The sequence below is a fragment of the Camponotus vicinus genome, unplaced genomic scaffold (assembly GCF_025532165.1).
Source record: "Camponotus vicinus isolate PSW18456_S1 unplaced genomic scaffold, iyCamVici1.0 SCAF_9, whole genome shotgun sequence".
NCBI lineage: Eukaryota > Metazoa > Arthropoda > Insecta > Hymenoptera > Formicidae > Camponotus > Camponotus vicinus.
In genome coordinates this window covers 14527132-15006795 of record NW_028141981.1, presented here as the reverse complement: position 1 = coordinate 15006795, position 479664 = coordinate 14527132, and the positions used below count along the sequence as shown (strand labels likewise).

The 479664-nt window shown below is 35.8% G+C and overlaps 7 protein-coding genes and 1 non-coding gene across 22 annotated transcripts; 6 read left to right on the top strand and 2 right to left on the bottom strand.

Moving 5' to 3' along the window:
* Positions 1-6942: 6942 nt before the first annotated feature.
* Positions 6943-8886, top strand: LOC145976508 (dehydrogenase/reductase SDR family protein 7-like). The gene is made up of 6 exons (XM_083107648.1): positions 6943-7383; positions 7523-7666; positions 7734-7953; positions 8016-8100; positions 8179-8339; positions 8426-8886. The coding sequence occupies exons 1-6, from the start codon at positions 7228-7230 to the stop codon at positions 8611-8613; spliced, it is 954 nt and encodes a 317-aa protein (XP_082963774.1). The 5' UTR covers positions 6943-7227; the 3' UTR covers positions 8614-8886.
* A 1513-nt stretch (positions 8887-10399) lies between these two features.
* Positions 10400-12639, bottom strand: Pmi (Transmembrane protein Pmi). The gene is made up of 4 exons (XM_083107649.1): positions 12480-12639; positions 11378-11595; positions 10954-11291; positions 10400-10817 (listed from the first exon to the last, which is right to left on the bottom strand). The coding sequence occupies exons 1-3, from the start codon at positions 12500-12502 to the stop codon at positions 11005-11007; spliced, it is 528 nt and encodes a 175-aa protein (XP_082963775.1). The 5' UTR covers positions 12503-12639; the 3' UTR covers positions 10400-10817; positions 10954-11004.
* A 1168-nt stretch (positions 12640-13807) lies between these two features.
* On the top strand, positions 13808-177914 carry Osp (myosin phosphatase Rho interacting protein outspread). Of its 4 annotated transcripts, XM_083107643.1 has the most exons (17): positions 13808-15312; positions 63040-63120; positions 102131-102196; positions 159700-159888; positions 163530-163602; positions 164311-164874; positions 167051-167223; positions 167547-167687; positions 167757-167918; positions 168224-168396; positions 168611-169566; positions 169705-169861; positions 169935-172778; positions 172858-173149; positions 173586-174012; positions 175534-175689; positions 175920-177914. In XM_083107643.1, exons 1-17 carry the CDS (start codon positions 15169-15171, stop codon positions 176066-176068), a joined length of 6747 nt encoding a protein of 2248 aa, XP_082963769.1. In that variant the 5' UTR covers positions 13808-15168; the 3' UTR covers positions 176069-177914. The 4 variants fall into 4 exon arrangements, with proteins under 4 accessions (XP_082963769.1, XP_082963770.1, XP_082963771.1 ...); XM_083107644.1 differs by lacking the exon at positions 175534-175689; XM_083107645.1 differs by lacking the exon at positions 173586-174012 and having other exon boundaries at positions 175920-176056.
* Positions 125090-125284, top strand: LOC145977575 (U2 spliceosomal RNA). Its single transcript, XR_014440571.1, has one exon. It is a non-coding gene; the product is annotated as a U2 spliceosomal RNA (small nuclear RNA).
* A 660-nt stretch (positions 177915-178574) lies between the features above and the next one.
* On the top strand, positions 178575-184105 carry LOC145976646 (uncharacterized). Its single transcript, XM_083107876.1, is given in 15 exon segments — positions 178575-179183; positions 179484-179635; positions 179763-179936; positions 180191-180490; positions 180665-180686; positions 180806-180969; positions 181418-181660; positions 181662-181839; positions 181898-182158; positions 182365-182530; positions 182706-182903; positions 183028-183170; positions 183251-183466; positions 183633-183980; positions 184088-184105. Coding segments are annotated over 15 exon segments (2661 nt in total). The 5' UTR covers positions 178575-179105.
* LOC145976972 (uncharacterized) lies at positions 183509-200357 on the bottom strand. 4 transcript variants are annotated; one of them, XM_083108558.1, is made up of 5 exons: positions 200267-200357; positions 186982-187174; positions 185326-185478; positions 185034-185145; positions 183509-184848 (listed from the first exon to the last, which is right to left on the bottom strand). In XM_083108558.1, exons 1-4 carry the CDS (start codon positions 200284-200286, stop codon positions 185065-185067), a joined length of 447 nt encoding a protein of 148 aa, XP_082964684.1. In that variant the 5' UTR covers positions 200287-200357; the 3' UTR covers positions 183509-184848; positions 185034-185064. The 4 variants fall into 4 exon arrangements, with proteins under 4 accessions (XP_082964684.1, XP_082964685.1, XP_082964686.1 ...); XM_083108559.1 differs by lacking the exon at positions 200267-200357 and adding an exon at positions 188782-189130 and having other exon boundaries at positions 183519-185145; XM_083108560.1 differs by lacking the exon at positions 200267-200357 and adding an exon at positions 188140-188254 and having other exon boundaries at positions 183519-185145.
* LOC145976969 (RNA binding protein fox-1 homolog 2) lies at positions 199849-452792 on the top strand. Of its 5 annotated transcripts, XM_083108554.1 has the most exons (15): positions 199849-200948; positions 246474-246517; positions 294490-294532; positions 361256-361546; positions 372111-372374; positions 373288-373341; positions 391631-391723; positions 404270-404324; positions 413476-413496; positions 437718-437871; positions 441214-441277; positions 442190-442216; positions 450182-450348; positions 451843-451906; positions 452613-452792. In XM_083108554.1, exons 4-15 carry the CDS (start codon positions 361259-361261, stop codon positions 452655-452657), a joined length of 1296 nt encoding a protein of 431 aa, XP_082964680.1. In that variant the 5' UTR covers positions 199849-200948; positions 246474-246517; positions 294490-294532; positions 361256-361258; the 3' UTR covers positions 452658-452792. The 5 variants fall into 5 exon arrangements, with proteins under 5 accessions (XP_082964680.1, XP_082964682.1, XP_082964678.1 ...); XM_083108556.1 differs by lacking the exon at positions 246474-246517; XM_083108552.1 differs by lacking the exons at positions 199849-200948; positions 442190-442216 and adding an exon at positions 233203-233222.
* An 8238-nt stretch (positions 452793-461030) lies between these two features.
* On the top strand, positions 461031-478445 carry Sur (Sulfonylurea receptor). 5 transcript variants are annotated; one of them, XM_083107697.1, is made up of 31 exons: positions 461031-461291; positions 462868-463164; positions 466650-466910; positions 467241-467343; positions 468256-468483; positions 468813-469010; positions 469086-469232; positions 469406-469606; positions 469830-469967; positions 470168-470330; positions 470543-470721; positions 470799-470924; positions 471085-471322; positions 471399-471504; positions 471590-471851; positions 471975-472112; positions 472376-472618; positions 472732-472979; positions 473229-473294; positions 473385-473453; positions 473528-473619; positions 473770-473999; positions 474348-474569; positions 474702-474883; positions 475268-475439; positions 475658-475895; positions 476233-476360; positions 476554-476663; positions 476888-476991; positions 477107-477303; positions 477824-478445. In XM_083107697.1, exons 2-31 carry the CDS (start codon positions 462938-462940, stop codon positions 477977-477979), a joined length of 5172 nt encoding a protein of 1723 aa, XP_082963823.1. In that variant the 5' UTR covers positions 461031-461291; positions 462868-462937; the 3' UTR covers positions 477980-478445. The 5 variants fall into 5 exon arrangements, with proteins under 5 accessions (XP_082963823.1, XP_082963821.1, XP_082963822.1 ...); XM_083107695.1 differs by having other exon boundaries at positions 476554-476741; XM_083107696.1 differs by lacking the exon at positions 473229-473294 and having other exon boundaries at positions 476554-476741.
* The last annotated feature ends 1219 nt before the right edge of the window (positions 478446-479664 follow it).

Genomic DNA, 479664 nt, shown 5'->3' with positions numbered 1-479664 from the left:
TTTACAAATTTATGATGCTATCAATGTCAAATAATAATATTCAATTTTTTCAAATATTTAATAACATCAATAATTTGATATTGATAGCATTAACATTTGAATTTAATATTTAACTTGATACACTTGATATATTTTTAAGTTTTAAAATAAAATATAACATGTTAAGATATTTCTTAAACGTTAATAATAATGCAATTTCTTTAATATTCCTGAAGATAATTTTGATATTTTTAAATTTCATTTTTAAAACATTTTTATTTAAAAACATATATTTATTATTTATTTTTACAATTATTTATTTTTACAATATTTTTAAAAATAAATTCAATTTAATTAAAATAAATTTAATTTACCCCTAAGATTATTGGAATATTAAAAGAAAGAATGAATCTTACCTAATAGCCCTAACAACCCTAGTATTAAAGAATTCTCTAATGATCTTAATAGCCCTAACAACCCTAATATTAAAAGAAGAATTCTAATGATCTTACTTAATATAGTCTTAACAACCCTACTTCCTGATTAACTAAAATTATTCGAGATTTGTGGAACCTATTTCTAATCATCACCTAACCTAATCATGTATATATTTTAATCACGTGCCCTAATTACATGCTCTAATCGCGTGCCCTAACCGCGTGCCCTAACCACGTGTCCTAACCGCGTACCCTAACCGCGTACCCTAACTGCGTCCTCTTCAGGCCAGTTGAACCTACCTTTCGTTGATCCTGGCCATTTTCTTTCTCGATCTCTAATCAGAGATCGAAAAAGGAGATAAACACTCCTTCTTTTGCCGGATAATTACCGGCAAATGAGCGTGAAATATTTACGCTCATTTAGTAACGATCGTTCCATTTTACGATCGTTCGTTAAATATTTGAATATAACTTTATTTTAACTGAAATAAAGCCAAATTACTACAAATTTCTATATATTTTATATTTTGTAATAAAATATAAAATTAATTTGTGTATAATTTTTATCATATTACAAATTATTTAATTAATTAATCATTTGACTTTATATTAAGTTAAAGTAAAGTTTAAAAACAATATCTACAAACAAATTCTACGATGGATGAGCTATAAGGAATTAGAAGATAAGTGCGCGTTATAAGAATAAATTAGCATAAGGAATTGATAAAATTGATAAAATTGTTAATGCATGTTCTTTATTTAATAAATTAATTTAATTAATTAGACAAAATCTTTACAAAAAAATCTTTTCTTGATTTCTTCTTTTTTTAATTAATATTTCAATATATTTTTGTAATAGATGCAAAGCATTTCGAAAGAACTTTAATCCATCCTAGCTCATTCATTTTAAGGCAACGGATTTATCTACAATCTACAATCTATATCTACATCTACATCTTCAATCTCTACGAATCCGTTACCTTAAAGTTAAATAAAAGTTTTTCTCACTCACCGACACTGATGCGCAACAGCGGAGTTGTTGTTATCGAAGCTAGTTGTCTGTAACATACAAATATAAAATTCATTTATAATAATGCTCACAAAATGCAATCAATATTTAAAAAAATTTTTATCGCGTGGAATTTTATATCCGATATGTAAAATAATAAGCAGATAAACACGTATGGAAAAATTTTATAAATTTTTGAAACTATTTTTTAAATAGAAAATTTTATATGACTTTTATAAAAATCTTTCTCTTTAATTCATTTAAATAATAAGATCGAATTATTGTTCGTTTATAACAAGTCAACGATTTATAACAATTAATATATAAATAATAATATTCACCATCAGGTTGTTCCGCCGGTGCAGGATGCCTCTCCTAGGCCTGCTCCTCCTCTCAGATCATTAGGGTTGTTACATCGATCTATAACATACAAAAGAAGATTCCAATGTAGCAGCGTTCAAAATAATATTTCAAAAATTATTGTATACATTGAATTTTATATTCGATGCATATAATAATAGCAGATTAATAAAATAATTCTATAAATTTTAAAAAACATTACTAATAATTCTCTTATGACTTTATAAAAGCTTACACCTTTACAAGATTATAGCTTTAATTTAAAAATCTTTTTCTTTAATTCTCTCTTATTTAAATATAAATAAAAAAATATAAATAAAAACATCAAATTAATTGTTGCGATTAATTGTTTAATTTAAATTATAATAAATATATTTAATATTTAATATATAATTACAAATAAATAAATTGCTTACCAGAAGGTTGCTCTGCCGGAGCCCGATGCCTTTCCTAGGCCTCCTCCTCCTCTCAGTCTTAGACGCGCGATACTTAACGGCACTCCCGCACTCACGAGCGATATTTTTATATCGCTATTTTCGTTATTTTACGCGCGATACTGAACGGCACTCCCGCACTATTTCGGTACGATTAAAAATTTGGTCGCGCGATGTATATATTTAATATATATATACTTTCAACGACACTCCCGGTTTCGGTACGAGCGAAAATCCCATTTCATTTACGAGAATCAATTTCGAGCCAACAGGTCGGGAATGCAACGATACAACGAGTAAAGATTAGGCCCGAACCAGAAAGAAGACGAAACGATTGAGGGAATAGAAGAAAATAAAGTTCACCAGCTCTTTTTCGCGCATAATTATCCTATCTCGTATCGAACCTGGACCCGCTAAGCACGATTTCAGGTGCTTCGCCCGGAACACGAAGTTTCCCGCGATTGCAGGACATGGCTACACCAGGCTGGTAGACGGCAAAAGAAGAGGATACCCACATTTTTTAAATGCTAACATTCAGCAATTTAGAAAATGGGGAGGCAACCCCTTTTACCGAGCGAAAATCGTGCCTAGGGGAATCCACTCGACTCCTCGACAGGGTTAACACACGCAGTGCGTGTGGCTGTAGACGAGCAAAGAGAAGGGACCCATTGACGACCATTCCGAGCAATCGATCGAGTTCTAACTAATTCGGGCCGAATCACTTGACGAAGCACGAAGCAAGAGTGTACGTTGCATAGCAACGTGTGCAAACTCGAAACATCCCAGTTAGTTGGCATCGGAAGTAGAGACTCGTGACAATAAATGAAATTGGGATTTTATATGAAAAAGTCCAAAAGTTCCGCGAAAACGCGACGACGCGAGAATACTACAACGCGAAAACGCGGTAACAAAGCGCTTGCCGTCCGCGGCACGTTGACGGCACCGACGACGCGAAAGGGTACTTAGCTTCCCATTCAGGCACCTTAAGATTTATCATAAATAGAAAAATTTGAGATAAACCTCAAGGCACCATCCAAGTACTAAGCCCTCCCACCGCGACAAGGTGTACCCCATGGGAGGGTTATATTATATATAATTTTATATATAATATAATACATAATTTGAAATTTATTTTGTAATATAGTACATAAATTTAAATTCGCAAATATAAACGATAAATAAAAATATAAAGGATAAGAGAACATCTATTATACAAAGCAATGTTCAAAATAATTGATTTTAAACCTAATTATTGCGCGCAATTAATTTTTACATTTTTACTTTTAAATAGATATATTTTAATATTATAAACTGCGTAATTACAAAATAATTTATATTTCTTAGATATAAATTTTTAAAAATATGATAAATAAAAAAATTTCTATTTTTTATATATGAAATATTTAAATAAATATATTAAATTGAAATGTTTTATAAAACATAAAAGTATCTGAAAATATTAATTAATAAAAAATTTTATAAATGTTTTAATTATTTTAAAATAAAATGAAATATTTTTTATAAGTATATGTATTATATATGTTACAATTTAAAATCACTATTAAATCACAATCAAAGAAATAAAACGAAACGAGAAATATGTATATTTTGAATATATATATTATTGATAAATAATTTATATATTGTTGCGTCCGCGAAACGCGGTATATATCGAACGCGATATATATCGAACGCGCGCGACACAATCGGCATACGCTGACGCTCGTGCACTCGTAAATAATAACGCGATTTAAGATGCACAAGAATTTTAATAAATCGCGAGTAACATACAAGAATTCAGAATAATCGTAAAACGGATCACAAATAGACGCGCGTCCGCACAACTTGACAGCTGGGCTTAGACTCTCTGACAGTCGTTGTTTATAACAATATCTTGACAACGCGCGCGAAAACGATCTTCTTCGAAAGAATTCAACGGGTGACGATACATTCAGCAAGACGGGACGCGGGGACGCAACAATATAATAAATAATGAATGTGATAAATAATTTATATTAATGACTTACATCATATCTTATTGATCCATCCACTTCCAAAACCTCCTTTTTTCTTTTGCTTCCTTCGCTCTTTTCTCCCGTGGCACTTTAATCCTCGTTGCACTTACACTTATTCACGAAAAGTTCCTCGTTGCACTTGCAATTGTGTTTAGAGAAAGAATTTGTTAATATATGAAACGTCTCACATCACTATTTCACTGCTCAAGAGCCACTGAGCGAATGATCGTAAGTCAAGAACATTATCGCGGTACTGTTTATATTGCCAGGGTCGACTATGTAAAGGAAGAATTTGATAATATATGAAACGTCACTACTTTATTGCTCAAAGTTACTGTGCGAATAACCGTAAGTCAGAAACAGTACCGCGGTACTGTTTATATCGCTAAGGTCGACTATGTAAAGAAAGAACTTAATAATATGTGAAACGTCTCTCACATCACTACTCAAGATCACTGTGCGAATGATAATAAAGCCGTGTAACGTATTAACAATAGCGCGATACTGTTTATCAAGGTCGAACACGGTATTATTGATAAAATTCTCTCGTTGCTGAAATATTTTCTGTAATATAAAATATTCGCGAGCGGAATATTAAATTATAGAAGTATTTTAATTTATTGATTTAAATTGATTATTTTTTAACAATTTATCACGGAACCTTTCGTTATGCTATTTATTTGCATCTATAATTCGATTGTTTTACTTTGTATTCTCTCATAATCCAAATTAGTTTTAGATTTTCAAGTAGAACGATAAAATAACACGGATGAAATATATTTGTGACTCTAGATATTGAAATAATAATTATTGTCCATAAAGATCGCAACGATCGAAGCAATTATTTAACATTTTGGATTCCTATCATTTAATCGATTCTCGATTAAATTGTACATTGTTTAATTAACAAGGATTGTTAAAATTTAAGGTATTGGTCGAAATATAATTAATTTTAATATTGTTAATGAAATATAATAAGCATCAATGATCGAAAGTTCATAACATAATTAAGTCTCTTATCCCCTTTTATGTATATTTTGTTTCAATTTTTAATCACGGTAATGAATGATTGCAATTCGATAAAGATTTATAGTTGCGATACAGTTTTATGTCGTGAATTAATTTTTAATTAATTAATTTATATTAATATTTAAAGCAAATTATATGTTTCGATACTAATCGTAATCGTGTTTAGTAAAAAAATTACAATATAATACGAAACGTTTCTCACCGCTACCTTATTACTCGAGAGTCACCGTGCGAATGATGACAAAGCCGAAACATAGCGCGCTACTGTTTATATTTTATATTGTCAAAGTCGAACACCGTGTTATCAATAATTCGTTGCCAAAATATTTTATATATTATAAAATGTATATTAACGCGGAATATTAAATTAATGAAGTATTTTAATTTATTGATTAAAATTGATTATTTATTAAACAATTTATCCTTTCATTATGCTAATTATTTGCATCTATAATTCGATTGATTTACTTCGTGTTCTCTCACAATCCAAATTACATTTAGATTGTCAAGTAGAACGATAAAGTAACACGGATGAAATATATTTGTGACTCTAAATATTATAATAATAATTATTGTCCATAAAAATCGCAACGATCAAAGTAATTATTTAATGTTTTGGATTTCTATCATTTAATCGATTTTCGATTAAATTGTATATTGTTTAATAACAAGTATTGAGAAAATTAAAACATTGGTCGAAATATAGTTAATTCTAATATTAAAGCTTTAACATAGCGCGCTACTGTTTATTTTTTGTATTGCCAATGTCGAACACCGTATTATCGATAATTCGTTGTCGAAATATTTTATATATTATAAAATATACGCTCCGCGGAATATTAAATTATAGAAGTATTTTCATTAATTAATTAAAATTGATTATTTATTAAATAACTTATCACGGAACCTTTCGTTATGCTAATTATTTGAATTTATTCGATTATTTTATTTTCAAAGTCAAATTCTATAATATTTAGTTTTGCATTTTAGAAGACTGACTTAGAGCGAGCTAAATAAATAAATAAATAAATAAATAAAAAAATAAATAAATGATGTTGAGAAGAAAAAGAACACACATAAATAAATAAATAAATAATAGCGTGGAAAGAGAGAACATACTAATATTTTTATATAATAAATTATTATTAATTAAATTATTTATATTTTTATTTATATTATTTATATTATCAGAGAGACATATATGTTACCCTCTGAGAATTTGTGGACATTGACTTTGTAGTTCATGTTCACGTTTTTAATGTCCACAGAGGGAGTATCGCTTCCAGGGATCACCTAAAAGCGGGCCATGACATCTCTCAGGCCGGTATTCATAGTCCGGTCTTATATTTAAGATCGTCTTTAGTTCATCTTCAGATAATCCATAGCCAATGAAATGATACATACAATATCTAAAGATGAACTTAAGACGATCTTAAATATAAGAACGGACTATGAATACCGACCTCAGTCTTCTCTCTGTCTCTGTCATTAGAGGATGGCCGCATTCAGCAGACTCAACAGTTGGGCAACATTACTAGATTTTCCGATGTAATTCGACGCTGATTGGTCGGACCTGAAAGTAGAAACCAATCATGTTCGATTGCTACTTAGCGGTTGAGTCCGCTGAATGCGGCCAATGAGAGGGTCTCTATCTGTCATCATTCTCTGTGGTGACACATGAAACATGTGTTCAAAGTTCATATATATATATATATCTCTCTTTTTTTGCGAATGACAAATTAAACATGAATGATATAACTGTGACGTGTGGTTAAAATATATATAATAACAATAAACCAACTGTTGTATAGGTGAATGCTCTTTAAAAGCCTAAGCAGTCACTTGGAATAAGAAGAAATAACAATAAATCTTTTAAACATTAATTTTGCAACAGATTAAAGATTTAACTGAATGCGCACATGTATTATTAATTACGTCATTATTCAATTAAAATTTGTTACAAAATGAACATTAAACGACAAGAAGAAACTTTGATGGGTTGGAGCATTATGTGGTGGTTGTTTAAATTATTCGGACTTCCAATAACTATTCCTTGGCTAATATATCACTTTCTTGATATTATGCAGCAAAAACGCAAAAGAGCAGCTCTTAGCAGTAAGGTAATATATATTTTACTATATATCTTTTTCCATTTCTTTTTGAAGAGAATAAAAAATAGAATTTTATGACGTGACGATATCTCTTGAAATATATGTTCAGCGATTCAAATATTTTTATAATTTTGAATATATAATTCAGGTGATAATGATAACTGGTGCCAGTTCTGGCTTGGGAGAAGCTTTAGCTCATACATTCTACCGTTGGGGTTGTAGACTCATCTTGGTATCTCGTAGAAAAGAAGAATTGGAGAGAGTAAAAAATGATTTGATGAATACCCATCAAGTGCGTTGTACAATATTTATTTTAACAAGTAAATATATAGCATATCAATAATTTCTTGATTTTTCAGACAGTTCCAACTCATCCACCCATTGTTTTGCCATTAGATTTAACTGACCTTAATAATATGAAAGATGAAGTGTCAAAGGCTATAATGATACATGGCAGAATCGATATTTTAATAAATAATGCTGGCATTACATATAGAGGCGAAGTTATTAATACAAGTGTTGATGTAGACTTAAAAGTCATGATGTCAAATTATTTCTCTCAAGTTGCATTAAGTAAAAGTAAGTTTATCATAAAAAAATTTAATGTTGTGACAGACTCATTATTCATTATTGATTTGCAGTTGTTCTTCCATTCATGATAGAACAAAAGTCTGGCCATATAGTTGGTATAAGTAGTGTGCAAGGGAGAATTGCTATTCCATTTAGGTAAGTATTTAATTATTATCAATAACGATCATCTTAAAATTACTTGTATATAAGATTAGAATGTTTGCAAATTTTTAGATCTGCATATGCTGCATCTAAACATGCGTTACAAGCGTGGTATGATACCACTAGAGCAGAATTGTGTGATAAAAATATTAAGATTACAGTTATTAGTCCAGGCTACATTAAAACGTCTCTTTCTCTTAATGCTTTAACGGAAAATGGACAAGTATATGGATGTTAGTAATTTAAATATTTTAAGTGCTAGATACTTAATACTTTATATTTTCTATATAATTCTCTGTGATATTATTTCATTATATAGTAATGGACAAAACCACTGAGAATGGTTATCAACCAGAGTTTGTAGCCGAATGCATCTTAAAGTCTGTATTGAAGCAAGAGAAAGAAGTTACTATCGCACCATTTTCCCCAAAGGCTGCTATAGTGCTTAGAACTTTATTTCCTTCGCTCTTCTTCTGGATTATGCAAAAACGTGCAAAAAATAAGTAATATTAAACTAATTGTGAATACTACTTAATTTAAATAGGATAATTGATTATTTTTTAATTGTAAAAGTGGATTTACATATAATATATAATACATATAACATAATATATATATATATATGTATGATATACATCTTTTGTATAAAAGAAAAAATTAGAATATTAAAAATTTTAACTTAATATGGTATATTAATAAAGAATGTATATAATTTTGAATACCAATGAGTAAACTAGTATAAAAGGGAATAACAGTTCAAATACACTATTCAAAAGTAGATTTTATTTGTCATAGTCATTTTTTCTGGCTAGTGGAATATCTTTACATTATGTACACATATTTCATTGCTAGAAAACTAATTGAAACTGACAATGAGATATTTAGACAAATGTGTTATCCATCTTTTGATATCAATTTATAAAAATTCCATTTCAAAATTTTAAGCTTTGTATATAAATAAGAAACAATTTTATGAAGTAATTTAATGATTCTTTGTTTCATATGTTGTTTTTATTGTTTTTAATATTAAAACTTATAGTTTTTTATAGATTATTCAAAAAGAATAGCATATATATTTAATATAAATATTGTATATTTTAAATGATGAAGAGTGACAGAGAGAGGGAGATAGCACATCCATATGTATTTAAGAGAGATATATTATCTAATATATTATTAAAATAATTATTTACTTTATTGTTGACACTTCATTAAAAATTTTCTTTATATAAACTTAAAATATAATAATAGATTTAATAATCTCTGAAAAAAAATATCAACTATAATAAAATCTAGAATCTATTGTCATGAAGCAAATGTATCCATTTTTATTTGTAAAATCCTGTATATATTGATCACATATTTGTATGACTTTTTTCTCTTTAAGTAATTAATGAAATAAATGTATAAAAAAAGCACATATAATAAAAATTTATATTAATTCAAAGATAATTAAATGTAATGTTGAAATTAACATGAAATGATTATTATATATACTTTCATTAAAAATTACAATGTTTATATATATGTCGATGGTGATATATAGCTGCGTTATATATTATATAAATGTACACATTTGAAAAGTTCTATATATTTTATAGTGGTTACATTCTCTGTTTTAAATGATAATAATAGCTTGTGCAATAGATTTTCTTTTTTCTAATATTGTAATTTATTAATTTAGTACATTTGGAGAAATAAGTCTTTAAGATAGAAATATAAGTTTTCCTGTGCTTCATGTATAAGATAGAACTTTTCAGAACAAAATCCACATGATTTTTGGTTGATCTTGTTTCTCAGATTTTTGTGCTATACTCATTAACATAACAATATTTTAAAATATTGATAATCATTCTAAAATTAATTTCTAATACTTATTGTTAAAACAATATCCATAACTATGTATATTGTTCATACTTCTCCTATCAACACATAAAAATGAGGACAGTTTCTTGTTCATGTGATAGTGAAGTATTTTATATTATGTGAAAAAAGTTCACATATTATATAATGTACAGGATTTTAGCTTTTATTTTCATTAAACATTTACAGGAATGTTTGTGACATCAACCTCCATTTAATAGGACTAATATAAACGATAAAAAGTTTTATACGCGCAATTGTGATGAAAAAAATATATCTTACTCTACATATTTATGGTTAATAAAATAATCAAAGCCTAAAAAAATACATTAAGCTTTTATACTTATAGTCAACTTATTCTTTTAATATTTCAATGTAGATTGTTCTGTTGGGTGAGAAAATCTAGGCAACATATCCTTGATATCATACATACTGTGTGTGTTCTTTTTATTCTTTCTCTACCTATTTTATATTTACAATCTAAAAATACATGCTAAATCCATATGTACTGTTGCAAATTTCATAATTCTAAGAACACTTATGTCAATATCTTTTTTTTCTCCAGTTTCAGAAATTGCATACGTGCGCGCGCGCGCACACACACACGCGCGCACACACATATATATACACACATATATATATATATATATAAATGTATGTATGTATGTATATATGGCTTTTGCAACTTTTGTAATACAATCATCTTTTACAATTTTTCCCAGATGGAGATTAAAGAATATAACAATGTAAAATCTTAAGGAAATGACATGCCAATGTAAAAACTTGAGTAAAATCTGGCTTTTACTTGCATTTATGTAGTTTAGTCAGATCACATAAGCAGTATTTACCTATGAAGAAATATGGAAGAATATGAGTCAAAATAAGAAATATAAATAGAGTTTCGTTCTTATTAGTGTTAAGAAATTGTGTTCTATTATAAATCTACTATTGCAAAAGATATGACAGATATAATATATGATTCACCTTATTGTTTTGTTCTGGCTTAAGACAAAATCAATGCCAGTAATAACTTTCTCATTTAAACGCCTGATACACTCTCCAGGCAGTAATGCTGAGAGCTGCCAATGTAATAGTCGTGTGAAGAATTCGTCTCCTTGTATCATCTTTCCTTACTAGAAATGTGGGAGACGAAGGACCTAGAACAGCTAACAGCTCTACATGTGGTAATTTGCAAGTATCAGTCTCTACTTGATATTGGCAACAAGGATCAAATTGCCAAGAGACTGTATATAATCCACAAGATATGACTGCTATAAAACCTAGTGGCCCACAAATGTATGGCCGGTCGCCCCAGAGTATTCCTGAAAAAAGTATGTACAAGCATTGTAAGATATATTATTTATTTCACTTATTATATGCAAATAATTCTTACATAAATTAAACAAACCTGTAATGATTGCGGCAAGACCTGACAATGCAGCGGTCTTGTGAAGACAATTTCCCACTGCTATCCATCTAGAGGTTTCGTCACCTAATTTCGATGGTTCGATAACAATTAAACTGCATTCTGATTCTAACGCTCTTTCTAGCTCATATTCAAATGTCTCATGAGCATTTTCACTGTCGTATACTTCTCTGATAATGGCAACACTAAAGGACTCATCTCTAGAAAGGAGGAATATAAATATGCAAATTATTATTTTTACTATTATTTTAATATTTCATAATTATCATATTACACTTTGCAATGCGATTGTGCACGCAAAATTTATGTAAATTCTCATGTCGACGTGCCAAAACTATGCATACTTATAGCTATAAAATTTCTTTATAACAAGGTCGAAAAATTCTTGTCGTATAATAGAAAGATTAAGTTTCGTTTTTCGATTATCACATGCGAGTATATATTAAATAGATGCAACGCATGCATTAAATACTGAATAATAAGCAATATATTAGAAATCGCAATGCTTTCCGGAATTTCTTTCGTTTACATGTTATGTAAGACATCGATCAAGTTAATCAATGCTACGCTTGTTTTGGTCGCGCAAGTGCGTTTCTGAAACCGGCGAGAAATCAGGACCAGCGTACCGTATTTTCGTTTCGGCATCATGATTCGATAGCGATTAAATATCACAATAATAAAAAGTACAATATATATATGTATATATATATACGTATATATGTATATACATATAAAGCTTGAGAACGACGGCGAAAGTGACAGCAGTTTACACGAGCCGCTCTAACGAAGCGTGGGTTCAAGTCGCGACTAAAGAATGACGTTTCCTGCATTTCACGGTATCATCTCGGCCGTAAATTCAGGGATTTAACACTCGCTCAAGTACCTAGGATCGGGCACACGGCGGCAAGAGATTTTTTGTTATGAGAGATAAATCCGCCGTACGCGATACCGCACTGACTTTGAGGTTAATTTGGTTTCGACGGCGATGGAGATCGCGTCGCGACGATGCGTCCCGGCGACGTTTTCCTCGTGGAAAAGGCGTCGGATCTCGCGAACGGTGCGGAGAATAATTCGGCCTACGAACCTGTCACCAGCTTCATCTACCATCTTCGCCGTCGATCCCGCAGATACTGAAACGGCGGTCTACTCGGACCGGAAGAAAAAACATGACTCGTCGAACCGGACGCAAAAATCAGCTGATAGAGCGCCCGCGCGCGCGTTACTCGCGTGACTCGAGTAGTTGTCGCAGTTTTGAATTTTCTCTTGAACACGGTGGTATATGAAGGCGCCTTCCAAGTTTTGATGCAAATTCGCATCGAATAACGCGAGAAGGTAAGTGGATCGTTTCTTTGTCATTTTTCGGGCAAATGACGCCTTCTGAATGTCTTTTGGATGCATACTGTATGGGATTAATGATATATATTTTTAATTTAAGCTAATTGAGATTTATTTTCATATTAAATTGTTAATAACTGTAGCGAAATATAATTATTGTATTATAGAGATTTCTGAAATTTATGTTAAAGGTTAATATATTCAATTTTAAAGAATATGAGCAGAATCTCAATCTGATAAATGGTATGAATAAAGTTGAATCTAGTTTTTCTCGATAGTTTGAATCATAGCGTATTAAAAAGTGGTTGTGTCATCATTATAACGATGGATAATGGTGGCACTTCATCTACTTACGATGGAACATCTTATCTATTTATACGCCATGTTTAACTATCCAAAGCGAGATCGTCGAGTGCGCGTCGTCTCTATTTAAAGATCAAATTTAAAAGGTATTTTGCGATTCGTTTTACAGAATTACATCATGAAAGGAGCATGTAAGTCGAATTGAATAAATATTTGCGTTGGAAAGAAAGAAAGAGGCGAAGCGTATGGGAAGGATGAGTAAAGCCAAGAGTCATTTCGATAACATTTCGAAAATCGATTTATCGATCTGCTTTAACTGCATCTTTTGCATTGTTTGTATCGCGAAATTCATATATCGTCGAAAATGAAAACAATTTTCAATACGTAATCTCTGATACGAGCTTAAACGAGCATCAACAAGCGATATATTTTGATCCTCGTAATTTGTGCGCGAAATTCAAATCATCATCAGCTAGATTTTTCCAAATTCTTTTGCATTAAATTTACTTAATTAATAATAAATATGAAAGATAATTAAATAACAGAAGAATATTTAAAAAAACGTAGCGGATAACTTGAATTGAAGATTTTTTAAAAACAATTTATACAAATTAAATATATACATATAAAAATCTAGAAATCTGTTGTAAATTTTCAGGGTCTCGGCGGAGAGGAGTGAAGGTGCGCGCGAAATCGCGAGTTCGGGCGGTCGCGTCGCGATGGCGCGGGCGTAGGCGAGGGACTATATTCGCGACGGCGCGTAGTGACGCGAAGTATAGTGCGTTGCGCGGTCGGCCGGGTGAGAGTCGTAGCGGAGCGCAAGTCGGAGCGCGCAGATAGAGTTAAACGGGACCAGATCGCAGATGGACGTCCGCGCGAGCGTACTGTCACTGTGGACGGCAGCGCGACGCGCCGTGCCGTCGTCGTAATAAGTGTGCGTGTCGTGTTTCGCGTTATGTCGTATCGTGTCGTGTCGGGTGTCATCGCGTAATCGTCGCCGCGCGCGCGCGCGCGCGCGTTCCTCTATCGCGGGATTAGGATTACGCGTTCGGATTCCTCCCTCCTCGCGGTGACATTCGGCCGGGAGTGAACGAACGTTGCGCGAAACCGACTTCTATTCCCTCTTATCGCGATATACGCGCTACATTCGGCGGATTGATGTACGCGTTCGACGAATCGGTCTTTTCGCGAACGCCCTGAAGTGCGCTACGAGATTGCGAGATCACGTCCGTCAATGACGTGAACATCGCGCACGTGCGTCGAGCGAATCCCCGGTGCCAGCGGTAGCTGTCGGGTCTCTCCTGACACTCGATAACGCGAAAGCGGGATTCTCTCTCGTTAATCCACGTGCTTTCTCGGGAGTGTCGGAGATATTGCGCCGCATCGATCGAAGTCGGGATACGTACGTACGTACATATGTACGGAGAAAACGCGCGAGTGTGTGCACGCGCCGAGTGAGACGAAGCGAGTGTTCGGATCGTATTGACAGTTGATGAATAGTGTGTTGTACGAACGGAACGGTTGTGCATACGTATCGCTCGTTCGGCAGTGCCGATTGTAAACACGCGCGATTGTAAACACGTGACGCTCGGAATTCCACGTCAATTGAGATCGATGAACTGGATCCGCATCCGCGAATGAAAGATTCCTTTCGCACAAGGATCGGGGACTGTCAAAATAGCGGTTTTCCCCGGCGTGTTTTTCGAACGAGGGTTTCGAGAGAAGTTTCTCTCGCTCGTCGAGCAATTTCGACGAAAAACCGATCGAGAGTCGACGTTACCGCGTCGCCGAACAGCTGGCGGTAAATCTCGCGGAAGATTCCCGGCGCGATCGACGTCAACGACCTCGGCGTTCGCGATCCCGTAAGGGGGCTTCCGTCAAGAGCGGGGCGTGCGTTATCGCGCTAAACGAGATTTCTACATCGACGGAGGAGAGCTCGCGCCCGAGAGACTCTGTGCGTGAAAGTGACATTTGCGTTTTCGAGTGCGAAAGAGGCGACTTCTTCTCCGACGAGGGAACCGGAGCGGCGCTGGAACAGAAGCTGGACGGAAGGACAGATCGAAGGGCGACGAAGAGGACGAAGGAAGGCGATGCTGTGTCTCGGTAACGATCGCGACTAATTCGCACGTGTCGCGATGTCGGGTGGCACGACGGGCGGCGTTCGCGGCACCGGCGCCGAGTGCAGGAAGTTCGCGCCGAACATATTCAACAAGAGCAAGTGCAGCAGCTGCTTCAAGCAGAAGGAGGAGCACAGCGCGGAGGCTCTGGAATGCAACAGGGTGAGTTTTGCTTGATGGACTTCTACCGTCTCCGTCTTCCCTGTAACCCTCTTCCTCGTTCTCTTTTCGGCTCCTCCTCTTTCGCTACCGCGCGCCTTCTGCTTTCTCCCCCCCCCCTCCCCCCTTCTTTCTTCCTTCTCTATTTTCGCTTGCATAAATATATGAGTATATGGAGTTGTGGTTATTGAGCATTTAGATTGATACGAAAGATTTACGAAGAGTATGTGGCACGAATAGAGTTGGTAGAATTATTCGCATGAGAAGAAATTTTTATTAATCAAGTTAATTATGCATTTTATTAGTTGAAACGTTTTTGCATCTGTCTTTTTTAAGATCTTTTTTTTCTAAAATGTAGTCTATTCTATCTAAAATAAAATTTCGTACAAAGAGAGGAATTTAATAACGAGTTATTATAAATTCGCACATTATATGACAATCACAAAGCGACGTATAATTCTTTTTTCCTATTTTTTTAGTATCTTGTAACGTTATGTAGAATGTCAAAATTGTTCCAAATTATGTCTTTGTAATGACAAATTTTAAAATGAAATTTTTTGGCGAAACAAATAAGACATTAATAATTTTATAAATTAAAATTGATTGTTAACGGTTTTTATGACGAATCAAAATTTGAGAGAATATAATAAAATTACATTCTTCAGTTAGTTTTCAGTGGAGTATTTTTTGCAGAAATTTTTCACGGTATTTAAAGTTTTATTGTGAAGATACATACGAAAAGTTGGAAATTTGCAATAAATAATGGTCTCTTTTTTTTCTAAAAAAAATCAATTCGATATTATTCAAATAATATATTATTCGAAAAAACATTTAGTCATTTAGAATCTTATATATCTTATATTTTATTCATATATATTATTTTTTATTTCACATATGTATTCTTTTTGGCTTTTAAACAGAGAGAAAGAAAGAAAGAGAATTTTTTTTATTCTAGGATAATACTAAATGGTTCATTTTTCTTCCTCTCTCTTATCTTTCTTGTGATGTGATCTCTGTCCATCTTCTTTTCTCTTTCTCTTTCTTATACTCGAGCGTCTGACTCAACTCTGTTCCTTCTCACTCATACTCGAATTCCTTCCCGAGTTTGAGAACGAGCAAAGAGAAGGAACGAAGGACCTGTTACTCGGAACATTGATGTTATGTAAGTTCCGCCGCAGCCGTCGTTTGCAGACCCATCGCCGGGACCTACGTACGACGTTTCGTTTACCCCTTTCGTATGTCCTTCAAGGTGACATCCGATCTTCCGGCTTAGTTGCACCACGATAGTCGCGGTTCATTAACTTTACCCAGCTGCGCAACATTCTAGATCGATGTAAGTAAGAATGAGGGTTTATTCGACGGACGTTAATGCTTCGACTGCATCGCGCGAGTCGTTTAAATTATTACATAATTCACACGAGTGTCGCGTATACGTATAAAGTGTGAAACGGGCAAAAGCAGTTCCGGCATACAGAAAATAGGCAGAAATATCGTAGAATAGCGAGATTTTTTTTCGTACGAATAATAACGATTCGCGAGACGCCGCATAAGTTTGCATACAGGATGGATATTACCGCTGTATTATGCTGAGAGTCATGTTGCGCAGTCGCTTGCCACATGGCATACGCTTCTTTTTTTCGCGGCAATTTGACGTTTAGGTTGCTTTCGATCTCGCTGCTTTGTAAGCGCGCATTTTTTTCTTTTTTTTTTTGGATAATCATACGCGCAGAACGAGCAACAATTACGCGGCAATTTAAGCATGTCTCAAGAGAGCGTATTATAAAATCTGGCGCGTTAAAAGAAATTGCTTAGTAGTAAAAGAATATTTTGGAACCGGCTTGCACCTTAACATCATACATATATTGCATACACGATTTTAGTACATATATATGAAAAAATTTCCTTTTTTAATCGTGTACGAACACTAAACACAAGTCGATGTTGAATACAATACAAGTTTTGGGAGCGACAATCCTTGAAATTTGGGAAAATAAGAACTGATATTGTTTATCGTGTATTATTATATTAATTAAACGTAAAATTGCTTCCTATCGATAAGAATAGAATAACGATGCTTAATAAGCTCTTGCTTCTTTAAAGTGCGTGCGAGATATCGCCACGTCACGATCAGGGATATAAATACAGCTTCTGGTGCGCGTATACATCAGAACGAGAAAGGAATCTTTATAGTTCTGCTTTTTTTCGTCTCGTATGATTTTTATTTACGGTCAAGTCTTTTCGCTGATGAGTGAATGGCCTCGTAAAAATCAAGGAGAGAGGAAAGAGAGGGGACAGAAACGTAATAAAAACGTTAAAAATTAATTCATGCTTTACGGTACCGAGGACAGAAAAAAGGAAACGTGTGATAGCGGAATCGTTGTCACTTTGTAGATGCGTATTTTTTTTTTGCACGCGAAAAAACCGTCTCTTTAGCCGTCTGTTCGGTTATCATTTTACCGTTTGTTTTAATACTTCATTAATTGCCGAAATTGATTATGCTATCTTTTAACTCCATCTTCATCCCACTTTACAATGATACAACGGATTGATTTTTGCTCAAATATTCAATATATGTAAATAAGAGCTTAGATACATCATTTATCTCTCTTTTATTATCTTAAGAATTAATTCTGTATTCATGTACATGTAAAAAAGGCATACATCAAAAATTTAACATAAATGTTAGAGTAATAAGAAAAAAAATCTTTCAATTTTCAATACTAGAATCTTTTTCCAGCTTTGCGCAAATTTGTATTATCCTTACGATATATCTAAATTGAAAATTGAATAAGTATCATTTACGTTATATATCTGTATTTTTATCTCTTTATACAGATCAATGTGATATTTCGATATAAAATTTAAGGATAAAACATCAAAGTATTATTTTCCTGTTCGTATTCATTCATATCCCTGAAGCTTTTCGCGTTTCTATACGTGCAAAAAAATTTTAGTTCAATTTCAACATATAAATCGAAGTTTAATAAAAATTATTATTATATATTAATTCTTTTATATATCGATGAATTATTATTTCGCGTATTTCGAAGAACACTGACGGATTAAAACGGGATGATTGCGAAAGTTGGTTCGCGCGCGTTCAATGTTCGCCAATACACGGCTGTTTTTTTCCTGGTCCTCGCGCCGTTGCAAATTTCGGAATGTCGGCAGCCTTGCGACCTGTTCTCGGTGCATTCCAGCCATCTCCTCCAGCACCCCTACGAGAGAAGAAGGCCCCCTCCGAGAGTTGTTGGCCTGTCGACTTTCGCATGGATGCGGTATCTCCGTATCGGTTTATTCTCTCCGTCTCGCTTCTTCGCGCGGGATGTTCTCCGTCTCTCCCATATGACCGCAAATAACGTATGCATATGTGCGACGCAATGTTTCTTTACCCGTTGGCTGTTGTATCGATCCTTTCGTAAATTCGGTCGCGCGATAAGATAGCAAGCAAAAAATTTGACGTTAATTCGTCAATCGATTTTGTTGCCTCTCGAGAGATTGCGCGTTATTTTCCAAGCAAAGGTGGCTAGTATTATGTTGTTAACTCCCTAGAAATCTGTAAATTATATCTATAAATCGGTCCGTGAGATTTTGTACCTTAGCAGGGGAAAACAAATGGGAAAAGAATTGATTTTCATTTACCTTTCAAGGAGGTATTTCCAGACTTACATATCTCATTCGTATATCACAAGATCTAATTTCAGCGGGCGCACCGCGAGAATATACAATCGTACTTGGTACGATAGAAAATACGATTAACAAAAGAAATCGGTCTTATTACGCGCATATGTACGTTCTTGTTCTTGACTAAAGAGACCCTTGGGCCATACTCGCTCGTGACCGGCCATTATCGGCGTGCAGCTTGGTATTTTCAGAGTCCGATTACTTCTTCGTGAGCGCCTTTGTAAGTGCCTTCGAGAAATAATTTCCTGGGGTGAGAGGGCTCAAGACGCGGTCGGGACGTACCTTAAATTTTGATCCGGTGAAACGATTCCGAGATGTCTTACGGTACCTCGGGCTTCCTCCCGGCTTTCGCCAATATGTATATCTTCCTTTCCTATCAATTTCCTGATTTTTCAACGAAAATGTCCGTTTTATAATACTGCAATCTTTAATTAAATCTTATATTAATTATAAGGAGAAAATTATTATCTATTCACAGAAGGCTATTGATTTTAAGTCCGATGAATCTTTATTAATTTTTATAATATATATGTGCATATGTCGCAAAATACTGAGCATCTAGAGATAATTAATTTAATAATATTGTTAGAAATAATTAATTTAATAATCCCTTTATGCAATGAAAATTATACACATATATAATACGCACATACAATTCTTATTTTAGTGATACTAGTGTTTATAACTTGATCGATGCGTACGATATTTAATTAATAGGAAAATTTCGGATTCGACGGATGATAATTAACGCGCACTATTACACAATTGACGTCGGTGTGTTGGCAATTTTTTCATTCTCGCCTTTATCTGCTTTGTCTCGTTGATGGGATCTCGTGGCAATCGAACAACAATCTATCGCTCAGAATGGAATTTCACTTTCTAATGAAATTGGATGCCTGCTTGTTTTGCGATTAGCGTGCGCAGATAACTCTTACGTTGGAAACACTGATGAAATGTGAAAAAACCATTAATTACTGTCAATCGAGTCACGGACATTATCGGCATAACGGACACATCGTACATTTTTTCCATTGCATCGGTTAATGCATATTGTGAAAAAGCTTGTATCGTGATTAAAAGTAAATGAGTAAATATTATATTCATCAATTATACGAGTAAAGCGAAAAATTTGAAAATGTGATCGAAAAGATAAACACGGAACGTATTTTTAAGACAGTACACAAACATATCCTGTACCGTATCATAGCGGAATGTTGTTTCATATAACATCCTTTTTATCTCGCGTTTATTGCGAAACTTTATTACAAAAACTCTTCTTCTTCGAGCGACGCGAACAAGGTAAAGAAGGTTACGCGAATTAACATTCCAGTAGCGGCCGAGCTAGTTCTCGGTTTATTGTTTGTGTATTTTTACGATAACGCGCCAGATACGCAATCAGGTTTTCATTTCGGTCCGAGAGAGACGTATTTTTTCCTCAGCCGGGGAATAATTTTCGTTGTCAGGGTCGTTTTTTTTCGCGTGTCCGATGGATAATTAGTAATTAAATGCATACGGAAAAAAACTTTACGACATTTTAATTAATATTGTTAGGGGGATATACATTGGTGGTCTTAATTAAAGTAATACTGCACCGGTTATTGCCGATCTTTGCGAAAACCGTAAGGTACTAAAGAAAAGGTACGGCAAGGCTATAAAATTGGAGGCTGTTTATTTCAGTTTGTTCGCGCGCGAGTTCTGCACGATTATAATAACGGTTACACGAAAACGGCCGTCATTCGATAACAATTTATCCCCCGATGAACGGAGATGATCACTATCAGTTGCATGCGCAGATACGCGACCTTCTTGAGATACAGCTACGCAATCTATGAATTGTTAAGGTGATCTACGTCAATTTCGCGCATCATTCCTATAAATATTGTTTTTTCTTAATTTTTAATTTTTATAATCATTAACTAACTTGTTGAATTTTTACCTGAAAATTAAGCGCATTTATTTACTATGAATATTTTTAAAATAATGTATATGTGTTTATAAAATTATTGCTTGTGTGATACAGGTAGAAAATAATAGCTATTGAGAGACGATAAGTTTACAACATACATGATTGTAAATTGAATAAGCGAGATGTTCAGTGATTCGACATGACTCGAAACATTCCCTCTGATATTTACGATTTCGTGATTATATCTACGTACACACGTATAATGTGCGTACAATATGAGATAGCGCGGATATCCGCGTGCTTGCGGAATATAAATTTCTGTTCAAACGCATCTGCTGCTTTTGTCACGGCCACCAGAAATTATTAATACAGATGATAAAGATCACTATGTCGTATTTTCTTACAAAAAGTATCGTACAGAGTTGAGAAAAAAATGTCGTTAAATAATGAATATATATCTTGAATATCTAATTATTTTAAATTAATTTCTTTAACATGCACACATAATATGGTATGAAAAATCTTTATTTACACTAGTTATTAAAAATTTCTGGAATTGGCATAAACTGCCGAATATTTAACAGAAATCTTTGAGTTCGTGACAATCTTTATTTATCGTAGACGTGGATCAAAGCTTGCGGCGAAAATTTTCTGCGAGGAATTGTTGAAATTTGTAAACGTTGATGACTTGGGTACCACACACACATTCAGAAAAAAGGGTTATCGTAATCGAAACGTGTAATATTAAATTGCTCGGTGCTATAATAGTCATCGCCACGAATTTATATAGTGTTGAAATCATATGACTTTATATTTCGAAGCGCACATCAATATGCAGGAGACCATCATCGTGCAATAAAAATTTTGGGCTTGTCATCGACGCACGGAGAATTTTTGACAGCATCGGAAATGTCACGGAAGTGTTTCAGCTTCGAAATTAAAGTAGACTTCAAATAATGATTTTGAATACAAGATATACGAATTATATCTGGTACTAAATTTATTCATAGAACTTTTTTCCTGCAAAGAAACTTGTCCTTGTTTTAGAGAAAAAATTGATAATAACATCATATAAAATTAAAATATAAGAAAAGAAAATAAAATATGTAAAAAGCTCTTTATTAGCAGTCCATTTAAAAAATATGTGCAGAGAGAATTCTTATTTAATTTAATTTAAATAAAAAAGACGATATTGTTTTTTTTTCCATTTTACGGTTAGTACGGTATTTGCAATTTATGGGGCCGCGACTAGTTTGTAGTTTATTCCGGTCTTGCGTGCCGGTTGGTCGAAACTTCATCCGTTCCACATGCATAACCTGCCCATTGTTAGCCGCATATTTAGTTGGAATACGACGTGAGCCATAAGCAAAGTACTGTTATGTCCGGTGGTATGTATGTATATATGATGTATCGTTTGCTCGATCTCGATACGTATTTGTTTCGTTCCCCTTCGGGAGCGCGAGCTTTGAGGACTGTCACTTCAATTACAAGCTTGAAACACACTGCGGTGATAAAGCGAATATCTCTATGTATGCAAGCTCATTTTACATCGGGATGAAAGGGCATAATAAATTGCTATTAGGTGCTAGAGTTGCTCCATCACTCTCTTCTTTCCGCAAGCTGCGTTTGTGACACGTTTATTCGCTACTTCTCGTGTTCCTTTGACGAATGTTGTGTATGTGTAACACGCTAACACATTTTCTCAGTGTTTGCATAATAATAAGTTAAATAGCGGATTAGACATATATAAACATATAGATCAATTAATTAATTAAATTAGATTTTGACATATATAAACATAGATGAATCTTTCAAAATTTGCATTTTTTGCTGAAATAATCACTCAGATTTTTAATTCGATACATTGATTAGGAATATTAGGAGATCGAAATTGAAGACGGCATAAATATATAAATCACGACGAAGAAATTAATTAAATGATCCATTGATATTCCGTCGTGACGCGAATGAAGCATCTCGCGATCCGTAATGACGATCGAGCAGAGAGTGACCATTCTCATCCCTAACGCGTTGTTACAAAAAGACAGAAAGTTACTGAAAGGCGGGCAGCCAGTCGTAACGGTACGTGTAGGAAAAAGAAAAGAGAGAGAGAGAGAGAGATAAAAGCCGGGTTGACGATGACGCTAAATGAAACCGCCTGTAGATTGTTCCTAGTGAATGGAGGTAGCGACGATGAGGTGGGCCGTCGTCTTACGGTGCATTCATCCTCGATCGAATAGCCCCCGGCCGATTAATCGAGCCGGTAGAAAGCAGGAGCGAGAGAGAAAGAGAAAAGACGTATATATATTCTTTCCGTCGAATCGAAGCTTTTTCTTCGCGCAACCTTCGTCCATAGAAGCCGTTGTACGCACGGCTCTCTACCTTTATAAGGGCTTCATTGAAAACTTGGTCGATTTGCGCGGGATCTCAGGGATCTTTCTTTAGGCCAAAGACTTATTGTTAATGTCTTGTCTGGGTAATTTTTTATTTGATTGGAATGTATGTGTGGGATAACTTTCTTTCCGGAAGTTAAAAAGCCTGTGAAATTTCTTTTGTCTTTTATCAAAAGCTCGGTGAATTCAGAAGTAATGAACGGAAAATATTGAAAGGTTATAAATAATCGTCGTCCTCTTATTTTTTTTTTCATTTGTAATTCTTTGTAATCTTTAATGAATCTACACTTGTGATCGATTGGGTGTTTTTTAGACACCGTGTATATTTAATAAGCGTGCTGTAAACAATTACTCCGAGATCTCACCGGCATAATCACCTGTCAGGACGTAAGAAAAATGCGCCACTATCGTCGACGAGACCACGTCGAGTATCATTAATTTCAATGAGCGATAAAGCCTTCGCCGCTCTTATTGAGCTCCGTTCGAGCGTTATCGCGCTTGAAAGCCACCCATATTCGCTCGTAGACCATTTAACCAGGAGTTGATGAATTGAATCCAATTTCATCGGCCGCTTGCGAACTAAATGTGCCTATAAGAGATATAAGAGGCACAATTATAAAACTTTGCGTGCAAAAAATCTTGGAAATTTTTTAAATATTTGTGAATATTTTTAACATTGAAAAGCATTCCAGTAAAATAGATTTTTTTCTTTTATTTGGTTGTAATTTTTACTTTCTTACACACAAAATTTAAAAATCTTCCAATTATTTGTCAACGTCAAAAAATTGCCAATTATCAATTTCATTATCATTGTTGACTAAAAATGTTCGAATAATTTAGCATATATTTATAAAACTTTGCGCGAAAAATCTTGTATTTTTTTAAATATTTGCGAATATTTTTAACATTGAAAAGCATTCCAGTAAAATAGATTTTTTTTTCTTTTATTTGGCTGTAATTTTCACTTTCTTACAAAATTTAAAAATCTTCCAATTATTTGTCAACGTCAAAAGATTGCCAATTATCAATTTCATTATCATTGCTGACTAAAAATGTTCGAATATATAATTTAGTATATATTTATAAAACTGCGCGAAAAATCTTGTATTTTTTTAAATATTTGCGAATATTTTTAACATTGAAAAGCATTCCAGTAAAATAGATTTTTTTTTCTTTTATTTGGCTGTAATTTTCACTTTCTTACAAAATTTAAAAATCTTCCAATTATTTGTCAACGTCAAAAGATTGCCAATTATCAATTTCATTATCATTGCTGACTAAAAATGTTCGAATAATTTAGCATATATTTATAAAACTTTGCGCGAAAAATCTTGTATTTTTTTAAATATTTGCGAACATTTTTAACATTGAAAAGCATTCCAGTAAAATAGATTCTTTTTCTTTTATTTGGCTGTAATTTTCACTTTCTTATAAAATTTAAAATCTTCCAATTATTTGTCAATGCCAAAAAATTGCCAATTATCAATTTCATTATTATTGCTGATTAAAAATGTTCGAATAGTTTAGCATATATTTTCTACTATCTTATTCTCGTAACCTTAGGTTCGAGGATCAGTCAGAAAAAGAGCCGCGTTTCTCTCTATGGATTCTCGAGAGTTCCGGGAAAATTCGTGTATCCACTTGAATGAGCGATCTCCTGCGCCGGTCGGACTTTACATTTACGGAGTTTCTCTTAACGAGAAATTCTCGTTCTCGGTAGTGCGCGATTTCCGCGTATTTACGTCTTCGGGGATATAGCGGGGATATTCACCTGAGCATCCCGCGAAGAGATGGCTTTCTTCTCCACTCCATCCGTGAAATCCCCTCTCTCTCTCTCTCTCTCTTTCTCGATGATTTCCGGTCGACCCGGAGTATTCTTCTCTCAAATTACAGACCTTTATGCGGGCGATACTCGATCGTTTTTTCCGCAACGGGTCGCTGCTCAAGATTATAGAAAAGATATCTGCGCGTGTCTGCGTTACTAGAAGGAACGAGAAAGCGGCCGAGGAACTCTTTCGAGAGTGCTCTTTGCGGACGCCAATGACATCAAATTAGTCTCTAACTTTCTATCTCGCGCCGTCTTGTTGCCGATGTCACGACGATTCCGCGCGACGATGATCTTTCGAGCGGTTTATTTTGAAAAGTGTGCCGCGCTTTCCCGCAATTTGTTTGCGCAAAAAACGCATTTCGACGATTCGCGCTCTTTATATATGGACAGTCTTCGTGAATTTATTTTTACATAGAGATTGAAAGCGATAATAAATGATTATTCGAGCGTAAACTTATTCGTGATATACTCTAAAAATTCAAAAGAAATTTCGTGCGGAATTAATCTCTTCTTTTTTCGCAGCAACTTCCGCTCACAATTCTTTCTCGCGGCTGCGATACGCATTGCGCAACGCGTAGAAAAAGTATTAGAAGATACAAAAACTTAATACCCTTCGTCATCCATCTTTTCGATGGAGCTTATAAGCGAACGTCCCGCGTTCAGGATCGCGCGCCAAGGCGTCCTTTAAAGAGAGAGAGAGAGAGAAAGAGGGGCGGGAGGGACCTAGGATGATGGATGGTGAAGCCGTGAACAAAATGAAGCGGCCGAGAAGCTGTTTGCCGCTCTTCAGGCGACATCCTCCGCAGGATCAGCACGATATTTTGTCTTCTCATTCGCATCGTCGTCACCACTACCATCGCCCCAACATCACCGAACCATTTATCCTTTCCCAACATTCTTTCTCGTGCTGACCACCTCGTGCAATTAGCCTCACGGTCACGACAAGGACATCCACTTCGTGATAGGCTAAACACAAGTCGGCTGCTCTATGAGATATTGCTTACGGATCTGAGAGGGTAATCCGTCGGGATGTATGCTTGCTGGAATCGGATGGATAATTTGCGATCGTTATAGGACCGAGCGACATTAGGTCGCTGTCGCACCGCACCTCGTTTCGACAGGGAACATTAATCTGATTAAAAAAAATCTCGATCGATCTCTTGTATAATCAAGTTATACTTATTTCTGATTTTGATGTTAGATTATTATACTTGACTTTATTGTAATTCTTTTAAAATTTATATCTATATATTTTTAGATATAAATGCCAAGATATTTTAATCGAATGAAATATCATTTGATTTATTCTTTAAACGCATTGATTGAAACGATATTTTAAAAAAATATTCTCTATTTAAAGTTATTTATATACGTCTTTCCTTCTTTTTCTCTATCTCTTTTAAATAAAAAAATACGCAACACCATTTTTATTTTATCATTCTTTATCGTTATCTTGAACAATTTGTCATTACATGACTCGAGATGTCGCATAATAGAAAAATATTCTTATTGAATGACAATATTCTGCTTCTAATTAAAAAATGCACATCTCTCTCTTTAATTATAACTTGAATTCTCGATTTTAATTCCAACTCGAATTATCCATTGTATTTGGCAAATACTCTTTATAGTCGGTGCAATTCCTTGCATTTCTTCAATCGATGTAGCACCCGCGGGCTGCCTCGTATAATCGTATGTTTATGCCTGGTACGATTGGATAACTCATCTCGTCAGGCAAGAGTCGTCGTATGTAAGCGCTGTATACGAACACCGATTTATAAGTCGATCAAGTTCGATGCGGTGCAATGCGCGGAGGATGATTATCTGCAATCGAGTCGGCATAACATACCGCCGCAGAGAAAGAGAAAGAGAGAGAGAGGGCTTGTTGTCCCGATGCTTCGCTGCTTCCTCTTTCTCTTTCTTTCTGTCATTCCTCTTCCATGATACTCCATCACGATGATACATCGCCGCCATATTTTACACGTATGCAACGAATGTTTATATCATCTATATAATATATCATTTTTCTAAACTCTTATATATAATGTTTTTAATTATCTGATTGATTTAAAAGTACTTTCGAAGCGTCTCTCGTCGTATCTCGACTCGCGTCCGACTTCTCTTGTACAAATCCCTTCGCGTTTTCGACCTCGTTCCTAAAGCTTTCCCGTTTATCGTCGGCGACCTGGAGAAGGCTCGACTTGACGATAGGTCACTCTGCAAAGATTGTAATACCCTCATAAGAGAGTCCCGCGCATACGTTACACCGAGCGTAACTCTCTTTCTTTCTCTCTTTCGCTCTCGGCAAGCTTTAGATCTTATCTGACCTTGCCGTTGGTACATAAGCGATTTATAAATAATGTATGGACCGTATATTTATATGGGCTTGCGCGCGCGCGCGCGCGCACACACACACACACACGTGCGGTGCGTAGTCGCGTATCGACCAAGTGGGCTGTGGAAGGAACGTAGGAATAAAAAGGGAGTGAGCAAAGAGGAAGAAGGAGGAGGCGTGTGTGGCATATAACCGATATTTCTCGTATCGATCCCTCGCCATTCATTCGGACAATCTCTTTCTCTTTCCCCTCCCTCCCCTCTCTATGGTCATTGACGTAATGTACAGCCGATTATCGTTCTCGGCACGACAATATCAGACGGCGCGTCTCGCTGTTCTCTGCTCCGTGTACCGTAATACAAGCAAGAAAGTACACGGAAAGACTCCGGGATTTTGTTACTCTCCGATTTATGATGCGACTAACGCGACTGAAATCGTCAATGAAGCTCGACTTAATTCGTCTGGTCCTTTTATGTAACTGTGAAAAAAGATATCGAGAAACGGAAGAGTCAGTTCATTCTGGCATCTTGGAACAAACTCGAAAAAAACTCGTAGACTCATCGTCAATCGATATATTTGATGAACAAAAAAAATGAGCCAGAAATGTATTCTCTATATTTTATCAGTGATAATGATTTTTGAAAGTTCCCCAAAATTATTCGTCATTTAAACAATTGTTGCGAATATAATTGCAGCAAAGTTTCCTTAAAATCTGTATAATTTAAATTTTATTTTTTTTTAATTGTTACTTTAAATATATATTACGCGCGTAAAATAACATATACTTTAATCAAAAATTTTCTATTGATATTCAACATAATGAAAAATGATTTTATTTGAAAGAGAATAATCTCTTTCATATAATAATTATATGTATATCTTTCATATATAATAATAATATATATTATATTAGTAGCTATATATATTTTAACAATAAGTGATACATGCTTAAAATAATTAAACTCAGTAGTGCGCAAGTATTATTAGAAGTACGAATATATAACGCATTTTTAACTCTATAAAATTAGCGTAGGATTCAATTAAAATTGGAATTGAAAATGTGGAATGCGAAGTAGATCGAACAGTATTGAAATGAAAGGCTGAATTATATGACGAGAAGATGGATTTCTAACGGGTATCAATGATAGGATCTTTTTTTGAAAGCTGAACAAAAAGTATCTGTTCGATGGTAAACGGTTTTCGATTCTTTAAAATATCCCGTTTGCTGTTTGATGTGCACCATTTTTAATTATAGTCTACTAATTTATCTTTCTTTGAACGTAGTTTTTATATTCATAAAAACTTAATAAGTAATACACACTGCATATATATCGCGCGCTCGATATCTTTTATAAAAAATGCAGATAAAATATTATTTATTTCTTCTCTTATTAATCAAACAGTTTTATTACAAGTGACATGAACCCGTCACATATCGCGTAAAAAATAAAAATATATTTAAATAATCAAATATTTAAATCATTTTTAGCAAAAAATGCATTCTAAAACTAAAAATTCATTAGAAAATTTTAGAATATCAGACTATGTGGAAATATATATGTGTCAAGATTAATCATACAAAAATTAATTTTAAATTCAAAATTTACATTTTTTTTTAAATTTTATGTATATGAAAATTTTTCTGCTCTCTTAAAGAGTTAAAAATATATTTTATTACTATGTGTTTCGAGAAATCAATGCTACCATTATAATCAGAGACCATTCCCACGTTCTCCTTAGCCGTCTTCGACACTAATCTCCACGAGTATATAACAATATACTAATTTTAATCCTTCGAGAGCCAAGCTGAATCTCTGCCATCCTAATCTCTGCTGTCCGAATCTTTGTTTTTTCAAACATGATCAAACTATCAAACTATCGCGGGTGTTACGAGCCTTCCACCTGTCCCCGATCTTATCCGACTCGACGGTGATGTCGGTGCATAGCGTACACATGCAAACCTCTCGATGCACGTGCATCGCCTTGAATGATCGTGCGGCGAGTACCTCAAAGCGTACCGACTATCACGAACTGACTTCGAAAGTAGTCCTACATTTTGATACTTTGTGGGACTAGGGCTTCGAAGGATCTTCTTTCGCTGCCTTTGTGCAGAATTGCGATCTTTAAACGCTCTTTCAAGTTTCAGTGCTTTCAAGCTTTGTGAAATGACCTGTCAAATATACGATTGGCAATTTTAGATGCAAATTGTACGAACATTTATTAAATAATAAATAAATTAAATGTTATTGCGATATAATAATACATCGATTACATACAATTGTTCCTGCTTTAAAATCAGATACACATGTTATTTTGCCTTTAACATGTGTGATTTTAAGTTAGGAACATATATATATGTGTGTGCTTTATTGATTCAAATTGATTACTTGCCTCTTTGATTACTTTGCACGCAAAATATGTGTTCTATTCCATGTAATATTTCTTGTTCTGCATGCATTTTATATGCTCTCTCATTTGCAAATTACATTCACATCTATTTATACTACAATTAATGATACCATCTACATGTACATACTTATTTACTCACATTTCACATGTATACACATACACATATTCATACTTCATGTGTTTGATGCGCTTGAGGAGTTCCAGAGTGCTCTAAATATACGCTTTCTCTCTCTCTCCCTCTCTCTCCTTGTGCCATATCTTTGGTAAGGATTGACAGCAGCAAAATTTCATTTTAAATCTCGGCATAATTGGTGCTTTACATTTCATTTATTTATAATTATAAATATTAATTTAAAATCTCGCATGTGAAATTTGATATCATAATTCCATTAATATGTTAAAACGAGTTCTGTCTTCCATCAATTGACGATGAATCTAATCGGGAAATGCATAAAATTTTCGGGAAACATGTTTTTACGACATGTATATTCCCAACAAACGCAGGAAAAGATTTATAACAGTCGTGCGGTTAGAGTTGGAGTTTGGCGGGCGCTGCTTTTCATTCCCGTATGATTTACGGGCACGGGGTCCCCCGTGCCGGTTCGGAAACGCGGTCGTAACGCGATTGTGTTTGCGCGAAACTTTCCACCTGTGCTCCCGGTATACGTTATCTCACGTGGTGAAACGTGAGCGGCGCGTTATGCACGTGTGCATCCGATAGCGCGCGGATGGAGGACGCGCACATGTGCGCAAGATTAATTAATATCGCAATATATCGGGCCGGCGTCGTCGCCGCGTCGATGACAAATTGGAGAAAGTGTGCGCGGCCCTGCAGAGAGTACACTGTTGTGGGCCCCGTCGCGCATCGGGCAGGCACGTCATCGTGATAAAGGTAGCGTAAGGAGATTATGCCCCGTCGGGAACCTTGAACGCGTCTCTGTTACGAGGTCGATGTCTTTTCTCCTCGTCCGGTCCCAAAGAACCTGAAAGTCCGCTTCGATCGCCGACCGAGTGAAAAACTTTGACTCTCGTGTGGTCTTCCGCGCATAAGTCGTTCTTATAGAAAAAAAATTGGGTTTCTCTTTGTTCGAACCGCTTAATATTAGGGAGAGGAAAGAATGCAGCTTCACGAAGCTATATTTTGGGAAAATTCAACAGAAATGTCTTGTATTCAGGAGTGGGAAGCTTAGTTTGCGAAAAATTTGAAGTAGAATTATAATATAAAACCACTTGTTTATTTTTAAAATTTCATCGAATTCTATTTCCTTCCTAAATAATTTTTATTTTCTTTCTAAAAAATAAGTTCTGCGATATTAGAGACTGAAACTAAACGTCTATGATTTGCATAGTACGGAGTTTTCATAAAACCAATTTGCAGGTAATACTTAGGTATCTCTTGTGGCGATTTCCCAAGTCAGATATGATCGGTAAATACGGGTTACCGTATCTTCTTACCGATGTAGAAGAGACACGCAATGCGTTCGCCTACCTCACGGGTTCCCACGTGATTTGACGCACACGCACATTGTGTAATGCGAGAAGGAGTCTAGTTTCTTCTTTTGTTATACGTGACATCGGGTTGTCATACTCATTGTTTGCACAATCGGAGTCGCGTAGGCACAGTGTCGAATGATGATGTCGAATGAAAACGGATCGTGCGATTTTTTTTCTTTTTCTTTTTCTTACGATGCGTAGAAACGCGACGTATATCTCTCTAACCTTGTGAATTCTTTATTAGCCGATTCATTAGCTCATCATCATATTAACTTTATTAGGGAATTCAAATTGACTCGTTACAAATTTATTTACATTCAGCATATCTGTTACCGTAATTAATTATTGCAATAAAATTACTCAACCTTACTCTTTGTTCCAGCAAAATTTTCGAAATGTAAATTGTACGAGAAAAAAATGATGTAACATCAAAAAATGACTATATTTCTCACGACAGAATATTCCATTGAAATTGGAGTAAATTTAGCTGAAATTTACGATTTTCACTAAAATCCTTTCACTACTTGTTCGCACAAATTTCAATATTGCAAATTTGAACATTTAATCGAAACTTGGTATGTATCGCGAATATTCTTTATCGAAATTGCGTGGAATAAAGAAAGAAAGCGATCAATAGTGTTTCTAGATGGGGTCAATCTTTTCGCACAGACGAAGGCAATAAGCAGCGAACCGGTAATCTAGACGCACTCTAGACACGATTTTAGCAACGAACAGAAAATTGTAGACCATTGCGGTGCAGGAAACTGTCAGATAAACGGTTCTCAGGCTTCGCGGAGGCACTTCCTGCTCCACTTCATCGCCTCGCGACTTAAATGGAGACAAGAGAAAGGCGTGGAGATTTCTTCGGAAATTATTAAGACCAACTCTCTTGCGAACGATCGATGTAGCCCCCTTATCTCGAATTGCGAAAACGACTTCCGACCGAAAGTAAGAGCGATTGTGTCTCCGTTACGATTGTTCGGTGCCGGATAGCGACCTGTAATTATTCGCGATCACTGACCGCGAGAGAGTTCCTTGCAAGTGTCTTTCATCGTTTGTTTTAACATGTTATTAATTCTCAATTAAATTGAAATGTGTATCTGCAAAATTTAACAATAACTTAAACTTTTTATATTAACTGTTTATATTGATAGCGCACTCAAAAACTTTAATGAAGAATATCGACTTGGATTTATCTCGCGGAAATGATTTGGCGAATATTTGAGAGCAGAGAGGTCTTATTTAATAAATGGCGCAGAACGCGATGGCATCTTTGTTGCTTTCACGCTACCGTTAATACCGCATAAATTCGCATGGCAATCTTATCGGCCGCTTTACGAAGCAGCGATACTGATGGAAAAGAAGGCTCTGAATGAAACAGGGTACCGACTCACGTGACCGACATATCCCTTTCACATTTTGACGTTGTAGACCGCTCGCGAAATCATCTTTGGACCGGTATCGTAACGAATGCCTGCAGGCCTGCCACCTGTCGCTGATAAATTAAGAAAGATGAGCGGTTCGCGCTGATAATCGCGACGAGTCACGCGACCGAAATGGTGGATCGTAAAAAAAAATACCTTTCGTCTTTCTCTGCTTCTCTTTCTTTTTTCCGCTTCTCTCTTTCTTTCTATCTGTCTCTCTCTCTCTCTCTTTTTTTTTCTTTTCAACGACACTCAGTTTACGAGTGCACCTTTACGATGATCATGATACGCGTACGTCGCTTCCTCCTGGCTAGTTGCAGTTACATAATCGTTGCGTTTCGAGTGCTGACTTTGCCGTCGCGGCGAATTAGCTTGTGCAAAAATAATCGCGTAAATTAGCGACCGTCTGACTTTTATTAGCTCCCATAGCTGTCGTCGAGGTGTTCAAAGTATTACAAGAGTAAATTGAGACTCTAGAGGTACTCGTTAGATCTATAATGAACGATACTGCGATCTAATACTGTCATTAAGACACGTATATCGTTTCTTTGCCGATTGTGAAATTACGCGTGGAATTGCCGTGTTCAAGATTCTATTCGTTTTATTATTATTTGCGCTTTATGGAAATTCTACAGTGACATTTCAACGATAACGCGAGAGATGTTTTCGTTTGCTTTCAAATTTTAAAGAAATTCTCGATGAAAACGAGGATGTGATGTAACAGTCTTGTTTCGCAATTATTGCACATTATAATTAGATGATTTTTCGTCACTTTACTTTTTTTTCATTGCTCAATTTACGTGATTACTGCTTCTCTTTATTACATATGACACGTGAATCATGCTCGAGCTACTGTTTGTTTACATGCATTTATTTTCCGTAATACAATGATTCTATTGTGAATATAGTATTTTATCGTCGAATGCAGGATTCGGCATGATTTCTACGCGATTGTACCGATTTCGGACGATAGCCTAATCGCTCGTTTGCGGCGAGTCTCGCGATTGCGGCCGTGAAGGGCACGGGCCTCGGCCGCAATCGTTGGAGAATAAACGCCAACAATTCAGGCAGAACCAATCGCGAAACTGGGCATTGTTTCACAAGCGATTGCCTCCGTTTATCTCCGCTCGCCCTCTCTCTTCCGGTATATCCGCTTTCTCGTTCGAGATTACGTCGCGAGACGAACGATGGTCGTTTGACACCGCGATCAACTACCGTTCGCGATCCAGCCGAGTGTGGACGATGATTAACGTTAATTAACGTTCCCTGCGATATACCATCGATTGACGCGGCTCTTCAAATCCGGTTTCAGTTCGTGTTTCGTCATCTCGCACGAACAAACTTATCTCTTAATTTTTCTAATCCCGCGTAATGATGAGAAACGGCATAATGATGGGGAGAAAAAACTGTTTAAAAATATTTTACGATTAAACGATATGAAGAATCTTGAAGGATCTTTAATTTTAATTGCGAGGTATCTCGCATGTCATCCACGTATCGGCAAATACCAGATGCTTGGCGTGAGAGCTTCCGGTGCTTCGCTTTTAATCAGGAATAATATCGCTCCTTCGGACGAGAATTATCAGAACGATCGGTGCCGAGGATTAGGTAATAACGCGCAATCGTAACGGACATTAAATCGAGATTCCCGATGGGGAACCATACTAATTGCGTCGTGAATTTTCCAGGTTTAGCGTTTGACGTTATCAAGTCGAGCTGCCCATCTTCATGAGCGGCGAGTTTTCTATCTTTCCCCTATCTTTGCTGCGTTCGCGATAGATACGAGTGCATCCACGAATGTGCGTCCCGGTAGTGTCCCCTCTTTCTCTCCCTTTCCCCGATGGCTCACCTGGAATAGTAATAGGAGTTAAGCGACTGTCTTGCTGTATGCCGCTCGCTACCTGCAAAAAACGAGCCGCGTGTAACGAATGTAAAATGACAAGTTTGTTTTACACCTCCTCTTGCTCCTCGACGCGTCGTCGTTTCTCTGGCGATGAATCGCGAAAGGAACAGCGAAGCGAATATAAAAAGTCCAGTAGCTTTCTTTTCCTGAGACGATTCGTCAAATTCTAGAGGTCTTTCACTTTTTAAGCGATTTTAGTTTATGCTGCGTGTTGACCAACGACAAGATACGATACTTTCTTATGTGACAAACAGTTAAACAGTTATATACTCTGGATTTGAGGATCAAATTGTGGCAGCTTGTATTATATTTATTGCGCTTTTTTCATCTTTGAAAAATATTTATAGAGATAAGGAATAAAAAAAAATTTATATTGTCGAGCATACATATAATGTTTTAATTAATATTGATGAATTTTTTAAATTAATATTGATGAATAATTAATATTAATTAATATTGATGAATTTTTCATATATCATTTAGTTATATCAGAGATTTATATCTTTAAAAAATAAAATGAGCATAGAATATTTTTTTTGGAAGTCACTGATCACGTCAGAGATCACGCAAGAAGGAGCGTTAATGCCCGCAAAAATATTTCTGGCGCCATATTGTCATCGCTTAATAATGTTTACGAAGAAATGTTGCGGCAAAAAATATTTCTGCAATGATTCAGTCAGCTCGCGTAGATTGGAATGTCCAGTACTGAATTTCAAGTGTCGTGACTCGAGAGCGCATCTCGTTGACAATCGCCCGTCGACGGAATACGGAATCCCCGCGTGCGTTCGGCATTCTATAAATATATCCGTTATTGCCAAGATGGCAGTCGAAAAACATTAAAATGAACATTACAGCGTGCCACGTGCAGCGCGCGACGTTATAATCTTATAATCAAACGTCTATCTCGATCGTGATCTCGACCGTTTTCTCAGTGCTAGCGAAAAGTCATCAGATCGCTGGTTGTTTGACCAGATATTGGAATCCTAAGTTCACGATTAGATAAGTTGTTTTGATTCCAAGTGCTTTTCGACATATGATTTCCGAGTCACGAATACTAAAGAGCTAAATTTAAGAGAATGATAATGATTTTTGACACATCGATCTTTCTCAATTATAAGCAATTAAAAAGCGAAGGATTTTTAAGCTATAACATTACAGATAGATAGTGGATTTTTATTTTCAAATTAAAATTCTTAATTTTAAATGAATTTAATATCATTAGAATTTTAATTAAATGCTGAATTATTGGGATATTAAATGTTGTAAATTTAATTTTTGCACAAAAGACTGAATTTGTATCAAAAAATACAAGGATGCATATGTAATTTTTGTACGAGATATTTTTTATATCATGTTTTTATCGTCTTAAAAAAAATCATAAATTTGAAAAAGAAGATAAAATAAGTCTCCTTAATAATGCTCTCTATCTTCGACTGTCTTCACTCAATTTCCATGTGACAGAAAGTCGACGTATTCAAATAGAATCACGATCAATCGGTTTCCTTGAATCAACCGAAGCGCAATGAATTATCTGATAGCAGTCGAATAGATTTGTAAAGCTAATCACGACACCCACCTTTATCTCATCCTTGGATGAACAAATCTTGTAGGACGAATATTGCTTGCAGAGTTAATCCTCTCTCGCGATATGGTGTCTTTTCCCTACAAGTAATGTAATATGTACATCGATACCGGATCGAATCCGTAATCGATACGTTGGATCCGCAACGCATCCCTGCTCAAAATACATGATAGCCCGCGATGCGAACAAAAGCGCAATGTGGCTCGTACATCTATCATTTTTCATCAAGTACAAATAATGGGATTACCTCGTGTGACGCGTGTCATTTCTCACATCGTTGATTATTACCGTGCAAAGTGCAAGTAGTGATACATTGCAGTTCACATTTCGTCTTTACATCAATAACATAGTTAACACAACATAACGCGTATCACTTTAATAAATAAATAAATCTTGAGCACTATAAATAAAATATTAAAAAAAAAGGCAAGAAATTAGTGTGATATACAATAATATATTACTATATTTGCACAATATACAATGACATATACAATTTTGTTAGATGTAAAGTGCAATTTTTTCAAAAAGAGAAACGTCTTGCTTTAATTTAATTAAATTGAAAAGATAGAGGCATCTACCGAAATATATAATATCTTTGCATACTTTTTAAATTTTTAATGATGGTAAATTTTAGTCAGGGAAGCACGTAGACTAGGAGTCACAGAAACGTCCTCCTGGTTTCTTCATCGCGCATGAAGTAAAGGCGTGTGGCGGGAGAAAAATAATCTTTGAGTAATACGAGGTAGTAGATTGTGCTGTGACGTGTCCACGCACAGCAGATGAGCAGTAGAAAAGGACGACGAAGGAACGACCGAGCGGAAGAGGGAAGAGTGAAGAAGGCAGATGATCACACGGGGCAGGAAGGGTGGGAGGGTACAGAGGGTGGTGAAGGGCCGGGGAGAGGAAGAGCGAGGCACGAGGTGGAGCCAGCGAGATAGAAGGCGTCCTTGATGGACAGGATGCCCCTGCCTGCTGGTTCATACCGTATAATCTTCTCTCTCATCTCATTCGGCTCCTTGTACGGGGTGTCGGGCAACGATTTGCACCCATGGCGCGTCGGGGGCAACAGCGTGGGGCGGCTGCGTGTTACTGAGATCTCGCATCGTGCACGGCAAAACGATACCGAACAATTCGCCGCCGCTGTCTCATCAGCGATTTATCCCGTCTGTCCCGCCAGGCGTTAAAACAGTGCGAGATCTACATATACAGGCTATATTATAATTAAAAAAGGTGACAATTTGCATAAAAAATATGCCGAATACATAGACTGAATTTTTTTCATCGAATCTTCGTTTTCGAGAAAGTTTTAATCTTGAAAATTAGGAGATTAATAAGATCTCTTCCCTTCTCTGTTTTAATGATTTTATATGATATATTTCATTTTATTTGTCTCATTGTCAGCAGACTAGCATTGATAGAAAATAAAATATTTTTTTAATAAAATACTAAAATAATTTAAATTGTGTTTAATATGAACGGTCAGAAAATATTTTTTTACTGGATTCTATAGCTAAATTAATTTTTTTAAATGAAAAACTTGTAATACCGTCTCTAGAATATTACTCTGTATAATATTTATTACAAATATCTAATCATAAATATATTTGTTTATATTTCTCGTCGAGTTGGAATTTATTTCTGTTTTGTTGTATAAATGTTTTTTCCGCTTACGGCCAATTTCCAATTTTTAAAGTTCTTTTTCTCTCCTCTGGGTCTCGTCAACTCTACCTGCCTGCGCTTTTTACGTTTAACGAACGTGTTGCGATTACGGCATCGTTACCGTTATTAATGTTGTCGACGAATCACGTATTAAATTCTAGTCGTACATATTCGACGGATGCAAAACCTGCTCTCTTTTTCTCTCGCGTTATGTATCGTAGAATAATGAAGTTTTATCAGCTACATGCACGATCGACGATCACAGTGATTGCCGGGATCTATATCTTCCGTCGAGGTAATCGGAGGTAGAGGAAAATCGGCCGTTATTTACAGTCATATAATGCAAAATAACGTTTGAGATGAATACCATGTGTGCATGTGTTATAATGAACAAGCAACCCGAGCGACTGGTTCAGTCGATCGAAATTGCATAATCTTTCTAGCCATTTGTAAACATATTCTTCGGTCAGAAATAGAAATCGTGTTACAGATTATGATGACAGAGATAAGGCGCTTTAACTCGTGGTATTCATCTTTCATGGTTATACTTGAACATATCTTTATAGAATCATTGCCACAAAAGATACAAGACATCATTGCCACAAAAGATACAAGATTCTTAGTTTTGCGATTTTTATTTAGCTTGATGTGTTTCAGGAATATTATCTTTTTTTTCGTCCTTTTCTTTTTATTTAAAATAGTTTTACATAACTTGTTTAGATATAATTTATTGTCATATTATGGAAAAAGCATATTTAAATAAAAAGACATGATTTTGCATGCATTAGAAAGCTTTATAGCTTTGTTTAATGTAAAGTTTATGCATGTTAAATAATTTATATAGGCTATAAAATTTGTAATCTTGAAGCAATGCTAAAAATGATAATATTTAGAGCGATATCAAGTATCTAAGAAAAGAAAAAAATAGATTAAATATTTAATATCATATACAATTGCACAACTTTCACACAGGAAATGGAAAAATATATTGAATAGAGTAGAATTTTATTAAAACGTGAATGTATGTGGAATGTAATTCGCGTAAAAGATTATTTCGCGATAGTCTTATTATACGGATTTGACAAATAGATATCGAAATACGCTCTCTCGCGCACTCGACACTGCGTGTTGGTTGACTTTGAGACCACGTATTAATCTAGAACGATGTAAAGAACGGTAGGCAGTAGTAGGTAGAAACGTATAAGATCGCATAATCTGGTTCCGGCGATCGCGCTGCCATGGTCGGTGATGGGTGATCGATCGTTACATAGCGTGCATAGGAATGATCTTGCTTCCTTCGGTTTGCGATCTCACTCCCTTCTTCACGTGTTTTTTCTATTTACGAGTCTCTATCTTTCTCTCAGTACTGTAACTAGATTGCAACGTTTGAGCGTGCCTTGGTCGAGAAATCATATTTCTTCTTTACGATATTCCATATTAGCTGTGTTATCACAAGAATATGATGTAAAATATAGTAAACTGTCTTTTTCATATATTTAATAAAATGCAATTGTGTAAAGTTATTTGGAGGAAAATAACTAATAACATTAATTAATATTGTAGCATTAAGTGTAGATTTTTGATTGAATCGTAAAAAAATAATTCAATATAAAATTATAATTAATTCAATATAAAATTAATTAATTCAATATAAAATTAATGTTTAGAAAATTAAAAGAAAACTGTTTTACTCAGAAGTGAAAGATTTTCTTTATGAAAACCAAAGTATATTAACTTATATATATCAATTATCATATATAAATTATATCAATTATCGAAAATATATGTTTCATGACAAATAAAATAGCAATTTTTTTGGAATAACACTGAGGGCGATTTAAAAACGTAACTCGCAACGTCTACAATCTTGTAAGAGCCATCGATTTTCAATGTACGTGGAAAAATGACGTAGTTATACGGGATTCGCGTGGTTATAATCTGCCAGGTACTCGTACGTAGCAGCGTATATTGCAATCTGAGGCTTCTCGCGGAGCAGAGCATGTCACTCGGATGTTCGCGGCTACCAAGGGCTATAGTTATCCTATCGTTGGCTACCATCCTCTGCTTTCGCGCGCGGGCGCGCATCTGCGGAATACAGTGCCGTGAATCAGCAGCCACCCGATCTCGTAGATCGCGCCGATCGATAGATCCTTCGGCGCTCGGTAGCGCAGATCACTATAATATCGGTCCCGATCGCCGCATTCTGAGTAGGAGGTGAAGGACGGATAGCCGCGCGAAGAGGCGTTTTCTGCCCTTAGGACGTAGCGAGCTCTCTATCTCCGTTCAATCGCTCGATCCTGTCTAGGATTATCCACATGTACTTGGCGAATAAAATACTCCAATCATAGTTCTTGGAAAAGGGAAAAAGAGAGAGAGAGAGGCGTTTTGTTAGCGCGAGCAAATGCGCGATTTCGGTTCAAATTCTGATAAAATGTACAAAATATTTATAAGAATTTAGGAGACTTGTTTTCTTCACGAACTCTAGATTAATTACTGAATTTGTTGAAATATAGTGATATATACGTGCTTGTATTTTATGAGGAATATTTTAAAAAATTACTATTTTCCTCAAAAAATGTACAGAGTATTTCTTAATAAATGCGAAAATTTTTGAGATGATTCTTTGTCGAAAATTAAGGGGGGTTTTTCATATAAACATTAAAAAGTTCTAATAAAAAATTGAATAGGGGTTGCTAGTTTCATCCCCTTATAACAATGTGGGAGCCTGAAAAAAATATTAATAAATAACCTTTTTATTAGTAGAAAATATCCACCTAATTTCATTTCTTTAACTTGTTCCAAATTTGAGAAAAAAATAAGAACCTAATTTTTCCCCCCCTTTTTGGAATAATATAACTCCACAGGGAGGGATGTAGGAGTATATGTTTATGAAATATGTTAATAAATTTTTCGCATTTATTAAGAAACACCCTGTATATCACTTCATAATATTTTTTATTTAATATGAATATACGAGAGCGTTGTTTGAAACTTGAAACAGCGAAAGTCACGTACTTTACTTGGAGGAAATCGCGTAGTCAGTTATCCTATAAATAGCGATTCCGTTCACGAGGACATCGTCGGTTAATACTCGATCTATAAAACGATCCATTTCGACATGTTTACACTCGGCCATTTTCGCGCTCTAGTACTCTCTCTCTCTCGAGGTTCTCTTCTGCGTTTCTCGATTGGCAGTAAACAGTGGCGAAAAGCCAATCGGGGAACAAAGGGGAACTGCGAAACGATCGAATGGCGAGATATATCTCGAATAGATCGTGCCATTGTCGTGGGAATTTTTCTTTTCTCAATTGCAGGATACGCGGCCGATTATCGCGCCGTTGCATCGAGGATGCATCGTCTCGTAACGTCACCGAGAAGATTAGAGGTAGGAGGTCGTAGAGACGCTACAACCTCTTAAACGAGATTACATTTCTTAGATGCGTAGTCTCTCTTAGAGCACCCACGCCTCGCGCGGGGGAGATTGATCAAAGGCTCTCCAAGTGCCAGATAAGCTAAAGCGTCGTCGGAACTTGTAAGATTGTAAAGAAGCGTTCCTCGTAGGATTGTCTTTAAGAAGCTTACATCCAGTCATAGAATACAGTCGCATCGAAGCCGCCTCTTTGCAAACAATAATAATAATAGTAATAGACAACGTTATAATTAACGTTAATACCTGTCCATCTAGTGACGAAATTATTATAAAATTAGAAAGAAAGTTTTTTTCATGTTGCGATTAAGATGATATGATTATTAACGTAGAGTATGACTTTAAATTATAGTAAAAAGAAATTTATTTGTATTTTTTTACAAATATTAGAGTCTTTACGTGCTATTTTTTTTTTAATCACGTATAATCTGTGAAAATTTTTTCAGCATTTACTTTCACCGTTCTTAATCAATTAAATGCGTGAAATTTTGATCGCACGAACATTATAAACACTAATAAAATGTTGGAATACACGTATGCATAATCCATTAGCCATGAGAGCGTTACGGTTATTAATATCGGTCTATTCTAGTTAGGATAAGCGTCACGAATGCGACCGGGAAACGCACAGAGGAGACGAGGACGGTTGGTGATCATTGTAGACTGTCGGCGAAGGGGGTTTCCAATCGAGTTTCAATGCGGCGAGTCGCATTGTGCGCCGCTTAATCCTACCATCAATCGCAATCAGTCGACCCGAGTCGAACGACGAGCGAAAGCAAAACCGACTCGGTCCTTTCTCTCGTAGCGTCGCTTCTACGATTCACTTTCGTGCGTGTCTCAAAGTGCATTCCTTCGCCTTTGCTCTACGCAGCGGAGAGTCAATAGGCAGATTTCAATTATAGAAATGGCAATAAATTTTCTCCGCTGTCGGGATTACACACGGAATCGCGCTACAATATAACATTCTATTATATACACAAGGCTATTACAATGTGCAATCGCATCACGGCGATGAGTTTAATTGCGTGGCATGAGAATGCACGTCGGCTCGTCAATCTATCGATCGACGAACAATCCATCGTTTCTTTCTCTCTCTCTCTCTCTCTCTCTCTCTCTCTCTCTCTCCCCCGAGGCATTTGTTAGATAAGAAAAGACGGATTCCCCTCGAGCAATGCGTTTTATCATCGCACGATGATTGCAATCACTCGATCATATCCACAATACAGTTTTAATATAGTTCGTTCTGGATCGTAATAAAAGCCTTATCTCTCGGTCCTTTTTCCGCTGATTTATTCTTCCGGATAAATTCGACGATTATCTTGTTATAATAGTAGACATGTTAATGAAGTCAATGTTTGTTTACGGTTGTTTACGCTAACATTAGTCAAAAAGATGAGCACTGGAAATCTTAACTTTTAACCCTTATCATCGCATTGCATTCCAATGGTCGATAATGACAGGATGAATATATGTTTACTATATGAAATCAAGCACTATCGGCTGCTATTAATGTTTGGTGACTATCGATTTTAATAATATTGAAAAGATTTATTAGCATCGCGGTGACTCCGGGAACTCCTACTCTGAGTGCATTTTAGATGAAAAATGACTTTGATAAAATGAAGTTTTATTTATTCGTTGTATGAAATTGAACTAAAAATTGTACGAGATTATTGGCTAATTTAGTGATTATAATATAGTATAATATTATGTGATTAATACTAATATGATTAATTAAAGATTAATCTATTTTAACAAGATTTTATACAAAATTGTACATGTTGCGAATTGAGGAAGGATGCGTTTATTGTTACCGTCGATATCTAATCTCGACCTTTTTAACTGGTGTGACGATGCACTCGCGATTGTCCCATGCAGAACGGTGAAGTATCGCTTATCATGTTTCTTGTAGCCTTCAGATATATCGTCCGACAGTAAAGAGTCATTTTCACGTCGTATTGTGCGGCGTTATTGCTGTCATGACGGCGAACATTGCGGCGCAAGTCACTGTGAAAACTGACTATCCCGCAACAAAATACTAGAAATTGAAATTTATGACGAGAAGGTTATAAGAAATTCTTTGAAAACTTTAGCACAAATATATATGTATATATATATATATATATATATATATATATATATATATATATATATATATATATATACATGCCAAGAAATAAATCAAGTTTAGATAGAAATATAAAAAGTAGAAATCAAATATTCTTAATAAATTAATTTGGTGCACTGAGGGAAAAACCATCTTGAAATAAAAAAATTTTATTTAATTTAAAAAAGCTATTTATTCGGTGGCTGCTAATCACGTATTTACTTATATTCAAAGCGTCTGTTTGCTTAAGTATTTATTTACATATATTAAAAAAATTTATATGCTTAAGAAAATATAATTTTTAACCAATTATTTTTATATTTTAATTTTACAAAATACTTATTAAAATGCATTTTTTACTTGCAAAATTTTGAATTTTTTAATTTTAAAAAACAATATATTTAATTTAATAAATTATAGTATGTATTTTATGAAAATAGTATTTAAAAATGTATAAATAAAAAATAATGGACTCAATATGATGTGCATATTTAATTAAAATTAAATGTCTGCTTAAATGAAATAAATGATTCCTTTCATTCAAAGCAAAAGTTTCAAAAAACAAATTTACTTGATTTAAAATAATTTTTCCCTCAGTGTGTGTGTCTCGAATTGAATACAAATATCGATAAGTTGAGATCAAATAATTTTATAATCATCATTAATTATTTCTGTCTACAGCTATGGATATAGCTATAGTTATAACAAAAGAATCGAAGATCGTTCAACTCGTAATAAAGAATTGATTTATCAATAAAGATAAATGGAATACACGTCATTTATACTAATGAGTGTAAATGGATCTTGATTTTTAATATCACACGCGACGATGGATCTTTATCGATGACATTTAATCTCAGTTACTTGAATGCCGTATCGTATCCCTTTGACAGTAATGAACGTTTTACGCGATGGATGGAGGCGTAACAATAGCGACGTGCATTGTAAATCGCGTGCTTCCTGCGAATTCACTTTGAGGCCACGGAATGTTAACGGGAATCATATTTCATCGAAAATCGATGCGTATTCGATGGGTTAACCACCGTAAACTGTGATTGATTTATCGCTCTCGGCGGCGGTATTTCTACGACCAGCCATAAAGCACCGCGGGGGATGATCTGTCACACTTTACGCCATATTTTTGAATTGTGTTGTTTGACACTTTTAATCAGATCGAAATTTAGTGCCACATTTCTTTGTAATAATATACAGTGTACTGTACTGACAGTAATAAGCATAAGTCAAGTATTAAATATTACGGTGTGAAGATTATGAATCATGCATAATCATATTCATTTAGATTATCTTTAAAACAGTTACAAAATTTGACTGATTTAGTTTAAAAAATAATTTATAAAAGGATTTATAGAAATAAATGTGAAAGAATAAATAGAATGTAAATTTAATAAGTATGATTCATCAAATTATGCGTTTTTTTATTTTCTTTGAAAATGTTAGCTTGTGTTAACTTTTCCTTTTATAAAATAATCGTTTAGAGTAATTATCTAGAGAAAACATCGTCTCGCACAATAACGCTTTTTAAAGACAATGAGTCGGAATCTTATCTAATGTAATCTAACATAATCTGTATGAGCCGTTTATGAGATTATTTATAAGTTTTACGATTCAGAAAATCTTACAACGAGGCCTATCTTCAATTATTAGCAATTATCAAGATAATCCCATATTATTTGTCTGTAATTTCCGAGATAAACATTTTTATATATTTCTCTTATGCTGACATGCGTGTGTCGCGATGAACCGCGATGAACCGCGGTGAAATTTCTTCGATAAGCGCGATAAATCATGTTGGGTGCGTTTGCAATCACGACATGTGCACCGATCTTTCTCGCGCGTCGACAGGGGGGCGATTTTTTTCCAAAGAAGCGGTTCGTTACCCGGCTTAGAATCTCATGCGATAAAGGGTGATCGATGTCTTACTTTCGCCGGACAGGACACGCAACTGCTGCCGGCGACGCAATTGCGTTTGCGGTCGCGCGCGCAGATGCGACGAAGCGGCGCAGCACGTCTAAGCCGATCGCCGGACTGAGCCTTGCTATTCCTGTACCTTCTATACTAGACAGAGCGGCACACGGGGCAATGACACCCGGACCTCGTCCCGAGAGACTGGCTGCGCCGCAGCCGCTCGCAGGTGCGTCGCGTCGTTGCGTGCTTGCGTGCGGAGCGGAGCATCTCTAATTTAATCAATCTAGCAAACGAGCGAGAGTAGACTTTTCTTCACAGAAAGAAAGTCCGACTAGAACACAGAATTCATTGGCTTGATTTTTTCGTGCGCCAATTTAGAATTTTGATATCATCTTTGATGTCGTTTATATTCACTTAATCTTTGAGATATATGTGAAAGTTTATCTCAAGAGTAGATAGGATGACATTTGCATAGTTTTTTATGGTAGGTCGTTTTGATACCTCGATGCTCCTCGATGCGATTTTTGTAAATTCTACAGTAGGGAAATATATAAGAAAATAAGGAAATAAATAATAAGAAAAGCATTCTGTTTTATGTTCTATTTATTAAAATTGTATATAAGTAATGTTATCGTATGTTGTAAATTATCTTCATATACATATATATTTATTTATTTATTTTACATATAACTTAATATATATAAAATAAATAAATAATTTGAATAAATGCTTAATAAATAATTTTAAAAAATCGTTATATATATGTTAACTTATGATGTAAAATATTTGATTTATTGCCATATGTCACACTTTTTATCTTAATAATCGACTAATCAAAAAGTCGTATCATAAACAAATAGAAAATTCACGGGAAAGATTTTCATATATTTTTCAGAAAGAGACCGAAAGTTACAAAGATGAAAGATAAGCTCAGATTTTTGGCATGTCATAATGGCAAATTTTTTGATAAATTTTTCCTCGTACATCGATTTGCTTCGAATACGAATGCAATAACAATTTCGTCATTAATTTTACGCTTTATCTTCGCATTTGGTTGTATTCATCGCATCGGATTCGGGTTATTCGCCGAGCCTAGCAGTAAACGGTTCGTCTCGGACGACTCGTTCTTCCGGTTTCTCTCTTTCTTACTCTCTCGCTCGTGCCTTTCGCGAGCTGCGAAAATTAATTCCGCGCGGTGATATGACGGCACGTAGTTGTAGGTACGATCTCTTCCGGCTTATGTGCGCGAGGAGTTATTAACCGTGACAACCTTATGCGTCTAATATACAAAATATTGGATATGGCATAGCCATAATTAAATCTCGTAATACTAGAGACGCGCGTTAACATGTGCATCGCCATGGGAAACCAAATTCGTTTTATATTTATTAGACAAAAATTAAAAATGAGATAATTCTAATAATATTTAAGCGCACAAATAATAATTGTATACAAATTTATATTTTAAAAATTCAGAAATAACAATTCTTGGTAGTTTGGCAGATTAAACGTGCAAGTTTATTGTATCTAATTATACTGCATATTCGATATCTCTGTTTGTCGCCTTATAAGTTGAATAATAAATATTTTTTATAAAATATTAATTTGCATCTTGATCGATTTTATTTACATATTTTTAGTACCTTCGTAAACAAAAAAATGTCAAATGGTCAGACTTGTATTTCTTTTATACATCTCGAATTTATGAGACGGCGCGGTTTTTAACTCTGCGTCGCAGTTTTCTAAATACATCTCCGACGTAAGTCGAGAGGCAGTCTTCGCCCCGACATTCTCGTCGGATTGACACGAATTTCTTTTTTTCCAACTGCCACTCCAAAAATACATTTACAATGAGAGAAAGATAAAGAGAGGAGAAACAGCAGAGAAAGAGAGACGGAAAGAACCGTCCGGGAAAACCAACGTGTCAACCAAGCTCTCCCCCTCTTCAGGGACGCGCACGTGGGTGTCGCTTTAGCCTTAGCGCGCGTTTATACTTAGTTTCGTCATTTAGGTCGTGCTAAATTACGGTGCGACCGAAAAGTGCAACCGCGGCCGCAATTGCGCGCGCGGGCCTTTGCGGGAGACGTGTTTTTGCATCATTACGCGCCGTGCGCGCTGCGCAATATTGCACGCGCGCCGTCTGCTTCTTTCGCGAAGCGATCAACTGGCCGACCTTTTTCTCCCTTTCGCCGCATCTTCTCGCTTTTACGACACTTCCTCCGGGTGATCTTAATTTGGGCCACTTGCATTTCAGCCGTCATTCAATCGAATCCTTGACGCATAAATGAGAAATTGTCCCGATCGAGACGCTTATGTGGAAATGTCATTAAACAAGTAGCCGAGTGATATATGGATGTAATTAAAACAGATTGCATATACATCATTAGCCGCGTATTAGTTGAGTGCCGCTTTTTTTTGCTATCGCGGTCATTTTAATGATAACTCTGTTTATTGCTCTAACAGTATCTAACGAGAAAAGATGAATAGTATTGTGTAGAAAAATATGTTATTACGGCAAGAAATCGTGTGAAGTTATTTATAATTCTTGATTACTTCTGTGATTAGTTATGAAATAATGCTATCTATTATTTTTCTATCTTGCGATACAAAGAGCGACCATGTTTCTTTCGTTATTCGCTACGATTTTTCTGTAACTCTTATGTTAGTTAATCGCATTTGTATAGTGCGATAAATTATTGTGATATCATTATATTCTTTATTGTATGACAATCAGTGACTTAGAAGCTAAGCTCTTGTTTTTGCAAAAAATTTAGATAATGAATCACTAATCTTTATCAGATTCATTATTATTAGAAAAATGAACATTGTACATTTATAAATTTGTTTTTTATTCAGCATATTTTTAATGCATTGATGCATTCAAAATGACATTCAGAATCTCTATATCACGATTAATTAAAGATTAAAGAATCACAAATTTACATATATAAATAGCAAATGGAAATATTTTGGAAAGAGAGGGATAAAAGAAGTGGGAAAAGAATAGAGGAGGGGAGAAAAAGATGATGAGAAGAAGACGAGAGAGAACAATCATATCTATTCATGCTTGAACGATATATTAAACATCATATGTTGCAAACGAAATGGAACGAAAAACACATTTATCTCTTTTCTGTTTACATAGGAGTACAAATAGCGCACGTTACATCATAATGGAATATTACTGTAAGATAGAATATCTCGCTAAAGTAGCGCGCTATTTTCGCATCGCGGTGCGTGACTCCTAGAAACACCTTTGTGTTGCATCGGATATGAAAAAAAAATATTGATGCGATGTTCTTTTACTTTAAATCCCACGCGACCTTCGATTTCAATGTCAGCCGGTATGAAATCGCTCGCGCGATAACTATCGATACGTGTCGGCACGATAATTTTCGATCACTTTTCTCGTTGCCTCGATAAGTATAACGATACAACGTTAAGAGCGATGGCGAGATATTAGGGGTCAATATTTGAGATTGTACAAGGAGGGATCTATATAATAATTATTAAATTTTGATATAAAGAAAATTAACGTTCTTATTTTTATGCAATAGATTTCCCTCTCTTTTGCTATTTCTATTTATAATTTAAATTCCAACAATGATATTCTATCTTATCATATGGTGTGTGATATAATTTTAGTCTCTTATCTTATAATGACATCTCTCTAGACGACTTTCTTTAGCGCGCACTTAAAGTTAAACCAAAGCAGCATCTCATAATTTCCACGACTGATAATTTCTATGCGTGACTTATATGAAAGAGTTACTCGGACTTATCTGACTAAAAATGTTAAACAGTTATAATGAATCATAAAACTTGCCATCGTTTACCGAGAGAAGTGACAAATCATCGCACATGATAAGTACATCTATAAATCCATGTTTCTCTCGCACATAAGTTAATTCGGTAACATTATTTAGTGCGACCGTTAATAAGGCTTGTCTCGAGGATTTCGAGGACTTAATCCCCGGTTAAGTAATCCCGGGAGTTACGCAAGCGAGCACTTGAATCGAGTCCCGACGTAATTCGTCTAAATCTCTCGATGTTGATAGCGCTGCAACCGCGGAAGGTTACTCAACGACGAGGTATTTGTCGCATACGTTTATTTCGTCATGTTTAATATACGTCGTTGCGGAATACACGTTTCATTTTCTTCCTGGTGCGTTTCGTGCAACATCGCGGAATGCTCGCTTCGCGCGAACTCGTTCTCACGTTGCCGCCAAAACGCGGGGTCTTTATTATGTCATTGTATCACGACTATCGTAAAATTTGATATTATAATCCGCGAAATAGAAAGGCGAATAGAAAACGACGCACACGAGAGAGAGAGACAGAGAATTATTGCGCGATCCTCGCACCTCTAGAGCTTTAATTTATTCGCGTTTCGAAATTTCGACGAATAATTATCCTATGATATATCTGGTCGATTTCCACGATGGCGAATTTTCGTTCGCGATCTGGGAAACGTGTCAATTATTCCGCAAATCGTATTTTCTCGCGGACTAATGTTTCCTCATTCCGGTAATACTCGTAAAGTCGGCGACTTTTTCTCCCATCGACTTCTCCAGTATCCGTGGATCGTGAATGGTCGCTGTGTTTAGTGACGAAAGCGGGAGATATGGTATTAGACAAGAATCCGTGTGCGCGCTGCTGTTTCGAGGCCCGCGTCTTTCTCGAGTGAAAGGCCTCGGAGAGAACCGCGGCTCCGAGATCGACGAAGTTGCCCAATGCATGCCGATACTGAAATCGAAATTCGAGAAATCCACGTGAGAAACTAGCGATTCGATCGACACGAAAGTCGCAATATGATTTAACCACTATTTGAACAACCGTTCGAATCAATCTTAATAGATCTTAAGCATTTTACGATCTCTATTATCGTTAAAAGGCAAATAGACGTAATTAAATTTAGATTGAGAAATTCTTGCCAATTATGCGATATTAATTAGGATGCAATCGAAGAATAACTTCTTTAATGCAAAACAGTTGAATAAATTTTTGGAGCATTGAATATTTACGCATGAAATATATATATAAAATAGTAATTTGATTAATTAAAATATTATCAGCGATTAAAAAATACAACAAATATTATTTGTAGAACATTTTTCTCTAAATGTTTTTTTTTAATTATTAAACATTATATATAGAATATATTATATTTAATATTTTGAAGGTATTTTTCGCTGACGAATATAATAAAACTACTATTCTTTTATAAGCGAGCTAACTTTTTATGCTCCAGTTGGGAATTAAAAAATGTGCAATGTCTGCAGGAGCGCCCTTGTCTCACGATCGTATCGTTCTGGAAAATTGGATTCGACCCGATTCATTGACCCGCATGACCCGTCACGACCCGTCGCGACACTGTTAACCGGTTAACGGTCAGCATTAAGTATCGCGGAATTAAAGTTTAAACGATTCTATTGTTGCCTCTTTGGCTACGCGATCGGTCGTGCCTGACGTGCTGACATGCAAGCGTTCCCTCATCATATTCATCGTCACGTCACGTTGTTAACATTAAAAATGTACAGCGTATATAACGCCAAGTACCGTTTCTAACGATTTCGATCGCGAACACAGCGAGAAATCATGTCGTCGTAATGCTTTTATCGATAACGTTGTTATCGGATCTTATGAAACCGATTAAAATGAGCGCGAAAAAGAGAAGAAAAATAAAATCTCGCAAATTCGATCGAATACTTTTCATTGACATTTTGATGGCGAGAATTTGATCTTCGCTCGCATAAAATATGTTTTCATGTCGGGCCAGAAACTTGGATTCATCTCGTCGCTTGAGCAAATCCAACTGCAGTTTTGCTGGAGCGAGCCATCTTTGGCGACCGAAATATCTTGGAGAACACGCGCGATTTCTTTTCAGGGTTAACCTAATTTGACGTGTACTTAATTACGAATTTCTGTCTCGTTGGAGAACCCGGTTATCGTTGACACGAGCTTTCCTTTCGGCGTCGTCGACGGCCCGCTTAACAACCGCCCACGTGCCAAGTAAGCGTGCCTTTACGTGCCCGCGGCTGCTCGCCGATCGAATAAAGATCGATATTAATTATACATAACGGGTCGCGACGTTTCATTGGCCACGTTGGTGTAAAGCACAATTGGCATTGCGCACATACAATCGTTACTCAAACATTCAAACGGTATAAATATCGCTTAAACGTATAATTTATGTAAACGTATAATTAATTGATATTGCAACATGTCGTTATAATTAATCTTTTGGTAAATGAAATATCTTATCGCTCAAACAATTGTTGGAAATGCGTGAATCAAGCAACACAATCGAAAGAATAATTACACACACACAATTATGAATATTAATAACTTCATATAATGCAATTATTTGATCGAAATTGTCATACATTACTTTGTTATAAATTATTATACATTATTTTGTGAATTTATTGCTATACCGTTTTTAATTTTGACGCTCTTAAAGCATAAAGGATGATTCATTTGCGCTGTGATGATTTAACAAACGCGAATTTAATGAGAGCCTCGGGATTCGAGAACGAGATTCGCTCCATCGGTCGATTTATCTTCCAGTTTCCTGGAAACTTTCCTATTTATCTAAAAGGGAGATCCCAGTGTCACATTATTCGTAGTCTGCATCGCTAACGAACCGAACGATCCGACACTCTACGCATATGTAACATTTCTAACGGTATATTGCAACTCTCGCGTATGCGCTTGTTGGAGATATCGGCTGAATTATTTCCATACCGATTCGTATTTTCTACCACGGGCACTCTTACATTAATAACAATGTAGCATAAAGCACGTTTGGTTGTGTACAATGCATTTGCCTGCGGCGTAGAAAATTAAGAAGTACGGTTGGCATCCTAAAATTAAGATCTTGCCATGTATTATCTGGATTTACATAAAAAATCTCTTTTACAAACGAATAAAATTGGCACAACGTTAAATGGGTTAATGAACTGTATTCGCAAATATGTAATTACGAGATGAAACTAAAGAGAAATTTCTCGCTTAGAAATTTCATTAAATACTTATTTTAAATTTAATTGAGAGATTTGTTAAAGTAGTGGGTATTTGGTCCGTAATAAATACGATTGCATTGCAAAATATAAAATAAATTATACGTTTAGAAATTTTGTTAGTCACACTTATTCTAAATTCATGAGAGATGTGTTAAAGTGCCGTTCGACTTGAAATACGATTGCATTTGTTTGCATTGCAAAATGCGAAATACGATTTAATTTAGTTGCATTCGTTGCATTTATAAGTGCAATTGTGCGAATAACTAATGAGGAAAGTGTAGGTCCGGAGTTTACGAAGAGTAAATAACTCATTAGCATTCCTTTTCGTGCTTGGCTGTGAAATCAAGATTACTTGGCCGAAAGTCAAAGAAAGTAGCAGGCGTCGCACGGAATTGGCAACCCGACGTGAATTATTTTCACCCCATTTTTATTTTGACGGCAAACTATTTACTATTCGGGTTTCGTTGGGCAAAAGAAGAAAAAAACGCTTTCTCGATCGTGCAAACTCTCGATTTTCTTGTTTCTTTAAAAGTGTGACTGACACGTTTATTCTCTAGAATGACAGATTGCGGATATATTAAAAAAAATATTTTTAAAGTGCATGACTTCTCGTTAAAAGAAATATTTATATTAATTGTATTATAAATTATAAACATAATAATTTTTTAATTACGCTATTTGACAAAAATATCTTCTATAGATTATTTATAATGATATGATATAATAGATTTTTATTGTTTTTATACTTGTGTATTTTCACAAATTTTTCAAACTTCTAAATTTTCTATTTTGTTTTAAGCAATTTTGGGCAATTTTATTTACAAAACAGCTCAGTGTAAAAAAAATTGATATCGATCTTATTTTTAATTATCATTCTGTAAGTAAAAAAATGATAATTTATATTTATTCATATTTATTTATCACACTTTTATAAAATAGAATATCAAATTTTATTGCGTAGTATTTAAATTGAATACCTAAAATAATAATTATAAAAAATCTACGAGATTTAAGCTTATACATGTACTTAGATAACGTTTTAAAATGTGTAACGATATTAGTACATTTATCATTTAAAAGATTTCAATCTGAAAAATATGTATTCTTAATAGAATCATATTTTACCTCTGTGTCGTTCGTTTTCTCTACTCGCATAAGGCGCAAGGACGTCGCTGTTAAGCTGGATTGAGCGGTCAACGATTATGTGTGTAACAAAGTGTCTCCTGCTATCGCGGGCGACACGACGCCGACGGATCCGCGAAGGTTTCACTACGAATCGGGCGAGCGAAATCATGCTACACCGGTCGGTGCGGTTGCATATTATACATGTCATTGCCCGGGGCAACCACGAGCTCTCGAGAGGCTTGGCCAGTCATTGCCGACAAGTGTGCATCACGACATTGGTCTACCTTATATCCACCTACGTGCCGCGCATCCACCCACGTTTTCTACCTTATTCACCTTAACCTGCGCCCCCTCCCCCGCTTTCGGGGTCTCCCACAATGACCTATCGGTTAATCGGAATCGTCTGTGAGACGTGCCGATAGTTTATTTATGATAAAGGAAATTTCATCAATTTTTCATTTCATTCTTGCATTTTATATTAAAAAAAAACGGAATTATTGTGGGTTAATACAATAGATGTTCTAGGTTTTGAGGATTAGAATTTTTTACATAATTTTAGGATAATTTTAGAATTATTTGAAAGAAGGAGAGAGAGAGAGATAAATATGTTAACAAATTTTCTTAGGAAAAAGAAAAATATATCTCTAATCTAAAAATTGTTTGCTCTATATGCTTCATACATATTTCGCTCGGCGAGAGAAATTTTTCCTTCTATTTTTCCCAGAGTCGCAACAACGTATTCTCACCTTCTCCGCGCGCCAACAGCTCGTTAATGATTTGCGTGGCAACAATGGCCGATAGTAGGCTGAGTAATTATTCCGTACTCACATACACGTGTCTCAATCTTTTTGTCTCTCTCTTTTTTTCTCGCCTCTCCCTCGCGTTTCCCTTCCTCGCTGCTCTTTCTCCAACGCCGTGCGTGTAATTCTCCGTTCTGCTGCTGTGCCGGCAAAACAAGTTGTTCGATCCCACGTCTTCGACCTCCAACGCGCGTCTCTCGGATAATTCTTTCTCCGAGCGGCCCGGGTAATCGAGTAGGCTGTTTGCATGCACCCGTATGCGCAGCTGCATTGTTGCAAAACAACACGTGGCAATCGACACGTACATCCGTAACTAGAGTTGGGCGGGCGAGAGCGGAGGACGGGTTAATCTTGCGTAACGGCGAGTCAACGAGAGGACCTTACTTAGCCGTTGCTTACAGTTTGATCATTGACTAGTAACAGCGAACTATAGCGAACGCTGCGTGATAATAATAATAATGATACTTGCTGATTTTACATGCCTTAATTGTACTATTATTTCATTTTAATGCATTAATTTGCTAATAATTTGTCACTAGACATTTTCGAACGCGATGAGAAACTATGGAAGCATAGATAATATTTTGTATCAATTATTTTTACTTTTTTTTCTCTCAATAATATGTGCATGATTTATGAAATAATTATATGCAGCTGTAACTATGTTATTTACGTTTGCTTTGGCGTTAAAAAATATTTCCTCTTATATGTAGCTTGCGGAATAATTTTGTGTTAATTTTATTTGTCTTTGCGATAATAAATTTCGTTTCTTATCTGAACAAAATTAACGCGGATATCACAAAGATTGATGCTTCTCCGTGAAGTAACGCCATTTGTTTGCCTCGACCTTTTGCACTGTAAGTGTATAGTCATTATTAACGACTTAACATTCCTCCGTACTCGGTTTAACACCGAGCGAGTAAATCATTTTTCCGTTTACACGACGTTGGAATTCATAACCGCCAGGTTTGGTTAAAATGCGCGGCTGTTTTTCCCGTATAGAAGTTTAATGACCACTTAATTGCAGAACTTGCAATGTGCGGTCCGCTGGTTAATTGTAGGTCGCACCAGAATGATAAGCGCTTGACCATGAGAAGTAAAACGTATGGAAAATATGAAATGAGACCATCACATATGTATGTATGTGTGTTGCATAGTCTATTTTTAAAAAATTAAAATGACATTCGAGATAGAGTGAGAAGCTTAATAATTAACATAAGAGAATTACTAAGAAAAAGTTCTATATTACAAAAATATGTTTATTACATATTTTATTATTTCTGCATGTGTGCATATCAAATATAATATTTACTATTTTTTTATTATCAATTATAATTCGCTACAATAAAAAATCTATATATACAATCATATTTCTCAATCATACTTGATTTATCGTTGCATTTATAAGTGAAAAATTTCAGAGTATGTGCTTTAAATTTACAAGTCAGTTTTTTTCTTCATATAAACCACATATGTGTATTCGAAAATAAGTGATTTTATTCACTTATTCAATTAATTTTTCGAGAAGAAAACTAGTTAAAAATTATAATATATTTTATCTGTGTCTTATTTAATTGCATTTAATAGAGACAAGATATACTTTCTCTAATACTATATAATTAGTTTCATGATCTGAAAGAGATCACGTGATGATTATAGTTTTATTAATTTCAATATTCGATCTGTATACATATAAAAAATATCTACTTATATATTCAATATATAATCATGCACAGTCTCGACTCCAAATTACCGATCGATAAATTGCATTGAATTCATATGAAAGTTGTGTGTGTGCGAAATGATTTCAATTATGCGAGAAAATATATACATAAAGTAACGTATTGATAAATTGAGTGAATAAGAAACTGATATAACGGTATCTTCTATAATCGCAAATCAATATAAATAGTTAAGATGTGCTTTATTAATATTTAGACGGTTGCAATTAACGCAGATTGGAATTACACCGGGAAGAAACTTACCGTTAATTTTCGAATCTTTTCTGAGGCTCAATGATGGCTCGCGAGGCATAATGATCTCTAATTTTCAATGATAGCGCTTAATTTTATAAACATACTTATACATAATTATCATATGCTTTCAGATCATGAAACTAATATATGGTATTAGGCATCATATTTTTTGTTTATACAATAAGATAAGATGCAAATGATTTTTTTTTAATTAATTGAATAAGTAAATTTATTCTTGATAAAAAATATACACACACACAAACATATGTATATAATAGTGCGGAGCTCGTACATCAAAATAACGGTTTCAAATGTAAACATTGTTTATTTACAACGTCACAAGCGTACAAGGTCGCTGAAGTAGGAATTGAATTATCCAACGTAAAAAAAGCTTGTAGTTTTCATTCAGTCTATTGCGAACCTCTGGCTGAGATCCGAAGCTAACATCACACTACGGAAAGGAATGCAAATATTACGAGAAGTGTATCGTAAGTACTTTGTAGCACGAACACCTGTGCGTCTAACGGCTCATATTTGGTCTTGACATCTTTGCTTAGACAGATGAAATACTTTTATACTCCTACGTTATTGTGCGTCCGCATAATTTGATTCCACCGGGACTTCCTGAATCGTAATTGACACGGAGTTCAGGGCGTGTCAGTCGGGTATCCTTTAACCACGACGAGATTTCTAGGCGAGGAATTTGCAGGCGTAATTTCTTGAGGTTTTCCGTGATAGTAACGCGGTTGCAAAGCTAATTGAGTAGAAAGCCACGTGGAAATTTGCCGGCTTCTCTTTGCCGATCGTAAATATTTCGATGTAATATTAGAAAGAAGTCGTAGAAGGAGCAATTTTATAATATTTGTCTGAGAAAAGAAACTTTATTGAAAGTATAATTTTTTGAATAGAAATTATTAAAAAATGTGCATATAATTATAAAGTCGGTTTAATTATGAGCAATCGTGTCATATTTCTCCAAGTTTTCTAGTAATAGCAGTAATTTATATATAAAGAACTACACAGAAAAAGTGTCAAATCAAAACTTATACCTAAATTAACGCGTTTATTGTTTCGCATATACGCAACAATTTATAATCTACTTAGAAGAATTTAATAATTTTAAATTTCAACAATATTATAGTCTTATTTTAATATTGTAATTGTCATCTGAAGAATATATAATTATTTAATTCTACTTTAAGAAAATTATAATCTTTGATTTAAGAATGTTATTTTTTATCTAACATTGTTTCTTTTCAAGAAAATTAAATCTTAAATCATAAGAATATATTTTTCTTGATTGAACTATATAAAATGGCTTCATTCAAGTAAGCAATTATTCAAACATTTATATTTTTCTTTAATTAACGCAATATAATTTCATTTCCATGTTAAAACTAAATATATTTTCAAAGAATGTCCGTTTTTTTCTATAGAAAAATATTGCGTACATTATACGGAGTATAATATATATTCATTTCCTAATGAAACGAATGACGATATAATTAGAATAATAACGGCGATTCGCATCATTTCACGGCCAGGCATATAATTTATCTTTAAATGGAGAGGAAAGAGAGGATGAAACGATGTATTTCCGATGGAATCGATGTTGCATCGTCGCGGTATCGATCGTTTCACTTGATGAATTTCCTGTACAATAATGCGTAAAGAGAAAGAGAGAGGAGAGAGAAGAGAAACGTTAGAATCATATCCGCCGACTATATAGACCGAGACGCGCGAAACGACGTGATACGAGAAGACACGTTCATCCTGTCAAGTGACGTGCGTGCGTGTTTGTTTGTCCTGTCCTTCAAACAGCGTTTTTCCACAGCGGGGCGCACGTCGTTATCGTGAAAGTGCGTGCAATCGTGCGACGATAATCACGCGACGCCTTGTCGTAGAAAACGTGTCGATAATGCCCAATGTCGAGTGGAAATGATTGATGCAGGGAAAACGGAGAAAACTCTGCATCATGTTCGGGAAAAGTAAACGTTTCGAGAAATCAATGATATTGATTTTTTTTGCAAGAATGGAACAGGACATCGAGAGAGATGTTTACGACGCATACATCGTTTCCTTTAGATAATATCTTCGATATTATAAGTAATTAAAATACTCAGAATTTAATGCAATTAAAGTGGATCAAAAATAAAAATATAAACTAAAAGGAAAAATGTTATATAATGATACGAAGATGTCTAGAAGAGATAAAGCAAAGTATAACTAGAGCTTTTCTGTAATTATGAACATCAGTTAATTAAGTCATTCAAAAAGATCTCTCTTAGAGATGCTTACAACACATACATCATTTCCTTTAGATAATATTTTGGATATTAAATAATTAAAATACTCAGAATTTAATGCAATTAAAGTAGATTAAAAATAAAAATATAAAATAAAAGGAAAAATGTTTATATAATGATACGAGGATGTTATCTAGAAGAGATAAGGTAAAGTATAGCTATAGAGCTTTTCTGTGATAAACAACAGTTAATTAATTTATCGAAAAAGTTCCCTTTTTTATTTTTAGAATGAGTGTATTAGTTTTCTATTTTTATAGCGAATTAGAAAAATGGATTTACACGTTCCTGCTTCATTTTTTCTTCGATACACTTCACGCGAATTTTTTCTCTATCGAGAATTACGCGTACGCAGTATCTCCGACTTGCGTGAATGTTGAACGTTGAATAATTAAGAAAACGGGGATTAAAGGAGGATTTGCGTGCGAATGTTAGGAAGAGCGTATTTTTTATCGATCGATTTGCGATATCGCGCTTGAGGCGAAAAATAAACTCTCGTTATCGAAGTCGCGTGTATCGCAATTAAAGATGTTTCGATTGGCGAATAGAGGCAGGATGTTCTTTTAAACTTCTCTAATATCCCTCGCCCCCCCTCTCTCTTTCTCTTTCTCTTCATCCTCCTACGATCGGCAGATCGCATCGCGCGATAACGGTCGAGGTGGGGACGGGTTTCCAGTACACACGGGGATTCGTTCGATCCGCGGGCACCGGATGTGGGATATGCTGGCGACGAGACGCGTGGGATTCCTCTCCGCCGCGGTAGACGACCGGACGACGAGGGAACTTTCCCACTGACTGAGTGGAGAACGAAGTTTTCGGAAGACTATCGGGTCTGAAAAATTACAGCAACAATCCCTAACGAGACTCTCTCTTTTTTTCAGATGTCGAAAATTATTTAATTAGATCGGTGGAATAAAAAACCGCATGCTTCGAATCTTCTTTTCAAGATCTGTACGTTGAAAATTTCATTTTTATTTTAAAATCGATAGAAAATTAAGCACGTACATTTTAAAAACTTCTAACATTATATACCTCGTATTCTGGTTTTATTAGAGAAAACTCGTTTTTATGTTGCAGCGAAACTCATACATATCAATGTAATTTCTATTTTCAAATTTACCGATCTCTTCGTTTGTTTTATTTAGAACGATTAGTAATTATAGTCGGGGAGAACTAGTTTAGTTTCTAATTAGTGAAGATCAGACATAAGTAGAAATTTATTACTTTCTAGTTATATCAATTTATAATCCGTTAAAAGTCTGGAAAGAGAGTCTCGGGAAATGGCGGAGGATTTTTAAATTCTATTCGCGTGGCGACTTTAATATTTCCGGGAACAAGAGGAGGGAGGACAAGTTCTCAAGGGTCGTATTCAAGGAAACATATATTTCCGGCAAAAATCATAGCCACTGATTACGAGCGATGCTTTCCGCATTTCAAGTCCGCGAAAGAATCAAATGCCACGCACGGCGGCAGCGAATTAATGCTCGCAACGGGATCTTCTTATTGGGCAGGCATCGCTCGCGACACGCTCTGTTTGGCTAACGAGGCGGCGGACGTGGCAGCGGACCTTTAATTGCTTTAATAAAGTATAGCTCGGAGCGCCGCGTTGCAATTCTCGTCTCGGAGAGGCCGAGGAGAAACACGAGAACGCGGCACCTACGTCGCCGTTAGTAACGCGACGTGGGGGCACGTATACGTCTCGGCCTTATTAGATATTAGAGGCGTAGCGGGACCCGGGCGGATCTAGGTCGCGTCGTTTCGAGCTTAAGGACTGGCAAGGACTCCGGTCCGCGAAGCGTGCCAAGGACGACCAGAAGGAAGCGGTCCACCCGAGCGACTCGCTGTCCAATTATTGTCAATTGTAAGACAAGTGTCTCCGATTGCATAACGTCGCGATAGGCGCATTCGAGTCGAGCCGCTCGAGAAAGAGAGAAAGAGAAAGAAAATCTCTTGAATTATCCTTAATGAACCGTTTGAAGAAGTACGATGTTTTTACCAAGCGTGAAAAAATCCGATGATTGCCATGACAGATCCGAGTTGTTGAAAACCGCATCGCGAATTAGCGTGATAAATGGTAATGCGAGTACAATTTCCGCATCTTGAAATTAATAGCGTAAGCTGTGTTCTCCCTTTTAACTACAGATTTATTGCCTAATTTACATGCTCAGATTGAACAAGTGATTTGAATCGAATTTTATAAAGACATCTTCATTTTCACCTAAACATAATTTATTAGAATTACCAATATTTTAATTACTATATTGAAAAAGCGTGTTTCTTTAATTTTACCCGGTGATTGCGGGAAATTTCATTCATTCATACTTTAAAAATTTATTCGTGAAAAAATTACGAAGTAAAATATTGCGTTAGCTTACTTATATTGAATGGTCTTCGTAGAATATTATTTCATATAATGATATCTTATCGATGCATTTTAATGACTGATGATACGCTATAATAGGATGGTTTATGGTTCGCTACGTTCGTGCTGTCAGTACGTGACAATCAACACGCCGGAAGTTAATTGTGAATGTGCGACGAGCGACAGGAAATCGTGCAAACCGGACGGAAAGCGGTTAAACAGAGCGTAGGTACTCCGGGTTCATCGGAATCGATTCAGTCGACGCGAAAAGGTGGAATTTTATCGATGATTCACAAAATATCTCGCGTTATTAATGTACCAATCATTAGGCGACTTTCGATTAGCCTTGCGCTTTTCAGCAAATATTTTTTCAATATAAGCAACAGTGATCACGGTCGACGAGATAACTGGACCGTAAATCCGGCGTTTGACATTCTTATACATGAAATAGCATAGAAAGTTTCTCTGGCTTTTATTTACTTGTGATATTTGCGAATCGAGAAGATCCGTTTAGTCGCGTTTCACGGACATTTTTTCCAAATTTCTTAGATGAAATATTTAATCCAAGAATGAAAAACATCTCTGTGTATAAATTTAAATTTAAATTTTAATTTAATTTAATTTTTATTTTATTTTGAATTTTAAAATCAAATTTATTTCTTATTTTAATTTTAAAATCATGTCTCACATAAAATCAATATAAAATATGCTTCCAGAGTTTTGAATCTTATGATGCAGAATCGCTTCGTATCTAACCAGCTATTTATTTTACTCTGATATGGAAATCATCTAGATAGGCGATTAGATTTTTTTCAAGAGTTTTATGTACATTGAAAATTAAGTTATACTCCCTCTTCTCTTCTAATCACACATATTCTCTTTCATCTATGCGCTTGTTTATCTCGCGTACGATGATCCGGGCTCGCTCGTTCGTTGACTTCGGCATGTGTTTGCTGTTTAGATATCGAGTGTTTTTGTCGCGGATGTCCGACGCTCTCTTTCGTTTCATCCGTACAACGAAGCGCCATAATTTTCCCGAAGGGGAGAGACCGCGGAACGCCTCTCGTAGAGCAGCTTGCCTTTATTTCTCCATAAAACCGAGCGAATTCTCGTTCTTACCGCGATCCTTTCGCGAGAGATGATCGCATCGTTTCGAGATTGCCGCGCAATGGGAGACGACGTATTACTTCTTCGCACGAGAGAGTGGCCTTTTTGCCAGTTTGGCCACGCCGGCCATGCCGCTTCATCGCGTAACCGCGACGCGATGACCATTATCTACGGTATTATCTCCTACGAGGTTATAACGAGTGTCAAATTATTGCGCACTGATTGCTGCATGTAAGCGCGCGAATGCTTGCGACTTCGCATGTCGGATAAGCCTTTGAACGCTCCAGAAAGACGTAGATTTATTTAAGTTGATGTTGCGCTCGTTACACTCTAGTTGCAACTTTACGCAATTGTACGATGGCATTTTATTAGATTAAGCGCATTAGATATGAATTTGATTGCTAGCGGATATAGAGTGGTAATTTTTCGAGGATAGAGGCTAATAATTTTTTCCAATGCGGACGCACATTAGTAAATTATGAAAAGTTTTAGAATTTTCCACTTCAATAAATCATTTTTAATCAAACTGTCTACAAGGTTTTCATCTCATATTTATTAGGGTGATACGTTTTCGGAAAGTTTGCGAATAATGCGGTAATTTTTGTGGTTGATGATCAGTAAACTCATTACACTTGATAAATGTCTAATGCTTTAAGATTCTTTAGAGAGTTCACTGTCGTTTCTCCTTGATTCTTTTTTTCTCTCTTTATTTCATTCTATTTCTGACATATATCGTACTTTTTTATCTTAGAAAATTGTTATATATATTATTCCCTCCATCAATTATTTCAATTAGGAAATTTTTGATCAACTTGAAATCAACTATTTTCTCTAAATTATTAACATATACGTACATATATTTCTTCCCTTTTCTTTAAAAATCAATTTCAAGCTATCTTATAAAACAATAATATATAACCAAATATATTTATAAATCAACTGTTTCTCGTTTCAGGCTACAAGGAAGATTTCCAAATGTGGATACCTGTTCGTCGCGCCTGGATGGGACTTTTCAAACCCCCTGAACCGGACAAAAGTGAGTTTTTCTTCATTCTTTGTCTAAGAAAGACTATCTTTTTTCAATTTATAGACGTTCATTGAATTACACGATAGGGGCAGTAGAAAAAATTGTTGATTGCCGGATCGCGCCGCGATCGATTCCATCGATCACTTCCGTTTTGATGCTCAGGGCTACACTATCGGCCGATCGCGTTTATCGATCGCAGGAGATCGCGCCGCGAGATGTAGATCGAGCCGCGCAATTTGCTCATTATCGAGAAAGTGAGGATAAGCGGGATGCCATTTCTTCTCTTCGTATCCTTAGCTCGCCGGAAAGACCCGCGCGATACGTTTTTTCACTTGTGATGAGATTCGCGCGCGCGGTTCGCTCCGCGAAAACGTGACTACGAGAAACACGTATATAAACGAAATCGTTCCGGCTTTATTTTACATTTATGGCGGCGCGTGCACGCGCGCACGAATGTTGTTCCTTTCTAAACTTTCTCCGACGTGAAACGGTCGTTAACACTTTATATGAATACGCTTTTTTTTTTCATTTCGACCTATCGGTCGCGCTGGTGAATCGCAATTTTTCCGAGACAGAGCTTACCGACGTTTTCGACCTTAGTCGCGGTTGGATTCGCCAAGAGATGCAGAAACACGAATGCCGGCTCGTCAAGGTGTCGGTCGTATGATTTATGCCCGTTTAATGAGACCGCCGATAAACAGTTTCCTTCGGCTGTTGCAATTTTCTCTGTCAAAGATCGTCGCGACATGTGCTATTTGATTGACGTGTCGAGAATCCGGGGACAGTACCGTTAATTGAAAACGTGATGTCGAGAGGAATGATTGACCTTATGTAAAAATTATAATAATTCATAGAGTCGCAAACGTTGTTCCATACGGTAACCTTTAAAAACAACCGGTGAGGTTCTGATTATAATACGTATAGAAGAGAGATTGCTTATTAATTAAGAAAAAGTGGCGGTGCCGCGATATTCTTGAATTATGAAGAAAATGTCAAGCGAGAGATATATTGTTGAATCGTTGCTATCAAAGATCAACAATAACCTTTAGTTGTTGCGAAGCTGCGTTTGTTTATCACCGTATTACGAGAGTTTCGTATAATTTTTTTCTTTTAGAAAATATTGCATGTAATTATCATCAATAGTATATATTTATGAATTAAATTGTTCGCGGGTAAATGCCAAGGAACGCAATTTCCTCGCGCGTTTGACGTTGATGTCTTTAAAGAGTGAGTGTATTCTTGATTATAGATTAGAGATTTTTACAAGATCGATAATTATCGACATGTATCGAGAGTATTCGTACTGCTTGCGAGACGCATGAGTAGAAAGCGGTCTTATGGTGACCGTCTCTGGCCTCGATCTTGATCTCTCGCTCGCTAATCTCACGTGTGATGTTTCATGACAGGCCGACCGTTTCGATTTTTATTACGATTTTTCAATTTATCCCTAATCAAGAGCGCTTTCACGGAGTATCGCATGTGAAATTCCGATAGCGATTCTCTCCGACGAAAGCACAGTTTCATTCGCGCGTTGTGAGTTTATTTTTTATTATTTTATAATTTTATTTTTTTATTTTTTATTATTTTATAATTTTATAATTTTATTATTTTTTAATTATTTATTATTTTATAATTTTATAATTTTTTTATTTTTTATTACTTTATAATTTTATTATTTCTTAATTTTTTATTATTTTATAATTATGGTCATGTTTTTTATTCTGCATACACTGTTAGTTTGACATTTGTTTCCCACGATACGAGTCTCTTTGCAATGTAGTATTTGTGCGTTCTTAATTCTTAAAAGACTTGAGGGCAGCGATAAACGTTTTCTATCATTTACTGCTACTTCGAGCCTCTGCATAAACCGCGCTTGTCATAAAAAGAGGAAGTTATTCGGTGAATGACTTCTCGGAGACCGTCTCGATTCCCTGCGACTATCTCGGTTAACTGTCGTCTCCGCGGTCGAAGGTATCATCGGGAGATTACGTGGACCGCGACGCGAATCCGTAAATCTCGGTCGTTGCGCTGCGGAGAAAGTGAATAATTAGAAGCCGCTTTAAGAACGTCTTAAAGGTCTTGGGAGCCCGAACAACGCAGCGGTGCGTAACAGTCATTAATGCGTGGTTACCGACTCTTTAATTAAGTGGACCCCGCTAATTCGTAAGCGAGGGTTTTCTCTCGTCCTCCCACTCGATGATATGTTTCATTGCCATGTTCAACAGTTTATTAAGCATTTCGATATTGTATCGATTAACGTTATTTTATCGTCCGACACTGGTACTCGAGAGACTCGGATTCTTGAAAGATTGTTACTTAATATTTTATCACATTCCTATCCCGGATTCTCTTCTCCTCGATGCAAATATTCACATCGGTTGGCAAACGTGCATATTTGTGATTTTTCATCTCATAGGTTTAGATCTGTCATTACCTTCATATCAAAGATTTATTACCCTTGGCTTATTTTAATATGAAAATCTGAATTTTTTCAGAAACATTAATATCTATCTAAATTTATCTATCTCAAAAATACAAATCTAACAAAAAATACTATAAATTGTGTTAAACATATATATTTTTTATTTATTTATCATTCATATTTAATTGAAATTTAATAGAATTGTCCATGACGTTTGATAAAAGTACTCTCAATTTACGTTTTATTTGATCAACTAGATAAGTTTGCGTTATTTATCTATTTGATATATCATTTTTATCGAACCGATCGTGATCGTCACGATAAGAGAATTCCCGGATTTGTTCGCGACTGATTGAAATTGAACGGTGCATAGTCGGTCCGTTTGCTTGGTATTTCGCACGTTTCAAATTTCACGACGATGGAATCATAATACAACTCATCGCAATATAATAAAGCGACGCCTCTATTTTCACTCCGGTAGTACCTCGAGGCACATCGAAGAGAAGTCGAATAGTGGTAGGAATCTCTCATAGGTCGTGAGATCGAAGAAGATCGATGGATCTCCATTGCAATATTGCGGTTAGAGAAATACTTTCGCGAGCATACGACTATTTGTGCGGCTGAAAATTACATTTATTCCATTCTCCTCTCGATTTCCCTCTGAAGTTGAAAGTCTTTCCTTGCTTAAAAAAGAAGGGGATATTTAATTTTTATTCAGATGAATTTCACACATACAATCGAAATGTATAATGATACGATGGGATATTTTATAGATCTATTAAAGAGCATTTTAGCATCTGTTTCTTTTATCTGTTATCTAACCAAAGGAGAGAACTCAATTTGCAATATTAATTCCCAGCAGGCATCATAAATTCTGTTAAGCTTTTGATGTCATGTAGAGTTTATATAATTTCATTTAAAGAGATCTTATACGGAAATTTAAAAAATTTACAAGAAAATAATGTTTTAATTATATAATCTTATGGGATTGATTTATATAACTGCATTTTTTAAGCCATATTTTTTATATCGTAATATTTAAAGGATTTTGCCGAGAATTAATATATATGTATACGTGTGAATTCTCGGTACTAGGATTTGACAAACCGTTGCACTTTGGTTTGAATGCACATAGTAAAAGCGCGAAAAAAATGGAAAACAATGAAAATCATTCGAAACTATCGCTAGAGTAAACGCGTCATTGCAAGATGACGTACTTACATGCGACAGTAAAACGCTCCGTTACACATTCACGATGTGTTTGCGTCGTTTTAACGACACCGTAAAACGATAAAGGTGCAACAACTCTGGCCATAACGCGCGGGCACTTCTTTTTATCGCGCAATAATATCGGTGAAAATAAACAACCTTCATATTACTCGTAAAAAGGTGAACTCTATCAGTCAACCGTGGTTATTGCTTCTTCGTGGTTCTTGTTACGCAAAGAGATTGCACGGTAATTTTGCCAAAGGAGCGCAAAATAATCCGCGATATGTAAATAAACATGCCGAGGCACGTATGTCGTGTTGCTGAAAATGCACACGGATTAATTTCAACGGCCGCGAACATGCGCCAATTGATAACAGCCGTATCAGTAATCAAAGTGACGGCGAAAGATAACACAACGACGGCTAATTCGTGAATTGCTCCAATAATTAAATCAGTCGCGATATTATTTTTCTTACAGAGATATTTTTTTTCTATAGTCGAGTCGCTCGACTTCGATTAATTTATGGATTCGGTAATAACCGATAGCTTATGAGGCAGAAATTTATTTGCAACGCATCCGTTGTGCACAGTCAGCTAATATTGATGCCGTATTTATTTCGCCACAGCGTTTTACACATGTTTCGTTAGCTTTTACGCAAAACAATACGCGTACGTTACGCAACAATTCGCTTCCGCGACACGATTTATTATCGTAATAAGCGCTATTATCGTTGTGAATAAGAAAGCGATACCATGCTTTCTTTAAAGAGTATCCTCCCGTTTCCCCCTGTACGTTCTATTGTCCCGATAGATACATATTCATGAAGTGACGACGCTTTGTTGCATAATCCATGTGTATTTTGTTGCGACACACCTATGACACCTGCTCGTTGTTACATTTGGCGCTAATCGGAAAGGTAAACACACTTATCGCACAGACAAGGCACGGAGAACTCGTGTCTTTTCGTTCTCGCGTTGACTGACTTCATTCTCGAGTGTTCATTGAAAGCAAAACGTCATATCTATTTTTTTATCGCGCAATTGTAAGAAACATACCTATCGTGATCGTCTCAGCGTGTTAAGTCAAATTTATAAGAATTGCCTTGGAATCAATTCCGATTTTCCATACTTTTTGTATATAAATCAAATTCTTGACGTGACAATATAACGTTTTATAATTATTGGAAAAAAATGTCACCGATATCATAAAAAATATTTGATAATAAATTGCATGACGGATTTCAAGTTAATATGAAATATTGATAAGATGTGTGTGTGTGTGTGTATTAAGAATGGAGAAAAAAATTTTCTCTTTGAAATATTTATCGAAGAAAAACGCAACTCGAGATTTGTCAAAGCATTCGTCGCAAAAGTGTTTTATGACATCAGCGAGGTATTCTGTATATAAGCGATAAAACGCAATATGACACGCGTCAAAATAATATAACTCGATAAAATATCATTGATAAGAATTGTCAGTCGGAACGTCAAACTAGTCGAGCGATTCTTCGCGACAATAATGATGACATCTTACCTCGCAATAAATTCAATTAAGAACGATCGAACCTAATTCCAGCACGTCACACTTATATCGTCCTCCTTTAATTATCCAATTAATGCGCTCACCTCGATTCATCGCGCTCGCCGCGAACGAGACTATCGGGATCCAGGGAATTCGCGAGATATTTTCCCAACGATGAGCGAGATGCAGATGGGACGATGAAACTAGCGCGCGGCGCATTCTAATGAATGGCGCAGGAAGCGCGAAAAAAGATCGAGGTCGGATGCGCGCGCGAAACATTCCCGTGTCGCAGATTTACATTGTACGCACGGCGCGTTTCCTTTCACTGTTTTTCTTTTCGGTCTCGCTGCGAAACCGTAAGTGTGTAAGTTGTTGCTCGCATTATTTCCAACATTCCTGACATGTGTACGTTCCGCGGTCTCAAAGATCGGCCGGCGTTAAGGTGCGCCGCGTATCACGTCTCGCACGATGAACGAGCCTCGTAAATCGCGACGTTAATCACAGCCGCACGAAATTGTTTACACGGCGTTTCTAATGGACGTTTAACGACTCCATTCCGCGATTACATTTGTCGGGGCCGAGAATGAGAGATTAATTTTTCGCCGCGAGTAAAAGCGAAAAAATGTACACTCGCATTTAATATAAATGTAGACACACGAAATATATATCAACAATTAAATTTTTATTTATCAGAAACTACTGATAAAAGTCGCGAGTTTTAATTGAACTACCTGTAAGCTTGTATCTTGTTTTTTTCATTTTTTTTGGAGATTATTGCTCCGAGAGAAAAAATTGAATAGCAGTGGAGGAATAATTTACGACTTTAATTAATAGATTGTTAAAATTTTATCCGAGCGATTTGATACAGTTTTATTATTTCGTTACGACAGAGTAGAATTTATTTCCGATGCGCGTTTCCGCGCGATAAAACAATTTAATCGGGCGCATTCGCGTTTCTATGCGCAGTCTTAATGAGCATGTTTCTGCTTGCAACGATGCAGTCGTCGCGTCTGCACGCGGCTTAAGACTGCAAAATGCATTTGCTTACAGCTGGCTCACGTACGTTCATATAAAACATCGCATTATTCGCGAGTTATGCCCCGTATGCACGTCGATGCTTCTCTTTTTTCGCTCTTCCCCCTCTTTGTGCTGCCTCTTAAAGTCTTCGAACAGCCCTTAGCGCACACATGCGCGTCGTCGCCCTTTGCTTTTCTTCCCTTTCCTTTTTTCCACCGCGACGAATGCAAATGTATCTTCGATCCATCCAAATCCGACGAAATATATTAGACGCGCGATTTTTGTAAGTGAAAAGAAAAAATTGCGGCCGATCGGGATTGCAATAAACGGCTCTCAGGAATCCGATGATATATAATAAGCCGAAATATATTTTCGCCTCTGTGAATCGCGCTTACCATCTGCTCCGACTTGCAAAAGTCCGCGACTCACTGTCGTTTCATCGCGCGGTGCTTTGCAACGTTTACGAGCGACGTATATCAGCGGTTTTCAACGCACCGCGCCTGCATCTCGGAAATGTTACTTATAGGAGGATTAGTTGCAGTAGTTATGGCGTTAGCACCAGTCCCGGAGCTTTTTGCTACATTCGCGCAGCAACTGGATGACTTTGAATGGGACATCCGGAGAATCTCGGTAACTAGAATTTAGTAAAGCGCAACTGATTCTCGATTCTACGATTACAATTGACGAGAAAGCAAGTGAACGTGATTGCGCGAAATCGCCACGTGAGCCTCTCACGTACAAGATATCCCTTGATCGGGAAAAATTTATGAAACGTTTATGAAATCGAGGGTCATCCGCGACGAACTCGCATTCGCCTCGCTTTCCATTAAAGAAAGCTGCAAAGAAAAACGTTTACACCACATTCGTCTCTTTAAATGTGTTTTTCAAATGCGATTTATATATTACATCAATTGTATTATATTAGCATTGTAAATATGAAACACATAGTCACAATTTGGATCGTAGAAGCAGGAACTTCTAGGAAACGGATAGAGAGAAAGATCGTAACAATATCGATAAGCAAAGGTTAGTGGGCGAATCAATAAATCGCCGTACAATTTAGCATTCGTGATTCTTTATAGCCATTTATCATGCACCTGCATAAATCATATGCGCATGATAAAAAGGCGCCCAAAGACTCGCTCGTTCGGTCTCCCGAGGCTCTTTGTGCGCTCCTTACGCGCGTTTCGAAAGTAGCGAGGCGAGGCGAGGTTCGTAGGGATCGGAAAGCGAAACAAAAGGTCCGGCACGCTTGTCGTGCTAAGCTAATTATCGATAAGGCAATCAATCTCTAGAACGCGCCGCGCTCTGGGTCACTAATGCCAACCTTCGGGCCAAGAGAGAAAGCAGTTTTGATTGGAATCATGTACCATCTGTCCCGCGATATTGTCGATATTAGCTGTGTTGTAGGATACGTATAATCTCATCATTTTTTAACACGTACGTATAATCTTGCGCACACGCGGTATCTCTCGTTACTATGGCATTTTGCATACTTTGACAACCTGAACTTTACACAAAATCGATTCGCGAAGCTTGTAAAGTAGATGGGGAATTTCCAACTAATTTTATATAATCTATGTACATAAGTGAAATATAAAATTCTGAATATGTCGGATTAATCAAGGAAAGAAGAATATTCCGTAATCATAATTATCGCGAATTTCATTTCATTGAATATCTCGTTTTGTAGAAACGAGATGAAATTTCATGCAAATTTTACAGCGACACATATGTATTAGTCGACGCTTTTTAATCGCGACGCCGATCTCATAAATTATATGGACCTCGATGCGCTTAATATGGATGTCGCTGTCACGAGGCGCCTCGAGAAAGACCGTGTTTAATCAAGTCTTTCATCAAGGTTGTGTCAACCACGAGGTCATCGGTGCCGATACGGGACACCGCCTATGTGTTTAAAGACGACGTTACAATCTTGTGGAACTCGTTAAAACGCCTCAGTTTGGCGTAACCAAAGTACCCGCCGCCGTGTACACGAGTATGTCGTGACTTCATCGTCTAGCACCTCAGAACTGTCTATTGTTCTATGAATAGAGCTCCGTTCCTTCCTAGAATTTTCGCTGCACTTCGTCAATCTCTCACCGTTTATACCAGAATGACTAAAATACATTAAATATGTCCACAGGAATTAGAATATAGAAATTTTAAAGCAGAAATTTTTCTTACATTAGGCTATTAATATATCGAAATGAAATATTCTTTATTCTCGAATAATCTCTTTAAGATAATCTGGCTTAAAATTATAAAAATATTATTATAAAAATTATTATAAAAATAATTCTAAAAATAATTCAAAATAATCTTATTATAAAAATAATTTCATCTTTTGACAAGAAAGGAGAACGATCATATCTTGTCGCAATTTGATGCAAAAATTTTATGTCTTTTTGTCAATTTTCTTCAAATCAAAATGACATTTTTTTGAATAACAATGAAATTAACATAACAAAAAATGATCGAAAATTTATTATATACGAAAATCGTATCTTAAGAAAAAAGATATCATACGTTAATATCATACGTTTACAGCCGAGTACTTTTAATTCATTGTTCGGTATATTTGCGTCGTAATAAGTCTGCGACAGAATTTTTTCTTTCAATCGTACTCTTCTCGTATCCTTCTATTTGTCTCTGCGGATTTCTGTTTGAGACGGAACAATAACAAGAAGAGAAGAGAAGAGAAGCGGAAAGAACGCACGCAAAGTTACGCAAGCGGTTGCTCTTCAACTGCCCCGCGCGTTACGCATCGACGAGGGAAAATGAAGCAAGTCAGCTTTGAAGAACCGTTCCGTTTTTTATATCGTACCGCGTCAGCTTGTTGCAAAAAAAGTACAGTGCATCTGTAGTACAACCGGGAATATTTTCTTCATCGGGAGACGTGAAATTAGGCATTACGTAACATGACAGCGGCTTTTTTCATTTTTTTCATATAACATTTTTTAATAAAAATAACATTATAATTTTCTAATTATTTTTATAATTACATTAATTTTAATTTTATAATTAATTTTATTATATTAATTTTATAATTAATATACATATAATATCTTTCTTTTAATAGAGGGAAAAATTACAGCAAGAAGTTTAACATTTAGAGAAATATTATTTATTTTTGTCTTTACAAAGTTTCCTGTATACAAGCTGTTTGTCCATTATATAAAAATTTTACAATTTCCATTTAATAAAAAAAGTTTGATATCTATTAGCCACATATAAAGAAATCTGATTTCACTGAGAGAATCGAGGAAGTCAATTCCTTCGTTGAATTGGTATGGCGAGTTTCTCGCTGTTTAGTTCGATCGGCGATTCGAGTCGAAAGAGGAGGCGGGAAGACCCGGAAGAACATGAGGAGGAAATCTTTATAACATACAACAGTGGGTTCGTCTCCTCGGTGAATAGTACACTATATGTTATTATGGAACACGCATGTACATTTAACTAGCGTTTACCTTGTTTATGCTTGACCTAAACCGTACGCGAAAAGAAAAGCTGACATTGAAAACTCCAATTAAGTTATTTATTTCTCTAATTTATTTTTTTAAGGAAACAATATTGAATTTTCCTATATCTTGTATATGCATGTATATCTTTTTAAATTTGCTAAAAAATTATGATGGGATTGTTTGAACCTCTTTAATTAAGAAATTGAAATAGTTTCAATCTTTTTTTAATAAATTATAAACATGAAAACATATATATCGTAAATGTATGAACACATTTCGAGCGATTAAGGACGACGAAAGAGGGCAATCACACGGGTTGCTGAGTCTCCCGAGGCATTGCTAGAGAAAAAGGGCGAGAGCCGAGAGCGTGCGAAAGCGATTCCCGCTGCGCGTGGAATTATTGTCCGCGTAGTTTAATCGTCGATAACGAGCGACCGCACGAGACGATACTTATTCTGTCGTCGTATAAGTGTGTGTACGACCGTGGCCGTGGAAAGACAATAAAACGGAATCGACGAGGGAAATGCGGTGTATCTGAGAAAAAGAGAGAGAGAGAGAGGCGTAATTGTCCTTCTTCTCGCGTTATCAGCGCGGGCCGATCTCACGAGCGGGCGCCGTTTTCCAGCGACGATAATATACGTCGTCCTCTTTCGATGCATCGATCGATCGAAGCCTCCTGCTCGTTTGCGGATTTACGAACTCAACCGTACGCGAACCGTAAGGAAACCGTTGGAAAGCCTTTCCCGTGAGAGTCGCTTCGAGAGGATCGAGTCGGACGAGTTCCTCGACCTGCCTCTCGTTCCTCGCGGAATCGCACAGATGCGTAAACGATGCATCGAGAGGAATGGAATTTTTTCTCCGACACGAGGGAAATGGAAACGAAAGCAAACACATAAGCTTTTAGGTACGACTCTGATGCGGTTGCTGCTGCACGTTCCATGATTTAACGTTATAAGAGCTATTATCTCGATATAATTGGTAAGGTGTGGTTTATATACGTGTCTGTGTGTGCGTACTTTCTATTAATATAATTGCCCCAAGCTATCTCCATGCATTATAAATTTTGGATTAATATCCTCATCCCGAGGTTAATAATGTACGCATGTAAAACGGTTTACTTGTAAGTATGAAGCTCCGCTATTAGAATAAAATGTCAGAAAATAATAAACATGTCTATCAAATATTTCGATAATCCAAAGTTAGCATTCTGCGTTATTTTCCGAATGTTCACCTGTGATTTATAATCAATTTAATTATTATTCTCATAAATATGCTTTCTTTTTCTTTTTCATCAAGGACTCTGCTAAAATATACTCGTTGCATTTTGTTAAAACTATAGAAAATTTTGCGTGAGATACAAACATTATTTTTAAAGAATCTACATTTTTTTATGTGTGAAAATAAATTCTTCAATTCTCTCCCCTTGTCTCTTTATCGCCTATTCGATTTATTCACCTTATATCAAGGCAAGGATGAGGACGTCGCCATCGGTGAGAAGAATTGAAACGTGAAATTTCATTTGCTCGCGTTGCTTCCCCCCTCCCCCTTGTTCTGTTAGCCGTGGGACAGCCAGCGTATCCGCGAGGGATCTACGAGAGCAAACACGGTGCGCTAATTAGATTTCCACCTGCCAACCGCGCGGCTCAAGGCGAGCGCACTCGATGTTGCGCAGCGCAAAAAAAAGCACTGTGCGCGGAAACGGCCGGTTAACCGGCTGTTTGATTTCAGTCGACAGTCACTGATTACGAGCGACGATGAAACCATATGGTGACGATCGAGCGGGTTGCTAGAAACTTGCGGTGGCGGCGACGGCGGGAACCATCTGCGAGAAGAATTAGCGTCGATTGGTAACGGCTGATTTTGCTTATGTAATTGGTCGATCCGTTTATTATCGAGAATCACTCAATTAAGTGGAAAGTTCTTCTAATGTAATAATACGGGGGAGAGATTATGAATGCGAAAGAGGATTGCTTTAATATTAGATAATCACAAATAACGGTGCACAAATATATTTTAACATGAAAAAAATTTGATAATATATAACTTTTAAGTACCTATTTTTTATTGTTAAACAATATATAGGTTTTTTAAAGATCTTTATCTTGAAAATGGGCGGGGGAGGAGGAAGTAGGTGGGAACGATAAGGAAATTTCGAGACTATTTAATGATTATTTAATAAAATATTTATTAATTATTTTAATATTACGATACTACCGATATATATTTATTTATCATTAATTAAATTATTTATTGATATAATACTTTATACTTGTTAGTATTAAACTTTTTATTATATGACACATTCTGACGAATACTTATAACTTTTATTCGATTATATAGTTTACGGTTGATCTTTAATGTTCGATTGTGAAGAATACTTTTCTGAAGAAAGATCTTTAAATAAGAGGTGATCAGCTTTTCTCAATACTCATCACGCCTCGTGCTTTATATCGTATACATTATTGAGAATTTACTGCGTGGGGTTACATGAGAACGTTTGCCACTTATGACAAAAGCAGGTAGGCAGACAATCGCATGTCATCGAGTGCAAATTAAGATTGGCGTTCTTTACGACACGAGGCCGGAGAACTCGATTTTAAAATTCACTTTCATCACAATCGCTCGCGAGTGATACACCGAGTGTAGTCTTGCAGTAGAATATTGATGGAGATCAATAGATTAAATTAGAAAAAATATTATGAATAGATTGCACAAAAAATTCTCGTCAACTTTCATTTATAATGCCATGCATTGGAATAATATATCTCTAATCGTGTTAATCTTACAAAATTAAGCCATAGATTAATTTCACGTATGTACATCATAACATTTTGGATGAAAGAAATATTCAGGAATTATCTTAAAATATTTAATTCATGACGAAAAATCAGATGCGTGTGTTTTAACGGACGTCAAGTCGGACTCGATAAATTGCTCCACTTTTCTAGTTCACGTTGCTCCGCCTCGAAGAGATTTATCTATAGGTATAACTAATCTCTGCGTCTCAGGTGCTTCCATCGCGCGTCAATGGGTTGGCTTCTCGAGACTGTTCGATCGAAGTTCTTATTAATGACGAGAGTACATTCGATCGGAATTTATCTGATCTAATACGCCATTCGTGACCGAGTGTATCATGGACAAGTCGATGGCTCGACCAATCCGATTACTCGATCGAACCAAAGATAAAGCGTTATATATCTGTGGCAATGCCATGCAACATGCGCTAATTAGATGCTGTCGATGCTTTATTCCTTAATAACGTAGGGTGTTACACGGATATCAATCAAAATTCCAAATAAAAAGTATACGTTTATTAATAAGATAAATTTCATATATATATTTATTTCATTTAAGAAAGATTAGTTTTATATTAGCGATGTTAATAAATATAAATCTTTAAATGCAATTAAGATGCTTCAGGAAAAAAATGAGACAAATTTTCTGCAAATGAGACACGTCAGAATCATCCATCATCGCCTTAGCATTTAACATGTTGAGTGATAAAGAATGATTAAAGTGCCGGACGGTAAAGAAAGCAAACGGCATGTCCGAGGAATCGCGAACAGCGAAATTGAAATATCGAACAAGTACGTGTTGTTGGGCTCGAAATTAATTCGGATCAAGTAACGGTAGAAACGAAGAGGAAGAAGACACTCTTTCCGACAAGCCAATCAATTCACATTTATAACTTCGCGTGCGAGTTTAACGCGATATAGACACGTGTATCCCTAACGAAGCGTAATTAATTTATATCGATTCGTTGCCACGGTTGGAAATATTTATTTCCGTCGCTAACGGATTAAATTCCGGCTGTTACGTAGTGAAGGCGAGGAGAAAACGAACACGTCGTATACTTGGCACGAAGATTCTTCTCGCTTATTTATCTTTTTTTCGCATTTGTTGATCCAGCTGCTCCTAATCCTGTGTGTGTATAGAGTTACTATTCGTGTAACGCTATTACGATCATAATTCATGACTGTCGCGATTGCGTCACCTCTGATACATCATCGGTGAGATGCAGGAAGTTCTCTCGACGCTGCCGTTCTCGTGAATAATTATTCGAATAATGATATTGTGTTTCTTGCAATTTTATAATTTTGCCGTGTACTATTGTGCTTGATTAAACGACTTGCTTGAAAATATATAACAGCTCTAATAAAAAAATAAACATTAACTATGATTTAATTTATAAACCTCTGCGTAAACTTTTTTAGAGAGAAATTTTCATGTTAGAAAGAAGAGCTTTGAAGAGCCTCTTACGGAATACTGTTGAGAACGCTGGCGTGCATAAAAAGATGCGAGCAAAAATAGCTGAGCGCATAAAAATTTCCTTTACCCTCGACGATCGATGAAATTCGCGATACACATTTTCGTGAAATTAACGAAATCGAATCTCGAGTGTGGCGCTCTTAACCTGGAATGTGAAGGATCGCGAGCGAATCACCGCTCTCCGGGGCTCGTCAAGGTGGTTCGGATGACAGGGACTGAGTCATTCCCTCGATCGGTCGGTCAGTCCAACGACTACATTCCGCTTCGGTGAGATATACGGTTTCGCGAAAAAACGCGCTCACCGGCGAATATCCTCGGTGAGAGAGCGTGACCGCGAATTCCGTTGCTCTCGTTTTAATATCGAGCCGCAAGGACGATGTCGTCTCGTCGTCATCCGCTCTCGAGACACCTTGAATTTTCAGTCGACCTATAACGCAACGGGAATAACAAGAAGGATCCGGGGTACTATTATCCGCTATTCACCGGGCGTTCCAGGTGCGAGAGGTGATCCTCGAGATCGGTAGGCGAGGTAATCCTCGATATACACCGACTACCATGTAATGCTCTCGTTCACGGGCCAAATATGGACTACGCCTTGAGTTCGATCGCGTGTCGCCGAGGAGGGGGAGGGGGAGGGGAGAAGGAAAAAAATCGTAACACGCACGCACACCGCTGTCGCGAATTATGATGTACGGTCGCCTTAGCCGGACGACGTTGTTATTTACTGTGAGTCGTTCTTTTTACCGTGCCCCGTGCGCTATAAATAGCGATCTCTCTCAACGACGTTGAAACGCGAATTGCGTAACGCACAAAAAATCACGCCGACGCCGCCGGAGATTCGCGTGATCGCGCGCGATTAACGCGAGGGAGATTAAGGCGGAAAAACTTCGATCGTCGATCGCCATTCGGAGTGAAAATGAGAGGTACCGCGAGTCGAACCTCCTTGAAAAGGTCGCGAGGAGGTGGCTGCGAGAGGTCGCGAGGTTTCACCGATCGCGTAGATGAGGAGAATGATAATGACGAGAGGGAATAGGAGGAGGGAGGACGAGCAGAGACTACGAATACATGATGAGATTCGCTTTGCCGAACGGTGAAAGCGATTCTCCACTAATGCTCTTCCTTGCCGAGGACTTTGAATACTATTCATACGCGTGCTCAAGTCTCGCGGACTTCCGGTCATCTCGGCACCTCGGACGTGTACCTATCTTTGCGAAAAATTTTAACGGACTTCCATGATCATAAAGAATAGCGTATATGCTGTGGAACGCGAATCATCACTTGTTTAACAATTAATAATCGTTTCTATTGCGTTTTTCGATGATGGAGATAAAAATAATAATAATAAATCAATGGGAGGGAGAGTAAATTCAGTACTAATCATTAATAGCGATTTTTAAATGGAAAGTTTATTCGAGAAATCTAACATTTCCAAGCTTCAACACCGTTTGATAATTTTTCCTTCATCTGTTTAATTGTGTATATGAATATGTAATGTACTTATTCATTGATTAATCTCGATCAGCCGAGTAATTCCGCGTTCTCTGCAGGATGTTGCATTTCTCGCGCCTTCATCGCTTATTTGTAAACAGGATCGGAAATTAGGTAGGACAACACAGCCAAGATACATTAGAGAATCCGTTGGAGATTCTGTTGAACGACGGAGCCGCAGGTTGTAATCGTGATCCTTCGAGGCGGTCTTATCTGTATAACTGTACCTCGTTCACAGCAGTTTACCATCATCGCCGTCGCCGTCATCGTTGGCGATGACGGCGACGACGACGATGATGACCCTATCTGGAGAAATCTCCGCTCCTCAATCGCCGGGTCGATCGTCGGGTACGCGCCTTTTTTTCCGCGGCAACTTTGATTTTTGTTGAATATCCGATTAGCCTTAGCTGGCTTATATAACGGGCGCACACGTAATCCACTTCCGTTACGTCAAGTGATTACGCCAGTCCTTGAGCGTGACATTGGCGATTTCTAGAGATGTAGTATTAGAAGGAAATTACACACGTCTAAGATATATGCATTCTTTTCTCTTTTAATATTAACTTGTCGGAATCTATTACAATAAGATCGTGGAAAAGATTTTGTAATACTTTATTTACTGTATGAAACTGTGTTTGATAGAAATGTATTATTAATAATGTAATATATGTGTGGAATATTCGACATATATTTTATTACAGCAAAATCGATGGATAACTATTACAATATTTAATTAATATTAATTAATTAATTAATTAATTATTAATATTTAATTAAATATACCGTGAAATAAATAATAACATTTATAATAATATTTATAATTATATGTCCTCCTACTTCCTTTAGATATCATAACTTTTACAGAAATTGAAACTGGATAGATCTTTCTATTTCATTCTAAAGATTGGTGATTAAAGTAATTCCATTTTGCCTTGTTACAAATCTATGTTACATTTATATTTACGTGATGCGTTTTTACTTCCATGGAGAATAAGTAAGAGTGAGGAATACGTAAGGAATCTCCAAAAAAAGTGCAGATCGCGCACGTGCTATAAAGACGTGACCGTAATCCTTCGAGGTGGTCTTATCCCCGTAACTGTACCTGCCGACAGCGGTCCACCGACGAGTGCCCATCGCGGCTACTATTAGCGATTCTCCCGTTAGGATAAATACGTGCCAGGCGCCACGCAGGATCTCGGCGATTAACGGCCGATTAACCGTGGTGCGCCGGCCATTTCGAGATTTTATGGAAAGTAGCTGTTGGAATTTATATATATATTCTTCCCCTCCCCCTCTCTCTCTCTTTCTTTCTCTCTCTAACCGCATTGTGTCGTTACTTGTATGTGAACGTGCGGTTGAGAATTGTCAACTTGTAGTATTCGTTCTCATGTTTCTCCTATCGATCCATTTTCTGCTTTTTTCTCTAGACCTCTCGATGATTTCTGCAGTAATTTTCATACTATATACATGTACTATTTTTTTTTAATGGAGTCTCATATTGCCAATTATGAATTAAATTTGTTTGTAAGAATTGAATCGAGGTCACGCGTGCAATTGTTCAGTCAATTGTAGGGAATTCCTAGTTAATTTTGATTGACTATTAATTGACGTGAGAAAAGAGGTCGGAAGTCGATTGCGAGGAGCGTGATATTAACTCGAGAGGATCCGCATTTATAACGAGTATAATGTGCGCCCGAGCCCTTACTCGGATAATTAAAAACTGATCATTAATAAATATGCCCATCCAGGCAACTTCCGCCTAATGAGAAATGTTGATGAGGTAAAATTTAGAGTCCAGTTATAGGGAAAGGAACTTGAGCATTTTTTTATAACAGATAAATTTGCAGAATTTGTACAAGTAAAAGTACATGGCATATATATATTAACACACGTATAATTTTATAAACATGTAAATTAAAAAAATAGTCCCACACATTTAATATTACTTTAAAAACTATTATTATAAAAATTTAATCTAAATTTCATCCTTTTGCAGAAGAGTTAATAGAGAATCAATCAATAGTTTTTATCAACTTTAATCAAGATGCGACAATCGCTCTCAAGATTCTAAAGTCTCCCTATAACTCATCCACTCTGCTAATCCGTAACGACACGCGTTTCACAATTGCCTCGATCGATCGATCGATCGATGGATCCCGCGACCGACCTCAAGTCGGCTCGTTATCGCGCCTCGAATCTACGATACCCGATGTTGTCGCCGGTGTAGATCGCGACACATCGGGCGCGACAGTAGGTGACTCAGCGCGAGGCGGCCGCGAGGAGACGGGAGGATGCTGCGCTGGATCAGCTGGCTTTTTTTCCTCCTTCGGGAGGGTTGTGCACGCGGTGCACGCCGCGATGCAATGGCACGGCGCTCTCGCAGGTGCAGGTTACGCTCACGTCGCGCGGCGACTCGCGTCGCTCGGTGCCGTTTGTCGGCGGTGACGTCGTTCCTCGTCGTGATGGTGCCCGGCTCTGATGGTGGTGTTACGGTAGGTTATGCCTCGCATTCCTGCCGAGGTCGACGAACCGAGACGATCCGCCGCCGCCGCCGCAGCCGCGTTGCTCGCCACTGTCCGGCCTGCCTTGCCCTTTCCTTTCCCTTCCCTTCCCTCCCCGCCTCTTTCTCTCTCTCCCTCTTTCTTTTCCCTTTCTTTTCGTCCTTTCATCCCGCTCTCGCCGACGACGACGGCCACGGTCACGGCGAGTTTCGCGTAGCCGTTTCGCGACAGAGAAACACTTCCTCGTGCTACTCCTCCCACACTCTCCAGGACGTTCCCTACGTGCGACGGGACACTTCCGTCTGTTTCTGTCCCGCGACGGCGAAATCAAGGGTCTCGTGCGTTACGCTTAATTATCCGCCGGCGGTCCGCCTCGAGGATCACCGGTGAGAGTCTAATTAAGGAATATGTTGCGTGAGACTAGGATGTATGAAGAAACGTACATGCTGTACTACTGCCTTCGCTATAATAAGCAATTCGCGGTGTATGTCTCTTTTAGATCCCCGTCTATTTTCTAGACCCCATGCACGGTATAAATAATTCATGAATTGTGGGTAATTCCGTTCTTATACATGCGCCAGTTTAGAATACATTAAATTTTATTTATTTTTGAGAAAAAAATGTCGCGTAAACGACCATTTTTACCTGCGATTGCAAACGTAATTTTGAGTAAAAAAATCAATCGTTTCAAACTAGCTATTTTCTATTATTTTAATACGTGTATAATATTTAAAAGTGAAATTTGATCTCGTAATTTCTTATTCATTTTTTATTAATCAGGATTTTTCAAGAAGATGCAAAAAAGAATAAATAACATTTATTTCTTAAGGAGAATGTATAGAGAAACGCCGCAAATACGACATGTACTTTTTCGTGGAGAAAGTACGATTTCCATTATCTTATATGCTTAATAAAGTATCATGACTTCTCTTTATACTTGACTTCTTTCAAAGAGAATGCTGAGAATACTGAAAATAAACGGCTTCTCATCATCTATTAATTAGTTACCTCATTGTATATGTGTGTAAGATTATCTCTCTCCCTCTTTTTTAAAAATATATTTGTACGTTATTATTAATATACTGTCTCTATACACTTTCATATATTTTTATATTTTTCTTATATTTATATATTTAATTATTTGATTTTTATCTGATACGAGAAAGTAATATAAATTATAAAACGTGACATTTTTTGTCTAGAGAAATTTTAGAAAAATGTTTATTCTAGATCCCTAGAATCAATCTTTAAAATTCGCTCTTTTCGAAATGTATTATTCTACGACGCGTGATGATATTATAATTTGCTCTTAATTATTTTAATTAAGTGACAGTTCTATAGCAATCGATGATACGCTGCTTTGTGGCATTCTGCGCTTTCGACAGTTGGATCGCGTCCTTTTGTCGGCTCTCGGCTTCGACTCGGCGCAATTAATTGGACGGCCGAAGGAACGATAAAAGGAAATGCCATTACCTTTTCCGGACGGTCCAACAAAGGGTTATCTAATGGAGCGCGCGCGCGTCCGCGAGAGAGAGAAGAAGAGGGAGAGGGAGATAGAACCCGCTGCAGGCGGAGCGCAATAATTAATTCCGCGCGATCGTTTCTCTCAATTGTTATCGGCGTCGGCCGTGGCCGGGCCTCTCTCGACGGGCGTGCGTATTCTCGTTATTATTTATCGTTTTCACCGGTGCCCCTCGTACACGGTCTCGCCATTCGCGAATCGCAACCAAGGACGCGGACGCGATAAAACGCGAATTACACGCGTAGAAATCGCCACGGCGATTTGTTTCTACCTATCCGGCGTGTTTGTAGAGTGCGAGCGCGAGCGTACGATGTCGAATTACAGTTGATTGCTATCACTTGTTCGCGGCCGACGCTGACGCCGCCGCCCTGGGGATGTAATGAGGGTTTTATTTATCGTTACGATAATTTATTATGGAATAAATAAACATATATATATATATATATATATATATATATATATATATAAAAGTTTGTACATGCGTAGATATGCGGCGGCGGCGGGAGATTAAATTCTTTTCGGGACGCACGCGAGAATAGATCGGCGGGGGGAGGGTGGGACGCGCCGCGGACTTTTCTTTCTCCCTCTCGGGAATAATTTATCGTCAGGTGTTTACCCGTTAATAAAATCGTGAAAGTTGGAGCGCGGATGAAGATAAACCGCGCGCAAATGCGTATACGCGACCTTGGTAGTCGCGAGATTTAACTCCTCCTTGGACGTTACGGAATTGGGAGGGGAAACGCGCGGAGTTTGTGAAATATTTCCTCGGCTAAATCACAGTTATCGACGGCGGCGGCGGTGCTTGAGAACATTATTACGCGTCTGTAAAAAGCGTCATTATAATCGATCTTGATCGCGCATAAGTCAGGGGGGCTCGGGCGATAAATGTTCACGCTGAGATCGAAAGATTTAATGAGAAAACAAATGTGTACAAATTAATTATCGATGCGAAAGAGAAAGAACGATAATCTCACTTATTGTTAGGTGGAAAGAGAGAGAGAGAAGAAAACAGTTAAGATAACGAACCGAGAAATTCGAGGTCCAGCGGACCATACATTACAATTGTCACGTGGAAAGGACATTTTGCATACGCGTAGAGGCACAAAAGAAATGCAATGTTTATGCGATGCCATGTGCATACGTACACCGAATATAACAAATACGAGGGTGAGGTAAAAGAATTATCTTTTTTTGCATTTCTATGCAAGCTGATATTCTTTTGTCTATTATTTTTGTCCGCGCGGGAAGATAATGAGCGGTCTGGACGTGCGCTCGTTTCGAATCAATGGCACCCTCGCGGCGAGCGACCGACATTCTCTTCTCCGTCGACGCGCTCGCACGTGCCGATGGCAGTAACCTCGGAGACAATGATATGCCGACGACGACGACGACGAGCTCCACATGTAAATGTAACCTTTTGTAAAAGCCGTGTGTATGTGTGTGTGTGTGTGTGTTTATGGAGGATGCTCGGCCGCTACGAGTGAAAGGTGCGACGCTCACCTCTTTCGCGATTCCGCCGCAATATATACTCTTCTGCGCGAAGATTAGGAAATGTCAGCAGCCGGCGGCTGTTTGCGAAAAGTGGCGTGTGAGATGCTTCGTAATTGATTCGCGCGCGATGACGTAATCAGGGAAAATCTCAGATTCTCAGGTGACGTTCGCGTTATTACTTCGTAAATAGGTCGATGAAACGTAAATATAGTTATTGTGCGCGCTGGAAGATGCCTGGCTCGCAATAAAGGTGTCGATTTATGCTTCCACTTTTACTGGTAAAGATAGAGTCTCTGATTTTATGACTGAAGATTGAGGGGTATGCATCAAAAAATATTTGAAAATTCTATTACATATACAGGATAAAGGTGAGCAATTTTTCTACATGCATCTTCCTCGAGATATTTACCTTTGAAATTTGCGAAAATTTGCGAAGCATGTTTCTTCAATAATTTTCATATCATTCTATAGATTTTAATAATTTATAATACTTATTTTTATGTTAAGGTCTTTAAAATAGTGTGACAGATTTCGCGATACCATGTTGGAGAGCCAGAAGCGAATTATCTATAATTATCTATAATTAACTTACAAAATGTTGAAGTCAGTAAGTTTTTTTATTTTTAAATATATTTTTAGATTTTCTACAACTTTTAAAAAGGATATTCTATTTTATTTCATTAAAATTAATTATTTTCGAAAAAAACGCGACAGAAATGATAATAAAATCATGATGATAAAATCATGAAGGATGTAGAAAAAAATTTATGGGAACTTATGGGTTATTTTTAGTTGCTCTACATGTCCACCTTTATTGTATTAAGATATCAATATACTTAATGATACATTAAAAAAGAGAATCGCTAATATATAATGCGATTTTATAGAATCGACAACACACTCGGAGATCGCTATATCATCACGCGAGAGGAAATCTTCCGCGGGGCTTCGCACAAATATAAGGTAGTCATATACACCGTTTCTCGCGAGGAATCGAACAAAACGAGCATTATATTATGTCGCCATTCACCACGTTCTCTCGCGAACAGCCGTGCGGCGTGCAAAGAGTATATAACCTTCGATCTTCTCCCGCATCCTTCCTTCCCTGCAAAGCATTCTGCGAGGGAGGAGAATCCTCTCTCGAGTCTTCTTTCGAGGCTTATTATGCAATAACGCGATTCTATTCGACGGCGGACCGTTAATTTAATTCGCGCTTTCCGGCTAATTAATCCCAATTACGTGCGTACCAAAGGGGGCCCACGTTTCCCTCGTTCGCGAGTCTAGAATCGGGCCCCCTTTTAATCCCGCGTAAACATCTGGGACCTCCGGCGAGGCGCGCATTAACGCGGTAAATTAACGGACGGACGTGGAATCGTGGAGTACACGTCGATTAATGATTGCGGGTTAACGACTACAGTATCGCGAACTACGAAATGTTAACCGCTTAATGCGGTAATTACAACGATAGCGAGTACGACTTTGCGGTGCTTCGTCCTATTCGATTGCCGTACAATCGTTAAGCGGGGATGATTATCAGTTAATGTAATAGCTCTCGTAAAGTCAGTGAAAAACGCAAACTATAATATTAATGTTATTAATTTTGTCATTGAAATTATCGACGCTTATTGTGTTTATCGCAATCATAATTATTTCGACATCTTGGCGCAAAGATATTTGATGCAAAATAAAATAACGAGATCCAAAGCAAAATTGGATGAAAAAATTTAGAAACTTATAGAGAGAAATGAAATAAAAGAGAAATTATATAATTCCTGAAATAATTCTTTTAATAATTAATTTTAACATTCTAAAAGAAATTTAAGAGTATAATATATGTGCTATAAAGATAATACAATCTCTGCTATAATTTTCTTTTAACTTTTTTTTAGCTACCTTTCAAAATTTGGCGATTTATGCAGCGAGTTCAATGATCAAGTTTATCAGCCCTATTTACGATAACTGATATATGTTGCTTGTATCGCACGCCACAAACGTCATATATTCTTCATATAAATTATGTCTTGGGTTAACTTTTATTCATATAATTTATATATGTCTTAAAAGAATTTTCAAAATTATAAGCATAACATTTTTTATATCGAACTTACAAATTTTTTTTCATAGATAAACATTTATGTAAAAAAATTCGTTACATAATACATATATAATTAATGTTATACGCGTTTTAATTAAAAAATATACCCTTTCTAATAAAATATATCAGACGGAATCGTCGAGAAATGTGATTTGAGGATCTTCCGATGTGCTTGTGGTGGGATTATTTGCGTTACGTCTTGATGCGACTGCACTTGTGTCAGATTTTACGCGGCCCTGGGACAATTTGTTTAAAAGTCGCCCGTCTGGTTTCCGCTACGGCAAGTGTAACGCAATCGTAATTCCCACCTGAGGCAGCATTGGATTTACATTCTGCACGCAAGCGGACCGGACCCGACAAGTCCCCGGGATCCGGACAATTAATCGGTCCGCCATGAGCTTAAAGGACTGTTATTTCGCAGCATGTAACCGCATTTAAATGAGGTTACGTGTCAACGTGGCCGCTCAGATCCCTTCTTTTTGCGATAAGACCCTCTCTTTTCTCCTCTTTTCTCTGAAAAGCTTTTCTTTCTTCTCCGAGAGCTACGAGATTCACCTTTTTTTTCTTTTCTCTCTTTATCTCTGAAATTTCTTTGTAAGGTAGTATTATTCCCTCTATCTCTGCAGTTTTTCTTTTAGCATTTTATCGTAATTATTTTCATTCTACCATTGTACGATGTAGAGTGCGTGTTTGAGCAATATTATCATTCTACGATGAAATAATTTTTTATTTCATTTTATTTACTGTTTTTAACGTTGATTAATTAATTTTAATTAGTGTACAAGAACGGAAAAGTTAGCAAAGATTTTGATATTAATTAATTTTTTACTAACAGAGAGATAAGAAAGCTCATTATTCATGGTTTTCTTTCGTTCCTTTTCTTTCTCCGACATTTGTCACGTTCTCCTTTAGCTCTCGCACGCCGTCGAATTTTATCGCATGGCCTTAATTACGGATTTCTGTGTCACGCGCAACTTTTCGTACACGCTTTTCATTACACGTCGTTGAAAAAAGCAAAGTAAAAAAAAGAGCACGGTCACGAGTGTATTATTCTTTCAATTTACTTACTTTTCTGACATTTGCGAAATTTTTTTCAATGTTCCTGAAACTGCTTGCAATGCGAAAGAAACATCAAACACAAGATAAAACTATATTAAATCTGTATAATTATTAAATCTTGCAGAACTTGATTCAATAAAAAGATTATGTTGAATCCGCACATGTGCGAATCGCCGATGGGAGGATCGATATTTTCTACCGGAAATCTCGATGATTTTTCGGACGAGCGCGGTCGTCTTTCGGATTTTCCTCTGCTCCGCGGGATGCCTCCGATCGCGACGTAGCAAACGCGACCTTATTTAGCGCGCCGGGAATTCCAAGCTCCCCTTTTCTCCTCGGGAAGAGTCGCCGGTGCGGCATCGTGGAATTCGTGCGCGCGAATTCCACGGGAATTCATTTGCGGGGAGGAGCCGCCGCCAGCGCGTTGGACACGCAAGCCGCGATGGTTCGCCAGAAGATATGGAATGTTGTTGCGCGATATTAACTTTAACCCCCCATAAACCAGAATAGCTTCCGAGTAACATACCGCGCGTTCGTCCGTATGTCTCGCGAAACGTGATGTATGTCCGTGTTTAACCTTTAACTCTGCTCGCTCGGAAGCTGACAGACGCCACATTTGTTCGATGTACGTATGCTGTCGCTTCTTTTTATGCATTTTTGATTTATTAAGGATTGCCTCTTGATGATTGCGCGATTATTTGTGCGAAATTAAGATGTAAGTTTCGAGATTTAATAGTGAAATGTAAGAGCGCTTAGAGATATTTATGGTTTAATATTCGCTAAAATGTGAATTTTTTACGTCATAAATTCCGATGCATGTTGAATTGCAATTGGATAACCGACACCGCTTACGCAACGTGATCTATATCTTGATTTTATTTGCGCGAGTTATATTTTTTAATACCGATCTTGTAGTAGGAACGCAAGAATTGAGCGATACAGAGTCCTAAGAAGCATGAGCAGCGATGATAAAACCTCTCGTAAAGATCCGAGTCTTATTACGGTGAGGTAATGCAAAGTAATGTAGATCCCAGCGGAATTGCTACTTCGCTCCAGAGTTTCGCTCCATAAAAACCGCACACATAAGGAATAAATATTGCGCGCTGTTCTTAGATGGTTTGTTGCAAAGCGAAGATATACCGAGAGACAGGAATGACGAAGCTACCATGGTTATATATTTCGCGGTGTACGTTAGTCGAAGAGTTCGAGAGGAGAAAATATTCTTCGTTTAAATGAGTGTTTCGCGAAGTTAGTTGGTACAAAGAGAGACGAGTAGGATTTTAATTTATTTACAATGAAAGCGTATATGTGGCGAATCCCGTTATGACACGAATACAACGTGAGTGTTCTGTAGGCATTAGCAGTCTCGAGTACGCTGCTCGTTATCGAATAGTCGCGATGCCAAGGTAGAAAATATCGACGTATTATTTACGCATATTTAATTTCGAAATTCAAATAGAACGCCAGTGTTAATTTTGAAATTTTTCGACACACTTGTTGCATGCTTAGATCTTTTTTTATTTTGTTTTACATTTATCTTGCAATATAAATGAATTTTGAATATTGTTATAAAATATATTACATATAATTTAAATTTTAGAAATTATATTAGAAATAAAAAGATTGTTATCTCGATGCTATTTCATTTCAAGGATCTCGATACCTCGCATAATGCGCAAACACAAGGAACAAAGTCGACTTGAATTTTCGTAGCGAAAGGTCATGTCGTATCGCGAATCTTCCGTCGTGCAATAATTCATTGCGTAATCGCGGCTCCTCGTTGTTTCGTCGTCGTCTTTGTCGTGATATTTTCTTACATCCTAGATCTCTGAGAGAGTGTCCTTCAACACTCGCGAGCGAGATTTGACATAACGATCGAATTCCTCTTTCGTTTCTCGCTCTTCGGGATGCGAGGCGTAAATCAGCTGATCGAGCAGATTGAAATCGTAAAATCGCATGAAATCGGATACTCGTGTATCACTTTCCATGTAATTCCCGGTAACAGATATATATGTTAGATGCGTGTTCTTGCAAACGACGGAATATTCGCTGATATAAAGTGTAGCCGTGTTATATATATACTGCATCGGCCGTATTCACGATATATTATATTATTAATTATTCGGAATCAATTTTTTCGGGCAAAGATTTACACGAGTAGTCATCATTTATAACAAACTTTTAACACACACAATTTATTTATTGTGTAATTATAATTATTTTGGAGAGTTTAGTTGTATAAATTTTTGTTATCATAATTTTCCTATTTTTATATAGATACTGATATTTTTTTGACACAACAAAATTATTAAGAATATGATTATGATATTTAGTAATTAATTTTACGATGTAGAACTTTGACATTTCGGAAGGCGTTAAAGTATAATAATTAGAGAGAAGCAATCTTACGATATTTTCTCGATGCGAATGATTCTCTTTCTCCAATTATATTAGCGCAAAAATGTGCGAGAACATGACATTTCTCATCTTATCGGCGACTTCACGGAAGGCTTTCTCTTAACAAACGAGATAACCATTGTGCCTATCGACCTATCGTTGTCGGCGATACATACGTATATCGTCGAAACGATAGTTTAACACGGCTTACATACTTTGCTACTTATTCCGATGTCCTCTTGTGGGACATCCTGCCCGATAAGGATTCCTCGTCTCTTTGGCATGCGCGCCGAGATAAGGCCACTTTTCACCGTCATGGATTGTGGCCACTAGTTCTAGTACTTGTTGCTAAGAACGCGCCTTAACGAAGCTTAATGTACTTAGTTTAATGCCTCTTTTATTTTAATACAATAGCGCTGAGCTCTAGTTCTTTTTGATAATAGCGTCTTGCCATTATAATTAAATGATACACTTATTTATTATTCTTATTCAAAATTATGAGTAATTATTATTTTTTTCATTATTGATTCGAGAAATTTTCCGACACGAATCTAGTGCTTTCACGTTTACCCACGATCGTAATTTTTATCTCTCGCTCGAGAAAGATCGTGAAAGAAAATACGGCGTCGTTTCGCTCGGCGTTGATTTTTCGTTTAAAATATCAGTCGTAAACAGACGAACGCGGTAGGCGGATGGTAACCTCGTTGCAAGCTCGTTGCAACGACGAGCAATAATCGTGTCGCATACGACCGAGTCGTTGTCGATCCGCGCGAAACGGTACACCTGACCGCTATCCGGACTTTCTGTCTCTTTCCGTTGCAAACGTGAGACACCAGCATCATATCGCGGCGCCTGTCAGCGGAATAAAGTCACAAGATCGATCCGAAAAAAAAATGATCAGGTATCATTAAGCGATGCGGATCTCTGGCACGTTCCTGCTCTCGCGGTATCCTCGATTGCGCGCCCGCGCAATAATTTTCTCCGCGCAATTTATCGATCGCGTAAAATCGCGAGCTCGATGGGACGAGTTGTTGATTCAGATACGCGTCGTTATGATCGATTTTTTTCTTCATCGACTCGTTACATCGAGAGAAATTTTAGGGGATGGCTCAAAAAGGTAACGATTCTCTTGAAATTTTCTTCTATTTAAAAAAATTTGATAATACTAAGAAGAGTGCAGGTGTGTCTTATATCTTTCTTGATTGACGGTATGACACTTTTTTTCGAATAATATTTATCCAAATTATTGTGGTCATTCAAGCAGTAATATTTTATATTGAAAATGCTAAAAAGCTGTGGTATGTATGTATCCATTTGCTTTGTGGAACGGATCTTACGACTGGTATGACATTGTGTTTGCAGTTCTTTCGAAACGTCGTTGACCGTCACTCGCGTAAAAGCAATCGCGACAGACTGGGCGATCTGCATAAACGGTTTTACCCACGACATGAGGAAGCGGAGAGAATCTTATTCAATTAACGGTATCTGCTTTCTTCTTTCCCCAACTAAAAAATTTTTAATACATTTATACGTTTCTGCTCGCACTGCTCTATTATAGTAAGCGTGACTAGATTTTCTCACATGCCAATGAAAAAAAAAATGCACACACATATAAAGAGGTAGAGAGAGATTTTTTTTTTCAAAAAGCAATATAGAAACGTCAGCAACAAGTCGCGAGTCTGGATCCGCAACGCGTGAAACGAACTGACCGTAAATCCAAAGATATTAATCTAATTACGATAACCCCGAGACGATCGCCGTACTTGTTCCCAGCAGTGCGATAAATCCGGGATTTCCTCTCCACTCCCAGACATCCGTATTAATTGCGAATCACAGATATATATCGTACAAGTAACGAAAGATAAAATGTAAAAAAATCGAGACGCACAACTGTGTGAAAACTAAATCGTTCCAGCGCGATACGTCATCTTGATATCTAATCCGGATACAGAGATCTGTGAAAAGCGGTATATTCTCCTTGTACATAGATTGAAGATGGCATTTCACGCAATATAAATTTTACTGCATCATGTTACACCATGTCGTATAATTTCATAGCATATTTTATGTTGGATAGACCGACTGTAATTTGTAATTTAATTTTGAGGCGTAGAGCTTAAATTTCATGTATATTGTTATTTTATTTTTAATTTAAACATGTTATTTTGCATAATAATAAATTCTCATTTTTTTTCAAATCTTTCTTCAATCATTGATATACAATTTTTAGTACAAATAGATTTTGCAATAAAAAATTATATTAAGCTTGCATTTAATAATTTGTTTGAAATTTTATGTTAAAAATTTTAAATACAGATTATATTATAAATTTTTATTGTGGTTGCAATATTTATATCATTTTAATTTTATGTTATTTCGAATTGATATCGTATATACACTGAGAAAAAAATCTGGTTGCATTAATTAGAAATTTGGTAGATTCAACCAATATATCTGTTGGAAAATGGACGAATCAAAATTCTTTTAGGAATTACCAGACAAGTATAATTAATTTCTTCCTATTAAATTTATCAAATTTTCTTGATAATAATACTAAATTAAAAAAAAAATGACATCACTGTGTCTATGTTTAGTTAATGTAACAAAAAGTTTTATAGATCCAACTAGAAAATACTAATCATATTCTTATAATAAAGTCTATTAAACGTTCTAGTTATAAAAAATCGAGTCTTATCGTGATAACTAGAAATTCTGCTTGGTTTAACCAAAATGCCTTCTATCATATACGTCTTGTTGGTCAAACGATTTTTCTCAGTGTACAGATTTCAGGATAAATTATCCACTTCTTCATGGTCGATATCGCATCGCGATACTCGTGATGGTACCTCTCGCGATATCTCTCGCCCATGGCCGCGTTTTGCAGGAAGCAAGCGGCCCGATCGCGAGTAGATGCAAGTTGCGCAAGTCAGCATTAGGAAGCTGTCGACGCCAGCCAGGGCCGTGATAGAGACGGGGATAAATGTGTCTGTGCACGCACGTTTCTCGTTTTCCTCCTCGTATGCTTTGGCCTTGTCCCTGGTCGCCGCGCCAGATTCTTCTTTGCGTCCTGCTTCTTCGTCATTTTTCCCCTCGCAACGAGAGTTCGAAAGAAAGATGAAGAAAGAGAATGAACGACTGCGAGTTCCTAGGATAGCAAAGAAAGAGATCGGGGAGGAGAAGTTGAAGTCTAATCCCAGTTTCACTGAAGCACGACCGCATAAATTGCAGGATTATAAGATTGCTTACGCGACACGATTAAGACGACAAGATTTCTAGTTGGAATATCCCTATCAGTTGTAAGATTTGGATCGGATTTTATTAAAGACCAGAGATATTTATTACTTTAAATTGGACGCTTTAGAAATCGGAGGGAGGAGAGGGAAAGACGAGATAGCATTATTTTATAAAATAATAAGTTATATACATCCATTTTTTATTATATATTATTGTAAACTAAATTATATTGATTTAATGCATTTGAATATTTAAATATTATTTAAGTATTTCGTTAATTTCTTTCCATGGGAAAAATAGATTTCGAATGAATTAAAAAATTTAATCCCGAAATGAATTCTGTGTAATACATGTTCATCTTAACAGGAACCAAAAAATTTGCTCCTCTCCGGCTACATCGGTACATATCTAGTTCTGTACCCTGCATAGGACTAGATTGGAGATGATTTGTTCGTCTATGAGGCTACTTTGGCGAGGGCCGATCCCCTGCGGCGAGATTAGCATTGCCGTTTAAACTTTTTTCAGCTTAGGAAAATACAACCGCGCGATAAATAAGCGATTAAGCGATTCGCTCGTCCATCTTGATTCTCGAATGCTACATCTTTCGCGCTAGTTTATTTAGATTCTACACGGTGTGAATAGTGCGAAATCTCGCACCGAATCTACGTCGTTCCCACGACCACGGTTATCCAATCCTTTAGCTTAGCTAATAATCCTCTCTTGTTTTTCGTGACTAGCTTTCGTAAAAAATAAAAGCTGTCAAAAAGAAGGAATATACGATCGCGCTATGACAGATTAACATACTACTATTTTTTTTTTTTCTAAATAACTTTAATTTCTCAGTCGCGTCGATGTATAAACTAATCATTTCTGAAAAAATATTATTAGTAGTTATTTTCGTTATATAATACAATTATGTATTCAATACAATAATTTATGATTCAATGCTATTTTCAGGATGTGAATTTATTTCTTTCCTCATTTATCACGATGGCGTTTGAAATGAGATTAACTTATACCGATGGCGACCGTGGTGTCTTGCCTTTCTCGTTTTACTCTCGTGCAACTCTCGTGCGTGCGTGAGGCACGTAGCGCGTTTAACATTGTAGACCGCGTTATTTATAACGGTACAGTGTGTCACAAAGTTTATGGCAGAGTGCAAATTACGACGCGGGATCTCTTTTTTTTTTCCTCTTCTCGTCCGATCGCGCTTTCGTTCTGGGCTCGTAAATCTGACGTATCAGGCGCAGATAAATTACGAAGTGACTGGAAGGTTAGTGCCACGTGGGTGGAAAGTCGCCTTGGCGAAATTCCGATTTGCGTTTGCGACGAGGAAGGAGGAAGAGAAAGAGAGAGGAGGGCGGGACGGGGGCAACGCGAAGGATGATGGCTCGAGGATTTCTTCCGTACGAGTTATAGAAATATGGGGCACTCGATTTTCTCACGGTCGCCGCGGTCTCGCGTTTCAGGGCTGCTCCGTTTCGCAAATACACGCGTGTTTCTCTCGATGCGCTTTTCTCGATGCAATTTGATTCGCCTTCAAGCGTACGCCTCGACTTCGGTCGAGGTATGCGATTAAAGTTTTGTGCCTCGACTATCTCTTTACTGGAGCAAAAATTGAACATTCTGAGAAAAATTTATTCAGATATATAATACAGTGTGTGTAATTTTTAAAATTACATTCTATGTGAAAGTTAAAGTATGATTGTCTAGCACTGACATCATCGATCAATTGAATTAATTGAATTAATTTTTGCTTCGTCAAAAATTAATTCAATTAATTACAATAAATCAAGCGAAAAATTACATCCTTCTACAAGCTATATTATATTTATATTTTACAATTTAAAAAGTAAAGTATCTCACACTGATATTTTATAAAATAATCGAGGTCAAAAATGATCTCAGCATAATAGTTGGGATTACACAAGACACGTTTGCAGCGTGCCATTTGTCTTTACATTTACTTAAGAACGGGAACTAAATGCCGGCTCTGTGTGATCGTATCGCGTTTTAATCCAGGAATGCGAAACGATAGCGGTAGCACATCGATGGTCGATTCTTCTTGCGGGCGTGGCCGATCGCATGGTCTCTAGTTGGACGAATTACCGCGGCGCATGGTTGGCAGAGCATGAAGGCAAAAATCAACCGGGTTTCGTGTCGAGGCGAAACGTTCATCATCGTTCCCTCGCCTTGGGTGACTTGGCCGAGTGCTGTTGGTCGCGCGCGCGCGCGAAAAGCGATGACCCGCGACGTGCCTCCTCGTCGTTTCGCTCGACATAAGCAGATTCGTATCGCTCTCTCGTTTACAACGTGACCCTGGAAACACAGTTTGCACCTCGCGGAAACGTTCCCGCCCGTTGTAAAACGTTGATCAATTATAGTATATCGATAGGATCGCTCCGGCATGAGAACTGTTTCCTTTTGTTTCGTCGAGGAACGTTATCGATCTTTCTGCTATTTGTCGAGTCTAACACGCTTCAACTGTCAGACTATATGAAGTATCGCGGCATGCGAATTGTTATATCAGCTGATAATGATTTTTGCGACTCGTATTTCAGAGTAAAAAGTTCACTATGGAATTGTTCCATCGTTAAATAATGGTAGCCCGAAGGATAGAAGGCTCGTTTTTCGCGAGGCAAAAACACATCATTATTTTAATACGCGCTAGATTTCTTCTCTAAAGTTGTCACTCGCCGAAGCGAGCGATGGTCACTTTCATCAAGGTCGGGATTTCTCTTTTTCTCCCTCTGCAATTGCTGATAACGAGAACGGGCCGCGAGCGACGTCGACCGAAACGATCGAGCGATCGATCGATCGATCGATGGACCGTTTTTGCACGGTTTATCGTCGTCGCGCGCGATGTAGCAGAACTGATTTCTCCGGTTGTACCTGATTGGAAGGATCGCGGAACCTTTCTCCAGCATTCGAACATAAGAAAACGACGCAACATCGATGTAATGTCGCGATTACGTAGAAAATTTAAAATTGATATACACGCGCGGAATTTTTAAGCATTATTAACCCACATTCGCGTAGAATATTTTCGTCCTCGTAAATAATTAGGCGAATTTTTTCACGCTGGACGGTTCGTTTATTTGGGACGTGCCAATTAACCGGACAAACCGCTCGAACAAACGATCGTTCTTCGTGCTATTCGTCGACCGTCGTACGGTGTTACTTCGACTTTCACTCCGTCTGGCTACCATCTCATCGCCATTACATACTTTCCCCGATGCACCTGTGCGTCTAACGTTCGATAATTAAATGAGCCGTGGACTCATAATATCGCGCTGGACATTGTTGACTCGTTTAATTGACAGCAATTGACACGATCGTCGCTCTGTTTAAATAACGACAGAGAGTTTGAGACCGTATCGCAGTAACAAGGCTAATAATTGCACGTTTAGTTAAGCTTTCTGACAATATAATCGCGAGCGACTAATAACTGCGCTCCAATTGTAGTTTCCATCGTTTACGCGAGAGAGTTGCATTTAATTAAAACATCAAAACATCAAAAATAAAAAATAGAAGAAAAGCAGTGTAAAAGTTCCGCACGAAAGTAGCCTGAGCAATTTGGGTAATAATCGATCACTTAATGATTTGTGAAAAATAAATCGATGAAAGTCGATTCGACAAAACGTCGAGAGTTGCATTGAATTAAAATGCGTAGTAAAACACTAAAAATAAAAAATAGAGGAAAAGCAGTGTAAAAGTTCCGCACGAAAGTAGCCTGAGCAATTTGGATAATAATCGATCACTTAATGATTTGTGAAAAATAAATCGATGAAAGTCGATTCGACAAAACGTCGAGAATTGCATTTAATTAAAATGCGTAGCAAAACACTAAAAATAAAAAATAGAGGAAAAGCAGTGTAAAAGTTCCGCACGAAAGTAGCCTGAGCAATTTGGATAATAATCGATCACTTAATGATTTGTGAAAAATAAATCGATGAAAGTCGATTCGACAAAACGTCGAGAATTGCATTTAATTAAAATGCGTAGCAAAACACTAAAAATAAAAAATAGAGGAAAAGCAGTGTAAAAGTTCCGCACGAAAGTAACCTGAGCAATTTGGGTAATAATCGATCATTTAATGATTTGCGAAAAATAAATCGATGAAAGTCGATTCGACAAAACGTCGAGAATTGCATTTAATTAAAATGCGTAGCAAAACACTAAAAATAAAAAATGGAGGAAAAGCAGTGTAAAAGTTCCGCACGAAAGTAGCCTGAGCAATTTGGATAATCGATCACTTAATGATTTGTGAAAAATAAATGGACGAAAGTCGATTCGACAAAATGTCGAGATGATGACTGAAAATGATTTCCATTTGATTGCGGTCACTTTCGAAACTATGTTGTCCGTGGACAACACGCGGGATGTGAGCTTATTTCGTGTCAATAAAGCAGACTCAGAATGTCCGCGCGAAAGTATTAGTCACGCTATTGCGAGCGTGACTTTTCATGCTATCCGTATGCCGTGCCGTTACTAGCGTGTCTCTTTTCGTGCGGCGGAGGATTAAACGACGTTACAGGAGAGCGATTTACAATCCGGGTACCACGACTGCATCGTAACTTTGCCGAGCGAGACATGTAGCGAAGTCATTGAAGAGCAATGTGAAACATTTGATCGTTTTATCAAAGCCGTACATTACTTCAAAGAAATAAAGAGAAATCGTGACGTAATAAATTTTGCACGAAAGAATAGTGATTAAGCCTAATTGATTAGAAACGTGAGCCTTTCTAGGCTGGTAATTTTCTTCGAGATTGGCCATACATTTCGCAGAGTTGCATGTAAAAATAATATTTAACGCAAAGTAATAATTTAATTTATGATTGTCGTGCATATATATTGCTAGTAGTCTACATTTGCTATCGTGATCGCTTTTTTAATTAATACAAATATTTGGTTACCGTCTGGCATCGTCATCCTCTGCGTTGCTATTCGTGCAAGCTAGAGAATATAAGAATGTCGACGTTGTACCCGGTACGGTACCAAGACGATACCGCGAATCCTTAGGAAGGATCCGCTATATTTCTTTTCGCCGACCACTCGGAGATCGGGCGGAGTCGCGGGAAATAGGATCGGCGGAATCGGGATTCTGTCGATGGAGGATCGCCGAGGGAATAGCGTCAGGTCACGTTACCGTTGTGGTCGGTGGTCGGTAGGGCCTTTGGCAACCACGGCAACGACGGTATTCACATAGGTAGCATGCTAGCTAGCACGTTAACGGCCATGCCAACAGACTCGTGAGGCGAAACACAAATAGCGAGCCGATGACGAGGATACCAAGCCCGATCGATGGATGATCGGGAAGTAAGAGAAAATCGAGATATTCGATATACCGAGTTATGAAGATTGTAATGAATATATCGCTGCGTTTTTCCAAATTCATGTGCAGAATAAATTGTAAATCAAAAGAGAATAGAAAAATCGTCATTTTTACTTGGAGGAAGAAAACTTCGAGGTGTTTGACAGATGCGTTTATTATATGGGATGTATATTTTTTTGAATTTTTTATTTTCCTTGATGAGTACAATTAAAAAACATAATAGAAATGTACTTTACACAGTTAATTACACGAGTTGCACGTCTGATCTAAGGATTAACACGCGTGAGAATAAAGATGCAATTCGTCATAATGCACGCTCTCTCGATAAAATCAGTCAAAAAACATGAATCTTATAATAGTTACAAAATGTGTATTTATTATAATAAATAACCGTAATAATTGCCACTTATATTCGTTGTAAATTTAAAAAAATAGATATGTAGTAATAATTTATATACATATATTTAAAAGAAAAACATTTTAATACGCTAACTCTATTATAATTATTTATCTCAAAATCTCCCCTCACGCATATACAAATATTAACTTGTTAGAAGCAAATAAATCATTTTATTTAAACAATCCACGCATGTTTTCCAGCGTAAAAAATAAATAGTGATTATGCTGTGTGTTACTTGAGTAATTCATGAGAAATAAAGCGATTCAAGCGATATTACAAATTTCATATCTAATTTATATTAGATTTATATTAGATTCTTTATACAAGAAAATATACGTTTCGTAGCAATAAACAAAGCAATTATATGAAACAGTCGGTTTAGTTATTCTTCCAAGCATATAAGTTTTAATCTCTCCTTTTCAAATTTAAGCACATGAGTTGTATAGAAACTCACATAAATATATAATATTAAATATTAAAACAATGTATTATATAAAAATTAACAGTATATTATCTCTATATTATATTTATCTTCAAAGAAATAAATAATAACTCAAACTTGACTTATGCTAAGAAACTGTTCTCGCGAATCGTAACATATTTTAATTAATTAGTGAAATATCCATCTATTAATAATAATTTCTTATCATATTAATTAATGTGTTTGTCTGAAATGGCTACGTAAAATTATTTTCTTACATTAAACTTTTCTTATTTTTAATTAACTATTTTTTCATCGATAATCATTAAAATTCTTCGGGAAAATTATTCAGAAAAATTATCTTGTACGTAGATTTCGCAATTATATATTTGCAATATACAATTAATCATGTTGTTCGACTTTAGGAATTTCGATGACTGCTCCGGATGTTCGAAACTGGTCGAACCAGAAAGACCCGAGTCCGTAGGCGGTATTAACGGCCGCCTATAAACCAGAAAGATGCGGTAGGTCAGGATTACGCGAGTCCTTCAAATATGCGAAATTACGACGTGCACTCTAAAGAATGTTTGATCTTTAATGAGCTCTGCAAACATCTCGAAGTCCTTTGATGATTATAAAACGAGACGAAATTTATTTGCATTTATTTTGAAATACGTTTTAATATTGCTCCTGCGTTTACGATGATAATATCTTTGATGATATGACACAGTGATAAAATTCATTATATATACACACATGCTGAACAATAATTAATAATCTTCTGCTCAAACCTAAAGGTCATATATAATGCATTTTCTAAATTGAAGATAGTTTACATATTCTGAAATTACACGAATAAAATGGAAAAATATCGCTTTTATAATCGAGTCTCAAAGTCGAGAGGCTTTCCAAGTCCATCGACACGTTTCAAAATATTCATTGGCTCTTATAGTACGCGTTATATGAGGAAGAGATTACGTGTACCAGCGAGAAGAGTTCCTTGCTTTCTCTCTTTCTCTCGTATGATCTCAATCCTCTCGCGTATTGTTCGGTCCGGCATCGAGAGCCTCGCTTCTTTTTCATCTTCTTCCTCCTCTTCCTTCGTGAGAGATCTTCCCACGCACGTGTCGGAGTGCACGTACGGCACGGATCTTTATCTTTCTCTCTCTCTTTCTCTTTTCTCTTTTCCGCAAAGTCTCCCTAGTGAATAATTACCAGATGAAGATACCGCCGCCTTGTGTAGGTTGAAATCTGTTCACCTCGGCCATCTCGTCCCTAGCGATTTTACAACGGTATCCTATGCGCCTATTCTATCTCCTCATTCTTCTTCCCCCCTTCCCCACATCCTACGACGGGACGATGACATACAACGTGTCCCTTTGCGGATAATAGCAGTACAATGCGGGATTCGACCCGACCGCGTCGCGCCGTGCTATAAAAATTGACTCCTTCGACCGCAAACCCGCATTCGTATTATTTAAATAGCACATTTTAATACATTTCCTGTCATGTATATTTCCTCTGTCATAGCTATATATATAAACGGTACTGATATTTCCATTACAGTCGCATCAAAAGTGTATGACGTTGAATTTTTTTCCGTCTCTCGTATATGAATGATACTATTTATGGAAATTCAATAGGAGTATTTTATTATAGCAAAAAATAATTTACGAAAAAATAGAAATAAAAATTCTTACAAATAGAAACTTTATAAGAGATATATCCACTTGATCCATTTTTTTTTTTAGAAAGAGTAGCGATTAATATTAACGCTAAAAATTTAAAAGATTTGTGCATCGCAAAAAGAAATTTTACTCGATGGAACAAATAACTTTAGAAGACTTCTTTCTTAAAAATGCCAGAAGAGATTTAGTTTTGGGCCTTTTCATATCTTTCTTACGTCAAAAGTTTTTCGGGATGGTAAAAATCGAAAGAGGCGCGTTAATTAATTATTTTATTAGCATTTATTAATTTAATTTCCCACAATTTATAACATTTATTTAAACACAGCTCGCCGCATATTTTTCTGCTTACGAGAGCTTGATTGGAATAGCGTTTCGCGTTTTCTATGTCAACGCGCGTTCAGCCGCGGGACATCGCGCCCACCGCTGCGGTAGACAAGGAGGTTAAGCGATATGGCCGAAGGTATCGCATAACTGCATATAACTGTGCCTGCGGTCGGACACAAACTTTACACTTTGTGTGCATTTGCATACAATCGTAGCGCGTAAAGCTCGCGCGCACGTCTTGTGCAGGCATCGAAGATTCTTTCAATTTGCGTCCATCAAATTCGCGACTGTTACCACGATGCGTAGCAAATCTCGAGATATATCACTGTCGTGATAATACGCGGTGAAAGCGCCTTTTTTTATTAACCGCGAGAAATTTAAATGGAAACAATGCGTGGGATACGACATCACGTGCGTTTATTCATTTGTCCCGCTTATATAATTGGAAAATTTTTTTTCGTTATTGAAAGAAAATGTTTTTTTTTCGTGGTGAATTTTTTTAAGACAAGCGCTTTTCAAAGTATGCTGAATTGAACGCGAAAGTGCGAAAGAATTTCTTTAGAAACGCGCGAAAGGTGGTCCGAAGCGACTCAGATAAGTTTTTCGCAATATCGCTCGCAGGTGGCAACGAAAGAGAAATCGTGACGATCCGTTGCTGGCTGCTGCACCCGCTGGCTGCGCTTCTTCTTTCTTGTTCCTCTCCGCCGACTTTGTTTCTAATTAACGGCTGCCGCGTGCTAATTGTCCAGCTGACGTAGAGCGGGAGGCCTTAGAGAGATTCTTTAAGGCGAATTGAACAGGTTCAACCTTGAGTCGCGCGAAATTGTTTTCTCTCGGCGTAAGAGAATACGTTTCTGCGAAAATTGCAAAGTGGAAAGTTTTATCCGTGCTTTCCCCGCACTTGTCTCTATTCAGTCTAATAAAAAGCGACGGTTAACAAAATTTCGTTATTTTATTCTAATGATAAAAGTAGCAAATGAATAATTTTTATAACTATTTAATTATTGCTGCTGCAGAAAAATTTATTATTTATAATAAAATAAAATATTTATTATTTATAATGGAATAAACATTATCTATATAAATGGTTTCCTGGCAATTTATTAATGTAAAACTTGCAGTTTTAAATCTTTTCTAACAAAATCGATTTTTATGTTACAGAGATGGCAGAGGAGATGGTTCGTTCTCTACGACGATGGGGAGTTGACGTACTCGGTGGACGAACACGTGAGTGAGATTATTAAATCGTAATTTGATTGAAATGCGAATTCATTGAATCAAATCCCTTTAATACTATCTATGCTTCCATCGCGCGTAAAAAAGCAGCTTTGCCACCGATAAATCCATTTATCGTAATGATATGGATTCTCATTTCTTCTATTACTGTTAAAATATGAGATGCAGTTTACGATAGAAATATTCTACATTTTTTAAACTGTATTATTTTAGCAAATCTTCTATTTTCTCGCAATAGTTTTTTTATTTTAACAACACGAAAAAAATTTTAATTTACTTTCTATTTTTTTAAAATAAAAAATAATACTTTTAATTGATATTAAAATTTGAAAACTATTTGAAAACTACATTAGAAACTTTAATTAAATAAAATATTTTTCGCGAAATGCCTAGTAATCAATTGCGTCGCATGCTTTACATAACAAATTAATTCTCGTCTACAAAAGATCATAGATAAGAATACTGGAGACGAGAAGAAAAAAAGGAAAGAAAAATCAGTAATGATCCAATCGTGGGTAATAGAACGGCAATGATACGAAAATATGACGCGAGTCGCGTGGTTCGAGTATCATTCGCTATCAGAGGAATCCAAACATTATGCTAGATGATGAGATGCGAGAAACGGGATTTTTTATCGGAGATAACGCGCACGGCAGGCAGTATATCGGGAGGTCGAAGTCAATTGTACTCTACGATGGCCTGCCAAGCATGCATTAGTTGGCATCAGTCTACCCATCTACCCAGCCACCGACATTGCATTGGCAACGTCAGCGTAGCAGCGTCGCGCGAATACGAAAGAATGTTGCTATAAATGACCCTCCCTACCTTTCGATACCGTTACATCTCGAGTTTCCGCTTCCTGGTGTCGATGCATACGCGGAAACTCTTTCGAGCCGTCAGAATTGATTTACGTACGAACGAACGGTCAGAATAGAATTCATTACTGTCTCTCAGGAACGCCGACAGGATGATGCGTCCTAAAAGTGTGTTTGAATTGATGCAAATAATCCCTCGATCGTGAATATTCTTCAAATTGAATGCGATTTTTCCCAAGTAAAATTTTGATTATTTTTTTGACAGCGCAAAATTATATTTTATAAAAAAAATAAATACAATAGAGCAATAATCTTCTTTTCGCGCGTTAAATTTGTAGCTTAAAAGTGAGCGCGATAGTTGTATGTATTTTGTTTCGGCCGACTCGGCGTTTGAATCAGCCGGTACAGCCAGCGTCCCGAGGAGCAGTTTCCACTTTTGATTAATGCGTAAGTTTATCTCGTTCTTATACACTCGACGGCTTGGCGCGTAAAATGGAAAAAAAAGGGAAAGGGTTATATATCGGGTCCGCGCGCATAAATTGAACAGAATTGCCGTCAGCCTTGAAGTGTCCTTTACCCTTTATTTAAATCACTCTCGTGAGAGAGGAGCGATTGCGGAGATGGCATACGCGGCCGCGCTAAGGTCTTTGTAGGCGCAGCCTCTGCGCGGCCGCGGCATTATTCCCCGCCCGGCCATCCTCGAACTCAAATTAATGATCCGGTCTGGAGGTTTAAGAGGGTCATTCGTTTCGAGAATAATCTCGGCCGAAAAATGCGAAAAGATAATAACCGGTATACGCGTGCGGTGAACGCGGTGGACGCGGTGGACGCGACGTCTCTACCCCCGGTGCCGGTGACTGCTGAACAGAACAGAAGTCGTTCTGGTCGTCCTTGGCGCGGAAATGAGAAATTAGGCTAACGGGTCGAAATAAGTCAGTCGAAAGCAGACCCACGCTGTATTTCCGTTTGATTCGAATCATAATCTCGCGATTTTCGTCCACGTTTTCTCTCTTTCTCAAGAACTAAAGGATGTATTCACATTCATGGAAGAAGTCGCAAATTCGATGTAAATTAGATTATATATAGCTAGTGATAGCTGATTATAAATAGTTCAAAGATTCGAGATAAACAATCAAAACGCTCAAACAAACATCATGAATTATTTCTTGCTTTGAGTCGTGGTAAACTCGCTCGAATAAAAGTAGAATTAAATTTTTTTATTTCAATAAATGATAAGGTATATATCGATAATTGCAGACAATTGACAATAAACGATCTAGAACAATTTTATTTGTTATTTACTTAATTAATCTATAATTAAGTTTACGTGATTTTTCAAGGTAATTAAAATTCTGAATTGAATATCAAGAGAAATCATACGTTTGAATTAGATTATATTATTACTTTGTGCGATATATCGTATCTGTATCGGATTTAGACGATGCTTTTTAAAGCGATCCCCGGTGTCCTTGCGACGATTAAGAGATCGGGCTAACATTCCGTGAATAATCGGCGGCGCGGCGACTCCGCCGTTGCATTTAGCATCGATACATCATCATCGGGCCGACTATCGGCCGAAATTATGGCCGCCATTAATTTGCGACTCACGACTCCGTATTGCGCGCGCTGTCCCGGGACAGCCGCGAACGAGTCGCCGTTCGATGGTCTTTTTCTGCCGATCTGTAATTTGTTCTGTCATGAATCGTCGGCGGCGTCAGGCCCGGCGCGGTCGTGGGAGACCCGACGGAAGACCGATTGCTTTCGAGACAAAGCCTACTCTTACCTTCGTCTTCGGTCTACGTAGTAGACTACGAACGGGTTCGCGCGAGCAAAACCGAGACATTATACGCCTCCGCCCTGCGCCTTCCGCCGCGCGGAATTGAATCCGAGATAACCGACCGCCGCGTTCGCGAGGTTAAAAAGTAATGGAAAGGGAGACGCGCCGCGGAGTTTCCCTTTGGCAGAGTAACCCCGGCGTAATTGCTTTCGGGATAAGACCCACGGCCGGCGAATCATGTAAATGAAGGAGTCGTATCAAAGCCCGGGGTTATCCCGATAGGTGGATTATTGTTGTCTCCCGTTTCCTTCGCGCATTCTTATGGGAATTGAAACATTCCTCGCGGATAAGTCGTCGGGGAACAGCGTTAATACTCGAAATCAAGCTCTTACGCGGTCGAGAAAATTAAAAACGGATCGTATCTCTCAACCTGTGCGTGACTTTGAGACGAGTCGTTTATCCCGTGAAACATTCCCGACGTGCTCCTCTCGCGGCCGCTCTTATTTCGCCAGCTCGGCTGTGTAGCTAATTCGTTTAATTACACCGGCGTAAATCAGCTACTCTCTCGCTCGTAATCGGCCGCGGCCATCGGATTCTCGAATCATTCGCGAGTCCGGCCCCCGTCGACTCGCCTCCTCTCGATACGAAAGTGAAATGGACTTTCGCGGGGTACGATCGACGGGAGGGAAGGGGAGAGGAGAGGAAAGGATTATTAATGGCGTATCTCAGGATCACAGGATCGGAAGATCCAATTTTCTGATCGGCGGCCCCGTCCTTGAAGGTCGATTATACGCTGGAAATAATTGAAACGATTTATTCCGCGATTCGCGCAAACTCCGCTCTAATCCTGATCTGTTCGATGCGATAGTTCTCTCCCCCCCTTTTCCCCATTGCATTTACATAATTGATGTTTGATGAGACGAGAAGAGAGACGAAAGAGATATCTCTGATGCAGGACTCGGAAATGCTTGGTTCGAGATGTAGTTCTAAGATACTCCTCGAGCAATTATCGATTATTACGGTCGCACGAGGATTCCATCTGCGAAACGTCGCAGGAAATTACTATGAGACAGCGTATTTGTCATTACGTTCATCGCATCGTCGTCGTTCATGATGATAATTTGAATTTGTAAACACTAGCGATTTCTTCAATCATCGCTCTCGTATCGAATACGCTTTCACAGTGTCCGACGTAACGATCGTGCTACATCGCTAGCCACCATCATAGTTATGTGCCTATCGTAATGATATCCTGCGTGTTCCTGTCACACGACTTTGAATCAATTGACATATCATTTAACAGGTACATGCGTAACTATTTTAACTTATCTTTTAACAGCATCATAACATTGTAAAATTATAAAGATACTTATACTAGTCGTAACGAATAAAAATATCACAAGTATTAAGAAAAAAAATATATTTTTCTTATTTTCAATATTCAATATTCAAATTTTGCATTATTTATTAATTATTTCAAACAAGAAAATGTTATTTTGATTATACTTATCTAACTTTATCTTAACGGTAATCTTATGTTAGAAATTGAAATTCCAATAATTGAAAAAAATTGCAATTGTGTTGGCAAACACAACACCGTTATTAATTAACTGCAAAATTGCCTATTGTTATTGAACATTCTTCTATTGAAGTATTCATCGGAAAAAATGGACTCTGCTTCATTAAGTGTCCGTTTCTCGAATAACCTTATTCAATTGTGTTCTAAGCATTGCGACGTGAGGCGCGGCATATCGCCGACCTACTAATGATCACGATGACGATGATCGACGATGATCGAGGCGATGATGAAGCGGGTGACCCTCTTTCTGCCGACTATGTATATTCCAAGTTAAACGCAAGTTAATCGGCTGACCCCAATTAAACGATAGTCATCGAACAGACCGGGCGAGACAACAGATGCTTTACCGATAAATGTTAATGAACCGTAATAATGGCGTCGTTATTAGCGAGCAAACCCTCATTAATTAGGGAATCCTTTGTTCCACCTACATTTTCGCGATTTTTACGCGTTGACTGTTTCCATTTAGAAGAACCTCTCTTGTTGTCTATGTTCATAATTGACTATAAATTTCTTTAAAAGATAAAGAGACTAATAGAAGGCAATAATGAGGTTCTATATACACTAGGAAAAAGAATATTTGCATCGCACATAATTATGGTTTTTATAAGAATGATTATTACTGACAAGAGATTCAATGCGATCGTTATATTTGAAAAATCAAGCTTTAATCAAAGTTGTCTATTCAACGATAAATTCGATGGTAATTGAGGCTATTTAAATACTTTTTTATAATAGCATGAATTTTCACAATTTTTCGTTCGCACTTTTTGACAGTAATTTTTGTAAAATAGGAATCTGCATTATTTTTAATATATCAAATTTTATTATCTTGGTTATTGAAATCGTAGATTTCCGCGATTAAGAATATACAATTCGTGTATGAAATATATGCGGGGAGGTCTTCGCTCTTATTAGTTAATTTATTAAATCGCCACCGGAACAACAGTTCCGTTGTTCCATTTCGCCGGAATGCAGTTTCATTAATTCCCATTAATCGAAAGGATCCATAAAGGAAATCGAAACCCATACCAAGAGCGATCACGTATACACGACGTTTTAACGAAACAAATTACGGTACGGGAGATCCGTCTCGCTGCGACTACATCACCATAGCGAGAGAGAGAGAGAGAGAGAGAGAGTAAGAAAGAGAAAGAGAGAGAGAGCTCCCCGGCAATTACGATCCGGCATCATCGGTCAGATCCGTTTGTTCATCTCGCGCTATGTCAAGCATGCACACATGCGCACACAAACACAAACATATACACATAGTCTGATTATCGTTTTCGTCCCCTTGTTCCTTTTGCACGATGTTGCTGCTGCCGCTGCTGCCTACATTCGATATTAATACCGATACGCGTGTACGGATTTGCATGCTCGCAGGCCTGAATGCACACATCGGGGCGCCGCTGTGGATGCACATTTGGATGCATACACAGGCACACATACATATGTCTACGTATGCGCGCGCGCGCGCTCGATCCGTGCAGGTCGTGTACGTCTTACGTAATGCTCGTCCCGTGTCAACCGTGGCTTAGCGATAACGATGCAGAGGACGAGGAAGAGAAAGCCGATGGGAGCAATGTACATTAAGGAAAGGGGAGGGGGAGGGGGAAAAGAGCGAAACGAAAGGGGTCCCGTACCGCGACGTTTTATCTCACGAGGAAGTCACCGTTTAGGTCTCGCGAGGACATATGCGTGTACATCGCGCGTTTAGGATATATACATATATATACGTATAAGATGATGTAACGCTCCATCGTAGATTATGACCGTCACGCGATCTCCAAGTTTTTCGCAGAAAATCTTCGTGCATGCTACCTTCCGAAGAGAAAACGTTATTCTTTTAGCTATGCTTGCGAGCGTCGAAAGTATCATGAAGTGAATTTCGATAAAGCAACTCTCACTCGCCACGCAAATTTCTCTCTTGACGTGCTATTAAGTAAATATTTCATTTATTTAAATTTTATCAATTTTGTCACTCGCAGCTGCAGTGAATTATTCAAGCAGCTCTTGGATGGAAATACATTCTTAAATATTTAACTATATATTTCTATCGAGTGTTATATCAATTATCTCGAGTATACTTTGAAAAATGTTTGACTACGACCTCCTTGCTAATAAAAATCACGCAGCATTTCAGGGTTAATGCGAATGGTCCGCATCTTCACAATATGGGAAGAAGCTGCGCCTGGGATTAATGATACCGTCAAAGATGAATGCGGGATTTCTATGGTTGAAATATACTTCTTGTACACTCTGTCGTTTACCGTGTGACACGTATAAATTTTTAGCGCGCGGAATTGCCTTTGCAAGAATCCCAAGTGCTGTCCGGTGTATGAAATTTTGCATTATTGCGCTTCTTGATAACAGTCATTTTCGCGTCCGTGTAATTTTATTATATAATTTTTACACGAATCCTCCACCCCTAACAGTCTATTCTCGAGACGAAATATACGGTTTGTATAATTTTATGATTAGAAATTAAAATTAAAATCTCTCTCGCAGAGGGTGAGTTTTTTCATGTTTTTAAAATATTCTACAAATAAATTACACAATGTAATGTATTTAATGCAGATGTGGCATGAAAATAATATTGCAGCCAATAATTTTGAATTCTGAAATTTTCACGCGTTACATTGTAATCGATTATTCTATGTTGACCTTATGTAACGGATACATGTAGTTGAATACTCCGAGTTTAATCTGTCACGACGGATACTTAAGACGTTGTATTCTTTATTAATGATGGTATTAATCAAAATCAGCTGGAAACTACGCGGGCACACAATACGCCATATTAATCCCTTTAAATTAATGACATTGGTAGCTCACTGACGTCTGCTCCAAAAACAGTGAGCATACATATACCTGCATACTTGCATCGAGCGTGGCGCTTGGCAGCCACGCAAGAAAAAAAATGAACATGAAAAAGGACGAGGCGCCTCGTAGGATCCTAATGGCGTTTCTTCGCATGTCAGCGACGTAAATCAATCACGGAGAAAGAAGAAAGAGAGAGATAGGGTCGGCAATAAAATATTACGAAAGGATAGTACATTACTTCGAAAGGAGTTTTGCTCTGCAAATGGCATAATGCACTGCGAGCAGCAAATCTAAATTTTATTGCGACATTTCTTTCTGAAGAATATTACTGTCAATTTTACCATAACTTCGTGGTATTTACGTGAAATGCAATCAGCACGACGATTATTATAAATGTCCTCGTTTAAAATTTTACAGAGAAATCGGCGAACGTTCAAAAACCATGCTACATTGCTGCAAATCGCTGGCATAGCGCGCTACATGTTTCCTATTTCGCCGCGTGCTAATAGTCAGAAAGCAAACGGCGAGATACTATATTCGTGAGGTAATATTTGCTTAATTAGCTCGGAGGAATGCTTAGGGCTTAGCTGAATAACTCTCGCAGAGACACTCACCTGAGAAAGGCTTAGGGTTCGTTCACATCGCAGCGGAAGAGCGCCGACCGAATGAGGGAGTGATCGACCCCGATAATCGATCCGCCCAGCCAATAAATCCCGTCGCGTTGGTTTTAATTTTACCTCGCGCAATCGTAATCTCACATCTGATCACTTAGTTAGGCGGGAGTCAATGGTAATTCGTATAATTGTCAATTCTGCCTCTTCTGCAACCGGAGAATATTATACATGTTCTGATTTATTTCTCTCTCGTCACGTCGAGAGTGCGTAAATTGAAACACTGTGAAAAATATAAATCGATAAAATAAATGTATAAATTGAACGCCAGGGTTGATGTAACTCACGTCATGTAAGAAGGAATTCTGTCTTCCGCGATTTTCCTCAGATCAGACTGCATCTTGCCGCGCCGAAAGCGATGAGGAACAGAAGCATGCTCTTGATCAGTCGCGCTTGACGGTATCAGGGAACTCTAACGATCGTGTCTCGGCGTGTTTACACCTGGCACCTGGCACGGTACGCTCCAGCAATCTAATTCCTGGATCGCCATTCCGGTTGCCATTCTAAGGCATGGTGGTGCTCGTCCTTTATAGCTATCTTCATCGCGCGAGCAAACCGAATCCATGAAAATGCGTCGGAATCTGAAGACAGCACGTGGTCGCCGAGAAACTGACCTTGTTGAATTCTCTCTTTTCTCTCTCTCTCTCTCGCTCTTTCCGCATCGTTTGACGGCAAGTCCCAAGGCGTGGCGCGTTCGGAATCGTCATCATATTGCACGATCCAGATTATAAAAGTCCTAACGGTTGGTAATGGCGCGCCCGCCGTGCGGAATTCCTTTCCTGATTTTCACAGATCTCGTTGCAAACGATATTATCTGAGAATACGGAGATCGCACTGCACTGTAAGAAACATTACGGAATTATACATAATGAGATAATGAATTATATATAATAAAAAATGTGTAACTTTTCTATTATTTAATTCTATTATATAATTTTACATTTATTATTCATGTAATTTTTTTTATTGCTCCACTACATCGCGACGCAACTTCCGCAAAATTTTATATGAAACTCTCTCTAAAATATTTGATATAGAAACTTTGAAAATGTGTTACAACAAACAAACAAAAATATCAATACATATATTCGCAGATACTTAGCTTCCAGAATGTGTACGCAGATGTGAATGCCTCTGTTATCCGACTGTTGCAATCTGTTCTATTTCGATCGATCTCACGCAAGACCGCATTATAGGCCCCAAGATTCGATTGAATTGACGATAGACTATATTTTATCCTTTGAAAATCCGGTATGTTACATTTCTGTCGTATCTCGAATTTCTCACATCCCCTTATATCCCCACACAATATCCTAAGGATTTTCTAAGAAAGAAGTCTAAGCCATTTTTCACTCTACGGATTCTTTTATTTGAAAGATTAGATTTTTTTCGAAAAAGATGCGATGCGTTAATCCCAAGTTATACTTTGAATGAAATGAATTGAAGGATTTTCACGAGAATTAAATCTTAGCAGTTTTAAAAGTTATATAAAATTTTATTTCTCTCTCTCTCTCTCTCTCTCTCTCTCTAAAATTTAATTTTCAATAAACTTTATTTTATACAAAAGTTCTAAGCCTTGAACTACATCAGATGACTATGCTTAATCGGCACAGACATAAAGAGGAGATACGCTATTAGGAGATATTATATTTCTTAAATTGCGAGATTGGCAGATCGAGTAGTTGTCAACCTGTCAAGCTTCGTGAAATGGGTCACTCGTTTCTTGCTACTTCTAAGGTCTCCCCGTCTCCGCCCATCTGTCTATCGTACATTACCGCTATGCTTAACGGTTAGCCGGAACACGGAAGCTTGGCTTTTACGGTTCAATGAAACATAATCTGGAACGGATCGCCGCCATGCGATCGCGACGCGATTCTGCTGAAATCGAGTTTGAGACCGCGACCTGTTCGCGAGTTGCATCGCGATAAGCGGTTGCATTTGCAATTAGGCGCGAGTACAGAAAGAAGATAACGTTAAGTAGGTTGATAGAGATGCTTATTATGCATTTTTTCGAGAATAGTTGCCCGATGGTCATCGAGATTAGACGCAGGCAGACGCGTGAGAAGCAAAAATCGTTTCTCCTCGGCGCGATAAGCGGGAATTACAGGTTGACAACTACTAAAAGATCCACGTAAAATGCAAAATAGGGAGCGGCCGAAATATATTACGGCCTCATAAAAGGTACGCTAAAAGCATTCTCTGCTGCTGCTTCGCGACGATCTCTCTATTCGCGCGCTAATTAATCCTTCTCAGAATAACATGAAAAGAATCTATAAAATTTTGCAAAGCTTGTTAAAATTGCAAACAATATTCTCGTACGTCATTTCTTTTAAATGACACGGTTATAATAATTTCGTAACGAAATATAGCGTGTCTGATGCCGTTTTTAGACATTTTACAGATAATACTGGAATTTCATCGAGACTCGGTCTATTATAGTTTTCTTTTCTCGGACGATGGTCGGCCCGATTTTTTTCATCAATATACCTTTTGAGAGGAAGAGAGAAAAATGCGATTGTTTCCTTTTACGACGCGTGCTTTACCGGGGATAGAAAAACTTATCGGCGCCAATGCCATGGGCAGACCATCGTCTGGACCAATCCTGCGGCGGCGGAGCGGGGCTGAAACTCATTTCGAAAATTCCTGAGGGAGAAGTATGTAATTATCTGGGAATAATGGACACCCTAGGCGGCCCGGGTAACTTTCGTCCGCACTTAGACGCGCGTCTCGGTCCAGCCGAGAATGTTGGCCGGCGGATTTATCGTTCGTGCCGACAGCGGCGACGTATAAATTATAATTTCTTTTCTTGCGGAGCCCCCCCCCCTCCCCTCGCACTTTGGTCGATCACCATCGTTAGGTATGAATTCGAAATGCACGAAACTCTGGCGATTGTACGTGATAATGCACGACTTTGCGCTCTCGAAACCGCATCCTTGTATCTTTTTACTCGTCGAGTCGCTCCGACGTGTTTATAATTTCGGGTTTATTAATTAAGCTGTGTATGGAGCTGTGGAAGGCGTAGTTGAGGATACAATGGAAAGAGTTGAGGATAAATTATAGGTTGGAGAATATAGCGCGAGATTTCGCCGACGATACTGCGTTATTAATTGTTCGGTTAATTTCTCAATGGTATAGGGAACCTGCTATTACAACAGAATTTTTCGTAGGCGCTAAAGACATACTTTACCACGCGCGTGAAATATACAAGCACTCGCCATAGGCTTATACGTACAGGATTGTTACTTTATATCATAATCAAGATCTTATTCTTGCACGTATGTACAATGCTATATTAAAAATTCTATATGAAATTATATACTATTTTATTCTTTCGATCGTTATAAGACTAGAACACACATAAATTTTGCTAAAAAAAAATAATTGTAAGTAGTAATAAAAGAAAAATAATTGAAATAATTTATAAGACATTTCTAAGAAAAAATAGGTATTATATAATTCGAGATATTTTTTATTTATCTAAAAAATTTTGGAAAACTTGGAATTTTTTGTCAAGATTTGAATAAACACTTTGTAATTTTATTTATTATTTGTTACATTTTTCACTCAGAATCCTTGCAAGGAATCGGATTTCAAAGTTATAAACAGCCTTTGCTGTAAAGTGTTTCATGTGTGAATTTCTCACCTTACGAAGGAAGATATACTCAAGGACCCCACGATGCTTAACTGAATAGCATCTCTCTGAAACTTCGATCTGGGACCCACGATTAGACGATTTATCGCAAGCAAGAGATTGAGAAATGAATCATGATTACTTTTTTTTCGGATGGCCAGTAGAAGTTTGTTAAGTGGAATCTAACGAAACGAATGCGCAGCATGAGATTATTACGTCGGTATCGTTTGTTCTTTAGTTCTTTCTTCCTTCTACAGAAAGAGAAGAATGAGAGTATTATTGACGTATGTTGATTAGATTGTCAGAGTTTCGCTCAATTATCTCATCGATGGATGTAAGGTAGCAAAAAGAGAATTAATGAAAGAACGGTACCACATAGATCTTTCTCTTTCGATTATTTCATATATCCGTTCGCAATATTAGACTTCAAGGATATAACATTTTTTAAAAACAAGGTCTCTTTTTCGGATTTTTTCTCATCGGAAAAAACTTTAGTCGCTCTTTCCTACTTATTTATCCGCAGATATCCTGTTGTCGCATCGCTCTCTATGTCTAGTTGCGACATACGATATAAGGATGAGAGCACAGGACACGCGAGGATGAGATCCGATTCTCTCGGATAGAACAAGGTGTTAGTCGGCCGCAATTATCAGTAATGATAGCTTCGCCGGGGCCTGTCCGCAACGTTCTAGCAATGACAGTTATTCGCTAGCTATATCGATAGCCAGTCGCGCATGAACGGATGTACGTGACCCTTCAGGATCATTGAATAGCTGCAGGATTCTAGAATTCCGTTACCTCTATCTTTCTCTTTTTTTTCTATGTTGCTCTCGGATATAGCGATGATCGGTGGGAATTTTGAACTTAGCTGGAATTATCGCGGTTTTTTAAGTACTCTGTTTTTTAATTTAATTTTTTATCACTGCTGTCATTTTATATTTTTTATTTTATACTTTTATCAAATTTGTAACCTTTTGTTTTCTTCGAATTTCACAAAAATTATTTTCTATATAATTCTTATTTTAAAAAGATTATTTTTATTCAACGTTAATTACTTTAATGAATAATATCTTTATCCGAAGAAAAATTGAAGAATAGATAAAAGTTGATTTATATATATAAGAATCTTTTAAATTGTAATTTATTAGCATTTCACTTACAAAATTATGAATATAAAGTTTTTGAGATACATATAGTAAACACCCATAATTTATATTATATTCAAACTCACGAATCTTTTCTACTCGTTTGAAAAGAAATATTCTGTGAAGAGATAAGGTATATTTATTATTTTCTTTTCTTCTTGCGATTCATCTTTTATTTGATGGTCCAGCTTTTCTCTCGACTGTTTGGGTGTTTCTTTCTATCTCTCCTTTTAACTGCTTGTCTGGACCAGATGCACGAAATCGTTTCGTATTGGCGAAAGGTTCCCTCTTGGTGTCCAAACGAGTTTTAAATTGCTTCGCCGAGGGTATTTGAATGCGAAAGCACGCGACGATGTAAAATTGACTGCCTAAACGCACCTGTTCGCCCAGTTGGTCGATTCTAAACTCTCTGCCTTGTCCTTGAGGTTTAATGCATTGTACCAGATCGTTATTACTGCGCCATTGGGCTTTAGGTATCAGAATCAATGTATGTTGAAAAGTAAAATATTAATAAAAAACTAAATTGTAGATTAAAAAAACTGAATTCTGCTTTCAGTTCTACAAAGATCAGTCGATCCTTGAATGATCAGATTCACTGTTATATTTACATATTTATTTTAGTCGATATAAAGACGGAATAGCACTAAAAATACAAAATTCATAGAATTTTAAACATTATAAATTTATAATGTAACTATGAGAAGAAAAATAATTGTACACGACTAGTACTATATAAAATTTTATAAATATAAAATTTTTGCGTACATTTTAAACTACGTAATAATGTATAATAATACAATAATAGGTAAATAGAAAATTGTTACGAATATTTTTAGAATATAATACAATTATTTGAAAAACAATTGATATTGAAATTTAATAGACTCGAGTTTCATTTGATTTATCGTCACGAATAAGGAAGAATCTTGTAAAAAAGTTTCGTAAACTCTGCAAGTTCTCTTTAAATTCGTACATTCCATGAGAAAAGACAAGACTTAGATCAGAAATTATGCGACAGGTGATTGAGTGATGCGCTTAACGTTACGCATAGTTTTATAATCTGAGTTATGATCTTACATAAATTCCGAATCTGAAAACATTCGTTGAGTGTCTTATCGATGAACTTTTATATATTCCGTTTTATTTTTTCGCGTAAACTAAAGTCGTAGTTTGGAAACGCCAACATTTTGATTCTTTATTCGTCATATTTATCGATACGTTAAGTCGAGATACAAACGTCAAAAACATATGGTGCTTTATAAATTGTATATGTAAACTGTACATTACAAACATTTATACAGTAGAATAAACTTACTACTTATATTGACAATGAGTATTAAAATATTTATGAGTATTAAAAATAATTTTTCCAAATTTAATTGTGTTTATATATAATTTTTTATCTTGTTTGACTTAAAAGATTCCATATTTTCGATAAAATAGAGTTTTGTTTTATTGATATCATCTTGTACAAATTAAAAATCGTTTCTTTCTTACTTACAAGTGTGTCGCATTAAATAATATATCCAATTATTTAAAATATGCAGATCGAGAGAAAGAGATTTATGTGATATATGTTTATGTATATAAAATTTTTATGTAGAGCGACGTTCGTATTATGCGCACACTCACAAGTTTATAGACTTATACAAAAAGAAGCATTATATATATAAACGCTTTTGACGATAAAGAAGCCCAGCATCCATTTCATATCCGACCGTGATCCTGATCTCGCGTATCATGTGGAAACAGTCCTTCTATGATCCGACCAATCGAATCGAGCGCGGCTCGCCGTCTGAAAAAAGATTCAATTTAGCGGCTGTCCAGGTTGACGAGGATAAGCCGAGTGCGGAGAAAATCTCGCGATCGAGAGGCTTGGATTCGCTACCGTGGCCAGATCATCCTAGATAAGGGAGAGGTACATTCTTCAGGATAATGTTAGGTCTTTCATTCGCGAAAGCGGGATACATTCAAGGTGCTTTGTGTATGTCAGACACGGCTTGTCAGATATAACGTCGCAAAACGACTAATGTTCCCGATGATTGCTTCGTATTTCGTAATTCATGTTCCGTCATGGGGAATTGTAGGGGAACGTGCGCAGTGGTTTGTCTACTTATTTATCTCGAAGTTAAAGAAAAACGGCGATATATATATATCCTTCACATTTTACAGATAAAATTATAAAAAATCATTTATTTTGCAGAGATTATTTTAGTCATTTTTAATTTAATTTTTTTGTCATTTTTTATTTTCTTATTATTATAATATTGATATATATTATAATATTGATATATATTTAAAAATACTAATATTTCAATACATTAAATATAAATATACAAGTAACTTACCTCTGTCTATTCTAAAACAAAATTATTTTAAATTTTTCTCTTGATCTTTATAATTAAAGGAAAGATGAAAAACTTTATTTTAATTTATCTTTCGAATATGCGGAGTAAATTCTATATCAAGTGCGTGGATCGAGTTATTTATTCTAGAATTATTCTTAAAAAAAAAAATCTGTATATGCTAATGATAGTGTGCAATTGCGATAATTCAGCCTGCATAATCAGAGGCCGAACTGTCGAGCTAACCTGCCATCAAGTAGCTCAATGGGCAATCAAAGGTACAAATTGCGTATCGGCGCGCACTGGAGGAGAGCTCTCTTTGTGGAAGACTTAGTTTTTGTGCATCGGCCTACGGTCGATTTTTCATCGGGGCGAAGCGCTCGTAGAGAGAATAACCTCTTACCCTCGAATCTTTTGATCCTCGTTACTACCACCATCATCACCGGTACGCTCAAAGGACGGCAGAGGGGAAGGATTCAGCATCCTCGGTTTCGCGAGGCACCGCGCCAAATTAGCAGCTCCTTTGTGCTGCCATTCGCTCGCTGTCAGCTGATGAATTCAGTTTGCCTTGGCCGCCGCGCAGACAAGTATACAGATACACACGCGCATGTATCTCAGAACTCTCCTCTCCACAAGTCGCATATTTCGATCCTGGGATCTGCTCGTTGTTCCTTCCCGGAAGGCGTCCTTCGGGTGATGTTGGAGCAGCTGGGAAGGGACGGAAAAATGAGGAGCACGCTGAAGAGCAAAGTAATTCGGGCCAATGTTCGCGACGTCAAACCGACCTCACTGACGAGGCTATCTCGACCTTTCTCGCGGATTGTTATTAACCTTTAACGGTCCGATTTTATGCCGTCCGGGTGGCGTTGAGCTCGACACTTTAAATTAATTGCCTTTTGTCACGTAGCGGTAAAAACTGTAGCGATATTACGCTTGTCGTTTTCAGACGCGAGACGACGACTCGACTGAAGAAACGTGGCGAGATTTCTTTTTTTTTTGCCGGAATATCATAAATCTATGCATACTGATATCACGTAGATCAGCTTCGTAATTTTTATGGACTTTCTTCATTTATGCTAATAATTCAACAGCGCATGGAAATAATTGGAAATAAATTTACCGGAATTTCGGAGAATTAGCTTTCTATTAATAAATGTAGAAGACTCGAAAGTTTAGTGGTTAATAACCACGCATATATCTTTTAATCTTGAGAGGAGAAAAATTTAAATCATTTAAATTCTCACTTTACGATATCTAGAGAGTTAAAGTTGCTAAAACGCGTTGAAATATTGAGGAAATATTGTAGGATTTAAAAGAGTCGAGTTTTCTACAAATCTTTGATGCTGAAGATAGCGCAGACTAAACATGACAAGATGTTTACTGAAAGTTGTATATTCCAGAATATCCAACTTTCGTGTTTTGCACAAGATGCAGAAAATAAGACCCGATCTATACATCTAATCAAGGTCATTCATATTTGCCGTTTTTTACTCGATTGATCCCTCGATCATACGTCTGATGCTGTGATTTACAGCCGCCTATTCATCACCTACGAAGATCTGACAGGAATCTTGCTGAAGATTGTATAGAAGCTTCTAATTTTAATACAGAAGCGTTTTTTTCGCCTGGATCCGCAGAACTCGGAGAATTTAATAGATTCTTATCCCGAAAACTTAATTTTTTATTTTCTTTATTTTCTCATTCTCGTTGAATCAATTAACTTTAAGCGAAATCTGTTATAAATGAAAGCATCCACCTTATGATTAAATAAACTATTACTTTTTCGTGATTTAATTTTTGAAATAGATTACCTTGTTTTCTTAGAAAAGGTTCTTATGAATTTAGGGCTGAATATAATTTCTTTTGTAAAAAAGTTGATTAAATTACAAGAGCGGAGGAGATAGACGTTAATTGATTTACATTGGTACATAATCGACTGTTCTAATGAACCGGCCTAAGGGCTGTAAATGAAGGGTATAGAGGGAACATTTGAAACGAGTTGGAACGGCCGTGACTTCTCGCGAGGGAACAAGCCTGTCTGTATGTTAATATCGGCTTTAATCAACACTACCGTGAGCTTAAATTACCGTTCGTTCCAGATTTATTCCGACTCGTGGCGCGATCGTTCGGTTTACGTCGCCCTTCGAGATTCCTCGTAATTTGTGCCAAGAGCTGATCAGTCGCCGTTCGATTAATTGCCACGACTAGGTCGCGCTAAGAATTCCGGGGATTATTAAAACCCCCGCGCGTCCTTTCGCATTATGACTTCTGTCGGTCGTTAAAATCGACCGCGGCCGATTGACTGTAATTATCGGCTCTCTAATCGAAATTGACTCTATGCTCAAATTATCGTTCGCGCACAGACAACATTATTCAGCAGGTATATTCTTCTCCCTCCCCCTTTAAATACGACGCGGGCTGATCGTATCTATCGACGGGGAACGATGATCGTTAGCATTTACATTATATGATTATCGAATTGGAGGAGGCTTAATGTATTCTCACGATTTCTTCGATTATAACGGCGAGACTCGTTCGTTGAGTTATCGTTATTACCGTGGCTCTAAAAATGTTCGCATGTTTAAAAGAACAGTTTGGCTTCCATTTCTTCCTTTTTTTTTACGCCGACCTTTTATTAAATCATATTCGACGGATTTTTCGCGCGATAAGCGTTCGTAGAATACATCCGTGTTTAATGGATTTAATTGGCGATGCCGAGCATTTACGACTCGCGCGATTATTACGCGAGAGGAGAGACCTGATAACGCGCCGCGGCTTGGTAATTGCGGATATTGAAAATACCTCCGTGGCACTTAATCCTCACACATACGAGCGAAACCGTTATAGTCGGATTAGCAGCCCGGTTACGCCATTTTCTCACATCCTCCATTTATACGAGGTATAAATTCTCTATTCATGCGCATCCTCTCTTTCTCTCTCTCTTTCTGTCTCTTCGTTTACACGACGTCAAGAGTTAAGTGCGCAACGAAGTATGCAGAGTCGGCTGGTGATTATGTAATTACGTAATTATGTAACGGACGAGGAGCCCAGAAGAATTTCTCATCGCGCGTCTGCGATTTTAATTACGTTTTCATAACAAAAATAGTACCCTTAAAAAATATTATACTCTTTTTATCAGTATATTATACGTGATAAAAAGTATAAAAGATTTTTTTATTAATATATATTTATATAATGTGCTGTATGCAATATAATAATTATTACTGCTTCATTATAACAATCAAATTTTAATAACGCAGTGATTTGTATCGTGTGCGATATATTGTGTTGTTATACGCGACGTTAGCTCATCGAAGATTAGAATAAAAAACCTCACATCGTGTGCCAATCAGATGAACAATTGGCACAGTGTGACTCTTGTTCTCCTTGTATCTAATTAGATTAGAAGTCGACTACATGTCGTTGTCACTTTGACGACTAATCTGCACTAGTGTTAATCGTGTTAACAAACAGATCTCTTGATCTTCATATTAGAATATCGCATGATCGTGACGGGTGTATTTTTTAATCTTTTCGCTTGTAATTATTCTTTAAATATATAAAAATAAATTTGTCATACTTAGACTTGAAACGCGAAAATTCCTTTTAAATGCGTATACAAGATTAAGAAAATTATTACCTAAAATGAGAATTTTAATTAAATATAATTAAATGTAATTAAATATAATTTTGTATGAAATTCTTTTGACAAAAAATCATTCGCATGGAACGATTGTTTCATACGAAGCAATCCGAGATTACGATATAAGCCAGTAATGTCTATTCTTAGCGTGAGGTTTGAGCTCGCGAGAGATTTGTGCGATATTTCCACACTTCACTTGTGTTACGTCTGTGCCGTCTGCGACCTTTTTGATCATAGAGTGTATTCTATAATCTCCACGCATGCGGCCAGCACTATGGTCCAGCGGCTTCGCACGCATTCGCCTCGCTATGTTGTCGGACTTCATTAAGAGGATCGTATAGCACTCCACCCGAAGAAGGTCGAAAAAGAGAGAACGACGAGGCGGCGCTCGCACGTTTCGTACGTGCAAACGCGCGCGAGGGCAAAAAGAGGGAACGGCAGAGGCTGCAGGAAGTTTACCGGGTGTTGTATATCTTGTCATTCAATATTTTAGCACGTCGGAGGTATTACGCGCAATATTATGTTAACCGGAAAGCTAGCTCGCTCTTCGCGAGTTCCTATTACGCAAAATTATTGTTGCACCAAGCGAACAGAATTTATAGTTTTTTTTATTATTAAAATTTATTTAATTCAGAAATTGGCGGTTCTCGCCTGGAATTTCGATGAATATAAGTGGACTATTTTATACCTTATTTTTTATACCTTATTTTATACCTTAACGTATAGAATCTGGAATATCGTCTTTCTCGTTCACCACGTGTCGAAGAGTGAAGTTTACAGTAAATTTTCGGTGAATAATGGATCGCGCATTGTGTACGTTATACATCTATTGTTCTCGGATTCTGGGTGGTCAGAATTCTTCGGCGAGCTTGAGAAAAATTCTCGCGGACGCGTTACAGGCTTTTTCGTTCGAGCGACGATCGAACGAAACAACAGACCCGAGGTTGAAGTATTTACGGTCTCTTTGAAACAATGCTTACGCGCCGCGTACCATGTTCCTGACGTCGCTCCCTCAACTTTTTCTCGCTACGAGAAGGTGTACGACAGGAAGGAAAAAAAAGGATGGTTTCCGGTTACCATTTGTGGAAAAATATCAACTTTCAACAGGCTTTACCAGCGATATTCGTCGCAAGAATTAGCATTATTATAATCGCAGTTATATATATCTGGATCACTTGGAATGGATCCCACGCGAATAGTTAAGAATGTCGTCATCGAGAAAATTATTGACGTATTTTTTCAAATGCATATTCAATGCACTCGTTGCGAAAGTAACGAGGTTTTTCGGTATCGTTCCATTTCTACGCGTAAGGATGTGGAAAATGCCGGCGAAGCGGCAATAAGGTAAGGCCGTTGGCGGATGGAGCGCCTGGGGAAGAACCAGAAGGCCATTACCTGGTGTACCAACCATTCAACCGACCAAGCCCATTACCATTTATCCTGGCAGCCGCGTGCCGGAATCGGAATTCGTACTTTTGCGGGTCGAGCGTATCACGAGCGAATTTATAATAACAAGGATCTCCTTGTTGCGTAGCCCGTAATCGGCATCCTAGATTGCGGAGGATGCCGATCGTTCGTTGACTGGTTTGGAGATGAATCCTCTCCGGTGAAAGCTGACGGACGGATGGAATCGGAAATGTCTGTCCGTCTTAATTAACCTCGGAGTTGCGAACCGCAAAAGAGAGAGAGTTCGAGAGTTCTAGCCAAACGACAGCGCGCGACTTGATCGAAAATTTCGAAACTAAATGTCACACGATCTTTTCGTGTAAAATTCAAAATAACATTATGCATACATATTTATATAAACTTTCAAAGAGGTGAAATGCAAGAAATCTTTATGCGGGAATTTTATTTAAAATTCACCAATAATGTACTTCCCGATCCGATGGATTGCGATAATTAATCATTAACTTTTTTCAAGCCCATAATGTTTTATCTCGAGATCGAGAAATGGCACGATCGACCGTGACGATCGTCGAGCGTAGCGCTTCCATTGCCAGGACAGGGGCTTCGAATCGCGTCTAATCATTCCGTAAAATTGATAAACGGTACACCGTGATCTATGGTCGCGCGCGATAGCAGGTCACGTCTGGCCAGCAAAGAGCTCGATGGCGACCGAGGCGGATCGGCGCTAGATAATTAGCAATGGGATCCGTTGCTGGGCGGCGATTTCTTACCGCGCTTTTTCTTCCTAGCGGAATTATTCGGCTTGCGATGCGGATAATCGCTGCTCTCCCTCCGATCGTTCGTTCGGTCGATCTTCGAGAGCGGGCAATATTATCGGCAGACACGCCATGAGAAGTAAGAAGGGAAAAGAGAAAGAGAGAAAGAGAAAGGTAGAGAGACTGGGGAAAAAAGGATCGGCGAAGAAAGCCGATGAACGGAATTTATTATGGGGATCGTATGTCCCGTAAGAGCAGCCGTGAAAGTGCACCGCGCCTGCAACCGAGAAAACTGCACCGCGCGGTTCTCTCCTTTACGATTCCACCGCCACTCGACATTCCGGCTCTCTGCTACGCGCATATGATTAGTTAGCGGTAGATCATAGCCGCGTATGAATTATCGGCTAATCGCGCGCCACCACCGGCGAATATCTCTCTTTCATTCTCGTCGAACGACTTTTACGAGACAAGTCTTTGGCGAGTGAAACGGCAATGCGCGAAAGAACGCGGGATTCTCTCACTCTCTCTCCCCCTCTGTCACTGTCTCTGTCTCTCTCTTCATAAGATTCGCGTTCCCGCAATGCAATTACGAAATTACAACCTCGCCGCGAAATGCTTTTGGCCTCTCGAATCGCTCCTGCTCCTGCTCCGCGAAATATTCTATTCGTTTGAAGAGCGAATAGCTAATTGAGGCATTAATTAGTTTGAATTCGAGCGATCGCAATAAAAATGCCTTAATAGAAAGCAGGAAAGAATAAAAAGTCTCTTGGGTTTTTTCAAGTTATGTTGAATATTCGAAAAAAGAAGACCGATACCGTTATATTAAAACGACGGTCTTACATAATATCCAAGTTCGAACGTTATTCCGCGATTTACTCCGACATCACGAACGACACGCTTCTTGCAACTTTCCTATCCGTCGATACGCCTTTACTTATCCTTGCATAGCTATTGCCGCTCATCAACGACGTTTCCGCGATTGCATCCGCAAAAAAATCAGGCGCGATAGATCAGGTGGAATTTACTATCGCAATTATCGTTCGATCATTTCTCGTTGGATTGTCAACGATCGATTGCATATCGAAGATTTTTTTCATTTATCTTTTCTCATTTATCTCGAAATATTCTCCATCCTTCAAAAATAGAGTCCTAAATAAAATCATTGGGCATTCCTTCAATATATTTTTTTATAACATGAAATTTTTGTGTACGACAAATCAATTTCGAACAAAAAAATCTTAATAAAGATACAGTTGTAATAAAAAATATTTAATTTTAATTAAATTTTGCATACAAATCTCTCAGTGATTCATTATTAAATATTGCACGATATTTGCCTTTATTGTTTGCGTTTATTGCTCAAAAGATAATAGTTACTTGTGCTCTGTGTCACTAATTATAATATTTTTCTGTTTTAGGTAAGTTTCTACATACTTGGGTGTTTTTGCTTGGCTTAATAAACGTTGTGCACTCTCGAGAATGAGGTAAGTGCAGTTGCAAATGCGGAGATTCAATTAAAGCGCGCGCGAGCGCGCGCGGTTGCAAAAGTACGCGAAATAATTTGTGTCAAGGCTTAGTTTATTTCGGATTATGCATGATGTAAGGTGACCGACTTTTGAAAGAAGAAAAAGATTTCAAAAAAAGTCTGTTATGTTTAACATATATCAAAATTATAGGATACGCAGAAATAAAATGATGAAAAAAAGGAGACAAAACTCAAGATATTCAAGATATTTAAGGCGAGACGTATCTCAAGTAACGTTAATATCTTTGCGAAAGTAAATAATAATACGATAAACAACAGCGGACTATTCCAAGTACATGTATCACAATGCGATGACCTAATCGACGTAATTAGAACACGCGCTGAGACTCGAGTCTAACGGATTCTAGCGAATTTATAAATAGGCTTTGTCAGTGACATTTAAGATTAAGAATGTTTGTCGAATGCGCCACTGTGCGGTTACTAGGAATCATGAATTATGCATATTTTTGTAAATTACAATCAGGGCCGCACTCATTATGCGACACCTGCTTCAACCGCAGAAGCGATTTTCTAGCGCGCGCGATCGATTCCTGAAACGTCATTATACGCGCGGCATTCCTTTCGAGCTCTAGTCACGTGCTCTAACACGAGGAAGCAGGTATCGCATTTCACGATGATAGAGAGGATCGATTCGACTGCTTTCGTTAGTTCCTTGGCCCACCGCTATGCGGCGTTTAAACTGATCTACAACTCGTATTTAAATTTATCCAGAGAGTGTATATAAGGCGTGCGAAAGAAGCCAGCAGTATCGCTTCTCGGCTCTCTTGAGCTAAGATCAAAAGTGTAGTATCTGTTCTTATCAGCTTAATATCTGATACAATCCCCATAGGGGATTCAGAATATTAAACTGCTTTTTGAAACCAGGCGGATTTGTGGAGCTTGCTCCGACTCTGCCACGGGTCGACCCGGCGTTGCAGTATAGCTGGGACCGGCCTAATAAATTATTCTAAAAATAAAAAATTTCTTTTCCAGAAAAATTACACGTTTTCTCTAGGCGGACTTGTATTAGGCTACACGTGTGTTTCTCGAGAGAAATTATTTTCTAAAATAATTTGTGTTGTATATGTATTTCTCGAGAAAAATTATTTTCTAAAACCATTTGTGTTAGGCTTATATATATGTTTTTTAAGAAAAATTACGCGTTTTCTCTAGACCGACTTGTATTAAGCTATACATGTGTTTTTCGAGAGAAATTATTTTCTAAAATAACTTGTGTTAAACTATACGTTTCTCGAGAAAAATTATTTATTCTCTAAAACAACTTTTGTTAGGCTTATATATGTTTTTCGAGAAAAATTACGCGTTTTCTCTAGACCGACTTTTATTAGGCTATACATGTTTTTCGAGAAAAATTATTTTCTAAAATAACTTGTGTTAGACTATACGTTTCTCGAGAAAAATTATTCTCTAAAACAACTTGTGTTAGGCTTATATATATGTTTTTCGAAAAAATTATTTATTCTCTAAAACAACTTCTGTTACATATGTATATATCCCAACACAAGTTGTTTAAGAGAATAAATAATTTCTCTGGAAAAAATATATATTTAAGTCTAACACAAATTGTTTTAGAGAAAAAGTAGAGATAATTAAAGATATAATTTTTTATTTTTATAATAATTTATTAAATTAGTTTTAAATTTTACTGCAACGTCAAGTCGATTCATGACAGAGACGAAACAAGCTCCACAAATCCTTTTCAAAAATCAGTTTAATATTCTAAATATATACGTAGGTTTATTATATGTATCTCTCTCGAGTTCAGAAGAGATGCCCATCGTCTTCGATACTTTTCGGCACGTCGCCTTGCGGTCGCCATTGTAGATCAATCAGGCATGCTTTTTCTCTGCATCTTTATTTTTGCAATCTCAACGGATCCGAAGTACATGATCGACACGAGCGCAAAAAGCGTCCCTTATATACCGCAATCTCACTAAAAAAGAGACGTTTTCAACCGCTAAAACACACTTCCGAGCGGTAAAACATTTTTATAGTTCAGTCTAGTTATTTTCACTCGCGAAAAATCGCAGAGTATATAAATTGGAAGATCTCAATGCCAAGCGATAAACTAAAAATTTTTCATTACAACTGTTTTATCTTTTTTGATCTCTAAATGTTATAAAATAATGCTAAATGTTTACAACTAATACATTTCAAACAATTTAATGGGACAGAAGTTTAATTTTTCTTTCTATTATTAATCAAGATGTAAATGCACTTTAAAAATATCTTCAATTATTCTCATCTATTAATTTTCTTAATATCCAATGATTGTAAATGTGCATTTACATGGTTATAAATTTACACTTTTTCCGATCTGATTTTTGAAACTGATTTTTGAAAATAATGTTTACTAATATAATCATAATCGAGGTGTATAGTAAGGGATATCTGTAAGTATTTAAACTTCATCACGTGCGTTATTATATCATTGTAATCTCGACTCGACACGTGAATACGCGTCGTCGTGATTGTCTCGCGAGCGGAACGAATTCAATATCGAGACCCCGTCCTTAATGATAATCGGTAACTATGAGGAATGATCCCCCGGGTACGACTCCATTACGGAAATTAATCGCTCCGCCGGAGCGAACGGTGCAAATCGTTTCAGTAATCAGTAATCACGGAGATGTGCAGCCGTTGCTCGTCCTCTCTTTACGAGGCCTTCGTTCCCTCTTCCCTCTTTCGTTTCTTCCCCCCTTTCCCGCCCCTCCTCCCTCCGGATACGAAGCGATTCTTCGCTCTCCCTTTCGTTCTCTCTTCGAGAGAGAATACGCGTGTAGATCAGTGCCTCCCAACCTTTTTGCACACGAGATTTTCTTACGGGTGGTCTCCCTTGCGGAAGCGCATCCTGACACGTGACCCGCCACGTCGGATCATGTGCAAGCGCGATTTTTATCGTTGCTGACTTTTGACTTGTATAAATCTGAAATATGCTCCTCGGATCTGCTTAAATTTGCCCGTAATATTCCGCTGCTGTTGCTAATATAGGACAAGTAGCAACTGCTCCAATCGGAATAATTTTTTTATTTCTTTGAATATTAAATGATTATTAAATTATTTAATTTAAAAAGCCGCAATGTTCTCTTCTTGAATTTCAATATTTGCAAATAATTTATTATATATTTAGTAATGAAAACGAAATAAAAACAGAGACGGAAAATTCATTAACGTCGTCGTGCAAAAAAATTCGTTGGGAAACGCTGCTAAATTTGTTCTCGTGTTTGATTCGCGTTCTAACATTACAATCGTCGGCGATGCTTTAACGACACTCTAACGATGCTTTAACGCACCGTATTTCCGACCGTTCTCGGGGGAGGGAAATATCTATTACTCACCTTAATAGTCGGCTTCTCTTGAAATATTATGAGCGCGATTATTATGATGTATTCTATTCGCATATCATTTTATCGGAACGCGGCACGCACGCCTGATGCATACAAGTGGGAATTTTACAGGTGATACGGAAATTAATTGGTTGGTTAATGAGTCGATAGTTCGTTACGAGGGGACATAATCACGCGGCGCGACATAAAATTAATCGAACGGCGGTAAAAACGCGATCCAGCAGCGATGCACATCGAGACGGTAAATATGAAAAACGGGAGGTAGGGAGGGAAGGGGAAAAACGAGCGGGAAAAACGCGCGGAATGAGATTAACGAAGATCACGAGAAGAAGGACGGGAAGAACATAACTAAGTTAAATCAAGTCGCAGGTTTAATTTAACGTTATATGACTCGCTATTCATTCCGTCTCCTATCCCGTCGATAGTCCATTATGAGTCAAATGCTCGACTATCCTTTTTATAGATGATAAAGTTAAAATTATATTCAGCGCTCATATATACATACAAGCATCCTCATAAACGTTATAGAATGCTTTATGACGTCCAACGATCATACGCGAGTATAATTTCTATAGCTCTGTATCTTTCTTCATATTTTTAGCGAACTGCAGTGTCAGGAAGCATACTTAATATTTAATGAAAATGCTAGTTGAGCGTAGAGATTAATTAATTAATTATTATTTCTCATGTAATCCCACTTAATTTATTCACAGTCAAGGTCGCGTATTCGAGGCTCGCGAACGCTAACGATTATTAGCACGCAAGATGAAATTTCTTGTCGTTTTATATTGTACAACTTTTTGTCCCTGCTCTGTTTTCTTTTTTTTTTTTCATTTTCAAGCGTGATTGACCTCGTCCAGCTCAATGTACACTAATTAGTGCGTTCGCTGCGTCGCGATATTTTACTGTCCGGCACTTAATATCTCGTTTGCCAGTCATTCAGCAACGGCGGTATATCTGGATCGCTCGTATCATCTTGAAACCATATTTTTGTGCATTGCACTTCCAGCAATTATGACGAAAAATTACATTATAATAACTTTTAACGCAAGCTTATTAATCTCCTCTTGTAATATCTTTTCCCTTTTTGTATGAGTATTTTCATACACACATACACATCTATGAATTGTGTTTAAAATTATCTTTATATATTTAAAAAAAATTTATTTTATATTAATTAATTACAATAAAAAACTATTCATTTAACAATAAAATGCACATTATTAAATATTGAAAAAGAGTTTTATGATACAATTTTGATAAACAAGACTTTAATGTATAATTTTTATTTATTTTTTTAAACAGAACTGTGTGTTCCTCTCTCTCTAAATAATATCTATTTTAACGATGTGCAAATGTATGCGTATATCTAATTAAATTTCATTCTTGGTATTTACAAAAGTCGTCGTTTATTATATTTTTCGCGATTTCGCTCGCGCGCATCGATCTTGGCACGCAATCTTTTCTTTATTATTTAATTTATCGCTAATCAAGTGTTCTTCAAGCGGAAAATAGAAGGCGCTGCCTGAAAACGAGAACGTTTATCCATCGCGTGGAAGGGCACTCTCTCGCGTGTTCGTGTTAACCCTTTAATTGATTGCCCGAGGCGAGCCCTGTCTGCCCGGCGGCTGCGAAAAGCCTCGATTCATTCTTGTTTTCTTTTACGACGCAAGTAGTAATTTCTGATTAAATGAAATTGTTTTTTTACGTAATATATATCACGTATGTTTGTATTTCAAAAAATATTCTCATATTATTATTATACAATATTTTCACGATGACTTAAGAATTTAATTAATTTAATTAAAGTAATCATAAAAATATAACAATTATCGATACTTGTGAGGTTTTTGCAAAATTCAGTAATATTCGCAATTTTCTGTCATGAAGCGGTTCTATCATGCATTTGTCATCTTTAAATCGCTTTATGTCTCCGCTTATGATACATTCCGTCAGTTTTCCTTGCGACTCAACATGATACCGGTTTGAGGTCTTGCACGAGATATTCGTGATTCTCAAGCCAACTTTCTCGCGCGAAAATGGAGATGCGATTTCGCTTAAAGAGGAGTGCGTGAGTAAATTGTTCGATCGGACAGCTATCGTCGACTGAAAGAGAAGAAAGTTTCCGATTGACTAAGTACGGCTATACGATTGAAGTCGGCCACCGAGGTTGCGCGTTCTATGATCGGTGGTGGAGTCGCTTAGCGAGAGGTAAAAGAGTCGACAAGCCGACGAGTCTTCGCGCGAAGTGACAGGGTCCGCTGGACCGGAAAATTCTTCAACAACGAAGAATGTAGAATAGAGAACTTCAACATGCCGTGAACATTCCGCTTAATCTTTCGCGCGAATTGTCTCGCTTGTAATCGTTGACAAGCTGGCAAGATTGAGCAGACACTGCAAAGTCGATCATGTTATTTGATAAAATTTAAAAATTTTTTATTGCAGAAAATTTAATTTATCTTCTTTTTTTCTCCTTTTATAAAAGCAAAAAGTAGATGAAACAATTTTGTTTCCTAAAAAATCAAAGAAATAATAATTAAAATATATATCGCATACATATAAGATGCTACTTTTTTCTGTTATTCTAACAATAATATTCGCTGATGCAAAGTATGTATCTTCTTCTTTGGATCATCCTTCGCTTTGCTGGCGGCGTTCGTTCGCGATCATGTCCCACTTATGAAAGCCAAGCCGCAGAATCAGTGCAGTCAATTCTTTAGATACGAAATTGTCGGTATCTCGCGAATCTCACCCGTAGAAGAAGATTCGACCGATTGAAAGGAATTGTTTCTTGACAAATGAGAATAAAATCGCGAACGAAGCGGTCGATTTCTCTCTCTTCCTCTGCCTTTCTCTCTCTCTTTTTTTCTCTTGACGATCTGGAAGGAAGGAAGAGTTCCTTCGCTTCCAGACTCGCGTTCGCGAGAAATCCTTTCCTTCCTTCGGCTTCTTCTGGCCGTTGTTGCTCGCTCTTGCAGCGACAGGATAAGTAAGGGTAACTACGTCTCAATAGCCTCCATCGTGGTAAACCGAGGAGCATGACTCCTAATATGGAATTGCTTCCAACAACCACCACCACCATCATCACTATCAGCAACAGCACCCAAGCGAACGAAGAAGAACGGCAATAGGGGCGAGGATCGGGAGGAGAAGGCAAAGCGAAGGGAGAGATGCTAGAGAGAGAAGGGCAAAGAGTACTGTAAATTATTATTGCCGCTAGTTTTCTTGCTCGGGAAGCGCTGGATAGTCTGCCTACTGCCACGTCGTACGCGTTACTGCGCTACTTATTCTCGTATCTACCTACCCGCGGCAAGAGTCTTCCTCTTTCTCGTCCTCTTCATCTTTTTCCCTTCGTATTCTCTCTTCGTCGTCCTCGACAAAGTTCCGCAGCAACCTCGTTGCTGTTCGCGACCGGCGATCGTTCTTCTTTCTGCCTACGATTGTTCCGGTTTGTCGGAGAAGTTGTTGAGAAGTACGTTCGATAAGAAACGAGAGTCTCTTGGATGGTCATTGCGCTCGCGGGACCAAGTCTTTTTTATTCAATTTCGCAACTCACTCTCTTGCACGGCTGTCTTCACCTGTCAATAGTTATGGAAGTTTATTAGGACTAACATCGCTACACGAATTGATTTATTCGTCATCTCAATCAAATCGAAAACTGACTCACTTGCTTTTATTCTTTCGTTGGACAGACGTCGAACAAGTGTTTTTCAAATGTCTGTTTAGCAAAATATTAAATATTTAAATATTAAATATTAAATATTTAAATATTAAATATTTTCAAAGAAAGAAAATTAGACATTACTTTGTCAATTTTCATCTAATGACACATGTGTGAAAAACAATAAAATGCATGTAAAATAATACTAGAAAGCTAAGTATTTTATTTTTATGTTATATTTGCATTTATTAAAGATAGCGCATTTATTAAAGAGTGGCTTTTTTCTATTTTATGAAGAGAACTGCTTTTATATACTCTTTGTCTTTTGTAGAACTATGTCATGATTTCATTACTTATACAGTAACGTAACAATGTCAAGAACATTCTTACGATAGGACAAGTCCGCGACCTGTCTTCGTATTTGCTCTCGAGGCAAATATTTTACCGCTCCTTCTCGCGGTTCGTCAAACCATTGTTCTCGTGTTTGCGAGGAGAAAGTTTGGTGCGCGAGATGACGAGGAATCTCTTACATTCGGTACTGTAGTCATTAATCTTCGGCCAAAGGAACGTTCTTGCCGACTTGTCGCCTAATCGAACCTCCACAGTGTCTGACGTTGCCGTCAATACACGAAAGATAGCAGAATTTATCGGCCAACCATCGAAAGTTGCTAGGCGTCGCTGTAGCTATCGAAAAGCGGAGATCATGACAGAGTAAAAGGCACGATTACAACACCTCCACGACGATCGTTATCTTTAAGTGGCGAGGGAGCCCATTCATGAGAGTGTGGATTTGCCGTAAACCGCCGTGAAACACAAGTTTCATTCTCCAGTGAATGACAACATATAGAGAATGCCCATTATAGAAAAGAAAATTCATTCAATATACGAGAGAGATCAAAAATATTATCTGGATATATAGGAACATTCTGCGCGTTCTTTTCTATTTAATTTTAGGTGAATTAATCTGAAATTCAATTTTAAAAATACATCTCGAGAGAATATTTATATAAAAAAAGAGAATATTTATATAAAAAATCTTGAGTATAAAAAGATGAAAAGATTAAGGAATTATTTTTGACAATTTTAGAAAAATATAAATTTTTTGTCTGAGTGGAAAATATAATTTTTTACTCAAAACTATAATTATATATTGCTACGAAACTGACCGGTTTGCAGTTTCACTTGTATCTCGCAGGAATTTCAGTGCATACGACACCCACTTACAACCAGAGGCGTTTTCGCGAACCGCGGCATGCGAGGTAAGATTAGTCATGCGGTCTAGAAATAATACCTGGAACGATAATTACTTTAATTGATGATAGATTCGTGTTGCTTTGGTTGGTCTACGAGCTGGTGTGGCAGTTGTAGCATTTTTTCGCCTTTATAGCGCACTCGCGCAGCGACAAAAATAAAATTGCGGAATTCCGCGTGTTACGGTAGCGATTATGAAGAATGTCGTTCACTTCAGGTATCTCATGCGAGATATCAAAGCGGTGATTGTTTGCACCTGCACCGCGGAGAAAGGTGATTGCGACTGGTATTTATTAATGATACGACAAGGCGTATATACTTAGCCAAAATTACCTTACGAGATTTTTTATACATTTTGATTTCTCTCTTGCAACGTTATTGTAAGGACGCACATTTGCTTTGAATAATTATTTTTAAGTATACCCTTTTCATCCTTCTATCCGCTCGACATACTTTGGTTAATGTGAATTTCAGAGAACTAATGTGTGCGTAATATGCATGTAGGCGTATAAGTTCGCGAACATTATTAATTTCATTGGATGGTCATATTTAGCTAATCTTCATTACGACGCTTACGTAACTCCAACTACCTTTTATTGTGCCTTACCATTGGTATCTGCTCTCACTGATATGTGCCTTACGCCCACTTATCTGCTCATTTTGCCGTTATCGCCTTTCACCTTCTCTCCTTTACGCAGTCGTCGCCGCACGCTTCATCAATCCCCGCTCGTTTTCGCGCCGTAGCACGAATCGGTTAAATAGCAGTCCATTTATATTTCATTCAATTTTTTTATATTCTCGTATCGCTGACAGCCGTTTCAGGCGATATCGTAATCATGAAGATGTTGTTCAAGTCACTTAACGTTTTGCTACGCGTACTTCATGCGGCCTGTTTGTAATTTCACCTCGAGATTGGTCAGAGAATGAGAAATAATATCTTATTAAAATTATATAACTAAAGAAAATAATAATTATACGTGCAAAAAGAAGAAGACAGAAGTTGTATTCCGCGTAACGTGTCACGTTTCATAACATTTCAAGTAAATAATTTGCCTGCTTAATTGAATTAAATCACATGCAGTTATATCTCTAATCGTATAGATATAAAGTATCTATTTTGTCTAGCTAATCAGAATATTATTTAAACAAAGATATGTACACGTTTCGACATAAGCAATCTCGTAAGAAAGGAACTTAGGATAATTGCAGAGATTCTCTTTCATAATTATATAATTACAATGAAAAAGTATAAAGAATTATAACTCTAGAGTCGTCAATTTTTTAATTGGTTTAATTGGTTTTTAACAAAACCAATCATCTTATTGATCTCGTGTATCGCCCATTTACCAGCTATTCAAAGACCCAACTCTAATAAGGATCACTCGCAGAATAAGTGTTAGTCAGCGGGTCGTAAATTCGCCGAGCAACGCGAATCGTGTAATTGACAATCGGTCAGTAAATAGCGTCTTTTTGTACCGAGAGGAATTGCCTGCTCGTCGACGTTCGAGGACGATTTATCCGAACCCCGGCGACGAGAGCACCTGCAGCAAGGACTTTCCTCTCCGCCATCGCTAGGTCGTGACACGCGAGGAGTCCTCCGTTTTCACCATTACGCAATCAAAGATGATCGTTACCGACCTCCTCGAGGTAGCTCCGTCTAAAGCGGCGCGGCATCTTCTCTTCCTGGCCGACCCGGCCGATCAGCATCGGAGCAAATGTCGTGCGAATCGCGCCGCGCGTGTTTTCATCCTCCTCTTACGTAGCCCGCCGCGTTGCGTCATCTTACGCTCGTAATCGTCGACTGGGAAATCAGATCGGAAATATTGAATCGGTCGTTATTAGCGCTAATGATCGCGGCGATCATTATACAATCGCGTTTCCTGGGAAACGGTGCGCGTAGGGACGATTAAAAATCTCACTTTGTCTCGCGCATTTTATTCGCATTATCGTTTAGTTTAGCAACGGCACAACCGGTTTATATAACGCAAGCGGGAGGGAATTAAAAATTTTCTTCAAACAACTCGACACATTTCCTCGGACAGTCCGCCGTCGTGATGAGATTAAACTCAGATTGCAGCGCCTGGAGGTAATATTCGTTGATTAACCCGGCCACAATGAAGCGTCTCGTTGCGAAACTCCGATATTAGCTCGCGATAAAAATTACGGCCTAATACGTGCGCGCACTTTCTAATAGCGGGGCCTTTGTAAACCGGCACGTTGGGCCGATCGCGCGAGTGACAAGTGAGGATAGGGTTAAATGTGAACGGCATTATATCCCCCTCGGCCTTGGTGTATCCGCGATTAGGAAGAGCGCGAGCCGCGTAAGGTGAAGATCGCTTGTCATTAAGATTGATGATGTTTCGCGCGTAATTTGAGAGATTAAAAAAAAAAACAGTTACGTTCGCTCGCGCGCGACGTAACTGTTCGTAACGTCTAAATGTTCTCTCGCGCGTAGCAATTACAGAAAACTCGTTACTGCAAATTGCGTGAAAATTGAAATTAATGAATTTTTATTCGAAACGGGATGAGCGCGTTTTTGCAAAATTATTTGCATAACGGTATCGTCAATTTTCATCGTCTTTGGTATAAGTAAAGGATCCTTTTGTATCTATCGAGAACGCCTTTCGTCTTTATATTAACGCATTTTCCAATTGACGCGGCGTGAAATTCAGTCCGGGCGTGAAATTATCGAAAGGTGAAATCTCGAACGCTCTGCTTTTATTATTATTCTCTCTCAATGCTCGACCTTTATAGCGGAATCGCCATCGCGTTGGACAAATGTGGCATTTTTTTTATCGCCCTCGGAAATCGCTCGGGGTGTGTCTGCGAGATCTCGCGACCGCTTTTGATTCGCGTCGCGTTATTGTACATAAATCGTGAGGGGAATAACTTGGCGAGAGAGAAGCACAGCCGAGTCGTCGACCGCGTCTGCTTTTGCGCGATGCTTTTCTCGAGCGTGCGAGAATGGGAATGCGAAGAGCTTCTCCTCTCCGGGCGAGAGGAAAGAAAGCGAGAAAGAAAGGTACATAGAGGTGGCGCGGGAAAGAAAAAAAAATGCGAGAGGGAAGAAGAGGAGCCCCGGAGCGGAGAGGGAAGGCGTGACAACGGCTGCACTTAGCATAACAATATTTACTACTAGAAGAAACTTAAGAGAGACTTGAATATTCTATGCAGTGGCCTCGCCCAGGCCTTGCACAACCGCTCTCTCGCTCACGCTCGACTCCTCGGCTGTATAATTATGCACGGGGATGGGACAGCACGTGAGTGTCCTGCGTGTACGTATCTGCGTGCGCAGACTTCAACTCGTCGGAAAGAATGCGCTGGATTGAAGCTAATACGTGCTCTCGAGACAACGTGATTTTCACCTTCAACTTGCGCCATAATACCCAGAGCCGTTGATCTCCCAGCGCCAGCGTCAACTTTGGATTTAAGTAATTACACGAGCACACGTCACATTTCCCGACTGCCGGTGAATCAGGCGTCCCTTTATGCGAATTTTTGCACGGGATCTCGACGTGACGTTTAAAATGAATTATTGAATTATTCGAAAAATTTTTCAAAAAATTCTTTAATTATTTATAAAAGTTGGACATTGTTTGACAAGCGAGTGTTCTTATTTAAGGGCGTTTTTAGAAAACTTTAATAAATAAAATAACTTTAATAAATAAAAAAATTAAAATGCAATATTTTATAAAATAAAATATGTTCTTCTCTATTTTTTTTTGTAGAAGATTGAGCAGTTTCATCGCGTTAAAGTGCAATTCAAAAAAGGGAGCAGTGGAACTGGAAAATTATCCTAGAAACGTCTGTAAACTCTCGCGACGATAGAACAAGAGATACGCGGCTCCGACAAAGCGGCAAAATTTCGCGTCTCAAACCGCATCTCGCGAATACGGGACAATTGAGTGAAAGGCGAATTGTGGTCGCGGTATCATCAGCGTGTTTGCGCTTGTCGTGCACGATATCGCGCTAAGAACATCGTCGACGAGGCGACGGAGAGAATAGGAAATTGAAAAGCGTTATCTAGGAAAGCGGCGACGAGAGAGAGAGATCGAGTTATAGTCGGAATGAGAAGAGAGAGGAGAGGACATTTGCACGTTTCGTCGCACGACAGTTCGCGCTTGGTACTTATCTAGATATTTGGTGAGTGAAAGTTTCGCGGCTACGATCCCGAGGCGACCGCTACTGCGTCGTAATCACCATTGAAAAAGTTGTACGCGTGCAAAAACACGCCGCAAACGTAAAAAAGCGTTTTGTGTGCGTGCTCGAGTGAGCAAATTTTTTCTCTTTTTTTTTTGGATTTTATAATAATTATTTTTGAATTTATATATCTCGTCCCGAGTATCTCTTTTAGAAATCTTCATCGAATTATCGTAATTAAAAAAAAATCTCGACTTATCTCTGATAACAATAAACTGACGTGAAATAACATACGAATTAACGACGACATGATTGACGATTTCTCGAAACTTTCCTTGCGGAGGTCTCAATCCCGAGTTGGACAAACATACACTTTCATTAAGCGAAAGTAGCGAAGGGGTTAAGTATCGACTTGCCGTGCACCATCATACAACCGGTGATTGACCTCTCTATTCTCTCCAGACGAGCGGAATACGCGGTTAAAGGATGATCGTCGTTACGTCATGTTACATGTTATGCGGTTTGCTTTAACGCGTCTCTCTGGCATTTATTTTATCCGCGTTTAAAACGCGCAATTGCGATCCGCTAATCGCGGTATCTGTCCAAGCAAACGTAACGCTGGGATTTATAGCGGAAAGCAGCTGAGAGAGCGAATAGACTAATCTCCGCGGTCGTAACGTTCACACCACTTCTCCCTCTTTTTCGCTCTTGTCGAGTTCATTGACGGGAATTGAAATGAATTTCAGAGCGATAAAGCGACAGACCGCTAATTATCAACGCGCATAATCGTAATTTACATCGTCAACATCGTAAATCGACATTATCCCGCGCACTTTACTTTCCTCTTAGAAACTTCACTTTCGATCCATCACAAACCCGTTGTTGGCGTTTCGATCACACCCAGAATTTTTAAATAATTCCCTCAATTTTGATGAATGATTATTATTGTGTGTTTTTACCTGTATAATTTAGCGCGATGCAATCCTCGCATCTATCACTATTACAGATTTGTAAAACGTGGGAGAGAATAAATTATTAGTACAATCATTAGCAATAAATAAGGCAAATAATCGGAGCTGATCGTAAGCGGAACGTTTCGATAGCGAGACTTTATGTATGAGATTGCACGGCCGTGTAATAAACTCGTTTACATATCGCACATGAAATATCGCATTTTCGCAAGTGACGTCTAACGTATACTGTTTATTATCAGTGTCGTCGATATACTACCATTTGTTATCTATCATTTATTATCATTACAAAGAAACGACAACTCCCACCATTTATATTCCTAGCGTTCAAGTTGCATAAGCAACAAGGAGCAGACATTATCAATCGTTATCACGCGGAGGTATTTGCATATCGAGTTTACATTTCGATTACCGAGATATTCGCCCCTGGCTATCGTCCGCTATCGCGCGATCGCGTCAGCGAACGTGTGTCCGGGAGCGTTAATTATACCTTGTACGGGGGGATCGCGACGGCAGGTTCTTGCCGAAACCCGGAAAATCGGGTCGCCGGTTCTAATGCTCGGCTTCCGGCCCGATCAAGCGTACAATCAGGCTCGCGACGACGCGAATTCCAGCGGGACTCGATTGCTGGCCGCGGGCCACGAGTCGCTTTCTCTCGCCGCCGCCGTCTCGTTTGCCGGCTCTCGCCTTATCTAACGCGCGACGCTTTACGATCCTTCATTATCGGAGCACAAATTATAATCCGCAAATAACGTTTGGCGTTTATAGTACCGGTACGCACGCACATGAGCGAGCCGAGACGATCGTCTCTTCGTGAACGCGAACACAATGCACGCCGTCCCACGCTGGCGTGCGCGCTCTTTAAACACGTGTCCGCAGAAACGATCGTGTATAACGTGTCTGAGGAATCTAATTTATTGGCACGACGCTCGCGCTCTTACCCGGTGTGCGAGAGAGAGAGAGAGCGAGAGATGGAGCGGGAGAGAGGAACGAAAGCGATGGCGAGAGAGAAAAAGAGTGAGAGGAGAGAAGGAAAGGGGGTTGCGCAGAAAGAAAGAGAGAGAACGCCTAGACAATCGACGAGAAATTTAAGTACCGGCCGCGGTTTCGTGGGCGTAATTGCCGCGACATGCACCGGGCACGATTGCGAATCGACAGGCCGTTCCTCGAGAATGCGCCCGCGGGTTTGTTTCTGCGGGACCGAGAGTTCTTTATTAACACGTTACGCGAATTTCTCTCGATTAACCCCGCGAAAGTTCAGATAAAGATCATCTAATAGATTTATTCGTTCGCGGCGAGAAGGGAGCGTTGGAAATTTCGCGTTTAAAGTATCTCCGCATACGAGCAGTATTTCCAATGTCTTATTAACGTGCGCATTTAAAATACACTGATATTTTATATGATTAAACACACGGAGAAAATTAAATATTATTCATATACGTATAAAATAATTTATACGTCGCCTGATGCGAAAAATATAAGGAAAGAAGAAAGTCACGTCGCACTCGGCGACGTTTATATATTGTCCCTTCGACGATAATTCGTGACAATTTAGTCGGAAAAAAAATGCATGTCCCCGCCGACGCATTTGCAATTCAGATGCAGCGCGAATCCGAATATGCTAAGGACGTCGCAGCGGTGGGTATTATGTCTCCCCCGATGAAAATTATAGATAGCGAAATTCATTAGGCACAATGATCAACCGGTCCTGACGCGATCTTCCGGCCAGTCAGTTGGATCGTGAAATTTTAATTGACCTGCTTTAAACGTCGCACGATTATATCGCTGATAGTGTGTCATTTTTCTGATCGCGAAGGCCTCTTATGATTATCGACATTGGAAATGAAATATCAGTGCCTGACACGATTCAAAAATATGACATGTACTTTAATATCTTTTAATATCGTGTCATGTACAATTTTATTATGCGCTGAGAAAGACCACCGGTTCGTAAATAATTTATGAAGTATTAATGATCGAAACACTCGCTGAAATTTATTCACGTTCCCATCCTTCCACGTTGCTCAGGGATAAATATCCGAGTGAAAGACGCTAATGGGATTCGAAATATTCATCAATTAAATATTCTATTTCAGATGAAAGCTTGTCGAATTTTGCAAATTATACGTCACGGGAATTATACTTTGGAATTTCTAGCATACTATTTTCGATTCGATGACACGTCGTGCGTTTTACAAATTAGATTTTACGTGTACTCTTCGTGAGAGAGCAGCTTGAAGGAACAATGCACGGCCCACGCTGTTTCTGACACGCGATCTCTAAACATGTCGTTGCTCTTGTAAAAGTCCTCGATGAATTCAAGTATATATGACATCGAATAATTCTCCGTGTGTTTAAAATTTTACTTCATCCTACGGACCATCCATATATCGCATCTCGTTTCTATTGTGTTTTGTGATCGTGTAAAATTCTTAGCTAAAAATCTAAACAATTTATTTTTTACATATAAAATGAAATTATAATATTATATGAGATATATTGTATATGAAAGATATATATATATTTTTTAATTTATTGATATTTTTCTTAGGTACAATATATTTGAGATTAACATCTCTAGTAAATTAATGAGAGAAGCTTTATCTTATATTTATGACATACAATTATAAGAAATATTAAAGATGAGTAGTGTGCAATAATAGAACTCAATTTTTTATCACTAAATCATTTGAAAATTGTATATACGTACCTGTACATTGTGCAAAATAATTATAAATGTTAAAAGTTTTGATAAACGAATTACTCATTCTTATATTTTATTACTAAAAACATATATAATCGCTCTTTCATCCAACTCTCCAATCCAACTCTTTTTTTTTCGTGTTACATGAGAAGAAATTATAAGGTCCGACGATTTCTATCTCGAAGGGGAAGACGATCGCGGTGGGAAACGGCTCTTATGTAATCGCAATTTGTTTGCGGAAACATCGCACATTATCGCGGATGTAATTAGCGCCAACAGTGTAATTAAATCTGCTGTCGTTGAGGCGCCAGCGTGATACCGCATTCGCTTAAAGCGCGTTTGAACTTCCCGACGATTAGTAATTTAAGTAACATTGCGCCCAATGTCTCGGAGAGTGACGTCTCTTTCCTGTCGTAAAACGAGCAGCAGGGTTCCGTCTCGGATTTTCACCGTAATCGCTTTTCCGTCGTTAGTACAACATTAGAATCTGCCGTAAAAGTCGGAAAACGTCGTTTAATTTTATCGAACAAGATATCAACGATGAAAGATAAACTGTAGAATCTTTAGATGGTCTTTTCTACAAGTGTTATTTATTTCTTGTCTAATTCCTTTAATTTTCTTTCATGTATTTATTTTATGCAATATTTTATATTATTAAATATTTATTAAATATTTATATTTTTCTCGCAATATTATTTTTTTTTTAAGATAACATTTTTTTTATTCTTCAAAAAATTAGCGACAATTATATAGTAATGTCCATTATCTCATTCTATTATATAGTAATGCCATTATCTAATTCTACGAGATTCGAATATTAATTATAAAGAGATCGGCGGATCTAATCTCGATCGGAGATCAGGACGGATTTCCGAATAAGCGGCGGATAACCACATTGTTTATCGTCTCTGAAAGAATTTAAAATGCGATCGATAAGTATCGGGCATTTATTCGACTCGTTCAGGCGTGAAATCAACTTCTGCACCGCACTCGGTTAGACACAAAGTGTGTTTGTACTTATACGCGCTTTCTGGGATTTATAGAGAGAAACGCCATAATGACATGTCGCAATTAACTGCTTCTACGGAAGCCTCGCGTATATAAGGGAAAGACCTTTTAGTTTCCTATTAAAATATCATTTGCCCGAACGCGCGCAAGGTGAAACATTAATTCGCTGACACATCGATAATCGAGGATATTTAATGGCAGGTAGCTATTCTCTTTCTTTTCTTTTGAATGGAATATTAAGCGATACGTCTCTCAGTTTGTACTTTGCGTACGAAACATATAATTTATCTATTAATAAATACCATAGTAGATATAATATATATGAAACGTGATAATAGTGTTGTGGTCGAAACGCGCGATTAATTATAAGTGTTACGAAAATATTTGAAAATCTCTCAATCTTACATTAGTATTTATGGAATTTTAATTATATATTTATAAATTTTTTTTAGATATTTCAGATATTTCGATTTTTTAATATTCAAATTGAAAATTATTTACATACGTTGAATACATGTGTGCAATCGTTTTAAGATAAATTATCATAATTTGTCGAATATCTATTTATACGTTAATTACACGTTTTTTAAATCACAGTCGTTAACGGAATAGAATGAATTAAAAATAATTCGTTCGGATTAAGAGAGCCTTTTGCAGTCGACACGATCGATTCCAGCTTTGGTTGCCGCAATTCTCCGATCGCTTTGCGATCGATCATCGATAAATATCGCCTTGCTTCATCATGTCGGTTCATTGGTCATGTAACGGCGTACAAATATTGAAATTTACGATTCGTGCATGCAGACACGTGGTGCTCGCATATTCCGGACACGTGTATGCGTTGGCGCGTGATCGCGCAGCGATATATGGTGCCCCATTAATTTATATATGTGCTTTACGAAAACATTTGCTGCGTGCAATTGTTTATAAAATTGCTTTGTTTCAATGCAACATGATTAGAACGAGAAATTAATACTTTTATCTTTTACTAGGATATGTTTGAGAGAGAGAAAAAAAAATCATTATAATTTCGTATAAATTTTATCATATATTGGTATATTAATTATGATAATGTGTATATTAATATTAATTGGTGTATTAATTAATTGTGATATATTGGTATATTAAGCGTATATTATGACTTTTTATGAATTTTACAAGCAATTTACCTTAAGAATGCTTAATGAGAGTAACTTCATTATGTGAATATGCAAAGAACTGAATAATGAAAGCATTTGCAAAATATCGCAATATTCAAACTACTTAGACGCATCGTGATTTTAGAAATTATTAATAAGTATGCACATATTAATTTCAATTTTAATAAATATAATGTTAATATCACAATATTCAAACTATTTAGATACGTCACAATTTTAGAAATTATTAATAAGTATTAATTTTAATCTTGATAGATATACTATTTGCTGCAATCGAAACTGTTGCTTTCACATCAAAGCATGAACGCTAACATGACCTATTAAGAATCATTTGCGCTTTGCACTTTGCGATATTTATGCTATTGTAATTGCATGTGCGACTATACGTGAGAAAATTAAGCTTGAGAAATGTTTGTAATTTTGAAATTATGATTATATGTTATGCGATATTTCTGACAACTCTCCTCTATTGCTAAGCGATACTTTGATATGTACGTCATCAAACTTAAGCAAGTGATCTTTGCGCGTTTAACAGGATATATCTATCGCAAGTTTAATGAGTCTCTTATAATTTATACCGCCTCTTTGCTGTACCAACGTAATCATTTCGCAGCATGATGCATACGCAAGCAATTAGAAAAATTGGCGTAAAAGGGAAAAGCGTAATAGCGTTGTGTCTCGCGTGCATTGTGCATTATAGTTGCATTTTAACGGATGTTACTTGTGTGTCGACGACCTCGTGTTATTATTCGGCTATATAACGTTCCCGACTATTATAGCAAGGCTCTAATGCCATACGTCTAATCAATTCAAAAGTGGATTTTATTATCTTGGGATGTTTCTAATAAACGTTTAACTGATTGCGTAACCTAACGATGTACATATAAAAAAATTTATTTTTGTTTTATTATTATTATTACTTATTATCTATTATTTTAAATGAGCCGATGTTTTTTTCTAACGAGTCACGACTCTCGTAGACATTAAAATTTAATTGAAGTTTATTTGCTTTTCATAAATTTCTTTTACCGTAACGTAAGAGTTTCTGCAAGTGACAAGCAATTCTCCTCTACTTAACATTTTTTTTTCACGTTGGATCGTGGGTTTCAGAATTATCGTCTTTCTCGCATCATGTACTTCGCGTCATCCTTCACACTGTCTCGAAGTTTAACAACGGTCGTTACGTATTATGTATCGACGCAATCATACATTCGCATAAAACATGAGATGTCGTTTGTCCGGAACACGATCGTACTCGTAATCGCATGCCGACATACCGATATACAGTTATACAAGATATTGTACGAGAGAGAGAGAGAGAGAGAGAGAGAGAGAGAGAGACAGAAAAAGAAAGAGAGAGAAAAAAGACGCGACATATGCTTACGTTCACCGTTTGCCCAAAAGAAGCGTGCTTAACGAACGACTCGAGGGAAAAATCATGCTACGTGTAAGGTATTAATTAAATGACATAACGGCATGAATTACAATGATCCTCTGGCGAGTGTGGTTCCCAAAAATCACGATTATTACGTCTGGTCTTATCCGAACGCTGAAGAAAGAACCAGTCGACATTTATTGCAATATATAAGCAAACATATTCTAAAATATATATCTTTATAGTTTCAGATTTTCTCTGAAATCTTTTCTTTTACATCACTACAACTTGCTTTTGCATTCCTTTTTATTTAAAATCTATTTTTTTTAGTGAAAGACGAGATTTTTTGCGATAGCCTGTGTTCGAATGACGGAATCTTTTCTATAGATTTTTCTTACCGCGCACAGGATCTGGTCTCAGGTGCAACGATCCCGCAATGTTGTTTAGAAATACGATTCAAGCAAGTCATACATCGGTATACATACATATATGTATAGGCCAGACCGTGCGGCTCGTTAAAATACACCTGATTACCGAACATTACTGTGCCGAGAGGGTAATGATTGTTGCACTTGCACGTAATAGAAATCGTTTCTCGACCGGTCGCGAGAGCGAGAAGAGAGTGGCTCGCGTGTCGAAGATCGCCCGCATCTCTTAACAGCTGATCCGCGCGCTCGCGCGCATCGTCGCGTCAAAATTTTTATCTCTCGCGCTATCAGATGGTCACACGCGAATACTACAGACTAGAAACATCGTGTGAAAGCTGCGAAAATATTTTCAAGTCCGCTCGTGTATGCATCAAGTGTGATATGGATTAATGTTGGATAACTTTCTTGTTTCTTTCCTAATAAGTACACAGAAAAAAAGGACATTCTTGTTTTGAAAATATATTTAGTTTTAACATGGAAATCTTGAAATGAGATTATATTGCGTTAATTAAAGAAAAATATAATTGTTTGAATAATTGCTTACTTGAATGAAGCCATTTTATATAGTTCAATCAAGAAAAATATATTCTTATGATTTAAGATTTAATTTTCTTGAATAAAAAAGAAACAATGTTAGATAGAAAATAACATTTTTAAATCAAAGATTATAATTTTCTTAAAGTAGAATTAAATAATTATATATTCTTGAGATGACAATTATAATATTAAATAAGACTACAATATTGTTGAAATTTAAAATTATTAAATTCTTCTAAGAAGATTATAAATTGTTGCGTATATACGAAACAATAAACGCGTTAATTTAAGTATATAAGTTTTGATTTGACACTTATTTTTTTTCTGTGTAGTATTAAAAGAAGAAAGATATGTGTGTTGAGTTAAATGTCAACTTGAAAATTGCCATTGTAAGTCTCTCTATTGAATTTTTAATTTGGAATTATATAATTATATTAATTCGTAATGCATTAAATATGAATAGGAAATGCGTGACTTAAAAGTTGCAAATAATTTTTTGGAGTATCTTTTTTAATTAGATGTACACGAGAAGAGAGGAATTAACTGTCGAGAAATTGACGCAAGAATGTTCTTAAATTGGAGTAATCTAAAGTATTTAATTTTTTTCACATGCGTAATGTATAAGAATAGGAGATCGGTTGAACGAGAGAATCATGTGTTAGTGCTTTGCATGGCGAGCGGTTAAGATAATTTCAACTCTTTCTTATTACCGTACTATCGATCGCTTCATCGCAATTGGATTCGCTTGACTTTCGTGTACGTGTACGATCTCGTGTTACCCGTTACTCGTGCGGCTAAAGTAGTCATTAAAACACGTCTTATTACCGAGCATTACCCCGCCAAGAGAGTAACGATCGCTAAGCTCGCGTATAATACAAATGGCCTGAACTATGTGAGAAATGCGTGATTTTCTCGCATGTCAGAAGATCACGGTTTCGTGCCAGTTTGCTCTTTTATTTCGACCGTGGCTTTCACGCGAATCGACGCGAATCGCGAAGAATTACTTCAAACAACATTAATGGCAGCCAAAGCATAATCAATCCGATATTATTACACGTACCAAGGATTCCCTTTGCAATTATCTCTCGACTTGCAAGAGTTTAAGCGAAACGCATTATATTTTACTAACGAAATTTATTTTTATGCGGTTGTACCTCTTCTCTGTTTTATACATTATGTTAAAATATATGCTGTAAATAAGGAAGCCACTCAACTATAGTGGTTGAGAATAATTGGTTCCTTTTCCTCTCCAGACTAAATCATTGCACGAGCGAGATTGCATATGTGGTGCAATTAGTCTAACATCGAACGGCAAATAGTTATTGCCGGTATAATTATTGACCATTTCTTTAGGCATGTTGATTAGAGGCAAGTACGTAAATCTGATTTGAAAAAATTTTCATCGAACTGCGGATATCATCATTTGGGGGAGGGGGAGGAGGGGAGAGGTTCTATTCCGGAACGCTTTAACCGCGCTCTGCTCCTGCGTTAATTTCGCGATCGAGATTATGGCGCGTCCCCCATCCCCCTGGCCAACCCCCAACTAAGTAGAGAAGTTATAACCGATGTCAAAATTAAATGCCTCGCCTGCGATATCGATGTGCGTGTTCGTTGTATGCTCGCGATTACGACACGCCCAGCCCACGAAGAGTAACCAGGAAACGAACATACGTATCGTACATATATATGAGCGCACGTACGTATGAGCACGTGTACCACATACGGGTACCTATCATATACGTAACGTATTTATGTAGCCCCGCGTAGTACGTATGTACTACTTGAGCAACGAGCCTGCATTTGACTCTCGTGCATCGTGCACTATCTGGTATATCGCATATTGGACATTGTTGGCATTCCATCACATAATATACTCCTGTATATGTGTATGTATATATATCTTTAAAGAGCCCGTAATATTTTAATTCTCTATTATAAGTAAATGTAAAAATTTTTATATAAAATATTTTTCTTTCTCTTTAGTAGAATAATTTTTAATTTATAATTTTCTCACAGTTGTGCCTTCTAAGTTAAAATTTTTAGAAAGAGAGAAACTTTAATGAGATAGGGAAGATAGGGTTTCGTTATTTCGATATCGTAATTGTAAATGCGTGGATGAAACGAGATGTGCACGTGCGCTATCTTCGGGCTTTCGTCAGTTTCCATCCGGGCGAGGCAATGAAAATCTTTAACAGTCAACGTTTATCGGCCGCACGGACGGAAAGAGCCAGAAGAGAGCTTCTCTCGAGATTGTTAGCTCGTTAAAACCGCAACGAAACGGTTGAAATCCCTTGTAGTCGTGCATCTCTTGCGGTGCATACCGTTTGGAATTACGTATGTCGCACGTGCGCGTCTTTCTTCCGGGATTCGTGGGCACGCATGCAGGCGCGCCTATAATTGCAAACATTGCACATGCCACATTAATCTTACGGTCATTTTTCACAATCTATTTTTTTCTTATAACGAAACAATAAGAGAGGAAGAGAGATATATTCAAAAAGATGTCCGCATCGTATAGATGACATGATATTGAATGTTAATAATAGTTTTTTTCAAAGGAAAGTGATGTTTTCTCGAGGAAGAGAGAGAGGGAACTGCGGATTCCTTAGTCGTTTAATAATTCCTTTTCAAATTAAGAAAATAAGTGAAATTGTAAAAGAGTAATAGAAATGTAAATTTAATAGAAATGTAAAATTAATAGAAATTTAATTAGAAATGTAAAAGAGAGAAATTTTTTCCTTTAATGTAAATTAACATTTTCTTGTCTATACAATTTTCAGTTAATTAAAAAAGAGACAGCAATAATGTATCTTGAAATGATTAAGTGCAGACAAATTTTCTTCGATTTGTAGGATTAAATAAAAAATAGATTATGGATTTATAATTATATATTTTCTATCTTAAGAATATTTACTGTAATATTTCATAAAACAATCTATTAATATACTATCGCACTATCGTGATAAAAAATCAAGAATTGAAAGAAGAAGGTATGTAAATAATTTATTTTGCCAAGTGGTTTCACATTAAGTTGGATGGTTCAATTGCATTGACGAATGGATGGTTCGATTGTATCGAGCGGAAATAACTTCTACCGGGATGCAAACGATTAGTTGATATTACCGTGATATTATTGCGATAGAGTACCTTGTATATTGCAGTAATGTACGTTATGTAACAAGATCGTAAGTCCATGCTGGGACTCGCGAGCAATTCCGGACGTCGACTGATGACCAATCCGCGACGTAATTGAGACTCGCATGCGTCATATCTATTGCTGAATCCGTGATCTCTTATTCTTATTATCATTACCAGTTTCGAGTCGCGTCGCGGCTACACGGCTCATCAACTACGACTGCGTAGCAAAGAGAATGCGGGACATATGATAATATCACGAGATATATTGATTACATGTATTAACATCACGGAGAGAAAGCTAGTTACATGGTATTATATCTCGGCTCCGATAGATTTTATACCGGAGTATATCCGAGTATTTTCGAAAGGCTGGTTTTTGTATCAAATACATACAAAATTGCGTGATTTATAAGCCATCATGTGCGTGATACAAGATATATTTTATCAGGAGAAATTATCTTAAATTATATGAAAAGTATAAAAATTGAGAAATGACCGTGATTAATAATATCTATCTGTTTACTACACGAATATTATTAATTTCAAAATTCATTTAAATAATTTGATCTACCGTAGAAGCTTTTGGCATAGAACTTCTGTAAAATATTAAAGAGTGGAAACGTTATTTCACGTGTTGTGATAGCTTCGAACATTCATAATCTTGAAAAGTACAGCGAAATATATAATGAAATAACGAAGAAGGTGGGAAAAAGAAGGCGAGCCGTGATATTTGCAGGCTTGGCACGCAACACGCACATGGTACAAATGTATGAAATCAATTTCCTTGGATCCATTGGAACACGGCACTGCGCCGCAGCCGCAGGCACCGGATGTTACGTTACGAGCGACCAATAAGGAAAGCAATTACGGACATCTGTTACCGCGGTATGATTGTTTATGATCTAGATCCGGATTTAGATCTATCTCTATTTTATTTGCACGCGCCGACCGCGCCAAGAATCGCTGTTGCACAAACGCAAGATTCCGATGTCCGATTCTTGCAGCCACGAGTACGCATCGTCGAGGAAGATGCAGTCGCAGTATGAGGCATAACTTTTCCCTTTCATCGTAAGAAAATTTAAAATAAAAGTCTTTGCACACGACAGTTAAAAGTACTCATTAATATTATATTATATACATTATTTTTTAATTTTAAATTGCAATATAATGAGGATAATTTTGCAATTTAAGAAAGATTTTTCGAGAATATTTAGCGTCGAAAAGATGAACCGAAATGAGAATTTTGCGATTGTTAAAAAAATGTTATGTGATATTACAATTTTTATTTTTTATAACAGGAAGTACATATGCAAGAGAATTGGAATATATATAGGATTGTAATGCGTTACGAACGTTTTCGCTCGACGATTTGCCAGATCGAAGAGTCTCTCCCAGCTGTCGTAATCACTTGATTCAGAGTCGTCGTGCCGATGGCGGTGCCACGCGATAATTCATAAGGCCCTTTCCTCTCGCGGCGACCTTCGCCATTCCGCGAGATCGAATCGAATCTCTCGAAGGACCTTCGATCTTCTCAGCAAGATCGATTCTTCGATCCCGTTACTTCTTTCGTACCCCTAAGGGGAAGTCATCCGCGCGAAATGCATCGAGCGAACGCGCGAGGAGGCGACATTATATATGTTGCACGTGTGTAAGTGTGTATGTTTTCGCGATACAAGCGAGTGTATGTGTGTTTTCGCGCGTCGCGTGCGCTACGCTCTACCTCGAAGATGATCTCAAAGGTTAACGATGTTCCACGCTTCGAACGGACCTCTCCCTGGAAAAGGTGACTGGCCGATCTTACTGTGATGATCGACCTCCTTCGATCATCGTCCGTGGATCTGAAGGAAATGAATCGATAAACGGGATTGGGACAGGGGATAATCTCTGAATTTAAGCGGATATTTTTATACATCCGATGTTAACATTTTTATTTCTGGCAATTAATAATCACGACTCTCTTGATATTATGAAGATACTTGCTACTTGAAAGCTTTAATACATTTTGTGGATTATGTTTATTGTTATATCTTATACATGTTGGAATATTTTACTTCAAGATTTCCCGCGATTTAATTTGCTAACAATTGAAAAATAGTACAAAACTTTAGAATTTTATATTTAAATAGTTTAATTCAAACTTAGTTATGTTATATAATTTATGAACAACGATAATTATTATACATTGTTGATGTATTTTGTTATTTTATCTTCTCAATATACCATTGATTCTTCCTCTATTATTTTCGCGATACGTATGAGAATAAATGGCCAGTCAAGAAGAGTAATTATTAGTGTTTAGATATCGTTGTAACGGCATTAATCATAATCGCAAATTAGTTGCCAACATAATCGACAAATCAATCCGGGTTCCTGAAATTCTGGAAGGCTTCGGGAAAGAACGGTTTTCCATCGTCATCGTTGCTTACTTAATTACGGCCGTTTAATTAACTTAAGCACTGACATTTCGACGGTGCGTTCTGTTCGAGCATGCGACTATTAGTCGCGAGATTATTTCATAATCCTCTGGCGGTGGCACGCTATTATTGCTAGCGAACGTTATTAACTTAAGCGTCTACGGCACCTACGGCACCTCTACTCTCGAGTCGTGCATTAATCTCTCCGTTGTGGAGATAAGCGAATGTTCGTGTCACTTTGAACGATTATCGTCATGCTATTTGCGTTCCGAGTAAATCTTCAGATGTAACATTAGCGCGACATTCGTGATAGAATCGTCAGACGCGATATGTCAGCTTACGCTTACGCTTTCGGAGGTAGCTTATCATAGATCCATTTATCCCCGTCCTGAAATGTGTGTATACTCATTAGATATAATATATAGAATTATTTAAAGTATTCAAATAATTATTTGAACAGTGCACAAGATACATGATAAAATGAGAAACTAATGCGGTATTGGAATAAATTTAATTAGTGACACAAATAAAGAAGATTGAGAATTATCCGGATGTTGATGTCCTGATGTCCATTATTCACGACTTTTGAATTTATATTAAAATTTATTTTGCTTATTGCTTCGCCTTATTTGACACTGTTGATAACAAGTGTTTTACTATCGGTTTATCTGTACACCAGAGAGATAATTGCGGATTATAATGGAATATAAACGTGGATGTTGCAACGAGTAGAACAGAAAGGCTGCAATTCAAGGACAATGTTACGCGTTTCATTCAGTCCATAGAGCGGAAAGAGCGGCAGCACCAATCTGACATTCCAAGTGAGATTATTCGAAGCGATGCGAGTTTACGGTTATCCATGATGGTTACTCGTTTTAATTAAACACAGCGATTGAGAAGAAGAACAGGAAAACGCGAAATTGCTACTCGTGACGCAATCACGACCGTGACGAGACATTTATAGGTAGGAAGCGAACTCTCGAGCCCCAATTCTCGCGTATTACTTGGCTCTTTCAATCGCGTCCCCCATAGTCCCCATCACCGCGTTCCCTCGTCGTCCCAGATTAGTCAAAGGGGTACTTAATCGAGGCGGCGGTGGTTAATGCCGACCTTTCGCAGCCTCCGCGCCGTCCGGTAATGAAAGCAGCCACCGCGCGACCGGCCACGATAATGGCCGCAATCTGTAACCGGGGCGAGGTCAATTAATAAAGACATCAGGCCATTAATTTAATTGCGAACGCTGCGTCGCGCTGCGCGAATGTCGCCGCAAAACTCGTCGTCGTCGAGAGATTCTCTCGCGCATCTCTCTTTGCTTTGCCTTCTCCCGCCGTCCTTTACGTCCCGGACGCCTCGATTTATTAACCCGCGCCATAATTTATTAATTGCGAAATTCTCGTCGTCGCGCAAGTCGATAAGAAAGGTCGCGGCCATTAAAGATCCACGCGAGGTCGACAAGGTGCCGATCACCGCGATGCGAATTATCGCTCCATCTCGGCGATGAAAACACGCGCGCGCGATGCTAAGTAATCGATCGATCTATCGAGGATGATGAGAGCTGGCTCGCTCCTCTGTGAAAATTATGGTGCAAGTTACAACAGAGTTTAAAAATCATGCGAGCGTCGACTTTTCAATCACAGGGCTTACTTCGATCACATGGCAATATTTTTAAACGGAGCCTGTGTGTATGAATACTTGGAGAAATGGGTATCTCAGGCAAGAGAAGGTACCGTGGATTATCTCCGACGAACGAAGCTGGGGATAAATTGATGGATAGATGTTAATGCGATCCGGGACACGTCGCCTGAAGCAGTCAGCAAGGAATAATGACAGATACATATAACTCAGGGAACATAAGAAAGAATATTGCAGCAATGGCTTACCGAGGCGAACCTAATAGTCGCATAAAATCAATAAACATACCATCATTAAATAATTCATTGCACAGGTTAAGTGTTTGTTGCGTTTCTACAGCGGTTAGTTACGCAAGTAATTTTTTCCTTGAACGAAATAAAATATAAATACATGTAATATGTACATACTATCGTATAACTGAACTCGATTGGATCTTTCTATGGTTTAGATATACATGTATTTTCGATACAATTCTATCTATATTTTATATAATAATATTCTATACGTGTATATATATTTCATCTTATTATGTATAAAAAATGGTTTTATTTAAAATACACATCCAATTATTTTCGAAAACATCATATTGTTTCGGAAGAAATACAAACTAACGTGTATCTCTCTCTTTGTACGACGAAAAAAAATGTTCTTCATTTAAACTAATTACTTGACACGCGAGACGCTATCGCGTTTCTTGATAATTGCCGCATTTAATTCTACACAAGAGTTAGAGTCTCTGCATCAATTACAGCTCGAGCGTAGCGGCACTTTCAAATAAATAAACTATTGATATCCAATCAATGCCGCTCAAGAGGATATCAAGGCGACCTCAATCTGCGAAACATAATAAATCGGTCGTTAAGGATAGAAAGCCGCCACTCTTCTTTTTACCCGGAATAGCCGACGTACCCCCTCGAGAACGGCATTCGAGGCACTGTGGCGGCTTTGTTATCGGCGTCCGCGAGTTTCAATTGCGAATCATGGTAGGTAATCAACTCGCCGAGTTATTAGCTAAGGTGCCTTTCACGGCGCGGCGCGTCCGACCACGCTCCTCGTCTCTTGTATAATTCAGCCCGGATATCAACGAGCGGAAGAGAAACAATGAGACAGAGAGTTATTGTGAGAGGGCCGCGGATCGTGCGTTATCGAGATATTTCGCGTCGGGAGCCAACTAACGGCCTCGATTGCCTTCTTTCATCTTCCCTATTTCTTTTCCCCTTCATCATCCTCGCCTCCCCTTCGTTTTCTCCGTCGTCGCATTTTTCTTTCTCTCTCTCTCAGTCGCCTCGCGATTCTTCGGATGCTCTTTCCTCTCCTCTTCCGATCCCGCTGCGCGTCCCTCGCTGCTCGCGTTGTCGGTAATCATCGAGAAATCGTATTCCCGGTTGATGACTGGCGGGTGATTACACGGCGGTCGACCGCGCGCGCGAGTTTGCGGATCACCCATACGACAGCTAATTGAAAGCGGACGTTGAATCGGTACGGACGGACGAGCCTCACCGCCAGCTGATCGTAGATAGTCTTGCTCCGCTGGTACTCCGCCTTTAGGATGTTCCCTTAAACGACCGCTGTTTCTAAACGATGTTCTTATTTCTCCCGACAACGAATTAATCGTCATTCTCTTTTTTTTCGTAAGTCTTTATTTTTTCCAGACGAGAGAAATGACGAGAGTTCTTATTTTCAGCGCGATAATTGTATAAAGGACGTCGTAAGATAATTGAAGTTATCTTTATTACAGTTTATTGTATCAGAGACTATGATTGATATAGTTTGATTGAATTGGTGGAATTTAAAAAGAGATGTATCGATTTCTCGATATCTCTATGTTATATATTTAAACAAATTTATTTCCATATCGTATTTAGAGAAACATTCATATTTCGATATAAATTTTTCTTACTCTCGACCGCTACCAATCGTAGATTGGGAAAAAGTGGGAAGATTATGGCGTTTTTTAAATATTGTATAAAGATTTAAAACGGTTTAGAAATAATTTTTTATTTATTTTGTTAAAATGCCTCTCAATCTCTTGATGCTCACATTAAGTAAACGAATTTAAAATCATACGGCTACAGTAAATATTTTACAAAAAGAAGAAAAATTTAATTTTCTCTTATACGCGTATATATACATTCTGCCATGCGAGCTTCAATTTGAAGATTCCTTCAAAAAGGGAGAAATGAATCGCCTTCTCTCTCGTCTACATATGATACGCAACACATCGTGCGTTGATATGCAGAGAATATAAGATCCACCTCACACGCATTCTCATGCATTCCGTCACGTCGTCGTTGGTAGAGGAATCATCATGCAAGGAAAGAGAGTCCGATGATATTTCTAATCATTCTTCTAGTCTCCGCTCTTCACGATTCTTCGAGAAAAAGATGCAACAACCATTTTTCTCTTTAAAGTAATTTTAAGATGGCATTCACTGGTGTTGATTTATAATTGCTTTTATGGGGTCGATTCGAATTTAGTCGCCATAATTTCAAAGATTGATGAGCCTTTAATAGCGCATAAATATTGCGACACATGTAATGACCGTCATTAGATTATTTTAGCGACAATAGTAGGGCCATTTTGAACTTTTAGCTCCTTCAAATACCCGAGGCGTCAGGTCGGTAGCTTCCCATGCAGTCTGACGGCTTTCAGTTTTATCGATCTTTTCCGTTTGTAATACGAGCACTGCCAAGATACATACGTGCACTAGTAGGACCTGTTTCCCGCCGTTGAAAAGTTACCGGATCGTTCCGTGTCTCCTGACGACGAGACTCCTGTTGATTTTCCAGACTAGTCTAGTCTCGGGGGAACGAGAAGAGGAAAGAGGATGGCGGATAAGATCAAGGCCCGAGAATAACCACGCGAACATCGACGGTCGACAAATTAATGCCTCAAGGTATGCACTTTGCGGATGGAGCAATTAACGAGGCTTCGGCAATTATACACATATAAATATGTACCTCCTTACGCGGATTAAACACGCACGCGGGTATCGCTGGTCAATATTCCAATAAACACTTTGCCGTTCGACCAGTTTTCGATCGAGAGTTTTGGAGCGGAATGTGCAAAGTCATATCAAGTTCAAAGATTCTATCTATTGCATGAAAAATCAATATAATTCAGCTTTATAACGAAGAAGAATTATTCTCTCAGTTAGCACTCTACATAATATTCCAATATAATAATATAATAATTGTGTGATATAAGCACAAATTAATTTTTAGCAGCGATTGTAACAGGCCAAATAAAAAACTTTTTATTCAGAATTCTTATCCTCGCCGATTTCTAAAAATGGATATCTCGGATAAATCTTTTTCGAACTCACCCTATTTTAATCGTACCACATTCCAATCACATTGTCAATATTTTGACGTCGCACCTGGCAGATGTCTCGTTCATTCTTGGAACGATAGGAGGAATCAAAAATGGCAAAAACGAGAAACGAGCTGCCGTTAATGCCACTTGGAGGATTATTAATGACAAAGCTTAACGCTCGGCTGATACTGTCAGTCGGATTCGAAATTTCCATCCTGTCTTTAACGACGGCTGCGTCGAGATTTACACCGATGTCGTCGAAGAGAGTGAGCGGGCGCAATCATCGTCCTCGAGGAATTCTCACGTTGGTCCCACGACGTCGACGTGAATTTCGGCATCGATGATGAAAAAAAATCATGAGCTAGTCGAAGGTCTCAAGGTGAAAGCTTGGCTTCTCTCTGTCTCCTTTAATGAGCGATGGACTTAGATAGTAATAGTCATGTTCACGTTTAATTAATATGAATTATAATCGCGTTTGCAGACGATTCTATTTATATTCTGCGGTTGTCGTACGTTCAATTATCCCAATGTCATACGAGGATACATTCGATATAATCTGATAAGCAAACGTCTCTTATTAAATTGCTGAAGCCACAGATTTTCTCGAATGACACTTGACGTTTTTATACAATGTATATAATTGTTTTATTCCAAAAAAATATTATTTGCAGAATTTACATATATATATAAAGAGAGGGAATTTTATAAGAAAGAAAACATGCATTAAAATAAAAGAAAAATAAGATAAAGAATTGAACAATTTTTTTTTCAGTGACAAATCATTCAATGTTTAACATTTCATGTACGATTTTTTAATTTGTTACATTTATCCTAGTCAGATTGAAAAAATTGCATTTGAGAAATTATAAAATTTTCTCGGATTATGAATGTGTAAGTCGATCAATAACGTTATTAAGAATTATTATAAATATATCATGATTTGATCACATATCACATAAAATGCATAAAGTTAATAAAAGAGCGAAGCACACAGGAGTCTGGAAAATGCTTATGTCATCCCGAGCGATCCAGACGTCCATCAGAAACGACCTTGAAGAGATTGTACGGTACTGAAGACGAGGTCTTCTCAGTTTGGCAAAGTCTTGCGGCTATGTTTGCATGGCACGTCGCAAAGAAGAAGATCAAAGGCGAAGATTTACTCTTGTAGAGAGAAATAAAAGGAGATGGGAAAGATTACGGTGCGAAAAAGACGGATGTGTAGACAGGAAAGGAAGCTTGAAAAGAAAAAGCGTCGTGAGAGACGAAAGGATCTCCGCGAAGCGCGACAATTCGTGTTTTACATGAGAACCACGCAAATCTTATCTCCTCCGATATACTGGTAAATCGCAACCAGGTCACGAAGGATCCATGTAACCGATGAGGACCAGATTTCGCGAATCACAAGCTACCTCCTTTATTTTCTTGTCTCCTCTGTTTCTTTCTTAGACTTTTCTTCACTTGCGTTGCTACCAATCGATACCGTGTTTTACATTCAGTGTTTTCGACTGTCATGTTTTTCTGAAAAATATAGGAAAAGATTAGATGGAGAATTTAATTAATGTTATATAATAAAAAATAAATGAAAAACTATCTCATTTACTTTAAAACCAATTTTAAACCAAGCGATAAACATGAACGCAAACGAATATCATAGTGAGCGAGTGAAAAAATATTAATTATTAATATTTATTTTTTTTAATTATTAATTAAATAATGCTTCTTTAATCTGATATTTATTCGTTTAGTTTGTGGATCTGATTTATAATTTATTGTTATCTTATAATTAATTCATTATAAAATAACAATAATAACAATAATAATTCATTATAATATAATAATAACAACATAATAACAAAATAACATAATAATTATAACATAATAACAACGCTAATAATTTTCGCAATAATATTGCTTTTTTAAAAAATTTCAAGAAAATTTACCAGAGCTCGTGTTAAGAATTAGCCGATCTCGACACGTATGCAAAATTGTAGAAGTAATTTCATGTGATACAATCCATTCTCTCTTTAATAAACAGACGGAAAGCCGACCAAAAGAACCGACCCACTTCTTGCCAATAAACACGTCCGGCGAACAAAAACCGTGAGTAGGGCGGTCTTGTGTATGTAACGGCCGACATCGGCCGTGATGTATCGCCCCGTTGGACGCATCCCTTCGTCTGTTCCCAGCATAATCCGAGGGCATATGTGGTAGCGGCGCTGCCTTAATAGAGGCTCGTGCCGCGCTGCGGACTTAATGCGTCACGGATTTTCTTTCACACTTGTCCATTCTACGCGAGCATAACCGCCTTACGCATACCTTGGTCTTAACGCGAAATGCGTAACCCAAAAAAAAGAATTACCTACATTTTTTTCGCATCGAATGATGAGCATCGCGTACAAATCATCACAAATCGGAGTAATTGTGATTTTAATTCTATAATTTGTAATATTAATAAATCGTCGTTTTGAAAAATGTATGTTAATCTTATAGATACGGTATCTATCAAAGAGTCTTTCATATTTCGTTGACAGACAAGTATGTGAAAGCAGTGAACATTTTTTTTGAGCGTTTGTTCTTCGCATGTCTTTTCTGCAATAATCCAGAGTTCTTTGATCTTTGAAATGCAGATGACAGATGTATCATGAGGGATGTATAATGAGGGGTTCATTCGCTTATGCGATGCAGAAAAATCGATTTTTTAAGAAAGAAGAAGGAGAGTTTAGTTAAATAAAAAATTAATTATTTATCGTCGTTCTATTGCGAACTTTTCGCGTTTATAAATTTTTTCTCAACGTTTCTGCCCATGGTTTTACCCTCTCATCCTTCGCGATTAATTAAGCGGGCTACAAGCGGAGGAATTTTTCGTATGCAAATTTTTGCATTATTCCGACACGAGGGGCGATCAGTGGGGGCAAGAGAACGGCAAAGGGAGAATATATGTAGGCGCGGCAAAACGCCAAGCGTAAGATGTGCTGCTGCAAATGAACCTCTCGCGTTTCAAGAATAATGTCGCTGCTCGAGCCTAAGAAAAATTGCAGCGGAACGCGTTTTTTTTTTATTATTATGCGCTGTTTCGCGTGCATACTGCATACACTTGACGTTATGAATATCCTTTCTTTTTTTAGACAGGCATGATATGGTTGAATTTATTATTTTGAGAGATTATTCTAATTTTTAAATAAATACATCTAAGTCTCTTGAAAAACAACATTCAAGAAATATTTAAATAATATATACATTATTATATTTTTTAGCATTAATTTTTTTAAAGCAGCATTTTCAAAAATATGTTTTTGTGATACATAAATAATTTGTATTCAAATTATAATGGCGACTATTATGCATAAAAAAAGCAAAATTACTCATTTCCTTTCTTTATTGTACAATTTATTACTAAAAACTTAATCATTAGTCTTTATTGCTTGTTTTATAGCTCGAGTATTACTCAATCTCCGGCGCGAGAGCGATCTGTCCGCAGGTAAATAGGCTCGTTCCCGTAAAGTACCGACGATTGCATTGCGGTGACATTCCCGCGGTACATTTTGCGCGGTAAAATGCCCGCAGCAGTCACACAGAACGGTTGTGCTTTGATCAGCGTGCAACTCATCTCTCGTTCCCTTCGCGATATCCCTTTCGCCCGCTAGTGTCCCGTGCTCCCCTCCCCTCAAATTGGCAGCAATTGCGCGATCACACCGATGGGACTCACTTTCGTTTTACGAGGAGCGAAGTGGAATAGCAATAAGGCGTCATTCCTGCCGTCCGCGGACTGCCGCTTTTACGGCCTGGGTAAAATACGTGGTTGGCTGCTGCGACCGGTTGCTCTCACACCTATCGTGCTGAAATGATACGTTTCCGGTACAGCGAGCCCCGTGTAACCCAATCAACCAAATGCGAGTGTAATGCACGTGCAATTTCGCGAAATGACCGATGAAAGAAAAAAGAGAGAGACCAAGTGTGATAAAAATGCCGTCGCGATGCACCGCTGTCGATTGCCACCGTCCCCTCTCGTTACACAGCTTAATAAGCGCGAGGACACACATGACACACAGATGACACGTAATCGCTGCCATGTACACTTTCGCGCATAGACTTCTGCATGTTTACAATGTGCGCGATGTCGGGTATCTTATTACGTCGATTTTTGCGATATCCGGAGATTTGTTTAATTTGACAGTTAATTACGTCAATTCGCCGTAATCTTCACTGTGCGAAGTAGAAAGCATTTCTCCTGTAATAAATTGCCTAACATTACATTTCTTTTCTCTTATTGTTGCAGCCCGAGACGGTGCCACAGGCGAGGATCGATATGACCCGCGTCCTGGAGGTGGCCGCCGCCGAGGACGTCACCGGGCATCCTTACAGCCTTGCCGTGACATCGCCGGAGGGTGTGACCTTCGTCAAAGGAACATGCCGTGAGGAAACCAGGTGGTGGACGGACGTTCTCCAGGTGTATTCGCGAAACAAGGTTGGTCCAGCTCAACGTCAACATGTAATAATTTTTTTCATTTCCGTTTTTTCTTAAAAATATTGCGTTATTATTTCTTAAAATTATTCTAAATTAGTACATCAGAAAATTTCGATATAATAAATATAAAGATCGTACATTTCTCTCTTTCTTAAATTACAGTATTTCTCGTGTTTAATGAAATGCAGCCGGAAACCGTTATGAAATGTGAGAGGCGCGATCCAATTCCTGCATTAAATTATGATATATCGATTGGAGAAGATGACTCGATAGCCGGTCGAAGGAACCCGTGCGTCTTACCTAACGTACACTTGCGATATAGAATGGCATCTTACGTGTATCATTAGGGAATTTAATTTTCCGTCGATTACGGAGGATACGCAGCGGCGAAGCTGCATCGATACCGTATTATACGTCTCTTTGAAAGAGGCATCGCGCGAGAAGAACGGAGTCACGCGAATGGTAGAAACGCGCAGAATGTTGCCTGATTGCGCGTGCTCTCGCATAATCATTACGTGCCATAATACATCCTTTCCTGCGTCATGCTCGTTACGCGCACAAGAATGATTCTTCGCTTGTGACGTCTTTTCGCGTCCACAGGATTAGCTCTAATAGGGCTTCAGCATGCTAGCAGAAACCTATTCGATGTAACAAGAAAGTTACGAGAGAGCTCCGAAGAATATCGCGATTATTTCAACGCTTTTAAGATCTGATGTCTACGTAAAATGTGTCAAAATTATAATATTAATCTTCTAATGATTGTTTTGTTTTTTTTTTCATATGGAATATTATCTAAAATTTAAAAATCTGAGTAGTTTTAAAAAATACTTATTTTCTGATATATTTTTTTCTTTTATTTCAATACGCAATAAATTTTATAACAAACATAATGGTTAAAAAATTATTATATAATTATATAATTAATTTTAAATATGTATATATATTCTTAATTTTAAATATATATATATTCTTCATTTCTTTTCACAATCACAATTGGAGACAGAGTTTAAAAGAGAAAAAATTAAAAACTAGAATTAAAATTACACATATTTTCTTGTTATTTCTTAAACAATGGCTAAGCAAAAATATTACCGATGTCTCCTGTTATATAAAAGTGATCATTGTATGTCGCAGAATCGAGGATTAGCGGCAATGTAGGACAGAACGCGACGCAAAAATGCGTCGAGTTCATAAACGGGGCGGGCAAACGCTTTCGCGTGATGAAGCGGTTATTGAGTGTGATTGTGCCTGTCGCTTGTGCTTGAAAGGCCTTGAAAAAAATAGCGTAAGCTACAGTGAAACTGCCGACGTTGCCTCGCATAATCGCCGATGCATACCGCGGCGCTCATTACGTCGACAATAACGCCAGTAGACTTGCGCCGCGACTTGTCACTTGGACTTGCGCGTCTCGGGGGTTGTCAGTCGAGCCGATTGGCCGCTTCCTGCGATTCATTCGTCTTTTCGCGATCTCTAAAGGGGTCTCTCTGTTTTCTCTTTTCACCATCGCTTAACTTCTTTGCCGGGGCGTCATTATTCAGCTGACGACGGAAAGCGTTTGGTGACAAATGGAGCATCGTTTCACTCGTCGCTAAGCGATTGGAAATCTGGCGAACCAAGGTTGAGGACGAACTCTCTTCCATTTCATAAAAACTACTTTAACTCTGTTAATTATGGCACGTCAATATGGGGTAACATCATGTTATAATAATTAAACAATTAAATACGCTGAATTCATATAAATCATCTTTTATTAATATCTCATCGAGATTATAATTCAGATCTTATAGCAATATTTATTTATATTTTATTTATTAATAATTACAAGAACTTGACTTATTAAAATACATGAAAGATAAACGATTTTTGCAATTTTAAATATTCCATGCAGCGGCTCGACAAAGCAATTATAAATTTGCAACGTTTCGTGCACGTCATGAATTGTAAAGCAGTTGTTAGAGTGCTCTGCGTGTCGATGATTTAAGGCTTACAGCGTGTCAAACACAAGTGTTTATGTCACGTGTATATGTGCGTGTCTTTGTTGCGTAACGTACAGTCGCGGACGACTTGTCGAGATGAAATTTGGACCGTATCAACGTTTTGCGCCGTAATTATTTAGCCTTCGATTGTCGACTAAATTGGTGTCCGCTCGCGCGAACCTTCCAATCAATCAGGCACCATAAATCGAACCGCTCAAAAGCTGTTCGTTACGCTGCTCGGAACTTTGTACCAATACCGCGAATTGCTCGGCCGCGAAATTACCTAAGACATGATCGATCGGCAAGCGGAGAAATATCTCTTCATTCGGTGCTTCTGGTACAAAATGCGAAACATGAGTTATTGCATCGTGACACGTGCGATATAACACACTATTGTATCGACGTCCTTCAAGAATAGATCTCATGGAAGGTATTTTATTTGTGAGATACATATGACATTTAAAAATCTATTCTCGAAATAAATTCCATACACGTTACGACATATCCTAATTTCCTTTCTTTTGTTTTCTCGTTGCAATATTTTTACTTGAATTAACCTTTTATTTAAATTACTTGTCGAAAATGTGGGAAAAATATTCTTCGAATTATCACAATCGAATTGTCTCAAGAACCATTAAAAGATATTAAAAAAAAAAAAAAATATATATATATATATCATTTTGTAAAGCCATGTGTTGTAAGTTATAATAAATTGTTACAACGCTCGTGCGTGTTAAAGATCATGTAATTCTCTTGCAAAAAGCATTCTTCTTCGTACTCAGTCTTTTTTGCGCGCATCCAAGAGGCAATAGCTCGATAATTATCTCTTCAGAGAACAGAATGGAGTGTTTTCTGCGCTTACGGGTTTCGCGTCGGCCACAATCGATCAATCGTCCTCGCGCGAATCGTTTAGGATCCCATCGAAGTCTCGTATTGTCCGTACGAGATTACATGGCTACACGCGCACGTTAATTCCGTTACGCAAGCAATGATCGATCGGCAAACGGCTACACCTCGTCGTCGTCGTCGTCGTCGTGGACCTGCTGGTGTAAACGAACGATTACATTACGAGGCCAAGGCAAGATGCATACGTGTATACGCGCGACATTTAGCGCGGTGAACGTGGAGGAAACGTTGCTCCCGCGTTATTTTCCATATTTTTTTGCAATTACTTCCCCTCCCTCTCCACCCCATTCTCTCCACTATCCTTGGAATCGCCACGTTGTTTGCGTAAAGAGGGCTCGATTACTTTGCACTTCGAGATGGCTTCGCGAAGTCGTACAGTCGTCGCAACTTCTTTTAATTGAAGATACGAGACGGTGCATAAAAACAATATTGTAATGCTAATTATATAAATAAAAGATATAGCATTTATTTTATACGTATAATTGATTATAATTGATTAACACTGAGTATCTCTTGGTTAAATTTGATTAAATATTTTTCATGAGATACATTCGTTTGCGTTTGCGAATCGTAATGTTTTTACGATTATGGCCGAAGATAAGCGTAATTATTCGCGCGGTTATTCGCGGATCGCTTTCCAGATCGATTATCCAATCAGCTGAGATCGTTAACGGCGAAAAGGAACGCTCGAGGATTTTAATAATAGAATCTGTGGAAATATTCCCAATTTCTTGACGATTTGCGTTCTGTGGTTTTCAGGGTCGGCATAAGCGAAATGCAACCTTCCCCGGCGGACAGACGACGATTCTGCAAGTTACGCCGACGATTCGAAGTGAGTATGTCTACTGCTCATGTTATGCAAATTTTACAGTAATATGCATGTATACGTAGATATGTCCACGCCAGTAGTTAACGATGGCGTAATTACTACCTCGCTTAGTCATTTCGCTCCGTGGAAAAGTAATATTGCACAGACAAGGGTCTTTTACGCAAGCAATTTGATGTAACGAGATGCGAAATGTGCAACAATTTAACCAGGCGTAGTAAACATGAGATGCGTGTGACAGAAGTGGATATAAATAATAAGCAGATAACGTTGGCGCGCGAAGAAGAAAGCAAATAACTTTTCATAATATATGTACTGTCTTTTACTGTCTACTTATTATCACTATCATCTTGTTATCTTTCAACAATGAAGTTCTCATTCCCTCTAATTACCTAATTAAATCTATCTCAATTATATATATTTTTCTGAGAAATTACAACAATTTAACTCGAGTCGAGTCACATACAATCCACAGTCATATTACTTCAATATGAATATTTTTATATGAATTTTATATGAATATTTTTTATATGTATTATATATATTAAATTTTTTTTCAAGTTTAGTGAAAAAGAAAAAGAATCTTTCTTTCTTAGAAAGAAAAATTGCTTAATTTTCTTTCATGGAGATTTTTACTCGCATTACATTTGATCATATAAATTCTTACAGAAGCTGAAATTCGAATTCTTAGAAAATTGAACTTGATCATCGCAGGTAACACGCCTAATCCACCGCGACCGCGCTTCAATAGCTGTCAATCAGAGCCGCGCAGCAGCGGGTGGATCCCGGAGACCGGTAACGGAACGTCAGATCTGTGCTCTTCCGTCTTCTCGTCGACGCCATCCTTGGTAACAACCAGCGTCTGCACCACTACTAGCAATAGCGTGCTGACCAACGGTAACACGGAGAGCGTCTCCGAGGTCAGGAGCAACTTGTCGCCCTTGCATACTGTGGCGTCCCTCGAGAATGGCACCAGCGGAAGCTACCTGACAACCGCGACAACGACGACAACGGCGTCGTTGAACGGCAGCATTTGCAGCACCGTTTATTCGACCACTTCGACAACCATCTCGAGCAGTGTCGCCTCGTTGGCCGACAAGCCGCCGATGATTCCCAACGACGGCGCGAGATCAACGAGCTATCGGGATCAACCTGCCAGCAGCGCGTCACCACCGACCCGAGACAAGCTCCGTGCCGAGGACAAGGCCAGGCGCAGGATGAATCAGCAGGGCGAACGAACCGCCGACACGACCGGCACGGCCTCCGGGGAGAAACTAGGTCGGTATATTCGATGAGACACAATTTCTTCGAGTATCCGGTGCCTTTGACAGATAAAACTGTCATTTGTACTTTGATATTTCTTTCACTCCGATTACACACGATGTATGCTCGATATTCTTCTGATTTTTGTTACGCGAAAGATTTTTGTTTACATTTCTCTGAATTTATTTATAAAATTATTTTTCGATTTGCACTTCTAGAATTTAAATTGTGAAATTAACATTTGATAAAATCTTAATAAGGTTAAACTATTAATGACAATCATTTTCAATCGCTCGTGATTTATTTTTCCGATTATATTGCTTTGTCAATTAAACTGGATATTCTTTAATGATATTATAATTAGAAATCTGATGATGTAGAAAGGTATATTACTGTGTTTGATCGTCCTATTTGGACTGATTTGCTTTGTGCTGTCGAGATTATTGAAATTGGAACATGGATGATTGATGATAAATAATTTATAAATAATATTAGGTATATATATCTATTTCTCATTTCTGAGATGTTTCAAGATAACATGAACGTTACATTAGAAGTAATAACTTTCAAGACGTTCGTCTCGCTTTGTCACGATTTACGTCAAAAGTTTTTCTTATTCTTAATAGTCGGATAAAACTAGTTTAGATACGGATGGAAACTAGGACGCTGCATTTTACATTCTCAATGACGATGATTTGTAATCCGCAAAAGAAGCAGCTGACGTATTAAGTACAGCTGACCTATTTTTTTTATTCTATATAATTGATTATAAACGCAATAATTTAAATAAATGTTAATTCGTATATAAAAAACTATATTAATGAAATTAGATACATTTCCAGGATACATTAGATAATTTCCATTAGAAATTAGATATATTTCCAGGAGAATTAATGATACAGCAAATTTCGAGATAGTACATATCATTTAAGAAAAAGTAATTTATTTGCGTACTTACCATTTTTAGAAAAATAATTTACTCGCAACACATGACAATCATGCAAAGTGGTTTTTTCTCGAGAAAAACCAGTTCCGCCACTACGCCTTTTCCCACGATTTTTAGACTCGAACCCCTTCGCCTATCGTTTTTTTCTCGATAAAATATCGGAAGTTCCAGGATATCAAGGCCCGATAGTATCCGGCGTAGTTGCGTAATTGCGTGCGCGCAATCGCGTAGGAAATCTGCGGTCGTTCGGCCGCTGTGCATTGCACCGCGATTCGTAGATTTCATTTAGATTGACGCCGACCGAACGACGGGATACTTTAGAAATTGCGTCGCGAAAAATCCGACCCAGGCATGCGAAATCCGCGGAATAGTCTCGCTAACGATTTACAGCGAACGCGGATTATTGAAACGCGTGCGTCTTATCGGAACGTCGGAATCACCAGGAGATTTAAACCGCAGATCGTCGATTAAAGCCGACTGAGGCTTTAATCGCATTCGATGAAAAATTTTAATGTAGAATTTATCTACGCGATTTATTAGCCACATCATTTTCTCATGAAAGTTCTCAAAAGAAAAATCCTCTTATTTTACTAATTTTAATTATTTAATTATAATTAAATATTTAATTGTACTTAATTTAGTATAATTAACATTGCTAATGCAGTTTTATATTTTCTTAAACTTTGATATAATTTAATACTTAATTGATTTGAGTTACATACTTTATTTCTCTTAATTTTTTAGTAATTTAATGTATCTCTTTCATAGAGATAAATTGTGATAATTTTTATACTCACAGCCATTAATATAACGATGACGTGTTTGATTTTGATATATTGCTAAGGTAAACAAAGAAGAAAGCGCGCAAGATAGTCTTTCACTTCTCTGATGCTTCCTGCAGCAAGAAGCAACCAGGTTATTAATTAGTCGGCAGTCAATTAATGTGGAGTGGTCGTTTGTCCGTGCCGGCGTCAGCGTGTTGGACGAAGGGCGCTCTTATAAGCGGAAAAGAAATTAATTAGTTAACTCGCCGACGTACCGAGGCGAATGTTTTGATAACGACAAACGCAGGAAGACGGCATAATAATTTCATGTGCGATGCTTGTTCTGTCCATGGAGAATTCTAAGTATTATAATTATAATTCATTCTGAACTACCGATATTAGATACGTGAGAAATGATGGAATAAATAATTAAATAATTAGATAAATTACGTTTTTAATATATTTTTTATATATTATACAGACGATGACGCGTGCCGAAGGATACTTTTGGAGCACGAGCGGGAAAGAGAAGGGAAGCTGCGGGATATAGCAGCGTCGTTAACGCAACCACGAGTGAGGAGAATCAAACCAAGAACTTCAGAACCAACTAGAGACGTCGTGGACGCGGTCAATGCGGCTCATCAAGATAAGCTTGTATGTAATGAAAAAATATATGGAAAATATTCATTAATCGTTAATTATACATCTTTCATTTTAACAGCCAATTAATCATTGCGTTATTTACAATATATTTATTTTCGGTTTTATAAAAATGCTTTATTTGATTTGCACTTTTTAATCTAATAACTTAAAAATTTTAATTAAAATAATAAATAATATTAATATAATAATAATTAAAATTTGATAAAGAAGAACAACGCGACATTTCTATGGATAATTATTAACAGTTGTACTAGTTTAAAATAAAAATATGATAATTCAATTATCATAATTGTGTTATGTTATGCGTCTCATAGATCAGAGGTGATCCCGACGGTTGCGGCCTAGATATTTCCGGCATCAGATACTCTCCCACTTTCGAACTGAGAGTTGATCTGCCGGCAGAGGACTTGTTGAACATCAAAAAGGGTTGGCTGATGAAGCAGGGATTGAATAAGGTGCGTCTCGTGTCTTCGCAAACGTAATCTCTCCTGTGCATTTCTTAAGAAATATATTCTTCTGTCTAGGAATGGAACAAGCACTGGTTTGTTCTAAGAGGCTGCGGACTAATGTATTATAGAGATCCCTGTGCAGAAGACAAAGGCATCATGGATGGTGTTATAGACCTCAACACTGTCACCGCGGTTACACCTTTACAGGTCGCGCGAAATTATGGATTTCAAACTGTCGTGAGTAATCATATTATAATTACGAAATACAATAATCATGTTTGCGAAAATATTAACATTTTCCAAAAATAACCGTGCTTGTAATCTGCTTTATAATATTATATAATTTTATAATTAATTATTTATATATATTATTATAATCTAATGTAACTTTCTTTTTTAAAAAATTGAGAAAATTAATCTCAAAACAGAAAGAATATTTTGAAATTAAATTTATATCATCTTTTTTTTAAATAAAAAAAATTAATTAAACGTATTCTTTACTCGAAATAAAATTACATATTTATTGCTTTGGTTTTCGATAGGCTTGGGATGATAGGGGCAACACAGTGTTATCAGCAGTGACTGCCGGTATCAGGTCCAGTTGGATGTCGGCTATCAAAAGAGCGGCCAACTTACCTGATCCTGATAGTAACATGGATTCTCTTACCGTTTGTTCAGACACTCAGCAAGAAACAAATCCACAATCGCCTACTACGTGAGTACTATTACAGAATTTTTTAATATAACTTATATAACAAAATCAATCGAATGAAATGCCTTAGATCAATAAAATAAAAAATTAAAAATATTAAAAATAGAATCACATATTATAATATAGTTTTTATAAAATGAACAAAATCTTCTATTAATATTTTTTTTTAAATAACACCCACATACATATAATATATTGTATCTGTCTTATATTGTAGATCCATCGTGGATCGTGAAAGAGACTCTGTCGTACCTTCGACATCCATCACGCCTAGATCGGTTCTGTTTTCATCTGACGAGGAATATAGAACTGCTTCCGAGGGTGGACGAAGAGAATCTGGCGATTGGTCGGAGATGCCAGTATCGCCACCACTCGTGAGGAACGGCGATTGGCCTATTGCGCTCAAAGGTTCTAGTTGGTCGGATTCGGCAAATCATGAATGGTCGGAACTGCCACCATCGCCACCGTTAACGAGAACTGCGTTATCCAGGGTGAAAGCTCGATCTAGATCGAGTTCTAGATCGAGAGTCTACAAGAGAAGCCGAAGTTCGCCTCCAAGTTCGCGAAGAAGCACTCTAGATAGTGTGAGATCCGAAGATTTAATGATGGCTTGTTGCGAACTTGGCGAAGATGAGGAACAAAATAATGGTCACTTGCAGAGTAACAGTTGCCTTTCAAGTGCTAACGACAGTCCTCTGATTGTCGAGCTTTTGGAGAATCAGGTATCGCTTCTGCGTGATCAGCTGGATCAGAATCAGTCCCATCCGAATACGTTACTAGTCATTGTCGAACGTCAAGAAAATGAAATCGAGAGTTTGAAGTCGCAATTAAACGCGGCGCGAACAGATATCGCAAACGCAGAAAAAGAGCTATCTAGACTAAGACAGCAAAAGGCCGAGGCGTCCATTAGAGAGAAACAAGTAGAAGAACTGTTAAATACGATACAGAGGACCGAGCAGCAAAGAAATAAGGATTTGGACGACTTGGAAAAGATGAAAAAGATGTATAATAGGGATAAGGAAGTTTTAGAATGCAAACTATTGGAGACAGAAGCTATCTTGAGGGAGACGACAGAGAGATGCGAAATGCTTACGAACGAATTGACATCGAGTCATAGAACTGTCGAGCATTTGCAGGCTGAAATAACAACTCTCAGCGATAGATTATCTCAAGGTAAATATATATTTACAAGATTCACAATGAATCTACAATATATTTACTTTTTTTAAAATAAACGATTTCATATTTACTTTAAGAATTTAAATAATTTTTGATTGATACATTATTTTCTAAATATTTATTACTCTCTAGGTATTGAAGAAAATGAACGGCTTTACAATAGAGTAAGGGAAATGGAAGAAAAAAATGGATTCTCCGTTTCGAGAGAACGTGGGAGAAGCTTTGACTCGCTTAGCGATTTAACCAATATCGAGTTGGATTTAGATTTGACTGCATTGGATAAAGAAAGGTAAATACATATAGTAAAATAGTAATGTATTATAAATAGATTAACCATATTTATAATAATTTTTTTATGATAGGGTTATGGAAGAGTATGACGAGTTACGGAGCCGTTTTGAGAAAGCTGTCATGGAAATTCGAGCTATGAGAAAAGAGCTGCGAGAAGCTCACGCTACACAGGATGATTTGGAATTAGAAATCTTTGCTCATAAACAAGATGCAATTAGCGTCAGTGAGAGCAATCAGGCGCAGATTCAGCTAATGGCAGCGAGAATTCAGGATCTGACTAACAAGTTAGCCGCTAGTGAAAAGCAAGTTAGGACATTAAGGCAAAAGCTGACAAAAGCTGAAAGTAGAGATAAGAGAAGATCGCTCTCTCTCAAAGGAAGAGAATCTTTCCAGATTTCTCAGGAGGTAGAGGATAAATTATTGGATCTAGAAAATAAGATCTGTGCTATAGAGAAGGGTAAGAGTATCAGCGCTCCCGTTTCGGTAACCAATAGCTCGAAGGAATCGAGTCCTAATCTGAAAAAGGAGAAGAAACGAGAAAGCAAGAATTTGGATCGTACTAAACTGCGAAGAAAATCTTTAGATAGCGCGACAAGCTCTGAACCAATGAAAGTGTTGATTAGATTGAGCACTTTAGAAACAAAAATAGCAAACGTCGCTGAGACTATGGTCAGCGATGCGGAAAAAGATTCCAGTGAATGCAGCGAGGTCAGCGGATCTTCCGAGATATCTTTGGAGGTGCTGGCAAGGCTGAAGAAACTGGAGAGAGTAGTATCGAAATCAAAGCGACGATTAGAAAAATGTCTCGGTTCGACACAAGCGGAAGATAAAGCCGAGAAATGTTTACGCGATGTGAATGAAATATTGGACTCGTGCTTAGAATGTAAGAAGAACCAAGCTAGCGCTCAAGTCATCGAGTCAGTAGGAGTAGTGGTATCTAGGCTAGAAATTATACTTAAGGATAAACTGAGCGAACTCACGAAGAGACGGCAGTCGCTGGCGCAGGAAGGTCGATTGGACGAGAGGGAAAAAATGAAGCTCATTGCCGAGAGAATAGCATTCGAGTCCGTCATCCTGCGACAGATAAAGTGCGCGTTGAGTCGCACAACAGATAAAAGCGCCGTTCTGAGTGAATTGGTCGAAACTAGTCAGCTTGCCTCAAGCTTAAAGCGTAAGATTCAAGGAACTAAGCCCAAAACGTACCAAAATACGAATTATATTCAGTATCTTACTAAGGTGTTAGCTAATAAGTTAGTATTGGTAGGACATGTTTCTACATTGACGGAAACATCGAAGGAGATTAATGCGGCTCGTAGCGAAAGTTTGAATTTTTTACTGCAGAAGCAGCGAGAAATCAACGAGATTATGCGAAAATACAAAGACACAAAGCTACAACAACTTGCGGAAGTTCTTGCTGTTGAAACGTTGAGTCTGTCTGAACAAGAGGATCTCGCGGGCAAACAAATTAGCGGGTCAAATAAAAAACTGCTCGAGGATAGGCGTATTCGCGAAGCATGGGCTTTAGCGCAAGAGACGGTGAGTAAGGAGCTTGTGCAAGCCGAAGTATCTCATGTTATTATGCGTTACGGTCAACTGTACGAGCAAAATATCACTTCGATCACAGATACTTGTCTTAGCTTTGACAGCACGGACAATATCAGATTAGAATCGTGGGTAGACGCGGCGCAAGCGCGACTGCGCCAAGAAATGGAAGTTTCTATCCACGAGCTATCGGAAGCTTATGAGGAATGTTTACGTACGTTGAAGAAGAACAAGTTGGCGGTGATTGATTCTAAACATGAATCCCGTCAACTGCTAACGGACTACGCTGACGTGATTGCGCACAAAGCTTTAATAGACTCCAGAATCGCCCTTCTCCAGGAAACCACGCGGCAATCAATCACGACATTACCTGGAGAGACTTTCGTATCTAGTCTTATTCGAAATGAAGAGGTCATTTCCTGTTTAACGAATGACGAAGGATGCGACTTCCAAAGCAATCCGATCCTCGATGCGGAATATAGTTACCTTTATCAGCGATTGATTAAGGAATGTGAGGACAAAATATCCGGGAAAAAAGAGTCGAAGGATCAGCTCAAGAATATCAGTCAGTCGTTATTTTATTTGGAAGAGGATCTAGCCGAACTCAGCAAATGCGTAAGAGACAAAGCGGGAGTGAATATTGACAATATTGTTTGGCCCAAATCGGCAAGCAACACTACAGATTGGTCTAGCGTTTGCGAGAAGTGCTTGCACTTACGGGAACAAATAAGGAAGCTGGGTGATTACATAAATAACATGTCGTGTCAGACATGTAATCAACTGCAGGAAACTCTTCAAAAAATAACTACTGAGCACAATAAAGAACTGGAGATGCTCAAGCGCAATCAAGAAAAAGATTTAATGGATATCAAGGGCGAATTGGATAGTCAACGACAATCTTTGACGACCCAATACGAGCAAGAGGCAGCTAGTTTACGCGAGAGAGCCAGAAAACTGGAGCATCGTCTCAACGCGATGGATTCGGAACATTCGGCTCATGTAAACGAATTAAGAGCCGCCTATCAACGATCGATAAGCGCCGAATTGGACACCGACGCCGAGACGCGAAAGCGGTACAAGGAGGAGATCAAGCAATTACGGGTGTTATGCGAGAAGGGTTTATTAGCTATGGAGAATTCGCATAGACGTATCATCGCCGAGATGGAGGAAAAGCATCGACAAGAATTGGAGAGTTTGAGAGTCGAGAAAGAACAAGCTCTTTCCGAAGAGACGCAAGCGACTCTGGCTGCATTGGACGCCATGAGAAAAGCGCACGAACACGAAGTGCAAAAGGAAATCGCCAAATTCAAGCAGGAATTTATCAAGCAAATGCAAGCGCGTGAAGATATCGGAGTGCTACACAAGGAACACGAGTATGGAAAAATATCAATTCAACACTAACTACTGCGAATAAATTTATGGTAAAAGTAATTTATTATTTATTTCTTACAGGGAAGAAATGGAAGAGATAAAGCAAGAAATTCTTTCCTTGTCGGCCAAGTATTCGTCAAAGTGCGTGGAATCTGCCGCATTGGAGGAGAAAGTGGGCAATCTATCCAAACAACTCGCCCAGGCCCAACAACACATTATGCAACTGGATGCGAGAAATAAACAATTAAGAGCACATCTAGTACTGGAGACAAATGACAGCGGTATCAATGATACCATACAAATTCTGAGAGGTAGGGACAAGGAGATCACTGAACCGAGGGAAGAGATACATCGATTGCAACAACAATTTAAGGTACGACGGTTCCGCGGCTAGAAAAAGTTTATCATTTAGGAAAAGTATATGTGATTAACACACTTATGTATACTACTTAATTGATTAACTCTTTGCTGCAATTACATATTATGGTGTTTCGCCTGACGAGCTTGTCGCACTTTGACGAAATTTTTGTATCAGTATCTTAATCGATCAAATAAAAACCCTGCGCTTCTCATTAATCTTTCCCCTCATTGTTTCTATTTGTTCGAATTTATTTAGTTTGCACATAATATCAGATCGTGTTTGATAAACATCCGATTTGAACCCGACTATCGTAAATACCATAACTGATGTAATTGTAATTCAGTAAGATACAATTTAAGCGATTTGACTTAGTATTTAACCACATTCCCCCTCCCCCCACGCTCACCCATTAGCCGCATTGACGCAATTTTCGATATTTCACTAACAGCATGGGGACACCCCTCGTGAATCGTCCGGCGTGCCATCGAAAGCCGCTCTATCGCTAGATTACTCGCCCGCCTACTCGCCGCAACGCCTCAGAGATAGTCAAAGTGGCGATGAACAGAAATTAATGAGCGAACGAAATCTAAAAGGGGCGAACACCCTATCCAACGTGTTACAAAAACGATCCGTGTCGATGGATCGGCCTCAGAGCGCATTCTCATACAAACTCGAGCGCGTAAAGTCGGTTTCGTTGCCGTATTCGAGTAGTTTGATAACCAGGCCGGCGAGTAGTGCCAGCGTTTCCGGCTCACATTTTGATGGAAAAGAGCCGGTGAGCTTAGAACAAAAGGGTCAGGAACGTAACGTTCGTCTGGGTTCGCCATTATGGGACAGCTTGAGACCGAGGAGCGGCCTGCCTCATCAATATCAAGGTACAGGAGAGAGATGAATACTAACAAGAGAAAGAGAGAGAAGGAAAGAGGGCGAAATCTGCGGTGATGGAATGCGTTATCGGTCGAGTGGGAAATATGGCTTTTGTAAAATATTATATATTGATGGAATCGTAGTGTTATTGTCGATGATGTTATTATTATTATATAACGCATTTTACACAGCACTCGATTCGGAGATTTTTACTTGAAACAATTTTTAGTATATAACTAAAAAAGCCGTTGTTTTTTTATATAATAACAAAATAGAGCGCAAGAATCAAACAAGGCTTTTTCCACGTTCGATTGTTACTAGCTTGCGGAGGCAAAATATGAGATTAACATGTGCTTTATGCAAATTAACCGCGCTTTTAAGATATTAACATAATTAGGATCTTATTAACTAACGTAAAGACTGCGAATGTATCTCCTCCTTAGTAACATAAATATATAGCTGTGCAATATTTATCAAAAAATGCGATAATTGTTAATTTGTAACTTAGATTGTTAATTTGAAAGCTTATTCGTATATGGCATGTATTTATATATAAATTTAAATTTATTGCGACAATATTGTTATTTATTGTACTAATTTCTTTGAGAGAAAGATAGACAAAATTAGCGATTAATTAACCTTAATTCGTCATTTATAATTTATACTGACGTCAAAAATGTGCCTATACTAATTAACTAGTATGAATTATATACGATTATGCTATGCTTATCTAACACTGGTTATTTGCTAACACAAACTATGTCTATGTGCAATAATCTGCGATATAATCTTGTCTTACCATGGTAACGCTATATGCTATAAATGTCTACTTTATTATATAAAAATAATAATTAGCTATGTATCGTATATATAACATGCTAAAGATATACAGGTGATGTGCAAGTTATATGTTGATGTGAAAATTGTCATGTTTGCATACCATAATTTTTACGAAGTTTAACGATCTTAATGATTAAAATAGGTAATTAATTGCTTCTTTCAATTACAAATTTAATTATTAACGCATCTTCAACTAAAAATATTGTAATGTACATTGGTCTAGTTATAACATAATTATTTGAATGATCAAGTTAAACAGCGAATTTAATTAATAATTTGAAATTTTTTTACAATCTTAACATTCGGGAAGAGAAATATATATACATATACATACATATATTTTTTTCAAAATTATATATGTATATATATATGTATATATATTTGGGAAAAACGCAGACGTCTAAATTAAGTTCAGAAAAGATCTAGTAAATCTGAAGAAGGTATTAGTAAGAATTATAATAAATCCTTTACACACGATTCCAGAAATAATCAAAAACATTAGACACAAAAGTATTACACGATATATTTTGTAGCGATTGAGAACTCGCAGTTTTAATGTTTCTCACTATATTTTCGTAACAATATGATACTCGATATTGTCTATGCGAAAGACACGGATACATACAACGACGATATACGACAATATGCATAAACTATAACAATATCTCGGCAATTATTTGGAATGCAAGGTGGCACAACAACAGAGATGCGAGTCGGCAGTGGCTCCTGGCAGGAGAGTAAACAGAATGAAAAGCAACAACACCAACCGGAGGCATACACCCTCCGTGCCGACGCTCGTAACACATCCCGCCTCACCCCGGAACCCGCAGCTCTCTCCGTTGCAGGTCCGTTTTGCATTTTTTGTTGCTTCGTTACCTTAATCGTATCGTTTTGTTCGCTCTTTGCTTTTGCGTTTATGGCATCTTTACATTTTGTACGAATCGCATTTTGTCTGCTAGTTCGTGTGCGACACTTATTAATTTTTGTGTTTACATACGCTTTATATGCTTGAAAGATCATTATAATTATGAATAATATATAGCGCAAATCGTTGTCATATATGTATATGTTATAGAGTTGATGAGGTCTCCAGCAATGAGGTGGTCCAGCAGAAGTTGTCGCAGCCTGCCTCCGACACCCACACCGAGTTACCATCATCCACTTCACCCTCCTCTACCCGCCGTAGGCATGGTTGCCGAGAGAAAAAAGCGTTTCGAGCTTTAATTCTGATTTCTTCGTTTTTTGTATACTTTGAAAGTAACAAAATTAAAAACGATTGACTTTTCCCGAATATTGCACATACAGAAATAATCTAAATGATTATTCTTGATATATCTAGAGGAAACAAAATTGAAGCAACCCGAACAATAAAATGTATCGCTACTATTTATAATATTAAAAAAGAAGAAAATTTCGTGCGGTATGCGCTTCTTGGCTCTGAAATTGCAAGAGTGAGTATTTTGATATCACTCAATTCATGGACCAATAAAAATAATATCTTTAAAATCGTTCCACGCGAAAGACCATTTGGACAAAACCATATCTATGGATCCACGAAGCGTGTGAATCGTAGTTCCACCACTGCCATAGAATCATGTAAAGCTCAAAAGATTTTTGATGGACCAAAGTCGAAATGCCGGTCGTGCTCGTCGTGTTAATATTGAACATGTTTATCAGGTAAACATGATTCAATAGCCGAAACGAGTTCCGATTATTAGGAGAGGGTAGATTCTATTCCCCCTCTTTCCCTTTCACAATATGAAAAGGCGTAACGCTGAGAGTTCATCACGGACCTATCGATCGCGATAGGTCGTTTTTGACAGAATTTTTCCCGAGAAAAAAATTTTGCTAAACGTGTTTACTCACGCCGCGCCGTTTTGCGAGCGGCTGTTCTTTGATATGCATTTAGATTTTGATAAAGGGTTTTTTTTACCGTAGGTTGCGAGTAGTCCTTTTGCTACGATTGACTTTTCACGAATATCGACTTTAAAATGCATATTTTGGGGCATTATTTATCGCAAAACGCTTTACGCGCGAAACTTTCCACATATATACCCTTTGGTGCTAAAAATAAACGTATGAATTACGAGAAAAAAAAAACGTGTATTACGAATCATGTATACAATCATTGTAATAGCCTATTATAATATAGCGTAGAAAATCATCATGTAAAACTGTGTAAGATTAAGAGTAAATTTATCAGGTTCTCCCGATTTTCGTGAAATTTGCAAAATTGATCAAGCACATTCAATAACGTCAAATTAATCCTACTTTGCACTTATTATCAAAGAAGATTAAATGCTAAGAGTATTAATATTTAAATGTTTAAATATTGAATATTATTACATTCTCGTAATTCTGAAAGTAATTTGTTGAATATGTTTGCCAAGTTAAACAAAAATATTCGATTTTATACTGGTTAAATTTGACTCTATTTATTGTACGCCTGTTTCCAGAAGAGATCCCGTTGAATTTGTTATCTTTTGAGACGTAAGTAGTTTATGTTATGCAATTCTGATTATTAAGGAAAAGATATTTCTCAAATACATCTCAGTTGAAACAATATAAAAGAAAGGGGAAAGATTTTTTAGTTTGTTATTCGAGAACACATACACACACACACACAAAGAGATCGTTTCTTGTTTCTCACTCTTGTTATGTATAGATTTTGCACATAATACGGCGTTATGGCATTGCACTGTGTATTATCGCATTTTCTCATTATGTAAATGTTTTCAGATTGTAATCATTTGATGTTAATATTGTATAGTTTATGATGTTTTATTATGGATTAAGAAAATATAAATAGAAAATAATTCCTCTCTTCCCTTCTTCCCTATATTATATATATATGAATTGTTTATATATATATATATTACTATTGTATTCTATATTATATATTATTGCGATTCGTTCCAGTGATTCGCTTGATATTAAGATGAATATTAAAAACTTCGATTTTCTCTTATGTAGAGTAATTACTCAGGATTGTTTAACATTTATAATATATTATGCTATTGTATTTGTATGATAATTTATAACACGTTTGAAATAAAACACAATAACCATGAACATTCATTAGACAAAGTGAATTATTTTATTTCTTAAATTTTATATCTACAAGCGTCAATTAAATATATTGATTTGATATCTTGCTTCTTTTGATTCAAAAATTCACATTATATTGAATTTGATCTTCTTTCACTAGAAAATTTCTAAGAAAGTATCCATAAAAATTAGTATAAGATTTTGGATTTTGATAAGCTTTGTCATATTGTTATAATTCTTATATTTTTTTAGATATGTCTAAATTAAAAAAAATATATTTTAAAAAGCGATGCGTTAAAAAAGCATTTAAAATCTTTGTAGATTTTATATACAATTTATAATAAATGCAGATTATTACATGTAATATATTGATAATCGATAAATTTCTTTGTGGCATATCAATAACTTTACAATACATGTCTTTATTATCAACTATATAAAATATAGAATAAATATAAGAAGCGAAAATTTTTGTATATAAATCTATGTATAATTCTTATTAATGATATTTATTTTACATGATCTAATTCTCTCTCTCATAGAAAAGAATATGCTTATATGATGGGTGGATTGCTATCTTGTCAGAAATTTGCTGCTTAGATGATATTATTATAGCATCAAAGATATTGATTTTATATGTATTTTTATGAATCGAAAGAAAAATAATTCATAATCGTTTCAATTAATTTTAGTGATTAGAATTTTAGTGATTAGTTTTAGTGATTAGAATTTCTTTGTATCGCTTTTATATTGCTAAATATTTATTAATTAGAAATGTTTTTAGAAATGTTTTATTTAGATAGCATAAAGACAGACACAAGTCTCTCTAAAAATACATTTGTCTCTAATTCTGGTCCTGATTTTCTATAGGATAGTACAGATTCATTCTAGTATCTTATAAAGCTCATTGAGCCAGACAACTCATTCATTCATATACAAGCTGAATAATAAAAATCATTGGTTTCGGTATAATTCTATAATTGATGCAATTTATGCATAAGTATAAATATGAAATATATAAAATATATAAAAATATATAAACATTATGTCTGTAAATTAAACATTTAAATTTACATGTCTAGGGATATACGTGATGAATATTCGTCGAGTACAATAAAAATTGATGCAACTTCATTGCATTCTTGTCGTCTAGCTTATCTCACTTGCAATTATCTATTTCGTCGCTTGTATAACGAATAATTAATTGAATATAATGGAATCATTGTTTAACTTACACATCCTATTACCGCAAATGAAGACCAAGTTAATGTCGGGAACGAAAAGTGCACAGGTATTGTAATAATATTCATCTTTATATTGCAAATTAACTTGATTCTCATGTTTCACATTTACGTCGAACACTATTTTTATATCAATCAGATTGCGTAAAGATTCATAAGTACGTAATTAAAATAATTAAAATAAATATATAATTAAAAATAAATAAAGAGAAATATGTATGTATGCAAAATCATCACACAAAACAAATAGGACAGAGTTTTATATAAATGCGAACAATTTTGATATCTTATTTGTAATTATCATAGTTTTGTAATTATAATTTTATTATCCTTTGCTGCCATGGAAATAGATATGGGTTGCGGAGCAAATGTTAAAGTACTTGCAAGAAACAATCGAATCAAAGAAAGAAGCCCTTATAGAGGAACTCGTTAAATGTGATATAATCTCTACTATGTGTGATACAATGCAAACGATTTATTCTTCAGATGAAAATTTCGTAAAGTATGTATACATCTGTTTTTTTTATATTATAATCTCAACGTTTATTTGTATGTTAAATTTATTTTCTTACATCATCATGTAAATTACAAATAAAAAATGTTTATGGTGATTCTATTTTTGTATGCAGAATCCTTCTCGAGTGTCTTGATATTATGAGTGTTTATAAAGAGTTCTACAAAAATCACACGGCCATGAGTGCTATAACATCAATGTTAAGAATTAGTTACTGTGTGTACACACCACTTAAAGACACGATATTGCTTGAGCAGATTGTGCAAGGCGTCTGTAATATACTTGTTAGGTATATTTTTCGTTACAAAAATGTATAAACATACATAAAGCAAAATTTATTACATATATATTCTATATATATTTGATTATTTATTTATTATTTATATTGCGTACAATTATATCTATATTATTAATGCAAACATCAATAATTTTGATTAATTATTACATAATCTTTTACCCAAATAATAGCAACATCACGCGTAATTGACGTTACGCATAGCATTGTGTTTAGGGAGGGTTATTAATCATATTCAACTTTTTTAGATCATTAAAATTAGCTATAGATTTCGACACTGTCTGCATTCCACAACAGATTATATTTTTCATAAAGCACATGGATATCCAAAATTCGCGCAATGATAAAATAAAATTTATAATCATCACGATATTAAGTGTTGTTCTGCAACAAGTAATTATCGATGAAGTCGACGATGTAGAAGTAATGATTGACGTCTCTTGCGATGCATTAAAATCAATGATAGAAATTGTCAAGTACGGTGACGATGATAACACGATCTTAGGCGGTACTGTCTTATTATGCAGTACTTGTGCCGGTGGTTCTCGGTAAAGAAAAGATATTCATATAAAGTTATTTTTTTCTTAACATTAATATTCAATCTATTTTGTACTACAAACCTCTTTGCTTGGCAGGCTTTGTTTTGAACAAAAAAATCAAAAGTCTGATATTGCCCAAAAGAAGAATAATTTGTTAATTTTTATTTATGATACTATAATGAATATAATTATACCATATGTCAAAGTACGTATATATTAAAAGTGATGCTTTTTATTGATACATATATCAGAAATGAGTCATATGAGTATCATTATCTTGAATTGTACTACTTGATTTATACTATTATATTTTTTTTTCGGCAGGATACAGACTTGTCTCGCGTAGATTCAAACGAGTTTCACAAGAACTTTATCTTCTGTTTAAACAATCTGTATCAATTAGAAAACTGTCATCATGATAATCTGTCGAATCATTTGGTTGCTAATGGTTATCTGAAATACTTCTTGCTTTTGACTCTTGAGCTTCCGTAAGTTGCGTCAGTTTTTAATGTTGCATGATTGATAAGACTAAAAATTTACAGGGAAACGCAATTGTGAATATGAGCATAAATTAAATGCAATTATAAATATATTTAATTTAAAAAATTAATTAGATTCTTTAAATTCCTTTGTAAGTTACATTTTACGCGCTTTTATATTTTCTCTTGTGCATCATATTATTGAAAATTTTCTAATTGAAAAATATACATAAGGAAAAATATTTTATTTTTGCATTTTTATATAACATTTTAATATAAAACTGTACTTATCAAATTCTGCAATTCTATAGAAGAGATACAATGTAATACTATGAGATCTGTTGTATGTGTTGTATATTATTGTGAAAATTGAATTTTATGTGTGTGTATATATATATATATATATATATGAATTATTGTGCAATAAATATGCAGGAAGCAATGTTTTACATTGTAGGAAAAATTTGCAAAGAAACATTTGCGTATTACTATCGCAGATCTTGAGTATTCTTAGTAAAAAAGGATTTTCAATCAAAGACAAGAATGAGTTTGCATATAGTTTACGCAAAGATTTTCTTGATTTAATATCGAAAGATTTGACGAAAGAGCAATGGAACGATGCTGTAGCATCGTATCGTAGAAATGATGGAACGGCCTTGCTGATTTTATTATATTACCATTTTCTAGGCACTGGAAAGTACGAGACTTTATTTTATATATTATAAATTGTTATTTATACTTTACTCACAAATATTGTACATTATTGCTTTTAGAAACGACATAATATCTTTGGAATCATTAATTGTCAGAATCATGCATTTTTCAATATTTAAGCAAGCCTCAGTTTCGGTTTTAAAACCTTTATGGTTCCTATTTGCTGTAAGTATATTTATCTTTTGGATCATTTGCTAAATATTAATCGCGCTCGATTTTGCAGGTGACAGCTATGTCTCACCAGACCCTTAATTCGATATGTAATTATGAAAATGCAGTTATTAAATTAGCAAATATCCTGCAAAAATTAGAGATCAGCAAGTTTTATACCCATCACATCGATCTTTTACATTATTGTCTTAAATGCCCAAACATTTCGCAGAGTTTATTGAGTGAAGTTTTAAATTTATGGTTGATAGAATCTGATGGTGATATCATGCCATTATTATCATTCAATTGTGACATAGTGGTTCGCCATTTATTGGTGAGCGCAAGATTTATTTCCTACAATATCAGAGAAAGAACAGGAAATTAATATCCTCGATTATATTGCTTTTTTGACTATATATTAATATAGAATAAAAAATTTGAAGGATTATATTTTAGTTAAATCATATATTTTTACTGGTTTTATTAAAAAACTTTTTTTATATATATAAGAGACTTTCAATCTTCAATGTTTGCGAATAGGTTGTGATACGAAATGGTTATCCCAAACATGTTGTTAATGTAGCTATGAAAGGACTCCGTCATCTAATTCAAATTGATAAAAAAGATAAACATATTGTAGAACAAATTGCGGAAACTGTGTGGCATGTGCTACCCAACATACTTTCATCATATCATTCAGATACTGGTTTGTCAAAACAATTCCATAAACTTCTCAATATATAAATATTAGATATTAAAAAAGATATATTTCATAAGGCAATATTGAACTTAAAAATATATTTATTTTGTTATTTGAAGAGAATTAATATTATGACTATTTTAGATATCGCAATTAATATTTTATCAATTTATATTTGCAGTTGCGCATATAGAGGCAGCTTTGGAATTAGCCAATATTACTCAATCATACATAATACCGATTGATGTTATAATGCGCAGCGCTCATAATATTGTTGATATTATATTAAAGAAGAATACAAATTCAAAATTTATGACTTTAGTTATAACGCAAGCACATGTTTTGTTGGTTTCCGCTATATCGCACAAGTCATTTAAAGGTAAAAACAAATATTTGTAAAAATAAATAATTATCAATAATAACAGCAATAAAAGCATATAAATATATATATTTACCACGAAAATATATTTCAAAATAATATTTGTTCAAAATTTCGATTGCAGTGCTTCAAATATACATACAAAAAGCTATGTTATTAAAAGAATTGTACAATTATGGATTTTCAGAAGAAAGATCGGAATTGTCCATGATTACTATAAAATTGCTCACGTTTATTATACATTGCCAAGAAAAATCATCGATAGAGGTATACATAATAATTATTTGAATTACATATGTAAATCTAAACAAAATTCTTTAATACTTTAAAATATATTTATTTATCAGTGCGAACAGCCACTCAAGGTTCACATAAAAAGTTTAGTTGATCTCCTATCATATGCGAGAAAATCGTCAAATTGCACAATATATGAAATGCTATTTATATGCGAACTTTTAAAACAAAATATTGATAAATCGGCTATCGTTTTGCAAAAAATTTCTGATAATGATATAAATATGGTTATTTATCTCTATGAACTTTTCCATATCATTCATGCAATGGTCAGTATATTTAAAATTATAAGAATAAAAAGAAATATTCGAAAATATCCTTCACATTATTACATTACAATTTTTTTTATAATAAAGTGTATTAATGAATGTATTAAAATCAAATAGGAAACAACGATAAGAGTTTATATCATAATTAATTATTATCTTTTTATAGAAACATGAGCCGCAACGAGACACGACATATCAAAGTTTAGTGGTTTTATTACATTTCTGTAAAACTAAAGTAACTACTAATAAACCGCTACTACCTCATATTTGTAACGTAATGAGTAATTATAATCTCATTCTTAATGTCACAAGGATGCAATATGCATCGTGTCAGTTTGTCGAATTCGTTACTACATGGCTTCATTATCGCAAAGCAACTTGCAACGATGTATTGTGGAATCCTAGATCGCTGTGTAAAACACCTTTTGATCATGTTTTGGATCATCTTAAGGAATATTCTGTGATGTTATATAACAAAGGATTCAAAGACGCTCATCAGAGTCTTCAATGTGCGGTAAGAGGGTTTTAAAACTTCTAAAGTAAACTACATATTACAAGAATTATCAATATTTTGTCACTTTTATATATTTTTTGTTCTTACATTTTATATTTTTGTTTTAGCTGTCACAGTTCCAATGAACAATAACAATTATATCACAGTACAATTAATTTATAAAGAAGAAGTTATAAAGAGTTTACACATATTTTATAAGAGATTTTGTGAATTTCCTATCTTAAAATCGTTACATTTTATTTTTTTAAAGGTTTTATAACTATATCCTATATTTTGAGAGAATAATGTCAAATATAGAATAAAATTAAAATTTTCATATTTTTCGAATTAAGAATGGAAGGTTCTATATTTTAAGAGTTTCTGTATTTTAATAATATAACATGTAATAGTATATATGTAGAATATATGTAGAGAATATACAAGATTTTAAAATATGCTGTGCAATTTTCTTTATATCTCCCTTATACAAAATTGCATTATCGTATATAAGAATTGAGTATACATTATTTCAAGAATATTTCAATAGACGTAACATATATAAAGATAGTAACTGGAATCGTGCTATATTGGTGCAGCCAACAGTTTATTCAATTATATTGTGCAGTATCATTATCAACTTTACGATAATGTCATAAGTAACACGTATGTATAAAAAGTAGAAAAAGATTGTACTTGAATAATAATCTAATTCTTCGATGTACACTTCTCTCCTTCTTCTGGTGCAAAACTTCATGTTATGCATGTTTGCTATTTTCGATGCATGATATGCATTTAAATTCATTTCTTGTGCTTTTCCAAATATCCAAGCATGCACATCATGCAGCAATCACGTTACAACATCGATTTAATCCTTTCGAGATAGCAAGTTCTCTAAACAAGAGAGAAGCATTACTGTTACACAATTATAATATAATCGCCGCACAGAAGACACGTTGCTCTCTCTTTCTCTTTTTCTTTGTTGCATGATATATAATTAATTCCGGAGGGATTAAACGGTATATCGACAGTTCTCCGCGTTAATCGTTCATTTTCAGATTAAAAGTTTTTTTCTACCTGCGTCTCTCTTTTCATGAGTTTCTTCTTCTTACTTTCGCGGTCGACCGTTTCGCTGCATGAAGCAACCTTTGAAGGAATTTAATCTCACGTCAATTTCACCTTCCTCCAACTGAAAATTATTTATCGTTCGTATATTACGTCGCATATTACATCGTCTGCGTATACTGAAGGAAATAGTACATCGGATAGAATAGTATATCGGATACGTACTAATAGATATATACGGCGCATAGCGATATATAGCAACCGAACGCAATTAATGGAATTGGTATTCCGCGTATATACGTACTTGATCGAATAAATAAATCTCCTTGTAACAAGACGGCGACACGCATTCCCGGATGCATCGTGTTTTCGCAACATCACCGCTCCTGTGCTGCGACTGCATTTTGCAGGCTCCGCTCTCCTCGCAAGCCTGCTCAAATTGTCTAAAGAGAAGCTCCTACGACAGTATATATTTATCAATCATAATTACAATACATCGATTTGATATTATTTCTTAAATATTAATTTTGTCGTTATTTAATGACAATAAACTGGATGCGTTTTCAAATATTTCACTTTATTTTTGCTACATATGAATTATTAATTATTTTGTCATAAAATATCTCTAAACAGTTGTCGCGATCAAATATGTCCCGGGATATGAATATTTATTGTAATAATAATCTGGAGAAAATTATTCTGTTACAATTTATATGCGGTATTAATAAAACAAACGCTTGCATATATTCCGCCCGGGATAAAGTGGAATGCAACAATTGATTCGCGCATGTCGAAAGATTAACCCCAATTAAAATCAATGTGACTTCCAGCACGATATATACACGCCTCTAATTTTCTTCGCAAATAGCTCTGTAGTCTGTCTTTCACCGCGTGAATATAAGCATTATCGCGTACGCGATAGATCTTTGAAAGAATATTTGCCGAGCATCATTTCGGGAAGCTGTACGTAGCTTTCTCTTATCTTGTCTAATGCCAGAAAGATACGTATATGTCGTAAAGATATGGTTCTGATAAACTTCACATCTGAAACTTCGGATGAAAGATCATCTGTAAAATCCCTCATAATACTTTAATACGATTTTCGTGTTTTTTTATTGGGAACGTCGCGGGAATATCGCAAACATGGATTATTTTTAATTTTTAAATGTAACACCCCTCTGTACCTCTCTACGACACATAATCGCGTTATATATACTTCTTCGTACTTCTCTGATCGCAAAGAAACTCACCATCGCGTCTTGTTACGATCTAAATTTAATTTTCGCGATCTACTTTTCGCCGAACAAGTTCGATGAAAGAGAATTCTTTCTTGTCGCTACACGAATCGCAATGAATTTGAGTCAAAACTTTCGAACACAAATATTCGCACGTTATTTTCGAGCATGTTCGTGTACACTTTGACCTTTAGTCGAATATTCTTGAGTTAATGGCAAATCGATCGCGGTTCCTTTATTAAATTGCTATCTCAATTTGATCCTATTTTCTTGATTATAAGCGGCAATCATCTCTGATACGAGTATAGTCTTAATAATGATTCCGAACTTTTTCACTAATATTTTTTTTCTTCTCAAACAAAAAATATTTTTTAATAATTTGTTATTTTTTTATAAATTTCGATTTTTTTCATCGAATCGCACGGATCTTTGATTTACGCAAGCATTAAAATAAAGATATTTTATAATTAGTGTTTATACATATAAGAATGACTTGAGGTTTTTATATATATATATATATATATATATATATATATATATATATATATATATATATATATATACGCCGTTTAAAAGTCGAAGTCGGATTAGCGTCAACGCTGCCGTCCCCGCTGTCGTAAAAGCGCCACCCCCTCGAATGAGGGTTGCTCGCCATAACCTGTATCAGCGTTCAAGCACGTACCACTCGTCAAAGATAAATCCGACGAATTGTATGACCGACTTACATTCTTGGTGGTTTCCTTGTATTGATACTCGGGAAATGTGAAGGTCTTGGCGAGAGATCCTGGTCCTTCCTGGAGGTGGCCGATGACGAGGATCAAGCTGAGCACGAACGCCACCCCTAGTGCCATGTTGAGCGGAGCCAGTGACCGATCAATAGATGGGGATGGCGCTCCGTCTGCTTCCTCCACCATGTTTCTATTGGTGGAAAATAGGAAACTTTTAGGCTTAATGAATTATGATCATTGACTTGTTGTCAATATTTCTTTATCAAACCGTATAATTTCCAAATGCGCAAGTAAAATTCAAGTTAACGTTGAACATGCTTTATTTTTATCCGCATATTATTATACTTTTATAGTGGATTATTCAATTTTTATTTTCTTTTTAATTCTAACACGACTTTGCATTTGTATTACAAAACGTAATTAAATTTGTTTATACATAATTTGAATTATGTAAAATTATTTTAATATTTACTATATTTAGCCGCGCTGAAACTTATTTCAATGATGTTGACAACAATATATATATATATATATATATATATATATATATATATATATATATATATATATATAAGATTTTGCAGTTATTAAAATCCATGACTCAATTCTATTTAAATAATATTATTCTATTTTAAAAAGTTGTATGCAATATTGAGCTATATATTTTAATGACTGCATATATCTATTATTAAATAGATATATTCAGTATATAAAATAATGATCTTTTTATATAAGCTGTGAGATGATATTAGATATTATTATTTAAAAATATTAACCGACTATTGATATATTTAAATAACTTTATCTAATTTTTATGTACAATTATTCAATCGTAAAGTTATGATTTCCTCTCCCATCGTCTTCTTTCTTTAGATAGTCATTTATAATCATTTGAATATATTTAAATACTAATAAATAATAATAAAATCAAATTTTGTCATGTTTGTAGTGACGCTATAGGAATAATTAAGAAAACCGCGAAAAATTGAAAAAAAAACGCAAAGAACGCCGACGAGTGAAACTTTCTTCGTAATTTAGAATTTCGTAAAATTCTCTCCAGAAAACTTTTCTTAAGAAGAACAGCCGGAAAACAAGAGCCTCTAGTGCAACTAGCGCGACCGAAATTCGCGAGGATTAATAGCTGTAATATCTTACTTTTCGAGAGAAGGGAAATAACGCGTGAATCTTAATCCTCTGAATTATTAATCTGCTGGATCCTCGCTTGCTTAAAAATTTCATTCCTCCCGCTTTAATTAAAGTACTGAGCTTCTTTTATTTATATTACATATTCGGAAAGAGAGATAACTCAGGTAACTCAGATCTTTGTTCGCCTTTGTGTGTGACTCTAAATCAGACAATGAAAATTTATATTTGAATAAAATTATGCACATAATTATTATATATGATATAGACTTACAAAATTGCATGCCAATTATATATTTTCCCACACTTTCATCTATGTTAAAAATACGTTCATTCTTAGCTCTTTAAACATTACTGAATGTTATATATTCATTTATATAATACAAGTATACGTGCAATATCTTTAATGCAAGATACATTAACGTCTCATAAAGTCTTTCTGTGAAATTGTAACATCATAACTCTATAGTCTTGCTAAATAATATTTGATTCTTCAACTCTTTCTTTCTCCCTCTTTTTCTTACATAGGTCATTTTTCATTTTTTAATCTAACGATACTTTTATGCGGTAGATTTTTTTTAATGAGTGCTAATATTTTTATACTTTAACAAGCGTTAAAACAGTTCTTGTTTTATAAAATGCATGTCTACTTACGCGTTTAGAACAGTGACTCTCACAAACTTTGCACCTTCGACGCCACTGTGACAGTGACATGCGTGAATTCACCGATAACTCCATATAGTCGACGCAGCTGCGATATTTGCATAAAACGTATCGAGGCACATGCACCAGAGCGCACTTGCATTTATCGTTTCGGTGTGTATGCGAGCGGCAGACGAGACACGAGGAACGTTTTTGCCGGGTTAGGCGTTGCGCACCACCAATCCCGAATTCCGCGCGCGGCTTTCGTGCCATTAATTCGAGATTTCGGCGGCGATTAGCAGCAGTTCCGACCCGCCCGATATGTTTCTCTTCTGTCCCTCGCGTGATGCAACATTCTGCCGGTCGCGCAGACAACCCCCTGTGCAACAACGCGAAGAAGTATCGCTTCCACATATAAATAAACTCGTTCTTCGTTCCAAGTATAAAATTCGTCCAGTTGCTCCTGTAGTTCTGCAATTCTATTCATATTACATATAATTATCATCTGTCGTAACTTATTAATTCTTCCTGATAATTCAAGTCAATTTTGTAACGAGATACAACTGAATCGATCAATGTTGAAGAAAACGATTTCACAAATTTTAAAACTCTAAAAACTTTTCTAGGAAAAATTTTCTAATAAAATATATAATCTTTAAAAATTCTTTAAATATTTTCATCCCGTTAACAATAACCATTCAATTTCGTCCCGTTAACAATAACCGATTCAATTGTGATATAATTGTGAATAAAATTGAAATTTGAAGGAAATACGCTCCTCTTATCAATTTTCTAAAATTACGTCACCGGAATGCTGTAATATACAATTAACCGAATGGGTTTCTAAATATAACGCGAAATATATTTAGGTGAAATAATGGAGAGAAAAGCAGAACTAATTAGGAACATATAAACCATTTCATCTCTGATATAAAAGTTATCCAATTTGAGAGAAATGAAAATTCCCGTTTAGTTGAATTTAGTGAAACGACTGAATTAAACAAAATTTCACTATATTTTATAAAATATATTTTCAGTGACATTATTCATAAAAAATACATGTTACAGAAAATAAGGCGAATATGTTGGAAAAAAAGGAAAATATAGAACGTTTTAATTGTGCAAATTTAAACATAATAAAGCGCACATTATTATTTTACATAAATTTATTTAAATCTGGGAATATTAACCTGTCATATTTTTAAAATTTATACCTCCGTTATTATTAATAATAATATAATAATTTTTGTTTGTATTATAATGTAATATAATCTACTTGACTGATATTCGCCTGTTTGTTCGCGATCTAATTACCGTATTGATTGTTTCAGAGGATTATAATTACGCAGATGTTGAGCTCGGATACAAGCTATTTTTTTGTCTCGTCATAATTATCTTCTCACGCTCGATTGAAATTCATAATTAAACTGTTGGATATACACTTGACATAACTTGTTGCCCCACTGCTTCACGTCGAAGATTAATTGAAGATCTTGATAGATTAATCACTTTCCTATTCACTTTTATATAATGTAAAAGATGTAGAAAATTTCAATTTCATTAGAAACCTATTTTCCACTTTTAAATAGTTTTATATTTTAATAATCTACAATAGTTATATATTATATTTGCGATACTTTTATTTACAATCTATCACTCACATATACTTTCTTTAAGAGAATTAAGAATTATTTATTATTATTTCAATCGTTATAATAAATCTTTTAGAATATCTATAGCAACATGAAAACTTGTGTTTAACAAAATAATGAATTGAGTCTTTGCACAATGAATTATGCTTTGTTGGTACAAACATAATTAACGTCCTTGCATAGCTATATAATCCTCTCCGAAGAGACAGAATAAGCGTAGTTCTCTCGGGTGACGTATTTCATAGTTAGTATGTCACGATAAGAAACAATGAAATACGGCGGATGATCACAAAATACGAGAATCCTTTGTCGCATATCTTGCGAAGATTCATGATTGTAATACACGATGGGTCCAAGTTATTCCCAGGAGATAGAGAGCTAAATAAATACGCAATTAGTGGATGATCAATATATTAATTGTAAGGTAAGAGATACAAATACTTTTCAAAATAACGGCAAATTATGCAATTATTTTAAGTGCTCTAGAAACCTACATACTAAATGCCATATATACGGCGACTTATAACTCGCTTATGTCACATTAAATTTTAATACACATAAATTGCAGAGTGAATAATGTCTTATTAAAATTATGCCGCTCAAAACTTGTATGTAGCGGTACATTTAAATTTCTTGTAAAGCCATGCCGTAACATATGAACGAGGAAAGTAAAACAAAATTGTTACAAATATAATTCAAATAATAATATATTCAATGTATATAACTTTTAGGCGTAAATATTGATAAGATATGTAACAAAATAAATCATTTAATTATTTTCTGTCAAATAGCGCAAAATATCTTGTAAGCCTGAAGCTTCTTTTACTTTTAAATCTAATGCTGAATGTACTTCCATATATATCTATTACAGAGAAATTTATTTTCAGACAATTGATATTTTACGCGACGTTATATTTATCTCAATATTTTTAAAAGCAACAATGCAAAAGTTATCTCAAAAATAGGACACAGTAGTAAAAGCTGATTTAATTGCAGTGTAATTAAGTTCAGATAGCAGTGTGGTTAATCTAATTACAACGATTAAGATGCTTGTTCCTGCGAGATAAATATTCGCATTCGAATTACTTAGGAAATTTTAAATTCCCTGTGTTCGTGCGCGCGCGCGTACATAATTAACATTCTGAAACAATGTTAATAAAAGAAAAAGAAATAAAATTCGAGAGAAAATATATTACGTTTATTTTTTATATTAAAATAACAAACATTCAATTATAGCAATAAATTGTTTTATCACAAATCGAATTTAAATAGCATTAACACTATTATAGTAATAATGGTATTGTAATAGTACATTCTATTTGCAATTTATTTCCATTATAATTTTATATATATTTCATTAGATTAGAAGACATACATTAATCGCGTCTTCTGTCATTCTAGAACAAATATTTATCGTAGCACAATACGCGTAATTGCGCTCATATTGGCGCGGCCGCCATAATTGTTAACTCAAACTCAATTTACCGAGGCTCTTGACCGTGTTATCGCGTTTCACGCGGACCATCATACGAAGGAGGAAATGAAAGCCGCGAGAATTGCATTCCACTGTTAACGGAATTGCATGCCGCGAAATTTTGTATCGGATCGTTTTCTATCTCTCTCTGTTTCTCTCTCTCTCTCCCCCTTGGAAGGTAGATTCGCGTACTATTGCGAACTGGAACGGCAATACACATTCGTGTCGTCAGTGCCTCTGATTTATCGGTGTACCTGGAACGAGCCCCCTCGCTACAACGAGAGATGGTCCCCTTGGCATCGAATATAACGCAAATCCTCTCCGATTCCCAATAGCGGGGAAAAGGGATGACAGTAGATTTCCTCACGTTTGTCCGTTATTGACCATGCAAATAAGGATCGACTATAATAGGTATCGTTGATACGCGGGTAAACAGATCTATCCCATTCCTCGAATGCGTGCTCGCGACGCGAGGTATATATGTGTTCGCGAATCAATTGTCGACGTGAATTTCCAGAGTATTGAGTATTATATACCTAGCGAATATAGCGTATGGGAACGTGGCAGCGGTTAATAATAGGAGACATATCGAATGACCGAAACTTGACATGCTTGATTAAATCTCGCGAATTTCCGAGAGTTGTCGGAGAACGTTTTTCTTATATTCGACGAGATGACATTTTGCATGAGATATATTCAATCATCGTTTGATAATTAAATACTTTTTATTATTAAACTCGTTTCAAATCGTTCTTCAAATATTTTTTATCATCAAGTTCGTTTCAAATCGCTTTTCATTATCTTCAGTTTTTATGAAAGACATCTGTGACATGTGCCTATGTGCATCTATTAAAAACAATTTACCACGTTGCAAAGGATCAATTATAAATGTAAACCTTTCTTAATTAGCGTTTGTGCGTAACCGCGATTTGTGTAATGGTAGCTTCCACTGTTGTGTTTAAGGATCGTTAATTACGGAGCTTCGAGTTGGAGCTTAATGACGCTTAAACGTCAGTACGAGCATGCTCACGCGTAAACTTCGCAACCCTATTCTAATTCGCATTGTCACGCGAGACCACTAGGTCGATCGTTAATTTAGCTTTTAATTAAACGCGTTACTTATTTATGTATCGCTATGCGTCATATATTTCGAATGCTAATGACGCATAACTCGATGCGTTCGATTTGTTATTCGATTAAGCAACGTATAATTAGTTCATAGATTAATAAAATTTGACAAATTTTTGAAAAGCAAAACGCAATCACAATATTACATAATTTATTTCTATATTTTGTTTTCTCTATAACTGCTTCGGTAAGCTATGCTTAAATCAACAAAAATATGTAGTTTATAAATATAGTTAAATATGCTGCACGTATATATTTTTTTCGATGGACTTAGAACCGAGTTTGCGATGAAAACTTTTGTGACGAAGAAATCGATGCGGCAATTCCGGTAGATTCCACGTGGAATTAGAGAGGGATGACGTATGCCGTATTACGGCGTCATTTGTCAAGGGTTTGGCAAGACGCCAAAACCAGAACCGTGTGCATCTGACCCCCAAGTGCAACAAGTATAATTAGGGAAAGCAGAACTTACGTGAACTGACCTGCGCACAGTCGAATCCGTGTAATCGATATACGATGAACGACGCGCGTACCAAAATTCCGCTGACCAGAATCAAAGGAACCGCTTGTTTCCGTCCAACCAGATCTTGTCGAAGCGAACTAAGTTGAAATCGGATTATCCGAGTACGCTATTATTTGAGCACGATTTAATTTAACTTAATTAACCTTGTAAATCGCAATCTGTGAATAACAATTTAAATATGAAATTTGCAAAATAAAAAATGTACTTTGTTTTTATTAAATTTATTTATTCATTTAATTAATTTTTTTAATTCGAGATTAACAAAAATTTTATTAAATATATAACGCGCATATATTATAATTATTTAATATGATTCAATATATTATATATTAATATATAATATATTAGAGATTTAATATATTATATAATTATTTAATATGATTTAATATATTTGTACGCAAATTAATTATAATTATTTAATTTATTATTTATACGCTAACATTATTTATTTATACAATTATTATTTAATTCGGATATAAATTGTAATTTTGGTGTAAGTTTTGGTGTAAATTGCGTGTAAGAAAAATCGCTCATCGGAAGAATATTCCAAGTTTACGATATAAAAATTGTTAGTATTGTATTTAGTAATGAGTATCAACTAGTAATATATAATATACAGATTGTAGCCGGAAAGCGGTTTAATATTTATCGGATCAAGGGAATGAATAAAATAATATTTCGTAGTCTGCATATTAACATTGGATGCGAGCGAGCATTAATAAATATAATAATTACTGAATTCGAAATAGATGCCTTCCAGGACATGCGTGCGCGACACGATGAATAGGCAAGAGTTCTCTCCCGTGCTATATTTATTTTCCATATAACCCCATATGGTAACGTTATGCGTGCGCGCACGTACATATTGCGGCATAAATTACGCAGACGTTACGCACGATTTTACCGCGCTGCCGTGAAACCTGCATATTGTGACTTGTTCGTGATTCACGCTTGTATAGCATCAGAGCGAAATGGCAGGAGGGCGAAAAAAAAAGAAACACACTGGAATGCGCAGAAAAATATGATAAATAATTCATTTCTTTAGCCGGCAACACCTTAGTACCGCCATCAATTTTATCTGATTAATAAATTATATATATATATATGTATATATCTCGCAATCCCCTGTTATTGTTACAAATATATCACTCGTGTCCCAGAATTATAATAATTGTGTATTATTAAAGGACTAGGATATATCGGGAAAAAACAAGAGCGAAATTATTAGACGGTATTTTATGTCGTACGCAATATGTCTCGTTATACAGGATATTCAATTATACTAGCAATATTTCGCCACGATCGGGAGGCATTAATTGGAAATGAAATACACGTGTCGCGCGCGAAGAGTTGCATGGATTTATCGTCGGCCAAGTTTCTAGACCCGTATTTATCACGGGAACGTCGCCGCCGCCCACGCGTCAATTGTACCTCCTGCACATCCTCTCTTAGTGAATCTCATTACCTAAACGCGTCGGCCAATGGCGGGCGAGTGTCATATAAATTTGCAACACAATATCACTTTATCATTGCATGACATCCGCGATATGAATTATGGAATGAGGCGCACGTCAGACTTTGTAGCGTAAGCCACCGCGCCGGTGGCTACAACACATCCGAGCAGAAAGTGATATCAACGAGAATGATGCTCGTTCAGGTAGCAGCTTACGGAATTATAATGCGCCGCAATACGCGCGCAGCAATCCGCCTCGAAGCGTATTCCGGTATATTAAATTACTCCGCTAACAATAAGGATAACAGAGACGCTAACAGTGTGTAAGTGTATAGGAATGTTTACGGTACATAATAATCAATCGCGAAATAACAGGTGCTTCCTAAGACGCATTCTTCGAAACAACAGACGAACAACAAGGGAGAACTTTCGCAAAGCTACCTGTACTATTTTTAGAATTTCGATGTAAGCTATAATGATATAGAGTTCTGCCTCTCTTCCGAAGAGTTTTGGAGTTCCTAGTGCGTTTCAAAAAGCTCGAGGCCTTCGTTCCGAATATAATATAGAAAATGGAAAAGTTTCCTCGCAAATTTCTGTATTTTTGCGAGAAAAAAAATTTTCCATACGTTTAAAGTTTATTATAATATTATCGCAACATCTTCTCTCCTTATTTATTTTCTCGCATAGACTCAGCAAACTAGGATAAAATGTAACGAATAAGCGGATCTTTTATTTAATACGGTCTTAAAAGCATTTTTTAATTATATGATCATTAATATATCAAGCGACTGCCGGATGAAAATACCGGCGCAAAAAAATCGTACCGTGAAATTGGCCGGACAAGTCGACTTTTTCTGTTATTTCGCGACTAACATTAGGCGTATTATTGCGGTTGTTTTGACAAAATTACGTCGGCCAGTTTTAAGTTAATTCGCGATATACATTTTCATTCGGCATCGTATATTGCCTCGGATGGTAGACGAGACTTCGTTAACCGATGGCATTTTGCAATTGTGATGACCGGAAAGGGTAAACGATTTTATACCCGTAGTTCGTGCCGCGTAATAATAAAAAGCGGAATTATTTTGCAATTCACCGCGTTCGTCGAGTTAATTAATGTATCGTCCCGTTCCCCGCAGAGAGAGGCCGTTTCTACCTCTCTCCCTTCTTCCCCCTTCCTCGACGTTGCAACACGGGGCCGTTGGGTGAATTCGAAACTCGAAATAAAAAATTCAAGTCGCGTCGATTACTATCGGAGTGCGGAATCGCGGCCTGTGCAAAAATAATCCCGGACCGCGCGCTTCCCACTTTTACGAGGTAATTTATAAACCGTACGCCAACACTGTACATCATGTACCTGTTATAATTGCCCTCGCTTCGTGTGTACGTATTACATTAGTATCGCATGAATGCCTTCTTTAAACAGACATATTTAAAATAAATTCAATTTGTGTCTAGATATATTTTTTTAATTGGATATATAATCGTTATTATATATTCTTTAGATAATTTTACTGACAGAAAGCGAGAGTATATTGTATCAAAATAGAGTTCGATAACCCTCATACTCGCATAATATCAATAAAAGATAATGTATCAATTATTAATTCATATTGTTAATTATTATAATGTGTATGCTGATTTAATTAATAAAGTGTATATAAATAAATATACAAATTTACTACAATATGGAGTTATATTATAATCCTATTAAAGAGTTAAATTATGTAAACGTGTTAAAGGAATTAATTGGGAGCGATATTTTCAGAGATATTTAGAATACAATTATTATTTTTTGTGTTAGAGACGTCAATTTCCAAGCTGTCAAACATCTCTCTGTCAAAGGCCTGTTAATATTTTCTTTGATTATATAGCATCTGCGATGCGTCCATCCCGAAAACGCGTGTGTAGAAAAGCAAGAGGCATTCATGATTCACATCAAGTATATATGTATACAGGTGTATGTATGCGCGTAACACAATGAGGCTCCACGGTGGTGCGTATATCGATTTTGACGTAGGTATCCTGGTCAGGCCAATTTCATTTACGGACCATACGTCCGCGCGCACCGCGGTTTTCCGTGACACCGCGAATATGATTATGCGCGCGCGGACATTACCGAAAACAATATATCGGCGTGCATGCACACACATTTGCCGCGCAATCTATGCGATTTCGGTAACAATAATCGTAAACGAATGCCTATACGAATGCGAATGAGACGGCGCGATCGGTAATCATATAAAACCTGACAATTGGCACGGATATACGGAATCGCGTACAAGCGGTAATTAAAGGGACGCTAAAACACGAGGCATTCAAATTCGAAGCGAAAAAAAAGAATCGACTCGCTGAGAGATGGACGCTTATCGACACCGTCGTGATAAAAGCCTAGGAGATCGTGCGCGCTCGAACGCGCAAACTGCATAACTGGGTAAGGCCGATCCGATAGCTTTTGTACAAGCGAGCTTTGATTGATGATAAAAGAGTTTATTGACTTGCGCCGAGCGCAGATGCAATATTTTTTTTGTCTGAATACGAAGTTTGATTGATAGCACGCGTGCACTTCGTCGCTGATATCAGCCGCGATGATAAGAGCTTTTTCGGCGAACAGTGAAATTGTGTAAAGCTACATAAATTGTTCCTCTCTCTTTTCACATATATTTCTTCATATTACGTATTAAACATGTGTTCTATTGCAATATGTAGATTGCAATATATGTACATTTATTATTAGAGATTATATTTTGTAAATATTTATTATATATTACTGTTATTAAAATTGTGAATATTAATATTGTATAGTTAGTTACGAGTTTCGAGTTTTAATCTCTCTTCAACACATTTCACCAAGAAAAAATATGTGTATTAAAAATATTGAAAAGTATATTTAAATTTAATATTTTGCACGCCAGATTATATGTATTACATTCGATATTCTTGATGCATATCCTCCGGATTTAATTTTGTCCGATCGCGCATCATTAAAAGTACTGCAAAAACATTTGCGCTTTGCATCTCATAAACAAATATTCAAATAATACACCTACGCATGCGCGTATATTAAGCAAATTTTTACTCGTCGTAATTAAAGCCAACATTTATACTTCTCTGTCAAATTTAAAATTAACATAGTCAGAAATTCGAGTAAGCTTTATACGATACTATTGAATATAACAACTAATAATTGTACAATAATATTTATTAAATACAAAAACATGTTTGGAATAATGTATAAAATTTGTTTGACATCTTTTGACGATACATTTTAAAAATAGACAAATTTTGAGGAAAAATATATACGTATTAATAATTAATCACAATCTGTCTGAGGATTTTAATTTATAAATTTATAAGATTATCTCTGTATTAATTTGCTGTATCAACTTGGAAAAGTTATTTATTTTGTATTTAACAATATTAATATTATTTAATATTATTTACCAATTATTATTTAACAATATTTAGAGTTACGGTCGCGTGGAATTTACTTGACGAAATTATCGCGCATTTTTATTAATAAAGCGATATACTATATTTACGCATAATTCAATACTCACTTGCGTAATATTTTTCTCAATTGTTCCGATATAGTTATTCATAAGCGATATTTAACTTCTTGATAATTTTTATTAACACTAATTAGAACTATAGTCACATGAATTCACAATGCCATATGTTTATGCCTTGGTTTATGCCACGCGATATGCCGTATTTATTGTAACATGATGATCGATATTCGATACTTTTCTTCGGCACAGCCCGACACTATACTGTATGTTCACTTGTACGCAATATTTATTCTGAAAAACCTAAAATCGTCTCACGATGCTCGCGATTGAATTTGCACCACGAGCATCCCGACGTGACCGCGCGCGCTATACATTATTAAACCCCTCAACTTGCAATTCCGTTAGAACACTGTGGTCCGATTCCGGGATTCCGAGTTTGTATACACACGGGGGTTAGAAATACCTTAACGCGTGAATTTGCATGCGTCGGGGCATATTTGGCGCACGTGTTTCGTCTCTAAATATTCCTACATTCATGACTGTTTAGTTATTCAAGAAGTCATAACTTTATCTCAAAGTAGAATAAAATTATTATTTAAAAGATTTTTTATTAATTTTGTTATTACATTATTTCTTTATTAATTCTTATTTATTAATATATTATTGTTATTAATAAAAATATTATTTATTTCTTGAATAATCAACAATAATACACATAATGCGCGAATATTTAGAGACAAATTTGAATATTCAGACACGCGTTATTCTATAGATTTCATAATAAATGTAATGTTATATTTAATATACCACGTATAGTAATTTTTATTACTAATTATTAACATATATTCTATATGTACATATTATAGAGAATTTTATAAAAGTATGTGTCAAATTTTATCAAATATATTTGTATATTAATTTGTATATTTATAGTAAGAAAATAAAGTCCTTTGTTTCTCAAGCATATATGTGATACAATAATAACTTTAATAACTTTAATAACCAAATATAATTTTTGATCGCAGGAACATAAATCTGATTGAGAAACGCAGTAAATATAATATATCGCTCTCTCTCTCTCTGCTCTTTATATTATATATTTCTCGAAACTACGCTTGTTTCAATTTCCGTAGAAATGCTCGTGCTCGATGTAATATTATATTACGTCGACGTGCGTCTAAATAGATTAGGTGGCTGTACTCGCGCTACCGCGTATCGTAAACAAAACACGACCGGACTCGCTTCCGAGAATCCCTTCCCCCCACTCCAAAGTGGTTTTTGACATAGCTTCTCGTCTCGTTATTAGTATCGTTTTGACCTTCGCGAGAGTTGGGTGAAATCTGTCGTGATTCTCGCTCATGTATTCGGACTACGCGTTACTCAATTTACGCATTTAAGAATGAAAAATTATTAATGAATGTTGTCTTAATAATTATAGTGCGTTAATAATTAGTGATAAAAATTACATGGCATTCGCATTCTCGATACTTCATACTCGATGTGCAAGTGTTTAACAGAAACTAAAAATCGAAAGATTTGCGAGTCATATTTAATTACAACGTAAACTCGGACTGTCGGAATCGGACCGCAACATTCTGCCTCGGAATTGCGAGAATTTAGTCGTCAGTCGCGGTCACTCGCAATGTTACAACGCGTGTGACACAAATACGCGATGGGAGGCATCGTGAATATCGAAAGGACGCGAAATCAGATAATCGCCGTAATTGATATTGTGATCGGAATACATTATCATACCTTTTCCAATTGTAATACATCCTCGGAGACGTAGGTACAAAATATATATCACACGGGGCGTCTTATCTGAAGGTAACCGCCGAGAGAAGACGGAACGAAGAGAAGAGTGGGTCGCGGCGGGAGGAGGGGGGCGCTGATTCGCCGGCTCGAGTACCGACATCGGCGCGAAGTTGCGCGCGCCACAGGGTCGACGCGCGCTGATCGCGGCCGCGTCGTGAGCGGCAGAATCGCGCGAACCACCGTGTCAGTTGGACGGTCCCGCGTCGCGTTCACTTTACGCGTCATTGAAAATCGGCAGCTGCGAGTCGCGTCTGCATCGGTCGCGCGTGTTGGCAGAGTGTGTGTTGCGGCGTCAATTCCACGGCAGCGTCCGTCGTTCGTTCGTTACGACACGTGTACGTACATCGGTCACGTATCTGTGCCGTTGTTCGATAAACTGTAATTCGCGAGTGCGTTGCCCGTCTTGGTCTCTCCTGTTGCTGTTGTTCGGTGGTGACATTCGCGCAGACGAGAAGGAAAGGACCTCCCCTCCCCGAGTGATTGGTGATTTAGTGTGTTATCGCGCGAGTGTTTGACCCGAACTCGACGTGAACGACGTGAAGGGAGCAGAGGAGTGAACGTTGTCGCAGAGCTCAGGACACGCAACCGGACTTCCGCCAAACGACTTCTGTCAACGAAAACGGTGAGTGTATGTTATACGTTTATTACATGCGTTTGTTTACATTCGCAATTTGGCAATGAAATTGTGACGTATTACGTAGACGCGTGATGTACGACGTATTTTTTTTTTTTTTTTTTTACGATTTGGAATAAAACAATAATTTCGATCATCGATAAATGATTCACGAGCGTTTCGATATCGTGATTGATTGTGTACCTCTGCGTACTTTTTCTACACGTTCAGTAGTAAATTACTATAATGAATATACATTTGATTGATTTTCATCATGGCGGTTAAGTCGGATCGCTTTTATTAGATTGTCATAAATTGAGACTTGGATTGATCGTTAATAATTCGATATTTATAATTTCGCGCGATTATTGTACTAAATTTAAATTATACACAAATGCACATTATTAAATAAATACAATTTAAAATCGAATTTTAACATTAGCAATATATTTCTTGTGTTTATATAAGAAAATCATCTTATACTATTGAATTATACTATTGAATTACGATTGTGCAAGTCGAGCTATAATCGTGATATTAAGTAAGGTTTAGAATTGACCTTTACTAATGTATACCTGTCAGATTTATGTTTCTAATACGATGTTAGTGACAGAGATTAAATGTTCGCGTATTTTTTCACACACAAAAGCTAAATATTTCTAAACATTTACATTTGCTTATGTCAGCTGATTCTTTTTATATCTTTTATAAATAATCAATTTAATTATTTATACTCGATTATTTGACGTGGAATTGAATATACAGAGTGTTTAAAATGCAAAGAATAATTTTAAAATCATTATGGTCGATTGAAAAGTGAATAGAGTTTAAATGTTAGTTTCTATAAATATTTAGTGATAATGTTTCTTTAAAATTTCTTTAAAGTCAACAGTTTGATCCTATTCGATGATTTGTGCAAAGGCAAAATAACGGTAAATGCTTTATTATTTTCTATTGAAATTATTGTTATTCGATTAGCCGATAATCAAAAAAATTGATCGATTTCCAGTAACAGTTTTCAATGACGAATTATACAAAAAAAAAACAGCTATTTTTTTTATCTTTTCATTTCAATCAATTTCTTCAATCCATTTTTAAAGGGAATATATTTTATATTGTCGAATTTTTTTTCAACCATATTTCGACTTTGTTGTCATTGCATAATCATCGCGTTGAGATTAGCCAGTGTTTCAAATAATCTGATTTTACCGCATATCAGATTAATCGAAAATCAAGTAAATTGTAATCCGATAATTTGGTTTCGATATGCTGCAATTATTATGCTTATTATTATTGCGCTTAGAATGTATGAATGCAATTTTGAAAATAAACCCGTTGAGCATAATAAATAAATCATTTCCCGTATTTTGAAAATCATAAATCCAGGGGGAGATTTATTTATGATCCATATATCTCTATAATCATAAAGATAAACGTCCATGAAAAATTTTATTAAAATAAACGATTATTACATCTCTCGGGCAATGCGCATGATAAATTATTATTACTGTATATTACAACTTGTATGTCGAATCTTTCAACTGTCAATTACAATTCCGTGAAAGTAACGCAAAACGCGACAGTCCTATTCTATGTATTTCGGTCTCCGTGTCTCACATATCACCGTGCATCGACAGCAATTGACATCCGATGTATCCGATCTCTGTTGATCCGAACAGCGTGGATTGAGACCACGGATATTTCGCGTTTTCGTGTGCGAAAGTCGGCGCAAAATTTATTTTCCGCTCGAAAATACACTTTAGAGCGCCGCGCATATTTCACGACATAGACGTTTAGGAGCGCGAAATAAATGGCGAGCGCGCGAGCAAAGGTCCATTTGCATACAAACGCAAGTGCCCCGAACTACCGCGATTATGTGCGGAGCGCGGTTACGTATGTAAATAAAACAAAAACGGTCGCCGAGCGCGATTCTTTTGCGAGTCGTCGCGACGTTTCCAGTCATGGCGGTGTGCGACACGTGCGTGCGTGACGTCAACTCTTTCTGTTATCGAAGCGCGTACGCTGGAAACTGAACGCCTCGAAATAACGAGCAGCAAGAAAGAATAGAAAGCGGAAGACCAATAGAAGCGATAACGCGAATCTCTCCGCGTATGCAGGCGTCCCCCGGTTTGTTCCCTGTCCCGGGTTTCATCGAGTGTATTATTTCTGCTACGCACGAGTGACCATCGGGATCAAGTGAAATATATGAGGAAAGTATATATCACGATGAAATATAGGAGAGAGAAGAGTATCGAGCATAAAAATATTCGGTTCATAAATAAAAATTTTGATATGCATATCTGTAGATGTAAGAAATACCCTTTACCTTGTTTATAACTAATGACAATTTCGCGACATGTGCCCTTTGACATAACTCTATGCCATTTTTTTTTGCGCTTTTTAATATATACGTGAAAGCACTCGATCTTTGTTTTATTCTATCTTTTGATTTGGTTGCTTCTTATCTCAGGAAATATCAGTAATATTATACGCTCTCTTATCTGTGACCTTTTATTCTCGTATTTCCTTGCGACTTGAATCTTATTCAATGTTTATCACGTATCATATCTACGGTGGTTAATTCGACGAAAACGTGATTGCGGCAAAACATTTCGCAAGATACCAATAGCGTGCATATAATATCATCGGAACACACGCTGTGATTTGCCTGGTAATTAATATTAATAATTTTAAATTGGACCGAACATGTTGAAGTAATAGATAAAAATGTGCTGAACGATTTCGCGCGTTATTCGTCGCAAAAATTAATTATCGAATTCATCAATTATAAAATCACAATTAACTCGTGTAACTGTATTACATTTTAACAAATACATTCGTATCGCATTATTGCTATTCGTATACATTTTTATTTTTCATAGGATGCGAAGAATCTTGTTTATCTATCCTATTAGATTTTTATTTTCCACATATTCTATCTAAATATTTGAAAAATGTTTTTATTTATTAGTCGATAAAATTATCGCCAGCGGCGTCCTGAAATTATGTTAGAAAATCACAGTGACAGAATCGATTTCGAGGACAATTCGCATGACGATTCCGATCGATTTGAGCAAGAAGTTGATTGACTGGCACGATCGCTTCTTTTGTTGTCGCGCCGGATCACGTTTGACCGGATTTCTGAAGGACTGTTCGTTAATGCCGCCTGGCCGTCAGACCGATATAGTGTATTATCTAGTTGTTTGCACGTTATTTGCATTCTCTAATTTCAGTCCCAGCCTCTGACTGACGTCAACTTGTGCTTACGAATGCGAAAGCGGCTGCATTTTGCCGCGACGTTCAATATCTCATTGTCAGTCGGAGCCAAAGTTCGGAAAGTACCGACAATTTATTTTGAAAGTTAAATTTCCGCGGCTCTCTAGGTAAGATTGCTATCGGTGATAAGTAATCGCGTTTCGCGTGAATAAAATTGCGTTTACGGTAGTATAACACAAGTTGAATACAATATTGGCAAATTTTTTCGAGCTTTATTTTTCGAGCTTGCTGGCGCATCAAAAGTAAAAATATTTCTCTCTTCTCGCATTCCCACATCTATCTCTTTCTCTCTTTCTCCCTTTCTCTCTTTCTGTTTGCTGCAATAAACGAACAGAAAATTATTCAGCATTAGCAGAGTACGATAAATTAAACTTTGGAAAATTACGAATCACGCTTTAGCGGTCATATCGCTGTAATATCATTTGATATCCAGTTAAAGGAACGCACAAACACGTATATCGCGCACGCATATCGCTGGAGATTCGTTTGCCATCGATCCAATAATGTTTTCAATATTATCGAGCAGCAATATCCCGTTTTCGTTCCGTCACATGACGTATAATAATCGCAGTTGCGCTCTACTAATCACGTGGACATGTAATCAGTATTCGAGCCATATTTTTCGTTGGAAAACGCGCAATAAGCTAGAGCGGATGGGGGGCGGAAGGGAGAGGGAAATGCACAGTCTGCATCGGATTCGCATCGCGTTAATCGCGTTATTAATGAATTGCCAATAACACAATTTTTGTGCCCACGCGCATCCGGATTACGGATAAAGATTGAAATCTGGTAACGATCGTACATCACGATGTTCGTGCATTTCTACGTTTTTTTTTTCGGGGGGTTTGACGCGGATGAATTTTTTGACCCCGGGTTGGGAAAAATAGTTGAGGGAGAAATCCATCGTAAATCCATCTCTTTCGCGAAAAACTTAGTTCCAGAGCGTCGAGCTGAAAGTCAGCTTAAGGCATGAAGGAAGAGAAAGCTCCGTTCGTTCGTTTCTCATTCGCGTACACGGAATGTTTCCGAAAAATGTAGAGCGGTAGAAATGATGCGTATCTTTCGAGCGCGATTTTAAGGTTGATTTTTGCTCAATAAATTTCATTACCATTTTAATTAATTAGATAGCTATATATTGAAAAGTAAAGATTTGTTATGGAATTATGTAAACACAGTTTAACGAACCCTTTAATTTACTCGAATTGAAGTTTAATTCAATCGAAATGTAATTGATGAGACATTTTGAAATATTTTTAATGAGACATATTGAAAGATTTTAATGTTAAAAATAGTGGAACAAAATTCTTTAAATTTTCTCTGGGAAAGGAGGATTTGCCACGTTCGTTAAAACAAACCGCAATCCAACTGTCATTTTTGCTAAACATAGGTAAAGCCCCTTGTAAAGCCAATAAATCTTTGCTTTAGTAAAGGAGCTTAATTCATTAATTCCAACAGCGCAATTGTCGATTTTACGGCTCCCAATAACTCGTATATCTCATTTGTATATCTCTCTGTTAATCATCTCATTCTCTTTGTTCCATCCGTACAGTGTGTTTACACATATTGCATTTACGAAAATCTAATTATAATTATTTCTGTAATCTAGAATAAAGGGATCTATTATTCAGATGTAAAAAGTAGAATGGTAATTAATTTTGTGCTGCATGAATTATTTCGAGCAACTTTGCGCTTCCCCACGAGATGCAACATGGCGTTCGGTTTGATTTAATCGAATAAATATATACGTGCTCCGACGTGTGCGTCATCGTGGCTTCGTACGATCGGCGTGTCGAGCCTACGTGCGCGTAGGCATTCGATTGTCGAGAAGCAGCGCCTGCAAGAAACGATGTGTACATCGATACCCTTTGAGACTCAAGCTGAGTCGTAGAGGCATCTGGAATTTATTCTCTCATTCGCGCGCGAATCTTATTAACGTCGATGGAGAAGTCCCTGCGCGAGCAATTTTCATCTCGAATGTCGCTTTCTCTCCATAACGATGTCTATCTGCTCGCGCCAATTATTTAAGTACGATCAAGTCTAGTAATCTCGAGAGCTTAAGAAGATAAGGGCTATTTTCAAAGGGAGAATTGGGGTAAATAAACATCGCGTAATTAAAATGTATGTAGAGAGTATAAAGGAGATGAAAGCTCTCTGTTACCTTGTACATGGTATTTATAATCGATTTTATTAATATTCATGAGAGAGGAGCATATTGAGAGAAGTGATTTATGCTCAAACAAAACTTGCTATGTACACGTACTTAATTCTGAAGAGTATAAAGCTGCACGTACATGTATCTTATAATTTTATAGATTTAATTAGCATTAATCATTTAGAATATAAAAGATGAACGATCTGTTAAATAATACACAATTCAAATACTTACGAACGGGAATAGTAATAACATTGCCGAGGGATGCTAGATGTTTCAAACTTCTTGTTACCTCTAGCATCTATTGCTCGTATGTACTCGAATCCTGAAGGTATAGATTCTGTTTAACTCTGAGATTATCGTAAATACATTGCAGCATCCATGTAAATTTATAGTTTTCGAGTAATACATGCCAACAGCAATTTATTAGTTAGTTTCGATTCTGAGGTGTAATTTTTCAATTTTAAAGGAGTGATTAATCGTTTTTAATAGATCGTTCAAATAGATTATTTGCTTTACGATATAATGTATTATTTGTTTTACGATATAAAATTCACACATTATTATTATTACTTATTATTATACTATTATTATACTATATATTACTTATTTTTATTTCTATAAGCCAAAAAAATTAACGTAATAATTTACGTTAATTTTTTTGGCTTATAGAAATAAAAAAGAGAAAAAGACAAGAGACTGTAAAGAAATTTGATGTACGTTTCTGTTCAAATTTATCGCAAGCGGCAAAAAGTGCTATGCAATTTTTGAAAATTCACGCAAAACGTTTTGTTTTTCCATCAGACGACTCATGTGAACACACGTTACGAATCATTCGGTTTGTAGCAGCGGTTTGAAGTAGAACTCTGAATATTCATGGTAAATAGTCGCGACTTCTTTCAAAACGAATGTATTCCGCGTTTTAACAGCTCCCGAGAGCGTTCTTTTCGACCCATTTATTTATACGTCGTCTCTATCCGCACTTAACAATCGATAGTATTTGGCACCATCGTCCATCGCGTTCGTGGCGATTGTGACGTGCTCATCGGTGTGTCTGTGCTTTGTAACCTGTCGCCTAGTAATTTCCACCTCGAATTTACTTGATCGATTTCTCGATTTCTCCCTTATTTACTCTTGCCTGACCTATTTTGCCATTCACTATTTACGTCATTTATTTCATCGTGCACCGCTCCTACTTTTCCCTCTCCACCTCTCCCTTCTCTCTCAGTTCCACCTCGTAAAAGCGATCGGGTAATTCGAGAATGCAAGCGACGCCAATAACTATACCGATCCGGCCATCTCGCTGCAACGTACGGCGGAATGTCACCAGAATGGAGTTTCGAAATTGCCTCCGAACTTGTCGGAACCAGAAGTGCCAGTCCCAGGTGATCGGTAACCGAAGGATACGTGACTTTACGACAAACGCTCTATTGCATTAATGTTTCGGGATTGCGAAAGAATATGACGTTTTTTTTTTTAGTAGAGAAAATTGCTCTCTGAATTTAAAATCTCTGATAAAAACATTTTACACAATTCGTGATTTCTCTCCATTTATAATTTTACATGTATAATACGAAAGACATTTCAGAAAAAAAATCAGAATACCCACACATGATTCACAAAATGACAAATAAAATGGTTTATTCCGAGTTTCATTTTAAATAATGAACTGTCGAAAATTAATTAATATCGAGAACGTATGTAAAGATAAAATTAAAAAAATTTGTTCGACAAATAGGTATTTCTGAAAACACGGACTACGCTGTTTCGAAATGCCAGATATTATTCATGAGAAAATAATATTTTATACATTTATTTGAAATCTTTATAAAAAAATGTATTATAATAGAACTGTATTTAAAAAATTCCTCGATTCTATGACGAGCTTGTCGTACTATGTAGATCGCTGCAGCTGCGACATCGAATTTCATTTGAACTTTGAAATATGTGCGTCGGCAAAAGGTAGTCGTCGTGTCAGGAAAACGCTGTCAGACTTTTCTCATTTCGAACAGCGTAACGATCGATGATCAAAGCAAGAAACGTGCAAACCGTTCGAGGCGTCGTCTCAAACTGTCGAAGAAACTCCTTCGTGCCGCGTGGCATCAAGAAGGCTTCGGGAAGAAATGGCGGGGAAAACTTTAGAGTAAGGGTTTCGTGGAAATAATTAATCGAACGTCGCGAGTTGTGAAAGCGATAGGTCGGAGGTTGTCGTCCTCACCGCCATTGTTGCGCGATTTTCTTCTTTCTCGTTCAACGTTGTAAGAATTTTCACCGCGTGTTCTATTTCGCGTAAAAGCCCGGCGACCGTCGCTGTTTTGCAGTTTTCATTCTGGAGAAACTGGATATACTCGGTTGGGAAGTGTCGGATGTAAGAAATGGAAAAGTGCGTTGTCTCGTTCGCTATAGTTCGCAAGAGAGAGAGATAGAGAGAGACGCGCATCATGGTATAACGAAAGTGTATTAAAACAGTAGTATCTATTGAGTGTTATTATTATTTTAATTAATTCATAGTATGTTAATGTTAATTAATTGTTTAATTAAGGATTAAGCAGTTATGCATGCATTGTATATTTTTATATTTTTGTCTTTAGTCTTTTTAAATTATATATTTCTATTTTATATTTATATATTTCTATTTTATATCCTTCTCTCTTTCTCTTTATATATGTGTATAATATACACATATATTTAACAAGATTCTAAATCATAAACTTGTTTGTTCGAATAATATTTTGGTAAATCACTTTATTGCCATCGTGCATTTAAAGCTCATCTTTTATGCATCTTGCATAATAAGTAATATACGTGTTTTAAGGAAGTTACAATACATGTATATAATAACGTAAGTTCACATCCATTTATATTTTTCTTAGTCACATGTTATATAAATTGCACTGTAATATAATCTCTATTTTTTTATAATCCACGATTTTTTAACGAAAGATTCAAACTTTCGAAAACATATTCGTCCATATATATTTGCAATTTATGATTGTGTAATATCGCGAGTACATTCTTTGTCCGCTTTTACATCCCCATTAGCGTGGATTTCGCGACCGTTTTGGAGAGATTACAAATATTTAAAGGCATTTGCATACTAATCGACGGTGCCCAGCCAAAATGTCGACATGTTCGGGTATTTTCTCTGGAAAATATTCATCTTTCGCATTATAAATTTTCAAATCACGCAATAATATCGTCTTTGATTTATTACGCGGATTTCGAATTTTCGTATATAAAATGCATGCTTCATTTCGCGTCGATTCGTACGTGTCTGCACGTGTGTATTTGTCGAGAAATCGAAATTTTCGAGCTATTGAGAGTCTTAGTTTGTTAGTCTTCGGCCTTCCATCATGTTCCAAGTTTCCTATCTCGTTGACGCAGTCAAGCCAAGTTTTCTCGTAAATATATCGATCATCTCGCGAGACGAGGATCAGAGTTGCTCGAGGAATTCAAAGACCACAGGTTTCGCTTACGTATCGAAATGGAATGACGCAGAACACCATTAAAATTATCACAAAGTATATTTTGCGTACTTTTATCTGCCTTCACATGAAAATATATATTCAAAAAGCACCCGTTAAAAATTGGCTTAGTTGTCGACATCTGAATTGTTTCAATTTGAATTATTTGCATTGTGAATTGCAAAATAGTTTGTTGGTCGTTCATTGATTTAAAAAAAAATATGTATATACATACATATAGATGAAGAGAGAGAGGGAGAAATATTCCGCAATATAAAGGTAAAAAACTGTCGCGTGCAACGTCAAGTAGAAAGAATGAAAATAAATGACACGGTAGATTGTCAATCCATCGACGAGAAGTCGCTTTTTATGGCTTGCTACATAAAGTGATATCGTTGGTACTCTCGATTCTTCCGTGCGCTTCGTGTCATTTGCATGACGATATTGCATAAAAATCTGATGAAAAATGCATGAAATATGCAACATTGCAGACGCCGGTGTCAACATTTGAAAGGCGTAAACGCTAAGATGGGCTGTTATGCAAACTTATCGTTCTTTTTGGACAAATTTGAGCGAAAGAATCGTAATAAAAAATAAATATCAGAAGCGGATTCAGTAGAGCATTCAATTGTTGCAATTTATATAGATATGCATTTTATCGCTCGATTATTTCTATCTAAAAAATATGTTTAACATCATTTAATTTGAATTTTGTATAAGTTATATATTATTTGTTAGTAAGAGACACTTTATTGATATATATTTTATTTTAAAAATATGTGAAAAAAATATGGAGTAAGTGGATTAGAAACGAGAAAAAAAGAGATTTATTTTAGGAAAATTTAAACACATAATTCCCTTAGAAAATGTAGATAAATCTTGCAAAGATTATTGTAATACATCATGGGTTTCTGCAGGATAGATTTTTTCTATTTTATATCTCGAACGCGCGCGATATTCAATGTGAGAACTTAAGAAACTAGGTTTGCTTTTCAAGAAGTTTTATCGAAAGTTACTGAAGCAGGATTATCGCGCTCTAAAGTATTGCAGATAAATGACCGAAAAGGAGAGATAGGATTTTACACTGAATTACCATAACTTCGATCACAATAGAAAACTATCGGAAAACAGCTGGTTGCTCCTCTCGCGCGTGTTTTTAAATGCAACGACTGCCTACATCGATCATCCTTGGCGTTTACGCAATAAAAGATACGCTAAATAGTTACACGTAGCTACGTTACTGGCATCGTTATACAAAACATCGAAATTACATGCCAATCATGCACATCGTCCATTGGCACGTCGAATTGTAATTCTTTGCCTTGTCAGAAACTAGATAGCGAATCCTTTCTGTGTTACTGGTACAAGTTCAATTACCGTAAAGTTACGAGGGAGATATCGCGTTGTGCGTGCGATTTATGCGCGAATCAAACTTATCGGTAATTGAATATAAATTTACGTTAAAATAAACTATCGGTAAATTTGTCGTAATTATTCGACGCTTGCGATGTACCATCGTCAATAAAATCTGATACGGTAATTGAAAATTCGTTTAAAAGCTTTTGCTTTGCATGATCCACAAAATTATGCTATCTGTAATATGTCTGTAATACTGGTATGAAATACAGTAGAACCGTACTTTGATTATTATGGACATAATGATAATATTATATGGTAACAAATATTCTATTTAATGTATAATGTCGGAACAAATATTCTATTTATATGTATATGTATATTATAGTAACAAATATTCCATTTAATATATATAAATCGGAAACTTCAAGCAGAAATCATATTTGAATATTGCAAAATTTATACTAATCTATTGCTTCATAAACTAGAACATATTTAATATATATTAATAATAATATATTACTACACTGAAAAAAAGGCTTGGTTATAATAATCCAAACTTGATAAATGTTACCCACCGCTGTGGTGAAATAGTTTCAACTAAACGTATAGGTGATTAAGACGAAATTATTTAATTATTTTTAATATTTAGTGAACTCAATTAAACGTAAAATATTTATAACTATTTTTGGAAAATGTTTATAACTATTACTAAATATTTTGTTATTATTATCATACTTGATGATAAAAACTAAATATTTCAAAAAATGCATTACTAAATGTATCTCATAGATTTACCCAGAATTTTTTTTTTAGTGTAGTAATATATTAATATACATAATATCAGAAATTTTTGAATCAGAAATCATATTTGAATATTGTAAGATTTATATTAATCTATCGCTTCATAAAAATAGAACGTATTTTAGATATTCATATTTTTTGAAAATATATGCATTACACGATATACAAAAGGGAATGCTTTTTATCGTAAAAAAAATTATAGATCATTAAAGCGGGTTTAAATGAGAAAGAATAGCATGTATAATTTCGTACATTGCAAACGGCAGAAATGAACAAGCTGCATTTATATTATTAATCCAGATATAAAATTCAATATTGCTGCGCAATTTTCAGCCGCGAATACTGGACACTCTTGGTTGTCGGATGAAAATAGATTTATTTAAGCATTATGTGTACATGTGCGACATCCTACGAACGCAAAATCGCGCGCGCGCGCCGACAGGCGATTATATTCACGCGGATGATAATCGTGAGCGTGTTACGTCTCGAGTGCTGCAACCCTTATCGGCGTCATGCACACATGTGCGCGCATACATGCGCGCTGCGTTGATGATAAGCGCAACAAAACATGTCTCTCTCTTTCTCTCTCATTCTCCCTCTGTCCGTGTCTCTGTGTCTCTCTCGTGAAACGAGTACGCCACGATCCGAGAGCTTCGTTCGCCTAATCACCGTTCGTACTGAAAGCTACGTCATTGCTGTTGACAGCGGCATGCACTTGACACTCGCAGCAGGTTAAGTGTGTAATGCGTATAAATGGCGACGTTACATCTTGGCACACTCTTGCAAATTATAAACTAAAAGCAGACAATATGCACTCATTGTGATAGATTATTTAGGAATCATACAGTTGGAGAAAAAGAGTATTTTTTTTACAATTTATTAAAATCAAAATCAAAATTTTTTAGCTTTTTTAGCTTGAAGACTAAGAAATATTTATATATCAAATATATCCAGGGAGGAAAATTAATACTGCGAAAAAATTAATTTTTAATGAGCTTGAGAATTTTACTCCCATTAACGTATATTCATGGATAATTTGAGCGTGTTTGCGCAATGTTTACAAACGTGACAATGCTCGGAAGCAAAGACGATAGTTTTAACAGGACGGGAAATTTAATTAAATCTAACGCGAAATGCGTACGTGAAGAGAGCACGTCATTATTCACATTGCGAACCATTTCGCTCGCTTAATTCTACAGGTGCTTTATCACTGCCACGTGCAAAATACCAGAAACGATGCTGTATGGAGAATGGCTGGCTATTAAAATGATTTTTTAATCTTGCTCTGACTGTATATATTTATCTAACTAGGATATAGAGCGCGATGCGCAGTAACTGCGAGATCTCGAGAATTTTTTAAATAAATATTGCAATATAAGAATAGCTTTTTTTCTATTAAAGGCTAATTCTTTCTCTTTCTTTTTTTATTTTCTAAAAATATTAAAAGATTTTATTCATAAAATTCTTTTATTTATTATTCCATTTTATTTATTATAAATATTTAAAAAAACATGTCGTATATTACAATAAAATTAAATATTAAGCTCAGAGAAATATACATGTTTTCAAAAAATACGAAGAATTATGCGAAAACAATGTAACTGCGGAATTGATTAAAAATATCAGTTTGCGAGGAATATATAGTTTCACAAGATTAACGCGAAAAACTGCTGTAACTGTGGCGAATGGTCTATATGAACCTAACGAATCGTATCCGCTAATAGAGAGGGAAATATTGACAATTGACCTCATCGACTTCGATGTGCGCCATTTAGAGAATAAAGAGAAAAATAGAGATATAGAAAGAGATTGCATTCTCGCGATGTAGCATTGTGCAGTTGTATATTGCGTCTTTTAAATTTGCGTAAATTATTGTCACAGAATTTTTTTTTTAAATTTTTATGATTACATTTTATAGTTCTACTTTTATATTGTATATTGTCAAGTTACATTATTACATTTTTCTATTTCAATGGTTTTTTGCTAAATTATTGAGCATCTCTTTTAAAAAATTGAAATAAATAATAATAAATTAATCGCAATATAATAAATTAGTAATAAATCAATCCGCCGACGGGACGGATACTGTATTTTTCATGAACATTTTAAAAAACTCATGCATCGAAATAAATATTTTATACGTGCATTGAACAGAAATATCACTAATTTTTATTTTGACAGTATTTTTCTTATTCTTTTGATTATTACTAGTATTTCTTCAAAAGAATAATATATTTGTAAGAAAATATTAAATATTAAATATATATATATATATATATATATATATATATATATAAAATTCTATTATACAATTTTATTCTGCGATATAAGAAATTTTACAACGGATAACTATATATCATATTATATTATAATTGATTCAGCTGCCATGCGAGGATTAAAATATGATTATATCTTCTTTTTCGGGACATTTCTTAGAAATACGACAGAATTTACCACATAAAGTTTTTATATTTTAAATTATAAATTTAATACGCTATTTTTTAAATTAAAGGACTCTCTTGTTCTTAATTAGAAATTACATTTTTTTTCTATGTAATTATTGCTTGCGATGTGTTTGAACTTTTCCCCCGATCAATTTGCAAGCGCAGCGCGCAAAATATCACGGTATCGCGCAATGCAGGATTATGCACGAAACAAACGTCGGGCAGTTTGACTTATTACACCTGCGCCTAATCTAGGGACTCGTGCGGCGAAACACTCTGCGGCGACTAATTCGCAGGGTGGCTTCCGCTATTGTTACTCATTGCGAGCCAGCGTTAACAATGCACTTGTCTCTTCCGACGGGGCCTGTATTGGTATACCACGGTTTAATGCTGATGCACGAGCTGTACATTAACGATCAAGTCGAAACTACACGCTGCAACCGCTCGTAAATGCGCGTAAAATATCATGCTGTGCTAGTTTCGAAACGACAATGCAACGTAAATTTTGAGCGAATCCTTTTCTTTCTCTCGTACATGAGAGAATATAAAACGAATGCATGAATGAATCATCGTGCAATCGATTAATTTTTTTCGCTTATCGTCATAACAGCCCATATATTCCATATTTTTCTTTTTTAAAATTTATTTTAAATACATTGTGTAGTTTTCGGAACTGAATTTTCTATGCCACTTTAATGTAATTATACGTATAATTTTAATATAATTTTAATTACATGTCAAATTGTAAATACGGTTATGGATTCTTTGTACGAGTTAAAAATTGCTAATTAGAAAGAACTCTTATTTTTCTTCAATTCGTTATTTTACGGTTCGTAATTTACGTTATATGATCAACCAAGTGAAATATGCGGCAATTAAATTGCAAGCAGGAGAGTAAACAATATAAACGATATAAATGTACGTAAAGGAGCTCTTATATTTCATTAAACCACAATGGTTTCCCATTATTAGAAATAAATTTGTTACATCTCGCGTTTATGAAAGGATTGATTGCGAATTGAATCGCCTTGCAATCTCTTTCTCTGCTTCTGTAAACGTAGATACATATCGACAAGTTTATAAATTGATAGAAAAGTCTTACAAGAAATGTTTAATGATATCGAATGATATAAAAGATAATTCGCGTCTTTTAAACAAACGTTTTAGAGATGTAAATTAAGAAGAGAAATGTCTTTTAGTTGAAAAGTAAAAAAAACTCGCGTTCGAGGGTAGTTTATGTACTGTGCGAACTTACGATCTTGACTTGTCTCAGAGTCACAATCACTTTCGCTCTTTCTAGGAGAAACTTTCTACCTATGTATTTACAACGTATGTACCATTGCGGGTCGGATGATGCATTATGGTGGCTGTAATTTCTTTTCTTGAACCGCAAATATTTCATTTTAACGCTTTCGTCAACTCCATTCTTCCCTCCAGACCCGAACCTTGCGGTCTCCTCGCAGAATCGAAAGGTTGCAGAGAGCGAGATGCGAATTACTAAACATCTCTGTATAACTTTGACAACTATTGTGAGTAAATTTCACTCAAATACACATTGTGTGGTGAAATTGCATATTCATAACGAATATAGTTAATGCTAACAATTAGGATTAAATTTGGTAATAAATGTATTGCATTGTATTATATATATAGCATCATACATTTTATTTATTATATAGTTCTTAGACGTCATATGACATCAGAGAAAAGAGTAGCGGAAAATAAAAAAATAAATTATCGCTTGTAAATGATCCACATTGTATCAAACAATTTTTTTTATAAATATATATTATTATTTAATGAATATATTAGTATTAGATTATATTTAGTAATATAATACTTAATTGAAATTTGTTTATTAAAATATATTCGCACAAAATAGATAGTATATGTTTATAGATAGTTTTTTACAAGAAAACTATAAAAAGATTCGATAAAGTAAAAGAAAAATAGTGAAAATTCTGAAAAATACACGTGAAACTATATTTCTTCAATCGTTTTTCTAAAAAATGTAATAAATCACGGAGATTCGACAATTATTTATCGCAGTGTCGTATTAGTACCTGTTTCCGTCGAAAGTTAGTGTGAAACACTATTACAGCATCTGTTTGTATGGACCAATCGCATTTAAAATCAGATATTCCATTCACAGGTGCGCCATTCACATATGCTACGTACCATTCGCTGCGTTTACCGAACACTTGCGTCTGATAGTTCATTCATATGTATTACATAAACAGGCGCGAATGTGACTCTTGTATCAGTTTGCCGTAAATAGGTGTTGCATTGCTATAGCATATATTGAAAAATACATTCTCACTTAAGAAGAGATTAAATAATTAATAAATTTGAAATATATATATTTTTATCTTTCCAGCTTACAACCAAAATTACATCATCTTCGAATATCCCTCTTGCGACAAAACAAGTTTCGTTTAAAGCGCTTTTTTCTATTATTAAAAATAAAAAACCTACAGAAAATTTAGGTGGCTTATTTTAATTGCTTCATATTCTTTGCCCTATAGAGCAAAGTATCTCGATTTAGATATGACAATGAAGCATTCAATTATCGTGATTAATTCAGTCCATTAAATATTATCACTTGTAATGTAATAGAGTTTGAATTAAACAATAATTATTTTTTATTTTCTCAAGATTAGATTAATGCTACTGTAATTATCATAGTTTATCTGCATTACTTTGTAAATTAATATAATCTATTTGGGACTTCAAAAAAAGAATGCATACATTCTTTTATAAATAATTATATTTTTTTCAAATATGAATGTTAGCTATGAATGGATTAAATTATGTATCGAATCATAGTATTGTTTAATTCATAGACATCGATTGATATTTCGATAATTCGATAACTGTCTCAGTTCATTTCAAAATTTATGATATTTAATCTACTTCATTCTATTTTATTGGATTTCCACGTTTTATTACGATAGATTTTTTTTATGTTTATTTTTGTTATGTTTAATAGGCAATTTTTCATCGTGGTCACATATTGTTTGCGTTTTATTAGTAACAAAAATTATCGGGTGTGAATATTCAGTTAGTTAAATATATCGGTAGACAGTTGCAGTCTGCGGCATAAAGGTAACAATAGCAAGAGTAAATAAAGCTCAGCTGGCTAAAGGTACCACACTGTACACAACGAACTTTTTGTTAACAGTTTTCGCGAAGAGTTGTATTTCGCGTACGCGTACGAAATGTGTATTCTGCGTCGATTGTGGTTTGTGCCAAAAATACGTTCAAATGGAAATTCGAAGCGGTACACAGCTTGCAATCTGGACGGATGCAAAATATCCCGCAGTTGATTACTATACGTCACATTGTTATTTCATTTACAGTGGAAAGACTTAATTTTGTAAACTAATTATATTGATCTCTTTCTTTGTTACAATCAGAAAATAATTACAACATACGTAAAGTTATTACAATATACGGAAATATATACATTAATATATATCTTTAACGTTTTGCATTGAATTAAATATAAAAAAATTATCACTACGTACGTAGAATTTTTTAAATATATATATATATATATATATATATATATATATATATGTATGTATATGTATGTATGTATAAAATTATTGTCCTAAAAAATTCGATGTATGTATAGTGATAAATTTTTTTATTCAATGAAAAAAATACAGAAAATTTATTATATATGCGCAAAATTTTCTAGGGCAATAACTTTGTACATCTACATATTTTTTTTACATGCTACGTTCTCGTATAAAGACAATCGCGGGTATTATTAGCGGTTAGGTAATTTCTCATCGCAATCGGCGGCGACTCTACGCGACATGCAGTCGTAGAATTGCCCTATGTATTTCGTGGTTTAGACCGCAATCGGACAGCAGTTTGGCAGATTAATAAATCTCACCGGTTATTAGAGCTCCATTCAATTAATTTAAAGCAGTAACGAGGAGGAGAGACCGACTACGATATGCGAGATGTTGGCGGGATCGATGGCCGCCGCCCACACGTGTCGTCGCCGCGCAACTATACGAATGCGCGACGTGGAATTGCATGCGGATGATTTCATTTCGTTTTACGTGAGTTTGCATACGTCCAAGGCCGTCGAGCGTATCTACTGGCACGTATCGGTCCGCCGATGTGTTGTCCGCAGCTCTGACCAAGGCGTGTAAACGCAAACGGCGGGCCTTGCGCCCGCAAAGCGAAACTTCGATGCGGGTTTTTGTGACGAGGAATGCATATACTGTACAAGAGGCTATGGGGTATCGGAAATTGCGATTAACTCTATCGATCACGTCCAAATATAAAAGTCCGCACATGTCTGAGAATGTTAAGACGTATTTTTGGATTCGAAAAACAGGTTGTCTCTGAGAATTCATGTATTTATTCGTCGAGTTTATCTGTGACAGGAATATATTTGATTGAAAAATCTAAAATCTAAATTTTTTTATACGCAGATACTGTCATATAATAGAACTTTCCTGTATGTAATAGCGGAAATAAAGCAGGAAAAAAATTGAATATTTCTATTTGATTTTTTTTTTACATAGTCATGACAGTGATTTTTTTAAAGCGCGCATACATATATAGACGCCATTTATTCGTCCCGAATTAACGGGAAGCATTTTGCGGCGATCGATCGTGTAACGATCGAAATTGCCGTGCGCGCATTTATTTCTTCCGCGATACATCGGCTCGTGCACTATTGTGTTGCACGATCACGTGAAACGGAATTAATCGTGATGCATCGCTATCACGCGAGTTTTTCCGCTATCGCGCCCATCAGCGTCGCGTCGAAAATGTAATAGAGGTTTGTAGAGAGGGTACAAAATGAAAAATTAGGCCGTATTTTACAATCGAGGTCCAATAAAGAAAACGTATAATTTTATATTTAATTGTAAGTTAAGAAATGTACAAGTAATTATAAAAAAAATTAAAAAAAAGATCAAAGTAACACGATGATGAACAAACTTGATTCAGGAATTTACTTTTTAAGATTGTTACGCACAAGTTATTATAAAATTTTTTTTATTAGAGAATTAGAAGAGAATTATCTTTATAAGAATTTTTCGCTAATTTTTCCAGCTGCTTTGAAGGGAAAGTTACTTTAATATAATTTTAATTTCATAATTATTATATAATGATTAAAGTTTTCCCAATTTTTGTGCCAGTAAAAAGAGAATATATTTATCTATATCTATAATTAATAACTATGCATTATTGCATTTATTATTCATTCTATTTAATAACTCATTTTATTAATATATCATCATCAAATACGACATTATCGAATGCACAAAAACGGATTTAACCGATCTCAGTATTATTCTGTGTTCTTCCCCCGTTGTGTATGCAAGAATCATCGCCAACAAGAAGATCATTAAATAACAGTGGAAAGAATCCAATGGGCGGGCGATCGTTAATCTCGATAGATCATGTCGAACGCATCGATAGCGATGAATCATCCCTCCGGAGCACAGTCGAGGCAATCCATCATCGGTCGGTAGTAACGAACTGGGTTAATAATGGCGTAACCGTTGCCGGGATGAATGTGTAAAAGGGAACGAGTCGTCCTATGTTCGCGGACCATTAGCGAATTGAACGCAATATGCAATTATATCCCTTGCACAACATTGTTGTACGCAGTTATTGATATCGTTTCCGCTCGTTGCTTCTCTCGCTCGGGTTCGTCGATTTTTCGCGATTTTTTACTCTTCCGCTGTGGTATGAGAACATCCGATGATGTGACGCGAGAGAGAAACACGATGATGCGGCGAGATGTAAGGGTCGCTTTTATTAAGAATATAAAAGCCACTTTGGGCGCGTGTAGCCTCGTTTACGCGAGATATTCCTCAAAGCCATCTCTCAGGATGAGATACGTCTCGAATATCCTTCCTGGAGAATTCATGGCGGTATCACGGAAAAAATAAGGAAAAAGTTTTAGTCGAGATATTTTATGAGAATCATAATTTGTCATATATGTGATGTAATGATTTTGAATAAATTGCGTTACGGTATTTCCCATAGCGTGAATTTTTGATCTAAATAAATCGACCCTTGTAATTATTGACAGACTAATGCAATTATAAGTTGCTTCATATTTGTATCATATACACGACAACGATTGATTTGTGAAAAAAGTTTTAGTCGAGATATTTTATGAGAATCATACTTTGTCATATGTGATGTAATGATTTTGAATAAATTGCGTTACGGTATTTCCCATAGTGTGAATTTTTGATCTAAATAAATCAACCCTTGTAATTATTGACAGACTAATGCAGTAGTTATAAGTTGCTTCATATTTGTATCATATACGACAACGATTTATTTGTGAAAAAAGGGAGATTTGTAAATGTTAACACACACACATGTATGCACGTATATACATGTATATGTATATAACCGGAGGCGTATACAGGAGTTAACAATTAACCATCTCGAAATGAATTATCGTATGGACGAGAGCAAAAACGCGAACGATAATGAACCTGTTTCGCAACGCCGCGTTTTCTGAAAATAATAACTCTGGGAATTGATATTCCCGTCGTGTTAACAATCAATAAATAGACTGTTTATTATCGGGAGTGCGTTGCGCGCGCGCACACGAAATTCTGTTAAAATAGTTGGCAGTGTGTGTTACGTTGAGTTGACACACGGGAGAATTCAAAGCGGCTATCCTCACGGGGCAAAACTGTGTTAATGCATCGAGAGTTCGCCCACGTGTTTATCATGTGTCGTATTGCCCGCGGCAGATTGCGTACAATGCAGTTAGAATGCATATTGCATTGGCTTCGAGGTACCAATATTCTGACGAGAGCACCCGACGAAAGTTACGGCAAAATCTAATAACGAATAATGAACAAGAAACATTTAATTTCGATCCGGAAAAATTTAATGAATGCTCGAAAAAAATGCTGATATCCTTTTAATATAAATGCTTCTTTAATCAAATCTGGAGTCCCGCCAAACACAGCATTTATTAATTCGGCCGCCTTTTAATAATCTTAATTTATTTCTCTCGGATCTTTATTAATATCAATTTCATTAACGCGCGTATTTTTAACAAAGTAATATACATAAATTATCCATGATTTAATTAAATTTGAATCTTCTTGTGTACATGAGTAAAAATAGCAATACGGTTTTCTATATCACGTTTTTCATCTGTATATTTCTCTTTTTTCTTTTTTATATTATACGTTATAATATTTTATTGCGCGTAGAAATCGATCAATATGATTCTCGAGTCACGTTTTCATTTCCAAACCGAGATATTGTTTGCCTAAATATTTGAGTGGGATATTTTAAATAAACCCTTGAATGTTTTATGTTTATTTTCAAACCGAGACAGCAACCAATCGGATACTCGATAATGTTTGAAAATATAAAGTCACATGTGAAAAAAAGTAGCGCGATGAACAGCGCGTTCATTTGGAAGCGCGGAATACTCTCGTCACGGATTGAAAAATTAAAAGCACGTTCTCACGGGATTGTGGAACTAACTAGCGAATATCGAACGAGTGCAACATGTATAGCCGAGAAACTATTTTATAAGTAAATTATCGATTTTTATCCGAATATACAAATGGAAAGTATTAATAACATTAATGAAACTTTAATGATAATTATTGTTAAAATTAATGAAACTAATGATAATTATTGTTAAAATATTATTATTAATTAATATTATTAAAATTATTAATAAATATTATCAAGGCTCTAATAATAATTATTAAAATTTTGGCGAAAAACTTTTCTACTTTGGAGTGAAAATGAGAAAATTTATGTATACAATGTATTATAATATTTTTTATTATTATATTTAAATTATTTTGAAATCGTAAAGTAATTAAACGAATAAATTAATAATTAAATTAAACGAATATTCAAGAACTCTCATATTAAGTGTGTCTCGATATCGCGATTTTAATCGTGATTCGCGATTAGTTAACTGAACTCTGTGCAATTGTTTACTACCCTGAGTGGAGGGCTGGAATTTGTGGTTCATCCCCGCTGGGCAAAACTGTGTTAACGCGTCGTATTCGCCATCATGTTAGCCGCGCATATTACCCACAATGCAGTTAGAATCTATGCGTCTACCTACCACAATGGGACAGTGACGGTTTCTACGTGCCCCGGGAACAGTCAGGGAAACGAGCAATTACCGTTCGGTCTGGAGGGGGCTGCTGGAATTTATGGATAGATCCCCCTTAAGCAACCTTTTCAGCGCAAGATCCTTGCTGGAATTTCCCGAAAGACGAAGAGATTCCTTGTCCTTATGGGGCTACGGACACGAGAGGCATCCTTCTTGATGCACTTTATTGTACTCGGCGGACTCATCCGCGTATTAATTTAATTAATGATTTTCGAATTAGAGGGAGCTTGAGAGTAATTACTTGAAATTTGAACAATATTTTTTCCTACTGAATTATAATATTCTAGAAAGACTGAATTTTGTTGAAATGCAAAATATTAATTTTTTATTTTGTTTCGTATTCTTTAACTTTCAAGAGACGTAATTATACAATTTGATACATTTACATAATTCATATAATAAATATAAATAAATATATATTCTCTCGATTATATTTATATCTTTAAATTAAATGAGAGACTTTTAAAATTGCAATATATTTCACTCAATTAATTTATTAAAATCCTTGAGCGTAATGTCTTATTTAAAATATTAACTATACATGATGGTTATTTTCGTAAAACTTTTTAAACAGATCCTCTCTCTCTGTTTCGCGCGACACGCGACAGGTAACAGTCAGTCAGGTAGGTGTCTGAAAAACTATATAGTTTTTATTGCGTTCGCGGATCTGCCAGCTGCAACAAGATATATGCAATCACAAAGTTTCACGACGGTTTTTTTCCCGCATCCGACGTCGGCATCGCTACTTGTCGCAATTTATTTCTGCTTTTTTTTCGCGACTGCGTGCAAATATTTTACACATTTCCGTCGTGCGCGCATCTGACCCGAATGCATATTCGCCCTAGATGCATGACGCAGTCCTCATTCGATGCAGAATGCTCTTGAGCGACGGGTTACGATTCTACGGGAGTTATGACGATACTATCGAGCGCTATTTGCTTGCGAATGCGCAATATTCTATCTTCGAAAGCGGATTAAGATTTCGTGCTGGAATCGGATACGGAATTCGCTTTGTGTACCGCTGTACCTTATGAAATGCAATCTATTATTAATTACGACGCGCAAGTAGATGTTCATCTCTAGCAGAGCGTTGATAGAGTCGGTATTTCAATTGAGATGATACCCCCATCTGTAAATAGCGTTGACTGGTAATATATTGTTTACTGCTAGTTACATAAAATAGTTTAGATATTTACCCCAAAAAATAAAAAGAAAGAGAAAATAAATAGATGATATTGATTTTTAATGTTATATTAAATAATTTTAAAAAATTTAATAAAATTATAATTTTTTCTCATATGCGTATATTAGATTTAATATTTTGATTTGATACTTTATTATTATTTATTTGATTTGATATATTATTATTATTCTCATTTACCAGGTAAAAAAAATTAAATTTGCGATTAATTATTCGAAATATTTATATAAATTAAATACATTTAAATTTAAATTAACTAAATTCGATTGCCTTCGACTCGATATAGCAGTTTTATCTGAGATCGTAAACTTTCGCGTGTATTTTGATAGTGTGTGGATACTCTCTTGTGGCTTTCTTCGGTTTACGGATCAATCGTATCAGTCATCTTGTTTATACCTGTGACTCTCGCAGAGCACGTCTCGCTAGAACATGAACTTGAGATGAGTTTTGTTAAGGAAGAATATGCTATTTTATTGCATGTTGTCTTATACTTAATATTACCTGTGCTATTACCTTAATATATATATATACCTGCTGTTTTATAATGTCTTATATTTAATATGCACGCGTGCAACATGTGCTTAATTCAAATGCTTCGTATATATGTAATGCTAACGCATATTCGCATGTATCATACATTGATCCGCATGTCTTCTGCATTAAGCATTGTCGACAGATATATAAACCGAGCATCGTGAGACGTTTTAATCGCGGACAATTTAAGTCAACGACTGACATTTTTCAAGAGAAAAATCTTTGAGTTGTAGTTATACAAGTAGGAACTGTCATCTGTTGGTTCGCAGAAATCTATCTTCTCTAGAAGATATTATACATTTAACATCTCGCAAGAAAAAAATGTAGAAGTTACTGGTTGAACATTTATAAAAGCAATCCGAGAAAAAAATTAAAAAGGCTTCTGAAATAATAGCTTTTTTCTGTATATTATAGTAATAATTTATTATAATTATTACAATGTGAAGTTTAAGAAACTAATTAACAGACCAACCATTGTTTGAAGAAAAATATTATTATTATATTAATAATATTTTAATGCAAATGGTAAATCATACATTTTTTCCAATACATGCAATCCGCATATCATAATCTTTCTTCTGCATTAGAATACTATTGCGTGTATCTAACAATAATTTCTACATAGGAGAAAAACAAGAATGTGCAAAAATCGACTTCTATCTCGACGATCGCAATATCGCGTGATGTGAGAGCTCGAAAAGAACCTTAAGAAGATTGCTGGACGACTGTTGGCGGAGCGGACTACTTATCTTAAATCGCTCGGTATAGATCACTTTGAAGATACAGATCTCCTAAAAGGGGGACACATGTCCCTCCGGGAACTCGGTAGAAAGCTGTTCGTGATGTAGTGTTCCGTAATTGGAAAGGCGAGTGACGATTTTTCCTCTAAACGCTGATACGTTTGTCCTCTTTTCTTGCTTGCCACCTCGACGTTGAACGACTCTCCTCGACGAATCGACTGCAATATTGCAGACGTTGCAGTCGAAATATTGCGGGATTCTACCGGTTTTATGTCACTGAAAGTTTATATAGCAGAAAAGGCAAAACGTTTCGAACGAATACAAATCTACATTCATACAATGTTCCAATCTTGCGCAATTTTTACGACATGAGTGTACAAGTGTCAAATGCAGCAAATACAAATCTGTGAAAGTTGTGCAATATTATATAAATTTAAATATCGGTTTTTTGTTATTTAATTTAAATTGAATGTTTTTTTATTTTAGTTGGAAATAAGAAATGTTTTGATGTAATTGTTTTTTAGCAGATAATGTATTGAGATAATTTATAGTTAGTTTGCGATGGATAATAAAAAATTATGCTCATATATCTAGTTGATTTCAGAGCTGTTTTTTTTTCATCATGTGATGTATAAGAACGTACACGCGTTGAAGAGATTATGGATATATTTAAACAATGCCAAATATAATAAAATTTAATTGAGAACATAAATCATTACTCGGAGATGTGTTATGATTCAAAATAATTTTCATCGTTCAAATAATAAATTGTTCGCACTAATATTGAGAATCGAAAAATTTCACATTCATGACAAAATATTCTGAAATTAAAAAAAAATAAATATATACATATATATAAATATTTATCGCTCTCTTTTTAATAAAAACCTTAAAAGTGCTGAATTACTAACGATTGAATAATCATCCTTTCAAAATCGATAAGGAGAAATATATATGCAATCTCGAAATTAAATATGTAGTCGATAATATTTAAATCAGTAGGGCATAAAATATGTATATATAGACGCAGAGATATTGGCATGTTTTATTTAAATAACTGAATGCGTCTCTTTTAGAAATTATAGTATAATTATGTACACATCTCGCGAATTTCACGTTAAAGCGAAACGGATTTCCGATTGATTATCGACCACCCGTGTAATATCACTGAACAGTAGGAAGGGTAGATGAAATCAAGTACCGCGTTATATGTTCTCTTTCGTATCTTTCTTAGCTTCTTCTTCCCTTTCTTGCCACTATTCCACTTTCTTGTTGACTCTCTTTTTGTTGTGTCTCGTGATTACAAACTCCAGTTCTACCTTACTGTCAGTGCTCTTACAAGCACTTTGTCCGGGTGTTTGACGAGAAAGGAGAGGTTCTCTCTAATAAGTGCAGATTGAACAGACTTTATCCAATCTCTAAAGTTTTCTGTCTCGCGGAGCAGCCACTCAAGATTGCGTTGATTCGTTTGCTTCTTCTTCGCAAACTTAGATTCTCGATATACCTCTTTATTTTCGGCATTTGATTCGCCGCCCGTTTATCCGTTTTGAAGGACTTGAACGATTATCATCAATTTTGTTATCATAACGTAACCTTATTAAATTGTTAGAAAAAAATTTTATTTATAACAACTTCAATTATAAATTTGATACATTTAGACAAGAAGATTCTCTCTAAGAAATTTTTGGTGTTGTCTGAAATGATTTTTTTTTCTAAATTTAAAGGAATTTTTAATAAGGATTATTCATTGTCACATTATTAATTCATTTAAATTCAATAATTTTTATATCTTTTTGATATATTGCATTTGTTTTATAATTTTTTACTAAAATTACTGTACACATCGCATGAAAATGTAAGTGGATATTTATATAAAATTATCAGATTCTAAGCTTAAAAATAATATGACATTTGTAAGATTTTCCCTCTTCCAATTGTCCATCTTCACTTCGGTTTATCGGTTCCTACTCACACTACGAAAATACTTGGAAGTCTCCTTTCGAAGTATGCGGGTCAATACGATCAACAAAAGTATATAGCGAGCCTCCAGAGTGAAGATGGAACGAACTCCCCTTGACGCGCAACTTTTTCATCCTGCAGACGAGATCCTTTTGCAAGCAGTTAGGGCAGAAAACTATCGACTGGCTTTCCTTGTCGATAGTTGGCGATCCGTAATTCTCGGACGCTCTTACATCACGGAACTCACGATAGATACATAGATGGATTCGTATATTTGAGTGCACTTTGTCGTATACCTTCATATAAAATCAATATTGTCCGTATCGGCCCAGCGGAAATGAGAAAGTTATTATGACTTTAACTTAAGTTACTTTTTATTTCTTGCGTGTACTTGACGTAACAAAGTCCTTCCATAGTTGAAAGATTTGTCATTTAGATATGCATGTTAAAATTTTGACACATTTTCAGACACATAATTCTCGGGTAACACTAATATTTGAATGGCGACAAGGATACATTAGCTGTCGCGCATATCGTTCGAGAACCGATGATTCTTCAGACTGTCCCTCGGGCGAGATTCATTTCCATTAAAAAGGGGAACAACCGCGCATCCCTCGCTATCGCAGATATTAATGGTGTGTGAGATAATGAGATTTTCGTAATAATTGACACGTGCGCGAGGAGGGCCGACGAACTTGGAAATTAAATTTCTCTGGCGATCAGGAAAGGGCTGCCGCAATCGAGCGTCGCATCGATGTGAATGATAAGGGCCGACGGTTTCACGCCCTTGCAGCACTTACGTTATTACGGTGAAATCGGTTTTAGTAGTTTCACCTAACCGGCTTATCATTTTCCTTAATTTTCCACTGGTAAGAAGTTAATATATCTCTGTGAAGTTGGCCCCCTAATTTGAAAAAAAATATTAGAGCTCTGAGTGCTCCCTCCGAAGAGTCCATTTTAAAAAGAGTTCTGACATTTAAAGTAATGAAAATTCATTTGAAAAATCGAGGGACACAGAATTTTAATAATTTTTTTCATATTTAAAAAAATAGAAGCTATTTTCACAAAAGTAGTTAATGTGATATTGCTATTGTGATAAATGGAGAAAGATATGAATATATATTATCTCATCAACGCGAATGTGAATCTAATTCTTTTATGCAGCTTGAAAGTGAATATGAAATAAATCAGTTTGTAACTGTACGTATGCAATGTTACTCTAAAACAACTAATTATTAAAACTTTAATAAAACTGATATGCATGCAATTTACCTACATTATTTTTGTTAACAAAAATTAGCAATTTTTAGCGTAAATATTTAGAATTGAAAAATGTATCGAGAATCATATGTGAAGTTTTATTCTCGTTGAATGAAAAAAATATCAGTATCATATCTCAATTATTCGATATCGCGTAATCTCTTTCTCTTTTGTACATATAAGATGATATCATAATACCTACGAGTGCTTTTTATGATTAATACTTACTAATATGTGATCAGCTTTGTGCAATTTTTCGCAAAACGTTCATTATTACGTGCCAAGTAATGTAAATCGTGAATGTCATTTCACGAATCGTTCATAGATATGTCGTTAGACACTTCGACAAGCTTTTATCGTTCGATCCGGTTTTATCGCTGACATTTCCTTGGCTGTTGCCGCCGGTTAATGAAAGTGCAATTTAATGATTATAGTCCCATTAACAGAGAGATAAAGAAAGAGAGAGAGCCAGACAGACAGACAGAGAAAGAATCGTTAGACGTTGCAGAAAAGTCTGCATCTTCTGGTCCGGCATCGTTGAACGGAGCAAAGCGGATAGAAGATTCCTCGCTCGGAAATTTATTGCTCGCATACGACTGATACTCACCGACCGGTGAGAGGAATTATCTTATACAGACTTCGATAAAACGGCACCGTCTCCCCGGCGGTGGTGATAATCGAACTGCAGCTGCACCAATGGTATTAGTTGTCAGAACGTAAACTCGGTGAGTTAATGAGATTTGAGTTATTGAATTATTGAGATTCTTGATATTGAATTATTAAATATACCGTACGTGTGCTTGGCAAAATATTCGAAATAATGAAAATACAATATATATATCTTGGATAAAATAAGAGAAGAAGAAAATTCTTTTATTACAAAACTTTTATTACGATATTATTACGATATTATGCTATCTAGTATATTAATGTATTTGCCTCTGCGCAGAGATGCCAGATTCCGGCCTTTTGGTAGCATGCGGTAACATGGAGGGGATAATAGAAAGAGACAAAACATGATTCTCTCTCGCTCTTCTCTGTGAGAAAGCGAGAGAGAATCATGTTTTGTCTCTTTCTATCTTTTTATAGATGAGAGATTTATACAGGGTGTATCTGAAATGATGCACTAAACTTTAGGAGCGTATTCTAGAGGTCAAAATAAGACTTTTTTTTTTATGAACATGGGTCCACAAATGAATCCCCCTCCGAGCTAAAATTCAAAAATGTGTGAAATTGACCAAACACCCGCAACGCAAATTTATTTATCTCTCAAGAGAGGGTGATAGGTAACGTCAAAACCAAGGTCAAATAATTTTTTTCTAAAATACGGCCAATTTTCAATTTTTTCCCCAAACTTTAGGGGCCTCTAGCTCGGACGGGGGTTCATTTGCACCCGTTCATAGGAAAATAAAGTCTTATTTTGACCTCTAGAATACGCTCCTAAAGTTTAGTGCATCGTTTCAGATACACCCTGTATAAATCGGAGATATTTTGCTTTCTTTCTTTCTAACGTAAAAAATTATCATTTAAGCGAAACTTATATCTGCAAATTATAAAAAATAAATTTAATTTTTGTACGTAAGTGCTATTTTTTCATGTTTTGCTTTTTACAATTATTCAGAGTAACCAAGTATCATCTATTTCATAGGGGCGTTTAAGATGTAATGGGGTGTATGTTACACAGTGTAATAGATCCTTAAAACAAAGTGCTTTTTTCCTCTTCGTGTTAACTGGTTTGTGCAGGTATAGACAAGTGAAAATAAATCCTTTGAGTTCTTCCTCACGTAGCTCCTTCTTTTTTCCTCTTTCTCTTTTCCTCTCTCAAACGAGATTAATTGAACTCTCATGAATTGGTTCAATTTCCTGTTCAGAACATATCGATAAAATAAGTCGCGAGTTGTCAGTTATATTGTATAGTCATTCATTTCTTCGTTTCGTGGTGCATTGACAATTTTTCAAACTTTGCCCGTCACTCGAGGGAAATATTTATACCAAATATTTACGCCAAAATATAACGTTGTCATTGTAACGACAAATAAATCGAAATGAAATGGAATTTTTTATATCGCGTATTTCCATTTTTATTTTCTCACTTATTAGCCAATAACCATATATGATCCTATTATCTTGCGTTAAATGTGTTCGGAAGATTAAAATAACTCACATTTTACATAGTATTTTTTATTCTCACATAAAGTTGCTATTACGTTAAGAGCAATATCATTACCAAATATCGGGAATAACTGCAGCAATTTGCAAGATATTTTCCTCAGAAAAAAAACTGACTTTAAAAAAATCTTGACGCTTCATATGTTATATTATTGCAAACGAGAAACGATAAACCAACACGAATCTCGGCAAAATATGACGAAACTGAGGCTGTCGAACTTATTCTGAATTTAGCATTCACGTGAATCCAACATCGACAGTGTAATGGTACATACGCGAGTCACCCTTAATACAGGAGCAAGCTCGCTCATCTTTAATAAACGACACGAACGGAAATCCCGCGCTGAAAGGTGTACTTTTTCCGGCCAAGCGATTGCAAGCGCCGCGGTGCTCCAATACGATGCGAAGAGAGCTACTCTCGTAAATCTTTCCCTCTGACGGATTCGAAATAATATTCTTAGGATCGGGTTCGTTCAGACCCGCCGACAAGCGAGACCGACGGGTTCCCGGATGGAAGAAAACCTCATCTCGGGGCCCGATCCTCCGCACGGCCCTGCTCGACGATCTGTCGGTCTGTCGGTCTGTCGTGAGTGCGATGCATAATACCACGATGTCTGAAAGCACAGAGAACGCCTCTATTCCCACTCGACAGAGGCGGCTTTGTGCATTCCCTTAACTCACCCCCGCGCCTGTATGTTTCTCTCTTGACGACTACTCTCGCCGTCTCGGCCTCCGTATTGTACGTAAGCAAAGCTTCGTGCTTCGCATAAATCGCGATTCGCGAATGGCCGACTCGATAAAAATAATCTGACGTTATCGGTCGAGGAGCTCGTCCAGGTGCAAGACGTCCAGTGATTTATCCGCGCCCACGCATTCCGTCGAGATTCCGCTATTCTTTCCCTTTTAACCGGACGGTTGGAATTTACAGACATCCGAATGATTCCTAGAAGTATCGGGTAAAGTGATGACTTGGATTTAAAGCTAACGTTCCGTCAGTTAGAGATCTCTGTGTTTTTCGTTCGTGTATGATTCAAGAAATAACTTTTTATTTAAAGCGCGCTTTTCTCTCCTTCGTGCACGCGATTCGATTTAAATCGCCGTATTAATTCTTTAAATCGTAAATTCTTTATATCAGCGAGTGACGAATTATGATCCGATATTTTTCTAAAAGAGGCACAATTATTTCTAGCTTTGATCGATAAAATTTGTTGATTCCACTTGATTCTACTTCTACTTCTCGTGAAAATTGCCGACAAATAGAGTTTGTTTGCATTCCTGCAACGATCAGATCTAAGGTTTTTTCCCGGTAACATACGAATTGAAAAATCACATTATAAGCTTATTTGCGCTAATTGAAAGGACTGCCCGGCGCGGTTATACTTTTTCGAGTACAATGCAGATAAGCGTTCGTTAATTCGAACAAAGAGTCGGACGTTGTTAACGATACTCGGGTTTTGTAGGTAGGAATTTAATATGCGTACGCGACGGACATTTCCGCGAGTTGTTTTATCCGCCCGCATAACGCCAGCGCATGAATTTTGCAGCAACGTAATTATTTTTGCTTCTCTTCCAAATTACCGTCGATCTGGACGAGCGTGCGTGTCGGCAAAAATATTTTTAAAAGCGAGACGAGAATGCAATTGGCTTTTTCGAACTCCGTGTTTTGTGTGATAAACATGATATTCCGTAGATATTCCGTATCGTTCAACAGATTTTTACGTGCAATATCACTCATACGAGACAGAGCTTTTGTTAGTCATATCAATGTCACAAATTATTGTGAACAAATACACATTCATCCATTTAGTAAATCTTAGTTATTTCCCTTGTTGATCTAATCAATTTGCATAGAAATATCTGCCACAATCGCAGATAATATTTGTAAACTGCCAAATCGAGCGACATCTCTAATTAATCAGTGTAGAAATTATTTTTGGAAAAGAAAGTATATCATTATTACGTGAAATGTCAAATATAAAAAAAAAATGTTATTCGGTGATGTATAATGAACATCGTGCAAGCAGGTAATTAAAGAACACATTTCATCTAGCAAATATGCTAAAAATGAATTGTATTTAATGTTAAAATATTTGAAAACATGGTACATGCGATAATGGTATTTTACGATGCGAACGCATATTAACGCTTGAATAAAATAGTATTATTTGAATAAAGTATATTTTGGAGCGTATAATGTGAATTCAAATTATATATATATATATATATATATATATATAATATATATATATATATATATATATATATATATATATATATATTATATATATAATTAAAATTTGGAATTGCTCCATATATATATATAGAGCAATTCCAAATTTTAATTGATCATGACATTAATAAGTTGGTGATATTTCATCTCTTTCAGACCGGATACGACATGATAATTAGCATTCAGCCGCATCAATGTCGAATTGTAGTTTAATTCGCCGATCAGATTGGCGTACATTCGTATATGCAAAATGTATCGTGCAATCTAACGTTCCGCTGTATACTTGCAATATCTTGTTTCAAGAGCATAATTGGAAATGAATACTTGATCGTTTAGATTGCGAAGTTTGGAACCGTGCGCCGCGCCGTATTTCGACGAGAAGATTGAATTTCCGCCAAACTTGACGCTTTCCCTTCCTTGGAGATCTTTCGAGCTCGCGAAGATTATGAAATCGCGATCGACTTCTCAAGATTTTCGTCAGAGCTTACATTTATACATTTTGAAGTCTGTCAAGAACAAGAATTTTCGTTAATGTCATGGTATGGTGTATAAGCGTTATCGCTCAAGCATAACTGTACTTTTTCCAGTATTCTCTATCATGACAACATTATGAATTATTCGATATTGTGTTTTATCGCGATTATCATTGTCGAGACATTATCCTCATAGTAATCTTTTACGTTCCACATCAGTCTTACTGTATTTTTATTATTATCAGATCCATTATGTGCGCCTTCCGTGTTTTATTTTTCCGGAAATTAACGATACGATGTGTTATAGCCAGCGGGAAAGAGTAGTTTTATCGCCGGACCTAAATAATGTGATTTTTGTGAGATAACATATAGAAGAGAATACATGATTTTATCATATACGCATTTTTTCCCTTGTGTTATTTTGGAAAAAACCTAATATAACGTACAACACAAAAAGCGATTAATTAATTTTCCTGATTGTTTTTACACTAAAAGAGAGCCAATTATAATTACAAAAAATTATAGTTGAGATTTCTATTTTTATAGTTATTACTATAATGTTGATAATTATAACTTGTATGTTGATAATTATAACTTGTACGTAATAATAATAACTTTAAATATAATTGCCGCTAAAAATAACTATATATTTACCATAATTGCAACTATTCTTCTTTATCAGTTTATAAAATGATGTTAATATAATGGAATTCATGAAAGATATACTCGTAAAATTCACATCAATAATATAAATTTTAAAATTTAGAGTAAAATTAAGAATTTTATTATTATTTATTTTTTTGATATTAATTTATAGAGAAATAAATACAGACTTTTCTTCAAATATAATTTGCTACGTACAATTTATTTTAATTAAAAATACTGCTAACCTCGTTATTATAAACAAGTATCAGTATAAATTTTCGATAATTCCTAACTTGAATCGAATGAGGAGAAAATGGTGCATCCCCTCATTGTTCCGGCCCAAATCGATTGCAGGGCAATTCACAATGCAGTTGGTTAAATTCAATTTACAGAGTACTTGGAGTTTGAAAGAGGCAGGTGCTATTATCCGCTTCACCCTTGACTTCCTTTGTTTCCTCTTCTTCTTGTATTGTGCACAGGATAGTTTATGACGTTGTAAAAATTCGAAACGATGATTACTTTCAGGTCAAAAATGCAATCACTCATGGCGATTTTGACATAAAATAATGTAGATTATACTCACAACGACATTTATTAAGATGCATATACATTAATTGCAATGCAATGTCAAAACGAATCTAGAAACTAGAAACGTAGTAGTATATTTTTGTAGGTGTGGTATAATGAAATTTAATTGCATCGTACTTAACATGAAAAGAAAGAAAAAAGAAAGTAAAAGAGACTCTACCGATGAAATTAATCAATGACAAACAGTAATTCTGCGCGAAGAGTAGAAACTAACAAATTACTTTCTTAGATATGAGAGAGAGAAATGGTACATCGAAATTAATTTAATATTGCAAATTTATTTCATCCGTAGTAATAATATCACTCACTTTCCTAATAGCATGTGCTAATTATCTTTATTCATTATTTGCATATTAATTAAGTGCTTTTTGTTAGTCATATCACGCTCTCTTGCGTGCCAAGTTAATCGTCGCTTCGCAGAGAAGGTTGTTCGAATTCTCGCGTTATTGTTCCGTCAAACGCAGCTTTATTACGTTCCCTTAACATGATCGCGGAAGCAAAAGGACGCTGCGCTGCAGTTGGCGGAAGGAAAAATCTGGCCTTCGCGAGTGGCGAATCCGTTCGCATCGCAAAAGACATCTCAGAGGGTCCATTAACCCTCCTGTCGGCGGAGTAAACGGCAGAAGGGAAAAATAAACAGACGAGAGTCTCTAGGATGAAAGGGAAGGGAAAGAAAGATAGGGGGAGGGAGAGAGAGGGAGAGGGAGGAGAGGGAAACAGAGGGAGGAGGGAGAATCGAGGGTGGTGATGGCGTGTCTGGATATCGATCCTGGCTTCCGGGACGTTACCACCGTGCCCCAGCTTTCTACCCCATATACACTCGCTCCGTGCACGTATCTATAAACACTCGGCGCACACATATGCGCGCATCAGCACAGGTATGTTAGGAGTTAGGTGGAAAAGCCGCGCACACACACATCCCCGCGTTGAAAGACGCGCGGAGAACGTCTACGTGCAACGTCTGTGCCTGTGGTCTACGAACGCGCGGCATTACCGGAGAGCTTCTGGGAAAAGTCAATCCCTTTTTTAGGCCCTAGACATCCTCCTATCGCGTCCGTGAATTTTGCCGGAGCGTTGCGATCGAGTGAACTTTTCGATTATCGCGTGTTCTCACGCGTCATAAATCGCTTAATCGATTTTTGCAAGGACGTAATTCGTTCTTTATTGCCGCAATTTTTTTTCGCAACACATATAAATGCAAATTGCAATAATATTTAAATAGCAGTATCATGAATATCGTGCGCATGCATAATCGATAACGGCATATGTTCGACGAAAACATATCTACGTTGGAATTTTTTATTTTATTTTTATTATATTTTGATGTCGATTATTTAATTATAATAAATCACGTGTATACATATATATATATATAATTATTTAGAAATTCAAACGCTTGTGCAAGTTGCTCGCTATCATCGCTGGTCACGTGGTGCACCTCGTAAAGTAACATGTCACTTGGCTATTTACTCGTCTCAAAAACAGACTTTGAACATTCGCTACCACGTTTAACAAGTTGTACATACCGGTGACAGGCGCTAGAGTCTTGTCATCCTACCAACGTTAGTTACTGCTCGACTGTTTCCTGACTGGAACTTCTATCGGGTTACTCGTCCGTGACACGGTTAAACGAAGTTTAACTCTGAAGATGCTTTTCCGTGAATGCTTAATGCTAATTGTCCTCTGAGAAATTCTAGTCGAGTCGAACAACGAAGATCAGGTCCCGGTCTCTCGCGATATTGTTTTCTTAATCGTATGCCCCGACTGTCTTGTCCGATATCCTTGACAAGCGATAATTTGAAATTCAAGGATCCCTGTGTTGCATCCGTAAGCAGGGGACTCCCCTGTGCGATGGAAAGAAAACTTGATACGTTCGACAAATATACAAGTTACGACTAACTTTGTCAAAAGTGCGCCAACTTTGTAGTTTCACAGTTATAATTATTTTTATAAAATAAAATACTTTGCGAGTCTCTAGAAAAAAATTGATAACGATCACGCTTATAAAATATTTATATATTTTGATATATTTGATATAAATAATCTTTTCTCCAAATGCAATTAGTTTTATATCTCACCATTTGTGTAAAGAGAATATTTTTATCAAGGCAGGTGTTTCGTACACTTGATTTTTATAGAAAATATCGGACTGTATCGACACTTTCAGGAAATGTAATATCGGCAAATACTTATCATAGATTTGAGAGAATCGTTCAGAATGATAGGAAAACTTCATGTGTTCGACGCCCTGATTCGCTAGAAGAAATCGTTTTCTGACAGAAACAAAGAGGCAGAGAGAGAGAAAGAGAAACGGTAGCATCGATTTGGCACTTCGCCAAAGGAGTGTACTTTAATATCGCGTGACACTGAACGCAGATCTATATGTGAGCCAGGAAGAGGGAGGAGAATATCAGGAATACGTTGTCGCCGCGACGAGAGAACTTCTCATAGGCACAGACCGCGAGCATATCCCGTTCAAATATTACGTTTGCTATCGGCGATGCGCATTGACACTTGTTCGATCAATCGATGAAGCTGTCGTCGACGAATCACGGTTACTCGTAGAATATATTACTCGAAACGCGAGTATGTTGAAAACTGCAAGTGCCAGATGCATCGATACGCGAGCGTTTGCTTAAAGCGACTCTAGAAGCGACATGCTTAGAAAAGTGTCAACAACAGAAATAGCACGTTTGCGAAAAACAATATCTGAAAAAGAAAGAAGAAGATTAATATCGATCGCATTCCATGCAAAGAAATTTCTAAAATTTTTTAAATAATTTTTTTTTTTTTTTCATTAAAAAAGCTCGATATTGATTTTGAAGCATGGCGTATTGATTTTACTATACTCTATATTAATTCTGGCACCGTACAAATTTATATTTCGTGTCGAGTCTTCGCGGACTGGTGTGATTGGATAATTTATTTAATTAATTCTAACTATTATTCGAAAACACGGCGAGAATTGCTGCAAGTAATCAAGTCACGTTGACGTGCACGCGACGTTGTTGCGAACAATAACAAGGAAGAGAATTAGGTTACGATATATTAGCGTAGAATAATAACGCATAGTAACTAATTTCGAATAATTTCTATCTTTCTGCTCTCCAGTTTTGGTTCCTCGATACGACAAGGTGTATGCTATCGCACGTTCTCGTGGGACGATACACTAATAGAGATAAGTAATCAATATTTTATGCTCATTTGCGAACGAGTGAGTTTGTCTGCCGAACTTGCCAAGTCATTTAAAAATAAATGGAAATATAATTGGCGCGTTCTCTCTCGCTGTAACAATTTAGATAACGTCCTTATGTCCGCGTAGCAAATACATTTCCATGTTTCTATGAAATCGGGTTATGTAAAGTGTGTTATGTCGATGTGTGGAATATGTTATCTCTCGGAGAGAACGTATTAAAGGTTTAATCTATTATAACGGTAATTGCGAGTTGTGTGAATCGAGAAATAATATTAGAATTAATCTTCAAAACTAAAGTGCTTAATCAGTCACATACAATATACTTGAAATCAGAAGAAATGCAGATAAATTAGATTTGTTTTTTTACGCGCGAAAATTTATGTTTTCGTTTAGTAAAATTATGTAGAAAGAAAATATGAAAAAATATGAAATACAGTTTTATAAACATGTTGAAGTTTTTCTTCAGAAATTAATTACTAATTAGTTCTTTTTTAGAATTTTATATTTATGTTTGTAATTATAATTTGATTTAAAACGAAAAAAAATTATTTTTTATCCTCTTACATGAAACTATTAATTTTTTATATTTAATATTTTGACAATTAAATCACGTTTGAATAAATAATAAATATTTGGATGAGTGAAATAACTCGGAAATTATTACGCTTATAATACCCGCGCTTACCAAAAGGGAAATTTACAATTGACAATGCGCATTTATCGCTCGAATTGTACTAATTACTTACTACGTTAGTTCTGTCTTCTTAACTAGAAGTTTGCGTGCCACGTCTCTTCACTCGCGTAGTTTGGTTCGCAACTTGTATTCGTGTACGGCAAAAGTTGCGAGTTTCATACGAAGTTTCACTCTCCGACCCCCTTGCAAGATATGCAACTTATATCCGCTAAATTTGCAACAATGTTCGTAAATTTCTACGTAGGCCTATATACCGTTTCGCCGCAAGAGTTACGACGTGCTCGAAGGACGCCAGATTTATGGCAGGTCGAAGGAAGATTGTCGAGCTCTTCGTGCCAAGACCGCTCTTGGAGTTGCATTGATCTTAACTTCCCGTGTATGTACATTCTATGTAAATACAAGCACTCTCGAGAGAGCTACTTGTCAAATGTTATCTACATAAGGTAGACGGAGATGTATCACGATAAAGAAAACGCTTTAAAAGCCCCGTTTATAATGGAAATTTAAATGTAAATCTAAATCTCTTAAATATCTTTTTAGACCTTCTCAAAGATGTGTATAAATGTCATATCTGCATTAAGTGTACTTCATCTAATTTTAAGTAATAGATAGAGATAATGTACTGTATTTTATCTCATCTTACTATCTTTTCACTACAGAATATATATTTTTATAATTGAATGATTTGTATTTATATTTCAATACGTTGTAGTTTCTTATTTTATGTACCAGATACCTTATTTAGCTCCCTTAATCTCCATAAAGCTTGAATTATGATTCTCGGTGCTTCTCGTCGGATCTTGGAAAATATTTAATATCTCGCGTTTCATATATATTTCGCAATGCGCTTACTTAGACAATTGCAGAAACAGAAACGTATCTATCAACGCGACAAATAGCTTTGTGAGTGTTAAATACGCAATCTCTCGTCTTCTTTACCGTTAACAGGCTATCATCTTCGATTCTCCGATCTTGGCGTTCTTCACTTCTCGAGCGCTTTCCAATTTTTCTTCTCTCGTACTTGATTGAAGACTACTCCCTCACCTGCGTTCGGCGTCTCTTCGTTCGCGTTGCGATCGATTAATCGAAGGAGCAATGATAAGAGAGAGAGAGAGACACACACAGGCGCGGCAGGTCTCTCTTGGCTCGTTGCCAAAAACAAAAGTTTTGCGGTCACGGTGCACCGCCGCGGAAATTTTCGAGACGCGAATCGTACCGCAACATCCAAACTTTTCGCATACCTTTGAGTGTCGTTAATTTCGAGCATTTCGTGACTGTGCGCGCCCGTGTATCTTCGCAATTACGTATTGCCGGTTTAATGGCGACTGGGACGAACGGGACATACGTTTGCGGAAGCACAATTGAAAATTATTACGATGTAAATTCTCCTCGAAACATATATATACTATTATGAACTAGCTTTAACCGCAGTTCTCGAGGCGCATTTTCGACTACATGAGCGCAACACATTACCGCAGATGCGTAAATACATGACGCATGTCGATGTTTAAATGTACTCTGCCAAAGTCAGTCTTCTGTAATGAATAAGCTTCTGAGGATTGTTTGTTTCGAGAATTATCTTGAATCATGCACGATTGTGATTCGCAGTTATGATTGTCTAAACAAAGCGAAATGTTCGTTAATATATAATTATATATTCATATCAACGCATCGTCATCTATGAATAATTAGGCAATTTTATGTAATATATATATATATATATATATATTTTAGATTTTAAAAAAATATACATATTTTTTTTAGTCGTTTGCATTATACTACATATATTTAATATGCACATGACGTATTAATAACTAGGAAATGGAAATTTGAAGAATTAAATATTCTATTTTAAATTTTATAATTGAAAGAAAATTAATTATGAAAATTATGCAAATTAATTAAAATGAAATATAAAGTTAATTAAATTATAGAGGTTAGCATAAATTTTATTATTTATATCTTTAGTTTAAATAGAAAATAGATAAAGTAAAGAAAAGATATATTGTTATTAACATTATTTATTTATACTAGGTTAATAAGTATTATGCATTATATATAATATATAAGACATTATACTATAAACATTATATTCGATGATAAAAAAATAGTGATAAATTGCATTCTTTGTGCTACATTAATATAATATATAATCAAGCGCAATATGTAGTTTTGACGTAACTTAAGCGTTTGAAATATTCATAAATCGAGTTCAAGAAAAAAATATAAAACATTTATTAAGCAGGAAGATCGATATTTATATTTTTCTAGTTTTTTATTATTATATAATTAAGCAAATAGATACATAAATAAAATTAAGATACAAAGCATATGATTATAAATCTCTGTGAAATTAATATCCCATTTTCAGAATTTTAATTATAATTGGTAGAACTTGGACTCTCTTTCTCAAAGATTTTTAGAGGTATGTTAAAAAAAGAATTCTAGCGATTAAATATAAAACGAGGACGTATAAAGTGTCAACTTCATCACAACTTCTCAAACTAAAAAGGTAATAACTTTTTCATTTCTTATGAGAATCAATTTGAGTTATTAATAGAACACGTTCCGATAGAAACTCTCGAACTTTAATTCGCAAGAAAATCCGATTTTTCGAAGGGAGAAATTTTAAACTTCCCTATCTACGTCGACATTTTAAACGAATCAAACACAGCTCGCCGAGAACTATCGTCACCCTGTCCGGGTTTGCGTTTCGGGCCGCGAATTTCGCGCAACTGCCGCCGAAATTTGCAGGCTCCATTATAAAGTTCCGCCTGCCGTGTGACAACCAACACGGCGACTTAATTCGCTCGCTCGTCCACTTTCGCGGGTACTGTTGCGCGCCGAGCTCAATTTCACGGCGCGGCGAGCCATCGTCGCGTCGAAGGGCGAAGCGAAACGTGACCCAGTTAAATTTCTCGTCCTCGTGTTACCCCGGAGTCACGTGAATGATGGCGCGCGCAGTGTGCGGTTATCTTTCGGATAAAATCTGAGTGATGTTGAAACTTGAAAAAAAAAAATATTTAATCCATAACAGGAGATAATTAAAAACATGTCATCTTGATATAAATTCAAAAGAGAAGCATCAAATTTAATTTGCTGGTAAATAAATCCCTACCAAGTTGTATTATATATAATATATAATTATTTTATATATATAATATTTAATTAACTTTGTGAAATTAAAAAATGGCGAAGCTTTGTCCGTAAAGTCCCTCTTCAGGCATCATTGTGGTGGGTGCGCGATTATTAAAGGTTAGAAGGGTGGAAGGGTTAGTAGGAAGTGACTAAAGAGTGCTCGCTTGTGCCGGGAGGGGTAGAACCTTAATTAAGTTGTCCCGCTGCGGAACCGACTCGTCCTTGCCATTTCTTCGTGGCCTTGATACAAAATCGATGACATCGCAAACGGCTTTTTCCGAAAGCTCACGATCATGAAGAACCGCTATCATTGACGTGACATTGGTTCGATAAAAAGTTTGTCGGAGCAGATATTGAGGGAGCAGATTGACATGTCCGGACGAAAATATTCGGAATTCATATATTCAGGATGGTGCTGCAATATACAGGATTCCTAGTTCGTGCTTCTTGCTGTCTGCAGAGTCTTTGGCTGGCTTCTACTTTTCCTCGGCTAAAATTTCATCGGGAAAAACAATCTTCTTGCAATTTTTTAACATTCCACTTTAAATAATGTAATAAACCTTTGTAATAAATCTTGGAATTAAAATATTACATTAAAATAAATTATTAAAAATAAATTTATATCAAATATGATATATAAAAAAATTAATAACTTTAAAACAGTGTTTGCGCCTTGAGATTATCATATACTACACATTATTAGTACATAATATATCTAATATTAATCATATAATTATTAATATGCAATAAATATGATGTGTATATGTGAAATATCTAAAAATATTTCTCTATAAATTCGCGTCAAGTATACAATATTTATTAAATATAAAATTAAATCACGTTACTAATATATGACTCAATGCTTGCATAAAACAAGGTCCGTTTGATTGGATAACAAAAATTGAGATATGTGACTGTTATCAAAATTTAATTTTGTACCGTATCGTTTTAATTTAAACTTCGTGGCGGAAACTAGTCTTTGCTCTCTTGGAAGATTTTTTTTGCTTTTCAACATAAAAGTGTCGGGATTCTCCGGTAATAAAATTTTCAATAATAATGGAACTCTTGTGGCATTCGTAATCCTTTGACGATCGATCTTTTCACCGGCAAAGATAATACAGTTTTCTTAATTCCGCGAAGATTACTAGCCGGTGAGAAGGAGTCGAGAGGGATAGAATTAAGCAAATCGTGAAATGGAAATTATTTGAACGGAGAAGGCGAGCAGCAGAGCAGCATCTGCTTCCAGTAGGTTAGACTAGGATGAAAATTCCGCAGTGGCAATAATTCGTGTCCGCGCGACATCGGATGGCTTTCGCCGTCGGATCCTTCGATAAAAATTCCAGAAAAGCCAGCATCGAGCGGTGGCAATTTCATTCCTGACACGGCAGTATATGTCGTCGCATGTTTGACCCGTTAAACCGGCCGTCGTCCGGTGGACTGCGGAAAAATGAAATTATTTCCTCAATCTTTGCTGCCAATATAAAATACAAATAAAAAAAAAATAACCGGACGATGCCCACATACTTTTTTAGAAATTGCTAAATTGACGTAGCCTTGAAACGAAAAAATTACTCGCGTTGGATGAGCTCGGGCAGACGTCTTTCTTAGTGTCTGGATGATGGCCGTGTTTCTTCGAGTTGTTCAGAGAGAAATATGTTTCCGCGAACGTTGAAAACGGGAAAAGAGATAAATCGATCTTCAATTTTCTATGAGAAACACGATAGAAACATCGGGAAGAAGCGTTTGTCTCGACAAGTTCAAAGCCCGTGTCCAGATTCTTAATTCGCTCTCTATCGGTCTTTTTTTTTCATCAATTACCATCATTACAATTTGATTCAATTCGCATTTTTTCAAGCTTTGTTATTACCCGCGAGATAAAAAAGCAGTTTTTATTTCGCCGAAAAATCGCGCCAATAAATTCCGGCAACTCGTTCCGGAGCGGCGTCGTTATTCAAGCCCGGCGCCGCGCCGGTTTTCGCCTGCAAATATATCGCATTGTCCCGAACGCCGCTTATATACTCGGCCATTTTTTTTCAGCAGCCAGTTTTCAGCTCCGGACCCCTCGTCTGACACTTTTAAGCCTAACAGGTGGCAGATTATCGAATCTTTCCGACAGAGGAAAAAATATGCTCGCTTCCCGCGGATTCGTCGTGTTTTTCTTTTTTTTCCTTTTCCTTTTTTTATTCTCGTTTCTCAATCCGCGTGTTCGGAATTTTCGTCCACTCACATAGGCCACTTGCGTCGTTTGCATACGAATGCTGGTATCCCGCATACCAAGTGGCACCGGCAATTAGGATGGCATCGATGACTAACCGTGACTTGGGTAAAAACTTTCGATCAATTACGAGCCGTGTACCCTTTTTCGTTTCTCTGGGATCATCTCAGGTTTTTTCGTTAAAAAATAGAATGCGGGTCATGTCACACACACACATGAGCATCTCGTTATAGTGATCACATTGATATATATTTTATTTCTTATCAATATACTAATATTTTATTCCGCACAACGGCACATTTTGCGATATACGTATATATTTAAATTGCTTAATAGAAAGACTTGTTGCGCGCATCTTTTCGAGATAGCGGATATTCTCGGTAAAAATTTTTTTAGTCATTGCTCACGTAAATTTAATAATATTTAATCTAAAAAAATCGACTATTATATATATATATATATATATATATATATATATATATATATATATATATATATATTCTTGTTTGCATAGTATCCAAAAATGGCAATATGAAATTACGAGCGATCGTCGCATTCATCCTGGTGTGTGTAAAGGCGTATGCATGTAGGTATTTTCGAGCTTTACACGGAAATGGAAATGCCTGTGCGATGCCACGCGGCTGTTTCGCATGCGAAATATCCGAATTGAACGTGGACAACCTCTCTGGTCCCCATCCTCCGTACCTAGCCGCGAAAAATCAATTTATTTTGTTGCAGTTCGATCTGCGCGTTTTTCTCTTATGAAATTCCGCCCGTCGTCGATGGAAGATTTATACGATGGCACGAATCATCGGACGGTTTTGTCATACAAATTGAGACCCGATGCGTGACTAAGTCCGAATGTAATCTGACGAATGGCGCTATTGCGCTAACGAGGACACCGACTGTCTTCGGAGATTTATTAATATGTCGTTTAGTTGTAAATTCGGCAGATTAAAATACGACACGGAATATCCAAGGATTACTCGATTATATATCGAATTTATTCAATCGATCAAAAATATTTTCTCTAGATTAACTTTGAAATCTCTTAAGCTTCTTTATATAATTTTATAATCTTTTTATAGAAAGTATTTTTCATATATTGCAGAAGAATGAAAATACTTAATATTACTTTTTACGCTCAAGATATTTTGTATAGATATTTTTCGATTTTTAGAATTCAAATTCTAAGCTAATATTGAATAATTTGGGAAAAAATACAAAATATTTATAAATTAATAAAATATGAAATATATTCTTTTCTCCTACATTCTTTAGTTTATGCATCGCTTGAAAGTGGTACCTTCAAAACTGATGAAAATTTGTTGTCACTTGCAACGGCATGTATCTGCATTTTCCATTTTACGGTGTTTTACCACCAAACTTTCGCGCGCGTATGCGAGGCGCTTCCGGCTCTCTGGATTTAATAAATGATGTCACGTGGGGAACCAACAGGAATTAACTGAAACGAAATACGACGAAAAAGGATTAACGATGGAACAAACCCGTGGTAATCCTGCATCCTCTAGCGCGTTACCGGATTGGTCATAGAAATTTATTTTCACGTTTCCTCCGGGCTCCTTTCTCTTTCTCTCGCGGTGAAATTTTTAGCACCGTTTCAGAAAAATGTTGCGCGCTTTACTGCCTTCGTTGCCGGCCAGAACTCGATAAACAAGATTTTATTCATACAAATAGTATACGTATCTCCGTGCTTGCAAAATATTCATCTTCAGGCGCAACGTTGCAACCTTATTTATTGAAGAACGTCAGATGACTGCTTTTTAAAAGATATATTCCTTATTTAATAAACCACAAAATTTAAATAATATAGTTAATAATATAATTATTAAAATTATAATAATTATAATTTAAGGATGACATTAATATATCTCATTTTGATCTTATGTTTTAATTTACGTCTTTAATTTAGTAGCTCTTATTAATTATCGCAGTATGACTTGCGATAATTAATAAGGGGTGCGACACACCCCTTAAAGTCGCTAGTTTTGAATGACTTATTTTAGTTCTAATTTCCAAGCATATCATGTATTTGAAATAAAGCGGAAACGTGCCCTTCCAAAAGCTTAAAGGTAACGGGAATTTAATTTTAGCACTGGCTAGTTGCACGAGAAGCATGTCCTTCACATTCTAGTACTCAATTAAATTGTTGCAACGTGTCCGTGGAAACTTTTCGTTTCGCGGATACATCGAATTTCGTTTCTCGTGCTCATCCGCCATGAGACACGAAGATGTCCTCTGTACTAATGTACGTTCGTTGTCACGAAAACCGGCTTAGACGATATATAGTAATCTGTAGTGTGTACAACATGAATTTGTACCGCCATTCTTCATTATTTTGTAACTTTGTTATCTCTTTTAATTCGTAAATCTATAAATTTGTTAAAAATAAAGTGCATTCGTGAAACTGTCGGTGATAAATTTGGATTCGATAATTGGCACATGTTCAGGAAATAAATTGTAATGTGCAGTGACAGCATCGTAAATAAACAAAATGAAATAAATTTGAAAAAATAGGTAAAAATAATATCTCTCCATTTATAATAAATTATTTTTTTGTAATTGGAAATATATTCTATTTTCGGTTCTTTTTTAAAAGTTTTTTTCAATTGCAAAACATATATAATTTGTCATTTATGAATCTATTTATTGTTTGAATACAAAGCTTTATTACATTCCACGGTACATTGTTTCGTTATATTGCAGCTTTTAGGAAACAGTAACTAATTATTCGCTCAGCTAAAGTCGAAGTTAGTTACAATTACGCTACTAACTCTGACGGTACTAATAATAACAGCATACATTTGTATTGTGTTTCAGATTCGTGCCAACCTCGTCCAGTTTGACTTTTGTCCCCTCGTTAGGTGAGTGATGTTAACGTCGTTGGTGGAAACGGATTTGAGCGAAACATATCTCGTAGTTTATAGGATAGATCAAGGTACCGCACATAATTACATTTATTGTTGAAGTTTCCAGGATTTTCGCGCAATCATAGCTCGACAAACTTAATCTTTATCGAAAAGATTTCGGAACTTGTTGAGAATTCATTTCAGAATGTTATTTTAGGGGAGTCTCATTAAACGAGTAAATTTTCGCGGGAAAATCCTTGAAACAGATTTTAGCGACACAAAGAAAATGCATTCGGTGCAGAGGCAATGAGAATTTGACGCGCGTTACGCAGGAAACAGCGAGAACGAAGTCGTTAAAGGGAAATGTACAGCCGTCACTTCTTTTCATAGTGGGAAAACATGGCCCTCGTATACAAATGTACGCGGTTAGTGAGAAAGAAAGAGAAAAGAAGAAATACGAATTCAACTCGAATGAGAAGCATATTTATGATTGTGTATTTTGCATCACGTACAAAGGTAAATTGGCAGCATGAATTAATCGTTACGTACAGCATTAACGAAAACATGCTCTAATCGTGAAAAATTGACTGTATTTTTTAATTTTTACGTTAATTTATTTTGAATTTTCTTCATTTAATGTAATCACACAAACAAATTTTTAAGAATTATATTTTCATGAAATGATAAAAATCACGAATCACACTCGGTAAATGTAACAAGATATATTTTTAACTTTTTCGAAAAAAAATTCGTTATTAATATCGAATCTGTCGCTTTAATTTATTTCGCACATTTAATTCTAAATGTTATTTTCACTTCGTGTTTATGTTGAATAATAAGATTAAAAATTGAAATCTACATTTTGGCATAAAAATATAATGTACTATTATTCGTTGGGAAGCAGATTTTTTTCTCGCGCGACATTGAAGCCAAGTACAACGAACACGCAGAATTGTTTCGCGAAGAAGGGAGCGCGGAAAGAGAAGCGTCGACGAGCGGCTTCAACGAGACGGAGAAATCGCAAGTGCGTCGTTCAAACTCTGTCATATCAACACAACGTGCGCGCGTTTTGAGCAAAACCGCGGAGGCGGGAAGGGTGTAACAGCTTGGGGAAGGGAACAGCGCGGAAAACCGAGGGATGGTAGCTCGGTGGTGACGAATGGAAAATGCATTCAACCCTCCCGATTCAGCCGGCCACGGTGGTAACATAGCACTTTTCATCCCGCGATCAATGCATGGTTGCTGCCGCCGCGAAAGCTCGCGAAGGAGCAAGACCGAAGCCGAGAGCGAAGAGAGAGGGTGAAGAAAGGATGGGGTGGACGTGCACCATCTTGCACTCCATTCCGCGGCACTTCTGCGTCGTCGCCTTCGCGTCGTGCTCGACGTCTTTTCTTTCTTCACTTTAACTCTCGTCACTCGTTTTCTTTCTTTTCTGCCATCGCGCGCACGTCTCTCCACGCTTGCTCTCTCTTTCTTTCTCTCTCTCTCTCTCTCTCTCCCTCTCTCTCTCTCGCTCGGCGAGCCCTCGACGATGAATCCGAAAGTGTTGGGAAAGCCCGGACTCGAAATGTTGCGACTGCGAGCTTACACGCATCGCCGGTTACGAAGGCAAAATGAGATTCATCTCGTCTTGTAAAGAGAGTACAGTCTGTACAGCTGTTTCCTCGGAATGTCAACGCTTCGTCTCGCCTTCGCTATGAAAGCGTTAGCGCGATCTCATGAACCGTCCAACGGCCTTTGCCTCCTCATTATGGCCGGTCTAACAAATAAAATTACTCTTTGCATTTTACACGCGTCCGTTTCGTGACCCTTTGTTGCGGAAGCGCACGATCGTAATAAGCGATACATGTACGAGGGAGATATGGTTTGGTGGCGGGTATCTGGGACGTAATTTTTATTTATTGCTGCTCGAACTATCCGTTAGCAGAATGAAGCTGACTTTAAGTTTAGCTCCTTTAGAACCCTCTTAATACGAGCCTCAGGCTTATTACGGTCATTGACATGGAGAGCGGTGACCTACCTTATGAAATGTTTCGTTGTAATTACGAGGAAATGCTCGAAGCGATATTATTCTCTTTAAATGGAACAGCTTCTCCTATTTAATCTAAGTGCTGGCCTGCCTTGCCTTGATGTCGCGATTATTAATACAAAAGACGATTCTATAGCGTTTCTTATTACTCGACAATTCCATATTTCTGTGATAAATTATAACAGCTAGATTAAAATTTTATACCACGGAAAATGTATGATTGCCTTTTACTTTTTGTAAAAAACATCGAAGTGTCTAGCACATGTTTATTAATTCAAGCGCATTTTACACCTTAGTTCGCGAATACGAGTCACGAACGGCGGGTTTGACCTGGAATAGCGCCATAAAGCGAAGTATGACATTTCCGCTGAATCGAGAATACGTTATCGAGTCGCGTCTATTACTCGCGTTACTTGCAAACTTCGCGCGCTCCCTCGGGCGGTGTAAAGCTCCAGTTTAAGCGACGGGTGTTCACGGAAACAAACCGTAACCGAGCCCTTTATATGGGGATAGTAGCCGAGATCCTCTCATCGATCCGTTCCCAATGCATGAAATTAAGACGCCCGTGACGTTATAGACACGTGACTTCGCTGTGCGTTGCATTGTCTGAGTATTATAGTCGAAAGATCCGCAATGCAGACTTCGCTCCGCTTAGCTTAAGGGCCCCTTTTACACGGATAATAGAGAAAATAAATTACGATTGCAATCCGTTTTATTCTTTTCGCGTGAAATTTAAATTTGAAAGACCGAAAAAAACGCCATATTTTTCCATATTTTTCCATACTTTCAGTCATATCGATAACGAAAGCAAAATTGAAGAATCTATTTTGTACATGAATATCTCAGAAAACTCTACATTTCTTGCATTCGCGTGTCTTTATTCTGTATTTTTTTTCCAAGAAATTTCTTTTTGAATTTGAATCAATATTTAAACAAGAATGCATAAGAAATATCTCCTAAAAAGCATTGTTAAATTTTAGCTGGATGAAAAACTTAAAAACTTAAACAATAAAAAATAGAAATAAATACTGCGCTGAATTCTCAGAATTCTATCATTATTTGATTAAAATTATTAATTATTTCTCATTGATTTTTACATTCACTGACACATTTTTACCACGCGCTGTAAAAAAATCTCATCGAACATGATGTATAAAAAATACGTGCTTCGAATATCAGTGAAAAAAAATACATTCATAAAGCCGGTAAAAACAATTGATCGATACTTTGATGTAGAAGAAAACGCGGCTTTATCATTGAAAGTTTTTCGCGTTGAGGAGGAATCGACGAGTCGCGAATGGGAAATAGCGTGTCCAATTCTATCGAGCCTTCTTCTTTCGCAACTAGATGCGTGCTGGTCGACGCTAATCATTATTCTCGTGGAATAAACGAGCCTCTGTCGTTACAGCGGCTCATTGAACCGACAAAATATCTCTCACGTTGCGCGGCAAATTTAGTCTGTTACCTGTTATCGTCATTTCGGAAATTATATCGCACGCTATACAACGTATAAACAATGGTCAATTTGCGCTAATTGCTTCGCGAAAATGCGACGAAAAATTCAGGGGAGGCAAATGCTAATTAGACGTGACTCTGATTAGCATTTCAAACGCATGTGCGATCGAAGAATGTCTCAACATTAAAAAGATAACCGCGCTATATATTTCTTTACGAACGCGATATAGAGCGTCGTAAAAACGTATTCCGTTGACGTTTTCTCTCCTGCATTTTTACTACATACGTTATCAGGATAAACGGGCGAGGCGGGGAAAATAGATCTCTTAAAAAAAAAAAAAGAATAAAAGCTTGCGCGGCGGATGTGCAAGGGAAATAATATATATATGTCGCGGTAGTTATAGACTATCTATCTCGTATTATTCCATCCACAGTCATTTCACCGGCAAAATACTTAGCGTGACGAATTCATTGGTATGCAAGCGCAAGTACGTGGCGTGTCCGGGGTGGGAAAGAATGGCGAGAGGGGGGTGACGAGAGGGGGTGGGTGTCGCGCGAAGCCCGGCGAAAAGTTTGAGCGAGATCGCGCCGGCGACTCGCGCGAGAAACTTTACGAGAGAACGAACTCGTTTAAGGGTTTTTCATCTCCGGGGAGAGATAGATGTCCGCTACCTGCTACGAGTTGGCGTAGAATCGAGTTTTTGCTCTTAAACTTTAAGCGAAACAATTTCGTTCGGCCGTTTAATTCGCGACGTTTGCGTTGCGTCAGCGTCTCTACCGGGAGAATACATATTTTCCGCCTCGGAGCCCGTGCGCCGGTTTAAGAAAAACCGTGGGAAACTTTTTGACGTTGCAAAACGATGTACGCGGCGCGCGATATCGGTGATGAATTACTTCTTCGAAACATTGCAGTCAGATGGGAGTTTATGTAGGGATCACACATTGAAACTTGGAGATTGATATACTCGAGATATTCCGCGGATTCATCTTATTGGATCGATATACATGTATAGAGATATCTATTATAATATTTGTAATATGGAGAAATATTTAGTTTTAGAGTTATTCACAGAATAAAAACAGACAAATTTTTTTATGCTCTATTTATCAATTATTTAGTAAATTTTTGCCAATAAGTTCAACAATTATTTTTTGTAGGCTTATAGGCTTTGATTTTACGAACAATGAATAGTGCAAAATTATGCGAAACTTTCTTTAGTTATGTTGGATCACTGTTATTTACATTCAATTTACACATGGCAGATAACAAGTTGCAATATGAATATTTGATTTCTTAACAAGTAGCGTTCTTTAGCTTTCTATCTCGCGTTTGTTTCCTGTTTTTTAAAAAAAGTTCCCCCATAGAACGAGAGTTGCATCGAACATGTTATCGAAGGTAACGGCTTGCTTCAAAAGGCAATGCAACGTGCTTTATTCTTTTCAGCGAGAAATTTCCGTCTTGCTTCTTCGAAGCAGAATTTTTAACGAAGTATTTAAAATACCGTTTCTCTTTTAAAGCAAGTTACATCACAAGAGCAACATCTCATGATGAAAGCATTATCTGATCCATTATTCTATATAAGAATAGATAATCAGCTTCTCATTCTTATAGAATAATTGAAGAGTTCCCTCGATGAGTGAAATAAATGCAGTAACAGAAAAATTTCCATTTTATGGAAGGTAAAATGTAAAAGAAAGGATAAAGTAAAAAAAAAACGTGCTAATGTTACGTATAATATGCATTCATGTTGCAAGATAAACAAATAATTTTCACGTAAACTAAAAATAAATCAAAGATAAACACATAATCTTTCAAAAGGATAGAGAGAAAAAGAGAAATGGTTTCTTTGAATAATGCTGGTCAAATTGATTAAAGAGTTCGCATATACAATGCGCATTTTATGTTAATGCTTTTTGAAAGAGATTAACTTCGTTATATTTAATCTTTTAAAACTCCAGTAAGGGAGAACGATAATCGTATACTAACGTTGTTAATCTAATAATAATATCGCAATTGCTACCTCGTACGTGCTTGCAACTGTGTTTACGTGACGTATAATTTCGGAAAACGGTATTGTCGCATGTCGCTAATCAACTTGGTAAATTACCGAGACTCGTCACGTACCTCTGCGCGCTTTCGCGAAATTTTCTACTTCACCGTTTGACACGCTAACTTTCATCGTCCTAATCATCTAAGGGAGTTTGCGCTCGAAATCACTCTTCGGATTTAATGACGCATTCGCTCAACTATCGAATTAACATTTTTATGACACATTGTGTGTTAATAGCGGACAATTTATTTCTTCCATTCGTCACTTGTTGCTTTGCTGGAAGCAATAAATTCGAAAAGGCAAATAAAGGATATATTTCTTCTTAAATTGGAATCTGTAATTTAATTTCTTCAACACATTGCATTTATCATAAATTATTTTCACATGATTATATAGATGGATATTTTGGAAATGTGCAGAAAAATTTTGAATAGTCAGTTTCAAAAGTTTATCATAAGATGAACGTATCGATTTTCAGATTCTTAATTGTTTTTTATTTATTCCATAAATAATATAGCATTTACAAGTTGTGTGAGTGCTCTGTCACATTCAAAATTGTGTCATTTCCGGACAAAGTTTTATAGCGGCTTCGTTGCTCTTTACTGCAGCGCAGATTGCATGTTGCGAAATAATCAATTATTACCATCAACAATAGTAGCAATATTTTCTTATATACATATCGCACGTGCAATTTTAAATTAAATTTAAAATCCCCGTAAATCTACTCTCCATAATCCAATTTCACAACGGCTGAAAGCAAGTAATTCGATCAATCTTCTCTGGATCCGCAGCAATCTCTGTTAGCCGCAGGACAATAATAATCGTCCTACACCGACAGCATAGCTAATTACATGATTACTAATTGGCATGGCATCCTATGAGCGAGCTTGTCTCTCGGTCGGACAAATACGTTAATTCGCGTAAATACATCTTACAATGCGCGTTTATTACACAACACACACACACATTCACGCGCGCTTTTACGAGCACAAACACATCCATATACAATGTATATATCGATTACGCGCGCATTCATTTCGCGTAGAATTAATGCGCGGATATACAGGTGCGCGCTACCAGGACTTATTAATTTCGCGAGGCCGCGGGTGACAAATTTCGCTCGTTTTCTCTGATTTGAGCGCCATTTGCGCCGATTATGCGGCGGATTTGAATTAATGAACGCGACCGCCGCGCAATCCGCTGTTACGATATCGAGGTATGTTTGTCCCATGTTTTTCGCGGACGCGGGAAAAGCGAGATCCTTCTATTTTTGCGCAAATGTAAAGCGACGCGTGCGAGAGCTTTCTATTTTTGCGTAAATGTAAAGCGACGCGTGCAGTTTTAATACTGTTTTTAATACCTCATCGAGTGCGTTCGATATATTTTAATAATGCAAGGCGATTATACGCGATATATTGTTCAATATTAATGAAATATGAATAACTATTAGACTTGCATTCGAAAGATACGAGTTGTTTTTTTCTTCATGATTGCTCGTGTGTAAATTTTTTTATTATGCAACAGATCAAGTATGTATATATGTGCGTATATTAAAAAACAAAATATATAATATTATAAAATGAAATATAATTTTTTAATTGCGAATAATATAGAGTTTTTCTATACATCTTATATATTATGCAGAAAATGAAAATCACACTAAGAATATTATAGTAATATTATTGATGTAATTTATCGCTATTTGTAGAGTCTTGTATCGAGATGTAGCCTTTGAAAAGCAACACGAAAAGCACATAAATATGCACGCGACAACTTCACAATTGTCTACGATATTACTGCCAATTACACGATACTGAATTAATGATATTTTCGCTGCTCGTTCGACGCGGTATCAGCCTTCAAACGACACTTTTACAAATGCGCGTGATCGATTATACCTTCCAACAGTCGGCGTATCAATGACGCATTACAGAGACACTGCACTTTGCAATCTGTTGACGTGAATTATCGTGGAAACAATCGTGACGTTTGTACAAATACTAACGTATATGCGTTAACTATTGATTTATCAAGCTCTACGTTACGCGTTGCATTTTACGCGGAAACGAATATTTGATCAGTTGCATATTAATGCGAATAAATAGGGTTGAAATATAGCGGAAAATGTATCAGCTTTCGAAAATAATCCGCAATAAATTTTTCTGCGATGTTTTAAGGAGAAAGAAGCGGGAAACAAAATGTACTACATCCATCTATCTAGATGGTAGGAGTTGCACGATAATGGAAACTTAAAAGGCCGAAAGTAGACCATATATCTACTTGTTTCTCGATACGGCTCGCAAGAATACTGCTTCAACCGTTAAAAAGTTTTATGAGTATGAAAAGTTCGACGTTAATATAACATGTACATTAAAATTTTCTTATTTACAAATTATTTACTTGATGAATTAATGATTGACAATTTAAAATATAAAATAAATTTCTTTTGAAAAGCAAGATCTGACTTCCATAGTTGCGTTAAAATTATATTTAATTTGTTTTTTATTAATAATTCTTTATACATTTCTTTTTAATATATTAAATGTTTTGTGGCGGAATAGAAAAGATTTACTTTTTTGATTTTTCGTAATCTTTTATTCAATTACAAGATAATTTTAGTTTACAGAGAATCACAATTTTTAATTCGATAACATCTCGACGTGGATAACTCGTTCATTCTAGCATTATTTGTGGCCACAATTTCATAGCGCGCGATGAGATTTTCTCGCAGATACACGACACATGGTATCGACGCATCTCGTTGGAATATTAATTATTGCGTCCGAATGCTCAGCGAATATCTAGGATTTTTGAGGAATTGCGAATGTAATATCCGAATAATTTACGTCTTCGAAAGCGCGGCTCTTTGTCAGCGCTCGGTACACATATACACGTCCACACACATACTCGAATTGTGCTATCTTGTGCGCATAGTACACGAGGCGGATAAGCTTTGGCCGCAAACTCCTTTGATCTGTCCCATTATATGCGCCAGCTTTCTGCAGCAGCCTCGCGCGGGCGAGTGTACAACTGTACTGTTAAAGCCGCAGAAAGCAATTTCGCTCGATAACTTCTTCGATTAGACGAAATGTCGACGGCCACCCGCGTGGCATGTGGAATACAGAGATCCAGAATTATGGCCGCGCGCGGATGCGCATTACACGAGACGACGAGGCGATTTGACGTGCTGTTTTGGACGCATCCCTGTTCCATCTGCCTGAAATAATACCGTCTTGGTAAACGTCCGTCAGTGCGGCGTAATAATACATGATGTTAAATCAACGTCCGCGATTCATGCCTGATTTAATGGATTCTGCGAGTTTCGTCGAAAGGAATGCTTTCACGTATCTCTTTCCAATTAAATTGCAAATCGAGCAGCAAGTTTGAATATTTTTCATTCTTTCTGTCTGATTTTTCCATCAATATTGAAATATAATTTTTAATCAAAATAAAAAAAATGAACAAAATTTATTTATTTTTATTTTTTTTCAAGATGTCGAGTCTTTTGATTTTAACGAATTCCGAAATCACTATCTCTTTATGATCATTAGAAAATAAAAGTTTTGTATCTTTTTCAATTTTATTGGATTAACATTATCCAAGAATAATATTACGTAATATAATCCCGAGTATAATTTTAAACTTCTTAAGTTTGGTTTTGTGGCGAAATCCACTTTGTCGGATAACTTTTTCCATTATGCGAGATGTGGAAAATACGGTCCACGAGATGTAAAATTGAAATTATATCCCGTGGGAGCGGGCGAATCTGACTTCAACAAAGCGAAAGAGAGAATAGACGAAACGTTTTTGGGTTTTGCTTTGCTTTGGCTGTAACTGAACGTATGATTGAATTAGTTGTACTCTTAGTAAACAAGATATGGTACAGTAGTAACTTTGTTAACCAGCAATAATTCAATCAGGAATACGGGTATTTCGTTCGACATAGTTACTGCAATATGATCTTAATTAATTTATCACTCCTAATTGATAATCGTTAGTATGATACAGAGTATCCTAAATATTATTATCAAATGACAGAAATATAACTATACAATTGTAGTGCACAATCATTAGTAGTTTTCTCCGGAAATTCAGATTTATAGGCAAGTAACAATTGTGTGTATCGAAAAAAAGAATGAAAATGCCTGATATAGAATAAGAATGAAAATGCCTGATATCAGAATATAAATTTATTATTAAAATTACTATTAGATAAAATTATTAAATTATTATATAAAACAGATTCCCCACTTTTTTCCCTTCCGATAGAGAGAGAGGAGAGAGAAGAGCGCTTTAAAGTTTATGTAATAGTTTTCACCTAGTCTATTTTTTGATATCTTGTGTTTCGTATTTTTGCGAAAAGATAGAGAACAAGTCAAGTGCTAGATCGAAAGGTCGCTTTTATTTATCTTCCTTTTTCTTCTTCTGCCGCCTACACAGAACGAGATTGACGTTAAATTGCGAGTATCATGCGCAGGCATTTACGCGGCCGAGGCTATCATAGAACATTCTCAATCTCATTCACTCGGTCGGAAATCTCTGAAAAATCGTGATAAATCGCAACAGGCGACTTCCTTCAATTTTCGTTAGCCGTAAATCTGCTCCACCTCATGATTCGGGATAAATTTCACGGCGCACCACGCGACACGACACGACACCTAAATAGAGTTTCATCCCAGCAAAGTCTTCCGCATTTTAGTGACGTAAAAGAGGAAGGAGTGAAAGAATTTATCTGAACAAGGAATTTCTTCTCTCGCGATGCGATTGTAGAAAATATATTTTTCGACAAAATTTAAATGCGCTGTATTCTTTATCATTGGTCTTTGATTCAAAAGTAACGGCATTGAATCGCTGACAAAATTTACTCATAACAGTTTGGCTTGTGTGACAGTCGTCACACAAGTCAAACTGTTTTATGAATGTAAACTGACAGTCTTATTCGCAGCTTAATTTAATAACTTTCCGTTATTTTATAAATATCAATAAAAAATACCGCGATATATTCACTTAAAGAAACGATGAGATTACGCAAAGTTCGTTTTGTAGCGGAAAATCGATACATCAAAGATATAACGACTTTACAAAGCACTGTTATTTTTTTATTAATCGAGAAAAAAGAAGATTGGACGATATTCTACGAATCTGTTGTGTTAATTGAAAGAAGCGAAAGTGCAATGATGGACAACAACCACATCGAATCGCTCGCTTCTCCGGCAGATTTATCTCGTGCGTTTTCTCACGCGTGTTCGCGGCTGGGCTGCACATGACACACGAACACATTCGCGTCCCGTCCTTCTCTTTTGCATCCAATTAGTCGATGCAACAATGTAATCCGCTGCACCGCGTCCTCATGTCGCCATTATTCGCGCGAGCTGAAGTGGCAAGTTCGCGCGGGACGTCGGCGTTGGATGGTTGACGGAAATGTCGTTAGGGATCTCCACGAAGGCGGAATTTGCGAGCAATAATTGGCTTGCAGCAAACGCGCGACGACGATTTGTCGCAGACATGATTCATTAATGGATCACCAATTGATCGGCGTCGTTCTGTAATCGCGACATTTCACCAAGTCTTCATTATCGCGTTTGCGGGAAAAAAATAAGACCTTTAACGAAATATAATTTCGATATCGCGACGAACTTGGATATTTTGTTAAGTATATTTAGCAATTTTTTTTATTTAAAAAATATTGATCTGTAGGTAAAATATAATTCAAAAAAGATAAATATATATGTAACGCGAGAGGAAAATAACTGAGTCTAATATTGATTTAATAAGGTAGTTTTTTAAATGAAGCTTTGCACTCTTTAGACTGCTTCGTTTTCGTCTCTGTTTTCGCTATCGATTTAATCTGCAGAGCTATTTTTTTTATTCGAATGCAATAATTTATTTATCGCAATGCGCGAATCTCGTATACTTTATATTTTCGCGTGTTTACTTCGAATCGTAATATTTTTCAATTGCAGCGTTTGCCTCACATTCGCTCGAATTGGCACGATATTTAAGACCGTGTTTATGGAGCTTTCGAAAAAGCACGTCGGGCCCGGTGTGGCGATAGAGTCAACAACTGGAGGCAGCGAAAAAGAAACGAAACCTCGGTGCCTCTCGAAGTTGGTTACGTCGCTCGTCTACCGGTAATGGAGTCGAAGAGCACAGCTCGATAAAAAAAAAGAAGAAAATACACATTACGTTCTCGGAAGCAATCGTCAAGTTGCACTCGAGGATACTCCATCGACTTTGTACCGTAAAAGCTGACGAGTTTGTTGCCAATGGCTTTCATTTTTCCATCTTTTTCGCATCGACCAAAATATTTTTTTCCTTACCAATCGTTAAAAATATCTCTTAGGCATCAATTCTAATAGCAGAAAATATGTATCGAATTGTAAAGTATATGTTTTGATAATTTTATTTTATATGAAATATAAAAAATCCAAAATTACGATATTTATATATGAAGGTATTTTTGTTGCATAGTGTCTTTATTTATAATGAATATTTTTATCTCTATATTTCTATATTTTTATAGAGATATCAAGTTGTAATGATAAACAAAAATCATAGCTATTTTTATTAATGTCGAGTTATGTTGGCGATAGAACGCATATTTCGATATTCATTTTGATATTCAAAATAGACAACCTCGTTAGCGAAATCGAGAATTTATTATGGCGCGTTTAATATCACAAATATTTCGCTCCAACGAGATTCAACCACTAATACATCATATGCTACGAAGAGGGAGAAGAAAATTGTTAATCCCCGAATAAAAAATAACATTTAATCGGATATACGCTCAGAGAATTCTTGAATTTTTAGACTATGGATATCTCTTGTTATTGAAAGGCGGCGATAATAGAATTTCGATCGCTCAAAGGCGGCGGATCGGTTGGAAATTTAACGGGAACAAACTTCGTTCTATTTACTTCCAGTCTCTTTCTTTTCGTCTTTTCTCTCGCGTTCTCATTAATCTTCTTCGATTCGATGTCACGATGGCGATTGATGATGAACGAAGTGGTCATGTCGGACAAATAGCGCTCGAGCAGAAATTCGTTGTGCCGGCTGGAAAATAAACCGGGACGCCGTCCCGGGATTCGGGATCGAAAGCGGAAAGTTTTCAATGGAGCGCCCGATTGCGTACACATAGAGATCTGCCTGACAATGGGTCGCTAATTGGAGCCAACGGACGCGCCGCGCAAAATTTCTTACTTGTTTGTGCGGAAAACACGGACGAGAGTCAACATTTCCTATCGGGCAACCGGTAACGATACACGAAAATCCGCGGAAAAAGTTCGTCGACTTTAACGAAGAAACTTTTCGACGACCAGCGAGCGTCGCGAGGTTCTCTGACGATTTGAACTGCGTCTGTTATTTGCGCTTTGCATTGAAATTGCGATCGAAAAGCACGATATTCCGCGCCAATAAGTATCAATTAAAATGTATAATTGAAATAATAAAAAAAAAACGTCGCGAATTTAACCATCATTCCCGACAGTTTTATTTATGGTGGTGTTAATTGGCTTGCTAAACTTTTTGGGTTGTTTCTTTTTATCGTAATTTTTTTATCGCATTGTACCGTAAATCAATTGCATCTCCGATATATACGATGAACGAAATATTTTAATTTTAATTCAATTCGAATAATGATGATTAATCATGCGAAAGTAATTTGGATAATAAGCAGCCATTTTATTTTAAAAGACTAATTGCTGAAAACATTAAATATTGCAAAACGTTAAGGAAAAATTGCGAACAAATCTAAGAAAGAATACGTTCTTAAAATTAAGATCCAGGATACTAAAAAAAGCAGCGCTCTGAAATGCTCTGGAATTTTATATGGCGAGGGAAATAAAATCTTTAGGAATTAAGCGAACTTATAATGATTCACTTAAAAAAAAATATTGCTCATTAGCTTTTATTAGTATTTATTTATCATTATTTATTCATCATTATTAGTATTTATCATTCATTATTTATATTTCTCTAAATTACATGATATTCGGCGTTAACACGACAATAAGCGTTAGCAAACTTTCATCCTCGCATTTTTTCTTCTTTATATTTTCTCAATTCGTCAAGCGATGTAATAGAATTATATTCTCAAATGAAATTGTTGAATAAAATTGTCTCACGTATTATCAAGTTTAATATCGTTTTTGGCAGCGAAACTCGCGGTCGGTACAGATTTGTCGGGACCGTTGTAATTAACAAGGAATCGCAATTTGCATCACACAGCAGCCGATACGCCATTCGCGTATGATCTAATGCGCGCGCGAATACCTAGTTCGCGTAATACGTGTTCCCGTATATATCCGATACGATACGCGATCACTGGTGTAGGACAATTTGTAAGGTGTTCACATTGTTGCGCGTTAATACCGTCGACACATCCCTGTTCATTCGATTCTGAATTATTGCAGATACTTCCTGGAGCGAGTAGAGACGCGCACGGTCGGATTTAGAGAGATGTAATCGCGCAGAGATATATTTCTCAACAGCCGATGTGATATATATAACGCAGCGTATGCAATATGAATTCGTAGCTGAATTTTTAATACCTTATGAAAGATGTAATGACGCAAATTTAGCGTTTAACATTTCATGAAAAGCACTTTTATACACGTGTAATATAAGAATAGATTTTTTATGTCATATTGTGCACTTTTTGAGATAATAAAAGAGTAAGATAATAAAAAAAATAAACGCCATTTTTAAAAGAATGTCAAATCATATTTTGCGACTATGTGTCATTTCTTTCTTTCGAAGGAATTTAAAAATGTCTCTATAAACATTTATAAAATATGTAAATATGTAAATAGCCGCATTGCACATCACTTATATCATATACATTTTTTCCGGTATTAGAAAAAAATTTTTTTATCACAACTATTTAAATATGTCTATTAACAATATCAAAATCCACAAGGTCTACTGACATTTCGTTATTTCTTTAATACGATATTGTGTCGCGGGAGATTTAATATTTTGCTGTTCGTAGCTAATTTTCTCGTTCGTTTTAAATTGCTATTTGACGTAAACAATTTCGAGCGAATGCGAAATGTCGCGTGACGGAAAACATTCGCGGCGATGCGATAACCGGGCCGTTTCCACGCCATTGGCCGTGGCACTTATGCACGTGGCTGCCAATGCTACGTAGTATCGACGGCAATCCGTTTAACGACGTTCGCTATTAATGGTCCATGCGTACACGGATTAACATCCCCGACGATTTCCGCTCGTGCATACGACCTGGCACACGCGACCATTTTCGCTCCTCCGTGTTCGTGTGTGTATGTACATACATTGTTCGCCGTTACGCGGAGTTTTCGACCAGATCTAACGAGCTGGACCAGGTTAAACTCGGTTAAACTGGTCGGAAGAATGAGCGTCGTTGCGACGTAAAATATCGATGCAACTGACAATCAATAAGTATGACATATTAAATTATACATTGTGAAACTTATTTTTCTGTAAAAAATAATAATTAAAACAATGTAAAAAAAATTCACAATTATATTTACGATGCATGTTGAATAAAAGCTTAGTTTTCAATGATTGTTTTATTCGTATTTTTTAATATGGTTTTCTTAATATATATTTGAGAAGAAACACCACTAATTTTTTTATCAATTTAAATAAAGAGAAATATCCATTTTTGGAATTATAATTTATGTGCTTCCTGTTATTGTAATATTTGTAAAAATTTTACAAATTAATTTGTTTCAATTTTACATATTTTAATAAAATATATAGAGCTTTTTTTCAGAAATATATCTATCTCGGTTTGTTTGAAATATTTCTAATCGAGTACATTTTTTATTTTTCGGATTAAAAGTTAACAATCAATTTATAACGTAATAGATTACAGTCTCAGCTTATGAAATTGTGCTGTGAGATATTTCTTTTCGTTATTATAACTGTCCGGAAGGTGAAACTACGGAGATGGTGTAGTCAGTATCACGGCAACAGGGGCAAATATAGCACGCTTAAAACTCGCCGAATCCCTTCACATGAAATCGCTCGTGCGCGAAAGTGTTAATTAACACGTCTCTTGTCGACTTCGCAGCTTCCGGCAATATTTGACATACAGTTAAAATAAAGGATAGTCGAGCTCTCCCAAGCTACATCAATCCACTATCACAGAAACTACACTACACACGTTATCTCCGATAAATAAATCGAAGTCGTTTATCTATTTTTGACGGCTCGTTTAAGCAGCTAATAGATTCTCGCAGGAGCCTCTTTTTCCAATCGCGAGGTATCGTCAAACGAATCGCGTACACTTAATTGTCGTGAGTTATCGGAACGATTGTCCAAACAAGTTAAGAGCGATCTCCAGTTTAATATGCTACGCCGGCAAATTGGGAGAAACCGAGCGAGACAAGAAATTAACATGAAAGGTCACGTGCATGCAAATCGCGCGATAGTATAGAAAATGAAATACGACCCGGTCTCCCCCGGACGTAATTAGTATCCGTTATTTTATTATATTATGACCCGGCTTCCAATTGTATGTATATGATACTCACGGAGTACTCCAAGAAATATAACGTCGAGATGATGAATATCATCGAAGATTTTTGCCAGGGATATTTTCTGTTATACAAAGTATATGGACAACAAAAAAAGCAAAACAATGAGACGGGATAAAATTACGAAAAGATGGCGAAGAGAATCCACCCGTAAATCGATAGAAGATTACTATAAATATTTTGATTGCATCAAAGTTGTTATCGAGTTCTTCCGGAAATCAACATAAATTTATAAACAAGATGGACGAGAGGAAATACGTAATAATGTTAGGAAAGAAAAGATCGTTGCGGATAAAAATTTTACAATGGAAATAATATATTTCGCTAAAATTAAATAACATGTATAAAATATGTACGACGTATGCATCAATAGTTCTTTTTAGCGTGGCATTTTAATGCTTATTCACTACGAGAGATCGATGGTTTGTAAAAACCGACATTTGAACGTTCAGTAGTAATGCCGTCGTGTAATTTCAACGACGGGAAAACGTCGGAGCGTGTCTCCGCTTACAGAAAATCCCTCGCGTGCCCGCCCATCGGCATTGTACACCATTTTCTTCGGGGAGCGGTTACCTTATTCACGGTGCTTCGCGATCAACGAAGCATAGGACGGAACAAAAGGTCTCTACTCCTCTTCCTCCGTCCGATAAGTCGGCAGCAGCGACTTAATAATCACGAGTTGCCCCTTTTGAGCGCAAGGGACTCCTTCAAGTTTGATTTTTTTTCGCCTTCAACGAGATGCGCGCGGCACTTTATTATTATCCGGGTCGTCGCTTATCGGATCGCGCCGCTATCAAAGTGATAGAGAGGAAATGAGAGACGGAGGGGATCGCGGAATGAGCGTAGCTAGAGAAGGAAGTGAAGGAGGGTGGTTCTCTTTGTGAAAGAGGGAAGGGTGTTAAAGTGAGGAAGGTGGAAGCATTGTCCACAAACGTACTGTTCATTTGCTTTCGACGGGGATTAAAGAAGTTCCCATGTTGCGCGAGATATGTACCACTCTATCTTCTGTCTCTCTCTCTCTCTCTCTCTCTTTTTCTTTTTTTCTTTCTCGAGTGTGCTTTACTTTCCGCTTCCGAATTGTTTGCGGCCATTGGATACACCGAATGGGGAACCTTCTACGTGCCGAGGACGCATAGCATAGGGAGCTGGCAAATGGAACGGGCTTTTATGCCGGCGATACGTGCTTTACTTCCGGACATTCACCTCTGCTGATTTTTCTCTTCCTTCTTTGCTTTTTTATTGACGCTTGAAAGGTGTCTACATGTCAGACGTTATTCAGGATGCTCAATCGCTCGGTAATTAATCCCTGCATGTTAATTAAAGGTCCATCGTTTTGAATGTTAGACCGCGAAAGATTACGTGCGATTTCGATCGATGATTCTTATATGAAAAAAAAGAAATGAAAATTTGTAAAACGTCTATTAAGCTGACACAGCACCACTTCAGCACAATCGAATAAAACTTATATATAAATTTAGTACTCTATTGTTGCTAATTTGTTGCTCTATTTCCGCTATTTGTTTCTATTTTGTTGCTCCAGCCGATTCGGAGAAAATAGTGGCTGAGCTAACTTTAATCTAAAGTTATCTCACAACTAAAAAAAAGTTAAAAAACAAAAAACTGATATATTTCTTTAGTCATAATTTGTTGCTAATTAATTGCTCTATATTCCCGATTTTTTGCTCCACTTTTAAAATCTGAAAACCACATCCAAAGTTACCCCATATTAAAGAAGTATCATGAAATTGAGAATTAATCAAATATCTCGAGCGATAAAGATCCAATGATTTTGTTGCTCGTCATATTTAATGAATCCAATTTTATTGCTCCACGTTTGTTTTAAAAAAATCGACCCGAACGAGTGGCTGCTTAATAGACGTTTCTTTACCAGATTCTGTATGTTTACTCATCTTCTTTATTTTTTTTACCTGCTTCAGTAGTTACATTCATCTTTATTTTTTTTGTCTGCTTCTGTATTTTTACTTATCTTTCCTTTTTTCGCCTGCTGTTATATTTTCTCTGGCTGAAACGGAAAAAAAGAATAACTATCTATAAAACTTATTTTAACAAAATACATATACAAATATATTTAATATTAGTTTTAATGTTAATGCATGTTAATTCCATAATAATATGTACATTTCATTCTTTATGATTGCACAGACAAATTGAGTACTTTGCACGTTTTTGGAAAAAAAGATATTAGGAAAAAAGTTGGAGAACTAGGCTTCACATATAAGAAATTTGAAATTTTGCAAAATTCTTTTCGTAACAGGCTTAATCCATAGATTTTTGTTTGCACATTTACAGAAAAATTGAGTTTTCGTTTGCACATAGTAGAAAAATAGATATTAAGAAAAAGAAACTTAGGGAGCTTACTTTACACACAAAGAAGTTCAAATTTTCTAAAATCTTTCTCCAAAACAAAAAAAAGAAAGAATTATGTATAAACCAAAATTCAAACTGTAAATGTCCAAGCAAAAATTTATTAAGCTTATTATAAGTTCACTTTAATCTAAAGTTAGCGTAGCCACTATTTGCTCCGAATCGGCTGGAGCAACAAAATCGCGGATTATAGCAACAAATTAGCAACAAAAGAGCACTAAATTTATATATAAGTTTTATTCGATTGTGCTGAAGTGGTTGTGCCAGCTTAATAAACGTAAATTTTTAGCGATTTTTAATCGAAACTACTTTGAAAAAGATATGATTTTGATAGAATTTTATAAATTATTTGTGTGTATTACAAATATTCCCTTTATTTTTATATATGCATTTTATTCTTCACTTTCATATTACTATTGTGTATTCTCTACTATAGAAAAATAAGAAAAAAGAAATTGTAAAATCTGCATTTTGAATTTTTAGAGGAAAAAGAACTTGTATACTCTTTTATGAGGTATGCAATTAAGGATTGTAATAGGCTAATTATCTGTAACTGCAATCGATTAAATGAGAAAAGGAAAATAGCTTTGATTATATCTTCGATTATTTTATATGCATTATATTATATGCATATATTAAGTAAGTAATATTTCTTGCGAAATTAAAAATAATGTTTTTATAAAACTAAAAATAATTCTCTTTTATACAAAGTGTGAGCTTTTAATAGTGAGTGCTTTTACATTATTCGTAAATAACATTTTTTGAACTACATAAACAACAAATATTTGCAATAGAATTGGAAAAATGACAAATTTTTTTTACTAGCACAATTCTAATAGATCGCATAATTGTATCAAAATATTCAATCTCGGTTTGAATAGTGATATTTTGAAAACGGAGCTTTTCTTCTGACGGAATTCACGACTGCTTTTTTTCAGTCTCTTCGATTCCGTTGGTTTTTATCATTTCTCTATCGGCGGTTTTTAAAAGCCATATTTTCACCAGATGCTTACGAACGTTCAATTGGGGAATTAACCTCGTTAAACAAGAAGCGCAATATTTGAGCGTCATGGTCTTTCATCACGAAAACGATCGGACTCTAATGATGCAAATACCATCGACCAAATCGATACAATCCGATTGATCGTTTCTGTTCCACTTTATCCGCTTTTATTCCGTCTGTGAAAAGTCGCAGCCAATTAATACATTGAACGTTTACACATAGAGGAATATTCCTTGTTACAAAGGCTCGCAACTCGAAGTAACTGTTACAAAAGTTTAATGGTCTCGCTATTTAATACAAACGTCACTGCATGATTTAGCGATTGTTACGTATTCACTGTGACTCTTGACATTTCGCTTCGCGTAATTCTTGTATAGTAGGAAGAAGATAATTACTTATTAGTCCACATGTAGAAGAAAGAGAGAAAATATCTATGTATTTTAATTGTATTAAATTTCAATTATTCCGGATATTATACAAAATTAATTATGTTGTAATCTGACGCATGATGACAATATTACGAGAATATTACAGATTATATAGATTTACGCAGATTATTACAGATTACACAGAATATATAGATTCTTTCGGTTCAATTTTTTTCAGTAATTGAAGTTTAACGAAATATAAAAAATTCATCTCCGATATTTTATCCGTCTGACGTTTATCCTACCGTACGGAAAATTGTTTTGGGCATAACGCGCGGACGACTTGCTTTAATCGGACCGTACGGTTTATGGGATTACATCGTTTGGAAAAGCGATCACCGAGATCAAAGGAAAAGTTTTTCTCTGACGCGGTTTTCACGATCGACACGTCGTGTCACGTGCCGCGTCGCGGCGGAGATAAAAAGCGCGCGATATCATCGCTCTGCGAGGGGAGCTGGCAGAGCGTTTCGCAGTCGACGAAAGCTGCAATTCAGACAACAATGTTGCGGTAGTGTGATGCCACGGTGTCGTTTCGCAGTGCACGGCTATGTAATTTTTCACTCGGTCCGATTTCATTTCCCCGATGGCGACGTTGACGTTTTGTCCCCTCGCGATGGCCAAACAATGCGCTTCGCGGCGCGATTAATTTTCGTCTCTTTCTTTCTATCTCTCTCTCCTTCCCCTCGCTATTTGCTTCTTTCGCAATTACCCCTTGTTGCGGCAAGAATTAATCGCTAATTCTCCCGCGTATCTCGCCATCTCGCAGACCGCGAAACGACGAAAAAGTGTGTCATCGCAAGAGGGGAAGAGGATCCGAGACGAGGAATATCGCACGCGGCTTAGAATCTAATTATAATTAATTACGCCATCGCATCGCCGGGTTTAAAGGAATTAATTACAACTTAGAACGCAAATTGGATTATGCGTTATCTCGCAGTTCACCGACTGAAGTAGTTGTGTTTAAACAATTATGTGTAGTGTGTTGAGTAATGCATCTCTAGTATCATCTCAACATTCTCAACGAGAGACAAATGCAATATTACCTTACATAACATGCTTCAGTAGAATTATAATTATAACTGAGAAATGTATAACTGAAGTGTAAATAATAATCTAAACCTCTCTTCTTAAAATTCTAATCTATGTCTAATAGAAAGCGAAAGATCAAAAATTGACGTGATTTAATTTAATAGAAAGCGATCGGATTTCGCGCATTAATTGCGTTTATTTATGAAAATTCGAACAAAAGACATAACTATTTAATAGTTATTGATCGACAAACAGCTTGTTGATTGAATTCAATTACGCTTTCATGCTATTTATCACACTCTACGTATGTAGGCGATGCTATAAGGGTACAGACGTTGATTATACATGATCTGTACATGATCGTTACATCGAAGTAACTAGCACGTATTGCTTGTGGGATAATTTTCAATCACACCGACCATTTCATTCGCTTTTATTTCGCTAAGCTTCGAGCGAATGAATACAAGACAACAATGTTTATATAGATACTAATCTCTTTTGCCCGTGTAACAGTATATGCTTCGAGATTATCCATACAGATCACATATAATTAACGCTTGTACCTTTATTATCGAACTATCCTCGTTTATCAAAACATCGAATTTAATAATCGTAATTGCAGTGTACAGATTATTATTATCATCATTTAAACACGACTTATTTTAATGAATACTTTTCCCAAAATGTGTAGATCTAATTGGATTATCATATAAGAGGGATATAATAAACATTCGATATAAAATCATGTATTTATGATAGATATGTACCATACTGCAAATAATCAGAAAAGACCTGTTGAACGAAATAGAGAGAAATTATCTTGTCTTGGCTTGTCACTCAAGAATAGGACTCAAAAATAGGAAGCCGGTTACCGGCGAGCTATGCATGAAATATAAAAGACTTGAAATGTCAAGTAATTATCGAGCTACAGCGTGGTAAAACGAATACATAGCGACTATTTGGAATTTGCATTTAGATAATTAAGTTTTAATTTTAATTAAAGAGATGACAAGCACACATACATACGCAATTTATAAGTGATTTTGAAAGGTAACAAATATATATTAATATCTTCGATGATAGATAATTTGTTGCTATGGAAATGATTTTCATGAAACTTTTCCATTTTCTGACAAAACTTTTTTCTTTTAAAAAATCAGTATTTTATCTTAACGAGGTAGAAGGAAAGAGAGAAAGAGAAAGATAGAGAGAGAAGGAAATTTTTAATATTTAAATAAATATATCTCAAATGCTCCTAGAGAGTCGTGATAAAACTTTTCGCAACGTTTCTCGGCAAAAGCATCCTTTGCGTCATCAAAAGTCGATATGACATGGTAAGGTGAGGTTGTCTCGATAGTTTCGCGGTTGCTACGTGACACTTTCATTTCCACGTCTTCCCTGCGAGCCAATCTAATCCCTAGTTGCTAAGACCTAGACTTAGGTAACTCTTACCGATTGCACTTTCGAAAAAGATCGCTTCTGTACCGAACTTCCTGTGTGAATGAATTGGAATTGGATCTTTGGATTTAACCAACGAAGAGGGCAAATCTTCGAAAGGATACGAGAGAACTCGGAAGAATACATATATTCATATCAGCCTCGTGAAAAACTTCTTTCCCTCCTCTCTTTCGTCCTTATTGTTAGCTTTGTCTCTTCATGGGCCGCTTAACGTACTTCTTTCGTGCATTCCGAGTCTTGAGATATCTGAAAAAAGGTTTATGAGTTTCTATCTGTAGACAGAATGCGCTTAACGTTCGTTATTAAATTCCTCGCGTTTCATGTTTTTAATATAGAGGCGAGGCACATTCCTTTTTTGTATCCCGATAATAACATTCATTACGACGCTGTCGTCGTAATGACAGTCTTGAGTAATCTATTGCTTATGAGCGTAAAAAATCTAATCCTATCATCTATTATCATCTATTATAAAGGCATATATTTAAATTATATTTAAATCATTTTATATAAAAATTAAGAGGTGTTTTATATAAAAATTAAAAGGTTAAGGTTTTTGTCACTATATATAATGATTTTTAAATATTTATATAATCAGCGCATCTTTTTATTGAATATATTCAAAATTTGAAATGGAAAGGAGATTAAGTTTCTCTCCTCTATCATTCCACATATATATCTAGACGCTCCTATATTTCATTTAATGTCTCTTTGGAACGCTTTGGGCATTGGATTATCGAGAACAATTGCGGTAACGAAAGTTTCATAGTAGCATGCGAATGCGTTGTAGACATTAGAGTTCGGTCGAATAAACGCGGATCGCCATGAGTTACTGTTTGTAGCCGTATCTCCTCGAGGGTCTCTAACTATACATCTCTTCCTTTCCGCAACTAATCCCCCAATACAAGCGATCAAGAACGGACTTAACAATTAGGCATCAGTTAAGAACATGGCGCACGTTCGACTGCGATTCTCCTTTTGATAGAATTTCCGGCCACAATGGTCTCTCAATTGGCGGCCTGAGTCGAATCGAATCCTCGGATTTGTCCGATATGACCACGTGAGGGTGGGAGAGGACGGGAATTATGCGAATACAGTCTGCGAGAACAGTAATATAACGTTCCTGGTAAAACGTCGTTCTTGTACGAGAGATCATCTCCTCATCTTATTTTTCTCCAGCGAGTTTCGCAACAGCTCGCCGGAGAAGATATTTCAACAGCACCGCTGCTGTAGAAACGGCACTTTAATTCGCGTACATTTCGCGTCTTGAAACTTCTCCCTGAGAAAGGACAGTTTATTATTTTTCATTTCCCTTCTCTCTCTTTCTCTCGCTTACATTTCTTAGCAGAAGCATATGTTTTGTCCGATTGTCTGCTACATTACATCTGTATGTTGTCTTTCAGGGAATCTTCCGGATTATATTTGTGTGTTAGGTATATTTTTATATGAAACATCAATGTATGTTTTTAATTAAACATCAATGAAATGGATATTCGTTAAAGTAAATTGGTAATATTTAAAATACAAAAATGAATAGTATGTATTTTTTCTCAATTATAAAATATATTAGTTTGAAATTCGAATTGATTTAAAATACTCATGTTGCAGCGTTTAAAATTTTTATTAATTTTATTCAAACATATGAGAGTATCCTTTTCAAGTATCAGGTGAACAAAACAATTAAGCGCGTCTAAAATTACATACAAAATAAGATATAAAAACGATCTTTTACAAATTATATGTGATTCATAAAATCACTTTTTTGAATATATATCATTTTAGCAGTACATATCTTGTATACAAGACGAATCATATTCAAGTAAGTACTCAGAATATGATATATAACGCGATGTACCATATGGATCTACAGAGCCGCTCGATATGTTTTTAACAGAATTTCTTTCTCGCGGTAGCGGAATATATTACACTTGCCATGTAAAGCGAAGAATACGCAATGTACGAGCGAAACTTTTTGCCTTTTCTCACCTCAAAATAAAATTCTGATTGTCGTTGTTTCACGCTATAACTCGAGATATTTCCAGTTTTTCCGGACTCACGGTCACATTAACCTTTCCGCTATCGTGTAACTTTTAAAAATAGAGAAGCGAAGAGAAAGTGTGTGTGCGTGCGTGTGTCCGTGTCCACCGAGAATTATATTTCAGAAAAGATCAGAATTTTTACAGAATTTTCAACGCAAAAATTCAGAGTACCATTTTCCTCGAAGTTATCGCATTTTCACGGCGAATTCTCGCGACCAACCGGCTAGCACTCTCTTATATGGAGGAGATATTCTTTTCAGGAGATATTCTTCCGAGAGAAGTGTGTTTTAGCGTCGCGACGACGATACGTCGTCGCGCAATAAGCGGGTTAAGCATGACAAAGACGTGTATCTGGTTTGACATCGCATTCTTTCGACATAATACATACGTGCAGTACGGCACAATTCAAATTTCAAACGGAATCTCGTGCGACGTGCATTCTTTATTCACACCTGATGCTGAGATCATGCCCGGGATGCTACACGTCCTATCGTATCCGCCGTCGCGACGCGCCGGAAACGCAGAGTTATCTTTATTTTCCTGGCAAAAAGAGCATATACCTGTAAAGGAAGAGAACCTTTCCCAGATTCCTCTCGGGAATGTGTATATATATATATCCTTGGATTACTTTGGCCTGGCCCTGCCTCCTTGAAACTGGTCCAAGAAAATTTTCGCAGAAATATTCGCCGATTAAGAGTTATATGAACGCGACGTCGTAAATTTTTCTTTCCTCGCGCAACGTAAAACTTGACCGATTTTGAGGGAAAAGCATCTACTTGCTTTTAAAAGAAAATATCCCGTGTATTTGAGAGAAAAGTATCCACTTGGTTTTAAAAGCAAATATTTCGTGTTTATATCTACCAAGCATATTCGATCTAGGTAATTTTAAATTTAGATTGCGAGATTCTTTAAAAGCAGAAAATAGAAATGTAAATTATGTTCTTAATAAACAAATATAATTTTATTAAGCTGATGATAGAATTTAACATTAATTGCAATTAAAATTTGTGTTGTGTATACGCTGTAAAATTTGATTAGTATTAATATTTTAATATAAACGTATTTTATACTAGGACTCTATCTTCAAATTTATTCTTATTTCTTAAACATTACAATTTTAAATGAAATAAATCACGTAAACATGATTAATTACGTTTACATACAATGTAATTCAGAAATGCAGAATGCAGAAAAATATTTTTTGTCTAATGATAATGCTATTTTAACGTATCTTGAGCAAATTCCAAAAGAAATGAATACGTTATTTTACATAATTAGTGCTCTTAGTACAACTTTTAGTTTTTGAAATATTGATTAACTTAAGAAAATATTGAACAGTCATAAAACAATAATAATATATTATCGAGACAAACAAATCAAAGTCTAAACAAACCTCACTTGACTTTAATTAAATTCGAACATCCAATTTAGAGCAATTTTTCTGGAAATACGATAAACAATACAATGAAGAAGAATCCTCCAAATTACGACAATAAATCCAATCATTTATCGATGGTAAAATTCAACCGTAAACAACCGCGATAAATAAAACGATCGGTTGGTTAGCGAACGCGTCATGAATCAAAGTACGAAGAATCGTCTCCCTCGGAATTGGGTGGCGCCTACCTATCGATCTGAAGATTCGGGCTGAGAAATATGTATCGTAGAGCTAGAAACAAGCTCTCTTGCATCGTCCAGAATGGCGAAGCGCCGTCTCTCTTTCTTACGAAACGCGGAAGGAAACGTCTCTTCGTCGCCGCCTCCTTTTTCTCGGCTCTCTCTCGTCGCCTCGAACATGCAGACAAGTCTTTTCTGGCGAGCGGGAGGACCTGGGGGAAAAACGAACGCGGGGACAAAGGCCGTAGAAGCAGAGCCGGAGGAAAAGGAGTCGCGTCGAAGGAGGACCCGGCTCAGTCGGCTATTCTCGCTGGTGCACAAGTTTCCCAGAGCAATGAATTGAGCTACGCGCATCCTCCAACGTAAGCTCGACCTCGGAAAATAAAAATGCCTTTGGGAAAGCTCCTACAAATTACGATCGATACGGTTTAGCCCCTATAGAAAAATATTGTAACAGAAAATATTGAAGGAAATATACGAGAAACAGTCTATTTTTCAGATAGAAAAATTGTGTACAATTACACAAAATCGGGCGTTCCAACGAGTTTGCGTATATTTTACGGCCTTTCAAGCAAATATACGCGAATTGTATGCGACCGGCAAACAAAAAGACTATAGAAAATTTGTATTTACATGTTCTGTTTATGAATTTGGAAAACTTACAATCTAGCGATGTATTTGTCATTTCATTCTCAGTCATAACATTCATCGTCATCATCGTTATCTTTTGCAGAATAATCGTTGCACGTTGTTTTATTGAAACAACGCGCGATAAGAAGTGAAGGAGAATTAATTCTGTCACTAAAGGAAAAGTTATGAGAGAGGAACAATGCATTAAGACACGTACATTCGCGTTCGTATACGACCAGCTCTGTAAATACGAGCGCGAGTGAGTCTTTGAGCAAGCTCAACGTCGAGGGATTTGCTTGGATCCTCGGCGAATTCCTAGCGCATGCTTAATTAACGACACGAGCTTGACAATGGAAAGGAGAAATTTCTTGTAAAGCTTTTAGTCCGCTGAACTTCGCACCCCGATGCACCAACGACTTTTGTGCACGTAAAAAGTGGGACTTATAAAACTTAATAATTTACGATGCCACGTTATTTGCACGACTGTGTATTTTTATATGGCTGGTTTTAATTATTAATTACTGATTTTGGCTTCTCGTACGAAAGCTACTGTCTTATTAATTTTATTAAATTTTATTAAAGGCAATCAATCAGAGAATAATTATGTTGACAAACTTAAAAGGAGAACATCTCGTACGAAAGCTACTGTCTTATTAATTTTATTAAATTTTCTTAAAGGCAATCAATCAGAGAATAATTATGTTGACAAACTTAAAAGGAGAACGTTACAGTAAATTTTTGAAGACAGAGATTCCGATCTTGTAAAATTTTATGAAAAGTTGTTTATGAGAGACTTAGATTTCTCTCGCAATATTAAAAAAAGGGATATTAAACCCACGCATCTTTGCATAGATCTTTTCTTAAAGCGAGAAGGAGGGAAAAAAGAAAGAGTTTCCGTATCTCGTTACCTGTCTTGGCGAAACCGTTCGTTCGCGCGGAAGGCCGATGATCGTGTGTAATCGCGTGCGCTTTTTTACGACAGAACACGCGACTAGAGTACACACGAGAGTGATACTCACTGGAAAAATTGGATCTTCCGCTCAGCTGACGTTTACGGTTCTACTTCGTATCGTGCGACAAGAACTCGACGACGATCGATACTTTGATGTATCACTCGTTACATCTCGAATATGACGTAAAAAGTACAAGCTACATCTTGGTAGTAACATCTCGATCTCTAATATCAGAACGATTGGATTTGTTTCATCCACTAGAGTTACTTCATCTCATAGAAAATGTGTTGTTCTGTTGTGAAAAAAAAATTATCACAATACATTTTTATATTATATCATTACATTTTCTATTATTATGTTATTTTCTATTATTATATTCTATTATTAGAAAGGTATTATATACATCGCATATATCATTATTATTATTATTAAGATATATAAATAATATTTTCACGATAATAACACAACAATTTTAAGAATAAATATTAAATTAAGAGATATCTTAATGGAATCTGAAATGTTTTTCACGAAACGTTTTAATGTCGGCAAGAATGAAATAATCATTTTTCATTATGCGAATGATTGATCTTTAATAACCACATAATCTCATAAAGTAATTTATTTGTGACTTGTTGATTGAAATACTGTACGAGGTGCGAATACTGCACAAACGCGGAGAGATCTTTTCTAAGGAACATGAGTGATTGCACACGTATACGTCATCGCACGTATAATTCACGGATATTTACGTATCCTCAGGCGTGATATCCCGTTAGAATGAGTTTCAGTTAGTTCGTTTCTGCATCTAGAACACATGTATTCGCACTAGGAACATTCTATCTAGGACATTCTAACTAGGACAGGCAATAGCCTGTTGCTGTCAATAATTAAAAAGCATAAGAATATAAAGTATAAGGAAGAAAAATTTATACAACACTCTGTCAGATGATAATGATCTTAAAGCACTGTGTGGCTCATTCGACAATTTCCTAGCAATTTATATAAATGGTTATTTACGATTTTTTAGTATACGTGTTATTTCGAGCCATAATTTTCATATCGTTGCTGTACAATCTATAATTTCAAAATTACAGTTCGAATGATGTACATACGTTTAAACAAGCAGAATATAATAAGTGTCAGAGATTCTACTTCAAAAAAGGCACGTTCCTTAGGCTAGTAATTAAATAATTTTAGTCTTAGAATTTAATTATATTTACAGACCAATTTAGATTAATATGAATTAAAGATCTCTCACATTTGAATGTTATAACGATCGTGAGATTGTTGATCGGCACAATCTAGTTTTATTAATGACGCGCCGATACCTTGCGCTATTATCTCATTAAAATTTGACATCCGTCCCATCTGTAGCTCTGCCGAAAATTCGCTACGCGAGTATCTCGTTCGGGCGGGCGGGCGAATGAATTTTCAGCGATTAGCATCGCAGTCGGGCATCGCGTGCCGCGCACGTTCGCGCAATTCCGCGTGTTTTACTACATCGTTCTGCCGCTTAAATCAGGATGATATCACGAGAATAGTAGATCGAGCCACGGTCATTACATCGAGCGTAAAAACGTTTACAGTCGAAGCTCGCCCAGCATTGCTAATGACGATCACCGTAATTCCGATCGCTTTTATCGCGAGATCGTAACGGGACTGTATTTTACGAGAAGCAAATTTCTTGCGACATGGACATTTCCGTCATGCTGGCGGTAATGTTGCCAGCGACGATGTAAAAGTCCTCCTTTTTCTCTTCCTTGTGGCTACGTGTGCAGTAGTAATACGTGTAGAGCTCATGATCGTCGTCTAATTTCCGCATCGTTGCCGATAATCCGGTTTACGCGACAGCTTTCGTGCGAGTCGTCATTACACCCACGTTAAACTAATTTCTCCGCTTATTCCGCCAAGTTTCGATGCAGGAGATGTAATACAGTTTTACAACGCGAATCCACCTTCGTCTTCTCTGCTCTTCAGCCATGCAAACAAGCTCGTAAACGAGTCGTTTATCACGGAAGTTGAAATCTCGCAACGCGAGTTTGTCAAGTGAAATTGTGAGAAGTTAAATCAAACACGGCAAACAAATTTATGCAAACCTTTCTATTTTTACAACTTCTTTGGTTATATTTTTTTCAATTTTTTTTATAAAATTTATTTTGCTATTTATTGACATTAATCTAAATATCTTTGACACACATAGTTTAGATCATTTGTTCCATCAGCTGAAGCTAGTTACTCAGATATAACTCTACTCCTAATGTATGCAAACTGGTATAAACATCCTTAACATACATTTTCTCATCTTGCTTATGATTCTAGAGGAACGTTTATCACAGTCAATTAAACAGATATACTTAAAAATGCGAATTTATATCATATCGTATGTTGATAAATTAAATAATGCGAAAATGTTAAATCGCTCTTTGTATAATAAATTAAATTTTGATATTTAATTGAAGATAGACTGTATTCGCCTTTTTCAGCAAGAATAGAATAAATTAATTTTATGTTATATGTTGTGACATAAGTTTAATTAATTTCACTTTGATATTTTCAGTTATATTATATAATATTATTATTATTATATTATCATTATTTTTTAATCAAGATATAATTTTACATTTTACCGCATATCTACGATATTACTAGACTGAAAGCGATTGTAACATACGCATTTATTTCTCATTACATCGGACAAAATACGTAAAATACATTCTCCATTGTGCAACTACTTCGTGTAACAGTGAGTTAATTTTAATTTTAATTTTTATCATGTTAACGATCCCAGTTACGCGCAATGAAAAGAACCATTGTGAGTAAGAATGGAAGAAAGGACAAGAGATCGCGGAGCAGTCCGTTGTGCAGCGTATGGCACAGTAGTAAAATGCATTGTTCCTGTTTCGTGTAATAACGCGGTGCGTCTCGTAACATTATATAGTTATGTGCGTTAGTGTAGGTGTAGGTGGATGTGCCGGGGGGTAATAAAATTTTGCAATAAACATTCCTGGAGCGCGCGCGCGGCAGCGCATTTTGGAAATGCCAAAACCGGCGAATCAGACCCGGAAGCCTGCGGAAACGCGAAATTCTCGTCGAAATGCTAAATTTCGAGTTTGGCCGCGAAACGAGCTTTTGTCGTGCACCGAGATCCCTCCGCTATCCATGAATATTTATACGCCCCATTTGATCGCTTTCGTAGATTTTCGTTCGATTTTTCGATCGATCGCTTCGAAATATTCACGTGCGTCCGTTCATCGAAAAAGCCGCGGCATTTATATTATATTATATTATAATATTCTTCCAGCTTATTCGCGACGAGACCTCTCGCAAAACGATCGATAAGCACGTGAGGAGCATCGCAAAATGGATGCATTTCAAATATCTAACAGTTTGGAGAATTTCAAAATTTTTTAATAGAACTGATGATACGGAGGGATAAACTCTTTGCTATAAATTTCTAAACATTTTATGGTTTTCTGTTTTAAAATATTTCTGTCAAACTTTTTCTACATACTTTTATAAAAAAAAGGCACGGAAAATACTATTAGAGCTGAAAGTTTTACGATCCGCTAGATTGCAGTGCGTACTTCGTGGTTGTATCAGAAAGTATGAGTCTCTTGGATTAAGTGAGTTTCACCAACGTCAGCTAACTTTAATTCCGATTCTTTGTCTCTGCCAAGAATCCCAAGTATAAAAGAATAAAGAATCCCCCTTTAAAACTGAAGTACATACGCAGAAACTAACAAAGGTTGAACTTAAAACAACGTTAAAAAAAAAATCCAAGTTATTATTTCAAAATGTCAGGAAGGTTTTCATTCTCATTTTCTTCAGATTGGACTTCTACATACATTTTATGAGAAATAAGGTATTCTTTTGACAGAATGCAATTATCATACGACGATATTTTCAAATTTATCCACGTGCATAATGCAGAGTTACCGCTTTGACGGCACAATTGAAAAGGGGGTGGAAAAAGAGGTGAAAAGATGAAGATCAGTTCATAGATCCTAGAGAAATCTCAGTTCCGGATTATTTCGCGAGTATAAACGAATCTTTATGAAAGCGCCAAGCAAAGGACTTAGGATCGCGATTTTTTTGAATTAATCGGAGATATCGGACATATTAGAAAGAGAAAGAGAGCGAAACGTTTGAATCAGCTAACTGTACACCTACTATCATATTCCGCACTTTTCATACGTCCATTTTACGCGCGTGGAGACATAAAAAAAAGGATATATTGATAATCCCGAGCGGCGTTAAAGAGGCTCGTACAACGTGCCATCGCGCACACTTTGGGGTGTGCTTTTCTTCCTCTTTTTTTTTTATCGCGCGCGCGCGCTTATCTCTCCGGGGCATCGGCGATTTTCCGGGCATTAAGTTCGCCCCGTGTATATCTGAATATCTCTTTTTCTCGTGCCTCGTAGCGCTCAAAAAGTCGTTAAACCGTTGCGCTCTCGCCACGAAACGCATCCCTGTAGAAGGATACGACTACAGGTTGTTGCGATGATCTAACGACGAGCGCACTTTCCGCGCAACAACCCTTGACCTAGCGATCAAGCCACACAGCGGGAGCTTTTGCTGCGCACGAGAGAGACGCGCTTCGCGATAAAATATTTTTCAACGACCACGTCGTCTCGTGATGCACCGACGACAATGACGGATATCGCGACGATAAATATTAGCGCTTCGGGTGAAGATTAGCGACATTTTTGCAGCGAACGTAAGGGGATAATAAAACGTGCACAAAAGCAACGGTGATAACGAAACTAGAAAACTTTTACTTTTTTTATTGCTATGTGCGCTGTATTTTCGATGTATTAATTTTAAAGTTTTAATTAATACTTTAAAGATTAATTACTTATTGAGTGATATTTTATCTGGAAAATCAAATAGGTCTTTAAAAGCGCGTTCATCTCCTCTCCCGATGTCTTCGTATTTATTTATAATTTATGAGATAACTTGGCCAGAAAAATTCATTGAGGAAAGAATTATTTCCGGTTTTTATTGTTCCGGGCTTTATTCAATGAAATTAATTAAAAATTAAGGCAAATCTATAAAAATAATTAACATCAACACTAAAATATATTTATATAACTTTATACAAAGAAATATCTTTGTTTTATTTAATAAATCATAATCTCACTAATGAATAATTTAAAAAAATGAAATTATTATAATAATCTTTTTTAATTTATGTATGAAATTTTTAAAACAAAAACTGAAAATAAATGTTACTAAATTTTATATTAATTTTTTATTTAATGAGAAAAATATAATATAGTAATAGAATTAAAATTTTTTATCGACATAAATCTTGTTCGCGTTTACCAACATCTCCTAATAGAAAACTAATTTATTTGCTACATATCTAATCTAATCTATTATAAATTTTGGATAAAACTTATAAATTATAAAATAATCTCTCAATTGATGAATATCGATTAAACGTTTTTTATTTATTTTAATATTTTTAATAGAAAAGATTAATATTTGTCGGTTTTTCTCAAAAAATGCCGATTTTTATCATTAAATTTTATCCAAAAAAAGTATGGAATTTTGCCAATCTTGGTAATTTATTATAACTGGAAAGTTTTTTTATCCATTATACCATTCCACCGTTATACCATTTTTTTTATTTATTAACAATTCCATATATCTTAAGGCATCTCGTTTTCAGAATAATGATATCGAAAGAGCGACTCAAAAATAATGAAAAAATAAAAGAAGAAGAGACGATAAACGTGGCAGTTTTCGTTGAGCGGAGAAAAGTGTCGAGTATATTTATGAGCGGACGGCCAGCGGGGAGCTTTTCATAAATTATTAATGACCGTAAATTTATGTCATTGCGCCTAATGTCCGGGGTTGTTTTCCACCATCCGTGACAATTTTTTGCGCGCGAAGGAGAGAGACCGCGGTCGGGGAGGAATTAATTTATCAGAATTAACGACTAGAAGAGAAGCGGCCATACTTTAATCCACGGGGAGCACTCGGAGGAGAGTTTCAGGCGGTTGCGCTAGAAGATATCATCTTTTGTCATTTCGCTTCTCTACGAGCTTCTATTCTGAATTGCGAAAATCTCGATCGTTGCAGTTTTGAAGAAAATGTTCTTATTCTGGAAATCTTTCTCTTATCTTCGCGTCGCGATTCGATGTAATCGTATTTCAACCAATTCAATTTTAAGCACAATTTATCATTGAAGAAAGTATATCTGAGACATGTAAGTCATGTGTCTGATAATTCAAAGAAAACTCACGCGCGAGATAGAATATATTACATCTGTCAAACAACTATATTATTGATTCGTTCGCTTTCACATCTGACTCGCAATAAAAATTCCATTCATTATACGACAGCTGAATTATGATCGGGTAACCTCGAAAATAATTCATCGCCACGATCGAACAAGGTATATTTGAGCATAGAAAATATTACACGATTGGATGAAATGAATATTCTCTTTTTTAATCTTCTGATGAAGCATCTATTACGCGGCAATCATTAACAGCATATAAGCATTTCTGGTTGGTCGGCTTTCTCTTTCTCTCTCGTTGGGCTAATTGTAAATGGAATGGGAAAATGAGCAGATTTCCTGACCGCAATGGAGGGGCCTTACGGATGATGCGGCACTGCACAGCTTCCGCAGACATATTCACGCTAATTAACGTCAAAAGGGCAGCTGAGTAAATCCATGCTAAATGCCGCCGGGCATTTGCATACTTACGCGGTTTGATGCGAACCTCGATACTCCTGGTAACTCGACCCGAAGATTTCTTGGTTCATTATGTTTCCCGATATTATGCCCGTCCGCGCGCGCGCGCATCTCTCTTTCTTTCTCCTGAAAATTACCGTGGGAATCGTTGAACCGATAAATAAATCGAGAGATCGCTCTCTTAGAGAATTAACAATGCGGTGCTGGTGCAGAGAGAGAGATCGCGCAAACGTATATTATCGGATTACAGCGAGTATGTTATAACGCGATCCGCTTCTCTCTGCTCCTCCTCGCTTTGCAATTAAATTAGGATATAGAGCACTTTAGGTTCAAGATTAATGGAGGAAGAGATGAGATTCGGTGATACGGAATGAATATTTTTGCCAAGTAGATCGTAGAAAACATGAGAATGATTTTGTAATGTTTGGATTAGAATATGAAGCTCGTCATAATGTGACGACTTTATGAATATTGACACTATAGTTTGTATGAAATTTTTACAAAATTTCGAAAGAATCTTAATTAAGAACATCTCAATTGATGGTGCAAAGATATAATATTTTAACAGTGATTATTGCGTTTATAGATTTAATTGAAACAAATATTTATCATTACATATTTTGTTGAAAATTAAATAAAATATTAATATTCTTCTGTCTATAACGATTTCACGCTTAATTTATGATTATTGGATTTTGTGAATTAAACTCCGAATATTTCATCCTTCTTTCTTTTTTTAACAGAAATATTGATTTTGCAATAATTTCTTAAACTTTATACATACATTGATATCAAAAAGTTAACACACATCAATAGTAAATAATATTAAAAATGCCAAAATTTCACCAAATATTTTAATCTTTTGATAATTGAATGACTACAATTAACTCGATAATAAGGGTTGTGTTTGCGCGAGACGAAGAGGTTTTTTGTGTTTAACGCGTACGTTTCATTATTGGCTATTGTCGCGGCGAGCAAATTAGAGGCGAGTGTATCTCGGAGGGGTAAAAGCGGACTCTACGGGAGAGGAAAAGCCGGTGAAAGAGGAGAGAAACGCGGCTGCAATTGCGCCCTCGCGCTGTTTTCCGTGGACCGTGTCTCGGCTTTTATTGCCCCTCTCGTCGTGCTCGCCATAAACGTGTTTTCACCGAAGGAGAAGCGAATACACGTTTTCCTTTTACGGAGTGCGATCCGAACTCTTCTCCCACTTTTCCCCGACAAAGCGAGAGAACGAACGAGACTCGCAAGCCGGAATTCAGTCCAGAATCGAGACGCAATATCGCGTTTCCCCGTAAAACTGCGCCCGAGAAATACGCCAGCACGGAAGTTTACTATCGTCCGAAAGTTTGTTTATGCATATTGCAACGCCCCCGCTGCTCGTACTGGATAGTCTCTTCCTCTCGATCTGTATAAACTGGAAATGAGAGAACAGAGCGTCGTATTATAACTTGTTATCCCGACGTATATTCGACTAACGCAATCGATATCACCAGCTGTCAACGTTACGCGATATAAAAAAAAATATATATCGATGCATAACAATGAGGCTTTAAATATTGCACGTTGGCGCAATTTCAACGGCAATTTACCGCGGGAAATCTTTTTAAGATTCTCGTTCAGTTTATGGTTCTCGAAGCGAAGCTTTTTGCGCGGATATAATTGAAGTCTTCTATAATAGCTCGATAATATCGAAACGATAATATGAAAGTATTACTTATATAGAGATATATCGATTTCGAGAGAGACGGGTGTATTGTTAAAGCGTATCGAAAGATTCAATTTCAATCCTTGCAAAATTGAATTTTTTCCGTCGTGATTATATATATCTTATTTTCCCTTTTGCGAATTATCCTTACGGAATGTGTGCTACTACATTTTTTCTTCTCCCGGAAATTTTAAAAGCTTACTTTTCAGTTTGGCGCACGGAAATTTGTATTCATATTACATGAAAGCCAGATGTGCAGATGCAAATGGATTAGGGATTTTTTTCCGATGCAGAAAAAAAGGACTCGAAAACATTCTCCGTAATATATGATTTGAAAAATTGCGCGATTTTAAGCCGATTCCAAAGTTCAGATATTTTTTTGTTTATTTTTTTGTATTGGAGATAGAAATAAATCACTTCAACGGCGAGACAAACATCTCTCTTTTAGAAATAGATTTTTCGACATTTATATATAGCTTACGGTGTTATACAACTTCGAATAGAATCATTTCGCCGGTGAAAAAATTGCAGTGGGAAAAGTACCACATATGCGCGGTCGTGTTCGTTTCGAACGCTTTCATTTCGAAAGGGACGAAATTGTCTGAACAAACAATTCTTTTATGTCACGTGAGCGGTTCGAATTGTCTAAAATGATTATTTCGATGATAAAATACAGACGAACGTGTGCACGAAAAAATTCCCTTCACTCTTGTTTAATAGAAAATAACAATTTACTTGTGTAATAATAAAATAATTTACATATTTGCAATAGAGAAAAATACGTGTGTGTGTATCCCTTTATTTTTTTTGATAGATGAATAAAGCGCGATTCATATGATAATCTTTAGCGCGCCTCATATTTATTTCGCGAGACATTTATTAACTTTTTCGCTCTAATATCCCCCGTAAATTCGGATGATTCGCGAAGGCCGACAAGTGTTTCGTTAAAAGGGCTTAAATCTCGTATTTTCGCCTACGCGGGTGTAACCACGGATATATTTACATGTAAATCCCGCGGCTCGCTTTGAGCCTCGCATTTTGAGGCCGTTTATATCCTCCGCCGTGAATGAATGACATTACCGTGAAATATTCTCTCTCTTTCTTCGCGGTTCTTTCAATTCTTACCGCTACTACATCTTGGTATTCTTCATCTTTCATTTCCTTTCTCACCGCGAATGTGGTCGCCAAGTTTCACCGTCGAACCTACCGCATCACTCATGCATTTATTCGCTCTAATTACCGAGGAAAAAACGGCGATCACAAATTCTATCGTCTTTCCCTTTACATTTTTCCATCGAGGGAAATCGTTTTTTTGCTCGTTTTCGATAGATAAAGGGAAATATATGGACATCTCGAAAGAATTTATGCAACGAGATACTTCTGCAATACTCGCGGGATGAATAAACTTTTCTCCTGTGGTTTGCACCAGAGGATAGTGTGCATATAATCAGAGAAGAAGTAAGTTACGATGACGTTGTTATGATGGAGAGAATAAGTCGCCAAGTGCGTCCTTGCGAATGGTCGTGATGTTACAACGACGTTGGCATGCAAGGTTTATTATTAAAAAAATTAATTCGCGACCTTCTCGTTTTAAATGAAACGGTATATATCATCGCACCTCATAAAAAAGAAATTTCACTGAATGTATAATATTCCGACTGTTAAAGATGCGCATAATAATTTGTATACGTAATAAAAAACATAAATAAATTTTTATAAATATAAATTACATTTTAATCTGAATTTACATTTCAAGTATTATTAAAATAAATATATTTTGTAGACTTTCATATGTATAATTTAAAAACTTTGAGAGAACATTTGTATAATTTAGGAAAAAAGGAGAAAAAAGTATATTGGAGACACAAATATAAGTACTTTCCTTTATTATTTTTTTCATCGCGATTTTTTGATTAGTTAGATGAAATAGTTGAATAGAAAGTTATACAAATCTATTTCAACTTTCATTCGCATGAAAACTCGTATCGATTTTAATTGTATACTTTCCCTGGTTAGCGATAATCGAGACATGTAATATGTTTGGATTTTTTATCAAAACGAGATCTATAGAACGCGCGATATCTATAGAAACAGATCTTTTTTGCATGATTTGGGTTGGTTCTGTTAACGAATTGCATTAGCAAAATTGCATTTCCGTAAGATTGCGCGAATTCATGTTTTAATATATCATTGCACCTCGCTGTAATTTCGTTGTAATTCGATTGATTTTTATCTTTTATATCTTTTATATCCTACGGCAGAAGTTTTTTTCGTTGCGTCGTGTGATAAGAGAAGATACGCTCATCTCAGTGAAACTGCTAGGAAAATTGTCGCGAGTAAAATACTAGTCGGACGAGCTTTTTCAACAAACTAGCTAAGTTTCGCTTTAAGTTTCGCGACGAACATTGCAGCCAGTTCTCAGAATATGTGCAAACACTTATTGCCGCGGATATATAGGGTGTTCGAAGCTTAAGAAGCTTAAGAATATCTTACACTATAAACTCTTTAATCAATTATAATATTTAAGTTACAAATATATGTATTTGACAAAGTTCATTTCTAGGGATTAAATGTATAGGATAAAGTTTCGCGTTAATTATTTGCATTTCTAAAATTTAATTTCCGAGCATTTTATTATTCTTTCAGTCAAGCTGTTATAAATAATATCGCTCTTCCTTGATAATTTAAAAGCAAATTAATCAAAACATATTAGGAAGATTCTAGGTAGATTTGAGACACCCAGTGTATTTGAGCAACAACTTGCGAAAATAAAATTTAATATATGCGTGCGTAAAAAAAAGTTTGCTGGCATCGAATTAATTCTCTCTCCATATTATACGAACGCCTCGTAACAAATATACGTTTCTATTATGCGTCACGCGTAACAAATCCTTCCTTCAACATACGCCCAGGATAACCCAGTTACCCGTTTAATTTCGCGAAGCTGTTTCAAACATTCGTTATTTCGGGACGCCCCTTTTATGCTTCGTTATTGCGTCGCGGCTTCCACGAGTCTACAACTCGTTGATAATGACTATTTTAAATCGCGTCTCCGCATACTATTTACTGTACACACAGCAGATCCTGTTTACGAAGCGCTCTATCCGCATAATTTACGTGAGTCATTGACGATTATTGAGGGATTAGAATCAATTTGAATAGAAAATTAAATCCAAGATTTTTATTTGTCGAGGTATAGTTTAATAAAAATAAAAATAATTAATTAAAAATAAATAAATAATTAATTAAAAATAAATAAATAATTAATTAAAAATCAGGAGCGAATCTCGGACTCTGACATTTTTTCAAAAAGAATTTTAATTTTAATTTTTCAAAAAGAAAGTTATTAGGGAGCTAAATGTGTTTGGAGATATGTGATTTTACGTGTAATATGAAAAGGCTTATATTCCTTTCGCTTGGCATTTTGCGCAGCTAAGTTTTTTAATATTCTGCGCACGTCAGTCCTTTTGTCACCGGGATGAGAGCAGATACGCGCAGCGCGCGACAAATATTTACGCTACTCCGTGTGCGTGAGAATCCCGCTTGTAAAGGAAAATGGGACGAAATGCGCGAATGCACGCGGTAGTTTTCGTTACGTTGCACGGGGAGAAAGGAAATTGGAATCCCGCAAAAATGCAAAATCCGCGGCAAGCAGCTCGGGCAGGTGAAATCGCGATAGAAAGCGGCAACGACGAGTCGCGGCGCAAACAGGACCAAAGGAGAGACCCGGTTCCCGAGGATCGGCAACTGCTGCTGCCGTAATAAGATTTTTTTTCGCGCGCACGACGCTCGTTTATCACGCGAGCGAGCGGCCTTTTTCGTCGCATGATATCGCGTCGATCGTCTCGCTTTCCAGCGTGGCAGTGTCGCGTGTTAGTGTCGTGTAAATTACACGATCGGCAATCCTGACTTGCGGGAATGTCACGCTAAATAAAAGTCGACGACAAAGATCTCCGGTAATTTACGGCGGTCCCATCCTCCTCGGCACAGTGTGCGAACAATGCCAAGTGAATTCAGGGCGTGGGCGACGAAACTTTAACTTTCAACGCGATTCGATCGTGATAGAGCTCGCTCGTGCGTTATCTTAATTTATTTGCAATTAATTATTGTGGTAATTAAAATTGAATCATAATTACGGTTTCACGTTTGAGTAACTTTACGTCGTTTTGAAAATTTATAATAATTTGTTTCTATGAACTAACGTCATCGAGTTGAAAGTTAATTTAAATTAATCTTAATAAAGATCTAATATACGTGAAATGTACAGAAATTAGATTTCAATGAATAATATTTGATTAGGGACAAATATTTACAATTGATAAAAAGGTTATATTTACAATTGATACAAAAAGAAATCACATATTTTGAGTTTACATTTTCGATTGACAAATTAATCTTTCGCGCAAACATTTCATCAATGCATTGTAAATGATTCGATTATATTGCAACAGTAGTTTTTTATTCTCGTATCTCTCGCTAAATCGTATTTACCAAATCAATCATGCAGATGCAGTGATATAAGTGAAAATAATTCAGCGTTTAATTTTAGCGTTTTACGATTTCTATATTTGACTGTTTCGCGCAATTTGTTTAATTTCCATTTAAAACGGAAGTAACGTTTAAATGAGGGAAAGCTCGCGCTAATTGTAAGTAAATAATTCTCGACAACGAGTGCCTTGAAAATCGATCGTCTCATCCTCGCGAAAACTTTCGAAGCAGCGAGTTTTAAGGCATAGAAGAAAGAAATAATTCTTTGTAGAATATCTTAACTCGATCCTTTAAAAGAGAGTTGCTCGTAAAGTAACAATAGGGGATGAAAGATTTTTCCTCCTTGTATTAAATTTTATCGAGAGCAAGTGCAGACGATAGTTTTTTAAACTTTGTGTGTGTGCAAAATATACGTGTATTTAAATTATATCGCGATCCATCGACAATAATTTCTTTGCTCTTTCGCATTTGGATAAAGTTGACTCTTGCGTTATTTATTTCGTTTTGTTGACATTTAAACGATGATTTATTCGCGAACGCATCGCTAGTATTTATCGTTCTTCTCTTAATTCCTTCAATATTTGAACATGACAGAGAGAAAGCTTATTTGTTGTGTGCTTGTCTGTCTTTTAAAATTGATATAGTGAGACTGCATTGTCGTTTTTCGTCTGTTCTCATATTTTATCCGATATTTGTTCTACTTATTTTACGACATAAAATCTGTGCTTTTAGTACTCGTAGCTTACGCATCCTTTCCGTGCAATTTGAAATATGTTATGAAAAATGTATAACTTTATGGAAAGTCTATCTTTGTCAAGGATTAAGAATAAAAATAAATCACATCTATTTCGATGTAACAATAATATGATAAATGGAAAATAGATGTAGAATTAGAGATAGGGCATTATTAACATACAACATTGAACTTTTTTTTTTGCAACTGTTCATTTTCATGAATTACGATGCGATAAAGCGTAACGACGACGTTTGCTCTTCTTTGAGGCCGACCGTAGATCGCGATGGTTCCTGCTCCAATCTCAGCATCTCCGTTTTCCAATCTTTCGAGAGAAGCGCGGCAATAACAATGAAGCTTGCCGATTACGTGAAAGCACAGGTGCATTCCGTTATCACTTCCGGTCGATCGAGTGGTCTATTGAGACGCCGCCGCGAACCTTGATCGGGACTCGAATAAAGTGGACCCACAGAAAGGAAGTTGGATTTTTCGATCTTCGCGTTCTCGTGATCCTTTGTCGTAAGATGGACACGATTTTTTATATAATTTTTTTCTTCTTCATACCATTTTTTTATACCGTAATACATTACCGAGATATTATGAGGAAGATATTTGCAGACTTTTCTTGTTAAAAAATACATCTCGATATATATATAATAATGGAATACTGCATATTTCACAGAAAAACAATGACAGAGAGAGAGCATTGGAAAAGCAAATTTTATAATTTTATCATTCTACTCTTTTTTTCTGTCTGGGAAATCTCTTCCATTATTACGTTCAACAACAATCTGGATTATTTGTTAAAATTTATTACGGTTTCTTTTAATTTTTTTCTCTACTATTTGTTTGAAGTATGAGATATGTGTGTGATGGAACAAAACAAATTTCCTTTTATTTTTACAACATCGAATTGATCTTAAACGACATTGAACGCGGACTATTGTTGTTTCATGTTCGCGACGTTATTAACTCGGACAATTGTAGTATGGATATTCCATTACATATAGAACATGTGTGCGCATCCTGTCATTGCTACTTTTTTTCTTCGATTGTATCATCGATTCGGTGAAATGATTTTTCTTTTTTATACAACAGCGCCAGAACGTGTAACTGATTGTATCGTAAACCTGTCCTAAACTAAAGATAATATTGGCATCTCCCCAACGAATGTTATTTGCTGTATTTTATTATATTTTTTATACATTATTACACACATGCAATGGTAAATATTTACAATTAATTTAATATCAATTTAATTTATAATATTATTACAATTTAATTTATAATATAATTCTAAAAAAGCATAATTTCAATTCAATTTTTCGTTACAAATGTTATTTTAAAGATATAGAAAACTTTTAAAATTTAATAAAATATAAAAAAAATAGCAGAATGTTATATAAATTAACACAGTTTGATTTCTAGGAAAACATTTTCCATTTCTCTAAAATAGTCTCTATTTTTCTAACAATTTGACTTTATGCAACGCAATCTTTCTACACATGTAATAATTATCAACCAGACTTTTATTTGAATTACAATTGCGGATTTAGATCAAATAAAAATATAACCATGTGAATGTATGACTGAAACAACCAGGATATTCTTCGATATTTCCTTCTTGTAACGACAAGACTTTATCTTCCTTGTCGAACGTATTACCGTTTTGCGAGGCTTATCCGTGATACCATTATCCGAAACAACTCGCAGTTCACGTATCCATTACCACGTACATGGTTATCCGCGCGTATCTCAGGAACGTAACTTTTTATCGTAGTCAGTGAGACATGCTATTACAATTATTACGGATTTCAAGTTTTATCTGTTATCCATCCAGTTTTTCGCAATTGCGTGGATAGTAAACTTGTTGTTTCTTCAATTATTGCAAATTTAAAATTATTGAAGTTTCAATTAAATAATTTCTGTAATTCTGTTTTTATTTTCTTATTTATATAAAGTAAATTTTATTTAATAGCACAGAGATATTGCGCGAAATTTCTCTGAGATATTCTCGTGTTTATATTTACTTGTAATAAATTGTATCAATTTAGAATAAATTGGTTACATCGAGAATTATATTGAGAGAAATGTTGTTACGTCGAATATTAAATTTTGAATGAAAAAATAACACGAATTCTTTGGAAATTTTATTACATTACGCGAGTACCGGATACACATATCAATTCTGGATTTACTTTTTTTTTTTCTACTTTCATTGGACCACAGCGGAAATACATATTACACGGAAATATGGTACACGTGTATACGATTTTATAGGCGAGTATTTGTACGTAGCTGGTTGTATATAATGCGATTTTGCTGTGCGCGCGTGGACCCTGTCGCGGATATTATTAGTTTCGTATTTTATTGTCGGTCTTACAACCCACTTTTTCTAGCAGCACTGAGAATTCGATAAGATGAAAGGCACCTAAGTGATACGATAGAAATACGACGGAAACGTGATGCTGGCGGAAATATTGGGCGCGTGGGCGGAATTTTAAGACAACTGTATCGCGGTATACAGTTATTACTGTATGCGCACGAGTAATTGATTGCCAAAAGTGCTACGAAAGGCAGAGCATATATTAAACTAAAATTGGGAGACTCGACGAGAAAGTGGCAAGTGCTTTAAAAAGTGCGCGAGTCGATGTATATAAATCAAACAAAATGTACAAAAATATTTTTTCCTCAAAAATCATCGTTCAGCATATGCGTCTTTCTATAAATAGATCAGACAACAGTATAATTAATTTTTGAAAAAAATTAATATATTTGATTTTTGACTTTTTTACGTCTTCATCTTTTTCTTTGTATCTTTTTGACAACACGTTTTACAAGTAAGATGGACGTTTTTATATAGTCGTTCTGAAGAAAAAAAAAATACGAGAGGAGTTTATGATGCTCTAGCCTGAAAAGGACCTTGCCGAATGATTTATTATTCGGCTGACCTCGATTCGGCCAGTGCTTTTCATTTGGCTCTTTTTTTATCTTTTCTCTAACCACCATCGCCTTGCCCAACCCATTGCTACTCGCGTACCTTCCGGTTTTACTCCTCTTCTCATTTAAATTTTTCAGCCGTTCTCTCGTGACATTGTTAGCCAGCTCAGTTTTCTGGACCGATACATTAAACCTTTGCGAGTTTGTTTAGCGCCTTATGTTTGACGCAATATCACTGGTGATTGTAAGATTCCAAAGTATCGAAGAAATTAGTATAACACATCATTTCCCTGACAATTTCTCTGAAGATATTACATTTTTGCATATATCTTGACATGAATTTTAAGAATGTCTATTAGCAAATTATTATTGCTAAAATTGACGACATTTTTAAGATTGATTTAATTTTAAGTGAAGTATTAGCTTTAGCAAGAGATTTCAGAATTATTTTTAAAGATATTTGTAGGATTGAATAAGAGATAGAATTATGAAGAACTGTAACAATTTATTAAATCTTTGTAAGAAAATGTACAATTGGAAAAACATGTGCGAGATGTTTATAATGTGCACTATCTGTGTATGTTTTATGAAAATTAAAAAAATATACACAGTTTGTTTTTAAAGTTTCAGCAATCTCTGGTTAAAGTTATGATGAAATTGCAGAGAAGGTCTCTTCTATTTATGATACTTTAAAATTGAGTTTATTAATCCTGATAACGAGCAAGAGGAAAGGCTTTAGCATTTAAGCACATTTTCATTATATCATACTACAAATTTAGTGGCAGATGTTACGATTTATCAAGGCCGCATTTATTATCATAGCGCAAAGCGATTCATTATTTCCGCCATGGGATTCTCGACCAAAACTTCCGGAAGTTGAGCGGAGAATTCACGAACGAAACTCGGTAAATGCTCGTCAAACTCTCAGGACTTTCTCGCCTGTTTGAAAAATAAAGAAAGGGAGTAAGCGAGGCCGGAAAGAGAGAGAAGGAGAGAAAGAGAGAGAAAGCGCTCTTCACTAGATCAAGCGTAATTTAGAAATTTAATTTGAAAAGTTTCTAGGATTACGGCACACTCGGAAATGAAATCTGCGAACTCACCGTAAAGTCGTTAGCAAAAATCGCACATAACGTGATTTGATAAACAAAAGTTTTTTTAAATCGAAAGTTTTCTTTTCCTTTTGAGAAAATGATAAATTTTAAGCGACATGTTTAATTTTTACAATATTTTGTATTTCATTTCTGAGCATCAATATTGTCGAGTACTTTTGTTTTATAAGTGAGAATTTCAAAGGGAAAAAGTATGAGATTAAGTATCGAGATTAAATTTAAGCAAGATAAATTGCTCTCGACTTACATTAACTTTCAACTTATATGTGAATTACATACATATTATATTAAAATAGACTTATACATTTGATTATGAATAATATAAATGATTTATTAAATTAGATAATTAAGGTCATATCGTAAAGTTCTGCAGGTATTTTATTTTTCTATACGATTAAAATTTTCATTTATTATAAAAATTAATATAATTTTAGCCATAAATATGTTTAAAAATTGTTACAAATTAAATTATTTTATCGCGTAATTTTAATTATTTAATCGTGTAATTATTAGGTTTTTAATTTTTGGCAAATTCATTATTGACAACTGTTGAATTTTCATTTCACATTACGTCTATATGTGCAATTCATACTGTTAATACAATCGAAATTATTTCGTATATTAATTTTAATTTTAATTGTCCACAAATAGACGCAGAACTGAAATTATCCATAAAATTTATAATTACATTTTACTCGATACCTGATCACGAAACGCCATAACTCATTCAATTTGCGACTGATAAAAATCTATCAAATTACGATATATTACGCGTTAATATAAAATTGCAATTGTAGAAGCCCAAATTAGCTACTACTATTACGGAATTGTAATTTTATTATATAACGCATAGTCATTGCAGTTGATGCGTGGGAAGAAATATCGGAATTATCAATGACTTGCGGCAAAAGCGTTTCGATTTTATGAGAACCAATTTATGCGTGATTAAAAGTTTCTAACGCAGTTGTAAGTGTGGCAATTCGATTAGAGTGTGCATGTCGACGCGCCTAATTCGACAGCGCCCCGAGGTTTTCGATTTCGATCACTAGTCCTTCTCATACGCGATAACTTCAATATATATATATATATATATAAAACGTGTGTGTATGTATTTACACACACATATATATAAAGCGCACACCCTACAGCTCTTCCAATTACAGTAGGTTTGCAGTTGCAGTTCCGCCTGCAGTTGCACCCGATTGCGCACACGTAACCCCGAAATTCGAGAGATGAAATTTATTGCGCTATACATTCAACGTCGGACGATTGATTGATCCGACCTCTTCCCGCTCGTTTGCCATTCTTTCGGCTATTGACTTAGGTCCTGTAATTATAGAACTCGCGCAAATTTCACAATCGGACGCGAAGAAAAGAAACGCGTGGACTTCCAGAGTGCATTTCTCCAGCGACAAGTGGCGGCTTTATAATTTTTATCAGTATCAAAATTGCATCCATCTGTGATCAATAAATATATACCTTTTTTTTTAATTTTACTTTTATTAAAAAAATGTTACACACGTGTATCAAGTGAGTGTAACGTAATTCTCACCTCCATTCTGCCGTCATGCGGAATGTAATTACCGTTACGTAAGTTTGCGCAACAACGTCGTCGCCGAGAGCGAAAAAACGCGTCACGCGAAACGCAAAAGTGACATTTACCTAGCACGGCGCGGGCGGACATTCGCTCGTACACCGCGCGTTTAGAAAATAATAATTTTGATTCCAACACGGGCGCGCGTTACGTTACCGTAAACACAAGCCGCAACATTTTCCGTCGGCGAAAACCGCCCGTCGGTTATTTTCGTTGCGGCGTTATATCCGTGGACGGGAGGAGGGACGGAGGGGGGGAGGCCGTAATTAACTCGCGCAAACGCGACCGAACGGACTCGCGGAAAATCGCGCGGCACGTACGACACAGCTCTAACTGCATTTCGCCTCGATTCACAACTGCAACGAAAACTGCATTCTCACGTGGCACGTGAGAGTCGAGGCGGCGGATAAAAGCGGCGCTTTAATTACTTTCTCTCGCGGTTTCGCGGGAGAATGGACGTCTCGTGGAACGAGAACGTGGTTGGTGGGCGATAACGAAGGAGAACGCCAGAAAGTGCAATGAAAATTCTTACGCAGCAATTTCCGAGTCAATCCGCGTATTCGCGATTTCCATTTTGAGACCGTACTCTTGCAGATTTGCCTCGTAAAATCCCTCGGCTCTCGTCGGGCTTTCGAGCGCTTTATTATTGAATGGCGCGGGAGTCTTTCATCCGTCGGTCAATCGATCAACTGTCAAAAAGACGATATGCGATGTATCTTTCTGTTGCCAATGATGCTAACTCCAGCTGGATGAAGTTATAAGCGTGTTCTCCGAATTTAATCTAAATTCTCCGCGTGGGAAAATTGGCGTACGGCGCTATTATTCCGGAAGCTGGTATGAAGTCGGACGTCTCAGTTATGCAAATTAAAGCGAATATCGCGCTTCAAGAATGCGTAATACAATATTTAAAGTGAATTTGAAGTACATTTTGTCGTTTCTCCTTTATTTTATATATTGCGATTTTCTTATCAAGAAAAACAACGTCCCTTTAAATATATGGTCGTCTAATTAAATATTTATAAAGGTAAATTTAATCAGTAAGTAAGGACTATTTTTAAATCATTTTATTCATATAATAGAAACTACATTTAAGATTTTTTTATGTGTTGTAGGTCAAACTATCGCGCCAAAACGCCCCACCGAATAGGACATATTGTAAGTAGCCAACGATTTTTCATAAAATATTATTTTATGATTAAGATTATTATCATAGAATGTACTAAAAATTAGGACGAAAATTGTGAACATGGAGATATATTATATTAAAAATTATTATTTAATGCATCTTAAGTGGAATATCAATTTTGTTGCAAATGTGAAGAATAGTTTTCGTGAAAATTTATCGTAGACAATAATATTTATTTTATATAGCAATTATATAATTTTAAAATTATTAAAATTCGTGCATACAAGTTTCTATTGTGAAACTAGAAACTAAGGCAAAATTTAAAAATTATGCAATTTAATATTACATTTAATGTGAACATCTTTCAGTGATTTTTAAAGAGATAAGATAGTTGATGCAAGGTTCTTCTGAGCGTCGATGTAAGAGTACTTGAGAGTACTTGAGTATAATTTTTAATCTCTTGCGCGTTTAATCCGACTTGATTCTGAGATGAGTTTAGAGAACATTTTCTCATTACAGAGTTTGTATATCGATTTTTCCGTGGATCGCCACGCGAGAACTTTAATCTGATTTTATCCTTTATGTTCAGAATGATATAAGAATACCCGGTATAATGCGGTAGACTAAGATTGAACACGTATAAAAAATCGATGGGTTATATATATATATATATATATATATATATATATATATATATCCTATAAATATTTAATTAGGTCGCGAACGTGCCGCAAGACTAATGTCTGAGATTCAACGCAGGATAGGTTCTTACGTGTAAACGGATAATGAGAGATTTATCATTTGAGAAATGTACTCGTAGCTTTTAGCAAGTAACGTTAATTAAATCAGAGCATCAAAAGCTCTTCTATTTTTATTTTATAGCACCAAAATTACTGTTTATATTATAATTAAAAGAAATTAATTTTAAATTTATAAAAAAATTTGTGATTGCAAAATGAAAAATCAATCAATCTAAAACACGCATTGTGTACACGTAAGAGAAGGATTTCGTTTTTGTATAAATGAATCAACCATTTGGAAATAATATCTGATTGATATTGTTAAAAGTAAACTGAACAAAAGACTATTTTTTTCCTGTAAAAATGCATCAATACGGTAGAAACATCATTCGAGATAGCAGTTGCCCGAATATCAAACGGCTAAAATATATTTTTCTGGTTTCAAAATATTCGTCGTAATGTTTTTATATGAACAAAAATTTAAATAAAAACTTAATTCATTTTATCGATTTTTCGAAATTTGATTTTCTGTTCGAAAATGAAGCGCGTTTCTAAAGCCGCAATGACAAGTGGATAAAAATTTGGGCTATAATTGTATTAACGATCACATAAAAGGAAACGGAATAAATGGAAAGTGGTCGAGGAGAAAGCAGCTGATGCGCCAAATCCGGCGGGAAGAAAACAGGCTTAATCCTCTTATGTCCGTCGCAGGACCACTGTCGGAAAATGGCGTTCTTTGCTTGACCTTAAACTTGACAGTAACATAAGCAGCACGCGCGTTGAAATACACTAACAGTTGGCGATTTTTCTCTCGTGATTTTTCTTTCGATGACGGAGCGGGAAAAAATAAAGTTTTTCAAAGTGCAAATTGAAAGCAAAATTGCGAAGAAAACAAGTATTACGTAAATCTTTACTCGATTGAATATTACTCACTGGAATCGGTTGTTCTGTGCTATCATATTATTTTAATCTTTACAACAATGTATTATTACTTTACGTCATCTTATCTTTCTTGACGATATAAATAAATTTTATGCAAACCGTACGAAAGTTATAATTAATTATTTTATTTTGCATTAGATTAATTAAATATTGATACATAAAATCGTCGAATTAAATGCGGCAAAATATAAGAAACGGAAATTTATGAAGAAAAATGAAGGAAGGTTTTTGCACGTTTCTCCGTTTTTATCATAAAGAATTTGTAATTAGACGGCACTTTTATGGAAAAGAATTTTAATTTTCTCGTGTTGAATTTGAGGTCAGAAATTAAGTGAACATTTCGAAGTGAAGTTTTTGTCGGGCGAATTGTCGTTGAAGTTGTTTCAGTTTTACGTACTTCTGGCGGGCACATAGTACAAACTTTGTAAAATAAAGAAAGGAACGCATGTAAAAGTTTCAGCAATATTACATGGCGAAAGGCTCCTTCTCTCTTTGTTTGAATATAAAAGGGTTGACACTAATTACATGACTTTCATACATTCTAATGTGGTATAAAAATCTCTTGGGTCAAATAGAAAAAATATATACTAAGGAAAAATTTATAAGTTTTCTAAATTTTTAGTTAATTTGGGAAAATAATACTTTATATTCAAAATAATTAATGAAAGATTTATTTATACTATTTCTATGATTACTAAAATACAATTTTTATTGTGCGAATATGGGATGTAGAATCATTATGAAGAAATTTGAAATTTGAAAAATTCTACAAATCTCGTGTTGTAGACATAGGAAATATACGGAGTAGGCACTCACGGAAATAACTTTCAAAGCTACGTGGCAGCGCAAACGTGAGTACTTCTCGTGGATGAGACGCAGATCCTGCCGGATCCTCGCGATTTTTAGTGCGAGTAGGATTAAAAGGTAGGATTAAGTTGACACTTTTTTTATGCGAAAAATATGTATCACTCATACATGATTTTCATTTTACAACTACTGTAATATATAATTCGACCAATTATTATGTGGTATAGTTATAAAAAAATCTAATATGAAATATTATTACATCTTGAAAATATGACGAACTCTTCTCTTATAATTTATGAAATAGGTATGTTATAGCCAGGTAACAACGTTGTAATGAAAGCAGAAGTTTTTGTAGTAAGAAAGTATAATTGCGTGCGAGGTTGAAAAATAAATTCTGCGTTTCCGGCAGCTCCGGCGACCGCGTTGCATTAAGTTTGTGCTTTTACTCAACTCTTTTATATCTCATTTTATACGAATTTCTAAATTCTCGCGAAACCAGAGGGAACCCAACTCACAGCTCCTGCAGTTCGTTTCCTTTCTCGTTGAAACGCCCTAAATCTTATCGCCCAGCAGCAGTCCGGCGAATACAGCCCTGAGGTTGGAATTGAAAACGCACCCGAGGCACGAGAGGGCAAGTACGAGAAAGAAAGAGAGAGAGAGAAAGAGAGATTCGCGAGATCATGAGACGAGGAGACGATATTGGGCAAAGCCATTTCGAGAGGAGGATTTCCTGGGAAAATCGTGCGATTGAATTAGAATCGAGGATATCCGAAGTATTCCTGCGGACGCAAGAGAGAAAAAGAGAGAGAGAGAGAAAAAGAAAAAAAAAGATACAGAATAGAGTATGTGTACACGCACATGTGTCTGAAAGAAAAGAGGACAAGTCGCGTGAAAAGCCAGTCACGGGAAAAGCGCAAAGTGCTCGACGAAAATCCCACATACGCATCCTGGAAATGTGGGAGGGATTACATCAACGGGAAATGCTTTAATAATCTTACGGAGGGAAATTTTCCTTTTAATGGTAAATGTTTTAATAATCTTGCAGATGTAGACGAATATTGGACGGAAAATAGAGTAAAGATAAGAATGGAATAAAGATGAGAAATACAAGAGCAAATACGTTTCTCAAAAAGCGCGAGAATCGCAAAGGAAATATTTTGTTATAATTGCGAATTATATTTGTTTTAGTGAAACCCGCGATGAATAATATTTCATCGAGAATAATAAAAATAAAAAATCGATATCTCGTAAATAATATATTTTTTCATACATTTGCGTGTTTCACACGCTTATTTAATATCATTGTAATTAAGATTCCGTTCATATCGTTCCATGATAATGTCGCTTATGCAAAGCCGCGATGTGTTACGTTAATTATGAACGTGAATCAATCCTCGTAGAATTTATTGCATAACGGTATCATCAATGTAAATTATACGTACACAATGAAACCTCAAAAACGGATCGTGAGTGCATAATCGCATCTCTCGAAGGTGAAACTGATTATCTAAAGGTGTCGTATTATTCCGCGAAGTAGATGGAAGATCTTTTTAAATCTAAAAGATGTTTAGATATAGGAAAAAAAAATCTTTTATGGATACAAGAAATAAGTAATTAAATCAAATGCCGTACACTAAATTAAACAGGCGATTAAAAAAGAGCCATATTACATAATATTAGGCTTGGAGTAGCCGTCTTTGCGCTCACGCTAATTAAATCTCTTGCCTTGCAAATTAGCCCTTTGGCGAAAGGAGACGGAATGTCAGTTACAGGAGGCGCGCACAGGAACGTCGTCTCTCTATTCTATATTTGTCGTCGGTGCGGCTTCCTTTTCATATACGAAAATTTAAATTTTCGCACAAAGCAATATGCACGAGTATCGTGGGCGTCGTGCGTTATATACGTCAGTTATATGCAACAATAATTAATGTACTTTAATTGAACGTAACATCATCACGAAGAAGTGGCGCCGCATCCTCGGGAAAATATTACAATAATTTTAAATTATACCACCCACACAAAATAACTATGTAATATTTAGAAGTGGGAGGACTAGATAATATTATTAATATTCTCTCTTTCGTACAGGCTTTATGTAATAATTTACTTTTCATGCTTCATGAAAGAATCACTTATGTTTTCAAAAGTCGAGAGGATAATAAAATTATTTATAAAGTATCTACGTATCTTTCTTTGATGATAGAAATAAAAGCATGTATTTTATAAGTAATCTATATTTATCGTTAAAACATAGGAAAATGTGAATCGTATTATACCACGATTATCACGATTGTAAAAATAGCAATGTAAGTAGCATTTGGTTCGGAAATAGAACGGGTAATTGCATACGGGACCGTGTCTGTCGTACGTTACAGATTCCGGAAATCTCCGTAATGGAGAAATTCCGAGGTTGCATTTGCGCGTCGGCAATGATTCCGGTCTCTCTCGCATGATTTTAATTTGCAGCAAGCACTCGCAGGTGTTCCGATGGTGAATCAACGGGATCGTAAGAGCTTTTATTCACCGGGATCCATTACGCTTCTCGCGGCTGCTGCGGGGATTATGAATAATTCGAAAGTATTTGCTTTTCTGGTACAACCGGGCTGAATTAATAACGGACGGATAGCGAAGAGCAGTCTTCGTTATTATTGGCTAAAGAGCGCGAACCGCTCGATTTTCACACTCTGTTTATAATTGGAGATTGAACCGACGATGTGACGATACAAATTCTGGCTTTTAATAGACTCTCCGGTAAACGAGTTCCTAATTTTGTATCGGAAAAAATGTGGCGATCTTTTTTCGATTCAATCGATGAATTTTTAAAGAAGGATGCTTAAAGTTGAGGTATCTGAATTTTACCATGAATATGGGATACACAAGTTTATAGGAGAAAATAATTTTTATTATTTTTATATAAAATTCGAGGTGATACAAATATTCAGTTTTTTCAGTTATCACGATTTTTTAAACACCCTATGCTTGCTTTTACTACACAAAGCTTGTCTCGTTTCAGTATCGCGTTACATGAAAGCTTCGGGCGAAAAATGGGTAAATACAACGGACGTTTCGTACACCGTAGGGATCCACTATCGAAAATATAAAGGTGTACTAGTCAAACGTAATTAAGAAGGTAATTACAGAGCTCGGTGATGGTATTAATAGAACTTTATCGGAAATAATAACAGGATATCGTGTTACACACACACACACACACACTGCACACACGAATGTAAGGGAATAAATATTTATTTAGACTTTCTCTTTCTTCTCTTCGTTGTCGAATGTGTATCGGTTCACACTCGAATACAACGGGGCCTTTACGTAGTTTCTAAATTAAGCGGAGGAAAGAAAATATGCAAAAATACTCGACACAAAAATCAATAATCTATATTAAATTATGAACCATGTAACATATTTATTTATAGATGACGCTCGTATATTCTTTTTCCATCCGTGTTTTTAAAATCAAAGCTGTAATCAATAGTGCAGCTTGTTTTTCATCCCTTATCTAATTAATAATATAATAATCTTATATATCTTAATTATCTTTCTTCTTTCAATTTACTTTAAATACTTATTCATCATTTTAATTCAATACTTGACAATATTTGCCATGCAGTGTAAATCATATTTTTTTTCTCAATTCAAAAGGAATAAAGTCAAGTTGCATCAACATTATTTTAGATATAAACGAGACTTAAATATGTATTTCCATCTTTCTTTCTAAATAAATAAAGACAGATATATATTTAAATCTTATTAAAGCCAAAATGACATTGGTGCAATTGGGTCTAAGAAACATCGACCCAGATTTTATTTGTTATCTGGTGCTCTCTGCAATACCGATCACGCTTCGCTAGCTTCTCTCGCGGTTACCAGACGCCCCCGTCAGATGGCATCGCTCGCGTCGTTTCAAAATTCGCGCGAAAAATTATCTCGAAAGTTTATTTAACAGTTTGGCAAGATGCAAAGAGCGCGACGTCGTTTCGGCCCGTTGAGCCGAAGATTGTTCGATTTAGAGATGTCCAGGAGTATCTTTCGGCGTAATATCAGGATCAGCTACGAACTGAATATCGAGTGGGAGCAACTGAATCGAGAGATTTGGGTATGTGCGGCATAAATTGTCTTTTATCGCGTACTTGTTTCTCTCGACGACTTGCAGCTACGTGACGTTCGCGCGAAAATAAACCTTATGCGAACTTTACGTGAAGTATAGAATCGCGTACAACTAATTAAGTTAATTGAAATTATGGCGAGCGATAGCTCTCCAGAAGACTTTGATGATCAATTTTTTATACAGTCTTTTGAAGCACATCGATGTTTATCGTACACGCTATTTATTTCGGATGAGCCAAAATAATTTTATGAATTCTAACTAAATAATACGTCTGATAATACGATTTCGAAAGGATCCTTTCAATTATATATAATGTTCTAAAATCGTCTCACGCTTTTTTCCAAGTAAATAGTTGATATTTTGTGATAATAAATATCGTAAAAATAAAAATATATAAATCGGTATAGAGCCCATTAATTAATCTAGTCTATCTGGTCTGTAAAAAATTTATTCGAAAATTAATCTTGAATTATCATCTCATGAATCGTTATCTAAAGTTATTTTGGAAAGATATATGAGCAATATTTATATTACGATATTGGATTAATATCGATTTTTATTATCAAATCTGAATCAAATATAAATTTGATATTTCATCGAAATTTAATATTCTACTTTGGATGATTTCAAAGTTAACTGGCAAAAATAGTCATATCTGTCCGATATTTTAAAATGGCTGGAGTAAAAATTCGAATATTGTCTTGAATCGAAACCGAGTTGGTAGACATCTAATGCCATCCGGCGTTTGCTTTGAAAATGCAACGCGACTCGACCGATGTACGATAGCTTTGTCGGTAAATGCTATCTCGATAACGCGAATCCCTGTAACTTGGCACAAATACAGCAACATACTTCCTTCATCTCTGTCGATGACTCTTTTCCGAAATGCATATGACATAATTAATTATAAAATAATTGGCATTATGAATAAATATTCTCGTATAACGTCAACTCTGATTCGACGCTTTGACTTTATTGAAATTTATCATTGGACGGCGAACAATTATATGTAGCGAGGTAACTGTGCTGGAAATTGCGGCCCTTTGGAAACAACGCAGCCGTTTATTTGTTTGAGATTATTCAGTCGCGTGGAAGCTGCGAGTGCTAACAAATGGAAATTGCACGGTGAAACGATCGCTTGTTGTTGTAACTCCGCGCTCGCGAGATGATACGCTCGAAAACACGACCGCGTTATCGACTGAAATTGAGAGAGCAATGTCCGGGAGAGAGAGAGAGATGTCAGGTTGATCCTGACTGAAATAATCGCGTAAATATGGCGATGCCAAAGCCTTTTTCTTTTTATCAATTAAAGAAAATTGCGTAAATTTTTCGGGAAAAAACATTTTGGGATGTTGCACGCATAATTATGTATTATCTCAAAAAATTGATCTAAAAGCTACTTTTCAATTTTATAGACAGAAATTATATTTCTATTATTAAAAATGATATTCTCTCTTATCCAAGATCTGGATTTTTACATTCATAACTATACATGTATATGTATATTTATATATGTCAATTTTATTAATGAGCTTGGAGAACTCATTTTCTATTTCTCACTTTTAATAATTGAAGTATTTATTGTTATACGTTTTAGACTTATTAGATTTATTGAGTAAATTTTTCATGAATAGATTTACATAAATATAGCATCCATCGAATACAGGATTGATTGATATTTGACGAAATAATTTATGTGATTATTTTTATATGGAATATTTGTGAAAGCGTAATGGAAAGTTCCATTACTTAATTAAAGAAAATAGTTTCAGATGATTCAACAAGAAAAATATCTATTTTGTTATCGGAATATTTTTAAAGCGCGTTTAGAATATCATGATTATCGCAGTTGAAATTTCTCTTTTCCGAAGAATTCTATTTTTCAAATATATTGGACAATATTGCAAAAATCACAAAATTATATCATTTATTTTCAAATGATAAATAATTTTAATGTGTACAATATTTTAAAAAATCTCATAATGACCAATTTTTATATTTCTGCGATCATTTTATATGCGAATTATTTTTTTTATCATCTTGGAATTCTCTTGCTATGAATATATTTAACAATTGAGTGAATTTTTATTTGCCTGTAATCATTGTATATGATTTATTAGTTTTTATCTCGAAATTCTCTTGTTGTAAATACATGTGTTACGTGTTGATATTTCCAAAGTTCATTTTATTGGAAAGCGGTTCTCATTTTATTTACTCGATTTTCTGGGTGGGCGATGATAAATTTTTCAAACAAAAGCGCAAGCTTTCCAATCGATTTATTTACGCGTGCAAGACGAAGATTCCTATCGAGATTGTCGTCGTCTATTTTCGGTTAGACCCGCGATTGTCCTCTCTTCCTGGCGCGCGCAATTGATTTTAGCTCCCGGGACTCCATAGCGTTGCCGAGGCGTGGTAGAGCTCAGATTGAAACAACCGACCGATTCGCCAAATATACGCGGCGCGTATATTTAGCTGGAAAATTGAATCCGTGCCAGGATACAGCCCTGTAATCCGATCCTCTCTCCGCCGCCGAAAGGGGATGTTTTCGCGTTTCCCGCAGGATCCGCTCGCTCGCGTCGTCCGCCTGAAAATAATTACTCTTATCAAAGAACCGCGAGAGAGCGAAAGAATCGAATTCGCTTGTTCAGCGAAAGCAGGATTACAGGACAATCTCTGGCTCGCAACGCGAGCACATTTTCCCACCTCCCTCGTTCAATAATAACACCATTGAATTATGCAATGCGATAGCGTGCGACATTTAGCTTTATAATTATAACGTGTGTCAATAACAGGTTAATATTGGCAAAATGTGTCAATTAAACATTCCGTCGCGTTTCATTTTCATTATAAAGTTTTCAGATCTTTCAATATTGCAATTTTTCAATTGATATCGACCATCTTGATAATACGGTCGATATGAAATTTTCGTTAAAGTAAAATCTGCTTTAAATTTAATAAAAAATGAAATTTTATCTGTCTGTGAAATCTTTAAATTTCAATAGTATGTCGCCGTAATTAAATCCGATTAAAAATATGTTCGTCGAATCAATTTGTTAAAGGAAAACTAAATTAAAATTTGTAGTATGAATAATATATCACGTTGCAAAATTGGTACAAATAGCATATCAAGATTAGATTATTTTTGTATTCTTGTAAATCGAATTAGACGTGTACTATCCGTGCCGGGGAAGGAGATTCATATCTATCGAGAAAAATGTTTAGGAAGCACACGATCTGCTTTGATATATGATAGGCCGCACGTGGGGATAATTAGTATCATGCTAATTATGCGCTTATCGAAACTCGAGACCTGTCACACACCTTGAAATCACTCTTTATGTAAATATCCTCCGCGTTTCTCGCCTCGTTTCTAACTTGAGACTTGAAAGAACATCCTCTTGACGTGATTTCTTGGACTTTATCTTTCCATCGTTTATGCGAGAGAAATCCAATGCGCGCAGATGTGTTTAAATATGACGCTGTGTTTAGCTCTCTTCCTAATCTGGGCGCAGATCGGAAATAGAAGCATGAGAAGCTTTCATGAAATCTGATCGATTTTTGACTTTCATACAAAATTGAGAGATTTATCCGGAGAACATATATATCACGCAAGATGAGAGCTAAATATTCTCCCTCAGACGAATTTATAATTTGTTAATTTTTAACATTCCCTATATTTTTTAACGCAATAGATGCGTTAATCAAACGAATCCGATATAAAAGGCTTGAGACCTGTAATCAAATACCTTCAATATAATTTTCCTTTTTCCTAAGAAAAATAATTGAAGAAAATAAAGAAAAATGGAGATAAAGTAACATGGAAAAAATATAGTATATTGCGTTTCAAAAGAAAATAAAGATTTATATTAAAGAAGAATTTGTGTCATTCTTAATAGTTTAAGCATTGCCACACAATTAATGGCATCGGTTTCGCCGTTAATGCGGGTCCCGGATAAGTTTGTTAAAAATTGTTAAAAATCCGTCCAATTTTGGCTTCTATCCACGGTTTACTATCGTAAATGTAAAAAAATGTGACTTGTATAAATTGTGAAATATTTTAATTCTCTTAATAGCATAGATATATTTTGGGGTAGCAGATAATAACTTAAGATTTACGTTCAGCTTATCGAGATGTTGATTCAGTATCAGATGTAGTCTATTTGTACTTCATTAACTCTATGTGTATGCTTCTAAAAGGGACAAATAAACTTGATTACCAAGAAACTTAAAATTAATTCTGGATCAAAGTTTTACAAACATGAAATTTGGATAAAAAGTTGCAAAAATTAATTATAATTTAAAAATAAAGTTGTAAAATGAAAAAATATATATACATGAAATATTTTTTGCAATATATTTTTTTAAGTTCAGTGATAATTATTTCTTTCGACAAAAAGACTTAACCGGAACTCTCGATTCGTAGCTGGTTGAGATAAATTTGTTACTTTTCTTATTTCTCGCTTTTCGAAAGTAGACCGGCTCGGAATTTCCGCTCTGTTCTTTTTATCGTTGTTTTCATGGATTTTATTTTGTAGCTGCGTCTAAGAAACATTTGACCTTAGCAGAGTCAATTCGTCAGAGTCATTGCACTTGCTCGCTATTTGCAAAAAGTTAAACTCGCATTACTCGCTATTTTTAATCAAGCAAATAATTAGCATATTTTAGGTAGTATGTCTCTTATATTATTTGAAAACTATAATAAAAATAAGTAGAAAGAAAATTTATTCGACAAAATTAACTCGTTCATTTTAATACCAATAATTTCTCTTTATTTTCATCAGTTTATTCTTTATCAAATAGCTTTCTTAAGAGGATTAAAGCATATATAATTAGCGGTGAGTTCAGGGGAACTTTATGGTTTGTTGGTACTTTTAAGCATGACAAACGTGCCATATGCCCGATTTCTACCATCTTACCGTGTTATAATTATACTTTGTTACCTAATCTAATTTAATCCGATTAAAATTATTTAAAATATTACATACGCAAAGAGAAATATTTTCTGCATTCAATATGTTTTTTTTCCAACGCGCTTTATCACAACTTGTTTTACCCGCGAAATTATCATTATATTTCGAATTCTGGAGTACGGGTAAAAGCTGCACGCTTTCGCGAACGCGCGCTACCATATTTTACCGCACAATATGTGTTTTAAGAGGAAAAAGAACGCGAGCGTGTCCGCCCCTTGCGAGATAAAACGTTCGTGGCGTGCATCGCGTGTTCGCTACCGTCGAGCTGTCCTCGTTAATCCGGCCGCTGTATGCAGCCCTAAGGTCGTCATGATATATCGGAAACAGTTGTAAAATCACGTAAACTAACTTTGAAAAAACTTGAAAAGGTTTAAGTAGATATTTAAGCGCGTTTCGTGCGTATTTCGCTGACAAGATTGAGCGCACATTGTCTTTGCGGAAAATTCAGACAACGTAGTTCATCGAAACAGCTGTTCAAATAGTAAAGTGTGAATGAACTCTTTCGTGTGACACATACATAAATTTCATCTTATTTTTATTATATATTTAAAGAAACTTGAGATTTAAAAAAATTATTTTTTTTCTCAACGTCATGTAATTCGATTTATACATATATAAATATCGTAGTGAACGTTGCGTGCTGCATTGGAAATATTAACACACATACCATAGTGCATTTCTATTTTGCTCTTTTGAGTCGCATGGGAATTTGAATTAAATAAAGAACCGTATCTCATCGAACGCGGATTTTAGACCTCTTACACGAAAATTAATTATTCGCACTGTCGCAACCTTGGCACTCTTCGCTCGCTGCATCACAGACACGCGGATAAGATATTACAGGTGTGAAACATGGTATCCGCGTGACACTACTTTTCAACGAGTCTAACTTTAGATTCTCCGAAATATATTTCCGAGAATCTTAAATATATTTATAGTATTTTTGAAGGAAGGAGACAGAAGGAACACAAAATCTTGCAAGATTTTCTTCGGAAATATTCCACTGAACGATTTCGTTTCGATTAAATTGCCTCAGTTATCGGCGATTAATGAACGGTATTCCTTGGCTGAAATACCTGCCGTTCGACGATCGCGGATTGAATTCTCAAGACGTTTACGAGTTTTCAAGGAGCTTTTAAAGTCGTAATACCGCGTATCTTTTAAACTAACGGGCCATTAAGGAAGAAAAACTCTCTCGCCACAATTACGTGACCAATCTTGTAAAAAAACACACGCGTTGCGCGTGGACAATGACAGCTAAATCGTTAACGGGCGAGATTTTGTTGAGCGAGCGTAATTTTGCTGAGAGCCTCTAAAAAAGATTTCGCGATGCTCGGAGTTTGGAATTTTACGCCTCGTAAAGTCTTGTACTTGGACGCAAATATAGGAAATAATACAGATCGTACTCTCTAAAGGTGAATCAGTGAAAAAATCACTAATTTAAACAGTAAAATAAGATTTCACTGAGAATATATTTTTTGTTATTTTATCTTATCTTTATTTTTTGTTATTTTATTTTATCTTTATTTTTTGTTATTTTATCTCACTGATTATGGTCAGTTAAAGTAAAATTCACTGTAAAACCAGTAAATTCCACTGTAAAATCAGTATTGCTAGTTCGTTCGTTTATCGCTATCTCTCTCGTATTTAAGTTTTAGTCATAAGAATTATATAAAGTTTGCAAAGAGCGATAGATAAAATTAGAAATATTCGATTTAATTCTGATACAATCTTAATAGAGGGGCTTCAGATATTAAATCGATTTCATAAATCGGACAAATAAATGTCTGGCGACTCAAAAATTATTCATTCGTTATTTATTTAAAAACAAGTTCAATATGCATGTAATACAAGTAAAATAAAATTCTTAATATAATAAATATTTAGTAAATATAAATAAAATTTTTAATTTTATATGAAATGGATAGAGAGATGAATTGTTTAATATTATTGATTGAAACAGTCAAAATTATTAACTAATTCTTTCAATAAAATATCACTGATTTACAGTGCTGTATAACTGCTGTAATCTGTAACTATTTACTGTTTTTCAGTGATAATACACTGATTCACTTTTAGAAAGTACTCTTTCAGTTGTCTAAATTCGTCGAATTATTTCGCAAATCAATTTTGCAATTCTTTCGCGCGACACATGAGAGCGCAACAGGGTACACGTCGATTAGTGATAGTTCGTTATCATTGTTGATCAATATCGATTAGAGGCTAACCAACAGTTTGTCGGTCGGCTGCGTTATTGATCGGGCGAGCAAATTCGCGTACAGTGCGGCAGCATCGGTTGAATCATGTTACGCAATACGGCAGTGACATTTCTCATTATAGAAGCTTTGAACTTGTTTATTTTAGTTTATGATAAATGTCACTTGCATGTTGTATAACACGCTTCTATTATAATGGGACGAGACACAATGTAGGAAATTAAATTCCACGAGATAGTTGACGTAAAAGTGGAGAGATTCCGATGGTTTTTTTCTTTCTTTTCGATTCGCATCGCACAATCGTAATGGGACGGAAGTTTTAAATCCGCTTTCCACGTGTCAAGCGAGATTATCGCGATGTTAGCAGGAGTCGCTATACTCGCCGGTAGATTCTCAACACCGTTCGCTCTCGTAGTCGTCATGGAAACGCCTCTTTGAGATTCTCCCTCGACTCGAGTGTAGGCAGTTACTAAAGAAGGTACATAGGATGTAAGATCCTTAGGAAAACGACACTGCTCTCTCTCTCTATCGTAATATCGAATAACATAAATTGGCCGATAAATCTAAACTATTTATAGTTAGCGTGCTCATACATTAGTCAGCAATTTGTCTTTGCATCTTCAATTTGCTTCGGAGATGTTTCTTTAAACCATATCGCTGATACAAGAATATATCGCGCGACCGCCTCGATTTATTCGATTAACTCGCGTGACCTTTTTTTTTTAATTTTAGTAACAGATTTATTTATTTGCGAACATTGAATCTGGGTTCTTCGAAATCGATAATGACTCGGATAGAACGGTATTTTCTCTCTCTATAAACGGCAAAGTGTTCTTTTATTTTCCTCCATTAGAACGGTGATATCGATGCTTAAAGGAATCGTCCTTCGTTGGAATTAAGGGATATAGAAAGGATAAATCCGGACGAAGAGTTGGAACGATCCTCGCGAAATCCCGAGCGACGAGCGATTCATCGTATCTTTTTACCCGATCGGATCCTCTTCGTGTCACCCTTCTGTCGCTTGACAGTGGCTTACGGGACTCCGTTCCTCTCCACCGCCTTCGAAATCCGCAGGCCGATATATCGTAAAAAAAAAAAACAAGAGAAAAGTATTCGGAAATCGAAGATGACCTATAAACCGAGATGTCATCGCGATATAACGATTGATATGCGACGACAAACCTTTTGTTTCTTCTTTATAAGGAAATATTTTATGAAATCGAATAAGCTGATTTTCTTAAGAAATAGCTTAGTTTTTTTACGGCGCATTTATCGACTTTTTTTCCTTTGAAATATTTTATTTCATTTTATTTCATTTTATCGATTTATTTCATTTATCGATTTATTTCATTTATTTCGCATAGCTATGCTATAGCTTGATTGAATTTTTTTCGTGTAAATCTTATTTTGAATTTTAATTCAGAAAACTCCTTCCTCTTACATTCTTTATTGACATCAAAATCTGATTATGTTAATTGTTATAGATACTTATGTGTGTAACTTAGTAAGAAATATAACTTATATTCACGCGAAAGATTTCTCTCTCTCTCTCTTTTTCTATATGAAATAAATGTTATCATAAAATCGGAGTAAAATTGTTATTAACAGTTAATAAGAGATATAATATCTGGATACCAATAATACATTATCGATACACTTATAAGCTGTAGATCGTGTAATCAGGCCGTTAATCAAATATTCATTAGACCGTCTAGATGCAGCGTCATTTAATTATTAGATTTATCCGTGATTCACGCACGACCCCGCTGCCAGAATTTCTATTATGTTAATCGTTAGATGCGACATTGTTCGCGTCGTCCATATTATATTATCATCGCGCGGATAATTATCTCCGGCGACTAATGCCGCGTTTTACCCTCCAATATAACGAGCGAGAGCGTGAATCCCTCGGCCCATATATCCATAATGCTTCGCTCCTGCATCCCGCACGATACTTTGTCGCTCGCCCCTTTCATTCCCTCCCCTCAAGACCCGATAAATTTATCCTTCTCGATCTCTCCCGCCCGCCCTCATTCTTCCCCCTCGGGACCCCCTCTCGCGTCGCCCCGCGTTTTCGTCCGTGAGGTCGGGCGTAAAACATTTATAGTGTCAGGACCGTGTAAACCGCCGACGAGAGAGAAGGTGCCGGCATACCAGGACTCTGAATGGCGTCGTCGGGAGCGCGCGCATGTGCGTTCCAGCTGCAACGCACGTCCACGCGTAGAGGGTTCTAAAAATACGCGCGCGCGCGGCCACCCCGAGTGCACTTGAAACTGCAGCGGCAGCCGAGTTCGCGGGAAGAAAAAAGTGGATTTTACGACGGTACCCGTTACCTGATTCGATATCGCGTGCGCCGCCTCCTCGAGGAAACTAAACACGAAAAGTGCATGCATGTAACGAGCAAGGATTCCCCGATTGATTGACTGGCGATCAGACCTTTGGTTCATTATTATACATGTCTAAATATTTGTCCTCTTGTAGACAAAAGGTTAATGATACTTGTTCACATGGCGAATTAATCAGAGAATAATTTGCTATATCGATTCAAGACCAGGTTGTGTAAAGAGAGAGAGAGAGAGATTTTTTGTTTATAGTTGTCCTCTTTGAAATATTGAGGATAACAATATTTGCAGTTTTCTGTAATTTTTTTCTCTCATAACATCTGCAAACTTTTTCATCGATCTCTTTTTCTATATCTCTTTCCTGAGATAGCACGAACTCCAGTCGACATTGGCTCATCACTCGACGTTATGGTGAACTGCATTTATTTGATATTTCCTTCGATATCGCGCGCGCGATATGCTTTATAGTCATCGATGGTAAATGCGCCGTGAATATATTCTGTGGATAAGGATATATCTCTATATTTCCAGCGTCGACGACGAGAATACAACGAGAATCCCTTTCCATCTGGAGGGCGTTCTGGCGCGTTATTCTAAGCACTATAGCTTTTGCACCCTCGTCCCATCTCTTGGTTTCTATGGTGATCCGAAGAGGGGTTGCGTCCCCTGTGGATCGCCCCGCAGGTTGATTGTCGGTGTATGTGTGTATATATATATATATAATATATAGCACTAGTTATATATATACATATATGCGAAGCGATCCATAAGCGACGAAACACTTCCTACTTCTTGCGTACGCAACTACTCGGCAGACGGTTCGTTTACGTTTATACTTTCCCTTATTCCTTCGTCCTCGCTCGTTATCGGGAAAGGTGTTAACGCAGAATAACGAGGCAGCGCGACGATGGATTCGCGATAAACTATAACGAAGCGGGGAGACCCTTTAAACAAGTTTCGACAGCGGGCGTCTATTTGTCAGTATTACGAGATTTTGCGGATTTGCGTTGATAACAACGGATGCGCGCATTTCGGCGAGAAAAATCCCGGCATCCCTCCCTCCCTCCCCCTCCCCCCCCCGCCCGCTCCGCGTCCCATCCCCAGGGTTATAAATTGTAATTGCCAGCGACTGGACCATCGCGATATCGCGCCTTTCACATTATTTCTCTCTCCCATCCCTGACCATCCCTGACCATCCCTGGCCGGGTTCCAGAGGGATAAATTGAACGGGATTTCGTTGTGTCTCCCGCAACTTCCTCTCCGACAGCTCTTCCGTCCAACTTTTGCCGCGCGTCCTCTCGTCAGTCTGGTTCCACTTGCGCGAACTTTCGTTGACTTTATTGACCCGGACGAATGCGGCGAACGCGCGACGGGACCGAAATAATAGTCTACCGCCTCGAGACGACGATGTAACTCAGTCTTGTCAGCGCCGTCATAATTACAGACCGCGATCGATAACTTATCATTCGGAAGCTCGAAGTATGTACAAGCCAGCCTACCTAAAGAGTTAATGGCTTTTCAAAAAATACGATACAATATTTCATGAATTTTGCTGTTTTTTTTACGCATACACGGTAAAAAATAAAATGTTTATTATAACATTTTTCACGTGTCCCAAAAAGTCCACTCTAAATTTTAAATTAAAATAACTCATTCGTCGTATGTTACTTATTGACGAACTAAAAATGTTAAATAATTGACATAATATTTTACATTTATTTTTGTTGGTGACTTTAAGTGTAATGTAAAAATAACATACAAATTAATTAAAAATTACATGAAAAAATAGTTATAATAACTCGTGAGAAATGTTGAGGACATTAACATATAATAGTAATTATATATTTTAACTTAAATTATTTGTAATAGAAACATTTGATTTTAGTAAATTTGATTATTTTTGTATGTCAAAGTTCAAGATTATTTGAAGATTCACTTTAACTTTTCTTAGAATGTTAAAATTGACTTTGAGATGTGTTGGTTGTTTAAAATGATTGTTAAAAATACTCAAAATAATATTCCATTTCTAAGAGACATATACAAAGTGTTATAAATTATGAAGGTGATATAAATGTAAGACATGAAAACGTTATAAAAATAATAACACAGGTTGTATGTTAATTTTACATTGAAGTACTAATCAAAACGTGGTAACACAAGAAAATTTTAACATTTTTTTACTGTGTATTTGTCTTTTGATATGATTTATTATATAAAAGAAGAATATATTGTAATCTTCAACATTTATCGAAAGATCAAAAGAATCTTCAAGTAGTAATTTATATATGCATAAAAGCAAAATTTTCTCAAAAGTATGTCACGTGGTACAGGTAGACATACATATGTCGGATAACTAATTATCTTTGACAGTCTTGTGGGAAGCGAAGATAAATATCTCCTACAAAGTTTAAATCGCTGGGGAGAAGAATTGATAAGATTTTGAAATTCCATTAGGTAGATAATCCACAGAGATTATACGAGAAGAGGCTTGTGTTATAAGGGAACGCGTACTCATCGCGCGAGCGAAATATGGATTAATCAATCGATGCGGTATTTTTTTTTCTTTTTTCTTCACGTTGAAATGTATTTCGGAGCGCGTTGATTAAGATCACGGGTGAGCGAAAAGGACATGTTGCAAGCGTGCTTATCGAGAAAGACGGTGGGAAAGAGTATCATTCATACGAATGGCAATAAAAAAGCAATAATGAGCACGCGATACGAGACGCGAATAACGAGCGATGAACGATTTCGTAATCCTGTGTAATTGCTTCGCTTCAAGAAAATCGTGAAAAAGTAAACGAGCAACCGATTATCCCTTCTCGTATCGACGAACGTCTTTCCTTCAAACGATTTTAGATTGATTGCGTGCATTAAAAAAAGACTTAACATTCTTGTTTTTTGCTGCAAAGAAATATTAAGTACAAAGTTTAACGAGCTATACAATCATAAAGTCACATAAATTATAATATATAAATTATAATATATAAATTATAATATATTAATATACAAATTATAATAAATAATAATATAAATAAATATAATAAATTATAATATATAAGAATATCCGTGAAAAAAATTATAACATATCTTTCATAAACGAAAAAGAGGATATTTGAGGAAGCGACTAATTTTATTTTTCAACTAAGATTATATTGAGAAAAACTCATAAATACACAGAAGCGTGTATGCATGGATAGTATCGAATATAGTGACAAAATACTCTTTGCAAGACGGTAGCCGTATCTCAGCGAATAAAGACGTTGGTATACGCGCGCATGTATAAATAAGAGGATGTGTTTGCCGAAACGTCAAGTGTAAATCCCGAGTCAATCGCGTCGCACAGTCTCACGGGCTTTGATTAACCGCGCGTACGTATACATGTACACGCACACATGCGCCCAAATACGTGCGCTCTGATCGAGCTCGAGCCCGCGATAGTACGCGAGGGCGACCGCGAGGCGGCGCTGGCGGCGGCGTGCCTGGTGGCGTCGCTAGTGGTCAATGGCGCCGGTTGATAGCGGGATCGTTGTTAGTCACGTCGGGACCACGTACAGTGACGGTCGTGGAGAGATCGAGAGTCGTAAAGTCGGCAGATAGAGACAAAAACGCGGAGCGATCGTGAGGGGAGCGATATCGTGGACAGAGAGCGTCGCGCGAGAAAGATAGAGAGAGAGAGGGTGACGGAAAAACAGCGGGCGGGCGTACCACAGTACAACGTCGTCGTTCCGTTCTCGATTCGGCCGCGAATCCGTCGATTCCTGCTGCTTAATCCGGTGCGTGGGTCCATTCGTACGTGCGCGTGCGTGTGTATAATCGCGTGTGTGTCTACCTCGTTTCGGTGAGTGCGGAAGTCGAGGAGTCGAGGGGACGTGCGTCGTTGTCGTGTCGATCTCGTCGTTTGTGCCTCAACATCTCGGGCGACGCAGGGACGAGACGCCGCGACGGACACCGCGTCATAGTAGTGTGCCTAAAACGCAGGAAAGAAGGAGAGATAGGAGCGCCCGCAGAGAGGAAGAGCACAAACAGGCGGCTTAGAAGAGAGGCGGCGGTGGAGGCGGAGGTGGGGGAGGCGGCGGTACGGAGTGACGGATTTGTTTTCTTGCACAACGGTGGAGCAAAACGGCCTCAAACTGTGGGGCTCTGGGGCGTTTTTCCTTCCTCCCCAAGGGATGTACTACCCTGTAAGTTTCTTTACGTTTCTTTACTCTTGACGGACGAAAATAATCCGACGTACGCGCGTCTCCCTTTCTCGTTTTCCCCGCTCGACGCTCCGAAAATGAGCCAACGTTCGTACTCGCCGCGTTCTTACGCCCCTGTTCTCGTTCGCGACGAGGAAAAGCTCCCGAGAGCGTCGGTTCGATAGGAGGCGCCGGGTCGACGGACCACGCTATCCGTCGGCGTCGAGCTCGCGTCGCGATTCGTCGCGAAACAATCGGACCGAGTGGCGGGAAGAGTGCCCTTTACCGCTGCTCCTTTCTCCCGGTGATCGCCAGACGAGCGGCCGACACTCTCAAGTAACGCTCGAGCCCACTCGCATTCGCGCGCGTTAATCATCCTACTTTAATTCCGTTCTCCCTCGTCGTTTTCCCTCGCGAGGAATCGGTAGTCATGTTCTTCAACTTCTTTTTTACGCAGCTTTAAACATGTGACTTTCCTTGAATCGCACGACGCGATGCGTGGCACGACTTTCATCGATCCGCCGTTCGTGTCTAGTCTGCCGGAGAGCCTGCTCTTCCTTTTTTCCCTTTTCCTTTCGATTCTCGCTGTTTCTTCGTCGCGCCAACGAAATCGCCGAAAGCGGTCCGACGATATAAATGTCCTTGAGCGTATCGCTGGCTCCGTTCGTTGTCTCTCTCTTCCAGCGAATCCTTGTTCCCCATAGCCGAAATTACAATATTGTAGGTTATGTTCGCCTTGGTGCCGTAAACGAACGGCGATAGAGATAGATCGATGAAAGAAAGAGAGAGAGATAAAGATAGGGAGTGTATATATAAAGAGAAAGGGAAAGGATGAGAGGGAGCGTGAGAAAGAGCGAGACGGCGTTATTCTTACTGGCTAGCTCGATTTCGGAGGGACGCCTTGATTGTCGACGGCGCATGGCTCGAGTATTAACGAAAACGAATGTGAAACTGGGGAAATGCTCTTCGATTTAACGGCGAGAGAGACGCGTTGTCGTTTAACAGACGCTGCGCGTCACGTTATCCAGTGAAAGTTAAACAGCCGCGTGTCCTGGCTGCTACTAATCGCATACGATAATTAAATATGAATAATGTTTCACGATAAGTAACGTTCTAAGATTATTATCCGGGATTAGCCTAGTCTTAGGTATAAATGATAACCTTGGAATGTTTTCTTTTTCCTAGAAAAAATGAATGGTTGCAACAATAGCTGAAAATTCGATTTGTTCGACAGATAGCATGAAATTACTTTATTGTTAAAGACATGTTTTTATCGTGGAAAAACATTCCAGTGTCATTTGCTTTGAAGTTAAAATAGCCTTCATTCGGAATTTTAAGTATGCTTTGTCGACTCGTTAAGGTATTATGTGTGGAATTTCGAAGAATGGAAGTAGATAAAAATGAGGAAATTTATTATCGTATTTTGAAACGTGTTTATATTTAGATATAGTCACATACATAAATACACTAACATTCATCGCATGCCAAGAATTGTGCTAATTTATCGGCAATAATATAATAAAAATTTAAAATGAATTTTATTATTTTCCTAAGAAAAGAAAATTAAAGAAGAAAATAAACTAAATATTTAAAATGAATTTTATTATTTTCCTAAGAAAAGAAAATTAAAAAATATAATAAATTAAATATTTAAAATGAATTTTATTATTTTCCTAAGAAAAGAAAATTTAAAAATATAATAAATTAAATTCCTACACATTTATTTGATTGACTAATATATAGAATGTATTACGTAGAAAACAGGAGAGAGGAGAATGTGTAGTTTATGCATATATAAAATCAAATAAACGAGAGATTAATATTCCACTTTCTCTTCCAATATATATTTCCAACGAAAGTTCCGCAATTTTTTTCGTGGGTCCTTCTCTCTGTCTCTATCTTTTTCTCTATTATCGTTATATTTGAAATAACGTAAAGCCGCAGGCGTCCTGAATTTTTATTTGAGCGCAGGTAACGCAGAACGCGCGCGCACAAGTATACCTTTTGAAACCTTCGGCTATGTGTATTATTTTTATACACGACATTCCGTATACATGTGTGTTTTCTCCCTCTCGAGAGTACGCAGGTAGACGCTCTAAAACGGAGCAGGGAATACCGGCTTTTCCGGACCCCGAAGCCGACGAACGGTCCCCCGCGTCGCTTGCTTGAAAGGCAGACCTCTCCTTTGTTCGCGCAGCCGTCGGTAGAGGATTGAATTTCGCTCACAATGTGATGCTGACCTTTTTCTTTCTCGTTCTCGATAGACCGTTTGGTCGCGCTGTTGGTTTTACCGGGCGAAGGACTGCTCGAAACTGTAATTTACCGACTGTCCTTGGCTCGAGGATCGAGGGAAAGAATGCGGTATTTTCAATCCCCTGTGTATCCTCGTATCTTGCCTAACGGTCGAATCGTTTGGGAAACGCAACCGCCGATCGAAATCGCGCGCGATAACCCGGCATCTCGGAGATCGCGAATTTCTTCACAACCTTAGAAAAGTAAACAAGGTCGCGCGCGGTAAAGAGAAATATTTGCGTTGTACGATATACAACGGCGGGCTACCGGTTCTGTTTACACTTTCATTTCGTCTTTAATGTCTCGAGTGACTTGATTTTACATCACCGCTTGGAAAATAATTTAACATAATTTTCGCTATATTTTTTCATTAAAAATACCGTCAGACACAATTTTTATTTATTTATTTAATTTTGCCTTTAATCTTGACGCTAATGAAATAATTCTCTTTCGCTTTATATTCGCTGACAGCCAACAGTCGGTTAATTTTATTTTGGCTGCGATAAATTTTACACCTTATTAGCGTAAAGCACAATAATTTGAATGCGTGTCTCTCGTCGCTTCCGCAGTGCCTTTCTATTTCGCCTCGTATTTCGCCGATAGAATCGACCACGTGCTTGCCTTTCGCGTCACTCTCGAGGTGCGTGTGTTGGTTTCGCGCTTTCTCACATTTCGTTGCGTCACGCAGCGTGGCCGGTAGCCGATATATATCTCTCACTTTTTTTGCACGCTGGTATAGGTACGGGTTTGTTGCGTTTTTACGCAGCCGCGAAATCAGGTGGCGTACCGAGCAGCGACTTGATTTATCCTCACGTTACCTGCGACCGATTTGAACATAACTCGACTGAAATTGTCCGTAGTATTAAACCGGATTAAAGTCAAGATGATATATTATCATACCACCGGATAGTAGACTTTGCATCGACTTGCCTATGAAAATAAATCATCCTTGATGTATGTTTGCAATAAGGGGAATTAGATTCTATATCGAGAAAAATGTAGGAATTTTACCGTTGACAAGTTTATAAAAATTTATGTCGCATTCTTCTATTACAAAGATGCAAAATGCATTTATTCCTGATGTAGGAAAAATCAGCTGACTCTTTTTCCCTAATGATTTGATTGCCCAATTCGAAACGTCATATATTTTATAAAACTCAAATTGATAGTTCACCCGACGACATGAAGAGGGTTGTCGCGAGTTAATATAACTAGGTGATGTGTAATTTAATTGTACCTGTATTGTGGGTAGAGAGAGAGAGAGTACACAGTACGGCATCGTTATTGCCTAAAAAATTGTTTTGTGGGTCAAGTGTCAATTGTTCTCCGATGTGGCATGTTCGAATGTTAGCTCTCGTGTTGGTGATGCTACACGTTTGATCAATTTTCATACGACTCACTGTATTGCTTTCGTATAGAAATGCCGACATGCAGTTTTTGCGAAAGATATATGCGTCGCGTTGGAATTGCCGCGTATATTCCCTCGCACAATGTTTCATGTGGTTGTTTTTTTTTTGTCAGTGCGTATTTCAGAATATAGGTCAGATCTAGTTATTTCGAGCCTGTCTATCGATACTTTACTTTGAACGATATCTTCTCTCTCTCGTTTAACCTTTCTTCAGTGCTCCTTATAAAAGCACAGATTCAAAGGGGTTATTTCTTCACAGAGCAGCAATATTTTCTGTATACGTTGCATTTTTCTGAAAGAAATATGTAAATTATATGATAAGTTATTTTTAAAATAATAACGTTACACGACAATCTTAAGGCGCATATCATAAAATCACCTTTTTAGAGAATGTCGTAATATTTCTCGATACATTCTGAATTTAAATGTGCTTAAATATCATTGTCATGATTTTTAAAAAATAAATATTAAGCGAGCGAGGCTATATATCTATATATTTGTTTTTGGATATTTTCCAAATTTAACTATATATAATTACATATAAATAGCATATCTCTCTTTCTCTCTTTTTTTCACTCTGTTTTTAAATTTTATTAATGTATCTAATAATCCTTGTGCATAATATTATTTATTATCAAATTGAAAAATATTTATAACGATTTTTTTATTTAATATACATGTTTTGGCAGAGCAAGTGTCGCCGTGAACAATATTCACATCACGTGCTTATGCATTAGGAGTATTTTTTTGTTGGAGTATCTAAGATCTCATATTATGTTTGATATTCGCTTGCGGTGCACGTATGAAATGTTGTGTGACGCACTTTATCCACGTTTCTATTTGATTTTCTTGACAATGAAAAGTAGATTCGCTGTTTATCATTATTTCTCCGTCAAAATTTTAAACTGATTTGTGTCTTGTGCCATTTTTATCATTTTAAAATATATAAATATATATATATTTTTTTTTTTTCGAAAAAATTCTTTAGTCATTGTTCTTAATTTAAAGACAGTTTAATACTTGAGCATTATATTATTATTTTTTATTCTAACTTGTTTTCCGAGATATTTAATATTCTAATTTTTGCGTTGCTTATAAAGGTAATGTGTCTTTTTTACTTTTTTTCATCGCAATACTATTCGCTTCACGTGTACTCAAATCAAATGTGTTTAATAGGATCTTATTCCACGAAGACATGCGAAATATTTTGCATGCATCGAGTGTCGCGTGTGCGAGAAGTCTTGAAATTTTTTTTTAAATGCATTCTGTGTTTTACATATCTTTTTATAATAATTGATTTCATTTTGCAAGGCATTTTTGCCAAAATAAAATATGTATACACTGTCTCGTTAAACTCTTATAGTTGTAATCTTTGCAATTGATATACTTATTTTATATTGTTGATTGAAAATGCTTTTTAGATTATCGAAATATTTTTCTCAATATATATACATAATATACATTTGCTCCGGGAATTTTGCACGATTAAAGTTTCGCAACGTAAGATTTTGTGAATAACGGCTAATTTTTGCTTGCAAGATACCGTTGAAGAAGCGCTCTCGACCTCTCTGAACAAAGAATAACATTCTCGCTCGAAGCTATGATAAACATATGCGGTCGATTCAATTTAAACAATGTCAAGATATTCCAGTTTATTATTAGGATTTTTGAAAAATTTACAATGGTTTTGTTTAAATAAAAGTTATATAGAGACAAATATTTAGTATTGCAACTTGCGACAAAGTTCCAAATTTGTTCTCAAACAATGTATGACGCCCAAAATTCTTCAACCATTATATTTTCAATAAGTTGTATAACTGTTTTCAAAATAACAATAAGCGCATGGTGTTATATTCGATATGCGTCACGCAAATTTTAATTGTCCAGCATAAACAATATTTCATGCATGCCCTGCTGCTTTCTTGTGTTCTTGCAATATTGAATTGATATTTTTTTGCCTTGAACGAAAATGAAAAATTATTAATTTCTATCGCACTGAACAGCAGATTGCGAAATTTGCGATTTTCTGGTTTCATTTCGCTGTTTTTTAATCCTTGTCCGAAACCAGATCCGCCGGCCAGAAGGATATTTCAAGAGGAATTTCGTTGTTCGAATTTCTCCCAATAATGTAATATCAATGCTCATCTGAACTGGAAGCATATAAAATGGAAGGAAGTTTCACTTTAGGCTCAAACTACGTTTTAGCATCGTTAACCTCCGCGATAAGTACGTGTCAAGGTTTTTTTGCGTCTCCCATTGTTTTTTCCGCGCGAATATACGCGTTGAAAATTAACACTTGCAGATGGATATAGCGTGAGAAAATCGAAGACTCGTAATTATGAGAACATGTTACTTTTTTTGTAGATATAATTATATCGGTTTAAATTTATTTTTTTTTTCAAAATCAATGTAATGGTAAGTGGATAATGTAGATTCTCTTCAGTGTAATAATCAATTAAGCATTTCGTATGTACTTCATTTTTCTGTGCGATTAAAATTGTATCTGTAGATACTGTACAAAGTTTTCATGTAGATATGTATTTAGATATTAAATTGAATTAGTTTAATTATGTTAAACTTGTAACAAATTTCTTTTTTTAACAATTTTTTTCAATACTACATTATTTTTTGCTCGATATTCTTTCTGCCGATTTTATATTTATTTTTGCGGGATTAAAAAATGTTGCTTACGCGTAAATTTTATTTGCAATTAACGTTGTAGTGTTTTATGTGAAATGTAAACCGGTAAATATTAAATGTTTGAAATTAATTTCTGCGCGTTGCAGAACTAAAATAGAATCATTAGCGAGTATTGTTCGAAGAACTTGTTCTATCGGAAACAAGCGAGGTGGAGAAATTGGTTGGACGTTATGTAGAGTATGACATTTGACATCTACAGTTAAATTTGAACACGTGGATCAACGCGTGATATTTACGACTATTAATAAATTAATAGAAATAGACCATATCGTCTGCTTTCTAGACACGCGACATTATTGTACAAGAATGTAAAATCAATCATTTGATTAACTGAGTTAATTGAAATAATTTATTTACATAATACAATTTGAGTTAATTAAAATAACTTATTTATACAGTATAATTTACAATATTTTATAATAAAAAATTGAAAAGTGGAAAATTCTGATTAAATAAATTATAAATTGAAAACTAGAACGTTATAATAAAAAAAATGATAGAGAAAGAAATCAATTTTTTTATAATAAATTTTATAATAAATTTTTAGTCAGACATTTAAATTACAAGATGCATATAAAAATATCTATAAGACGATATGTTATATAACAGTATATGTTACATAAATTTTTACCGATATGTCATAAACGCGCTTGTATCGTAAATCTGTCATTTCTCCTCTAGTGTTTTGCGGTGTTTCGATAAACTTGCTACGCAAAGATTGTGTTGTAAGTCGTATTATTTACTCGTCATAATTCGCATCGTCGCGTTTCCCATAATCTCGAAGATAAAGTGGATGCGTTGCCGGTACATTTATTGTCGTCGTGTATAATCGGCTGTATCTCGGTGCAACGGCATATTCAATATCGTGTTTCTCGCGGTGACCCGACGAGGAAACTTGGCGGAACTCGGGAAGATAAATCGTCGCGACACTCCGGCGGTAGCGAAGATTTTGGGAAGCTGGTATTTGCCGTGTGTCTAACCGTAATTTCGAAAGCGCGAACCGGTTAATCGAGAATCGGTGACAAGGTCGAGACTTGAGATCAGAAAGGAAACGAGGTTGCTAGCCTCGCGCGCTGAGAGATTTCCTTCTCTAATGATATTCATCGACTCGGGATTATCTGAAGGGCAAAAATGCGGAACTCGCATAACCGCAATCTTATCGAACGATTTACCGCGGATTATCCGTAATTTATGGCTTCGCACGTGCGTGGGTCGAGCAAGAAATGCACAATCGCCGCATTTTTAATTCATCTCAGTTAGTATCGAACTGTCCGTGATGTAATCGGAGGTGAATTGTTAAATTTAGTCGTGAATAATTTCAGCTTCCAATTTCATGATTAATTTTAGCGCTTTTAAATAATTGAATTTATATTTTTTTTGATGAAACAATTTACCGCAATTAATCGCAATAAATTAGATTATAATAAATTTTAGAAAATTGGTAATAGTTATATTTATATTATAATTATATTATAATGACATTTACATGTATATTGTATATATTAGTAATGTAAATGCTATATTTGGCAACTCTTTCAATTTGGTCGGTTTAAATCATTACAGACAATCGATGTTTTGGCTATAAAATTGTTTGAAAAAGAGTGTCTTCATCATTTTTAACTACTTTTTATTGTCAAAAAAATGCGGGCTGATCTGAAATAATTCGTTTGATTGGTTCTTTCGATGATATTTTAAAACGCGTATCGTTACTTTTTTGCTGAAGAATGATGAGAAGACAAAGCTGAAATTCAGAGTCGATTTATCATTTAAATTCTAATTCTGTATGGAATATCATTGCTTGAAAATCACGCGTGGATAATGGATTGTTTTATTCTTCTCGTTCGCGAATTTATCTTCGAAATATATTTTTTAATTGTTGTTTTGCATAAAACTTTTGTTCCTTTATTTCCATTAACTTATAGAGAGCGTATACGTTGACTCATATTGGTCAGGATGCTCAATAATTTTTTAAATTCTTGTATCCTTTTCCCAGATTCTTTAGTGAATTTCAAATTAACATATTCGCGGTCTTGCAATTTTAATATCTGCAATTAATAAAGAGAATTTTTCGTTATTTATCGTTATTATAAATAAGAAAAAACGTATATATATATATATATAAATGTAAATATATACATCATAAATTATTATATCATAAAGTTAATTGCGATTGAAAAATATCGAGATTACATCCAGAAATTTCAAGCTTTAATTTTTCATATTGAGAAAGAGAAATATTTTTATAAAACTTCTAATCTTTAATTTTTGATGTTTTTCTTTGTGATTAGATTTTACATTAAATGGTTTTATCAAAGATTTCTATTTTTTATATTTATTAAAATATTTTTGTAGTCACACAAGACGAAATATAAAATAATATCAAAACATCTGATAGATATATTTGATAGACATACTGAATTTTTCCGTTCTCGAGAAATTCTTACAATCCTCCACCTGGATATTTAAAGCAGATTCGCAGAAACGCCTGGCAACGTTCCAATGAAATTTTCTATATCACGATAACTTCAAATTCTTTCGTCTTTTTCCAATAATAGCTTAATCTCCGAATTAAATGCGTCATTGGATAAAAATTTGAAATTGATTACAATTATTTGTGATTTTATATAGAAATTTTGACGTTTCTCGTTCTGTTGATCCTTGTTTTTAAACATATTTACAATATTTTCTAGAATTTCCTATATATGTATATACACGATTCTGATTTTACATAATAAATAGAGTTTTAATATTCGTCAACTTGCATTTAAATTGCTATTATGGATAAATGGACCGAAAGAGATGGTATGCACGATATTAAAAATTTCATAATGTCGATTTGATTCGGAATGTAAAAGAGTTTTAACTTTTACTTTAAAATACATATATGTTTATTTCATTTTAAAATATGTCGTTTTAGAGTACGAATAATTTTCGCTAATTTTGTAATCTCAGTATACATAATAAATAGGTGTTTAATAAGCATCAATCTTTTGTATTTGACTCGTTGCTACGGATAAACGAATCGGAAAGTGCGCGGTATGCTCGATATTAGGAATTTCTTAATGTCGATTCGATCCGGAATGAATAATGGAAGGCGTTCTGCAGAGAGAGAGAAATCAGGAATTTTTTAATATACTGCGAAGGGACTGCAAAAGTTCTCATCGTATTTTACCGTGAAGAGGATAACGCCTGAAGGCGTCTCGGAGAAAGATTCTCTAGCTTTAACTACACGGATAATCATTACAATATAGATCGGCTGTAAAGTATTAAATATGCTTAAATTTTTTAATATAAATCAATATTTTTTTATTCTCTGTCATTGTATTTAATCTTTATAAATGTTTAATGAAGCTGCGCACAAAATGATAATTTATTTAACATTGCATAAGATATATACCCGGTAAAATATGAAAAAATATATTAGCTCTCATCTGCAGAAATTTATTTTTTTTGTAATGAAAAAGATTTTTGGAATAAAATCGTGACATTTGCAAGAATTTCTCGCGCAATTTTTCAATTCCATTGTTATCATTCGCGTTATATATATAAATATTTTATTATCAAGACAAGATAATTCATATTTCTATACTCTTTAATTTTTCTTTATTTTATTCATGCGAATAAATATAATATATTTATGCGACAAATTTATCTCTGTTAATAAGGAGAACAGACTATGTTTATTAATGTGATCTTTGCACCGGCGATTTAAATTGTCAATAATCACGTAATTACTGTTTTACGATAATTTTATTGCACTCGTGATCTTTGCTCGGGAACAACAATCTCGTGAGTTATTCATGATATGAATTCTCAGTAATATCGCGTAAACAATAACGTCGTAAAAGCGCACGCGTATCTTTCTCTTTAACATACATTTTCCGACACTCTTTAGACATCCTGACGAATGAGAGTTTAGCGCAATATCAACACAAATCAGTAGTACGTAAATTTTTTTTTATTACCGACCTAATAAATTTAAGTAAATCATTTATTTCAAAGAGAGTATAAAATATATCGAGTGAATTTTTTTGCTACAATTTTTCGAGATCTGCAAATGTCAAAATTAACTTTAAATTTATGTCAGTCTTTTCCGTAAAATTTATGAAGATTTTAAAAGGTTTTTGCTTTCATATTTTTTTTTCTACAGGATTTTGAAAATTTAAGTAAGTTTTTCTGAAACGCGTCACTTGTGCATCCGTAAATATCCGTAGATACCGTGTATCATCCGTAAGTATTTATAGCTTACGTTTATTGCAGCTTTCCTCTCAGCTGATTACAAAGGACATAGTCGGGGACCTGCATAATCGTCCCGCGAGTGCAGTCGAACGAGATTTTCGCGCGTTGCACACGCTTCTCGCGTCTTGTTCGTGCGTTAGAAATCCCACGGAGTTTCTTGCGCTTCTCGTACCGTAAGTGCAAGTTTAACTTGCACTTTGCGCATGAAGTAATTCGCGAAACTCGCCTAAGTTGCACAATAGGATGCAGTAAGCGATGCTTGCGACGTATCTGCAAAGAGTATTCACGTTTCGATTGTTTTGCATCCCCTGTATCACCTTTCTCTCTCTTCCTCTGCACATCTCTCGCTATCTTTCTCCACGTGTTTTGCATTTTACATTTCGACAGCAATGCTTTGTCGGATTTGTAACGTGTAAACGTTACGAATGCCAGCTGTGAATTTGCCATCTCTTGCTCACTCGCCCAATATCATGACAATTGCGAGCTTGTAAAATCGTGATCTTCCAAAATTCCGAAATTCTCGCTCGCGCCGATGCGTTCAATTTTACTACAGCGTGACTTTAGTAAGGGCGACCGTAAAATTTTTAAGCGCTTGATATCGTGCCAGATATTTCAATGCATAATTTTATTATATGAGCATATAACACATGGGAATTGCGTTCCAGGAACGAGTAATAGAAAATTCTAATATAATACGCGCGCAACACATTGTGTTTATTTATGATAGAATTGACGTCAATTAATTTCATTTTAATAATGGATACATTGCTGCGGGTGGCATATTGCATTTGGCAAGATTTAAAATGGATTTTGGTTGTGAAAGATATTTTTTTGTTTTCTAGAAACACGCGAATGAGAATATTTTTGCAACGAAAAAAATATTAAAATAAAATTTATTAAAATTTAATATCCATTAGCTACAGTTTTTTTGCTCTCATACGTGTCAATTTTTCCAAAAATGTGTCGCAGCAAAGTTTGAATTGAGTTCTCAAACCTGGAATTGGATGACGATTAAGTCGGTTGACTTCCGAGTTGCAAACGAGGAGAAACCTAGATCTTCGCGGTAGTGTAACACAATTCCCCAAGTAAAGAAGCAAAGCGATGCCGTTAGCGCGATTTACAGTTCTCTCGCGTTTCCTACGGAATAATAGCAGCGGAGTTTCATTTTCCTTCCGCGTTAAGTAACGTCGTCTCTCGTTAACCCGTCATTTCCCCCTCCCCCTTCCCACACGATCGCAAACATATTTCACCCTAAAAGTAAACGTGTCATCTGATCATTTCGTAGCTTCAGTTTTAGATATCTTTTCGTTCGTCATTCCTGAGCAATCGATAGACTAGTCCTATGCAACTCCAGAACGAAACTTTAAAAATGCAGTTGACATTTGTGCGCAGTACTTGGTGATTAAATTGAGAGACAAAACGCTTCTTAAATTTTCATCCTTGTAGAAAGTGCACCGTTGAGGCATGTCGATGTAATCCCTCTTTTCTCCTTTCACGATGTTCGGCTGAATAGAAATTCTCTCGCGCTGATCTGAATCGATGGAATAAGGCGACTCGTACTGATTGTCTCGAGAAATTTTGTGTTCTCTGTTCGTACTCTGCAAATAAATCTAATAAAATTTGAATTTCTATTTCTTACTATGATTAATTCACTCTGCACTGTCCTTCACGTCTAAATTAAACGTTTAAATAATATCTATTGCTCTCTTTTTCGAACTTTGTTCTCCTTGCTTTATATGATAACGAGCCTAATAGATCGCTTTTAATGTCAAAAGTCGCTTTAATAATGTCAAAAATCAATATGGATGGCGGAAGACGCTAAATTTAAGATTGATTTTTAGATTTACGCATACATATTTCAGCGTGTTAAACCAACTAATGCTTTAATAAAATTCATAGAAATTTTATCAAAGTTTATAATTGCATTTATTTTAAGTATTTATTGTCACATTTTGCTAGTTTGGTGTTTTCACATTTTGAAAATCGATGATGCAATTTCGGAAAAATATTACGTATCCATTATTTCATGCGTGATATTGGATCGTGATATTATTCATGCGGAATCGGTTGCTTGTCCGTCGATATTATCGCAAAATATTTTTTTAAGGGGATGTAATCTTCCCAAGAAGACGCGATATGATATAAAAACTTCAAAATCTTCACCGCACCTCGGAATGTCACACAATTTTATTCCTATCTAACCTACATAAGGGAAATTCCTTATCTACACGGATTGATTTTATTTAACGTTCCTCGATGATATTCTAAAAGAATTTCGACATCAGGAGAAAGATATTTTTATAAAAAACCAAGTAAGGAATAACATTTTTCTTGCGAATAAAAAATAACATTTTATTCTAATAAAAACGTATTATTAGAATACCACGAATAAATATTATATCGTAATGAAATTTCATCCGAATGCTCTATTAAAACCTTTTTAATTTGGGAAAAATGTTAAAACGTGTATATGTCCTGTATTTTTTTCTATCAAAAGTTTTAATCAAAAGTTTTGCAGGACATGCTGTTCAGAACCGCAAATGATATAGGAAAAATAAAAATCGTGAAAATAAAAATAGCTCACAAAATTGTTATAAAATCATCGATGGCAAATAAAAAGAAAGAAAAGAAATAAATGATGCGAAATGGCGAATTAAATTTTCCACGGGTAGAAATTTATCCGAGCAAAATGTTTCCATCTCTGATTGCTAAAGGAAAATTCCGGGAAATGCCCGCGTTGACGACGCGATGCGTCGCGTAGCCGTGGCTGGCTGCTGCGGATATCGATCGGTCCGGGATAGTCGCAGCGTCTCTTTAAGTCATCCGCCGGGGGGACCCCGCTCCGGGACTCACCCACGCGCCCCGTCGTCCCCCTTTCGTCAGTCCTCTCTTTCCCCTCGTCATCTCCATCGTTACCGCCCACGCACGCTGCGCGTCCTCCTCCCCCGCGCGAATATTTTTCCCTTCTGTCCTCTGCAGAATCATCCCGCCGTTCCTAGTCTTTACATCCTTCCTCTTCCGAGGATTAGACGATCGGCGTTCGAATTTTTCGATACACGTTTGCATTTTTTCTTTTTTTTTTTTTTTTGACAAAATACTCTTTATTCGCAACTTACGATTATCTGATTTTCGAATCGAACTTTTGTTGGAATGGTTTTCGTTCGGTGCGCTTTATATTAAATGTAACTCCGAAACTTTAAAGTTTTCAGCAAGCCGAGCCATTGGGTTGTGTATCTTTACACTTACTCGAGACTACTCTTTGCATAAACAAAGCAGCTTTCTCTCTCTTTGAACTTTGGAGTGCTTTGTAGAAGCTCGCGTTCTTCTGCGTTTCGAAGTCCTTCTGAAACTCGGTTTACGTGATCTCTTTGCCTGAAACGAAATTGATTTTTATATAATCTCCGTATTATCCCTCTATACTCGAAATTTTTATTGAAAAGTATCTTGCACGGAGATATCGCGTTCACTCAAATTACTTTCTACGTTGACAGTAGATCAAAGATAACAGCGTTGTTTGCATTATGATTGCGTCCTATCTTGACGATGACAATACTTTTCGATACTCCGACTTCGTCGCCGAAGTTTCCTCGCGCCTAATGGGTTTATCTGGTGATCGCCAGAGTTCCGCAAAACTCATTAAACTCGATATTTGTTTGGTCGAAGCGCGATTCGAATGATGAGATGCAGTAGAGACAGATAATTCTCTTTCTTTCTCTCGTGCATCTCGAGACGTGCAAAATGAAAGGCAGACAGATCGGCAGTGCTTGATTATTTTCCCATCTTAATTCTTATATTCTCATTTATTCGCGCGTTTTTTCTCGCGAGGGGCTTTCCAGCATCGAGGACGACGATGCCCGCGAGCTTGTGCGAGTATCGATCTCTCGGAGCAGAGGAGCCTCCTTCGCACAGCTTCTCCAGCTGTTATTTTTCTTCTTGTGGCGGCGGCGCGACGTCACGTCTGTCGGCAGAGATACGGAGAAAAGAGAACTCGAGAATATTTCAGAGAAGTAGCCTGTACATTCGTCAGTTAAATGCTCTCCGAGATAGATAATGAGCGGGGTCATTCGCGAGGCTATCTTTCATGTTCTCGATATTTCATGCGACTGGCTAATATACAGAAACTTCGACGATTTTTCTTCGTTTCTTCGCTTGGAGTAATTCCGAATCTCCAAAGCACGTTTCTTATTTTCTTTTAATGTTCTACTTTCTATTCGGCAACAATTTTTAAAACTAGGATTAAATTTAGTAATTTTTAGAGAGATATATATTAAGATTTTTTTACAAGTTGGATACTTTGATGAAATTGTCGAGAATTTATCATTGTTATAATGATCTTTTCATGAATCCGAATCAAAAATGCAGTTTTTTACGGTGACATTTATAAGATATAACGCAAACAAGATTATTTTTTTAAAACTTTATTATAAATAGCGATTCTTGTACTTTGACTCATCAATTCTTGTTGTATTCTTTGGGCAAGAACTAAGCACATATTTTTTTCCGCTGAGTTATTGTACGGCACGGCCTTAACTCGCGAAACTTAAGAAATCCGAAGAAGAGACGTTCTTCACCATTATTCTGCTGGGAATACGTCGTGTACTGTTACGAAGATTTATAGGTATCCCGATATTAAATCGCAAATGTAATTTACGAGATTTCCTATTCCTTTCGTCTGCAGCTGCTACCTATGGAAAAGCAGCGCCAATGCGAATCGCGTCCTGTATAAAAATGTAGCGTTTAATATCTTTCTACCTGTATTTGTGACATGCCGTGAATAAAAATTCGAAGCGCTTCGGTGTAACGCGCCTTAACTTATTACGACTTTAATGAAATATTTCCGGGCAAATAAGTGACATTTTATAACACCGTGACATGTTCAATATATTGAAATATTGAAAAAAAAAGAGATATGTGCCGCTTCTTGAAATAAAATATAATAAATTATTACTGATTTCCTTGTCGTTCTTGTTACATAAAATATTTTCAATAGTTAGTCTCGCGTTTTTCCGAAAATGTGTCATTTTTTTAAGATATAGAGATGAGTAACCTCTGTTAAGCTAGCAGGACCAAATTAGCAAAATCAAATCCAACCTATCAAATTATTTAGTACCTATTTTGTACTAATTTGTACCACTAATAATAATTTTGTACCCTGTGCAATTTCGAAAAAAATCATGACACTGCCACCTTAATATTAAGTCAGCAGGACCACAATAAAAAAAAAGAAAAAAAGAAAATCAAGTACAGAAATATAACGGACTGAATTTGTACTAATTTGTACCACATTAATAATAATTTTGTAACCTGTGCAATTTCGAAAAGAACCATAACACTGTCACCTTAATATTAAGCCAGCAGGACCACAATAAAAAAAAAAAGAAAAAAAGAAAATCAAGTACAGAAATACACTAAACTGAATTTGTACTAATTTGTACCATCAAAAAAAAACTTAATATATTCATCCCTTCTGCTTCAAACAACCCCCAAGTGAATTTAGCCCTATCAGTCTTAAGAATAAAATACTCGTTCCCATTAGCAGAATCAATCGCTACTTGTACATTCGATGTGGCATAATTTGTACTACCAAAATATAAAGTTGTAGATTTTGTACCTTCGCCGATTATTCAAAAACTACCCCCGATCCTCATCAGTCTCAAGAGTAAAGTACTCGTTCCTATTAGCAGAATCAATCGCTACTTGCGCATTCGACGTGGCATAATTTGTACTATCAAAATATAGAGTTTTAGATTTTGTACCCTCGCCGATTATTCAAAAACTACCTCCGACCCTCATCAGTCTCAAAAGTAAAGTACTCGTTTCCATTATCAGAATCAATCGCTACTTGTACATTCGATGTGGCATAATTTGTATTATCAAAATATAAATATACGATATATTCGATATTTTATATACAGAATCATAAAAAAGAATAAGTTTTATTGCTGAATGTAATAATAAAAAAGAACAATACGGTATAAAAATTGAAACTTTATATTTATTGTTGAGACTGATGAGAGGGTAGTTTTTGAATAATCGGCGAGGGTACAAAATCTAAAACTTTATATTTTGATAGTACAAATTATGCTACGTCGAATGTGCAAGTAGCGATTGATTCTGCTAATGGGAACGAGTACTTTACTCTTGAGACTGATAGGGCTAAATTCAATTGGGGGTTGTTTGAAGCAGAAGGGATGAATATATTAAATCTTTTTTGATGGTACAAATTAGTACAAATTCAGTCTAGTGTATTTCTGTACTTGATTTTCTTTTTTTCTTTTTTTTTATTGTGGTCCTGCTGGCTTAATATTTAAGGTGGCAGTGTTATGGTTTTTTTCGAAATTGCACAGGTTACAAAATTATTATTAATGGTACAAATTAGTACAAATTCAGTCCGTTATATTTCTGTACTTGATTTTCTTTTTTTCTTTTTTTTTATTGTGGTCCTGCTGGCTTAATATTAAGGTGGCAGTGTCACAGTTTTTTTCAAAATTGCACAAGGTACAAAATTATTATTAGTGGTACAAATTAGTACAAAATAGGTACTAAATAGTTTGATAGGTTTGATTTGATTTTGCTTATTTGGTTCTGTTGGCTTAACAGAGGTAGATGAGTAAAATATATTAAAGATTATACAATTTTCCTAGAGATATGTAATTTTCTAATGTAATTTTGTATCTGTAGCTGATAACGAATGCTATTAAGCAATTTAACGACCCGATGAATGATCTGCTATAAAAGATATCATTTTAACATGAGGAAATATTCGAAATCAGTCTTACATATTTTCACAATCTATGAGAATTGCTGCATCGTGAGATACGCATAACGAGATACTCGATATCGATTGTATACACTCGCTGAAAACAGAGAGAGAGGGGAAGGGAGGGGGAGAGAAAGAGAGAGAGGGAGAGAGAGGACGAATGTGCAAATGAATCTAATTTCCATTTCATGGACGCGGCACGAATGTTGTCTTATTACGGCGTGAATTATCTTTCGCGATAACACTATGCGATTTACAAACATTTTAGAAAATCGAAATATCACTCATACGAATCAATTAAAATATTTACTAATTTATTTTGTAATTTAATATTCTAATTAAAAGTTTAAGAAGTGGAAACAAATTATACTATAACATATGATTAATAAGTATAATAAAAATAAAATAATTAAAAAATAATAGAATGTAAATCTATAATACCTTAAAAATTATATACCTATAAAAATTTTGTTGTATTTATGTATCTAAAATTATATAAAAAGATATGTAAAATTTGATAAGATTTCTGTAATCCACAAAAATTTAATATTTTACAGTAACTTTTTCTTTAAAAACTCGTAACTAATAAAACTTGTAACTAATAAAATATTTTTCTTTCTGTTTTAGGTAAGTACCTTGTCTACTACTCTACTTGTGGACAGCACTGTGAGTTAAATATATCGATATTCATATACATATTTCATTTTAATATGTTTGGGGTAAGAAATGAAGATTTTTTTTAATGCAATTGTTCAAGTTTTAGGCCATTTTAAAAAATTTGCTTAATATAAATATATTAATATTGATAATTATGTAATATATATAGCAGATTATATATTGTGTATCTGATATCCCAATCGTATGTTTCGAAAGGTAGATATTAGATAAAAAAAATACATATGCTGTTTGCTCAACAAAGTAAATGTCGTGAGACGGATATTGATTCATTATCAATACTGCTGATCGTTTGACCAAATATGTGTGAGTCAATTGTAGAATCTTTTTCTTCTTCATGATTTTAAATAAATCTCGGATATTGAAACAACTTATGATTCGATCTGTAAAAACATTATTATGTTATAATGAAAAAGAGACGGGAATATCACATACGCATATAAAAGACATTAAACAACTCGACTTTTAAATCAATTTGATCTGCATTAGAAATGAGAGAGAAGTATAAGCAGAGAATAAAGTACATTTATCTTTATAAAGCTCATTATAAATGCATTATAACTGGCATCTATCTTCTATCATGCTGTTTTGCCAGAAACATCTGCTTGGTATTAATCTCCAGGCACAATTTGTCTACGAGCGTTTCCTCTCGAGTCTTCTTTGAACTCGAACGAAAGGTTAAACAAGTATTTATATTTTCGTGCACTTACAATAGTGCAACGCGATTTTAGACGGGAATTCAAGAGTCGAGCTACCGACATACACGCTGCAATTTGAGTTTGGTGATTCACGCGATGTTCGGTGCATGTCTTTTAACCGGGCATTTCTAGGTTTGCGGGAATGGCACGCGAATTTCACGCACGTCGCGAAATATCAAACGGAAACTCGCTCCGACCCGCGCAAAGCCTTTGCCTGTATTAATCCGGTAATGAGAATGTCAATTGCTCGCGCGCGAGAGCCTGCGTCATTTCTCTTTTGACACGTATCTCTGCACGTGTTTTCTTTCATCCAGTCGTCCTCGTGTATCATGGATCTCATCCTGGAAATAGAAGCCCGGATGGCAGAATTTAGAGCCGTTCGAAATCCCACATGGGCGTTAATGTCACGCCCTGCGTAATATCGTTTGCCTTTTAGGTTTAATTGACACGATTATTCCGACTCGATAATAATATGGTTGCAGTCGGGATTAAATAATACAGATATTTAAATTTAAATTAAAACTGTAAAAATATGAAATATAAAAGTTTATGAAAGGTTATAATGTCACATTAATAAATTTAAAGGGAGAAAAAAAATGTGCGAGTAAAAATCACAGAAATCGAACAGGTTATATCATTTACATATCGAGTGCACATAAATGATTAAGACTTCGTTATTTTCAATGTGAGATTCTATAAAGAACTGGGTCATCCTGCTGTTGTCAATTAAGAATTAAAGTCAACGAAGAGAGATAAGAGAAATGTGCTATAATAACGACGAATTAGACGAGGAATAAGAATAAAAATCGTGCAAACGAGTCTTTGAATAATCTGCGAGGGGTCATGATTAAATTTTTAAAGACATTCTCTCTCCATGATAGATGTCTTATCTATTTTCGGCGCTTCTTTAACACAATTTGACCCAATTAGATATTCGAATCCGAGAATTACGAGATGCGATAAATAAGTTAAAATCTCATAAATCCAGAGATACGAAGATATTCTTTCCTTTCTCCGCCATCAATGTTACACGTGGCAGTCTTAATTATGAATCGGATTTAATTGAATATTTAGAGCACAGCTAATGAATAATTTCACACGTGACATGCTTATACGCGATTAGGGGTAAGTGTATCTTATGTACGGTAAACACGATTTCACATCGTATCACACGCGATCATAAGACCGTGATATTGAAGTTTTAGGCTACGATTAGAAATATTTCCTGCGCGTAAAGACATTCTATTATTCATCCTAATTGGAATGTCAATTATTTAGTAATGAAATTTTTCGTATCTGACGGAAAATCCGCGTTAATTCCTCTCTTTATTTACATATCTGCATGATATCACCGGAGAAAATTTCTGTTAATTTTCGTTGATTCGGCATTTCTTAATTTTAATTCTGTCAATCTTGACTCGTTGTTGGAAAAGAAGGAAGTAATTTTTTATTGATACATCATTATTATAGAATTAGTCATTGATTTTTGATTTAGTTTTTTCCACATTAGTCACATTAAATAATTAATAAATAATTTTCTTTTTAATTTTTTAAATAATTAACTTAATTTTTTAATCAATTTTTATCCGAAGCTGCGAGATAAACCGACACTTTTTCTTTTCAATATTTTGTAATATATATATTCCTGCAGCATCAATCAATATCACAATGGTTGAAGAACTAATACTGTTAAGAGGCAGAGCATAATTGGTATATTCCACATGTTCGTGGGCTTGAGCGCAAAATCACAATCAAATAAACCTGCGTACCTGCAAAATTAAATTCAGTAATCTTATTATCTTAGATACATGAATATTTCATTGAATCTGCTGAATATTACTTCAACAGCGCGGCCGGACTGTTGTACATACACCAAACTTAATTTATTGATCATTTATTAACGAGACGCGTTATATGCATATCGGATTGAGTTCGATTGACCTCATTGTGCGCGATGAGATATGTCGTACATTTGAAATATAAATTAAATGTCTTGATATTTCACGTAGGACGATCAAAACGGTAACGTTATTTCAGGATTTATCTACGTTTAATTCAAAGCTCTTTTATTATACACGGACATAATTCACATATAATAACAATATTAAACAATATTGTGTATATTGAATAATAAAGTAACATTAAATTAGACAATAACTATCAATAATCGAATAATATCGGAATAATTTCTCGTGAATTTTTTCAATAACTCGTTCCGATAAATGATGCTATTTGTAATAATCTGGGTTTATTTCTTAGCGGAAATAACGAACGTCGGCGCCGTGTTTATTTCAGGATTTTAATTATAATAGTATACGCCGCAATTACTTTATCTCGCTCGCCGTTTTCGGTACTGACGCGATAGGTTGCTTTCGGAATTGCAATTAGAGTCTTGCGCTGCCCGCCGATTAAGGTCGATTTGTATTCAAGTGACGGTAATGAAACAATAATGCCGTTTCGCGAGATAACCGCGCGCCATCCACATTCCTTTGGCCGCCGTTGTCATTATCATCTATTGTCATTACCCCGCCGTCCTTCCTTGTCGTGTGTGCCAGTTCGTGATCTCACGTGAGATTCATTATCCAATCGGTCGACCCAAGTTGCACTCGGATCCGTAATTTTTCACTTCTACACCGCATTATACGTCGTAAACGTGCAATTTAACGCTCTCTTTCTAATCGAGATAATGCATAAACGCGCAGGATGAACCACTACAGATGGCTATTATTATCATTATTAGTCTTATTAAAAATGTGCTACGCTCTTGAGAGGAAAGTTACAAATTGTGACGAATATTTATGACGAAAAACTTCGCTTCAAATTGTCTTCTTCGAAAGAAAAATGTGATGTATCGTATCTCGGTTTTTGGAATAAAATTTTTAAAATTTTTGCTTGCTTTTGAACTTGTAAGGATATATAAGTAGTTATCAGAAATTTAAATTTCGATTTTTGGAATAGCCCTTTGAATGCAGTCTGTTGAGTAAGAGTTCTTTGTTCGCCGCTTTGAGCGCAGTGCGCGAAATCTGACCTGCGATCCCTGAATAGTATCTCAGGTAGTATCGTGACCCTAGAATTAAGTTGTTCTTCACGAAGAAACTCGTTCATCAGGGCAACCCCTTCGGCTCGGATTGTTAGGAAACGTGAGAGCTTGCGTGCCGGCAAAATCGGCCCAGAAATTCCTGCGTGAATTCAACGAATATATTACGATCATGAGGATACGTTAATCGCCATTTTATCATGTTAAAAATGTTATGTATTAATCTTCTTTAATCCTTAAAATCTGATTTTCCAACGTGAACGATATTTCTTTTAAAAGCGAAAAAAAATATTCTTTTTTTATTTTCCTTTTCTTATATCTTATGCTTGAAAGAAGTATTTGTTGAATCGCAACAAGCATTTCTTTCAAGTATAAAATATTGAGAGGAAGATAAAAAAAGAATGTTTTTTTGCTTCTGAAAGAAACATTTCCATGCTAGATAATCCAATTTTAAAAGCGGAATTTATTGAATCATAAAATTTTTTAACTACAATATTATTGCTGGTTATTTATCGCGATGTGATTTCATCGGTATGATATCACTAGCCAAGATCGTTAAATAGAACATGAGAAAGATGGAAGAGAGAGGACGCATATATCATAATGAGTCCAAGAAAATTAGATGACAACAACCGAAGGTTGCAGAGCAAAGATTTCGTTACATAAATGATTCGAAGATTTTTCTCGTATACAAGTATAAAATTTATCGAAATTATTATCGTGATTGGAGAGAATGAGTGATTCGAAAGAATGATTAGCTTCCTTCTCTGTTGTAAATAATTGTTCGATAGAAATGCAAAAAATGACTGTCAGAAAATTAATTAAAGTGATGCTTAAAGAATTATGATGTAATATTAAAAATTTGCTTCATAATAATTTTATAAAGAGAGATATTTTTATAGATATTTTTTTATTTTGATTTATGAACGCATCTTTATAGGAAATATAAATATAATCTTGAAAAAATAACAAATTGATATTTTTGATCAACAAAAAATTAATTATAATCTTAAATTAATTATAATTTTAAGCAAAAATATACTTATTTAAAAATATTATAATAAAAATATAATTAATTGGCTGAACAAAAATATTTTAATATCATCTTTCAATTGAATTATTTTATCTTTGAATTATTGGTATCATTAAATAGACAATTTGAATGGAAACTCATCAATAATCGGATTTTAGGCGTTGCAACAGAATATTTTACGTGCAACATTAATCAGATTCTAAAGAGTTAACTCGCAGCACGTAAATAAAGTCTAAGATCATGTAATGCGCATCAAGTATATCAATCATATCCATTAATCAACTTTTTTCTTATTTTACGCACTGCAGAATATTTTCTGCTTTGACGGATAACGCGAAACTCGTACAACTCGCGTCACATTTTCAAAGGAACCTGAGATGAGACCGGAAACAAGCTCTCTCGTCTTTTCAGGAACATTTTTTTTCAACTTGGCATTCCATTTATTTCTCGCCAGTCCAGTTGGAAAGAAGCTGGACAAAAATAAGTCATTCCTTTAACGCTCTGAAGAAGTCTCGGAACGATAAACCCAGATCTTTCTCGGGATTATTCCGTCGTACAACGTGCAATCATAAATTTCTATAAGCCTAGTTAAAGACGCGGTTAAGCATCTTTTTCTGCGTATTATAGATTTCTTCCCGCGCAACGAATGGATAATAAGGTTCTTAATATTTCAACATTTTATTTAACACTACGATGACTATAACTAATTGAATTAATATAAAACTAGTTGAATTAATATAAAAACACTCAAAAAATCGCATCTGCATTTTCTTGCAAATCATGATATTTAAATATAGATTCTTTTTGTCTTCTGTTTGTTACTTTTTTCACTTTTTTCTCTCTTTTTTTTTTAACATTATCTATTTTCTATATCTCGTATGATATAAGAACTTGACGTATCAGAGTCCATGGTTTCTAATATATATATATATATATATATATATCAGTAGGTGGAGCTATAAAAGATTAAGAATGTAAAATACGCGATGGTGATTTCAATGAAAGAATATGTTTACAAACGAAAGAACCTGCACGTTACCGTTGTGTTTGAGAAAGAAAGTCGCTCGGTCACTCATACGGTACTTCACGTAAATACGCGCTTTCTTATTTTTCTTTTCATTCCTCCTCTCGCGCGGACAGCTCCGCGTTTCTTACGACGCAGTATCACATCTGCCGCGATGGGAACCACGCGAGCCTGCGAAACCAGTCGGTCGAGATCGCACGAGAGAGAGAGAACGCTGAAAAGGGAGATAGACGGAAGAGATCGAATGGCAGAGAAGGGAAATCGAAGTGTACGTATAGGAGAGCCTTCGTCCTACTCGATTCTTCCACTCGATTCTGCCCGTTTGACAATGGAAGGTGGGAGGAAACACGTCTGTCCACGTTTAAATTGTGTTTCTGACAATGATTGAAAAGATAGATTTTCGACACAATCGAAACGCGAGTATAACGCATTACGGATCTCTCCAAAATAAATATCCTTGTGTGTGTTATATGTATTGATATTTTTTCACATATAGCGTTCATTCCTTTAACATCTTTATCTGAGAAACAAATAAACATATTAACCTAATTTTTTACTTTTTACGAGATTTAAATTTATTTTTTTGTATACAAATTTTTGTGTGCATATTTAATATTTTTTTTAATAATATTAAATTTAATAATATTAAATTTTTTTATAATATTAAATATTAAATATTAAATATTTTTTATAATATTTAAAAATGTGTGTCTAATGTTAAATTAAGGTAAATAATAAAAATAAGAAAAATATTTTCGAGTGTATCACGAAGAGACTAGCTTGCTTGATCGATTTATGTTTTATTGATAAAATTATATCATTTTTCTTTCGATTTTTCCTATGAGCCTTTCCTACTTGCATTATAGATGTAACATACATTGAACAGATAAAGATGAAATTGAAAATCTGCCGTCGTGTTAGAATGATAAAATTATGGCTAAAAGCCAAGAACTGCAGTAGAAATGCTGCAGCTTCCATCGTTAACATTTGAAAATGCGGATACGTTTGTTCTTTGATAATAATTAGGTGTTAGTCAATAATTTTATTATTGATTATACGTGATTATAAATTGATTTTTATTTACTTTATCATACATTAATAGAAAAACTCGAATATCTTTTATCACGCGCTAACTTTTCGAGGGAATAAAAAGTATCCGAATCAATACGATCAAATTTAACCGCGCGCTTTAAGTGCATTAAAAGAAAATTAATTTTAGAAGTTGTTTTTATTGTCGGAACCGATTACGTCACGTAGATTTTCTGAAAACACAGGAAGAAGAAAACAGAGGAATCAAAACTTAGCGGATGCCAAAGAAAAATATACCGAGTGCATACACGAGGTAGAGAGAAAGAGAAACTTATTCGAAGTACGTGCAGATGTATTTCTTTTTCGACCTTTCGACAACTCGACCCGCGGCTCGGCGTTGCAAATAATCGGAGTGGAAAGACGATAAACGAGCTCGGGGAAAAATATATTTTTCGCTGGAACGACTTCCACACGGACAATCTTTCTCTCTCTCTCCAGGATAGGTCGAAAATAACTCGCCCCTCGGCGAGGCACGAAGCTGCTGCTCTCTCTCCCCGAAGGACAGACAAGCTCCGCTTGTTCTTCAAGTAGATCCGTACGTTCGACGGCTTTGGAAGTTCGCCAAATTAGGTTTCCTATGCGAGCTCCGGACGAGATGGAAGGCGTCACCGACCGACCAACTGACGAACGCGTGATACTCCGTTTACGGATCATTGAGATCGTGATAATCAAGGTTATCGTTAACGTCGACTCGTGCTCCCAACTCTTTCGCTCTTCGTCTTGATTTTTCTCTCGGCCGCGCAATAAATATCTCAATTAAAGCAACATTCCGGACATTAACAATTAAGACGAATGTGAAAGCGGGGCTTAATTGTATCTTACGATCTCGTCGATTTTAAATCGAGTTTAATCGTTGCGCGAGAAGAAATTTATTTTGGGAATAACTCTAACACATCCTCCTCCCATTCATCCATGATCCAGATAATGTTATTCGAGATTGCTTTCTGAATCCAATTATGCGAAAGCGATTTTCCACGGATGGGAGAGAATTAATTTCGGCGCGCCCTCATCAAACCGACGAATCGATCCAAGTTTGAGCGCGCAAACGGGACTTTAATCCGATCCGCACGCGATTGTGTGCCCGAGATCGGGTGGAAACATGTGGCTCGTGTAGCTTAAGCCTCGAACTGAAATCGGCAGCTGTGCGCGTTTGTCTTTTCAAAGACTGTCTCACGAAGAGCGCGGGGACGTGTTGACTCGTTTTTGTCCCCCTCATTGACGTCGCTACGTAACATCTGGCAGCGACGTGTACCAATTTCAAACTTTCCCTCGTCCACCCTTGCTCTTGCTCTCGAAACGATAGTTTTCAAACGACACGAGCTGCCTATCGCACGACGCGTATCAAATATTATAGAGCAACAGTTTGGAAAGACAATAAGTGCAACTTGTTTTTTTTTTTTTTTTTATTTTATATCGCGCGCGTAAAAGAATTGATCTCATATCATGAAAGAAAAGGATTCAATAGTATTTACTAGTTGGATAGCTATTAGTCTTTCAAATTTATTTATTAGAAATTAGAATGTAATAATCCAATTATTATAGTTTTTTAAATTTTTGCTCTTTATTCATTCAAGTAAATATTATGTGAATATTTTCAATATAAATTAAATTCTCATAAGTTTCCTTTCTAAATCATTATGAAAAAATTAAAATTAATAGTCTAGAGTAAATTCTCATGAATATTTTCAATATAAATTAAATTCTCATAAATTTCCAAATTTCTAAATCATTACGAAAAAATTAAAATTAATAGTCTAAATTAAATTCTCACAAGTTTCCAAGTTCCCAAATCATTACGGAAAAATTAAAATTAATAGGCCATTCTAAAGATTACTGTGCACACTTTGGTAATTTGTAAAAATCTATTCAATCATCCGAGTAAATAATCGGGGGTGGAGTTTGAGTTAGGGAGAAAGTAAAATTACCGACGAAACAACGGAGGACAGAGATTGTTGTTTTATTGATTTTACAGCAAGCGCCAATTAAGAATCATGCAAGGCAACTATTATTTAAAGAAAGGACATTTTATCGCGGCCACCCTAGACCATCAATTTATATAGCCAACGACCGAGAGTAACACGCCCTTTTTTCCCTACGTATATGCACACTTGTGTCTCTCGATACACCACGTGTATGCCATAAACGTGCCTTATTAAGACAAGCGCGCGAAGCTCATGCGCGATCCTCGGAATCGAGATGACTGATCGGAAGCTTCTATCGATGAATTATTCATACTGTCAAAGAAGCTACGCGACACTTAAATACAATAAGAATGAGACGAAAAGACACAGACTATGTATTTTTAGACTCGCTGAAAAAAGCAGGAAAGGAATAATCACATCTCTTTGTATTCAAGTATCGATATCAATATACTTGAGTAAAATGGTATAATTTATTATATTAAAAACACATGGATAATATTTGTTAGATGTATAATGGTTTTCAAATGCAGGTGTAAGTGTCATACGATTAATCAAAGTAAATTTCTAATGTATTTTGGATCAAAGTTTTGCCAGTCACAGAGTTTCGTCGCGTTTATATTTACTCAAATTTGTTCTTCTGCATTGATTGTGGTTGGGACAGGTTCATTCAAGTTCGCGAATATGCAAGGAGTCCATTATCCCTCCCTTCACCGCAAGTCCTTTCCACTTTGTCGCGTCTATTGTTGACCGCATGCAAATGGGTGAAACTTCAGTCAGTCTCACTCTCCTGCTGTTTCCGTTTCGTTCGACTAACAAGCGAAAGAGTGGGTTTACGTAGCTCGCCAAAAACTTTGACAGATGGGATTATGTGACAGGCGGTAAATCATAAACCATAGGCAAATCAGCGTTAACGAAGAATATCATATTTATCTATCATATTAACGTAAAGATATATTATTTGAATGTAAAGAATAATAGTGTCAACTTTTTATTGTATTCTATTTTATTATTTTATTATAATTTTATCATAATTTTCATTGTATATTTATCATAAAATTAGTATAATTTTGGCTTGCTACATTTTAAATTCTGCAAAATTCTTTCAAATATGCACGCTATTAAAATGCAAGTGGCATTAACCATGACGCATTTGAAATTTTTATGCTTTCTTGAGAAGGAGCCAAGTCACACATTTCGGTGTCTCTTTCTATTCTCTTTCTATTCTACCTCACGTTTCTACTTTCTTCTCTACGATATTTATGCAAATGTGAAACATTCGATACGCGTAATAATGAATGTACATGGATTAAATAAACGGTACGTACTTTGCCGCGCGAACATTTTTCATTGAGAAAATATATTTCATGAATCGTGAACTGTATTATATCGTGCGTTTCAGCGTGCGATGAATGAACGCATACCATCTATTTACAACGATGACATAATCGAAGTCTATTTTAATTAAATTTCTGAGCCCGACGAACTTCGCCGCATCTTGGACTACGTCTCTTCTTATGACTTCTTAGCTTTTCTAGGCTATTGCTAGTTTGCTTCTAGGCTTTCGAGAAACACATAAGTTTAATTCATGCATGTCTGCTGGTACTTGGCCTGCAGACTAAGTCTAAGAGAAACTCGTCCGGAACTTCTAGTTAAGTTTGTGCATAGGATAAACGAGAATCTTCTCGATGAACGCGCACTTATTTTCATGCATAATGCATCCGCCATGAATGGGGGAATAAAAGATCAAAGAAATTATTTAAAATTTAATTAATAAACAAAATTGCTGTTTTGAGTAGCACTATTAAAAAAATAGAAATGTTATAAAATTCATATTTTTTAACGCCCACGAAATCAAAACATTATTCTATGATTATGAAAGAAAAAATATACATGCCGTAAATTTTTGTTTCTTTTTACAATTACGTATTTTTACAATTATATTTTCTTTTCATTTAAAAATTACAGAATAATTTATGCAACAAATAAATATAATTGAATTACACTAGAGAAACTTTCTTTCATATCGAATTTTCTCAGGAATAAAATTAAAATATTATAATCTATTATCTCTATCGTGTCGTATCGATTACTTCGCTATATTAAATATGGACAGTGGTTAAATGTAGAAGGCATTAGGCCAGTCTAATGCAGAAATAGAGGGAAAGGAGGAGAGGTATTAAACACGCTCGCTCATCTCTGTTAGCCGAATCATAAATCGGTGTTGTATGGCAGCTTCTCAAGGCCATCAGTGAAGCTAATTGAGTGTAACGACACTGTCATAAAGTCGGGTTAGGCTCGTAGCCTTTCAATGGGACCATTCCGTCATTCTTCCATGCGAGAAACTCTATAATGCCATCCATTTAATCTCCAAACTTGCATATTTAGAATGCATATTCAGTCTTATCTTATCATTTTTTTTATTATTATATTCGCAGAAATAGATTTCAAACGCACATACAAATTAAAATAACAAATTTGAATTTTTAAATGTATGTTTGAATATTGAACTTTTTAATCTGCTTTACACCAAAATTTACACCATCTAACGAATATCGAACGGCCCGACGTTTTAATGAGGTGGACTCATTTATCATCGACCGAGGTCGTATCGCGAAATTATCTTCAATTAAACGCGGGATTCCGACGTCGTTTCGTTCTTTACCGTCGAAAGGGAGCGCGTACAAAGAGAGGAGTCGCACGCCTGAACACGGCCGCGTCGGAGCGTTGATGGTTTTTGATTGGCCGGAAGTGACGTCACGACACGCGTCGCAACTCGCCGCATTAATTCCGACGTTGTATCTCCGTCGATGACCACCGTCGCTCCTCCACTTCGCGCTCGTCGTCGTCGATGTGCATTCGAGAATTGCGCCCGAGCTTTATTTATTCATCACGAGTGTCGATGACGCCCGCGAACGATAAAACCGCTCGCGGTATCATCGTACGCTTGTTTTTCCAGAGCCGATTAAGCTAATTGCGTCTTACAAGCGACCGAATTGCTCCGAATTGCTCCGAAATCATAAATTTTGTTGCGAGATATAAAATAATAAATCTTCCGAGGACTCTGATAATTGATTGATATTATTTCGAAAAATTCAAAATGAAAAGAGTACGTATTACGTAATTATTATTATCAAGAAACGTACATGTGACATTATCTTTATCCTAAATATATAAAAATATAGCCAGAGGCCATGTGCGTGATTATTGTGCGTCTCGCGTTTATCATCTGAATTATTTATACCACTTCGAGCATCGAATAACGGTTAATATTACAAGTGCTAAAATCTACACTTGCAATATTTCTTTCATTCGTTCGAAATATATAGTTGTCCAACAATTTATCAACTTCTTCGAAAACTTTCTAATAGCGTACTTGAAAGGATTTCCATAAAATATGCTTCAGAAATATAAGTGGCTAGTAAAATCTCAGTTAATGCTTTTTACAAAGGAATTTTCCTTTAGGAAGCTTTAACATCAGAATTTATTACCAGTATATTTAGCGTGAAATACGTTCGTGCTCTCTCTCTTTCCTTTATTTAAGTGTTTTTAAATGTTTCCCAAGAAAACTCCAGTCTAGTTTTATTAGAAAATATTTCTATATATAATGCACGAAAAAGCGCGTGTAATGATGATGGCACAATTTATAAATTACGGGCAGGAAGTTGGAAATTGACTGATTTTATGTCTTTTTCATTGTGCGTTTTATATCGATGGCCATATACAACAATCATTACGCGAAGCCACATTACTTACGCATTTTCGCACTCTATAAATACATGTATGATCGATTTCCTTTAACAGGAGACACCTTCGAGCATCTTTGCGATCTATTTTTGGGTCATTTTTTCAACGAAATATATACATTCGCCTTAAAATTCGATGAAACAAGCAGGCGATAAATCTCATTTCGCGAACGATATGCGGTTCACGCTCGTGCGCGAAAGAAACACGATCTGGACCGACGTAGCCGATGATTTTCGGAGATGAGGGTCGGCGATACGGAGGTAAGGTTAGTAGGAATCGACCGGCAGCAGCAGCAGCACCGGTCGCGCGGAGCCCCAGGCCTTCGGTTACCCCCTTTCCCTCCCCCTTTCCTTCCCCCTCTGTCGGCTGCGATCTCTCGAGCGTGGGCCTTTGTGCCGGGGATGGATGGCACGGTGCCAAAATCCGTCCGCGATCCCCTCGTTCCGGTAGCGTCTATACTAACGGTCCTGCGAAAACGAGCCCGAGTACCGCTCGTCGGTCTGGTCTGGTCTGGCCTGGCCTGGCCTCTCCTCTGGCCTGGCACGTACCATTTATCGTTCGCCTAGAAAATACGCCGAGTGCCGCCTTCCCTGCGGCAAAAGCGCCGAAAGGCGCCGTCGAAATTTTTTATAGAAAGCCATACGTGTAAGCGAGATCTTTTTGTATCCTGGGTGCTACGGAGAAGGCAAACGAAATCTTTGTCATCACTGAAATTGAGATATTTTATCGTTGCTGCTGTCACCTATAATAATCCCTAAAAACTTACGTTTTTTTTAAAAAAAAAAAAAGGTAAAAAAAGGGCGCCAAGTTCATTAATTGTATCTAACTGTTGTCTTATCTATAAAAATAGTGACATATAAAAATTGCTCCAATTAAGGATAAAAATTTGTACAAGATAAATACAAGTACGAGGAAGAAAACTTGTTAACTTGTACAAATTAATATAAAACAAAAAAGTAAAAAAAAATTTTAATTAAATTTTTATTAATTTAATTTAAAAAACTTGGCGCTGCCAATTTTATTAGTATATTGTTCAACTTAAAAGTCTAAATAATGTCACTTATAATATATAATGAGTCGCATGGAAACAATTATTCAATTTGAAACCTATCGTAATATATCATCAATTATGCGTCGTGAGATTCACATTTGACATTTCCATTCGACTTTACAAGCATTTTGTAAAATTTTTAATCCCGTTCGTATTTGATGAGTCAGAAGAAAAGCTGTTGTAATGGACATTAAATGGAACTGATAATAGGGCAAATGGTAGTTTAGAAATTTTCTTTGGAATCACACAAATGGCTTATTCTTCTGAATTGTATCCATTTTCTCTATAGAACAATCGTACGAGGGTATTGAAATTTCCTTATGTGGAGAGAACGCCATATCGGAGGTTATTGAAACTTCTCTCCAATGTTTCGTAGGATCTCGATATCGTTATCAGTGGCATGCCGGAACAGCAAGGAGCGAATAGTCCTCGTTGCCGCGACGTAATTTAGATTCCGCCATGCAAACCAGTAAGATTTTATTGTTTCACCCGTCGTTTAACGGAAACGACGGTATCAGATTTTAGAAATGTCGGTCGTTGCGGAGCGAAGAGCCTCTCTCTTGCAAGATGTCGCATATCATGCGTGTCTCTAGATAAGGAAGAAACTCGCTATTTCTAGTTACCTTGAGGAATGTCGTGCAATTCGTCCATTATGGCGGCGCATCAGTTTTTCATAAGAGAGACCAATATTTCCTCTCACGATTTTAGACGAGATGAACGTGACATCGTGAAAATGATCTATATACGCGATCGAATTTAGCTTCCTCGGGAATACACGCTAGTGTCACTCACGCGAAGACTCGCACATGGCCCATCGTGTCCAAAATTAGATCAGAATCATCAGAGGAATGGAATTCTTTTCTCGACTAAATTTTCTCGGCTTTCTTTTCGGTTCGCCGATGTAACGTCTAACAAAAAAAATTATGCGCTCAAAATTTCTTTAATAATTTATATTATAATATTATATAATGTAGAATATTGTTACGAGAATATTTTGACAGCGCATGGTTTTTCTATTAAACGTTACACCAGTGGATGAAATAATATTTTTGCTAATTAATTATATTTAATAATATTTTTTAATCTTTTTGCTAAAATTCTTAATATAATAAAATAGTAAAATAACTTGTTTAATTTTAGAAATATGTAACTGTTTAACTGTGAGAGAAAAATATTTACATTTAAAGTGAATAATTTAATTAAAAATGTGTGCAATTTTTCTATATTCTGGTTCACACCCACATGCGTGCGCGAAAAAATTCGGAATAAGTGGTAACTTGAAATTACGTCGAGTTTTTTTGAAAATAATTGCGTAACATTTTTTTTATTTATTTTTTTATTTGTCGTAAAGCTTAATGTAAATTTAAATTACAATAAGATATTCTTTCAGAAGCTAGAGAGATTCCCCTCTTTCCTGTATTATTAACTGTAATTTAATTTTATAATCGTAAAATTGCTTTTACGATGACGTCATTGGTTACCGCCAGATAAATTTTGGCAGCGACCTTTCCAGAAGCGCGATGTCTTCCGGGGAAACTCGCCGTTAGAATCGATAACCCAGCTGGTGGAACGATATAACGAGCGGAGCGTGTAATACGGTCCACCGAGTTTCATCCTTGTGTTTTAACAATCTCCTAATTTATACGCCTGAGTTCTCCGTTATGAGCTTAACAGCATAAAGACTCTTACACGAGAAATCATCTTCCTCGATTTCTTTTCGCTAATTTTACCATTTATGCAATCGATATTTTGTTATGATAGTTTCACACACACTCATATATTAATAATATAATAAAATATATACACTATATAATATACATTTTTATTATATTTTTGAGAGAGTACATCAAAATATAAATCTAAATGTCCACAAAAATTAAATTTTGTTACGTAAAATATATTCGTGTGAACATTTTTACGTAAATAAATAATTTTATTTGTTTAAAAATTCAACGAAAAGTTTACAAATGAGTTTGAGACAATAAAAAACAAAAAAGGTAATTTATGGATTTTTTTTTTTTCCCGTTATTTTTCTCACTTATAAAATTAACTATTTAAAATTACCTAACAATACAGAAAAAAAGAGAGTTCTCTCTCTCTCTCTCTCTCTCTCTCCCTCTCCCTCTCCCTCTCTCTACTTTTCAAATATAACAAATTATTTATTATGTAATATAATTTCTTTTCAAGTTTTTAATTCTAAAGGTATTATCTTCTCCGCGAGTGATTTCCTTTATTTCCAGATTTCTAGATCATGAATGTACATTGCAAGAATATTTTCTGACACAATCAATAGTCACATAGAACAATACGAGTTTCGAATATAAAATCATTACATCTTCTTATCCATTAAGTTCACGAATTCTCGATGAATCACGCTTTCCTTTCCTTAACAGAGAGTTTGCATTAACGCTTTGCATCCGATAAACGTTCGGATCACGTGACTAGCTTGACAATTAAAATTTGCAAATGCAAATTTCCATAATAATATTTAAGTATCTTATGGAATTATATAATAATTATATAATAACATTATTAGAATTATATAAGAATTCTAATAATGTTATTCAAATATACGCTAAGACTTTTGCAAATTTAATAGCTAATTTATATTAGAATTTCATTATTATATTTTGTGATAGTTCTCTTTTATTTCAGGATTTTTGCGTTATGTATTTTGAGAACTCTTATGTCCTCGAACAATAAATATCTACGTTACTCAATTCACCCTCTTTATTTCTCTTTTTCTCGGTCTCTCTCTCTTTTTTCGATGTCAAACTCCCTCATGTATTATCCTTTGTAGATGCACAATGTGCAAAAGGGGAAGAGTGAGGGGATAATTCCGGAAAGGGTCCATCTTTTGAGGGGTAATGCCATGTTCGCTCGAATAAACGATGCCTTCATTGGTTATCAGTGGTTCTCAATTGTGTATCGCGAGACATTTATATTTCTTACATATAAAAGAGAATGGGAAATATAATCATTAACAATTAGCAGCAAGCTATTTATTTAAAATTAAATAGTTATTATATCGAATAACGAACAATTACCAATTTATAACGCACTTAAATATGCTTTCATATTTTTCTCCATCAAAGATTTATTAAAAATACTTAATATTTATATCTCCAAAAAATTTCAAGTACTATTATTGCACAATGCTGTTAGATTATATTCTCTAGTCTCGTTATACAGTATTTCTTTTTATTTGCGGTAATATGCATAAGAAATATATTTTAGTGAAAATTTTCACAAAATATTCTGTTGACCTTTTTTTACAAATTTGAATAGAATTTCATCTAGCAATGTTTGCAAAACTTCCCTTTTAAATGCAGCGCGTTAATTCCTAAAATCTACAATATTCTGCACCTCGAAAATTCCACATATTGAATACAATAGATAAGCGCACACGAGTATTTGCGGCTAAAATGTAATTTCATTGAGTCCGATGAAAATCGATAGGACGAAATTTCGCATTAATTTGCCACATATATATATATATATATATATATATATATATATATATATATATATATATATATATTTCTCATAAGCAGCTCATTGTTGTTTCGACAATAAACTCCTATTTTCGCGGATAAGCCTCTTGTTATGCTAAGAGGGTCAAAGCTATTTGCTATCATACTGGCATGGAAGGGGGAAAGAGTTGTCAATATCCAGCCTTTTTGCATAATAAACGTCTAAAGTTCTTCATTATAAAATGTTAAAATCTTAATTATAAAATAGCAGGAACCGATTATAAAATTAGCAAAGTGAACTTCATCGCGCGAGGAGAAACGTTTCTGATCCGTTAATTACTTTCCCTGGTCGTTGAATCATTTTTATTCGGATTTATAACACTTTGGTGAAGTCATCGCCGAAAGCCCGACTGTAATTACCAAGTTTTGGGATTGAAAGAGTTGAACTAGAAAGGCACACGCGCACAAACGAGCAATATCGTTGAAAGAACCTTTCTTCTTTCGAGAAGATGTAACTTGAATGGACCCTCTGTTCTCGCTAAAGTGTTTCAAGCTTTTCGTGGAAATAAAATAGTCTTGATAATAAAATAATTATTTTACAATATTTTTATAAAATAAAATCAATTATGTGTAAATTTTGTCTGGCTTTAAATAACAGGGAATTAATTAAATATACAACTACATATGGCTTATATGGTAATATTCGGCGATATAAAAGTGTATATAAATTAATTTATATGCATTAGACTATAAAAATTATTAATTAAATTCTTCAAGCTTCGAATAGACTGTTTTCGTTCAGCGCACTTGTTAAACTCATCATTTTCTGGCAAGTTCAAGTGAAAATATTAATAGCATTCTCCTGTCTCCTTCTCGAACTGCATATTTCAAATTGTCCACGTTAAAGAGTGGCGTTAATGTTTGATGCTTAATGTTTCGATCTGTCGGCAATTTGATTTCGTCGAGATGCAATCCGGAAATTAACAAAAAGTACACAAGTTGAGTCAGCCTCCCTCGTCAAGCTCGTCGAACGACGAAATTTCGTTACGTAGCTCGTTGCTTTGGCGTCTCTCGTGGACGCGGAATTTTTCAATTTCCTGTCGCGATCTCTCGACGCTCGTATTTCGCCCAGCCTCGAGATACTGGACTCATTTCCGTGAGACGCGTGCGGGCGTTTTCACTGATAAAAGTTGCTCGAGGTTTAGACGATTTATTAAACTTTCGTGTTTCCTGACAACAGGGCGATATCAATTCACACGGCCGGTTAGTTTTCGCGAAATCTCATTAGAAAGGAGTTGTCTTTCTGTTGCAAACGATGCACGGAAAAAAAGGACATTCTTGTTTTAAAAATATCTTTAGTTTTAACATGGAAATCTTGAAATGAGATTATATTGCGTTAATTAAAGAAAAATATAATTGCTTGAATAATTGCTTGCTTGAATGAAGCCATTTTATATAGTTCAATCGAGAAAAATATATTCTTATGATTTAAGATTTAACTTTCTTGAATGGAAAGGAAACAATGTTAGGTAGAAAATAACATTTTTAAATCAAAGATTATAATTTTCTTAAAGTAGAATTAAATAATTATATATTCTTGAGATGACAATTGAAATAAGATTGTAATATTGTTGAAATTTAAAATTATTAAATTCTTCTAAGAAGATTATAAATTGTTGCGTATATATGAAACAATGAATGCGTTAATTGACGTATGTAAGTTTTGATTTGATACTTATTTTTTTTTCTGTGTGCGAACGCTAATTTTACAACTCATTTGCGTATATTTATGTTGTAAATACGCAAATTATCGACGATGCAAATGACAATGAAAACGTATTTAGATGTCCAACTTTGGATTACGGGACTGTCATCAGAATTGTGTCGGAATATGACTTTACTCGCTGAATCAATCGAATAATTTGACCACTTTGTGGAAACTCACGTTCTGCGGTGAAAACCACGTGACATTTATCGTGTTAATTTATATCAGCAAATGAAAATGGACGGTTTATAATAGGCGCGCGTTTATGATAAAATAACTTACATTCAAGTTAAGTTGCCGATATTTTGCGAATTTTGCTTTTTAGAGTGCAAATTTCTTTTTCAGTTTAAATTTAATTTCTTCTACAAATATTCTACGAGCATTCAAGTTAAGTACAAGTTGTCGATATTTTGCGAATTTTGCTTTTTAGAGTGTAAATTTCTTTTTCAGTTTGAATTTAATTTCTGTTACAAATATTCTGTGATTACTGGGCATTGAAATATTCAGACGTTGATTTTTAAAATACTTGCCGCTTCGTAAACAGCTTTCAGGCACTAGGTAATTTTAGATTTTCTTCCATGGATTCTGAGATTAACGTGTCTCAGCATGAGACTCTTAGGGCTCTCCCGTCAAAATCAAAAATATCTCGTTCGTCGCGTGGGAGTTTGGAATCTAAACATGATAGCATCGTGCAACATATATGTATGTACAGAACGTATATACAAGAAAATATGAACGGAAAAGATATCAAGTGATGTATATAAGGGGAGAAGTATATTTTGTAGCTTTGAATAAATATTCTAAAATTTATATTTTAGCATCAAAATATCATGATCGTTTCCAGAATGTTACAGTAAATATATTTGGATGAAATTACAGAGTAAGTAAAATATGATAGAAATTAAATTGCCTGGAGAACTGAAATATTGAAAATAAAACGCCGAAATGACGTTGCAGTTTAGAAGCGATGTTTACAGCCAGCTTAAAAGTCCGGTGGCGTATAAAGTTTCTCTGTTGGATATATTCCTATACAAATAAATATAATTTAATTTAGCGTAAATATAATTTAGCGATCGTAAAACATTACAAGCATCGGGCTCATCTATCGCGGACGTAGATTTTTGTACGTCTCTAATATAATGTATTTTTTTCGTCGACGAATATAAAATTCTTCCGTGCGATAAAAACAAGTTCTAGCGAGCTTTAATTTCTCCGGTGTGTATTTTCCGACGAAAATAGCGGCGCTTTGCGGAAAGGATGCGTGGTCGAAATGGATGAAAGGTCGCTACCGAGCTTTGCGTGCGTGTGAAATTTATTTTTGAGGAAGAAGAACCGAAAGTCGGACGCGCGTCTGATAAAATAGACCGAATTTCCTTTGAAATCATCCTGCGTCGAGGATGGTAAACACACAAATACCACTTCGTGGCTCATTCGACCGCGATGTTACATCGAGGCAGAGGGGTCTGCCGATCGTTATCGAATAACGTGGATCGATTCGTTCCGAGTCGCAGACGTTCCTTATCGTTGTTAATGTTACTGTCGTGCGAGATACGAATCGCACGACGAGCACACTATGACAGGACGTACGTTTACGAAACGCGGTCTAACGTGAGAAACGGCGTTACAATTTTTCGGTCGACAATTTACATCACATTACGAACAATTGGCTCACTTGTACGCTTGTATTTATCCGACGTAAGAATTAATATAATGAAAATCGGATGATGAGATGTTTATCGAACGATGGTAGATGGTTGTCGGATATCCGTACCGGTTTTCGAGGGTAATCGCATCGGGACATGTAAATTTAGACGGATGGATTTGCCGCGGAATACGAAGGAGACACACGCGAAGCTATTTACGTAACGTCTCGTTACGTGATAAAAGAGCTATCGATCGATGTTGGCGATCGATGGCGGATGTAATTACACGTAGACTTTAGCTATTTTCATGCATCGTCATACGTGTATGTGTGTGTGAGCGTAATGCATATCTTTTTACATGCGTGTGTGTGCATATATAATATGTATATATTGACTACTGTGTATGAGATCGTAATGCGCCAGAGGCACTCCCATCAAATGGGCGATTTCCTTTGTATGGCGAGACGAGACGACGATCTCACGAGGACGGGACCCTCGTGTAAGGCCCAAAGTGATGGCCCGAGCGATGTGAACGCATTCCCGGCCTCGCGGGAAGAGGCTCTTTAGAAACCTTCCACTGGCAGCGGGCCATCCATTAACGCGAATTAGAGTATTTAACTCGACGTGCGAGGAGAACGAGGAAGAGAAGAGGATGATCGAAGGAGGGGTGTAGGAATGAGAATGGAGGCGATCGGACTCTCTCTCTCTTGCGCGCAGCCAATTGGCCGGATCGTCACGTTTTCGTCATCGAATGCTCAGCGCGAATAAAAATATATATCACCAGTAATGCATGCAGGGAGACGTTAAGTTCCGTCTGGAAACTTTTGACGCGAAGATAATGGCGCTTTTTCGGTTTCGAAACATTTTTATGAAAAGTTATTAATAAGCATTCTTGATTTTTCGTGTTATATTTAGCTTTTAAGTTTTGATTCGGAATATCTGTTCAAAAGCAAATATATATCGAGTGAAATAAAAGCTTTGAAAATTGAATTTAATTGCTCTTGGACCAATCAAAAATTTTTTTATATACGTTTCTCTCTGCTATTTTACAACGAAATGTCGTTATGGAATAAATCGCGGGACAAAATCGAGCGTTGAATGAGAAAGATAAAAATTATTGATGTTCTTGTATCGAATATTATCGAAATATAAACTTCTACGTTAAAATGCTAGATAATCAACTTCCACGCTGCAAATCAATAATAAAAGATATTAATAAAAAAATTAATTTTGATAATATTTGACACAGATTGACACAGATAACTTTATATAATTGAAAATAAAATGATACCTCTCTCGCATCTCGATGTAGCATAGAAAACGACATCGCCAAAATCAAATAAAATGTATCATGAAACGTTTTACGTCCATGCTCTTTAATCCTTTGCGCTCTGACAGTTCTGATGCATACTACATATGTTGTCATAGCGGCGCCAGCTGAGTGCAAAGGATTAAAGTCTGCTTGTCGCTTTGAGAAACACTACGTAATGAGAGAGGAATAAATCCCTAAGAAAGAAAGAAAGAGAGAGAGAGAGGGAGAATAATAATTCCTAAGACCCCTATCTTTTGTGCCCCTATCCTCATCAAACGATGAATTGAAACGATTCCGTAACAATCATAGAACGAGAATAAACTCTACCAACGAATAATAAAGCGCATAGAAAAGGATATACCGGATGTGCTTTAAGCCCGGCCGGTCGGAAAACCTCCCGCCATTATCCGTTCTCTCTCTCTATTTCGCCTTTCTCTCTCTCTCTCTCTCTCTCTCTCTCGAGCCGCGCGTTCACTATTGATTTCAGGTTTATTCTTGGCGGCTCGCGTTCGCTTTGCTGGCGTCAAAACATCGAAAGGACGAGGAAGGGTACACTGCACCGCGCGTTTGAAATCCTAATATTCAAGGGCAGACCGCTGTCGCGGAAGCTTAACATGCTGTCCTATGTCGAGACACTCGTGAGAACATTTAAAAACGAAAGCCCGATGGTTAAATTACGAGCGCCTCGCTCGCGCGTCCCATACGTGTGCGTGGACGCGTGTATGTTATGTGTGTGTGTGTATGTATCTGTGCTGAAATTATTATTGCTTGCTTTCTGGATACGACGTAATGACGGTTGGGCTGCTCCGCTGGAGAGCGCCATGCAACAGCAACATCTGAGCAACATGTCTCTATAAAGATCGAAATTAATTCAAATATATCGTTATAAATATAGTATACATTATGCTATATATATAAAATTTATATATAATAATATATGTTCATTTAAAATATTTAATTATCCATATTAATTAATCAATTATATATATATGCATATTTATATTTAGAAAATCATTAATTATAATTTTATTCTCTTCTCATTTCTTTATTTGGCCTTTATTTCTTCAATGACGCAAGAAAATATAATTGATACAATGAGACTTGATATCAATTTATATATTACTCTTTCTCTTTCATTTATATTTTAATCTTTCTTAATTTATCTCTCCTATCTTATTAATTTTTAGTAAAGTAATATGATGTTTAAAGAGAAAAAGATAACTGCTTTCAGAAAATCGCATTGCTTTTTTCTCTTCGAACGATACATTTTTCTCAATTTTTTTCATAAAAGACATCATTCTTGATAAGTAATATTGCAACGTACATTTTTGTATTTCAAGCGATGCAATGCAATTTCTATCTGCGGATATAAATAAAAGGCTTCTCGAATTACGCCTCTAATATACTAAATTATAAACGTATCTATATATTTTGCAATATTGCAAGTGTCATTTTCATATTTGGATATTTATGTTATGCAGAAATGAAAATTAATATTTAATTAATATTAAATTAACCAACAATATAGTAGGTCTGCGTGAATTAGATTTAAAATGCAGAGTTTCACGTTGCTCCGACCTAATTATGTATTTTTTAATCTAGTTAGTTAATTTATTCTTGCATAATAACGTATAGTCCGTTTATTATACTCCTGTTAAATTAAAATTGAGGAGTTTCTGTGGTGTGTGGAAAATACTTTGTGAAATTTACTCGCGTAATCCAGACAATGAGACAATTATACAACTCGCCTTAATTTGCACAATTCGTATAAAATAGCCTTTAATTCGCTATTGTGTGTTCGCCTTTTCTACTGCCAATTCCGATAACGTTGATCCTCGTGCAGATCGACAAGCCAGTTTCCTAATTTGCCGGTTATCCGTCTCTCAACTCCGCCTCTTCTCCCTCAATTTTAGTCGATAAGATAGATATTGTATACGCGAAAAGTGCCATCTTGTTTGGTCGATGGCACTCTTAAAATAGGTCATTTGTTCGATACATACGATATTTGCATGAAATAATAATCTAAAGTAAAAGGGGAGGAGGAAAAAGAGGGGGAAAGAGAGACTCATTTGGAATAACTCTGATTTAAATTATAATATTGAGCAAACATGAATACAAGAATGTAAACTAACATGTTTGACAATCTTTTATTAGGATTCTGAAAATTTAAAGATGTTTAACCGAGAATAATATAATCTTATTTTCTTGGAATCCAATTATTCGTATTTGAGATAATAATATCTCAAATTCTACATTTATTTTTAACATTGCTTCAACATCTTTCTAAAAATTAGGAACAAAAATAATCAATATTTAAAATTTCATAAATTGTAATATATAATTTACTCAAAATAATTTTACCGCTTCTAAGTTTTTTATAAAATATTATAATCTCAAATGTAAATTAATTAATAATTCAATAATTTTACCACTTTTAAATAAAGCTCAAATTGAACAATACATAGCTCAATGAAGATTATAAATGATGACCGTTAAATTAGCGTGGCAACGACTGAGAGGATGAATTGGCAGTTCGCATAACCGTTCGAATAACCATCCGCTGCGAATGTTTAATTAAGTGCAGCGAGTGCAGCGTCCCCATGCACCGCCATTCAGAAAACGTTTCGTCATTTATTCTCTACGCCCGAGGAAGCTGATCGAATTAGCGTGGCGTCATTAAAATTTTTTTCATTATGCCATACCCGGTCTCGCGCACGCGATCACCGTAAGGCCCAGCTACACGAGGCGGCGGCGACACGCTTCGCTGATGCCGAGGGGGAAGCATGCTCTGAATGGTCCCTTGTACGCGAGGAAAGCCTCGCTCTGTTCACAAGCGCAAATAAGAAAAAGGAAGCAGACGACAAAGAACTGTTAGACTGTCGTTGAACGAGCGAGAACGAGCCATTTGCTAAAGTGGAATTGAGAATTTTATCTCAAGAAAGGTATGCGCGAGTAACGGTCCTTGGGCGATATCAAAGGACGTGAAAATATGTCATTACATTTTCCGATCTCTTTGTAATATTTAGAGAGACTAATTTTGTTTTTTTAAATTGTCATGTTGAATTTATTTCACGTAAATATAATTGATGGTCCAAACGCGTGTAACTTGAATGTGAATTTTATTCAAATATGCCACAGAAGAGAACTTTTGTCTAGTTTCTTGCATATAAATGTGATTTAAATTTGATTCGATTTGTCTCGAGTTTTTCAACATGGTACAATTATTCGAGCGTATATTCGAACTTTCTACGGCTATCGCTTTGAATAAAAAAGTACATTTGATTATAACGAAGCGAATATTCGCGCAGGCGGATAGCGCGTTTATCGCGCGACGTCGTTCATCCCGCATAAATTAGATCGAACAATTAGCGGGACGCATAATTTAAACGGTCGGAATTTAAATACGTATTTCCTCGGACCCGACTGTCGGGATATCGATGCGTTTTTGCTCCGGGTCTTTCTGAACGGAACGGAAAGTCGCGCATAGACGTAATTCCGCTAACCGATCCTGGGACATATTTCCCGCGTCAGCGGGAAGGAAAATTAGGTCGACCTGGGGATCACGTTTTCCACCCCGTGCGCGCGCTCTTCATTCCTTATCCGTCCTGTCCCTTTCGTTGATTAAGCTACGCTCGCGGAATAGAAAGCAGTCGAAGATGGGAAGAAGCGTATGGAGCCGGAGGCGACTTCTTCCGGCCTCGTTCAAACTTAGTTTCGGCTCATTCGCTGCGAGGGTTCTCCGCGAAGAAATCCACTCCTTTGCCTTCTCCCTCCCACACGTGAGACATATTCTTTATCATCGATCGTCTCTCGAGTAACATATGTTTCCGAATTTTTTTAACCCCTCTCTCTCTCTCGTCGTGAAATCTCTCCTGTCGCCGTGATTAGATTTATGAAATTTCATTGTATCAGCTTTTGTTGCGGTTTTATTGTGTCTGTACACACATACGCATAATTAAATTTCAGAAAATTAATTGATTTTGCACGTTATAGAGTTTAAAAGGATGACGTTATAAATGTTTTGTGTACATTTTAAATTGTAAATGGAATTGCAAACCGTGCGAGATTCATTTTCGGAAAAAAACCTTTAAGAGTAATAAAAATAAATATATTTTCACAATACCAATAAATGTGAATTATAAATATTAGGATATCAATTACACATATAACTGCAATATTCGAAGAGAAAGAGAGAGAAAGAAAGAATCGTACACTGAGAAAAAAATCTGGTTGCATTAATTAGAAATCTAGTAGATTCAACCAGTCTGTTGGAAAATGGATGAATCAGAATTCCTTTAGGAATTATCAGATCAGTATGATTAATTTCTTCCTGTTAAATTTATCACATTTTCTGGGTAATAATACTAAATTTACAAAAAAAAATGACATCCCTGTGTCCATGTTTAGTTAATATAATAAGAAGTTTTATAGATCCAGAAAATATTAATCAAATCCTTGTAGTAAATTTTATTAAACGTTCTAGTTATAAAAAATCGAGTCTTATCGTGATAACTAGAAATTCTATTTGGTTTAACCAAAATACCTTTTATTAGATACGTCTTGTTAGTACAATCAAACGATTTTTCTCAGTGTACTACTTTTATTCTGATTTCACCGCTTTTGATATAAATATCGATTGCTTTAGTCGATCGAGGCTGTCGCAATCAAGCACGAGAAATCATCTGGGTCGCGGCACTTTGTTGCTGTCGGATCTTGCGTAATTGCCGAGACCAAGACCGCCATTTCTCAGACTTAACAAAGAACACGCAGAGCTCTTCCTCGTGGAGCTTCATCTCCGTTCGGGCGCGACCGGTTCGTATCGGCGAAATCCGGTCTAAATCGAGTTTTCAGAAAAATGTTCAAGGTAGAAATAACAAATGACCCTTTGCTCTCCCGCGGCGGAGCGAGATCGTGGAGAGGAAAGGGGAGGGAAAGGAGGCGCGAGGGAAGATAGGGGTCGCGTTCAAAAATAATCTAGAAAGAAGGGAGAACTGGACAAACCATCTGTAACCTGCCACGCGCGAGATTGTGGATGGCACGACCTGGGGGCGAACCATAAATTATAGTTACCCTCCGTTGTCTATGGTAAATCGTTCGCCGCCCCGCGAATCCCTCTTTGCCCTTTCCGTTCTATAAAACTGTCCTTTGCTTAAACTCTTCGGCGAAAGCAGAAAATCTCATCGAATATCGATGAGTTTTCGTACATGTTTAGATGTCGAGAAGAATTTTGATCTCGTAATTTGTTCGAAAAAAGAGATAGAGGTATTTTTAATATAATAATACAGAGCTTGATAATTTTTATTATGAACGAAAAAAGATAACTTTTCTTCTTTTAAAGAAAAATAAGAATTTTAAATCAATAAGAAATTTATATTTTGTAATTATTTTATAACTGTGTTAGAGAGAGATAGATCTATTTTATATAATTTATTTTCAACACAGAATTACCCAGTGATGAACAACAATCGATTCATATCCAATTTACATCTTTATTACCTGATATCGAGTCGCAGTTGACAGTGGCGTAATACACATTATTCAAATGCCTAGGGATATCTAACTTTGTTGATTAATATTCTGTCCGTGAATATTATAGAGGGGAAGGAAACCATGAGCCATGGAGTTCCACTCGGTTGTGGATGAAATGGCTTACATTTTTTTCACGTATAAAATGTCATCTTTAGCGAGAGTTTCTCCTAGTCTAAGATCGCTCGAGGTATTATTCGACCAATCGCAACCTGCCGCGATGGAACATTGCCAGAAATCTTTTCTACCCTGATACGATTGCGTCCGTGGTCACGATGAATAGTGCGCCACCGCACGAAAAATTGGCAACGCCATTTTCGCTTCCATTATCCTTCATCTCTAACGACCTCGGAGAGATCTGAAAAAGCGAGCTGAATACCGGTGCGATAATAAAAATGTTTGTCTTTCTCTCTTGTCGTGAATGAAAAACGAAAGAATGCTCGAATGTTAATGGAACTTAATGGACAAAATATGTTTAATATATTTCTTATATCCATCCGTCTTCATATTCGACTTGCTCCAAATCGTAAATAACATGCTAATCCGGTCGAGAACCGCACGATCAGTCGAGATCAAACTAATGATTTAAACTTTGCTAATTTATTAATTAAAGTTTGTAATAATCTAAAGTATTATATGGGAGATTTAATTGAAAATTCGTAATCAATTTTCTCAACTTGTTATTCATAACTTTATCAATATTAATTTATTTAATTAAGTTGGAAAATTACTAATAAAAGTACTAATTGCGTACATTATTGTAAGCCTGTAAAAAGAATTTTATTTTATACAGAGTGTTTTAAACTTCTTATCGAGATATTTAACTCACATTTTATATTTATCGATATTAATCTTTAAAAATCAGAAATTCGATTTTCTCCAACATCTTCCTAGAAAATTATAGCACATATTTACAAGTTCTAAGTCGAGAATTGAAAAATTCGAAAGGATCAAATCTATCTGGTCTTTTAAAGATTAATATCTTAGAGTTAGATCTGAAGGACATCTGCAGAGCATTGAAATTCACGAGAGATGATATTGTTTTGCAGCACATGGTGCAGACAGGGATGGCTGCGCCCTATGGTGGGGGTGTCTTTCCCCCTCCGGTGAACGGGGTCGCGGGTGTCGTGGGGGCGGCCGGTGCAGCCGGTGACGTTAAACCACCACCGCCAGTGCCGGTGAAGGAGGAGAGCGCCGGTGCACCCCAGCAACCACCCCCGGCCGGCGGGCCCCAGGTGCCGCCCGCAGCGGGTGCGCCCCATCCTGCCGCTCCTGGTGCGCCGACTGCGGCCAGCTTCAGTCCGCCTCCGCCTCCGAACGGGGTCGATCAACAGGCCATCGTAAGTTTCTGATTCTCAATTGAATATGATCAAGTTGATCGATGACTGGTCACTTCGATTATAACTTACAGTATAAAATTATGATTAGGATGAGGGATTTTATACGTAAGACGTATGGGAGAAAATTATGATAATAAATTTAATCATATGTGCGATGAAGTTAAGTTTTTAACATTATATTTATTCGTTTAAAAAAAAGACAAAATAATTATTAAAATTTAAAATCAGCTTTGGTATCAAGGAATATAAATATTTTTCTGAGCAATTCCCATATCGTATATATTTTGCATAAAAACAAGAAAAGGAATCTTCATAGAATATTATCTTATCTTTCTTCGTGAACACGTAATAAAGTAAATTCTGCGACACCGAGATTACACTATTGGCCATTTTGATTCAGTGTATAATGAGATCGCAAGCAAGACACTGTTAGAGAGCAAGCTTGTTAATCTTTTCCAGCTATTATTAAATTATGCGAAATGAGCTCTCGCGAGCACGTGTCCTTTCGAGATGCTCATGGCGAATTTCTCCGCCACCGGAGACGCAAACTTCTCTTCAAAACGCGTCTCTCGTCCTTTCTTCATCCTGTTTTCCAACACGAAGAGAAGACGCGGTCGTTGTCCCGTCACGTAGTTGCGGTCGCCGTCAATGATTCCGAACACGTATGAATGAGAGAGGAGGATCGTTGCACTGACGACGAGTGAATTCCACGTGAGGACCTTTGTAATTCATAACAGAATGCGATGGACGGCGAGAAGTTACTCACTCGTTGAATAAAAGAATTTTCCTCCTGGATATTCTCACAAAGTTTATAAGATGATACTTTTGACTCCGATATATTTCAACAAAATCGAAACTTTTACTTTTAATTCTATCCACTCGAGCAAAAAAAAATAACTTGTTGAAAATAATATAATTAACGTTAATATTCACATTAATTTAAAAGCAATTAAAAAATTTTATTTACATATTTGCATGGTGATTCAAAAATGAGACTGTGTCATATAACTCAACTAATTGGATCTATCCAAAATCAGCTGATTTTTAAATACACATGTTAATTTAAAAAACGGTAATTCTAGTTTGTTTAAGATAATTTATCGCGTAATCGAATTAATAAAATCTGTTAAATCCAAATGATTTTCAAACAAAGTAATATTCCAGAAGCAATAATCTCATCTCAATGGGCGGTTTCGCAAAGCTATATTGCACTTTAAATTTAATCTCTCGTTAGCGAATGTAATTGATGTCGCACGATTTAATTGGAAATATGCAGGTGTCTCATATTATATCCCGAACAAAAAGACACAGACTTATCTTAAACATGAGACTTTTAACGATCTCTTTTTTTTTTGTTTTGTCTGTTGTAACGACTAGACGCAAATACAGTTTATTACATTATTTGCCAGATGATTGTAGCGCATCGAGTATAACTCCTCTCATTCTATTACAAATTATTAATTACATTTTCTTGCGTCAGCTCGTATCCAATTCTGTGCTTGCAATTTGCTGCTACGTGATTCGCATTTGAAACGAAGGTGTCTTTCGAAAACATTCATGGATTTGCATTCTTCAGTTGTTCCTCGAATTCACGAGCAACATTTTTATTCGCTACGTTTATTGTGAACTTTAAATCTAAATGAATCTATCGTGCGCGAAAATGTTGATTTCTTCGCGTAAAAATTTATCTCTTCCATTTTTGAGGAATATATGTATCAGATTAAATGAATTGCAATTAAGAGAATTTATTTGAAACGAACATAATAATATGAGATATATTAATAATACAATTTTATTTGTTGCTTTTTTCGTTTCAGCTAATTTTAAATAAAATCTCTCCATCACATTTTTTCACATTTTTCGCAATGTGTTTTAAAATTAAAAAAAAAGTATAATATTAAGCTTCCAGATTTATTTTTCTCAAATTGCTGTTATTATTAACGCAGTTGTTTTTGAAGCAAGTCCATTCGGCAACGATCGATTTTACGCTTATAGCAAGTGCTAAATGATTAATTGGTAATTGTATTTTAATAGTCGAACGCGGGTGCATCTCTTTGTTTGGAATTGGTTAGCGGTCCACGGGGAAACGACGTCGTTCGCGTGATAGATACGCGATTACGAGATATAATCCGGTGCCATTAATTCACTTGAAATTCATACGCCGCATCGGCGGCGATGCGTAGAGGCTCGTCGAAAGGCTACAATGCGTTTTCGTCCCCTCGATCGTCTCTCTCCATTCATTACCATCGGAGACACCGCGACCAGGTTTCCATCTCTGATTTACGACCGTCCTGAGTTACGAACGCGAGGATAACGACGATCGTTTAATGCTAAATAAATATAGGAGACACGCGAGACGCAACGATAATTGATTTCGTGATGCTCGACTCGAAATGCAAAGCGCTTTCGCTTCTGAGATGTCCTGTGTAAAACGAAAGTAACATCTGTAAATTCCGTATGAAAATAAATTTATTATCGACAATGACGTTAACATAAATCTCGTTAGTTTGGCGTGATTTCTCTCTGTATTTTACTTTTGACAGCGCGACGGTGCTATTTTCCTTCATTGCCCATAAATTTGAGAGTATGATGTCTCTGGAGGAAGAAGTAAATTGCCTGTTGTGGTGAATTGAAAATTGGAGCTTTATATTTCACGTGATTCTTCTAATAACTTTTGTCCTATATTATTACTTATGACAATCTGCCATTTTATATTCACTGATTTTCTACTGCGATAATAACGTTAGCTGACAACTTACTGTAAATTGGAGTAAAACTGTTACAGACTGTTAAATTTTATTGTAGATATTTTTATATAATTTCTGTTATTTTTGTATATCAGCTGTGTGAAAATAATCTAAGAAATTACATTTTTCATTTATAAACGAGATGTAAATGTTGCGTTCAATCGCGGAACAAAAATCCGTGGTTTTACTATAAAAAGAATAATATTCTCGAGGTTGATTATTCTCGGTGTTTCATCAGCACGTCTTTATGCTACTATAAAATTGTCGCATTCATTTTCCTATCGCGAAATACAAACTCGAGCGTGTAATGTTGCTTCATCAAGGTTTAACGACACCGTTTCTCTCTTTTCTTTCTCTCGTCGGAAACAAGTTTGCGATACTCGTGTCCGAAACGCAATTTGATAACAATCTCGCGCGCAATTAGACGCGAGAGGCGAATAATTCGCGGAGAGCGCTGCGGTTCCGCTCGCGGTCGCTTTGTTCCGCGATAAATGTCTGCTTAATTAACCGGAGCCGGTTAGTCATCGAGTCGAAAAACGTGCGCGCAGTTGGGTCGTCAGAAATATTGTTCGGCCGCGTGAGCTTTGGACGCGCGCAAGAGATCAGCTGGGACCTGTCGCGCGGATTCTCCGCCGCTTCCTCCTCCTTCTCTCCGCGCGTTTCTACCTTTCCCCTGGTAGTTTCATTCCGAACGGATGGCCGCGCAATTGTATTGTGTTCGCACCGTTGCGACAACACGTATATTATATTATCGCGGAACTACGGAACGTTATGCCCGAGAGTCGCGCATACGTACGCTCTAGCAATTCGCTGCACATAAATTTTTGACTCGAATAAATCATAACCGCCATTCAAAGGATAGATAGATTGCTGTCCCGAAACGCGTCATTTTGAAGATAAAATGAATTATTAAGAAATTATCTTTGAAATATATTCTAAAAAAAATTATATTTAATACCTATTCAATATCTCGAAAGAGCTCATCTTTGATAAAATAATGCGTAACAGGAAATAAATTGAAATTTAATGCAATGCTATGCAATATTGTGTATTATAAAAATGACATGATTTGATTAGTAATAAAAATTGTGGATTAAATTTTTAATATTAAATATTAATAATACGATTTTATTAATAATAGTAAATTAAATATTTCCAATTGCGTATTATTGTGACTGAAAACAGGAAGAGGGCTTTGTTTATAAATTTATTAGATTTTCTCAACTCAAGAAATATTACAATACAAGCATAATCCTAGTTTCCCTAACAATATAACATTGCATACCGTAATAACGCACGTAGTATCCATATCTTTTGTGCACGGTGCGTGCATTTCTAGTTATCTAGATGCATGAGAACTCGCAATGGCGCACTCGAGTTTCCCACCATTAAATGAGATGCCGTTGGAGTCTCTTTCGAGTTAACTTGCACGAGACGGTCCTCGTTTTAGCGATCCGCCGTCTGAATAGTTCCGTGCGAAAATTTCAACCATGCGCCAAGACATATTACTGCTAAAGTAACTCGGTTCAGGATTGTTTTATATGCCATGGCTTATATTTTGAATGGCCTGAAGGAGTGTGTGAAAGCGCTCTTCAAAACGCAGACACGAGAAAAGTTCCCGTTTGCAATTATTTCAAAATTCATAGAGAGACGCTCTTCATTGAAATAAATTTTGTTTCTTTTAATTGTGTTACATCTTAAATACTTTTTTTAAAATGAACGTAACGTTATATTACTCGGTCAACATTAAATTCAAATAGAGACATTACTATACGGATGAAATATTATTTATTTCTGCAACCATTATTCTGATTATCTCAGTCTATTGTAAAAATCGTCTCAAAACATCCACTTCCTTTTTCATACTTTGTATTAAGTAAACAGAAATTGATCGAGGGATCAGCAAATTGAAAGAGACATGAGAATCTCGAGTTATTATGAATATATTTTTGAAAAATAAAGTAAAGGGCAGAAATTTCTTTGGCTTTATGTTTTTTCCGCTCGCTGAAAGCGTTCTGCAGCATTCAGCTGTGTTCGTTAGTCGCAAAAAGTCGAGGCCGCTTTGCCGGTGCTCGAATACGCTCGTGAAGAGCTCGCTATTCGTCGAGTTTATCGGCGCGAAACTTCGCAATATGCAACGGGTTTTGAAAATTTTCCTACTTCTCTTCCTCTCTCTTTCTCCCTCTCTTTTCTCTTTTCTTCCACAACAACCTGCCGCTAATGAATATAAAGTTGCGGCCGTCGTCTGGAACTTTCTGAAATTGCCAAGTAGTGGCGAATTACCGCCATGCTGCCGTATTCAACGAAGGAAAATGTCCGTACTACCCGTTATGCATTGTTTTATTGTTTTCCCTCGCATTGCGCTAAGACCATTTGACGGAGCAAGAGGCAATAAAAGACGCTTTTCTTGATCATTCTTTGATTATTCAAGTTTCTTTGCTTACAAAGGATCGGAGAACTTCCAGAAACTCGGGAAAATTACTTAGATATTACTGCGAATTGTCACACTTTAGATTACAAAAATGATACATTTACATTTTACACTGATGTCCTTAATGTTATATTTCCATGAGAAGCTGGCATTTTGTAGAAATTCATAAATTACGAGTTTTAGATTTATATTTAAGATAGTTTAAGCAAATAACAATATTTAATAACAAAAAATGTTTTACAACAAACTGATTGATAGTTGAGTATTTTATACAGTATTTTATTTTATTCTACGAGGTTTTTCTTTATCATTATTTTGTCTGATTTTTAAAGAGTTTTAAATAATGAGAGAATTTAAAAAAAGATTTTTAAATAATGAGAAAAAACGATACAAGAAGAAAGCATTGTATGCGCTCGGTTTTTTTTTATAGAAAAGTCGAGTAATTAAGAGATGTTCAATTTTTCGTTTTATAAAATAAACACGTTGATCGTACAAAAATAAAAACAAAAGACAATTTTGAAAGTTGAGAATTGTTTTTTTGTTCTTTTTTTAGACAAATATTATCTATTTTTCTATGAATTTTTTTGTTGTATCTTTAAAATAAACCGGGTAGGGAGGGGGACAAACAAATGGCTCGGAGTTTTGAGGTGAACGGCTATAAATCCTTGCCTTGGGAACGACACATCTCTATTATTCATGCTGGACTAAAAGCTTCTCGAACTGTACAGAATTCGCGAGCGTTTCCTCGCTTGATGACATTATCCGTCTTCCGCGGTTTGCATAATTTGTCGGGTTTATCTCGTCTAACTTCTCGCGCGTTCCTTCATGCAGTGATTTGTGTGCGTCTAATCTAATCTGCGCTAGCAGTCTATTTCACAATATAAATATATATGATATAATGAAAATAAATCGCAATAAAGATTTATATCGATGCGCAAGTTTCTATTCTTCTCAACATGGCAACGAAAATAATACGAAAATAGAATTTTCTGTTATTTTCTAAATTAAGTTTTGCTGCAAAAGCCACATTTTAAATGGATTTATCATTATCGATGCCCTTATAAACGTATAAATAATTTTTCATTCACGTTTAATTTGTTTCATGGAAATAATTACGATAATGTTTCGTCAAGGACTAGTTTGTGGAAGATAATTTATAATCTGATTAGGGCGCTAGTCCCCCCATGAATGCGAAAATGGCGTAAAATTTTTAAAGCCTTCTCTTGCACTCTTCTTGATTGCTACAATAAAATATGAATGTTGTTACCACGCGGCAATTATATTAACAACCGTCTTCCTACACTTTCATTTACATAATATTTCATCACACTACGCATTTGCATTTTCGCTTCGTAGATAAATCTTTTACTACTAACAAGCTGCAATTATATTAAAGCGGACGAAGTTACGACTGGAAAATATACTTTTGGCAACACGAAATTCACATAAAGCACGTCTTGCTTGAATTTGTCCAACGATTCTATCGTTGTTGCAAACTTGTCAGCCATTCGCTCGAGGCGACGAGCAATGCTATACCGAAAGTTGCAGGAATAAATGTTCGTATCAATTGACGTCCGGGTATACTTCGCGCATTTCCGTCGTGAACGAAGTACGCTGCCGGAATATCAAACAGTTCGTTTGAATGCCGATTTCTATCGACAGAGATAGAAGCGTAGCTAACGAGGATGGATCGAGGGATTCCTCGATGAAACGCGGACGAAGCTGCAAGAAAATTCAATTTGTCAGCTTCGGTGTAAAATTTGTACAATCTGGAATAAAGATATCTTATGTGTGATAGCTTATAAATTTTAAATTCATATGTTTTAGAAGAAAAGAGAGAATGTAAATAATTTAGATAAATAAGAGACTAAGTTAGTTTTACAAAATATATATGCATTCTATTATTTTCACATTTTAGCAAATGTTACGTGCACGAGAAAAATGTTCAGAGATTATTACAAAAGCTCCTCTCGAAGAATAATAATTCTTTGCAATTTGTTTCTCTCGGTTTCTCTTTCCCTTTTGTTCTCGTAATAAATCTTGCGACTCGCAATCTTCCGATTAAGTACTTAAATGCGAATAAGCATAAACAAACTTTCTTAAAAAAATATAACGAGTATAAAAAATACAATACCTACACTGAAAAAAAATTCTTGGTAAACCTGCGAGATGCATTTAATAATGCATTCTTTGAAATATTTAGTTTTTTTATCATCAAGTATAATAATAATAACAAAATATTTAGTAATAGTTATAAACATTTTAGAAAACCATATTTTACGTTTAGTTGAATTCATTAAATGTTAAGATTAATTAAATTATTTATTAATAATCTATACGTTTCATTGAAACTATTTTACCACAGCAGTGGGTAACATTTATCAAGTTTAGATTATTATAACCAATTTTTTCAGTGTAGATCAAGATATATAATAAGTAATCGCACGAACACTTTCTTCAAGCTTACATTTTTTTATTAATCTTTTTTTCCATTTTATACACCATGGTTTTAACACCATGGATCTTTTTGATTCGGAAGTACGATTGAATGAAATAAATTAACGGAGAATTAATCAAGTTTTTTACGAATATGTGCGAATACGTCTTGAGAAGAATACGAATGGACGTCAATATCTGCAGTTCAGAGAGACAATATGCCGACGCAGTTTCAATTTTTTGCGAACGTCGTCCAAATTGGAATAATTTCGTCAAATTGGAATAGTCAGTTCTCAATCGCGAAACGACAAAGAGCAAAGGGACACTCTCGTTTCGTTTGTGTCGTCACGTTATAGCCTTTGTTAGAAAGGCACTAGAATCTTTTTCAATGATTCAAATTAGTTGATTGTACGTTTGCTTGATGAATTTCCATTTCTACAGCCGTTGTAAAAATTGTATATTAATTAATGAAATAATGAATAAGAATTTCTTGAAATGGATACTGGATAAAATATATGAGAAAAAAAGATACCCATGCTTTGCGATAGTTTTTCTGTAAAAAATCATGGCCTTATAATACATTTTAATAATACATTTTAATTACATTTATCTTTCCTCGAGATTTTTTATTTTATCACACTAGGGGAATACACAAATAATACATTAAATAATTTTAAAAAAATGTCGACATATTGCATACATATTTTTGCGTTATATCTTGTATTAAATAAACATAAAAACGCGAAATAAAAAGATGAAAGTGTTCAGTAGAGAATGAAACAGGTCGGTAGAGAGAAAGAGAGAGATTATCGAAATTTTTCCGTGAATGATCACTGTTCATGGCACGCGTTAAAGGAGGGATCGGGGGATTTATACCAGGATGGACGAGGACTGGTGGTACGTTCTGCTTTCCACTTTGTTAAATTTCTGCCCGTCGTCGCGTCAGAAAAGCTATGCTTGCCTCTTTTGTACGCGTGGATGGGGGGGTGGGAAAAAATAGTTTCAATCTCCTGCGAAACAAGCTTTCGCCAACGTCATAAAAGCCTGCAGCGTATTGATGCACTCTCGTAGCTTGTAATCTGACGACGATATATCAGTGGTGCGTAATGAGTAGTTCATTGAGCAGTAATAATATCTGATCCGGAGAGCTAAAAGCATTAGTAGAGAAAAAGGGAAAATTAGTTGTGTGTATAAATAATACAAATATTTAATAAAATATTACATCTGTGAAATTTTGACAAATATAAGTGAATAATTTAACATGAATATTTTTATTTGGCGCGATTCGATTTACTGAATTAATAGAGATCGATCTTAAAGTCTTTAAATTTGTCTGTGCGAGAAAAATAATTTCACTGAAATTTACGCTCTTTCAAAAACTTTTATCACGCTTTTCTCTATATTTTCTCCTTTAACGGCGCGAGTTTACATGCTAAAGGGAAGCGGCTGACCGCGATAAATTAATGGCTTCATACGTTCCCGATATTTCGCAAGTTTCGCGCGCAAAGCAGAAGCAGCAGCTGCGTCTGACCGCGCGCGGCGCGCATTCACTTGGCGGCCGTTAGTAGTGCAGGCGTGATAAGGTCGGCCATTTGGCTGACCACTTTCAGATATTACCACTTGCAGTTTCCGCCGAGCTTCCCGACTTAACATGAACGATCATATTTCTGGTTTATGTGTACAGCGGCCGCTTACACGTACATTGTAAATCATTGTTTATAACCCGTGCGAGATTGGATGGACTCTGGTGATAATCCTATATCTTAGGACGCTTGATTGTATATAATGCGAGGTAAACGGCGCAGCAAAATGTTACAACGAATATACATTTCTTGTTGATAATAAATCTTCCAGTTTCGCGTTATTTATGTTTTACCTCAACAACGAGAGCGATTCCTATTTTTTTTATAAAAGTCCCACAGGTTTAACGAGGAAATCTCCACGTTACTACGTGATTTATTGTTATGTCACAGCGAAGGAGAATTATTAACACGAAACAGAACTGGGAATGATTTACCATCTCATCGATGCAATCGGTCATTGCGACATGCAATGGTATCGCTATGCATTATGCATTCGTCGCTTCAAATAAGGAGATAGAGTTTCTTTATTGCCTAGTTACATGTAATAAAGATATCATGTATACGATGCATAATGTAACTTTGGAAGTATTTTGATACATTAATTATTGCATGACGTCAAGTTTGCCTTTCCACATTTTTGGGTCACGAAATGATCGTTCGGGTCTATTTGTTCCATCGACTATTTTACATTAATACAGCTGGGATATTTTAGAAAATATCTAAAATGTTTGACAAATCTTTCCGTCTCGCTAATTACACCGTGTTGTTTATCACAGACGAAGCAATGCTTCATCGCACCGCGAGCACAGCCATTATTACGCTCCGCGTCAAGTCTGCGTCGCCTTGTGTATTATGTCAACGTACATTACGGTAACTCCGACGCCAAAGTATCGCGAACTAAAGTTTGCAGCCGCATCGCCGAGTTGTTGTTTGCGCCATTTATTACTCACGACAGTCTCCTATGCGTCTCCTTTTTTATTGATTTACTTGCCGTCGCGCGCGGCAATTACTTCACACGCCTATCACTCATTCATCTTGCGATGAATACACCGATGTCGATCCCTCCTTTCATTTCATAACAAGCCACTAGCTTTTCTGACAAGGGTTGAAAATATGAATATAAATTATAGATATTAATGCAGGTTTACATATTGAAATATAAACATAGCGATATGTGAGATATAATATGTTACATAAATATTAATATTATTATTAAATTAATGTAATTATTGCATATAATATACAAATAATAGATATAAATTATTAATTAGATATAAATATTATTTGTTCTTCTGATGTAATTCTTCCTGGTTTTATTGCGTTGAAGTGACTTTTCAAACGTACGGTTTTTCTTTTTTCGACGACAGTCGGAGGTGTTTCAAGCTGCGGTTGCAGCGGCCGCAGCTGCAGCTGCGGGAGGTGGTGGCCAGCAGCCCGCACCTACACCAGGCGGTAACGAGACCAACCCCGAAGGCGGAGTGGAGGCCGCTGCGTTGGTACCTGTCACCTCGGGCGCAACGACACCTGCGACAGCGACACAGGGTACCGACCTCAAAGGTCAACCAAAACGCCTGCACGTCAGCAACATACCCTTCCGCTTTCGAGATCCCGATCTTAGAGCAATGTTTGGGGTAAGTATGATTTCTTCCTCCTCGCTTGTTTATCTTGACATCTTCAAAAACGCTTGCTTTCCGCTTATTTGATTATCATGTATCGCGCAAAATAAAAAATTTTCTATATTTTCTCTTGTTGCAGGTTTTTTTGTAAAATTTTTAATTTTTTTGCAGAAAAGCTAAAGTTTTTTTATAAAGCACTAGATATCTATAAGATAGCATTTTACAGATGAACTCTTTTTATAAGAAAATTCAATTTATAAAAAACTTGCAATACACTTTTATTACGTATTATTTTTTTGTTTTTTATATGTATAATTTGAGATAAAGTATTTTTAATAGAAGATTACTTTTATTTATTCGACATATATAGGCTTTAATAATTTACACAGCATTAATTTCTAGGCATTTCGTAATATTTTAGAGCGTACGTTAATTTTGTTCAGGTTAAATAATGTCAATTAAATTTTTAGCAATTTCTAGATCATTTTATTTATTTTTTGACTGTTTTGTCAAGCATGAATAATAAACTGCGTGAAGAGTTAATATTTATATTCGTAAATTCAATATTTATGAATGGAAATTCGAGGAAAAGCTTGCGGTGTAATCAACTAATATAATTATACAGTTATTAACGCATGGCAGTTTAATTAAAGGATTAATAAAATCAGAAAAGCTTTGTGTCAGGTTTCCTTTGATACCATGATTGAAAATTTCATTATAATCCGTATCAGCATATTAATATTACAATATTTAATATTATATATTTGCATTATATAACATATTTAAATTTCTCTAAAGACCGAGTTTTTAAGAATTTTTATTTCATTTATATTTATTGCATTTATTGATAACATATTTACAATATTATTTTACAATATTAATATCATACTGTCATATTTGAAACTTGATAAATATATTCTCTTTTCAGCAATTTGGGCCAATCCTGGACGTCGAAATCATATTTAATGAAAGGGGCAGTAAGGTAAGCTCAAATCGAGCCCTTAGGCTGCGAGCCACCCCTGTCAACCTGCCCCTGATAATACCGTTAATTTTAAGCTAATATTATGCTGAACGAAATTCTCGCATCCAGACCGAAGTAATCATATTTTTTTAAAGTCCCTTTTTTTTAAACCGTGCTAAATATAATCTCAATATTTATTCATGTAGAGAGCATATGAAATATGTGCTTAGAAATATATATTTTAAAACTCTATAATAAAATATTTATATATATTTTTCATATAATCGATAATTTGTGATAAATCGAAGCACTTTTGGAAACTGTGTTATACAATTTCGTAGTTTTTATTTTCAAAATATTCATTATATAAATTTCTTTTTTGCTAGCAAGTGAAAACTGGCGTTGTAAACGTGACTCGATTTTTTTAATTCGTATCTCGTGTGACAGTTTTTTCTGTTTATTTATTGAAATAGTTTTCTGAGAGTGCTCTGGAAGCGAGGATGTCGCGGAGGCCATAATGATCATATTAAGGGCTGCAGCATCACGAACACTTGTATATATATAGAAGTATTTTATATATATATATATATATATATATATATATATATATATATATATATAAAATATTGGATATGAGGGTAGAAGACTGAAGAACTAATATTAAATCCCGGAAAAACAGCAATATCCCTTGATGAGAATACGAAAACGTGATGCTGCAACCGCTATACACGTTTTTTTCCAGCGCGATGGCGACATTTTGTTAGTGTGTTTACTTATTAACCTTGTTACAATCTTATTATAAAATTGCGAAGTGCCATTGTCAGTTATCGCTTTTTCGTCTTTATCGATATTACGCAATTTTAAATAATGACTCCGATATTTTTAGATAATATTCTCCGAAATTTTTCATGCACGAACAACCGTCGAACTTTAGCCTGTGCTTAATTATATCGCATTATGACATTTTGCGTTACAAAAGATTTCTCGACTGTCTTTAAAATAGTCATGAAAAAATTGAAATTCTGACGTTTCGTCCAGATATATAAGATCAATCAAGAATACATCAAAATGATATTTTTAGATCTAAAAATATCTTATGAAATAAGCATCAAGATGTGAAAACTTGACAGATGACGACATTAAAATCGAAACACATATATATGATCCTTCTTCGTATGTTTCTATTTTTCTAAAATTATATTGTTTCTCTCAATCACATTTTCATCATTTTCACCGAGTTTTTTCTATTATTTTTCTCGTTTATTCTCTTTCGGAAAGAATCACATCGAGTCTCGATGGAAGCCAGAAAGCATCGTTGGAGATCATAGTCGTAATTATCTGTTTACGTTAATGACATCGTGTAAATGTAGGATTTGAAAAGAAAACGTTCTCGCATGTAAACGAGTTTGAAATGCAAATTACTTTCAATATGGATGACAATGAGGGGAGAGGTCGGAATAAGATCCGCAGTAATACATCGTGTCGACAGTCGGCATCCGGGCGGTGTGCATATTCAGCATCTTGGCGTCAAGTACACCTAAATGCACTTCATCAAGTCGCACTGGTAACCCAGTATCCCACCGACGTCTGCGGACGTCACGCGTGGCGACCTGTCGCTGATTATACGTGGATGGGATTATATCTCTATATTTGCTATGACACTTGATGTGTTTCGACTTTAATGTCGTCATCTGTCAAATTTTCGAAGCATCTTGACGCTTATTTCGAAAAATATCTTTAGATCCAAAAATATCGTTTCGATTTACTCTTGATCGGTCTTATAAATCTAGACGAAATTTTTCGTGACTATTTTAAAAACAGTTGAAAAAGCTTCTCTTGTATTTTGATTTTTAAGTTTCTTCGATATTAATTCTTGAAAAAAAGATATTCTTTATATTCGATTATATGGGAAAATTGAAATTTATAATTCAGAAATATTTTGAAGAGATTGCAAAACTTATTGTGTTATTCTTCTAAAACAAGACTTGGATATATATTTATCCGAAGTTATTTCACGAAAAGGGATTGCGTGGAAACAAGTAGGTTGTAAATAATGTTTTTCAAGCATAGATTTACACACGATATTTCCGGCTAGTTAAAGTACAAAGTTCAAGGAACTTTGTACAAGAATATCGCGAGAGATACGTCTCGCAGGAGTTTGCTCATTTCAATCTCTCAAGTTTATATCGAGAATTCCTTTAGCCTTCATGTTATCTCATTGGCAATATTTTCGATTTCATCGATGCCATTTTGCAACCAAATTCTTCGTCCAATAAGTGCATCAAAGTCACGCAAACTAGTATTATACTCTTCAGCAGTCGTATCATGCTTTTTCTTTCGCGTTGTACCTTGCAATCGGCTTTGCTGAGCGAAATTTTACCGGCATTATATTACTATTTTAAGATTTACAAGATCGATGTTTCAATTACCATGCTCGGCAACCAATTAGTGCGCAGACAAAAGCTCGACGACGTTTCGTGCTGAAAATGGAAATAATATTCCAATATCCATAATTATTCGTTAGTAAATGTATTTATTCGAAATTAAATTAATTTCATATAATTTGTAATTAATTTGATATTACTACTGTATACCACTGTAATTTATCGATGTAAATTTTCGAGAGAGAAAAAATATACAACGTCAATCGAGGGAGTAAGAATCAAATATGTATTTGTCGTCGATTACATCATTATGGCTGAATCCGGTTCGTCTGACGGGTTCTACGGACAGGAAGTCGATGTCGCGGCGCATCCGTACTTGTAACGACCAATCACGGGACGTGATATAGAATGCGAAATAGGATGCTCCCAGCTTCCGGAGGGCGAAACGCGTCGGCGACGAGGGAACTCTAATTAAACTCTTGCGCGACTCGTTAATTAGCATGACCAATCAACGACTGCGAACAGGTTTCGAGCGATACACGCTTTTTACTTCTATTCGCGCATTGCGGCTTAATCGGTGCGGATCGGTTGCGTGAAAGCGGCTTAATCGAGAAAGCACGTGAAAGAAATCCCGCGATAAGGGAACACGGTTGGGCACTCACAACTCGACATTGCTAATATTTCGTTGCCGTATTACGGTCAATTTGTTACTTATTCCCGGTGCTCACGTAACTTACTTATCACCGCTGATAATAATACAGTTCGTATGTGGTTTAATCCGTCATCTTGTTTTTATCAGTCTTTTTCTTTATTTTGCTTTAGTCGTCGTTCTTTCTCGTATATAATTTATAAATATCTTATTCTTATGCGACACTCGCATAAGAATAAGATATTTATAAATGTGACATACTTCTCGAACGGATTAACTGTTGCTTGTCAGTTGCTCTACTTGATAAGGAGGAGAACGTCGTGTAACCTCGCGTTGAAATTGACGATATTTGACATTACTGTATAATCTCCCCGTAACTGTATCCGCCGTTATATATGCGAGCCATTCCGACGAACGAGCAATTAGAAACCCTGCGAAAATCGAGTCGACAATGGCACTATCGTCTTGTCCTTTGCAATGCAAATATCTCCCGCGATGCCGCCGCCGGCACGCACTAAAGCACACGCAGAATTTACTTGGAATGGTATAAGTGTCGCCATCGCTTTTAGTGCTTAAGTGATTCCGAGGGCGTGACGGGATCTGATGCTTCATGCGACACGCTTTAAGGGACGAGCAAATAATTATTAATCTAAGGCCTAAGTCGTCGACAGTATATTGTAGATTATATAAGTCGGGCCTTTAAACGTTGTAATGAAATTTACATCATTTTAAAAGATTTTAAATGTTTTAATAAACTTTACAAAATCATTTTAAAAGATTTCGTCGTGTTGGAGAAAGAAATGTCAAAAATAAAATCATGCAACATTTATACAATACAGTAATTATATGAAAGAGGAATTGATTAAAGATAGGAATTTGTTTATTAGAGCTACGAAGAGAGGAATTTATTAAAGATAAAATAATAGTCGACGATTTAATTAAAATATAATAAAGAAAAAAATATAACTTTCGCGAATCGTTATAGATCTCGATATTTTCAATTTTTGAAGCGACAAGATCCCGTTACGAGCTTTGGTAGAAATTTTTCACACATTGCTTTTGTAGAATGCACGTGAAACGACGATTTCACGCGTCAGATTTGATAGCCGATTCAACGCTGATACCTTTTGCCATCGATAGAGTTTTGGAGCAGAAAAAAATTAAAACGTCACTTGCATGCTGCAAAAGCAACGTGCCATTAGTTATAAAACAAACGAGTGAGTGATCGTATGTGATTCTGTGAGAGAGACCTTTTCTCGAAAGCTTCGTCAATGTAAATGGAATGTGGCATCCCTAATGAAGTGCAGCATTTTGGAAAAAGAGATATTTGAAACTAAGGTGGGAAAAGAGCGCAAACCGAGAATATCCATCCTAAATAAGTCTCTTTTTTTTTCATTTTTCTTCGTCATATATAATACATATTTATACACATGTACATGTATATGTATATTTGTATATATTTATACACCTATTTTAGCAAAAATAGCGATAAGTAAGCAGCTATTGTTTTATTATGAATTAAAAATTAAAATGAAAAATAAAATACATCTTTCGTACACCAGATGCGATTAATATTTTAAAGTACTCGGTGCGCGCGCTTTTCCAACACCGCGTATGTGCTAATGACACGTACATACATATACCGATATAACCAATGGTGTTAGTTCTCGTAGTTGTTAGACGAGCTGTTGCATTTTTACTAGCTAGCCTTCCGCATTTTATCATTATTTAGCTCCCATTGGTTATAAGACCGGTCGTTGCATCTCGCATACCGGGTGTCCGCAACTGCCCACGATAAACAGCATTGCACGTGCAAGAAATTTCAGAAAATATAAACAACCATTCTGTTAGTCTAGTTATGACTCATTTAGTTTCTCATGGTACGATGAATGCGTTTTCTTAAACGTCTTAACAACTTAATCGCAAAATATAACAGTTAACTTTATTTATTTCAGCTTACATTAACACGGATGATAATTTGAAAAATAATGGAAATTTACAGTATAAAATAAATAAAGACAAAATTACGCGAAAATTTTATTGTTGAAGATAATTCTCACAGAAATTATCGAAAATCAGAATGTTAAAGTTTATTTCGCATCTTTTGCATCCCAATAGAGTTTAACGAAGTAAAGCATCTTTGTTCGGCGGCAGCGGCGGACATCGCGATATACCGGGTGACCCGACCGTCGTCACTTCCGGTCGCGGAGGAGACCCTCGGGAGATGCTGCCCATTTGATTTGATGAAACTTTGTCGCGTCTCTTTCCCGAAGCTGTTTCTAACCGATCCCGTCATCATTCCCACGTCCACCACGAGGTAGTCCCAGGGAGTTTCGAGGTGTGTTTAGTGCCAGACGCAAGAGTCACGCGACCGCAAGAACGATAAAGAGAAGCGGACAAAGTAAGCTTATACTTAAGAGGAGAGACTCTTCTTTCGTTGCTTTCTTTTCGGGATCAGACCAACGTCCATTAAAAAATTAGCCGCCGTTCACACGAATGGTCTATTACACCGCGCGGCGAGTTTCTATTTTTTCTTTTTTTTTTTACTAATCCACCTGCAATATAAACAGCATGATACGTATATATTATACTATTGCATCTTCCGAAGTTTATCGAGCATACGCATGCATGACGACGATCGCGATCGTCGTCCCATGGGATGCGTATGCGCGTTATACGTACATACTATACCTCTATCTGATTGTTATCATTATTATATATGTAAATAGTAGCCGCACGCTTTTGTCTAGGCGAGTCGAAGGTATATAATAAACGGCCCATGCTTCTACCTCTTTTATTAATCACGTATGTGTCTTAGGATAGAGAAACGCTGCTTAAACGACTCCGTCGTTTCTTTTTTTTTTCTTTTTCTCTTCAAACGACGAGTTGTCTCACACCGTTAGCTCCTCGTTGCAACGAGTATATACTATTGTTCTTACATCCATCCGCCAAAATCATCCGAAACTATCCACGATATCTTCCAGTCCCAGGTGCAATCCGGACGTCCGGTCTGATCTCGCGAAAGATTGCAATTCTAATCTCGCCTTTAGAATATAATTGCGAACGATAATTATCAATTATGTATAATTATGCCATTGTTGATAATTATACTATTGTCTCAGTCGTAATTATTTTGTTAATTAGCAGTTAATTTGAAGCTGTATAAAATAACGAGGTGGCAGTATAAATTATATAATGTTAATTTAAATTGAATTAAATTTTTTTTGGAAAAAGTAATATATTACAATTTTCGATTATAGAATGAGAATAAAACAGGTCAGTATATACATATTTGAATCTAGTATAGAAGATAGACGAGATTTTTCAGCAGAATAAAAGATATTTGCCATAGAGGGCCTATATCTTTTACATGAAAATCATGAAAAAGTGTTTGCGAGGGGAAACATTGCCTCGATAAAATACCTTGAAACTCTCTGGTTCCTCTGATTTGTAAACATATTTACTAACATTCCATGTTCCACGATCTCTTAAAGATAAAAAGAGAGAAAGAGAGAGAGAAAGAGAGCGAAAATAAGAGTTTTATGTACGAAGAGAGAAAGAAGAGAGAGAAGAAAAAGATCTCTCGTATCACTTCCATTATCACAAACACACACGCCTATCCACCTTATCTCTCTTAACTCACCCTCTATATATATATATATATATATATAATCTTGAATCTCGTATTGTTTTGTGCGCTTTATATCGCTGTTTGCCAGCTTCGGTCACAACTTCAAATATTCTTCAAACTCCGGTCTTTCCGTCCCCATCCGAGAGATTTCCATCCCTTATCCTTTAAATCTCCCCATATTCGTCTTCGTTATCTTTCGACCATCGTGATACACAACACACGTTGACCCACAGGATTCGTGACACGTACATGACTTCAATTTCGAATCAATCGTTCATCGTCGGTTTTATCGGGGTAAATTATTTTTGCTTTTTGTTGACAAATTATTTTTTTTCTTTTCAACTTCGCGAACCAGTATTGAACAAATCGTGTTTCTGCGCTTAATATTTTGTATTTTTTTACGACGAAAAACTCCATTATTGACGGCACGGATGTCTATTAAAACCTACCGGCCAATAAAAACGGCATCGCGCTCGTAAAAAGCGTACTTGCGTCGTAAGAAATGTCGGTACGTTAGTCTCGCGAGGAGCGAGAAGGATGTAATAAAAACCGTACTCGGCGCGAAGGAGAAACGTCTTTTCGCACGTTAGTTTATTAATCTACAACGAAACGATGTTGTTGAAGAAACAAAACAAAAAATGCGCGGAAAAATTCGTCCACACACGTTTTTCCATTCGAAAGAGAGAGGGAGAGAAATAAAAATGAGAGAGGGGGGGGGAGAGGGAGAAGTCAAATTTCTCTCTATCCCCTCTTGCAAGCGAAATATGCACACGAAATATTACAGGCCTTTCCGTATTTCTGATCCCGACACCTTATTCAGCACTCACGCATTATAATGACATAACATATTGATTAATTAATTGTTTGACTTGGTTGTTTATTGAAATATAGCTGTCTTTTTCTGGAACACACGCACACGCTCACAACCCGGTCGGCGCGCGAAGTAGTGTTAATATCTTTTCATTCTGTCTTGCTATGTTTCGCACCTCACTGTTAATTAATTGGGTAATTATTATTATTATTATTGTTATTCTCGTTATATGCTATCACTAATTCGCTCATACATTTGTATTGACACAGGCATGCGCGCGTGAACGCGCACAGCCCCACACATACACACACACACACACACACACACACACACACAGACACATACACACACACACATTCACGCAGTATATGCGTATATACGTTTTTGTCCCGAATGATTCGGTGTGTCGTCTTCTAGGCGTCGTCACTTTCCTTATTTGCATAATATCAGTAGCTGATTATCAATTTGATAGTGCAACGTGTACACCAGGATTGGTCGAGTTACATCGTAGATCAGTGAAATCTTCGAGAGAAGCGTCTTCAAAAGGTGACGAGTTTCGGGATCGATCTAAGATTAATTCGCCCTCGAAAAAATTACAAGAATCTCAAACGCGATTTTCTTTTCTACTAATTATTTGCAACGAGATTTCTGTAAAATATCTCTCTTTTTTTTATTACAAACTTAATCGCATACTTTATTTCATTCGCGATCAAATCTATTACATCTATCGCATGCAAAATATCGGTAAATATTAGCACTAATTAATTCTTCTCGTTATCGTTAGTGTATATCGTTGTTAATTATACGGCTACTAGTAATCTTCTCGACTCTCGTGGCACCTTTTCAAAGACTCTCTCGTTCGCAATTAACGATCCGTAGAGTTATATACGTAGACAGATTGAGCTCCTCGTTTTGCGTACTAACCTCATCTCGAGGGCAAGGAATGATTATTAACACAACTACTTTTTAACGCGAACCGGAAGTAAACTGTTCTCTTCGGGGCACGATCGCAAGCGCTGCTGCTGCAAGTGTGTATGCGGAATTACTCTCAATAAGTAGGTTTCTTTTTTTTCACGAGTAACTGGAGTTCGTGCACGTGTCAGAGATGTTAATACTATATCTCTTCCCTTAATTTTCTTTCTTTCTATTTTATCTTTTTTTTTATTATTTCACACCCAAGCTTGCATGGGCAGTCACATTTGTCAGGGGCGTGCGATGTAATCGCCGCCTTAACGGAATGATCACACCTTGTAAGTAGAAATAACGTGCGCCATGGTGTAACAGGAACCGGCTAAATATGAGCCTTTTACTTACTGCGGATCAGCACGCACTTTTTTTTCGTAGCCGCGACGATTGCAGCACTGCGCCGAAAGACAGAGATGTGTGCCTGGCCGATATTTCGCGAGTAACTTGCGAGACTCGTCACGATTTCCGGTTACATGCCTTTTTTATTACCACTCAAAAAAATGAAAATAATTTATTATTAATTAATATAAATACTTACCGTAACCACTTAAGCTAGATCAAAATGTTCGCTAGTCTAAGACTAGTTACATGAATGAGTCGTTCAACGGGCGGATCACTAAGGGAAAAAAAAAATTAATATAACATATGCTTAAACTATCAGTTACAATTTTCTCTGAAAATTTATTTTATTTTTATTTAATTTTATCCGCATGTTATTCATGTTTTTCGTCGATGTTCGATTCGACGGGTCGAGTGTACAATGATTTTCAGGAATATAAAAATTTTTCGCGAATCCCCCTGTTTGTTTACGTATCGCTTCACTGAACGATGGATGAAGGGGAGAAACGGCGCGGGTGCGCGCGCTATCGCTCCACAGAAATTGTTACTTCACGTCCGTCGCAATTAAACCTCACTACTATATTACGGCAAGTGCGGTAATTAATCACAGCCGCGGAGAAGCAATTAGTCATCCTGGGGATTGCATCCGCCTCGTCTGGCGTCTTCTTTACCGCGTTCGCGCGTTCGGGCCCGGGTATATCTATCGGCGCCCCGCGTCACTCGCAGTTCGAGGCGTGTAATTTAGATCCAATTACGAACCGGAGTCCCTTAATACTAATAGATACGTAAATCTACGTAACGTAAATCTTCCTTTATCGATGTTCTCTTCCTCTTTTTCGCGCGTCGCGTTGTACCTTCGGTCTAAATGCATCAGCCGCACGGCTTTTAACGTCGATTTTGTCATTAACGAAAGTTGCGCAGGGGTGTGACACCGTAAAGCGTTGATATACGAGCGAAAAGCATATTGAGAGAGGTAATTAGCCTGAGCCGGGCGCTTAGGATATCGCGATCCTTGTAGCCCAGCCTTGAGAACGCGACTTCATCGCGCGAATTTATCCTGATTTTAATCTCCCAAGCGTGATATCAAAATACTCGGCACGTATTCGGCTCACTACTATTCGCGTTATCGGATTTGCCTTGTGTGCCGAGAATACAGTCATCGCGAGAACGCGAATATTCAAACCGCAAGCTACTTAACTTAAAGATATTCAAATTGCTATCGTTTTGTGTAAGCTTTCTTTATTCAATATCTTTCTGCAAAAAATTTTCCTGTCGGTCAAATGATTGTAATCAATTTAATGTTTATTATATTTCAACAATTATTTCATAATTTGATCCTGACAAATAAGGTAATCTCGATATATTAATAATAATTATTAATAATAATTAATAAATATTATTAATAATTTAATTACATTTTTCGGTAAAAACAAATGTGAATTTTGCTTTATAGGAGAAAGAGAAAGGTTGAATCATTTTACTTTCTAAAAGCAAAGTTAGATCGGGAAGTATTGAGAAATTTCTTCGCGCGCATTTCCTTTCCGATACATTTCGCAGGAAATACATTTTCACTATTAGCGATTTCGACCGTGAAAATATTCACGTATAACGATACACGCATCGTTAGTCATCTGAAAGTCGATAAGAGCTTCAGGGCAACCTTATTGTTATGGGCGCGGGCGATAAAAGCGAACGAATGCGCTGTTTTCTCCTCGAGAGAATTTTCGCGGAGGAGAGCAAGAAGCGGGGAAGAAGGAGAAGGGGTAGAGAAAAATGTTCCTTAATCAAAAAGGTGCAAATTGCGCTCAAGTACTCTGTTAGTCATCTCTGCTTGGTACTGAAACTTTTTACGACGACGACAGATAATGGCGCGATAGGAAAAGAAGGGAAATAATTCTCGACCAAGCGCGCTTCCAGCGATATCCGATTTCCATTAATGACATTTGTCCTCTAATGACAAACGTTCGATCTGTGATCAAGCCGGAATATGTGCTCGATCAGCTGTACAATGGACCGTATTAATGGCGCAGGCGGATACATACTTGTCATAATCCTTCCATACGCCATCGCCGTATCCCGTCATCCGTCTGTTCGGTCGTTATGTTCATGCTATAATCTTCTAAATCATTATAAATGCGTGGGGTTTTGGACATGAGGCTAATTTTCTTGCTTGCGAATATTATTATTAAATATTGCAAGATACCTGAATATGATTTATCAGTGTGTAAGAATAAAGTTTGATTAAAATTTTCATCTGTTTCTGGAATTTTGTAATCTGTGTAATGTAATAATTAAAATTTTTTTTTATTCATAATAAGATTATTTTATTTATTTTCAATTTTTGCGCGAGGATGCAAAGATATTTTATTTACCGTAAAGATTTAATTTGCATCTACAATATAAAAAAGTTCTTATTTTTTATACTTTCAATAAAGAAGATTAATTTCTTTTATATTTACATAAGATTAATTATTTTTATATTACGTAATTCTGCTAGGCAATAAAACATTTAAGAGAATTAAATCTGGTTGAAAAGCGTTTTCTTAATTTTTTAATATTAAACATTTCTATGAAATATATACAAAAAACTATGCACCGGAAATACTGGAAATGAAAGATTTAATAGCTTAACACAATTTTAGACCGAACAAATGGCCAACGATGGCGAGTTATATATGGAGATGGAATGCTGAGTATATAGTATACTCGGGATGACGTCACATTAACGCATTGCATTGTACCTCATATTCTCGGCAAGAGCGCGACACAAGTCATTAAACAGACGCGACCGCAAGAACTGAACCGAGGTGGCCTTTTAACACCACATCCGGTGCTTTCCACACAATGTTCTCGATTTCGCGGAATTTCGGTGTTCGTCTTATTGCGCCTGGTTTTCAGCAGCACGACAGTCCGCGTAATTAATCGATCGTGTTTCGCATCGTGCTGTCGGATGTATTTGCGACTGCGATGTATATACACATTTTATCGCGTCTACCGGGAAAATTCCCGTTGTTGTCGGCTGATTAATGAGCATTTTCTCGCACTCGATGCTCAATTAATGCATCGCTTCCTGTTTTCACAAGACAAACGAATGTCCATTCATATCTCGCGGGTTTAATAATCGGATGTAACTTCCGCGGCTCGTTAATTTGGCTAATTGTAAGTCGTAAGTTATGACAGATTGTATATTAAAAATATATAGGCACATTGAATATAGATACGTAGACACTAAAAATGATAGATGAACGGAAATTTAATATCGGAAGTAACCAATTTAATTATAATGTGCAATTTCCTATATTTGTTATTTTTTTATTTGTTATTTCTGTCGCGAAATATCTATATGAGATGTTTAGTCGATATTTTATAGAGTGAATATAAAACATCCTGATAGCTGATCCTGCAATAAAAGCTCAAGCTGCGACGAGATAAAAATGCGCGCTAGATTTTACGGTTATATTATTTTGAATTCTTAATGTAGCGTGCAAGATGACGATCTACGAGGTGTACTAATTATGGCCAGGCGTATCGGTTGATTTCACGAATGTTCGTGGTTAATTGTCGGTTTTGAAGAACGACGTAAGAAAGCCGTGGCCTCTTTGATACAGACCTTGATTAATTGCGCGGCTTCGTTAAACAGGCCATCCTGAAACGAATGGCTACGAATAACTGATCGCTGAAACTCGAAACATTCGCGTGAAATTCGCAGTTTTCAGTGAAATTGAAACTAATTAATTATAGCCAATGATATCGCCACACGGTATTAATTATTGAGAAGACACAGCACATTATTATTCGTCTCGATAATCTTCTTGAAGCTCGAATAGTTGTTACTTTTACAAAGTTTACTTCGATGATTGCAGTTCTGTCTTTTAGCATTGATTGTATCAGTTATTACAACGTTCGTTACTTTTCTAAGTAATATAAAACTTTGTACTTCATCGTCTTAAAAGCTCGCTTTATTTAATAATTATTTTTCACTTTAATAAGGATGTTAAGAGGACTAATTTTAGAACTTGTAACTATTACGACACTGTTATAAGAGATTTATTTATGACGTTGAGCGAGAACTTAAGTACTTAGCTGTGTATGAAATTGTGGAGAATTGACAAACGCTTACATCGTTTCAGGTCGCAATTTCTCTTGTAGCTTTGCGCCAGCGAAAACAGGGCGATACGTACGTTTCGCTAAAGGAGACCCGCGATAGAACTCGCGGAGGATTAATTTTCTGGTGCTTGTGTGTGCTCTCGAATACCCGCGGTCGTGCACGCCAGCTGCAATTTTCCGAAGCTCGATAAGAGCTTAAGGAAGTTTTCGCCTGGGATCACGATCTCGTCACGAGAGCGCGGGGCTTGACGTAAGAAATACGAGCGGCCACCGCGATCTGCTGGTTTTAGTTCGCGTTTATGCTCGTGGAAATTACTGCGAAAAGAAAAAGAAGCTCCACCGAGAGATCTCCACGATACACCCACGTACGATCTTCCTCTCGCGATCGAGATTGCGGACGAATCTGCAGTTTTTCTGTGAATTATGACATGGACGTTTCGTTTGGATTGTTTCGCGAAATATCGCCGGTTGTTACTTTGGATCGAGATAATCATTTGTTTAAGAGACCTTCACATTATCTTGATTTTATTATTTCGTTTTCTATTCCGATGCAGTGGTTCTGATTACAATTTAGATAAATTATAACAAAGGCAAGGCATGTTTAAAAGCTATTTTATGCGAGATTTTACTTGTCGATATTAGACAAGCAATAAGGTACACATAGATTCTAGTTTGATCGCGCAAAAATATAAAAAAGTAAAGTTTTATTAAAAAAGTAATCTCTGCAAAAATTGTCTCGTAATTTTCAAGCATGTGATATCGACATAAATTGAGAATTTTTAATCGAATACTTATCGTATCTAGATCACTCTTTCATCGTTTAATCCAGCTTTTAGATCTATTTTCGGCAAAAATCACAGAATCTCATGGCCCGGCAATCTCGTGCACAGCTGGATTACGGATTTCGATAGATTTTCTCATATCAAACAGATATTACGGTAATGATATTCTCATAATGACAAAGTGATTTGAATATTACACCCCTCTTTTCCTCCGCGTGCCTCGACGCCGCGATTATACTAAAGTATTAAACGAGAAGCAACCGAATTCATCGCACTCAGCATCGCGCTCTCCTTCGAAAACTGTTAACGATCCGAAATAAATTCATGGTTATGCGATGGAAAAGTCGTTGCGTATGCATTGGATATGCAAATAAATCCTATCGCGGTTCGAACGGGATCGTATTTTTGCTCTCGAGTCCTGAAAATATCGGCGCGCACGCGCGATAATTGACATTACGATAATTCCCATGCAAATCATCGTCCGCGCACGAGTAGTCAACATCAACAAGAGCCACAATGAAAGTTACAAATATTTACAATTTTATTATCGTCGGAACGCGAACGTTTTATTAACAAATATTAATTAAGCAACTTGCACAGAGAAAAAAAAATTCTATAAATTTAAAAAGTTTCTTTTAAATAAGAAAGATACAAATATGAAAATATAGTTAAAATTTGAGATACTATAAATTTGAAGTATGATTTTTCTGAAGTACAAAAATTTGCAGTTTTAGTGAATTATACATAAGTCAGATATCATCTCTTATTTACGTATTCTTTAATTAATTTCAGAGAACGGCTTGCTAAGTCTAAGATAAATCAAGATATGTATATTAAAATCCATTTACATCGTGAATATACTTGCTTTGCACGCTATTTTTTCTGAAATACAAAAAAGAAATATTTTGACAAGAAGTATAAATTCGTAATTACAGGCAGCCATTAAATACACTTTAGTTAGAGCGATGGTTGAAAAACCCGACCGTGTCAACATTCTACGATACCTGTGCAAAGAGCCCGACCGCGTTGTTAATTATTCGCCCCCGGTCTCGGTTGTCCTACGACGTCGTTCTCCATTTCCGGTTACAAAGGAATCTACCATGTACATCTTCTCTGTTTGGATCTAGTTAACTTTGCTAGACGCGTCCTCGGTCCCTTTCGCGACAATAATTGATACTGTTATACGTTGAATCGCGCGTTATGCTCGAACGAGATCTCAACTGTAATTTAACTGTCTGTTTGACGATTGTTAACGGAATGTTTGCTTTCATTGATCCACGTACAATTCTCGGGATACCATTGACAAGCGTTTGCTCGTGTTTTCCTTTGAGATCTAAACCTATCTTCATCGCTCTTCTTAACCGTATTTATTATTTAATAACGAGTGCCGACTATCGTTTAAAAGAATTATTGGGTGATCATGGAAGGCTCGATTATTATCGCGGATTATTAAAGAACGCTGGAGCTTGAATCGGCGGTCTAAAAATAGCCCCAGACAGGACTTTCTCGTGCTCGCACGTAGCTCCAGTTCTCTCACGTTCGACTCATAAATCGTATTTTCCGCGGTATTCCGAGGAGCAAGAGGTCTTCTTCGTCGTTTCTCGTCGCTGATTAGAAAACTTGGCCGTCGCCGGCCGGGCAGACGCCGTACTTGATTTGGCTTTAATGCGATCTTCCGCGGCAACAGCCGCGGAGCTCGTAACCGCTTCTAACAACAGCTTCATCGCTCGAAGAGAATGAAACGGATGGCGCGAACAAAGGACAGTGAAGAAACTCGATTATCCCGCCGTTCTTTTTCCCTCGCTAACGAAGAAGCTGCCTTTCCGTTAATTCGATTTCGCCCCAACTTCGATTAAATCCTTTTAACGGTAAAAGCACTCGCGATTTCGATCTCGCACTTTCGATATAAATCTTTCGTATATTACGGAATTTACGCGAATTTAGAACACAGTACTATCCAGATTCACGTGATTATGTAGTAATTTCTTGAGTCGTTTAGGAGAATTAGGCTGTGATTTAACTCTTATGATTTAACTCTTATTCTTGAGAAATTTTTCATGAATAAAATTCATACTTTACATGTAGAATGATGACATGGGACAGTATGATTGATAATATTTTCCTTTAATATACGTAATGTCGTTATTCAAGCTTGGTTTCGATAAAGTCATGTTTAAGGGACAGTAAGTCATATTTCAGGGATGATATGAGTCACCTTGATAATATCGACAAGGCGTTATCATAGCGAAATACCTGGCTGAAATTGATATTCTGCGACAGCGCAATCGATCACGATCGGTCTTATGTGCTTATGCGTAAAAATTTTACGCTAGATATTACCATTTTGCACTATTTACTTTAATCATAAAATTACATCGTAGGAGCCTGCGGAAACATTAATAGCGAGCATCGGGATCCTTTGATAATATTCAGTAATGCAAATGCGAAAACAAGAGAGAACTTATGGCGTGATAAGGAACACAATCGACGGTGTTATCGTAGGGCAATATCTTACGGTAGCCACATTTCAGAGAAACTTGACTGTTCTCGAGCAGACGGCGCAATCGATCGTGCCCTTCCTTGACAGGAATCATGTTCTTCCGCGACGCGCGATAGCGTGATACGTACTACATCAATACCTCTCTTTCTCTTTCTCTCTCCCTCTCCCTCTCTCTCTCTCTCTCTTTCTCCCTCTTTCTAGGAAGTTCGCTTTTCAGTGCACCATTCAGTTCACCGCGATATCGCCGCGTATATTCCAGAGTCGAAGTCTCCTTCTCGACGACACCCTCGATTCTAATCTTTTTATGCCTCCCACGCAATTTCCCGTCTTTCGTAACGACGATGAAAATTCATAGCGCATAGACGGGAACACACAAACACACGTAACACGTACACAGTACACCTTGCTCGCCTTGTCCCTCACACTTTCCTTCTCGCGTGTCTAACTTGTCCCCTTCCGATTAAATTCTTTTTTTTTTCCTCGTACACGCACCTCTCGATACAAGCAAGCGTCTTTAATGATATGACGATGACCGTGGTATGACATGATACGATATGATATGATAATGAGATGATTAATGTGATCATGACCATGATTTTCTTACCATGATTTTTATATCTACTTATTTGTTGCACGTTGTTTGGTGCGTCTCCGTAAGCAGTATGAGGCGCTCGCAGACCCCCTGGTCGTCGACATTTCGAAAAAGTATCCCCTATCCTGTTAAAAAAAAAGGAATAATTTAATAAAGGAGGAACTTTACACGACCCGAATACATCGCCGCGATTTTGACACTCTGAAGACTCTCAACCCTTCCAAACCCTTGGCTCGAAGAAAAACAAACGTTTTGCGTGAATTTTTATTTTGCAAATTCTTTAGATTGACAGAATCTATCAATTAGAACATTAAGGATAATTAAATTAAATTAAACAAATTTCTCTATGTGCTATTATGTGATTAAACACATGTATATTTTTAAAGACTCTATATGACATTTAACATATTTTAATAATCACTAATTATATGTTTCTAAACTCGATTTTATTTTACATTAATGATGCAGTTTTTATTTCCGAGTATTAGTAAACATCATGGAATTTTAATTTTATTCCAAAAGTATGAAATAATAAAACGTAAATGATAGAAGAGCAATAGTCGCTATTATAGCAATGGATGTCTACTTTTGTGATAGTGAAATAAAAGGAATACTAAATAAATGGGAAAAAATTTGATTCTCTGCCGCTTTTTCACGTCTCAAGGAAACCTCGGAAATTAATTCGATATATATATATATATCGAGAGATATGAATTAATTAATTTCCGAGGCTTATATATATATATATATATATATATATATATATATATATATATATTGGTTGATCTAAAGAGAGAGATGTATTGTGCATCAAAGAAATAAATAAGACCGCCGTCGAAGGGTTGAGGGTAACGGAAGGGTTCAAAGAATAAGAGAGAGAGAGAGAGAAGTACAAAGAAGCTGGCCGGTCACCCGCGACGAGGCGGAAAAATCGAGCTCTCTGCATCTTCCATCTCTCGATGGAAGATCGATCTCCGTCTGAAACCCCGTTCATACGACATTCATCTCGAAAATCTGTCGAAAAATTAAAAGTGTAAAGAGCTAAACGTCACAAACAAGAAGCATATCTTTATAATTCGAAGCTAAGTAAATCGAGAATAAATATTCCTATAATTATATCTCTTGATCACTCTTGACTCTCGAATGTTTTTCACGCGAATTTAACATCTTTGTCCAAATTCTTACATTTCGATAAATATAATACAATGAAATATAATAACATCGACGGGGACGCGCTCTCTTTTCCGTTTTATCGAAATGAATGAGATCGTCGTGGCACGAAAGAGTGGGAATAATTCTCTCTTCCCCCTATATCGCGCCCGGGCAATCTCCTTCAGACTATTCCCTACATATGTACACTCCCACCTTCCCATATAACGTGTACATATATTATATGTATACGTGATATAACGCATAATAGCGCGCGCGTATTATATGTGCACGCGCGCGCAAAGACGAAATGTCGGCCCAGCCAGTCGGCTTTTTGCGAAGCGCTGGCAGTCTGTAAGTTGAGTTTAATGCATGTTGTTTTGTCTGTCCTTGCATGCAGGGATTCGGTTTTGTAACATTCGCAAATAGTGCTGACGCGGACCGGGCACGTGAGAGGCTACACGGCACCGTGGTTGAGGGCAGAAAGATTGAGGTGTGCATGAATTTTCTTATACTTATATATATATACATACATATATATATACATCGCCATTAATCCATTTCGTATAGATGTGTTTTCTTTCAGGAAAGTCGAGTGAGCGCATCTAAAAATGCGCGCACTCGTCGTGACGTAAAACGGCGACCACGATGTAAAGCTCGACTCGTTCGATCTTATGGATAAATTTATAATAAATTCATTCTCAAGACGCGAATTTCTTCTCGAGTAAATATCGTGGTCGCCCGATAATTTTAAGTCAGACGATTCGAGCCGACGAATGTCCATCTTTCGCGATTGTAAAGTTTCTTGAATATTTATTGGCTCATAATTAATGATATATACAAGGAGCTATTGTTAATTCATTGATGTTAACCTCTCGTTTATTACGTTGTTTGCATTTTTAATGTAAAAGGAGTCCAAGATGGATACGCGTGTGACTCGGAGGTAATAGAAGTAATAAATTAGAGTAAGAAACTAGAATTAAATCGCGCGATGCGATCGAGATATCGGACTGGAGTAAATCGTAACGTAATCGTAGATCACGTTTTGCGCGAAACGGCTACGATTCGAGATATCGACAGTCCGTCTCTCGCGATTCGATGGAGCTTTTTATCCGGGAAAGAGAGAGAGAGAGAGAGACGGCTAGATCGCGGTAATTAACCAAACGCGAGGTAATTTCGTGGGCTCTAGAATAGAGAGTTGAATTGCGAAGAAGTGGGGAGGAGGAGAATCAAGAGTAAGAGATTTCTCTCGTGGCCTGGATCAAGCTGATTGATGGCCACTCGATTGGATCAACGAGTGGCGCGCGAGCCATCGATTGCGAGGCTCGATCTCCGCTCGAGGGCCTCGAATGATCAACAAATTCTCTTTTCGATTGACTGGCCACTTGATCGGTGAAAATCGGTACAGGAGAAAGTCCTTCCCAGCGAACGATCCATTCGCGAGTCACTTTGTACGCGTATTTCTACGCTTTTTTTTCTACGATATCTTAATAGAATCTTGAAACGTGCACGTTTATATAAAAATTTGTAACAAACGTTTATTTTATTAGAATATCTCTCGAGCTCGGAATTATCTTCGCGTAATCGTCCAACTAACTTTATTCCGTTCAATAATTACGTATGAATTTGATAAAGCTCTGTCGGATCGATCGGAGGATAAACGAGGCGATCAAATATGGCAAAGTAGATCTCACACTTTTATTATATTAAAGGATGTAATATAATATTAATAATGAAATAATTGATAAATTTAATCGGATAAATTAATTAAGTAATTTATTTATTTTATCTCGTGATTATTAGATTGTGATTAAAAATGATTATCTGCATAACGTGTAATAATTTGAATCTTGCTGCACTAAAAATCTTGACATTTTCGTCTGCAGTGCAGACAGCTCTCAGCTTTGATCATACATATGGTTTTCATAGCTCTCAGCTACCACCGCGATAACCGCAGCATCTGCTGCGTCGATGCTGATACCAAACAACAACGGTTTAGCCTAATTGAACAACTCGATTAGTTATCTTCTCGTGGCCGCCGAAGCTGCTAGTCGGTCTCGTCGCCATCGCTTTAGTTTCATTTAACTGACAATCGCGCTTTTGAAATATATCATTCGATATTACGTAAATGCGCGAGTCGAGGCTTTTTCAAACGTCTCTATATCTATTTCAATTAAAATTTAATATCTCGGTGGAGCTAATGAAGAGATTTGTCGTCGTCCATTTCCTTCTTTTCTTCGTGCTTTGAAAGGATTGTCGAAAGAACGACGCGAGGGAAATTGCTTCCGAAGATCCGGCGCGTCTTCTCTCTGTCGTCATTATATAGCTTTTCGGACGTAATAGGATTATATTCTTAAATCACGGTCAGTGATTACTTCTTCGGATTTTTTCCGGTCCGATAGTGACGGTTCTGTTTGATCAGAGGGTTCTTTTTACAGCGACTTTAATAGATTAATTAAAGCTCGAAAATTCAATCTTTTTTAATATACGATTTCGTAAAATTGTGCGAATTTTCGAAGCAAGAATTTCATAAAACGAATTATTCTAAACGCATTCTCCTTTTAAATCAGTAAACAAAATTTCTCGTGACAGATTTTGAAAATAACGTTGCCAATTTTCTCGCCTCGAGAATCCTCGAATAATGCCCAAAGCGAATAGAAAGAGACGCATCGGGATTGCTTGCCAACGTGGATTCGGAACGTCACATTCAAGTATCGAACGTTTTAAAGTCTCGTTTGCATTATTGTTATCCTACGTCTGAGAATGGTCTTGTTAAACAAGAAACGGAAAAAGATCCACATTGGCGGTACCTCGGATGCAAAGTGAACGAAGTTGAAGGGGTGGACGCGCTCGAAACAATGCGATCGTCGAACGACAAGTAAACGAACTGCATACAAAGGAGCTGGAAAATCCGCTAATCGGACAATCCGGCCCGTTGTGTGGCTGATTCGGCTACTGTGAGAAACAAAGTAACCAAGAAAAACCGAAACAAAGCAAAATAACGGACAATCGCAAAATACGGTCGTGTCTCACGCAGATCTCCTGTTGTCCTATAGAGAGCTTCTGCGCGAGAGAAAGAGAGAGTAAAGAAATAGAAAAGAGCAAGCGAAAGAGACTCGTATCGAGAATAGTTGATTGAAAAATCTGAGAGAGCGAGCGCTAAAGAGAAAATGAACAGATGATCGATCGATCGGTCGGTCAGTCGGGAGAAAGAGCGAGAGAGATAAACAAACGGGCATACGCTGATCATGTGGGACACTGAGGGGGCCACTCAAAGAGGACCTCGCAAAGTGTCCGAAAAGGTAAGGAAACCAGCGGGAATCGTTTACCGGCGAGCAAAAAAGACCGGAGTCATATGTATATAATGAAAAATGCAACTCGCACTGCCCGCTCTCTCACGCGATACACGAGAACCGTGCCACGGTCGATTTTTCACTTGTAGATTAAGTCTTTTTATATTTCTTTTCCTTTTTTTTTTCTTGTTTCTCCTCTTTGTTCGATTATTTTTCTCACACTCGTTCCGTATTTCTAGCGTAAATGAAATTTCCGACAGCTTTTTGTCGGGAGATTATACTTTCATGTGTTTCTGACGAAGTATTCGTTCGGAGTAAGAGTAAAAAAAATCGCTTTCTTTAACAACTCGCAGATTTATTTTCTCGAAAAGGAAAAATTATTATTTTTCTTTTATATAAGAGAATTTATAAAAAAATTATGTTTTTATATCAGAAAGAAATATTTCAAAATTTGTGAAATAACAAATATATATGTAATATAATTGCAAACACACAACTGCTGCATGAATACTTCGTCACCGGCGAGTTTATTTTAGTTTTATTTTTTTATGATCTGTATGTATATATATTTTTTTATTTAACAATACGTTTTCAATCTCTTTTCTTTTGTCTTTTTTCGACCGGCACACGCGTAGCGCTTACTTTCTCCTAAAATAAAATTACTCACAATTTATGGTATAACCAACGAAAAAAATAATAGATTTAAGATAACAATTATGTAAGTTATATAGATGTAAGATAGCGAAACGCACGGAGACTCAAGTACTTTCGCAAATGGCAACCGAAACAATCTAAAAGCAGTTAATTACGCGTGATAATGAGCTTTTCTTCCACGAGCAATTTGCATTTTATTCGCGTACATTTGCGATCGAATTTTAACAAAGAGAAAAGCATATAAGACCTTTACATATCCACACACCATCGTCAATTACAATGCGTGAGCAATTTTAGAACGATTATATCTCGTACGTCATCACTCTTACGCGACGACATTTGACCCGTTTTACTCAAGTACTAAGTACCCAGGTTCTTTTGTTGAATTTTCTAAGAGTCGGCGTAAAGAGTGAGAGGTTAAAAAGGCGCGGAGACTAGAACGCCAGTCGGGAATAACGAGATGACAAAGAATGGTAAAAAAGAACGGACTCTAACGAGAATTCTTTTACGCGTAATTTTCTCACAAACGTGACGTAGCATTTTAATTGCGGAAAAGATTAGGGAGGGTCCTTAAATTAGAGACCGCGCCTTTTTTCCCCCTTCTTTCTCGCCGTTAATTTCCAGTCGATCCCGAAAAGGATGCAGAATAAAAATTCGCGACGAATTCCTGCCAGAAATTTCCCGAAATTCACGTAAACCGATATGTTCATTGTAGTAATTATGAGGAGAGAGTAGAAGATTTGAAGAGAAACGCAATTAACCGTTGCGAACTTCTCGCAAAGTTCCCCGTGGGAGAAGGGTACTTTATTAGCTAATCTCTCCCGAGAGACTTTTTAATTGCCGCTGCGACTTTTTTTGTCTGATTCTTTTTTCGGCTTTAAGTAATTCTGGACATTAATCCGACTCAGTGACTTTAGAAATTGGATCTTTGAATATAGCGGGAACTTCCTCGAAATCGACTGTTGATTTTATATATCGATTAAAAATGTGACATATATTTTTTTTCCGCGTTATTTTCGTCTTCGAAGTAACGATAACATAATTCGATAGAGATAATTTTTTTCCGGGATAACAAGCGGGATAGCAAGCTGCGCGTATTCACATTTCACGCGCAATTTAGCGCACAATCTGCACCCTTCGATGGGAAACGAACTCACTCGTTCGTGAAATTTGAGGTCGCTCATTACGACATGTTCATCTCCGATATATCCTTTTAAAACTAAGGAAATCGATGGGCAAAACTGAGGAATGGAGATTTAAATAAAAATTTAAAATATCGAGAAATTGAGGAAAAATATTTTAAATTCGAAAGCTTAAAATATATAAAATTAATTTAAATTACAATATACTGAATAAATTAAATTATACTCATTATATTATTCATTAAAAATTAATTACATTATTTATAAATCAATAGCAAAGAGATATATCTACTAAGGACAATAAATATTATCAAACGTAAATGCAAATATTGATTCTCATGTCTATAAGTTCTTCCCAAGCATAAATTTTCTCGAAGCATAATGAAAAATACACGTGGAAGTGTACACGATTTGCTCCAATTGAAGAGTATATCAGGAAAAAAGAGGAATATTACATCTCTCCTCGACCGAGGGGCAAACTTTTACTCGTCATTATTAATCTCTGACACACGACTGAGCTTTTTGCCATTGAATACGCGCTTCGCATCGTATCGACGAATTCATTTATCGATTCTAGGGCTCTTTTCATTTCGCCTCGTTAGCTACTTATGTTCCTTGCAACGAGAAAGGTGGAGATGCGAATTCTGGAAAGAAACGAAGGAGGTGACTTTCGATAAAATATCGAAATGAGAGATATTCGCGCAGAAATCATCGCACATTTAAAGGCGTGTTTAAAGCTCACCAACAGAAGGCAAGATGCGAGCAGATATCGTCCCATTCAATGTCCCATTATTTTAACGAATATCTTTTGTAATCATCGTATTATCCCGAGGGTTGATATTTCTAAAGGTTCAATCGCATCTTTATTCTTGTCTTGCGCCGACTTCTCCTTCTTCCGCTCTTTCTTTTTATTTTCTTTCCAATTTCCGCAGATTTTTCATAAACGACTTGTAATCCTTAATCCTTATAATCGAGTTAGATCCAGGATATATCGCGATACGGCAACTCGTGATCTTTCATCATAATTGCGTTTCGAAGAATTAAAGTGTTTCGGAAAATTAAGCACGTGCAGTTCTTTTAACTGTGATGAAATTTTCGCTGCTGATCCACTTTTTCTTTCTCCCGAATAAGATATTCCTATATCTTTTGAATTTTCCGGATGATAACGAATTGAGATTACGATGGTGAAGAAGATGATCTTTTTTCTATCTACGTTGCTATTTGTCGAGATATTGTCGAGATGTTACTCCTGCCAAACATTTGTCTCTGATAAGAAGCAGGATAGATCCGTCGGTAGCGCGCAAAAAGCGTCGCGTGTCGCAGAAAATCCACAGAGAAGGTTCGAGCGGGTCGATCGAACCCAATGATAAGCGCTTATGGCAATTCAGCTGGTAGGATCTAAGGAACAACCTCGCGAATACATAATCCAGCGCGATTCATTGCTCGCCATGACAAATGACATAAAAGCTGCGGAAGACTGGAATTACACCGACCTCCTGGTAGACGAAGAATGCGGATTAACGAGCAAGAACTGCTGGAGAAAACGACAAGAAATCCCGTCGAAAGAAAAGCTCTTATACACTCTTAGCATAAAACTGACATTCCGGATCGTTCCGTCGAAGACGCGGAAAGGGATAATGGCAATGCTAATGCCGTCGTAAGATGATTTAAAATAGACAGGAGATCAAGAGAAACATGGGAAAAGCGAGGATGAATAAATAAATACTTTGCGAGTTCTATGATGTACAAGTGTGCGAGGAATTTCTCAGGATGCTTTTGACGCATGTCTCGAGAAATGCAATAAACTCGAATACATAAGTAATGAGATGAAGAAAGAATATTATTATTATGTTATTCTGACATGTTGTTATCGAATAATGACTCTAACGTGCACGCTCGTTATATATGCACTACAATTTACGTAGTTAAAAAAAATTAAAATACAGTTTACTTGCATGCGGAGCATTTACCTATTTTTATGCGTAAATTTTATTACATATTATGCACATATAATTTGTAAGAAAAATATTTTACCGGGTTATCGTGCGACGCGTGAAGAAATGAAGACCTTTAAGAATCGAAAGACATATATATATATCAACGCCGCGAGAGAAAGTTATAGTTAGCGCACGTGAATGCAACTTAACGAGCTCAGCCTTGACGAAACGACTGTGGTCAGCTACGAGTTGGAAAAAGCTCTTCCTGCTGAAGATGCAAAGGAGTAGTCGACATTCTGGGTCAGCGACGACGACGACATCACCCGAGGGAGAAAGGGGGGCCACGATACCTTTCGCGGTAACGTGCAAACATAACGCTAGTAGAGGCGAATCGGTGATTAAATCGTGCATGAAAAATTCATACGTGTCCCCCAAGCGGAATTGGGGAAAGAGCATTTCCATGGCCACTATTCTGTAACTCTGAGTATTCAACCGCGGTCAAGACCCAAAAGAGAATATATGAGGAATACAAGAGGAATACACGAGGAAATATTTTTTTTCATATCTTGGACTCATGTGTTTGAGAAATATGTACAAACAGAACTTGTTCCCTTATATTTTCGCATTTTCATTTAATTGACAATTAAAGACTATCAGTGAATTATATGAATTTAATCTTTTATTACATTTTTATAATGAAATTTTTACAACGAAATTAAAAATTAAATCAGTTTTTAAAATAAAAAAAAATATCTAGAAAAAGAGAGAAAGAAAATGTCTTATGCTTGTCGATTATTCGTTTATACCAATATAACTTATCAAAGAATGTTGCATAAATAAGAAGTTATAGATATGTGCAAGTAATTCGAGAAATATTTAAAAAAGCAGCATGACGCGTGACTTATGCTCAAGTGGATTAAAAATGAAAATATTTGGCTGAATGATCAAGCACAGTGAGGAGAAGCAGCTACTCTACCATTAAGGTCACCGTGTAGCACGGTGTTAGTAAGCATCGGGTTAGTAAGCAAGCAAGATAAACGGAGGAGAGAGGGCAGGATTTCGATTACCTCATACATTTCGCCGCACGATCCTAACATGACCTAGTAGAAGCGAACGGCAGGTGGTCATAGGTTACGTACATCGCTTCCGGTATTAACGACAGGTACTACCCTATCACCATCCACGAACGGTCAGCCCCCGCAACTGGTCGGTGGTCGAGTTTTCGACCTTAGCAAGTCAAATTTATGTAGATATCCGCTCGTCGAAGGCGAGCGAGGTTACGTGAAATTTCCAAAGTGCCATTTCGCTCATTCGATCGCAAGCGGCTCCCTAAGCCTGGTCGAGCCTGCTCCGGACGAGCCCTGTTACTCCCGAGGAATGACATAAGTGCTCGGGAAATTTGCGGATTCCCTCCAGGCGGGAGTTGCCGGGGAGAATCGCGTCGATTGTTAGATCCTTCGAATACCGATCCCTCTTGATTAATGCAATCATTTTGCCTTCATCGGTCCGATGCTCTCAGTCAATTGCATTATGTATGTACTAGTCAGTTTACGAGGAATCCTATTTAAAATGTTAACTTTTGTAGGTTTACTATTTATTATATTATTAAATTTTTAAATCATTTCATTCAAAAGATAATACAAATGTAGTTTCATATCGCAAGAGTTTAATCTGCATTATAATTATTTTATTTAGAGATAAAATATATTGCAATTTTTTGTATATTATTACTTACATACATATGTTGCAATCATCTAAAAATTGTACATAATACAAAACATCATTTAGAGTCAAATATGTGATGACATTGATCAATGCTTTCCGCGGAGGAGTTTGCAATATTGATTTATGCATAATTTTAGACGGTACATTATTCCATATTATAGTCTCGTAACAAGGCCACCGAAACGAATTTTTTCGTCGCAACCCTGTTGTTTGCATATTATTTAGCGGCCTATATTCATAACTTTTTTCTTGCCGAATTAATAAAGTCACAGATAAGATCGTGATTGTCTCTTTCGCGCATTTAAATGAGACGATTAAAAAAAAAGCGAGAATGATATAAGATATATCGATCTCGGTACTTTTATTTTGAGAGTTAAAATCTGCTTAATGTATTTATATATTTATGTATTCATTATAACACTGTATTGCGGTCAAGCTTAATATGCTAATATTAGCTACGATACTCTCTATAACAAAAATTGGCAGCTCGATAAAAATAGTGATCTACTTTATATGATTGCAACATTTTTTTTTCAAGCTCTCGTCATCTCTATTTTTAAGAAAATATCGCAATATTTTTTAATATATATATTAATGATTTTTTTATCGCAATACTATCTTTTCACTTTATCTTGTTATTGCAATTGGTACAATTTTGAATCAACAATTATTATACATGACATTTGATCGAAACGTGTGCATTACATCTATTTATTTAAGAATGCGAGAGGGATAACATCCAATCGAAATTGAAATTGCCTGTTGGTTTCAGCTTGATGTCATTAATATCCGCCGGTATAATTTGCAAAACAATCGAGCTGTATGCGCGATGCTTTCCGTCGGTTGAATCCAGTGAATGCGATACACTGATTCTCGGACGCGGCAAACAAAAATTCGCCCATCGTGCCGCAATTGTTTGCCAGAGCAAGGTAGCTCACGCACCGACACGCTTGTTTATTATCGACCGGGATTGATTCTCAAACGTCGACTCGCGTTTCGCTCGTTTGTTTATTCGTTAAAGTGCAACCCCGCATAGTTTTTGCATCCGCTGCATCTCGCAGCATTGCGCATAACGATACCCATGTATCCGATAGGAATCAAATTTTTTTTTGAAAAAAGCTTATGAAAAACACTCAAATCTATTTTGCTCAACAATATTTCTAACTCGGAACAAAAAATTTTGCAGTTTATCTCGTTAGGATGTATCAGAACATGCATACATATGTATGCACACAGACACACAATTATTATTTCAAACATGTACGGTTTAATGTGTGACGTGCATTTAAAAATAATTGCTACGATAGTAGCAATAGTATTGCATATTATTTAATAGCATTAAAAAAAGCTTAGATAAAAAAAGCTTAGATAATTAAAAACATTAGCTTAGATAATTAAAAAATTATCTTAATAGTTTTGTGGAATATATATAATAATTATTTAAATAATTTATTATTTTCAGAACAAATGAGATAGAAAGATTTTATTACGTGAACTTTCGTATCTTTGCCAATCGCGTCAGTCTTTTTATCGACAATCTTCTTTACTAACAATGTTCGTTTAGCTCTATGCTACTTGTGCCGTGAGATGTACGATAGCAGCAAATCCTCGTTGCTGGAAACAAGATCGTAAAATGCAAATTGCTCGACAATGCGCTGCACCAGTCGGTGTGATTGGCCCTGGATAAAGCCCGTAATTCACAATCCTCGTGAGAGTCGATACACTGTTCAAGATCCGTTTCCTGTCGCGAATTCGAGGCACATCAATCTCTTATTTATCAATCACAGTTACGAAGAATGCTTCCTGACGTTTGAAAAATTCCGTAACACGTGAAATTCTGTTTTCAGTCATTTAAATAATAGAAAAATTGAAATAATAAATAGAAATAAATTATATAATTGAGATTATACGACAGAGATAAATTAAATGATAAAAATAATTCGCGTAAATAATATATACGTATATACATGACTTAATTAATGTATCAACGAGAATTGAACAAGTAATGATTAGAAGAATTTTTGCTGTTTTGATTTACTTTTGCAGATTCTGATTTGCTTATTTTAATTTATTATTAAGATAGATATATAAAGAGAAAGAAAGATATTTTAAGTAACCTCGGTCGAGAAACATTTGTGCTGCATCGACATCCGTTTTCGTGCTGTTTCAAGTGTAGAAATGTACGCGATACGATACGCTACGAAATAGCAAATTTTTTTGTATCTCGACGGAACCCTTCTTTATCCTTTGAAGGGCTGAAGTGGACGCAAAGTGGGGCAGGAAAACGAAAAGGCGGGTAGATCGGTAGGAAGGCAGGTAGGTAGAATAAAAAGCGAAACGGAAGAGCCCATGGTAAGCGAAAAAGCGTTCGATAAAGAACGAAACAAGTCGCGATCCACCCGCGGAAACTCGTCCTTTTTTGCCAGACGCGAAAGTACTTGAGGGAAATTGAAATAATCGGAAATCTACCGGAAGACTTGCCATTGTTTTCTCGGTCATGAAGGAGAAAGGAGAGAAAGGGGGAGAGGAATGAGCAGCTGACTGACGCGACGGAGCAAATCGGTTTCTTTCGTTTTCCTCTTTTTTATTGCTTTCATTTAACTGTCTCGCGTAATTGATATCCGTAAGGCGCGTAATAAAAGAAATTAGTTGCGCCCTTCGACACGTCGCGTTGACTTTTATTTAACCGCGTTGTCGCGCTCACCCTCTCCCTCGACAATTGACGCGCATGCAAAGCTCTCTTTGCAGGTCGACGAGATTAAATGCGAGAATTGTTCGCGCGTTATTTATACATGTATTGTGCGCATTTGTCGGTGCGTGATTCACTGACTAAAACCGTTTTTACTGTCGATATTTAATTCACAGATAATACGCAATAATGTACAATATTGTGACATTTATTAAAAAGCGATAGATATAAGGTGAATAATGAAGACATTACTAAATAACAAATGATTGATTATCAAAGCGTTAAATTCGTCGACCGTCAAAGTTTTTGCAGTTTCTAACTTGTAAAATAACGGTAACGCTAAATTTAATAAATCATTTTCTTGTATGTTTCTGTTTTGCTCGAAAATAAAAATTTCAATCTTGCATAAAATATTTTAAATACATATATCGAGAATATATTTATCGTTATGATTTTTGTTTCTATTGACAATTATTTAATTTTGTTTAAGCTTTTAGAATTTATCTTATACTGATAAATATATTATTTTGCAAGTTGGAAGCTATAAAAGACAAAAATCTCCTTTTCCTTGAAGAGAGATTTTTACATATTGTTATATGTTTATACTAACGCTTATAGAATAATGTTCCTTGAATTTGGACGCAAAGTATATTGATACGTGAATTTGTGATGTGATACACATTTTACAGATATTACAAGAATTGAATTAATCCTGAATTATTTTCTAAATTGATAAATGGACTAATTTATAATTACAAATTTGCGTATCAGAAGCCAAATTCTAGCGGTAAAGGACAATATCTAAATTCAAGTGAAAACTTGTTGCGTTTGCACGTTCAAAACTTATTGAGCGCATGATATATCGATATAAAGTGAAGCGATCACAAAGAAATTGATACGTAGACAATTTATTCGCAAAAACTTGTCAAAAAAAATTTTGAAAAATCGAAAAGAACGTGCAATTGTATACAATTTTTAATCATTTGTTAAATATTGCTCATAATAGTTCGTGTACGATGCAGAATAATTCGCATTTTGAGGCAATTTAAAAATTTCACGATAAACACATTTAGAACCGCAATACAAATTGTGCCCAATTGTGCAAATGCAATTCTGCATCGAACAACGCATATTTGATTACAGGACTCGCGCGTGGTCCCGTAAAATTGTCAAAGTTTCCCAGATTTCATTCGATTCATTGTCAGATATATACCTCCATCGTGATTGCGCCTCTTTCATACAATCGCAATTTGTCTCATTATTATTTTGGTTAATAATTATTATCACGTTCATATTAAAGTTTAATATTAAACTGTTTCATCTACATAAATATTTCATTGCGAAAAATTACCTTTTACCAAATCGCGAGATTCTTTCACACTTTTTGACTTTAATTGGTCGTTGATAATAACAAGTTTCCAAAGTTTTCTTTTCGTATATTTCACATATAATGGTTTTTCTTAACGCGATAAAGAAAATACGACCTAGATATGACCACGCGCGACTCCCCCAAGTTGGACGATGTTAGATAGAAATCTCTCGCGAATTGGAGAGAAGTTTCGGGTGTTCTAATAAATGCTTCTTCTTACAATTCGACAGGTGAACAACGCAACAGCGAGGGTACAGACGAAAAAGCCGCCGACGGTTCCGAACGGTATGTCGAAACTTTCTTATCACTTTTATCTCTCGCTAACTTTCACTCTCTTCGCAGTTTCCTCTCGGGCCGTTTAATACTTGAACGCCCCGAGCACTGCGACAGAGTTCCATTAGAGCTTAAACATCGTACATATAGCGCATTGCGCATCAGATTACCGGATTGTACGCATACAATGTAAGGAGATATTATAGAAAAAAGCCGCAAAAGATACGGTGGAAACATAATTAAAATGATTTTGATCGCATTTTTAATTATTTTGAAAATATTGCACAACCGAGACATTTTGAGAAGAACTGGACACTCTTCTCTTTTAACGTAAGATTATATTCGGGGATTATAAATGTATATAATATTCACGTGTGTGCGCGCAAAAAAAATTATGCTCGCGGATATTTGATGCGTGAAATTGAAGTTTCATGAAACGCAGCGGAAACTCGCGATAGAAAAATACGACCGTGCTTTCGAAAGTGGTTCGCGAAATGGCCGATCGCGCGGTGTAGTCCATCGTATGAAATAATAAAAAAATATAGCCCGTATATCATTTCTATCACATACGATTTATGCTGTACAAACGCCGAGCGCGTATTTTCCCGGGGATTATTTCCGCGGGAAATGTACATTTTCTACGTTCGCGGCTGCTCGTTCCCGACTTTACCAACGTAAAGATGTAAAAGAGTCTTCCCTTATATTGCGAAATATAGACGAAAGAAATCTCGCGCGCATGGCCTTCTAAATTCCGCGATTTTCTTTTCCGCTTCTCTTTTGCTACGCATCGGGGTGTGAAATTTGTTCGGTAAAGGCGGACAAAAATATATTCCGTGTAATTTTATACATATATGTGTATGTATATACACATACGCGTGAATATTCTACTTATTTTCTATTTCAAGAATACATTTTATTTATAGGTATGTGAATCTAAAATTCAAATTCGAAGAATATCGGAAAAAAAATATGCATATATTTACATATGGAATCTTAAGAATTATTTTCTATGGTGTGGGAGAGAAATAAAGTTCTATGTTGTTTTAAGAATCAATATAACGGAATTTGAAAGTTAAAGTTACATTTTTATGCGAGAGCTATAAGTTTCTTTTGCATAAATTCTTTAATAAATATATACGTATAAAATATTTTTATTGTATTAAATGTTACATTGTGCATACAACATCTATTACGAACTCGGCAGAGCGTTTTAAACTAAATTTAACCCCGTTCCGGTCATACGGCCCGATTTAAATTGTGGCTTAATCCGGATTACTTGACGGACCACCAGCTGCGAAGAGAACACATTGCAAATATGTGGTATTACGTAACCAAGTGACTGCTCAAATAGGCTCTTCGCTGATTACACTATAAAGTCCTTCAGTCCAGCGAATGTTTTTAGGTCACAATTAATAAGCTTTGCAAAGATCTTTATTTAACAAATTATCGCATTTAATAATAACGTGTAATTAAAGGATATTATGACATAAAAAAATTAGAAAATATCTCATACATCCAAACACAAGAGTTTAGTATCAATAAAATTACAAAGAATAATAAGATTTTAGAACCTAGTTTGCGGCAACGGAAATTTTTATCGTCACGATTCAGCTAAATGCATCGTATTCAAATTTCGAACGAACCTCCTTTGAAGATTATCAAGAAGATTAGCCAAGATTCATGTCGATCTCTGCAGGTCAAAATGGCCAAGCTAACTCGCACGCGCGCATGTGGTTATAAATAATCGATACTTGAAACAGTAATAACGATCGAACGTGCGTTGCCAAGTGTTTCCTAACGTGAACATAGTTCTTGTCAGCAGTTTTGAACCCGCAAAGGACTCCGAATAACGACGGCATCGAGCGATTGACGTCTCTAATTATAACCGCATTCATGATTTCGGTTAAACTTGCGTGAAAGGCTATGACATCATACAAACTGATCTGCATTCCTATCATGTATTCTCTCAATTTTATTCGTACTATTTCTGACACATTAGCATCGATGGATATCTTATTTTAATTAAAGTATCATTATCAAATTTTCCTCTCTTTTAAATTTCGTAAAATATTTCAAGGATACACCAAAATATCATAGTTATTTGTGGAACTCAAACTGAGTTGCTTTCCGTAATAAACACAATTATCTCTTAATTAAGATTGTAAGAGTCTAATCCACCACATATCGGATTATTAGTATATCCGTTCAGTTTACAGTCGCTTGTGCATTTGCATTTCGTATTCACGGTTTAATCACAAATCAAACGGGACTTCGCGGCTGGATTGATTCTCACCAACATCGATAGATGAACATTCTCTATCGAGTGACGGTCTACGCGCGCGAGGTTTAATCTGCACCCACGCACGCGACATGCAATTATCGGAATGCTAAGGCTCGCGCTCTCAACGCGCACCCGGAGAGACGTTAAGATCAATTTGGTCCATTTGGCGCGTATACAGGTACACACTCTGCCCACGACGCCTCTAATAACTAATTCGACAACTGTCAATGGAGTGTGGAATGGCCGAGACACCTCTCGCTTCTCTCTCTCTCTCTCTTCGATAGTATCGTAATAGCTGCGAGACGATAGCACGTTAGCGACTGGTGTTTTAGAATTTTTTTTGTTGAGAATTCAGATCCAATTTCAAATTGACGAGGAAGAAATTTAATGACAAATCTTTTTCATTTTTTACGCAAAGTAATATTGCGGTTGAATTCAAGGAGACTCGAGAAGAATTGCTGTACATAATAGAGACATTAATCGACGTGAAAGGCGCTTTGCACGAATTTTTCTTGCGTCTTAAGTTTCACAAGTGGGAAGCCTTTGCACGAGACGCGAGATAAATGATAAAAACGACATTTAAGTTTTATTCCGCGAACTTTAACCGCGCGCTTTCAGATGCTAATAATACCGAAAGGGAAATGTATGCACGCTTAGATTCGGAGTCGATATGGATGAATTAAGTGCGTGTGCGATTAGATTTCTCATTATGCCATTTTTTCTATAACAAGAGAGAATTAATACATGCAAATGGCCTTTATTCGTATAATTTGATATATCGAGTACACATATAATTTAATGTAATTTACACGTTGTATAACTCACATCTTTTTAATTTTCTGTTTATGACCAACGTTGAGAAATAATTGACACGTTACGATATCATTACATATATAGAACTAGTAAAATATATGCATTACAATCCTATTGCAAAAGTAGGACATGTATAATTATAGGGGAATTTGTTCGGCGTCAAATATAGGTGCAGTAATTCGCCTTATTATAGAGCCATTAATCTTTACTCGGAAACCATGTATCTTTGAGAATAAGTCATTATTTCTATCTTGCTCGAATATAGAAAGGGAGTCGAGTATTTAAGCACTGATTAATGACTCTAATAAAATCAGGACGACTCGAATTCTCGAAATAAAATGCACATAGTCGCGTCGTCATCTGCGAAGATATTTTTATCTTTTTAAAATACACAAGGTAATAATTTTAATGATTGCGCTCTCTGGAATTTCTCGTTATCCAATCTGTGCAATGTACCGAGGATATTGCCTCTGTCCGCAAATTTATTTCGTCCGACCATGTGGGCTCTTTCTTCCTCCTGTACTTCCCTGTAAGTGCTCCACCTGTATAAATAACGTTGAAAGGAAACCGAACCAGAAAGAGCTACGCGGCGCAACCCCCGCCAATTCGTTTTTCACCGCTAGTATATGTTTTTCCACCCTTGTACATACATGTCCCGGATCGACAGGATTTACAGAGTCGAGTCATAAAAATTGCACACTCGCCCTCGCCCGTTCCACTTTCTCTTAAGCGGCGATGCACGCTCTCTGAAGTCTTAACCGATACATAGAAAATTCACGCGCTCGACAATTTTAACGGCTCTGCCTGAACATCTCTTATGTAGCTAAAATAATTTTTCAAAAAATTTAAGTAAATTCAATTTCTAAAAAAAAATTAATTCGAGGACTATATTGTAATTTTTAATTTAAAAATCTTCATTTAAAAATCATCTTCAATAAAATTATAAAATATTTGTTTTGATGTATAAATTCTAACATATTGTATATTTATGATTGTATCTATGATGCATCGCGTTTTGAGAATATTTTTTGCTGCGTCAAAAATTAACATATTTATTTATTATACAGCGAAAATATATAACGGGGCGGCTGAATTTTATGATTCTGTTTTTTACATCTGAAACGCAAGCTGTCGCGAACATTTGCCCCGATTACACCTGACGTTTCCGTGCTTTATCTTCTCTTCTGTCGCTTAGCAAGCGGTCGTTTCTTCGCGGGACCGGTCGCGTTTTACGGATACGCTTCCGCTCGCCGTCTTCTTCGTTCGCTGATTCCGTGAGAAATACCGGTACGTGTGCTACGTGATACTCATAATTTACGTAGTCTTGCTGTACTCATTAATTGTCGCGTAAATAACGCCCCGTAGCACGATATGCATATATTTTCTCCGCGTCCCATCCCTTCGCCTTCCCCCTTTCGTTTATCTCACGAGTTGTTACACGAATTCTCTTTTTTTTTCGAAGCGAGCTACATGCCTCCAAGAAAAAGCGCACTGCGACGATTGCAACGCATATCGAGATATTGCACGTAATATCTTACTTTCGCGAAGAGAAAAATTTTCCTCGCTAACTCTGCTCTTTGCCAACTTTATTCGCTCTTGCAAAATTGTCCGTCTTGAAATCGCAACTCTACCCTTCTTTGCAGTTTTCATTGTTATCGCTGATGAGTTAGCATTTGATATAACATCGCGTTATTTTTAATATTCTCTTTTACATATTTTTTTATCATTCTCCTTTTTCAATAAGATACACGCGGTTCTGGAAAAGATTTTTATTCTGGCTGAAAAATTGCGAAGATTTCTTTCCTCGCTGGATATAATAACCTCGTTCATTATTTCTCATTGACTTACTGCGCTTTTTAAAATCCAAGGGCACTTTCAACGAGAAAAAATCAATCTCGCATTTATTTGTGACTGGGTCACGACTCGTACGCTCTTTTCCGAACTTTTCGCGAGAACTTCCTCGAGTTTTCGTTTTCTTGCAGCGTTGCAAAGTCGGCCGATGTCGATGCAGGAGGAATAGAATGATAACGCGAGAAATAAGAACGATAAAGTTTTGCCATCCCGAGCTTCGTTTTATTAAAAAATTTTATTTTTCTTCCTATCGCGCGAGAGATCTCTCGGTAGCCACTATCGTCGTGCTGGCAGTTAATACCGGAAGCGGGGTTTAATGGAATTACAGCGTGTTTTATATGCGCGCCAGCATTTTCGCGCGAGAAATTCGCGGGACAACGAAAAGCGCACAAAAGGGAGTGGAGGGGGAGGCGAGAACGAAATTTCACGCGCCACCGCGCGACGTGTTTGCGTAATATTTGCATGATATATTTACGATGCGCGCGCTCGTCGCGAGATCCGATAAGTTTTATGCAAATCGGACATTATTGTCGGTTGTGCTCGATAAATAAATCGACGGTTGCGAAGGAGTCTTATAAGGAAGTTTTTACAAAAATGGAACGGGGGCACGTTTATTTTCGCGGATTTCGCGTTCTGTCTAAAGATATGCTGACCGGTATATCGAAATATCGCGCGAAAATCGGGGCGAAGATAAGACGAAAATATGTAGGAGATTTCTTCGTCGACGAGCATTCCGCAAAAGCGCGATTACAATTTTGCCCGAAGTAACCTAACTATGTATATTTCCGCAAATGAGTAAGCGTTCGACGATGTTAAGCATACAAATGTGGGTATAAATTTGGCGCAAGAAATTCCTGCATAAACACCGGCCAAGTAATAATGCATATCGAGTAATTCATAAAATTATAATGGTCGAGAAAGAAACAATTCTCCGACATTTGTGTTATTCTTACACGTATTCCACATCCGTGAACCTTGTGGAGAACAAAACCAAGGGAGAATTTAACGGGAAAACCCAGAGGATCGGAATTTCCGCTGGCGAAGTAACATGTAATAATAAGATTTGCATTCTTAAAAAAACAACGTCGTTAGTCCAGCGACCATTTCTCTTCGTTCTATAGATATCGATTACTTTCTCTTCTACTTGAACGATAGAAATATGTTACATCGATTGCACACAATAACGTTTTCAAAAAAATATTAAGTTTAAACTTGTTATTAGATTAATCTCGTTTTCTCGCGGATCATTAATTTATTTTCAAAATTGTGCGAACTGAGAATACGTATTGTAATTTTTAAATCTACTGAGAACATTATTATGATTATAAACGCGATTGAATGAACAGAAAAATTTATTTGTTTCCGAATTGTATAGTAAATAAATATATATATAAGATTTTATATTTTGATTAAATAAATTTTATTATACGGTATACACGTTAAATTTAATGTCAAAAATAAGTTAATTCATGAAATTTTAATTAAAAACCGTGTTTTTAATTAAAAATAGAAAGTGCGCGCTTGCATTTACAATGCTCGCGATTGTAATCTAAACGAGAAAGCTCCGTAAAATATATAGCTTAGGTATGAATATTTACACAAATATTTACACAAATATTTTTGTCGCTCTGCGGAGTCTAAATTTGTACGCAAATTGAGATTTTTCGGCGATTTCTCTTCATCGAGGGAGACACGACGATCTTGATATCGTTACATCCTCCTAGTTATTATCCAATCCTGCTAAAGAGAAACTTGTTATTAAGAGCCCCGCCATCCGATCGTCCATTTCCGTTTCAATCGTCATTTATATCACGCTGGCTTCGCGAATCTGACGAAAATCGGGGTTAATACCGACCATTAGACGTGGACGTCCGCGAGGGGACAACAGGGGATGTCGCATCCGGCGTCATCTCGCTTATGGGTCATCCTCGACGCGATACCGAGCTGTGCTCGGTCGTTGGGAGGAACGTGATAGGAACGATGGGTAAGTGACCGGGGGAGGGGGCCGAGGACGAAGGGCGAGTAATTCGCCACCTTCCGTTTCATTACAGCTGCTTTGCCGGAGAAACAGCCGCACGGCACGCAATCGCGCGATCAATCCTGCCGTTGGTATTCGTCAGAGCCACGGGCGAACTTGGCAAAATCGCATCCCATTACGCGCACGTAGATCATGAGTCATTAAAGCATCGCCGTGCTTAAACACGTTCGGTGGACCGGTCGAGGGATCCTGGTCGGTGTCCTGGAAATAAAGAGAATAGCAAAGAAAATTGCGCGCGAAATTATATCTTTGATTTCTCTCATACATGTATATATTATATTATGTTGCTCATATATTTGCTCGAATGTTTTATATTTATATTAATATTACGTAATCCGTATTTATGGAAAACATTGTTTTATCTGTTTATTCAAATAATAATGAGTGTATCGATGATTCTCGATACACCGCGTACGGGGATTGATAATATTGATCCGCTTTACAATTAATTATTTGAAGATATTAAGTTAGCAATTAATTTAATGAAAGTACTTTCATTAAATAGATTTAATGAAAGTACTTTATAATTGATACGAGCGAATGTTAATAAAAGTTTGTAAATTTTCGCGTAAATTTTCTCATCTCTCGTCTAAGATGGCGAAAGTGTCGCCGACATTATATATATGAAGAGAAAAGTTTGTGACTCGTACAAACGTATATTTCTGAATTCTTGAAATGTGATTTGATTTTAAAGCACATCTTTATGCGCATAATCTTGTAAAAAAGTGCGCCATAAATCACGTCCTAAGTATCAAACTTTGCTCGTCTTATTCATCTCCCGGCGGTAACAAAATCGAAGAGTATCGAAAACACGTCTCAAAAGAAAATTGCAATCTCTGAATTTTATACAAGATGATAGAAAATGCGCTGTCGATACTTTGCATCCGTCCAAAGTCAAAATCTCCTTGTTACATAATTCCCGTGGCCAATTAGGGAGAGACTAATCATTTCTTCGAACGTAAAATCTATTTTCCATCCGTATTATATACCCTTCATTTGTCTTGTGAGAGAATTGACTGGTTTTAAACATGCTTTGTGAGAGAATTGATTGGGTTTAAATATGTCGCTCTAACAACAACGATCACTATAATAACAATATATTTACGGTATTATCCGATATGATCAATATGTCAGATAAGAAATATTTTATAATAATTATACAAATACAAATAGTATTTAATATAAGAAATTATTTATCAATTATTGATACTTTAATTTATAAATTTGACATTAAATTATTGTTCACAATATTATATTATTATTATTTCTGTTAATGATTTAATTGTGTTTGAAAATGTATCGATTTTTTATATTAAAATTTATAAGTTTTTTTTTTACATCTTTATATATATAAGCATTGTATGTGGGAGTATAATTATTTCAGTTTAATATGCGGATAATTACCAGAAGCGGAGAAATCTTTTTTTCCAAGAAAGAATTTCACAACAAAGTTCTAGCTCGCGATAAGAATGAGTTTGTGGTATATACCTCTTTGGAAAATTTCTTTGAGCCTTAAAAACTTATAAGTAGCAATCAATCAACCGTCTAGCGATTATTATTGTAACTTTGTTGTTATAGAGAATAAAAACAAGCATTTTAATTATACAACTGTGCGATAACTGTTCATTAAATTGCTTGATTTAATTTAAATTGATATTAATATTTTTACAGTCTTCACATGCTATATTATCAATATTGAATTATACAATTTTCTCTGAAAAATATAAATAAAATTCACAATTTATATACATCTGTGGTGACATCATACATGTACATCATACGTGACATAAAATATAATCGATAAAATATATCGAGCGCGCTATTTCTCTTTATGATGAAGTATGATCTCTCTATAATTGCGTTCCTAACTATTAACGGTGACACGGTATATTTTCGGTTTAATTCAAATAACCGTATATTCTATATATGTGTATATATACGCTCCGTTAACGTGTTATGCCAGGTAATTGCGAACGTCGCTAAATATTCTATTAATTATTTTCGTCAGTCGTGCGGCGAAAATGCGGTGATTTCATTGTTGGGAGCTTCTCACGCCGGTAATTAATCGAAGAACTCCTCGCTAATTACAAAATAAAATGTCGCGTAGACGTTTTTTTTTTATTATTAAGATAAAATACGAAATACAATGTAACATATGATTTTTTTTTCGTTTGTTGCAGTGTGCGTACAATGGCCCGAGGGTAGGTGCTTCCATGACGTGCCGGAGCCGGCATTGCTGAATCTCTACTTCGAGTTCCGTGAAAACTGTCACGGCTTCTCCTGAAGGCAACGACCGATCAGGCGACGACAATGAGACACGGCACATGAGACACCTCGCGCTCCTCGTCGAGCGTGCGGATCATCAGTACACTTGAATATCGCGAGAAAAACACTTTCGAGAGATAACGTATTTATTTAAAAGTCTTTCCAACAGCCGCCACACACCACGACCAAGCCAAAACGAATAGCCACGTATAGCCACACAAAGAAGGGACCAAGGTCCCCTGTTTTTCGTTTACATTGATACATTCTATCTCGCGCGAATTTTAGAGACGCGTCGTCGAATGGACAGAGTCAACGGAAGAAAAATGATTCCTCACGCAAAAGTAATAGTGTGAAGATAAATCTTGCAAATTTACTTCTATACAAAATTAATTCCGTACATAAATTACGTATGATAGTTTGATAGATGATACAATAATCTTTTCTTTTTTTTTTTCTTTTAGTAGAGATCTGAATTGATCAAATTTTTTTCTGAGATAAATAAATAACGAGAGATAAATTATATCGATTAATGATAATTATATCATGTAAGAGAGAAATGTTCGTACGATTTTTTTTTTTTTCGAAAATTCTATATATGAAAAAATTATTGAATCTCTCCCGCCGTCTCGATTCATTCGAATCGCGTCTCCGCGTTAAAGCGACACGAAGCAAAGCGTGGTGCTCGTGTATCGTTTCTGGTCATCGTGATGGATCTCGGATGATACAGGTTTAACACTGACTCTAAATGAGTGCTCGGCAGAATTCTCGCTGAGCACGTGAAAACGGGATCTTTCGCGTTCCTTCTTTATAGGGTTCTCGATGATCCCAGCAGAAGCAAGGTGGGTGATCCAGAATATTTATTTACCTACAACTAATTGCTCGTCGTTCAGCCAGCTCGGGATTAAAGACTGTCTCTCCTGTTACGTACACATTTTTATATAACTTTTTTTTTATTGTACTCGTCTTTCTTTATCACATCTGGGAGAGAAATACCATGCTCAGTCCTTCCTAAGTTTCTCTCGCACAACCAATTATTTTTGTTGTTCCTGTCGAGCCGAAGTGAAATCGTTCCCCCTGTCTTATCATCATCTTGTGGTAAGAAAGCTACGAGGGGTAAAATAGTAGCTTTTGCACTCACGCAGAGAAAAGTGCGTTCAACAAAACGGTTGGACCAAAATAAGTTACGATAGTGGGAAAAAAACACGTTTTATAAAAAAAATAAACAGCAAAGTAAAATATCGTTGTCATTTTGTAGAAAAATATTTTGATACGATTAAATTTATCGTGATATTATTCGGGATTATTGAAAATTACGTATACAATTTTATATTAAATTATTTACATATATGATCGAATTGCATTGAATGGAATTACGTTTTGTGCCACGCGTTGTTCTCCACGTGAAACAACGTTTAGAGCAGAAGCACTTAATTGTCTTGAAATCGGCGCGTGAGTTTTAGATTAACGATGCGATAATTTAGGAATTGATAATTAGAATCCAGAGGAAAACTGATTGCGAAGACCGTTGCGTTGTTTTGAAATTATAATTCAAATAATAATTTAATTCGCGAGTTATATAATACTCTTATAGTGTCATAATATTTCTATTCCATTGATTTCTACACTTTCAAGAGCAAAAATCGAGTAAATAGTTTTATTTGACTTCAAAAACACTTTTATATTTTTTTTATAACAAAATTTAGCGAAACACTGCTTTTTCAATATTGGAATATGCACTTCTCGTTTTGAGAATATATTTTTATCGACCCGAATATACACGGGAACTCTTATTTAAAAATATACTACTATTTTTAGTCTATTAAAATGATAGCAACGTAACACATCGCAAAATGTTTTTCTCTTTTTTTTTTATAAATATTGGTTTGATAGTTCGCTATATTTTTTTCAATATAAATATTACGTATACAAACGTAAAGTCTAATGGCAAGTAAATCATTCGATAATATCGTAATAACTCGTAAATTTAGATTTAACGAAACGAACGATTACAGGGTATAAAGTATTAATAGATAATTAATATAAGCTTTTTTACACATCTGCAAATTTTTGATCGAGATTGCGAGAAAACAAATACCGATTTATCGACATCATTTATCTCGTTCATTTATAAATTTCGCAAAGTTTGATATCGTAAATATCGACTATTTTATTGTCGATTATTAACGCGGGTAATAAGAGGATATAGATAAGTTAAACATGCCAAAATAAATACAGGGTATTGATTTTAGTGATCATGTGAGCGTTATTTTAGAGATATATATTTCGTATATAATTAGCGTACGCGTAGAGACACTATTTACTTAAGACAGAAGAGATACGGCTGCACTTTAAATGCCGTTTAGTAGATTTAAATTTACATGGTTCTGCAAGTGTAACGCATCAGTTATCGTTCTTTCCATTATCTATTTTTATACTCACGTGATTTTTATATATTCTGCGAACGACCGTCTTTTTGCCGTGCTTGGCGTTAAAAACGTATACTTGCAGGATCCACGTAGGAGGACGTAGAATAGTATTACGCAACCGCATGACTGTACTCTATTGCAGGGTTAAACCGACATTCCAAAGATCGTGACATCGATTATTCGCCAAACGAGTAAACTGGGGTAATTTGCTATAAAATAGCCATAGTAGATATGTGGAATGACGTGATTTATTTCGCTTCTGTTGATCCATTGATCAATGGTGTGCCATAATGCCCCACTTTACAAACGTAGAAAGTAGATTTTTACTCAGACAGATTGATAGATTAAGACACACGACACATTAGTGCGTAGCGATTAGCCTATATAGTTAATTGTCAAGTGAAAGTATTTGTGTTTGGGCGATTAAATGTTTTACGAAAATCGCGTAGAAACGCATAGAAGTATATATTTGTGGAAGCAAGAAATATATATTAGAATTTATACAAGTAAGACGAGAAAAGAGACGGACGATAAAAATGGACAGATTAATTAAATAGTATTAATATGAAACGAGGACAAAAAACAAAAACTTGACAAGTACGTATTAAGTAGAAAGAAAATCGTCTGTTTTTCGCAAAACAAATATAACGGGTAAATTTTATACACGAATATATATATATATATATAAATATAAATGTAATTATTCCTATATATCAATGAAATCGATAGTAGTTTCAATTTTGCATCAAGCTCGATGATACTCTCTTGTGGAAAATTAGAAGAATTCTTCAAAAATTATAAAATATTTTTTTATAAATTTTAATTTATAGACAAAAATATGACATAAAGTATTTGCATTTTTTACATAAATTTAATATGTAGTATATTTTATGAATATTGTCTTATTTTTCAAATAATTGAAATTAGTTTGAGATTGAACACATGTACATATATACATTTTTCGATATTAATGCCTCGAGAGAAATTGTATCATCGAGGTTTGAAGCAAAACGAATAGCAACAAAGCAAATCGTTAATCGATACAGGAGCAACTTGCTCTTGTCACTGTTCGCCGAAACAAATCTGCGCGACGCACAAGCGGACCGATTTGTCACATCTCAGTTAATAAAGAGGAATCTTTACTTTCCGTACATCGTCGACGAATTAATCGAAAACCGATTCTCACGATTGCACGATCATGCATGTGTCTGTCATTCGTCGGAGAAAATTAGAGAATAAGCAGATACGAATTATTTAAGAGATTTTATTTAATGTTTAATATATTCTCATAATATATATAAAATTATAAACGAAATAGTCTTTTGATTTAAACAAAAAAGGCTTGTCAAATAATTTTTATTTAATTAATTTTTATTTAATTAGATTATATAATATTGCGTAGATAAATAGAGTCTCAAGAATAATTTGAAGAATATATGAAAAAACGTGGACGCGATTTGACAATTTTATCTGTCTTTCTCTCTAGTTCTCTCCTCTTTAACTACGCGATCATTCCGTCGACGTGTTCATTCCGCGCACTTTCCGATCTTCTCGCAAAAGCATCTCGCCTCTGAACTTTCCGTTGCGAATAGTCGGGATATTTCCGTCGACGCGCTCTGTTCTCCATTTATTCATCGAAACGTCGTCGTTCGGTACTCCCCACGAATCCGCTCTCGAAATCATGCTCGCGGAAATATTGAAATCGTCGTCTACTTCGTCCTCTTTCGAGCAGTCCACGCGTTGGCCATGTTAAGAGAGGATTTCTCGTTTTTATTTTTCTCGAAATTCGCCCGAGTGCGCACAATTGCGGACGTCAATTTAGCAATGGGATAACGAAAAAAAGGACACGGGAAAGAGAGAAGGAATCCGAAGAAAAGCCGGAAGCCGAGGTATCCTTCCTCCCTTCCTAGATCGCTCCGTTCCTCCGTCTCTTTATCTATCCCAATCTCGCACTTCTCGCGACGATATTACTACTCTGCCCCGCAGTTCCCGGAACATTCCGCGTCCTCTAACAATTTTCATTCCATTTCATACCGCTTTCGTACATCCTCCTGTCTTTTTCCTCCCTGTTAGCCAACTGGTCCGGTTCTTTCCTCCAATTTTACGCCGTGTCAGAATTCTTTTACTTGACTCGCGCTGTCGCAGTCGCGTCGAAAACGTGCGAAGAAAATTGATATTGCCGCCGGGAAAAAGTTTGCTTCTCTCGATGTAGTGGATTTTATTGCCTCCGCGACGTTTATTACGCGTGAGTTTCGCGCAAATTGAGTAAATTTTGACCACTCTTAACGAATCTACGGGTAACAACATTCTCGAAACTGCGCGAATTGTGACAATCGTAAAATACAAATGGATATAAAGTCTCAAATTTTATTTCGCATTATTTTCATGATAAATTTTCCACGGAATGTCTAGAACCGTCAAACCTTAAGAGTTTCCTATCTTCCCGCGAGCCCATTACATGTCGATAAAGCAAAAACTACCAATAAAGGGAAGAAAGTACAGGAAATTTGATTTGTCATTTCCGATTCATGAAATGTTATTTATGTTGCTCTATAATTTTAGAGTGTCGAAATTTTTATCAAATATAATTCGACTCCGGAAATCGTGCTCGTTTACCAATGACGACGATTTTGATGATGCATGCTGTAGGCTTTTTACTCTTAATTAGCGTCGTGCCGCTTACAATTAACTTTATCGTGAATATGTCATCCATTTATAATTAGATACCGTGTAACAAGAAAATCTAGCATCGAACGATGAAGAAAGGTGCATAAATTTATACAAACGTATTGAAAATAAACATTAATATGATATAATAATGACATAAAAAAATATTAATCTAATAATCAAAATCTTAAAAGATTTTAGAAAATTGGAAGAAAATTTTTAAAAAAATTGATTAAACATAGATGCAATTTTTTTATAGTTGCATTCAAAATTCATCGCGCGATGCTAACATTTTCCGTGAAGTCGAATTTTTTAAACTTTTCGATTGTAATATCTGCATGCCACGTACATTATCTTCATCACTCGTTTATGATCGAAGCAAATGTCGACGCGCTGTTGTTTCTCTCTTCAGTTCCCTGTTTTCCTGTTCTCTCGATTTTTATCGTCTTTTCACACGATCATTTATGTTATTCTAATCTACAACGACAATCCGGAGCATGAAAAATGAATACAACGTCACGCAGGGCTTTTCGTTTGAAGAAGCGAGAATGAAAACGAGTCTAAACAGGAAGTCTTCTTCATTAAGCTCATCGAGTTTAGATTTCTGAGATACACAAAATTATCCCATAACATAAAATATTGAGTATACTGGAAATCAAATGGTCCAATTCGAGCAAAATGGAATCCATCTTCTATAAATACGCTATAACATAGAGCAAGACTGAACGCTTCTGCGATTGAAACGCCCTGTGACACTTCAGCGGCATGAAAGAAACCAGGAACAGCAGCAGGACATCAGGAAGAAAGGAGCCGAAACAGCCAACCGCTTTCTCGCAACGCAAAAGACCGAAGTGGATCCTTACAGAAGAATCCGAAAAGAAGGATACCTCGAGACACACCGAAGACATGAGCGATAATCGAATAAGAAGCCATGAAAGCGGGGGTTTTCGAAAGGTACGGCCTGCTTCCTACAAAAACCAAAAAAAAAAAAAGAACGAAAAAAGAAAAGAAAATTAAAAAGAGCGAAACTTGAGCGAGTAGCAGTGATGAAATAACACGAAATATGCAAGAATTACGCGAATCGTCTAGAATATGCGTCACGCTCGAACGAATGGACGAGAATTCGCTTGGACGTGCCTCTTTTCTCGATTTTGCGACTCTTCCATTTTAGCTAAGAAATCTTCGACCTATAATTAAATTAAACGACTTTTATATTATATAAAAAAATGAGGACTTGGTTCATTAAAAAAAGTGAAATTAGCTTGTATTATTAGCTTAATTATCTCTAAAATGCATTATGTATCCTGGATACATAAAATTGATCTTTGAATGAAAATATTGAGGAAAAGGGGCGCGTCGCACGAGATCTCGGAAGCATCCCCGACGAATCCCTAAGAATTTCCGAGAAAAAATCCGCAAGTCTCGCCTGGTAGCTTTTATAATCTTAGGGCTCTATATATATCTGTCCAGTGATATAAAAGCATGAAGTACAATATTTACGTTACGTACAATAATTCCGTAATGAATGACCTGCGAGAGTTCTCTGTCGTATATAATGATCATTAACCTTTTCTTGGCACACACTTTGGTCGCTTCATAGTCTCGCCGCCGGGTCGGACCGCATTTGAAAAGAAAAAGAAAAACGGTCCTCCCCGGTTACGTTCGATTAAAACGTAGATTAATCGATTAATCCAATCCCGACCCTGACCCCGACGTCGCGTCGCGCGTTTGTTCTGCGTGTATGTTCTATCTATACGTATTTATACTGATCACTTACGCCGTCAGCTCGATTAATCGGGGTTCCATCGAGATTACTACGTTTCTCTACTTTAATATAATCCCGCCTCGTCCCTCCTGCGCGAGTTCTCTCGAGTTCTACCACCGTCAGAGCCGGATGCATCCGACGTCGTTAACCTCGGTTAACTACTAATACCACTACGCGACTCCCCTTCGTGTCCACGATTATGACTACATCGCGGACGGAAGTTGGCGAATCGCTTAGTCGAGAATCGGTTAATCGAATTATCCGATCGGATTATCCGGCGTGCAACCGGTTTTACATGTTCCCTCCTCTCCTCTTTTATATATTCGTCTCCCCGTTCGTCGATTAACCCGCCTTTCGTATATTACCTCATACGTATATATATATACATACATTTTATATATAGATATTCTTTTTTTTTTAAATTGTTACTATTACATATAATAATCACGGTAATGCGCCACATTCACTGGTTGATGACTGTCTCGTTGACATAAAGGCCCGTATCTTGCCTGTGGTTGTGCTTGGTTGTGGTTGGAGCGGTTTTGGGAGAGAATTTTTTACTTGCTTCTTTTTTAATATTATTACCTTTTTTAATTTGCACGTCTCATGTCGTGGCCTTGGCTTGCCTTCATATGAGATTCACCTGTGAATATATCTATATATACATTACATATATATATTGATATATATATATCTATATTACCGATACGCATATATAATATGCGTCTGCATGTATTATTATTATACGTCCGCGGAAAACGTTCAGCGTATGTACATGTGTGTACACGCAGACGCATATTTATTATATTGTAATTTCACACGTATGATAATCCGTCCTGGCAGTATCGTACGATTAACAAACATATGTGCACTCATAACGTATACATTACAAGCTGCGAAGTAGTTTGTGGAAGCGACTTTCAGTATCGTGTTTTCTTCCTTTTTTTTTCTTGTTCATCTTTGTCTCTGTCTCTTCTTTTCTCTATCTCTTTTTCTCTTTCTCTCTCTTTCTCTGTGTCTTTCTCGTGCGTTGTTTCGTCCCTCTTTCACACGTATCGTTCAATGCAGAATACATATTGCACAAGCTAACTGACGCGAGTATCATCGCTAAACGATAAAAAGTAACAAGAAGAGATGCGATAGGCACGAGAAAGCATGTTCTCAATTATTCCGTTTTCTTTCTCTCTCTCTTTCGAGATACAATTTCTTTCTATATTTTCTTCTCTCTTATTTTACGTTAATTCTCTGTCACTACTTCACGTACGGGCTGCCATGGCGGCACAGTCTGTAATACTTATTACTCTTCTTACTATTATTATTATTATAATTTTTTTTTGGAACTGTTTATTAATTGTCATTGATTAATGTTAATGGATCGTGGCACGGTGTGTTAGTTGGCGAGAGACATGACAAATAATTTTTTGAACGGGCGAAGGTTGCTGCATGCTCGAACAAATGCCGCCTTTGACTTAGTGGTAACTAATTAATTCTGGTATATATACACCGTCCTTTGTTTAATTAATCGTCAATCGTATCGGCAACGTCGCTCGCCATTTCTTTCCCTCGCGAGCGAACTCGATAATCGAGCGCATCGATATTCGTCTGCGAAATTTTTTCGGCAAAGCAACGTCTCTCTAATTACGTTCGAGTACCCGCGAATAATCGCACACGATACGAAAGAATCGTGCGAGTGTCGTCGTCGTCGTCGTCGTCGATATTTCAGCAAGTACACAAGTATTATATATATAATATACAGAATGTATCTGAACAACCGCACTTCCTTAAAATTTTTTATTGTATAATTAAGAGCTGTATAATATTTAAATTTAAATTTTTACATTAGAGAGAAAAATAATTATATGAACACAATTACAAATATCAATCGATGATCAAAATAATCATTTTTTTATAATGTAAAAGCTATAATGTATTAGCAAGAAGCAATGTAAATTCTTTAAACTTTGAATTTAATTGGAAGTAGCTTTATTTTTAAATGATGCTTTTGGAACAATTGAGTTTTAATTTTTAAATTTAATTAAATTGAAAATATTATAAATTAAATTTTAATTTTGTAAACCTCGTTGAAAATTATTGTACCTATTGTATCTTTAAAGCAGCTCTTTTTAACATCATAATTGTTGCTAAAATAAGAGGGGGCGTTGTTCAGAAATAGTCTGATTGTATACACATAACGTCCATCTTTCTTAATGATTGTTTAGCCTGGCATCCACTAATTAGTCGTCAGTGCGTAGCCTTAATTAGTTACCGCTGAGCGTGCAAGCACCGCCAGAAGTTTTAGTAGTGGGCCGCAAGCGGGAGTGCGCTTTGTTTTGTGGAGAAAGAGATATGGCGAGATGTACGACACTGTCGTCATCATCGCTCTCGGAAAAAAAGTAAAAAAATAAAAATTGTTTCGATTCGCTCGATCGCACATTTTCGGCTCTTATGAAGAGAAGGGCGGGAGTATTTTATCAATTGACTAAATTATTGTTATCATACATAGCCATCTGGAAATGGCAAAATTTTCCCAAGCTTTCGTGGATGTCAATCAATGCCGAAATGTTTCTTGCACCGAAATGCGTTATTAACATTTTTTTTTACGCGCGGTTCAAGTGGTTCTCATACTTTGAGCTTTTATCTACTGCTCGATACAAAATGTAACGAGATTACTCGTTAAGTAGTTTAAATTTATCTACTCGTTGTCTCGGGCAATCTCCAGCGAATTGAAACTTTACGATCTGCAGTCATCCATTTCTAAGTCTGCGATAAGAGAACCGCGTTGTATGATTACGATATCAGAGTATCTGAAAATATAATAGTAAAATAGAAAGACAAATGAAATATCCTAATAGAGTAAAATAAACAATTTTATCGCATGCAAAACAATCGAGTCGTTTAATAAAAAAATAAATATATATTCTATTAAATATAGATAATCCATAATCTTGTTTATTGATTCGAAGATTATCTATTTATTAAACAGATTCCGAATTTATAGTAATTTTTCAAAATTAAATTTCACTTATCGCGAATTATTAATAGTGAGATAAGCGCAGTTTGAGAACCACTGACATATGATTTCTCGAATAAAAAGCTGCTTTAATTCCGAAAACGAAATAGCTGTCTCGTCGCGACTAGAAATTTTCCGATAATAATTGTTCACAGAAAGTAAAAGTCTTGAGCGTTGGTGAGAGCAATTTTGCATAGACGGAATAATTCGCGCAACATCTCGCGTCACGCATCGAGTCCATCGTTGTCGATCTCAGAATCGCGAAAGCACGTCACGCGAACACGCAGCATCGGTAGTATCGGTATTGGAAACGATGTTGAATTGTATAATCGCGTGTCCCGTAGATAGTGATTTTTGCGAGATGTGAAAGTAGAAGAGAGCTCACACATGTTTTACATATATATATGATATATATATATATATATATATATATATATATATATATGATATATGATATATATATGATATATACACTAATCTCTGCATCTCCTTTTTTGGCGTATTATTACTCACTCACACCATTTGCTCGGAAGTATCTTTGAATGGCTTTCGTTCGGAGACCGTTATTGTTATACTTCTGGAACGAATAATATCTCTTAGTGCATGGAATCATATATCAAGCGAGTCGGCACACGAGTCGAGGCCGATTGATACCTTTTGCGATCGAGTCTATCTGTGTAGCAAGAAACACGTATATATTGTACCTGTATTATTACCTTCGATGCGAGAGAGAATGCGCCTTTATTCACCGCTTGAGGAACTTTGGTTGCCTCCGCCGTTTCGCGCGGAGCAACAGTTTTCATTGCAACCCTGGGATATGGCGAAGGAACTTTTTGACCCTCGGGAGAGAGAGACCCTTCGCCTGTGTATTGCCGAGTGCGGGCTCGGATCGATAACGCGAGTGAGAGAGCGCACGGAAGATTTCCGTGCTCGAGGAATTGGAGCGAGCTTTCTTCTTATTCGATCAAAAAATCGAAATTGCCGATCGAGCTTCTCGAGTCGCGTTGTCCAGCGAGATCATTAATATTACTTGGATGTCATAGTATTACAATAGTAATCGTGTTACGCAATAATAGTCGATATCTTAATGTACCCTCGGCACGCGGAATGCATCTATCGTAATGGCATCCTTATGCTTAATTTTACCTTTCATAACATTTATTGTTTTTTTTACAAACCGAATATTATGTACAATTTGGCTCGAGGAATCTAATTTTGCACATCCGACTTCATCTCGCGCGAGGTAAAAGCTCCTTATTTAGACTCGGCGTTTTTAGCAAACGCTCGTTCCTATTCGGGACACCCCGTGTATCTTGGAGTCTGCCGTCCTTGTACGAGAGGGGCGGATATAACGGGTGTCTCGGACACACCGGAGATTTATCGCTCGCTCTCGTCGGGTCGGTCGCGACAGCGCATAGTAGTATCCTTGTTTGCTGACGTCATTAGTCCTGTGAGCGTTGATTTGAATTCCAAGTAATTTGCCAAGAGAAGTACGTTATGTAAACGTCACACCTTAATCACTGTTGCTTTACTCGTTGGGTTATGCGACTGTGGTTCTAGTGCATTTGACTGATTTTTCAGCCTGTCACGGGCTGTATTTCACACCTGTTTCCGTGTATGTTTTTACTTCTGTTTCTTTCACTCTATATTGTTCACTTAGCCCATTTTATCTCCCGCCTCTTCTTCCTCTCCCATTCGACGTCAGCACCCGCATTTATTCGCATTTTTTTTTTAACATCGACGTTCCCGAAGAAGACGTAAAGTCGGTTTTGCATCCCTTCGCAACTCGGGATTTGCGATAACTTATTGGCAGAGTTATTTACTAAATGCTTAACGCGGTATATACACTTTAATTTCCGTCGCTATTCTTCTTTCCAAGTTTAATAAACTTCGCGACAAAAGTTATCACGCCGACGATATTTCTCATTTTTAACTCGGTAATAATACTCATTATTCGCGAGAAAGACAATTGTTATATGTATATTACGGTATATTGGATCAGTGATTTATTGAACGAGAATTCTTTATCGATTATCAAATTGTTTATTGAAATTTTGTAAAAAAATTACAAACTGAAATTGCGAGATAACTTCGATACTTTAACATCTGTTTCCGTTTCAATATCAGATTTATTCGATTGGATTTAAATCTACTGCACTGCAACTATTGTTTCCACAATTTTACAAAGTCTATTATTTATAATAAAAGTGATAGATTGTTTTAAAAGCAATACTTTATAATTTCGCAAGTAAAACGAGCAAGCGAATCATCGCTCGGACAAACTCGGACGTTTTAATCTTGGCGAAACGATCTTCGATCTCGATTCTCGCTCGCTTTGTAAAGTTAATGCGACTTAATTACTCCTTAAGTACTCGTGATTTACGACTTGAACGCGCGACGTGGAAGAGGCGAGCGAGTCGATTCAATTGTTCGCCGCGCACGCGAGCGAGCTGTCATTTTCAGGAACGTCGAATAATCTCAAACACCGAATCCTCGAGCCGTTCCTCGCTTAATTCTATCCAAAATCCAACATTCTACTCCCTCGCATAATTTATACGTCGTCTAAGATTAAGATTGGATCAAGATCTCGCCCTTCATTTTCCACCTTCTCTCTCTCTCTCTCTTTCTCTTTTTCTCTCTTTTGAACCGCGTCAGAATTGCAGAATTCAGCGTAAGACCGAAGTAAGCCCGTAATTTGTATAAGGTACATTTAAATACGACTTGGTGTTTAAAACGGATCTTACAAGTGACGAACTTTCCCCTCAGTCTCACGTTGCGCGAACCCTTCAATTTCTCACGTGCCGACGCAAAAATGGAATCCCTCTCGTCGCCTCTCAATGGAGGGAAAATCAATCGAGCATCGCGCGGCTCACGGCGACATTGTTCCCTTAAACGCGGATTAGAACAAATATTTTCGGCCATCGCGCTAATCATTTCTGAGTCGCTGTCATCGGTTGTTCCCTCGCAAGAAGCGATTGTACAATCTCGCTTGGGAAATACATAGGTAAGCCCTCTTTTTCCCTTTCATTGTATCGACTAGCATGTACCCCGAGCGAGAGAAAGAGACGCGCTATACAAAAATGTACATACGAGAGAGAGAGAGAGAAAGGAAGAAGAGAAGGGAAAAAGACGAGAGAAAAGGAGATAGAAAGAGGGAGGGAGAGAGAGAGAGAGACGATACGTGGGAGAGACGTGGGTCCAGGGGTGGATGTTGGCAGCGGCATTTATTGATCGCTCGTAGCAACCCTGCCAGCAATCCCCTCACCGCACCCCCCCCCCCCCCCGCCCCCACCGTCGTCGCCGCCCTCGCGCGCTGCGAGTCGACCCTCTCCTATTCTCCGCGCGCGCGTCACCGGCCGCGAAACGAAAGCCTCAAAGCTGCACGAGCCCCCCCGTCCCCTCTCTCTCTCTCTCCTTCCTCCGTTCCCACGAGGATTCAATCATATTAATTACTCACAGCACACCGCCGACGACTCTCGGCGTATGCACGCAAATGCGCCCGTTGATCCCCCGCGTAAGCCGAATCTCTGCGGATCGTTTTTCTCTTAACACGTTCGCCTCTCTCGCGAATTGGGATAAAACGTCGTCGTTCGGGACGACACGCTCAATTTGCGATACTAGACGTCCGGAAAAATGACACGAGGCACATTGATATGTAATCGGGATGATAAGAAAGATATTGGTCAAAGTGCACTCTATTTTTTTGGAAATTAAAAGAAAAGGATTCAAAAAAATAACGAGTTGTGGAATGAGATAAAATTTGAAATATTTGAAGTAAATGTAGATTTTGTGCAGGACAGCTCGGTGATCTTTCGAAAAACGTTTTCTCTCAATTTTCCCTCCGGATTACATCGACGGTACGATAAAATTCCATGCATAAATAACATACATGTAAATTCATCGAATACTTGGCAGCTAGATGCATCGTCTGAAATCTCGGACACAGTGACTCACATTCTATTGAACATGTCAAGAACATTTTTGTACGGTACATTTTTTACAAATACATAAAATAATAATATATACATCTAATAAAATACGAATGACATCTAGATAGAAGCGGCGTTGTTGAGATATCAGAAATAATTTCGATAAGGAAAGGTGGCCCAGATGCGCGATAACAAAGTTTCCCGACGTAACGCGATAAAAGTTGCCTTTTCTCCAATATTCTCATTACTGAGTAATTGCGTTGAAAATAGTGCGCGACGAGAAGTTACAGCGCAATAATTGATAAGTGTGCATTATGAAATGACAAAAATATTACTTCCGTATTTATCTCGCGCGAAATTGAAGGATATCCTAATCGATTCGATCGTGTTCGTTCTTCCGACCAACTTGTTCATTTAATTGCCTAATTATATATTATCGCCAAAAGCGATTATTGTTGTACGGTTAGTAATCTAGTTTATTATATTACGCGTTTCTACAATAATTATCTTAATATTAATTTTTCCGGTCGAATTAAGTTTTTAATTAAAAATTTTTAATGAGAGAATTAATCCTCCGCGAAGTCGTTCCTTACGTTCGTTTAATTAAAGAAACGCTTCATTCAGAATTTATTCATTTTATTCATTCAATCTTAAGTTATCCGACTCATCATACCTTGAACGGAATTAATTAATGAAGAAAAAGAGAGGGTGCAATTAATTTATACGCAAATCTATAAAGTTCGGTTTTGCTTTTGGTTTTTGCTATTTTTAATAACATATAGACACGTATAGATTTTCGCGAGAATTTACGCGATACACGTACCAATTATGGAAACACGAAAAACTTCGCGTAGGAATATTTCTCGTTTCGTAACATTTATTATCCGCGCGATCGAAATTATGTATGAAATATTCGACGGTCATAAATTTATACTTTTGCAAATTTTGAAATTTAAAATCGACTGCGACAAATATCACAACTCGGGAAATTACAAAGTCGTGCCGGTGGTCTTCGCGAGTAATTACTCTAGAAATTATTTAACATTCTAAGGGATCTCGCAATTTAACGGACGTACAATTTAGGAATTATAAAGTCTCGACGATAATTTTTTGATTCATTTTCACCTCGACGTGTTCTCCCTCCTCTCGCTTACAAGTTTAGTGCTCTGCATTAGTCGGTCTTTTCGTTTTAATTATATAAAATCCAGTCTAGTATGCCCTTTATTGCGCCTCTCAAGGCACAATAATATAAAAGCCTCTTCGGGAATTTATTCAACTATCCTTTTGAGAAGAGTTTAGAGCTTTATATATAGATATTACGTATTCTACGAACGAGTAATCGAAATAAAAATGAATATTTCGTTTCTTTGTCGATTATTAATAGCAACATTTCGCGAATGACTTTTACGGTGTTATATTTTTTTATACTACGAAATAAAAGAGATTGGCACATTTTAATATTTTGTGATTGTACGTTTTAAATATTTTTGGTAACGACATGATACATTGATACATTGCAAATCGGTATCGCTGTACACGGTTGTCAGGTTTTTAGTTGACATTTGCCGAGAAAAAAAAAGAGTGCATGTATACACACGCAATGCAAGAGTACGAGCAATGTATAAAATTACATATCGGAAATCAAATATGCAATTACGCATGAATGGCATCGCGTTGATTGGCAATAAATCAGTGAGCAAATATCGTAATTAATATTTCGTTCGTACACATTGGAAGCTAAACATACAAAATTGTGGTCGTTTAGTAAATAAACTAGCATGAAAAATGAACAGTGATTAACAATATGTTAGCCGCGTGTACCAAACTGTTCTCCATTAACAACTCGAGCATTCGCGATAATTCATTTTTGACTTCTCTTTCTATGATATCGAGTATATATCATAAATTTCTGTTTATTCAATATCGAGAGCTGATCTAATTTTTTTAAATTTGTATTATTATGAATTTATTATGAATTATTATTATTATGAAAAATTATATATTTTATGTGTAATATTAAAATAATATAAATATATGATAGTATGAGAGATATACGACAATACTTTATCGCAGTATTATAAAATGTTTCGAATTAATTTCCGATATTTTGACAATTTTGTTTAGATTAATTCTTAATCAGGCGATGCATATTTGATAACGAGAAAATTATACACTGTGACTTTTACAATGTGCCAATTATATAATCAACATTATTTTTTTTAATCGATCAAAGAGAATAATATTGCAAAATCGAGCAGAATAGCTAAAGAGCTTTCGTCTTACAATCATAAGTCGCTTTCAGCAACACGTAAGCTTTCATATATGAATTCTAAATAGGATTGCTCGATTCGTCGAATTAATTTAGAAACGAATATATAATAAACGAAATCTAAAATATCCATATTTGAAAACATCAAATTTTAACAAGATGCTCTTGAGAATTGACCTTATGCAAGGTCTCTACGCCGCGATATTAATCCATTTTCGATTTTCCGCACCAGTATAATCCGTCGACTTACAACCATAATCAAATCTCGCAGTTTTTTCTCTCCGCTCTTTTTCTTTTTTTGTTCGCTCACTGGTACATCGTACAATTTAACGCTTTAGAAAAGTTCAAAACTTTTGAGAACGCAATAAATCTACCCAGAGCCTTAACGAGCTAATCCGCGGATCTTGCATAAAATTTTATCTTGTTCGTCACAGAATTGATCTTTTTCTTTTGCCTGATCGTATCTGTTACATATCAGTTTGCCTTTACAGCGTCTTCTAGAATTGATATTAGGATCGCATTAACTAACATTAAAAGTTAAAATTGACGAATGTTAACAAAACATGCCATTAATATTTTTTTGCGCGATTTTTGCTCGTCGAAATAGTATTTATCGCGCGCAATATCTTTTTCGTTACATCCGCATTATTTTAATAACGCGGCGAAGCAGCAAGTAAATGTCCACGAACATTTTCCGATTGCCTAGTTCGCGCAATTGAGGCAATTTCGATAATGATGTTACTATTATACGATCTGCTAATAATTACATTTAAAGAGGCCAATATCACATTGAATTATGTTTCGAACGGTGCTTCGAGGGCACATAACTGCATAATATTCGATTTGCGATGAGCGCGCGCGCACATAACTCTCACGTTAATTACCATTTTTATATCCATTTGTCCAGAATTTCCAATAATATCGAATGGTTTTATCCCGAGTTTAGCAAATGGGGCAGAATTTGGACTCGAATTCAATTATTTGAATCACACAAAAATTGTACAATCATACATTGATCGCTTACATGCGTGTATTCAACTTAGATTCAAATATGAATTATATAATAATTTTTAAATAATGGTAGGAATTATAAAAATCCAAATCTTATTCGCAAATATTTGTGAATAAGATTTGGATTTTTATAATTCCTACCATTATTTAAAAATTATTATATAATTCATATTTGAATCTAAGTTGAATACACGCATGTATAAGACGATATAATAATGTACAATTAATTTCATTTTTAATTTTCTATATCATTTGATACATTGAAAAGTAGGTCGATAGCAGATTTTCAGTAGGACTATATATTACTTATGTGATTATTAAAATGATAGCTGCGGCAAAATAGACTGTTTATATCGTCCGATAGAAAAAGAACTCGCTAACTGACACCAAGAATGCCATTATCCGCTCATAAATTATCCAATAGGATAAGATACTTAATTTGCAATTATCAAACATTTGCAATTATCGTTTTATTGCGCAGAAGAGCGTTTTAATTCGTGAAATTAACAAGATTCTCAGCGAAATAATCTGTTTGACTGAATCGTCTCTCTGCGCAACATAGTTTTTTAATTGACAATATTTCGCGACCGTCTGTACGAACCGCATCGAAATAATTCACGCTAATTATTCACGGAACGTTGAAATTAGTACAACAATGGTTCTGACGTTCTCGAAATATCGTTGTAATGAAAACTAGCTTCCATAATTTATGAAAAGACGTTCTCCACGAGAGCTTCAGAATTTCGCGGTTTTAATCCACTCCGTCAAAAGGACGGCAGCTGCAACACGTCGCAAACGAATATTAACAATCGAATTTAAATTATCGAGTGGCGCTCCCTTTCTTTTATATCACGCGAAATTATCTCGAGAGCGACATTTACGGTATTCACGTTGTCATTGATCAACGTTATTAACTTGATTATTAACTCAATCGAGTAACTTAATTGCTGACCGACGCGTGATGCAGCTTCCCGAAGTTTCTTGAACGGGGAGTGGATTAAGACCCGGTCGCACCCGCCATTGCGATTACGGGAGCGACACGATGCACTAACGGTCTGTGACAAAAACAGGATACAGGTTGCCGGCCATGCCGTGGAGCTGGCTAGGAGCGGCGGCGCCATCGGCAGCTGCAGCTGCAGCGGTCGCCGCGGCCGCGGTGACCCCATCCCCTGCAGCTGCACCGCTCGTCCTCGCACCCAGGGCGGCAGCGAGACGGAGGTACTGATTAAGCAAAGATCCTACTACGCGACATATACGTTTACATCGTATATATGCATAAACGATACCACAAACACCTAATTCCATCCCTCTCCTCCATCCCAATGAACTCCTTCCTCATGTTTTTTGCTCGCGTTTTTTCGCGAGAAAAGGACGCTTTTGGAAAAAAGTCGAGACTCGGACAATTGCAAGTATCTCGTGTAGTTAAAACGCGGTTGAGTTTTGTGTTTTCTCAAAAACTCGCTCTTGGTAAAAGCAACTCCGGAAAAAGACGCTGAAAGCTTTTTGTCGCCGCGATGGTATAAATTGCTTAAAAATCTGGTCTAAGTGCGCACATTCCCCCTTTCTATTATCGGAGATCATGCGAGCTCTTCCCGCCTCGGTGTAATTAGGTCGATTGCATCGAGTTGAGCGAAAATTCTTGACTCGAGATAATCTTTGTGAGATGTACGTAGTTCGCGTTTGACTTTGCGTTGCGCGGTTTGCGCGGAAAGAAAGTCCTCTTTTCTCGGCCGATGTCAGACGAGAAATAATCGGCGAAGTACAGTTGAGATTTTTCGCTAGTAAAAACGTTTTCGCTATGTTTTGTGAGTTGACGTATCCCTTGCTCTCGTTTATTTTGTCTAAAAATTGTACATTTCGCTGTAAGATTCCAATAAAAGTATTATTAGCGGTATTACATTAATATCTGGGATTAAATAATGATAAAAACGATGCTAATTTAATTGCAATTAAATTATACGTTGATATTATTATGCTTATTAATTCGTTATCTTTTAGAGTATTGCATCTGAATGTGCACACGCGAAGAAATTTGTGTGTATATCGATTGATTGTCATTCTGGAAGTGCATCAGCGAGTTAATCGCGCGCGAGTTAATCGGTGGATGTTTCATTTTTAATCGGAATATTTTTCCCCGGAGAGAGATGGATCCCATTATGCGATTCTATTACGGGACTGCAAGTCGCGAAATATCCGCAATTTATTTAAGCAAGATCCGGAGCAATCTCGCTGTACAGTTATAATACGTGATTTCAATTTGCGCCGGTTAATTCATTACGCGCGAATTCACCGCGGAATGGCATTTCGTGCGTGTTATTCTTATTCGTATCGCGCATGATATTATCGCTAAAGTATTATATATTTCGCTTTTAGCGTACCGCTCTTCGGAATTTGCGCCATCTCTTTCTCCCTCCCTCCCCCTCTCTTTCCCTCCGCAAAACCGCCGCATAAATTTAATATCGTACGATGATCGAGCGCGTGTAACAAACGACTATCCTCCACACCTTCCCTCTCTCTTCGATCCTTTACATCCTCTCGTATATTCACTGTATCTCTTCTACTACTCAATAATTGATGTTGCCACCTATCTCTTCTCGATGTACTCGTGATTGGCAGTGTAGCGTACAGAGTGGAAAGAAACCCCCTGAATATTCACTTGTGCACGAACCACAATTACCACCACCCGAATGCTCTGCCATGGTTGTTGCATTGATGCTAGTCGGACGAACACGATATGTTCCTTTCTCTTCCCTTGTTCTTTTATATAATTCATATATATATATATATATCGTTTCTGCTCTTAGAGCACGCATATATGTCGGCATTTTTCGCCTGTTAGTCAAATCCGATCGACTACTAGGGAGGAACTTTCGTTTCGGGCGGTGCTCGATCTGTGGCCGGAAGTAACCGCATAAATTTCAATCAATTATTTATCACTAAACTTGAGAGAATTTAATAAAATACGTATGATACATAAGATTGATGACAGATCATTAATTCTCGATTACGTAAATAATACTGCCATAAGTCGCGAAAATATTTTAACGTCAAATTATTTTTAGAAAAATTATTCGTAAATTCATATTTTCTCTTTTTTTTATATTGTATAAAAATCAGTATTTACGACCACGCGTGAAACAAAACAGCCGCAATATACGAGATGAAAACGATTGGAATTGAAACAAAGTGGATGGATGAAGGGTTAATATTTAATTCGTAGGCTCATTGGTTTCCGATTAAACTTGCACATCGGTGATATGTTCATTTATATGTGCGGTGATCGCGCTCGGAATTAATAACGCGCGTATTCAACGGCGAATTTTTTTACTCACGGCGAAATTTTGCAACCGGCTGGCGAACGTATGATCGCGAGTAAGTGGCAGACGGTCCGCCGATTAAACCGGACGACAATGTTTTCATTGTTCGCGGATGTAATATCACTGTTCTTTGCTGGGCGCGCTATCGTCGGGCCGTATTTCCATAAATTTGAATTTCCTCCGGGCCGGGGCGGCGTGTCGGGCAATCTGCCACCGCGTGCGCAGTCGATTAATTAATGGCCGTTAATTGGCGTGTCACGCGCACTCGTAAAATTCGGCCGAAGACAGCAGTCATTCAGCATGGTTGGCTTTTAAATTCGTATCCGGGATGAATCCGGGCGGCCAGTCGTTGCGCGTGTCGCGTTCGCGAAATATGTCAGAGTAAACGAACTATTATTTTTCCAACGATGTATTATAATTTTGAGCTCATTTTAATTTTGAGTAAAACGTACATTTCAAAAACAAATTTGTTTACGGTTTTAATTGACGCAAAGAATAAAATATAAAAAGTAAAAACAATGTTCTATAAAAAAGTAAAAAAAATTGATATAAAAATTAAATGCTTCAATTTTTTTCTTAATTAGAGAATTTTGTCAAATAAGATAATAAGCGCGATTTCTCTTAATAACCTGTCTGAAATTTCGAGAAAAAAATAGACACAAAAATAACCAGTGAAAATGCAGAGAATGTGATTATTACTAATACAAGTATATATATATATATATATATATATATATATATATATATATATATATATATATATATATATATATATATATATATATATGTTAGCAAGTGATTACGCTTCTGTGCCACAGATCACGCGAGCCTGGTAACAAAGTATTTATGATGCGGTTATAACACCGCCTCTCCCTGTTCCTACACAAATTCCTCACACTTCTTTTTGGAATGCGCCTGCTATTTATGCATCACGCTCTTATTCTTGACCCGCCTTTAGATAACCGGCAATCGAACCGACCATTAACCTTCCGTCGTTGATCGTTAACTTTCGTTTGGTTTGCGCTAACATCACGCGCGTTACTTGCACAGTTGTGGTAGTTGTCTATTAAAGATGCTGTTGATGTTATGCTCGTTTAATTGAATCTATTAGTCTAACAACAGTGCATATATTCATTATACCTTGTTCAATATAAGTCTTTCTATAATCAGCGCTTTGAAGAGATATAAATTTATAATTATCTTATATTAATAGAAAAGCGAGAAAAATAATAATAGTAAAGTAACAGTTTTATATAAAAGTAAAATTAAATATATACTTATATATTTTAAACGAAAAATCTCTCATTGCTTGCTTATTTGATATACTTAAATATATTTACATTTAAAAAAGTATATTAATACAATGAGTAATATAAAATCTCTCTTTTTCTCTTAACCGAAAGAAATTGCAAGTAAAATGTCGCGTGTTATTCTCTTCAAAGTGAAAATTATTTAAGGTCAATTATCTGTATAAATGATAAAGCACTTGTGTTAAATCGCTCTATCGGCAGCTGATCTGAAAGACGAGACGACTTCGTGCCGATGAAAAGGTAGGCAGAATCGACAGTTTTTATTACTCCATCTTGGACTAGTCGAGGATAAAAGGAATTCTTCCCGTCGCTGAGTTTGTTTTGCCAATATTTTTTTTTTATTGGATCTGTCGATAACTCAACGTCATTTGTCGTTTTCGTCAGTACAGGCGGCTATTCATTAAAGTCACTATCCATCAAGGTTAGGTACCTATATGGCTCTTCCAGTCATATCATCTATCAACGTTAAATAAATTAAGAAATATTTCACAAGTATAATCTGTCATGATAGCTCAATGTAATTTATTTGTTGCGCTTTCTGGAAAATTAAAATTGTTATCCAGAGATATTAACAATGGCGATGTAATTCTTGTTCCAATGACGTCTTGCTAATTTATTAGAGAAATATTAATGACTATAAATAACGGCCAGATTTTCATTCCATTGTAAATTATCTCAATCAGTCTAATCAAGGAACGCTCGCCTTTCTCCGTCATCTCCGAATATAATTGCTCACCGTTTCACAATTTACATGATTAATAGAGACCCAAATTGTTTTCCGTCTCGCTCTAGAAATACAGAGAGCGACTAATATTTCATAATCTCGTCGAAATTCACCGAGCGAAGCTCGCTGCCGTGAATCTAAAATGCATCATCCGAGTGAGAGAGCCCAGCAGCCACGTTGTGCATCGTCAGCTTTCGGAAGTGCACATTCGCCCACGATCTTTCCTCCCCTTTCGGAGGAAAGGTCCTCCCGATCATGCAAGCTGCTTCGCAATCATGGATGCGAATCGAGTTGCGACATGTTCGTCATTCCAGTTCAACTTTGTTGAAAAAATGTATTCTCTTCAAAACTTCTGTACAGATCAGCTGGAAAAAGAAGCGATTGCTTTGGAAAAATATCTCGTGTATATCCGCATTGCGCTTTTCTCCTTTTTGATCTCGTCAGATTCAATCGTCGCGAAAATCTCGATTTCCATTTGACAGCCTTTGAAATACTGCTTTTTGCGATTTTGAAAGTTTTTAATTGACGGAACCCTTCAAAGTCTAAAAGTTGAAATTACCGCAGGAAATTGTCTTCCTACTCTGTGCTATTCGCTACAAAAATTTATCGCGAGCGGATCGAGTGATAAAATTACGTATCGAAAAATTGTAAAGGAGTGTATTTTTACCGGGATAAATTTCGTTTCCTCAAAGTTGGAGTTATTTCTTTCGTTTTGAGTTTCACGAGTGTCAACTGCAAATGGAATAAGAAGAGAAGGCGACTTTTCTATTTTTCGATTTTTCGAAATTGATCGCTCTATCGCCCTCTTTTTCTTTTACTGCCAAGTCTTCCGGTGTTTTCCGTGCTCGTGTTTATTTCTCGAGCACAATTCCCCAAAGCCAATTTTTGATAGGAAGAACAAAATTTCCTGCTCGTGCCATATCGAAGGTCTCTCCTCTGCGTAAACAGGGTCAGATGTTTGTCGATGGATTCTGCTTGTTTTTTTATATCGTCAGTGCGGTCGATATGCGCATAAAATGAAGAGTCTGTTATATTCCAACTGTGATCACAAGTTCTTCCCTTCTCATATAGCTGCCTTTACTATATATATTTCATCTTCGCGACGTATGAGATTTTCTACGTAAATTCTTTCAGAATGTTATTCACATTTTCAATAATAAAAATTAAAATAATTTAGTATTATTCGAAATCTTTAACAAGCTAAGTTTTTCAAACGAAATTTCATTTTTCAGATATTCAAATTTTATTTAAAAAATATTTAGTATATTAAATATGATAAATTATTAATTAACAGTAAATTATATAATTTACAAGCTTTTAAAGAAAAATTGTTCTCAAATTTATCAAAGAATTCGTTATCAAAATTATCTCATAGTTGAAGAAACTTTAATCAAATAGAGACTTATAAATACGCTAATACAAGTATATCGAACGCATGCTGACTAGTCAGCGAATCATTTTCTAGGAGTTTCGAAAAAATAGATTCTGAAATTGTTCGAACAATTGAAATACTCGACAAGCTAATTCTCGAGCGAAATATCGGTATCGAATCTTTTCTAACTATCAAATCAAGCAGCAAATTCCTCCTCGTCTCGCTGGCTGTCGACGTGCGCCGCAGTTCCTCAAGGAGCAACCTGGAAGCACCCTGATCGATAGCAACGTAAGTCTCCCCAAGGTAGGCGACCTCGTGTAATTAGCATGTGCGCGCGTGTTGCGTGTGTTGTTGCAGCCGCGGCCCTTAGAGGAGTCGCCATACAACGCGGCAGAGCTGGAACGCCAAGGACCACCTTCCCCACCGGCGCGGCCGCGCTAGCACTGGTTAGGAATACAGGGCCACTTGCGGCCGCAGCTGCGGCCACGAGTCTACATCCCTTCGCGCCCACGTAAGTATTGGTTTGGCCCGATCATGGTCAGGTCATGTCTAATCTCGGCCGATACGAAGCTATTCCGATACTCCATCAACGGTATTTCTCATCGGTGTCTGCAATATAATTCAGTTCAATTCAATTATAACATTATAGACCACTGACAAATAATAATAATAATTTTGTTGAGTGCAGAAAAAATTACGAAGATCAAGAAAAATATAAACAAATATTAAGAGACATATAAAGTAGTGTTGTGTAATAATAGTCAGACGTGATATGCTTTAGATTATCAGAAATTATAGTATTCCATCGAGATTTGCTATTATAATTAATCTATATCATATCTTTTGCTGACACCGACAAATATCGTTAAGAAAGGACGTGTATGGGAATATTCTTACATGATCGAGGCCACCTGAAAAGTTTTATCTGTGTTGTACCGCTTGTTCCGTATTCTCTTTGTATGTGTCCCTCTTCTTCGTAAAGTCACGCTTGCAGTGAGTAATCAGGGATGAAAATTCTATTTTATGAAACTTTTACGTGGATTCATCGGGCGATGAACGTATGTATATAACGATGATAATTAATTTATGCGAGCGGAGCGCGAAAGAGAAGTGCGTTCAACGTTAAAGTTTCGAAAGACTTTTTCGCGCGAGAGCCTTTTTTTTTTAACGTTCGGTAATTATGTAGTTAGCGTGATTTATATACTATCGCGATTTTTTCCACGCGATAAAGTTTTGCCTGAAAACCTGTGCTTTAAAACATCAAACCATTTTCTCTACTAATTCCGTTGTTTATTTTCGATACGGTATCTGATGTATTTTGCTTGAATTTAATCTGATCGAGAGAGAAAAGTTTTTATTTCTTCAAACATAAATTACATTTTTTTAAATAAATTAAGTTGAGCGAAATCAATAAATGAAACCAATTACATTTTCAATAAACAACGGTTATTACTGACAAACAGATTTATTATATAATCTCCCTATTTTTTTAAATACATATTTAGAATTTAATTTTCCACATTGATGACATTAATTATTTGCACAGATAATTCTAATGATTCGTAATTCGATTAGTTATAAATGAATGTATGAGAGAATATCGAGTATACATATCCACATTTCATCGCACGATGAAAATCATCGAGTGATATCAAAATCGATTGAAAATTATTACTCACTGCAATGAATTGCACGCGTCGCTTGTTAAGGCTTTACCTGTCAGTCTCACTGCATCTGCACGACGTCTAATTCCATCCCTCTCCCCTCAAATACCAATCTAACTCTGTGCAAACCATGCGGATTATAATTTGCGAAAAAACATCTGCTCATCTCCCGACAAATAAAAACTTAGTCTAAGCCGGAAAATAAAGGGTAGAAATCCGAAAAAAAGAATTCGATTCAACACCGTCGAATTGCTTTAACTGACTGGAGATTAAAATGCGAGTGTTGGATCAGCACGAATTATTGCGTGGCGATAATCACACGTGTATTCTTCTATAGAATTCAAAAATCATTGTAGAGTACTTTTTTTCAGATTTTTTGTCATGTCGGATTTTTAGGAGCAAGCATGCGCGTCGAACCGTCAATCGTTCATTCATTTTAACGTTACGGAATTGGACGTGGCATTGGCAGGAATGAAAAATTTGAATATGGACGAAAATCAATCTTTGAAGCCTGTTACACGTTCCAGCCGCGAAATCGGATTTGTCAAATCCAATATCTGCATACGTGTGTACGTTATGCATTTTAATTTAACGCTCGTGTCGTTTAATTTGTAAACGTAAATTATTGTCGTGAAACGAAGGAATCGCACAAAAGAAAAAAAATAATGCGACATAATATTTTATCTTTAATTCACATAAATTGCTCCATACGTGAAGGCGATAATGGATTTTCTCATATTCAATATAAAATGTATCTTGCGTAAAATATGAGCGCAATATTTCAGGAATAAATTCGTAATGTAGAAAAATAATGAAAAAAGCTTGGAAATAAGTTCAAACGTATCTATTTGATTTTTTTATTTGCCTATGCCTAGGCGTTTCTGTGTTTCAATAATTCTCGGTATAAAACTCGATATAAACTGAAGCTAGCGCGTGATCTCCAGCTGTTTACTTCATATATTACTTTTATTGACCTCATATATCTACTATATTAATTCTTTAGAGACGATTTTGTGATATTTTAGAAATTACTTCAATTTGTTCTCTTAACAAAAGCAGTACTTATCGAAAATTTTCAATACAATTCTGTAATGGTTTGAATTTGAAATCATATTGAAAAATGATTTACACATCATATGCTTGTAGAAATAGGGGACATAACTATTGTATAGAATTGCTTGATAAACTCGATGCTGACTACGCGAGACTTTTTTTGATAAACATTTATCAGAGACGCATATAATATTGAATATAATATATGATTATAGATTAGAACACACATTTCTAATTATCAAATAGTGAAGAATAACTTTAAATAAAATCTGGCAGGATAATTGTATAGTTTTCTTTTTTATCTTTTTCGGAATCTTTTGAAATTGTGCTCACATTTTACAAAACACCCCGTATCGCGCGAGCGATAACACTTTGTCTTTCTCAACTTTTTCCATTCCTGGCAATGTGTAATCAAAATGGAGCGCGAATTCGCATCCCATAAAGTCAACAAGCTTTTTTTCTCCGGTCTTTTAAAACAAGATTATTACTTACCCAAGTTAAATAGACTTTTAACAACGATCTCTTCAACATGGACGAGGGTAATAATGGGAGTGAGCTACTCATAAAACTAATTCCATTGCGAATACTTCTGAGCAGATGCAATATAAAGCAATCAACTTTTTCCTCGACATAATTTATGATCTTCGCGCATAAAACAAACTTCGTTCCGGATAGTCGCGGGGAACAAAGTTTATCGCCCCTATCGTCCCCCTATTATTCTGCGAGGCGAGATTATCGTATTCCAGAAATGAATTTTCAATTTTATCGTCGGCTGAGCGCAATGTTTATTACGCCATATCCATTAAACAAGCGTTGTGCATTATTGAATCGAAAGATTAAAAGTTCTCTGAATCTTTTAACCCTTCCGAATATCTCTCTATCATAGTAAATATTAAATTCTTATAAAATATTTTACGCGAAACACATGTAACGAACGCGTTACAAAGTACGCGTTATTTTTTTACAAGAGAATATTCATGTATAAGTGTTGAATTTTTAAACGGAAATAATTGGACGCACGCGCATAACGTTAATGTCTCACAAAGAGAATCGCAAAATTAAAAATCCGATAATCCTATAGGTGTCCCTTAGCGGATAAGCCGTTCGTACTCATTGGTGATTTTTATATTTTACAGTGTTTATTACGACCCCTTCCTCGCGGCGCACGCAGCGACACAGGACCCCAACTACAGGTTGCAGGTGAGACATTTCTCGATTTCTACCGACAATTGTTCTCCGCTTTCGGTGCACGCGACCACAAGCTACCGAGACGCGGGTTATACAAATGGGTTTTTAATTAAATCGAAGAATACAATGGAGCGCGTGCTACTCTGAGTGAAATCGCGATAATCAATCAACGCCGCGATCGTCGCTGTGATAATCAACTATTAATCGGAAAACAAATCTTTACGAGCGCGTTGATGCGTTTTCATTATGTTACGAACATTACGTGGATGGAACATCGAGCGGACATAATTAATCGGACAATCAGCACACTATTGATTTATTATATGATTGATCGATACGCGAATAGAATTGCGTTTTGTCACGAGTAATGATGAAATTTTATTAATAGATCTTTGATGAATTTTTTGTATGATTTCAAAAATATTAGAAGCGCTTGTTGGCATTTTTCGATACTAAATTAAAATAATTAATTTAATTTTTCCAAAACGGAATTTTTTCGAAATTAAATAAAATGTTATTATTTATTTATATTTAAAAACTTATATTCAAGAATTTAATATTAAAAATGTGTAATATTAAAAATCTTTTACATTTTTATTGTAAAGAGAGATCAAAATTGTAAGAGAGATCGAAATCCATCAAAGAAAAACATTAAAACTAAATTTGATGATGGCAAGACGCTTTTCTATGACTCGAAAAAGTATAGCGATAAAATAATCTCTAAAAAACTCATACATCATGCCAATCATTTTTTGTGCAAACTTGCATGGTGTTCTCGATACGTTCGCTCGGAAAAATAAAACAGGAAACAATTACTCGCGCGTGCACCGGAAGCGGAATACGGCGCAGTATCTATAAGACAAGACAAATGAACGCAGAGATTTTGACTAAAGTCCGTAACACCTTTGTGGTGGACCCGTTTAGCTGGAATGGCCTCAAGCAACAGCTGACGTTAGTTGACACACATTTTGCCACAGGCTTGCACACACGAGAGAGAAACCGATAACAATTATCGCCACCACTATCTCGCGTTCTACATTGTTCCGACCGTTCGCCATTCTCATTGTGTCTCATTTTTTCGCCTGCCGTTTTTGTTCTTTCTTTCTTTCCATTTCTCCCTTTCGTTTCATTCGCGCAAAAATCCCGATGCATCCGATAGCACCATTGATCGGAAAAAAGCACGCTCGACGCGCTACTAACCGTCGAGATGATTATTTCTGTCCCGATAAAGCATCTTTGTCTCCGGCACTATTCGCGCGTGAATTTTACATTCGCCCGTTCCATTAATATTTCCTTTGAAGCTAATTTGTCAAAAAACAATATCGAGAGAGAATCTTGACAACTACAGTTACAACGAATTGCTAATGAATAATGAAGAGCGTTTCAAATTTTTTTCAATTTTCTCTAATCGCTCAGAAATCATGTTTATTAATAGGAAATGTCGCAATCGATAAAATCGAGACTAAAGAAATTTAAAACGAATCGTTCAATGTAGAGAAAAAAAATGAGATTTAATTTAAATTTTAAACTTTAGCGTTCCAATTTTGAAGTTGAATTCATATTTTTATTTACACAAAAAATTCTGCTATCAAAATTGCGGCATCTTGTTGCATCTTGTTGCCTAAATGCATCATTCCACTCATCTTTTCGTATCGTTTTCCCCGCTTTATTTCACATATATCTAAAGAGATGGTCATTAATTACACAACGATACATATGTTCGGGGGCAAGAAAAAGAGTCATTGAAAGGTAGATAATAACGCTGGTATGCGCCGATCGTGTGGACGGACTTTTGCGTTTGCATCGGGAAACGAAGTTTTAATTCGCTTAACGAGGGCTTAACTCCCTCACGTAAAAACTCGAGCTCGTGTTTTCGCCGTCCGGAACTCTTCCGGAATTTCTTTTCAGGTTTGCCGTTTGTGTTTCAGGCTAAAGCGCCCGCCCTGGAGGTAGGAATTAAGAGTTCGCCTGTTCGTCTCTCCGTCTGTTTTATCTATATACACCCCGTTTTTCTTCTTGTTCTTCTGTTTTGTTTGGTCTGTTCTCTTTATTTTTTCCATGTTTCTCGCAAGATTGAAGTGCTCATCGATTTTCGGAGTTTATTTAGTTACATGTGTCCCTCAATCCATTTTTGCTAAAAAAAATCCTTCTATAAAAAAAATTATTGTAATTTTTTCCACAAGGAAAGATCGTTTAGGGGAACTGTAGAAAAGAGTTTCAGCTGGCCGTGATGAGGTTTTCCCTCTCCGACCATGTTACGCTTTTTTTTTCATTGTCTGCGATTGGTATTAGCGTGAGAGAGCATGTAATGTCGCCTTTTTCAATCAGTAGAGCATGCGTCGCACAGACCTAGAATCCGTCATAAGAGGCGAGTGGAGTAAGCGTTGTGATAAATGCACGCAATTTAAATGTGTCGTTTGAAGTTCCTCAATTTCGAGGGAGCTTTGTATTATGCGGGCAGTAAATGGCGTAGGCAGGTTTCGTGCGAATAGAAAGCTATATGCAAGGTAGATAGCAACCGTATGGTAATCTCTTTAATTAAATAATATCGTAGTTGCGAATCTCGAACGAACTACGCCAGAAATAATTCTAAACGGTTAATTAATCATTTTTAATCACCTTTGTAGCTTTGAGTTTTGTAAATGGGAACAGAGATTTATTATATAAGTATATTTTTTAAAAATTTACAGAACAAGCGCTATTTAAATACACAATAATTTTTAAAGTACATATAAATATTGCGAACGAGAGCAAAAAGCCATAAACTTTGATATATCTAGAACTTTTATTTTTCAAACATTAGTATTTTTTTATTAAATAATATATGTTGTATATTAAGAGGAAAATTGTGTTACATAAAAATAATAAGCCTTTAAATCTCGGGCAAATTATTTGTACAATCACAGGCTGATGAAAATGAAAGTAAAAGTCGTTTTGCGATAATAAATCACTGAGCATTAACCATTTGTCGATTGCAATATAAGTAGCTACTTTACAAGAATACTGCTAGTATATTGATCTCAAGAATCTTTGGAGACATTATGAAATTAGTGTACAAGAAGTCTTATTATGAGACATTAAAATACGTTATTCAAAAATTTTTGTGACATTTCTAAAGAAAATTATTATAAATTATATCAAAACATATCATTCAAAGATATTTCAAGTCCGGGAAAAGATAATTAGTCTTACTGAAGTAAAATTGAAGTAACTAATGTGTCGAAATTAAAATTATTATTATTAACGCGCGCGAATTTTTCAATGATTTTTTTTCGATATTTAATTCTAGTCTTTTCCTTAGATATTTATTTCTAGTCTTTTCCTTAGATATTTATTTCTAGTCTCCACTTCTTTAGGATAATTCCGAGTTTATTAAAATAAAAAATTTTGAATATTTTAAAAATTTATTTAATTACTTGATATGCATTAAGAAAAATGATTGTCTTGTGTACATAACTAGTGACAATTTCAAAGAAAAGTTTTAATTTAGATACTATCTGTTTGAAATCTGTTTGTCTGTTCCTGTTACTAACTCATGAAATTTAAATTTGTGTTTCCCCCATGAGAGCCTTATTAATATTTCTTATTACTAGCATTATTATACAAAGTAATTAAAAATAGTAATTAAAAAATTTTTAAATTTTATCTATGAATGTTAAAATTGAAGAAAATAAATATTTCTTTTAATAAAATACACAAGCGTAAAAACAAATTTAAATACGAATCCAACGAATAAATAATATTTAAGAGTAACATTAGCGAGACATTAATTTTATCGTCAGATACGCTTAAAGAGGGTACGGGAAAAGAAGATTTTTGCGTCCGATGAAAATTCGCGATTTTAAATGTGAAGAGTCTAAACGAGGCAGGTCGTAAATTGTCTAAACATGCTGAGAAACGCGGAGGATTTTCGTGGCTAATTTGGATGGACTCAATATGTCAAGTTCGATGGCTCCGTCGCCAGCCACGATGACAGAGAAGCCCCTGATTCGAGCGAGAATTTATGGCCGAATTGCCGATCTCTTCCTCGACTTTGTGAGAAGCTACCGTAAATCAATGTCGGTGAGGAATGCTCGTCATTTAGCGGTTGACGGGTTTATCCCGGTTGTTTCTACGTGAAATGTCTTCGCGGCACTTCGCGAAATTGGCCCGATACAAAAATATTCCAGCTATTTATATGGATCTTCTGCGCCTTTGCAGTATCAAGAAGTTCGAGCTCGGCTCGGAAAGTTCGCGAAAGGATTAAAATGCACGGCTTGTTTAACTTTCGTCGGTTCGCGATAATTACTTCGTCCGGTTGCATCGGTTGAATCTGCGTTCCTTTTTCAGACGGACCGAATGCCGTGTCTGCGAAATACTTCGAAAGTCTTTTCGTTAGCTTTAATTGAGGACTCGGACTTACATCCAAGTTTCAATCAGCTGGTAATATATATAGATCGCGTGTTTGTGTGCAGTAATTGAAAAAAGGATGTTCTCGCCTTTTTAGTATCTGTCGAATGTTTTCATAGATGCAATAGAAATTAAGACTTTTATCTTGTGCTTAACAAGTGAAAGATATAAGTATGAATGAAAATCGGAGATAATTCAAAAGCCAGTCGTTTCAACACTTGCTCTTTTATTATTAATTTATTCATTTATTATTAATTATTCTGATATTGATAATTAAAATGGATTACTTTTTTATGCGTCGATTTTAATATTTTCATATTTTTTCTACATTAGTAGACTTGATAGTTTTTAAAGCGCCACGGATTGTTCGACAACCTCCAACACAGAGTTGAGCGACTAATCGTTTAATGTTTTATTCGAGCCGCAATATAAACAGGGTTTTGAGTCTGCGGTTTCGCGGTGTACCATTAACTGGCCGACTCGAAAACGCGAATGAGAAGAAAGACCAAAGAAAGCAAGGGAGATTGCCCAACGAGAAAAAGGTCTGTCCGGGCGTGACCTTAGCGGGATGCTGAATCGGACGTAACTCGGTATCCTCAATCGCGAGATAAAAAGCTAATCACTGGTCTCGCACGCGAAGAGAGACCCGTTTTTTTGTCACGATCTCGACATTTCCGGTTGGCTGCTCCCGGAAATTGGATTCTCGCAAGCAGTCACGAGGAATTATTGTTCCATTTGTTTCCGACGATATTTCGTCGAAAGCGAATCGTCGTTGTCTCATTGTCAGTTACAGTGTCTTGCTCTAAAAGGATTGCATAATTCTTGTCGCAGTGGAAGAATTGTATCGTCGCGTCCCCCATCGAACGATACTTCGCGTGTTTTGAAAACTTCGGCCTGGAAACGAGGTTTCCGTCCAAGAAAATCCGCAGTCGCGGAGCGATCTGGCGCCTCTCGTTCCGCTCGCAATACGTCGTCCTGTTTTCTTCCCGATGGCAAAACAGCTCACTTCCCGCCCGCTTCCCCGTCGCTTTTTTCGCGACAAAACGTCGAATAACAACCCGTTCCTGACCGTCGAAAGTTTTTGGCGCCGACCGAATCGTGTTTTCGTCGCGATACGTGAGCTGGTCAGCCAATTCGCGCGCGGAATTATGCCGCTTGCAACCCGTTAGTTGTTATGACGTCAAAAATTATTGGATGCTTTTGCACTTCCGATAATACACACGGTTGTCTTTCTTCCGGAATTGCAAATGATTTATATCTAGAAATCTTACATCATGTTAATTTGCAGGATATTTCTATCATCTAAACTCTTTGATCGATCTTTTTGCATGTCTTCTTAATAAAAATCACATTTTTTAACATCATTTGAGCATTACCTAAATAAATTGATATATACATAATCGAAATTTTGAATTAATATTTATATAACTTTATATTAATTAATTTATTAAGAATTTTATATTAATATTTTATAAAATCAAATTAGTTTAAAAGACTCTATTTTTTTATTTGTCAATTTGGTAACTATTCTCTTAAATATTCTGTCGTCCGACAGAAATTAATTCTACATTTGTCAAGAAATCTATAATTGTTGGACATTTTTCGCATCATAATTCTTTGTTAACTTTCCGATAACAAATCTTACTAATTAGTACGAGTGGTGGATAATACTCGGATTACGACATTCGTTCCTAATTACGAACGAGCAGGTCTCGAGTTCAGAAAATTCCTGGGAAATATTTTTTTATATCTTTTGCCTTTTTTACGAAATAACGAACTTCACTGATTAATGCAAACGAGATGATTCTTGCCGTTTTATCAAATTTTTTTGCATCGTTCTTTGTTAATTTTGAAGTTGATGATAATTAATTTACATAAGTAAAATTTCAACTAATGTGGCAATCAATAACATCAACAGTATTAATTATTATTTTCTCTAATTTATAAAATCCTTGATTTTTCTTCACACAATTTAGCAATTTTTAATTAGTCTGTATCCTTTTTTTAAATTAAAAATTAAATGTATGATATTTAAAAGCTTATTAAACTAAAGAAAAATCTTGCAAAGACAAAAAATTCTATTAAATGTTTTGATTAATATTCGCGATTATTCTGCTATAGTTATGCATTCATCAATAACACATACCTACATTTCCGCATAAATTTGATTGTGGCGTATTACGTATTAAAGAAGTACGAGCTTAACATTGCGTATAATTATGTGCTCATAACGTACATACAACAGCAAACGATAAGACTCTTTTTTCCCCGATAATTAGACTTAAAGCGGGAGGCTTTCAGAGAGCGTTCTTGACGATGATGAGCAAACTGCATTCAGGTTTATGTCGTCAAACGCGCGAATGGAAATGTCATGGAAATCGTGAGCGTCTAAGTGCGCCCGTATTATGTCATCGCAAAATGGATACATATACATCGGTATATCAGATTACACATTCTAAATGCATGTGCATACATCTTCCGCCATCATCCCTTGGCGCCAATAAGTGGCGTGCTCGAGAGCCCCCATCTTCATCGGGCATAAATCCCGTCGTGCGGGATATCGAGATGCTGTATAAGGGTGAGCTCGAAGCTTCGTCGCGTTAAACACATTTGGGAAATTTGTGAGATATATACGTTGTTAGAGATTGAAATTCCATAGTTATTCATAACTATCTCGTAACTACGAATAGTACTTTTGTCGACAAACACCCGAGAGACTTTACTTATTCTGTGCGATGTAATAATTATAGCACTTAATCGATCGCTTATCGGGTCAGAGATTAATTTATTTTTATATCAGGAATTTTTTTTAAACGCTTTATCCGAGTCAATTTTGGTAACTAAACTCTATCTCATTCTGTTTTGCTTATTCAAGTAAAGTAAGGATATATTTTTTCGAGATTATGAGCTTCGTTTGGATAGTTTCTTCTTGATCGACTGAATTTGCGTCGAAAAATTAAGAAAAATGATCAGTAATCCATCTCTTCGCTCCAATTTTTCTCTAGATTTCGTATATTTGTCGTTTCGCTCCGTTTCCTAATAATAATAAATATTTTTTACCTTGCACCATGGCTATTTTCACGAGTCTTCATGTTGCATGACTTTCTTTCATTCGTTTTATTATTCCGTGGATTATTTAGAAGACATATAGAACACTCAAAAAAATCCACGCGTTGCAAAAACATTTTCTTACATAATTTTCTTACGCGTCCGACATATTTAATGTACATACAAGAGATGATTTTAAGCGATAAAAAACTTAATTTTTGATTTACGTTTCTGTAGTTAGAATTTGATTGGAAATTGGAATGTTCGTATTATCGCAAAACTATTCGACATATAGTCGCTTCGTAATTAAATTGGATATCATCAATTTTAATCGGGATCATGTTCCTTGTAAATAAAACATCCCCCTCGGAGTTTGTTTTACAAACTACAACTTCGAGTGTCACGGTTAGTTATGTGCTCGAAATATTTGAATATCCATACACTGACATTTTTAAAACAGCGAGCGAAATACGATGTAAAGGTGACCGATAGCTTTTTTTTGTGCATTCAAACCCAAAAATGTCACTCCTATTACATCTCGCTGTTCTATCGATGTCGTAGTGGATAACGCCGATGCGTTTTATGCAATGGTTGCACATAGAACCATTAACAACTCAAATAGCAATAAATTCCATTCGTTTCGAAAAACTTGTACATATTCAAATAAAAAATTTAAAATGTATTGAGAATATTCAAATATAATATAACGTAATAATAAGATTATAATAAGGTTTAATAGAGTTTAAAAAATTAATAATGTGGTATTTTGCGTAGTAATATAACAATATATTATAATATAAATTATATTATAATATAATTATAATATAAATTTCTTGATTTCAAAAAATATGTGGTAATGACCAAGAGTACGATGATTATGATAGCGATTGTAAACATGAAAATTAAAGCTGATATAATCTAGAATTATTTAATAGCCTTGAAAGCTTTTCTTTCTGTACAACAAAGTTACTGATATAATCTTTCACTTAATCTTTCTTTTGATATGCATATACCTAGTGTACAAACTGTTTTAATTAGCGCACTCATTTCTTATGCTGGATAGACGACCAATTGAGGCTGCGATTGAGAAAAACAAAATACGTTCGCATTAAAAATTTTTAATTCGAGTTTATAAAATACTTGTAAAGTAATTGCAGTTTTATTAATGGTGAGAGTGAAATTGTGTATGTATAATCGCTTCTCTTGATAGTTTTCATGACAGAATAGAAACTTCAAATACATTTTTTCTTAATTCAATTTCGCATTTTCTCAACATGTATCTCTTTTTCAGTCACTCTCTGCCTCAATCGCTATCATTTTCAGAGTCAGAGTCCCTTTCCCTCACGTTTTCTGTGTGCAACAACGCGAGCCTCTAGGAACGACCGTACTCTAGTATCGTTTCTCGCTCTCAGATCATCCTCTCTGTCTGTCTTTGAGCTTGCTTGAGCCTTGCATGGCGGGTCATGGTTGTTGTTTCAGGCCGCGGCAGCAGCGGCCGCAGCGTCACCCTTGTTGAAGACACCCCTATCAACGGCACAGCAGGCCACGTACGCAGCTGCAGCGACCTACACGGCGGTGGCTGCGCGCGCATACGGCGCAGCTGCAGCTGCGGCACAACCGGTCGCAGGATATGCCGCAGTCGCGGGGTAAGTGCACCGCGTTCTCGCCCGAGAAACTCCCTCTCATGTGTGTGTATTACTCTCCTCACCGAGTCCTCTCTCCGAGACCTCTCACCCTCTTCCTCTCTCTCTCTCTCTCTCTTTCTCTCTCTCTCTCTTTCTCTCTCCTTCCCTTCCACTCAACTCACACAGGATGTCCTAGATTTAGCATTGCCCTAGCTTCTTGTCTATGGATTTTGTGGTTTTTAACTTTATAAATATACACTTGCAATTTTTAATTTTTGAAATTAAAATTCCTATTAAACAGAGGATGTTTAAAGTTAGAGAAATAAAATTGTAAATCGATCAGAAAGGAGCTGCTTAGTCTAGGACAAATTATTTGTCCTTTGAAGAAATGGAAAACTCCGCAAGGAGAAAGAAAAATTGTCGCTCTCCTTATCATTCTCGAGAAAGGAAGCTTTGCGAATATTTTTCGCAAAAATGCGCGCTTGTCTCATAAGATTCCTAGATCTTCCTTTGAAACCCTGCTTAATTTATTTCGTATGAATTATTTATGACGCGTTATATAGGTGCTTGTTGCATCACTGTAATATATTTGGCACATTATGCAACGTTCGTTGCATTGCTGTAATATTTCTTTGCCATTTGGAAACATCCTTAAATTGTTATATTATCATGAGATGAAATTGTATAATGCATTTTAAGAGAGAGACATTTATACTGCGAATATAAGATGTAAGATATAACAGCTATTAAATTGATAACATTTTTAAAAAATTTAACTTTGAATTTTTTGTTACTAATACACTTATATAAAAAGCTAGTTTTTTATAACATCAAATTTAATGTTTTCGTTAACAACATGAAGGGCCATGATTCTCGAGCCATCTGTGGTTTACATGCAGGCTCATTTGCATTGATATGCATACACATATGTATAGATTGATGGTCATTTCGAAGTCATCGGTTTGACCCCATTACGAGAGTGTATATTACATATTGAACATTGTGATAAATTGCCTTCTCTCATCTCACAATTCTTGATAATATTTACTATCGCTATCACTAATCTCCTTTATGCTTACTAATTATTTCCTCTGTCTTTCTCTCAATCTATTCTGTCTAACAAAATATTAATTCTTTAAAAGTAGAGATACCAATTATCACAAAGCTTAACGCACTTAGTCCATTCCTTGCAGAACTTCCGCACGTCGTGGACGAGCTCTGAGGAGTCGCAGATACGTTCGTGAAATCCAGACCCGTCCCAATAGTCCTGAAAGTCCAGACACAACTACTCCTGAGAAATCTTAAAATAAGCATTTCATTTTACGTTAGTATCTTGCATTAAATATAAAACTATAATAATATACCTAACGCATTTTTTATTATATTGTTTTCACTCCTCATTTATACCTTTCGTAAAAAAAACCGAATAAACAACAAAGTACAAAGTCGTCCGATTTTTAACGGATCGTAAAACATTTCACGCTATTAATCGTCAACTTTTTTATGCCCTTCTAGTTACGGGCGTGAATACGCCGATCCTTACCTTGGACACGGCATTGGACCTGTGGCGGGTTACGGGGTAAGAAACAACTTTGATTACGTAGTGTACTCTTTTACAATTTTTCACTCAACAAGAGTGCCCTTAAGTCGTACGCGCGTAGCCGATCCGTACTTTATCTATCTACGGGAGAGAATAGGGCACTCCGTTATTACGCTATAAATAACAGGCATTGGAAAAACCCTTTTTGGTCTCAGCACGTTTCATTCACATATGAATTATTAATGCCCAGCATCTTCAACTTACGGAAACTGTGTCACGGCGAAAGTTAATGACTCGTGCTTCCATTGCGCACATATATCCTTAAATATAACTATCTACTTCATCGCAGTCTCATGTTTACAATGTAAATGGGAGTTATATATCCCATAAACAGTGACGAAACAAATTACACCATGTGTATGTGAAAGTTTAATCATCGCCACCAATAAATTCAATTTAATGATGCGATGAATAAATAATTTCTCAACTTGTTAGTTCACAAAAGTCTTGTGCAATTAGATTGTAATATCGCAAGCTTTAAATTTATAAATTTAAAATCATATTCACAATGTGCTTTTGATATTTTTAATATCTCCATGCAATAAATATTTCAGCTGTTGAAGACAAATGGTTATATTTAATGCTAAGTGCGTCGATGGATAATAACCGATGGTTTATACGCTAGATTTTGCTCTGTATTTTGATGAAATTGTAATTTATGAATTTCTAAATTTTATTCTTGCAGGCGACAGTGTACAGAAGCGGTTACAACAGGTTCGCACCATATTAAATGGCTCATTAACAACGGAGCGCGAGAGCCTTCCAAGTTATACACCATGTTATACTCAACAAAACATGACCAGACACAAGTCGACACAATCATCACCGTCATTTTGCCATCATCGAGATCACCCTCGAGGCGACGAGCCTGGACCCTCCATGCATAACGACTCGTCGATTTTATCTCTTCCCCTTCTCCAACTTTGCGACGCAAGATTGTAAGAGATAAACGGGAACTATCATTGACTTTTGAAGCCGAAATCGTTCGATCAAAGCGAAACTGCTGTCAATGATATAATGCACGTTTATGCTAAATCTTGAAATTGTATTGTATTTTGAAAACTTATGAGCGACGGCTGAAACGAATAAACGAGAAAGATCAATCTGTAAACGCAACGTGGTGGTGTCGAGGCCGGCGCATCGAAATGTCGTGTCGTGTTCGGCGAAAAGTCGCTCCTAATCAATCCCCTGCCAGCAGCCATTCGCACGCGAAACCAATGGAATCTGCTTGATCTTGTTTCTATTTAATCAATTGGTATTTGAATAAATCGATGTAATACAAAATTGGAATAAGATCAATACAATATACTTGTTGTATTTTCAAATTTACGAAATTATTTTCGATAACATCATGAACATTTTTGCTATATGCATATCTCTTAATGACTAATATTTAGTATGATCTTAGTGTTTTAATCGATAAAAAAAATGCGAAAAATTTTCCGAGTTATTAAACGAAATATAAAATGAAAATAATCTCTTTCTATCTCTGTTTATAGTTTCTGTAAAGTACATTAATAATATGATGTTGTCACATACTAATATGCATCGTTTCCGTATATTTGCTCATTTACTGAACTAGTTGTAATATAGTTGCGCACATATGTTGTAATTATTTCTATTTAAGTCAATGTTGCGATATGGTTTGTATTTTTAGTCTAAATTAACGTTGAAGGAAAAGCGCTAAATATTTCGCACAAATATTGTTGAACAATATGAGCCTGCACATGATTCATTTAAATGAGATAAACAATAATTTTATAAATAAATTTTTTTCATGTATAGATTATACGCGAATGTTAGTAAATGTATATTAATAGATAACAGTTATGAAATTATGGGTTAATAACCTTATAAAATGAGCAAATGCGTGCAATTCGAAATGAATAATTATCATGAAATGAGTGCACAATGTAATTTTCTACGACATAGATACGCGCATAAATGGCTGCCGTGCGAAATTTTCTGCTAAATGGCAGCGAAACATTGACGACTTTAGTCGACGCGAACCGGCACACGGTGATCCGAAAAAAAAGCGAGATCCTTAGGTAGCTAGTTAAAAAGAAAAAAGAAAAAAAACGACCTCTAGGAAGAAACAAAGGCATTCATGTGACCGGTAGGGTTTCTATGCCAAATATGTGTGTATGCGCTTTTGCGCGCGTGTGTATGTGCGTAGATTTGTGAAATAAACTCTGTTCTCAGTAAATTTAGGGAATAGCGGACAGAGACGAAATAAGACAGAGAGAAGAACCGCTTAGACCTCTAAAACAAAATGCCGAATTTTAATTGCACAGGGTCTAGTCAAATCAATTTCATTTAAATTCACGCAAAGCTTTGATTCTTATTTTCTAAAATGTCAACATGTCGATCTTGAATCCTTGTTTCGCGCATTCGCTCACTCCATTTGCCGATACTCGAGTTAAATTAAGGATATGAAATGAAACTCATAAGATTTAAAAATATTTTACGCCTAAACTATATCGTTTTTTAAATTCCAAATATAATAATTTAATGCATTCTTGGTAAACAATTATTAAAGGATTAAAATATCTATATCGAAAGAAAAAACTGGTGGAAGGATTTCTTTCAATTTTCTAATTTCAGTTCTTTCGAATTAAAACTTAAAACTTTCAGACACTTAAGAAACCGCATATTTAATTTTATAATATTCCTACTTGTTTAAGAAAAACTTTGTGTAATTTCACTGTATCTTTTCTCGCACGTTGGATTACAACCTGAGCGACGAATTATGCATTGGAGCGGCGAATGCGATTATATTATTTTTTTTCTCTTTTCCATGAGAAATTTGATTCCGATATAAATTCATATGCGACAACCAAATTGAATCGTGTGTTATACTAATTTATTCCTTAGTTAAACGACTGAATGAACATGACAACTTTTTTTTAAACATTAAGCAAAGCCCACGTCATAACCGGTAAATATAGAATCTCAACGCCTATGAACAAGAGCACAGTAATAATACGTAGATAGAGATAGGATTCGTAGAATGCGTCTTACGAAGTAATCGATCATATAAAGCTGGGATCGTATAAAGATCAAACAAACAATCATAACGAATAATATAAAGAAACGTTAATTATTATTTTATTAATTTTTATATAATTTTTTTATATAAAATATTAATTTTATACGAAATTATATACTTTTACATATATAGAATTGAATTACACTTTATATATATAAATAATTTTATAAATTATATTATTTAATAATTATATAAATTATAAAATTACATATTCAAATTATATAATTATATTGATAATTACTTAAATAATATTTTTAGTGATGTATTTGTTTATGATTGTATATATATTTGGTCTTTAAACGAAAAAAAAATTCAATCTATGAAGATCCGCGATGCTAAGTCGGACTTCCTTTACCGGTAATAAACAAATATTATGCGAACACTCTCTTCAACGTGACATTGTATACTCAGCATGTTATTTCGGTTTCTCGATGTCAAAGAAATGCGCGCGCACGTGTCTATAAAATAAAACAAACTCGTCTTCTCTCGTCACGAAAAATGATTAGAAACAGCTAAATGCCGATCCAGTTGTAGCGAAATGCGTTGAATGATCGAAAACGCCGATGCGAATAGATTAATATTTCGTATTAAATGTTTTTCTCTTTTTTTCTTCTAATCTTTTAATTTCGCGACCTGTGGTCAACATCATGCATCTTGATACTGAATATTAGATGTAATACTGTACCTATTTTTTTACCTTCGAACTATTTATCTTATAGAAATTATTTTGCTGAAACGCGCACATAATTTTTTATATAATCTTTTTATATATTCATTTTTCGTTCCCTCAGTATTGTTAATTTATTTGTAAATGGGTATCTCTTTATGACTGCTATTAATTTTGTTCTCTATTCAGATCGGTGTTTTCAATTATCAACTTTCTTTTTTTTCTCGTGACACTCAATATCTGCTTCCTGATAAAGTAGATATGTCGGTACGCTATACAGAAAGTAAAAGATACTCTATTTAGGAGTAACGCGAAAGGGAAAATGGTACGCACACTGAGTCGAATGAGTGATATCTCTGTTAAATTAATAGTTAAGCGAAGATTTATCGTATTATACGTAAGAATAAGATATGTTACGCTATAATATGTTGCGTACGAAAAGAATGGAGGACGTGAATGAGAACAAATGTGACTGAAGAGTAAAGAAAAAAGGGGAAAACGAGGACATAAGAAATAGCCAAATATGACAAAGATGTTTTAGAAAGTACGGAATGTAGTGTGGCCGTCGTTACGTTTTATTCTAATCTTCAATTAGAGTTAGGCTAAGCTCGAATACTCGGGAAATACTCGAGGCATGATGACAATTCTTTTTTTTCTCTCGCGAGCATCGTGTACGTGTACATAGATCAACTAGATTTGTCGAGCACAAATACGATGGAGGAAAATCGTGCCGAGAAACGTGCACTTTTAGGAACTTGTTAAGCAGGCAAACAAAAGAAACTACCACACTCGAACATACTCATGATTCTTGTAACGTTAAATTAATAAACGTAGATTATAATTAATTACGCAGTAAATACGTAAAACGCGGATCAGTCGAATGAAAATGAAACGTGTGATTATTTTACGTGGACGATGTAACGGCTGATGTTCGAAGGAAAGAATCTCGTATATTGAGAATTACAAAGCGTCAGTTTCTCGTATGTACACACTCTTCCGCGTGAAAGACAGCACAAGGAACTATACCGAATCGGAGAAAGATCGAAGAGAATACGTTTTTCCGAAAAAAGAAATTTTCGCACGAGTAAAAGTACGATACGAGCATGAAAGAGATTCTGCGAGATTTATCTCCCTGTGTATATTGTACACTGTAATTACAATTTATACTTATTCGTAATCGATACCTTTATCGGTAGGCTATTACTACTAGTGGCTAGCGTAATAAGTCAAGCTCAAATTAGCGAGACGGGAGAACCATGCGAGACACTTTCTTTTCGCGGGTTCGTCGCGTATCCTCATTACAGGTGCATAATTTACTTTCTTCGATTTTCCTCTCTTCTTTATACGCGTTACTGTTGCGACAGGCCTATCGTACAAGATGTTCATAGAATCATAGAGGTTCATAGAGACTAAATCAGCTCTCTTCTTCCCCTTCCTTCTCACGTCTCTCTAGTATTTTCGTTTCTCCCTTTATTATTAGAATGAGAGAATATCCCATTAGTGTACTTCTGAAGCGACAATGAAATTTCTTTTATCGTTTTCTATCGGAAGAAAAAGGAAAATAAAATTTACGAGAATTATTACGGGAGAAATTTTTTCGACCGTCGAAGGCACCGTTGTCTACTAAAGAACGCGACACACATATCTAGATAATAATATAATTTATGAAAAAGTTTAATGGCTTCTGTCGAGTTTCTGCACGTTTACATATTTTCGTGTCTCACAACACACTTTATCCTGTCATTTCGGTCTCTCAGACTTTCGCCAAGCGTACGTCTCCTCTGGATTGAAGAACTCGTTTCCAAATAATCTCAGATTCATATTTCGAATCGTAATATCTGAAACGTTTTAATATATGAATCGCAAAATGATTTAGAGATCGATTCTTCGATCCTGGTGAGCTTACAACGGACGCAAGCGAGAGCCTGTGATTTCATCACCGACAATTGATTTATCCTTGTCGAGATAACGACGAGATTCAAAGCTAGTGATAGATCTTTCGCGCAATGTAAAATAATTCAATGATACGCACCGTACGTTATACGTATAATTATTAATTAACAATAAATACTGTAAAAGAATTTTTAAATGAATTTAGATGAATACATGACTACGTAATGACACATCTTACAAGCAACATATCCTAGGTATTTGAGCAGGGTGCTGTCGAAGGATCTTTCTGGCGATTGTTATGTGATCGTCCGGCACGAGAAAGAATATATATAATCTCCGTGACTGATGCCCCAAAGCGAAACTGTGTGTCTCGAACCGGTCCGCATCATCGGCAGCGCCGTGCTGTTCTTTTCGAATTACTGCAAATGAAAAAAAAGAAAAATAAATGAGAGATGTTCCATGACATTAGGGCGTTATTATTAATGATATTTCTAGAAACGCGTGTGCGTGTGTAAAGTTCAATGTATCTGTACGTGTGATGTGAAATTATGTGTATGCCTGCGTTGATGTGCGATGAATGAGCGAGAAACTCGTACCCTTCTCCACGGATTGGTGAAATCAAGAACACGAATTAATTATCGTTAGTAAGGTAGCACAAAGACAATGTAACAAATGAGGAAAAATGCCCAGTGATATTCGACTCACTGAAAAAAACTAAAACAGCTAATCGCCATCTGTTTTTTCGCTTCTCTCGCAAATGTAAAAAAGAAATCCGCAAAGAGAGGGAAACGTCATTTAGGTATGCCTCTGTATCTCTTTGCGAACTTCCCCCTCATAAGCGATTTTATGCTACCGAGAGTTCGTTACATAATAATGAACTCTTGCAGGAAATGAATGAAAATCAGTAAAAGAGTAAAAAAAGAAAAAGGTAAGAGTAAGAGAGAAAGAGAGAGAGAGAGAGAAAGAATATCTGATCAACTCGATGAACTTTATTTGCGAAATATTGATAGGAATATAAGGTGTGACTCGTGACACCTTTATCATTGTCTGATTTGATGATATTTTGTAAGTCTGGACCAGTTGTTAGGTTCTATTAATCCCATAGCGACTTCTTATGGCGTATTTTCTCTGTATATTGTCAATGTTTATTATTAAATATTTTTCAAATAAATCATCGTGTTTTTTTGTGTGTTGATTTTATACCCATATACCTACGCATTTCGGGAAAGAAAAAGAGATATAAGATTTAATATTATATTCAGAATCTAATTAAAAGCTACGTTTAACGGTGCAGGGAGTAATTTATCGTGTACACGTGCTTCGAATACGCGCAAAGTGCAATTTTATGTCTTAAACATTTATGATGTCGAGTATATCTAACTTAACGCGAGATGAGATAGAATAGTAACGCGTTAAAAGTAAGATAAAATAAACATCGCGGACAGGATCCTCGCGCGCGGTTAATACACATGCAATATTTTTTGAGGTAGAAGAAATTTATGGCATAAACGACAAGGAATACATGAATAACAAACTAGTCAACGAGCGAGTAATGGTGTTCTCTCGCGGAAACCTCACGGAATGTTATAAAGATAACGATAAAAATTAGAGAAAGAAAGCTCTAATAAACAATATACATAACAGATAGTGAGCTGATGACTGTCAAGCCCAAAAAAGGGAGTATGAATAAAAATACTTATAAAAAAATCTAAAGATTTCAGTTCCTTTTTGGAATAAAAATAAATGATACAAAAATGAATAATATATACATGAAAAACATAAAAATAAACAAAATATAAAATTATAAAAATCGCATGCTCTGTCTTCCATATAATCTATAATGCCTCAGATAGAAAGTAAATGAGATAAGAACGTAATATATCATAATTTTGATATATGTATTTATATTTCATTTTTGTATTTTGATTTCTATAAAATAATTTTTGTTAACATTTACTAAGAATATTCCAAAAAAAAAAGCTGAAATTTAACTTTAATTGCAGGATTTTTATTTACGCTCTATTTTCTGCTTGGTTCTCATTAGTTTATTTTTCTCTGCTCTATAAAGATAGGTATACAAGCAATGCAAAACTGGTTATTGCCTTGAGTAATATATTTTTTGGAGAACACGATAGAGGCGGCCGATAATTCTTATTACATCCGATAAATTTACGGAAAAACGTGATTTATTACGTCGGAACGGAAAATTACCTTCGATAATTAATTGCTTGATAAGCAAATAAAATAAAGTTATCAAATAGCAAATAAAATAAAGTTAGTGTTTCTCAAAATAGCATAGAGGCCGAAAATGATATTATTACCAATGCCTTCAAATCTGTGAATTTCTCTTAAAATCGTTAAAATCGTATTTTGTCCAATTAATCGTGAATTATTATTAATTTTGAAATTTTTTAAATAACGAAATTTTGATATTGTCTGTGAAGAGTATGTAACTTACAACTAATTAACTAAATGCTTTTTTAGCCTCACATCTCTTTAAATTAAGACTTTTATATCCATAAAATTTAAAATTGCATAGATTTTTAACAATTTTTAATACAGAATAATTAAATAATAATTACTTTCTTTTAGAATATCGTCTGTTATTAAAATACTATATATGAAAAGTGTAGTATTTTTTCGAAAATATCAGAATATGATAAGTTCAAGCTTTTTCTGGGTAACCGTCAAAAGAGATGTGAATAAAAGCCTCGCCGGTAAAATTAAGCTGTGACTAACGTGATTTATAGAAGCAATAGTCACTGGTGTCCATTAATAGGGCGCAGCTATCGATTCTTCCCGGCTGATCTTATTGTACATAGGAAAACTAAACAAGTACAAGTCAGTTGGCTTTTTCAAACGTCAGCAATCTACGAAGATTTACAATTGTTACATTCGTTTCCCGTCGGGAAATCAAGGACTGAAACCCAATATAATTTCCACAAATTCAATTTAGGATGCTACAGCTAAAAAAGGATCTGTAGCAAATAACACTACGAAATTATTTCAGAATTTTTTTTACTCCTTTGATTTTTTACTATTTTACTATTTATTTTCAAATATTTTACATTCCTTTTTTAAATACATATAATGGCATTGGCGTGATGGATAAATCTAAATGCAAGTTTTTATGTTAAATTCTTTATAGAATTCAAATAATTATTCTTATATCAATCTTATAGTTGCATATATAATTTTCTGCTCTGTTTTGTCTAGGAAACCTTTTTTTAACATTCAACGGTATATTTTTAAGTTTTTTCTCATCACCGTTTTTACATTTTTAAATTCAGAGTAAACAACGCGCAGAAAACGCTATTATATGATAAAATTGCGTTTATCGATGCGAATTTCGCATCTATTACATCGAAATTTTAACTTAACGAAATTATATCAGTATCTCGAGGTCTATATATCACAGTAGCTCGCGGAATCTTCTTTTTCACCGTGTGACTCACCGTACATATGGAATTGCCATTGGCATTCTGTGCGATTCTCATCTCAGTAGACTGTGAACCATTGGCAAGGGAGGACGTGGCTCCTGTGCTACTTGTCAGTAACGCGCACGTGGCGATTTGTCGGCCATGCACGGCCAAAGGTGACAACCGGCTAGTGTTTTAATTTTCTGTGTTTATGCGAAAAAAGCACAGCGTAATTCAGAATTGCGTTTATGTTAACTCGTAAAAATAATTATCGAGCCTTTCGTATAATTGAAAAAAAGGAACCATGAATAAATAAAAAATTAATGTATCTTGTTGGTAAGTAAATCTATTGGAACATGTTTAAAAATTTATTCAGAATTAATATGATTATCTAACTTATTTAATATTAATTATTTCGTTTAAATAAGCGTATGCAATTTATATATTGAACGTCTATTTTGTATCATATTTCGTATTTCATTGTCAAAGAGTTGAAATAATTCGAGAATAATTTATAAGTTTTTCTCATTTCATATAAGGGATGAAATAAAATATAAAATTATTTTATTCAAGGAATATATAAATCGAACTCCAAATAATTGATGTCTTGTCATATATCTTATTTATATCTAACAGAATTTCTGAAAAAAAATTAAATAGTATAAATCGAATTTCAAATTTGATATGTGATTTTTCTCAGGACTTTTCACAGATTTTCAAAAACATCATGTCATTAAGATTCATGTGACGATTAATTATCATTGTTAAATATTCAAGTGAAAAGTAATATATGTTAACGTTACGCACAATTATTCGCAGTAAAATGTATTCAAATATCGATATAATGCATGCAAAAAATGCAAAATACAATTAAAATTCAAACTTATTATGTATATGATTGATTTTCTTCGTTTCAATATCACTGATCACTGTCAGATACAAAATGCGTCGGAAAAAAACCTTCAGGAGAAATTATTTTTTCAATATTGCCTTCAGATTTATTTTTCAGAAACTGATCGAATATAAATAAGATGACATTGGATTAAAAGATTTATTCGAAACATAAATAAAACATTATACACAGTATATTTCATGATATAATTTATAATTTCAAGTCGCATGAAAAATCGTGAATTATTGATTTAAGCAATTAACTTTGGTGGATCGATTTTATGATAACGTCAACACAATAAAGACCATTTTCTATCTAAAATAGTCTATCTACATGTATATTTTCACAATAATATTAAATAGCTTTCTCTGAAATTATATCTGCGATTCTTACGATTATCTTTTTTCTGAATTTAACGAAAAATGCTAAATATACAATTTTCAAACATATCTCGTATATTGCAATCTCGCATAAGACTTCATTTAATTCCATCGTTTTATTGATTTTATCCTTGACCTTCCTAAATTACTCTCCAGTAACAACGAATGAATTATAAAGTTTAGTGCACACGCGCTCCCAAATTATTGAATGTTGAAAGTTATTCAATGCTTCGGTATATTTTTAGAATACGTGTTAAACGCGAAAATGCATCACGTGATGCACGGATTTTTCCGTACGAGAGACAGATCTAATTCGTGAATGACTCTCTTGTGACGTCAGTATAAAAGTATAACGAAAATAAATCTCACATCTCCGATTATCCGGTAATGTGTATACTCTAGCGTATAATTTATTCCGGAAAGAATCTAAATATTTCAGGCTGAATGTTCCAACGCGCGTAATTTATTTCAGTCCATGAATACTTGTCATACTTATTTATTCTTTTCTATAGAAATGCAAATATATACATATGCACACACATTTCTTATTCCTTTCACATATAATGCTTGGTTTTTTCTCCAATTCCTTTATCGACCATTTCATCTGATCTATGTGACACATAAATATTCGCTTTTCTAGGTGCAATTCTAATGAGTTATATAAATGATACCTTGTGTTAAAATTATCGGAGACATTACACAGAATCGAAATGGACTTCTGCAAACGATACAAATTTCTACGTATATTGCCAAGACCTGTAAAACGGATCGTTTGGTTTTGGCGCGCCGAAAATGGCACGATGTTCCAGGTTCCGGAAAATGACTCGCAATCAGCGACCGAGTGTCTCGTTGAACTGATGAACATCTTCGTCGCTATTTTTACAATACTCGTTGCTGTGATTTTAATTTTCAAGTATAAATGCAGCGCGATCAGAAAGTAAGTTGAAAAAAGGAGAATATTGCTGAGAGCTAATATTTTAAAATTATAATAATTTTCTAACTCATATTTAGAAGAATCACGAATAATTTCGAAAGTCAAAATCTATTTAGGATTTATGAGGCAGCTATTTTTCGCGATTAGTTAAACGAATAGAAATATCGCTCAACAATGTGATATAATTACAGAGCAGTCTAAAATGGGAAACGCGAAATATCAATGTACCATATATATACCATCTAAGAATACGAAGTTTCTCGCGCGTTAACCGTTTCCCGGTTAAATTTTAACGGAACATCTGTTACACATGTTATTTAAATAGTACACGAGAACTTTAAGGCTTAATTGAACCAAGTTTCAATTAGACAAAATGTTCTATTCGTTTGGGGATGTCCCATGATTCAAACAAGGGTTACGTTCATCTTAGAGAATTTACTCCATTAAGACGCATAAGCCGCTGGTAATTATACGTCATCCTTGAATCAATTATTATTATCTGGAATACAACATGCTCTCTCATCATCTTTCCGCGTTACTTTTATAATAACTATCCATAACAGATTCCGAGTAATATATATCATTAGCCTATTAATTAAAATTCAGAATAATCACACACATAATTAATACAATTTTATATAACGATAAACGAAGAGTGACAAAATATTATGAATATTATTAATAATATTATATATTGTTAATGATAAGCTCAATTTCTCATGTCAGTATCTTTGAAATTTAGTTTTTCAACTCTCTTACCAAGTGTTTACAGTGCTTAACGATGCGTTTCTCAAAAAAGCGTATTGATTATTTTCACATGCTGAAGCTGCACGTTGCAGTTTCATGTTTCGCAGAAGCAACAAACTGCTAAATTCTGCGATATTTTCGCAATTACTTGATATCTTGTTTGTCAAAGTTCAACATGAATTATGTTTAACCAATCATGCAATCTAAACAGATTTTTACAAGAATAAATGCTCATATTTTTCTACGATTTTTAAGATTTTTTTGCTAAGATGTTATATAAAATTTAATATTAATTAAGCGATTAGATATTAAATTTTGTTTTATTTAAGATGTTTGAACATATAAGGAAAAAAATTTAATATTCTAATAGCTAGAAAAAAATTTATTTTAATCGCGAAATATTTAAAACTTAAGTAATATTTAAAAATACCACGATTTAAATATATAAATATTTTCTCTCTAATAAAAATTGGAATACTTTGACTACAACTCTCATTATGCTAATCGTATAACATTAATATATTAATTTCAAAATAAACGCAGAACAATTATTAAAAATTTGATCAATAAATCTTACCTAGTAATTATTTCATACATGATCGTCATATTATATAATAATAATACACGCGGTCCCTAGGATCTGCAAAATTGTAGCGGCATGCAAATGAAGCAATTCCGTTAATCGCGATCGACATACTTCATCGACACTGCGTGCGTTTTTATTACGCGAAAGCAATTAATGAAACGGAGTAGCGGAATGTGTTCATGCGTGAAAAGAGAGAAAGAAAGAAAAAGAGAGAGAGAGAGAGCCACTTCATATTAATTATAGGAATAATTTACAACAGGTTGTAGCTCGGGTCTCTTTCTCTCCTTCTTTCTCGTAACATAAAGATATTCTGCGCGTATCACTACGCGCTGTGTGATCGCTGATTTGCGTCAGCAATCATCGTTCGAGGAATCTTAACAATATTGATTGTCAAATCCGCTTATCATAAATTAAACATTAAATTTCTTATATATCGATACTGAAATTCTATCCTCGCAATTGCACATAGGAACAAACTTGTTTCAAGTTTGTCCTTTCAAGCATGTTCGTCTACAAATTAGCTAATCCGATGCAAACTACTTATTACTATCCTGGAATTAATAACAGACCGCGTATAAGTAAAATCTTTAATATATCAATACGTTCCTGTCGATATAAATCTTCTATAAACATCTTTTTGAAAGATAAAAATATGAGTTATACTTTTTACTTTTATCCATTACATTTTTTTATTTTAATAGACCTCGAAATAGATGCACGCCTATTTTACGGGGAGAGAGGGAGACACTTCTGATATTTTTTAATTTTATATTTACTTTGCGCGACACACATATGCCGAGTATAAAGCAAGTTGACACGCGTCATGATCACTATCATGATATATCTAAAGACCCAGGAAATGCAAGCGGAATGACTCAGAGATTATTCAAATTCATTAAGACGCGTACAATTCCAACTCCCTATTCATATACCTTTATTCGTCGAATACATAATATGCCCGCACACCTAATGCGATTATGCACTTATAAAAAACAAATTCCGTTGGCATTTTTTTATTTTAACTTCCCCATAAAAGTTTCATCGACTGCTATGAGTTAATACTGAATTATGTGCGTCAACACAATGAGTGAAACTTTTCGAATTATTTTATAATAACGAGTTTACATAAGTGAAACTAAACAAAAAATAAAATGGCTATGAAAAATAATATTAGATAATTTACAATTACGCGAATAAAAATAAAAATTTTAAATTAGAGTTATGAAAAAATCTTTCTAAAAAAGATAAGAATTCTAAATAGGTAAAAAAGTAAAAGTTTAATATTTAACAAATATAAGTTTAAAAAACAAAAAATTAAAAAATATTTATACATATACTTGGCGTTCTTATCATAAAAGTTTGTTACACATTGATCGATGATTGGCAACAGCGAATTGACTGTATAAACTATGTTGATCTGTAATATACAAAAATAAAATTCAAATTATAGTATCAATAATATTTTTTAAATAATTATTGCTTACAAATTTCTTGCAACAAAGCAATAATTTATAATTTTCATCTCTTTTGCTTTGATTTCTATTTTGAATGATTAAATTATACGAACTATTTACTCAAGTAAATAGCGAGCTTCTTGATACATTTACAAATATTTAATCGTATATAAATCGCTGATGATACTAATTGTATGATGATGCTAATTGTTCATAGAGAATAATCGCAATTACGGGATATGACATACGGAGCAAATCATACCATGACCTGTCGGCTTGAATTTCAGAGGGCGAATATTATAGTACATAACGTAAACAAACGCTAAAGCTGTATGCCAACGGATTTGTTGTCATTCTGAACATTTACTGTGTGTGTGTGTACTTACGTACAAATATAATATTTAAATCTTTTTGATATAATTTCATGCCGAATATTCCGTTTTTTTGCATTTTAATTGATTATTAATAAACGAGTGACGCTACTGCATCATTTGATGATTTTATTCAATAATTTCATTTACAATCTTATTTTTTATGGACCAACGGTATAAAATTATTGCTAATTAGCATATTTCTATCATTAAAATATTTCGTTACTTGCATTACGCAGTTCTATTTAAATGATATTTGTAAATAGATATTTGTAACAATAAATAGACGTAATTATAATATAAGAATAATATAATCTTTTTTTCGCTTAGAACTTCTAAGTCGCTCTTGCCGCTTCACACAAGCAGAACTTTACTTTGTATGTTACTACTTTCAATTCTTCTATTGGAAGTGTGTGAATCTATATTAACATCGATCTCATTGTCATCAATCTCGGCCACGATTGCTGTACTATTCTGTTGGATATTACATCGCGAAACCGAGATGAGGGATGGTTTTGGTACTGCTGTATCGGGCGGTGGATTTACGATAATTGGCCTTTCACGAGCATGGAAGCTTTTACACTTATGCAGGTACACTATCGATAATAAAATATATGTTCACATATTTTCATCCCTTTTTGTTATTAATGTGCAATTTGTGGTCAAAACTCTGAATATAAGTTCTATTTTTATAAACCATTTTACTATCTAAATTAAAAATTTATTAATTCTATTATCATTTGTAAAAAATATTATCATTAGTTTACATTAAAATAGTTTACATAAAAACAATTATTATTACTAATAACAACTTTTCTCCAGACAGTTTTATGCTTATTAAAATGCTATATTTTTATTTTATTTATTCTTTTTTACGTTTATGGAGATATTTTGGAAACTATAAGGAAAGAAATATTTTAGATTTAATCTGTCCATCCAACACGTCCGTGTTACAACAACAGGGATCACCGCTGTTTGTTGCGGATTGCTCGCTATTATCGATTCTTACACCCTTTATCGTATGGTGAGTAGTAATTTAATTATTTAATAAAAAGAATTTTTTATGACTTATATAATATTTATATCTATATAAAGTTCTTTCATAATTTACACAATATAGATATAAATAAAAATTAAATTTAAATATGTTTCATGACTTTATAATTATAATATAATTTCAATTAATAATATAAATGTCCCTACTTCGTTACATATATTAGTTTCAATTCGAAAATATTCCCGCTTTCCTTTTCGGATCAAAGTGTGTGACTCATTTTCGGTATAAGTTTAAACCTGATCACGTAAGATGACATCAGGTATTCACAACAAGCGTAACTTAAGCCAACAGCTAGCACAAGGAAGTTATATTCTTATCGACGTTACCCAGTTGCTCCAGCAACTAGCGTAAATGTTTGTTTTACATTTAGCAAGTTTGTTTGAACAATAATGGTTATTATCATGCACCGGTGAGACGTGCTTATCGAACGCTAATACGGTGCTTTTTGTTCAAGGGTTATGCTGGCACGTCCACAAAAATACATAAGGCAAACTTTCAACAGAGATTTTGCTTACTGTAAAATCGCATAGAAAAGATATTCCGATTTAGAAAAATGAAAGATATGTTCAAGTTATCTTCTATATATAAATATAAAGGCATTTTCTCCCTATTATATATCTTTTCCCACTCGTTAATATATCTATCAAAATGCATATCCTCGGAACTTATAGTGGAAACATTCAGATGTATTAAAAGCCTTCCCATCGTTTGCATTTACGACTTCCTCGACTCGATAAAAGCAAACAACCAGCGACGTTTTACTACTCGAATTTTCCTCTCGACGCAAAACCAAATGTATAAACATCGCGTCGCTCGACACTTCAAACGCTTTTCTCACCGTGAATACATCCGCAAGGATATTTCGGTTTTGCTTGTTAGATGCAGAAGAGCAGGCGGTATACCGTTAAAAGGTTCGATAACATGCGAGGCTCCTATATGCACTCCGTCTCGCCGTTCCTCAGCAGAATCACCTTCCACTGGGTGACTGACCTGCTGTCACGCGGTTATTACGCATCACTCGAACTCCACGACCTTGGACAACTTCCGAATGAGGAGACGGCGAGGAACCAATTCGAACGTTTCCGCGATATTTACGAAGCCGAAAGGGTAATAATGATTCTTTCCTTTCCAAAAATACTTCTATAAAAGATGATTAAGTCTTTCTCATTACGTTTAGCATAAATCTAAATATATTTTATATCACTATATTATTTTATATTTCATATATTCATATATTTTATTCATATATATTAATGTGCCTTAGACAAATTAAATGTTTAATTAATGTGCCTTAGACATATTAAATGTTTAATTAATGTGCCTTAGACAAATTAAAATTTTTAATTATAAAAATAAATATAATTACTTTTTATGTGCGATTTATTTTTATATTCTATATATTTATATTTATACAAGTTAAATTATTAAATTCTTAGCTACGAAGCCGTGGGCAGAAAATGTCATTATGGAAATGTTTCTGGAAACGAATATGGTTGGCTTTCGCAGCTGGTGGCGTCTTAAAATTGCTAGGCGATGCTACGACTTTGGTAGGTCCTATGGCGATTTCTAAAATCATCGATTATGCATCGAATCTTCAAAACAATACCATGATGAATGAAAATTTCTCTTGGAAGGTACTGTCACATCTCTCGATCATTTTATAATATTTCAATATGTTTAAGCACCTAAAAGAGACGGACTTTATTTAGGGAGCCATGACATTTTCCCAAATTCTAAAAAATGGATATTTCTTGGGAATCTTGGTTTTTCTTGCGACCATTTTGCAAAGTACAATAAGCCAAGCTTCTACTCATGTACTCTGCGTTGAAGGAATACGTTTGCGAACAGCTCTTCAGGTAGTATATTATCATGTTATACGAAAACATTCGAAAGAGGATTATTGAAAAAAATGCAAAGCATTTATAATTTGAAATTTAAAGACAATTTTTTTTACATTGCTTTTGATTCGCACAAATTTCGAAAAATGCCAGATAAATAAAATTTGTTGAAATTTTATTGGATTGTCCAGATATTAATTTACGATAAGGCTCTTCGATTATCTTCTTGGAGTATTTCTGAGGAAGAAAAACCATCCGACAAAGAAAAAGATCAACATTGCCATCAACAAGCAGTTGATATTGGAACTTTGACAAATCTCATGTCCGAAGACGTATATAACGTAATGAGTTTCTTCTGGATCGGTCATTATATCTGGGCCATTCCATTAAAAGTAAAGATATTTAAATACGTAGAGAAACATTATTACAATGCATGTATTACATGTCTCTATTATATGTAATATTTTAGAAAAAAATTATTTAAAAATTATTTATTATTTATACAAATTATTTAAATATTTATTATTAATAAATATTATTTAAATATTTATACAAAGAAATCAAAATTAAAACATAGAATAATCTCTTATTGTAGATCTTTTTTAATTCGTATAGATTGCAGTTATCATTTTCCTTCTATATTTAAAATTGGGTGTCAGTGCTATTGTGGGAGCAATTTGCTGCATATTGATCGTCACACCGATACAACTTCTTCTCGGGAAACGAATGTCCAAAAATGCCAAATCCATAGCAGTAAGAATAAGATCATTATTCCTTAATTTTTCAATTTTTAATATTTCTTCAGTTATTCTGTCTTCTTATTCTTTTTAAAAATTTTTCAATTATTTAATAGAATAAATTCAATAATAATATAGTATATCAATCATACTATGTTATTTATAATTAATATAATCTTTCATTTAATAATCATAATAATCGCAAAATATTCTCAGGAAAAAAGTGATGCACGACTACGTCTAGTTAATGAAATTCTTCAAGGAATGCGATTAATTAAGCTACGTGCCTGGGAAAATGTTTTTGACGATCGCATACGCAAAACTCGGAATCAGGAATTAAAACTACTAAACAAGGATTCTGTGTACTGGGCACTCATCAGTAATTTTTCTTACATTGAAATATCTATTATATAAAACACGGAAAAAGACGCAGATGACATTTCTATATAACTTTTATAATTTAATAGCTGTATGATTTTAATAAGTCTTACAATTCAATTATAATAAAATTTAATTTAATAAAATTTAATTTAATTTAATTTAAAAAGTTAGACTAAATTTAAAGACTAAATTTATACGTTAATATCGTAGACTTTCTGACACACGCCTCCTCCGTTCTGATGACCCTCTTCACATTCGGAATTTATTTCTGGTTGGAAGAACGAAATCTTGATGCGGGAAACGTTTTTGCCAGTCTCGCGCTCTTTTCGCAGCTGACCGTACCGCTCTTCATCTTTCCGGCGATAGTGCCGATTATCATCAACGCTTTGGTGAGGAATAACGCGTTGCTGAGATACTACTTCTTAAGTTTATTTTCCGTGAGACATTCTCCACAATATCTTTTCAGACTTCTACAACGAGATTGGAAGAGTTTCTTTTCCTGCCAGAGATCATAAATATTCTCCCTGAGCCAAACGATCGAAAACCGGCCGCAGATACGTTGTCAATGACAAATTCGTATACCGATAATGATGTGAGTACTTTTTAAATAAAATAATTTAATATTCTCTTTTATAAATTTCGAAAAAATATTCTCTAATTAAAATTATCGAAGCGCAATTAAATTTTGATGAAACATTGTATTTTATAATTCCATAATTCAATTCGATGCAACGCACGTTATTGTCTTCCAGATGGAAGTTATTAACAGTGCCACAACTTTCGGGTCGCTTGATAATATCGTGGAGGACGAGGAACATTCGCAATCGAATATCTTGCGCGAGTTTAGTTTAGCGATTGATTCCTCGGTTGATACGGTATTCGAAAAAGATCCGGAAGTCCCAGAATCTGTCCTCAGAATTAGATCGAGTACTTTCGCTTGGGAATCTGATGAAAATAGATTGACGATTAACGCTCTCAATTTTCCGCGAGGTAAATACAATTATAAAGGAAAAAATCTATATAATAAAGTGTTTAATTGTTAATTTTTTCGTTTGCATTATTTTAGGACAGCTGACAATAATAGTAGGAAAGACCGGAAGTGGAAAGACCTCTTTATTGTTGGCGCTCTTAGGAGAGATTCAAAAAATCAACGGAAGCATTGAATGGACCAAGTAATTAAAACAAGAAAAAAAAAGCAAGAAATAATGATAATATTTTATGACTAAAAACACCATATGTCATCATATATCTTATCAGGGGTCTAAAGATCGCTTATGTAGCGCAACGGCCGTGGCTCCAAAATGCGACCTTGAGGGATAATATTCTCTTCGGTTCAACGTATCGGTCACGAAGATATCGCAACGTTCTGCGTGCATGCGCTCTTCAACCGGACGTAGACATACTTCCCGGTCGGGATCTAACTAGAATAGGTGAACGGGGTATCAATTTGAGCGGTGGGCAAAAGCAGAGAGTCACTATAGCTCGAGCATTTTACAGTGACGCCGATGTCATCCTTCTGGTCTGTGTTTAATCTATATTTTATGTAAATTTAACGTTAACGTATCAGTTTTTTGCGTGAAAAATTTATATGCAAAATTTGTACATATTATATTGAATTTTATATTGAAAACTCTGTTTGTAGGATGATCCATTATCGGCGTTAGATCAACATGTTGGTAGGCATATCTTTGATCATGGCGTCAGAAAACTTATGTTGAGGAGCGGTCGAACTGTGATTATGGTCACTCACAGATTAGATCTGTTATTGGCTGCTCATCAGGTTTTATGATTTCATTAACAATAATATTTTATATTATTTTTTTTTTAAATTTAGCACATTACATATTGTGCACAAATAAAAAATTAAAATGAAAATATATTTTTATTTTAATATATTTTTCTCTATGTACATAAAAATAATTATTTATTTCTATTATATTTATTTCTATTATTTATTTATATTTATTTCTATTATACCACCTAATCATTTCTATCAAAAAAGAATAAAAAAGAACAGAAAGTTATATAAAAATTTACTTTAAGATAATTGTCATGGACAGCTGTCGAGTGCGTGCTGTCGGAACAAAATCCAGTATCGAAGATATGGATCCTGAATTGGCGGCCGAGTGGCGAATCGCGGATTCAAGACGGGAGAATGAAAATCGTTTTCAGAAAACTGCCAAAGATAGATGGTCCTTGATTAGACTAGTCTCTAGAATTGGAATCAGCATAACAAAAAGGCACGCCAGCGACGGATCGTGGATCATTGACCGCGATATCCATGTGGTAAATAAAAAAAAAACGGATATATTAACAAGATAAGAGATCTCTTTAAGAGATTTAATGAAGATAATATTATCGCGAAGATAACGTTATTTTGTTGTAAATCTTCCTTTCAGAATCCGCCAGCGTTTGTACCTTTAAGATTGCGCCGAACAACTTTATCTGGATCGAGATACTTGAGTCATGATCTCACGGATCTTCCGGTACCAACTGAAGAATGGAACACCGCTAGGAAACGATCGAAAACGTGTCGCGATAGCGTCAGGTCGACGAGTTTTCAAACGCAAAATCGACGGCCACTACCGGTTCTTCGACAAAGCAGCACACCGATGATTCTCGATAATCGAGAACACATAACACCGAGGTATAAATATGAGGAAAATCGTTTTCAGAATTATAAGAAGAAACCTAGTCATCCAAGTCTTTAATGCAAAATTGATTTTTCTTTAGCAAAAAGCTTTAATCTTATTTACCGCAAGTTTTCAATACTTAATGTTGAATTATTTATTTGCAATTACATAAAAAATAAAAAAATTAATATAAAGTAGTATTTAATTATACATTATTTTACGCATTAAACAGCTTTATTTTTTTGTATCTTATTTTCGCGCAGGACAAGAAATAACACTTATGACAACGGACAACCCAACAATATGCTAAAACAATTCTTCTCCACAAGGTTTCAATTTTCTTTTCACACATAGATAATAACAATTTGTTACTATTGTGAGAAAATAAGAGTTAAAAAAGTAAAAACTTCAAATTTTAGATATCCGGAAGAAATGACGATTAACAGGGACAAAAGTATCTTGCGTCGACTGATATTAAATTCTAACAAGTAATTACAGTAAAAAAATTATTGAGAGATTATAAGTAAATATTTGAAAATCAAGTATTTTTCACTTTTTTCAGGATAAGTCAACAGGAACATGATCATCTTCCAGTAAATCGATTGCTATCGATAGAATCACGAATTAATGACGATATGGATGACATGGAAGAAAGTTAGTTATCTCTCTCTCTCTCTCTCCCAAATTATTTACATATAATTTTATATATATATTTTAATTTGTTTTTATATAAACATGAAGTTCCCTTTTTATTTTATTTTTTATTAAGATATTTATCTATGTGATTTTTTAAATCTTTCTTAGCTATGGATAGTGAAGATGTAAACGAATCAAATGAATTTGAGATTGACGATAAAGGTGGAATGGTAACTCGAATGACTTGGATGGAGTATCCAAAGACCGGTGGATGGATGCCGGGACTCGTTTACGTCATAGCGGCATTGAGTTATCAAATTCTTCGTGTTTATACTGATCTCTGGTTGAGTCGATGGACGGATCAAAGCGTTTATTCGGCGATAAATGAACGTCAGAATGTAAATAGATAGTAATATTGAAAATTTAATTACACACAAGCGATAAAAATATCGTATTCATATGTCATCTCAAAATTTATCATTAAAGAAAAGCATTTTTTAATCAAAGCTCATAGCTTCTGTATCAAAGAAAATATAATATATCAATCTCAACTTAAGCACAAGTAATGTGTATACGTTACATTAATAATACTATTATTAAAAATTAATAATAATTGCTATTGCAAGACAATACTGACATGCCGATGATTGAAAATATAATGACATTTACAATAATATACACATATATCTGTATATATTCGTATTTTTTTTTAATCAAGCAGTTTTGAATTTCTGTCTTTTTTTCAGACGGTATCCTATTTCAAGGTGTACATCATTATATCCGTGGGCGCTATCCTTTTATCATTTTTGTATAATGTGGCAGGTCAGTGGGCAGGTGCCAGAGCTAGACGCAAATTACACCAAGAAGCCATCGCTGGACTTCTTGGCGCACCTATCTCATTCTTCGACTATAATCCCATCGGGAAGATCTTGAATAGATTTAGTGCCGATATGGGTGTCATAGACAAGGTTAATATTCCATCTCATGCTTTGATAATGTATAATATAATAAGTAATAACCAATATCATTAAATATAATTGATATGTGTGATGTTATTTTAATTATGCGCGAAATAGTTTCTATTTTAATGTTTTTTCAAGAAAATATCTACATCAATCAAGAGATTAACATCCTTTGTATTACTTTGTGGCTCGGCGATGATTGTTAATGTTATTATTTCACCGTGGTTCTTGATCGCTGCTGTACCAACCAGCTGCGCTTATTACGTATTGCAAAGATTCTACAGGCGGAGCGCCAGACAATTGCAACGACTAGACGGAAGGTATTACTGATGATTACTATGATCTCTCTGTATTACTGATGATTATTGTGATAAATCTTTTAAAAAATTTATATAATTTCAAAATCATTTAAAAATTAATTTTTAAATTTTTATTTTTCTGGTCTCTTTATTCAAAAACCTAGAAATCTACAATATACTACAGTGTCTATGACATTTACACAAAAATTATAATTCATAACTAACAATTAAACAATAATAATTGATAATAACTGTCCGAATGAAAGTTATTGAACGAGACAGGATGCATTTAATAAATATTTCATAGGTTTCTTCTCTCTAATTCAAAGATAGTCACCAAGTTTCTTTCGCATCTTTCACTTCCTACATGCAGGAATGTATAAATAATTATACGTATGGTTTAAGCACGAGGGGACCGGTAGCAGCGCATTTCTCAGAAACTTTGTCCGGGCTTCCGACACTGAGGGTATTCAAGCAAGAAAGCCGTTTTATGGAGGAAACAATGAGACGTCTCGACATAAACACTAATGCGTTTCTCATTTTAAATACTAGCAGCAGATGGCTCGGCATCGCATTGGTAAAAATAACGAGCAAAGTGTTAAAGATTTTAAATTCAAAATTCAATCTCTAAAAATTTAATAATCATAATCAGCATTCAAAAATTTATATTAATATAAAATCTCTTTTTATATAAATATAATTACATATATATTTTATGAACCATATCAATATATAAGGAATGTCTCAGATTTATTGATTCTAATAACAGCCTTTTTATAATTTGATAAATTTCAGGATTATCTAGGCGCTGTTATTGTGATAACAGCCATTTTTGCGGCCTTACTTTCTGCGCAATTATATCCAAATCGCGTAACACCCGCTCTAGTAGGCCTAGCAATCAATTATACTCTCTTAGTTCCGATATACTTGAACTGGGTAGTCAAGTTCACTGCAGAAATCGAAATGTATATGGGAAGTGTAGTCCGAATTTCCGCCTATAGAAACGTGCAACCAGAAAAATATCACGAAAACGGTAATTATTTCAGCTTGAAAGTTTGTCATTAGTTAAAAAATTTTATTATTACTAAATTTTTATTTTTTCTGTGGGTTTAGATTCAAAGCAAATATCACAAATAAAGTTTTGTTGTCAGAATGATACAGTATATTTTTTTAATTTCAATATTAATCAAAATCTGCCGTTAGCGATTTAATCAATTTCCGAAATTACTCAGCGTTTAATCTATTTATTATCTAAAATCACAAGGTCTCTTTGATATGAAATTATTTTTCAAATATCTACAATTTGTTATTTCTCGTTATCTTTTCTTTATCGTATATGTATTAATTATATCTTTGGATTTTATTGTTAGATTTACAAGTGGCCGATGATTGGCCTAATAAGGGCGAGATCATTTTCGAAAACGTCTCTTTGCGCTACGATGTAGACAGAAATCCGGTGATCATAGATTTATTTTTGAAAATACCAGCTAGGCAAAAGGTAATTAAATTAATAAAATAATAATTTTAAAATGGTAATATAAATAATAATTATATAGTAAGTAATAAAAAAATAATATAAAAATAATAATACTTAAGATAAATAAAATAAATATCAAATTATTTTTTTGCTTTTAATATGTAAGAAAATAGATATATATTATATACACGCACACATAACTTAATATTTGTAGTTGGGCATTTGTGGGAGAACCGGTAGCGGAAAATCATCTACCATGATGGCTCTTTTCCAGTTAATCGAGATCAGTCAAGGACGCATTTTATTAGACGGGATTGACATCCGGCAAGTGCCTCTTCAAATATTACGATCGCGGTTATCGGCCATACCGCAAGATGCAATAATGTTTAGCGGCACAATTAGGTCTGTATAAACAATGCAGTTTCACAAATCTGTTGCGAAACACGTCTAGAACTTTTAACTCGACTCTTTCTCTCTCTCTCTCTCTCTCTCTCTCTCTCTCTCTCGCATAATTTATAAAAATTATAACATAATAAATTATCTCGTAGAGAAAATTTAGATCCGCTTTCGGAACATGAAGACCAAGAAATTTGGCATGCCTTGGAACTATCTCAAGTCAAAGATGTTGTAGCTTCGCATCCGGAAGGGCTGAGTACGTGTAATAAATTTATAGTAAACATATAAAATATGATTAACATATAATTTTTAAAATAACAATGTGTTGTACAAAATATATATGCATATTATAGAATCTAATTTTAATACAGATCTCGAAGTACGAGAAGGTGGTGAAAATTTTTCAGCCGGTCAGTTACAACTTCTTTGCATGGCACGTACGATTCTTCAGCGATCAAGTATCGTTATACTCGACGAAGCAACCAGTGCGCTCGATGTAGCTACCGAAAAATCGCTTCTAAAAGCGGCTGCTGTCGCCTTTGAGAACAAAACTGTGATCATTATCGCGGTTAGTAGACATTTAAATTAAATATGCATTTTGTCAAGTAAATTATTCGTTTTATCAATGACAACCAACTGTTTTGAACAGTTAAAAGAATCGTAAAAGATATATGTTCATTAAATTTGTGCACAATGGAAATTGTTATAAAATGGAAATTGTTTTTTAAAAAATTGACATTTACAAAAATTTGTTTTTTAAATAACATGTTTAACACTAATATAATATATTAATATATTTATTCAATATGTTATTATTTATAACATATTACATAGTCATAAATAATTTCATATTAATGAAATTGAAAAATAAATATACTTAACATATACTATTTTTACGATTTATTTGTATAATAAACGGAAAAGAACAGCTACAAATAAAATTATTTAAAATTATAATTTAAAAAAACAAGAAGCATAATAATATTATAATATTTACTAAAATTCCTACAATCTTGAATTTAATCTTATTATAATTATTATTATAATGAAATTAAATATATTTTAATGAAATTTTAATATTTTCGCAGCATCGAGCAGCGACATTATTAGGTTGTGATCGTATTGTTGTTCTTGATGAAGGCAAAATCATCGAGGAAGGCTCACCAACAGATTTAATGCAACGACAAAACGGAATCTTTTCTGCAATGATCAAAACAATTGACCGAAGTGACGAACAACGATGATTGCAAAAAGAAACAAAAATCACTTGTCAATTGACTGCACTGATCACAATATTGATTAATGGCCATTTCTACCAACGCCGCTTAACTTTAATCTTAGCTTAACTCATTCTTTATCTCTCTAAAGGAACAGTTAGAAGGAGACAAAGAGTGAGTTAAGCTAAGATTAAAGTTAAACGACATTAGTAGAAACAAGCATAAACTAAAGATTTAAAAAGAACTGCATTAGAAGAATATATATAACATTTTTTTGCTACCTTGTAGGAAATACATTTTTATTTTTTTTATACTAATCGAATGTGTGACTAATTTTCTATTTTTTGATAATGCTTTATTTTTGTATCATATGTGAATGTATTTAAGATATTTTATTATTCCTTGTAAATATAAAAAAAGTAAATTGTAAATATTATATATGTAATGTATGTTGAAATAATAAACATAAAACTCTTTAAAAATTGGATAACATAGAGATTTTCTCTTAGACAACAAATAAATAAATAAATTAGTAAATATTTAAAATAAAATAATCAGATCGAATTATTTTGACCATGACCATATATTATCAAAATCATTATCTTGAAAAAATCATCAAAAAATTTAAGCCATCGTTCGTTATTTATTTTAAGAAACTATAAACAAAAAACAATTTATAAAAATTTATGTAAACAATTAGATAAATAAAAAAAGTTGTTTTTATTTGTCCTGTTCTAAACAAGTAATTCTCTATCAATAATCACTTCCAAAAATATACTTTTATATAGAAATTAATATTTTTTATAAAAATTAAGTATTTTTATAATTTATATATATACAGGGTGTCCCGAAACTAACGCTTGATATTTTAAAGGCAGATTCTCTGGCCAATTTAAAAACGATTTTTCCTCAGCGAAAATGTCGCGGCACTAATAGTTTTCGAGTTATAAACGATTGAAAATAAAGGGTTTTTCGCAAACTAAGGCTTATGGGAATAAAATATTAATAAAGTCACATTCTTTAGTTAATTTTAGGTAGAGTTTACTTTAATAGAATTTTAATTTAAGGCTTAGTTAGAAAGATTCATGATGACAAAAATTGGGAATATGCAAAAAAGAATGATTTCCCTCGACATTTTCGCTGAGGAAAAATCGTTTTTAAATTGGCCAGAGAATCTGCCTTTAAAATATCAAGCGTTAGTTTCGGGACACCCTGTATATATATACAGGGTGTATCAGACCACCCGTGCCAGCCAAATATCTCGAAAACCAAGAACGACAGACAAAAATATTTCAGACAAAAGTTGTAGGGTTTCAAGTAACGTATTATATAGTAATATTGGTACGACCTTGAATAGTGTTGTCAAGGTCATGTGAAGGTCATCTTAAATTTCTTAAACGGAACCCCCTATTTTTCATTGCATATTGTTATAGCTTATCTCGAGAGCTTTCCAAAACACTATAATTAAGTACCTCTTCGTTAAGTACTTTTTGAGTTATGAGGCTGGAAATAATTTCTTAATTTTACATAAACCGTAAAATATCTTGTAAAATATTCATTTTTCGATTATTTTACCTTAATACTTTTATGTACAAAATAATGAGAGGAATCAATTGGTGTAAAGAAAACACAAAATTGTTTCGAAAAAAAAAATGTAATTTGCAATTAACAATTACATTTTTTTTTTCGAAACAATTTTGTGTTTTCTTTAC

What these genes read in the sequence shown, in the direction of transcription:
- LOC145976508 (XM_083107648.1), top strand. Translation starts at nt 7,228, where the DNA reads ATGAACATTAAACGACAAGAAGAAACTTTGATGGGTTGGAGCATTATG. An exon ending in TCAAGTTGCATTAAGTAAAA is followed by an intron (nt 7,954 to 8,015) that starts GTAAGTTTATCA and finishes ATTGATTTGCAG; the next exon opens with TTGTTCTTCCATTCATGATA. An exon ending in AAATGGACAAGTATATGGAT is followed by an intron (nt 8,340 to 8,425) that starts GTTAGTAATTTA and finishes TTCATTATATAG; the next exon opens with TAATGGACAAAACCACTGAG.
- Pmi (XM_083107649.1), bottom strand. Translation starts at nt 12,502, where the DNA reads ATGGTAGATGAAGCTGGTGACAG. An exon ending in GTAGATGAAGCTGGTGACAG is followed by an intron (nt 11,596 to 12,479) that starts GTTCGTAGGCCG and finishes CCTCCTTTCTAG; the next exon opens with AGATGAGTCCTTTAGTGTTG. An exon ending in TCTTGCCGCAATCATTACAG is followed by an intron (nt 11,292 to 11,377) that starts GTTTGTTTAATT and finishes TACTTTTTTCAG; the next exon opens with GAATACTCTGGGGCGACCGG.
- LOC145976969 (XM_083108552.1), top strand. An exon ending in GACTTTTGTCCCCTCGTTAG is followed by an intron (nt 246,518 to 294,489) that starts GTGAGTGATGTT and finishes TATGTGTTGTAG; the next exon opens with GTCAAACTATCGCGCCAAAA. An exon ending in TTGAGGGCAGAAAGATTGAG is followed by an intron (nt 391,724 to 404,269) that starts GTGTGCATGAAT and finishes ACAATTCGACAG; the next exon opens with GTGAACAACGCAACAGCGAG.
- Sur (XM_083107695.1), top strand. Translation starts at nt 462,938, where the DNA reads ATGGACTTCTGCAAACGATACAAATTTCTACGTATATTGCCAAGACCT. An exon ending in CTGATATTAAATTCTAACAA is followed by an intron (nt 473,454 to 473,527) that starts GTAATTACAGTA and finishes CACTTTTTTCAG; the next exon opens with GATAAGTCAACAGGAACATG. An exon ending in TATGGATGACATGGAAGAAA is followed by an intron (nt 473,620 to 473,769) that starts GTTAGTTATCTC and finishes AATCTTTCTTAG; the next exon opens with CTATGGATAGTGAAGATGTA.
- Osp (XM_083107643.1), top strand. Translation starts at nt 15,169, where the DNA reads ATGTCGGGTGGCACGACGGGCGGCGTTCGCGGCACCGGCGCCGAGTGC. An exon ending in AGGCTCTGGAATGCAACAGG is followed by an intron (nt 15,313 to 63,039) that starts GTGAGTTTTGCT and finishes TTCTCGTTTCAG; the next exon opens with GCTACAAGGAAGATTTCCAA. An exon ending in CGCAGCTCTCTCCGTTGCAG is followed by an intron (nt 175,690 to 175,919) that starts GTCCGTTTTGCA and finishes TATATGTTATAG; the next exon opens with AGTTGATGAGGTCTCCAGCA.
- LOC145976972 (XM_083108558.1), bottom strand. Translation starts at nt 200,286, where the DNA reads ATGTATTACAATTGGAAAAG. An exon ending in ATGTATTACAATTGGAAAAG is followed by an intron (nt 187,175 to 200,266) that starts GTATGATAATGT and finishes TTCCACCAATAG; the next exon opens with AAACATGGTGGAGGAAGCAG. An exon ending in AGATTTATTTATTCGATCAA is followed by an intron (nt 185,146 to 185,325) that starts GTACGTATATAC and finishes AATAATTTTCAG; the next exon opens with TTGGAGGAAGGTGAAATTGA.